General features: G+C 41.6%; 8 protein-coding genes and 2 pseudogenes across 19 annotated transcripts; 8 read left to right on the top strand and 2 right to left on the bottom strand.

Moving 5' to 3' along the window:
- Window positions 1–3,473: 3,473 nt before the first annotated feature.
- On the top strand, window positions 3,474–40,549 carry CLTRN (collectrin, amino acid transport regulator). The gene is made up of 6 exons (XM_055565207.1): window positions 3,474–3,531; window positions 4,137–4,195; window positions 7,741–7,826; window positions 23,278–23,391; window positions 28,432–28,626; window positions 40,053–40,549. Exons 1-6 carry the CDS (start codon window positions 3,474–3,476, stop codon window positions 40,207–40,209), a joined length of 669 nt encoding a protein of 222 aa, XP_055421182.1. The 3' UTR covers window positions 40,210–40,549.
- Window positions 40,550–63,436: 22,887 nt separating this feature from the next.
- ACE2 (angiotensin converting enzyme 2) lies at window positions 63,437–112,264 on the top strand. Its single transcript, XM_055563590.1, has 18 exons — window positions 63,437–63,619; window positions 77,001–77,159; window positions 78,672–78,762; window positions 80,483–80,626; window positions 81,979–82,091; window positions 82,883–82,988; window positions 85,860–85,957; window positions 88,438–88,607; window positions 90,329–90,555; window positions 94,879–95,023; window positions 96,977–97,075; window positions 97,756–97,878; window positions 98,288–98,460; window positions 99,661–99,719; window positions 104,066–104,166; window positions 107,683–107,799; window positions 109,884–110,078; window positions 112,156–112,264. Exons 1-18 carry the CDS (start codon window positions 63,437–63,439, stop codon window positions 112,262–112,264), a joined length of 2,412 nt encoding a protein of 803 aa, XP_055419565.1.
- LOC129638872 (iron-sulfur cluster assembly 1 homolog, mitochondrial-like) lies at window positions 70,491–70,966 on the top strand (annotated as a pseudogene).
- Window positions 112,265–115,545: 3,281 nt separating the features above from the next.
- Window positions 115,546–160,358, bottom strand: BMX (BMX non-receptor tyrosine kinase). Of its 3 annotated transcripts, none has more exons than XM_055564666.1 (19): window positions 160,217–160,358; window positions 152,211–152,357; window positions 150,828–150,932; window positions 148,880–148,961; window positions 146,046–146,165; window positions 143,784–143,848; window positions 139,180–139,355; window positions 137,618–137,689; window positions 136,910–136,963; window positions 134,507–134,561; window positions 132,802–132,881; window positions 129,940–130,067; window positions 127,191–127,265; window positions 126,187–126,358; window positions 124,616–124,832; window positions 123,598–123,662; window positions 121,811–121,929; window positions 118,356–118,513; window positions 115,546–116,810 (listed from the first exon to the last, which is right to left on the bottom strand). In XM_055564666.1, exons 1-19 carry the CDS (start codon window positions 160,217–160,219, stop codon window positions 116,736–116,738), a joined length of 1,968 nt encoding a protein of 655 aa, XP_055420641.1. In that variant the 5' UTR covers window positions 160,220–160,358; the 3' UTR covers window positions 115,546–116,735. The 3 variants fall into 3 exon arrangements, with proteins under 3 accessions (XP_055420641.1, XP_055420642.1, XP_055420643.1); XM_055564667.1 differs by having other exon boundaries at window positions 137,618–137,686; XM_055564668.1 differs by lacking the exon at window positions 127,191–127,265.
- A 10,409-nt stretch (window positions 160,359–170,767) lies between these two features.
- PIR (pirin) lies at window positions 170,768–268,530 on the top strand. Of its 3 annotated transcripts, none has more exons than XM_055563174.1 (10): window positions 170,768–171,045; window positions 172,573–172,703; window positions 182,421–182,513; window positions 207,921–208,004; window positions 210,489–210,695; window positions 232,682–232,766; window positions 242,913–242,957; window positions 251,687–251,769; window positions 262,247–262,313; window positions 268,200–268,530. In XM_055563174.1, exons 2-10 carry the CDS (start codon window positions 172,611–172,613, stop codon window positions 268,310–268,312), a joined length of 870 nt encoding a protein of 289 aa, XP_055419149.1. In that variant the 5' UTR covers window positions 170,768–171,045; window positions 172,573–172,610; the 3' UTR covers window positions 268,313–268,530. The 3 variants fall into 3 exon arrangements, with proteins under 3 accessions (XP_055419149.1, XP_055419148.1, XP_055419150.1); XM_055563173.1 differs by lacking the exon at window positions 170,768–171,045 and adding an exon at window positions 171,267–171,928; XM_055563175.1 differs by lacking the exon at window positions 170,768–171,045 and adding an exon at window positions 172,196–172,332.
- LOC129638610 (transcription factor E2F6-like) lies at window positions 187,324–188,702 on the bottom strand (annotated as a pseudogene).
- A 387-nt stretch (window positions 268,531–268,917) lies between the features above and the next one.
- On the top strand, window positions 268,918–317,613 carry VEGFD (vascular endothelial growth factor D). 2 transcript variants are annotated; one of them, XM_055565472.1, is made up of 7 exons: window positions 268,918–269,449; window positions 295,528–295,738; window positions 299,679–299,869; window positions 303,141–303,289; window positions 304,509–304,609; window positions 314,922–315,117; window positions 317,487–317,613. In XM_055565472.1, the coding sequence occupies exons 1-7, from the start codon at window positions 269,360–269,362 to the stop codon at window positions 317,560–317,562; spliced, it is 1,014 nt and encodes a 337-aa protein (XP_055421447.1). In that variant the 5' UTR covers window positions 268,918–269,359; the 3' UTR covers window positions 317,563–317,613. The 2 variants fall into 2 exon arrangements, with proteins under 2 accessions (XP_055421447.1, XP_055421446.1); XM_055565471.1 differs by lacking the exon at window positions 317,487–317,613 and adding an exon at window positions 315,682–316,395.
- A 7,376-nt stretch (window positions 317,614–324,989) lies between these two features.
- PIGA (phosphatidylinositol glycan anchor biosynthesis class A) lies at window positions 324,990–337,242 on the top strand. Its single transcript, XM_055565479.1, has 6 exons — window positions 324,990–325,125; window positions 327,036–327,815; window positions 331,778–331,910; window positions 332,622–332,754; window positions 332,923–333,129; window positions 336,313–337,242. Exons 2-6 carry the CDS (start codon window positions 327,098–327,100, stop codon window positions 336,577–336,579), a joined length of 1,458 nt encoding a protein of 485 aa, XP_055421454.1. The 5' UTR covers window positions 324,990–325,125; window positions 327,036–327,097; the 3' UTR covers window positions 336,580–337,242.
- ASB11 (ankyrin repeat and SOCS box containing 11) lies at window positions 325,009–373,459 on the top strand. 6 transcript variants are annotated; one of them, XM_055565474.1, is made up of 9 exons: window positions 339,211–339,364; window positions 340,785–340,861; window positions 342,100–342,205; window positions 350,832–350,911; window positions 355,749–355,856; window positions 358,547–358,697; window positions 362,113–362,247; window positions 369,566–369,757; window positions 372,878–373,459. In XM_055565474.1, exons 2-9 carry the CDS (start codon window positions 340,820–340,822, stop codon window positions 373,000–373,002), a joined length of 939 nt encoding a protein of 312 aa, XP_055421449.1. In that variant the 5' UTR covers window positions 339,211–339,364; window positions 340,785–340,819; the 3' UTR covers window positions 373,003–373,459. The 6 variants fall into 6 exon arrangements, with proteins under 6 accessions (XP_055421453.1, XP_055421449.1, XP_055421451.1 ...); XM_055565478.1 differs by lacking the exons at window positions 339,211–339,364; window positions 340,785–340,861; window positions 342,100–342,205 and adding an exon at window positions 325,009–325,125; XM_055565476.1 differs by lacking the exons at window positions 340,785–340,861; window positions 342,100–342,205 and having other exon boundaries at window positions 339,216–339,364.
- Window positions 373,460–383,682: 10,223 nt separating this feature from the next.
- ASB9 (ankyrin repeat and SOCS box containing 9) lies at window positions 383,683–410,825 on the top strand. Of its 2 annotated transcripts, XM_055564569.1 has the most exons (7): window positions 383,683–383,758; window positions 391,637–391,716; window positions 400,310–400,417; window positions 403,060–403,210; window positions 403,938–404,072; window positions 405,486–405,674; window positions 410,236–410,825. In XM_055564569.1, the coding sequence occupies exons 1-7, from the start codon at window positions 383,683–383,685 to the stop codon at window positions 410,358–410,360; spliced, it is 864 nt and encodes a 287-aa protein (XP_055420544.1). In that variant the 3' UTR covers window positions 410,361–410,825. The 2 variants fall into 2 exon arrangements, with proteins under 2 accessions (XP_055420544.1, XP_055420545.1); XM_055564570.1 differs by lacking the exon at window positions 410,236–410,825 and having other exon boundaries at window positions 403,060–403,218; window positions 403,958–404,072; window positions 405,486–405,706.
- Window positions 410,826–413,163: the final 2,338 nt, after the last annotated feature.

The raw sequence follows: 413,163 nt of genomic DNA, 5'->3' as shown, positions 1-413,163 counted from the left end.
CAAGAAAACCAGTATGATGGTGAGATTAAAGAATAACTGTAAAGCTGGATGAATCAGGAAGCAGAGGAATTAAAAATTAAATGCAAGATCTTCTTTGATTAACCAATAAAAAGAGTAGGTAAATCTCTGGAAAGAACAGTGGAAAAATGAGGAAAAAATTAATATATAACTGGGAAATATAAAGGGACTATAACAATGAATGGAGTATTTTATGAGATATATATTGTATGCAGTCTATGAGAAGACTGGAAAATCTTAATGAAATGAATGCTTCTCTTGGATACCGTAAACAATGAAAAGGGAAAGAAATAAGAAACCTGCAATTAATGACATTATAAGAAAGTTTTAAAATTAAGAACTCTTCCTCCAAAATATATATAGTCCAGATTCTTCAACTCTGAATATTTAATTTCTTCTACATTTTCAAGTGTTTGTAAATGTAGATAATGTTACAAATCGTTCTATACCATTTTTCAAGGTGGTACTGTAAGGACTGGAAAAAGGAATCAGCACTTGAATAGGAACCTAAATGGTATTCTTCTATGAAAATGGATTTAAAAAGCTAAAGAAAACAAACACAGCAAGTAAGTCCAGAAGCAACTTAGAAGTAATCAAACTAAGCTTATCTAAGGATTGGATCAACCTAAAGAAATTTTTTAATATAACATGCCAAGTGGTAAAAATTCTAGGGTCATATTAATAGATATTGAAAAGGCAGGTGATAAAATTCAATGTCACTTGACAAAAGGAAGTTTTCAGTAAGTTAGGAATAAAAGGTGCTTTTATCTTACAATATATCAAATTTAAAGTGATGCACTGGGGGATTCCCTGGCTGTCCAGTGGTTAAGACTCTGTACTTTCATTGTCGAGGGCATGGGTTCAATCCCTGGTCAGGGAACTAAGATCCCACAAGTCACACTGCACAGTCAAAATAAATAAATAATTATATTTAAAAAAGTAAAATGACTCAACCAGATCCCATGGGGAGCAGCATTCCCATTAGGGTGAGGAAGAAGACAAGGGCCCATGTGATTCCCACTGTGATGCTGCCCTGTTCTCACACTACAATGAGACCAAACGACAGTAACGTCACAAGGGAACACACAAGAAGATCCAAGGCTAAGGAACATGTGTTTCAACTATTAAAATATATTCACACTGGTCATCCGTATGGGTGGTATTATAGGTATTTTGTACTTTTCGCTTTTTGGTTCTCTGTATTTTCTGTACAGAACTTCTGTTGCCCTTTTCTCTTGATTTTTAAAATGAGGCAACAAACATTGAGAAATCGTAATTCAAAAGAGAAGAGAGTTTCTTCTCTTTTCAAATGAATGGCTTAAATACAGTTCACTGTTTTACTGTCTGCAGTCCTCCTAAGTAAAAGCAAAAGAGATACTTGATATTTTTATGAAGTCTTAAGGCTAAAGCAAGTCTGAATCAGATTCCTATCTCTCCAGGGGTTTACTATATGCAAATAATCAGTTTTGTTACAATCTCTATCTATTCCCTGCCACCCTCCTCCCCGCAGGATGCCAATATCTGGTCTAACATTTCCTAAGATAAGTTCATCTAGTCTGACTTTATTTTCAGGGGTTAGTTATGTAGGCCCTTCCTTCTAGGAAATTTCCATTTCCCCTAATAGTGAAATTTCTGGAATGACTGGGTTCATTCCAGAACCCAGAGAAACTGGGCCACGTCTCTCTAGAACAACTTTTCCTGACTCTGTATCCTGGCAACCAAGGTGAAGGAGATGAAGAAAAGCTCCTGAAGTGGAGTTAGCTAACAGCAATGGGTCATCTACAATGAACTATCACCCTAACCAGGAAGGGGAAATGAGAATATTTTTCTTGTTGTTTCTTTAAAAATCCAAATTTTCTATTTAACAGTGGGGTCATCCAACCTGATTTTTCCATTCATGGTTTTTAAGCAACAGGTAGAATTTGGGGACTGAACTCACGCAGAGAGGAAGGCCCCGACACTGGCCTGGTGGGGGCTTGATTGGCATCTGTAGAATGCCCATGAGGGGACGGTTCTTCTCTACTCACTGCCATAGTCCTTAGAGCATCTCTGAGGTTTTGTTACAATGTCCCTTTTGACCAGTGATGACCCAAAACACAGTCCTGTTCAGCATGGTGGAGATAGGGTTCAGGTGTAAGTCATCCAGGCTGGTAAAGCGACACCCATTCCACTCCTCCTGTTGCCACCAATGCCTTAAACACTGAATCCTCAGTTTTCTCATATGTAAGTTGATTATAACACAGCAATGTGGGGTGCTGTTTTGAGGATTAGAGGAATAGTCCAGTGAAGCTAGTTCATGGTGAAAGTGGAAGTTGCTCAGTTGTGTCCGACTCTTTGTGACCCCATGGACTATATAGTCCATGGAATTCTCCAGGCCAGAATACTGAAGTGGGTAGCCTTTCCCTTCTCCAGGGGGTCTTCCCAACCCAGGGATTGAACCCAGGTCTCCCACATTGCAGGCGGATTCTTTATCAGCTGAGCCACCAGGGGAGCCCAAGAATACTGGAGTGGGTAGCCTATCCCTTCTCCAGGGGATCTTCCTGACCCAGGAATTGAACCAGGGTCTCCTGCATTGCAGGTGGATTCTTTAGCAACTGAGCTATCAGGGAAGCCCCAGTTCATGGTAGGTAGTTCCTAATTACTGTTGTATAACCGCACTGACCATTGTAATCACTAGCCACATATTTTTACTTTAAATTAATACAAATTCAGTTTCTCAGCAGCAGTAGCCCCATTTTGGGTGCTCAACAGCCACCTATGCCTAGTGGCTAGTACATTGTATGTGCTGTATACATACTATATATTGCAGATATAGAACATTTCCATCATCACAGAATGTTCCATTGGATAGCACTGCTCTATGTCATTAACTTTAATTTTACACAACTACCAGGCCTTAGGGCTGACCAAAAGCATTCTCTTTGATTTGGAAGCGCTCCTGAATGTTTACCTGTGGAGGTGAGAGTCAGATAAAGCCAGTCTTAGAAGGGTGTCCTTTGTTCACCAGAGATAGAAAGGAGTGATATTTGTTTCCTAAATTAAGATAGTCTATCTATAAGCCAGATACTTCAGTCCTGAAAAGGCAGAGAGTTCACATATTGTAAACCTCCAGAAAGGACTTTCTTTCCACTGTGCATTTAACCAGACAACAGAAGAAAGGGCCGGGGAGGATTCCAGCTTCTGAATCAGCAGAGAAAACATTCTTTGGAGGTAGAGTTTGGGAAGGACAGCTAATCTGTTTTCCAAACAGATTTTCATAAATAACTGACAGGAGATGGGTTCTTCTATCAAAGCATTAACCCAAATGATGGGGGTTAATCATTAAACCTTTTAGGTGGTGGCTTGCTTCTTTGTCTCATATTCTAATCCGGGTCACAGAATGGCTAAGGCAGCTTTAAGTGAAGGGTGAATTTTTTTTTTTCCTCCGTTTGCCTTGTGTTTTCCACTCTGAAAGAATGTTGTGGCTGTTCTTTTTTCTAGTAACTGCTGTTCGTGCCGATCTCTGTCGACCAGGTACGTAAGCCTTGAAACTTCAAAATAGATTAACAGTTTTCTGAATGATTGACAAGTCTCTGACTGAAAGACTTCTTTATTTTTCTAAATCTGCCGATGTGTTATGGCTTGAAACTTGAGCCTGTGAATGTTTTATGAGTTTGAAAGAAAATTTTCAACCATCTAAGATGATTGCAGTTAAACTTTCAGAAGTTTTAGGGACAGTTTAATCGCAATCTGTGTTCTGTTGATTTTTAAAAAAAAAAGTGAAAGTGAAAGTCGTTCAATCATGTCCGACTCTTTGCGACCCCATAGCCTGCACAGTCTGTGGAATTTTCCAGGCCAAAATACTGGAGTGGGTAGCCTTTCTCTTCTCCAGGGGATCTTCCCAACCCAGGGATCAAACCCAGGTCTCCCACGTTGCAGGTGGATTGTTTATCAGCTGAGCCACCAGTGAAGCCCAAGAATACTGGAGTGGGTAGCCTATCCCTTTTCCAGAGGATCTTCTTAACCCAGGAATTGAACCAGGGTCTATTGATTTGAGTTACATTAAATATTAGGATTTATCAGGCTCCATTTTGACGGATTTTATCATCATGTACTGCTCTCTTTTTTCTCTCTGGCAGATGCAGAAAATGCTTTTAAAGTGAGACTTAGTATCAGAACAGCCCTGGGAGATAAAGCAGTAAGTGCAGATCCTGCATGTTCCTTTAAAATTTTGTTTGCTAATAACACTGCTTTCTCTGATAATGAGCCTCTGTGCATAGTTATCTTAAACTTGCACAAACTACTTCTAAAGGTGTCAAATCTGATATTTTCTTAAAGCAAAATGATTTGTAGTAAAATAGAAATTGTTAATAAAGTGATTTTGCCTGAAGTATTTAATCTGTGTGTATGCTGGAAAATATGCAAAGTTCTGTACTACCCCAAACAGGCCTGGTTTGGGCTCTGCTCCTCACCGTAGTGGTCATTTGAATTTTGTCAGTCACTTTTCTCATCATTGAAAAGAGGGCATGTTTGACCCATGTAAGATCTTTCGTGGCACAAAACGTTCCACTTCTCTCGTTCCTTGTCTTCAATTCTCAAATATCAAGATAACAGCATGAAATATATGTTTATGAAATTAAAGTTAAAAAACACTCATGGGGCTACAGTAGCTATAGGAACAGTAAAGCTGCTGCTGCTAAGTCGCTTCAGTCGTGTCTGACTCTGTGACCCCATAGACGGCAGCCCACCAGGCTCCCCCATCCCTGGGATTCTCCAGGCAAGAACACTGGAGTGGGGTGCCATTGCCTTCTCTGATAGGAACAGTAAAGACTCTCAAATTAATGAAATGGAGTTGTGTCATTCTAGTTTCAGTTTGCCAGTGTGGTCTGTGAAAATTTTCCCCAATAGAAGGTGAGAGTAAGATGCCTCAGGCTAGAGATGATAAAAAGAAATGCTGAAGAAACTTGGACGTATTTGGTTTGCAAGGCAATCCACTATTTTGTTCACTCAATGAGTAATAATCATTCTAACACCAGCATTCCTTGAGAACTTAGCTTACTTTCTACCTGGGATCCTTCTAATCACTTTGCCCACATTAGCTCATTTAGCTCTCACAACAGCCTTTTGAGGAAGATGACATGGGTATTCCCATTCTCATTAGGTGGATGAGAAAACAGAGGTGCAAAGACATTAAGTGACCTACTCATGATCTCAAGTCAGCAGGGGGCAGGGGGCAGGTTTGAGGGCAGAATCCACCATCTCTGCCAGTGCGTAGGGTTGCTTTTCCCAGAATCCTCTGAGGGCAGGCACCACACTGGGTGCTCAGGACGTGGTACAACTAAAACCAGACTTATCCTTGGCCTTGGGGAGCTTATAGTCGTCGGATTGGTTGCATATCCAGTGAACCAAATGCAAGTGTGTGATCTTGACAAGCATTTCAGGAAAGAGAAGTCCACAGGGACTTTGGTCTCATTAGAGGCCACAGGACCTGGCATTTACTGTGAGGTCTAAAACACTAGTAGAAGTGAACCTGGGGAATACAAGGAAAGAGTGTGAAGGGACTAGCACATGCAAAGGCTTATTACAAGGGAAGAATGTGGGAAGAGTGACGGGTGGAAGGATGGCCAAGGTGTTTGGAACTGGAGCAGTGAAGAGGAGCATCGCATGTAATAAGTTTCGAGAGGAAGGAGGGGTCAGGCCCAAGAATGTATGGATTGTATTGAGGAGTTTTGGTATTATTTCTAAAGCAAGTGGGGGTTTCGTGGAAGGGGTGTCATGACAGAATGTGTGTTTGCAAGATACTTTGGCCACAGAGTAGAGGACAGACTCAAAGAGACTAGAGTAGACAGAAGGAACCAGTTGGGAGGCGATTGGAGCAGTACGGGTGAGAGATGATGGCCATTTGGAGTCCGGTGTGTTGATGGAGAGAGGGGCAGTGAAAGGATTTGAGAGCCATGGGATGGGATGACAAGGGAGGGAAGAGGATAGGTCAAGGATAAGCAACTAGATGGATGGTGGCCCCTTTATGACTCAGGGAACTGAGAATGGCTAAGAAAACCATGGCTTTTGGACTCACTGAGTTTGAGACATTATTGAACTGGCTTGAGATATCCATTCCCGTGTCTCTTGCACTGAAGTGATGATGACAGTGCTGATGAGAAAGGTGGAGGATGGCCAGAGGACAGGGGCTGGCCTTGAGCTTTGTGATTCTTAAAGCCCTTGCAGAGGAGGGGGAACTTGCAAAGGAGGCAGAGGGACAGCAGGAAGACCAGGAGGATGCTGTGTCAGGAAAGGAAAGAGAGTGCTTTCAGATGAAGGGAGTGTTTAAGAGTGTTGAATGCTGTTGAGGGGCCAGGCGAGGGGAGACTGAAAACTGCTCATTGTGTTGAGCAACGTGAAGATCATTGGTAACATGAGAGAGCTGCTTTGTGGAGTGCAGGGACTGGAAGGCACGTGGAGGAGGTTCAGAATACGTGGTCAGTGACCGGCTGCAGACAGGAGGATGGACAACTCCTTCAAGAATTTTGGTTGTGAAGGGCAGGAGAGAAACGACAGTTGGTAGAAGAAGGAGGACTGAATAAAGTGATTTGGTTTTGTTATTTTAATGGGAAAGACTTAAGCATAGTTCAAAGTCAATGAACAGCTTCCAGTCAGCATTGAATGCACAGAGGAAACTGATATAGTTTAGATCCAGAGAAGGGCCAAATGGAATAAGAGGATGCCAGGCAGTTTGAGAGTAGGTCACCATGAATTGAGTTAAGCCACACTATTTTGTGATTTTCTCCAGTTATGCTAGATTACATACCTAAAATGTGGAGTCAGCCATCTTAGTTTGCTGCTGCTGCTGCTAAGTCGCTTCAGTCGTGTCCAACTCCGTGCGACCCCGTAGACGGCAGCCCACCAGGCTACCCCGTCCCTGGGATTAGGGCTGCTGTAATAGTACCGCAGACTCGGTGGCTTAAACGATGGAAATTTGTTCCCTCTCATTTTGGAGGCTGGAAGTCCAAGATCAAGGTGTCAGCAGGGTTGATTTCCTTTTGAGTTCTGTGAGAGAGGGATGTGTTCCAGACCATCTCCTTGGCTTTTGGGTGGCTGTGTTCACGTGTTTTCCCTCTGTGTCTGTGTCCAAATTTCCTGTTCTTACAATGACACCCATCATATTGGGTTAGGACCCACCCTAATGATCTGATTTTAACCTAATCACCTGGATAAAGACACTGTCTTCCATATATGGTTACATTTTGAGGTACTGGGGGTTAGGATTTTAACATACAACTTTCTTTGTGGGAAATACAATTCAGCCCATCACATGCACATCCACTCAAGTTTTCAGCTAGGAAAATGAAAACTTGTACTGGTATGAATACAGGAAAGGAAGCTGAGATGGGGAGTCAGTTTATGAGGGGAGAGAGAAAGGATGAAAAGGAATGAACTGTTTACATACAGGATGAGATGTCCAAATGCCCTGTTTGTTGACTGGTTACTAATACTGCAGATTTTGAAGAAGAGTGTGCAGTGGGAAACACACCACACTTGCAGTGATAGAATAACCAGGAGATTCTATCCTAAACATTATGGTGACATGATTTATCATGGTCCCCAGTCTTTTTTTGTGTAAGATGAAAGAGAGAGACACAGACAGACACACACACACCAACACCACTGTGGCCGCAATTACAACCCAGTGGACCAGTTTGTATTCCATGCCTCTCTACTTTTCATTCTGTGTTACTTCTCTTTCAGTATGCTTGGGATACAAATGAAGAGTATCTCTTCAAAGCAATGGTGGCTTTCTCCATGAGAAAAGTTCCCAACAGAGAAAAAACTGAGTAAGTAAACAGTGAAAAGTCTTAATTGATTGATTGCAATATTATTTGAGATAGAATTAATACAAAACTCAATCTTGAAAATAATTTAAATATAATTTTTAAGGGACCCACATTTTAATTTAACATTTAAAAAACCTTTATAATCTAGGTCAGCTTATAGTTTATATCATGTTCAAATAATGGTCTTCATTCAATAGGCACTATGGAGATAAATATAAAAATTTGTAGTTATATGTCATAAGCTTTCTAGATTTCTATTTTATGTATATTTCTCTTGTTGATACGATAGATAGATGGAAAGAGAAGAGTTCTATTCTCATTGTATTGGTCTGCTCTGGCTGCCATAACAAAATACCATAGACTGGGTGACTTAAAAAACAGAAATTTATTTCTCACTGTTCTGGCGGCTGAGAGAGTTGAAGAATAAGATGCTGACAAGGTAGGTTTCGATCTGAGGCCTCTCCTTTCAGCTTGCAGGTGCCACCAAATCTTTGTATGCTCACATGATCTCTTTTTGGTTGAAGGAGAACTGGCAGGGGAGAGAATGAGCATTCTGGAGTCTTTTTGGACGAGGGTGCTAATCCTTTCTATCAGTTAAATGACATCTCATTTAACTCTAATTATCTCCTTATAGGCCCTGTCTCCAAATGCATTCACATTTAGGGTTAGAGCTTCAACATATGAATTTGGGGAGGAGGATAAATCCATAGCACTCACTTTGAAAATAATTTACATATGTATAGGTTCATCGTACTGTTGGTATCTGTCATAGCACCTTGTTTATTTTCTTAAAAGTTTCAGTATAGTTTTGATAGTTTTACATTTTTGTCTATTCTTCTGGAGGAATCTTCCCTATTTGTAATGTTTTTTTCCATCTCTATTTGTGATTAGGGTAACACTCCTGGTTTCTCTCTACCCTCTTCCTTCACTATTCGCCTTGAGAGGTGAAATGACTGGACTGATCTGATTGATGGGCTGGAAGGGGAAGCGGCGTACTCTCAGCACACATTTTTCTGTGCTGCTCCTCACACTAAATACAGAATCAGGCCCTGCCTGGGCAGGCTCACACACCCTCATGGCTGTTTGTGCTGTCTACAGCTATGGACTGTTTAGATTGGTAGGTACCAGATCCTAAGGTGTTAAATATCTTGCCTCTTACTCCAGTATGTGGTGATAGCTGCTTCAGTTCAGCTCTACCTGGGTCATTAGAGATGAATTTATCTCATTTCAGAGTTTTTTTTACAATTCGGAAGGAAATTTACCTGCTGATGAAAGTTATATCCTCCAATGAAGTCTTTTATTTTGGTCTCCTGTTTGCTTCATTATTTTGTCTTCTGTTAAAAACCTAGCAAAGAGGGTTTCTATTTATTGGTCCTACTCAAAGCCACAATGTATTATGCATAAGCTGTGAATATAAGGAATAAACAGAAGAGTAACATTTGGAGGAACTAAATAAACATACAATATGTGGATTTGTGTGTTCACACACACACACACGTATTTTAAAATATGTAACCTATTCACATGATTCAAAAAATTAAAAGAAGGGGGTGTAAGGTAAAAAAAAAAATGCCCTAAGTGAACTCTACTCTTATTTTATAGATTTTTAGAAAAGATATATTTGCTTTTATATTATGCCTTTAAACTGAAGCATTCTTTCTGAAATGATATTAATATCCTTTTTAAAATAAAAAAAAAGTAGAAGATTGCCTTCTAAAAAATCAAAAAGGAAAAATATAAGGAGAAAAGGGAACCCTAGTACTCTTCTGGTGGGGATGTAAATTGGAGCAGCTACTATGGAAAACAGTATGGAGTTTCCTCAAAAAACTAAAAATATGTGTAAGGCGTAAATATATTTATTATGTTTGTAAAAATTCATTCTGTACGATTGCAGACCAAGGTTGCTCTTCTGTAATTTATGGGATATTATGTTTTAAAGACCATCTTGGAATACAATTAGAGAACTTAGTATTTTGATGTACTAAGACCTACTTTAAGCTTAATATTTTACCTCTGCAAAAACGTTAAAGATGTTATTTTCAAAAAGTTAAAAAAAAACACCCTAAAAATAGAATTAACATATGACCCAGCAGACCATTCCTGGTTATTTATCAGAAAAAAGAAACATACTAATTCAAAAAGATACACACATCCCGATGTTCATAGAAATGTTATTTACATTACCTAAGCTACAGAAGCAACCTAAGTGCCCATCAACAGATGAACAGATATAGAAGATGGTGTACACACACACAAACACACACACACACACAAATGGAATACTACTCCGCCAGAAGAAAGAGTGAAATTTTACCATTTGCAACAATGTGGATGTACTTGGGAGGGTATTATGTTTAGTGAAATTATGTCAGACACATACTGTGTGTTATCACTTCTATGTGGAATCCAGAAAATAAAGCAGACTTGTGAATGTGAGTATAACAAAAAGAAACAGACTCAGATATGGAGAACAACCTAGTGACTACCAAAGGGGAGAGGGAAGCGGGAAGGACAAGACAGGGGCATGGAATTCAGAGGTAGAGTTTGCTGTATGTAAAATAAATAAACTACAAGGATATATTGTATAGCACAGAAAATATAGCCAATATTTTATAACTGTAAATGGAGTATAGCCTTTGAAATTGCAAATCAATATGTTGTACCCCTGAAATTTATATAATATTGTACATAAACTATACCTCAATTAAAAAAAAAGAAAAACATAAGGAAAAAAGCCATTGGCCATCTCACAATGCTAAAACCCCTCAACTAGTCTCTTTTAATCTTACTGTGATTCTTGATCAGCAGAATTTATATATACTGTTTTTTATTATACTTTTACTTCCTCTGAGTGCAAAATTTCATCTTGTGACTATGTTAAATCATGCTTCTATTCTTAGGAAAAGTTAATTTAAATTCATAATATTTTAGATTAATTTTGAGAAGTTCACTTTTGAAATTTTTTATTTTCCCAAGCCTGTGCCTTATAGGAGTCTGTGAATATATGATCTTGTTTATTTGCTGAGATGTTTTAACTGGGTGCATAGGCTATATATAGTACCTTTTGTTGCCAGTGTCAGTTGAAAAAATTGAAAAGTACAAAACTAGATTGGGGTTCTACAAATTTTTCCCGGTAAATTCTCAGCTTGAGTCTCAGCAGTACTGCTGTCAGCAGGCTGAGTGATGAGGGCTGCCTAATGAATCAGGATGTGTTTAAGATGCAGTACAGGTGCGGGCCCGATTCTACATGCGCTGCCCTAAAGGTGGCTGCATCTTTACATGATCATGTGGCCCTCTAGGAAAGGGGACCACACGACACAAGATGGATTGAAAACAACTTCCCAGGCAGACTGCCTCTCCCAAGTGTGACAGGTAACAGAAAAACACCAGTAGCTTGGCAAACGGATCAGATATTAAATCTGCCTTTCAGAGGTCTTTTTGTGCCAGTGTCAGGCAGATTGAATTCTAGAGGGGTGGCATGTATCCCTTTGAGGATGGCTTCAGGGATTCAAATCGTGATCATTTGCCAGTTTAAAAAAACTTTTTTCCTGTTTATTGCTTATTCTATGGATATTGCAGAAAACTTACAGATATTGAGGTGTACTGGATGGAAAATGTAAAGAACAACTCACTAATGAGGGCTTCCCTGGTGGCTCAGTGGTAAAGAAACTGCATGCCCATGCCAGAGACTCTGGAAACACAGGTTTGATACCTGGGTCAGGAAGATCCGCTGGAGGAGAGCATGGCAACACACTCCAGTATTCTTGCCTGTAGAATCCCATGAACAGAGGAGCCTGGAGGACTATAGTCCATGGGGTCACAAAGAGTCAGACATGACTTAGCAACTCAACAACAACTCACTAAAGATAGCAATGAACAGAGTAATGAAGACTCTCAATTTAATCCCAGCTTTTACCCAGTCCTAACTACAGTATCTCTTCTATGAAGCATGATCACCTCCATGACACAGGGTTAGTGTCTCCTCTGCATATTTGGGAACCTACGAGCGGCCTACCCTTGACCCATAGAACCTGGCTGGACTCTGCAGGAGGTTGTTCCTTCTAGAGTGAGGTCCTGGCTGCCTCCATGTAGGACTACGTCCAGTCACCATGACCCCACGCAGGCAGTGGAAGAGAAGGTCAGGGGTCCCAAAGGCAGAGGTGTGGACCTGCAGAGAGGGGGCGGGGCGCCTCCACCGCCCTCCCCGGAGCACGGGTGGGATGGGTGGAGCAGTCTGCACTTGTAGCTCACAAGGAGCTGACAGCTGGGTCCATGTGAGGAGCTGGTGCCCAGGCCACACTGGTGCCAAACTTGCCTGCTCCCCTGCCCACCTCAGGTCACACAGAGCCGCCAGTAGAGAGAGGAGTCGTCTGTGAGAGGAGAGACGGGCATGTCGTTCCCCAGCTTGCTCACGTGCCGAGGCGTAGCACCAGAGTAGCAGCGCCTAGAGCTCTGGACACCATGAGAGTGTGTCCAGGCACTGAGACCATCCTGTGGGTGGAATAGAGACTGGCACCTGCCTCTCAGCTGGAGAAAGCTGAAGGCAAAGGCAGCTCGAGCCTGCATGAGCGAGAGAGAGCGGCTTTGCCAGCAGTCTGCCCTCGGATGGCAGCTGGGGCCAAGTGGAGGCCACTGAAGGGAGCTGGACGGGCCTGTGGGGCCCAAGATCCAAGTGCAGGGCCCAGGGAAGGCGGAGAGTGGGCAGGCAGGGCGAGGTGGAAGCCATCGTCTGTGCCAGGGGAAGGGCCAGTGCAGAGATCGCCACGCCTTCTCCAAAGGCCGCAAGTGCACTCTGGAGGGACAGGAGGGCCCGCCATGATGAGGCCACCAGCAGGCAGGGGCGCACGGGGAGCCCACCTGGGGAACCGAAGCTGGCCTCGTCCTGCAGATCCCCGCCCCCTCCCCTGTCCCTTTTCCATCCCTCGGTGAGCAGGAGTGGGGGAGGTCAGGGACTATGGGCAGGAGGAGTGGAGCCTGGAGGGCAGAATGCATGCTGCACAGGCCAGCCCAGTGGGGAGGGAAGCTGGGTGTTAGGGGCGGGAAGACAGTTGGTCTAGGTTTTGATCAGACTGGCCTGAGCTCTTAAACACCCAGAAATGACCCACCAGCTCTATCAGTCCCTCCAGATGCTGCAGGGAGTGAAGGAGAGAAAGAGCTGACAGAGCACCCAAGGCAATGGTGTGAGAAGCAGAAGACTTCTTCACTGGGCTCTCCTGAGGCTGCATGTGCTGCACTGCTGGGTGGGAGCCAGAGAAATTGGTAGCTGCTATCGGAAGCCTGCTGTGTAGGCTGCTGTATAGGCCCTGAGACTTCAGTGGTGGATAAATCCAGGTCCCACAAAGGACATTCGCAAGGAGCTGGCCCAGGCAGACATGGAAGATGAAAGAAATGGGACAGAACCAATTCTTTTGAAATCATTGCTGACAGATCTTGATATCAGGTGGTTTTCTTGCTCTTCCATGAGTTTTCTTAAAAGTAGGACAGATGATGCAAGTAAAAGACTGCTAAGTGGTAGAAGGTTCTGCTTTTATTAGATCAGGTTACATTAAGTTTTCTTGGGACTTTGAAGATAGTAAACAGGTGTTTTCAAGGTTTTGTTGTAAAGTTTAGTCCAGATTTTTGAAAAGATTTTCACAGGAAGTTTTAAATGTTGAAAGTATTATCTCAGGAAATTATGATGAAATTTTAGTCCATTTTCCAGGTCAACTGAGAAATTTATCTGCCTCCTTTACTCAAATAATGTTTTTATTGGATAATTGATCATTTTTAGCAGAGAAGTAGAAGTGTAACTCAAGCACAGTGTTCTCTTTCTGAGTAAAATGATGTAGGGCCCAGAATGAATTTCTTCCTCTGTCTAATTATTCAGGGATAAGCCTTGTGATCTGAGAAGGAACAACATGCTCTTGTATCCATGGTAAGGGGATTAATGGTCTTGTGCTTGTAAAATAGCAGCCCAGCTCCTATTTAGTCCTTTGATTTCAAGAAACAAGAGCCTGATTCTTCTCAGCCCAGTTGGCCCTGTCTGGTGCCATTGACGAGAAGTGGCAGCGGAGCCACTTCTTAGACAGTTACCTTCAGTCCAGGGCTCCCCACACTTGAGGAAAGGGAGTGGACATTTCTATCTTAGTGGTTTGCTGACAGAAGCAATTGTTTATGTCTAAGTATTACTGTTTCTGACACAGTTTGACAAAATTATTATTCAAGTGAACGCAAAGAATTCCATCAGACCCATGTATGTTTACAAATCTTGAAAATGTATGTTTTCCATTTAGCTGTGCTAGTGCAATTTCACTCATTATTTATTTTTATTGAAGTGTGATGGATCCCAGTATGTGAGCTGCAAGTGTAAAACATAATGACTTGATATTTGTGTGTATTGTGAAATGATCACCACAATAAGTATGATTAACATCTGTCACCATGCATTATAATAAGATTTTATTTGTCATGATGAGAACTTTTAAAGATTTAGGTATTTCAGTTTATTTATTACATCAAAACATGCTTTGAAAGACAAGTTTAGTTCAGTAAGTGCTGTTGCCTGATTTTTCATTTCATGCAAACCCTAGAGGACATTCACTGTGGTCACTTTGGGAAGAAAGGCTGTGGAAGAAGTCATGCGGGTTGGACTTGATGTATAAGTGGAAGGAATTTGCATCTTTTTGTTGCTAAGTATATTATCTATTGAAATCTGTAAATCAGTCTTCATGTTACTTACTTTAGCACCAACTTTCTTTACATGTACACTTCCTCTTGGCTATTTCTGTCTGCATCAGATTCAGGAGTCTTCGTATACTAGAGAGTCCTCTGTGTTGCATTGTCTGAATATTTGTGACTGGGGAACAAAGGTTTGGGAAAGAAATCTCCCTCCTTTCCTTTATTCCTTTTCTGTTATTGCTATGCTACCCCCAACTTAGTTTCTCTGTTACTCTCTTTCTGGGATATTGTAGAGACAGTGAATAAAAACAATGGAGCTCATTTCTCCATTCTGTTAGTTCATCCATCCATCCATTCATTTCACAGTCCCTGAGTGTCCACATGGACGGCTCTTTGGGAATTCAGCCTTGGCCTCAGGCCCCAGGCCCGGAGAAGTCTTGTGTTGCTGATGGACAGGGTGCTTGATAGGCTCCCAGGGGATGTCAGCTGATAAATTTGAAAATGGTGTTCAAAGCTTAGTCTATGAAGTTCTCCTGTGGGTAAAAATTAGAACCCCTCCTGACAAAGACTATGGACAAACCACATGGAATTCAGAAGTCCTTGCTCACCCCACAATCCTCAGTCAGTTCTCAGATGGAGCATGGAGATTGTGGGCAGATTCTGGCAACTTGGGAGTTTTGGCTTCCATGTTGGATTTAATCTTTTGTTAGGCTCACACTGTGAACTTGAACTTCAAGTGTCTTTTTAAAAAAAATTTATTTTTTTAATTGAAGTATAATCGCATTACAGAATTTAGTCATTTTCTGTCAAACCTCAACATGAATCAGGCATAAATATACACATGCCACCTCCCACTGGAACCTCCCTCCATCTTCCTCCCCATCCCAACCCTCTAGGTTGATACTGAGCTCCTGTCTGAGTTCATAATTACCCCAAGTCATACAGCAAATTCCCATTGGCTACCTATTTTACTGGCTTAAAGCTGGCTTAAAATTGAACATTCAAAAAACTAAGATCATGGCATCCAGTCCCATCCCTCCATGGCAGATAGATGGAGAAACAACGGAAATAGTCACAGACTTTATTTTCTTGGGCTCCAGAGTCACTGGAGATGGTGACTGCAGCCATGAAATTAAAAGACACTTGCTCCTTGGAAGGAAAGCTATGACCAACCTAGACAGCATATTGAAAAGCAGAGAAATTACTTTTCTGACAAAGGTCTGTTTAATCAAAGGTACAGTTTTTCCAGTAGTCATTTATGAATGTGAGAGTTGGACTATAAAGAAAGCTGAGCGCTGAAGAATTGATGATTCTGAACTGTGGAGAAGACTCTTGAGAGTCCCCTGGACTGCAAGGAGATCAAGCTAGTCAGTCCTAAAGGAAATCAGTCCTTCCAATGGACTGATGTTGAAGCTGAAGCTCCAATATTTTGGCCACCTGATGCGAAGAGCTGACTCATTGGAAAAGACCCTGATGCTGGGAATGATTGAAGGCAGGAGGAGAAGGGGACAACAGAGGATGAGATAGTTGGATGGCATCACTGACTCAATGGACTGAGTTTGAGGAAGCTCCAGGAGTTGGTGATGGACAGGGAAGCCTGACAGGCAGCAGCCCGTGGGGTGTCATAGAGTCAGACAGGACTGAGCGACTGAAGTGAACTGCATTGACCTATTTTACATATGGTAATGTAAGTTTCCATGTTATTCTCTGCATATATCTCACCCTCTCCAAGAGTCTTAATAGCACTAAATGCCCTTGCAGTTGAAGTCTTCTCCCAACCCCCGCTAACCATAGTGGCCAATCATTGTTAGCTCTTAGTGAGCATCTGTGAGTGAATGAAGCGTGCTTAACATCCTGGCTCTTAACCCAGGGGCCCATCTCCTGGGCTATGGTGGACATAAGAAGATGGTGTCCGACCCCCCGTTTCTCCCTCTTGTTGCACCCGACTGCCCTGGGCGGATACTACCCCAGGGAACGTAGTGGGGATGGTCACAGTAGAAGGAGCTCTCCCTGCCTGTGGTTCAGCTCGTGTTGGACTTCAGTGTCTTACTCCTGTGGGAACCAAGACAGTGGTTAATTTCTCAAAGGATCTTCCAAACCAGGAGGCAACCCCAGCCCACTGGGGCATCTCCATCTTCACATGCAGCCTCTGCTTTGCAGCTGCCTCCAGAAGCAGGGGTGTGCTTTCCCCTGGCCCTTTCTCCACAACCTGCTACTCTAGCAAGTAGGCTTACTCTATCCTAGGTCAACTGCTTCAATCAGAAGGAAATGGAAACACATCTCTGTAATTCTGTTTCTATAGTTGTTATTTGTAGAGCACAAGCTTACTGGTGTGTTTGCTTAAAACCTTAGGCTTACTTTTTTTGGCCAAACCATCATGTGGGAGGCATTCTTACATGTTCTATTGAGGAAGACCCAAGCAGCTAAAACTAATCACATTTTTGCTCATATCAATTTTGGAGAAGTGATGCTTCTTAAGACATAGTAGAATGGGAGATACCCTAATAAATACGTGGTTCATTTGAGTATATCAAGTCTAGCAAAGGGCAGGTAGTAGACCTCAGAATAAAAGCTTGACTTATTGAATTGCAGCCCAGGACATTTGCTGCGTAACAGTAACGGTCACCATTGAAAATGTTGGCTGTAACAAGTGTAGGAACAATTTTAATGATTCAGAAATCTTTATTTCTAAGTAGATAACAGCTTTTCCTTTTGTTTGCTGAGGTGCTGTGTAACAGCCTGAGTTGCGTCTGGTGAAAACTCTGAATGAAGAACTGGAATTCATGGGAAGGGACAGTGGAGTTTCCTGGTGACGGGGACAGAGGAAGCGTTTGTGGCCCCAGTGTGTGGATGGAGTTGTGTGCATCCCTTCTCCTGCCTTGTTTCTCTTCATAGCATGCCTCCCCACCTGCCAGTGTGCACATTTATTTATGTGTTTACCTTCTGTCTCTGCCCTCTTAGAAAACGCACTCCATGGGAGGGAGAAGGGACTTTGCTCTTTAGAGCTTATCTTCCAACTCTCTGAAGGGGAGTATTTTGAAATTCATGTTTGCACAGATTTAAAGATGCTTCAGATGGAACAATCTAGGCAAAGTGTCCAAATGACCCCTTACTTAGTTCTGGCCTCCTCTATTATGCCAGCTTGTTACTTTGTATTTACTTAATTGATACGAATGGCTGTGCCTAATGTGCCACTCCCATCTTTTTCACTGGACAGGATATTTTTGAGTTTTTTGGTTTAAAAAAAATGTAACTCTAGCTCAGTAGTTTTCAACTAGGGGTCATTTCTGTCCTTCAGGGAATGTTTGGCAATGTCTGGAGACATATTTGATTGTTATTACTGGAGGATGTCCTGCTGATACCTAGGCCATAGAGGCCTGGTTTGCTGCTAAACGTCCTGCAACCCACAGGGCGTGCACAGCACAAAATTATCTGGCCCAAATCCAGCCGCGGAGGAAACCCTGGGCTCTTTCCTTCCTTAAATCTGTGGGCTAGTCGTCCCTTGGTAGCAATACCATATTGACTTTATCCCTTCCTCTTTTAGTGGACATATAGGTTCTTCCATTTCTCTCAGCTGAGTAAGGGGGCTGGCAAGAACCGCCTCACCATCTGTGTGTGTCCGTGGGGGGGATGTGAGTGGGTGGAAGGGTATTTCGGGTGGCCCCACTACGTTCAAGGAAAAACTTCCAAATGCTGCTTCAGAAGGGCTGGACCCATTGATGCCCACAGCACTGCCTGAGATTCCAATTCTGTGTATCCTTCCCAGCATTTGATATTAGTCACCTTTTTGAGTTTGCCAACCTGAAGATGTTAAATGAAGAGCTCGTTTTTAAAAATTACATTGTCTGATTGTTATGTGCTGTGTGCTTAGTCGTGTCCGACTCTTTGCCACTGCATGGACTGTCACCCGCCAGGCTCCTCTGTCCATGGGTATTCTCCAGGCAAGAAATCTAGATTGGGTTGCTATGCCTTCTCCTGGGGATCTTCCCGACCCAGGAATCGAACCAGGGTCTCCTGTTAATAAGGCCCCAAACATGAGTCATTTGCATCCCAAGCATTCTACAAATTGGGGATTATGTTATTGGCCAGCACACACCATTTCATTTTCTTCATCTCTGTGTCTTTGAAAATGGCATGTGTTGGGAGACCAGGCTTGACTCTTTCTGCCAGCAGAGGTCACTGTCCCTCAGTGATTCTCCACCAGTGTCATTCTGCCCCATCCCCCCACCCCACCGGCAATATCTGGCAGTGACTGGAGACAGGTTTGATTTTCAAAGTAGGTTATGTGCTGTCACCTAGAGGAGAGGTACCAGAGAGTGAGTGAAAGTCGCTCAGTCATGTCCAATTCTCTGGGACCCCGTGGATTGTAGCCTGCCAGCCTCCTCTGTCCATGGGATTCTCCAGGCAAGAAATCTGGAATGGGTTGCCATGCCTTCCTCCAGGGGATCTTGCCAATTCAGGGATTGAACCCAGGTCCCCTGCATTGCAGGCGGATTCTTTACCATCTAAGCAACCAGAGAAGCCCAGGAATACTGGAGTGGGTAGCCCATCCATTCTCCTAGGGATCTTCCGAACCCAGGAATCGAACCAGGGTCTCCTGTTAATAAGGCCCAGTACATGAGTCATTCGCACCCCAAGAATTTACAAGTTGGGGGATATGTTATTGTCCAGCACACACCATTTCATTTTTTCTTTTTTCTTTTTTTTTTTAAATTTTATTTAACTTTACAATATTGTATTGGTTTTGCCATGTATCAAAATGATTCTGCCACAGGTATACATGTGTTCCCCATCCTGACCCCTCCTCCCTCCTCCCTCCCCATACCATCCCTCTGGGTCGTCCCAGTGCACCAGCCCCAAGCATCCAGTATCGTGCATCGAACCTGGACTGGCTGGCAGCTCTGTTTTTAAAAATGGCATGTGTTGGGAGACCAGGCTTGACAGTTCCTGCCAGCAGAGGTCACTGTCCCTCAGTGATTCTCCACCAGTGTCATTCTGCACCATCCGCCACCCCACCGGCAATATCTGGCAGTGACTGGAGACAGGTTTGATTTTCAAAGTAGGTTATGTGCTGTCACCTAGAGGAGAGGTACCAGAGAGTGAGTGAAGGTCACTCAGTCGTGTCCGCCTCCTTGTGACCGCATGGACTGTAGCCTGCCAGGCTCCTCTGTCCATGAAATTCTCCAGGCAGAATACTGGAGTGGGTAGCTGTTCCTTTCTCCAGCGGATCTTTCGAACCCAAGAATCGAACCCAGGTCTCCCGCATTGCAGGCAGATTCTTTACCAACTGAGCCACCAGGAATACCCAGAGGGGAGATACCAGGGTTTCTGTTAAAACCCTATGCTGCCGAAGTCTGCACCCCACAGAGAATTGTCTGGCCCAACAGAGCCAAGGTGGAGAAAACATACTGTGGATAAAATCCTAATATTTGAATCTTTGAAAGGAAGACAATGACAATCCTCATAGTAATAATGAAACTATTTTTATTATTATGTAAAAGAACAACCTTTAACCTCTATAAAGGCGATAGAGGGGAAAGCTCACCTTCCTGAGAAGGGTCTTCTTGGGGGAAAAGGCAGCAAGGAGTGAAGGCTTGGGAATTAGCGGTGCCCCCTCAGTGTGGGCTCTGCAGGGTGGAGGGGTGGCTTGGGGGCTGGGCTGATGCGCTGGCTGGGGTGGAGGGAGGTGGCTTGGCTGTATATGTGACTCAGGCAGGGGTAGGGCAGGGCTCAGCTGGGTAAAACAACTGTGGGTGGGAGTTTCATGGGGATGTGGTGTCCAGGCCCTGGCTCTCTGGACACGAGGGGGGACATCAGGCGGCAGGAGGCCCAGGACAGAGTGCTGGTCTGCTCCCATCTCTGCAGGGAGGCTCTGTGACTCTGCCCTGGGGGTTGGGGGTGGCAGATGGGGGGGAGTAGGGGCATGGGGGGTGCTGGGCTTGGAGCAAGGTAGGCTGCAGACAGGGAAGGCTCAGGCAGGGCCAGCAGTCTGGTTCTCAGCCGCTGTTGCACCCGTAGCCGAAGCTGGTTCTCAGAGGCCCCGGCTTGGGCACAAAGGCAGGGACCACTCCGTTCCTACACACGGGCTGGAAGGCCGACAGCCTGGGCTCAGGGCTCTGCCTCCTCCTCTTGGTCTCAGAACAGTCAAGCAAGTGAGGCTCATCTAAGCTCCTTTCTCCGTTCTGGCATTGAGTAAGGGGCCTCAGTCCGGTCTCATTGGCACAGACGTCTGGTTGCTCCGGGCTGGGCTGACACGTGTAGACGCTGCCATTGCGCTCAGGGAGGGTGATCTGGATGGTCACTAGGCTCCGTCTGCTGCGGGGGTGGCGGCGTTTCCGCGGGCGAGCCTTCCTGGAAGTCTTGCGACAGCGGGAAAAGCGCAGCCCCATGAAGTGGTGGAGGAGCAGCCAGCTGGGAAAGCTCCTCCACGCCTGGGACACCAAGGCCCTGCGGGTTGGGCTACGGTACAAGGTGGGTGAGTCGCCCTGGATCCGCCTGCCGCGGCCCCGGAGCGCGTGGCGGACCAACAGGACTTGGCCTGGGCCCCGGCCCAGCGGGACGCGGGCAGCCCAGGGCCGTGGGAACGCGGGCTGCGCGTCCTTCTCTGTGCCCAGCCACCAGCCCAGGTACCTGCTCAGGAAGCTGCCCATGCTGGCCGGGCGGTGGGGTCGGATCTTCGAGCTGCTTTGGCTTCTAGGAGTCTGAGGTCAGCAGACGTGAAGCACAAGAGACTCAGGCAACTGTTGGCGTCAGGCTACAGGCTGGCGTGTGTGGCGTTGGCACCTCGGGGTCCTCAGGGCTCGGGGTCCTGCGCACACTAGGACTGTGCCCCCGGACGCAGGACCTCAGTGGCTGCCCCTGCCCTCTGAGCAGAGTGGTTCCTCCAAGCTTCCGCTGCAGGCTCTGGATCTTGGCTCTGGGCAGATCAGCCTAGGAGTGCCTGAAATCCTTGTGCTTTATATTTGAAGGGACAAAAATGAAACAGTGTACAAGTTTTTGTATTCTTGTCTTTTGAAGTAAAACAGTGACTGAAAAGATGATGACTGGGCAATGTGAAGATATAGAAACAAAGAATAGCTTTTGGGCTAGGGAACTGGTAACAGTTTAGACTGTAATTCGGCTACGTAGCAGAATCACTTGACTCCCAGTTCCTGAAAGATACAGATAAAGGCCTGAAACACATTCGTAAGTTGTGTTTATAGGAGGGTGACCCCCCACCCCTCAAGGCTTCTAGGTCTCTCAGTGGTTAAAAAAAAAAAAAACAAAACCAAAAAAAAAAAAACCTCTGCCTGCCAGTGTAGGAGATGCAGGAAATTCAGGTTCGATCCCTGCATTGGGAAGGTCCCCTGTAGAAGGGAATGGCAAACCACTCCAGTATTCCCTGCCTGGGAAATCCCATGGACAGAGGAGCCTGGTGGGGTGCATTCCATGGGATCCCAGAATCAGACATGACTGAATGACTGAGTTGGCAAGAGCACAACTCCCTCCATTTGAAGAAAACTGCTGACTACAAGGATGTAGATCCTAGACAGGTTGAAATTGAAAACTAATGATGCTTGAAACTTCACCTTGATGCCACCAATTCAAGAATTGTTCACAAGGTCATCATGCCCTGTTCCTTGAACACTATAAAACTCTTCACTACCCCCTCCAGAGTGGGTCACACAATCTTAAGGGCATTAGCCCTCTGTGGCCACCTCTGCCTGGCAAAGCAGTAAAAGCTACTCTTCTATACTTCACCCAAAACTCTCTCTTGTTTCTGTTCGGCACTGTTGAACAGAGACCAAGTTGAGCAACAAACACATAATCTGTACCAGGTCTTGAAAACTACAGAAAATTGACAGAAGGGCATTCTCTTTCAGTATGTACAAAAGAACACAATGCACTTGAATGCTCCTTTAAGGGAAAAGAGTGAATTTCCTTGTATCCATAGAGGCTGTGTGTTTCTTCTAGAATGGTTGCTAATGTCACTTTGGGAAATTTTATTCTTAAGAACTGGAGAAAGTTCTTAAGAACTTGGTTGGTTTAGTGTGGACTCTCCTGTAATTTTCTGACAATGTTGGTTTAGTGTGGACTCCTGTAATTTTCTACCTTCATGGATTTCATGCATTCATATATTGTCTCCAAACACTAATGCCATTTCTTTCTTGTGAAAGAAGAAATGATCCAGGTATACAGGGTAGAGTGAGGCACATTTCCAGTTTACACTTGGAAGCTGATACCTACAAAAACAGTGTTCAAAGCCTCTTGCAAACATTAGAGCCCCTCTGTCCAAAAATCTGTTATTTGGCCGACCTCAGTACTGGGGTAAGAGATGGGCAGAGACAGTGGCCAACAGAGGCAGCAAGTAGTGGATCAACAGATTTGTCTGGTTCTGAGAGGTGGAAGGCTGAATGAGGAGGACACTAGAAAGATCTTGATGAGGAAACAGAAAAGACTTCAGTATTAGGGAGGCCAGGCCAAGTGTCGAGGAAACGGATGCTGTCAGCTAACAGGTGATGGAGGTTGCAGTTCCTGCCGCCTTCCACTGAGTCATTCCTTTTGATTTTGGGGTTTGTTTTACTCTTGGTAATTTCCTATTTAAGAATGATCCCCAAGCCTATGATTTTGAAATAAAGGAAATTTCCTATATTATTTTATTGTTAATTGAGACATGTCTTCATAATAGTAGAAATGAGTTAGTGAATTCATAGCTAAGATACCTCTTAAGATGGTCATAACGCCGAAGTGGAATTACAATACAATTTGGTATTTTTTGCTTATAATGTATATTTTTTCTTCTCATCATCTGCAGAATCTCCCATGTCCTGCTTTGCAATGTAACCCAGCGGGTGTCGTTCTGGTTTGTAGTTACCGATCCTTCAAGAAATCACACCCTTCCTGCTGTTGAGGTACAGTCAGCCATCAGGTAATCACTGCTAAGTATGCCTTCTCCTGGTAAATCAACTTGTTGATTAATTCAGCTGTTTTCATAGATTTTGTAGACTTCTCTCCGCTTCACAATGATTTGTTTATTAAGGTGTCAGTGATTTTGCTGTGGTGGGCCAGAGGCCACCAGCATGGAGTGGGCAGAGGTTCGGGATGCCAGTTAACATCTTCCAGTGCCCAGGACAGCACTTGCCAGCAAAGAACTGTTCAACCCCAAGTGTCGGCCGTGCTGAGGTTGAGAAGCTCTGCTTTAAACATTAGCTAAGAAGGTTTCATTCTGTCTTCTTTTGGCAAAAACACCCTATAAGGCACTATTGAGTGACGGTTCATCACATGCATTCTTGAGCCTGAATGCTCGGGTTTTGAATAGTCGTTTTGCCTCTTGATAGCTATTAGAATACAGACAAGTTACTTCCCCTCTTTTTGCTTTCCTCTTATCATCTATAAAACAGAAATAATTATGGTACTCTCCTCTGGGAGTTGCTGAGTAGATTAAATGCAAAACGTCTTGAGGGGCAAGTCATACCTTTGACTTTTATTTAGAAGTCAAGAAAAATATTCACATTTCTTGGGTTTCTAAGGACTTACCTTCTTGAGTTAATGTACAGTCCTTACCTTAAAGCATACTTTTTGGGGTAAAAAAAGGTAAAATCTGGAGTCTTATATAAATGAAAACTGAATGCTATCAAAGAATTTGGGCTTTCCTGGTGGCTCAGGTGGTAAAGAATCCACCTACAATGTGGGAGACCTGGTTTGATCCCTGGGTTGGGAAGATCCCTTGAAGAAGGCAACGGCTACCCATTCCAGTACTCTGGCCTGGAGAATTCCATGGACTATATACTCATGGGGTCGGAAAGAGTCAGACACTACTGAGCGACTTTCACTTTCACTTTCTTCAAAGATTTTCTCTTATAAGTTAATGAGGGAACTAGTAAGATGTTAAACCATTTTAATGGAGACTTCAAGGCAGCATGCAAATATAGGAATTGAAGATTTGTGGTGTTTATTTATTAAAAGATACGCCAGTCTATCCGTTGGCAGTGCTCCACCAGACACAATTCACCTGATTTTCTGTGGACAAGAATCATTTACATTATATTAGTTTTCTCAAACTTACAAATCTGAAAAATAATTCAAAGACAGTAAAAGGTGGAAAGTGTTCAGAAGGGTAGACTGGCCAGACACTCAGTCATATTTTTCACCCATTTGAATTTTTACCCATTTTTTTCTGACAGTTCCCCTCCTCCTCTCCTTGGGATTAGAATAAACTTTCAAAAGTGAAATATATTTCTTTCTGCACAGAAGCAGAGGATACAGTTTTTATTTCAATTAGTGTGCAATTTGTGTGTGTCAAAACTTCAGATCCCACACATGATTGGTGTTGGGCAAATTGATTTAGAAATCAAGAAAGATGTACACATTTCTTGGGTTTCTAAGGATTTACCTTCTTGAGTTAATGTACAGTCCTTAGCTTTAAAAAGTACTTTTTAGGGAAAGAAGGGTAAAATCTTGACTCTCATATAAATGAAAAATAAATACTATCAAAGACTTTGGGCTTCCCTTGTGGCTCAGCTAGAGAATGAGTTCCCAATATAATCTTGATCCTGAGAAAGAAAGACTGAAACAAAGTTCACTCTCCTTACAAAGGGATTTACAGGTTATTGAAATGCACATTTTTCTCATTATATCTAGTGAAAGAACTCATTTGCTCTTTGTAAAACGTTAGCATTTAGGGTAGTCAGTGTGTATTCCAATGCCAAATGTTTTTGTATGAACAACCATCTGTTTCCCTTGCTGAAGTGAAGGCATTGCGGCTCTGTACCAGTGGAAAATGGTTTAAGAAGAAGTTTGAATTAAATTATTTCTGCACTTTTGCCACTAAGACTACTGCTGAGAGCAACTACTTAGGGAGTAAAAATTAGGAATACTGTGTTTTGTGAGAAAAGGGATTTTATTCAAGCCCTGTGATCAGGGAGAACTCCAAGGAAAATGAGGGCACTGTGGTTAAACCAAGGCAATGGCACCCCACTCCAGTACTCTTGCCTGGAAGATCCCATGGACGGAGGAGCCTGGTAGGCTGCAATCCATGGGGTCGCTAAGAGTCGGGCACGACTGAGCGACTTCACTTTGACTTTTCACTTTCATGCATTGGAGAAGGCAATGGCAACCCACTCCAGTGTTCTTGCCTGGAGAATCCCAGGGACAGGGGAGCCTGGTGGGCTGCCGTCTATGGGGTCGCACAGAGTCGGACACGACTGAAGCGACTTAGCAGTGGTTAAACCAGGCTTCAGTTATTGTGAGGAGAAGGAGTGCTTAGGCTGAAGGTGGAGGATGGAGATGAATATGTTCACAACAAAATGTCTGTTTCAAAGGCCCCAGGAGGAAGGACTGTTTAGTGGATGATGGCCAGTAGAGTGGGAATTGATGTCAGGGTATGGATAGGGCTCATGGGGAGTGTATGAAATTAAAGGAAACAATACCAGGAAGGCAGGACAGAGTGAAAAGAAAGGAGATGGTACCTAGAAGGCGGCTAATAGGAATTTCAAGGCTGAAGAATCTATGTCATCGGGCAAAATGATACTAGTTCCACCTAGTGCTTGCTTAATATTTTCAGGTTCACGAGGCATATTCTGATGCATCTTTGGCTTTTAGTATCAACACCAGTCATTTCTGAATAATTATTACTATCCCTGCTTTATAAATGAGAAAATTGAGGCTCAGGGAGATTAATTGATTTTCCCAGGTCACCATGTGAGAAAAATAGAGTGACGACTTGAGCACAGGCACAATGCCTTCGCAACCAGTGATCCGCTCCACCGCCCCCCCCATAGAGTATCCACACCTCTCGAATTAGGTGAGGGGATGAAAGATCAGTTCTAAGATGCCTGTTTTTTATCTGTTTTGAGGACCTGGCTTTATTCAAAGCCAATTTTGTCTAGAAAGTATCCATGTTGATTGACGCCTATTGGAGATTTCAGTGGTAGATGGAGATATAGTTTGTATTGAACTAGAACTTCTGACCAGCCTGACTGCTAAGCAAGAAAGTAGACAGAATGAGAACACAGAGCAGCTTTTCATTTTACCATTATCTGTTGGTAGGGGGGCTCGTCATTTTGTGGAAAGTTTTGTGTTATCAAAATTAGGTTACAAAAAAGAAATCGTTCCATCGTTTGATAAAAATTGCATTGAAATTGTCCTGTGCTGCAGATCACCTGGCTAGGATTCTCCTTCACATGAGTAATCATGCCACCCTGTAGATTTTCATTTGCTGAGGGTGGTCTTTCCTGACACCCTGGTACTGGTCTGCAGAGATTCTGAAGCTATTACTCTCGGGTTCAAGATGTGCACTCTCTAGTACAGAACTCAGCAGCCACACGTGGCTCTCAAGACCTCGAAATGTATCTAATCCAAGACTAGATATGCTCTGTCAAGTACACACCGAGTTTCAAGGACTGTGCCCAGAATAAAATGTGAACCAACTTACTATTGATTACATGTTGAAATGATATTTTCTTGGATATATTGGGCAAATATATATTATATTAAAGTCAGTTTTGCCTATTACTATTTTTTTAATGCAGCTCCTAGAAAATTTGACATCACCTAAGGTTCACATATTCTGGTTTTCAGTTCTGCTCTAGAGATTGTTGAAATCAGCTCGTCTAGTGTAAATTCAGAAAAGACCATACAGTATCTCCAAGAAATCGACCTAATTTGCAAATTCCAGCTAGAAATTTAGTTTGGGTCAAATAAGTTTTTGCTACCAATCCCTCCCTGACTGCTACCACCACCCAAAATGCAGATTTTCCCCAGGGAGCATAACACATTTACCTTCGTGTTTTTCTAAACTTTTGCTCCTAAAGCACCATTTACTTTAGTCATATGGAACTACTTGCAGTTGACGAAACAAATCATACTGTATACCGGGTCTCCAGTTCCTGTGCGGACTACAGGTCTGAAGTGAGTACTTTGGGTCCGCAGTATTCCCACTTGTCCCTCAAAGCACAGCTCAAAACTTGTCTTCCTAGGAAACCAGCTCTGACTTTTTACTATGCTGACACCTCTGCTGTATTCCCACTGTGCCCATTTTTACCTCTTTCATAGAACTTTTTGTACGCACTGTGATTGTGGAGGGACTGGTGGGCTGTTGTTCTAGACTGTAAGCTACTGGGGTATTTTTTTATTTTTTTTAACCATTTGTATCTCTAGCACCTAGCAGAGGATTTGGTACTTAGCAAGTTTTCAGCAATTGTTTGTTGAATTGAATGGAAAAAAAGAGAAAAGATCAAACGGATGGATTCGCAGCTCCTCCTGGCTTCATGTTTTCTTTGTGCTCCTGATTTCCTTTTATTCTTATGTTTATCACCCACTTTTTACATATTAGTTTGGGTTTTCAGGCTGTTGGTGTTCATGTAAGCCACCTAAAGAGAGGGGAGAAGAGGGTCAGATGTATGAAAAGAATAACATGGAAATTTACATTACTATGTATAAAATAGATAGCCAATGGGAGTTTGCTGTATGGCTCAGGAAACTCAAATAGGGGCTCTGTATCAACCTAGAAGGGTGGGATGGGGTGGGAGATGGGAGGGAGGTTCAAAAGGGAAGAGATATATGTATACCTATGGCTGATTCATGTTGAGGTTTGACAGAAAACAACAAAATTCTGCAAAGCAATTATCCTTCAATAAAAAATAAAAAAAAAAAAGAGAGAGTTCCCTCATTTTAATCTAGATGCTACCTCTCAGGAAATAAAATGTGGTGGGCAGAGCTCAAAACTCAGGACTTCATGTGATTTCTAGAACATTCGTGACAATGGAGGGCAGTAGTGCATATCAGGCACCTCTGTAGCAGAAAACCACAGCATGATTGCCCTCATCAGACTGTCTGTTCGACCTGGAATCTTCTGCTGGGGAGATGCTCTGTTTACAGAGAGGGTGGTAATCCCGGGGACACAGGGCTCTACCTTTGGTTTCTAATGTTTCTTCTCTCTTGTTTGTTTTTAATCATCCTTGTATTTTAGAATGAATAGAAACCGGATCAACAATGCCTTCTTTTTGAATGACCAGACTCTGGAATTTTTAAGAATTCCTTCCACTCTTGCACCACCTACTGACCCATCTGTGCCCATCTGGATTATTATATTTGGTGTGATATTCTGCATCGTCCTTGTGGCAACCATGCTATTGATTTTTTCAGGAATCCGGCAACATAGAAGGTAAGATATTTATAAAGGGAGACATTGAAAGAGCATTTTCCTGTTTCCTCATGACTTGGAAAAATAAGGAGATGATTTTCCCCTACCTGAAGTGAATCCCTTATATTGTAAACTGAAAAAGTGGACAATTTTCAAAATATCACTTATGCTTTTGTTTTTGGACACTTTTTGGAGTCCAGAGTCCCTTACTTAACTCAGACTACTTCTATTGTCATCTTTCTTTTCTACACCATGTGAATGTTTCATATCTGCTGCTGCTAAATCGCTTCAGTCGTGTCCGACTCTGTGTGACCCCATAGAGGGCAGCCCACCAGGCTCCCCCGTCCCTGGGATTCTCCAGGCAAGAGTACTGGAGTGGGTTGCCATTTCCTTCTCCGATGCATGAAAGTGAAAGGTGAAAGGGAAGTCGCTCAGTCATGTCCGAATCTTCGCAACCCCATGGACTGCAGCCCACCAGGCTCCCCCGTCCCTGGGATCCTCCAGGCAAGAGCACTGGAGTGGGATGCCATTGCCTTCTCCATTCCATATCTAGAGTTGTTTTTAACATGTGGGTAATGGTTTTTTACACTGGATATACAGAGCTTAGCAGGCTTCTCCGATAGGCAGAGTTAAACTTTGATTTTCACCCACCTCCAAATCCTGGTTCTTCCACCATTGTTCTCCTACCCTCTCTGGCCTGCCTCTTCCAGTACCTATAGCCACCATCTTGTACCAGATACTTTGTGATGTCTTTACATTCCCTCCCTTCGGACGCTTTTCCCTCGAGCCGTGTGATTTTATATAGACCCATCTTCTTCACAGTGGCCTTTGAATCATCTCCCTGTATCAGGATCACCTGGAACACTTGTTGAACATGTAGGCTCCTTTGCTCTACACAGAGCCACTCAAGTTCATTCTCTGAAGGAGATGCATTGTTTTAATTAAAACTTAGTTGATGTACAATTGAAAGAGGTATGTTTTAATGAATATCCAGCTAGTTCACTTTTTTGAGGGCTTCCGATTTAACTACTTACATTTCAATTACCACTCATGGAGTTCATTTAGCTGAATTCTGGGGCACATGCAAGCTTTGCTCACTAATTTATTGATATTACTTCCAGAGAGAATTTCAGAGTGGTGAAAGAGTTACTGAGGTAGGGAGGAAACAAAGCTTTCACAATGGAAGGAGAAAATACTCTTGTTTACAAGCACCTCTGATTCAGAGGGCAAGTGGAGAGAGTCCTCAGCTCTACTTTGATGCTTCTAAACCTTCCCTTCTGACACCAAGGAAGAGGAATTCTGTGAAGTGGGCATCACAGGGATACACATTGGTTTTCAAAAGTGTTGGTGCCCACACGGGACATGCAGGTTGTGTTTGGCCAAGTTTGTGTTCGAGTAAATGTTTCTGCTGAGATTTTCCACTTTCCATATGGTTCACGCTGGTTATTAGCAGAAGGTAATCATTTTAAATTTGCAGCTTTGCAATTGTTTTTCACAAATGGTCAGTGAAATGCTATGGAATGAATGTGATCTATGTCTAGTCCCTGAATTAAACTTAGGATTAAGATCAAGTTGTAATTGCTTGATTTTCTTGCTCTTGGCATGACATGTAATGCTGAGAGACTTGATCCAAATTATTAATTTGTTTTCTTTTGCTTTCTAGAATATTGGAAAAATTTTGTTGCGATATTTGCATGCCTGTGTTTAATAGCTTTAAGTTTTATATTAATCTGGAAATGCTAGGATTCCATGCTTTCTAGCAGTTGTAACCTTCATGAATTCACTTCATCCTCTTGTTTCCCAATTTCCTCACTCGTATGCTATGATGTAGCTGGTGGAAGAATGGGCTTTGGAGATGGACTACTTGGATTCAAAGTATTTATTGGCTAGACTCTGCTCTTGGATGTAATGCATTAACTGTATGGCTATCAAGAAGCACAGGCAGTGAGTCAGGGAAGCCAAGCTGAAGAGAACATGGTTTGTGGTGCTGGAGTCAAGTTGGTTAAATGTTTCTTTACTATCTGTGCATAGATAACTTTCCTCGAGGGACAGTGAGGTGTGTTAGAAAGAATTAATTTGTTGGAATCAAAAGTTAATAGAGTATCATTCTTGAAGGAGTGCCTGGCACACAGCAAGTGCTGAGTAAGTGTTAGCTCTTAGTGTTATTTTATTATCCTGCTATTGCTGGTCTTTCAGTTCATTTGTACTGGGATCAGCTATCTTCCTTCTGAGCAAACTCTCCAGTAATATAATAATTGGGCGTGTAGCATCATAATCTGTTGCTTGGGAGAAGTGACCCAGTTGCTACAAGCTTGCCTTCACAAATTTAGTTCATGTTCAAACCAGGAAAACAGATGGAGAAATCTCCTGTGTCAACCTGGAGAGCATCAATAATTAGCAAATAGAGACGGGACAGTCATGATAACCTTCTGAAGAAAAATTGATTTGTTAGGTTTTCCACTTGATATGGAAGAATTTTGCTGGGTTTCTCTTGGGACAAGTATTGCTTCAAAAGTGGGGAGAGGGTGCAGTTTGAAGTGGGAGGAGCTCTGATCTTTGTGATGAAACTTTTGTCTGTTTGTCAAAAAGATAGAAGTTGCCCTCAAAAGCCTTTAGTGTTGAGGAAGACACAGATTTGTTCAAGAATGCAATCGACAGGTTAGATAGTAATGAACATAGTTTGTGTGATAGAACACCTTAAACCTAGAGGCTCAGGAGGGGCCACAGGGTCATCTGAATCACCTTTCTACTTCTACAGAGAAGAGTGCCAGTGTCATCGAAGACATGTGCACCTTTTAAGTTACCTTTGGGAAAATTCTCAGGTGAAGCTTTAACTCTTCTGTTGGCCGTGTCAATAACAGCATTCCACTGATTGTTCAGAACCTCTGGGTGGAAAGTGTGCAGTCACTGTGGCCCAAACTGGGTGAACTCAAATACTAGCTATACCTGTTAGCTGAGCGAGGTTTGTTGCATCATCAAATTTCTCCATCTGTACGAGGGAGGTAATGTCTCACAGGGCTTCCGTGAAGACTGGGTGAGAGAAATGTGTATCAAGTATAATATGTACTAAATAAATAGTAATTATGATCCAAGATGAGCTTAACCCATTTCTGTGGTTAAAGAATGCTGGAAAAGATCACTTTTCCATCCAGATATTGCCACAGTAGTGCAGAAGAAGCTTCTCCAATTCATTGGCCTATTGCCTGAGATTTTATTAGTTAACAAACACCTATTTTAAAAAGCCAGAGGCCTTGTTAGGTCAGCTGTTTACTGTAATAGTGGTGAACTGGCTAATCAGCCTTCTCTCTAAAAAACCAATACCCTGATTCGTAGCATTTGCTGATTTCCTATCCACTCTGAAATTTCTGAATATTTAACAGTCTCCTCTTGCAAGCCTGAACCAGCAGGTTTCAGCATGTCATCACAACTGCTGCCTCTTCGGGAAGTAAATTTGAGGAGATTGCTTCCTTTCTCTATTACCATCTAGTTGAGAACAGCAGTTTGTGAGATAAGAGGTTTGTGGAAGGCAAAGAGTTAGAAAAGTGATTTTTTTCTTTTAGAGAACGATTAGGAAGTTGGGCAGGTGGAAAGGCAACTAAGACAAACTGCATATACTTGGCAATGACATCTGTACTAGATCTGTGTCTAGCCCCAGGCTGGAAGTGGGTATTTTAGCTCTTTGGTCAGCTTTATGATAATGGCGATGATGAGGGTGGTGACAGTGATGGGGGATGATGGCGATGGCTTTAATGGTGGGAATGATGTGATAATGGGAATGATGATGAAGTTGATGAGGTGATGTGTGTTTTAGTTGAAAAAACACTGGATCGATACTCTTGGTTTTGGGTCCCAGTCTTAGGCCCTAGCATTTATTGGCTGAGTGCCTTGATGCAGTCACATACAGAAAATGAGGATAGTATTTTCTTAAATAGTGATGCTGATGGGAAGACAAAATTAGAGAATACACACAAGTGCTTTAGACACTGGGGAATGCTGTATCAGTGTAAAGAAGCATCACCATCAAAAAGGAGTTACAAAGTGCTAATTCTATGCAACCTGGCATTTGGGGCTATAAAAGGAAAGTCACAGACACAGCGCAATTTCAGACTTGTATGTATGTATTAGAATTGATTCATGAATCTTTTACATAAATGGACTGTTGTAACGTTGTTATCTTAGGAAGGGACCTTAAACAATGATCTGTATCCATTTCTCCAGATGCCAAGGCCCAGAGAGGTAAAAATATCTTATTCCATTCCTTTATTGACCATGCGTTCTGTGATAGGAACTCTAGAATGTATTGTGGAAGAGATGTACAGAGATAACATGGGTGGCCCTTGCCTATAAGGAGATGATAATCTTGTAGTTGTAACAAAGCCAGGTCAAGGACTCAGGACATTGAACACTGGCTAATGGTCACAGTTGACCAGAGTCAGTAGTAAATTCACTTGATTTCCTTCTGGTTTTATTTCTCTTCCCATAATTCAATAGTAAAGAAAAGTGCATTTGGCTTTGTATGAATTTTTTCATGCAAGAGACTGGGGCTCAGCCAACGTTTTCACATACTGAAACTTCATGTTCTTATAAAGTCTCAGTCAAATGAGTGAACTGTCTTGAAAATAGAAATGTAAATGAACTGAGAAATGTTAGAGCTGATAATTGTTTTACTTTGCTAATCTTAAATGTACACAGTCAATAGGAATCAAATATGTGTGTTGAGCGAAGTGTGGGAAGATGAAGTAAGTTCCAGGTCCATTCCTTTCACCAGTCAGTTCTGAAAGACAAGTTGCTCTCCATGTTTGAGTCTCAGTTCTTTCTTTCAAAAACAGATGATAGTAAAATCCACATAGTATTACAGTAGGCATTAGATAAGATGATGTATACAAAGCAGTCGTCTTTGTAATAGACACTAATTTGCATTGTTTTTGCTATCACATGGCAGATAAAAAGAGACCTGCCTACACACATATTGTTAGACCGTAATGGTTCTAGTATTTAAACCAGATGTCCTTGGTGCCAAAGCCCACCAGTCTCACTATGCTGCAACGCCCACTAAAATTGTTCTAGCAACACTGCAGTTTCCCAGGGCTCTTCTACGCTGATTAGATGACAGTTGCAATTCCCCAATCATTAACTCTGGCCCGTTTTGAAATCATATTTGTGTGTCCTTTGTTGTTTTTCTGGCTGTTCTTGAGCCTTGGCTTTTCAACCTTATCTTGTTTGAAGGGAGACAGAAATACTCTTTCTGGTTTTAGCTGCCACTAGTTTATCTTGAGCAAACTTAACACCGCTTTGCCACGTGGGCCACCCAATACAAGCAGACCGACCTCCTTTTCTTGTGCTTCACTTTATTGCGTGTTTTTTACAAATTGAGGTTTTATGGGAGTTTTTTACAGATTGAAGTTTTATGGCAGCCCGCATCAAGCAAGTCTATCAGCACCATTTTTCCAACAGCATTTGTTCACTTTGTGTCTCTGTGTCACATTTGGTAATTCTTGCAATGTGTCAGTCATTTTCATTATTTTTTTATTTGTTATGGTGATCTGTGATCAGTGATCTTTGATGTTACTGTTGGAATTTGGGGTGTGAGCTCCATAGACCATGCCCATATAAGATGACAAACTTAATGGTGAATATTGTGTGTTCTGACTGCTCCACCAACCAGCTTTTACCCATCTCTCTCCCTCTCCTCGGGCCTTTCTATTTCCTGAGACAAGACTATTGACATCAGGCTAATTAATAACCCTACAGTGGCTTCTAAGTGTTCAAGTGAAAGAAAGAGTCACGTATCTCACTTTAAATCAAAAGCTAGAAATGATTGAGCTTAGTGGGGAAAGCATGTTGAAAGCTGAGACAGGCTGAAAGCTAGACCTCTTACACCAATCAGTTAGGCAAGTTGTGAATGTGAGGGAAAAGTTCTTGAAGGAAATAAAAGTGCTAATTCAGTGAATACACAAGTGATAAGAAAGTAAAACAGCTTTATTGCTGATGTGGAGAAAGTTTCAGTGGTCTGGATAGGTATAACAGAAACAGAAAATCACCATATAGTAATTGATTCTGCGGAGGCTTCTCAATGGGTACTATCACTGAGTAGAAGTTGATTAGAGAATAGGATACTCACAGGGTCTCAATGCAACACTCCTATGAGCAATGTACTGATTATACAGAGATATTTGTATTTTGTAAAGGGAGAAATTTGGTGAATATCACCACCAATGACACAAAATGACAAGTGCCTCCAGATGTGATGCACTGAGAAGATACATTTTTTAAAAACAAAATTCTGTGTTCCTGCCCAGCTCCATCACCATTTTTTTTTAACCTGAGTCTCTCAGGAGGAACTGCTGCTGCTAAGTCACTTCAGTCGTGTCTGACTCTGTGTGACCCCATAGATGGCAGCCCACCAGGCTCCCCGGTCCCTGGGATTCTCCAGGCAAGAACACTGGAGTGGGTTGCCATTTCCTTCTCCAATGCATGAAAGTGAAAAGTGCTAGTGAAGTTGCTCAGTCACGTCTGACCCTCAGCGACCCCATGGACTGCGTCAAACACAAATTAAAAGATATTTTGTAAAAACAGTTGAACTGAATTCAGCATAGAATAGACACTCCACCAGTGTGCTTAAAGCTGGATGGACAGACATGAGTGTCTGGCTAGCGAGAAAGACAGATAAATGGATATATCAATGAATGCAGATCAATGACTGGCTGGCTGGATAATAAACTAATAGATGGATGGATGTGTGGGTGGATGGATAGATGATTAGAGAGTAACTGGGTGATGAAACAAACAATTGGATAAATGGATGGATGGATGCTCTACACAAAGTTACTCAGACAATAACCCAAGGCAGATTTTGAATAGGATCTACCAGAAGAAAGAGAAAAAAGAGAGAAAGAAGGAAAAGAGGAAGGGAGGAGGGAAATACACACATGTGATATTTCTTGTATTTCTTGAAGAGTTATTTTTTTAAATGGATGGAGGAAAATACTCATTTTCATACCTTAGAAACTAGAAGTGGTATAGATTTTTGCCAGGCTTCACTGATGGTTTATTAATTTCAAATAGGTGGAGTTGATAACATTCAAGTAGCATTCCAACACCATAGATCTCACTGTAATCACTTGAAACTATTTTGCCATTGTACATGCTACTGTCAAAGGTCCAAATGTGCCATTACAGCCCCAATGCTGGGAATGGAAGTTGGCGGGTTGTAGTCCCAGAGACCTAGGTAAGGACAGGCTGCTGTGTTTTTACTTCCTCAGGGTTAAGATACTCCACTGTCCATCCTAAGCATCAGCAGTCAATAATCAGTTCCACTTTGGGTGGACATACGATTTCCTGTGATGATAAGGTCCTCCAGCCAGGTGAAATCACCCACCAGAGGACTAGAATTCTTTGGCCCCTCCTCCTGTAGACATGGGTATCCTATCACTCTCCACGTTGTCCAAAAAGCAAAGGCAACTGACATTCTATAACCATCGAACACATCATGTCCATTCATATTACCCAACACTCATTCAATACCTATGTTTTGAGTGCCTATTATGCATTGGAAGAGACACAGTTCTTGTCCTAAAGTGAACAGAAAGGGCTCAATAAAAAAGAAAAACTCCAAAGTTCACTTATCCTTCGCTCCCTTTTTACGGATTTTAAAAAGCAAAAGTGATGGTTCAGTAGGAATGATACTCTAGTGACAAATTTATATTTATAAATTATCATAAAAAATGCCTATGCTGTGCTGTGCTTAGTCAGTCATGTCGAGTTCTTTGCCCATAGACTGTAGCCTGCCAGGCTCCACTGTCCATGGGGATTCTCCAGGCAAGAATACTGGAGGGGATTGCCATGCCCTCCTGCAGGAGATCTTCCCCAACCAGGGATTGAACCCAGGTCTCCTGCATTGCAGGTGAATTCTTTACCATCTGAGCCACCAGGAAAGCCCTAGGTCATGCAATTTCTCCCTAAATCACTCTTCATCAGGCTTGGAGTGAGTAATACTTATTCACAACAATAAATAGGTTTTTAACATTCAAGTTTTACCCTGAAATTTGTGTATGTAAGTATGAAACCCATATTACAAAAATCTTAATGGATGGAGCATTCCGAAATAAGTGACAATGCAATCAATGGTAGTCTTAGAAGTAATGACTGCTAGTGTTCATTTGCCAGTTTCTTCAATTAAAAAATGTTTTTTATGGAATTAGAAGAAAAATTGCAGAGGGCAGGACACTTGTAGATCATGGCAAGAAACTTGCCCTCTCTCAGTCACGAAGGGAAAATGATCCACCAGGCATCAAAAGGAATGGGAAAGAATGAAAAAGGAAGAAGTAGATGAATGAGAACAAGTTTCTCTTCTTTAGAAGAAGGATTTCTTCATCAAAAAGATTCTGAGCAAAATAGCTATGGAAATGTATCAAAATGAGAACTGTGTTCATGGAAAATTATGCACATATTATTCTTTTGTGACTTTAGATCCAGTTGTTCAGAGTCTCGACATTGTGGCCTTCACAAACTGCAGACTCAGTAACTTGCTGGCTGAGGGACATGATAAGAAGCTCAAAGGTTATCTAACAGTAATACAGCCCTTTGTCACATTTCGCAGTATGTCCTGTAATAAACTGATTCACTGCCTGTGCATTGCTCTAAGTATAATAAAACTTATCTTTCTGGATCATTCCTATTTGATGTTCTGCTAAAAACATGAATTCTTTTTCCTGAAAAATAAAATTGAGTGTTAGTGACTTCCGTTCTTCCTGCATCGTTCAGGAAGAGGATTTAAAAATAAAAGAAAGCAACCTGTGAGTAAAACACCTGAAAGTACGTCTTAGGAGTCTTCCAGGGGCTATTTGTCATAAATCCAGACAGAAAATGGGCAAAAGAGGTAACGAGAAAAGTACAGGCATACCTCAGAGATGTAGCAGGCTTCAGTAGACTGCAATAAAGTGATCCACATGTTTTTGGTTTCCCAGGGCATTTAAAAGCTATGTTTACATTCTACTGTAGACTATGAACTGTGCAATAGCAGTATGTCTTAAAAAATCACTGTACATACCTTAATTTAAAAATATTTTGGAGATAAAAAATGCTAACCATCATCTGAGCCTTCAGCAAATTATAACCTTTCTATTAGAGAAGGGTCTTGCCTTAATGTCGATGGCTGCTGACTGAACAGGGTGGTAGTTGCTGAAGGCTGGGTGGCTGTGGCAATTTCTGAAAATAAGACAGCAAAGTTTTCCACATTGATTGACTCTTCCTTTCATGAAGCATTTGTCTGTAACATGCAATGCTGTTTGGTACAATTTTACCCACAATAGAACTGCTTTCAAAATTGGAGTTAATCCTTTCAAACCCTGTCGCTGTATTATCAAAGTTTATGCAATATTTTAAATCCCTGGTTGACGTTTCATCATCTTCACAGCAATTTTACTGAGTAGATTCCATCTCAAGAAACCACTTTTTTGGCTCATCCATAAAAAGCAAGTTCTTATTCTGTTAAAGTTTTCTCACAGGATTGCAACAATTCAGTCACATTCTCAGGCTCCACTTTTAATTCTAGTTCTCTTGCTTTTTCTACCACATCTGCAGCTGCTTCCTCCACTTAAGCCTTGAACCCCTCCAAGTTATCCCTGATGATTGGAATCATCTTCTTCCAAACTCCTGTGAATGTTGATATTTGGACTTCTTCCCATGAATCATGAATGTTCTAAATGGAATCTAGAATGGTGACTCCTTCACAGAATGTTTTGACTGACTATGCCCAGATCTACCAGAGCAATCACTACGGCAGCTCTAGCCTGATGAAGTGTATTTCTTAAATAATATGACTTGAAAGTCGAAAGTACTCCTTGATCCATGGACTGCAGAATGGGTGCTGTGTTAACAGCCATAAGAACAACATTAATCTTCTTATATATCTCCATCAGAGCTCTTGGGTGACCAGGTGCATTGTCAATGGGCAGTAATACTTTGAAAGGAATCTTTTCCTGAGCAGTAGGCCTCAAGAGTGGGCTTAAAAATATCCAGTGAACCATGTTGTAAAAAGATGTGCTGTTATCCAGGCTTTGTTCTAAGGGCCTTGGAATTTTCAGAATGATAAATGAGCATTGGCTTCAACTTTGAGTCACCAGCTAATTAGCCACTAACAAGAAAGTCAGTCTGTGCTCTGAAACTCTGAAGGCAGGGACTGACTTCTCCTCTCTAGCTATGGAAGTCCTGGGTGGCATGTTCTTCCAATAAAAGGCTGTTGGATCTACACTGAAAATCTGTTGTTTAGCATAGCCAGCCTCATTAATTATAGTTGTCATTATTTTGTAAACAAGAGCTCTCTCGTTCTCTCTTTTCTCTGCCTTCCTCCACCATGTTCTTTAAAGCACTTTGAAAATGAACTCTCATGTAGGACCCATAGACCTTGGTCATCACTGGGGCATCTTCATCACTTCCTCACCCACTGGAGACTCACTAAGGTTCTAAGGGACTTTCATAGTGGTGGGAGTCCATTCTGGTCACCTCGGCAATGTCCACCATCCCAGCCATGTGATCCACTCAGGTCTGCCTCTTTGGAGTTTCCACAAATTTCTGGGACAAGAGAATCTCTGACAGGTCTGGAAGCCTCATGCCTAACATCGTGCCTCCATGGTGCCCCAACAACCTATGATAATCCTCAGAGAAACTCTTCTGCCCTCTGGTTGCCTAGAGGTACTCACTCACGTTTCTCTTCTCCACCTTCCTTTGTGATAGTTGAGCACAGTTGGCTCAGTGTCTTGGCCTTTCACAAAAGACAGGAAGAATCTTTGAATTCAAGGCTATATTTTTCCACACCCCAGGGAAATATTAAGGGACTGGTTACCACTTAGGTTGAGATATCAGGGTTTTCAAAGGGTCTGAGAATGAGTAACTTAAAAATTTATCCTGTTAAATTGAATTTTTTGAAATAACCTGGGATTATAGCTATGAATTGTAATGTAATTAGTAAAATGTGTTCTGAGTTCCAAAAACCTGACTTACAAATGAATACAACTATTTTGTAATGAGTAGAGGCAAGGATTGATACCTGCAGTTTATAATGATTACATCCTTCTACAAAGTAATATGAGTTTGCTTCTTGATATTTCATTTCAATCTGATTATACATTTCCCTCACATTCCTTCATGCAGTTTGTGTGTATGAATGTACATATGAATATATGTGTATATAAAAGCATACTCATTTATATAAATATATATATTCTTTCATATATATATAATCCATGCAGATTTCTGATCTTGATACCATCTTTTCACCTCATCAACTTTTTATGATCCTTGAAATTTATTTGAAAATACACAATGTCACCCATTTTTCCAATCATCCTAAGGTTTCTCTTCCCTTTCCTGATCTCCATCTTGGAACAGAAGACCATGCTTTCTCTTCCTAGATCTAGATCCCAATCATTCTTTTTATGTGCATTTAGGAAGAACAAAGGACCATCTGAAATGGAAGACAGTGAAGATAAGTGTGAAAATGTGATCACGATTGAAAATGGCATCCCCTGTGATCCCCTGGACATGAAAGGAGGGCACATTAACGATGCTTTTGTGACAGAAGATGAGCGGCTCACCCCTCTCTGAAGGGCTACTGTTTTGCTCCCCCCCTGAAACTCAACACTTGTGTCTGTGCAACTGCTGAGCATCACAGTTTATCGAGGCAAGACTATATATTTTGTTTTCATCATTCTTCTTTTGTAAGAATTTTGAATGTGCATGAAATGAAAAGGCAATGAATTATACCCATGAAGACTATTGGAATCATAAGCTGCTGACTATTCAAAATATTCTAAAATAATTCCCTGACAACACAGTGTATGAGTGTAGTCATGTGGCATTTGCAGTTATTGATTTTAAAAATATATTAGTATTTAAGCATTTCTAGTCATAAGGTCAGGCCAGCATATATATATATATATATATATATATATATATACACACATATATATACATATATATGTGTGTGTGTATATATATATATATATATATATATATATCACACTTTTGAAGATCTAAGAAAAAAATATTTTTCCAGTGGAGAATGCCTGTAATATGGTGTCTAAATCATTGAAAATGGATCCTTTTAAATATCATATTCTGTATATGATTAGATAAGGAAGAATAACAAATAATTACTGTAAATTGGATGGATAAAAATGGGAGTGTTGAAATACAAGGTGGAACTTGATCCTGTTATCATACCAACAGTTGCTTATATATTTTTTCTACAAGTCTCTGATAGGGCAGCTCTGCAGTTTGTAAAAGTACAGTCTATGCTAACTTAATAAAGTACTTATCATCTTTTTTTGATTAACTGACTGACTGTGGTCTGCAATTTGTTTTCACACTGTGGAACATAGTAAGTTTAATTTTTATGTTGTTTAATCTGCTTTCCAGTCCTAGAAATAAATTGCTTTTGTTGTGTGTATCCCTGCTTGAAGATTGTAGTTTTTAGACTTGATTTTACCCTCAGAATGAGAGAAAATAATAGCAAATGAAACAACTGACAAAGGATTAATCTCTAAAATATACAAGCAGCTCATACAACTCAATACCAGAAAAACAAACAACCCAATCAAAAAGTAGGCAGAAGACCTAAACAAACAGTTCTCCATAGAAGACATACAGATGGCTAATAAACACATGAAAAGATGCTCAACATCACTCATTATCAGAGAAATGCAAATCAAAACTACAATAAGGTATCACCTCACACTGGTCAGAATGGCCATCATCAAAAAGTCTACAAACAATAAATGCTGGAAAGGGTGTGGAGAAAGGGGAACACTCTTGCAATGTTGATGGGAATGTAAATTGATACAGCCACTATGGAGAACAGTGTGGAGAGTCCTTAAAAAACTAGGAATAAAACTACCATATGACCCAGGAATCCCACCACTGGGCATATACCCTGAGAAAACCAGAATTGAAAAAGACACATGTAACCCAATGTTCATTACAGCTCTATTTACAATACCTAGGACATGGAAGCAGCCTAGATGTCCATCGACAGATGAGTGGATAAAAATGTTGTGGTACATATATACAATGGAATATTACTCAGCCATCAAAAGGAACACATTTGAGTCAGTTCTAATGAGGTAGATGAACCTAGAGCCTATTATACAGAGTGAAGTAACTCAGAAAGAAAAAAACAAGTATCATATATTAATGCATATATATGTAATCTAGAAAGATGGTACTGATGAACCTATTTGCAGGCAGCAATGAGGATGCAGACGTAGAAAACAGACTTGTGGACACAGTAGAGGGGAAGGAGAGTTTGGGACCAATCGAAAGACGAACATTGAAACATTTATATTACCATATGTAAAATAGATAGCCAGTGAGAATGTGCTGTATGATGCAGGGAGCTCAAACCTGGTGCTCTGTGGCAGCCTAGAGGGTGGGATGGGGTGGGAGGTGGGGAGCAGGTTCTACAGGGTGGGGACATATGTATAGCTGTGGCTGATTTATGTTGATGTATGACAGAAACTAACACAATATTGTAAAGCAATTATCCTCCAATTAAAAGAATCATACTAATAGACTTGATTTTACTTCCAGATAGGTATCGTTCTAAATTCTAATAATAATTATTATGCATGTACTGGGAAAGATTGAGGGCGGGAGGAGAAGGGGACGACAGAGGATGCGATGGTTGGATGGCATCACCGACTCTATGGACATGGGTTTGGGTGGACTCCAGGAGTTGGTAATGGACAGGGAGGCCTGGCATGCTGCAGTTCATGGGGTCACAAAGAGTCAGACAGGACTGAGCAACTGAACTGAACTGAATTGATAGAAAATTTGCAGCTCAGTCTCCACCCACTGCCATCACCAACAGTTGGTGTTATAGCAGTAGTCTCTAACTCACTTCCCATATCCCTTTTTATTTTGAAGGCATGAGATGGACCAATTTGATCACTAGATCATTTTCTTCACTGTTTATCATGAAGCTGAGGGGATTTGTTCCACTTGCAAAGGTCTGTTCCACTAAATATCCTTGCTGAGGAAGTTTTCTTTGCTAGCAGAAATGCGCTGTAAAGTTGACCATCAATATAACAGCAAAATAGAGCTTATGTCTCCTGCACTGGCTTTGACAAACATTGAGGGTAATTAGACAGCAGTCAGTCATAAACCATACCTTTCATTTTAAAAATAATGATCCTGTAATGTCCCACAAAGGAACACATTGTGAGGTGATATGTAGTGGAAATAAAATGTTGTAAATTGAGTGGAAATATGGCTGTCACTCTTGTCTCCCAGTCCTTAGCAAAAACTATAATGAAACTGGAAAGACAGAAGCATGTGAAAACCAAGTCACTGCAGAAAAAATGAGCTGAGATGATGATATTTTGATTTGTTTCACAGAAGAAATGTAAATGCAGGTAGATTTTGGTTTTTGGGGTGTAGTTTCATCTACCATATTTTCCATAAGGACCAGCCAATACAAAACATCACTATATAAAAGAATGCAGTGGACTCTTGCATCTAGAATGATACATGATCAGATATTAATATAATCAAGTGAAGTATACACATTTTTCATCCCTGGATAAGGAACAAGGAATAGGAGAGAACACAGGTGAAGAACCAAAAAGAGTATAAAATCCCTCAAACTCCAGATTCCCAGTCCTTATTGCAAAAGTCAGTGGGCCCCTTAACTTAGTATTTTATTTCCCATCTTACACCTTGTTTTTTATTTATTTTTAATTTTTGAATTTTGCATCTTGTTTTCTTTCAATTACATAAGCAGATGCATGGAAGTTTTGTTTCCTACTAACCTTCCTTTGACCCTTCCTCCATTCATTCCTCCATCCCTCTCTCCCTGCCTGAGGAATTTATTGAATGGAGACACTCTGTGTAAGATAAGATGCTAGGTTCAGGAAATATAAACAGAGAGAGAATTTCCTAGAAGGGATTTGTTCATTATTTATGACAAGATTCAGTTTATTGCTGAGAATACCATTCTTTTTAAGGAAATTTTAGTTTGAATGAATATGGGCATGGGAGTATGGGGTGTAGGATGGAGACATTTAATCAGATGCAGAGAAAGAGATCCCAGGGTTTGTTTGTTTGTTTTTTTTTTTCCCCAAGTGTCTGATGTCTTTTGGCCCAATCTGAAAATAGATTCCCAGAACAGCATGGGTAGGTCATATCCAAGACCATGGGAAAGAGTGGCACAAGAGCTCCTGGGCATGGTGTAGAACCAAGGTGAGCGCTAGCCACCATGGGCAGGCAAGCCTAGAAGGTGCCATGGTCAAGTGTCTTGCTGCACTGAACAAGTGGCCCCTTTTGCAAAACTTAGCAAAAGTTCAGTTAATACTCATGTGTTCATCACTCCTGGATTCCATCTGTCCTCCACTATTAGTTCACAGTCCACCATAATTAGTGAACTAATAAGACAATATTGTTTATATCAAGGTTGCATTTGTAAACTTAGGAGGTTGAACCAGATCAAATTGCTGCTATGCAGTCATTTTTGCCCTACAAAAATGACAGTTAACCTATGTTTCAAGCTGTTAGTTCTCTAGTCAGTTCTTTGAAATTTAGGAATGATGTTCCCCATGTAAATATGTCATACCTAGTAAGGCAGGCTTCAGGCCAGTTCACAGGAGCATATTAACCCATGGTGTAGCAGAAATATTGTATATTTATGTTGTAAAATATTAGAAGACAAACTGTTGTAATGCCAGCAGTTTAATGAAAACAAACAAAAAGAAGACAATGTAATACAAACCAGCTTTGGTTGTGTTTTATTGTCAGTGCTTGAGGAAAAGCAGATTTTAATGGAAAAGTGAGGAAGTGCATGGAACTGGTAAAAGGAACTTAATTCTGAAGACCTTCAAAAGTTGTTAATCCTGGCTCATTAAAAATTAGGTCTATATTTATTGTCTTGGCTTCACCAACATCCACATGCTCTCCAACTGTGCCTTCTGGGGTCCATTCCCATGCATGTGTGCTAAGTTGCTTCAGTCGTGTCTGACTCTGTGAGACCCCATGGACTGTAGCCTGCCAGGCTCCTCTGTCCATGGGATTCTCCAAGCAAGAATACTGGAGTGGGTTGCCATGCCCTCCTCCAGGGGATCTTCCCAACCCAGGGATCAAACCTGTGTCCCTTATATTACATGTGCCTCCTGCATTGGCAGGCAGGTTCTTTACCACTAGCGCCACCTGGGAAGCCCTCCATTCCCATAACCCTGAAGAAACTGTTCCCTCAAAGGTCACTAGTGAATTGCTGGTTGTCAACGTCACAGCGTCTTGGTCCTCAACTTCCTGAATCTTTTTGACCCTTCAGCAGTGTAGGGCGCTCTGCTCCCCACCTTTTGACACTCTCCCTTCTTGACTTTTCTGTGATATGACCCTATCATTTTTCTCATCCCCTCTCTCTAACCTTTTTTTTTTTTTTTGGCCACCCTATGCAGCATACAGAATCTTACTTCCCAGCAACCAGGGATTGAATTTGTGTCCCCCACATTGGAAACATGGAGTCTTAACCACTGGACCACCAGGGAAGTCCCTCTAACTGTTCTTAAAGAATCCAGAGAAGAAATTGAAAGGGAAATAAAGATACCAGTGATGAAAAATTAAGAGATGTTGTGTAAAGCATGGTTGAGTTCTCAGTAGTGAAAGAAAAGAGTTGCCTCTTGTGCATAATGAAGGTGGTGGAGAAAATGCTTAGGCTTAATGGTTCTCTCTGCTGACCACCAACAGGTTGCTTCCTATTCAGAGAAGGCTTGGAATAAGAGATAAAACGTGCATTAAGTAGTCATTGTATCTCAAATGATGAGTGCTTCACGCAGTGGTGGAGAGAGAGCACCAAGGCTAAGAGAACACACTTTCACAATCCTGCAACTCCAAAATCCAAAACCCTCTAAAAACCGTTTGACAGCAACCCCTGACCCAAACAGATATAGTACTCTTTATGATCTATATTTATTGTACTCAGTGGTCTTTATTTTTTGTACTTAATATTATTGAATGCAGAAATAGTCAAGTGTTTACTGATAGGACGCTGCCCCAGATCTCAGAGTGTAGATTAATACATGGTATATTTATTACCTCTATTCCTGAGTCATTTTTAAAATATTTATATATTTGGCTGCATTGTCTTAGTTGCAGCATGTGGGATCTTCCTTGCAGCATACAGGATCTTTTTAGTTGCAGCATGCGAACTCTTAGTTACAGAATGTGGGATCTAGTTCCCTGATCAGGGATTGAACCTGGACTCCCTGCCTTGGGATCGCAGAGTCTTAGCCACTGGACCACCAGGGAAGTCCCTATATTGCCTAAGTTCTAATCCTTACACCACCATTTACTAAGTGGGTGGCCCCAGGTGAGTAGGGGTTCATAAAAGTGGAGAGGAAGCAACAACTTATTTCCATTTGATGTAAATAGACTAGCTTTAAAAAGGAACTAATACTTGCCCTATCTGCCCAAAGAGCTATTGCGAGAACAGAATGAAATGAATAAAACCAGCAGGATTAATAAAGAAAATGTGCACTGTCAATGCAATTTTTATTTATTAAAATTCATAGTGAAACTTCTCAACTTGATGCCATAAAAAGTAATAAAGATTTATTTAAGGAAAATATTTTGCTGTATGAATAATTCATAACTATACTGGCTTAATCTCAGAAGTAGATAGCCTGCCCGCCTAGAAAGACACAACTACACATAAATGAAGTATTTATTTGAATTTTCAGCCCAGAGGTATTAAAACCTACAAAACTCCACTAGTGTAATTGCAAAGAAAAAAACATCCGTCCGTACACATTCATTCTAACCACCATGATCCCTCATTTCCCCCCCATTGGCTATAATCCTATATAACCCCTGAAGAGACAGACAGAGCAGCTTGTGGCGACTCAGCTAATTATTCCAGTAATAACTTTAATTCAATTAGGTAATGACTGTTTTTAAATGATTTTTTTTTATTCTCTGACTTATCATTGAACCAGTTGATATTTGTTGAATCAACTGGCCTACCTATCAATTCAGTTAAAAAATTTTATCTGACTGGATGGATAAGCTGTTCTGTTGGATTGACAAGTTAATTCACAGTAGAACTTTGTGCATCTGGTCAAATTCTGATGATACTCAGATTCTCCTATATCGAGGATTGGTACCTGTGACTTGTCTGCCAGGTATGTGGGAGTGAGTCAGCCATCCCTGTTTCTTCATTACTTGGGGCTGTTACTAGTGAAGACTCAAAGGTCCCGGGAAGACGGGGCCGCAAGGCAGCAGAACAATTAATTCATGTGATAAGCCTTTTTGGTTTTTATTTAGGAGAATTCCAGGTAATCTAACATGCTTTCTGAAGAACTAAAGTGAGTGAACTGAAGTCACTCAGTCGTGTCCGACTCTTTGTGACCCCATGGACTGTAGCCTACCAGGCTTCTCCGTCCATCGGATTTTCCAGGCAAGGGTACTGGAGTGGGTTGCCATTTCCTTCTGCAGGAGATCTTCCCGACCCAGGGATTGAACCCAGGTCTCCCACATTGTAGGCAGATGCTTTACTGTCTGAGCCACCAGGGAAGTCTCTGAAGAACTAAAGAAAATTTAAATCTATAAATGCAAGAACTAAAATCTGCTTGCTCAAAAGTGACAGAGGCTTGCCAATGTTAATATCTTTGCCATCATTCCAAGGGTGACTGAGCCTCATATTAAATTCTCATCACATATTATAGTATTACCTGCTGGATTATCATCTGCTTAGCTATAAAGGGTAAGAAAGCAGAGACATTACTTTGCCAACAAAGGTCCGTCTAGTCAAGGCTATGGTTTTTCCAGTGGTCATGTATGGATGTGAGAGTTGGACTGTGAAGAAGGCTGAGCACCAAAGAATTGATGCTTTTGAACTGTGGTGTTGGAGAAGACTCTTGAGAGTCCCTTGGACTGCAAGGAGATCCAACCAGTCCATTCTAAAGGAGATCAGCCCTGGGATTTCTTTGGAAGGAATGATGCTAAAGCTGAAACTCCAGTACTTTGGCCACCTCATGCGAAGAGTTGACTCATTGGAAAAGACTCTGATGCTGGGAGGGACTGGGGGCAGGAGGAGAAGGGGACGACAGAGAATGAGATGGATGGATGGCATCACCGACTCGATGGAGGTGAGTCTGAGTGAACTCCAGGAGTTGGTGATGGACAGGGAGGCCTGGCGTGCTACGATTCATGGGGTCGCAAAGAGTCGGACACGACTGAGCAACTGAACTGAACTGAATAATAGTCTAATATGAATATGATATATATATAACACATATATAGCTATTTTATATATGTACATATATATTGCATCTCTTTTCCAGCTTCATTGAGATATAATTGACATATAGCATTGTGTGAGTTTAAGGTATGCAACATAATGATTTTTTATATGTATATACTGCAAAATAATTACCACAATAAAGTTGGTTAACACACCTATACCTCATATAGTTACAATTTTTCTTTTTGTGATGAGAACTTATAAAATCTACTCTCTTACCAACTTTCAAATATACAATACAGTATTGTTAACAATAGTCACCATACTGTACACTACATTTCCAGAACTTCTTTATCCATTCGTACACTGACAGACACTTCAGAGGTTTCCATATCCTGCCTATTGTGACTAATGCCGCAATAGACACAGGAGTGCTGATATCTCTGAGAACCTGTTTTCATTTTCTTTGGATATATACCCAGAAGTGTGGTTGCTGGACCATATGGTAGTTGTGTTTTTTAATTTTTTGAGGAACCTCCATATTGATTTCCATAGTGGTTGTACCAATTTACATTCCCAGCAACAGTAGGCAAGGGTTCCCTTTTCTTCATCCTCATCAGTACCACCTTTTGCCTTTTGATGATACCCATTTAAAAAGGTGTGAGGTGATATCTCATAGTGGTTGTGATTTGCATTTTCCTGATGGTTAGTGATGTTGAGAACCTTTTCATGTACCTGTTGGCCATTTGTATGTTTTTTTTTGGTGGGGTGGGGAATGTCTTTTAGAAGAGAATGATGTGTTGTGTTTCCATTGTCATTTGTTTCAAGATTTTTTTTTCTATTTTTATTTATTTGACTTATTGGTTGTTCAGGAGTGTGTTGTTTAGTTCCCACATATTTATGACTTTTCCATAAATTGAATTTATTTATGGAATAATAAATTCTGTAAACTGTTATTGAATTCTAGTTTAATACCACTGTTGTTGGAAAAGGTATGTTGGTATGATTTCCATCTTCTAAAGCTTGCCAAGACTTGTTATATGACCTATCATATGATATATCCTAGAGAGTGATCCACGTGTGCTTGAGAAGAATGTGTATTCTGCTTCTGCTGGATGGAATTTTTTATATGTCTATTAGATTCACTTGATCTAAAGTATGGTTCAAGTCTAAAGTTTCTGTATTGATTTTCTGCCTGGATGATCTATCATTGCTGCAAGTGGGGTATTGAAGTCCCTACTATAATCACATTGTTGTCTTTTTTCAGATCTGTATTTGCTTAATATATTTAGATACTCCAATGTTGTGTGCACTTATATTTACAATCATCATATCTTCTTGATTAATTGACTCTTATTATTATATAATGACTTTCTTTGTCTGTTGTTACCATTTTTTACTTAAAGTCAATTTTTTTCTAATATAAGTATAGCCACCCTTACTCTCTTTTGGCTTCCACTTGAGTGAATTATCTCTTTTCATCCCTTTGTTTTGTGTGCCCTTGAAGCTGAAGTGCATCTCTTGTAGGCAGCATATAGTTGGGCCTTGTTTTTAGCTGTTCTGTGTCTTTTGATTGGAGCGTTCAATTTATTTACATTTAAAGTAATTATTGATAGGTAAGACTTACTAATGCCATCTTTTTAGTGGCATCTTATTCATTGTTTTCTACCTGTTTTGTGGTTCTCTTGTTCCTTTCTTCCACTCTTGCTGTGTTCCATTATGAACTGATATGCTTTGACTCCCTTCACTTTATCTTCTGTGGATCTACTGTAGGTTTTTGTTTTATGGTTACCACGAGGCTCACATAAAACATGATATGGCTATAACAGAATATTTTACACTGATAGCAATTTAACTTTGATCACATGTAAAAACTCTCCCCTTTTATGGTTTTGATGTCAGAATTTGCATCTTTTTATATTGTGTATGCATAACCAAATTATTATAGTTATAGCTATTTTAACTAATTTTGTCCTTTAAACTTTATGCTAGAGTTAAGTGTTAACACACCACTGTATTACAGTATTAGAGCATTCTAAATTCTTTACCACTGTGTTATATATTATGCTACTAATTAGCACTCATACCTTTCAGCTTGAGGAGTTCCTTTCAGCATTTCCTGTAAGACAGGTCTAGTGGTAATGAACTGCTTCAACTTTTGTTTGTTAGAGAATATGTATCTCAACTTCATTTTTTGCTCTACTTTTTTCACCTCCATTTTTGAAGGACAGCTTTGCTAGTTATGGTATTCTTGGCTAATAGTTTTTTTTTAATTTTTTTTTCTTTTAGCCCTTTGAATACATCATCCCATTTTCTCTCCAAGCTTACAAGGTTTTTGCTGAAAAATATGGTTATACCCTTATGGGGGGAGTTCCCTTGTATAAGAGAAAATTTTTCTCCTTGCTGTTTAAAAAATTCTCTCTTTGGCTTTGATTTAGTTTTATTATAATGTGTCTTGGAAAAGACTGTTTTGGATTGAAATTTTGGGGGTAACCTATTAGCTTTGAGAACTTGGATGTCCAAATCTTTCCCCAGTTTTGGGAAGTTCTCAGCCATTATTTCTTTAAAAAGTCTTTCTACCATTTTGCCCCTCTCTTCTCCTTCTGGAATTTCAATGATATAGACGTTATTTCTCTTAATGGTGTCCCATTAGTCCCATAGGCATTCTTCATTCCCTTTCTTTCTTTTTTGTTTTTCCCAGAGCAGCATTTGACTGGAGCTCTGACCATCCAGCTTTGACCTCTGTCAAGGTCAAATTCAAACCCTCTTAAACCTTCCTTAGCCTATGAAACCTTCCAGAGACAAAGATTCAATAGTCTATGTCAGTGTTGACAACTGTCAAGTGATTCTCCCTTAGGACTAAACTTGAACTCTTGCCATCATGTCCTCTCAACCCATTTCCTCCTATCCTTTTCTTGGGAGTAACAGAACTGTCTGGATTATATCTCCTACACATTGACGTCAACAAATTTCAAGGCAGAAGTACAGCATCATTTTCATCTATTTTTAAAAATTGTAATTATCTTCTTCTTCAATAATCTTACTGGCACTTTTGAACTGAACATCCCATGGAAAGAAACAGGAATTGAAATGGAAAACACACTGGCAGATTTACCCTGGTTCTCTTACTGGGTCGTATAGAGCTAGTTACTGATCATGCTGAGTGTTTAGAAGTAACAGTTTCCACAAACGTAGATTGTGAACACTCCGCAAGGTAATCTATAGTAAATGCTTTAAGTGTTAGTTTCTCCCCTGTCGTTTTAAACTCAGGGCTAATTATTTGTACTGATATTTTATTTTATTTTTTCCTGCTTTCTCCTATTTGTTATTGCTGCTGCTAAGTTGCTGCTAAGTCGCTTCAGTCATGTCCGACTCTGTGCGACCCCATAGACGGCAGCTCACCAGGCTCCCCCGTCCCTGGGATTCTCCAGGCAAGAACACTGGAGTGGGTTGCCATTTCCTTCTCCAGCACGTGAAAGTGAAAAGTGAAAGTGAAGTTGCTCAGTCGTGTCCGACTCTTAGCGACCCCATGGACTGCAGCCTACCAGGCTCCTCTGTCCATGGGATTTTCCAGGCAAGAGTACTGAAGTGGGGTGCTCAATTTGTTATTGAGACTAGTGCAAATGCAGACATATAAATGTCTAACAGGGTTAGTTATTGCTCAAATGTCTTAGCAGCTTTGCTATTGGGATTAGGTAATTTACTATTCTGCTTGGCCCTGATTGAGATGTAGGGAGGTGGAATCATGCATGCATGATTCTTGAGAGTACTGTGTTCATAGCATTTTAATAGGTCAGGGTCCCTTAACCTCAGCACTTGACACTGGGGCCAAATAATTCTTGTTTGTAGGGGAGCTGTCCTAGGCGTTGTACAATGTTTAGCCGCATCCCTGAGCTCTACCCACTAGATGCAGTAGCACCCTCTCCCAAGTGGTGACAACGCCAAATGTCTCTAGGCATTGTCATCCGTCCCCTGGGAGACAAAATCATCCTGGTTGAGAACCACTGTTCTCTATTACAGACATAGATTTGCTTTTAGGAGAACAAAATGACTGCCGTGCCATCTGAGGTTGTTGTCTGTGAATCTATGATCTCTAATTACTCTCCATTCCTGAACATTCTCACTGTACTGAGAAAAACATAGCTTTTCACCAAAAGAGGTAGAGCACCAATGGTCTCCCTTCAGTGAAAATTGTGAAGATGAATGCAGTGAAAGGAGTGTAAGGAAGGAACTGTGTTTGTGACTTGTGCAAATTGTCTGTTATCCTGGGACCATTTTTCCAGCTGTCCAGCTATACATGTTATGCTTCTTTATGCCTTGACTGTCCTTCTCGTCCATGCTTGCAACAGGAATTCTTTCAAAAAGCCCTTTCTAACCACAGTCTGGGCATGCGTTTGAACTGCTGAGGTTCCAAGCCCAGTTCCATTGCTTCCCAGCTTTGTGATCTGGATGGCATGCCTTCGGTTTCCTCATCTAGAAAATATGGATGGTGCTCTCACTTACCTCATGGGGCCATTGTGAGGATTAAATGCAGGGGCACATGCAAAGTAGCCACATTCTGCCTGGCACATAATAAGCACGCATCAGAATTTGCATATTATTGTTTTTATTGTTAGCATTATTGTAGTATTAGTTTCTAAGATTTAGAGTCTCAACTGCTTTTTCAAGCCTTTCTGGCTGACTTCTTGGGTTCATTCTGACCTCATATTTCTCTGAAATCATGAAAAGTTTTATATTCTTACAAATCAGAGTTTGTTCCATCACCTTTTATCTATGTCTTCTGAGTAAAATTTCCCAACAACACAGGATGTAATGAGCCAGAGTTTATGTGTTCTACATGATTTGCATTCTCTCACCCATCTCGTTTATTGGATTAGTAGTTAACACTGTTGTTAACGCTGTTGTGGGGATCTATATCCCTGGAAAAAATTAGGTAATCATTTGGGAAAATACCTTTTATTTCCTATTAGGACTTTCTCCTCCTCTTGCCCACTCTTATCGGTTATATCATATATAGTCACTGGGTAGAGACATCAGGATGATATTGATACTAAGATGGAAACTCCCTCCAGACCAAAGCACAATTCAGGAAGATCTCACAAGCTCTGTCTTCTGTCCTGATATTCATAAGAACCCACACTCATGGTTGGAATGAAATCTCTACAGAAAATGTCCCAGAAATAGCATGACCTAGATTAAGTATGTGAAAGGCATGCCCTCCTACTCTCTTAAGACGTAGCTGTGTTGAGCTGGAGGTCTACCATTTTCCAGCATGAATCAGATGTAAACCTTGATTAGTCTAAGCCAGTTATGCTAGTCCTCTGAGAAAGCTTTCCTTAGTCTTAAAGAAAGTCATTAAAAAGAGAGATTCATAAGAAGAAACTGTTGTTCTTTTTCCATATTGTCATTTCTGGATGTGACACTTGAAATGAGTGTAGCCATCTTGTGACCCCAAGGGGAGCTTTAATTGGAACAGAGGCCAACATGCCGAGGGTGCACAGTGGAAAGATGGAAGAAACCTGGGTCTTTGATGATATCAATAAGGCACTAAATTAATTAACTCTGGATTTAACACATCATAGTCTTTCATTAGAAGAAGGCGATGGCACCCCACTCCAGTACTCTTGCCTGGAAAACCCCATGGACGGAGGAGCCTGGTGGGCTGCAGTCCATGGGGCCACTGAGGGTCAGACACGACTGAGCGACTTCACTTTCACTTTTCATTTTCATGCATTGGAGAAGGAAATGGCAACCCACTCCAGTGATCTTGCCTAGAGAATCCCAGGGACAGGGGAGCCTGGTGGGCTGCCGTCTATGGGGTCGCACAGAGTCGGACACGACTGAAGCAACTTAGCAGCAGCAGCAGTCTTTCATTTGCATGAAAGTTAATATGTTTTCCTTGTTGTTTAAAGCCAGTTGAGTAAGAGTGTCTTCTTACTTGCAATCCAAGAGCATCATAACTGAATAGATACTTTGGAAAGACCTTTGTGAAGTTATTGAGAGGTTGTGTGGGTTAGCTTTTGCTACACAAAAAGCCACCCTAAAACTCCATGGCTTGAAACTGTAACCATTTGTTTAGTTCACGATTCTATGGGCTGATAGTTTTTTCTGGGCTCACCTGAGAAGTTCTTCTGGTTTCAGGTGCTCTCATTCATTCATGCATCTGCAGTCAGTTGCCAGGGAGGCTGGGGGCTGGCTGGTCTAGGATGGTGTCAGCTTGGTTGTCTTATCTGCTCCATTGGTCCCTCGCTCTGCAGGACTTTCGGTCAGGCTGTTCACTTGGTAAGCTACTCAGCCTTTAGAAAAAGAGAAAGAGAGAGAGAAAGAATGGAGTGGCCCACTTGCACTTCTACCACATTCTATTGGCCAAAGCAGGGAAGAAGAAGAAGGGAAGAAGGGAAATAGAGTATATATCTTGTTGGGAGAAACTGCACAGCCACATTATAAAGGGTGTTGAAGAAGTAGTTTTGCAGTCCACTGCAAATATCTTCTAGTGAATATTTACAAAGCCCTCTCCCTGATTAGTTGAGCATCATGGTAAATAAATGGGTTAAAATGTGGGCACCTCTACTTGTTAAACAGACTTGGGCTCTTTAGTTAACCTCTTTAAATCTTCATTCACGATCCTATTAGGTGGAAATCATCATGATTCCTTACCCATAGGGTAACAGTGAGGATTCAAGAAGATACTTCTTCTAAAGTGCTTAACACAGTTCCTGGCTTATAAATATTAATCATGATTTGTAATCTGTAGAGACAGGCCTGTGTGCTACCTAGTTAATGCCCTAGCATTCTCTCTCCCTCTCGCTCATTTTCCTCACTCTCTTCTCTTCTCTTAGTTAAACAAAACTCTGAGTAATTTCTTATCTGTTCTGCCACTACCTTTGCCCTATGGCTGTTCTAGTCAGCAGCTGGATCACAGCATCTCCATATCTGTCAGAGGCTTGTGACCCCAGTGAAGCTCTTTAGGACACTGGCTTGCCAATGCCTAATGCTCACTGATGGGTGCACTGGGGCCTGGCCTAAGGCCTTACCTTGTCTTGGGCCTTGTTACTTCTGGGTTTTGATTACCAGCAGCTTCCTCTTTAGGAGAGTGCCAGGTTGAAATCCCAGTTGAGTAATACATGGAGATTTTGGCCATCCCCTACCACTTTTCCAAGTTTTCCAAGGAGTGTGTTACTTGTAGGCGTAGATCTAGACTACGAAAAATGTCTCTCAAGTGCCCCATGCTCCCGGGCACCCTGGATCATCCAGAAACATTGTATGGAAGAGTTGGAGCTGTCCCCAGATTTCAGGTTCATGTTGAATTTGTATGGAACTTGGGCATAAAGACTTCTTGACCAAATAAATTCAAAGAGGATTCTGAATCAGCTTTGAAAGAAGATCAAGCAGCCCAGCAAGATATAACTGACTCCTGCTCCCCAGCTAATTTTAGGGAAATTCCAGTTTTACAATGCTGCTGCTGCTGCTGCTGCTGCTGCTAAGTTGCAGCAGTCATGTCCGACTCTGCGACCCCATAGACGTCAGCCCACCATGCTCCCGCGTCCCTGGGATTCTCCAGGCAAGAACACTGGAGGGGGTTGCCATTTCCTTCTCCAATAGTTTTACAATAGGAGGGGCAAAAAAGCTTGTGACAATACCAATCAGAAAATCCAGGGGAAAGACTGAACAGAGAAAGATACTCTACTAGAGTTCCTCCAAGTGTATTCTCAAATTTTCAATATTCACAATTGCTTGGTGATTTTATCCTTGCACAGATCACTGAGGCTTTGCCTAACCTCATATAAAGCAATGTCAAAATATCAGAAATATCTGAGATCCAAAATTAACATCTTATAACATAATGGCATGATCCAAGTTCCAAGGTCCTAAGGCCTTGATTCTTTTCTGGGTGGAATCCAAATGAATATTATTAATATCTACCACATTCTGACTGTCCTAGAAAAAATGCAAGGCTGTCCTGGGATTTATGTTATATAGTTTCTGGTTTCTAGGCATATTTCATCTGACATATTTCTCCAGCCAAAGAAGATTCCTAATGAAACTGATAACAGGCCGGCAAACCTTGGGAGGGTCTTTAATGACAAAGAATGAGATAGCTGTCTCTTATCCAGCTGAGCTTCCAGGCTTTATGTATTTGTGGTGACATTTCATCAAAAGCCAAGATATTTTTATTTAAAAAATGGTAGATTCTGAAGTCTCAGAAAAGTTCTTATAATTTCAAGTGCTTGTATCCATGTGGGCAAGAGATTGAAGCTTTTACCATTCAACTTTTGACTTCCAGACTGATCCTCCTTGAACCTCAGATATTAGGCCCTTGAGGATTTATAATGTGATTTATCTACTCCACATCTCTCTGATCTGGCCAAGGTAACTAGCCCTGGCCAAGCCACACTGATGACCCAGACCAGATACATCCCTTAGAAGAGGAGGTAGGAAGGGTACAATGTGTCTCCAAGATAAACCTACTAGACTTCAAAAACACGACTACTGTTGGACATTTCTAGCTGGATCAGAAAATATGGCTCTTATACTCAATCGACAGACTACAGTAGAGGTCAGTAGGGATGAAGGCTTATCCTAAGATATTCAGTTGGTGATGGACAGGGAAGCCTGGCATGCTGGAGTCCATGGGGCTGCAAAGAGTCAGACACGACCAAGCGACTGAACTGAACTGAAGAAATATTAACCAAAGTGTATTATTATTTTTTTTTTACTTTACAATATTGTATTGGTTTTGCCATACATCAACATGCATCCGCCATGGGTGTACACGTGTTCCCCATCCTGAACCCCCCTCCCACCTCCCTCCCCATACCATCCCTCTTGATCATCCCAGTGCACTAGCCCCAAGCTTCCTTATCCTGCATCAAAAGGTCTTCAGTCACCCTCAGATTCCAGCTGACAGGTAGGAGCTAGCTGCAAATGGAGTCTTCTATGCTTTGAACGCCCATCAGTGTTTCAGCGTTGACCTGGGCTGGGTTTAAGCTACTTGGCTTCGACTATGTATCGTGTCAGCTGCCTTCTCTGCACCTGCACCTTGCTTCAGCTCAACCATCCTGTGCTCCTGAGATGAGTCTACTCGTCTACAAACCAGCTGAGAAATGTGATGCTCTGGTCAAGTTCCTAAAACTCCCTTTTATCACTGCCCTGTACAGTCCACAGATGGCTCCCCTAGGGAGGGTTATGTGAAGTAATTTTTTCCCTTCTTATTCCATCCCATTTTCCTCCTGAGGTCTGGACTAAGTCATACTTGCCAGCACACCGGAATCCTGAATAAGTAAGACCCTTTCCTCTTTGTCTTAACTGAAAAGACCTATTTGACTAACCATCTCTAGATAACAACTCTCAAATTTTATATCTTCATCCCTGACTTCACTGCCAAATTGCAGGTTTGCATATCTAGTTGCCTCTTCAGCACCCTCACTTGGATTTCTCATGACCTCAACTAAACTCCTAGTCTTCCCTCCAAACCATTTTACCTGCAACCATCCCATTTAAATTGATGTCAGTCTCATCCTTCTAGTTGTTTGGTCCAAAAACCCTGGGATAATCTTTGACTCTCTTGATCTTTCACAGCCTACAGCGAATTCCCCAGAGAATCCTGCTGGTTTTGCTTTCAAATTGTATTCAAAATCTAGCCACCTGTTCTCCATAAAGCAGCCAGAGTGATTCTTTCATATATAAATGACATGGTGTCACTCCTCTGTTCAAACTCTACCATAGATTCCCATTTTACTTAGGATAAAGGTTCAAGTTTTGCTTCTAAGGCCCTAGATATAAATTTATACTAGTGGCTTTAGTGTTACCTGCTATTTTGTACAGTTTGGGTGTGGGAATAAATTTGGGTTACATGACAAGCACTGTACTATCATAAATTCAGACAAATAATCAGTATAACCTTCCTGGAATCCACAGTTTGACTTTTACAACTTGAACTCTGTCTGTTGAAAACATTTGTCAATTGGTTAATGAAGATTATCTTTGCTCTATCTGTAAGAAAAAGGGACAGCTATGCAACTAGAAATGTAAACAGGAAAGAGCTTTAGCTTTTCCTTTGGGTTAAAGAGTCAACTTATTGTTTATTTTAAGTTAAGTACTTATAAATTCACTTTGTGTGATAAATATGTGGTTGAAACCAATTGGACTAAAGGCAAATCATTCTTGATCATGTACAGTTTTAAATTCCCTCTGTTTTATATTCCTGATATCCTTTCTTATTTCTTAGAAGCATTACTCTATCAATTTTAAGATAAGAAATTATGCAAAACATCCTTTTTTCTCTGACCAAAGTTATCCTCTCAACTTGGAGAACTAGAGGAAGTTTATGCTATAGCTATTTAGAGACCTCACCGTTTATTACTCAGTTGAAAGTGGATAGAAAGCTGAGCAGTAAGGGAAATATGGATCTCAAAGTCTATGCACTTTGCTCGAGCAGGATGAAGACCCACCCTCAGGTCCAAGCCTATGAAGAGGGAGCGTTGTAATTGAACTCCATGGTTGTCTGGTTCTTGCTTAGTTCTCAGCATACAGCACATCAAACACAGGGAGGGAATTTGCAATGGGCAGGGCCACTCAAAGTGCAATCTTCAAGAAGTGGCACCGAATTCAGAGCCTGCAGAGACAGCAAAGTTAATAGCAATAAAGCTGTTTGGAGCCATTTAATGTGCAGCCCCAAAGATGTCATGTTGTAGCCTAGTCAGTGAATGCTGTCCAAGATGATGACACTGAGTCACCTGGAAAGAAAGAAAGGGCACATAAAATAACGTTCAGGCAACATTCTGATTGGGATGGGATATATTGTAGGAAAATACCTCCTTTAAATGGTTAAAAATGCAAAACTAGTAAGAATCAGAGCAGTACCTTTTCATTTTGCCCACATGTGCACACTTATTCTCAGAATATGACAGTTTTCCTTCAGAACTCTTATGGTTGAATCTCCCATCTCCCTCACTTCTCAGTGTCCCCTAATTATTACATAGCTTTGCACACTTCGAGTGACTTTTATTCCTAGGCATTTTTCTCTGTGTTCTCATGTATTCATTCATAGAACACATACAATGTCCCTGTGAGATGGCTACACTATTATTATCAGCCTTTAAATAAGGAAATTAAGTATGAGGGAAATATTAAGTATTATCTGCCCAAAGTCATGGAGAAGGCAATGGCACCCCACTCCAGTACTCTTGCCTGGAAAATCCCATGGACAGAGGAGCCTGGTGGGCTGCAGCCCATGGGGTCGCTAAGAGTCGGGCACGACTGAGCAACTTTACTATCACTTTTCACTTTCATGCATTGGAGAAGGAACTGGCAACCCACTCCAGTATTCTTGCCTGGAGAATCCCAGGGACAGAGGAGCCTAGTGGGCTGCCGTCTGTGGGGTCACACAGAGTTGGACACGACTGAAGTCACTTAGCAGCAGCAGCCCAAAGTCATACAGCTAATTAGTGGCAGAGTCAATCTGTTAAGCTACCCAAGTCTTCTTCTAAATGACAGTCCTGTGACATAGGAGAGCAGTCTTTGCTGGGTCTCCTTTCTCATGTATGCACCGTGCTTCAGATGACTTTATTTTAGTCCTACTTATTGCAGAATATCATGGACAGAGGAGTCTGGGGGGTTACCCTTCCCATAGGGTCACAAAAAATCAGGCCCAACTGAGCAGCTAACAGGTTTCTTGCTTTCACTTTCTTCTTTATTTTCCTCTGGATGCTCTCCTCTCTCTCTCTAAAATTGTGGGCCTCAGAAATTAGCACAATGCTCTGAATTGTTTTGTATCGAATACTTCTAGTAACAAAGACTAAGTCCAAGATGGGTTTACCTTCTGGTGGCAGCCATGTTGGATTGATAGCTCATGTTAAGCTTTTATTCAGCCTAGCTTGGCAAGGCATCTATAGTAGCTCCCTGCCTGACCTCCTTGCTTCTGCCGTACTCCCTCAGTGTCTGTTCTCTAACCAGCAGTGAGAGTGATCCTGTTTAAACAGCTGCCGGATCACTTCTCTGCTGGAGGCCCTCCAATGTCTACCCACGTTTCTCAAGAGTAGAAGCCAAAGTCCTACAATTGTCTTTAAGGCCCTCCTTACAGCTTCCTATCCATCTTCACCTCCTGCCACATTGCCCGTGCACTTTGGGCGCCAGCCACAAAGGCCTCTGATTCTTGAGACCTTTGCACTCGCAGTTCCCTCTGTCTACAACAGATTCCCCTCAGATATCCACGTGGCTTTCATCTCTTCCTTCAGGTCTTTGCTCAGATGCCATCCTCTCATCCCCACCCCATCATTTACCACCCTCCTTTCCTGCTTATTATATAGCCATGGCATTTACCACCAGCTATTTGTTTCTTCCTGCTACCTCGCCTCATATATTATCCACAGAACTTTTCTTGTCTTATTCATTAGTGTGTATCCAGTATTTAGAATAGTGCCTTGCATATAGCACGTAGCCAATAAATAATTGTTAAATCAAGATTCTTTTTTAAAAATTGAAGTGTAGTTAATTTACAATGTTGTGTTAGTTTCTAGTGTACAGCACAGTGATTCAGTTTTATACACACACACACACACACACACACATCTGGGCTTCCCTGGTGGCTCAGATGGTAAAGAATCCACCAGCAATGTGGGAGACCTGGGCTCAATCCCTGAATCGGGAAGATCCCCTGGAGGAGGGCATGGCTACCCATTCCAGTATTCTTTCCTGGAGAATCCCCGTGGACAGAGCAGCCTAGTGGGCTGCAGTCCATGGGGTAGAAAAGAGTCAGACACAAGTGAGCAACTAAGCACAGTGTGTGCACACATGCGTGCGCACACACACACACACACACATATTCTTCTTCAGATTCTTTTCCATTATAGATTATTTTAAGATATCGAATATACATCCCTATACTATACAATACATCCTTGTTGCTTATCCATTTTATATATGTGACTCAAGACTTTTGTTGTCTTCAACATGAACTGTTGTTGATCAGAGGACTGCTTAATTCTGTGCTATGTGGTTCTTTTGGGGACATTTAGATCTAGTTGTAGAACTTCACATTTTGTTAAATCTCTTATTGAAATGGAAGATACAAAGGTAATAAGTCATGCAGTGTCTGATTTGTTCCTAGTGAATCCCTAGATATATATTTGAGATTAAAGATATATATTTTCCAAGTACAAACCACAGTCTAAAAAATGATATTTTATAGTTTTGTCAGGTGTCACAACCAAACTCTCCCTCTATCCTTTTGAAGAGTAAGTTTCCTCAATCTCCATTCTACTTTTTTTCTAGTGCTTCATTCTTTAACAAAGAATCTGTTTGTCTGGCAAGTTGTTTTTCTGGGTCCCATCCTCTGGGTCTTCAGTGGATTCTTTCCATTTTCAGAATGGGCTGAGAGAACACTTCTGCAGAGCTAGCAGAACATGAGTATCTTCTCAGTAGGGAGTCAACAAAAATTTCAATAATTAGTCACTGCTTATAGCTGGCCATTGTGAGCTAGTTTTCCTACAGAATTATTGTGACAAAATTCTCCCATCTCCCTCACTCCTCAAAATTTCTTGGCTGCCAGAATTTTCCTGCCTCAGTGTCATCTTAGGCTCCTTGTTCATCTATTTTTAGCTTTCTGATTTCATATCCTGCTTTCTCTATTTCAACTCGATTGCATTCACCTGACTTTCTGCCTCAATGTGTTGAAGTTGGACTACTCCCATTTTTTTTTTTCCTGAATCTAAGAGCTTCATTCAGGAAACAACCTGAGTAGACTTGTATTTCAGCTTTTATTAAAGTGACATCCCGCCTCTTTGTTCAGAGCCTCACACACTGCCCCCTTTTCTCTTGACCGGTTTTTCTCTTAATGCTGTGAGAAGCGAGTGGATCTCAGCTTCCTTGAATGTGAGAGGAGTTTGACTGAAACTGCACTGATCCCTGCCAGCTCACTTTGCTTTAACCTTCTTGATCATAAGTGCTTAAATGTGTCAATTACTTTATGTCTTAGAAAGATGATGTCTTTTGATTCATATCAAGGGTAGTAAGAATCCACCTCTTGGGACTTGCCTGGTGGTCCAGTGGCTAAGAGTCTGGGCTTCCAATGCATAGGGCGCAGGTTTGATCCCAGGTCGGGGAACTAAGATCCCACATGTCGTGCGGTGCGGCCAATAAATAAATAAAAAGAAAAAAAGAATCCACCTCTTTTTGATGTGGCCGAACGAGATCCATCATCATCCTCGAAGGCCCACGTCCCTGTGCTGCTCCCAATCCGTCCCGACATCATTGCTCTTGGACCACTGACAGCACTAAAGGCCTATACCATACACTCAGGCGGCATGCTTTCATTTCCTGGCTCTGCCACTTCCTGTGTGAGTGAGGTTTGGACATTTATTTAAGTTCTCTGAGCCTCAATTTCATAATCTGTATAATGGCAATAAAAATGTTTGCCTCTAGGTTTGCTTCAACGAGATATTATAATGCAAAGCACTTTAACAATTATTATTTTTTGCTCTTCAACAATAATATGTACAATGTTAGAATAAGGGGAAGTAGTGGAAAGTTTGTTTTAAAGGCCTAGTTACTGCCATTTCACCTGGACCTGGAAGACTTGTTTTTCTGGGTGAAGAAATGTTTTCCCTGTGTGAAAGTTTCATAATCACAGCCAAGCAGGCCCACGAGCCCTGCCACTTAAAGCGGCTCGTCTCTTTTATCTGTAACACTTATATCTATAGCCTGGGAATGAGGATACTGGTCCAACTCCTGATATTCTACAGGATAACCACTGAAATCTCTCTGGATTCGATGCCATGATCCATGGCTATGGATGACCAGGACTGACATGGACACTCTGAATTTCATACCATGTGGTGGCATTCTGATTTCCCTGTGAGCCTGACCGAGTTTTGAACAGGTAAGTGAAAGGGATGGAGGCATAGTGAGCATCTGGGAGAGAAAAGAGGACCCTTTTTTAAGTTTTTCCAAGTTAAATCAGGAGAGTCAACTTGTGGAGTGAAGGGTAGTTTTATAATTCAAAAAAATGGCCCTGGAAATGAAAATTTACCAGAAAAAAATGAATTCTATAAAGACAAGGGCAAAGTTGTTTACTTGGGAAAGTATTATCCAAGTGGAGAGTTTTTGTGAATATGAGTTTAACATAAAAAGGAAGGAAAGATAAGTGATTATTAATGGACTTGTCTATAAAACATCTAAGTCCCCAAACATTAGCCCCAAGATTCCTAATACCAGAGTTCATTGGTCACTGTAAAATCCTAATATCTTCAGTGTATCTTTAACAGATTTTAAGGAACATATTAACCAAATGTACAAGTTTTGATTTGGCCATAAAAATGCAAGAAGAGCTGTGATTCTCTAGGATTAATGAATAACATTTGTTTATTTGATTTGCTCTAAGAAATCATTCTAAAATCTGTTTACATATCTGGCCTCTCCAGGATGAATTTTATGTTGGTTCAGCAGATTGTTTACAGTTTTTTCTTCTTCTGCCTTTTTTTTTTTCATCTTCCCTGCTCAGTGCCCAACCCAAGGTCAAAGGCTGATAGAGAGTAAATCTCATGAGGAGGTTTTACTCTAGGGAAGTTGTTCAGTGGATGGGATCTTGGCGTACAGAGAAAGATGACAGGCTCTTTCTGGCTCCTCAGCCTTGTTGCTGTAACTGCTGCTCAATCCACCACTGAAGAACAGGCCAAGACATTTTTGGAGAAGTTTAACCATGAAGCCGAAGACCTGTCTTATCAAAGTTCACTTGCTTCTTGGAATTATAACACCAATATTACCGATGAGAATGTCCAAAAGATGGTGAGTCCTCATGGCTACAGAGGGGTATTGGTTGCTTCTTAAAAATCAGCTTACTGCCCAGGAAACTGAAAAGGGAAATCAAACAAATGCTCTGAGCTGTGAGATTGGATGTTTGCCTCAGTATTTCTGATTCTGGAGTCCCAGATGACTGAAAAATTGACCTTTGAGTTTACTTGAAAAAATGTTACAAAATAATTCACTGGTCTCAGTCCAGATTCTTGGTGAATATGCTTTAGAAATTTGCCACCATAATTCTTATCATAGTCAGGCTTTCAAAGCATGTCACAGAAATGCCATAAGTTATTCAGTTAATAATTTCCTCAAGCCTACAATGTCAACAGGAATATCTAAAGACTCTCTACAAATCATCTATTAACTGAAAAAATATGCAGCTGGAGGCTTAGTGAAAGAGCTCGCTAGTAATTAAGATTACCAGGGGTCGGGTGAGGCTGGACTTGGGAATTCCTTCCTTAATTGTCACGGAGTTCTGAGGGACTTCCAGAGTATACAGGATCCACAGAGCCCTCCAAGAAAACCCGTAATCAAACCAGTTCTGACAAATCTCAGAATGCTCTGGGAAAGCAAGATGTACTCTTTGACAAGTGCAAGGATTTAGGAAGTTTCTTCCCTCACGTATCTCAAAGCAGTGCTGGAAATGGAGTGACATTATTTAAGCAAAGTTTTTGTGACACTTGTCCAGCAACGCATTCTTTCAAAAATGTAGTTCAAATCTTATTTTTTCAAATAGTGGGTTACAGGTTTAAGTTAAATCACTGCCACTCACTGGACAGATTCTATATTCTGGACAGATTCAGTCTGAGATCTGCTGCTTCATGTGAATTCCCCAGGAGATTCCCCCTCACCTCCACTTTTTCTAAAGCTTTAAGAAATCCAGGAGATTTTGACAGCCCAGCATTGTCATAGGAGACCATTTTTTTTTCTTGTCTCATATTTTGGTCTTACCTTTCTTCATGGTTGCTTTTTTCTCACGTTTTATTTGATCTTGACCACTGTGCATTTGTTTTCATTCTCAAATAGTCCATAGGTGGTGGTGAAGGTAGACCAGCATTGTGCCTAAGAGCTCTGGAGTCAAACTGCTGAGGTCCAAATCCTGGCTCCACCGCTTTCTACCTGGGTGAACTTGAGCTACTTAATGAACCTTTCTGCGCCTTAGTTTTTCTGCCCGTGAAAAGCCATGTAATACCATATTTGCTTCATAGGGTTGCTGTGACAACAGCTAATACACAAAACCACCAGAATTGTGCTCAATGCTTGTGAGCCTAGGAGAACAATACAGCACCATTGGTGTGAAGGTGAGAGGGTATTCTAATTGCTGAAAAAATGTGTAACAGTTCTGTTCAGTGTCCAGATACTGAGAGGGCATTTTACAGAAGGAGATGCAGTGACGTTTGTTGAAATCATCTCTGGATCATTAAGTGCTATCACTTTTGAATTGCACTGGTTGATTAGAGGAAAGGCAGAAATGAAAGGGCCTAAGTCCACGAAGGGTAGTCCAAGTGCAGACAGTATGGGCCCTTTAAAGAAAAGTGAAAATATGCAAATACAAGAAGCAAGCAGGGGGCCCAGTATCCCCTTTCTCCAGCAGTGGTGAAGGGCGAGTTAGCGCATTAGTGCATCTGTGTGGATTTACCTGGGGAGGAGGCAATAAACAGGGAGGACAGTGGCTCCTCTGTTCTCTTATCACATTTATTGAGATCCCCTAATGAAATGGGAACTGCAGCTGGTGCTACACGAGGTACCAAGATGAATAGGAAGCTGAGATAATGGTCCACTGCCGATGGCCATGCTTATAGAAAGACTTGGAGAAATGGAGAATGTTTTCCAAGGAAAGAGCCACTGGAGTGATTTACAGGGATGAGAGGGACTTAGAAGGGAAAACAGAATTAGCTCTACAAAGCCTAACTCAAAAAGACAAAAAAAAACATGAGTCTGAGATGGAAGAAGAAAGACTAGAATGTTCCCAGTTGTATTGGCCAACTCTCTTCAGATTAGAAAGGTGGTGCCTTTGAAAGCTCAAAAGAGATAAATTTACAATAAATAGGAGGAGGTGCTGTTTCTATTACAGGTAGTGAAACTGGTAAGACTTGTAAATCTAGACCATTCTTTAATCTGAAAAAGTGAGACATTGAAAACTATAAATAGGTTTTGGAAATATTTAAGCGAATGTAAGGATTGTAGATCCACTGTGGGTGAGACATGCATTTATGAAGCCAGTTCTTTACCTTCCTCAGTATCAATGCCTAGGGCTATGTCACTTTACAGTGCCATCTCACTGAAGGTGACGTGACTGTGTCCTTTGCCATGTGACTCACATCTGCTGTTAGCAGATGTCTTACAAGTAGAGGCGTGAAAGGACTTGAACGATGGGACTTTTCCTTTGCACCTTTGCTTTTACCATGAGGACATGCCTGGATTGATCAGGTAAAGAGTGAGAGATGTGTGGAATAGTTGTCCTGGCAGAAACTAATCCCCCAGGGTTTTAAGAAGATCCAGCCAAGATTAGCAGAGTTGCCTGGCAACACTCAGTGATTCTAGGCACACAAACAATGAACACTTACGCCGTTGAGATTTTGGGTTGTCTGTTATGTAGTACTATTATAGCGATCTTCTTCCCTTCGCTCAGTCATGTCTGACTCTTTGTGACCCCATGGACAGTAGCCTACCAGGCTCTGCCGTCCATGGGATTTTCCAGGCAAGAATACTGGAGTGGGCTGCCATTTCCTTCTCCAGGGGATCTTCCCAACCCAGGGATCGAACCCAGGTCTCCTGCATTGCAGACAGACGCTTTACCATCTGAGCCACCAGGGAAGCCCCATTGTAGCAATAGATAACTAATATAAGAAGAGAAATTTGGGCTGTATGACATGTGTATGTTCATATCCTATCATGATTGAGGGCAATCTGTCATTTCATAATTATCCCTTGGTATAACGTTCAGAGTCAGAATATTGGGCTTATCAGCCAATCGACCTAGTGTGGCAATTCTTAGATCAAGTCATGAGAATAGTTTAAAATAATAGAGGGCACTAGAATTTGATCAGTATAGTGTCCCCAAAGCTCGCTGTTTAGGAGAGGTCCATCGGATAGATCTAAGGAAAAATACTTTGTTCAAAACAGATTTCCACATAGTTCAGAAATTCAATGAAAATTACCAGACACTTGCTTTAGAGCAAATACAATTCTCATGTTTGAGATCAAACATTCACCAATTAAACTGTAATTCTCTTCTCAGTAAAATGACATTACTTTTTTGCATTTATTGTTGGTTTGATTTTTGAAAGAGTCCTTTGTAAGTCAAAGGATTTTTGTTTCTTTTTTTGCAAAGTCAGAAGCTCTTTGGCAACATGGGAGGTCCCTGGACAATTTTTTTCCCCTGGAAGAGAGTGAAAGGATCCTGCCACTGGCAGGGGCATCCTGGTTCTCTGTTCCAGTATTTGGCAGTAGCTACTACTGCTGCTGCTGCTGCTGCTAAGTCGCCTCAGTCGTGTCCGACTCTGTGCGACCCCATAGACAGCAGCCCACTAGACTCCTCTGTCCCTGGGATTCTCCAGGCAAGAACACTGGAGTGGGTTGCCATTTCCTCCTCCAATGCATGAAAGTGAAAAGTGAAAGGGAAGTCACCCAGTCATGCCCGACTCTTAGCGACCCCATGGACTCCAGCCCACCAGGCTCCTCCGTCCATGGGACTTTCCAGGCAAGAGTACTGGAGTGGGATGCCATTGCCTTCTCCGTAGCTACTACAGCTGCCCCCAATTCCTGTGGGCACAACTGTGAAGGGAGCATTGAAGACTGCCCTGTTGGAGCCCGAGGTCTCAGAACACTTCATAAATATTTCTTGTTGAGTTATCAGAAGCTGTGAAGAGACAGCAGAAGGCCCACACTTACCCTTTGGGTGGGCAGGGCCCCTAGAGCCCTTGGGCACACCTGCTTCCTGGACCTTTTCCTCTGTCTTTAGGGCGGGGACACAGTGAACCCAGAGCAGGGTCATTTTAAACTGCTATTCTGTACCCAAGGAGAGAACGCACACTTCAACCCTGTCTGCAATGAGTCTGTCCCACACTCCCCAAGATATGTAAGCACCTACGCATAGGTACAGGGGTGGGGAAAGGTCAGTGTGATGCAGATATGATGGAATTCAGGAAATCTGATGCTATCCTGATTCTGCTAAGCTGGCTGTGATGCCTTGGGCAAGTCACTTACTTTTTATCTCATAAATGTAAGATAGTAGATGGGCCCAGTCAAGATTTTTCAGTGGATAACAGTGGTGAGTGGACAAGTTCCATCTGTGGAGGATTAGTAGGAGTCAAGTGCACTGGAGGTGTTGTTCATACTAGTTTTCCTTTGTCATGAAAACTTGATAATGTCCCAGTTGAGTGATGTAATTTGGTAAAATTAAACTTGAGCAATTCAAAATGACATGTTTCATGCCATCCAGATTTGACACACTCACTGATCTGAGCACTCTGACAGGACACCAGGCGGCCACCAGCTACACCCAGGGAGGGCAGCCTAGTGGTCAGGAACTACTGCTGCTTCTCAGTGTGTGCCAGGTAACTGGGCAAAAGACAAAACATTTAATTTTGGCTAAATCCTTTGGTTTGGAGCAGTTCCATGGGGGTTTAAGATCTAGTTATAGGACCTAGGGAATAAAGTGGGTTTTCTTTTTCTTTACTTTTACTATTGAGGGCTTTTATAACAACAGCTTTATTGAGATATAGTTGCATGCTAAGTCGCTTCAGTCATGTCCAACTCTTTGTGACTCCATGGACTGTAGCCTGCCAGGCTCCTCTGTCCGTAGGATTTCCCAGGCAAGAATACTGGAATGGGTTGCCATTCCCTTCTCCAGGGGATCTTCCTGACCCAGGGATTGAACCTGTGTCTCTTACATCTCCTGCATGGGCATTGGTAGGCAGATTCTTTACCACTATCACCACCTGGGTTATGTACCATAAAATTCACCAATTTAAAGTATACAATTCAATGTTTTTTAGTATATTTACAGAATTATGCAAATATCATCACTATCTCATCTTAGAACATTTTCATCACTCCAAAAAGAAAGCACATGCTTATTAGCAATCTCTTCTTCCCCTAACCCCCCAGCTCTCAGCAACCACTAATCTACTTTCTGTCTATAGATTTGCCCATTCTGGACATTTCATATAAATGGAATTATACACTAGGTGGTCTTTTGTGATTGGCTTCTTTCACTTTGCATGCCGTAGCATGTATCATTATTTTGTCCCATTTTACCACCAAATAGTATTCCATTTGGAGAAGGCAATGGCACCCCACTCCAGTACTCTTGCCTGGAGAATCCCATGGACGGAGGAGCCTGGTAGGCTGCAGTCCATGGGGTCGCTAGAGTCGGACACAACTGAGCAACTTCACTTTCACTTTTCACTTACATGCATTGGAGAAGGAAATGGCAACCCACTCCAGTGTTCTTGCCTGGAGAATCCCAGGGCCGGGGGAGCCTGGTGGGCTGCCATCTATGGGGTCGCACAGAGTCGGACACGACTAAAGCGACTTAGCAGCAGCAGCAGCAGTATTCCATTATATGGATTTTACTTTACTTGTTATTGTAAAAATTTTCAAGCACATATACAAGAAGAAAGACTAATATGTTGAATCTCCTTATACTCATCACCCAGCTTCAGCAATTATCAACACTTCGGCCAGTCTTGTTTTATTTTTCTACCCAACGCCATGTTTATTGGATTATTTTGAAGGAATAACTATATGTTTTATGTAATAAATGTTTCACCTTGTAGCTCTCAATGTAAGAATTTTTAAATAACCTTAATAGCAGTTTCATGTCAAAGACTTAACAATAATTCCTCAGTGTAATCAACCCTCTAGGCAATATACAAATGTACCCTAATATCTCATTTTAAAAATTCAGCTGGTTTGTTTTAATCAGGATCTAGCAAAGTCCTCTCTTGATCATTTTGGCAGAGGTACTTTAAGTCTCTTTCAGTCTATAGAGCCCTTCCTCATTTTTTTTTTTTTGTCATTTATTTGCAGAAAAATTGAGTTGTTGCTCCTAGAGAAACTCCCACATTCTGGATTGGCTGACTGTGTTCCCATAATGTTGCTTAACATGCTCTTTTGACCCTCGTATTTGCTACAAATGTATAGATCTGGTACAGAGGTCAGCACACTTTTTTCTGTAAAAGGCCAAGTAGTAAATATTTCAGGCTTTTTGAGCCCTACAGTTCCTATTCAACCCTGCCATTGTAGACCAGTCAACTCTGCCATTGTAACACAAAAGCAGGTATAGACAATACATAAATAGGTGTGAATATGCAAACTTTATTTATAAAAACAGATGGTAGGCAGAGTCCTGCTCTAGAGATTTGATCAAAATCAGGTTTCCCCTGTGAGGTTTTTTAATAGGTGTGGAAATTGAATCTATACTACTAGCAGGGTGCAGGAATATTGAGCCAAAAAATTAGCCCAAAATTAATTCAGGTTCCTAGAGCTCTGGAAAAAATAAGCAAATTAAAAAATCTGTAGGGACCCTTTTTAGATCCAAAGCTCAAGGCATTTCTACTTTATGCAATAGATACAAATAAATTTAAGATAGACCAAAAATTAAATAGGAAAAGCAAGTCAAGCTTTTATAAGAAAATATAGGTGACTTTTGGTTAGGAATGGTTTATTAAGTGAGTCTTGGTTGGGAATGGTTTATTAAATGAGTTTTACTTGAGAATGGTTTATTAAATAAAAGACATCATAACTGCACACACACACAAGACAAGAAGCAGAGAGCGCCCGCGGTGTCCATGGAGAGAGGTTGAGATGGCCGCCCTCTAGCCCTAGACACTGGGGCGGCAGGACGGCGAGGATGTCGGCTTAGTTAGTCCCGACCACTGTCCGGGCTGTGAGCAAGAGGAAGCTGCAGCCCACCGGGACCGCCCTCACCCTGACACTTTTAGCAGTAAACAAGATAAAACAATTTCTTAAAGATAAGCCTGAACATGTTGGTGTGAAAGTTGGTGTCCGAACTAGGGGTTGTAATGGCCTTTCCTACACTTTAGAATTTACAAAGACAAAAGGAGACTCTGATGAAGAAGTTATTCAAGATGGAGTCAGAGTGTTCATCGAGAAGAAAGCACAGCTAACACTGTTAGGAACAGAAATGGACTATGTTGAAGACAAATTATCCAGTGAGTTTGTGTTCAATAACCCAAACATCAAAGGAACATGTGGCTGTGGAGAAAGCTTTAACATTTGACTCCTCAGGACTGCTCGGGCTGTAGGCCACCGGAGACCTGTGGAAGCTCTGGGGCTTATTGACAAAACCATGTGACTGTCACATGCTTAAGGTGTGTAATGTATGGCTGCCTTCCAAGGAAAATAAAGTGATGCATTTGAAAATGAAAAAAAAAAACACCAAGAAGCAGAGCTTGAGAAAACATTTTGATACATATAATTAACAAAAGATTGACAGCCAAGATATATAAAGAAATTTTACTAAATGATAAAGACAAAAATTCACTAGAAAAATCGGGGAAAGATATGAGCAACAAATGCATAGAAGAAGAAATTCAAATAAATATATATATATATATATATATATATATACACCTCATATATATGTTTAACCTGACTAATAATCAGGATAACATTATTTTAATAATGAAATACCAAATTGACATAAAGTCATATTTGCCAAAATATGATATCTGTAGAAGTTGAAACTTGCTTTTTAACCCATCAGTTCCACTTCCAAAAATTCCACCTGGAGAGCCTCACCTGTGTACTCAAGAAACTTTATATATTTGCAGATTTAAATTAAATATTAGCAATTTTATATGATTTAACCTAATACAAGGATGTATATGGTAAAAAAAAAAGTATTACTTAAAGACAGGAAACATTCATAGATGAGAAATTATTAAATAAATTTGAATTTGGTCATATACTTAAATAGTATACAGCAGTTAAGATCAATAAGGAATATATACTTGAAAAACTAAGTAATGCTAAGTGAAAAAAGCAGAGAGATTTTCTTTTTTTCTCAACTTTATTGAGATATAATTGACATATAACATTGTGTAAGTTTAAGGTGTACAAACTGTTGATTTGATACACTGATATATTGCAAAATATATGGTAGCAGCAGTAGCAGTCTTAACTAACACCTGCATTACATCACATGATTACCATTCGAGAACATTTAAGATGTATTCTCTTGGCAACTTTTGAGTATATAATATGATATTATTGACTAACCACTAAATAAGTATGCCTGAAGCAATTATTATAAAGTGTTAACATTTTAAAAACCTGAGTACAGGTTTTTGTGACATTTGCTATGTTATTTATACTATATTATATTTTTTTATGAAATATATCAAATATATATCTGGTGGGCCACTTTCTGGTAGGACCCAATTTCAGGAGTGAGTTTTTTTTCCCCTATAAATTGAAAAAAAATTGAAATGTTTGAAAGCCACATTGCTTCCTCCCATCTGGAAAAAGAAAAAATAAAATTTTGATTCTCAAGACAAAGCAATAGAATTCATATTCTTATAATTTAGATTCCTTACTTTGTTGAATAGAATAAGTGTTTTTAAAAAATATGCACATATCTGGGCCTATTTGACAGAGAAGGCAATGGCACCACACTCCAGTACTCTTGCCTGGAAAATCCCATGGACAGAGGAGCTGGTAGGCTCCAGTCCATGGGGTCGCTAAGAGTCGGGCACGACTGAATGACTTTACTTTTGCTTTTTACTTTCATGCGTTGGAGAAGGAAATGGCAACCCACTCCAGTGTTCTTGCCTGGAGAATCTCAGGGACGGGAGAGCCTGGTGGGCTGCCGTCTATGGGGTCACACAGAGTCGGACATGACTGAAGCGACTTAGCAGCAGCAGCAAGGCCTATTTGAAAAGTAATCAAGGCAGTTTTCATCTTTAAATCTGATGTGGTTTGGAGAGCTATGTCTGGATACTGGGTCAACACATGGGGCCTGAGGGTGGAGGGTTCCCTGGGAACTTGTCGGGCGCCAAGTCACTGCCTAGATGTTAAGATTCCTTTCAGTTTTTCATCTTCTGTCTTCAGGAGACTCTCATACCTACAGGGAAAGAAGTGGTTTAGAGACTGCTGAAAGAATAGCCTAGGAGTTGATAGTGAGGCATAGAAAAAAAGATGAAATTTTAATTTTTTGCATTTCAAATAACTTATCACAAAAGCATTTTAATTGTTTAAATAAAACTATCATAATTTGGAAAGAGACCACAAGACCTATGACTTAAAACGAAGCTCATATGAAAACATCTAAAAGCATAATGAGATCATATTTAACTTGCATATCATTAGGGCCAAAAAGAACAGGATATCTTATGGAATGGAAGGAAATGGCAACGTGCTTCAGTATTCTTGCCTGGAGAATCCCACGGACAGAGTAGCCTAGTGGGCTACAGTCCATGTGGTCGCAAAGAGTTGAACACAACTAAGCAGCTAACAGACACACAAAGTGTAATTTAGGATTTTATATTTTCAGTCCTTGAAATGACAAAGGATCTCTCAATAGGATGAGAATATGGTATCCACTACAGCTATACATAGCGGGTCAGAGAGGGTTTTAACTTCCTGTGATTGTACTGAGTTATGTGTGTCTTGACCCCAAGCCCCCATCAATGGCTGCAGAAACGTTTGCTGTGTTAATTGCTTCTCTTCTGCCTTTGCACAGAGGCAGTATGGGATGCTGTTTATTTGACCTGTAATAGTTCTTTTTGAGGAGAAGGCAATGGTACCCCACTCCAGTACTCTTGCCTGGAAAATCCCATGGATAGAGAAGCCTGGTAGGCTGCAGTCCATGGGGTCGCTAAGAGTCAGGCATGACTGAGCGACTTCACTTTCACTTTTCATTTTCATGCATTGGAGAAGGAAATGGCAACCCACTCCAGTGTTCTTGCCTGGAGAATCCCAGGGACAGAGGAGCCTGGTGGGCTGCCGTCTATGGGGTCGCACAGAGTTGGACACGACTGAAGCGACTTAGCAGCAGCAGCAGCAGTTCTTTTTGAACCCTGTAGCTATGTAAGTAACTGTATATGCTTCAATTCATTCATCATTCAAGTGCAAACATTACATATAGCTGTCAAGCAGTATGTAAGTGACTTGGTTGGTATGTATGAACTGATTTTGATTCTCTGTGTAACTGCTTAGCTGTCAGTTTTATTTAGGCATGGGAACCTTATAGTATGAATATGGAATAAATTGTAAATAAGATTAAAAAGAACAGCTTGAGATGGAACAGTGTATCCTCAGGGGCCAAAATTCAAGACAGCATAATGTTTTTGTGATACAAAGTATAACACTTCTAGTGTGATAATGATAAATAAAACAGATATCTTCAAAGTTCCCACATACATTATAATTTTAAAAAATATTTTAAGACTGAGGCTTTTTGGGGATTCTGGGTTGTCTCCAAGGGAGATTGAAAATAAAAGAATGCTCTTAATTTGGGATCAAATTTTACCAGAAATTTTGCTGTAAATCATCCTAGATTGGATGAAAAAGGGTAGGGGCTGAGAGGTGGGTGGTGGGTTACATAAATGAATCTGTGCTGTAGACCAAACTCCTTTTTCCATAGCTCATTCCTTCTCATTCAGACATGGTACAAAGAAGACCAGAATATGTTGAATCCAATCTACAGCCAGTGGTTGAGAGCATTTAGCTTTAGAGGCAAACATATCTGTGTTGATTCCCTGATTCTTCCAGTTAATAGCTGTGTGACCTAGTCAAAGTTACTTACCTGCTCTGTGCTTCATTTGCCTCATTTGTGAATTGGAGACAGTCACAACCACCTCACAAGATTGTGCAGACTCATTGAACAGTAGTTCGTAAGGGGTTGTGTGTGCTCAATAAAGAGAAATCATTTTCCATTTCACTGTGACTGTTCTACTCATCTCTTGTATGATCCATTGCTGCACCTTTCATGAACCACTTTCATCATGTCACACACCTGCTTGAAACCCCTAAGTGACTCCCTAGTATTCACAGGATAAAAGTAAAATTTCTTAATCTAGAAAATGCAGTCATGCCTGGAGTCCTGCTTTGGAATCTCTACTATTTATCTATTGTGTAAAAGATTACCACAAAAGATTATCTATTGAGTAAAAGATTACCAGATCAAAACAACACACATTTATTATCTCCTGGCATAGTTTAGCTGGATCTGCTTCTGAGTCTTGCAAGATTACAATCAAGGTCCTGGCTAGAGCTGTGGTCTCATCTGCGACTTGACTGGAGATGAATCCACTTCCAAGCTAATGTGGTTAGTGGTAGCATTGAGCTCCTCGTATGCTCCTTAGGATGTCAGTCAGAGGCCATCTTGAACTCCTCACCATGTGGCCCTAGCCATGGGACAGCTCACAACATAGCATCTTGCTGCATCAGTATTAGCAAGGGAGATTCTTCTAACAGGATAAAAATGATAGCCTTGGAAATTCCCTGGCTGTCCAGTGGTTAGGGCTCTGTGCTTCCCTGCAGGAGGGAATGAGTTTGATCTCTGGTTAGGGAACTAAGATCCCACAAGCTGTGTGGCTAAAAACAAACAAACAAAACAATCTTATCTAACATAAACATGTATATCCTTCACTTCTGCTGTATTCTCCTTTTGGAAGTGAGTCATAGGTCCTGCTCACACTCAAGGGAAGGGAGACACAGGAGGGTGTGCCACCAGGAAGTAGGGGTCCTGGGAACCATCTTAGAGTCTGCCCGCCTCAGGATCCAGGATTCAGACGCTGGCAATTAGTTGCCAGCTCTACCGTTTATTTTTCTTAGCCCCTTTCTTCACGTACAAAAAATGGAAATAGAGTAATTTTCTATCTCTTGGGATTGTTAAGAAAATCAAATGAGGTAAATTATTTTGCAAAATACTCTACAGCGATCTATTTTCTGCCTACTTTAAGATCTGTCTTAAGTTCCGCCTCCTCCAGGAGTCCTTGCCAAATCTGGTCCCTATAACAGGAACTGCTTGGCCCCACTCGTAGTTTATATGGAATCATAGGCTTTTATGTTTCAGTAATGAAACATTCATGATGTGTATCTTATCTCCTTGATAAAACAACAAGCAGCTTAAGGACAAGGACTTTTTTTCTATAAGTGATAAAGTAGCTACCATTTTTTAGTGCTTAGAATGTATCAGGGACTCTGAGAGGCATTTTATTATTTGTTAAATTTTCTTGTCCTTTCAACAACCCTTTGAGGTAAGTTCTGCTATTACTCTCATTTTATGGATAAGGTAACATGACTCAGGCTAAGTAATTTGCTCAAGGTCACACAGCTAGTTAGAGGTGTCTGACTCGAGGAATGGAGTTCTTACGTGCGTCATATGCTACCTATTTTTTATAGTCTAGAAAAGTACAGTGTAGAAAGTGGTTGCTCGTTTTAGCCTTTGATAAATGGAAGTGAGCTTGTACACTGAGAGAAGACTGCTGCTGCTGCTTCTGCTGCTGCTGCTAAGTCGCGTCAGTCGTGTCTGACTCTGTGCAACCCCATAGACGGCAGCCCGCCAGGCTTCCCCGTCCCTGGGATTCTCCAGGCGAGAACACTGGAGTGGGTTGCCATTTCCTTCTCCAATGCATAAAAGTGAAGAGTGAAAGTAAAGTCGCTCAGTCATGTCCGACTCTTAGCGACCCCATGGACTGCAGCCTACCAGGCTCCTTCGTCCATGGGATTTTCTAGGCAAGAGTACTGGAGTGGGGTGCTGTTGCCTTCTCCGAGAGAAGACTGCATTGGATACATATGGAGAAGTCAAGATGGGGGGCAAGTGAACCCTGGTATCACTACCTGCTTCTTGGTTTCTCTGGTGAGTGGGTAATCACATTGGCTACCAAATGGTCATGTTCAGGGCAGTCTTGAACTGGGGATCAAAATTCAAGATCAGAATCTCTGGTAAATCACAGTACTATGAAGCTTCCTGCAAACTGGTTCTTTCTCATGGTTCTCATCACCATGAGAAGCTGTATTCTCAGGAAGTCCGCTCTGAGCTCTGCTGGGCTTTCCCTTTAGAGTGTTTATCATTGAATCCTTGAGTGACTCACCCACGTCACAGTGCTAAGGCCGTACATCCCAGGACCCCACAACATAAATCATCTGTGAGAATTCACTTCCAGTTCTGTGGACAGGACCCTTGGGAAAACGAAGCAAAAGGCCAGGAAGAGAGAGTGACCAAGAGTGGCTTGATCACGCTTAACCTAAACCTTGACCTTCAGCAAAGTAGAGAATTAAATAACTCGGGAAATATTAGATGTTCCACCAGATGTTCTTTGGCCTGTATCTTCTGTCTATTTGAATAGTCCCATTCTAACTTCAACTTCATTTTTTGTTGTTGTCATTTCAGAATGAAGCCAGGGCCAAATGGTCTGCCTTTTACGAAGAACAGTCCCGGATGGCCAAAACTTACTCACTCGAAGAAATTCAGAATCTCACACTCAAGCGTCAATTGAAGGCCCTTCAGCACAGCGGGACCTCAGCGCTCTCGGCAGAGAAGAGCAAACAAGTATGTGACGTGCTAGCACTGATCCCAAGAATGGAAATACTGGGGAAATCTTAAACATTAGTATCACTCAGGGCTGCTTACTTTATCTGCAAACCTAGCAATGCTCACAAGAGAAAGAGCGCTGTGCCTCGGTGGGGTGGTCATGTAATTTATCCTCCAAATTGGGATCCTTTGAGAGTGAAGGGGGACGCTGGTATGTTAGGACACATTGTTAAACTAGGATTGTCAGGGCGCTGCGGTCCATAGATACAGTGACAGAGGTCGCCTTCCTGAGGACCAGGCACTTAGCCCATGTCCGTGCTTCTCAACTGCAAGTGATTTTGCCCACCAGGGCCATTTGACAATGTCTGGAGTTAGTTTTGGTTGTCGCAACAGTTGAAGGGTGTTATTGGCCTCTAGTGAGGAGGGATGTTGCTAAACACTCTGCAAAGTGCTAGGAAGTCCCCAGTGACAGTTGCCTGGTCTAAAACATCAGCAGTTCTAAGCTCGGGAAGCCCGATATGTCATCTCATCCTCCCCCACCCCTTTCATTCTTGACTGTCTTCTGCAACTTCTTTAAAATGTTGCTAAACCAACGCAGCTCAGACCACTTTAGGGATAGGCGAGTCACTTCTTTCTAAAACATCATTTCCATATGTGGGTCCCTCTAAGTAATGGCAAGATTCTTCCTCCATTAAGCATAAAGTGATTTACCTCCACTTTCTACCGCCTTCTGGAGCCAGATGCCTGTCTCCTATAATAGTCTTCAAATAAAGGAAGGCAGATTTTTTTTTTTAACTATTTAAGGCTTTTTTCTCTAGCCTAAAACATCCTTCCATCTGTTGATTTTTTTCTTATACGATGGTTTCAAGTTCCCTAACCAGTCCTGGTTGCTGGCTTCATTTTGTCAGTATCCTTGGACTGAATGCAGCCCTCCAAGTGGGTTCATCTCTGCGTGAAAGTGAGCAGGGGTATGACATCCTGCTCTTCCAAGACATAGCTCTAAGGTGCCCCCTCTTTGAAGCCATTCTTGAATTTCCAAGTTACTAATTCAACCATCCCCCCATACTGCCACATCACTTTTTGGTGACAGTTGATTTCATGACTCGCTGTGGCATGTTTGTGGGGCTCTTAAAGACCAGTGACTTGTTCATGTCATAATTATCAGAGTGTAGGACGTAGTAGATGTTCAGTAACCGTGCAGTCAGTGAAGCCTGAAAGGAACAAGAAACACACTACAGTATGCATGTGTAGGTGAGAAACATTCTTGGCATTTGGGCAGATCTGTTTTTTTTCCCGGTCACTCCACATGTATTTATCATATGCTTATAAAGGAAGTCTGTGCTAGTTGATGATGGGAAAATTTAGCTGAGATATTCCAACCCTACATAAAAGAAGATACTTGGCCAAGAAGATGTGAACTTCTGTATTTTGAGGCATAAAAAATTGCATGATTGAAAAGACATCTCTACATTAGCATTCTCGTTTGTATATCTTCCATTTTTAACATTGTTTATTATCTTTAATTTGTAGTTGAACACGATTCTAAATAAAATGAGCACCATCTACAGTACTGGGAAAGTTTTGGACCCAAATACACAGGAGTGCTTAGCACTTGAACCAGGTGGGCTATTCATTTTGAGCAGTGATTATAAAATTTACTTTTTTTTATCCCAAGCTTTAAAAATGAGATTAACATCAGATGATGATGTTGTGCCTTTCAGATGGACAATCCAAAGAGGGAAAAATTCCAAATGTGTGTGTTTTAGCACACGGATGCTCTTTTAAGTTTTAACAAAACTTCACTATAAATCCTGTCACACTCAAGTAGTTTAATTAAGTTAGTAGTTCAATGATCTCAGTGGTTTATTTTCTCTGCAGAATTATTTTGAAGCTCAGATAAGGGTGAGGACACAAAATGGATTAAAGATCTAAACGTAAGACCAGAAACTATAAAACTCCTAGAGGAAAACATAGGCAAAACACTCTCCAACATAAATCACAGCAGGATCCTCTATGACCCATCTCCCAGAATAATGGAAATAAAAGCAAAAATAAACAAATGGGACCTCATTAAACTTAAAAGCTTTTGCACAACGAAGGAAACTATAAGCAAGGTGAAAAGACAGCCTTCAGAATGGGAGAAGATAATAGTAAACGAAGCAACTGACAAAGGATTAATCTCAAAAATATACAAGCAACTCCTGCAGCTGAATTCCAGAAAAATAAATGACCCAATCAAAAAATGGGCCAGAGAACTAAGCAGACATTTCTCCAAAGACATACAGATAGCTAACAAATACATGAAAAGATGTTCAACATCACTCATTATCAGAGAAATGCAAATCAAAACCACAGTGAGATACCATTTCACGCCAGTCAGAATGGCTGCTATCCAAAAGTCTACAAGCAATAAATGCTGGAGAGGGTGTGGAGAAAAGGGAACCCTCTTACACTGTTGGTGGGAATGCAGATTAGTACAGCCACTATGGAGAACAGTGTGGAGATTCCTTAAAAAACTGGAAATAGAACTGCCATATGACCCAGCAATCCCACTGCTGGGCATACACACTGAGGAAACCAGAAGGGAAAGAGACACGTGTACCCCAATGTTCATTGCAGCACTGTTTACAATAGCCAGGACATGGACGCAACCTAGATGTCCATCGGCAGATGAATGGATAAGAAAGCTGTGGTACATATACACAATGGAGTGTTACTCAGCCATTAAAAAGAATACATTTGATCAGTTCTAATGAGGTGGATGAAACTGGAGCCTATTATACAGAGTGAAGTAAGCCAAAAAGGAAAACACCAATACAGTATACTAACACATATATATGGAATTTAGAAAGATGGTAATGATTAACTCTGTATGCGAGACAGCAAAAGAGACACAGATGTATAGAACAGTCTTTTGGACTCTGTGGGAGAGGGCAAGGGTGGGATGATTTGGGAGAATGGCATTGAAACATGTATATTATCACATGTGAAACGAATCACCAGTCCAGGTTTGATGCATGATACAGGATGCTCGGGGCTGGTGCACTGGGATGACCCAGAGGGATGGTATGGGGAGGGAGATGGGAGGGGAGTTCAGGATGGGGAACACGTGTACACCCGTGGTGGATTCATGTCAATGTATGGCAAAACCACTACAATATTGTAGTTAGCCTCCAATTAAAATAAATAAATTAAAAAAAATAAGGGTGCGGACATGAATGAATCATGAGATTTCATTGAACAACTTTATGACCTTGATATTTGCCAGCCTTTCAATTCTTTACAAATGAAAATTTCTAAAAATGCATGTTTTTTTCCTTTTGGGTGCTTTGTTATAATAGGTTTGGATGACATAATGGAAAACAGCAGAGACTACAATCGGAGGCTCTGGGCTTGGGAAGGCTGGAGGGCTGAGGTTGGCAAGCAACTAAGGCCATTGTATGAAGAGTATGTGGTCCTAGAAAATGAGATGGCGAGAGCCAACAGTAAGTTTGCTGGGCTGTGGCGCTTCTGAAGCTCCCTATAGGGCTGTGGGGCTATTTCTCATGAATTACCAAGCCTGCCCTTTGATATAAGGGGTATCCCTAAATTAATCACCTGCTGAACAATTCAGGTTACATGTCTCCAAGAGGAGACCACTAGGGAATAAGGAAAGGTGAATTGACATTCTACAGTTTAAAAGGCTTGAGAGCGAGACTAAGGTACCAGGCCTCAAACAAATCAGTAGTCTGGGAAGGGCTCAGGCTCCTGAGAGTTCCTAAGGTAGTCTGTGGATGGACAGAGTCTATTTACCAGAAAGGATGAGAGACAGAGATACCGTCTCTCCTTTAAACTCCCATGTGGCCACAGTTCATTCTCGAAGGTCATTTGTGTGATTATCTCAGAGTGGTGTCCCAGAAAGAAACAAATCAGAGTACTTTAGGCTGGGAACTGTGGTCATCAAAATCTTAACATGGGGAGGAATTTCCATATCTCTCAAGTTATCCTCCTGACTGAATGATGAGCTCAAGCGTGGCGTTGTGAGGAAATTTCTGTTTTGGTCGTTTACTGCCTCCTGGGGTTGAGGAAGGGAAAGCAGTTTTCATCTGTCTTTCTGTGTTCCACTGCCGCTTAAACTCATATTCTCAGGCCAGAGGCACACTAGAGACTGGAACCCATCATCACATCCTTCCATCCAAATATTTACTTCTCTCCTCATCTTCCTGATCATTCATCGCCAATGAGCATGTAAACATTAAAACGACTAAAATACATTTACAAAAATTTATTAGCTGTTATCCTGACCCAAGCTCGTGTTTCTTGGCAACGAGACACTGCATGAAGCACAGAGATGGGCTGTGTATATTAGAATTTGCCAACAATCACAGGCCCACTGTAGCCGTGTCCAAGATGGATTGGGTTACAGTTGAAAATATAAGGCCCTAAACAAAATGAGAATTTAAAGACCCAATCACATGTTTTAAAGCTAAAGATGCTAACTGACCTAGGGAGAGAGTAGAGACCTGGGGTTAGGAGACTAGGAGTCCACCTCTCACCCTCACCAGTTGTGTGACCTTGGATGAATCCTTTGATCAGCCAAGAGCCAGCTGTTACCCAGCACCACGGGGACTGTAATACTGACCATCTTGTAGAGTTTTTGTGCTCATTAGATGAGATAATGAATTAAATTTCAGACACATTAGCTAGTGTTATTCATTTGTATCCCTTTGAGTTGAAGGCCAATAAAAATGTGACAGGTCTTTGGATTTTTTTTAACCTCCCAGGAAGGCTAGTCTATGTATACTGTGCTTTTATCTCTTTCTTTCCAGATGTTCTCATTTTCTTCTTTTTAAAACAGATTATGAGGACTACGGGGACTATTGGAGAGGGGATTATGAGGTGACTGGGGCAGGGGACTATGACTACAGCCGTGACCAGTTGATGAAAGATGTGGAACACACCTTTGCAGAGGTAACAGAGACACAGAAGTTCACATATTGTATGATTTCATTTATATTAAATGTGCATAATTGGCCAAACTATAGAGAAAGAAATCAGTGATCACCTGGGGCTGGAGGTGGGAATGGAGTTGACTGCAGAAGGGTACAAGAAAACTTTGGGGAGTATTGGAAACGTTCTAAAACTGGGCAGTAGTAATGGTTGTCCAATAGTATACTTTTATTAAAACTCACAAAACTGTATACTTTAAAATGGGTAAATTTTATGATATATAAATGATACTTCAATTTAAAAATGAAGGAAGTAGGTAGCATCTTAAAATGAATATATATATTTTTTGCATTTGCCTTCCAACTGGGGCTTCCAAAGTGGTGCTAATGGTAAAGAACCCGCCTGCCAATGCAGGAGACATATGAGATACGGGTTTGGTCTCTGAGTCGGGAAGATACCCCAGAGGAGGGCATGGCAACCCACTCCAGTATTCTTGCCTAGAGAATCCCATGGACAGAGGAGCCTGGTGGGCTACAGTCCATGGGGTCGCAGAGTCAGACACAATTGAAGGAACTTAGCACGCACACCTTCCATGTGGTATTTGTATCCCTCCAGATGTGTTCACCGCTTTATGCAGTGGAACTAGTCAGCATCTATATCGGGTAAGAAGGAGTGCTTTCAAACTTTCAGAGGAGAAGAAATTAGAATTTAGGGTAATTCTGCTGTCTAAAGAAGCCTCTATTTTTAGTGTTGGGGATTGGAATTTGGAATAGGCTATTCTTGGTCTTAAACTGTCTTCCTGGGCTTTTCAGATTAAACCATTATATGAACAACTTCACGCTTATGTGAGGGCAAAGTTGATGCATACCTACCCTTCCTATATCAGCCCTACTGGATGCCTCCCTGCACATTTGCTTGGTAAGAAACTCAGGGAATTCTTTGTCTACTTTGCTCTTTCCACCAATAAGTTTGTTATTTTGGTGTGAGGCCCAACTTTTGAAAAATTCTGTGAATGAAGTTAGTAACATGATAGAAATCATATTTTGAAAGCACTGTCTTCACCAGAAAAGTCATTTTAAATTGTCCTCTATTGCATTACTTTATGCACAGAGAGTTGTTTTGTTTGGCCTCAATCCATAGATAAAGGGGTTATTTAAGATCACCAGAGAATGAGAGTGAAAATGGGGAAAATAAGTTTTGTTTTGTTTTTTAAGATCCTCAGGTTTATTTTTATTTTTTCATTTTTTGGGCTGTTCTGGGTATTCCTTGCTGTGTACGGGCTTTCTCTAGTTGCTGCATGCAGGCTTTCTCTAGTTGTGCTGCGCGGGCTTCTCTTGTTACACAGCGTGGGCTCTAGGCACATGGTCTTTGGTAACTAACGCTCATGAGCTCTAGAGCATGGGCTCAGTAGTCGGGGCACACAGGCTTGCTTGCCCTATGGCATGTGGAATCTTCCTGGACCAGGCATCAAATCTGTGTCCCCTCCATTGGAAGGTGGATTTTTAACCACTGGACCACCAGGGAGGTCTGAAACTAAATTGTATGATTCAACTTGATTGGCTGACCCTTGGAGGTGAGATTTTAGCATCATGTTGTCCGAGGAAAGAAGCTTAGTTGGTTGGGAGTGGTCAGGGGTGAGAGAAAAGCTATCTAGAATTAGAGTATAGCCTGAGTGAAAGCTCTGTAAGTTGATTGTTCAAGTGCAACAATATCTTTTGCTGCAAAGTACTTGGTTTGGAATCATATGGGTAATCAATGAGATCCTCCTCATGAAGAAAGCTGCCTAGCTTAAGAGGAGAAACAGTCTTCAGAGAACTCCGGATCCTGCTGTAGAGCTTTAGTAGACCAAGCAAGACCTGGAGCCCTTTACTGAACTCCCTTATTCCTCGCCAGAGAGTGATCACCCTCCCTCCCATGTCCCTCACCCTCAAAGCCTTGGCCAAAGAAATATCTGTGTTGGGAAAGTTTATGTCCTGCATACACAGCAAGCCTACTACAGCAAGCTAAGTTGCTAGCAGCTGATTCTCTACAGGCAAGCCTCTTTCTTAGCAGGAGGGAATCTGGACAAAGGAGCAGTGGAGACTTTTTCCTCTAAAGCAATATATAAATACTCTCTACAGTGTCTTTGGCAGGCATTCTTTGGTAATTCATTTTCTGCTTAAACCTGTCAGTGTGAGGTGGCTTTTGCTTCCTTCCGAAATAGACTCATCTATCACTACACTGTACCAGTTATAAGAAAGTCCTACGTTATGTGAAGGTGAACCAACACCCTTCTCATGCCTTCCATTCATTCTGCCTAATTCTGTGCTCTGAGGTTACCCAGAGTATGTCCACTCTTCTTCCACAAGATGGCCTTCTAGAAAGTTGTAAACAACCATTGTCAAGGTACAGCACAGTTCCTGACACAAGAGTATGTACTCAGTATATTTTACTATTATTCTTGTCATCATGTATACACTATTTTCTTCTCGTATGTTAAATATCCTACATAGACTTTCAGCCATTCTTTAAAAATCTCACTTTTCTACTTGTTCTCATTTGGACAAGCAAATAAAATCAAACTTTATTGATGTCCTTCTTCAAATATCATGCTTAGAACTGAGCAGTTACTCCAGCTGAGGTTTGCCTGGCATAGAATAAAGACGGTGCTGTGACTTCCTTTGTTCTAGACACTGTAATTCTATTCATTTACCTTAAGGTGATATTCACATTTTGGAAGCCACATCATACTGTTTGTTGGGTCCCTTTTGGTCTTTTACATGTGTGCTGTGTTTCAACCCGATGTCATATATCACATATTTCCATAATAGCTATTTCTTTACAGTTGAAGCATAGGACTTTGCATCTATCTCTTTTGAATTTTATCTTTTAAAACATGAATTTGTTGCCATATTCTTCAGGTAGTTATTTTGCTCCATTCCTTTGGTGCCAGAATTCTGGTCCTGCTGTTACATTGATCTTTTTTTTTTCCAGATCCATTTTCTCTTTTAGGGTTTCTGGCCTTGGAATCCAGTTTAACATTTGTTTGAGATCTTTGAAAAGTCACCCAGTTAAGTAGATTACTATAGTATAGTAATAAAAGTGGAACTTAGTTACTAGTTATTAGCAGAGTTTCCTGAATGATCATCCTATATGCGCTCAGTTTTCTTTTCCATTATAGTTTATTACAGGATCTTGAATATAATTTCCCATGCTATACAGTAGGACCTTGTTGTTTATTCATTCTATATATAAAAGCTTGCATCTGTTAACCCCAAACTCCTAATCCATCCTTCCCCCACTCCCTCTTCCCCTTAGCAACAGCAAATCTGTCTATATACTCTCTGTTAAATTCAATATCATAGATTACTAACAGTTTAATTTGTAGTATTTGTCCCATGGATGAGGGACTATTTCTAATCTATAGTAGCTATGATGTCCTATATATCTAATACATTGTGCCTTTGAATTGTGATTTGAAATGAAAGAAACAGGGATGATTCCCTAACAAGCTTTGCCTCACCACATCACCTCTTGCCATTTTAACCTTTTAGAGGAGACAGTAAAAGAAGGGAATGTTGAAAATATAAAATAAGAGGAAAAGAGGTAGTGAAAGGAAGCGCAGAAACTATTGAGTTGGCAAAAAAGTTCATTCATGTTTTTCTGTAACATCACTTTTTGGCCAACCCAATAAATTAAATCTAGACTACCCTATGGCCTGTTTACCAGTCCCACCTCATGTGCTATGTAAAATCATGTCTATACTTCTACTATCTTTATCACATATTAACAAATCTTTTTTTTTAATAGGTGATATGTGGGGGAGATTTTGGACAAATCTGTACTCTTTGACAGTCCCCTTTGAACACAAACCAAGCATAGATGTTACTGAAAAAATGGAGAACCAGGTAAGAAGAAGACACCTTGAAAACTAAATCCTCAACCTCATTCCTTTTTATGCTACCCTTCTCTTCTTATGTTATAAAGTCATGTAAAAGAAAATTTTCAAGCTATTTTAAATTTATTTCTTATGTAGGTGTCCTTTCATAGAAAAGGGGTTTACAATGACAGTGACATCTAGTACCTAGAATAAGAACGGCATTGATCTTGCTGAGAGTAACTAAAAGTGGAGATGACCTGGTTTTCCATTAAGCAACAAGATGTGGAACTGTGAACTTATAATTCGTTCTAAAGTTAGTCATTGCTATGCTAACCTCTATGAATAGGGGAAAAAAAGGATATCTTTAGATTTTTGCATATTAAAAATCATTATTGTTAAAGATAGCGTAAGAGTCTGCAATGGTTTGCAAATAAACTTTTTGTTACCATCTTGGAATAATTGTTTTAATTCTCTGTGTTCCCTTCTATTGATGAAAGCATATTATAGTTGTAATTGTGTGTTTTTCTTTATTGAGCTAATACTCTACAATTCTGGGTAGAATCTATAATCATACATCTCTTAGCTGTGTAAAATTTTTCCAAATCATTGCACTGTGATTTACGTTAGTATTTATGCGTTGCTTGTGAACAGTTTTAAATCTGTAAGCAACTACGCAATGAACACCTTCACTTGCATAACATATTCCTGAGATAAGTCCACAGCAGAATGAAAACATGAAGCTTCAAGAGCCCCCAAACTCCTGCAGCTGTTCTAGCCACATTTTGCAATTGAGTAGCAGCAGGGGCTCATTTTTATGTACCTCCATAGCCTGTTTACGGTGTTTTCACACCCACCATCTCTCCTAATGTTATGTTTACAACAAATCTATGGGACTATCAGGGCAGGCCGGAGAAGGCAATGGCAAGCCACTCCAGTACTCTTGCCTAGAAAATCCCATGGATGGAGGAGCCTGGTGGGCTGCAGTCCATGGGGTCGCTACGAGTCGGTGGCGACTGAGCAACTTCACTTTCACTTTTCACTTTCACACAATGGAGAAGGAAATGGCAGCCCACTCCAGTGTTCTTGCCTGGAGAGTCCCAGGGACAGCAGAACCTGGTGGGCTGCCGTCTATGGGGTCGCATAGAGTCGGACACGACTGAAACGCCTTAACAGCAGCAGCAGCATCAGGGCAGGTATTGTGATAGTTCCATGTCATAGGTGAGGTAACTGAGGCTTGGGTAAATGATTCACCCAGTCACAAAGACAGTCAGTCAGTGGCAATTAAGGTTGGAACACAGAATTTGCAGTCTGGTTTTCTACCCATTCATTCTTCATTCAACAGATATTAACTGTGCTTGCCAGTCTGCACTCTTGATATACATTCATTTTCCTTAAGAACACCATAGTCACCAATAGCAATATTGTCTGACGTTAAGCCTTTAAAGGTAAAAAAACAATTCGTCGTGTCTCTTATACCCAGTTTCATATTTTCAAGGCAGACGTGGGAGAAGAAATTAACTTGACTGGTTTTTAAGATCAGAGAAGTTTTCTGTGTCACTAAAAAGTGATTCGTTAACTATCTACCAATTATACAAATTTAGTTTGACTGATGTATGGGCCTTATCTCCAAAGAAGTCTTGGTCAGCTCCAGGGACACTGGTTCCCAGAAAGATTTGCTGAATGGCAGACACCTTCTGCTGCCCTTCTGCAGTTCCAGAATATTCTGAAAGTTTAGGTTCCTATACAGACTATGAAGCCAAGGCCCAGCTACCCATTGGCTGCCGGGTCTCTTGTGGGCCTTTTTGACTTTGAAAGCATGTGACTTTGTGTTTGCTTTATTGTTTGTGTCTTCCTCTGACACAGACACTAATAATCCCCAGCCTAATACTGGGGCCTAGTTCACTGAACGAACTCAATCAAGGGTTGTTGTCTTGAGTTGAACAGTTTTTAGCAAAGAGAAGGTCATTACTACTTGTCTTTATACCTGGAGCATAAAGAATAAAGGCAAAAAAATGCATACATAATCGCAGTCTACTCCTGACATTTTAATGCACTTCTTCATTAAAATTATACTATATACGTGTTTTACATATTTTATCTTCTCACTATTATTTTAAAAAAATCAATAAAAATTCTTTATAAATTCAATTTATTTAGGTTTTCTATTCCACAAAGGCATCATTATTTATTTAGCCATTCTGGAGGCTGTTTCCACTTTTCCCTCTATTAAAAATCATTTTGTAACACTTACATAATTTGTCAAATATATTTTAATTAAAAAATAGTAATAAAAATCATTTAAAATGTAATTCTTTGACCTAATTTCTGAAAATTTCCTAGGTTAGTTCCCTAGAGACTGGATTACTGAGACAGAGTATAAACACTGTGAAAGCTGTTGTACATGTTGCCAAATTGCCTTTCAGAAAGGCTATGCCTTTATACATACCCAACAAAAGGAATGCTGTGATTTTAATGCTACAATTAAATGCTGTTCTTTTTTTTCCCCAGTCCTGGGATGCAGAAAGGATATTCAAGGAGGCTGAGAAGTTCTTTGTGTCTATCAGCCTTCCTTACATGACTCAAGGATTCTGGGACAACTCCATGCTGACTGAGCCAGGCGATGGCCGGAAGGTGGTCTGCCACCCCACAGCGTGGGACTTGGGGAAGGGTGACTTCAGGTAGTAAGACTGACATTCACATTGCCAGTACTCGAACAGGAGACAATGGAGGGATGAGGATGAATTTGGATTCCTTGTCTGTTTCTCTGAGCACTGAAGAGAGGAGTGAATTTTCCTTGAATAGAGGCTGGGAGTGAATGAGACCATATCTGGGTTTCTGAGGAAAAGGGGATTGTCATCAGGCCCTCAACTGCACCTTTAGACAGTTTACCTCGTCTGAAATAATATGCATTCATTAGAGTTTCATGGTCACAAGTATGGTGGTGCCCCCATTAGGAAAGGCTTGGTGCAAAGATGTATGGAAGATGAAATATATGAATCAGACATTAATCCCCCCTCCCCGTTTCTTTCTTCTGAGTGAACTAGGAGAGGTGGGTAGAAAATCTGGTATGTATCACAGGAGAAACACAGAGAGTACTTAAATCGTTTCTTTAGGCTTTGCAGGTCTCTGTTGCAGCTACTCGTCTCTGCCCTTGTGGCATGAAAGCAGCCAGAGACAATACAGAAACAAGTGGTTGGGGCTGTGTCACAGTAAAGTCTAATTTATCACAACAAGTGGCCAGCTGCAGGCCAGAGCTTACTGACTCCAGTACTAGAGTAAGGCTGAAACGTGAGGAAGTGTGTATAAGCTTCCAGCACAGGATCTTACACACAGTAGACATTAAGTAAGTACCTATTCTTATAATTGTGTCAAAGAGAATAGAGGAAAACCAAAATTAGAAAAAGAGGTCATATTGGGTGTATAGAGGAGATTGAGTTTGTTCCTGAGCAGTGGGAGTCCTTAAAGGGTATTTATTGGGGGATGGTGTGCTCAGAGTGGTGGGAAAATGACAACACCTACTGAAATACGACCCCTCCACTCACCTACCTGAAACTACTCTTGCCAAGTTGAAAAGGACTGGTATCTAATCGCCAAATGCAGTCTTTGGGCCACAGCAGCATGAGACAGTGTTGGTTGGTTGTCTTTGACGTGTTTTTTTCACTAGTGTCTGCATTGTCCTCCCTTCCAGACTTCTTTGACTTCTCTCTCTGTCCCCTTTTCCTCTCTCCACCCTGTACACCCTGGGACCTCCTGGGGCTTTGTCCTTGGCCCTCTTTCCTTGCCATCCTACACTAGCTTCATGGGCCATCACATCCACTCCTCTACTTACATGCTAATGATTCCCAAATGTCAATTTCTAGTTCCCACCCCCCCCCTTTTTTTTTTAACTGCTTCTCTGTCCTAGCTGTCCCAAACTGCTGGCTATGTTCCCATTCTTTTCTCAAGCCATCCTCATTGAGCACTTCTAGGAAGGTCAGTCTCTTGACCCTTCCTGCCATCTACCTGGCAAACTGCTGTGCTTTAATCAAAGTCCAGATTGCTCATTGCATCTTGAGTCATGCCATTCCTGGTGCATCTAGGAGACTAGGCCTGCATTTACTCATCATTATGGCCAAGGCCGTGTCTGCTGATCACTTGTAGAGCACTTGCCTCAGAGTTTTTGTAGTAGAAGACTCTGTCTTCCTATTAGTCTGTGAGTAGGAGGACAGGATTCAGCCCTGCCCATCACTTTATATTGAGCACCTAGAACAGTTTCTAGAACATATAAGGTAGGTCCTCAAGATTCATTGGTCAATAAATCTTGGAAATGTGATGCATGCTATAGAAATCCCATATAACTATTATGATGAATAAATGAAATTCAGTGAGGTTCACGTTACTCTTGCCCATTTTTGTTCAGGATCAAGATGTGCACGAAGGTCACAATGGATGATTTCCTGACAGCCCATCATGAGATGGGCCACATCCAGTATGACATGGCATATGCCGCACAACCCTACCTGCTCAGGAATGGAGCTAATGAAGGTTTCCATGAGGCTGTCGGGGAAATCATGTCACTGTCCGCAGCCACACCTCACTATTTGAAAGCGCTTGGTCTTCTGGCACCTGATTTCCATGAAGACAACGGTATGAACATTTTTCTCATGGCTTCTTTTGGGTATTCTTTATTCTGATATGGGCAAAGGTATTTATTGTCATGCATAGGATATATTTAATTTTTGCCATATGAAATATAATGTATTTATGGGTAACTGGGAATTGCTTCTGGTTAAAAAAAAAGCAATATATAACATAACATGCCAACTTTTGTTTTTGTGTCTCTGAGAAGAGGTAACTAAGTGAATGATCTTGGGACTCTAAGAATCATCTAGCAGAAAACTTTTATTTTATTTTACTTGTTGTTTAGTCGCTCAGTCATATCTGACTCTTTGCAACACCATGGACTGTAGCCCACCAGGGTCCTCTGTCCATGGAATTTTCTAGACAAGAATACTGGAGTGGGTTGCTGTTTTCTTCTCCAGAGGATCTTCCCCACCCAGGGACTGAACCTGTGTCTTCTGCATCGGCAGGGGGATTTTTTATCACTCAGCCACCAGGGAAATCCAGAAGATTTTTAAAAAGACGTTAAAACAGACCCACAGAACTGAAATGGCTTATCCAAGGTCACCTAGCTAATTAGTGTCAGAGTTCAGATTGAATTCCCCCAGTTCTAGGTAAAAACCTCAATGATGGAGCTGGAAAAGATTCTAAAAATCACTTTGCAGAGGAAGCAAGCTGAAGGCATGAGAGGGAAAATAACTAGCCCAAGGTCAAAAAGCAGCATGACAAACCAGAACCAAAGACCTAATCTACAACTTTCCCCATAATATTATGGGAATATTATGGGAGTTCTTAAGGGGCAAGTTGTAGAATATGAAGATTGGAATAGACTGAAACATTTTTTTTCATCTAGCTGAAACATGAATTTGCTCCATAACATGCCCTCAGATCCAGGGCATCCTTCAGCACCTTTGTTTGAGGCAGCCTTTTTGTCTTTGGATGGCCTGGACTTGATAGAACCCAACAAATATTCACAAGATCCAGATTTTTTTTCTGTGAGGATTCTTTCTTGTAAAAGGACACTTAGAACCAGATATGTTCTTCTTTCCCATGTTTTTCTCTCCCCTCATTTTAGCCATCTGGGACATAAACATCAGCTCTGCTGACTGGTACATTTAGTCAATGAGGTCAAGGTCATAAGCTCCATCTTTGTATGGACAGTTCACTTTGCCTTGACTCCAGACCTTGATGATCTCACAAGTACCTGGGAGTAGATCACTGTAAAGCCATCATCATGTCTGAGAAAGTGTAAGCACAGACCCAGTGGGTAATAAACAAGTAGTGGTATCCTCCCAGAAGTGAGCAACAAAGGAAAGGGGTTTCACAGTAACCACACCTGTTGCCTAATTTTAAACTATCATTCTCAAGTCAATTCACAGAAAAGTGTTTTATCATTGTTTAATATTCCTTGACAGCAGGCAAAGATGATTGAATCACTGGTTTGAAAAACTCCTGCTTCTGTCCTTGGCTCTGCTCCTGATCTGTTAATTATATTTGACAAAATAAAGTCCTTCATTCCTTCTTTTCCTCTTTCTTTCTCCCTCTCTTCCTTTCTTCTTCCAAAAGTGTTTACTGAGCACTTACTACATGTAAATCATTTTTAAAGATACTAGAGACATACAGTGATAATAGCCCCCTGGTTACATTCCAGTAAGCTGCATTTATACAACAGATATGAGCTCCACTGCCCTTTTACAACACTGCTGCTGCTGCTGCTGCTAAGTCACTTCAGTTGTGTCCTACTCTGTGCGACCCCATGGACAGCAGCCCACCAGGCTCTTCTGTCCACGGGATCCTCTAGGCAAGAATACCGGAGTGGGTTGCCATTTCCTTCTCCATTTACACCACTAATAAGGGATAAATGAAATAATATAATTTGTTAAAGCATTTTAAACTCTGGTAAGGAAGATAAAGCCTTACAAATAGCTGTGAAAAGAAGAGAAGAGAAAGGAGAAAAGGAAGGATATAAGCATCTGAATACAGAGTTCCAAAGAATAGCAAGGAGAGATAAGAAAGCCTTCCTCAGCGATCAATGCAAAGAAATAGAGGAAAACAACAGAACAGGAAAGACTAGAGATCTCTTCAAGAAAATTAGAGATAACAAGGGAACATTTCATGCAAAGATGGTCTTGATAAAGGACAGAAATGGTATGAACCTAACAGAAGCAGAAGATATTAAGAAGAGGTGGCAAGAATACACAGAAGAACTGTACAAAAAAGATCTTCACGACCAAGATAATCATGATGGTGTGATCACTCACCTAGAGCCAGACATCCTGGAATGTGAAGTCAAGTGGGCCTTATGAAGCATCACTATGAACAAAGCTAGTGGAGGTGATGGAATTCCAGTTGAGCTATTTCAAATCCTGAAAGATGATGCTGTGAAAGTGCTGCACTCAATATGCCAGCAAATTTGGAAAACTCAGCAGTGGCCACAGGACTGGAAAAGGTCAGTTTTCATTCCAATCCCAAAGAAAGGCAATGCCAAAGAATGCTCAAACTACTGCACAATCGCACTCATCTCACACGTTAGTAAAGTACTGCTCAAAATTCTGCAAGCCAGGCTTCAGCAATATGTGAACTGTGCACTTCCAGATGTTCAAGCTGGTTTTAGAAAAGGCAGAGGAACCAGAGATCAAATTGCCAACATTTGCTGGAAAAAGCAAGAGAATTCCAGAAAAAACATCTATTTCTGCTTTATTGACTATGCCAAAGCCTTTGACTGTGTGGATCACAATAAACTGTGGAAAATTCTGAAAGAGATGGGAATACCAGACCACCTGACCTGCCTCTTGAGAAACCTATATGCTGGTCAGGAAGCAACAGTTAGAACTGGACATGGAACAACAGCCTGGTTCCAAATAGGAAAAGGAGTACGTCAAGGCTGTATATTGTCACCCTGCTTATTTAACTTCTATGCAGAGTACATCATGAGAAACGCTGGGCTGGAGGAAGCACAAGCTGGAATCAAGATTGCTGGGAGAAGTATCAATAACCTCAGATATGCAGATGACACCACCCTTATGGCAGAAAGTGAAGACGAACTAAAGACCCTCTTGATGAAAGTGAAAGAGGAGAGTGAAAAAGTTGGCTTAAAGCTCAACATTCAGAAAACAAAGATCATGGCATCTGGTCCCATCACTTCATGGGAAATAGATGGGGAAACAGTGGAAACAGTGACTGACTTTATTTTTTGGGCTCAAAAATCACTGCAGATGGTGACTGCAGCCATGAAATTAAAAGATACTTGCTCCTTGGAAGGAAATTTATGACCAACCTAGACAGCATATTAAAAAACAGAGACATTACTTTGCCAACAAAGGTCTATCTAGTCAAGGCTATGATTTTTCCAGTAGTCATGTATGGATGTGAGAATTGGACTGTAAAGAAATTGAGCGTCGAACAATTGATGCTTTTGAACTGTGGTGTTGGAGAAGACTCTTGAGAGTCCCTTGGACTGCAAGGAGATCCAACCAGTCCATCCTAAAGGAGATCAGTCCTGAGTGTTCATTGGAAGGACTGATGTTGAAGCTGAAACTCCAATACTTTGGCCACCTGATGCGAAGAGTTGACTCATTTGAAAAGACCCTGATTCTGGGAAAGATTGAAGGTGGGAAGAGAAGGGGACGACAGAGGATGAGATGGTTGGATGGCATCACTGACTCAATGGACATGGGTTTGGGTGAACTCTGGAAATTGGTAATGGATAGGGAGGCCTGGCGTGCTGTGGTCCATGGTGTCGCAGAGTTGGACACAACTGAGCGACTCAACTGAACTGAACTGAAGATATCAGTAAATTTAAAGTTCATGGTACTTCTGATTATCTACTGGATAATTAGAGGAGGGAGGCTGTTTTTTCTTTGTTTTTTGTTTTTTTTTTTCCTCCCTGGTTTACTGGCTTTTGGCCACATCTGTTTAATATCCATTTATTTAGCAAAGACTCACACAGGGCCTCATGTAGCAGACAGCAGTTTAGGTATACAGTCTTGAATGAGACATTTACAGTCACTGCCTTCATGGAGCTTACAGGAATAAATAGTATGACTAGGAAAGCAGGTGAAATAGCCCTACTTAGCTCTGACAAAAAGGCAACGAAACTAATGCAAAAAAGAGGGTTACTTGTGGATTTATTTAATCTATTCTATCCAAGGCTTCACCCTACTTCAAATCCTTCAGCTGAGAAAATGAATAAATACATATTATTATGTCCACTGTCAATATTTCTCATGTGATCATGCTTATAGTAAGTATATCTTGAGGAATAATATCTTGAGATTAGGAAATTATTGAACACAAAATGTCTACTGTCATCCTCATCTTAATATTTATCCTTTCCCATTTTCCTTTCAGAAACAGAAATAAACTTCCTGCTCAAACAAGCACTTACAATTGTTGGAACTCTACCATTTACTTACATGTTAGAAAAGTGGAGGTGGATGGTCTTTAAGGGTGAAATTCCCAAACAGCAGTGGATGGAAAAGTGGTGGGAGATGAAGTAAGTCAGTGAATATGCACGCAATCAGTAAAATGTTTTCTCATGAATTTGCTGTTTATTTAAAAGCATCTAATTGGCCTATATAGACACACACACTCACATAACTACTTGCTTTTTATTAAGTCTCCATTTGGGTGCCTTCTTCTCAGATAACATTTCCTTGGCTTTGCCCACCCCTTCAAAAGCAGGGTCAAGTGATGAAATTTCTCATGCTCTATCTTCTTGCATGTTGAGGCACCCGTTAAACTCTGATATTATTTAGGAAGTAATCAATGTGTTCATTTCCATTTTTTATTTTGTCCATTCTTTGAAACAAAAATTAATAACCCCATATTTTAGGTAAAGCACCAGGGATCCAAGACTGATCGTTTGCACCAGGGATCTGAGGCTGATCTTTTTTGATGTTCTCTTTGATTTCCAAGAGCTTTTAGTTTACGGAGGAATGTGGAAAATGAAACCACTGCAGTGTGTTGAATTGTGATGGAGGGTGTGAGGATCCATGAGCATCCAAGGGGGTCCAAAGCCCTGGCCAGTGAGTCAGATGAGGAGAGGCATCCAAGCTAAGGTTTGAGAACAGTGTGGGAGTTAACCAGGTGTACGTAGAAGGGAAGGGAGAGAATTCCAAGCAAGTGAAAGCCTGCCACATTTGGGCCACAGATGGTGATGCCGTTCAATAGTTTCAGTGCTGCGTCATTCATCACTATATCCCAAGTGCTTTGCACAGGGCCTGGATCAGACATGGATGAAATAATGATGAAAGTACTACTGAGGAAGATGGAAGGAAGAAAAGAGATCTCCCCACCATGTTAGTCAGACTCCTGTTAATGATTTTTCTTTATTTTTCCTTTTTGGAGTGAAGATCTACAATTATAACATTTAGCCCCATGTCCATAAGTTGAAGTCAGTGCCACTGTTCTGCTAAGATTCTTTCTGTTGACATAAATCCTCCTTGGGAGGAAGGAGACAGCATCTCTAATAACTGTCTCTAGCATTTAAGTATTACCAAAATTATGTCTATCATGATCTCACGATCAGAAAGGACAAATGTATTCAAACAATGCCAAATACATGGTTTCTGTACCTTTTTATCCTGATTAAATTTTTGACCCCTTTTAGTTTATTTCCAAAGGTACATGGAATCAGGCCATTAAAATGGTTCATTGTACTCTATTCATGTAATAAGTCCACATGAAGTCTTTTCTTAGTGTTGGGCATTGTGGCTGGCCCTGGAACTATAAAGATGACCAGAACACAGCCCTGCCCGCTAGGTGCTCAAGTCTCCAGGGCAAGAAGGAGCTGTATGTGAATAATTATAAAACAGAGAGAGAAATGGCAAAGCCTTTGGGCATTATGGCTGGCCCTGGAACTATAAAGATGACCAGAACACAGCCCTGCCCACTAGGTGCTCAAGTCTCCAGGGCAAGAAGGAGCTATATGTGAATAATTATAAAACAGAGAGAGAAATGGCAAAGGAGGCAGAGCTAGAGAAGGCCTAGGGAGCTGGAGGGCTTGCTGTGGTAGCAGGTGCTTGGGGTCAGGGGCAGGACTCACAGATGAGGGGGCATTTGAGCTGGCCTTGAAGAATCAGATCAATCAGAAGAATCAGTGATGTTTCAATTTTAGAAAATTCTGCCTACCAGGAGCCCATAAAATATGGTGCAGGAGAGGAATTTTTAGGACTTTCACTGTATGGTTTTGGTCACATAATACACTTTATGAATTGGTGTTTTGATGATACAGCTATTTTTCAATGGTATATACTGGCTGAAGTAACAAAAAACAGAGATGATTACATGATGGGCTTTATTCTGTAATTCTTTACACTGTTTCAATTTCACCTGACCACAGATTCCAATAGAAATGCCATTGACTGATGGCACTGCACAATGGCACCATCTATACCTTCTCTCAATGAGTGACCCACAGCTAATAAACCTTCTTTTTCCTCCAAAGGCGAGAGATAGTCGGAGTGGTGGAGCCTCTGCCCCATGATGAGACATACTGTGATCCCGCGTGTCTGTTCCATGTGGCTGAAGATTACTCATTCATCCGGCAAGTGACAGTTTTCTTCTGTTTCACTTCTAGAATTTGTAGACAGAGTGACAACTTTAATTTCTCTATCTCCATTCACCTCCCCCTTAGAACCTCAAAATAGATGATCAGTTTCAATTCTATGTAACTGAACATGATGTATTGAGTTCAACAGAAGTTATATGAGATCCTTTTCTCCACCAACAGGGAATTTATAGTCTCCTTGGGAGCCATAGAAATGTTTTTGTTTGTCTCCATGTTACTGGCAGAGTTCAGGGTGATTATAATAGAGCATGTTTAACTTGAAGTCCCCAAATCTATGTTCTTTACCTATTAGCTCCAGATCTTGAATTTGTTGAGTCTCAAAGTTTCTTTATTTGTAAAGTAGAAATAATATTGATGATTTGCCAGAAGGATTGATGGGCATTAGTTATGTGAAAAGGCTATAAATCAGTAAAACACAATACAAATGTGAGCTCACATTTAACAAGATAATGCTGCCTTTTTATCAGCTGATACATAAATGCAAGTATAATGAGTCTATAGGGTTTGTGTTTGGGTCTTTCTTGAGTGAAAAGAGGTTTAACTGACATTTCTTTGCTTGCTGGGGCCTCAAAATTTAAATATATGTCCCAATCTATGACTTTACCACAGAAACTACACACGGGACAACTCTTTTTTTTTCTTTGTCTCTTTTACAGGTATTACACAAGGACCATTTATCAATTCCAGTTTCATGAAGCCCTTTGTAAAACAGCTAAACATGAAGGTGCCCTGTTCAAATGTGATATCTCAAATTCCACAGAAGCTGGGCAGAGGCTGCTGTAAGAGATGCTTCAAAAATACTGAACCTCTCATCCTATTTAATGTTACTCATTTCCATGCCTAGGTTTGAATTTGATTTCTTTGTTCCAAAAAAAGAAAATTTGGGGACTTAAAATGTCTTCATCCATGAATTCAATGTTTGTTTTGTGATCACACAGGAACCTGGATCCTGTGATGGCTAGACAGGCCACCTCCTCTCCCCATGTCGTAACTAGAGAGCTCTCTGGGGAAGAGAGATTAAAAGATGAATACATCTTTTACCATGCCTTCTTGTCTTATTTGCCAGGAGCAAACTTAGTCAAACCAAAGAGGAGTAACCATAGATTGAACATGTAAACAGATGTACATCTGGAATCCTTCCAAAGGCCCTGAACCCACCTCCCCCCGCTTTTTTTTTTTTTTATGTAGCCAAATGCTACGCCTTGGAAAATCAGAACCCTGGACCTTAGCATTGGAAAATATTGTGGGCATAAAGACTATGGATGTAAAACCCCTGCTCAACTACTTTGAGCCCTTGTTTACCTGGCTGAAAGAGCAGAACAGGAATTCATTCGTGGGATGGAGCACGGAATGGACTCCATGTGAGTAGATGGCGTTGACACATTTCGAATGGCCCTTTTTCTGCTTCCCTAGTCCTCTCTGGCCCTAGTCTCATGGGACTTGCACAGTTGAGTGTGTTCTCCCTCTACCTACCCCCTGTACTGTGGTGGCAGATGCCATTTTCTCTGGGAGGAAACACATTTGTTGAGCACCTACTGTGTACCCAACACAGTGAAAACTACCCCTCTCTTGTTTTCAATCTGCTTTACTAGCCCCATATTTAAAATAAGAGTCTAACAGTTTCCAACACACTGTATGTGAACCCTGCTCTTCAAAGGCAAATACGTTTAACAATTTTAGTGCAATCCCCTCTTCTTTCTGGCAGCTACATTCATATTTCTAAACAGTTTGTTTATATTGTCATTTCCCCATTGCTCAGTTTTAGACATGCACTTCTGCCTACGCTTCTGCCTCCATTTCCCATTCTCCCAATGAAATTTAACATAATTTTTAGTAAAGAGATTACCAATATTTGCATCATTATACCTGCAGAACCGAGTAATATACTATTTTATATCTTTTTTAATGTAGCTTTTTGTTTGTCCTGAAGTTTCTATTGCCTCACTTTTTTGCATGTCTAATTTGCTGTCTATGCTGTATTCTTCTCCAACTATTCCAACGTATCTATTCTTTTCAGTCTCATTTTTTCCTAAAGAACTCCCTCTCAGAGTCCTCCGGTCTCAATCTGGACCGCAGTTTTCATCCTGAGTCATGCCTTTGCTGCTGTCCTGGGTTGAATCCACCCCTTCCTGACGCCATGTCTTCTTTCATGAATTACCTCCCGTTTTGCTGCAGCACAGCCTCCAAGTGACTTTCTAAGCAAGAGCTCATGGGGTAGGAGCATCAACTGTTCCCCTAAGTGGCTATAACCAGACCTAGACTTTCATTTTCCCTGTTTTCAGTCCAGTATCTTCTTCCTACCCCTTGCTGTACCTGAATCCCAGGCCTCTCCTGGATTCTCTGGGGGGTCTCTACTGCTCGTGTGTACACATTACACCATGACTTTCTGACCCTTGAGAAAGCATTTACCACTCCTCCATACCTTCTCATTTTCCAAAGGGTGTTTATACCTTTAAAAAATTCCTTTACTATCACTTTAGTGGGATCTTGGGAAAGGAAGGAAATAAACACATGGTTAATCTGCTGTCTGTAACAACAGTCTGTTATTTCTCTTTAATCAGATTCTGACCAAAGCATCAAAGTGAGGATAAGCCTAAAAGCAGCTCTTGGAGAAAATGCTGTGAGTATTCTAGATAGCGCATCTATGACTTTTCAATGCATTCCCTTATTTAGGGCGCAACAAGCCCATTTCAGTGCAGTTGAAAAGATGAAAGGGCACGTGGTTCTCTTAAAAAGCCCTAGATTCTGGCCTCTGGCATTTGAGTTGGTTTTTTCAGTAATACATTTCTTGTTGAATTAGCTATGCCTCTGTTTTCCTTGTGACTCTGAAGGTATTATGAAGATCAGTGAGAAAACATCTAAAGTATCAAATACCTACCCTCCCAATTCACTCTAATCACAATTACTTGTATTTTTTAAAAATATATTTATTTGGCTGTGCCGGGTCTTAGTTGTGGCACGTGGGATCCAGTTCCAAGACCAGAAATTGAACCCAGGCCCTCTGCTTTGGGAGCCTGGAGTCTTAGCCACTAGATCACCAGGGAAGTCCCCATTACTTGTATTTGAGGAAGAGAAGTCCCCATTACTTGTATTTGAGGAAGAGGACATGTTTATATTTTTAGAGACTGCTTTTAGAAGTGTTGTAAGCAGTTTGGCTTTGTTTTGTCTTAGTCAATCATCTAGGTACTAGAAGCTTGTTTTAATCTTAGACCCCAGCCTTGGACCTGCTTTATCAGAATCTGTGCTTTAACAACCCCCCAGGTGGTTTGTAGACACAATAAAGACTGCTGCTGCTGCTGCTGCTAAGTCGCTTCGGTCGTGTCCGACTCTGTGCGACCCCCTAGACGGCAGCCCACCAGGCTCCGCCGTCCCTGGGATTCTCCAGGCAAGAACACTGGAGTGGGTTGCTATTTCCTTCTCCAATGCATGAAAGTGAAAAGTGAAAATGAAGTTGCTCAGTCGTGTCCAATTCTTAGCGACCCCATGGACTGCAGCCTACCAGGCTCCTCCATCCATGGGATTTTCCAGGCAAGAGTTCTGGAGTGGGTTGCCATTGCCTTCTCTGAACAATAAAGACTGGGAAGCAACAATTCAGACCATTGTTTCTCAAGCTTGGCTGCACACTGGAGTCATTCAAGATGTTTTTAAAAGTATTAATGCTTCAGCCCCATTCCCAGAGATTCTGACTTACTGCTCTGAGGTGTGGCATCAAAACCCACTCCAGTATTCTTCCCTGGAGAATTCCATGGACAGAGGAGCCTGGCGGGCTACAATCCATAGGGTCACAAAGAGTTGGACATCACTGAAGCGACTTAGCACGCATGCATCTGGCATCAAGTCATCAAAGTTCCCCAGGTGATTTTGATTACAGCACAGCTTGAGAACCGCTGAGGCAGAGATGCATTTCTGGACAACAAAAAGTTTTACAGAAAATCAGATTACTTACACCTTCATGTGAATTACTTTAATCAGCTATTGCTTTCTCCTAAACACCTGTCTCAGGTTATCCAGTTTGAAGCAATTTATTTCAGGGAAAAAAGAGAGGAGAGGGTTGCCTCAGGCAGATGGAAATCAAAGGCATGCATGGAAGTGTGGCACCCAGGAGGCTTTGCAGGATTAGAGAGCAACCTGGCATTATTGGATAAAACAGTCCAAGGTGCTACAGAAAATTGTTCTTTTCACTGGATAGAGTCAAAGATGGCATTTCTACCCCCATACTTTTCTTGGGAAGTTAACTATTGTCCAAGGCTCTACAGTAGTTGTAGTGTAATTTTCATATATAAGCAAAACATCTAAATATAAATAACATGTCGTTGTTGTTGTTTAGTCACTAAGTGATGTCCAACTATTACCACCCCATGGACTGTAGCCTCCAGGCTCCTGTGTCCATGGATTCTCCAGGCAAGAATACTGGGGTGGGTTGCCATTCTGTTCTCCAGGGGATCTTCCCAACCCAGGAATCACACCTGGTCTCCTGCATTGGCAGGCAGATTTATTACCACTAAGCACCCAAGGAAGCCCATAGTAGGAGTAAAAAATGAAGATTTCAGAAACAAGTATAAAATGGAGGTGTATCACTTCTCAAACTCTGAAAGTTCAAGTTCCTGTTTCTTAGCAATCATTGTCTCTGGGGTTATTTCTCCTTCTGTCCTATTTTTATTAACTCTTCCTTGGACTGATAAAATTTAATTTTAATTTAAAGTATCCAGTAGATCAGGATTCTTTTCAATTATCTTCTTTTTTCTTGACATGTTTTTTTCCCATGTTCTCTTTCCATGCAGTGAGGGATTAGTAAATAGTTTTCAGAGGGTTAGATGGTGTAATATTCTGAGGCCCATTCACAGAGCAACAGGCTGCTTTGATGACAGTGGAGTTATACTTTTAGCCAGAATAACTGTCCAGTTCAAGCTACTTCATAGCAAAGTCCACCTGGATTTTTGATACTATATTGAGAACTTAGCCTTTACTTTTTTAATATAGAAATAATAACCAGAATATTAGTGGCCATGTTCAGTTCAGTCGCTCAGTCGTGTCCGACTCTTTGTGACCCCATGGACTGCAGCATGCCAGGCTTCCCTGTGCATCACCAATGCCTGGAGCTTGCTCAAACTCATGTCCATTGAGTTGGTGATGCCATCCAACCATCTGTTGTCCCCTTCTCCTCCTGCCCTCAATCTTTCCCAGCATCAGGGGTCTTTTCCAATGAGTCAGTTCTTCGCATCAGGTGGCCAAAGTATTGGAGTTTCTGCATCAGTCCTTCCAATGAATATTCAGGGCTGATTTCCTTTAGGATGGACTGGTTGGATCTCCTTGCAGTCCAAGGGACTCTCAAGAGTCTTCTCCAACACCACAGCCATATTAATAATATTGTTACTATTAAAGCAACTTTCCCAATAAATGAGTGGTATCAAGCTGGATTCAATGTAGCAATCCTTTGAAATTTTTTTTTTATATACAGCTAAAATTTTATTTTGAAAATGTAACATTTTCAAATTGAAGTATAGTTGATTTAAAATGTGTTTGTTTCAGAGGCCCAGAATCCGTTCAGTTATACACATACATATATATATTTTTTTTTCAGATTATTTTCCTTTATAGGTTATTACAAAATATTAAGTATAGTTCTCTGTGCTATACAGTATGTCCTTGTTGATTATTTTATATATGGTAGCGTCTGTCTGTTAATCCTAAATTCCTAATGTTTTCCTCCCCCCTTTCCCATTTGGTAATCTTAATTAGGTTTGTTTTCTATGTCTGTGGGTCTATTTGTTTTATAAATAAGTTTCTTTGTATCGTTTTTATAGATTCCACATATAAGCAATATCTTAACGATATTTGTCTTTGTCTGGCTTGCTTCATTTAGTACGATAATCTCCTGTAATTGTTTTTCCTAAAAGAGGGAAGAGAGGCAAGCTTTGTGCTATTCATGATCTCTACTGCCATCTACTGGAGGAAAGGGTGAAATTTTTTTTCCTCTTTGAACAGGTTTTTCCTGGACTACACAAATTTTACACAAGCCATTGGTTTAGCACTGGAAAACAAGAATTACCTTGTCTACAAAAAGCTATTTTTTCCTTTGAACTTGAAGTTTATTTTTCTTTTACACTTACACATGTCTGAGAACTTGCTATAAAAATAGTAAAAGGTCAGCATACTTGTCTACAGTATATGGATGTTTTAACCAAAACCAATGGCACACATAACTCCCATCTATAAACCTGCCCTAGAGTGCTTATTTCAGCTTACTTTAAATTCAAAGGACCAGTGAGCCCTGTGGTTCTTAAAGCGTTGGTGCTGGACCAGCAGCATTGCCACCATGTGGGAGCTTGTTGCTGTTGCTGCTAAGTCGCTTCAGTCGTGTCCGACTCTGTGCGACCCCATAGACGGCAGCCCACCAGGCTCCACAGTCCCTCGGATTCCCCAGGCAAGAACACTGGAGTGCGTTGCCATTTCCTTCTCCAATGCATTAAAGTGAAAAGGGAAAGGGAAGTCGCTCAGTCGTGCCGGACTCTTAGCGACCCCATGGACTGCAGCCCACCAGGCCCCTCTGTCCATGGGATTTTCTAGGCAAGAGTACTGGAGTGGGGTGCCATTGCCTTCTCCGTGGGAGCTTGTTAGAGATGCAGAATTCTAGGTCTTCTCTGAGGCTTGGGCCCAGAATTCAGTGATTTGACAAGCCCTCCAGGTGATGCCAGTGCACACTCAAGTTGGGGGTCACTGACCTTATGCAGAGCTAGAATCTTTGACATATTAGACAATTTAAAATTAACACGTCGGGAAGTCCCTGGTGGTCCAGTGGTTAGAACTCTGAGCTCTCTCTGCTGAGGGTGTGTATTCAATCCCTGGACTGGGAACTAAGATCTCACAAGATGCGTGGCATGGCCAAAAAAAAAAAAGCTTGTGGCATATCAGGTTTTAATGACCCCATGATCTCTACTGAGCAGTGTTTTTGTCATGAATTTTCAGTATGAATGGAATGACAACGAAATGTACTTGTTCCGGTCGTCTGTGGCATATGCCATGAGAAAGTATTTTTCAGAAGCCAGAAATGAGACCGTTCTTTTTGGGTGAGTTGATGTGCTGTGCTCTCAATCAGTACTTCCCTTACTCTTGGATCAGAAAGTTTTATGCTTCAACTTTTATTCACGTGAAATTGAGAAAAACCTCCTAACAACTATTAAACCTCATTGCTCTCCTGGAATTAGGGCCACCTTTTTTTAGGGATGCTTGTGACTTATTTGACTTGTAGATGGAAGAGCTTTGTTATTATTAAATGGCCCTCTCCTCACCTCTTCCTCCCACCTTCTCTCCTCTCCCTTTCTTTTCCCCAAATGCTCTCATGCACCCTCAACACTGAAAACAAAAGGCAGAAATCTCTGCTTTCATTGAGCTTGTATTCTAATGTATCTATTTTGTGTGTGTGTGTGTGTGTGTGTGTGTTATAGACAGCCAACAAAATATATAAATGAAATATAGTAGAATTTGATGGTGATAAGTCCTAAGGAGAACAGTGCAACAGGAAATGGGCAAGGGAGTGCTTGCTGGTTGTGTGTGTGTGGGGGGGGGTTCCATTTTAACTAAAATGGTCAGGGAAGACCTTGTTAGTATTTGAACAAATAGCTGAAACAGGAGAGAGTCAGAGGTGCAGACCATGGGGAAAAATGTTGCAGCTTAAAAAATAGCAAGTAGAAAGATCCCGAGGAACAAGCATCCTTCACCTATTGAAGGAACAGCAAAGAGGCCACTGTGGCTGGAGCTGAGTGAGCTAATAGAAGACAAATAGGAGATGCGGTCAGGGGCAGACTGGGACATGGGGGTGGAAAGGTGAGAAGAAAGTTTGTGTGCACCTCCAAAGCCATTCTAAGGCCATTGGCTTTCCTTCTGCATGAGAAACGCTCTGAACCACATGATCTGCCTTGGGTTTTTTTGTTTTGGTTTGGTTTTTAGTAAATATTCGTTGTTTTATTTTTGGCTGTGCTGGGTCTTCATTGCTGCACGTGGGCTTTCTCTAGTCGTGGCAGGTAGGGGGCTATCCTTCGTTGTTGTGCACAGGCTTCTTATTGTGGAGGCTTCTTCTTGCAGAGCACAGTCTCTAGGCACGAGGCATGTGGGCTTAGTAGTAGGGGCTGGCTGGCTCTAGGGCACAGGCTCAATGGTTGTGGGTCACAGGCTTAGTTGCTCTGTGGCATGTGGAATCTTCCTGCACCAGGGATTGAACCCCTGTCCCCTGCATTGCCAGACAGATTCTTTTTTTTTTTTTTTTTTTTAAATTTTACATAATTGTATTAGTTTTGCCAAATATCAAAATGAATCCGCCACAGGTATACATGTGTTCCCCATCCTGAACCCTCCTCCCTCCTCCCTCCCCATACCATCCCTCTGGGTCGTCCCAGTGCACCAGCCCCAAGCATCCAGTATCGTGCATCGAACCTAGACTGGCAACTCGTTTCATACATGATATTACACATGTTTCAATGCCATTCTCCCAAATCTTCCCACCCTCTCCCTCTCCCACAGAGTCCATAAGACTGTTCTATACATCAGTGTCTCTTTTGCTGTCTCGTACACAGGGTTATTGTTACCCTCTTTCTAAATTCCATATATATGCATTAGTATACTGTATTGGTGTTTTTCTTTCTGGCTTACTTCACTCTGTATAATAGGCTCCAGTTTTATCCACCTCATTAGAACTGATTCAAATGTATTCTTTTTAATGGCTGAGTAATACTCCATTGTGTATATGTACCACTGCTTTCTTATCCATTCATCTGCTGATGGACATCTAGGTTGCTTCCATGTCCTGGCTATTATAAACAGTGCTGCGATGGACATTGGGGTACACGTGTCTCTTTCCCTTCTGGTTTCCTCAGTGTGTATGCCCAGCAGTGGGATTGCTGGATCATAAGGCAGTTCTATTTCCAGTTTTTTAAGGAATCTCCACACTGTTCTCCATAGTGGCTGAACTAGTTTGCATTCCCACCAACAGTGGAAGAGGGTTCCCTTTTCTCCACACCCTCTCCAGCATTTATTACTTGTAGACTTTTGGATCGCAGCCATTCTGACTGGTGTGAAATGGTACCTCATAGTGGTTTTGATTTGCATTTCTCTGATAATGAGTGATGTTGAGCATCTTTTCATGTGTTTGTTAGCCATCTGTATGTCTTCTTTGGAGAAATGTCTATTTAGTTCTTTGGCCCATTTTTTGATTGGGTCATTTATTTTTCTGAAGTTGAGCTGTAGGAGTTGCTTGTATATTCTCGAGATTAGTTGTTTGTCAGTTGCTTCATTTGCTATTATCTTCTCCCATTCTGAAGGCTGTCTTTTCACCTTGCTAATAGTTTCCTTTGATGTGCAGAAGCTTTTAGGGTTAATTAGGTCCCATTTGTTTATTTTTGCTTTTATTTCCAATATTCTGGGAGGTGGGTCATAGAGGATCCTGCTGTGATGTATGTCAGAGAGTGTTTTGCCTATGTTCTCCTCTAGGAGTTTTATAGTTTCTGGTCTTACATTTAGATCTTTAATCCATTTTGAGTTTATTTTTGTGTATGGTGTTAGAAAGTGTTCTAGTTTCATTTTTTACATGTGGTTGACCAGAATTCCCAGCACCACTTGTTAAAGAGATTGTCTTTAATCCATTGTATATTCTTGCCTCCTTTGTCAAAGATAAGGTGTCCATATGTGCATGGATTTATCTCTGGGCTTTTTATTTTATTCCATTGATCTATATTTCTGTCTTTGTGCCAGTACCATACTGTCTTGATAGCTGTGGCTTTGTAGTAGAGCCTGACGTCAGGTAGGTTGATTCCTCCAGTTCTATTCTTCTTTCTCAAGATCGCTTTGGCTATTCGAGGTTTTTTGTATTTCCATACAAATTGTGAAATTATTTGTTCTATCTCTGTGAAGAATACTGTTGGTAGCTTGATAGGGATTGCATTGAATCTATAAATTGCTTTGGGTAGTATACTCATTTTCACTATATTGATTCTTCCAATCCATGAACATGGTATATTTCTCCATCTGTTAGGCCAGACAGATTCTTATCCACTGTACCACCAGGGAAGTCCCTGCCTTGCATTTTATTAGGATCAGTCTCATCAGCTGTGAGAGCATAGTCTTGTCACATCCTACTATAAACCCCACTCCTCACCCTCACCTGTGGGGGCAACATGACAAGTTTTGCCAGGAGGGGCCCAGTTGGAAGATATCAGGGCACCGCCTCTGTCCATGGAAGGGAGCCATCGCTGCCCACCATGTTATCACAATCCTGGGTCACCAGTGATTCCTTGCTGATTCTTCTGCTGCTTTGTTTGAAATATTTCTATCACTAAGAAAACCTGTGGTTCTTATATGGTAGCAGAACCAATCATGCCAAGACTTGCTCTCACACCTTAGGGAATTGAGTTCACATGCTTTGGGCAGTGTTAAGGTTATTGGAACAGTGACATCCTTCCATGATGGGCCCTGCTCCAGGGCTCTCCACTCTACCCTGTGATTGTTCCCCCACCTCCAGCAGCAGAAGTCTTCATTCTCTTCACAGTGTCCTCTATGCCACCAGGGAAAATGTTTCTTTTGTTTCTCCACAGGGAAGACAATGTGTGGGTGAGTGACAAGAAACCAAGGATCTCCTTCAAGTTCTTTGTCACGTCACCTAACAACGTGTCTGACATCATTCCGAGAACTGAAGTTGAAAACGCCATCAGGTGATACTTTACTTTCAAATGCAGGATAGAAGGGTGAGGGGCCCCAGCGCAACAACAACAGTAACGAAATGATTTGTGTGTTCCTAAAGGTGCCAGGCACTGTTCTGAGTCATTTGCATGTTTTTCCTCATCTGAAAAACTTGGGTTTTAATTCCAAAAGGATCGCATAGCAAGGGGATTGCCTTCATTGGGTTTCTCCAGATGCAGGTCCTTAGACAAGGATTTGAAAGTAAGTAGTTTATTTGGGAGGTCACCTCAGGAAGAATGGATTGAGGAGTGTGGACAGGAGACAGAATGGAAGGAAGGTAACCTGACATGTTATGAGCAAGTTACCACCGTGGGCAGCTAGAACTCCATTCTGTTGGGAATTCTGGGAGATGGTGTGGAATATGCACCTGAATTGTCCCATCACAGCTGGGGTATTTATTCACCACTTCCCATCAGTCACTGGTTGAGAACTGCGTACTGCTGCTGCTGCTAAGTCGCTTCAGTCGTGTCCGACTCTGTGTGACCCCATAGATGGCAGCCCACCAGGCTCCCCCGTCCCTGGGATTCTTCAGGCAAGAACACTGGAGTGGGTTGCCATTTCCTTCTCCAGTGCGTGAAAGTGAAAAGTGAAAGGGAAGTCGCTCAGTTGTGTCCGACTCTTAGCGACCCCATGGACTGCAGCCTACCAGGCTCCTCCGTCCATGGGATTTTCCAGGCAAGAGTACCGGAGTGGGGTGCCATTACGACAGGGGACAGTAATTCCCCAGCCTTACTGGCCTGCGGATAGGGCTGAATCTTGCAGCCTGAGAATGCTCTCAGGCAAAGGCAGCAGGTCCCGGCTGAAGGAAGTCTAACCAGCACGCCCAGAAAATGGTAAATGCAGAGGGTACATGGGCAGGTGTTGCCATCATTGCTGTAGGGACTTAGATGCAGAATTCATTTAACCAAAGTCTGAAACAAGGCAGGCAGGGACAGGATTCCTTAGATACTAAATAAGTAAGTGTTAGTCGCTCGGTTGTGTCCGACTCTTTGCGACCCCGTGGCTTGTAGCCCACCAGGCTGGATAGATGTTGATGTTTCCCCTTGTCATTAAAAAAAGAAGAGAAGAAAAAAGGCTTAATATACCATTGCAATGGGAAATGCTACTAGGTGGCGCTCTTGAGCTGCTTGTCGTCTTGAGAAGCAGAACCAAGACTTGCTGGGCAGAGTTGGCCTAGAAAATCGGGCTTAGTGGGGTTTACAACCCAAGCACACCCAGACTCACTGGCTGCCTCCACAAGACTTGTCTTGAGGGAAGGTGCTAGCTGAGATCATCACGAAGGAGCCCAGCACTCCTGCAAGCTCCGGGGAGCCCTCAAACTTCGTTTTTCCAGAGTGACGAGACTCTTTCAGATGGAGGTTGCTGCTTGGATCTCTCTCTCTGGCTGGACTCTGACTTTCTGACCTGCACTGTATTCAATGGCAGGAGAATGGGATGCCAGACACTTTGGTTTTCAATCTGGAACACTGAACATTTCACTGTTTTTTGTTTTAAAAGTAACCTTCATCCTTTTTCCCTCTATGAAATTCGGCCATATCCCAACACAGTGCTGGAGAATTTGGCAAAGGCTCCTCCCCTGTGTTCCTCCCCAGAGCTGCCATTTATTAGGATGTCAACACCTTTTATTTGGAAAATGCAGCTGTTGAGACTTGTATATAGGGCCTGATTCATCTGTAGAAGAGGTGGATCTGATTGTCCTTTTCCATTATTTGATATAAAGTCATTGTAGACATACCTCAACAGAAGGGAAATTCTTACCAAATATGCAACTTTGCCTTTACAACACAGTAGTCACAAATGAACAAATGCCAGCCATCTGCACATTTCCACACTTGCAACCTCATTTTCCAGTGAAGCTGTTTCCAAACCTAATCTAGATCACACGGTATGAAAGAGGTATGATTGTTAAAACTCAAATCTGTCAGTGAACCTGGTTATTGACTTTGATTTCATTCTTCTTTGGGTAAGCCTTATCAAATCTTTTTGGAGACAGTGATATAGGCAGTAAATAACTGCACTGTTTTCTTTTGCCTCAGTATTTTGCTTTTGGGAATAGGTTGTTCCGGGGCCGTATCAATGATGTCTTCCAGCTGGATGACAACAGCCTGGAGTTTCTGGGGATTCAGCCGACGCTGAGACCCCCTTACGAGCCACCTGTCACCATATGGCTGATTATCTTTGGGGTCGTGATGGGAGTGGTAGTGATTGGTATTATTGTGCTCATCTTCACTGGGATCAGAGATCGAAGGAAGTAAGTGACCTTTCTTGGACTTATTTATCCTAAAACAGAACAGTTTCAGGAAAACTAACTGGAAAATTTGCAGTAAGTGGTAGGTTGTACAAGCCAATTATATATGTGGACAGTTCCACAGCTAAATATTCTTGTGCACCCCCTAGAAGTTTACCAGATTTCATCAGCACTTCGCCACCCTAGCAGGCCCCACCATACAGATCTCCAGCCTGGAGTTTACTACCGGTGTGCCCCAGTAAACTCCATCCTGGCCACAGCATCATTTCCCTACTGCTAAAAGGCACTCCAAGCTCTGCAGTGGTGAGTGGGCTCAGGGGGGATTATCCTTACTGAGGAGTCCTCCTTGGTCTAGAAGTGATCCTAGAGAATGCATTAGTGATGGATTTGAACTGTGAAATGGTTCAAGAATGAGCTCTGAGATTTGCTCCAAACTGCTACGCTTGAATCCTCTTCATCCCTCCTCCCATGACCCGGATGCCTTACTATACCCTCAGTTCATGGGTCAGGCACCCTCTAAATTGTTCTCGAGTTGAAGATCCAAGTTCACTGTGGATTTAAATCACAGAGGCCTGATGTATAGTTGTGCCCTGCCACTAGATTTGTTTTCTGATCTTGAGACAGCGTTTACTTTTGTTGGGCTTGTGTAATTGAGGTTAATCATATTTTATAACACCTAACAAAACTCTTTGCACACATTAGGTTGTTTAAATGTGTTCTTTAATTTTGATATGCACTAGTCTGTTTTGCTTAATTTTCTTCACTATATTATTTGTTTCCACAAATAAATTCATTTTTAAAATTAGGCATTGACAAAAATATATTCATATAGTAAAAATGTTTTAAATACAAAAGGATACATAGAGTTTCCCTGTCACTTGTTTTGCTTCCAAGTTCCCTTCCTAAAGTTGACAAAAATGGTCAGTTTAAAAAAAATTTTTTTTAATTGTATAGTTGATGGACAATGTTGTGTTAGTTTCAGGTATACAGCAAAGTCATTCAGTTATACACACATCTATTCTTTTTCAGACTCTTTTCCCGTGGAGATTATTAGAGAGTACAGAGTTCCCTGTGCTATACAGTGGGCCCTTATTGGTTATCTATTTTATATATAGTAGTGTGTATCTGTTAATCCCCAAGTCCTTATTTATCCCTCCCCTCCCTTTCCCCTTTGGTAACCATAAGTCTGTTTCTGAAAAATGATCAGTTTTTTGGAGACCCAGTGTATCAGAATCTGCATTTTAGTAAGGCCCTCAGGTGACTCATACGCACATTACAGTTTGAGAAGTGCTCTTCTACATAGTACAGGTTTGCATGTAGACGCTATTCCAAAGTTCATTCATCAGAGAAATTCTTTTGGGGCTCCTCCTTCATGCTATACACTGCATTAATAGAAGCTACACAGAAAAATAAGACTGCTTATGTATTTCTTACATTAATGTATTCAGCAGCTGTATAATATATAACTATGTAATTATGTTCATGTATATATAAGACAGAGATTCAGAGAGGCCAAGAAACCTTTTCAAGTTTGCACAGCTAGTCAGTGACACATGAAGATATGCACTTGGTTTCTAAAGCTGGTGTCATAGTACAAAGCGGGCCCATCCTGACCTTCATACTTTGGAAATCGGTAATTTAGTAGGGAAGTTTTTTATAATGAAGTGATTGGCTAAATGACCACCAAGTTCCTAAAAATAATAATAATGGTTAATATTTATTGGGGATTATATGCCGGATACTGTGAGTACTCTGCCAGCATTATTTCACTGAGTTTACATATTTGCCATCATTTTCTGAATAGTTAGACTGAGGCACAGAGGCCCCCACTCTCAGACTTCAGAGCTTATACCCTAACCAGTCTCCTACTCTGCCAACCATCGTGCCAACTGATCATCGAGCTAAAGAAGTGAATTCAATGCACTCTGGGTGCCCACAGTCCATTAAAAGGGGACTGGTATGCAAATGAGTACAGGTGGTAAGATGCTGAGATGGAAAAGATACCTGGGCCATTGGAGTCCAAGGGAGGCCGTGTCACTCTAAGATCATGATATTAAGGTGAGTTCACTTTATTTAACAGGAAAAATCAAGCAAGCAGTGAAGAAAATCCTTATGGCTCTGTGGACTTGAATAAAGGAGAAAATAATTCAGGATTCCAAAATACTGATGATGTTCAGACTTCGCTTTAGAAAAATCTTTTTTATTTCCTCTTGAGATGATTTTATTGTATGTAAATATTAATTTCACAGTACAGAACATAGGCAATTATAAGAATGTCATTAAATGTCAAAGCTCTGGCTCTGTTCAGGAAAAGCTGTCCAAAGAATGCATGCCTGAGAAGAGGGCATCTTCCCTTGCATCACCTTTAGTACTTGTTTCTGCCTTAGGACTTGACTTCTGTTTCCTTAAAGAGATATTTCTGTTTGAGAATAGAGACAGTATGTCTTTGGCCTCACAGGCTGTTCAGGGGTAATGGAAATGGAAATTTCCATTGTGTTGCTAGAGATGGATAAAAAGGATACATGGCAGGAGCAAGCGTGTGGAATCTGGACTGATGGCTCTTAAGGACGTGCCTGTGAATGGATGGAGCTGCGAGGTGGAGCCCGGCTTGCACTGTTCACTTGGGTTTACTTCAAGTGTAAAGGAGGACATGCTCTCTTCACGTTAACTTAATCTAGGTACTCTAGTGATTCTCCCCAGTAATGATTGGACCAGAACATGCCTTCTTCAGAGTGACAGGGCTACAGAAGAGAGAAGAATCCAGACAGCCATTGGAGGACGTTGCCTTTTTACTTTCAAGCTGCTTGGCCACCGTCTTTCTGACAACATCACACTAGCCCCAGGGGCCTCCATGAACCCCCTCCCGAGCTGCCATGATAGGAACTTGCTCCCGTTGCTCTCTAACTATGAAGTGCACGGGGACCCCAACTGAATGTTACTTCTGAAGTGGGCTCCCAGTTTCTTGACTCTTCTGTATTTGCCCATAATGTTTGAGTAGTGCTGAGCACAAAGCTCACAAAGACAATAAATACTTTAAGATTTACACACTCCTGTGGTCTCGTGTGTACGTCTGTGCTCGGCCTTCCGTGGATTCTCTCTGCTTTTCACTTCCAGGGACAAAGCTGCCTGGGTCTCCCAACTTCCCACATGTCTTGAAGTGCATCCCAATATGTTCAGTTACTTTATTGTATAAAGTGATTATGTCAATAAAATCAGTTGAAAAGAGTTGTGTTAAGAGCATCTACACTCTTAGGTTAGGAGCCAAACCTGGTAATGCTTTTACAAATCTCAGAGCCCCTAGTCCAGTTCTGAGCACAAAATCCAATACAGACCTGAAAACGTATAAAATGGATTATGTAGATTAAAATATCCAAACTCTACCTATCGGTTCACTTTATGTGGCGACCAGCATACTGTAGAGTAACTTAGTCAAGTAAGAAGAACTAGCAGCTTGTGCTCAAAAGACTGGAACTTCATGCTCGCTTTTAGGAAAGGGCTTTTAAAGGCAGCATTAGAGCTGAGGGTTGTAGGGTGCCTGATCAGCTTGAGGACATTCTTCTGATCAGCTGATGGTGAGGTAGCTTAGGTGGTATTTCAAGAGTCAGCATCATCAACCTTCTGGTTGTAACCGGTTTGGGGTCCATGTGCTGGTGGTCAGGATGCAGTTAAGTTCTTCCACCTGGTAGGGATTTTGCTGCTGCTGCTAAGTCACTTCAGTCGTGTCTGACTCTGTGCAACCCCATAGACAGCAGCCCACCAGGCTCCCCCGTCCCTGGGATTCTCCAGGCAAGAACACTGGAGTGGGTTGCCATTTCCTTCTCCAATGCATGAAAGTGAAAAGTGAAAGTGAAGTCGCTCAGTCGTGTCCAACTCCTAGCGACCCCATGGACTGCAGCCTACCAGGCTCCTCCGTCCATGGGGTTTTCCAGGCAAGAGTACTGGAGTGGGGTGCCATTGCCTTCTCCGGTAGGGATTTTAGTATCTGCCAAACAGCTCAAGCACATGGCTCAGGATATTATCTTGAGGAGGAACTAAAGTTCCTTTACTTTGCTTTATGGCTAAACTATGATCATTTTGTCTTGATTGACTGTTTTTCTTTGTTTCTGCATTTTCTCTTTTCTCTTATGAAATTTGCTCTATAGAATGCAGGGAAGGTCTAGGAAGCTAAAGATTTTCTACAAACAAGAGGCAGAGTGATGGGAAAAGAGGGGTCATCCCCAGGAAGGTCCCATAGAGTCCTGCTCAGTTTCATCTTTAGATCAAGTATATAAAAATAAGGAGAAGAAAGAAAAACACCCTTTGGCGGGGGGGACCAGGAAGACCTAGTTTGGGCATGAGAGATCTTTCTCATGGGAGCATTAAGTCTGTGGTGCAAGTCTCTGGTGGATGGAATCAGAGCCGCAAAGACTGGCACCCACTCCTGACAATGGGCCTGTTGAGAGGGAGGGGCTATGTTATTTGTTCCTTTTCTCTTGGGGAGAAAGGAACCTGGCACACAGTACCTGCTAAATAAATGTTCACTGAACATATAAATGCCCTAGTGGCTGTTTCAAAAGTTCCATGAGATTTGTGTGCTTCTGTTAAAAAAAAAAAAAAGGAACAAATAACCAAGAACAATCATTCACAATAGCTTAGGGGGAGTGAGATGAGTGTGAACGTCTCTTAAGGGAGATTGTTCTATCTAGAGAACAGTAGCGCCTTTTCACTGTAATAGAGCCCTTCACATAACCTTTCTCTCTCCCTTCTTGACATTACAGACATGACAATGACGGACTCCAAAATGATGAAAACCTAAGGGTTCAGCAGCAGGCCGTGAAGGTGGACATTCCCAGGAACAGTCTGAAAGCTACAGTACCTTTTAGTAATAGTCATGAGAAGCTAAAATAAGACTCGTGTACTTCTGTGTCAAGATAGAAGACGGAAAGAGAAAGTTCAGTTATCAAACTAGCCAGAAGTCCCCGGGCTCCAGACGCGAGGATTTTAAATGGTTACAGTAGGCCTCTCTTATCCCCAGTTTCACTTTTGGTGGTTTCAGTTACCCGCGGTCAACCACTATATGAAAATAGTAGAAAATTTCAGAAATAAACAATTCATGAGTTTTAAAGTGATGAAATCTCGTGACGTCAGCTCTGCTCCCCCAGGACGCGAACTGCCCCTTTGTCTGGCGTGTAATCCTGACTATGGTCACTTAGCGGCCATAGTTATCAGGTCTGCCGTCACAGTCTCAGTGCTGTGTTCAAGCGACACTTGTTTTACTTACTCCTGGCCCCAAAGTGCCAGAGGAGTGATGCTGGTGATTCGGAAATGCCAGAGAGAAGCCCTAAAGTTTTAGTTTCCTTTACGCGAAAGGGTGAAAGTTCTCAATATGGAAAGAAAAAAATGAATGCTGAGGTGGCTGAGATCTACAGTAACAATGAATCTTTTATCGGTGAAATTGTGAAGAAAGAAGAAATTCATACTAGTTTCGCTGTCTCACATCAAACTGCAAAAGTTCCAGCCGCGGTGCATTAAGTGCTTAGTTAAGATGGAGAAGGCATTACATTTGTACAGTTAGATGTTTTGACAGAGACCACATTCACATAACTTTTATTACAATATAATTGTTCACTTTTATTATTAGTTATTGCTTTTAACCTCTTACTGTGCCTAACTTATAAATTAAACTTGATCATAGGTATGTATGTATAGGAAAAACATATTATATATGGGGTTTGGTACTATCCTTGGTTTCAGGTATCCACTGGGGGTCTTGGAATGTATCCCCTGCAAGTAAGGGCAGAGTACTATAGAAAGCAACAATCTGATACAAGACCATGGTTATAATTGAATTGAAATTGATAATAGTTTGAGCAAAAGGAAAAAGGCATCCAGTTTTACCTTAGCATCTTTAAAAGTTGTCTCTGTGACACATAGTTAACATATTATTGAATAATGTTGTTTAACTTCAGTTGTATATTTGTGTACATGAGGACATAAATCCATTGTTCTGATTTAGATATCAGATGAGAACTGTATCATTTGAATTGAATTATGGAACACCTAATGGTGCCCACCACATAATGAGGTCCTCTAGGGCAGTTCGGAATGACTGCACAGAAATATCTGGGAGGTTATTAAAAGTACAAATTCTCAGGTTGCATTCAGACCTGCTGTACCAGAATCTCTGGGGTAGTTCCTAATGAACCTGTGTTTTCATAAACTCTCCATTTGATTCTCATGCATGCTAAAGACTGAAACCATTGAGACATGAAGGCAGGTGTCACCATTTCTATACTTGTTAATAGCATATTTAATTATCATGATAGTGGTGATATTAAGAAAAACAACAAGTATCCAAAAAGTAATTTTTCATTTCTGCTCAATCTTTACACATAATATACATCCTCTCTATTTTGCAATCAGAAAATGTGCTTCTGCTATAGGCTTGGAGGTGTAATACTAAGAGAAGCATAAACAAAATTACTAACTTGACCTAAATATCAAGGAAATCTTTTGTTTCCTACCTTGTTTTTTTCTAGATAATAGACAAAACAGCACACAGAATACCATTAAGAAAAACTAGCTAAATTACAACATCTGTGCTATGCTACTTTCCTTAAAAAGAATGAAAATGTTGGTCAACATTTATACTCATTCTCATCAGATCTTCTCAGTTCTTCTTCAAGGCTTGTCTTTTTCCCGAAGTGGTTCAATGGATGATAGGAGCTGCTGAAATGTGGGACGCTTTTCTGGAAGCTAGATAAAAGAAAAACCCAATGGTTTAGTTTATGAGGGTTCCGATTTAAAATAAACTATGTAAAATATTTATACCTCAGTCCTAAAACTAGCAATTCTTAAAATGTGGAAATGCTATAGACATTTCTTCTAAAGAGAAAACAAATAGAGACCTAAGAATTGAGAAAGAAAATTAAGAGTATTTTTATTTATGTAAGATACGACTGCATACCTTGAAAACCCAAGAGAATTAATGATAGAACAAACCCAAATAACAAAGGAATTCATCAGGAGAGCAGTACATAAAATTAACTGACAAAATCAATAGTCTTCCTATATATATACAATAACCAATTAGAAGATATACTGGAAGAGAAAACTCCATTTACAATAGCAACAAACCCCAATAAAATACTAAAAAAAAAGTACCCCCCAAATGAGGAAAACTTTAAAACGCTGCTAAAAAAACACAAATGTAGAATTGAGCACGTAGAAAATAACATTGGTTGTCTTTGAATAGGACACATTAATAACATAGAGATGATGAATCTCCCAAGTTAGAATACAAACTCCTCCAAATATGAACAAGCTTGTTTTAAGCTGAACAAATTGATTATCTAGTTTGTGGATTTTAAATATGCAAAATAGCTAAGAAAACTATTCAGAAAGAGTCAGACACAACTTAGCCACCAAAGAGAAAACCGCCACCAAGAGAAAAGGAAGTAGGTCTGACTTACAGGTGTCTGTTTCTGAGTGGGAAAATAAAATTATGACTACAAAAAGTGATAAAGAGTTTTGTGGAAAGTGGACACTGGGAAAAGAGTTTTGTGCATGGTCAAGATTGACTAAGTTTAAAATAAAATTTAACCAAATGAATTTAAAAGTAAGCTGGGCTTCTCAGGTGGTGCAGTGGTAAAGAATCCTCCTGCCAATATAGGAGACGCAGAAGACACGGTTCGATCCCTGAGTGGGGAGGATTCCCTGGAGAAGGAAGTGGTCACCCACTCCGGTATTCTTGCCTGGAAAATTTCATGGACAGAAAGGAACCTGGCGGGCTACAGTCCATGGGTTCACAAAGAGTCAGACATGACGGAGCAACTAAAAGAGCATAGCCACAACTAAGACTCGACACAGCCATAAAGAAATATGAACAAAATTGTTGGCACCTACAGTGCTGGTTTCAGATCACAAACACCTGAGAGCAGGGGCCCAGGGCCATCGTCACCTGCTCTGTAGCAAGTGTGCGCGTGCTCAGTCGCTTCAGTCCTGTCCGACTCTTTTGTAACTCCACGGACTGTAGCCCGCCAGGCTCCTCTGTCCATAGGATTCTCCAGGCAAGAATACTGGAGTGGGTTGCCATTTCCTTCTCCAGGGGATCTTCCAAATTCAAGGACTGAACCACATCTCCTGTGTCTCCTGTATTGTGGCCAACTCTTCACCACTGAGCCACTTGGAAAGCCCCTGGAGCAAGTGCCTCCGCCCAGAAGCGCTCCTTCGGTGGTGCCGCAACAACCAGCAGATGCGCCTGCGCCACTGCCCGCTGCCCTCCCCTCGTGGGGCACTCGCCTCGTGCCAGCAGCTGTACATGATGTGGTAGACGGTGTCCGACGCCAGCTGGGGCCGGTAGAGCCGGTGGCCCTGGGAGACCTTCACGACCACCTGCGAGTTGTCGTACAAGTCGTAGGGCTGCTTCCCCAGGCTGAACACTTCCCACATCAGGATCCCTGCCCCGCGACGAGGGCGGCCAGCCGACAGAGGAAAGAGAGCCCACGTCAGAATGTACAGTTTGTTACGTGAGCTTCACGCGCCGCGTCAGGAAGGCTCTGGGTCAGAGCCTGGGTCCCTGGGGGATGAGTCCCAGCAAGAAGGGCAGGTTAGGGAGGACAGACTGGGCTAGCCCTTCTGGAGCCCCAGCTCTCTTATTCCTGCTCCCTGAGACCCCGACGCCCATTCTTGCTGGGAAACGGGGAGGCGGCCTGGGTTGCTGCAGGGGGAGGTCCCTGGGGCCAGGGCCCCTGGGCTGCTTCAGAGAGGCGGCGGCCCCGTCGAAGCCACAGTGACAGCCCCAGCTTCAAGCCTTAGAGCGAGGCGTGGAAGTCCCCGCCCTTTCTCTCTGCCTTGGCAATAATTTCCTGGCACTCACACATTACCTTTGGGTGGAAATTTAAGATAAAGTCGTGGACAACTTTCCGGCTTTTCTATTGCCTCAGTCCTCTGGAACAAAAAGAAGGTGGTTCTCCACCTTCTTGGCACCAGGGACCCATTTCGTGGAAGATAATTTTTCCCCGAGACCAGAGAGGGGGCAGGATGGTTTGGGGATGTTTCAAACGCATTACATTTATCATGCACTTTATTTCTAAGCTAATGCTGCCACTGATCTGACAGGAGGCACCGGGTCTCTGCCCTAGAGGTTGGGGACCTTTGTTCTAGAATACTTTGTGGGTCAGGTGTCCTTTTCAGAATCTGCTTAAAACCATTGGCTTCCCCTCAAAACAGTGAATGCACAGAATTTTCTGACTCATTTTCTGGAAGTTCACAGAGTGTTTTCTGGAAGTATCCAGAGTATGGCAGACTCCAGATTAAGGAACCGAGCTCTACAAGGTGGGCAGGCTTCTTAGCCTTTCTCAGTTCTGCTTCCCCGTCTGTAATATGTGGATATTTGCATGCCGCAAAGTTGTCATGAGGATTGAATAGGATGAAACACTCGGAGCATTTAAAGGACACTGGGGACATGTTAAGTTCTCTAAATGGTGGCCATTGTGCTGCCATACTAGCCCCGCAAGAGAATTCCAGCAGGGAACCAACCTCAAAACCATGGAAAACCAGACATATGTAAGAAGGGAGAAAATTGTTCTAGAACCATAACTGAAGTACTAACTTCAAAACTTTGACTTTTAGGGCCACAGATTTTATGAAAAATATTTATAGTCAGGCATTATTACAATTTGTGGGGACTGTGTGTGTGTGTGTGTGTGTGTTTTAAACGTTCTAAAAGAACCATCCAAAAATTTGTTGACTCCTTCACAACTCCTTGGAAGCGGGTCCACTTATCTCATGAATAATATCGTTGCTTAAAATGTCTGTGGGGCTCCTCTTTGAGAATTGCTTTCAGAGGTTCTGGTTTATTTTGAGTATCCTTACTAGGATCAGATTATTTAAGAATGAATTTAGTTTTTGGAAACAGCCAGAAAATATTTGCAGCCAAATTCTGGCACATAAAAGATAAGCAATTGACCTGGGTAATACAATTTTTGGTCAAAAAGCAGTTGTTACTATTACAAACTTTGATTTTTTTTTCTAAGAAATTTTTGTTAACTTGAAAACAAAGTATTTTCAGAGTGTTATGGGTATGCAAATTAACCTGATTAATTGCCCTTTACACTCCGGAAATATCTTTGTACTGTATTCAGTCAGGGCTCTGGGGCCACCTTTAAGGGGCAGAGTAGTGGCTTGGCTGCCTGGGGTCTAAACTCCTTCTTGGTCTACTGGAGACATTCTGATTTCATCTATTTGTACACTGGGACTTTGACTAAGATATATTTTAAATAAAACAATTTTCTGATAGTTAGAGTGGGGCGGGCCTAGAGTCTTATTTTTTTTAAATATCTTTTATAAGGCATATGAAATTGATACAAAGAGATTGAAAGTAATTTTGACAAGTTCATCAGCACAAAATGACATCAAGTATTCACTAAAATGCTCTTCGTAGTTTTTCCTTTTTCTGTATATTTCTTGGAAGTTTTTTTACAGTGAACAATACCAGTTTTATAAAAGGAAGAATTATCTTAAAAAATTATCACATAGAAAAATAAATGGCTGACTAAATTTTCCTTTGTTCAGACAGTCTCAGTTGTCATGTAGAAAGTCAAATTATACTTATGGACTAAGACAGGCATGAAATAGTTCTCAGTTGTATTTAATATATTCCATAACCTTCTGATAATTTGTAATACTTATCCTGGGCCCATCTGACAGTGATTTTAAACAAGCCTGACATTCCTACTGAGGTGGAAAAATACCAGAATATCTACAGAAGCACAATTTAAGAATTATCTCTGTTTTCTAATTGCTGCTGCTGTTTATTCGCTAAGTTGTGTCCAACTCTGCGACCCCATGGACCGTAGCCCGCTAGGCTCCTCTGTCCAAGGGATTTCCCAGGAAAGAATATTGGATTGGATTGCCATTTCCTCCTCCAGGGGCTCTTCCTGACCCAGGGATCAAACCTGGGTCTCCTGTTTGGCAGGCAGATTTTTTACCACCGAGCCACCAGGGAAGCAATTTTGTAATTATGTTTACTTAATTTCAATGCAGATCTTTTAATAAAATAGGGAAGGCCACACAGTAAGTTTGCTAGGTTTGAAGGTCATGCAGTCTCTTTGGCAGTTACTGCTGCAAGCACAAAATCAATCACAGACAATACATAAACCATATGTGCAAGGACACGGCAGCACTCCAGTAAAACTTCCCTTATAGAAACAGGCCACTGGAATTGGTTCTGTGTCATGGTTTGCTGACCCCTGATCTAAATGATGAATTTTAACAAAGACACTAGCTGAAATTGGGATGGGCCAAAGAAAGTGCTAACTCATGTTTGGTGTTTACACCAGGCATGCCCCCTGAAATTGGTGAACTCAGAATAATGGTTATCATGCCACTTTCATGCAGAAAGTTGATGACTTCATTTTAAGCCCTTCGACGTTTTATACCTCATGCAAACTGGGTTTTAGTTTTCAGTGACTCCTTTTTGAAAACGTAAAATCTTTAATGCAAAAAGCTTTTAGCCCTTTTGATTTTTATGAGGAGGTGTTAGCAACACGCCAATTATACAGTAAGTGGCAGACATCCTAACACCGACCCAAGAAAGGGTCACCATCATCGTCTTCAATCCCTTGCTTATCTCTGGGTATACAGGTCATTTTGTAAGTGCTCAGAGGGTTTGCTGAAAATGGATGTTGCTGCTATGTGGTTTCCTGTTGTGGAAGCCAGCTTGTGAAATGGGTCTCATGTGGCCATATTCTTACCGAACGCCCATACGTCTGACTTGCTGCTGTATTTGAAGTAGTGAAACACCTCTGGGGCTGACCACTTGACTGGAAACTTTGTTCCTACGGAACTGACATACTGGTCATCAAGAACATACCTGCAGGGAAAAACATCAACACAGCCCTTACACCGCTTGGCTGTATCAAGTGGGAAGCCCTCTGCTGGCCGACGCAGGGCTTGCAGCCATCCAGTCTCAGCCAAGGGCCTCGATTTTCTGGACCTTTCACATTTTGAGCTTAGCTAGAGGCTGCTTATGACTTGTAAGCATTTTTTAAAAATGATATCTAGTTTTGAAAATACCAAAATATGAATGCAACGTATTTGGTAAATATAAAATATTAAAAAAACACATAAAAGTGAAATCACTCTGAATCCCACCCCAAGGATAGTCATTCTACCACTTAAGATACATTTTTGCTTATACTTTCCAATCTTTTTTCTACATATAATTTGAACAAAATTGGGTTTCTGTTGTACTGAGGTTTGCTTTCATTTTTCCTTTAACAACATATCAAGAACATTTCCCCCATGGTTATGTTTTCTTCTGCAGCATCATGTTTAATGGCTGAATAGTCTTCCCTCTTATGGGTTAATGTAATTTGTTTAACTGTGTAAGTTGCTTCTAACCTGCTGTTGTAAGCAATGATGGACAACAATATCTTATGAATATATCAAGATGATAAAAATATATGTTCAAGGATATGCAGTACACTTTTGTTTATAATATTTAGGGGCTCCAGAAGAGGAGCAGCTTTTCATAATGAATTTTGAAGAAAACTTAAAAAAAAAAAAACCCACAGGTCTCCCTATGGTGTTTTTAGGGACATGTTTGCTAAATATAGGGCTGGATTTGGTCAACTCTTCAGATCTCTTTGAAACTATATTATCCCTCCTCAGAATTACATGTGGTTATGTTGAATTGGCACAACTTTATAGCTGTATTTTGTCTCAATGGCAGGGACATCTGCTTGCCCTCTGGACTCAACTGTGGGCATTTTGAGGGCAGGGATTAACCCATTTATATCAGTATCTCCCACAGGGCCTAGGCATTAGGCACTCAATAAATGTTTGTTGAATGGAAAGGCTACCAGATATGTCTTCATTTCCTGTATAAAACCATGAAAATTGGCTCTAAGGCTTAAATAGTAAGAGGATTCAGAATTCAGGAAATGGAAGATTCTTCTTAAACTGCTCTCACAATCAAACTAATTTTTCAAATCCTAAAGTATTGCTAGAATGCCAAGAGAATCTGAGTCTACTGCCTTACCTGATGCTACAGAAAATTTAATAAATGACAAGAAAATTTTTCCTAGTGTTAATGCTGTGCCCATTTGAGCATATAGTATTAAGAAAAAACCAGAACGGGCTAAAGGAGCCATCATATACACACACAGAAACACACACACACGCACACATTCTCTCTCTCTCCCCACCCCCCCACCCCCCGCCCCAATCAAGGCTTTTAAAACTTTTCTTGTTTTTTTTTTTCCTGGCTGTAACAGGTTATATACGAATATTTAGGATCTTTTGTGGATTTATTTGCATTTAGAAAATATTTATCAAAGTTTTGAAAGAATTAAGAGAGCCTTGGGATAATTTCTGAAGAACAATCCTATTTTTATCAGTGAAGAAATGAGTGTTCAGAGGTAGTGTGAGTGAGGAGATCCAGGTTTCTAAGCCCCCAATTCAGAGCATGTTTTGTATCCCTGTTTAGATGTGAATGGAAATCCCTCTTTCATTGGTTGCCCTTTTGGAACCGGCTTACCTCGTCATCCCAAAGTCAGAAACCTTCACAGAGAGATCACTGTCTACCAAGCAGTTCCGAGCAGCCTTTAGAGGGAAAACAAAATTACCAATAGTGAAAATGACCAAGGATCCCCTGACATCAAAATCACACATTTTCCTTCTCTTTGGGACATCTGTCAGCAAAATCTAAGATATCACAACCCCAAATGCTGTATTTAAAAGGAAATATCTAGAGTATAGATGTTGTCTTTTTTCCTTTGCAATTTTCAATCTCTCAGAATGAAAATGTGCTCACAGAAGTATCTTCCCTCAAGCATTCATCCTTGTCAAACAGTATGAGAGGTATTAGACATGAAACACAGAACCTGAGCTCATCAACGAGAAGGGAAAAATCATATCTAAGGGTTCCCTCTCCATTGCTAGGACCCTGTGTGTTAACAGGCGCTTTGAAGGCATAAATGCAGCACTGAGAATCCGGAATGCACTGGCCTAGCATGCATGGCACGTTTGCTGTTTAGCACCAGAAAATCTCTAAAGATCAATCAATACCAGTGCAAATCAAGCAGAATACTCTCCACATCCACCCTGACTCAAAGATGCATGCATTTCATTTCTTGTGTTTTCAGTTATCATATTAAATGATTGCTTTAGCACTAAATCCTTCCTGGAGTAAAGGTTAGCTTGGGTTAAAGGATTCTGGGAAACACTAAATTGACCAAAGTCTTTACTTTACATCTGTTTTCCATTATACCACGACCTAACTACATAGACCTTGATGGCTTCTTTAGAAATTCCTTCTATACTTGAAGTGTTTTATTTTGAGTTGTGATTTTTATTACAAAAGTGTCATGTGCTTAAGCAAATGAGCAAAATATTGGTTGGTCAAAAAGTTCATTTGGGGTTTTTTGTAACATCTTATGGGAAAACCCAAATGAACTTTTTGGCCAATGCAATGTAAGTGAAGATGCTCTCTTTGCCATCCCTCCCAATGGCCCCATTGCTGGAGATGGGAGCTGGAGATGGCTTTCTTTCCTTACCAAGTCCCGATGTATGAATTGGTGGCTCTCCAAGAAGGCCATGCCTTCACAAACATCATAGCACATTTCTAAGAGCTGGGAGGGTTCAAGTCTTTTTCCATGACTCTTCAGGTAACTCAGTAAGCAGCCATTGGTTATATATTCAGTCACTATGTATATAGGGTATCTCTTTGAACACACTCCGTAGAATTTCACCAGCTTGGGATGGTTGAGTTTCCTGGAAACAACAGATATTCAAAGTTCAATACTGAATTTCCATACTCCATTTTCCAGATGTCCTGAAAAAGAATCACTGTCAGATTTTTGTTTGTTTTAATTTCTGCCCTTATACTGGAACAGAAGAGAGGGGAAAGTTTAGGATCTGATTCTGGGAGCATTAGCCTTTGGAGGCAGAAAAAAGCTGCCTCCTATTGGACACTGACAACCTCAGCATCCATTAAGCTGCTTTGGGTGCTTATTCAACTTTCCTGCAGAGAATCAGGGAAGCAGTGGTCTGTCTAATACCTCAGAAATCCTGCTTAGTCTTGTAGCATCTTGAGAACTTCTATGACTGATTTGGAGGAAGCTATATCCTAAGAGCAGTCACTTCTATTTTAAAGCATCTAACTGATGTCTAAACATTTCATTAAAAAAAATAGAATATGAAGGTAAAATGAAAACAGTTGTCATATTAGAGAAGTGAGATTGGTTGTGATTTTCCTTTCTTTTAAAAAAGCTTCATTTTGAGTTAGGATGTCATTTTTTGTTAATAGATTAGAAAATAGTAACTACATGACATGGGCTTCCCAGGTGACTCAGTGGTAAAGAGATCCGCCTGCCAAGCAGGAAACATGGGCTCCATCCCTGGGTCAGGAAGATCCCCTGGAGGAGGGCATGGCAACCCACTCCAGTTTTCTTGCCTGGAGAAGTCCATGGACAGAGGAGCCTGGCGGGCTATAGTCCATGGGGCCACAAAAGAGTCGGACATGACTTAGCAACCAAACGACAACCACAACCACGTGACATGGCACTTCTAGTAGGTCCCCACAGCTATTATGATGTTCATCAATTACTCCTTATGTAATTGACCTACTTTTATCAATTAACAGGATGATTCTTTTCTTTTCCATTATGGTTTATTACAGGATATAAAATATAGTTCCCTGTGCTATACAGTAGGACCTTGTTGTTTATCCATTCTGTATATAATAATTTGCATTTGCATTTTGCACCCCAAACTCCCACTCCATCCCTCCTACTTCCCCTCCCCCCTGGCAGCCACAAGTCTGTTCTGTATGTCTGTGAGTCTGTTTCTTTTTCACAGATAAGTTCATTTGAGTCACATTAGATTCCGCATATAAGTGTTATCATATGATATTAGTCTTTTTGTGTCTTCACTTAATATGCTAATATCTAGGTCTATCCATATTGCTGCAAATGACATTTTTCATTTTTTATGGCTAATATTCCATTATATATTCTATGATATGTGGACTCTTGATTCAGGCCTTACAGATGTTAGGGACAGTCCTGTTAGCATGAATGTCCTCTCATGATGAGGGCTAAACAACAATTCATCAGAAGAAACTTACGTCATGGTCTGGGCCTCCTGGAAGAATTCATCTTCTGACATGGAGCCCTCCTTGATCATCTTAACAGCAACATCATACTGCCCCTTCCACTTGCCCAGATGGACCACTCCAAACTGGCCACTTCCCAGCTCCTTCAACAGGGTAATCTCTTCACGTTTCAGTTCCCAGATTCCTAATAAAGCAAGACAGGCACTCTTTAGGATAAGAATAGAAGAGTTTGAGGCTAACAGTTTCTCAAGTGACTTCCTCTCCAGTGAGACTTTAATATTGACAACATGAAGAACAGCAAGACTTTTTTAAAAAGTTGCTCACTTAAAAAGAAAACTGTTAGTTACGTGATCTTATGACCTGTTAAACCACATGACAATACCACCAGAACAATATTGTTCCTGAAGTTGCTTCAATTAGTGACAAGAAAGATTAGAGCAACCAGAGGTATGTTGGAAAGACTTGATGTGTTTAGTGCTCTTAGCTTGGTGAAATAACATTACATATTCTTATAAAACAAATTAAACTCTGATCCGGGAGGGTGTCATTATTGTAAATTTACTGGGGAAAAAAAAGGAAGACAGGAAGCAGATCCCTGTTCAGATAGTGCCAGGGAGGGCCTCAGCTCTAATATATTCATTAATTTTCTTGAACAAACTAAAATCTTTTCTATCCTCCCAACCTAATTTTGTAATCTCCCTAGCGTACCAAAAAGATGGATCCACTGCCTGTCCTTTCTTATTCTGGGAGTCTGTGCCTGATCATGGGGCTAGTTTGCAACCTTGTGTACTTATGATAATGACACTCTCCCAGATCAGAGTTTAATTTGCTTTATAAGAAAATGTAATGTTATTTTACCAAGCTAAGGGTACTAAGCACACTAAGGATTCTTTACTGCTGAGCCACCAGATATATAATATATAAAAATGTATGTATATATACATATAAATATATATATTTTTTTAAACCAAAAAAGATAGGAGTTTAGGAGCACAAGGGCAAGGGCATGTCCATACCGCTTCCCAAGGACACAGAGATGGGAACCTTATTGGCCTTGGTCGACACAGGGTGGCGGAGTCGTGTGATCATGCCTGCAATGAAACCAGCAACATTATCATCACATGATCACATTGAATCACATCACATTACATAACATTGGTTCACATCTCTGCTTCTGCTGTCTCTAGAGGAGCTGAAAAAGCACAGAGTTCAGGATGTTCTCATGCAGAAAGACAATCTATTCTGACCATATTCGTCCTGTAAAATTAATTTGCTTGACTTGATTAATTAGTTCTATTAAAGCAAAAATTAAAAGTGTAAAACTACTTTATGTGATTTTTAAAAATCTCATCAAAATTAGTTTCTTGATGGAATCTATTTAAAAATTTTCCCCATTCTTGCTAACTTTTCTCCTTTTTGATTATTGTGTTATTAGCTAGCCATCTGGAGAAGGCAATGGCACCCCACTCCAGTACTCTTGCCTGGAAAATCCCATGGATGGAGGAGCCTGTTAGGCTGCAGTCCATGGGGTCGCTAAGAGTTGGACACGACTGAGCGACTTCACTTTCACTTTTCACTTTCATGCATTGGAGAAGGAAATGGCAACCCACTCCATAATTCTTGCCTGGAGAATCCCAGGGATGAGGGAGCCTGGTGGGCTGCCGTCTATGGGGTCGCACAGAGTCAGACACGACTGAAGCGACTTAGCAGCAGCAGCAGCAGCACAGTGGATTTACAATACTATATTAGTTTTGGGTGTACAACCTAGTGATTCAATATTTTTATAGATTATACTCCATTTAAAGGTATTAGAAAATAATGGCTATATTTCCCTGTGCTGTATAATATATCCTTATAACTTGTTAATTTTATACATAGTAGTTTGTATTGCTTAATCCCCTACCCCTGTCTTGCCCCTTCCCTGTCTCTCCCCTAGTAACCACTAGTTTGTTCTCTGTATCTGTGAGTATGGTTAGTTATATTCTTACATTTATTTTTTAGATTCCACATATGTGATAACAAAGTATTTGTCTTTGTATGACATTTCACTGAACATAAACCTTCTAGTCCACTGACTTGTTGCAAATGATAGAATTTCATTCTCTTTTATGACTGAGTAATATTCCTTTGTATATATGTACCACATCTTCTTTATCTGTTCATCTGTTGATGGATACTTAAGTTGCTTCCATATCTCGGCTATTGTAAATAATGTGTCTATGAACATGGGGTTCATATGTCTTTTCAAGTGAATGTTTTTATTTTATTTGGATATATACCCAGGAATGGAATTCCTGGATCATATGGCAATTTCTGTATATATATTTCAGCAGTCAATCAGGCAAAATTAAAAAGAGTGATAGTACTCAGAGTCAGTGAGAATGAAGTGTTGCTCTTGGTGGGAGTGTACATTTCTGAAAAGCATTTGACAGTGCCTCAATTTTAAATGTTCTTAACCATTATCTCAAATTCTTTTAGGGAGTTTGGCTACAGAAACACCCATACAGGTGCACAAAGCTATATTTACTGAAACAGCCAGTATTATGGGAAAATATTGTATATACTCCAACTGCTTATCAGTGTAGGATTAGGTGAAAAATGATGGAGTAATTCTACACTAGAATTCTCTTTTAACAGAACAGACTCAACTGTATGCATGTGCATGGAAAGACCTCTAAGATGCTGAGTAAAGAAAGTAAGCTGAAAAGTAGTATGTGTAGAATGATCTCATCTCTGTAAATATATAATGTGTATACATACACACATATATAATATATATACATAGATAATGAGTGTTAGTATCAGCGTAGAAAAAAATTTCAGAATAGACACTGACTTGTTCATGGAGGTTATGTCTCCAATGATGCACATTTCTATCTTATTTGAATTTTGCAATCATCTTCTATAGGCAGAAAAAAAACCCTGCAAATATTTTAAAAGGGAATCTCTACTTCTAAGTCACTGAACTCCCTCAGCTTCGTTTTTTTTCTGGCATTGTAGAGTGTATAATGTTATATTCCAGGAAATGTAGGGTAAAAACCACACAGCAGGGCTTCCCTGGTGGCTCAGTGGTAAAGAATCTGCCTGTCAATGCTGGAGACACGAGTTCGATTCCTGATCCAGGAGGATCCCACATGTCTCAGAGCAACTAAGCCTGTGCCCCACAATTACTGAGCCTGTGCTCTAGAGCCCAGCAGCCACAACTGCTGAAGCCCGCACACCCTAGAGCCCATGCTCCACAACAAGAGAAGCCACTGCAGTGACTGCCTATGCACTGCAACCAGAGAAAGCCAGTGCAGCAACAAAGGCCCAGCACAGCCCAAAATAAACGAATAAATACAATTGTGTGTGTATATATACATACACATACACACAAAACCCTGCACAGCAGGCAGAGGGCTTGTGAGCATTTTCCCCCTACTTTCATGGTTGCTTATATAATTGAGAGTATTGAGGGAGGGGGAGGGATAAATTAGGAGTTTGAGTTTAGCAGCTACACACTACTACATGTAAAACAAACAAGGTCCTACTGTAATGCACAGAGAACTATATTCAGTATCTTATAATAACCTAAAATGGGAAGAATCTGAAAAAGAATATATATATATATATATATATATATATATATAACTGAATCACTTTGCTGTACACCTGAAACACTGTAAATCAGCTATTCTTCAATTTTAAAAAAGAGAATTTGGAGGGTCAGTAATGTCCAAGAAAATGTATATTTATCAACATAAGAGAAAAACTGAACCAAGTTACCTGCTGAATTGTGTTGATGATAGTGAATAAGCTTTGGAATGGAATCAAAACAGTAGTTTTCTGCCAGGTACAATTTGTTCTCAGCATTTGTATGCACATGGTAATGTTTGACAGTTCCTTTTTTATCACTAGTAAGGAAGAAAGAATGTTAGAATGTTTTAAATCAACAACTGAAGCTTGATTAAAGAATGATTAAATCATTGTCATAGGTATATTTTCAAATTTTGGAGAGGAAAGTCAGAGACGGTTTCTCAGTCTCGACATCCCATGTTTTTTCTGGAGGTATACATGACAAGCCATAATTATGTAAGAGAGCGCCTCTCTGAACTCAGCGGATCCTTTGTGCTCATACAGAATTCACCTATCATAAAATTCCCCCTTTCTGTACGGTTCTTCCCTTAGTAAGTGTAAAGCAGCTATCTTCCTTTGATGATTGAAAGCCCTGCAGTTTTTAGGATCATTATTCTGAAATATCAATTCTCTTTTAGGATAATAATGGAGATTAAAATGTGGGAAGAAATGGTCACTAGGCTGTGGGTGGAGGCTCTTTTGGGAGTGGAGTGTACAGGATGGACTGGGTGGGAACAGCCTTTAATTCCTCTTGTGAACTTGTACCTTTTCCACATAAAACATTCTTTTTCTATTGCTCTACTTGTAGAAAATAGTGGTGAATTGATGCATGTTGATTTAGGCTAACCAGCAATGATGTGCCTGTCTTAGATTTTAGAGTATGGTGTGGCAGTCCAGGCTTCCCTGGTGGCTCAGACAGTAAAGAATCCACCTGCAATGCAGGAGATGCAGGAGAAAAGGGTTCAATCCCTGGGTTGGGAACATCCCCTGGAGAAAGGAATGGCTACCACTCCAGTATTCTGGAGAATCCCATGAACAAAGGAGTCTGGCAGGCTACAGTCCATGGAGTTGCAAACATGACATGACATGACTGAGTGACTAAGTGCGTGCACGCACACACACACACACACACACACACACACACACCAGTCTAGAACTGGGTTTTGAGTAGAGTTCTGTTGCTGGCTAGTTACCTCATCCAGTTATTACAAAGTTCAGTTGAGATTATGACCATATCAGTTTGCACTATACTTGGCACATAAAAAACTATTAATATATTCTTATTGCTATAATACCACCCTTACTAGAACTGTAATTATAAAAAGAGAAAGGATGCTTTCTTGTTGCAAATGGCTCATCAGCTCTTGGTCTTAGAATCAAATTCAGCCCACTGATGGTGTTTCATAAAAGAAGCCTTCTGTAGTCATTCACTGGGATTCTTTTCATTTGATTCCTCATCCGTTTGCTGATTTTTTTCTCCCTAGCCACCTTCAAAAATGAATCTGGTGTCAAGAAGCTTAACTAAGAGGACTTTTGACATCAGATTTGGCTGAAACTGGAGGGCCTGAGGGCCACAGGGATTTTGATATTCAGTGATCCAAGCCTTCTCTGCCTTCTTACTGGGTTGGCTTTAGTCACCACCCACATTTGCAACCTTGTGCATGAGGTGCACTGGGAATGTGGCTTCTAGCAGTGAAAGATGCCATGCGGATGTTTATGGTACATGCTGTTATCTCAAATTGGAAGTAGGCACTCTGTGAAAACATTCTTGAAATAAAATAACTTTTACATTAATTATTTTAAAAATACATATATGCAACACAAGATAGGGCATATTGAGAAGCCACCAAGGCCCTTCAGTCATTCAAGGTCATTCAATCCAACTGTTAAGAAAGGGTCGCAAACGTAGACTTTTTTTTTCAAATGGTCCTAATCAAGATCTGACCAGATTTCAGCGAAGACACAGGGATATGGTTGAGAGAACATGAACATGAATTCAGCTGTTGAAGGTCTGGCTTCAAGTGGGTCATTTATTAGTTTTGAGGGTGGGTCTTTGTAAGCTCTGTTTGAACCACAATCCTCTCATGTAAATTGGTGCAAGTAAAAACAGCTTTCCTGTTTGCTTCACAGGATGTTTAGAAGAAACAAAAAGGCTAACAACCAATGGGAAAGTGGCTTATAAAACTCTGGAGGGGAATCCTGATGTTGTTGATGACAGCTTGCTTGAGATGACTGTGGGGGCCTTATATACACCTAAGTGTTGGGATGGAAGTAGTGAGGCGGCTCATATTACTTTTTCCAAACAACAACAATAATAGTAAACACTTATTACTATGTGCCAGGCACTGTTCTGCTCCAATATGTGAATTAATCCATTTCATCCATAGAACATAATAATTGTTATTATGTCCACTTTTCAAACGAGGAAGTTGAGGCACAGAAATTAAGTAACTTGCTTAATGTCCTAATGTTTTGGAATGGCAGAGTCAGGATTTGGACTCAGAGGTGCAGCTTCACGCCGGAACTCTTAACCCCACCAATAGGACAGCATCCTAGAAAGAAGCCATCGGCGAAAACACTGCTACACTGAATCAACCTCCTGCTCCCACTGGAAAGACTTACTAAAAACCAGACGTTGGGGTAGGTTTCTCAGTTCGGCTGGTGGCTAGAACCAAGAGTGGAGAGGTGCCATTGCTATTTTTCTCTCTTTCTAGGCTCAGGATGAATCAAGGGGGAATAATGCAGGATTCCTTTAACAAGCGTTTCCTGAGGCAGTCCGTATACTGGGCAATACTCTGCTGCCTGCAATGGGTAGGAGTGAATCACCTAGAAAACAGCCTCTTGAAAGTAGTGGGGTTGGGGAAGGCAACTACAAATAGTCACATTCAACAGAAATACTTTGATTCCAAATTCCAGAGTTGAAAGATGGGGTCTTATCGCAAAATGTGACCGAATGACCAGGATATTCAAAGAACATACACAAGAAGATAAAGAAATCCACATCGTACTTACTTCATAGCCTTACTAAACAAGGACACTGTGTACATTCCCGCCTGGCTGGAGTTTCTAACCATAAATGCTCCTTCTTTCCCCTAAAGAGAAAGGCGAATATGGAAGGGACAGAAAACATTTTCATTATTCTTGAAAATGACTTGTGCTGGTAGGTGGTAGGAAAATAGATCTTTTAGATCCACTTTAAATGTCATTGACAGCACAGATTGCCCACTAGTTGGCACAGAAGGAACTCCCAGTTTAGCTTCCCTCTTTCTCTCATCCATTGTCTTTATAGGTTTACCCTATGAAGGGGACGACAGAGGATGAGATGGCTGGATGGCATCACTGAGTCGATGGATGTGAGTCTGAGTGGACTCCGGGAGATGGTGATGGACAGGGAGGCCTGGCGTGCTGCGATTCATGGGGTCGCAAAGAGTCAGACACGACTGAGCGACTGAAGTGAACTGAACTATGTGCCTCAACTCTTCCTCTCCAGTTAATTTTTAACCTGTGATAGTTTTCCCTGTTTGGTGTTTGTGCAAGCCTAACATTTTAATCTTTCAGAAATAAAATTTAAAGCCAGCTATTCAGATGGTAAAGAATCTGCTTGCAATGCAGGAGACCTGAGTTTGATCCCTGGGTCGGAAAGATCCCCTGGAGAAGGAAATGGCAACCCACTCCAGTATTCTTGTCTGGAGAATTCCATGGATAGACCATGGGGTCGCAAAGAGTCAGACATGACTGAGTGACTAACACTTCTATCACCATATCATGCCCCTGGAACGTTTTAGAAAACCAAAGATGCAGACCAAATCATGTGTTAAATTTATGCTCAACTTTCCTTGCTTAATGTGCTGATTCTAAGCAAGTTTAGATTGAGACAAAGTGAATTTTAAAACTGTGAATGTGAAAAAATACTGAGTTAGACAGTGGTCACCACCGTCTCGTTATTACCCCTCTAAGATATAATTGGCGTGCTGTATTAGGTTGAACTATAGCAAAGTATTATTTTTATAGGTCAAAAGAGTTTGCCATTGGTAAGTCCATTACCAACTAGTAACAAAATCCGATAGATTTACTCCCCATTGCATCTGCTGTACTCTGGTTTAGGTGCTAATGGTTTTTGTGACAGAATTGAAGTATGAGGTACAGATGGCCGCCAGTAAGTCTTCTCTTTGTATATTTCTGCTCTGGGCAGTCCCCTCCCACATTGACTCTGGGCTGGGCCATGTGATTTGCTTTGGCCAGTGGGACATTAGCAAACATGACAAAAGCTGAGACAGGCTTGGCCTCTTCAACCACTGCCTTGAGATCACCATGCTGTGAGGAAGCCCAAGTTAGCCACATGGAGATGGAACATGGCACCCACCCTGGTTGACTACCCCAGCTAACCCCACTGTTAGTCAGTCCACCAGCTAAAGGCAGCCACATGAGTGAACCTAAGCAAAACCTGCAGAAAAACTGCTGGCCCAGCTGCCTCACAGAATGGTGAGGAATCATACATCTTATTTCCAGCCACTAAATTTTTGAATGGTTTATTATAGAGCAAAGGGAATAGAGGAAGGCTAGATGTGAAGGGCCTGGTAACCCATAAGCTGAACAATTAGCACTATGATGTCTTGACTGTATAATTAATGATAGGGTTTCTGCGAGCAGTGCGGTACCCTCAGCCCAACAACAGAAAGACATTCTTAGAGGCTATTTTAAAGATGAAACTACTTACCTTTTGTCTCAGTAACTGCTCAGATTGTGACCTGGAGATGTTACCTGCAAACCAGCTGCAATAGAAAAGAATTCCATTTTGAGAATGAATAGTTTTTAATTGCATAACTTGTCATTTAACTTTCTCATCTGTAAAATGATGCATTGGCTTAGATCAGCGGTTTCCAAACTTGGCTGCTGAAGAGAATCACTTGAAGAGCTATTTAAAAACCTCAGATTCCTGAGTCTCCACCAGCCAGTTGTGATTCTGGGGGTGGGGCCTACGTATCTTTCCTGATTGTTTCCCCAAGGCACACCTCTCACCCCACTTTGGAATCTAGAAATGATGGAGACAGAGACTGTCTGTATGGTCACAGCTGGGCTTTCTGAATCAAAGGAAGCCTTCCAATTCATCTAAATACTAAAGACTAAAATCCATGATGAGAGGTTCACTCCCATTGGTTTAAATCTTTGTCAATTGTTAAAGTGCAATTATCTTTGGATAATTTTTGTGCTGGTCTTTCTCAGTTATTTTTATCTTAGTTTGAATGATTCCAGCAGGTGCCTTCTGGAGGGTAAAAGTAGGGGAAGTGGAGGCAGTGACATGTACTTTGAAAAAGCTCTCACTACACTTGTAGCCAATGAAGGAATAACAGGACTCATACAAAAACAAAGCTAGTAATATGTGTTCTCCTAGTGTCCAGCTGACTTAGTCACTGTCAGGTAGCAGGTGTCTGAGAGATGCAGTGTGCCTTGTTATTCCCACTTTTTCTTAATGCCAGCCTCTAAGTCCCTGGTGGCTCAGATGCTAAAGAATCTGCCTGAAATGCGGGAGACCTGGGTTCGGTCCCCAGGTCAAGACGATCCCCTGGAGAAGGGAATGGCAACCCACTCCAGTATTCTTGCCTGGGAAATTCCATGGACAGAGGAGCCTGGCGGGCTACAGTCCATGGGCTCACAAAGAGTCGGACAGGACTGAGCAACTACACTACAACTAAGTCCAGGAGATGATTATTTGTGCCTAATTGTTGTCCAATGATAGAATCTTAGATTTTGGAAAGGACCTTAACAGCCACTTAAGACCACTCTGTTTCTGTGTAATTGAGGTGAGCACACATTCTTACTTGCCCAGAGGGGTCCACTTTATGTCTGTATGGTCCTGTGTCTTTGTCCTATGTCCAGGTGTAACACTGAACAGTACATTCTTCCTCTTCTTAAAGCATCCTAGTTTGGACGTTCAATGATAAGGTCACCCTTGAAATAGGAATCTCCCAACATAAAAATGCTCTGATATTCAAGGCTCAGTTGTGCTACTATGTGAAATTACTGCATCATAACTAACTTCAAAATTGGACTTAAAGCTAATAAGAGCCTTCAAAAATCATCCTGATGAGGGCCTCCAGGAAAGAAATAATCAGCAGAAATGTCATAGGCTGTATCTATGAAGACAAAGCAAAATGAAGGGATGGGGGTCAGCTATGTAATAAATCCCAAGAATTTGTGCAGCCAGTTTAGATCATTTAGATTGGGGTGAAGTATATTGATGAGGATGAAAGAGGAGAGTGAAAAAGCTGGCTTAAAACTCATCATTCAAAACACTAAGATCATGGCATCTGGTTCCATCACTTTATGACAAATAGAAGGGGAAAAAGTGGAAGCAGTGACCGATTTTATTTTCTTGGGCTCCAAAATCACTGCTGACAGTAAATGCAACCATTAAATTAAAAGATGCTTACTCCTTGGAAGAAAAGCTATGACAAACCTAGACAGTGTATTAAAAGGCAGAGGTATCACTTTTCCTACAAAGGTCTGTCTAGTCAAAGCTGTGGTTTTTCCAGTAGTCATGTACAGATGTGAGAATAGGACCCTAAAGAAGGCTAAGGGTCAAAGAATTGATGCTTTCGAATTGTGGTGCTGGAGAAGACTCTTGAGAGTCCCTTGGACGGCAGGGAGATCAAAACCAGTCGATCCTAAAGGAAATTAACCCTGAATATTCATTGGAAGGACTGATGCTGAAGCTGAAGCTCCAGTACTTTGGCCACCTGATGTGAAGAGCCAACTCACTGGAAAAGACCCTGATGCTGGGAAAAATTTGAAGGCAAAAGCAAAAGGGGATGGCAGAGGATAAGGTGGTTGGAAGGCATCACTGACTCAATGGAGATGAGTTTGAGCAAACTCCAGGAGATAGTGAAGTACAGGGGAGCCTGGCATGCTGCAGTCCATGGGGTCGCAAAGAATAGGACACGACTTAGCAACTGAACAACATTTTCATTAGTAACAGCCCAGTTTATTGTCACCCATCCTCCAGTTTCATGGCCCAGAACCTCACAGGAGTTTCTCCATGTAAATACAGCCTTTTCAGAAGAATAGAATAGAAATATCTATGTCTAGTTTTAGAGGAACACAGAGGACTTTCAAAACTCACTCATAATCATCAAAGTTTTCCTCTTCTTCAGATGAACTTGACTCAGGGGAGCCCCTTAAGAAGAGAGGAAACGTGGTTAATACACACACACACACACAATACCAAGAAATAATCCAAGTGCCTCACAGTGCCATGTCAAATCCCACCCTGCTTTTATCCACATAAATAAAATCTGCACTGTTAGATTTCCCTTTTTTGCACTTGGGAAGGGGTCAGCAAAGTGAAGAGAAGGTTGCTCACAAGCTGAGCTCATGCCCAGTCTCATGAGACATTGGCTCCTTGATACAGGAGGATCCCAGGAATGTAGATTTCTTTGACTCTGTCAGAAGAGCAGACTCATGAAATACATGAAGTGCTTCAGGGGCAGCTGTGATATGAAGTTAGAGAAAGTCTTGGGTAGTGTATAGAGGTATTCTCAAAGAAGAGTTCCTCAACACCACGTTGTTTTCCTTCTGGCTCACATAGGTAGGTTCGTGTTCATGCTGACACCTGTGTATATCATGTATGATGGGTAGGAAATATCAGTGTAACCTCGGAAGTTATCCATTCAGACCACTGTCAGGATTCAAAGAGGCAAACTCCATGCATTTGTTTGTTTTATAGTCACCTTAAAATTAAAGGCTAGTTGCAAAATTTTTACACCTGTGGTTAGTTTTCCTGCAAATGAAAGAAATCCTGGCTGCAACAGAATATCTGAAGTTGATTTACCATGACATCTTTGAGGTGTTCTGATTTACAACATTTGTTTCCCTTTGATTACTGCATGCCAAATCTTCACTGCTACAAAAAAGAGAGATACAGTTCATAAATTTATATTTATTTATAAATGTTAAATGACAAAAGTAGTTGTATGGATATGTTTTAGCTTTATTTAATATTGTGACCCATATATGTCACTTGGTGTGGAAATTGAAGCTAATGAGTCATTTTCACATTTTCATCCTTGCAGTGACCCCACTAAAAAGCAGTCATTTGATAGGATGCCTAAACAAAAGAGAGTTTTTAATAATGGATCATAATAACCCCAAACAATAGAAAACTTGGGTTAATAAATCATCCTGACTGGGTTTGTTCTGATTTTCTTGTATGTGTGCAAGCATTCTGTCATTAATATATTTTAATATAAGTCATTTTCCTCTTTGCTGTTATGCTTGCAAAGGAAAGTCCTGAAAATACTGAACCTTTTAACTCCATGTGTACACACAGATCTGCAGGGTTCTCTTCACCCTCTCCACCCATCATTTTATCTTTTACTTGGTGTGTGAAGCAGCCCATGAGGCAGTGCTGACTTCTCCAAGTCCAAAGGCTGTTTTAGTTGGAAGGTAGGACCTATTTCCTGTTTGCCTTCACAACCCAGGCTCTTTTTCAAAATCACACTTCCGAGTGACAAGCTTCCTTAACAAGGAAGTGTTCCTCTGGCTGCAGTTCAAGGAAAGCCTGGAAAGCCCCAGCTTCCCAAAGAGCCTTGCTCACTAGCAAAGCTTTTTCCCTTCAGCTCTTTGTAAGAAAGCTCTTATTTAAAAATACCAAGCAATTCATTTAGCCTTTTTGTGTTTTTTAAGAACATGTGGAGAGTGTCCATCAGTTGTGCATCACTTAGGTTTATCCACATGATGGAATACAATACAGGCATTCACAATAATCAGGTCGTTTACACAACAGTGGGAATGTAATGAACACTACTGAACTCTACACTGCAAAATGACAAAGGTGGTAAATTTTGTGCTGTTTTACCACAGCTAAAACATTAAAAAATTAAAAATGTAGTATATCCTCATGTCTTCAAATAGGAAAAATGTCCCAGATGTGAAGTGAAAAGTGCAAGTGGCAAAGAAGACTATAGGTGAAGGTGTACATCCTGAGAAGGCAGCCACAGCCTCGTTTGAATACTTGTCATTGGCCAGTGATGCCAAAGCACGTTGCAAAAACCTACCCACTCTAAGCTCTCTCAGATAAAGGATATATTTTAAAGATTTGGTGTTCTGGAATGTGGGGTTATTTGGAGGAAGAAGGAAAGAAAAGAAAGGGAATAAAGTGCTCAAGTATTGTACACATCATTAGATTCAATCATCTAAATGGCAAGTCTGTGGTGCTGAGTCCCAGTGGGGCCACCACTACTCTGGGCTTCTGGCTCAGGCACTGAGGATTTTCTGAGAGGGCGGCCCTGTCTCAGCCATGGCCTGTGCAGGCTGTGCTGAGGCTCAGCTCCGAGGCAGTGCGGTAATACCTACTTGACGCGCTGTGCAGCTGGACTGAAAGCTGGGACTTACCTTCTCAGTTTTCTTAATTGCCACCAGTCAGGGAAGTCTTCTTTTGGAATATACTTCATGTTGATGTTTGACTGGGAGCCATAGTTTTTCTTGGAATCACTGTCATACTGGGCTAGAGTGGTACTTGAAGATGGTTCATCTACTTTGAGAATAGGAACTGCTCTAGGAATCTTCAGCTTTGGAGGACAAGAGATTCAAGTACATCACAGTGAGGCACAGATTCATGAGCTGGGAACTGACAATCAAAGTATATCAGCTCTTAAATTTAAAAAAAAAATAGGAAAGAAAGGGGCAGTAACTAGTAGTCACAAGACATGGAGCAGCTGGAACTCTCATACTTTGTTGGTTGGAGTATGAAGTGCATGACCACTCTGGAAAGTTGTTTCATATATCCTAAGACCCATATATGCCCAATAATGAAACCAAAAGACATATAAAAGAATGTTCCATAGCAGAATTATTTCAATTAGGTAAAAACTGGAAATGACCTCAATGCCCAATAATAACCTTATTGTGGCTGTAGTCAGTTAAATCATGCCCTTTCCCCAAAGATGTTTATGTCCCAGTCCCTGCAACCTGTGAGTATGTCACCTTGCATAGTAAAGCATACTTTGCAGATATGACTTAAGTTAAGGATCTTGAACGGAGAAGGCAATGGCACCCCACTCCAGTACTCTTGCCTGGAAAATCCCATGGACGGAGGAGCCCGTTAGGCTGAAATCCATGGGGTCACTAAGAGTCGGACACGACTGAGCAACTTCACTTTCACTTTTCACTTTCATGCATTGGAGAAGGAAATGGCAACCCACTCCAGTGTTCTTGCCTGGAGAATCCCAGGGATGGGGGAGCCTGGTGGGCTGCCGTCTATGGGGTCGCAGAGTCGGACACGACTGAAGTGACTTAGCAGCAGCATAGCATAAGGATCTTGAAATGGGGTGATTATCCTGTATTACTGGGATGAGCCAGATATAATCACAAGGGCACAAGGGCACAAGTGAGATGCAAGAAGGTCAGAGATTAGGGAGCAGGTATAAAGTTGGAAACAAAGATCAGAGAGGAAAGCAGATGCTACCAATCTGGCCCTAAAGATGGAAAAAGGGGCCAGGAGCCAGGGAATGTAGGCAGCCCCCATAAACTAGAAAAAGTAAGTAAATAGATTTTCTTAAAGCCTCCTAAAGGAATACAGCTTTGTAGACCCGATTCTAGACTTCTGACTTTAGAATTATGAGAAGAACTTTGTGTTGCTTTAAGCCACTAAATTTGTGGTAATTTGTTACAGCAGCAATAAGAAACTCATACAGCATTATATTCACACAATGGAATTCTGTACAGCAATTGAGGATAAACTGCAACCACATACTAAACTATGAGTGAATCTCATGAGAAAATAAGCAATAAACAACTATATACTTTATAATTCCATCTGTGTAAAGATCAAAACTAGGCAAATAATCTATGATATTATATGTCAGCCTAGTGATTACTTTTGGTGGAATGTAGTGACCCAAAGGGAAGATAAGGGTGGTCCTGGGGTTCTGAGATGTTCTTAACCCATCTGAGTGTGGGTTGTTACAGATATGTTTGGTTTGTGACAATTCATGAAGTTATAGAATGGTCTTTTGGACTCTGTGGGACAGGGAGAGAGTGGGATGATTTGGGAGAATGGCATTGAAACGTATAATATCATATATGAAACAAGTCGCCAGTCCAGCTTTGATGCATGATACTGGATGCTTGGGGCTGGTGCACTGGGACGACCCAGAGGGATGGTATGGGGAGGGAGGAGGGAGGAGGGGTCAGGATGGGGAACACATGTATACCTGTGGTGGATTCATTTCAATATTTGGCAAAACCAATACAATATTGTAAAGTTTAAAGATAAAATTAAAAAAAATTTTTTTTAATAAATAAATTTTAAAATAAAAAAAAAGAAAATTCATGAAGTTGTCCACTTAGGACTTGTATACTTGTCTAAGTGCATGTTATACTTCATTAAAAATTCATATAGATATATAATCTGAATTTAATTTTTTCACATATTTTACTTTTTTCCAGGGATTGACATCCTAGACATTTAAGCTATGATATTTATGAGCTGTGAGGTGCTTCTTTCCAAAGATAAATGCAGTAGAAATTTCCCTAAACAGAAATCTAAACAGAATGACTAGAGAACAGATTTTAATTTTCCTCATCTCAGTAAAACAAGTCCTTTACTGAATGATCTGGTGAAAACAAGCAGAGGAAAACAGGCTTTTCACAGTATCTTCTATGATCCCTGATCACTTAGGGCAGCTTATAATCAAAACAGACTTGGGAACCCTTGGCCACTGATTTGCCCAACTGATAATTTTCAACACATTTCACAAAGAATTCCTCACCAGAGACTAGATGCCTCGTTTGGGCTCCTAAATTTTTCTCTGCTCTTAGATTTGTTTAAAATAAACTTTACTGGAGCACAATTTATATACCACATGCCACCCTTTGTGGTATTCACCCTTTGTAAGTATAGGATTCAGTGACTTTTAATAAATTTATCAAGTTGAGCAATCATCACCACCATCCAGTTTTACCATTTTCCATTACTTCTATAAGATCTCTTGGGCCAATTTCTAGTCAATCCCCATTCCCATACTGACCCTAGGTAAACACCAGTTGACCTTTGTTTGTTTGGGACATTGCTTTTAGGTGTTTTACAGAGCCATAATTTTCAAGCTTCAGAACTGAAGCATATATCCAAACCAAAAAACAATGTCACTGATAACAACATAAAATCCCCAAACCTTAATAATTCTATCAGTTTCCTAGGACTGCCATAACAAATTTCTACACATTTAGTGGTTTAAAACAACAGAAATTTATCCTCTTACAGTTCTGGAGACCAAAAGTCCAAAAGCAAGTTTTCATGAAAGGCTGAGGGGGAGGATCTTTGCTTGCCTCTTCCAGCTTCTGTTGGGTCTAAGCATTCTTGGCTTCTGGCATCATAAGTCCAATCTCTGCTTAGGTCTTTAAGTGGCTACCTTCTCTGTGTATCTCTCTGTGTTCCCTCCTCTTATAAGGACATCAATAATTGAATTTATGATCTATCCTAATCCAGGATCTCATCTTGGTCCTTAACTAATTATATCTCAAAGACCCTCTTTCCAAATAAGGTCACATTCTGAGGTTTTGGGTGGACATGAATTTAGGGAGACAAAACTCAACCTGTGACAATAATGGATTTAGTCTTGTCTTTCATGTTGGTTTACAAAAATTATATGTTGTTTTGTTTTGGCTGTGCTCCACAGTATGTAGTTCCCTGACCAGGGATGTAACCCATTCCCCCTGGAATAGAAATGTAGAGTTTTAACCACTGGACCACTAGGGATGTCTCTAAAAATTATATGGTTTTTACTTTAGATAGAAGGAGAGAAGTAAGTATGCATGAATGTGTGTGAAAATAAGTACCCAAGCCACCACAGAGCTGATGGGTGGATGGAGATGCTCTCTTCATTTCAGGTGAGCTTCCAGAAAACTACTGGGAGCCCATGTTATATGTCTCATGGCATTTGAGGAGGCTGACACCTACCTGGGAAGCCTAAAAGCAGGAAGTTATGGCTTTGAACCCAAGAAAGCAGAGCAGAAGGATAGCCTGTACTGTGAACTTGAACCACATACAATTTTACTAAGCAGAGAGATCAAGGCTCTGTTTTCTTGTAGGCCAACTCCACCCTTGAGAGAGGGTTAGCTGGAAGCCATCTTGAAAGGAACTCTGCTCAAAATGAGTGAACGGACCCAGTAAAAAGTTGGAGGGGTAGAAACCAAAGAGCTAAGGTCAAGACATTTGCTCTGTCATAAAACTACACCCCAGGGGGAGATCCGTGAAAGTCTGATAAAGAGTCAGTGTTAGAAAACTGTCTCACCCAGAAGCCACCACTACCAAATCATGATGGGGCCAGCCACATATGACTCTCTTTTTCATCAGACCTTCTCTTCCTGAGCCTCGATCCTGAAAGGGTCAGAAAGCTTAGCTTCTCCATGACCTCTTCCCCAAAGCAGGCTGCCCTCTGATGCAGACTTGAGCTAAGGGAAGGGGGTAAGTTTTAACTTGAAATGGTGTTTGGAGTCATATGATTATAATATTGGCTGGATCACTTTAGAGGCTATTCTCATGACTACTAGTAATTGGGAAAATTTATTTCATCTGAGGTGACTGGAAAATTATGAAATCTACTGGATTTCATAGCCACACTAAGTGGCTTTGAAAAGATAATGGAGGGAAAGAATTATATTCTGCTTGTGTCCTGTGGTGTCCCATTCCTTTCCCAGGGCACTTACATGAGGCAGACTTAGCCACGCCAGTGGTAAAAGAAGAATGCCAGCCAATAATAGCTGCGTTTACAGGTTAGAAATAGGCTTGGTTATCAAATGAAAAAATATAACATGATAAAATGGTTCTATGTTTGAATTTATTATTTGCTACTGCCATAGCTATTGGCGATAGCACACGTCTTCTCTCTCTTGCTGGGCATTCTGAATGAAGCCCATGTATTCTAGTCTTGAATTTGGCAACTCTTGGTTTATTTAATATATCCTGACTGTGAAAAAAAATTGAAATGTTGACTTACCACTCTGTCTGGGAAGATGGGAACCCCGTGTTTTTCTTCTTTGGGTGCAGTGTGCAGATCAGCATCTGAAGAGTAAAACCAAGTAATATCAGAAGAAAATTTAAATAAAACAAAATAAAACACCCAATGTTATGAATCAAAAGAGTGAACTAGTTAGTGTGAGCAATATTCCAGATTACGTGGACTTAGACACAACATCTGGAGTGATTATGTTGCTCTCCTGTATGATATCCAACTCAAATACCACTTCACCATTGATTATCAGTATCTTTCCGAGCAGATAAGAAATTCAAGTTGCTCTAAATTCTATAAGCTGTTAATTTATACCACATTGCCACCTTGTATTTGAATAATAGATATCTAATCTCATTGGGTAGTGTCAGTGACCCTAGGATTCAGAATCCGTGTCGGATTCTTCTTTGATTGGCTCATACACAATGCATATAAATAGCTGATTTACAAGTGAACAAATCTATCCTAAACTTTTTCCTCTCCCTGTTCTTAGTATAATTGTTGGTTTTTCTTTTTACTCACACATGTAGATAGATATCCAGGCTGTGAGTGTGAAACCAGTATATGCCTTTTAAGTGGGGTTGCCATATGGTTTATTGACCCAGCTGGGACATTTCTGACGGTGATAGGTAGGCTTTTAATAATTATGCCAGGTCCCCAGCTGAAGAATGAGACTGTCTCAAACAAACTGGGGTGTATGGTCAACTGACTTTAGGCCATGTACTTTGGGAAGATGCCCAACTGTTTCCTTCCTCGTAGATGTGCCTGTGGGCTGCCCTGTAGCTCACAGAGGAGGAGGTTGAGGGAGTAAATTACACTTAGGCAGATAGACAATATCACAACTGCCTGTGAGCCCAACACCTCTACTAAATTCTGTAGTTTTCTTCAGAAGCTGGCAGAGAGCCTGTGGCACCCAGGACACATGGCAGGTGCCATGCAGACAGAGGCCAGGAAGATGATCCCAGGGCAGTGCTCTCTCTGGCCTGTTTTCTTGCTCTTTCTCAGGAAGTTAGGGTGAGGTCAGAGCTGGAATCTGGCCTGCTGAGTAATAATGCTGACCACAGACAGAAACACTGGGGTTAATGATTAATGTTACAAGGAAACATTACTCTCTGGCCTTCACACTGGAGGGAAGATCCATGCACAGTACATTTTGTAAAGTTCATTGAATCATTATCATTCATGAGTATAAAGGGCAATATGATCTAATTAAGATCAGTAAATATTCATTGTGTAGTTTCATTGAGATGGGAAACACAATGAATATTTAGTCACTGATTTTGCTCTAAAATTACAAGTAGTAACATTAACATGATTCTCAGTGAATTTGAATAATATTTCATGTCCCTGTTTGTTCTACAGTTCTTGAAGTTGTTATCATGCAGCTGATCTCATGTAATTCTTTAGTTATAATCCAAGCATATTTTGTCCAGGCTGGTAATACTGTTACCAAAACAAGTTCTCCTTTTTATTTATCAACAACTTAATGTTGTTAAACAATGATAAACTTCTAAAATATATGATTGTTTCATGTAAGTATCCTGGTGATAGAATGGGACTCCACAGGGCACGAGCAGAAAACAGTATAATTCTTTCCCTCCATTAGGCCTTCAAAATCACTCAGTGGGCTTCCTTTCCCTGAATAAAGTCTCAGATAGATTTCCCTAGAAATATAACTCTGGATAGAATCTGCACATAAAGCAAACCCTACACTACCTTCTTTGTTGTTATGAGGAAATCAATAAACATATACAGAATGGCAAGTCATTTTAAATTTATCTTTGAAAACTTGGCCATCCATCATTTTGGTATCTATGGCAATACTTATATTTTATCCTTTGACATATTTTTTAAAAGAATGTTGGTGTTTTTAGTTTATGATGTTAGTTTATGAACCATGGTGATGTATGTTCACCACATTCTCCTCTTTTGGAGTTTATCTTAAACCAGGAAGAATTTTGGAAGGAAATAAACAGCTCCTTTCTTGATTTATGATTTCCCTTTAAAAACATTTCTCATGACATGAATGAATGGCAGATGTTTGTGTTGTTATTATTTTATGGAACATGACTCAGTTGACTCTGGAATCATGTTTCATTTGTCAGATAGCATGTTCAAGGCTGGGTATGCACAATGCCAACCAATCTGGCACATTTTGTTTTCCCGAACTGGCGAGCTGTTCTGGCATTTGCCAGTTTTGCCTAAAGGGCATTGTACCCAGGGTCCAGCCCAACAGAGGAGTCACATTACATGCTTCCCAGAGAGTACATCCTGGGGCCGCTTTGCAACTCTGCTGGCAGCACAGGAACTTCCCGTCCACGAAGAACCCACTGTGGTACTTGATCAGCAGGTGGGGGTTGCCCCTTATCTCTGGGGAGCAGGCAGGAAGAAAACACAGCATGAGCAAATGTTGACCCAAGAGAAGAAGCACATTCAGCAAGTGCTGTCATCGTAAAACAACGAAAACCTCATTTTGCCTGTAACCAGCCTAAGAGCAAATGGTTCCTAAAGGATGTAAGTCTTTCACTCAGAAGTTGAAAAGCCAAAGAGAAAAGTCTAACCATGTTTATAGAGAACACACAATAACTTAAATCAGTCTTAAAAAAATACCTACTAGAAAATACATATACACATCAGCTTGGTGTTAGGATTTTAGAGTAGGACTAGATCTTAACAAGAAGAAAAGAAATTTCCAATAAACATATACTCCCCCTTCTACTTTTTATTTTGAAACATTTCAAGTGTACAGAAAAGTTGCTAGCATAGTGAAGGCAATGTCTATATACACTTCATACAGATTCACCTATTTTTAACTGTTTGTCACATTTGTTTCTTCTTAGTCTCTTTTTTTACATACATATTATTAAAATTTTATCATTATTTTGCTTAACCATTTGAGAGTAAGTTGCAGATATCATGACCTAAATAATGTCACCCATTAATACTTTAGCATGTAACTTCTGTTAACAAGTACATTCCCTTATATAACCATAATACAATGACCGATTCAAGAAATTTAACATTGATACCATACTAGTACTTAATATACATTTTGTATTTAAAAATTTTCCAGTTTTTCCAATAATACCCTTTGTAATCATTCATTTTTTTCTGATCAAGGATCCAATCTAGAATCGTACATGGCATTTAGTTATCTAGTTTTTCTTGATCTAGAACAGTTCCTTGTCCCTTCTTTGTCTTTTGTGACTTTTGACCTGTTTCCACAAAGGATTAGATGGAAATATAATACTAAGGAATATGGAATTACTTTTCTAGGAGTATGTGTGTATTTTAAAAAAATGTGGGAATAGGGCAATGTTGAATGCAAAGAAATGAAGTTCCAATATTTGAGTATAATACTGTGTCTGCAACAAATTCACCTCTCTCAAAATGCAGCAGAGAAACCTACAAGGTCTTAGTAGAGAACAGTTCAAGAAGAGTCTCCAGGTAGGGAGGGCTGGTCTAGGTGTGACTTAAACTCCTTCCTTCTTGATTTTATATTCATCTTGAGGATTCCGTATTTGGATACCAGGAGAACAACATTCCTTCTTTACAACCCTGACTCCAGGAAGTGTCTGGGAATAATAGTATCTACTTTGCTGGGTCATTGGGAGGAGATGAGCCAATGTATGTAAAGCATCCAGCATAATGTGTGGCTCAGAGGAGGTGCTCGGTGAACAGTGGGCTTTAATATCATTTCTTTAGTTTAATTCAACTCAACTTAGCTAAAAAATTTGGCATTAAAAGCTTTTCCAAATATTAATGGGAATTAAAGGGAAATTATTACAGAAGTCACAAAAAGCAAAAGAAGTTGGTATTACAAACCACTAGTTCTTGACCTTAGTCCCTAATGGTCATTGCAGTTCTTTGGGTACATTACATGCCTTTCTGCTCTGTAAGGTACTGGTCTCTGTGTACCAGGGTTGCTATTACTTCCTATTACATGAATTTAGCTTTGGGGGTAACTAATTGTTTTCCAGTCAAGTCCAGAAGTCCACACTGCAATACTCCTACCATCTAATAATGACTCTAAGAGAAACTCATATATTAATATGTGTATAGGACTTCACATTTACATATTTTCCCTTACTTGCACCATTTCGTTTAACCTACTCAGCAAACTTGAGGGGAGCTGCTGTTGCTACCATGGCTCTTACAGAGTCAGGTAAGCTGAGGCACAGAGAGGTGGTGTCGCCTGATCGAGTTCACTATCTAGCACATTTGAGACTCAGACCTAAGCTCACTCTACTATATTCCAATGCTCACATCCCCATCTGGGAGCTTAAATTCTACCAGTAGAGCCATTCGTTTGAGTTAAGTATTGTCCTTACACCTTTACCCCCCTTTAAAATAAAAATATCGTAGGGAGAAACATCATAGTGACAAGTTACTATTAATTTTCTCTCTTCTGCCAAAGGATGTTACCGGGGCAGCCTAAGAATCACTAAATAAATGTTTCATCAAATTCCCAGTTTTGCCTGGCATTTATACTGTACTCTTAAAAAGTTGGATTTGGGTAATTGAGTTATATGTTCTTTGTAATTAGGTATTTGATGTCGGCCATGTCTGTTTAACTTCACTTATCTAGAAAACAGAGAATAATATTACTCCTTGCCATAGAGTTGTCAAGAGGATTACCTAAGAGAGTGTTTTACAGCTATTCGACCTAGTAGCTGGCAAACGATAAATACTTTGTAAGTGTTAAGACATAAATTTCTAAAAAACATCGAAAGTACAGTAGCTACAGGAGCTGCCAGAGCCCCATGAGGACCTAGACTTTGCTCTGATAAAGGCAAGCACAGTGGGTGGAGAGCAGGTGGCCTGACTTCCTCCCAGCTGCTGGATAGCACTACGCACAACGCCAGCTCTGTGCTACCAGGCAGGAAAGAGAATCAGATCCCCAGGCTTCCTCTAGGTAACAAAGAGAATGCAAAATGAGGGTGAGTGCAGCACGGTTCTCTGAGGCTGGTAGGAAAATCAACAGATTCTGTCTTGGTGGTAGGCCCTTTTATTGCCACATCTTTCTCCACCAAGTCTCAAAGAACTCAGTCAGCAACTCCCTTTAATGACTTTTTAAAAAGTACCTTTTTGTAATGCTTTCAGCCACTGACTTCGGCTCTCTTCATTTGATGCATACACATAGAGAAGCCCATCTTTATAGACAATCTGGAAAGGAAAATATTTGGTGTGTTTCGATGTAACTGTGTTATAGTTCACTCTGGTGCAACTACAAAATTTTTGTTATTCAAAAAAAACATTGAGTTTTATTACATGATATACATTAGCTCTGAATTAGATTTTTAAATTTTAGTTATTTTTATCCTCTACCCTTCAATATATTTTATCCCAGATATGTTTACACTTCAGAAAACCACAGCAATGATGCATCTAGCAGCAAATATGGAGGTCTCAGCAGGAATCCCCGAGCCATGGAGAATTATAAAAGTATAAGACCTTAGACATTACAGATGTCTTAGGAGTGTTCTGGTCCATCCACCAACCCAGTGCATGACTCTCTTTGTAGCCTACTGCAAAGTGTTTATCTGCTCTATTCTGGAAAATATCTTCAGGGATGGGATGTCCTTTCCTTTTATTATGCCATCCTGGTCAATTTCCTTTCATTCTGATCATTATATAGCTCATGCTTATGCTGGGTTAAAATGTGACTCCCTACGGTCATGTCCCACGTTGGGAGTCCCTAGGATAAACAGTTTTCTATTTTTTAAGACATTTGGTGAGATGTGTGAACATTCTAATGTCTTCCCCAGATCCTTCTCTAGTTTATTCAGCTTTTGTGGGTAAACAATGCATTGCATTTATGCTCTTTTCTAGACAGTTTAACATTTTTATTCCCTTTCAACTCTACAAAAATATGAGATTATGCCCACTGTAAATGAGGAAACAAACTCAGAGGTTGAGAATATTTGTGGGGCATCAAAGCCAGTGTACTTTTGAGCATTCCATGCCATGCTGATATTCATTTCGAAGCTTCTGCCATGAGCACATACTCCCTTGGTTTCTCCCAACTGAGTAATGTTCTTTTTTTTTTTTTTTTTAAAGTTGGAAGTATGGGTTGTTCACCAACTGGATTATTTTATTTTATTTCATTTTTGGCCACTGTTCCCTCATACTAGCACAGGGTAATCTGACCATTGGAAGGATAGTCCGTCTGTCTTTAGAGCAGACAGATAAATATTCCTAATATAATAAAAGCGGGAAGCTGTTAGATCAGGCCATTCCCATCTGTACTGTAGGCACAGTCTTTACAGCAGGCCAGTGTTTGAAATACTTGAGGGTAAAATTCTAACTCCTTAGCATGCCATGCAATGCCATTCATGATATGGCCCGGCCCACCTTTCCAGACTCTTCTGTCACTCTTTCACTGGGCTGCTTAATTCTAAGCACCATCTGGGTCTCTCTAAATATGCCATACTGTTCCACCTACCAGTGCCTTGACATCTGCTATTTCTTTGGCTTTGCTGCCCTCCTGTTTTTGCTGAGCTAAACCCCATTGTTTTTCCCAACCCAAGTGTCACCTCCAACAGGAAGTCTCCCTGACCTCTTAGAGTGAGGAGTGCAGCTTCTGCTTTCTGGGACACCATGGGTACGCTGATGTTTTCATCTTAACGCTCTGTAAATGCCTTGGGGACAGGGATGGCATTTTATTCCTGAAAGTGTGCCTAGTACCTTGCAGTGTAATGGAAATGCTCTGCAATTTTGGATAAAAGAGATCATCAGACCCCAAGGCAAGTCAGACCACTGAGGCTTACACACTTATCTATCTTTCTCTTCCTCTAGGGAAGGGAGCTTGGTGGATCGAATTTTAGTAAACTGCCCAACTCCCATCTGGGGATGTTACAAATTCAGAGAGAGAGGTTGAGAATGCTGTCTATGGTTACATAAATATAAGCACATGCCATCATCTTAATGAACCATTTTGCAATGTCTTTATTTATCCCCCAATACTGAGTTCGTAGTAGAAAATACTAAAAGAACAGCCATCCATCCAATGGATGTTACCTTTCCCCTTACCTGAAATGGGTACTGTCTCTCCACAGGGGTCTGCTCCTCAAGATTAACTTTCTCCACACATCTGATTTTCTTAATCTCAATCGATCCTTTTCTGCTGCCTCTTTTCTGAATTAAAAGGAAAATATAAGATGCCTCATGCGATATACAGTGGTGCACAAAGAAATGCATAAAGTTAAGGTTATGCTTAGGAGGGAGAGATTGTGAGATGACATGAGCATGTGAAAATCATTCCAATTATTCCATAATAGTAAAAATTCAATGACAACATAATATATTTTTCGAGTGTGGACATAAACTTAATTAAATTCCCCCAAAGCAAGTCTTCAAGCAGCACTTAATTATTTGATAATCTTGAAACACATTTCAAATCTCCTACCATATGGTTAATCTACTCAGTAACATCAAGGTTTAACTCCACAACGCATTTTCATTTTTCAATTTTATGACAGTATTTCAGTATTTCTACCATGATAGATTTCTCGGCTGCATATAAATACTCTTATTTCCACCCAGGAGACGCCAATAGCAAACTGTCTTCCACCTTCAGTGATGACAACCAACCAAAAATGGTCCCAGCCATTGCTGAGTGTCCTTTAGGGGCAAAATCACCCTCAGTTGAGAATCAGTCTTCTAAATTTACACTTTTCCTTAGTAAAGTTAACCAATGTTTGAAAAATCCTTTATCTTGAATTATGGGCTTCACTGGTGGCTCAGATGGTAAAGAATCTGCCTGCAATGCAGGAGACCTGGGTTCGATCCCTGGGTGGGAAAGATTCCCTGGTTGTTCAGTCACTAAGTCATGTCCAACTCTTTGCGACCCCATGGACTCCAGCACAGCAGTCTACACACTCCAGTACTCTTGACTGGAAAATTCCATGGACGGAGGAGCCTGACGGGCTACAGTCCATGGGGTCACAAAGAGTCAGACACTGAGTGACTAACACTGGCATCTTGAATTAATTATAACCTGGTTAAGAAAAGACAATGGGATAAGAGAGTACAAGTTGATTTTTACTGTGTAAGCTGAGAATTCTGTTTCCTTATATTAAGCACTAAGGCAATGGCACCCCACTCCAGTACTCTTGCCTGGAAAATCCCATGGACGGAGGAGCCTGGTGGGCTGCAGTCCATGGGGTCGCTAAGAGTCAGACACGACTGAGCGACTTCACTTTCACTTTTCACTTTCCTGCATTGGAGAAGGAAATGGCAACCCACTCCACTATTCTTGCCTGGAGAATCCCAGGGACAGTGGAGCCTGGTGGGCTGCCGTCTATGGGGTCGCACAGAGTCAGACACGACTGAAGTGACTTAGCAGTAGCAGTAGCAGTAGTGGAGACTTAAAAATAAGTAGTATAAAAACAATGGAATAAATAAGAGGCTTACCATTTTGTCATATTCATAGTAGGAGAGGTTTGTTTTGGTTAAAACAAAAAGCCGCTCCTTGTAATTATTGGGTGACATTTTCTTCTTTTGCTGTGACCTTTTGAGAAGAAGTTCTTCTAGAATGGATTTTGTGTCCATATCGTCGTCCTAAATAAAAGAAAGTGATTAAAATGAGTGTTAGCAGCATATGGCTAGGTTCTCTTTTAGCTTTCATAATTTTTATCCAACTATTTCTCGTTAAGGGATAGTATTGTTGTTCAGTCGCTAAGTCATGTCCGACTCTTTGCGACCCCATGGACTCCAGCACACCAGGCTTCCCTGTCCTTTCATTATCTTCCAGAGTTTGCTCAGATTCGTGTCCTCTGAGTTGGTGATGCTATCTAACTGTCTCAACCTCTGCTGCCCTCTTAATTTAAAAAAATTAGATTTAGAACTACAGAGGAAAATGGAACAAAGCACGCTCTTAAATGCATACATACCTGCACTTTTTCCCTACTGCCTTGGCTATGACTTATATAAATATGTTGATTTTTTAATATCATTTTTATGTGTGCTCATCCCCCACTTTGGATCATACATTCACCATCTTCACACTACCCTCCAGACCACCACATCAAAATTCTCCTTTTTCCTTAAGTATTCTACAGACATTTGTTGAATTGAATTGAGTATCATCCAACTTTTAAAAATTTCAACTCCTGACAGTTCACCACGTTTGAGGTAACTGATCAACTGAAATTTCCCTCCACTAATGGGGTCAATTGTTGGACCAAATTATCCAAACTACTGTGAGACTCTGATATTGTTGCTAAATGACACCACAACCCCTGAACATGATCAATCTTTAGCATAAAGGACATGGGTATAATTTTCACTATTTCTGAGCGTTAAACTTTTTCAAAAGTTCATCAAGAGAGATGTAAAAGAACTGAAAGAATCGGTGCTTCATAAACTAAAATACTCTCGCTTTTTCTTCCAGAACTGCATAAAACATTAAAAGTTAAGCTATTTCTGGAAAATGAATGCATTTTCTGATTTCTTCTGTTGCTTCAACCCTCTGTCTGATACCAGGTCTGGTAATGAAAAGGAATGCTAAGTAGTCAGTCACAAGAGAACAACTTCCTTATGTTCTTCTTTGCTTTGTGAAATCACATGGTTCTTAGCAGTCAGACGCCCAATCATTACTATCTTTTTTGTTTACTGATAATCTGAAGGTAATTCACTTTACTCACCTTAATTTCGATAGAGCCGAAGAAGTGTGCTTCTATGTCTTTAACTCTCAAGCTCTAGGCAAAAAGTCACTGCTCTGAGGCACCCCACTCATATTCCTTCTGGCTATGCCAGGGTCATGCATTAAAAAGAAGGTATTTGCATCCAATTCATCACTTGATCAGGAAGCAGCCACACAGACATTGCTCTGTCTGGATGGAGGCAGATGCCAAGTGAACCCATCCAATCACTAATGGGCATGGCCCTGGAGTATGATGGGCCCGCTGGGGTAGGGGAGTGGAAGAAAGGGAGACTGAGAAACTCAGCTTGACATAGAATAAACTATCTCAGGCCTAGACAACTTCCCTCCTGACATAGGCCACGCCACTCTAAAAATGGGAATCAAGCAACTCAGCTTTTATCGTTTATCATACATGGATCAGGCGATTATTTATGAATCCCTCTAACGTTCTCCAAGGGTATTGCTTTTCTCTTAGGCAGAAGTAGTAATCTTATCCATTAAATATAGTAAAGTCTTTGTAACTCTTTACTTTGAATATTGTTTTATCTGGAAGAAAAGTATAATTCCTTTGAGTGCTATTCTCTATGGTCACTGGTTTGTTTGCCTTGGACTCAAAAATGAGGCAGAGATTGGGGTGCAGTAAACCCAGCCAGATCTGGGAAGGCAGGGATCACATCTTTTTTCACCTTTGCCTCCATGATAAAGTCTACACACACGCCTGTTCAGATAAGATTATTTTCTACACCTATAGCCTATGGCTGGAAGAGAATTCACTTGAAGACTTACTGAAACTATGAAGGGTCTACTTTTTGTTAAAGTCTGCTTTGGAGGAGCCATATCATACTGGTCAGAGGTGTAGGGAACTTTTGCCTTTTAAATTTCTCCATGAAAAAAATTAACAAAGCTGAAAGAGAACACTGTGAAAACTCCTGTCAAAGATCTTTTATATCCACACCTGAAACATTCTTCCTCAAAGCAGAGTGGTAGTTAAATAGATGTGGTGGTTACTTGAATATAAAGTTAATGTTGCAACATTTATTTCAGATGCTGAATCAAGGTGTAAAATTTAGAGCACTGTTTTAGGGAATTCCCTGGTTGTGTAGTATTTAAGATTCCATGTTCTCACTGCTGGGGACCAGAGTTCGATTCCTGATCAGTGAAATAACATCCCACAAACTCAAAAAAAAAAAAAAAAAAGCACTGTTTTAAAAATGCAAATTCCAATGTCCAAGGTAGTGCACAGTCCTTCCTGGTACTACGTGTGATACACATGCTTTTCTGTTTATAGAATTTGCACATTCATCACATGAAAGATTCTTTCTTGGGGAATTTTATCTAAAGAATTAGTATGATGAACCGCAGAAACCACTGACAAATGAAATTCACAAAGTCTCTTCCGTATATTGAAGGGAAGAAGGACATTGACTAGAAAGGAAGGTACCAAGTCCTCCAGAACATTTTCTAATACAACTCCAAGAATTTATACACATTGTTGCATCTGATGGAATATAATTTGTCAAATTTTAACAAAAATGTTTATTCCAAATCCTAACCTTTGTGAATTTTTTGGCTTTCATTTTTAAAATCATATGGATATGCATTTATTCAGCAAAACCAAGAAGCACAGACAAGCAAAAGGAAACTTAACATTTTGGTGAATATACCTCTAGATTTTTTTTCAAATTACATAGGCAGTTGTTTCTTTTCACAAAAATGAGTTCACATGCTGTACATACGTGTCTGTAATCCATGGTTCTCATGTCGTAAACACCCGGAGCCACCTGCTTTTGATGTCCTTCAAAGTTCCACTCCCTAAGCTGGACTCCGAGCATCTTAACAAACTTAAAGAACCCTGTTTGGATGACTCACACTTTTTTTTACCTCCTGATCACTTTCTTCTGAGACAAAACCTGATTCCTGATCAAGTTTGAACAAGCCTTTCTCCTGCTGTTTTCTTCTGTCCCTTCCTTGTACTTGACTCTTTTCTGAGATTAGCCTAGATTCTAAATTGGAGGCATTTCTATGGTGAAGACTAATTTTTAGAAATAGAACATCTCCCATCTTGTATTAGCACAATAAGTCAACAGGGCTCTGGAACCACTGTTGACTCAGCTACATCTCCAGCGACTAGCTAACTCAGGTCTGCCTACCCACATTTAAGGAAAATTCATTTGAGAAGGTTTAAAAAGAAACTAAAATTCTGAAAGAGATGGGAATACCAGACCACCTGACCTGCCTCTTGAGAAATTTGTATGCAGGTCAGGAAGCAACAGTTAGAACTGGACATGGAACAATAGACTGGTTCCAAATAGGAAAAGGAGTACGTCAAGGCTGTATATTGTCACCCTGCTTATTTAACTTATATGCAGAGTACATCATGAGAAACGCTGGACTGGAAGAAGCACAAGCTGGAATCAAGATTGCCAGGAGAAATATCAATAACCTCAGATATACAGATGACACCACCCTTATGGCAGAAAGTGAAGATGAACTAAAAAGCCTCTTGATGAAAGTGAAAGTGGAGAGTGAAAAAGTTGGCTTAAAACTCAACATTCAGAAAACTGAGATCATGGCATCTGGTCCCATCATTTCATGGGAAATAGATGGGGAAACAGTGGAAACAGTGTCAGACTTTATTTTTTTGGGCTCCAAAATCACTGCAGATGGTGACTGCAACCATGAAATTAAAAGACGCTTACTCCTTGGAAGGAAAGTTATGACCAATCTAGACAGCATATTGAAAAGCAGAGACATTACTTTGCCAACAAAGGTCCGTCTAGTCAAGGCTATGGTTTTTCCAGTGGTCATGTATGGATGTGAGAGTTGGACTGTGAAGAAAGCTGAGCACCGAAGAATTGATGCTTTTGAACTGTGGTGTTGGAGAAGACTCTTGAGAGTCCCTTGGACTGCAAGGAGATCCAACCAGTCCATTCTGAAGGAGATCAGCCCTGGCATTTCTTTGGAAGGAATGATGCTAAAGCTGAAACTCCAGTACTTTGGCCACCTCATGCGAAGAGTTGACTCATTGGAAAAGACTCCGATGCTGGGAGGGATTGTGGGCAGGAGGAGAAGGGGACGACAGAGGATGAGATGGCTGCATGGCATCACTGACTCGATGGACGTGAGTCTGGGTGAATTCCAGGAGTTGGTGATGGACAGGGAGGCCTGGTGGGCTGCGATTCATGGGGTCGCAAAGAGTCAGACACGACTGAGCGACTGAACTGAACTAAAAAAGAAACTAAACAGAATAAAATTCAATCCTAAAGCTAGAAACCAGAGATCTATTTCCATAGAGAAGCTGATGGGATTTGGCTGGATACTCGTATATCAGTACCTACATAGAATAGATGCATCAATTTGCTTACCAAATACTTCAGGCTGCCTATTTCCATAAACACATGAAACTAGGAAGATTAAAGTGCAGGGGAGGCAGAAAAGAAAAGCTGGAAGAATTCAGTATTTTCTGTAAGGAAGTCAGCAACCATGTGTAACCTTTAATGCATAAAAGGTGCGTGCTGAATTAACCAGATATATATATATATATATAAAATACACACTTGCATATTGTTTTCAGATTCTTTTCCCTTAGAGGTTATTACACAGTATTGAGTACAGTTCCCTGTGCTATACAGTAGGTCCTTGTTGGTTCTCTATTTCATATATATTAGTGTGATCTGTTAAACCCAAACCCCTAATGTATCCCTCCCCTCCCCTTTCTCCCTTTGGTAGTCAGAAGTTTGTTTTCTGTGTATATGCACAGCCCATATTCTTGACCATAACACTGATGGTAGAGAAGAACATGCCAGCTGTGTAATCATCCTAATCAGAGAACGCTCCAACCTAAATGTAGGGAGGTAGCTACAGGGTATCAAACGTGGTAGAAACCCTGAAAGTCATTTTTCAGAAGCAACACTGAGCCCCAACAGCTTAGGTGACTTAGCCAGAATTGCAGCAGTGTGACCTGAGAGACACAGCCCAGGGAGCCAGATCACTGGTGTCATGTCTGTGACACTGCCCACCCCTTCATGGCAATAAATACAGTAAAACATCTATGTGTTCAGCTAAACATATGATAGCCTTGCTTAAGCTTCAATATGGTAGGACTCAGCATCATTTTCAGTCTTGCCAGACCCACACAAGGGACCTTTTATTGGAAATAGAAAGATGTGACCCGTTAAGTAATCTTTCAGCAGGAACCTCCAAAGCACTGTTAAACAGCAAAACTCTAGCCCACGTTTTGAAAATAGGTAAGAACATACAACCACAGAAGTTGGAATAAATTCTAAGTGGTGCAGAAGCGGAGCAGGAAGCAGGAAAGGAAGGGAGAAAGGTATGTCCAGTTAAAAGGGGCTGTCGGATAGTTCCTGAAACCAATGTGTATATTTCCTGACTGGCTCAGGATAGAGCCTTTAAAGCTTTAGTTTTTAGAATTGAGAGGTGAGGGTAGCAGTTCCTTACCCCTTTATTTGATTTAGTTATCCTCTTTTACTTTGCATGTCATTTACCTAAAGATTTTGATAGGTGTCAGGATATTAAAATAATACCTAGCATGGGAAAGCAGTGGAGGAGGGAGGGCGGGAAGGAAAGGGAAGACGCTCCAAGTGCAGACTGGGACCCAAAATGGCTAGACCTGTGACAAACTTGATCTTCCACTATTTGCCCAAGGCCAGGCCTGCTTATCTTCCTGCTAAATAACTGAAAAAAAATATGATGGTAAGTTAAACGGGAACAGAAAGCTTAACTCAGAATCATGTAAAGTGATTGAAAAATATAACTCTTAAGACCCTGGCCTGAGACGAATACTGGCTCCACAGAAACTACGTATCTTAACCACTGTGCCACCTGGGAAACACCCCACAGAAGCTGCCAGGTCCCCATTTACGTGACATTTTGCAGGCAAGAGAAAGTTACAACTGATCTTGGCATGACGTGAACAGAAATCCTTTAATAGTGACACTTGAATCCAGCATTTTGAAACACCATACTTTGGTTGCTCCAAAACGAGTTTTTGAAAACTACACAGTTTGTGAAGCCATTTTTAGACAAAGAAGATGAGAATGCCAGTGTCTTTCCTGTTGGAGCTAATATTTGCTTTAGGTGTGAAATTTGTCTTCAGTGCCTCATAGAGCTTTGCTAAACCCTTCCTTCTTCTCAGCAACCTCTTTCCTTCTGCTCCCTCCCCTCTGCCCAGGACACCTTTCTGGGCAGCTTCCTTAGGAAAAAAGCAAAAAGTGCTAAATCCACATCCTAATACCTCATGCTGAATTTGTTTAACACGTTACACTGCTAAGGATACAGGTTGATGTGGACAAAAGCACCAGGCTTTGGTGGGTTCAAATCCTTGCCCTCTCTCTATGCAATGTGGCACATTACTTAACCCTGCTAAACCTCAGCTTCCCTATCTGTAAAGGGAGTAAAACAATAACCACCTCAAAGGATTGTGAGGAGTCGAGAGAAAATGGCAGTATGATGCCTAGCACCCTAGTAGGTATTCCAGAAACCTGTACCCCTTCCTCTCATCACTCCGTAGGTGAAGTTTTTCAAAAGATCATAGTGAAGTTTAAAAACTGGAGACAGTGAGATGACCTTCAACATACGTTTCAAGCCTCACCCCTCTTCCCCCAGGGCCCCTGCCCCTGCCCTCCCGGGGATAAGAGGTATTGGGAAGAAGATTCCCCATGCCTTCTCTAGTCAACAAGCACCTGCTCTGTGGGTCTGTTACAAGCTTTCAGTCCTGGGACTGGTTACCTTAAAATCAGATTGACTGTGTATTTGTGCCACCAGATTTCTAACAAATCAATATTTGGATGTTAATTCAAAGTGTGGTCCATGGACAGGTAGCATCAACATACTCTGGGAGCTTGTTTTAAATTCACACTCTTAGATCTCACCCCAGCCCCAGTACATCAGAATCTGCATTTTAGCAAGATCCCCAGAGGACTTATGTGCACAAGAGAGTTTGAAAAACACTGACCTAGACTACATTATAGTTGTACAACCTCTTCAATCCAATGAAACCATCATGGTCCATGAGAATTTTCAAAATTCTATGAATTTGGCTGCAACTCTGTGGTTCACCTCCCTCCCATCTTCTACCTCCATCTAAAATACCCCAGACGCCTGACTTAGGGAGACTTCAGGAAGCTAAGACCAAATATTCTTAGCTAAAATAACATCAAAAAACCCAGATAAATAAAAGAAGGCTTGACTAACATTTCTTTATCTTTTCAGGAGTAGTTATGAAGCCAGTATGAAAAGTCATGGAAGGACCTATAAAGGAAAAGAATCTGAAAAACTACATATATGTGTGTGTGTGTGTGTGTATATATATATATATATATATATATATATATATATATCTGAATCATTTTACTGTACACCTGAAACTAATACAACATTGTAAATTAACTATAGTTCAATTAAAAAAATAAATAACTAAAGGAAGAAACAAAGTCCTGGAAAGGCAAAGGCTAAAGAATAGTATGGAGAAAATCAGCAGAGGAAACGACACAAAGCCAGATCAAGCCAATGGTGATGTGCACACAACCTGACTGTTTCCATGAACCAGATGTTGAGCTAGGAGGGAATTTCCAGTGAATTTCCTATAGCAGGCCCCTGAACGACATGGTCCCACCAAAGAGCCCCATCAACATCACATTCATAATTTTGCAGTACTTTTCTTAAAGCGCTCCCCCCGCTACCCCATCTGTGAACTTCAGGGTCTACAACACCCAGATGCAAACCTATTTTGTAGCCTCTTGCCGCTTACACGCACCATTTTGGCTGGTCCTGCTGCCCAAGGCCACGGCTGTGAGGTAGCTCTGCTCTTGCAGGAACACAGCCCCAGCTGTCCTCCTTCCAGCAGCAGCAAATTGTCTCACATTTTCCCGGCTGCCAAGTCAGAAATGGCCACATTACTCAGTGCCCCCCAAACGTTTATTGTCCTGCAAGGCCTTACACAATCCCACAGGAAACCACGCTCAACGCTTGGCCAACACTTGTTGACCTGATTGAGTGCAACAAAAACGGAGACAAAAGCATATTTCATACAGGTTCCAACTTTGATAACTACAGCTCCTGCTTTTCCCAGGCAGCTTTCGGGTACATGTGATAACCTGTCTTTGTTTGGAGAGCTCTGTGCTGGAAAGGAGGAGAAAATATCTCGGCCAAAGCCTGCTTGTGACGCTGACTCCTCTCACACGAGTCAGGAAACCATGAGGTAACGCAAAAGTGTGCAGAGAATAAGAAATGAAAACTAAGCTCAAGAATGCACCCAGGGAGGCTAGAGAGGGTATGAGAAAGTCAGATGGTCAAATGACCAAAAAGAAGCCCATTTCCACAGCTTAAGAAATCCAGAAATGGAATAGAGATGGGTTTGGCTAATGTACCATGCACCAAGAGTGCAATGAAAGAATGTGATTATCATTTGACTGATTTATGATTATCACTCTAATGATTTACGACATTGCAACATTTAAACTTTATTTTTTATTAAAAATTTTTATTGCAGTATTATTGATTTACAATGTTGTGTTAGTTTTAGGTGTACAGGAGAGAGGAAGGAGGAGACAGGAGACAAGAGAGGAGACAGCAGTCAGGAGACAGGAGAATATTGCCTGAATATGGCAATAAAGAGAATTTAAAAGAAAAATGGCTTATAATAATAATATTTGCAGTGTGCAAATGCCTAGGCATGGCAGCACTAGAAGACATAATGAAGTCAGATGTTTTCACCTATCCAAAGTAGGTTGTCTCCTCTCCTCAGTTATACATACATAAATATATTCTTTCTCCAATTATTTTCTATTATGGTTTATTACAGGATATTGAGTAGAGTTCTCTGTGCTATTCAGTGGGTCCTTGTTGTTTATCTATTTTATATATAGCAGTGTGTATCTGTTAATCGCAAACTCCTAATTTCTCCCTCCCCTGCCTCCCTTTTGGGAACCATAAGATTGTTTTTTACGTTTGTGAGTTAAAACATCATGGCTTTACTCATCTTACTATCTTCTCCTGTGTACACTGACTGTATGTAATCAGTAATCAGATCAGATCAGATCAGTCACTCAGTCGTGTCCGACTCTTTGCGACCCCATGAATCGCAGCACGCCAGGCCTCCCTGTCCATCACCAACTCCTGGACTTCACTCAGACTCACGTCCATCGAGTCAGTGATGCTATCCAGCCATCTCATCCTCTGGCGTCCCCTTCTCCTCTTGCCCCCAATCCCTCCCAGCATCAGAGTCTTTTCCAATGAGTCAACTCTTCGCATGAGGTGGCCAAAGTACTGGAGTTTCAGCTTTAGCATCATTCCTTCCAAAGAAATGCCAGGGCTGATCTCCTTCAGAATGGACTGGTTGGATCTCCTTGCAGTCCAAGGGACTCTCAAGAGTCTTCTCCAACACCACAGTTCAAAAGCATCAATTCTTCGGTGTTCAGCCTTCTTCACAGTCCGGCTCTCACATCCATACATGACCACAGGAAAAACCATAGCCTTGACTAGATGAACATTTGTTGGCAAAGTAATGTCTCTGCTTGTGAATATGCTGTCTAGATTGGTCATAACTTTCCTTCCAAGGAGTAAGCGTCTTTTAATTTCATGGCTGCAGTCACCATCTGCAGTGATTTTGGAGCCCAAAAAAATAAAGTCTGACACTGTTTCCACTGTTTCCCCATCTATTTGTCATGAAGTGGTGGGACCGGATGCCATGATCTCAGTTTTCTGAATGTTGAGCTTTAAGCCAACTTTTTCACTCTCCACTTTCACTTTCATCAAGAGGCTTTTTAGTTCCTCTTCACTTTCTGCCATAAGGGTGGTGTCATCTGCATATCTGAGGTTATTGATATTTCTCCCGGCAATCTTGATTCCAGCTTGTGTTTCTTCCAGTCCAGCGTTTCTCATGATGTATTCTGCATATAAGTTAAATAAACAGGGTGACCTAATGATTTATTTTAGGCTTAGCTATGGACAGCTGGTTCCAAATTCGGAAAGGACTATGTCAAGGCTGTATATTGTCACCATGCTTATTTAACTTATATGCAGAGTACATCATGAGAAATGCCAGGCTGGATGAAGCACAAGCTGGAATCAAGATTGCTGGGAGAAATATCAACAACCTCAGATATGCAGATGACACCACCCTTATGGCAGAAAGCAAAGAAGAACTAAAGAGCCTCTTGATAAAAGTGAAAGAGGAGAGTGAAAAAGCTGGCTTAAAACTCAACATTCAAAACATGAAAATCATGGTATCCGGTCCCATCACTTCATGGCAAATAGACGGGGAAACAATGGAAACAGTGACAGATTTTATTTTCTTGGGCTCCAAATCACTGTAGATGGTGACTTCAGCCATGAAATTAAAAGATGCTTGCTCCTTGGAAGAAAAGGTATGACCAACCTAGAGAGCATATTAAAAAGCAGAGACATTACTTTGCCAACAAAGGTCCGTCTAGGCAAAGCTATGGTTTTTCCAGTAGTCATGTATGGATGTGAGAGTTGGATTATAAAAGAAAGCTGAGCACCGAAGAATTGATGCTTTTGAACTGTGCTGTTGGAGAAGACTCTTGAGAGTCCCTTGGACTGCAAGGAGATTCAACCAGTCAATCCTAATGGAAATCAGTCCTTAATATTCACTAGAAGGACTGATGCTGAAGCTCCAATACTTTGGCCACCTGATGCGAAGAGCTGACTCATTGGAAAAAACCCTGATGCTGGGAAAGACTGAAGGCAGGAGAATAAGGGGACGACAGAGGATGAGATGGTTGGATGGCATCACCAACTGGATGGACATGAGTTTGAGCAAGCTCGGGGAGTTCATGATGGACAGGGAAGCCTGGCGTGCTGCAGTCTTTTGAGAACCTGTCTACTAAGCATTCTGTTAGGAGCTAGAGATGCAGCAGCAAACAGAACAGAGGCAGCCCAAACCTTCAGGGGACTTATGTCCCGTGGAGTAAGGACCACAGTAAAGTTTTAATTACTGTAGAATATCTGAAAAATACTTCTGTTTGAAACTGGAATTTAGGGAATGACAAAGAGTCCTTTAGAACAATTTAAAACAAGAGAACTTAACACCCTGACATCAGCAAAGAAGTCACTGATGGACTCCACACAGTTCTCCATCCTCTAGCAATCAAGTAGGCAGTCATTTGAGAAACCGAGGGTGAAGCAGGGTGACCGTGGCAAAGCAACTTAGCCAAATAAATTAATTCTACCCTCTGCTAATTCACTTCCATTCCCATATGGTAATTTGTACTTACTCTGCTGTTTAAACATGGTAGCATGGCTGAAGATCAATTCTAGAATAAAAAGTCAATTTAGGAGAGGGAAGGAGGAAGTGGCAGAACTCTCGAAATACCTAGGCACAATCTCTTGGGATTCTCATCCCTTTTTGAGGGCTTGGAACATTCGAGGGCAGCTGGGAGGAGTGTTTTCCTATGAGTCAAAATGTCCCAGATTTATTTCTTTATTCTATTCATTCACTTCCTCTGCCACTTTTCCTGAACCTTTCTTGGGCTCTGTATTTTCCATGTCTTTAGTCCAATTCTAACTTGTTGTGGCAACCTGCTATTTCCATTACATGATTTGATTTGCTTAAATTATGGTCTGTGTTGTCACCTCTAGCCAGGGAGACCCATAGGAATTTCATCTTAGCTTCTCTTCCTGAGCTTTTAGCAGGCAACAAGCTTGTGGGGTGATTTGACTTCACGATGTAAACACGCTTGTTCAGTTGGGAACAGTAGTGCTCACATTTTTTACAAGAAAGAACCATTATCTGTGTTTGTGTGTGTGTATGTGTGTGTGAGAGAGAGACAGAGAGAGAGGGAGGGAGGGAGGGAGGAAGGGGAGAGAGGGAGACAGTCTGTCTTTCTTCTGGCTTCTGACTGACCTCTAGTTTTCTCTTTAAAAAATTCCTTTGACTCGTGGCTTTAAACACCATCTATATGTTTAGGGTTCCAAATTTCAGCCAGGCCCTCTCCCCTGAATTCCAGACTTGTATTCGACTGTTAGCTTGCCCATCTATACTTGGAATAACTAATAACTGTTTCAAGCTTAACGTGTCCAAAGCTGACCTCCCGACTAACCCCTCAAACCAGCTCCTCCTACAAGGCTTGCCTTCTCAGCTAATAGCAACTTTAACCTTCCAGTTGCTCAAGCCAAAGAATGTGGGATCACCCTTGACTTTTACCCTTCCTTCACAGCCAGCATCTGATCCATCATGAAATATGGTTAGCCATATTTTCAAAATATATCCCAAATTTGGCCACTTTTCACCAGCTCTACTGCTACCTACTGGTCTAAGTTGCCACGTATCTGTCACCTGGAGTATTGCGCTTGCCTCCTGGCTGCTCTCCCTGCTTCTGCACTTGTTTCCTGCTATCCTCCACTGTCTAGCCAAAATAATGCTTTCACATGTACGTCAAAGCCCACCACTCCTCCTGTCTGAACGTTTCAATGGTCCCCCATCTTCTGGTCCCCTAATGCCATCTCTAACATCATCTTATGATTTTTCTACCTTACATTGCCACTCCTACAATATTCTGAGCACTACCCACCCCAGGGTCTTTGCACAGGCTGTTTCTTTTGCTTGCCAAACCATCACAGACATCTGCGTGGTTCATTTCCTCATCTCCAGGTTCTGTGTCAAAAGGCATCTTGCTAATGAGCCTTACTTAGACCATCTTGTTAATACTACACCTCGCTCCACCCAGCACTCCCAGACTCCCTTAGTCTGCTCACTTTATCTTTGTTTCATAGCACCTAACATGTTAAAACCAACTACACAATTTACTTATCTGTCTCTCTTCCCTGAAGAGTAAGCCCACAAGAGCTCTGATAGCTTCTCTCTGTAGCCTGAGCTTTTTCCACAAGAATCTCTTTATGGGGGCCATTACTCTGTCACCTCTGGCTCTTATGCCTCCTGGTGTTAAGAGGCTGGAGGCTGGGTTCTGATGTGAATAGGTTACACTTACTGGAACCAAAGATGAATGTGTTATCTCTTCTAAGAATGTTTGCATATTAAACCTCAGGTTCAGTGGTGGAACAAATAACCTTTTTTTCCTCATGAAAGGAGATGGTGAGTGGAGGGGGAGGGTTAGGGTGGACATAGAAAAGTTGGTTCTGTGGGGATTTTTTTTTGCAGGATCTTAGTTCCCCAACCAGGGATCGAATCTGAGCCCTCAGCAGTGATAGCACTGAGTCCAAACCACTGGACCACCAGGGAATTCCTTGTTGTGTGGTTTTGTTGTGCCCTTTCCTGCTATCTGTGAAATATTTACATAGACTGTTGGCATTTTATCAATTTCACTCCCCATTTTTTAGTGGAAGGTAAGGACTTGGGGTCTGGATGGAGCTGGCAAGCTGTGACTATCACCTGTGTTTGGAAGCAAGATTTATTGGAGCACAGCCACAGTCATTTGTTCACGTATTGGGTGAGGCTGCTCTCCTCCAATGGCAGAGTTGAGTTGTGACAGAGGCCATGTGCCTGCAGAGTCTCTAATATTTACTATCTGGCCTACATAGAAAAAATTTGCCAACTCATGCCCTAGAAAAATCCTGCCAGCTGTGGAAGTGACCTAGAAGCTTGGAATTTAGCTCAACAGCTCAATTCAATACATCTTCACTAAATTGTATAGTGTACGAGCTACCAGAGTTGAAAGCAAAAGAAGTAGGCAAAGGGGAGATCTTTATGGAACTTCCAGCTACGATTCCCACTTTGATTCAAATTATTTTTTCCCAAAATTTTATCATGAATATTCAAAATACAAAAAAGTTTAAAAAAAAACAATACACCGCTAGATTCTATATTTACATTTTACTGCATTTGTTTTGGCATCTATTTATCAACCCTCTATCCATCTGTCAATCCACCTTATTGGTATTACTACTACTATTACCTGGGTTCAATCCCTGGGTTGGGAAGATCCCCTAAAGAAGGGAACAGCTACCCACTCCAGTATTCTGGCCTGGAGAATTCCATGGACTGTATAGCCCATGGGGTTGCAAAGAGTCAGACACGACTGAGCAACTTTCATTTTCACTTTTTCCCCACCACTACTGTTACTGTTATTTTTTGCTGCATTTAAAGTAAGTTGCAAACTTAGCAAACTTTATCTGTAGACACTTCAGAGTATGTAACTGAATATTAATTCAAATTAGCCTTTTATTTTAACTCCAACACTGTAATCTTGAAAGTAGCCTTCATTGGGCCAGAAGACATGGCATTATACGAGCTGAAAACTGAGAAAGGTTTTCAGGATAACTGGGTAAAGTATCAGGGAATCATTCACCTAAATTTGTCCATTTTCTTCATTCAGAGATGAATCAGCCTTTCAGGGCTAAGAATGTTTTGCCTGTGGTGAATTCTAGGAAAGTTCGGTGGCTGAAAAGAGAGGGTCATAAGCTGTTCCTTTCAGGCACACTGCCAGAAACCCATGGGAAAGGCAGTTATGAGTTTCAGTGGTTGATCACATGTAGCGTCTAGGTCAGAACCCTGGCTAATGGACCAGACTGTGTCCATGCAGATTGCTCTCACGAGGGTGGAAATGGGAGTCAAGTGTACACATCGTTCCTGGATATTTTTAATGTCCTCGACCATGAGCATATCTATATCCTTCATAAACAAATGCTTATAAAATAATCAGTCGCTGACTTGGAGCCATTTCCTGGAGTCAGAGAGTCTGAATCCCTAATACGGAGTATTCCAGACATATTTGTCATTTAATGAACAGCAGTGACTGTGCTTTAAGGCAAATTACCAAAACCTGACCAATGTTGAAAAAAAGATTTTTTTAAGAAAGATTTTTTGAGTTGACTGCTTGGAGAAGAAAAAATGGCAAATGATGAAATGTCTAAGATGTCCATGTATTTCTATAAGGTATATTCTCGAGAAGCGTTTTGAATGAAAAAGGAAAAATGATCTCATAAAATACGTTGATAATGTGGGTGTCCTCAAAGATAGATAATGGTGCTACCTGGAATCATTTAGCAGCTGATGGCATATCTACACACTCATATATCCAGCTGCCTGCTCAGCATCGCTGACTGGATGGCAAGTGACAGTGTGAAAAGTGCTCATAGCTCCATGTACGAAGTCACATTTCTCATTTCAAAAGCCCGCCCTGTTACAGTGAAATGTTACGTGCTGCATATTCCATTTGTAAAAATTTGTGCTCCCCCCCACTGCCGCCACGCTTGTTTTTCCTCATTTTAAGTCTTCTAGCTTTTAAGGTCTACTCTTTTTTTTCTGTGCAACAGCCTACAAGTAGACTTCTCTGCCTTGCCCTGACAATGCACGCCTTTGAATTAGCTTCTCCCTGCGACTGCCTTCTCAAAGTTAAGAAAGAAAGGGAGCTCTTCTGCCTGTTTCAGAGGTGGAGGGGATTCTGAGTCCCAGGGGAAGCTTGGAACATGTGGTAAACTGAAAGCATCCTCAGGAGTATGGGAAGTCCAATATGGAAGCATGTAAAAATGTAGAGTGCATCCATCTTCTCCTGTTTTCTTGTATCAGGAAGCCATCCTTCTCAACGTCACGTGCAACTGAAGAAACTTTAAGGACCCCTGCGCTTCAGAGGTTACTGCTCTGCCCAGTGGGACACAACATTTCATCTCTCAAGTCTAGTTTAATACATTTTTATCTTACTGGATGGCTGCTTGCCTTGGTAGTAACATTTAGATGAACAGATTTGCTTTCTGAAAGGGTAAATATTTGTAGAAATCTTTTTTTACTCCAGAGAGCTTTGAAAATCCACCACATCTCTTTTCTTGCATCAAAGCATATTTTCAAGTTATCTATCATCACTAAACAAATAATCTGGAAACTGAGTGGCTTGAAACAACCATGTTTATCTGCTCACAAGTCTATGGGTCTGGAAGTTGGGAAGAATGCAGTTAAGTGTTCATGTCTTAGACATACGGAGTCAGCGATGGCAGCTGGGCCTGGAAGAGCCACTTCCCAGATGGCTTGTATATATATCTGGCGCCACAGTGTCCTTGGCCTCTGTCTCCTTCCTCACATGGTGTTTCTTCTTCCAAGACTACTCCTCCATGTGGTGTGGGCTTCTTCCAGAATGCTGGTCTCAGAGTCATCACTCCTTTTACAAGGCAACTGACTTCCAGAAGGCAGGAAGCAGAAGCTGCCAGGCTACTTCAGAGCCACACCTAGAACTGGCACTACCCCTTCCATTGTATTCCATCGGTCAAAGCAGCCACAGGCCCTGCCTAGACTTAGGAGGAACAGAAGTAAACTCCACTTGTGATGGTGGGGTGTGTCAAGGTCACACTGAAGAAGAAGATGTGCATGTGGGAGACACTGTTGGAACCATCTTAGGAAAATAGACTCTTCCAAAGGAGGAGAACCAATGACTGATCAACAATGTGTAATCGTGGTAACAATGTGTAGTCGGCATGCTTACCAGGTCAAACATCTCACCCGGATTTGAGAGGACAGACAGGCAAGTTTTCCTAGAGGGGGTGATGTGGAAACTGAGAGCTGAAAGATGAATGGCAATGAGCCAGATCAAGGAGAAAGAAAGTTCCAGGCAGAGGCATAGCAAGTCGACAAAAGAGTGAATGCACATTCGAGAGCCTTAAAAAGTTCAGCATAAAAAGGAAAGAGGGGCCACCTCTGTGTGTGTATGTTTATCCTTGAGTAAGTATCAGCATGCTGAGGCTGAGGCTGGGTTAAAGACATCACAGGATTTTCTCTTGAGGGCAAGGAAGGTTTTAGGCGGTTGGTTCATTTCCCTGCGACTTGGAGAATGGTTTGACTACCAGAGCAGATGGATGGTGGGAAGCACTGGACATATTTAAGAGATAATAGGAGCAGAATCCACAGGATTTCAAGGTGGACAAATGATGGCTTGGGTTTCAGGCTCAGGCAATTGGCTATGCGTTGAACTATTTGGTAGGGAGTGCAGAAGTATTTACCAAGGACTGCCAAGTGCCCAACAGAGAGTCCCTACTTCTGTTTTCTTTGGAGACAGTTGCAAAGGTTAAGTATAATGAAGATAAGCAGCAAGATTATTTCATGGCACTTTTAATGTTCTTGTATATTATCTCATTTAGCTTTGACTCATTGAAGTAAGGCGGCGATTTGAGCCGCGCTGACGCTGACATATAAGTAATCTGGGGAAAAGCCCTTCCTCTACATGCCCGTTAGAGCAGGTCCCTAAACTAGGCCTGCAGCCAAGTGTAGCCCACTACCTTGTTTTTAGAGCTTGTGAGCTTAACAATGGTTTTTACACTTTTAAGTGCTTGAAATAAAAAATCAAGAGAGGAGTAACACTTCATGATAAGTGAAAATTCCATGAAATTCAAATGTCAGCAGCCATAATTAAAGTCTTATTGAAACGCAGCCGCACCCACTTATTTTACGTGCTGTCTCTGGCTGGCTTGTTGCTACAACGGCCAACTGCCTCAGCCGTCTCAGAGAACACGTGCAAAGTTGAAAATATTTACTATCCAGCACCTTTATTCTTCAAAAGCAGGCAATGAGCTTTCTGCTGTTTACAGAATAGAAATCCTTAGAGGCTTCTGCACCTACGCATAGCCCTGTAAAAGCGGCAACTTCATGATGTAAGCAATAATTGAGCAGTGCTTAGGGCCTGCCCCGGAGAAGGCAATGGCACCCCACTCCAGTACTCTTGCCTGGAAAATCCCATGGACGGAGGAGCCTGGTGGGCTGCAGTCCGTGGGGTCGCTAAGAGTCGGACACGACTGAGAGACTTCACTTTCATGCATTGGAGAAGGAAATGGCAATCCACTCCAGTGTTCTTGCCTGGAGAATCCCAGGGACGGCGGAGCCTGGTGGGCTGCCTGCCGTCTATGGGGTCACACAGAGTCGGACATGACTGAAGCGACTTAGCAGCAGCAGCAGCAGTAGGGCCTGCCCAGCTCCTTTAATTCTCATCACAACCCCATCAGCTTGTACTGTATTATCGTCGCCACGCCCGTTTTACAAGGGAGGCACTCGAGGCACAGAGAGGCTGAGCTACCTGCCCAAGGTCACACAAGGCCCAAGAAGTGATGGAGGTAGCCGACTCCAGGCAAAGACAAGTTTTCCGAGGAGGTCCAGTTGGGACCTTTGGCCTGAACACAGCACCTGCTAGGCCCATCCATGCCTCCTAGGGCCCAGAGCGCCTCTCTCCAGTGACATTTCCCCGCCCGCCCATCACAAGGGCAGCCGAACAGGCTGGGGCGGAGCTGTGGCGAGGGGCGGGGTGAAGGGATCCGCGCGGCGGCGGACTGTCAATCAAGGAGTATCGCCCTTGCCCAGGGCCTCCGAGACCCGTGGACTCCCGCCTCCAGCCTCCCTGCGGCCACTGGCAGCGAAGCGCTGAGTCACGGTGAGGCAGCCGCGGGGCGCCCTCCGAGCCCGCCCTCTCCACGCCCCTCGCTGCAGCCTCCAAACGGGCTGCTGTAGCCGCCCTTCACCGGGCTCGAGTACCTGGCGCCCGCGGGGCTGGCGGGGCAGACCCCGCCCTCTCTGGCCCGCTTTAGACTCCCAGGGGAGTCTCCTAAGAGAAATGGCCAGAGATGCTTAAGTAGTCCCCTGCAGTTTGGTGCAAGTCGCAGACGACTTTTCTTTCTGCAGAGCACTAAGATCTGGTAAGTACCTCGTCAGTGGTGCACGTGCATAGATCTTAATTGGAGGAGTCTGGAAAGATCCAGAAATAGTTCAAATTGGGGGCGGGGGCTGGACGTAAAATACTTTCTAGATGCTCATAGGTGGAGAATTGAGTTCACTAAAGGTGGCAGCCCAGGGGAGAGCACACTTAGAGTGAGCCTTGATTGGCCGGGCTTCCCTGGTGGCTCAGAGGGTAAAGCGTCTGCCTGAAATGCAGGAGACCTGGGTTCGATCCCTGGGTCAGGAAGATCCCCTGGAGAAGGAAATGGCAACCCACTCCAGTACTGTACTCTTGCCTGAAAAACCCCATGGACGGAGGAGCCTGGTAGATTACAGTCCATGGGATCGCAAAGAGTCGGACTTCACTTTCACTTGACTGGCTGGAGGGTTTAGCCGCGCAGAGTGCTCTGAGTAGCAGCAGCTCACATTCTTAGAACACTGACTACACTCCTTTGCAGAATCTACACTGTTTTATGACTCCTATTCACAGGTGGAAAGCCTGAGGAACAGGGAGGTTTAACAGTTGGCCTCAGATCACACAGCCGATACGTGGTGAACCTGGGATGCAGACTCAGACTGTGTGGCTCCAGAGTCTGTGCTTCTTGCTAAAATATCTATCTTGGTTTGAGTGGGAAACTTTGAAGGAATGGATTATATGTCATTTGCAGAAGAGCTTTAGGGATTGCGTGTATTGTCTGCAAGCATTTGAAGTGGAAAATGGATTAATTATACTTGGTGTGAGACTCACAAAGAGGAAGCACTTTTGAATTGGGGGTCCTGAGTAGAATACAGATTGCATGGTCAAGGGCACCTCCTCCGTGAGTTTCCTGTGCTTTTCTGTGCTCTGGAAGACTTCAGAGAAAGGTTCAAGTATTTCTTGCCACTTAAGTTGACCCTGAACTTCAGGGATAGACGAGTCTTTGAATTTGATGACCCTCAAAGATCCCTTTCAGTGCCAAGATCCTTGCACATTCAGATAAGAGATACCCAGATCTCTCTTAGCTCATGGTAACAGCTCCCTTCTGGGGCAACGTGGGGTAGAGGAAGGGGCAGAGATTTCAATCAGATGAAGCAGGTAAAGTGCTCATTAGAGGTTCTAAGTAAATGCCCAGCAGCTGTTATTACTAACTGTGGTCAACGGTGGTCCTGGGACTACACCAGATAACCATTGTAAATCGTTAGTAGGGTGCTGGGAACCTCCTGAGCACTCACAGGCGTCCACCATCATTAGTGGTGTTTGAAAGCATCTAGCCCAGGTCTTGTGCAGAGTAAGCAATTAAAAAATTATAGCTGTTAATATTGGGCTGGCCAAAAAGCCCAAAAAGTTCATTTGGGTTTTTCTGTAACATCTTGCAGAAAACCCCAAATGAACTTTTTGGCCATACAATATTTGGGGCGTGGTGGGGGGTGAATTTCCTATCCTGTTTTTTATAGACCGTGGGTGGTCGGTCCCTCCTTGATGACGTCTCTGTTTTGTTGTCCCTTCTCTTACCCTGCATCCTCTACAGCTCAGCCTCAGAACACTTGCTTTTTAACCTTGGATACGATGTCGTCCAAGAAGGTTACCCTCTCAGTGCTCAGCCGGGAGCAGTCGGAAGGAGTTGGAGCGCGAGTCCGCAGAAGCATCGGAAGACCGGAGGTATGCTGGTTGGGTGGCTGTTTCATGCCTTTTTTTTTTTTTTTTTTTTTTAGCAGAAGGGACGGGTGGGACCCTGAGGGTAAGCTTGAGAAGATAGGGCATGAGACAATCATGAGCTGCCCCATGGGGTACCTTAGGAACCAACTCGAAACTTAGCAATTGGGGTCTCCTCGAGACTAGCCCCACCTCAAGGGGATTTCTGTACTGTGGATCCAGTGATCCTGACTGAAACGTCTGTGCTGCTCTCCGAACACCCACATCCTATCCTGAGTTGATCTGTCAGCCTCCAGGTGCACGTGCCCAGGCATACCTGCTAGATCCCCTAGGTTTACATGCCCACCAGTCAAAGCACCAGGGACAGATGCTGGGGCCCAATCCCAAATTCCTAGGAGAGAGAATCCCATTGCCTCCTCTTGGGTCAGGTCTCTACCCTGAGGCAGTCAGCCATTTGCCAGGCATTTTGAGTTCTTAGAGAGATGGCTGAGACTGGACTCTTTGGACCTCTTGATGGGGGGCTAAGTGGGGGCTTCCCTCAGAGAAGGTGATTGTAGGTCAGGCAGACATCTTTCAACATCAGAGAGCAGTTTTTGAAAATTTTGGGAGACATGGGACTTGGAGAAAAGAAAATCTTATGTGCAAAAAAAGGAAATGATGATTCTAATCCATGGAATACAGTGCCCAGCTCCAGATTCCAAAAGCAGAAATTGAGGTATAATTGACATATAATAGTAGTTTCAGGTGAACAACACAATGCTTCAGTATTTGTATATATTGCAAAATGATCACAAGTCTAGTTAACATCTGTCACCGTAATATTTTTCTTGTCATGAGAACTTTTAAGATCTACTCTCAGCAACTTTCAAACATGTAATGCAGTATTAACCACAGTCACTGTGCTGTACATTACCTCCCCATGACTCATTTATTTTATAACTGAAAGTTTGTACCTTTTGGCCCCCTTTATCCATTTGTCACCCCCCCCCCCACACACACACATACACACACATCTGGCGATCTCCAATCTGTTCTCTGCGTCCATGAGCTTTTTTTTGTTTGATTTTGAATTGCACATATAAATGAGATCATACAGTGTCTTTGTCTAACTTATTTCACTCAGCATAATGACCTCAAGGTCCACCCATGTTGTTGCACACAGCAAGATTTCATTCTTTTTTTATAGTAGAATAATATCCCATTGTATCCCATACACACCACATTTTCTTTATCCATTTATCTGTCATTGAACACTTAGGTTCTTTCCATGATTATTGTAAATGATGCAGCAATGAACGTGGGGATGCATACAGCTTTTCAAGTTAGCATTTTCATGTTCTTTGGATAAATACCCAGAAGTAGAATTGCTGGATGACATGGTAGTTATACTTTTAATTTTTTGTGGAACTGGCATACTGTTCTCCACAGTGGCTGCACCAATTTGCATTCTAACCAGTAGTGTAGTAGGGTTTCCCTTTCTCCACATCCTCACCAACACTTGTCATTTCTTGTTCTTGTTGGTTTTTTTTTAATAATAGCCATCCTGATAGGTGTGAGGTGATATCTCCGTGTGGTTTTGATTTGCATTTTACTACTTAGTGATGTTGAGCATCTCCCCAAAATATTTTTTGAATAAAGGAGAAGTATATTAGGGAAATGGATTATTTTTGAAAAGTGAGGCTGGTTTGTTCCTCTTCTTAAATTCTGCTCTAATATTCTCATACTCTTCCCACCATTAGCTTCCTGTTCATCTGAGAATGTCTTTTGAGGTCAGTCAGATTTTGGTTTTCAAAGGGATACAGGCAAACAAGATTATTCTAAGGACTAAATGCACAGTGGATGTTGGGAAGATGCAGATGGATGTGGTGTCATATTCTTCTAGGCCACATTGCCAGCAGAAGAATTCAAACACCTGTCAGTAAACCCAGTATTGTATGTTCAGGGTAGCTAATACTTTAATTACTCCATCAGAAACACATCTACTGAGGGGTTCTTAATTTTTCTGGTCTTATGAACCCCTTTGGGAGTCTGCTGAAATCCATCAGTTCAGTCTCAGAATGTTGTTTTATAAATTCCTTCTCAGAATAATGTTTTTAAAATGTATAAAATACATGGGATTACACACAAAGGAAAATCTTTGTATTGAAATATAGTTAGTAAAATATTGCAAAAACAAATTTGTAATTAGTAACTTAAATAACTCTAGTAACATTCAGTAAGAAGATGTAGTGGTACTTCTCATAACTACTTAATTTCAAAGCTTTGAGGAGCATGAACATGGTTCAGTACCTGCAGCAACTGTGATGTGATATGAAAAGAGCTTTGATTTCTATTGGTGACAAAGTCACAGGTCCTGGTAATTTACTGTGATTCTTTGACTGCATTCATAATTAAAGGAAATGTTACATTTCAGTCTGGAGATGGATGGTGGTGACTTGTTGCACAGCAGTGTGAGCGTACTTAATGCCACTGAACTGTATGCTTTAAAATGGTTAAAATGGTAAATTTCATGTTATGTTTGTTTTACTACAAAAAAAAATTCAGAAGAAGAAAAAATTTAGTTGGAAGTTAGTAAAAATAATGATGTGTTTTTTGTTCCCAGCCAAGTTTACAGTCACCCTGAATTCTATCTATAGATAGAGATATATAAAATATAGAATTTACCCAGTTAAAAGTCCCTGGCTGAAAAACCTGTGCTATAGAGACCCCCACATTCTACTAATTCAAAGGGTCTACCATGCCCCAGGTGTGTCTCCACTCTAAGGAAAAACGTGAATAGGAATCATTCCTAGTGCCACATGGCATCCGGTCCCATCACTTCATGGGCAATAGATGGGGAAACAATGGAAACAGTGTTGGACTTAATATTTTGGGGCTCCAAAATCGCTGCAGATGGTGACTGCAGCCATGAAATTAAAAGACACTTACTCCTTGGAAGGAAAGTTATGACCAACCTAGATAGCATATTGAAAAGCAGAGACATTACTTTGCCAACAAAGGTCCTTCTAGTCAAGGCTATGGTTTTTCCAGTGGTCATGTATGGATGTGAGAGTTGGACTGTGAAGAAGGCTGAGCGCCGAAGAATTGATGCTTTTGAACTGTGGTGTTGGAGAAGACTCTTGAGAGTCCCTTGGACTGCAAGGAGATCCAACCAGTCCATTCTGAAGGAGATCAGCCCTGGCATTTCTTTGGAAGGAATGATGCTAAAGCTGCAATTCCAGTACTTTGGCCACCTCATTTGAAGAGTTGACTCATTGGAAAAGACTCTGATGCTGGGAGGGATTGGGGGCAGGAGGAGAAGGGGACAACAGGGTATGAGATGGCTGGATGGCATCACTGACTCGATGGACGTGAGCCTGGGTGAACTCCGGGAGTTGGTGATGGACAGGGAGGCCTGGCGTGCTGTGATTCATGGGGTCGCAAAGAGTCGGACATGACTGAGCGACTGAACTGAACTGAACTGAACTGAAGACAGAGAATGTTTTCTTTTACCTCTGTTTAGTTATATGTTTTAGTTGTACAGTATAAACAATTTCGTGTCCTTAGTTTTTCATTTAACAGGGTAGCCAAGCACCTCCCACATTCTTATAAATTCTTCATAAATACCATTTAAGTAGTTATGACATACTCCAGTGAAAGAGCATACCATTATTCCCATTATTCTCTTATTCTTAGCCCAACTTTTTTACTTTTTGTTTAAATATTTGAAAAATTTTTATTGACATATAGTTGATTTACAATGTTGTGTTAATTACTCTTATACAGCAAAGTGATTCAGTTATAATATATATACATACATATATATACATTTCTTTTTTAAATATTCTTTTCCATTATGGTTTATCATAGGGTATTGAATATAGTTCCCTGTGCTCTGCAGGATGACCTTGTTGTTTATCCATCCTATATATAGAAGCTTATATCTGCTAACCCCAACCTTCTCCTCCATTTCTCCCCCAACCCCTTCTCTGTCAGCAGCCACCAGTTTGTTCTCAATGTACATGATTCTGTTTTTGTTTTGTAGATAAGTTCATTTGTGTCATATTTTAGATTCCACATTTAAGTGATATCATACAATGTTTTTCTTTCTGACTTATTTCACTTAGTATAATTATCTCTAGGTCCATCCATGTTGTTGCAAATGGCATTATTTCATTCTTTTTTTTAATGGCTGAGTAATACTCCATTGTGTGTGTGTGTGTGTGTGTGTGTGTGTGTGTGTGTGTGTGTGTGTCTGTACCACATCTTCTTTATCCATTTCTCTGTTGATGGACATTTAGGTTGTTTCCATGTCTTGGCTATTGTGAATAGTGCTACAATGAACATAGGGATGCATGTATCTTTTTGGACTGTAGTTTTGTCCAGATATATTCCTAGGAGATTGCTGGATCGTATGTTAGCTCTATCTTTAGTTTTCTAAGGAACCTCCACACTGTTCTCCATAGTGACTGTATCAATTTACATTCCCTCAAACAGTGTAGGAGGGTTCCCTTTTCTCTACACCCTCTCCAGTATTTATTATTTTGTAGACGTTTTGCTGATGCTGGCCCTACTTCTAAACATTTAGATTGTTACCATACTTGTTAGCACTCCACACACTGCCAACTTGCCAAAAGATGGACCCCAGCCCTCCCATCAGCAGAGAGGAAAACATCACTCTCACTTCAAGGTGGTTACTTTTCAAACTTTTTGCACCAAGACTGTATCAGTGGAAAATAAAATCTCATAAAAAAAACTAGAGCACAGAGCTATTGTAGGGTAGAATTTACAACAGTGTTTAACATTAGTGGCTCTAGGTGACACGTTCCTTGTTGCTGTAAATATGGAGGTAGAGGAATTTATAATGTTGTTTTGGTGATGAATGGTGAACAAGAGATGGAGCTGGGCCAACTGGTACCATCCATTATACTGTATATGGACAGGGTAGCCAGGCTATAATTGGAATGATTGCATATCATGATGTTGGCGGGTGTGCTCCCAACAGGAAGGAAACCCATCATTCATCTGCATTTGCTTCTATGCCCCACTCCTCTTTTGGCCAGGCAGTCCTTTCTGCTGTGATTTTCCTTGGGCCACTCTCATGCAGGCATACCTCAGGGATGTTGGGGGTTCAGTTCCACACCATTGCAATAAAGCAAATATTGCAATAAAGTAGTTCACACAATTATCTTGGTTTCTCAGTGCCTATAGAAATTACTTATGTTTATACACACTTAGTCTACAAGTGTGCAGTAGTATTGTGTCTTAAAAAATGTACATACTTCTTTGGACTGCAAGGAGATCCAACCAGTCAATCCTAAAGGAAATCAGTCCTGAATATTCATTGGAGGGACTGATACTGGAGCTACAATATTTTGGCCACCTGATGCGAAGAACTGACTCATTGGAAAAGACCCTGATGCTGGGAAAGATTGAAGGCAGAAGGAGAAGGGGACAACAGAGGATGAGGTGGTTGGATGGCATCACCAACTCTATAGACATGAGTCTGAGCAAGTTCTGGGAGTTGATGACGGGCAGGGAAGCCTGGTGGGCTGCCATCTATGGGGCCACACAGAGTTGGACATGACTGAACCGACTTAGCAGCAGCAGCAGCAAGTGACTTAGCAGCAGCAGCTAGCGACTGAACTGAACTGAAAAAAATGCTAATGGTCACCTGAGCCTTCAGTGAGTTGTAGTGGTAAGATCTTCTGAGAACTTCCAGATGTTCAAGCTGATTTAGAAAAGGCAGAGGAACCAGAGATCAAATTGCCAACATCCGTTGGATCATCGAAAAAGCAAGAGAGTTCCAGAAAAATATCTACTTCTGCTTTATTGACTATGTCAAAGCTTTTGACTGTGTGGATCACCATAAATTCTGGAAAATTCTTAAAAAGATGGGAATGCCAGACCACCTTACCTGCCTCTTGAGAAATCTGTATTCAGATCAAGAAGCAACAGTTAGAACCAGACATTGAACAACAGACTGGTTTCAGATTGGGAAAGGAGCACGTCAAGGCTGTATATTGTCACCTTGCTTATTTACCTTATATGCAGAGTATATCATGCAAAATGCCAGGCTGGATGAAGCACAAGCTGGAATCAAGATTGCCAGGAGAAATATCAACAACCTCATGTATGCAGATGACACCACCCTTATGGCAGAAAGCAAAGAAGAACTGAAGAGGCCCTTGATGAAAGTGAAAGAGGAGAGTGAAAAAGTTGGCTTAAAACTCAACATTCAGAAAACTAAGATCATGGCATCTGGTCCCATCACTTCATGGGAAATAGATGGGGAAACAGTAGAAACAGTGAGAGACTTGTATTTTCTTGGGCTCCAAAATCACTGCAGATGGTGACTGCAGCCGTGAAATTAAAAGATGCTTGGTCCCTGGAAGAAAAGCTATGACCAACCTAGACAGCATTATTAAAAAGCAGAGACATTACTTTGCCAACAAAGGTCCATCTAGTCAAAGCTATGGTTTTTCCCATGGTCATTTATGGATGTGAGAGTTGGACTGTAAAGAAAGCTGAGTGCTGAAGAATCAATGCTTTTGAACTGTGGTGTTGAAGAATCTTGAGAGTCCTTTGGACTACAGGGAGATCAAACCAGTCAATCCTGAAGGAAATCAGTACTGAATACTCATTGGAAGGACTGATGCTGAGACTGCAATATTTTGGCCACCTGATGGGAAGAACTGACTCATTGGAAAAGACCCTGATGCTGAGAAAGATTTGAAGTCAGGAGGAGAATGGGACAACAGAGGATGAGATGGTTGGATGGATCACCAACTGGATGGACATGAGTTTGAGCCAGCTCTGGGAGTTGGTGATAGGGAAGCCTGGTGTGTTACAGTCCAAGGGGTTGCAAAGAGTCGGACACGACCAAGCCACTGAACTGAGTGGTAAGATGGTGTGGTGTGGATGTTTTCCAAAAGAACTTCCGAAAGAACTTTTTGGCCAACCCAATACTTTGTCAACTGTTGGCCAAAAGCTTATTGATAAAAATATACTGGTGAAATGTTCATCACAGCACTGTTTACAATAGCCAGGACATGAAAGCAACCTAGATGTCCATCGACAGACGAATGGATAAGAAAGCTGTGGTACATACACATGATGGAATATTACTCAGCCATTAAGAAGAATGTATTTGAATCAGTTCTAATGAGGTGGATGAAACTGGAGCCTATTATAGAGTGAAGTAAGTCAGAAAGAAAAACACCAATACAGTATATTAACACATATATATGGAATTTGGAAAGACGGTAACAATGACCCTATATGCAAGACAGCAAAAGAGACACAGATGTAAAGAAGACTTTTGGACTCTGTGGGAGAAGGCAAGGGTGGGATGATTCGAGAGAATAGCATTGAAACATGTATATTATCATATGTGAAATAGATTGCCAGTCCAGGTTCAATGCATGAGACCAGGCGCTCAGGGCTGGTGCACTCGGATGACCCTGAGGGATGGGATAGGGAGGGAGGTGGGGGGGACGGTTCAGGATGGGGAACACATGTACACCCATGGCTGATTCATGTGAATGTATGGCAAAAACCACCACAATACTGTAAAGTAATTAGCCTCCAATTAAAATAAATAAAAATAAGTAAATAAAACCAAAAAAATATACTGGTGATATGAATGTCTGCAAAGAAAATCCAACAGAAGCTACAAATGAATTATTAAAATCAATAAGAGCTTAGCAGTGTTCAAAATCACCTTTCTAGTCACACTTCTTTTTAAAATTTTTTTATTTTTTGCCATGCCATATGGCATGTAGGATCTTAGTTTATGACAAGGAATTAAACCTGTGTCTCCTGTGGTAGAAGCATGAACTCTTAAACACTAGACCACCAGGGAAGTCCTTCCATTCACATTTTTGATCCCTAGCAGCAGACTGTTAAAAAATATTCATTTTTTCGTACTTTTTTATAGGGACAGATGGTAGTGTGTGATCATTTCACAGTATTTAAAAATATCAAATCATTACCTTGTACATCTAAAACTAATATAATATGTCAGTTATATCTCAAATATATTATTTATAATACCATAAAATGCATGTTAGTCGAAAAAAGTTTCATATATGCAAAATCTGTATGGAGAAAATTTTAAATCCTATTGAAAGACATTTCCAAAACCTAAATAAATAGAAGTAACCATGTTTATGAATAGGAAAACTCAATACTACATAAATATCATTTCTCCCCAAATTGATCCATACATTCAAAGCAGTTCCAACCAAAAGTCCAACATTTTTGTTTGTAGATATTTTCTAAAATTTGTGTAGAATAGCAAATGGCCAAGGATAACCAAGGTGACCATAAGGATATGCTGATGAAGCCAGCTCTGCTTTTGCCTCTCACTTGGGCTCAAGATTTATCTTCATTTGCTGTCTAGTTTTTACACAGTATACTAGACACTGAATATTCATAGTACTGTTTATATATATATATATATCATTTATATACATATCTCAAACTCAGCGTGACCTAGAATGAAGTCACCATGCCTACTTCAAGGCTCCTTCTGTTATGTTTCTTGTATTTCTGGATGGCCTTACCACCCTCCCAGGCCCCAAAGCTAGAAAGTTGGAAGTGATCTAATGCTCTTCCTTTTTCCCATTCTCCATCACTACTGCCATTGCCTTAGACCTGGCCTTCGTTGTTGCCCAGACTGTTGAAAACTGAAAGTGAATGTCGCTCAGTCATGTCCGACTCTTTGAGACCCCATGGACTATATGGCCCATGGAATTCTCCAGGGCAGAATACTGGAGTGGGTAGCCTTTCCTTTCTCCAGGGGATCTTCCCAACCCAGGGATCAAACCCAGGTCTCCTGCATTGCGGGCATATTCTTTACCAACTGAGCCACAAGGGAAGCCCAAGAATACTGGAGTGGGTAGCCTATCCCTTCTCTAGCGGATCTTCCTGACCCAGGAATTGAACTGGGGGTCTTCTGCATTGCAGGTGAATTCTTAACCAACTGAGCTAGATTGTTGAAAGCACCTTCTAAATACTCTTTGCCTCCCATCTCTTTCTTTTCCAGACCATCTTCCACATATATGCTAGAATGCTCTTTCTAGATCTTATCATCTCAGCCTGATTAAACCCATCACCTTCAGGATAAAACCCAAACTCCTTTATGATTTGACCTCTGTCCTCAGCCCATCTCTCATCATAGTTCCATGTGCATTTTTTTGCTTCACAAGAGTAGTTTCCTCACAGGTTTTCAATCTTACCAAGCTGCTTCTCTGCTCTTTTATTTAGAATATTACTCTTTCTCCTGCTTCTTCTTGATTAACTTCTACATATATATACTTTAAGACTCAGCTCAAGTGACACCTCCCTGGTTGAACCAGCCCTAATGTCTCCCCATTCTCCTATATGCTAACTTCGTCCAGAGCATTTATCATCATAGCACAGTAATTGATGTTCTAGTGTGTTCCCCCATGAGATTATGAATCTTTTTGGACTTTATCTTGTTTGTGCTTGACTACTTAGATCTTAGATGATCATGAATCATTTGTCCACTTCTCATAAAATGTCAACTGATTAACTTAGTGACTGTGTGTGTGTGTGTGTGTATAAGGAATTCTTTCCTGAAAGCATTTTGTATTGCAAAAAATTGCTTATTAGCCAAGTCGTTTTTAATGAGATTCATTAGATCTGTTTATGAATATAGCCCCAAGTAGTGTGACTTAAAAGGCACATCTAATCTGCTGGGTTTTATTTTTATTTCAGTTAAAAAATCTGGATCCATTTTTACTGTTTGATGAATTTAAAGGCGGTAGACCAGGTGGATTTCCTGATCACCCACACCGAGGTTTTGAAACAGTAAGTAAAACAATTTGACTGCAAAAGTGTGTATTTTAAAATTTACCTCTGTTCTATAATACTCTCTTTTAATAGAAAATTAAAATTTAGAAGCAATAAATAATAGGCCATAGTTAATTTATAAGTTCCTGGCTATAGACTGGCTGTTAGTAGAATTTTATTAATAATATCTGTTTTATATTGTCCATGCAATTCTCCAGGCAAGAATACTGGAGTGAGTTGCCATTCCCTTCTCCAGGGAATCTTCCTGACACATGTATTGCAGGGAAATGTAGGGACAGTTCCTAACAAAGTTTAGTCACATCCTCCCTGAGGAAAACAGACCAGGGCTTAGTGTGTTTATCAAATCCATTACTGAATGAATAAATATTTATTGATGTGTGGTGACATGAAGCCATGGTTCAGGTCATCTTTTGTATGTTAGGGTGTGTGTGTGTGTATGTATTAGGGAGAGAGGACAGAGGCAGAGGGAGGGAAGCTAAGGAAGAATGAGGCGTGACCGCTGCTTGAAAGTGAAAGTCACTCAGTTATGTCCGACTCTTTGCGACCCCATGGACTATACAGTCCATGGAATTCTTCAGGCCAGAATACTGGAGTGGGTAGCCATTCCCTTCTTCAAGGAATCTTCCCAACCCAGGGATTGAACCAGGTCTCCCACATTGCAGGCAGAATGTTTACCAGCTGAGCCACCAGGGAAGCTTACATGTAGGATGTTGTCTAGTTAAGGAGGTAAAAGATGAACAGGTAAAGAGTTAACCACTGCAGTGTGAAAATAGAATAAACCTAGAAGCTTCTGAAAACAGTATGAAGGATTAAGATCATTGGATGGATTTCCCTTCCTCACTGCCATTTGCCTTCCACTTCTCTTCTCTGTGATCACTTCAGGGCCACTGTGCCTTGCTTTACAGCAAAAATGGAAACCATGCCTTCCTCCTCCCCTACATGCATGCTGAGTTCTGACCCAGATCCCAGAGCAGGTCTCCCTGCTGTGCTCTTCTGCTTCTGGTATTAAGACATTCTCAACACCCCATCCCACAGCTCCAGCTGCCATTTTACTAATCCTTCAAGATCGTTTCAGATCTTACCATCTCCTTCATATCTTCCAGACAGTCCCAAGAGGATACCCTTTCTCCTTCATTTGGCCTCCATAGCATTAGATTTTTTCCAGTCTCATACATGTTAGATATTTATGGTGGCCTTGATCATATTCCACTTGTATTAAAATGAATTTTCTGAACCTCCCTCCCACACCCAAGAGGACTGTAAGTTTCTTTATCTCATATCATCCCGCCCATCTCCATGTTCTCCTGGTGGAGATTCTGTCTTGCTTGGCTGAATGTAATTGAATAATAAAAAGAGATGGATTTTGCTAAAGATGATAAATACATTAAATAAAATGAATGATGAAACCCATCACTTTCTTATCCATTATGGAAAGGAGATTTAATTTCCTTTCTAAATGACAGTTTATAAGTTGTAAGGCGCTCAATGTTAAACTACTCTGGGAAAGGGTTCAGTGGTAGAATATTGGTATTTGACTCTTCTGAGTAAGAATTTTCCATAAAAGTGTATCTGTTATTACAGGCAGTCCTCATCATCTGTGGATTCTGGATCAGCGAATTCACCTACTCCTAAATTTATTTATAACTGTGGTGCTCGCACCATCATTTGTGGGTATGCACGTGCTCCCAGCTGAGGGTGAACAAGACAACGCTCTGCCTTCTTGCTTCAGCTCTCCTACTGCAAACAAGTGTCCTTCCTGAGGCCAATTTAGTGCCACATTTTGTGCTTTTTGTTGGTGACCTTGCTGTTTTAAATGCCCCCAGGCATAGTGAAGTGCTGTTCAGTGTTCCTAAGCGCAAGATGGCTGTAAAGTGCCTTTTGGAGAAAGTATGTGTTGGAGAAGCTTCTTCAGGCCTGAGATGTAGTGCTGTTGGCCCTGAGTTCAGTGTTAATCAGTCAACAATGTATAGTCAATATGGTGTCTTTAAACAGAAGCACACATAACAGAAGGTTACGTATTGATTCTTGGTTGTGACTGGAGGCTTGCGGGAACCTAACCTTGTATTTCCCCTGGAGCAATGGTTCAGTGTAGGCTCACTCTGTGATCATGGCAACTTAATAGAACATCAGTTCAGTTCAGTTCAGTTGCTCAGTCATGTCTGACTCTGCGACCCCATGGGCTGCAGCATTCCAGGCCTCCCTGTCCATCACCAACTCCCGGAGTTTACTCAAACTCATGTCCATAGAGTCAGTGATGCCATCCAACCATCTCATGCTCTGTTGTCCCCTTATCCTCCTGCCCTCAATCTTTCCCAGCATCAGGGTCTTTTCCAATGAGTCAGTTCTTCACATCAGGTGGCCAAAGTATTGGAGTTTCAGCTTCAGCATCTGTCCTTCCAGTGAATATTCAGGACTGATTTCCTTTAGGATTGACTGGTTGGATCTCCTTACAGTCCAAGGGACTCTCAAGAGTCTTCTCCAACACCACAGTTCAAAAGCATCAATTCTTTGGCGCTTAGCTTTCTTTATAGTCCAACTCTCACATCCATACATGACTACTGTAAAAACCATAGCTTTGACTAGACAGACCTTTGTTGGCAAGTAATATCTCTGCTTTTTAATATGCTGTCTAGGTTGGTCATACCTTTTCTTCCAAGGAGCAAGCATCTTTTAATTTCATGGCTGCAGTCACCATCTGCAGTGATTTTGGAGCCCAAGAAAACAAAGTCTGTCACTGGTTCCCACTGTTTCCCCATCTATTTGCCCTGAAGTGATGGGACCAGATGCCATGATCTTAGTTTTCTGAATGTTGAGTTTTAAGCCAACTTTTTCACTGTCTTCTTTCATCAAGAGGCTCTTTAGTTCTTCTTTACTTCCTGGTGTCATCTGCATATCTGAGGTTATTGATATTTCTCCTGGCAATCTTGATTCCAGCTTGTGCTTCATCCAGCCCAGTGTTTCTCACGATGTACTCTGCATGTATTTTTTTTTTTGATGAAAAAGATTCATTTATGTAACCTATCTACAGTTTACAGAGGGCTTTCGTTTACACGATCGTCTTTTACTCAGAATGATTTGCAAAGTAGAACACTTGTCACATTTCACAAGTAAGGAACTGCTGCCTAGAAACAATGCTATCACCTGTGGCCATACTTCATTTCTGGGTTTTGGGAACACCACCTTCTTCAGCCGATTTTTCCCTCCTCCTCTCTTTTTTCTCTCTTGGGAAAGGCTTTTTCTTTGGTGAAAGTGAAAATGTTCAGTTGCCCAGTCGCATCCGACTCAGTGACCCCCATGGAAATCTCCAGGCAAGAAAGTGGAGTGGGTACCTCCCCTTAAAATAAATGCTAATGGGCCTTTCCTCTTCTCCTGCTGGTACCCTCTCATTAGGTGGCCTCATCCACTCTCATGTTTAGCCATCACATGTAACTGACAGCTGCCAAATCTACAATGCAGAGTCGGGAATCCTCCATGGAGCACTTGGCCTATACACACAACTTCTGCCTCATGGCCAAGGCCTGCAGAGGCAGCCAGTAGGGACTGTGAGGAGGGAGGAGGCTGGTGTTCAGCTGAGGGACAGGACTGCAAAAGCGACTGGAGCTCGGAGGTGTGCAAATCCTAAATACTCGGCATGATTTTATAGCATGTTGATTTTTGATTCCTAAGCTAACGCTTTTCTACATGGTCCTAATCTCACATTGCCTCAATCCTTTCTTTGAAAGTGAGAGAAGTTTAAAATATGAATCTGAATGATATAAGAATCTTGTATGGTATGAGCCAAGTATTATTAGTCTAATTCTACCATTCACTCACTCACTCACCTGATTTGTTCAAACATTTATCAAGCGCTTTTCAATTACCAGGAGTGGTGCAAGGTGCTGGGCTTAACAATGATTAAGATAAAGTCCCTCAAGGAGCTCACAGTCTAATGGTAAACTACTGAGTAAACCGAGGCACAGAGTGGTAATGACTTACCCGATGAGGTAGAAGAGCCAGGTGCTCAGGAACGTGGGACTAGAGCTGGAGAGAGGGCAGGGGACCACTGACTCATCGTAAATAAACCCCTCTGGTTGAAGAGCAAGGCTGCATACAGAAACATATTACAAAATCTTGCAAAAAAGGTTAATAGTTTCAACTGTCACCATGACTGCATTCATGTCTTGCAAGGAATTCAGTCATGAGCTGATGGCATTTCTACACTTGTCCCCAAAGCTTGGGGCATGTCACCAGGCTGCTTGGACACAATGAGTCTATAGGGAGCCTAAAGTCCAATTTTAGCAGGGGGAAACCATACTGAAATACTTACATTAAATCCACAAACTTTAACTGCACACACTTTTATGATACTTCTACATGTAGAAGTTAGGGAAAAAACTCTCCTCAGAGTTGGACTGTGAAGAAAGCTGAGCACCGAAGAACTGATGCTTTTGAACTGTGGTGTTGGAGAAGACTCTTGAGAGTCCCTTGGACTGCAAGGCGATCCAACCAGTCCATCCTAAAGGAGATCAGTCCTGGGTGTTCTTTGGAAGGACTGATGCTGAAGCTGAAACTCCAGTGCTTTGGCCACCTGATGCGAAGAGTTGACTCATTGGAAAAGACTCTGATGCTGGGAGGGATTGGGGGCAGGAGGAGAAGGGGACGACAGAGGATGAGATGGCTGGATGGCATCACTGACTTGATGGACGTGGGTTTGGGTGAACTCTGGGAGTTGGTGATGGACAGGGAGGCCTGGTGTGCTGCAATTCATGGGGTTGCAAAGAGTCGGACACGACTGAGCGATTGAACTGAACTGACTGACTGAACCCTCATTCAGAGGATTCTAATAAGTCATAGATACCATGGAAATTAGAGAATATGTTTACATTATTTTGGCTGTACAGGGTGAACAGTCTCAGACATATTTCACAAGTGATATAGACATTATACAAATATGTACAAAGATGTCAGGTTCGTGTGCACACCCATCCATGCAGACATGAAACCGTGTAAAGCAACTTCTTTTGTGACGACATGTGTTACATATGGCAAAGGGCAGAGTCCACGAGGAGCTGTCCACCCAGCCTGCCCGTCTGTTTCAGTTATATTCATGTGATTCAGTAATTTCTGTAGGCAAGACGACTGCTTCACTGGCAAAAAAGCAGTGAATAATTATAAAAAGAGATGTTTTCAAATGCAGAAACCGTCATTATCCAGGAATCTAAGGAGCGAAGTGCTTGGATGCACTCCTGGCCTTGCGGCTACCAAGAATGAGAAAATGGCAGGGACAATTTATTGCTCTGAGGATCTTCGTCCACACAGGAGTCCGAGAGACTCAATGCCCGGTACCTCAAACACCATCAGTTGGCCACTTGAAGCACTTCTTGATTTTGCTGGGGAGGATTTTTTTCTTTATCAGGTTGAGGGTGCTCCGGAGGCTTGCTTTTGGATGAAGAGGTCCCTGTGCTGTCTGACGTTTTATCACTTGAGTGGGAACCCTGCTCCACTTCACATAAATAAACGTCAATGAGTCCTTTGGTGCTCCTGATATGTACTGTGATCAAATCCTATCTAGGAGCTGGACCATCCAGTCTGATTTCTGCGGGCGCTTTAACTGCAATTACAATCTATTCATGGAAGGCTTGGATGCTGTGAATGTCTTGATACGTCACATATGCTAGTCTTTCATTTTCTTTGTCATCTGTTAAACAGTTGCTGAGCACAGTCCTTAATTAACTAATCTAGGGCATCTTCCATTACTGATAAGTCAGACAGCTTCTCCTGCAGCTTCTTCTGTTGGGGCACTGCTCCAAAATTGCTAAGATCAGATCCGATCCTATCCATTGAACATGCTTCTTAGACTTCTTTTCAACCAGGTCAATTCCATCTAAGACGTTGGTGATGTCATACACTGTTTGTTTTTGTACTCCCAGTTTTGTTGCAAACTTGTTTAAGAATGCTCCCAGGAGCAGATCTGACAAGATCCATAAATTTTCGAGTTAAATAAACCAGTGATACATCAAAACGAGGTCTATTCACTTTCAGTGCTTTTCTCATGGACGCATATTGTACATTACCTTATAAATTAATCCTTATTTTTGATGGCAGCAGGCCCTCCACGTTGATGGGGTTGCGGTAGCGGCAGCACACTGCCTCCGCCAGGTCCACAAGCAGGCTCAGTGGCTTCCACGCTGGCCGCTGCTGACTCATGCTGCCCAGCCGGTCGCTCCTCGCCTCGCACCCCCAAGAGCTCTCCCGTGTTCTCCCGCCCTGCTTGGGCGCTGCTCCCCGCAACACAACACGTGGGGCCCTGGGGGATAAGGGAGCGGTGGGGGGATGAACCGGGCGCAACCCCGGGAGGTGGGACACAGGTGGGCTAAAGAGCGCCGTGACCCGTGCACCTCAGGATGCCAGGCCCGCCATCTTCCCACATCTGTACTCTGCATATAAGTTAAATAAGCAGAAATAGAATATCACTACTGTGAATAACTAGAATCAACTGTTTCCCTCAAGGGTTTCCCCCAAGAGTGTAGGTAACCCAAGTTTCAGCTGTCTTTTAATATGAACTTCAAAAATATACAGGGAATTCCATGGCAGTCTGGTGGTTAGGACTCCATGGTTCCACTGCAGGAGTAGATAAGTTCATTTGTGTCATATTTTAGATTCCACTTAAAAGTGATATCATATGGTATTTGTCTTTCTCTTCTTGACTTAGTATGATAATCTCTAATTGCATCTGTGTTGCTGCAAAAATGGCATTTTTATTCCTTTTTTATTACTGAGTAGTATTCCATTGTGTATTTTTATATATGTGTGTGTGTATACCACATCTTCTTTATTTAAGGAATATAATTGTGAGCCAAGAGCAAGAACCTGATTTTATTGAGTTAAGGGCTAATTATTTTCTAAAATTTAACTCTTCACTTTGGATAGTGAGGTATTTTCTGTTAAAAACTTGCAGAAAACTTTAGGAAGAAGGAAGACCCTGGAGGAGAAGGCACAGCTGGTGGTCCCAAGACAAAGGGGAAAACATATGCAGTATTTCCTGCCTGGAGTTTGTACTCCGGGAAGCATTGTTGTGAAAAGGCTTGTGGTAAAGGGCGGAATGATTTTCCAGTTACCTACTTCTGGTCTGGCCTGATATCTTGATTTGTTTAGGGCAGCTCTAAATGGTCAGAAACAAAGAACCATCTGACAAAATGCACAGCACTCTTCCTTTTGAATCCACACCCTGCCCAAGTTTAGTTTTGCCTGAAAGAGAAGTACTTCAAGTTCACGCACCGTTGATGAACCCTTCACCTGCCCTGAGAAGAAACACATTTTGAGCCTTTTAAATTCATCCTTTAAATTATAGCCTTGGGACTTTTCCAGGTTTTAGCACTGACAGACCTGTGTTCCTGGGAACCCCTTGGTCCTGGAGAAACCAATGCTGTTGGTCACTCCTGCTTCAGTTGAAGGATGGTTAGGAGTAATTGTCCTGCCTGCTTCGCAGGGCTGTTTTAGGATGGTCTGGTCCATTTTTTCCTTAGCTGGGTTTAGAAATGTTTTATCACATTTTTTACTACAAGCCTCAGCAGGTTCTTTAATCTTGTTCAGGAGAACAGACCTGCTGTATTTCCAGGGGTGTGCCCATCAGAAAAACCACACTTAACGTTTACTGGTTGGCAGCCAGTGGCGTTTGCATGCAACCCCTGAACAATATCCCAAGAGGAAGGGTAGGGTTCTGGTGATTCATACCTAAAACTTACAGCTGGATCCAAACCTCCTGTCTCCCACGCAACCTGTTTTTACTAACTCATTGTACTTTCAAACCCAAAGCGTACCATTGTTGAATCAAAGCTGGAAAAAAAAAAAAAAGAGTTGAATTCAAAATCTATTCTGGAAAGAAAAAAATGGAAAACTAGGAAAGAAGGATATTTTCTGAACATCAGAAAGACTCTATTGTTCAAGGAACATCCTCTGTCATGTCTTAACATGGAGGTATTGACAAGTTCTGACACTGTGAGGAAAAAGATGAGAATGTCTACCAGCATTGTAATGATTGAATATGGTTCTGGAAGCTTTGAGGCCATTAATAAGAGTTATACCTCTTGGAAAGGAGGAGGAAACAAATTCTTGTGGGAACCCTAACCCTAACCCATGGTGGCTGCATCCAGCTTTGGGTGGTGATGTGATTGGAGGAGGAAATTATGGTCACAGCTGAGCGCATGGATGGATGTTAGTGCATATGTTTACTTGGCATGAATTGAGGGTGGCACTAGTAGATTATAGAAAGGATACTAAAGTCTCCCTCATTCCAAGGATACCCCTTGGCACTGCCATGCTAAGAACATCAACCAAAAGTGTCTTACTTAAATGGCCAGATAGGTACTTCCCTGGCGGTCCAGTGGTTAAGACTCTGCCTTCCAATGCAGGGTGCACAGGTTCAAACCCTGTTTGGGAAACTGAGGTCCCACATGCCACATGGTACAGACAAAGAGAAAAAAAAAAGTAAATGGCTGGATAGAAAATAACTGTGAAAGTCACCTACTTTCCTGCACAAAGGCAATAACCAGATGTAATGTGGGGGAATCCCATTCATAATAACAATAAGAGCCCCATACAATTCCAGGGCAAAAACATTCTCCTTTAACCCAGTTACCTTACTTATAGCAATCTAATAATTTCCTGAAAAAAAAAAAGCCCAATATGAGAACAGTGGCTTGTTATACAAGTGTTTCTTCCAGTGCAATATTAAAAAGTTAAAAAAAGGAACGAAGTATCTAAAATAAAGGGGAGTGATTAAATATGTGGAGATTATATATCAGGAAATTATTATATACCTGAAAGTTGGAGTATTATGCAACATTGTAAAGGCAGATGTTATAAATAATTTACATTTTCATGAATCATGGTCTGTTTAAATGGAGGTTCATCATCCTTGGTACTACTGATAGTTTGGGTGGATCATTCTTTGTTGTGGGAGGGAGGGGGAGCTGTGCATTTTTGGATGTTTAGCAGCATCCCCATCCTCTTCTTACCAGATACTAATAGTACCTGTTTACCTCCAGTGGTGATAACAAAACATGTTTCTAGATACTGCCAACTGTCTGCTTTGGGCAGGGGGCCGCCACATTGTCCCCAGTTGAGAACTAGTGGTCTACTCGGATGTGTCCATACAGTGACATACAACCCAGCTGTTAGAAGAATGCCACAGCTTGATAGGTCCTGATAAAGAACAATCTCTGTGATAGTTGGAAAGCGGCAGAGGCAAAGTACAAAATTGTTATGGGATGATGTAGGACTTGTATAAAGAGCAAAGACTATACCTTTATTCTTTTTTACAAAATGGTTTATTATTTATTGTGTGGAAGATGGATTATTTGAATGGATGGTGACTTCCACAGATTACACTGATGCAAAGAAAATAAAGTCACAAAATTCACATAGCAATAATAGAAGATGGTTGTTAGAAAATGAACATACAATGACAGATACAAATACACATTCACAAAGCTTTTTTGAAAATTTAGTGACTTTTATATATTCCTAAGCTTCCCAGGTGGTTCAGAAGTAAAGAATCCTGCCAATGCAAGAGACCCAGTTTTGATCCTTGGGTCAGGAAGATCTCCTGGAGAAGGAAATGGCAACCCACTCCAGTATTCTTGCCTGGGAAATCCCATGGACAGAGGCGCCTGGTGGGCTATAGTCCATGGGGTCGCAAAGAATTGGACATGACTGAGTGACGCAGCAGCAGCAGCATATTCCTAAGATTGTACAGGTGTCGCCACTGACTCCAGCTGTTTCCATCACCCCCAGAAGACAGCCCTTACCCATTTGCAGTCACTCCGCATTACCACTTCCCCAAACCTCGGGCAACCACACTGTGTTTCTATGAATTTGCCTATTCTAGACACTTCATATAAAAGGAATTATACAGTCCGTGGTCTTTTGTGACTGGCTTCTTTCACTCAGCATAACGTTTTCAAAGCTCATCTATTGTAGTCCATATCAGAACCTTATTCTTTTTAATGGCTGACTAATAGTCCATTATATGGCTATGTCACGTTTTGTTTATCCACTCATCTCTTGATGACAACATATAAGTGGTTTCTACTTATACTTTGATTCTTGGGTATGCCTAGATTATCTCTGAAAGAATAACCAATAAGCTGGTAATGTACCTTCTGGAGAAGGTTACTGGTGGTGAGGGAGAGTGGGAAAGAATTAATTTTCATTCTAACCCTCTTTTTCTCTTTGTGCCATTAGAATTTTGAACCATGTGTATTGGTTATTTCAAATATTGATAATTTTGAAATTCCCTGTCCACTTGCTATATTTGAAGATTAAACAGTGCTCTTGTGGTTAGTGAAGGACCTGATGCTCACTTGCTCTCCGGGAACTCTTGTGGGTCTGCCCCTGCCACATAAGATCAACCTGGTTTGTGTTCTATTCTGGTCAATCAGATAAGCTAATAATATATGCCAGAGTGGAAGGGAGGGTATGATCTTAGGGCAGCTTTTTCTAGGAAATATTTGTGTACCATTAGAGGTGCCCATGAAATTTAAAATAGGGGTTTAAATTAAAAAACATAACTTTCTCCTCTACAGTATGTTCCCTGTCCAAAAGGAAATTACAATTGTGTTTATGTGTACATGGAAGCACACAAATGAGTTTAGAAGTGGGGGCAGAAGACTTCCAGTTTGCAAGAAAGTGAGAAAATAATTAAGGAGGAACAAGAGTGGTCCAGTGCCTGAAGTTTCATGTTCGGGGGTAGAACCTAGCATTTCTAACAGGTCTGGGAGGGCTTCAGGAAAAGTTTGGCCATTTAGTAAAACTGTAAGGGATAAGTTAGATGACTGCCTGGACAGCAGAGGAAAAAGTACAGGGCGTAGTATGGGGATAAACTAAAACCAGGGATTAGTTTAGGTAGAATTAAAAATTGGATGTGTAGGGCAGGGCACAATCTAAAGCTGTAGGTTGGTCCATCATTGGAGAAGGTCTTCAAAGGCAAACTGGATCTCTAGTTATGAATGAAAGGCCAATATTTATATCCTGAAGCTCCAGGGTTAATGCAGTCATTTTGAAATTGGAACTATCTTTAGTTTAAGAGTCTGGTTTTTAGACTGTGCCAGTGGTTCTCAAACTAGGGGTGATTTTGCGTACCCAGAGTCTTGTGGCAATTTCTGGAGACCATGCTGGTCATTCCAACTGGATGGTGCTACTGCCATCTAGTGGTAGAAGCTGGGAATGCCTCTGAATATTCTGCAGCGCCCAGTTTCCCAGCATAGGTCATATGAGGGAAAGTGGCAGTTTAATGGAAATGTTCTTCGAAAGTAGTCCAAATAAATTCCCAACAAATTTCCCCATCTGCCCCACTCGTACCCAATTACAGTTATAGACAGAAACCATTCATGTCTGAAAGACTACATTCCTAGAGTTCGTAAGTAGACAAATTCAAAATAATAAAGACGATAAACTAGTCTTTAAACATTCTTTTATGTTACCAAATATAAAATAATGCTTATTCATTGAGACTAAAAATAAGTCTAGAGTAAATTAGCATAGACCATTATAGGACAAAAAGCTTTTTCCAAATGTTCAACACTAGAGCAAAGAAAGATTCTTTGAAGTTATCCATCAGTAGACTCCAAATGAAATGCCTGACCACACAAGATTAAATGCATAGGAAATTTGTCATGCAGTAATATTAGCTACATGTTTTATGAGAAGCTTCACGTGCTTTCTCTACATTACCTCTAAACCTCCCAGCAACCCTGAAAGCAGGAATTGTTAGCTCCCCATTTTACAGATGAGAAAACAGAGGCCAAAGAAATGGTGACTTGTCAAACACACACACAGTCCATACAAGGCAGGCGGGCTCATCTAATCCAGGCCCACACCTGTCCCCTCTTCCATGCTGCTACTTCTGGAACAAAGTTTCCATTCTGTACCTCTGATAGTGTTTCTGTACAGTGACACATTAATACCATTAGAAGTAAGACTGCACGGGTGACGCAGATCCTCAGACTGCGACTACCTCATACTACCTGTTACTTAGTGTGGGACCCAGTGCTCTCATGGTTCAGGGACCTGATTTTCCTGCCTGTAAGTGCAAAGTAATACTCTCACTTCTCTGAACTTTGGGTATAATGAGGAAGTAGATTGGGTTAGTTGACTGTCTGAATACTTGGCCAGTCATTTAACTTCTTGTAGCAACAAGGAGCAGAGAAGGCCATGGCACCCCATTCCAGTACTCTTGCCTGGAAAATTCCATGGATGGAGGAGCCTGGTAGGCTGCAGTCCATGGGGTCGCGAAGAGTCGGACACAACTGAGCGACCTCACTTTCACTTTTCATTTTCATGCATTGGAGAAGGAAATGGCAACTCACTCCAGTGTTCTTGCCTGGAGGATCCCAGGGACGGGGAGCCTGGTGGGCTGCCATCTATGAGGTCGCACGGAGTCGGACATGACTGAAGTGACTTAGCAGCAGCAGCAGCAGCAGCAGCAAGGAGGTGTTCATGATCTAGGAATAATGTGATAGTTAACAAAATGGTGCTTTATTTGTTTGTGACCTTTTACTACAACCTAAAGATTCTTTTCCTCATCCTGTACACTGTTTTGTCCCAGCCACACCAGCTTTTTACCAATATTTCAGACTTTTAAAAATATTTATTTATTTTTAATTGAAGGATAATTGCTTTACAGTATTGTGTTGGTTTGTACCAAACATCAACATGAGCGATATTCCAGTCTTTTAAGGACTAGCTGGGGAGGGGGGCTGCCTCCTCCATAAATTACTCCCCTGTTCCTCTAGATTCTTCATCATCAAAATTGATCTTTATTCTCTCTTTCCAGTGGGGCTAATCGTACTTCTGTTTAGCATTTGTTCCTCTAAGCTGCCTGTTTTGGTAGTGTTTCCCGTGCTGGAACTGCCAGTTGTTCCCTGAAAGTAGGGAAGGGATAATCATTGCGTTCCTTCTGGGTGCTTTCTGCTGCTGCTGCTGCTAAGTCGCTTCAGTCATGTTCGACTCTGTGCAACCCCATAGACGGCAGCCCACCAGGCTCCCCCGTCCCTGGGATTCTCCAGGCAAGAACACTGGAGTGGGTTGCCATCTAACTTCCCATTAATGAGTTTGTGATGACATTGTCTCTTCTGCAGGCTGCAATGAAATAAAAAGAGAAAGAGATTTTAAGAAATTTAAAAATTTTAAAGACAAAAGAAAGACAAAATCCCTCTATCAGACCCCCTTATTATAAAGTGTTTTATTGCTTCTTGAAGGCCAGAATAATGAGAACTGTGTCCCAGTAGCATCAAGTGCAATGAACACATTCACAGGGAGTTTCAGAAATTAAATCCTTACAATGAATTGAATCTGGAATAATAAGAAATCACCCATCAAAAAGTGTCAGCTGCTTAATTAAATATTATAATGAAATTTTAACAAAATATTAAAACAAGAGGGAAATTGACAGGATTCCCTTAAATCTGTCTCTGTAAGAGCCTTGTGCACCCAGGCCTGCTTAGGACCATGTGTGTGGAGGAGTGTTTTCAGGCTCTTCTTTGTTTGGTGTTGGCCTTAACAATTTTTAACTAGAGGCTGCTGGGCAGAAAAACTCCCTTCTACCCCACAACACAGCCCCTCACTTAATGACTAGAGGGAAGCCTGCTATGTGGACATGTAATCTTTGAGCAGAGACAATGTGCTCAGGCTAGAAGACAGTCTTAGTTAGCAGTTGATCTTTTCACAACACATCTCTGGTTTGGTGAGAACTGATTTTAGAAAAACAGCACAAGTCACAACGACCAGCAGAGGGCACTGTTGAGCAACAATGCTTTGAACGACCCACTTTACGGGCTGGGTGCAGGCACCAAGCTTTTATATGTGGGAAACGGGTCATCCTAGAAGCTGGCACACCGTTCCCGTGAGCCCCTTTCAGTATAACATGGGAGATGACACAGTGGATGTGAATGCCTTGACTACAGTTTTACAGAATGGAGGTGACATCAATTAAGAAGTTGGCAAGACAATGGCATGGGGAGCCTAGGGTACTTTGTCTGAAGGGATTCCCCCAGATGGTTGAGTGGGGTTTGAAGAGGAAAGGTGTTTCTGAATCTGGGCTCCTCGAAGCACCTGGAAGATTCTCAGAGAGTTTGCAGTTCAACCTGAGTAGAGTTGGGAATGTGATCATCATAGAACCTCGACGTGCATGTCTGAAATTTTAGTCAGAGTGAAAGGAAAATTAGTGGATTTGGGAGACTTACAAATGAGAGCAACAGAAAAATAGAAAAGGTAGATTGCTCTCAAGTCAGTTGTGGGAGCGCTGGCTACCCTGGCAGCTCCTGTCAGCTCGCCTCCAAGGCAGGCACGATGCTTTCAACACCTCAGAGACAGAAAATGTTAAATCCTTGTTCTGCTACTATTAATTGTGTAACCTTAATCACATTAAGACACCGTTTTTTCATCAGTAACATGTAGGTAATATATTCTCAGGACCATATGCTTTGTGAATGCCAAAATACAAATTCAAGAGGCTGCCCCTCCTTCCTTCCACAAATCTTCAGTGTCAGCTATATGTTCTAACCTTCAGGAAGTGTCATTTTCTTAGGGAAGACAGACAATAAATGAATAACCAAATTATTATATATAATTATTATATGTTAATTATAGAGTGCCCTTCATGGAAAAGCTAGGAAGAAGAAATGATCGGAATAGAAGGATTGAGACTAGATTGACCAATTAGATTGGCTGGTTGTGGGGTGGCCTCTCTTAGGGAGTGACATTTAAATGGAGGCCTGAACGAAGTGAGGACACAAACCATGAGAATATTGAGGGAAATACATTCCTGAGGTCAAGAGAGGACTCAACGAACGGGATCTTGGCTCAAGGAAATGTGGCAAACATGTTGATTCTAGAACTTACTGAACACTTGTGTGTTTTGCACACATCACCTGGGTTAGTCCTCACCACACTTGGTGAGCTCATGGCCTAGGTCTCTGTTTTAAACGAAGAAACCGAGCCTCGGAGAAGTTAAGGATTTCACCCCACATCTCACACCTAGTGAATAACTAACAAAGCCCAGACTCCACCCAGGGTCTCAGTACCTGAGCGGTACTTGAGGCAGGGCCGTGCCAGCAGGGGGCAGTGTTGGCAGGATCCCAGAAGCACTGGCGCCTCCGGGGTTGTAACAGGGAATTTCAAGGCAGGACCCAGCAGAGCTTTTAAAGGTTTGGGTTTGCCCCTTGGCTGAATACCTAAAGAGTGTTGCTCATCTGTTCCTCTTTTGTGCAACGACCTTTTGGCACTTGTGAAGGTATTTTTGTGAGGTTGGGACTGGATGAGCCAGCTAAGGGGTGGTGTGCAATTTTCAGGTTTCTCAGTGATTGCTCAAGAAATTAAAACATTTTTGTAAAATAACTAAGGTCCTGAATTGTATGGATTCAAACATTCTGTTTCTGTCCTTGAAAATCAGTTAGCCGCCTCAGTTACGCAAGATGTTCCTTGCTGGCCTCTCTCATCAGCCATGACCTTAACCCATGTTTTTGTTTTGTTTTTCTCTTTTTCCTACTCAGCTACCAGTAGAGAATATAAAAGCACCATTTTAGGGCAAATGGAAATTAAAACAGAGTTTAATCTAGAATATAAACTTTTTCTTTTAAAGAATACATTTTGCATCTGTAGCAGTGAATGAAGTCATGATACTCTCCTTCCTAAGTACCATCCACAAAGAAACAGCAAACTATTTGGTGCTGTAATTCTTCAGAATTAATTTATAACTCCTTGAGGAACACCTTCTCTAAGCTTCATACTGCAGGTGACACTTTTCTTTCATTACTGTTGTGGGTTTTTTGTCTTTCCCTTTGCAAATACAAACACAAACAAGTAAGAACTGACAAGGAAGCATAAATATTTAGTAAAAACCCATAGAAAGTTTAGGATCAGGAGGAGGAAAGGACGCAGCAGGACCAGGACGCACCTCAAGTCCTTTAAGAAAACACCTGTTTCAAATTACAGATTTCTGTCTTAATTAGACATTCACAATTCTTGAGTTTAAACATAACACTCCCAATTCCATCAACCACCCACGGCAATTCTCCAGGTGTTCACGATTATGTAATGTCCTAAAAAATCTGGATTGTGTCAATTCTCAAAGTACTGCCTGAGCTTTTTTTTTTTAAATCCGCCACAGACGTTATTTTATCATCTAGTGTAGCAATTACAGCACTTAGCAAAAGTAAATAAATAAAAAATAGTAAAGTTTCCTCGGTTTCTGATTTTTCTTCCCCCAAAGGCTAAAAGTGTGTTTTTTCCTTTAAGTAGTAAAAGGTAGGCATTATGGACTCAGTAAAGTGTCATTGCCTAGACTTCTCTAATTTTATGGTATTTAGGATAGGTGAAATGCTGTTTACTTTGGTATTACCGGAGAAAAGAAGACACATTTCCCTAGTGGCTCAACTGGTAAAGAATCCGCCTGCAATGCAGGAGACCTCAGTTTGATCCCTGGGTTGGGAAGATCCCCTGGAGAAGGGAAAGGCTACCCACTCCAGTATTTTGACCTGGAGAATTCCATGGACTGTATAATCTATGGGGTCACAAAGAGTCAGACATGACTGACTTTCACACTCACACCACAAAAGTAAAGAAAATGGGGAGATAATGATTTTTTCATTGTTTTAGAAACAGTGTTGGAATTGCTCTCTAAAATTTGGAAAACAAACAAACAAAAAAAACTCTTTAGATATCCATGTAAATTTTCATCTTTAAATGAGTCATGCTTCCCACAATTTACTTTTGAAAGTTGCCTGACATATTTTTAGATGCTTAACAACTTCAAAGCCCCTAGATTTGGATAATTAAAAAATCTTGCAGGACGGAAAGAACATGATTTGAAAGAGACTCCTTTGAGAATCCAAAGGGGAGCTTCAGTGCAAGCAGAATGAAAATTGCCTTTATTATGCAGTTATTTTAATTAAAAATGCATGCATATCAGGAAAAGGAAAGCAATTCTAAACACCACACCATGTAGTTGGGCTGGTTGTTTGAAATTTGGAAGCTATTTATTTGTCCTCTGAAATTTTTAAGCGTGTATGGAGTCCTAAGTGTCTAAGTCTTATTTTGATATGAGTACCCTCTATGATAATTCCACATCTTTTCCACCTAGTAACATATTAAAGTCAGAGCTACCTGTGTTGTCCTCACAGCTAATAGCGAGTTATTCTTCTGATTCTTAGTGTTCTGCTTTGTGTCTCATGCCTTCCTGTCCAGCCCCAGGTCATCTACACAGGGAACCAGTATTCAACAGCATCTGTGTAGAATAAAGCATATCATTACTTCCATTCACTGATTAGTGGCAGCACCTTTTATTTCCTCCAAATAAAAATAGTTTCCATTGTAAAAAAAGTACTCATTGCAGAAAACTCAGACTATCAGAAAAGAAAGTAGATAATAAAATATACCTGCAATTCCACCCTTTGGAGATGCCCTTTAATCGCATTTTGGTGCATGTACATCTGGGCACTTACAGGAATACACAACATGACTGGGTATAGTTTTATTTAAATAAACCCATTTCAGTGCATCTTTGCATTTGATCCCTTTAACTATAATTGCTGTTCTGTAGCCTGCTTTTCTGATTAAATAATATTTCATTTGTCTGTGATGGTGAATAAAGATCTGTATTACTTTTTAACAGTTGCATAATAATATTCTCTTGTATGGCTGTACCATCATTTATCCGAGAGGAATATTAACCACCTCAGATATGCCAATGATACCACTCAAATGACAGAAAGCGAAGCCTCTTGATGAGAGTGAAAGAGGAGAGTGAAAAGGCTGGCTTAAAACTCAACATTAAAAAAACTAAGATCACGGTATCTGGTCCTATCACTTCATGACAAATAGATGGGGAAAAAGTGGAAACAGTGACAGATTTTCTTTTCTTGGGCTCCAAAATCACTGCTGACAGTGACTGCAGCCATGGAATTAAAAGACGCTTGCTTCTTAGAAGAAAAACTGACAAACCTAGACAGCATATTAAAAAGCAGAGACATTACTTTGCCGACAAAGGTTCATAAAGTCAAAGCTGTGGTTTTTCCAATAGTCATGTATGTATGTGAGAGTTGCCCATAAAGAAGGCTGAGCACCAAAGAATTGATACTTTCAAGTTGTGGTGCTGGAGAAGACTCTTGAGAGTCCCTTGGACAACAGAGAGATCAAACCAGTCAATCCTAAAGGAAACCAACCCTGAATATTCATTGGAAGGACTGATGCTGAAGCTGAAGCTTCAACGTTTTGGCCTCCTTATGCAAAGAGCCAACTCATTGGAAAAGACCCTGATGCTGGGAAAGATTGAAGGCAGGAGGAGAAGGGGGTGACAGAGGATGAGATGGTTGGATGGCATCACGGACTCAATTGGACATGAGTTTGAGCAAACTCTGGGAGATGGTGGACAGGGAAGTCTGGCATGCTGCAGTCTATGGGGTGGCGAAGAATCAGACATGACTTAGTGACTGAACAACAACAAGAGCCCTGTTAACATCCAGATTGTTGCTGTCTTTTTGCTACCATAATAAACATTTCAAGATAGATACGTGCAGACATTTTGTATTCTTGTTGTCTCCTTAGATTAAAATCTTTGAAGTATAGTTTTTAAATTCTTAATCCATTTGGAACACGTTTCTGTACAGGAGTGGGTAGCCATTCCCTTCTCCAAGGGATCTTCCCAACCCAGGGATCAAACCCAGGTCTCCCACATTGCAGGTGGATTCTTTACCAGCTGAGCCACAAGGGAAGCCCAAGAATATTGGAGTGGGTAGCCTATCCCTTCTCCAGTAGATCTTCCCAACCCAGGAATTGAACTGGGGTCTCCTGCATTGCAGGTGGATTCTTTACCAACTAAGCTATCAGGGAATCCCTTTCTGTATATAGTGGGGGCTTACTCTCTTTTTGCTGAGAAATAAAATACTGCCTACCGTATCCATAAACGAAGGATGTCACAGTCATCAGGATTGTGGCTATCTCTCCTGGTGAGCTGGTGAACCCTGAGGAAACTCAAGAAGTAAAGAATATATGCCATCTAGCAGTCATCAGGGGGCTTCCCATGTGGCTCAGTGGTAAAGAACCCACCTGCCAATGCAGGAGATGCATGTTGGATCCCTGGATCAGGAAGATCACCTGGAGAAGGAAATGACATCCCACTCCAGTATTCTTGCTTGGGAAATCCCATGGACAGAGGAGTCTGATGGGCTACAGTCCATGCAATCGCAAGAGTCAGACACGACTTAGTGACTAAACCACTACCACCACCAGCAGCCATCAGACTGCAGCCACTCCCTATGGTGAGCCCTGAGGAAACTCAGGATACGAAAACATAGGATACTGGCCCCAAATAGCTGAGGTGCATATCAAAGGAATGATTTCAGTGAAGTTAGACTCTTGCATCTTCCCACACACAGAAAAGCACTAAATTCCTTAACTTGAGATATCTAGTTTTCTTTGATTGACGGTTATCTTTTGTTCCTACTACCTGCCCTTCGTTGCACAGCTCCTATAACTAGCTCCCCCTTTGCTGCCTCAAAGCAGTTCTCTTAGGGTTCCTTGAGATACTGCTTCCCAGGCTGGAAGTCCTAAAAATGTCTGCCAAATAAAACATAACTCTCAACTTCTAGCTTGTGAATATTTTTTTAGTTGACATTTCATATAGTCAGTCTCTTGTTGCAACAATACGATTTATTGGAAAATGCATCCCTTGGCCCCCTGATTTGAAATTTCTGTGATTATATGTTAGTTTCTCCTACAGATGAGTCTCCTTTATTCCTGTGTCAGTGTTGCATTGTTGCCATTATGATCGCAAGTTCCCAAGCAGGGGTTTTAGACTTAAAATCTAATCAGAGTTCTCCCGAGAAATAGAACCAATTGGATACCCAAAGACCATGTAAGAGCAGATTTATTATAGGAATTGGCTCACATGATTAAGGAAGGTGGGCAAATCTCACAGTCTGCCATCTACAAGCTGGCCCTGGTCCAAGGGACTGACTGCTGATGTAAGTCCCAGAATTTGAAGACTGAGAACCTGGAGTTTTGATGTCTGAGAGCAGGAGAAGATAGGCGTCTCAGCTGAATAAGAGAGAGCATGAACTCACCCTCCCTCTACCTTTTGTTCTGTTCGAGCCCTCAAAGCATTGGATGTACCCACCCACATTGGTGATGGTGGAACATGTATCTTCAGTCTGCTGAGTCAAATGCTAATCTCATCCAGAAGCACCTTCACAGACGCTCCCGGACATAATGTTTTACCTACTGTCTGAGCATCCCTTAGCCCAGTCAAGTTGACAACATAAAATTAACCACCACAGTCTAGATCCTCTAGTTTCTGTAGCCATTTGCCTGTCACCTGCTGAGATAAAGGTCACTGCCAAGGCAGTCCTGTACACAGTATATACCCAAATGACATTGTTCTGCAAGACGACACATGAAGAGTCCTCATGTCACCCAGCTTGATTTTCACTGTAGTAAGTGCTCTACAAATACTTGTTTTCAAGATCCAGCACTCAATAAATTTACTCCAGAAGAGCTGGGTTTATTATAAGGCTGCAGTGTAAGATTTCAGCAGCATGACAGTAGCAGGTCTTAAATTGCCCTTAATTGGGAGTATGAAGAGACAGCATAAATAATGGCCTGTTTTCCCAGCCTGGATTCTGAATGATTTCAGATGAAAGAGTAAGAAAGATAGATAGCAGACAAAAATAGACCTTAATTTCCAATAAAGATGATCCTGTCAAATAAGGCTTATGCCTGCAGGCAGCTTGGCTTCTGAGTGAGGTGAAGTGAAGTTGCTCAGTTGTGTCCGACTCTTTTCGACCCCATGGCCTGTACCAGGCTCCTCTGTCCATGGGATTTTCCAGGCAATAGTCCTGGAGTGGACTGCCATTTCCTTCTCCAGGGGATCTTCCCAACCCAGGGATCAAACCCGGGTCTCCTGCATTGTAGACAGATGCTTTACTGTTTGAGCCACCAGGGAAGCTTCCAAATACCACACCTGAAACTGAGGCAAACTGTTCCGATCTCACTGGATGTGCTGGAGCTGGTCCTTCTCATACAGGCGAAGAGCGAAAGAGGACCCTGGCCTTCTGTGGGCAGGCTGATTCCCAAAGAGGAAGGGGAGAGGCAGGGTTCAGTATAGAAGAACAGTTTCTTTTAAGTCGACCAATCAGATCAAGCTGTTCCCTTCCAACCTTGGAGGGGTGGGCGAGCTGCAGCAAGAATTGAGGAGTGTTAAGTCCATGGGCGGAGAAGGCAATGGCACCCCACTCCAGTACTCTTGCCTGGAAAATCCCATGGACGGAGGAGCCTGGAAGGCTGCAGTCCATGGGGTAGCTAGGAGTCGGACACGACTGAGTGACTTCACTATTACTTTTCTCTTTCATGCATTGGAGAAGGAAATGGCAACCCACTCCAGTGTTCTTGCCTGGAGAATCCCAGGGACAGGGGAGCCTGGTGGGCTACTGTCCATGGGGTCGCACAGAGTCGGACACGACTGAAGCGACTTAGCAGCAGCAGCAGCAGCAAGTCCATGGGATCACAAAGAGTCGGACACCATTGAGCGACTGAGTAACTGAACTGAATTGAATATTAATGGAGTACCCTCCGTGGGGAGGGAGATACATCACAAAGGGCAGTGGAGGTTTTCCCTAACACTTTGTGGAAGGCCCTGCCCTGCTTATGGAGCAGGGATTGCATGATAAAGGAGGCCAAGATCGTGGCTGAACTAAACATGCGTTAAGTGCTGTACTTGGTTTTATTTTGTGGCCCCCTTCTTGTCTCTCTAGGCTTATCTCTTGCCATTCCTGTTCCTTGAACGAGAGATGATCTTCCTTACTTCTTGATCTTCATGTATGCTGGAACACACTCCTGGCCCACCTTCACTGTCATCTTTTTTGTCTGGCTTACTCCCATCCCTCCTTAGGCTTCACTTCCTCTGAGAAGCTTTATCTGGCACCCAAATGTGAGCTAAATCCTTCCTGTGCTCCTCACAGTAAATCCTTCCAATGATTATTCAGGACTGATTTCCTTTAGGATTGACTGGTTGAATCTCCTTGCAGTCCAAGGGACTCTCAAGAGTCTTCTCCAACATCACAGTTCAAAAGCATCAATTCTTCAGCACTCAGCCTTCTTTATGGCCCAACTCTCACATCCATACATGACTACTGGGAAAACCACAGCTTTGACTCTACGGATCTTTGTTGGTAAAGTAATATCTCTGCTTTTTAATACACCCTCTAAGTTTGTCATAGCTCTTCTTTCAAGGAAGTGTCTTTTAATTTCATGGCTGCAGTCACCATCTGCAGTAATTTTGGAGCCCAAGAAAATAAAGTCTCTCACTGTTTCCATTGTTTCCCCATCTATTTGCCATAAAGTGATGGGACCAGATGCCACGATCTTTGTTTTTTTGAATGTTGAGTTTTAAGCCAACTTTTTCACTCTCCTCTTTCACTTTCATCATGAGGCTCTTTAGTTCCTCTTTACTTTCTGCCATAAGGGTGGTATCATCTGCATATCTGAGGTTATTGATATTTCTCCTGTCAATCTTAATTCCAGCTTGTGCTTCATCTAGCCCAACATTTCACATGATGTACTCTGTGTATAAGTTAAATAGCAGGGTGACAATATACAGCCTTGACATACTCCTTTCCCAATTTGAAACCAGTCTGTTGTTCCATGTCTGGTTCTGACTGTTGCTTCTTGATGTGCATACAGATTTCTCAGGAGGCAGGTCAGGTGGTCTGGTATTCCTATCTCTTGAAGAATTTCCCACAGTTTGTTGTGATCCACACAGTCAAAAATTTTAGCCTAGTCAATGAAGAAGAAACAAAAAGAATTCTCTTGTTTTTTTTTTTTTTGTGATCCAGTGGATGTTGGCTATTTGATCTCTTGATTCCTCTGCCTTTTCTAAATCCAGCTTGAACATCTGGAAGTTCTTGGTTTATGTACTGTTGAAGATTAGGTCTATTTTTTATGCCTTAGGATAAAGCAAAAACAGACTACAAAAAAAAACCTGGCCTAGATATGTATAATGGGTTCTTGTATGGAGGAGGAAATAATTTTTGTGTAAAATAGTGGTGTCTGATGTATATGCTGAGACCTTTATAAATATTTTTCTTCTCTTACCTCTTGGGTATATTTTTTTGTTTTTCTTCTTAAAATGTAGTATTTTTACTCTGTTTCTTTTTGTAGTTTTAGAGAGTTGTGATTTGTTGGTAAAAAGTATTATCTGTTTTTAAGTACTGGTTCAAATTGCTGTATTTTGTGGACTGGGTCTTTGAGCCAAAATTAGATCTGGGTTACATAATTACAAGAGATGTTGGGATTTTAATTGCAGACGACATTTTTGGTTTCGTTTGTTTAAATAATGGTTAAAGAGAATTTTGAAATAAAATTTCCAACATTAAAAGGATAAACACATTAAACTTTAAAAGAAGCACTCAGTTCAGTTCAGTTCAGTCGCTCAGTCATGTCCAACTCTTTGTGACCCCATGAATCGCAGCACGCCAGGCCTCCCTGTCCATCACCATCTCCCGGAGTTCACTCAAACTCACGTCCATCCAGTCGATGATGCCATCCAGCCATCTCATCCTCTGTCGTCTCCTTTTCCTCCTGCCCCCAATCCCTCCCAGCATCAGAGTCTTTTCCAATGAGTCAACTCTTCACATGAGGTGGCCAAAGTACTGGAGTTTCAGCTTTAGCATCATTCCTTCCAAAGAACACCCAGGGCTGATCTCCTTTAGAATGGACTGGTTGGTTCTCCTTGCAGTCCAAGGGACTCTCAAGAGTCTTCTCCAACACCACAGTTCAAAAGCATCAATTCTTCGGTGCTCAGCTTTCTTCACAGTCCAACTTTCACATCCATACATGACCACTGGAAAAACCATAGCCTTGACTAGAAGGACCTTTGTTGGCAAAGTAATGTTTCTGCTTTTCAATATGCTATCTAGGTTGGTCATAACTTTTCTTCCAAGGAGTAAGCGTCTTTTAATTTCATGGCTGCAGTCACCATCTGCAGTGATTTTGGAGCCCAAAAAAATAAAGTCTGACACTGTTTCCCCATCTATTTCCCATGAAGTGATGGGACCAGATGCCATGCATAGCTATAATATGAAAACTTTGTCCAATAATGCAAATGATCAGAGTTGTCATCCATAAGCCAGAAGCAGGGAGCCACACGTGGTTTGTAGCTAAACATGGTTTGGCAGATACCTTTCAGAACTGTTGAGGCTCATTGGTATTTCTTGTTGGCATTACAGGTGAATTTCATAAGTGTGTACAAAATAAGCAAAATGGAAAGTTGAATCTAAATAGAGTTGTACAGAGAGGGCCCCAACCTCAACATACACATGATGTTTTAAGCTTTTAGTATTAAGTTGTGTATTTCAAATGTTACCATGTCCTTGGGGTAGTGTAAAATCCTTTCTAAGTATTTGGTGCCTTTTTCATCTTTGTTAGTTAGGATAATCACAGTAGTTTTTTAAATACGAATTTTAGAGATGCTTGATTTTTTCCTTTTAGTGAAATCATGAATTAAGAAGGGCTTGATTTTCTTGTGCAGTTTAAAATTGATGTCATCTCATTTTGCCCAGAGATACCATGATTGCAGAGGCTCCCAGGAAGGTTTTGCTCTCCACACAAAATGCCTACCATAGATGGATGCCGATATCCAGGTTTATTTATCAAGATCAGTGTTATCAAGTGAAACTTTCTATAAAGATGGAAATGCCTTATCATCTGCACTGTCCTACTATGGTGGCCACTAGTAGGGCTGTTGTACAACTCGAATTGTGACTAGAGTACAGTTGAGGACCTGAATCTTACATGTTGTTTAATTTTAATTACTTTAAACTTAGCCACTTGTGGCTAGTGGCTCCCCTGACGGACAATTCAGAATTTCAGCATGGACAGTGCTTTTAGATTTAATACAGACACGCCTCTGGAAAAGTCAACTTGAATTTCTGTGAAATCATTTGACATATCTTGCCAGCATTTATTGAACAATTTTGTGGGTGTGCGTGCCTGGTCCTCTGGATTTCTCCAGTCAGCTTGTAGAGGAAGGTGTGGAGGTCTGATCTCTCTCCTCCCACACACCTCTGTCAGCATGGTCTCGGTAACAGGGTTCCTGCTGTCTCAATGGGAGCTTTCTCTCTTCACCCTGAGCTCTGGAGCCCCTCTCACCCAGCCAGGGGCTCTGCTTGCTCAGGGCTGCTTCTGCCTGGAGGAAGGGGCTCCCATTTGAAATTCTCTCAAAGATGTTGCCTGGCCTAGCAGGGCCCTGTCAACTGAGGTCCATCCCCTCAGCTCACCTGGCAAGTTTTCCTAAACACATTTTTAATGGAAAAAGTGAACAACTCTTCACAGCTCTCCAACACCTACTTTTTCTTCTGTTCCACCCCCCCAAAGGTATCTTACCTCCTGGAAGGGGGCAGCATGGCCCATGAAGACTTCTGCGGACACGCTGGTCAGTTGAACCCGGGAGACCTGCAGGTATGGCCAAGAAGAGGAATGGCTGATGGTTCATAGTCGTTGGCTGTTGCTGATGACCCCACCCACGTCTGGTACCTTCTCGCGTCCCTGCTCTGTCTGTTGCGTCCTGGACTTCTCCCTTCCTATGGCTCCTTGCACTCCACCTGGAAACTTGTGCAGGGCTCTTGTGTTCTTCTCTCATGCTTCCCTAAACCCCCCACAGTCATTTTTTAGCTCTTACCTAAGTCTTTTTCTTATGTTTCTCAAAAGAGTAATCACGAGTCACTGTCTCAGCTGCCTTCTCTTCCACCCTATCCTCCACTCATTGAAGTCAGGGTTGGCCTCTCAGAACTGCCCCCAAACCTTTCCTGAAGCTGTCCAGGTCCTGGTCACTCACAATGTCCCAGTTGCCACATTCACTGCTCCAGTTTCTGTCCTCATCTTTCTAGACCTCTCTGCTGTCTTTGAGAAGGTTTTATATCTTCCAGTTCATTTTCAGGGTAGGTATTGTCACTTAAGAATATGACCCAAGCCCTGCCACCATACTAGTCCTGTCAGAAACGTGTTACAGTTAAAATTCCCAGGGAGTGCTTAGGTCATTTTTGCCAGTTTTTATAAGCCTGGACTCTATATCAGGTACTTTCTGGGATTATTTACATATTTTGTGGGATGACAGCTGCAGATATTTGAATTGTGGCATTTCAGTGAACACGAGATTGAAAATGAAAGTCATTCTGTCCTGTCCGACTCTTTGTGACCCCATTGACTATACAGTCCTTGGAGTTCTCTGGGCCAGAATACTGGAGTGGATAGCTCTTTCCCTTCTCCAGCAGATCTTTCCAACCCAGGAATCGAACCAGGGTTTCCTGCATTGCAGGAGGATTCTTTACCAACTGAGCTATCAGGGAATGAGATGTGAGAGTTGGAGTATAAAGAAAGCTGAGCACCAAAGAATTGAGGCTTTTGAACTATGGTGTTAGAGAAGACTCTTTGACAGTCCCTTGGACTGCAAGGAGATCCAACCAGTCCATCCTAAAGGAAATCAGTCCTGAATATTCACTGGAAGGACTGATGCTGAAGCTGAAACTCCAATACTTTGGCCACCTGATGCAAAGAACTGACTCATTGGAAAAGACCCTGATGCTGGGAAAGATTGAGGGCAGGAGGAGAAGGGGACGACAGAGGATGAGATGGTTGGATGTCATCAATGATGCGATGGACATGAGTTTGAGTAGGCTCCGGGACTTGGTGATGGACGGGGAGCCTGGCATGCTGCAGTCCATGGGGTCACAACGAGTCGGACATGACTGAGTGACTGAACTGAACTGAACTGAGATTGAAAGGCAGAAAAGCAAAAGGGCAAAGAGTCATGGCCCAAAGGTCAACAGTAACATCTCACCAGAGCAGAACGTAAAGTGTAGCTCTGACTGGTTGTGACCCTAGAAGTGGGTTCTTCCACCCTCCATGCAGGAGTTCTAATGTGCCTTGGCATGGATCCCAGCAGGATTGAGCCTCAGGTGCCCACAGATGCAACCTGCTCATTAACCCCCATTTTGGCTTTCTCCCTTGTCTGGCTTGCTCTTCCTTTCTTTCTGCAGCACTTTCTAGATGAACTCCTTGCACTGGAGACCTGTCTCAGGATCATCTGTGGGAGAAGCCAAGCTGAGACAGACAGGAGACCTACCTGTTGTTTTCTAGCTCTTCATCTCCAGATCCTAAGCTTGGCATCTGGGGCTGGCCCCTCATATGCTCCTTCTAACTAAGAAGGAAATGAATGCATGCAAGATCTGCACAGTAGTGGAGGCAGTAACTTTCTCCAGGTAGTGAGGACTCCATTACAGAGTCGAGCCAACTGACTCAAGTCAGCTGTCTGGGGTGTGGTGGAGTTTGTGGGCCTCCACATGTACCATGCGCCCGTCCTCCATCCTGCCATGGGCACGGCCCTCTGCCCATGGAAGGGCCTCTCCCAAGGTGGTGCTCCCTCCTGCTGCGTGGCCCACACTTGAGGGTTTGTTGATGTGAGGATAGAAGAGCCTCCATCTGGGACAATTCTAAAGTTTCATCCAATTCCAGAGCTCCCTGCTGGATCAGCCGAGGCCTCCACTGTAGCTGCACTGGTGATTGGCTTCTCTTCGTGCCCCTTCCTGCTTTTCTCACTGATTAAGATGCATCTCCTGAGAGCCCTCCCCAGTTTACCCTCTGCCTGCAACTTCCCATCTCAGAGGGCAACCTGAGACTCAGAGATGCCAAAGAGGGGGTTCTTCCACCTCTGTGAATGCCCGAGCTGATGCTTTGATTTCACACTCGGAGGCACGGGATGCATTTGGAAAACCAGAAAGGGCCCCAGCAGTTGCCACTGTCATTTTGTTATCCCTCATGGTGCCTGGGGACTTGGAAAGCAGCACTTGTAAGGTGCCTGGCTTAGTTACTGGGGTGTAATCGTCCCACCTCCCGGCTCATTACAGGCCAGGTCACACTTCCTTCTTGTCGCTCTGGTATTTGCAGTGGATGACCGCGGGCCAGGGCATCGTGCACGCTGAGATGCCTTGCTCAGAGGAGCCAGTCCACGGCCTACAACTGTGGGTTAATTTGAGGAGCTCACAGAAGATGGTGAAGCCTCGGTACCAGGAACTGAAAAGTGACGAAATCCCTAAACCCAGTCAAGATGGCGTGACCGTTGCTGTTATTTCTGGAGAAGCCCTGGGAATCAAGGTAAGCCACGCCATGGGGTGTTTGTGAAAGCTGAGGTGCGTGGCGACACGACACTGGACCACTCTGGGTCTGCAACTCTCACCGAGTTTTTCACAGTTCCCATCTCGTGGGGTGGACTTGCTTCGGAGGTGTCAGAGTAAGTGCACTCTAAGGGAACCTGGAAGTTTTTTGCCATGTGCTAACCCTTAGAGTTAGGAAAATTATAGGAAAGCAAGCTCGTGTAAAAAATTCAGTAAAAAAGCAGTTTTCAAGATTCATCTTAACATGTGTGCAGATTGGGTCTGTTTCCTTTCATTTATAGTATAGTCTTAGATTAGAACAGTGCGTTTCAGAAACAAGATCCAAAACTGACTCTACTCCCTGAAGATACATTTAAATTATTTGTGCTCAACTTAGGAAGGACCATATATTGCTACATCATAGAAAGGGTTTGTTTAAATTGACTTGAACATTTATTTAATCCATTTATGTCTTATTGTTGTTGTTCAGTCCCTCAGTTGTGTCCGGCTCTTTGTGACCCCACGGACTGCAGCACACCAGGCTTCCCTGTCCCTCACCGTCTCCCAGAGTTTGCTCAAACTCATGTCCATTGAGTTGGTGATGCCATCCAACTCATCTCATTCTCTGTCATCCCCTTCTCCTCCTGCAAAGCCCTTTATGTCTTATACATTCTTCTTAACTGAGACTTTATATTTCGCTTCTGGGTCCCACCTTTTAATCGAATGAGATCAATTTCAGCTAAATTTCATGGACAGATGTTGGTACGGAAAGGGTATGGTCAGGACTGCGTTAGTCACATACCTGCTTCCCGGGAGCTCTGGGTTCCTAGCTAGGTCGTGTGGTCTCTTAGGTGAGGTTCCACAGAGACAGACCCAGAGGTGAGCACTCCTCTGGCAGTGGTTTTAAAGGGAGTGTCCCTTGGGGAACAGAAACAGGAACCCGGACAGTAAAGGGAAGGTAGCTGAGCAAGGGTGTCATCTCAGGCAGAGTCCCAAAGAGGACTCGGACTCGAGAGGATCAGTCTGCCCCACCCCGGGCAAGGGAGCCGGGCTTTCGTGCTCCCTTTCCCCAAGTTATTACTTACGGCCATTGGTTTGGGGTGCGTGGCACAGAAATGGTTAAAAAGGATGGACAGGGAGATCCGGGAGAGGCTGAGACCTCCAGTTCCCCGCTTGCTACCTGTTGTCTATTTTCGGTTGTCTGTTAACCCCTTCAGTGGCATCAACATATGGGGACCCACTTTGCAATTCTTTGTGCAACCAGCCCTTAAAGCTATTTTAAATGCTAATTTAAATAAATTTAAATTTTGTTTATATGCACCCACAGGGATGGCGGCTGGGCAGTGGGATGCACCTCGTGGTTAGCAAGTTGGTCGTGATTATTGGTGAGGACTTCCTGGTTTTTATATTTCCTGTGCTGCAACCGCAGTTCTTTCCTGTCCTGCGTCCTTGCCTTGTTTCCAGTGCAAATAGAAGTGATTGAGGAAAAGCATATCAAACTTCACTCCCTATGAAGCATTCATAACTGACTGCTGCCTGTGCCCTGGCAGGCCTCTGGCTTCACTTTGCAGTTGAAAAAGTTGCCCTTCATTGTGTTTCTGTGACCCATTAGTACGTTGCCAAGCATTTGGGCAGCACCCTTCTCAGCTGTGCATCCAGGGTTTCCTTCTCTTCAGCTCTATAGAGAGATCTTTACAGGTACACGGCAGAGCACATGGAGGGTCTAAGAGAGCTGAATTGGTGCAGAGGAGAGGCCCTTCACTCCATTTCCCAAACAGTTTTCATTCTGTGTTTTCAGGACTCCAGGGATGGGCCTTCTGGGGATCCTGAGGCCAATGGTAAATTTCCCTCTCTCTGTTTCAAGCAAAGCACAAGGCTTTGCCCAGTCACGTGTATTGGAATTGTCTTTAAGGTTTCTCCTACCAAAAAAGTGGAGCTATCTGAAGCTGAAAAGAGAAGTTAGACAACTGATTTAATAGATAATCAAAGCTAGCAACATCATGAATCCTTAGTGTTTACAACTGCTTCTCATTTACAGAAAATATAATGCAGTTTTAATGTCAGAGCTGGTTCCATTTACAGGCAGAAGGACATTTTAAAGCACTTCCAAGCAGCAGACCGCCTGGTCTTGCAATCCCAACCAAGAATTAGAGACCAGAAGTAATGTTTTAACTTAGTGAAATAATATCTTGGTAGCTGCTGGCCTCTTTTTCCCTTTGTCAAGTAAAATCTCTGAAGTGAATTACATTCTCCTAAATAAGTGATCAATCTTTATTATGAGAACATTTGAATAAAGGAGTCTTGAAAGCCTGGGCAGCATTCGTTTGGACTCTGAGAGGCAGTGTGGTGCGATGGTTAGTGGCATGGACTCTGGAGACATAGACGACCTGGATTAGAATCCCCACCATGAACCAGCTGTGTGGTTTATGGCAAACTGCTGAACTTCTCTGTGCTCCATTGTTCTCATCTGTAACACATGGTTGCTGTGAGGATTAAGTGATTTTTTAATACTCAAAAATTTAATACTGAAAAGTTTAAAAGTGAGTTTTAATACTCAAAGTGTCAAAATGGCATCAGACGTGTTGTAAGCACCACGTAAAAGGTAGCTGTTTTATTATTAGTTTGATTACTTTGTGTTAACTTGGGCAGAAGCTTGGCTGAGGTTTCTGTGTGTGGTCTATGCTAAAAGGACTTGCTGGGATTTGGGAAAAGTCTTTAACCTGCTCTGAGGAAAAGACACTAGCATGAATCCTTGTACACACGGAAGGCTCTTGACCATTTCATTCTGGGTCTCATAAGAAATGTCGTTTTGCACACTTGAAGCCTTAGTATCTGCTTACAAAGGAATGATTGGATCTTTAAAAGCCTAGATCTACCATAAAAACAAACTGAAGGTTGTTTTGCATCAGGAAGATAATTTTAAGTTAAATCATGAGATGAGGCTGAGAACATACCTTTCAAGAGACTGATATGCTTATAACCAACCAAGAGTCACCAACAGTTCCCTTCCCAACAACTTAAATATCTAGAAAATGGAATTAGTGACCATTTCAGTGCTTCTCCAGTTTTAATATTCACCTGGGTTTCTCAGGGCTCTTGTTAAAATGCAGATTCTGATTCAGCAGAGCTGGGTGATGCCTGAGAATCTCCATTTCTAACTGGCTCCCAGGTGATGCTGATGCTGTGATCTGGGGACCATGGTTTGTAACATGTGTGACACCCCCTGAGATCCAAGACACAGGAGTTTACTTATCAAAAGGGACAGTTTGGTTAGGTGCCTATAGAAGATATTATGGTCCAGCTCTGTGGCTTTTGGCAAATCTTTTAACCTTTCTGGACTTCAGTTCCCACAGCCACAGAAGCCATGAGGGAGTCTGTTGCAGAATGCTGGAAGCTTTTGCAAGCAGTACGACTGACCTTGTCATAATCCCAAAGGTGGATGTGTCCCTGTTCTCCCAGTTATATGTGTCTGAGCATTTCCTCAGCTCTTGAGAAGCCATGGCCAATTTTGAGGAAGATTCTGCCAGGAGAGCATCATCTAAAGTGAAGGCTGAAAGGGGGAAAAGATAAAAATGGGATACTTTGAATAGTTTCTGTCGCTTCTGGAAGGTCAAAAATCACATGTTCATTTCATGAGAGTATGAAATTCTCCAAACTCCATTCCATCTGTATCAGGCAGCCAATCAGGAATATTTATTGCCAGTTCTCTCTGGAACGTGATTCTTTCCCCAACAAATGCCTCTTCTTGCCTCCTGCTGTTTAAAATTCTGTTGTGTCAGAAGCAAATGTTAAGGAGGCCTCAGCCCCACCAGGGTCAGAAAAAGGCGATCTGGAGCCAGGCTACTGAGTTCAAGGCCAGTTCCACCACTGACTGCCTTTAGTGAAGTCATGTAAGCTTGCTGGGTCTCCGTTTTCTCATCTGTAAAATGGAGATCGTTATAATGACTCAGAGGGTCCTTGGGAGGATTAACTTGGTTAATACGGGTAAAAAACTTAAACCAATCCCTGGTGTAGAGTAAGGCCTCTAGAAGTGGTTGCTGCTTTTACTTCTTTGCAGAAGTTTTGTGTAGCATTCACGTGGCCTACAGACATAACAAGAAGAAGCTTCCTTCTGATGAGCAGACTGTATATTCATGTATTGGATAACCAGACCTTTTAAAAATTCACTTTCCAAAAGAATTTGCCAAACATCTCATGTAATTTGCTCAAATCTTATTTACCACTGTGCCCCCAGCACCTGAAACAGGGCCTGATACATACAAGGCAATCAGTAAATATTTGCCGGGTGCAGAAGTGAAATTAAAATGTAAATGAACACTGGATTGCGAGAAACAAGGGTAAAGTAGTAAGATCGACAATGTAGGGATTAAGAATGACTGCAGTAAGCTTAATTCAAGCTAACTAAAAAAGTTGAGAGAACAATACAATTAGCTAAATTCTAGTTTCCAATGAAATAAACTATTTAAGGAGTTCGGAAGCAGGGAAGTAAAAACCAGATTGATTTTTTTCCCTTTAAATATGAATTTTGGGCTGTTCTGCAAGACAAAGATTGTTTCCTGCAGGTTTCTTAAATTCAAGCAGTGATAATGATCAATGAGCAGAGGTTTGGAGGTTCATGGTTCCCTTTGGGGGTCCACAGACAGGTGTTTCATTGCCTGCAGTAACATCTCTCCTGTGTGTTTCAGGGCATGGCTTGACATGGAGTTGTGATGTACTTACTGGCTTTCAGTGCGTCCCTGTGGGCTCTCTGCCTTCTGGGCCCCAGTTTAGCCCTGGCTGGCACGGGGAGACCCCATGTCCCTTGGGCCAAAAAACAGCCTGCTCACTAATTAGCCCATGTTATGGGCTGGCACGTGATCTGTAACCAAGCCTGTGATTGTCACCTCTGATTCGAAGAGCTGAGGGTGTCCCCAGGCTGTGGCAGTCCGCTGGTGACCACACATGCCTTTTCCTAGACCAGAACTAGAGAGAAACCGTTGCCCACCATACTACTTGCCAGCTTTTGTTTTCATCTGGGAAACTCCAAGGGCACGAAGTTATTTGCAACACTTTATCATCAATCTAGAATTTCACCAGTCTCCCCTTTACCTTAATTTGATTAAAAAATATGTAGTTTATGTAGCTTTCGAGGAAATAACTTTATAGCTTGTCCAAATGTCAGTGGGTTTTGGGCAATAACACTGGGCAGTAGACTTAGAACATTTTTACATTGTTTCCATTTAGCTCTTTCAGGGGAAATGTGAATTTTTAAAAACTGGATTGGCAGTGTGAAATAGATCTTGCCAACTTCAGAGTTGGCACCAGATTCTCGGCTCGCCTCCCCCCTAGCCTTTGTGAGCTACCTTCTGTTCCCTTGGTGATGAGGGGAAAGCTGACCCCCTCCCACGGGAGGCCTCTCTTTCCCAAGCCCAGAACAACTTCTCAAGGCAGCATTTAAAAATCAATAAATCTTGTAAGCAGGTAGCACAGGAATTCTTCTTTTTTTCTTTGAAGTATTCCAGCAAGTTCATGACAAAGAAGACTGGCTAATCTCCCAGTAGGGGAGGTTGCAAGTGGGGCGGTGGGTTTTTGACAAAGGGATCTGGGTAACAGGGTCCAGCTGGCTCGAGAGCAAACAGGGAAAACAACACTTGCTCAGAAAGGACTCCTCTCTTCCAAAGGCCTCTCTGTTAATTGCTTTTATTTCTAAATAAGCAGAGCACTCTGTGATAGACTTAAAAACTGGACATTAAAAAAAAATTCCCTTTGGGTTGGAGGGAGATTAAGGATGAATCTGAGACTTTTCTCAGTATGTCTTTTTATTTTTAATTTTGAAAGATGTAAATATTTACATATGTAAAACAAGTTAAACCAGAAGGAAAAAAAACCCCAAACCTTAAAACCAAGCAGAAACAAATGAAGAACCTAAAAATTTGTGTAAAGATCTCAGACCACACAGAGAAAATACTTATTTTAAGGGCTTTTAAACACAGTTTTCTGGGTGTACAGTTTGAGTGGGGTATACTCTAAAGGCAAAAACATAAAAAGTTTTAAGCTTCATTTTGTATTTGTATTGTTAATGTTGGCATTACAATTTTAAAATGGTCCTGTACATATTAAGAAATAAAACAAATGAGTAAGTTTGTTAACATTTTTAGGAATTAGGATTTTTCAGTATAAGAAAAATAGGTACAAATATAAAAGAGCTTATAAAAAAACTGTGTTATTCAATGTTATATTAAATACTAAATATTTTTTAATGGATGGCCATTATCTCTAAGAGGCAATTTATGGAAACCTAATATAATTTGATCATTGTAGGCGTTTAAGATTTTTAATGATGCGGTTTTGTCTTACTTTCTGACAACAGTTTCCTTTTCCTCTGGGTTTTATTTCCATTGCTTTTTCTTTTATGGTCCATGTTTAATTAGACGCTATGAGGAATGGTTTTTTAAAAAGTTCTTCCTAACAAATTCACAAGCACCTAAATAAATTCAGGCTGAATTTTCATTTTCAGATTTTAAATAAATATTTTAATGAGTGAGTGTGGGGAGAGTAATGAGTGAGTGTGGGGGGAGAGGAAAGGAAATACCACACCAGGCAGAGAGCCTCCTGGTCTCCCTTTGACACAGGACGAGGGGGAAACAGCAGTTCAGGGAAAAGTTTCTGTCAAGTGTGAAGCCCCATAGAAATGTGGAGAGAAGTTTACCATTTCCATCTGCTCACTAGTCATCATCGAGGTCCAACCCAGGTCCTCTCTACTTTAGTGAAGCCTTCTTAGCTGCCATAGGTCTATGCAGCCATCGTGTCTTCATCATTCAGGGGATTTGGGGACTGACTGTTATCATTTAATTCCCAGGCCCCATTTCTTTATGAGTTCTGTTCATTCAGTCATCAGACGCCTGCTGTTTGTACAGTACACAGTGCCCTGGAGCTACGATGTGAATAAGATACAGCGGGTCCTCAAATAAGGTCACTGTCTAGCTGGGGGGAGAAACGGGCCAGCATCAGAAGTCGCATGTGGTACAAGAAATGCTAAAACAGCAATGTGTACAACTTCCATGGTAGTCTGGAGGACAGATAAGTAATTTTGCTTGTGTGGATGGAGAGAGAAAAGGAAAGAAAGAAAAGCGAGAGGGCAGGGGTCCTGTCTTGTAATGGCTTATAGAAAAGACTTGGATGCTAGGGGTGCGCTGGTTTTGGGGGGAATCTTGATGGGAGGCTGGATAGGCAACCAGAAGCAGCCAGATCCTGGTGGAGTTGCAACAGGGCAAGAGGAGACTATGTGAGACATTGGAAGAAAGGAAACGCAAACCCAAGACCCGGATTTTACCTTAGGTTGACCTCGGTTGTATATATATTCCTGCATCCCTCTCTCCCAGGGCTTTTCAGTAGCGTAGTTTGAGGGTAAGGTCGGGTGGGGCGCTGTGTGCAGCCCTGTCTCATCTCACATTTCACAAAGCCCTTCATTCTGTAGGACCCGCCCCATCACTGGCTCAGTAGCCCAAGCAGATGACCAGCCTTGTTGCACAGACAGGTGCCAGTCTTGGTTCTGATTGAGTGTTGAAACCAGGCTCGGTCAGGTCTGTTATTCTTGTTAAGTAAATAGGAAGACACCAGAGAACTTGTCCTGAGTTGGCAGCCGTAGTTGGCATTTCACTTGCAGTTAGGAATGTTCAAATAAACAGTGGTCAGGATCTGTTCACATCAGCTCTACAGAAGGCTGCTCTTGCCTAGGGCAGCCCATTCACCCCAGAAATACCATTCTTGGTGCACACGAAGGGTGCCAGATGTTCTTATGCCTTTAAGATGTCCCTGCCAACCTAGTCACTTAGCGAGAACATTCCAGTGGTGTCAACAAGCTCTCTTCTGCCAATAAATGAATTATGAATAAGTGTACTTTTAAGCCAAAAGTTATTTCTTGAACCATCCATACATTGTTGGCCATTACTAATGAGGGTTACAAATTAGTAAGGGTTTTAGACTAAGGGTATAATGGAAGCTCTAAAAAGCAAGGTATCACCTTCAGTAAAGGTGAGCAGACACTTTCCCTGTCATTAGAATAATTTCTCTGGCAGTCAAGGCTTGTCCTTTTGGGATATAAGAAGTCTTTTCCCAGAACACAGTACAGAGTTTTTCTAACCACAGTGAAGGAAAACAGGACAGCTTCAGAGGTTCTTGCCTATTGCATTAAAAACTGAGTTCTTGTGGATCTAAATGAAGTGGATATTGGTATTTTAAAAACTGGTACTGGCATATATAAAGCTACACCATTGAGAGCTACAAACACCATACTTTATTTTGACCAAAGCACAAATCCTTGGGACCATGTGGCTTTTGAACAGTTTGAGCAAAGTCACACTAAAATGTGATGAGTAAATTTAGTGTCAGGTAGAATTATGATTACTTGAAGCTTCATTAAGAATTCTCCTGTGGTCAGATATAGGTACTCCCTGAGAAATAAGAATTAAAAGTGTTCAGCTTTAATGGGCTCTAAATCATGGATGGGGATGACTCTGTAAAAGAGGAGCATGTGTGGTCTTCAAGCCAGAGGGAATCCTCTCCATCATTCATTGCAGACCATGGGCTATTGCACATACTCTTAATAAAACAAGATAAGGAAACGGTCAGATCCCACCATTCCTGGAAGGACTCCTGTTGGTCATTGGGAGATTAGGAGCATTTTTCAGGAAGGTATTTATGCCACCATAGTTCAGTGTGGTACTGAGGGCCATCTTTGTGTAAGACCCTGTGAAGATGTAAGGGAAAAGAGGAAAAATATCAGGGAGCTGGAAGGGCACGGGGGAAGGACAGACATATTCACTGCTAACATGAGTATACTGTGCTGGGTCACCAGGCTAGTACACATGGCGGGTTTAGGGGAAGGCAGAACAGATGGGAGACTCGGCCCAGTCTGGAAGGGACAGAAACAGCAGGCCTGAATCTTGGAGCCAACTGGCCTGGCAAAGAAGGATGGAAAGAATCTAGACAGTACGAAGGAGATAGCGGGAGTGAAAGTAATGCTGTTCACACGTGTCAGTGGCCAGTGGAATAACAATGCTTTGAGGAGGCCTTCAAAACTTATGCCCATTGTTTTATGCATGAAAATGGTTAATCATTTTTATCATGTGAAGCTTTTCTTGTAACATGGTAATTTCTCTCTCTCTTTTTAACTTGTCTTTAACTATGAATGTATCAAAGATGTTTCACCGGGCATAATTGCTCTTCTGCCCGCTCTGCCTTTTCTCTCCCTCTCTGCATGATCAAAACCAAAACAGTGCAAAATTTCAAAGATACAGTACATTCACATCACTGTCTGTAGGAGCCATCCACGTGGAGACTGGAGGGGTTCCATTTGGAACACAGCATGGATTGAGTAAGCTCCAGGTTCAATAAAGAATAAAATAATGTTAATTTCCTTCTTTTTCATAAAACTGTAAGCCGCTCATGAAGCCCCCTTGCTCTCTTTGCTTCCATGTAGATGATTATTTTTTAACAAGGAAGGAAACCATGATGGCCCCAAATTTTCTTTCCTGGTCCAACTATGAATAGCAATTGGAAAAATTTAAATGCTTCATTTGGAAGGAAACCATTTTGAAACCCAGAACAAGGCCCTTCTTTCCCACCACCTTCAGACCCCTGCCTCTGGCCAGTTTTCCTCACATGCCTGGCTGTGGCTGCCCAGCTTATCAGGAGTCAGTACCCATCTACATCTTTGTCTTGGAGACTTTGAGTGTCTCTGAGTAACTGTGGACACTTGGCTTGTGGATTTTCCCAGCATCAGGTACTGATTTAAGGCCATCTGTTACTGATTAGTCCAAAAGAAGTTTTGAGTGAGAGTTCCTGGTGACTGTGATTAAATGTTTTCATAGGTTTTAACTGACAAGAGTCCATCAACCAGACAAAAGCAGCAGAGAGGACTTAGAATTGGGCAGAAGTCAGATGTAGGGAGTTGAGGTGCAGGAGAAGACCAGAAGATCAACCTCCTTCCCATCCCAACTCGGAATGAATTGCAAGGTAGACTCGGAGAAGTCAGCTGGGTGGAGGTCCAAATAGCATCTTTGTGCATGTGTGTGTGCTCAGTCGCTTCAGTCGTGTCCAACTTTTTGCGACCCCATGGACTGTAGCCTGCCAGGCTCCACTGTCCATGGGATTATCCAGGCAAGAATACTGAAGTGGGTTGCCATGCCCTCCTCCACGGAATCTTTCTGACCCAGAGATTGAACCTGGATCTCCTGCATTGCAGGCGGATTCTTTACCACTGAGCCACCAGGGAAACCCAATACCATCTTTATTACTGGAGAAGAGCAAGTGACCTGTGTCTGAGACCTTGGGGACTTCCTACTACTTCCCTACTTTGTTATATGTGTCTAGGCAGAGCTGGACAGTCATAGACATCCTTTTCAGAGGCAGACTTATTATCTCATGGCAGAAGGAGAGATAGAGGAAAGAAAAAAGGAAAAGCCCAGAAGGGTGTGAGCTGAGCATGTGTACTTCCTCAAGTTACCCTCATCAAGAGGGTACCATTCTTCCCCCTCCCCTCCACCCCCAAGGATGAGTAAGGAGGGCAAAGAGCAGCTGGCAGTTGCCTCCTGGGGACATCAGGGAAGGGTCTGGAGGCTCCCACCAAATTCCCCAGTGTTTCATTCTGTTAGCCTATTGGATTTGACACTTAGCAATGAGTGCCCCCCTCAGGGAAGGAGAGGAGAAATTTATCAGCCTGGACCTCCTCCCACCAAAACGAACTTCTGCGTCTGGGATAAGCTGGGCTAACCAGAAAATTTTGAAATGGGCACAGAGAGCCTTTCTTAACATCAAGGTATATCACATATTCTAGGCTGCACCTTGACTCCCTATCTTATTTCCCTGTCAAAAATATATGCAGCCAGGTTGAGTGGTGTATAAGAAGCCCGAGTGGTAGCATAAGAAATATCTAGATGTTAAAATATCCCAAATTTGAACAGATCCCATCATCAAATCTCTAAGAAGAAAGTCAGATTCTGATCTAAAACTCCTTGCCTTTATAAACCAAATCAAAAGAAATTATAATTAAAAATTCCATTCTAAATAAAATCCCAAAGGCGTTTCACCCAATTTAAATTCTGCTCTGCTTTGGTAGAACATGGATTTTCTTTTTCTTTATAAGCACAGTAGCCCAGGTTGCCCTCCTGGACTTGATGTGGCTCCATCAGGACTGCTAAACTTAAATTCATTCTATCCAGTTCTCATTTTGTCTTAAAAAATATCCCTAAAACAATAGGACACACATTTACTGTAATACCAGGCCTGGTTCCATGAGACCTTGTTGCACAAGCAAATCTCCAAGCTCTAGAGCAGTTACATCTGCAGAAAACTGATGTGTGTGATCAGGCCAGAGCATCAACATAGTTGGGAGAATGAAGCCATGTATCCATAGTCTTCCATTTGAGGTTGGTGGCAACTCTGGACAGCAGCTCTTAAGAACATCCTCCAGCCAACTGTTGAAGTCAGAGAAGAATATGAAAAGGTAATCCTCTAACCAATGCATAGAAAAATGTCTTTCCTAATAATCTACCACTTTACACTCTATAAGTTGACAAAAATCAGGAAGTTGGGTATTATCAAGTGCTGGCAAGGATAGGAAGAAACAGAAACTCATGTATGGTAGGTGAGTGTAACTATTCCTTGTGGAAGAATGTTAATTATTTGACTGAGAGCCACTGGGGTGATGGGGTTGGACCAGGGAATGATGGAGCAAAAATACAAAATAAGAGGGGTTTTCATGGCTTTGTGTGATCATGTGCCATGACCACTTGCGTTACATGTGCCCACAGTGTGGGTGTGGGGGTGTGTGTGATGGGGAGAGAGAGAAGGAGAGATGGATTGATTTGTGTCCAGCAACAGCTTTCAACTTGTTTAGTGTAGGTGATCTCCTGTGCGGGTGATTTAGGGATTCTAGGATGTCCTCACTCATGCCAAAACGTCTCGGCTACATTATCTGGACTGTACCATTAGAGAGTCAATCCTTTGACAGTATGATAGGCTGAAAAGAGCATGGACTATGGGGTCAAGCAAACTTGGGTCTGCCTTTCAGTTCCACTGTTTGATACCCCTGTGATCTTAGGAAAATTTGCTTTTGCACCTTCATTTCCTCATCTGCCAAATAGGGACATTAAGATGTAGTCGTTGGATTATCTGCATGGTATATAATGTGCCTAACCACAGAAAGAGTAATTCATAAATATTTGTTCCCCTTTCCCTTATCTGTCTCAATTTCTGTTCTCACATTCCCTTTTTATCATTAGGCTTTATGGACAGCAAATCTCTAGACCTTCTTGGGATGAGAAATGAAAATGGCTGACATCTTTTTCAGGCTTAAAGGGCACTATATTCAAAGTCAGAGCTGTCCAATAAAAATATAATGGAAGGCACATGTCATGTAAAATTTTCAGTAGACGCACTCAAAAAGGAAAAATAAGCAGCTGAAGTTAATTTTGGCAATATACTTTAGTCCATTACCTAAAATATTGTCCTTTCAATATACTGCTGAGTCACTTCAGTCGTGTCCGACTCTGTGCGACCCCATAGACTCCACAATCCCTGAGATTCTCCAGGCAAGAACACTGGACTGGGTTGCCATTTCCTTCTCTAATGCATGAAAATGAAAAGTGAAAGTGAAGTCGCTCAGTCGTGTCTGACTCTTAGCGACCCCATGGACTGCAGCCTACCAGGCTCCTCCATCCATGGGATTTTCCAGGCAAGAGTACTGGAGTGGGGTGCCATTGCCTTCTCCGTGTCCTTTCAATATATAACTAATATAAAATTATAATGAGATTTTTGTTGTGCTAAGTCTTTGAAATCCCAGTTTGTCTTTTTTTTTTTAACACAGCACACCTTGATTCATGATCACCACATTTCCTGTGCTCAGTAGCCACATGTGGGTGGTGGCAGCGTTGCTCAGTGAGGCTCTGAGTATTTTATATGTATTAGTTATTTTTCCTCCTAATTTTACCTGGGTTCTCTGGAAAACAGAGCCTAAGGCAGGTCTCATGTGCAGACCCAGGGCGGTGGGAGTGAGGGAGACAGGAAGCAAAACAGATGCTTGGTGACACAGGAGGCCTGTTCAGAAAACTGTAGCTCAGAACTTTCTAATGAAGGAAGAAAGAGGAAGCATTGTTCCGTCATCTTACATCTTTCATCCCTCTTTGGCCAAAGTCTGCCCCAGGGATGCTAATTCCCTGCCCTTCCAGACTGTCCCCAGGCCCTTCCACGCACCCCATCCAGCAGCTTGGATCCTCATTCCAGTCTAGGTGTGGAGGTCTGTCAGGCCAGACTCTGTAGCTACTGTATTCCCCACCCCGTGGGGGCGATGGAAGCCATTCAGAACTTGACAGTCAACCAGGAGGGGCTGAGGTAGCTGGAGGTGTCAACACTGGCAGCAGCCATGGCACCCAGGGCCATCTCCGTAAGTGGCCAAGGCCTCAGAAGCCAGTGAAGCTGAGGGCCTCTGAGGAGAGACATAAAATGTGTCCAGTCAAATTCTCCTAACAGGCTGATGAGAGAAGGACCCAGGGCATCATGAGATGGTCAACTTGCCCAGGGTTACGCATCTAGGGAGTGACAGAACTGGCCTTCTAACTGGATGTCTGGCTCCCAACCTTGTGCTCTTAACCACAGACTTACATAGATCCTTAGCAATTCAGCACAACCCAACAGAAATCAGATTTTCTCCTGAGAGTGGGTTTCTTTTCCATGGGAACTTTAAAGATAGAGAGTGCGTAAGAGGAGAGATAGATGTTAAAGAGGGAATTCTTGACCCATCCCTCATCTTGCTAAGGAGCTAACCACCTCCTCCTCACCCAGGAATTATGAACAGTCCCCTGCCCTGGATGGGGGATAAGTACTGACCCCTTCCCTAGGTCTCTGGCCCTTCAGCAGCCTTGTCAACTCTTCAGGTTTTCAGAACTATTGCTGAATAGTAGGGAACTTCCTCTCTCCTTGTTTCTGGGTAGACGGGAGGCCCTATTTGATCCTTTGGAGCCTTTGAAGACTTTCTTCATTCAGATGGGTTGGTGTAGTAAGTTTGGGAGTTGATCAAGGAAGAGACAGGTTCCTGAAAGGTTATTGTGAGGTATTAAGATGTGAATGAAGTTCTTAGGGCAGCATGAGTCTAGAATTCCTGACAATATGAAATGCTTTTCAGAACCAGGCAAGACCTACTCTTCCTGGGGTTTCTGGCTCTTGGGTTTGAGTCATAATGTCTGGCAGCAATAGATACGATACAGCAGCTGTCCACCCCTGTCATGTTGTAGATGAGGATGCAGTAACTCAACTGGGCAAAAGTCATACGGCTCGAGGTGGAAGGAAACTAGACCCAAACTCAGGTCTGCCCCATTTTATTTGCACAGTAGGTCTGCCTTTATCACACCCTTCAGCCCTTGTACATAAACTTGCTGAGTGTGTCTCTCTCCACTTTGGGAATGTCTTAGCTCATTTTCATGGAGGAAAGCTTCAGAATGAGCCTCCGTCTTCCATCTCCACCAGAAGGGTATCTTCAGGCACTTGCCTTCAGATACTGCTATTATGTCAGAACATCTTGCAAGCGATTATGTGGGAGAAGCCCTGTGCCATAATTAATTCCCCCCTAGACCTACAATCAAAGCTTCATGTCCACACTGTGGTCTGTCTGCAGAGCTCTATGAGATCGTATGTTTGCCAGATAGTTTCCCATGTCGATGTACTTTCTCAGAAGAACTCTTAAAGCCTCTTAGTAAATACAAAGTGTAACTAATAGAGACTAAAAGCTTTATAAAGCTCTGTCAGGGATATTCTAGCATCAATTAATAGATTTGCTGACTTAGCCTTGAAAAACATTACCCATGGATGGGAGATAAGCAATAGGAAGTTTCCCTGTTGGCATATTTAGGGGCCATTTGTGATTTTATTGTTCTGTAGCCTTTGTAGGATTATGGATGGATTATTCATCTAAGAGATGGGCATTTGTTCTTTCTCTGTTTTTTATTTTCCAAAAAATTTTAGAATGTCTGTAACCCAATTTTGTGCAAAGATGCTGACTCAAAGAGTGAAGAAATCAAAGACTGCTTTCACAATGAACACGTCTCTGATTAAATTTTGGGACCTTGAGTCCTGTCAGTATCTTTATTCCCTTCCTCTTTAGCTCTTCTCTCCTCATGACCCCTCCCCCAAACACAAGGTAAGAAGGGGAGGGACTCTACTGTTCCTACTGATGAAAATGCTTCTTGAAAAAGGATGCTCTTGAGACTAGACTGTAGAATAACTTGGCTATATCCACAAAGGCTGCTCAGCTGGACAGCTTGATGGTCGAGATTTTCTGTAATCCTGTATTATTGATAAAAGTTAAAAATGTGGTTTGACCCTCTCTAACTATCACCCTATACAGAGTCATTGGCATTTTGCCCACGAGTTCCTTGTCTTCTCTTTGGGTAACACTTCATGTATATGTCAAAATGTAATTAAGGGTTTTAATGCTCCCCACAATACCTTTGGCACTAAGGATAGGAACTAATCTCTCCCACTCCTTATCAGAATTCTTTAAAATAATGAAGAATTCTGAAATCAGAGTGCTTTGGATTGGAGACAGAAGACTTACCCTTTGGTTGAAGAGCATCAGCCAGTTCTCAACAACAAGAGTTGGAATTTGGCTTTAAAGAATGGGTGAATCTACTTTTCATTTCCTCAAAGCATGCTATCTCCTGATGAAAGAGGAAGGCATGGTTCTCCCACAGGGGCCGTGGATCTGTCAGTGAGTTTCTTGAGTTGTACGGAGGTGTAAGTGGTGGAGAGAACAGATCTGTGCTGGTGGGTTCTCTCCCTAGTGCAAAGCCCTGTGAGAGCAGGAGTGTCGTGGCAGGAAGATGAGATGGGGAAGCCTGATGGGGGATGGGCTAGATGATGCCCAGAACTCCTGTGGAGTAGACCATCCTCTCTTAGTTGAAGTCTCTGAGCTAGTCCACCAATAAAGTTTTTTCCACTGAGGCTCTTTTTTTTGGTGACTGGCAGGAAGAGAACCTGCCTGAAATAGACCAAGTGTATGTGCAAACTTGGTGATAAAGAAGATGGTCATCTGTTGGGGAAAAGAGAAGAATAAGTCAACAGGGACAACTGATTAAGCATTCATAGAAAGAAACCAGTTTGGCTTCTGATCTCACACCTCACAGGAAAATAAATGTGACATAGATCAAAGAATTAAATATTTAAAAAATTTTGAACTGGAAAGATACAGGCAAACATTTCATGTGACCTTTGCATGGGGAAGACTTTCTGAGTTTAAAAGCATTGCAAGGAAAAGATTGGTAGAGCCGACCCATGTCAGAAATGCCATAAAAAAGCCAAAAACAAACTGGGTGACTTTTACAACTAACAGTCTTAAGGGTAAATAGCCTTCATTTATTTTTTAAAAAACTCTCAGATAAATTGATAAGAGAAGCAACAAACTTCCTTGACCCCATACCCTGCAACTCTCTTTTTTCAGAGATTTCCAGGTTTTTTTCCCTTTTCTTTTTATTTTCCAGCAATTAATCCTTCCCTTCTATTTTTGAAGAAGAATGTATTGGGGAAAAAATTTAAATGTGCAACAATAGGGAATTTGTTGGAATGAGTTAACTTTCTAACAATAGGAGATTAGATGAATGGGGGGGAAAGCCAATATTTAGAGCACATAATGAGTTAGAAAATTGCCCTGTGGTATAGTGTAATTACAGAGACCAGAAAAACCAACAACTAGCAGTAGACAAGGGTGAAGTTGCTCAGTCATGGCCGACTCTGCAATCCCATGGACCGTCGCCTACAATGGACATAGGCTCCTCCGTCCATGGAATTTTCTAGACGAGTACTGGAGTGGGTTGCCATTTCCTTCTCCAGAGGATCTTCCCAACCCAGGGATCGAACCCAGTTCTCCCACATTGCAGGCAGACACTTTATCGTCTGAGCCACCAGGGAAGCAGTAGACAAGTTTGGGGAAATTGCTATTCAGTCACATTACCGTGGTGACCACCTCCCTTTTGGCCACATTGCATTTGGCCATAAACTTGTAGATATAGCAAGAGCCGTATTGAAATGTCTAGACCTTTAGACCCACAATTTCACTGAGAAAGGACAAAAATAGAAATGTGGTCAAAAATTTACGTGCAAAGGTATCCATCAAAAGTTAGCCATGATGCCAAAAAAACAAATGCTGAACATTAGGGTGATGATCCAACATGAGAGTGAGGGTCCAGGAATAGGTATATATACACTGCTTCTTTCTTTTATAAAATACTGAAAATTTGCACGTGTTACCCTAGAGTAATTTGCATAAGCAGCATCTAGTAAGATTGAGAATTCAAGTGCTTTTCCTAAAAAAAAAAAATCACTCCATCATCAAAGGTTTGAAAATAGTTCTCAAAAAGATGTGAAAACACTTATTGCAGCTCTGACATGTGACAAACTGCTGCCCCTTGGCTTTAGGGAAGGCCAGCATGGCAGTAGAATGAGTAGCATGCAGGGATAGATGGGAGGTAGTTATTTGTGGAAGGAGCAGCGGCAACATGAATGATATTTCATCTTCTTTTCATCTTATCTTCATTTCATTTCATCTCACTTATACATAGCAAGCAACATAGCAGGCACCTTTCTTTTCCTTGGGAAGACATACTAAGCCACATGGCTTCCATGTGGAAGTAATTTCATCTCCTAATTAAGATCACATTTATGAATAAAAGCAGAGGAAGGAAACCAGCTTAACACGGGTATCATACCGAAAGCCAGGGGAAGCGGGAGGTCTTTGAAGGCTGGAAAATGAAGGTGGTTGAGTTTCTGAAGGAAGTGGTTTTGTAGAGCGTGCTTTGTCTTGGTTGTTTTGTGGTCATTATTGGAGTGGTGTCTTAGGCTCGTTTAGGGTTTAATTCCGACGTATTTATAGAGAAAGAGAGACAAGGCTTGTCTGGATTTGGTAGCACCCCTGTTGTTAGTGGTTAGCCAGAATTTACCCTTAACATCTCATAAAGAGTTCTGTTACTTCACTTCTAGAAGCTTTGCCTTCATGATATTTGAACTGTAAGATTTTAAGCTATTGGGCTTTTAAAATACAGACGGAAACCTTTAAAGATAAGTTTCCCAAATGCTTTAAAGACAATTAAATAATGAAAAGAAAGGCGAAAGAGGAACCATGTGGAATTTTAGTACCTGTGCAGGCAGTGTTAATCAGGACCAAAAGAGAGCAAAAGGACGACGACAATAATTCTCTGATGGAATTTAGGTGCGTTAGTTTGGTTCATGCTGAAACAGATTTATGGAGAAATGTTTTATTTTAGGTTGCCTTGAACCAGTTTATTTTAATCCTATGGAAATAGATAGATTGAGGGCAAAAAAAAAAAAAGAATGATTTGTGTAAATAAATTTTCATTCGATTTTGAGGATCTATTAATAGTTTAATACTGCATTTGAAAATAAACAAAACAGAACACAAGAGTATGCTGAATGGCAATATTTCTGTGTGGTTGCAAATCAGCAGTGTGTGTGATGGAAAAATTAAGTCCAGATGTGCTCAAAGTGTATTGGAGGCTGGTGTTACCATCCTTGAGTTAAATGAAGAGAAATTATATTTGGTATTTCAACAGAGCTACCATAGAAGATCAAAATTTTAAAAAGCAAAACCTACCTGCTTTTCAAAAACTCTGTGCGTGTGTGTATATATATTCATCCATATATATATATGCATACACAGATTCATAGGAACAGCTTTCAAATTGAGTTTTATCTCAGTATGGATTAATTTAAATAGAATAGGGTACATACAGGTTTTGGGTAGTTGATTATTCAAGATGTGTTATGTTGAAACTGTCAATGATCTGATTTTCAGTACAAAGAGACTAGAATCAGAATCCTGTTTTAAGCTATAGATGTTGTTAAAAAAAAAAAAAAACCTTCAAAATGAATTTAAAACTTCCCTGTAGCCCTTTTCATACTGTGAGGTTGTAGGATATATTTGTGGCTTTTTTAATGGCTCTCATTGGTTGTTTTTTGTAAGTTTGTAAATTAATACATAAGTACAGAATTCTGTGTCTATGTGTGCATACGCATATCTGTGTCCTTGCAGTATTAGGGGGAGAGGGGCTGCTATTTGGAGAGGCAGTATGGATTAGGTTGAGAAGCTAGAGGCAGGAAGAAGAGAAGAGCTAACCAGGAGGGCAAAGTTGATGGCTGGGGTTTGGGGCAAGAACAGCACGAGTTAACCAGTGGCATCCACACAGTCCCCACAGCCCGAGTGGCTCTCCCTCGCCCCAGCCACCTTCTCACTTCTCTACAGCTCTAGTCTGAGAAATCAGAACAGAATTAAAAAAAATTAAAAAGTGGGGGAAAAAACATTAACTTTCTGATTCAGAATTTCAGAACCAGAAATACATTTCAACATCAGTGAAGTCTCATCAGATTTTCGGATGGAGTGAACTAAGCCCAGAAGAAGATAAAGGCCTTGCTAGTCACCAGGAAAAGCAATACCAGCATCAAAGCCTCCTGGATGACTTCTATGCATACATTTTGGGAGACTTCTAGTAAAAGTTAAACCAAGAGCCTCTTTGTGATTCGCATCTTTGCTGTTGCCAGGGATACTGCCTTGGCCAGAAGGCAGAGATCAGAAAAGATGTTTGAACCAAACAGAGATTCTTTTTTCTGAAAGAGAGTAAAATATTGCCTTGGAAGAGGAGTCATCTGATACTAAGTGAAGTTTTCCCTTGATCTTTTTAGGAGTAATTTTAGAAGTTTTCATTAGGCAAAACCAGATCCTTTCCAGATGGTGCCTTACACACCTCATGATGCTAGAGGATCAGATCTGTGTCCCGTGGGTGCTGCCCTTGTTTCATGTGTATTCCAAGCTCCTCAGATTGATTGGGAATCTTTGGCCTCAGGTCACCCTTGATGTCACAGGTCTTTCTTCTTTCATTTATGTTCCCACAGGGGAATTCGCCTTTCCAGTCTTTGAAGCTGTATGGATGCAGCTTGACCTCCTAAGCCACGTAAAAGCACCTACCAGACCACTTGAAGCCCAAAGCTTCAATTCATGGGACTTTTCAGGGAATAATCTTCTGATAGCATTATTTACAATTCTCTATTCCAAAACTTAATGACCAGACATATACTTGGGCCATACCTGTCTTGAATCACCTGTCTTGAAGAGAGGCATTTTGCTACATGTTGGTAAAGATATTGATGAATATACTATGTATACTATAAATAAATTTATTATTATACATGAGATTTTTCATAATGAAACATCATTTGGTGAATGTTATTGAACACCTACTATGTGACAGGCCCTGTGCATTGGCTCCAGGTGAAAAGGGCAGATATATGGCCATGTCCTCGTGCAGTTGACATAGTGCAAAATGATGCCCTTATTAAGGATGGTAAAGGGCTCTGGATTCTATCTTGTGGTCTATTTACACATCTGTGTTTCTATTGAGTGTAAGTATTTGTTAAAAAATACAACACATACACAGAAAAGTACACAAATCATGTGTACGACTCAGACGATTTTCACCGAGTGAACTCATCCATGAAACCAAGAGACCAAATACTGCCAGGCTCCAGAAGCCCCCTTTTAAACCTCATTCAGTTACTAACCATCCCAGGGTAACCACTTCTCTGATTTCTGATACCATAGACTAGTTTTCCCTTGTTTTGAACTTTATAGAAAAGGAAGCATATGTTTTATATATTTATTTATTTGGCTGTGCCAAGTCTTAGTTGCTACATGTGGGATCTTTAGTTGCAGGATGTGGGCTCTTGTTCCCCGACCTGGGACCGAACCCGGGCTCCCTGCATGGGGAGCTGGAGTCTTAGCCACTGGACTGCAAGGGAAGTCCCCAGAAGCATATTTTATATGATCTGTATCTGTTTTGTTTGTTCAGTACTATGTTTGCAAGATTCATCTGAGTTGTTGCATATAGTTGGGTTCATTCATTCTCCTTGCTGTGTCATAGTCTCTTGTATATTGCAATTTACGTATCTTTTCTCTCATTAAAGACATTGGGAATATTTCCAGCTTGGGCTATCACCGACATTGTCAGTGTCAAGATTTGAGTACCTGTCTTTCAGTGAACATTTCTGTTGGGGATACACCTGTTGAGTTGGAATGCTGCGATTATTTATACATCCATCTGTAGTACATACTGCCAAGCAGTTTTCTCAAGTGTTTATATCAAGTAATAGTCCTACCAGCAATGTATAAAAGTTCCAATTACTCCACATCCTTGCCAAATTTGGCATTATGTACTTTTTCATCTTTGTGTGTTTTTTAACTTAAAAAAATGAGAACAGAACCACTGGGACTTTGTGACAAACAATGAAACATCATAAAGTTTATGGCAACAGTGATAATCCCTTGGATTTGGGGCTGTGTCAGTGATTCAGAATGGCAGTATATTGAATTACAAACTGCTGAACTGTTGATGGAATCAAAGCCACTGTTTATAATGAGAAATCCTGCAAAGGTTGGCCTTTCTTACATTTTGAGTTGTGGCTTTTTTAGACCAGCAATGTTGGACTACCTTTTAATGCAAGAGAGCCAAATTAGAATAAATATTTACAGGCTGTGCTCTTTGAATTTCAAAATGGACATAGCTTTACTGAGACCTGGAAAAGAAACATACATTTGATATGCGTTAGCCTACCTATATTCAGGAGAAGACAAGAAGTGAGAAGGTTGGAGAAGCTGTCGGCCATTGAACTATTGACATCAGATCATATTTGAGAAATGGCTGTAGGGAGACAGGTGTCATGCTAGAATAGCTTGTCAACAATATTGTCAAGCTAGGAGGGTGAACTTTTAGACTGAGACCCTCAGGAGGTGGGTATACTGGTAGCCCATCATACCCACTTTAATAGCATCTCCCAAGAAGGAGTTGTAAATATAATGGATCCAGGCCCTAGGCCCATGACAGTAGGGACCAGCTCAGGTAAAGATGAACCTTATTCTTGGAAAGATGCTGATGATTTCCTTTTTCTTTTCAGTCAAAGATTTACACTTACACACCAACCTTATATTTGGACTTTAAATTGGACCAAGGAGCGAAGCATGTGCAATCTCTTCCTAAAGGTATGATGGATTCTGGGGTTTAGTTATCATTTCAGGGTGAAAAAACCATAAGGGCCGCTTTCTCTGGAATGGGTTTGTTTCTGAACCTCAACACAAAGTTCTATGAACCTGTGTATGTTTAATTATGTTTAAATGAGTGAAGAGTGCTTGAGCTTTTCAAGTTAAGAAAATCAGGAGGAATTCATAGAATGTTAGGGCCAATCCACTGGGGCCACCCCTCATTTCGCTGGTGTGAACACTGAGGCCCAACAGATTCATTACTTGCTCAAGGCCATGTAAGGACTTGCTGGACACGGCAGGACGTTTACCCAGGTCTCCTGACTTCCCAGCCACTTTTGACTCACAATTCCTGGAGGCAATCCAACCTGTGTTACTTATGAACAAGTGCATTCTTGATTGAGATACAGCTTCTGTTATGGAGGATTTACTTATAAGTCACCATTTAAATCCAAAGAGCAATTAGAAAACTCCCAAGTATTTAAAGCCAGTTTTATTTTTTAAAGGGGCCATCCCTGAAGTCATTAGTACAGTATTAACCTTGGACCCATTGTTCTCTTTTTTGGTTTTTTCCATTCTGGCTACTTTTAAGTTCAGAAAGGTTTTTTACATGAATGCAATTAAACATGTGCCTACCTTCATACTTACTTTTTATATCAGTAAGTGTGACAGCACATGTGCTTTAAGTTTTAATGCTGTGGGTTTCTTCTTTTATTTTTTGAGTTTGCTTCCCTCACAACCCTTTCCCCCTCCTCTCATCTACCCATAGCAGTATCATCTCTGTATCCTAGATTGGGAGTAGTTCAGAGATAATCCTTGAATAAGATCGTGCAGTATTTTTCTCAACACTTACTTCTGTACACATGTATGTACATGTATGTGTATACAATGGAGAAGGCAATGGCACCCCACTCCAGTACTCTTGCCTGGAAAATCCCATGGATGGAGGAGCCTGGAAGGCTGCAGTCCATGATGTCGCTGAGGGTCGGACATGACTGAGCGACTTCACTTTCACTTTTCACTTTCCTGCATTGGAGAAGGAAATGGCAACCCACTCCAGTGTTCTTGCCTGGAGAATCCCAGGGACCGGGGAGCCTGGTAGGCTTCCGTCTATGGGGTCGCACAGAGTCGGACATGACTGAAGCGACTTAGCAGCAGCAGCAGCAGCAAATGTATACAAATATAGGGTTTTGTCCTTGTTTCACTAAAATGAAATCATAAATAAATTTTTGCATCTTGCTTTTGTGACCGAACCTCATGGAAATTCCTCAGGATCTGTTCCTTTGGCTTTGAACCCATTCTATGCCATGGGTTGACTACAATGCATTTAGCTCTTCCCTCTCAGCAGGTGCTCCCCTTGTTTCTAGCACTTGGCTACTGCACACTGGTCTGCAGTGAACATCCTTGTACACATGTACTTCCTTAGGGGGGTTGTTTTGTTACAGTAGGTTTCCAGGGATGATCACAAGGCCTATGCATGTTTAATTTTAAAAGTCTGGCAGATTGCAACCCAGAAAGGCAGTCCTGTGTTCCAACAGCAGTATATGAGACAGCCGTTTCTCCATGACCCTACCAATACTTAATGTGTGTGAAAGTGTTAGTCGCTCAGTCATGTCCAACTCTTTGCGACCCCATAGACTGTAGCCCACCAGGCTCCTCTGTCCAGGGTTGTCCAGGTAAGAATACTAGAGTGGGTTGCCATTTCCTCCTCCAGGGGATCTTCCTGACTCAGAAATCGAACCTGGGTCTTCTGCATTGCAAGTGTATTGTTTATCATTTGAGCCATCAAGGAAGCCCCCGTGGTTCATGTTAATTTTGACTCTGTACTTCACCACTACTCTATATATTGCCTCATAAGAGAATATGTATCTGTCCGTTTACAAAGCCATACCTCTAGATTATTTTGTCATTATGGATTTTAAACAGAGTTGTTTCAAAGACGTTTTGTGACTCATACAAGAACAAGTAGCTTAGAAATGCATGTTTATCATTGGGTCACTGTAAACTCACTTTAAACGAGTCTGTTACAAACCTAGTTAGGACGCAGACAAACGTGTCTTTTGCAGTATGTCACTTTCAGTTACAGTGTGTTCTCCACTTGCCCCCCATATACACTCATCCATGCTTTCATTGTGTTAGCTGACAAATCTAAAGTTTGAGGCTTCCCTGTCCAACTCCAGGCAAACAATTTAGGTATTATAAAGCAGCACTTCTTATTTAATAGTTCTGGCTGCCTGTAACCCAACATAAAAGTGAAAGTGAAAGTCATTCATTTGTGTCTGACTCTTTGCGACCCCATGGACTATACAGTCCATGGAATTCTCCAGGCCAGAATGCTGGAGTGGGTAGCCTTTCCCTTCTCTAGGGGATCTTCCCAACCTAGAGATTGAACCCAGATCTCCTGCATTGCAGGCAAACTCTTTAATCCAACATATTGGTTAGTAAAATTATACTGTATAAATTTTAATATCAAATCATTCAACTCAGGGTCACCTTCTGTCTTTTTAAACCACCTTCCTGGATCAAATTCCATTATAAAATCCAAGGACTGTCTAAATTTATTTGAGAGCTGTGTTTCATCAAATATTCCTTGAAATTGTAGCCCATTGGCTACAATGGGTCTCATCATGTTTTGGGTCCTCATCATGTTTTGTTTATAATATTTTGATTGTTTTGTTGCTGCTGCTGCTAAGTCACTTCAGTCATGTCCGACTCTGTGCAACCCCACAGACGGCAGCCCACCAGGCTCCCTCATCCCTGGGATTTTCCAGGCAAGAGTACTGGAGTGGGTTGCCATTTCCTTCTCCAATGCATGAAAGTGAAAAGTGAAAGTGAAGTCGCTCAGTCGTGTCCGACTCTTAGCGACCCCATGGACTGCAGCCTACCAGGCTCCTCCATCCATGGGATTTGCCAGGCAAGAGTACTGGAGTGGGGTGCCATTGCCTTCTCTGGATTGTTTTGTTACTCATGCTAAAGGGATTTGACGTGGATGTCTGGGTTATGTTTGGCTTTTGTCATAAGCTTTGCACTCTCACTAATTTAACGTTGATTTTGTTGTTCCGTTACCAAACTAAAGGCTAGAAATAGGGCATGCACTGCTGCCATCCCGTTTCCGACACCAGGAAAATGCTTATGTCCTGAGGGACATCCAGTTAAGGGAGACTGGTAACATTTTGCATGAGTCAGATGAGGTTTTATCTGAATTCCTTCCCACAAATAGTATTGGAATCAATTTTTACCATCTCTTTACTTCCTTTGGGCAAGGCACGTTTCTGTAGAGTTGTGCTAATCTTGCAGAAAACAGATGTTTCATGCAGTGATGATTTGGAAGGCAGTTGATATCAGGAATTGAGCTAGATGGTGCATCTCTTACAAAGAATCCAATTTGTCGAATCTCTGACAGTACCAGATTCTTCTCACATTAGCCACACATTTTTCATGTTAGTTCTTGGCTAAAATAATAATAAGTAGTTATCTTTTTTGTTTTGGTTTTTTTTTTTTTTGCAGTGACTTTTACCATCTCTTGCAAAGCAGTGTGATTTCCCTTGCTATAAACTGATGTCCAGATAACACTGTTTGTTATCATTCATTGAGAAGGTCATAAGTCTATATTTCTGGAAAAATATCAGTCTTTTCCAAGAATCTTGTGCCTTCTGATCCTCCTGTCCCCTTTGTCTTCTCACTGACTGTATCACAGTTGGGCCCTCAGTACCCACTCTGTTTATTTTTTCCATCTTCCTTCACAGTATCCCTGCTACTAGATGTTTAAAAGCATGATCTGCAATGTTAAAACTGGAGGATTGTTATGTTACAGAAAAACTTCATTTCGTAAGCTCTCTTTGCTTCCCTCAACTTTTAGCTTTTCTTTAGAGTATATGTGATTCTTCAGATTGGAAATGCAATGGGCTTCTTCCTTTGGTAGTGCTAGCTCTTAGTGGACCCGAGGGGGCTCTCTGATGGCTTTTGTCTCAAACCCTTAGATATTCTTTTGTGGAATCTTTGGAAATGAATTGGAAGGATTGGTCCTAATAGCTTAAGGACAAAAATCACTTTTTCTTCGCTGGCCAACCCTCCACCACCTCTTTTGCTCTACTGGCGTGGTGACACTCAGAAGGGACATCTTGGTTGTTGTTCATCTCTTTATGAGTCACCATTTCTACTGCAGTCAGGACTATACGCAGGAATGTGCACAAGCACAGGTACGATAGATGCTTCCCCTAGTAGTCCTAGCTTCGGAAGCATCCTGGGAAACTGCTCTGGCAAATCAAACAAAGGTCTTGGCGGTAAGGAACGAGAAATCAATCTGGGGTGCCATCAGGTCTATCCTTGGTGCATCTCCACCCCGCCTCAGTGGTAGAACCGGGAGGGATGAATAAGGCACCTATGTTGGTAAGGGACAGACTAAATCTGACCAAGGAAGGAAAGCTTCGGTGGAGAGTCTGTCTACACCCCCATCTAGAGCAGGGAAGGACACTTCTGGTGGAAAAAAGCCACAGCTGTGAATGCTGCTTTTTTCTCTTTTACAGATTGGAGCTAGCAGTTCCAGAACCACTTCTTTAAAATGTATTTAAAAAACTGGAACAAGTTTGATTCCCAGAATTTAAAAAGACACTCCAGATCTTCTTCTGTGATACTGAATGGCCACAGTATCCTTTGGAAGATGGAGAATGCTGACCTGTTGAAGGATCTCAATTATTACTGTTTTACAACTAGACCAGGCTTCCCTCATAGCTCAGCTGGTGGAGAGTCTGCCTGCAATGCAGGAGACCCGGGTTCAATCCCTGGGTTGGGAAGATCCCCTGGAGAAGGAAATGGCAGCCCACTCCAGTATTCTTGCCTGGAGAATCCCATAGACAGAGGAACCTGTCAGGCTACAGTCTATGGAGTCACAAAGAATCGGACACAACTGAGCAACTAAACACATATATACATAAGTCAACAAAATTTCTTAAGAGAACATACAGCTTATCCTATTATTCTGTAATAGCAGAATAATGGCTGCACAAAGATGTCCACATCCTAGTCTTGGAACCTTTGACTGTGTTACCTTACATGATACAGGGGGTTACAGCTCTGGTTAAATTAAGGATCTTGAGATGGGAGATTAGCCTAGGTAATCCAGGTGGGCTGATGGAATCATAAGGGTCTGTATAAATAAAAGAGGAAGATGGGAGTCAGAGTGAGAGAAAGATGTGACTATCGAAGCAGAAACAACAAAAACTGGTTAGAACCTACTAGGCCTAAGATGGTGGAAGACTTGACTTCCACTAGACCTTGAGCTTCATTACACGCTCATTATAATACATCAGCATATGCTAACTGACACACCCACAGGTGCCATGACAGTTCAGAGGCTAACCATAAAAGGCCAAAAAGTGGGTGGTGGCCCAATCCTGGAAATCCCTACCCTTTCCCCAAAATAGCTTGAATCATCCTCCCACTCATTAGTGTATGAAGTTACCCAGCCCATAAAAACTAACCACGCCTTACCCCAGGGCCTCTCTCACCTTCTGGAAGGACCCACAGTCTGTCAAGGAGTGTGTATCTCCCTGAATAAATCTGCTTTCACTCTGCTTCAGCTCCCCCTTGAATTCCTTCTTGCTGGAAGATCTGGGATGTGACCATTCTCTCACACCCTCTTCTCCTGCAAGAAAATCATATTCTCTGGGTATAGAAAATTGACTGGAAGCAACTAGTTAGGGGCTGTTTCTCTCACCTATATGATTTTATCTGCAAAAGAGAAGAAAGAAACGAAATAAATATGTCAATGTATACGTTCCTTGTTTCATCCTTCGTGCTCTTCTGAACTAAAAAAATTAAAGCATTGAAAATAAAAATGCATCTCTAAAGTTGAGAGGGAAAGGGATTAACAAACAATGCTGTCATGACGAGGACCCATCAAAGAAATCCAAACTGAGGGGCATTCTACAAAATAACAAGTCTGAGAGTAGCATTGAAACATACATTACCATATGTAAAACAGATAGCCAGTGGGAATTTGCTGTATGACACAAGGAGCTCAAATCCAGTGCTTTGTGACAACCTAGAGGGGTGGGATGGGGTGGGAGGTGGGAGGGAGGTTCAAGAGGGAGGGGACATATGTATACCTATGGCTGGTTCATGGTGATGTTTGGCAGAAACCATCGCAATATTGTAAAGCAATTATCCTCCAATTAAAAATAAATAAAAAAATTAAAAAACAAAATAATAAGTCTGTACTTTTAATGAAGAAAAAGGCTGAAGAACCATTTCAGATGAAAGGAGATTATAAGTGACAACTAAATGCCACACGTGAACCTGAATTCCATCCTGGTCTAAACATGTATTTTTCTTTTTGCCCTAAAGCGCATTACTGACACAACTGGCTCAATTTAAATGTCTGCACATAGCTTATAGTATTACATTAATGGTCATAATTTTTTCATTTATATTGTATCAATGTCATCATTTTTATAAGTGCACTCAGGTTATATTGGAAAATACTCTTGTTTTTAGGAAATACTTGCTGAAAATTCCTTCAAAGTAAAAGGGTATCATGTCTCCAAGTTTACTCTCAAGTACTTCAGAAAAAAAAAAAAAGAATGATGTGTATTTCTAGAGAGATTGATAAAGCATATGTGATACCAGGTTAGCTTTTAGAGAATCTGGGTGAGTGGTGTATGGTAAATCTCTACTATTTTGGTAGCTTTTCTGTGTCTGAAATTATTTCAAAGTAATAGTGAAGTGAAAGTCACTCAGTCGTGTCCAACTCTGCGATCCCATGGACTGTACAGTCCATGGAATTCTCCAGGCCAGAATACTGGAGTGGGTAACTGTTTCCTTCTCCAGGGGACCTCCCCAATCCAGGGATCGAACCCCAGTCTCTCACACTGCAGGCGGATTCTTTATCAATTGAGCCATCAGGGAAGCCCTCAAAGTAATAATTAGCAAATAGTGTGGTGGAATGAGGAGGGAGAGAGAGATATCCAGTGGGTCTGCCTGCTGTCCAGGAGGCCAGACATGGGGTCCATGGTGAATGAGCTGCCTACCCAAGCTGAGTTTCACAGTATCTAGGGGGAGGCTCTTAGGAACCAACACTGCTTCAGGGTGTGGCATCCGATGTGACCCACAGTTTGGGGAGAGGTTCCTTCTCTGCTTAGCCCGGTTGCCTTCTCCCCTTCCCAACCCAGAGCTAACCTTTGTCATGGATTTTGCGTGTCACCAGGCCATATTTTTCTACTTTCTCTACATGTACATGTATAAGCAGCTGTTGGAAAGCTCATGAAAATGAACTTAAGACTGAGGAGGAGGAAAATGAGCTGGGTTAAGGCAAGGAACATAGGCCAAGAAAAGTTCTCACTAGGGATGTTTGCAGGAATTCGGAACCTCCCTGGAAATGAGAGCAAATGCCACAGAGCATGATTTACGTGTTTAAAAGAAAAGTTCTACACGTCATCTGTTGGGCTGTATGTAGGAGGTCTGTCTTAAATGTGTTTCCAATTAAACCAAGCAACGGGTCCAGGGATAAAATGTGACCTTCCTCCCAACTCCTGTTCTGTGTCATAGCCTCAGGGTGGGAGGGAGAGCCCTTCCCAGCTGTGAAGAGCCAGTGGCTTGGAGACAATGTTTTCAAGGCCTGTGACCTCCCACAGCAAAATGTCAGGATGTATCCATTTCTGGTGCAGTACAGAAAAGTGAGAGGAGAGACAGAGGAAGAAAGAGCGTTGGGAAGGACCTGGAAATCTCACAAGAGAATTCTTTGCTGATATAATCCTGCTCTTAGCAGAGAAGGAATTCCAAGAAAATGTGGTAGTTTGTAAACATATATAAGCATTCACATAGTTTGACTGTTGTTTTGTTATAGCTTTAAGAAACAAATGCTTAGTGGATCTTAAACAAGGTTTAATAGAAGTGCAGGTAAACAACATGTTAAAAACAAGGAAATTACCCTCTGTTTCTATTTTATTCCCTCTGTACCTTCTAACCAGTAACATGAATTGTGTTAGTAGTGGTGAAGGTGAACTCTCTATCATAATAGAAGACTTGTGCAAGGAACAAAAATAGGTGAATGCATATAGTAATAAAAGATTTAAAAAGATAAAAAGGGGAAGAAAACAGACCAAGGTACTTATGTGTGGACTAATTTTCTGCTTGGAGGATGAGGAGGAATGAAGCAAAGGAGGTGGAGGAAAAATGATATTGGAACAATCACAATGATTCCAAATAAAAACCCACTTGGGCAATTGAGACCTTTGAGGTTCTGTGAAACTCAGAAACCATTAATTTTTTTATACCTTTCAACCATGAGCAGAGGATCTATTATGTCAGTCACAACACGTTCTTGCAATGGAATGCTTTGTAGGCTTTCCCCAAAATGGGTTATTTCTCTATGTTTTGACATGGAAAGGTATCCAAAATAGAATGCTGAGTTCTAGTTTTTAAGCAAATAATATATAGTGCATAAAAGAAAAAAAGGAACTTTCCTGGTGGTCCAGTGGTCAAGACTCCTGGCTTCCAGTGCAGGCGGCATAGGTTCAATCCCTGGTCAGAGAAGATCCCACATGCTGCATGGTGCATCCCCGCACCGCCTCCCCCAAAAAAGGAGAAAAAAAGAAACTGAAAGCATAAATATAAAATTGTTAATGATATTTATGGGCTGGGAGTGGCTAGCATGTGTTTTCAGCATCTAGCATGAACCTCCCTCTTCCGTATTGCACACAGCATGAAGATCCATGGCCTTGTCTTTCTCTTCTGTCTCCACTCACAACCACTTCATGTGAGTGGTAGCTGGTCTCTAGATGATGGGAGGTCAAGTTCAGAAGACTGAGCCGGTGGTTCAGTAAGGAAGCAAAAGTGCGAGTGTGCTCTGAGCAGACAGATTTACTTCCAGAGCCCTTAAACACATTCTAGTCAAATCTTGGGGAGGAAAAACTGTGAAAGAGGAGGATGAAAAAATACCATCCAGCATCCACCTGAGTGTCTGTCTTTGTTTTGCCATTCTTTAGGTTTTCTGAACCAGACTCAGTTTATGTTAAGTTTGACCAGTCATGCCTTATTGTGTGGGCCCCTCTTGCACATTTTAACCCACCTGGCAGCACAACCACATCCCTAGTGTCTACTTTGTCCTCTATAATTCTTCCACGCCTGCCTTGGTTTTATTTACTGTATCAGCACGTTGACTCTCCCACAGACCTCAGTCTGGATCCTGCCCTTGTACCTTGGACACAACCCTGCATTCCCTGCATGAATCTTCTTTTTCACCAAAGACACACGGAGTGACGTCCTGATTCTGTTTTGACCTGGCCCCTCCTACGTTCATGTCCCTCAGTGGCACTGAAGGATCTCCTCTGGGCCACAGGGACAGTACATAAATATCTGTGGAAATCCAATGCCAGTGCCAAGAGGGCAGATAGTGGTCATCTGTATTTCTGAGTTCTTGGCCCATGGGTCACAGTGGGAATCTGGCCAATGCTATGTACCATCTTCACAGAAAAGCTTATCTGCTTGAAAAATTCTGTGAACAATTCCAAGGAGGGCACAAGCCATCTGAAGCCCATTCATACCCCAAAGATTATGCCTCTCCACATCCCTGGAACTGACGCTCTGTTTTAGGACAGAAAAGAGAGTGTTGACTGGAAACTAAAATGCAACTAAGTAAAGAGAAGCCCATTTCTAGCGTTCTTTTTACACTTAAAACTGCTTGAGGTCCAGGGAACTGAAGATAAGCCAAACGGGTGAGTTGTAGTTATTAGCATGATGTTCTGCCTGGGAGGGACAGCTGCTTTATTAGTACAGTTGTTGGCATATAGATATACAGTCAGCAACTAGCATACTGTCTGCTTGGGCGGTTCTTAAACATTTGGTATCAGGTCATTTAGGTTTAGCTCTGTGTGGTATGTGTATTTGCACGTGTGTGCACATGTGCATGAATTTGCATGTGCAAGCATGCATGTGGGAGTGTGTGTGTTCTAAGCTGTTTATAGAACTTAAATGTAAGAAAGTATATGTATCTAAAAGATTTGATCTCCAAACTTATCATTTATATCTGTTATATAAGCTTTTATATTTATATTTCATATAGAGATATTGTTAAATATTTGATACTGTTATCCCTTTGTTCCTTTTGGCATTATGGACACTAACCTTTTAATGTCGCTGGTCCCTTTTCAGGGTGGACAAGCTTCATTTATACCATATCTGGAAATGTGTATATTGGTAAGTGACGAGTCTGCTGCTTTGGGTTCAGTTGCAATATAATTTAAACTACTGCCAGGAAGGAAGGATAAGATGAAACCTTTCGTGTAATTGAATCCTTTGCCTCCTCCTGTCCCGCATTAGCCCTCTCTACACTGTAGTACATACTGGTATCCCCAGGGCAGGGCACCTCTCAGCTTCTGGCATGTTCAGTGAGGGAGAAGAAGAACAGCACCAGTCATGACAGGAGCCATTTTGCTGTAGCCTGTGTGCAAATGTCAGGTCCAGCCATGATTATGTGGGCTGACACCTTGCTAAGTTGTTGGCAACCCCCATACTGATAAAGGGGCTTCCCGGGTGGCACTAGTGGTAAGGAACCCACCTGCCGATGCCGGAAATATGAGAGATGTGGGTTCAATCCCTGGGTCGGGAAGATCCTGGGAGGTAGAAGAAGGTGAATTTGCTGTTCCAGGTGTTCCTGAGAAGTCTCAAAGTGAGGCCTTTTCCTTGAACTTCCTGGAGGGATTATATTCAAGCTATTCATCTGAATGTGCCCTTGGTAAACACATCCTTCCTCGTCTGCCTTCCCTTTCCTGTCTAACTTTCCCACTGCCTAGACTGATGTTTCCTGGGACTGCCTCCCAGATAAACTCCTTGGACTCAAATATGCACCTCAGGCTGCGATTCTGGGAAAAGCTACAGAAAGAGAACTAGCCTCCTTTCTCCCACTCTGTGTGTGGATGGGGGTTGTGGGAATAGAGCAGACCATTTGACCACTCCAAGATGCAAGCCAGGAATCCCATTTCTGAGACCCTCTTTGGTTGCGGGCTTTCCACCCCAACCTGCAGTGCAGCCTCCTTGACAATGAACTTGCTGTCCTGACATGACTACCTCCTTGGACAACATACTGTCAGCCCCAGACAGCTGACTTCCTGGTACACTCTGCTCAGGGCTTGAAGGCCACACCCAGAGCCATTTAAACTATTCTTTATATTCTCCAAAATGGGAGTTATCATTGCCTGAATTTAATCTTCTGAAAAATAATGGTAACCCAGAGTTTGTGTGTTTTGATTTTATACCATAGAAATGGGCTTAGTTCCTCTATTACCAATTAGCATTTCAATTATGGTTCAGAAGCAAAATTCATTTCTTTTGGCATTTGAGAAAGTGTGAAAATGATTTAGTAGTAGTATCACAAGTCCATTGGCATACACATTAAACTGTATTAATCATCTGGAAGGGATGAAGCATCATTTGTTTTTTATGATCTTTCAAAAATCTTGGTTTTCACATAGTATATACTTTCTACAAATGGAGAGTAATAGCCATTTTTTTAATGGAGGTAGCACCCCTGACTTAGCATTTCAAGAGAAATAAAAGAATATGCACAAATGGAAAGTAATAAAGAAAACACATGGATTCAGAGCTGGTTTGGATACCAGAAATGTGTACACTGTGAAAGGACAGGGGCAGCAGATTTTCTCCAAAGGACCAGGTAGCAAGTATTTTCATCATTGCAGGCCGGACAGTTTCTGTTGCGGTGACTCATTCCTGCCTTTGTAGCACAGAAGTAGTCACAGGTGGTACATAAACGATTGGGGTGGTGGTTCCAATGAAACTTGATCCATGGCCAGTGAAATCAGAATTTTATCCATTTTTCATGTGTCATGAACTACTCCTCTTGGGATTTTTCCCAACCATTAAAAAATGTAAAAACCTTTCTTAGCTTGTGGGCTCTACAAAAGCTCACATTTGGTTCTGGTTTTACGGGCAAGGAAAAGTTTTTCCTCTACCATTCTAGGTTCTCTTTTTGGCTGGGCTATGAGTCAAATCTACATAAGACAGATTAACAGTAGAAAAACAAGCTTAATTACATACATACAGGAGTCCCGTAAGATAAGTTGGGCAGATGCCATCCTGAGCTAAAGAATGAAACAGGGACCTGGGGCTTCAAAGGTGAAGAGGGTGATTCACAGGATGATAAGAAGAGCAGATGTGGGGTCATGAGATGTTTGCCATGCCATGCGCATAGGTCATTCAGATAAAAAGTTATCTCTGGTGATAGTTCTTTGTCCCAGGCTCCTTATGTGAATTCCTTTAGGTAGGAAACGTTTGGGCCTTGATTGTCTTCAGCTGAAAACAATCCGCATACCAAAGTGACACATCTTGGAGAGGCTCTGAATCCACTCAGTTTAAATGGCACTGTAGAGGTTGAAGGGGAGAAAGATGAACAGATAATCTTCAAAACCTGTTTCAGCCAGTAGGTACAACGTTGTTTCCTGACCGACCTTTAAGCCAAGAGTTTAACAAGTGACAAGAGTTCAGTGGTTTGAGGGATAAGAAAGACTTACACACCCACTTGTTTTTCCCAACGTGAGGCAGGATTTTCCTGAGTCATCGCTACCCGTTGGCCCTGTCACCTCTCATGACCATGAGACACAAGTGTAAAGCATCTGGCAGGAAATGGGTCACAGTCTGTAGCGCTGGAGCAAACTTGCATCTATCCAGGGTAATGGGGGCCATGGAGAGAATGTAGCTCGTGAAACTGCCCTCCTGGGAATCTGCTTCAGCCAATGAGGAACTGGCCAGATGACCTCATTTAAATTTTATCTCCTTCCCTTCATCCTCTCCTCCCCCGAATGGAGATGGTAATGAGAAAAACAAAAGGGCAAGAACAAACCACTAGAGAAAAAGAAACAACAAAGCAGAAATAATGTGTACTGACTTATAAAATCTAGAGAGAATCCGGAAACTGCTGACTTTATTGCCTCAATTTTATCTTGATCATAAAACCAGGATGGCACCAGCCAACCACAGATGGCAGGAACTGATAAGTAAGTGTCTTTTTCAAGATGTCAGGTACCTCCATTCTATTGAAGTAGATGTTATAAATATGTACTTAACGTATGGGGCTGGAATATATAGACTGCAGTTTGGCTGGAGAAAGTAGTCTGGGGAATTCCATAGATGGAGATTTAAGAGGACTATTAAAAGTATTAATTGATGATACAGGAAGTACTTAAAAGATGGACATCAGTAGATTTAGTTTGAGTAAGAACAGATGGAGTTTGAAGATTAGAAAATGCTGGACATTAACTAGTTGTCTAAGTTAGATTCTGGTTCTATCCCTGATCTGGGAAGATTCCACATGCCGTGGGGCAACTAAGCCCACCTGCCACAACTACTGAGGTGATACTCTAGAGCCCAAGAGCCACAGCCACTGAGCCTATGTGCTGCAATACTGGAGCCCTTGAGCCTAGAGCCTGTGCTCTGCAGCAAGAAGCCACCACAGGGAGAAGCCCACATACCGCAACTACAGAGTAGCCCCTGCCGGCTGCCACTAAAGAAAGCCCGTGTGCAGCAACAAAGATTCAGAGCGGCCAAAAATAAATCAATAATTTTTCAAACAAGTTTAAAAAGTGAAGTTCATGGTGAGTATGGTGAAGCCATATGCTGCTGCTGCTGCTAAGTCACTTCAGTCGTGTCCGACTCTCTGTGACCCCATAGACGGCAGCCCACCAGGCTCCCCTGTCTCTGGGATTCTCCAGGCAAGAACACTGGAGTGGGTTGCCATTTCCTTCTCCAATGCATGGATGCATGCTAAGTTGCTTCAGTCATGTCTGACTCTGTGCGACCCCATCGACGGCAGCCCACCAGGCTCTTCTGTCCACAGGATTCTCTAGGGAAGAACACTGGAGTGGGTTGCCATTTCCTCCTCTGGGTGAAGCCATATAATTGCCCGCTAATAACACCCTGAGGCTTCCCTGATAGGTCAGTTGGTAAAGAATCTGCCTGCAATGCAGGAGACCCCAGTTCCATTCCTTGGTCAGGAAGATCCACTGGAGAAGGGATAGTCTACCCACTCCAGCATTCTTAGGCTTCCCTTGTGGCTTAGCTGGTAAAGAATCCGCCTGCAATGCCGGAGACCTGGGTTCGATCTCTGGGTTGGGAAGATCCCCTGGAGAAGGGAAAGGCTACCCACTCCAGTATTCTGGCCTGGAGAATTCCATGGACTGTATAGTCCATGGGGTCACAAAGAGTCAGATATGACTGAGCGACTTTCACACAACACCCTGAAGAAGTGATGGAATTAGCAGACCTAAAATAAGACAAATAGAATTAGCGCTTCCTTATTTAAGAGTATATTTGAAATGTTTTATGATTTTCCAGGATCTTATTTTTTGATACATTGTGTTTTTTTCAAGCCTTCCAGGCTGACTGTGGAATAGTAGCTTTAAAAATGGTGCAGGAGAGAGACCTTTGATAGCAGTCTGTTATTGAGGCAACAAGTATTTTGATCAGCCCTCAGCTGAAATCTTCTGTGGTATATGATTAAAAAAAATTAAAACAACATGATCAGAAAACCAGCAGATCCCTAGGATACCAGTACTGAACCTCTTCCCTGCAGCTGAAGTGAAAATGACATTACACATTAACGCAGAGATCAACACGGTAGAGGAGTTTATATCCTGTATGCCTGAAGCTTGGGACAGTTCGTCAGCTTGGATGCCAGTCCTCTAGAAGGAGGAGTATCAGGTATACTGTTGAGGCTTAGAAAATATATTTAGAAATCTAAAAATATTTGTTTGTGGTTATTGAGATGACAACTAACTGGTTTACGTGGGTAGTAAAATGTTTCACAGTTATTTAAATAAGCAGTAATTCATGCTCACTCTGTGCTCTGCCCTTTACTTTTGGTTCTGGGGGTATGAGAAAGTTTGACACAGCCTGTGAATCTCAATAAAGGTGGGGAAAACACACTAGAAGGCAGGTGTGATTCTGAGACACCTGAAGGCAGTGTTTTCAAATCGTTTTATGCCAGTTGCACCAGTGAGTGCAGTTATGTGATTTAATTGAATAATATTTAAATTAACAAAATAAGTGTGAAAAAGAGTTCATATTTCTAGAGCAACTAAAGTCAAATGCTTTGTAAAAGTGAATTGTTAAAGAAAACCCCTTGAGTTAGTATGGCAGAGATGACAGTAAAAGATTGGGGGAAGCTGATAATCTAGCAGGATTTCAGTGGTGCATTATGGGTATGCTTCAATCCAACCCGGTTTCTAAAAATTGGCAGATGGATTCACATTTACAGTTTGAAGTATTGGCATATAAAATTGATGATACCAAAATCTGTGATAGAAGTACCAGAATATATGGATCAGAGAGTAAATGGGATAGCAGTTTTTGTAAAGAGAAGAAGAAAAAGGAAATCTGGTGTATGGGGAGAAGTTTCACAGCAGTTAACCACACACTGACTTTAAAGTATGTTTGAAAGTATTTTGCCCTTTCATGACTGTTTAGGCAAACAAAAATATTTGCAATTCAATTGTTTTCCGTTAAATTTTCCTTAACTGCACTATTAGATTTAACATTCTTGGCGAAGCTTCGCAATGGAAACTATTTATTATCTGATTTGGCCTGATTTATAATTGAAAGTAGTCAGAACCAATAGAATGTATTTTCTTTGAGACTTATTTTAGGTTCAGGAGATAACCAGGTGGATAAAACAGCATAGAAATGACGTGAAGATACAATCAGTCTTTGCTTTCTGTGATCCTGTTTTAAACATTTCATAAAATAATACAGAAGCTAAGGTACATTTAGAATGATTAATCTGAAAAACCCAACCTTCTAGTGTCTATAAAAAAGGTCTGCCTTACGGTGGAGCATTTCAAATAACCTCTTCAAAATCAACACTGTGATTCCTCTCCTAGATCATCAAGTAGAATGGCAGAATTGCATTTGGTATAAAATTAGAATGAACGCTCTTAGGGAAATATGAACTCTCTGTTTCTAAATTAAGATTTTGTTACAGACCAATGAACTGCAGTCAAGCAAGCTACCCTGATAGGAGGTGCAGAGAAATCCCAGTTCAGCACTTTTTGGAAAGCTGTCTCTTGCCAGCTCATTCCATCAAAACATAGCGAAAGGGGCTTTATAAACTGTTTTGGTCTCTTTATCATAAAACATCCTACATGATAAAATTAGGGGCTAGGGGTAGACCATATGGGTAATGGGTGTTACATATGAATTTGTTGAAGATAACAACATGGTTCATTGCTCACAGAGAATCTCAGTATAGCACACTTAATCAAATGCTGCTCCATTATCAGAGTGAAAAATATTACCCCACTCTAAATGAGATTATTTTTAGACTCTGAGATGTCTCTTTTATTGCCACATCCTTGCATGAGTGGAAAATGAATTGAGTTTATTATTCACTGCTATGACAACTGTTAACCTAAATCTTTGGTGGAGAAGAACCCTTTAGTGATGCGCTGGGGCTGGCTCTTGGCAGCTCACAGGATTTGGTTGTGTACATCTTATGACCTCAGATTGGTAGCTTGAAACTGGTCAGAGTAGGAGCATTTACACCATGGAAATTGGCACACACTACACATCAGGTTGGTTCTTCCCTTTGTCCTTGAAAGCCAGTTGGTAAACATTAACTAGCATACCACTGTCTCTGAGACAGAAGTTCTTTTCTTTTCAGTTTTTGGCTGCACTGGGTCTTCATTGCTGCGAGTTGGCCTTCTCCAGTTGCGGCGAGCTGGAGCTATTCTTCAGTGAGATGCTCAGGCCTCTCATTGCAGTGACTTCGCCTGTTGTGGAGCATGGGCTCTAGGTGCAGGGGCTTCAGCAGTGGCAACTCAGGGACTCTAGAGTGTGGGCTTCAGCGGTTGTGGTGCTTGGAGTTAGTTGCCTCACAACATGTGGGACCTTCCTGGACCAGGGATCGAACCTGTGTCCCCTGCATTGGCAGGTGGATTGAGACAGAGATTCTTAAACTTTTTTGTTCCATGAATCCTTTTGAAATTTGCCAAAGCCCCACCCCTGAACAATGTTTTTTTTTTTTTTTTTAATTCAATGAAGTCATTAAATGGTTCAAAGAACAAGTCTATGATATAGTTCCATGTATGCTTCTCTGATGACATTTGTAATAACATCCAGAAGCAGATTTAAATTAGGTTAAGTAGTGATTAACATAAATTGATTTTGAGATCTCTGCAATGCTAGTGAGGTAAGAAAATATAATTTCTACTGGAGACAAAGTCATTGGTTCAGCTAATACGGCTATGATTTTTTTTTTGGGGGGGGGGCTACATTTATGACAGAAAGAAAGGCCACGTTTCAGGTAGGTGTTTGTGAAAGTAAAGATGTCATTTGTTTCCATGCAAGCCCGTGACTGCTTTGAAGTCTATCCAGGGACCCCTTGGGAATACATTGACTCTGGGTTAAGAAGGCCTCTCTTAGAATCCTCTTTCACATTTGCAAGCATCACAATGAACCTTTCTGCTTCATATAGGTTATCTCCAAAGTGGAGGTAAAAGGGAGGCCTTCTCTAGAAAATATGGCTATCATTGAACTCCAGCCAGTATTCACAAAATTCACAAATAATGTTTCTGTTTATATGGTAATTCTTCAAGCTCTTGTTTTCACTTAAATAAGCACTCCCACCTTGATTATTCAGCTATAGCTCTACCATGTCAGGTGAATGCTTTATTTCTAGCCCAGAATGTCAGGTAGGTGGGTCCCCCAGGTGTCATGCTTGAAATCTTCGCTCTGTTGTCCATGCATATGTCTTTCTCAACCCTGCTTCTCAAGCCCACCCATCTTTCTCTGTTCACTCTCCAAGCTCAGACTGGAATTCATTTCCAGTTAGACTGTTAGAATAAACTCCTAACAGCTCATTCTGACTTCAGTCTTGCCTCCTCCGATTTATTCTGTGCTCTGCTTTCAATTATTTCTCCAAAACACAGACCTAACCATTTCACACACACATCCTTTCCTCAGAGTGTATTTCCTTGAGCTGAAGCCAGTCTTCATTGCCATCATTCCTCCCAAAAGAATGTTCCAGAAATGATAGAAGCTTCCCCATTCCCCCAGGCATGCCCTGCATATTCCCAGCCCCTCACAGTCTATCCTCTTCTCTAGAAGGCCCTTCATCCTTGTTTTGCCTTCTGTTGGTCTGTTTGATCCTGCAGAATTCTACAGTCCCTGTTCTCTCATTGAACACTGTTTTTTCCTTTCTTGTTGCCTTTAACACACAATTGCATTTTGTATTATTTCATCTGTGAGCCTCAATATAGAAGGGATGGAAATATACCCAACCTGAACTTGCTGGGCTTCCCAGGTGCCTCAGTGGTAAAGAATCCACCTGCCAGTGAGGGAGACCCAGAAGATGCAGGTTCAATCCCTGGGTTGGGAAGATCCCCTGGAGGAGGAAATGGTAACCTACTCCAGCATTCTTGCCTGGAAAATTCCATGGACAGAGAAGCCTGGTAGACTACAGTTTATGGGATTGGATTGCAAAGAGTCAGACATGACTAAGCAACTAACACACACACACACGTAACTTTGTTCTGTATTTGTAAATGTGTTATTATATTTTCATAATTTAAAAAAGAAAAAAGAAAAAAATCTTAGGTTTATAATTGACCCAAGGAAACACTCTCATTAGCATATGATGCCAAGGACTTTGCTCATTAATTAAGCTATTAGGTGTGACATTAAAAGTGTAAGTAGAGACACAATATAGGATTCATCTCCTTTTCTGCACTGGGAAACAAGCCAGTTTGGGACTTTAATAATTGCAAATACCATCAACCAAGAGATCTAAGGAGATTCCTAAGTCTGTTATTTCTGAACTTGAAATTAATATTGTGATGCCGTGTAGTTAACCAAATTTGTATTCATATGAGAAATGTACCATCGTGAGGACTAAATTAAGTGGGTCGTCTTTTTTGTAGGACCTGATGATGCACAGCAAAAAATAGAACCTCATCACACAGCCGTGCTGGGAGAAGGTGACAGTGTCCACGTGGAGAACAAGGTAAAAGTAAAAATATTTCTTTTTTCAAAAGAGTTTTTTGTTTTAAAAATTTTAGTATAATTTTAAAGGTTACTTTCCATTAACAGTTATTACAAAATTTTGGCTATATTCCCCATGTTGTACAATACATTCTTGAGCCTATCTCAAGAATACACCCAATGGTTTGTATTTCCTAATCCCTCATCCCTATATTACCCCTCCCCTATCTCTGGTGACCACTAGTCGTTTTCTGTATCTGTGAGTCTGCTTTTTTTGTTATATTCACTAGTTTATTGTATTTCTTAGATTCTACGTTAAGTATTATCATATAGCATCTCTCTTTCTCTGACTTACTTCAATTAACATAATGCTATCTAAGTCCATCCATGTTGATACAAATAGCAAACTTCCATTTTTTTATGGCTGAGTAATATTACATTGTATATATGTACCACATTGTCTTTATCCATTACTCTGTTGATGGACACTTAAATTGCTTTAATCTTTTTTAACTTGTACTTTCTACTAGTTTCCAGTTTCCAAAAAAATGCCCAAATCTCCTGTGTACCTGAATAATTTTTTCTCTTCCTCAGGGAAAGAAACTGTGCCACAAGTTTATCAACCAGTTTCATTAACTTCAGTTATTTCTAGTGGTTTATTTTAAGGTATTATCTATACCGATTCCTCATCTTTAGGAATCATCAAAAGTCCGAATTGTTTACCCCTAGAAATTTAAATCTGAGGCAACAGGTCTCCTTGTCTCTTACTTTTTCTTTCTTTATACACTTGATTGATTTTATCTTTAGCATAAGTGAAAATGGATCAGCACTCTAGGGGTATAAATGTACATCTCCATACATAGTCCCATGGAACCCTTTGAAATTCGGCCCCATGTCGAACTGAGAAGAATATATGCTCTGTCTCGTAGTCCTTTTGTGTTGAATCCTTGCTTTGTAAGTAAAGTTTCTGATATTTTCAAGGAGCTTTTTAATCTTCATTGATAGATTTCTTCATGTTCCTTCTTTTATTCCTTTGGACAAGTCACTCACAAGTCATCTTGTGAGCCTATGAGGCCCAGATGGCTGCTTTGTGCCATTCTAATAAGGAAAATTGAGGAGACAGTTGTGCCAAAGCTCCTGCAAAGTTGAATTTTGAAAAGTAGGGATTAAAACTGTGTCAGTATGCAGGTGACTGGTAGAGAGGCCATCTGACTGACTGCCAGCCCTCTGACCCTGGCATGGTAGAATTCAGTGGGTGTGGGGAAGGCTGCCTTTGCTGACTGCTCCCCTATTGCTCTTTTAATTCTCTGTGGCACTTCCAGGAGCAGTGAAGTAAAGGAAGCAGAGGCACAGGAGCTCTAGAGGAAATGCGTATCTTGGGGTCTGTGCTCACTGTTATTAGGTTAAACTGTATGAAACTGCCAGATCTGACCTACAAAAATGGCGATTTCGTCTGTTTCCACCCAATGCACGAAAGAGGCATGGAAGCTATATATAAGCCAGAGACCCTCCTGACACCAGGTTAGTCAGTAACATTACCTGGTTTAACTTGACAACCGCAGGCCTCCCTGTGATGTAGCACAGGGCACACTGCAGGTGATCAGGATTTGGAAGCTGAAGCAGAACACCAGAATGAAGGTGTGAGGGGAGCCAGAAATAGGGAGGCAGTGGGATGGAAAAGAGTCGGCTGAAGCCATCAGTTCCGTGACCCAGGGGCATGGTTCTGTTACATGCCCTTCTGTGATTTTGACTGTATGTAAGTGAATTCCAGTTGAGCTATTCCAAATCCTGAAAGATGATGCTGTGTAAGTGCTGCACTCTATATGCCAGCAAATTTGGAAAACTCAGCAGTGGCCACAGGACTGGAAAAGGTCAGTTTTCATTCCAGTCCCAAAGAGTGCTCAAACTACCGCACAATTGTACCCATCTCACATGCTAGTAAAGTAATGCTCAAAATTCTCCAAGCCAGGCTTCAGCAATATGTGAACCGTGAACTTCCTGATGTTCACGCTGGTTTTAGAAAAGGCAGAGGAACCAGAGATCAAATTGCCAACATCCGCTGGATCATAGAAAAAGCAAGAGAGTTCCAGAAAAACATCTATTTCTGCTTTATTGACTATGCCAAAGCCTTTGACTGTGTGGATCACAATAAACTGTGGAAAATTCTGAAAGAGATGGGAATACCAGACCACCTGATCTGCCTCTTGAGAAATTTGTATGCAGGTCAGGAAGCAACAGTTAGAACTGGCCATGGAACAACAGACTGGTTCCAAATAGGAAAAGGAGTTTGTCAAGGCTGTATATTGTCACCCTGTTTATTTAACTTATATGCAGAGTACATCATGAGAAACGCTGGGCTGGAAGAAGCACAAGCTGGAATCAAGATTGCCGGGAGAAATATCAATAACCTCAGATATGCAGATGACACCACCCTTATGGCAGAAAGTGAAGAGAAACTCAAAAGCCTCTTGATGAAAGTGAAAGTGGAGAGTGAAAAAGTTGGCTTAAAGCTCAACATTCAGAAAATGAAGATCATGGCATCTGGTCCCACCACTTCATGGGAAATAGATGGGGAAACAGTGGAAACAGTGTCAGAGTTTATTTTTCTGGGCTCCAAAATCACTACAGATGGTGACTGCAGCCATGAACTTAAAAGACGCTTACTCCTTGGAAGGAAAGTTATGACCAACCTAGATAGCATATTCAAAAGCAGAGACCTTACTTTGCCAACAAAGGTTCGTCTAGTCAAGGCTATGGTTTTTCCTGTGGTCATGTATGGATGTGAGAGTTGGACTGTGAAGAAGGCCGAGCACCGAAGAGTTGATGCTTTTGAACTGTGGTGTTGGAGAAGGCTCTTGAGAGTCCCTTGGACTGCAAGGAGATCCAACCAGTCCATTCTGAAGGAGATCAGCCCTGGGATTTCTTTGAAAGGAATGATGTTGAAGCTGAAACTCCGGTACTTTGGCCACCTCATGCGAAGAGTTGACTCATTGGAAAAGACCCTGATGCTGGGAGGGATTGGGGGCAGGAGGAGAAGGGGACGACAGAGGATGAGATGGCTGGATGGCATCACTGACTCGATGGATGTGAGTTTGAGTGAACTCCGGGAGTTGGTGGTGGACAGGGAGGCCTGGCGTTCTGCAGTTCATGGAGTCGCAAAGAGTCGGACATGACTGAGCGACTGATCTGATCTGATCTAAAGTGTAGCTTGAGCCATCAGGACATTAGGAAGAGCTCTTAGTTCCAAAAATTAGCCTTTACATGAGTGTGTATCACTTATATCCAGGAAGAGTAGACAGTCCCCCTTAGACACCACAGGAAGAGCCTATGACGGTGTGAATCTTGGCTTTGCCACTCGTTAGCCATGTGACTATGGACACAGTTCTCAAACCCCCTGGGCTTTGTTCAGTTTTTTTGTCTGCAGTTTTGAAATAATGATGCCAGCCGCATGGGGCTGTCAGACTATGTGTGATTATGCAGGTCGAGAGTCTAGGCCACATACAGCATGGGGATCAGTAATTTATTCCCAGTAGACCAGATGTAAACTTTTCCTAAAGTTTCATTGAATCCCAGTCACACCCATTCATTTCCATTTGTCTGTGGTTGTTGTCAAACCACAGGTAAATGGTTGTGACAGAGACTGGGTGGCCCACAAAGCCTAAAATCTTTACTCTCTGGCTCTTTACAAGGACAGCTTTGCTTATCCCTAATCTAGTACACAGTGGGTGTCCAGTGATGATAGCTGGAAAGTTCACTGATCTAAACACTTGGTGTGACAGGTGGTCATGCCACATACATGTTACTTAATGAGGATTCATACCTTAGGCCCTCAGGTTTAGGACACGTAGTTTTCTGCAGCTAGAAAACGGCCTCAAAGGACTCATTCAATTGGGCTCCAGGCCAGAGGTGTCTTCACTCAGGACTAGGCGTAGCCTGAGGATGAAAGAATGACCTGTGCCTTCACGGTTCTCCCCTGTTCCCCCGGGCACGGAGTTGTGGGCAGGAATGAGGAGCCGATAGGTGGTCCCTGGATTTCCTCTGTTTTGCTCTTCCTGCTCTTCCTCTGCCTCTCAATCTGTGTCTTCGCCCTCATGCCCATCTCCCTGGTGGCCCAGGAGTCTGGGTGGGTTTCTCTGGAATGGCCAGTCCTTAGGTGAGGAGGGCAGGGAAGGGTTGATGTAGACCACATCTTGGACCAGCACATTTTAGGCCACAGGGAGCTCTGTCTTTTTCACTCAGTGTGGATTATCTTTTGTGACTGTACTCTGAAGTCTTCCAGGAGGGGAAGCAACTGCAGGGGGCTTGGTGTATACTGAGGAGTTGTTAAGCCAGACTCTTTGACTTCTGAGAAGAAGCCCAAACCCCAGCACTGACTTCAAAATGGCCTTATCTTTTATGTTGTTCTTAGAGATGGAGCTCAATCCCGGGCTACTCTGGACATTTAAGCCTGGACTGGAATGGGCAGCCTGGAACAGCCTATGTTCTGAGCATTCAGGCTCCTTGTGCTGATTTGGCAGCAAGGTACCACAGTTAGTATCCTGGTTGCCAAGATGGCTCCCTGATCAGGAGCACATGGATTTGATGTGAAGGCTTGGCCTCACCTTTAAACCCGTGTTTGTACTAGTGTCCTATTGAGAAAGTCTTAAGCCTCATGGGTTAACAGACTTACTTGTAGTCTGTCAAGGTAGACAATCAATTCCTCTTTGACTACCACTAAAACCATACTTGAGAGTAATGGTACTCTTTAACAAATTTGTCTTTCAATTTTTATTTTAATTAAATGTTAGTCTGTATTAATTTAATGTATTCCCTGTGAATGGTGCCAGTTAAAGAGTACCATTTAAAGTTAGAGACAACTTTTTGCTGATGTATAAAAATTCATAGTAAAATAAACCATTAATCTTCAAAAACTGGTAACAGTTCATTGTTTTCACTTTCACTTGACCTAAGAAGTATAAACAATGAAATCGAGTAAGAATAATTGCATGTGATTAAGTCCTGTTAAATCTCACTTTCTGGTAATGTTTTTCAGGTAATATTTCACTATAATAAATGTTTCTGAAGCAAAAGCATGCCTTTAGATTCATTCTCAGAGTCCAAGAGCCATCTCAAGCTTTGTATTGAATATTTCTAATCAAGCAAACAAACTCTGAATGCATATTCACAGTGTAGAAGTTATCACCATCTTAGATGAATCTTAGGGCTTCGTCTGGGCTTCGATCATTCTTGTCGGTATCAGTGGGACTCAAGACATATCTTGGCAATTTTTATGGAATAACAGAGCATTTTGTAAAAGTAAATTGTTACATAAACCCAGAAGGTCCTGACTCAAAACTAAACTCTGAGAAGGTGTGCCAAAGTGAAAGACCTATTCTGGACCCCCAGAAATCATGAGTGTAGGTTGGGGCAGCTATCCAGTAGGTAGGTGGACTTCTGTTACCTTTGTATGAGAGTCTTTTCATCAGACCCCAATAGGGCACTGACTTAGATCCACACAGGGACTCATGACCTTCAATAGGTCTTTCCTTGTCCTTGCTTTGACCAGTCTTCTCATTGGATATTGTACCCAAGGTCACCTTGCCATAGACGAGAACTTTTCAAGATAGCGGCAATTGGGACTTGCAGCCACAAGAGCACTCTAGTGAAAATTCAGAAAGATCATCAGCTTTCACCAAAGAAGGTTAGGTAAGGGAAGAAAAAGGATGCACGTAAGGAAAAAGAAAAAGACCCAAAACATCTGGCTTAGGTTAGAGGACAAGGGTCCATGCATAGGTTAATTCTGTGAAAAAGTCATTCAGAGGAGCTTGGACCAGCCTGCCGCTTTCTGAAATGGAAAGCCCAATACCCAAACAACTCAACACCCAGCAGTTGGATCATTTTTCATTTCAGGCCAAACACTAGTGTCCTTTTATCCTACTGTCTGACTTATAAATGAAAGTCATCATTTGATTTGAGTAATGTCAAAAGGGACAAAACTTGAATTTTGAGCACTTTATTATTATTCCAAACTGTGTAAACTGTAGGACACATTTGTCACTCACAAAAGACATATCTTCTGAATTAAGAAACTTACATTCTGAGGAGCCATAAACCCGTGACACAAGGAGGTTGGCCTTTTCTTCCCTTTTCTCTTATGACCCCTGATCCTTTTCCCCCCGTTTCCTGAACCAGAAGTCAAATGCTTAGCTCCTCTAAAAACAAACACCTCAAAACAGTTTTTAGTGATATCCTTCTTCAGATTAAAGTATAAATGATGTAATACCAGTGATCAGAACTATTTATAAGATACTTTTCTTAAATGTGTCATTTGATTGACACTGAAATTTCACCCCTCCAAAGCCCTTAGTAAATAAATCTTTTTGGATAACTGCATGCTTTTTTTAAGTTGAATTTTTTAGTCACTTAAACATGACATTGAATAAGAAAACATTTAAGTTGAATAAGAAACCTTCCCCTTTCTTGTGGACTCCTGGGCTACTGCATAATACTATGCACAGTTTAACTGATTCATAACCTTGGGTCATCAGCATGTAAAAATATTGATTACTATCCTGAGCTATAAAGTATGATGATGTCTTTAGGGCCTGCTGGCTCCTACAGTAAGTGGTCCTAGACTAGTTTTTAAGCTTCTACATCTGTTTTTCATAGTCTTTTTTTTTTTTTTTTGGTTTGTTTTTAATTTCCAGGGTCTCCCGCATTGTAGACAGAGGCTTAGCCATCTGAGCCACCAGGGAAGTCCACAATTGATGTTAAGCTATCCATTTCCTTGTATTGCTGTAGAGTGGTGCTTTCCTGTCTTCTAGCTTTGCATCTCATGGATCTGATGACCACAAAGCCTAACCATTAACATTGTATACAATGTCAGAGTAAGTGGGAATTGAATGAGGGTCTATGCTGAGGTTAAAACACTAATCTCTAGAAGATGAGGTTTATGACATCTATTTTTGAAATTTGAATTAGCAAAAGCCTTTTTAGTTTACTCTTTTGTTTTTAAACTCTTGACTCAGGACTTCTTTATTGCATGCTTGAAATATGCCCCAGTATGCAGTGGTTTTTTTTTTTTTTTAACCTCCCAAAATATAACAGTTTCAATTACTTGCCACATATCTGTTTTTAAAAGGCAAAGGACATTTACTTCACTCCGCAAAATGTCATTTACTTTTCTGTCAAATGTCATTGAATTTTCAATTTTGTTTAGAGGATATTGCTTTACAATGTTACAGTGGTCTCTGCCTTACACCATCGCAAATCAGTCATCAGTTCAGTTCAGTTGCGTCTGACTCTTTGCAACCACATGGACTGCAACACACCAGGCTTCCCTGTCCATCACCAATTCCTGGAACTTACTCAAACTCATGTCCATCGAGTCGGTGATGCCATCCAACCATCTCATCCTCTGTCGTCCCCTTCTCCTGCCTTCAATCTTTCCCAGTGTCAGGGTCTTTTTCAGTTCTTCACATCAGGTGGCCAGAGTATTGGAGCTTCAGCTTCAGCATCAATCCTTCCAATGAATATTCAGGTCTGATCTCTTTTAGGCTTGACTGCTTTGATCTCCTTGCTGTCCAAGGGACTCTCAAGAGTCTTCTCCAACACCACAGTTCAAAAGCATCAATTCTTTGGCACTCAGCTTTCTTTATGGTCCAATTCTCACATCCATACATGACTACTAGAAAAACCATAGCTTTAAGAATATTGGAGTGGGTTGCCATTTCCTTCTCCAGAGGATCTTCCCCACCCAAGGGATCAAACCTAGGTCTCCTGTGTTGCAGGCAGATTCTTTACCAACTGAGCCACCAGGGAAGCCTGACTAACACTTGACTAGTCAGACCTTTGTCGGTGAAGTAATGTCTCTACTTTTTAATATGCTGTCTAGGTTGGTCATAGCTTTTCTTCGAGGGAGCAAGCATCTTTTAATTTCATGGCTGCAGTCACCATCTGCAGTGATTTTGGAGCCCCCAAAAATAAAGTCTGACAGTGTTTCCACTGTTTCCCTATCTATTTCCCATGAAGTGATGGGAACAGATGCCATGATCTTAGTTTTCTGAATGTTGAGCTTTAAGCCAGCTTTTTCACTCTCCTCTTTCACTTTCATCTAGAGGCTCTTTAGTTCCTTTTTGCTTTCTGCCATAAGGGTGTTGTCATCTGCATATCTGAGATTATTGATATTTCTCCCTGCGATCTTGATTCCAGCTTGTGTTTCATCCAGCCTGGCATTTCTCATGATGTACTCTGCATATAAGTTAAATAAGCAGGGTGACAATATACAGCCTTGACATACTCCTTTCCAAATTTTGACCCAGTCTGTTGTTCCATGTCCAGTTCTAACTGTTGCTTCTTGACCTGCATACAGGTTTCTCAGGAGGCAGATAAGGTGGTCTGATATTCCCATCTCTTTCAGAATTTTCCAGTTTATCGTGATCCACACAAAGGCTTTAGCATAGTCAATAAAGCAGAAGTAGATGTTTTTCTGGAATTCTCTTGCTTTTTCTATGATCCAACGGATGTTGGCAATTTGAATTCTGGTTCCTTTGCCTTTTCTAAATCCAAAGAAAATCCAATCCAAAGGTTGAACATCTGGAAATTCTCGGTTCATGTAATGTTGAAGCCTAGCTTGGAGAATTTTCAGCATTTCTTTGCTATCGTGTGAGATGAGTAATTATGCAGTAGTTTGAGAATTCTTTGGCATTGCCTTTCTCTGGGATTGGAATGAAAACTGACCTTTTCCAGTCCTGTGGCCACTGCTGAGTTTTCCAAATTTGTTGGCATACTGAGTGCAGCACTTTAACAGCATCATCTTTTAGGATTTCAAATAGCTCAGCTGGAATTCCATCACCTCCACTAGCTTTGTTTGTAGTTATTTTTCCTAAGGCGCATTTGACTTCACACTCCAGAATGTCTGACTCTAGGTGAGTGATCACGGCATCGTGGTTATCTAGGTCATAAGATCATTTTTGTACAGTTCTTCTGTGTATTCTTGCCACCTCTTCTTAATATCTTCTGCTTCTGTTAGGTCCATACCATTTCTGTCCTTTATTCAGCCCATCTTTGCATGAAATGTTCCCTTAGTATCTCTAATTTTCTTGAAGAGATCTCTAGTCTTTCCCCTTCTATTGTGTTCCTCCATTTCTTTGCATTGATCACTTAAGAAAGCTTTTTTATTGCTCTTTGCTATTCTTTGGAACTCTGCATTCAGATGGATATATCTTTCCTTTTCTCCTTTGCCTTTCACTTCTCTTCTTTTCTCAGCTATTTGTAAGGCCTCCTCAGACAACCATTTTGCATTTTTGCATTTCTTCTTCTTGGTCTCTACCTTACATCATGGCAAATCAGTCATAATTATGTATATATATATTCGCACCCTCTTGAACCTTCCCCCCACCCCCATCCCACTCCTCCAGGTTGTCACAGAGCACCAGGCGGGGCTCCCTGAGTTATGTAGCGGCTTCCCACTAGTTATCTGTTATACATACTATAGTGTATATATGTTGATGCTATTTTCTAAATTTATCCTAGCCTCTCCTTCCCCTGCTTTGTCCACAAGTCTGTTCTCTACATCTGAGTCTCTAATTCTTCTCTCTAAAGAGCTTACTCTGTTGATTTTTAGCTGAGTTCACATTAGTACATTTTGACAGCAAATAGGGAGTAATTAAGACTTTTATAGAAATCATTTGGCCATATTTATCTTATCACAAGTGTGGTGGGAGGTTCTTCTGCTGGTTTCTCTGGCATGATTGTGTCAGAAGACATGAGCAATAGGAGGGCTCTCTGGAAGTATTACAGCACGCTAATGATGTATGGGGTCGCAAAGAGTCAGACACTACTGAGCAACTAAATTGAACCGAACTGAACTGAATGATGTATAGAAGATCTCCCTAATGATGTATAGAAAAGTGTTTCTTTCCCTGCATCCACACTAATATTGGATTTAATAATTAATATTTTTTCCAGTTTCAGGGATAAAAAACCTCATCTTAATTCTAAACAAAAACAGTAGGATCCTTTTGGAAAGAAATTTGCCTGAGCAGATGTCCCTGGGATGTTTTTATAAGGTTCCATTTAGTGCAGCATTTCTTGGGCATATTTTATACTAATAGTAATAAATGTTGAAAGTAATAAAATGTTCCTTTTGGATTTGCATGAATAATTTTCCATTCTCAAAATTAAAATTTTAGTAGGAAGTTATAAGCCCTATACTAAGCCAAGTTATTTATATAGTTTGTCATAAAGATGTTTCTAATTAAAGAAAAATCTTAATTTAAATTCTCCTTTATTTGAGTAGGTTATCATTTTAGTGGTTGGGACGTATTTTTGAGTTTTGATTGCCACCAAGCATCTTAAAGAATGAGCATTTCCCTATTGCACATTGCACAGAAAATATTTCTGGAATTTAGAATTAAGGACATTATCCATTTGGCCAGAATGTCAGCTCCAAACCATTCCTAATCAGATAGTCAAAAATAAATCTATTTATTGTTTGTTGCTTTCTTTCTTGCCTTTAGGATCCTGAGAGAAGCCACTTTGTCCTAATTGCTGGGGAGCCATTAAAAGAACCAGTTGTCCAGCATGGTAAGCCACAAATGATGGCGATTTTCTTGGTTGGTTTTCATTTCTTTGAAAGCAGAGTACATCTATAGTAATGCTGGGAAGAACAGCTTGATTTTTGTCCTCTCTCTATCTACAAAGTTGAGGATTTTGTTTCATTTCTCTATTGTCAAAGGAAAACATACACGTGGTATTTATTTCTATATTCATGCTCTCTTTCAAGAAACATTTCTTGAGTATCCATCATGTGTAGGACATGGAGGTTTGAACCTTGGGGGGACCAAAAACAGTATTTTTTTTATGTTGTGTCAAGAGAGTTTCAACTTAAAAGATTTTATGGTCTACTGGGGAGTTGAATACCATTTTTATCTTTACCAAAAATAGATTTCTTTGTTTTTCTTTTTGGCTATACCACACAGCTTGTGGGATCTTCGTTCCCAGTGACTGAACCTGGGTCCATGCAGTGAACGTGCTGAGAGTCCTAACCACTGGGCCACCAGGGAATTCCCATAACAGTGATTTCAATATTGTCCTTATACTTTATTGTCTTATTAGTGAAAAATAGGAATGTCTTAGGAATATTTCTTTGGAAGTTTCTAAAATATTTGAATCAATCTTAGTTAATTGGGGGAAAAAAACAAATATAGGGAATTCCCTGGTGCCAGTGGTTAGGACTCTGCACTTTCACTGCTGAGGACCTGCGTTCAACCCCTGATCGGGGAACTAAAATATCACCATGGCCAAGCCATGCAGCGTGGCAAATAAATAAATAAAAACCAACCAAACCAAATAAATAAATAAAGACATAAGAAGATAAACAACAAGGGCTTACTGTATAGCACAGGAAACTATAGTCAATATTCTATAATAGACCATGATGGAAAGAATGTAAAAAAGAATATATGTGTGTATATGTATATGTATCACTGAATCACTTTGTTATACAGGAGAAATTAACACAAAATTGTAAATAAACTATAATACAACAAAACAAATAGAGATAACTGTGGTATAGTAGAAATAGGACTGTACTTGGAGGCAGAAAATCCTGAAATAGGTACTCATAATAGTCACTTCAGTTCTTTGTCTTGACTTCTTCAAAATGTTGTTGTTTGATTAAATGAGGAACATCTAAAAGTACCTAGAACTCAATCTATTATTTAGATAAATGCCACAAAGCATAGTGTACATCCACTTACCTAATTATTAAATTTAACATGCATTAAAATCCCATTACATTACCTTGCCTTGGCTAATGATACGCACAGTGATTTCAGAAAAAAAAAAACGACCCAACTGGTCATAAATTTAAAGAAAACTGATTATTTTTAAAATATTCATTTTTGTTCTATTAGTAATTTAAGAGCCAAGCATTTAATTTTACCCCACTTAGACCATAGCATTTGACCTGGATTTTGCAGGCTTCTGATTTCCACTCCAAAAGTTCATGGTTCTCATTTTCTTTTATCTTGATTGAACAGCCCTGAAATAGTTTGTTTTTCTGGAAGAAGCCTGCAGACAAATTGAGTAGGATCACCATCTTTATTAATAGCAGCTAGAATTTAGGTGGGAAAAGAATGTGTGGGATGGAAAGCTTCTAAGTTAAGCAAGGTCCTGCATCAGTGATGAAAACCAAGAATCCAGCTACAATAGGGGACGGGCCAGAGGAGTGGGACCGCCTGTAGCCACCCTCCATTCAGCTCCCATGAGTCCTCTCCGAGGCTTGGGACTGGGGGATACTGGGCGTGCTGGCACGCACAAACTTAGATTAACCAACAACATAGAGATGGCCCCCGAAATCTCAGTTAGTGAGAGGCAAAGCATTCTCCTGGTTTATTTTCTGTTACCTTTTTCAAACCCAGAATATTTCCTTTTACCTGGGCATGTTTGAAGACCACCACAACCATCTCTTGACTATTTGGGAAGCAGTACTAGTTGATGAGGAAAACAGAACCCAGATGTTCCACTTCTTTACATAACAAGTACTTGGGTAGCACTGTCTGCTAAGAGGTGTGTTGGCCACATAGCTGGATTCACACTCAAGCTGTTCAATTCCAGCCCCCCAGCCTTCTGCCTCTCCCTGTGCCTGGTTGCCCCTTCTCTGTCCTGTGGCTTCTGTGACAGAAAGTAATTGTTAGTGGTGGAGCTGGGATTTGAACCCTAGTCTCCTAAACCCTTGTCTTGTGCATCTTGTGCATCTCCACTATAGGAAGTTTCTCCATAATGAGAAATTAAACTCACCATTTTTATTACAGTAGAGGGAGGGAGTTCAAAGACTTAATTAGAGGAGAGATGAAATGTGTAGGTTAAAAGAGGTTTGATAGGATTATACATAACTAGCAAATAATTTTCTTGTTCATAACCCTTACATGTATTAAAAAACATGCTTTCTGGGGGATATAGTGTACAACATGGTGACTATAGTCAATAACACTGTACTGCATATTTGGAAGTTGCTAAGAGAATAGATCTTAAAAGTTCTCATCACAAGAAAAAAATTCTGTTATTATGTGTGCTAATAGATAATAACTAGACTTATTGTGATCATTTCCCAATGTATGCAAATACCAAATAATTATGTTGTACTGGAAACTTATATAATGCTGTATGTGAGTTATACCTGAATTTCAGAAAAATAAATTAATGTAGTTATATACTATTCCCGCCCCACCAAAAGGGCTTCCCAATTGGCACTAGTGATAAAGAACTCGCCTGGTAATGCAGGAGATGTAAGAGATGCGGATTTGATCCCTGAGTTGGGAAGATCCCCTGGAGGAGGGCATGGCAACCCACGCCAGTATCCTTGCCTGGAGAATTCCATGCAGAGGAGCTTGGTGGGCTACAGTCCATAGGGTTGTAAGGAGTCGGATACGATTGAGGGACTTAGCGTGCACACATTCCCCGCCACCAGACCCCCCCCAAAAAAAGAAAAACAAAAACATGCACCTTCTGGTTTCAGTTTTCTTCTTAAGGATTTGAGATGAGCTTCCTTACCTTGGCTTTGGAGGGCTCACGCTTCCAGTGATTACCTTGTTTCTCAAAGTGTGGCCCTTGAACCAGCAGCATCAGCATCCCTGGAGAGAGAGAAATGCAGAGTCTCAGACCTCACTCCAGACCTTCTGGTTCAGAATCTGCATTTTAATAAGATTCCCAGGTGATTCACATGCACATTATGATTTGAGAAGCACAGCAGAATACCCCAGAGAAATGTCAAAATGGAAGCCCAGAAGTATACTGTTTGTACAGAAAAGGAATTGGGGGAGGAGAGAGGCGCTTCACAAGTCCCATCTCTAGCAAAACTGTGATGTGCAGAAAGTCACTCCTTGGCCCAGTACCTGCTCTCATTTTCTGAGTTCCATTTCCCTTTCTTTTCTGTATCCTTTAAAAGTTGATTTTTCCAGGATGCCCTCTAGAATTTATTATTTATTTTGCATATGTGGGCTCTCTCATTTTTCCTACCTGGTATAGTCCACATCTCCAGATGAACTTTCTCTTGTGAGCCCCAGAACCCTGTTTCCAACAATGTACTGAGCACCTCTGCCAGGAAGCTATCTGACTGTCTCCAGTGCCTTCATGCCAGAATATCCAGAACTGAGCTCCTTGCCCTACCCACAGCTTCCTGTGTCTCGTGTCTCAGATATCCTTAAACAATTCCACCATCAACTCAGCCTCCCAAGCCAGACATCTTCTCTACCCTGATGCCAAAGGTGTCTTCTCCGAACTGCACATCAGATCACAGTGCTGTCTACTTAACTCTTCGATGATTCCCGATCACCTGTGGAATTATGTCCAAACGTCTTCCGAGAGATCGAGTTCAAAACCCAGAGTGGTCTGGCCTCTTCCTCCTTATCAGATGCTGACCCCTTTGTTTCCCTCTTCGAGCCTTCCTTCCAGCACTGTGCTCCATTGTCACTGCCTCCCGCATGCTAGTCCTGAAAATGCCTCTGCCCCATGTCTGCCTGTTTGGACATCACCGTGTTTATCAATTCTGTCCTGGGCTCCTCCTCCTCCCCTTTCTGTGTTAATTCTTTGAATTTTCCATACTTTTGTCATTCTGTTTGTCACATTGTTTTGTAATAATTTGTTTTCATATCTGTCTGTGTGATAGATTTGAGGTCCTTGAGGGGAGAGCGTCTGTCATTCAGCTTTATGTCTCTAGCTCCCAGCACCATGTTCATTATTCAATAAGTGAAAGTGAAAGTGAAGTCACTCAGTCGTGTCCGACTCTTTGCGATCCCGTGGACTATAGCCCACCAGGCTCCTCTGTCCATGGGATTCTCCAGGCAAGAATACTGGAGTGGGTTGCCATTTCCTTCTCCAGGGGATCTTCCCGACCCAGGGATCGAACCCAGGTCTCCCGCATTGCAGGCAGACGCTTTAACCTCTGAGCCACCAGGGAAGCCCTATATATAAGTGCACAATAAATGCTAGATGGATAAGTCATTAAATGAATGAATTTAGATGCCTGCTACCTGTTTTCCCTTTCTCTTGCCATCCTGTACCTTGCAGTCTTTCAAAAGGCCTCAATATCATCAAGGCATGTGATATTGAATCTTCCTTCTCAAGTGCTAAACCAAAGTGAATCCAAAATCTGTGCTGATATGCTAACAGTAATTAAGAAGTTTGACTGTGTTATTCATTCTAAGTACTAAGTTATGTTTTAATCTGGGTCTCTCAGAGAAAAGCCTCTTAGACGAAGCACTTTGTAAAAGGCTCCTGATGAAACGTCTGCATGCTAGGGCAAGAGATATACTGAATGGACAAATCTGTCAACTGCTTTCAAGACACTGCCAATGCCATATAAGAGCTGGCCCTGTTTATCCAACAGATGTTGGAGGTGACACAGTCTAAGACAATACCCTTTTGCTCCTACAGTATGTGAAGAGAGGGAAAGAGACAGACATTTTGCCTCTTGGTTGATGAGAAGAGGACTTCTACACCTTTAACAAAAGCCAAGTTCAAACCTAGGAATTAGACAAATTGTGACCCATGGGCCAAATCTGTCCACTACATGTTTTTGTAGATAAAGTTTTATTGGAACACGCCATCCCTAGTCACTTGTATATTGTCTATGACTGCTTTTGTGCTTCAACAGAAGAGTTGAGTGGTTGAAACAGACATGGTTTGACCCACAAAATCTAAAATATATACTATCTGGCCTAAGTGTACTGACCCCTGGAGAATCCAAAATGTGATGTCTTCTTGACTTGAAAATTTTGTAATTTAGTGTCTGTCAGGTGCTACTAATTTTAAGAAACGACTTGGACCCCTCACATAAGGACACGGCCTCATATACTGTGCAGATACCAACACTGTGACGAGATTTGCCAATTTTTAAAAATCAGTTCAGTTCTTGTTATCAGTCAATTCAATTCTATACAACTGACAACAATAAATCTTAAAAGTTCTCTTCACAAGAAAAAAAAATTCTGTAACTATGGATGGTGACAGATGTTAAGTAACCTAACATAGCAATCATTTCCCAATATATACAAATATCAAATCATTATGCTGTATGCCTGAAACTAATATAATGTTGTGTGTCCAGTATACTTCCATAAAAAAGATAAAGAGGATAAAGAGAAGTAACAACTACAAAAATAGTTACAATAGAACCAAACCTGAGAATGTTGCAAATAAAAACATTGTCATTGCTGATGACAGCCTGGAGTGGATGAGTGAGCTATAATTGCATTTGTTTATCTGAAGTTTGTTCATTATAATCATAAACAATCCTAGTCAAGAAACTTGTCCTACAGTCCTCAGGGATCGGGTGCTGTGAAAATAACCTTGTTCAGATATGCCTGAGTTTGTTTCAAATTAAGAAGTACAGAAGCACGTACCATTTTCACAGTAGAAAAAAATGTTCTCATCCCCTGGAACTTTCTGAACGTCTCTTTTCTGCTCTAGGTCCGTTTGTGATGAACACAGATGAAGAGATTTCTCAGGCCATTCTTGATTTCAGAAATGCGAAAAATGGCTTTGAAAGAGCCAAAACCTGGAAATCAAAGATCGGAAACTAGTGACAAGCGTAAGGGCAGCTCTGACTGCCTTCTAGAATGTTGCCCTTTGTGACATCCACCCATTTAGTGTATGCAGTTTCCAAGGCTGACTTCGCCAGTGTTTGTAAAGAATTCCACACTCAAGTGATAACATGTTTTTTTTTTTTAAATATAGCACTGTGTGTAAGATATTTCCTGGCCCAAGCAAATAAACCTAATTGTTGCTTGTCTAAAAATCAGTGGTGTTCATTTCAACCTAAATTACTAAGCTTCTGTTAAAAAATTTTTGTATATGTTTACCTTTCCACAGATGTGTGCCTATTTTGTCATCTTTGTGCCTGTGTGTTTTTTAAAGCATATTTGATTACTTTCTGTGTGTCTCACTGATATAGGTGTGTGCGCATCTGAGGTCTCTTTCTGAGCAATGCAGTTTGCATGCCTATGTGCTGGGGTTGGTTTCATGTTACAGGTTATCTGCATTAAAGTAACAGCAGTTCTGAGCGCTTCAGTCAGTTTTCAAAACTGCCCCGCTATTGGTAGGGACACGACAGGATTACGGCCAAGACTTCCCTGCTTTTTCTGCCAAAATCTGTGTCAGATTTAAGACACATGCTCCTGCACGCTTCCATGAGGGTTGTGAAAAAAGTTTGAATCCACAATTGGGTCCCAGCCTTCTGTAGCTGCAACCATAGGTGGCCGCACCACCTCCTTATAAAACAACTTGAACCTGGGCATAGGGTGGAAAGCTTTTTGATTTTTTTAATTTGCTGGACATGAAATGGATTTAGAGTGCTTTCTCACTTCAAGTAGAAGACATGTCCACTTCCTGATTATTTTTGGAGCATGAGAACATTTACAATTTTTTTCATCTCTCTCCCCCTTCCATAAGATTGCACAGAAACGCACCTTGACTAATTGATTTTGATCACAACTGATTACTTGTTTTTCCCTGTGAACTCTTGGGGTTTCGAACTTTCCTTCTGGAGAATGCCTTTTGAACCAGTTTGCTCTAGCTGCCTGATGTCAACTGCTTGGTGATCAGTGGATACTGAATACAGAATATTCAGAATGTACAGACAGTGGGCAGTGGTGAATATTTTCATGATGTCTTCTCTGCAGTTGGTGCAGGGCTCCAGTTATGAACGTGGACCAGTGAAGGTAGGTGAGCTCAATTTCTCATGCGATGCAGATGTCTAAGTTGGCTTATGCAGAGGATGCTTTCTTTGCCCCCACTATTTCTGAGATAATAGAAAAATGCAGAACACTGCTAATAGTGGGTAGGATATGTCCTGTACTTGTTAATGAGTATTCTGTTTCTTAAGCTTATTCAGATTCTTGCCATGAGTTTTTAAAAATGCTTAGGGTAGGAGGCTTTTGGAGATATAATAGGACATGAATGGACATTCTGGAATCTTTTCAGATAGGAAAGTTTCCCCTTAACTGTATATGCAGATGGCACAGTAATTTTTTTTATTGGAGTATAGTTATTTACAATGTTGCATTAATTTCTACTGTACCACAGTGATTTTTCTAAGAAAGCATTGATTTGTTTTTATGACACAGAAAACTTTGTGGGCTGTTTATTTTCAGGTCATCTGTGAACAGCAAACATTCCTTTTTTTAGTTAGTTTAGTTAGTTAACTTCTTCTGTAAATCAAAAACTGCTGTGCTTTCTGCAGACATTTTCTCTCTGGTTTTCCAAATTACCCTTTCTACCGTGTAGAAAAATCTTTTTGTGGACGTCGTTTTAGTCCTTTGCTTTTTGAAATGTGTGTAAAACTCAGCCATAATCGAATATTGGATTCTATCAGCAAGCATCAAATAGCACCCAATGAATTGAGAGTAATACAAAAAAATTAACTGGGATGTGACTGACTGAGCATGAGTTCACCCAGTTTTATGCATTTCACAGTTTATATTGTTGTTCTCAGCTTTTGATTTTGAAAATGGCTAAGATATAATTGCTTTGACCAAAGTGGTGCTAAATCATTATTGATTTAAGAATCTCTGGCCATGAACAATCAACGTGGACTTGAGTTTTTGTAGCTGTTAGGACATGCATTTTCAGGGTGATATCGCCCCCAACAGGGGAAAATTGTCCTTGGGGACAAAAACGTCTTACTTTTATGTATAAAGCACAGATGTACATACAGTAGAGAAAGAGATACACTGTATTTCTGGGAAGATTGACCTCTGTGTTAGAGGTAGAGAGCCACCTTGCCAGCAAGCAACACCTTTCCAACTTTCCAAATTCCAAACGGACACAAGAGGGATCACAGTCGTTCAGCTCCACTTCAGCGCCACCAGCCTGGAGTTGGGATCTCAGTGGCAGATTGCAGGTAAACTGGAATCCCATTTTGAGCCTCAGGGACAGGAGGTAAAATGAGACTTGTTTGAAGCAAGTAAGGCTTTTCAGGCTGTTCAGCTGTTTTTAAGTCCACAAAACTCAGGAATCCTTTAGGTGTGTTTGGTTTATGGAGGTTCCTAACCACCTCCAGGCCCCACATGGGGTTTTAAAATATTTTCTTTTTACTTTGAAACTTCAGTTGCCTCGGTATAAGAGGAGACTGAATAGTTGGAAAGAAGTCACATCCTTTAGGTTGTTCAGCTCTTTTAAACAGCAAAGACACAATTCTTCAGTTGTCCTGGGCACAGTGAGGTTTTAAATGTATCAGGGACTTTCCTGGTGGCCCAGTGGTTAGGACTCAGTGCTGTCACCGCCAAGGGCCCAAGTTCAATTCCTGGTCAGGGAACTAAGATCCCACAAGCCATGTGACATGGCCAAAAAAAGTTTCAGATTTACTGCCAGAAGTTTTATTAATTGTATTAAACAGTTTATTTAATAGGGCACTGGAAGAAAGCAGTTGAATTTGAATGTGATAGAAAATACGTCTTTACACAGGGAACATGCAGTGTTATATGCTTAGTGATACCATTAGCAATTTTTTTTCATATATATCCAGATTGCCTTCAAAAAGGGAAGCTCTGTATAGTGAGCTTTGATCCACCCAACACCTAGCTCAATTAAATCTTTCTGATGTGAAGAAAAGACGTGCATACAGTTACACAGAAGTCTGGGCACAGATGTGAGTGGGTGGTGAAGGCTCAGGAGGTACATTGTACTGGTTGTTATACTTTTTCTTTCCCCCCATAATTTTCTCTTAAGAGAAAAATCCAAGAAGAAATATGTTTCTTAATGTTCTTGTTTAAATCAAAATTTACCACAAAAGCATATTCAGGGTAGTAATGGTTTGGACACTGGAATATGAATGTATTTTGTGCTTGTTGAGATAAAACTATTTCATTTATTATAAGATGTGTCCAGGGTCCTCCTTGGTGGCCAGTCCCTGAGTGTGATCTCTAACCTTCCTCTCTTCCGACTACCTCTTTTTCTGAAAGGTTGCCCTTCACCCAGTCTTCACTTTCTAGCCTTGAACATTCTGCTGTTTTTTCAGCTTAGACCAGCAGTGCCTGTAGTACAGTTATACGAGTCTGTGAATATTCTTTTTCCTGCAGTAACTGTGCAAACGGCTGCCAGTATCCCCGACAGTTATGCTCACTGCCATTTGAGTGTAAGGCCTCCTGATTTCATGAGTCTTGCCACTTGTACTTAGCTGCTTGGGGTCAGCACTGCCTGGAATTTGTGAACTGAGAAAAATCTGCTGCAAAGTCTCAACTCAAATCTACTGTTCAGCTGATAAGTTTTTCAATCTGAGCAGAATATGTTTTCTTCTAGAAATAAGGTTAACCCAATCCTTCTTTCTGACTAACCAGTATAATCAGAGTAACCATCTAGATATGGGATTTATTTCTGTCTGTTGTCTCCAGCTTTTATATATGTTGGGGTAGTCATGTACAGTTGCATAGGGCGTGCAGTGAACAGCTCTAGGACCCTCCATCCACCTGGTCTCATATCTGTATATGATAACTTTGGGTACAGTATTGTATACTCTGGGCTTTTGATTAATAAATATCTGTAACCTCACTGTCCTGTCATTTGCATCCATCTTCTGGCCAGTACTATTTCTAGTATATTTGATAAGCATTTCTTGTCACCAGGAGTCTTGGCACCCCCTTAAGTCACTAAGGGAAGCCATCTGCCATAAATCTTTTCAAGTCACTGAGGCAGACATTCCAATAGAAGTGACAAAGGGTTCATTCCGGGTCCTGGTAGGTTTGGCTAACTCTTTTCTGATAAAATTGGTTTCCTTCTCCCCTGTGCTACCTTCCAGCCCCCTCTTTCATAACCTCACTGGCAGGAGAATATTGTTGAGTGGTAGAGTCATTCAGACTCTGCCTAAGACGGGAACAAGTCCAAGACCCACAGGAATGTAGGGCACCTCTAACTTCCATGAGAAGCCACATGGCTTGCAAATTTATAACCTTGTGTCACTTGTCTTCCCCTGAAATCATCTCTAGAGGTAACTGAATAACAAAGACTGAGGTGCACCTTCCATATTTAACTCCAGGAAGCAGACTGGCCCTCACTGGCCTCCGTAGGTCATGCGCAAGGAAGTTCCTTGACTTTGCTGCTAGTCAGGTGGCCTGGTGAGCTCATGTCCGGTTTCCTCTCAGGCATAGTCCTTGGCACAAAGGACATTTGAAATATTTTCCATTAATTTCTTCTTCATTTATGACCATATAGGTAAATGTATTGAATTACATGCTTCTGTACACAGAGGTCTTCTCTCCTAGTCAGTCACTTTTAACTGGTGGGGAAAACTTTATAGCACTTGAGCCTGTTATTGCTATTCAGGATATAGTAGAACCCCCTGTATCCTGCAGCGTGAATATAGTACTTCCATGTATGACTTAGGTTTTTATTTTAAAAAATCTGATTGGACTCTGTGGGAGAGGGAGAGGGTGGGATGATTTGGGAGAATGGCATTGAAACATGTATAATATCATATATGAAACGAGTCCCCAGTCCAGGTTTGATGCACGATACTGGATGCTTGGGGCTGGTGCACTGGCATGACCAGAGGGATGGTATGGGGAGGGAGGAGGGTTCAGGATGGGGAACAAGTGTATACCTGTGGCAGATTCATGTTGATATATGGCAAAACCAATACAATATTGTAAAGTTAAAAAATAAAAATAATAAAAAATAAAAAAAATAAAAAATCTGATTTGGACTTGTGGATTAACGTTTAGTATAGACCCTTAAAAACTCTAGAAAAAAAATCACATGAAAGCTGCGTGTTGAGCGAATTTGATTAAGGAACCGCTCTTGGGACAAGCTTATAAAGACAGTTTGTAGAATGAAAATGTAGTATTTGGACACGTGCGTGCTTCCTTGTAGAGTGTAATGTAGGGTGCTCTGGAACTCCCAGGCACATTTATGTAACCACAGTGGCCCAGAGGCACTCGAGAAAGAGGGACACAGGTGACAGTAACATTGCTTCCGGGCACATTTCTAAGCTCAGCTCTTTCCTACCACTTGAGATTAGTAGACATGGTGGGAAACTATCCACAGTTGGGAATATGATTGAGATGAGGTGAGATGAGACATTTGTTCTTTGGTTGCTTTTATGATGAGAAGTCCTTTTTTCCTCCCTCTCTTACCACTAGTTCTGGTACTAATTAGTTTCTGGTAGAAACTAATAGTTTCTACCAAGATACTAAGATGTTATAAAGCAAAGATACTCTGAGGGCCCCCTGCATCCTAAACGTCTTGACAGGTGGTGATGTTCTATTCCCAAAGGCTCTCCTTGCGTCTCCTTAGAACTTTCCAATATTTGACAGTTCATTTGTTTATTTATTGAGCATCTACTATGTCGAATGCAGCAGGAAATAAGGCAGTGTTTCAGCTCTCATGGAACTTATATTCCAAGTGTGGCAGGTGGAGGCAGGCAACATGCAAACCTGGAACATGTCAGGGGTGAAGAGTGCCATGAAGAAAATCAAGAAGGGGACAGACACAGAGGGATGGGTCGCGGGAGACTTCTCTGATTTCTTTTCAATTGTGTAGACCTCTGGAGGAAGTGGGGGGGCAGTGGTTGTGATGAGGGAAGAGCGTGGTCTTGTGTGTTTAGGTATCAGCCAGGGGCCAGTGTGGCTGGAGTAGAGAGAGTGGAGGCCAGAACCGCAGCTTCTGAGGTTGGAGAAATAGCCTGGGCATATCACATAGAAAGGATGAGATGGTTGGATGGCCTCACCAACTCAAATGGACATGAGTTTGAACAAGCTCCAGGAGATGGGAAGGGAAGCCTGGTGTGCTGCATCCGTGGGGTCGCAAAGAGTCAGACGTGACTTAGTGACTGGACAACAACAATCACCTAGAGTGTGGCTGTGTTCCAGTAAAACTCCACAGACACTGAAATTTGAATTGTGTATCATTTCCATGCATCACGAAATAGTCTTCTCATTTGTTGCAATCATTTAAAATTACAGGAAGGAATTCTTAGCTCACAGACCATACAAAAAGAGACTGCAGGCTGGATTTGGCCCACAGGTCATAGTTGGCAAAACCTGATCTGTGTCTATTTTATCTTCTTCATAGACTGTATCAGGACCTGACATTTTTTATTTGCTTGTGTATATGGTAGGACACATCACTTCTGGTCACAACCTCTTTGACCCCCTGCCCCATCCAACCACCAGGGGCCAGAAAGTGCAAGCCTTCCCTGTGCTCAGAAGGTAGAAAGCTGGAACTCTTTAGTGATTAGTATTCATGACTAATCCACACAACTCTGGTCGGTTGTAAGTGTTTCTGAACATACCACTGAGATGGGAGGTGACTGTGGTTGGACACTGGGGTAGAATCATGGAAGGAAGGAAGACACTTGGGTTTCTTTATGCTGCTCAGGAGGCTCCTTTTTCCTGGAAAAGGCAAGCTGTACATTCAGTTCAGTGAACATTTGTGGAATGTCCACCGTGTGCCAGGCACATGACTGGAAATGACATTTTTATAGAATAAAGATGTCTCAGTTATTTGCATGTCTTACCAGCAGCCAAGGAGCTCAACTTGGCCTGTGAGAAGGATAATTTTAGTGCCTGAAACCTTAGGTAATAATGAAAGTTTTAATGAGTCTCTTTCTGTCATTCATTGTCATCTAAATAATTATACCACTCCTATCTTTGAGAAAAGTATTGCTTTCCTAAAATCTAGGTTTGCCTGAAATTATTTCTGGAGAAATAAAATGACATGTTGAATATTGTGATGGCAGAGATTTTGTTACTTATGGTTCCATTCTGGAGGGAGTTGGCAAGAGTGTGATTTTGATTGAAGGAATTCCCTGAGTTCATCTGTATAAGAGACCCTCTGAAAAGAACTGTTCATAACTTGCATCATAACTATCCTGTCACAGCAAGACTGGAGATCACTGGGCATCTCAGACAATGCAGAGGTTGTAGGTGAGGAAGAGGAAAGCTGTGGATGCTGACATGGGACCACAGCATCTTTAGGAGAAAGATGAAAATTAAGCATCCTGGGCTGACTGCCAGTTGCATGGCAAAGGGCTGCCTAATAAAAAGGAGGATGAGGTTTGGCATAAAGATCCTCTGTCCACCCAGCGGATTATGTTTTACTTAGGCTGACATACGGCTGTAGGAGTCACAATAATGCGATGTGACAATCCAGTCCAAATTTCAATGGTTTAAAACATTGATAACCCGCATTACTGTGGCTGAGCTGGTAGTCAGGATCAAGGCAGAAACCACAGGTCGAGTATGGGTCTGTGCCACGTAACTCTCATCTGCCTGGATAAGTGGGCCAGAAGGGACACAGACTTGCTGTGATGGCAGAAGTGTAGGAGAGCTGTGTAGTCACAAATGCATTTCAACACTCTGCCTGCATCATGTCTTATAACATCCCATTGGTCGAAGCAGGTCATGTGGCCCAACGTCAGTGGGGCTGAGAAACATACTCTTCTCTTGGAGGAGACAGGTGGAGGCAGTGAAATTGTTTTAACAATAACCTAATTACCATAAAGGCTTCGCATTGTTTCCTTAGATGTTGGGCCCTTCATCTTTGAGATCAGTGATAAAGAGACTGTAACAGATCTCCCCAGGGATATATTCTCCTGGGCTTATTCGAGTTTTGCCACTCAAGCCCATCCCACACTAATTTCCCCCCACATGTCCTAAGCATAGATGCATCCAGTCGGAGCAGAGATATTAGCATGGAGCATGAATTTAAAACATGTAAAGGGAAGCATACGCCCTTCCCTGCATGCTAGACAGTTTGGCTGGGGAGAAACCGTCCTGCAGTACTCATCAAATTGGAGGATGTAGAGGTCCCAGACACCTTAGCCATCTAGTATCCCCTTAAAATACCCAGACAGCTATGCACACACACTCGCACAAATGTACACTTACACACATTTATACTTTCTGTGAGTCTGTAGTTCTTTCCTTAGTCTAAGTTTAATTAAATACCCTGGTTTCTCACATTTATACATTTAAATATAGAACTGCATGAGTCAAAGAACCACCAGTAGCGTGAGGCCCCACCAAAGGGCCATGTTTCTAGATTTCAGAGCAGCAGGACCAGGCCTTCAGCTGGCTCCGTCTACGTCATTATGAGCAAACGTGCATTCTCCTCCCTGCCCTCAGTTGGCATGGCCCACACTATTAGGTGTCATCTGTAATGAGGAAGGCTGGACTCTAATGACAAAGCACAAAGGTTTAAGAAGTGGGTGGTTTTTCCTTCACTCATCTGTAAAGACCTATGTAAGCCTGGGTAGATACTTGAAAATTGGCATTTCATCTGAAAATACATCCCAGAAATAACAGATATTTACCCTGCAAAAGCTTTTCTCTTTTAAATTTTTATTTACTATGGTTGGAATGGCCCTATCTTGCTCTTTTCAAACTCAACTCGAGTTGCTCAGGGAAATCAAGGCCCATGAAACACCTCTGAACCCCAACACAGGACCAGATGCCCCACCCCTGAGAAAGGAAGGAAAGGCAGTGAATGTTAGCACGTGCCTCCTCTGCATCTGACCCTTTCCTACTTATGGCCCTCGGTAATCTCCACATCAGCGATATGAGGAGCTTTGCATTCTGAAATGAGGAAACCATGACTTAAGGAAATTCAATAATTCACCCTCAGTCAAATAGCTAAAAAGGAGCAGTGCCTGGATTCAAACCCAGCTTACTTTATGTTTTTAAAGTTATTCTATGGCAAAGATTATCGTTTTTCCCATTTGATGTGCTGTTCTGTGAATTTTAACACAGAGATTTCTGTGACCACCACCATAATCAAGATACAGAAAAAATTCCTTTATGCTACTCTTCAATCTATGCCCCAATCAGCAATGCTGCAGAAGCTGAATTCAAATGGTTCTGTGAAGACCCACAAGACCTTCTAGAACCAACACCAAAAAAGATGACCTTTTCATCATAGGGGACTGGAATGCAAAAGTAGGGAGTCAAGAGATACCTGGAGTAAAGGCAAGTTTGGCCTTGGAGTATAAAATCAAGCAGGGCAAAGGCTAATCGAGTTTTGCCAAGAGAACACACTGGTCATAGCAAACACCCTCTTCCAACAACACAGGAGATGACTCTACACACAGACATCACCAGGTGATCAACACTGAAATGAGACTGATTATATTCTTTGCAGCCAAAGATGGAGAAGCTCTACACAGTCAGCAAAAACAAGACTGGGAGCTGACTGTGGCTCAGATCATCAGCTCCTTATTGCAAAATTCAGGCTTAAACTGAAGAAAGTATGGAAAACCACTGGCCATTCAGGTATGACCTAAATCAAATCCCTTATGATTATACAGTGGGGGTGATGAATAGATTCAAGGGATTAGATCTGATAGACAGAATGCCTGAAGAACTATGAATGGAAGTTCATAACATTGTACAGGAGGCAAGTGACCAAAACCATCCCAAAGAAAAAGAAATGCAAGGCGGCAAAGTGGTTGTCTGAGGAGACTTTACACATAGCTGAGAAAAGAACAGAAACAAAAGGCAAAGGAGAAAGGGAAATATATACCCAACTGAATGCAGAGTTCCAGAGAATAGCAAGGAAAGATAAGAAAGCCTTCTTAAGTGAACAATGCAAAGAAATAGAGGAAGACAATATAATGGGGAAGACTAGAGATCTCTTCAAGAAAATTGGAGATACCAAGGGAACATTTCATGCAAAGATGAGCACAATAAAGGACAGAAATGGCAAGGATCTAACAGAAGCAGAGGAGATTAAGAAGAGGTGGCAAGAATACACAGCAGAACTATACCAAAAAGATCTTATGACCTGGATAACCAAGATGGTGTGGTCACTCACCTAGAGGCAGACATCCTGGAGTGTGAAATCAAGTGGGTCATAGGAAGCATAACTACAAACAAAGCTAGTGGAGGTGATGGAATTCCAGCTAAGCTATTTGAAATCCTATGATCAGATCAGATCAGATCAGTCGCTCAGTCATGTCCGACTCTTTGCGACCCCATGAATCGCAGCACGCCAGGCCTCCCTGTCCATCACAAACTCCCGGAGTTCACTGAGACTCACGTCCATCGAGTCAGTGATGCCATCCAGCCATCTCATCCTCTGTCGTCCCCTTCTCCTCCTGTGTCCAATCCCTCCCAGCATCAGAGTCTTTTCCAATGAGTCAACTCTTCACATGAGGTGGCCAAAGTACTGGAGTTTCAACTTTAGCATCATTCCGTCCAAAGAAATCCCAGGGCTGATCTCCTTCAGAATGGACTGGTTGGATCTCCTTGCAGTCCAAGGGACTCTCAAGCGTCTTCTCCAACACCAGAGTTCAAAAGCATCAACTTTTTGGCGCTCAGCCTTCTTCACAGTCCAACTCTCACATCCATACATGACCACAGGAAAAACCACAGCCTTGACTAGACGAACCTTTGTTGGCAAAGTAAGGTCTCTGCTTTTGAATATGCTATCTAGGTTGGTCATAACTTTCCTTCCAAGGAGTAAGCATCTTTTAAGTTCATGGCTGCAGTCACCATCTGTAGTGATTTTGGAGCCCAGAAAAATAAACTTTGACACTGTTTCCACTGTTTCCCCATCTATTTGCCATGAAGTGGTGGGACCGGATGCCATGATCTTCGTTTTCTGGATGTTGAGCTTTAAGCCAACTTCTTCACTCTCCACTTTCACTTTCATCAAGAGGCTTTGAGTTTCTCTTCACTTTCTGCCATAAGGGTGGTGTCATCTGCATATCTGAGGTTATTGATATTTCTCCCGGCAATCTTGATTCCAGCTTGTGCTTCTTCCAGTCCAGTGTTTCTCATGATGTACTCTGCATGTAAGTTAAATAAACAGGGTGACAATATACAGGCTTGATGAACTCCTTTTCCTATTTGGAACCAGTCTGTTGTTCCATGGCCAGTTCTAACTGTTGCTTCCTGACCTGCATACAAATTTCTCAAGAGGCAGATCAGGTGGTCTGGTATTCCCATCTCTTTCAGAATTTTCCACAGTTTATTGTGATCCACACAGTCAAAGGCTTTGGCATAGTCAATAAAGCAGAAATAGATGTTTTTCTGGAACTCTCTTGCTTTTTCCATGATCCAGCGGATGTTGGCAATTTGATCTCTGGTTCTTCTGCCTTTTCTAAAACCAGCTTGAACATCAGGAAGTTCACGGTTCACATATTGCTGAAGCCTGGCTTGGAGAATTTTGAGCATATTGCTGAAGCCTGGCTTGGAGGATTTTGAGCATTACTTTACTAGCAGGTGAGATGAGTGCAATTGTGTGGTAGTTTGAGCATTCTTTGGCATTGCCTTTCTTTGGGATTGGAATGAAAACTGACCTTTTCCAGTCCTGTGGCCACTGCTGAGTTTTCCAAATTTGCTGGCATATTGAGTACAGCACTTTCACAGCATCATCTTTCAGGATTTGGAATAGCTCCACTGGAATTCCATCACCTCCACTAGCTTTGTTCGTAGTGATGCTTTCTAAGGCCCACTTGACTTCACATTCCAGGATGTCTGGCTCTAGGTCAGTGATCACACCATCGTGATTATCTGGGTCGTAAAGATCTTTTTTGTACAGTTCTTCTGTGTATTCTTGCCATCTCTTCTTAATATCTTCTGCTTCTGTTAGGTCCATACCATTTCTGTCCTTTATCGAGCCCATCTTTGCATGAAATTTGGTATCTCTGATTTTCTTGAAGAGATCTCTAGTCTTTCCCATTCTGTTGTTTTCCTCTATTTCTTTGCATTGATCCCTGAAGAAGGCTTTCTTATCTCTTCTTGCTATTCTTTGGAACTGTGCATTCAGATGCTTATATCTTTCCTTTTCTCCTTTGCTTTTCGCTTCTCTTTTCACAGCTATTTGTAAGGCCTCCCCAGACAGCCATTTTGCTTTTTTGCATTTCTTTTCTATGGGGATGATCTTGATCCCTGTCTCCTATACAATGTCACGAACCTCATTCCATAGTTCATCAGGCAGTCTATCTATCAGATCTAGGCCCTTAAATCTATTTCTCACTTCCACTGTATAATCATAAGGGATTTGATTTAGTCATACCTGAATGGTCTAGCGGTTTTCCCTACTTTCTTCAATTTAAGTCTGAATTTGGCAATAAGGAGTTCATGGTCTGAGCCACAGTCAGCTCCTGGTCTTGTTTTTGTTGACTGTATAGAGCTTCTCCATCTTTGGCTGCAAAGAATATAATCAATCTGATTTCAGTGTTGACCATCTGGTGATGTCCATGTGTAGAGTCTTCTCTTGTGTTGTTGGAAGAGGGTGTTCGTTATGACCAGTGCATTTTCTTGGCAAAACTCTATTAGTCTTTTCCCTGCTTCATTCTGTATTCCAAGGCCAAATTTGCCTGTTACTCCAGGTGTTTCTTGACTTCCTACTTTTGCATTCCAATCCCCTATAATGAAAAGGACATCTTTTTTGGGTGTCAGTTCTAAAAGGTCTTGTAGGTCTTCATAGAACCGTTCAACTTCAGCTTCTTCAGCGTTACTGGTTGGGGCATAGCCTTGGATTACTGTGATATTGAATGGTTTGCCTTGGAAACGAACAGAGATCATTGTGTCGTTATTGAGATTGCATCCAAGTACTGCATTTCGGATTCTTTTGTTGACCATGATGGCCACTCCATTTCTTCTGAGGGATTCCTGCCCGCAGTAGTAGATATAATGGTCATCTGAGTTAAATTCACCCATTCCAGTCCAAGGATGATGCTATTAAAGTGCTGCACTCAATATGCCAGCAAATTTGGAAAAGTCAGCAGTGGCCACAGGACTGGAAAAGGTCACGTTTCATTCCAATCCCAGAGAAAGGCAATAACAAATAATGTTCAGTTCAGTTAGTCGCTCAGTTGTGTCCAACTCTTTGTGACCACATGAATCACAGCATGCCAGGCCTCCCTGTCCATCACCAACTCCCAGAGTCTACCCAAACCCATGTCCATCGAGTCGGTGATGCCATACAACCATCTCATCCTCTGTTTTCCCCTTCTCCTCTTGCCCTCAATCTTTCCCAGCATCAGGGTCTTTTCCAATGAGTCAGCTCTTTGCATCAGGTAGCCAAAGTATTGGAGTTTCAGCTTCAACATCAGTCCTTCCAATGAACACCCAGGACTGATCTCCTTTAGGGTGGACTGGTTGGATCTCCTTGCAGTCCAAGGGACTCTCAAAAGTCTTCTCCAACACCACAGTTCAAAAGCATCAATTCTTCGGTGCTCAGCTTTCTTTATAGTCCAACTCTCACATCCATACGTGACCACTGGTAAAACCATAGTCTTGACTAGACGGACCTTTGTTGGCAAAGTAATGTCTCTGCTTTTGAATATGCTATCTAGGTTGGTCATAACTTTCCTTCCAAGGAGTAAGCATCTTTTAATTTCATGGCTGCAGTCACCATCTGCAGTGATTTTGGAACCCAGAAAAATAAAGTCAGCCACTGTTTCCCCATCTATTTGCCATGAAGTGATGGGACCGGATGCCATGATCTTTGTTTTCTGAGTGTTGAGCTTTAAGACAACTTTTTCACTCTTCTCTTTCACTTTCATCAAGAGGCTCTTTAGTTCTTCTTCACTTTCTGCCATAAGGGTGGTGTCATCTGCCTATTTGAGGTTATTGATATTTCTCCCGGTAATCTTGATTCTAGCTTGTGCTTCCTCCAGCCCAGCCTTTCTCATGATGTACTCTGCATATAAGTTAAATAAGCAGGGTGACAATATACAGCCTCGACATACTCCTTTTCCTATTTGGAACCAGTCTGTTGTTCCATGTCCAGTTCTAATTGTTACTTCCTGACCTGCATACAGGTTTCTCAAGAGGCAGATCAGGTGGTCTGGTATTCCCATCTCTTTCAGAATTTTCCACAGTTTATTGTGATCCACATAGTCAAAGGCTTTGGCATAGTCAATAAAGCAGAAATAGATGTTTTTCTGGAACTCTCTTGCTTTTTCTATGATCCAGCGGATGTTGGCAATTTGATCTCTGGTTCCTCTGCCTTTTCTAACACCAGCTTGAACATCTGGAAGTTCACGGTTCACATATTGCTGAAGCCTGGCTTGGAGAATTTTAAGTATTATTTTACTAGCGTGTGAGATGAGTGCAATTGTGCGGTAGTTTGAGCATTCTTTGGCATTGCCTTTCTTTGGGATTGGAATGAAAACTGACCTTTTCCAGTCCTGTGGCCACTGCTGAGTTTTCCAAATTTGCTGGCATGTTGAGTGCAGCACTTTCACAGCATCGTCTTTCAGGATTTGAAATAACTCCACTGGAATTCCATCACCTCCACTAGCTTTGTTCGTAGTGATGCTTCCTAAGGCCCACCTGACTTCACATTCCAGGATGTCTGGCTCTAGGTGAGTGATCACACCATCATGATTATCGGGGTCATGAAGATCTTTTTTGTACAGTTCTGTGTTCTTGCCACCTCTTCTTAATATCTTCTGCTTCTGTAATGTTCAAACTACCACATAATTGCAGTCATGTCACATGCTAGCAAAGTAATACTCAAAATTCCCCAAGCTAGGCTTCACCATTATGTGAAATGAAGACTTCCAGATGTCAAGCTAGATCTAGAAAAGGCAGAAGAACCAGAGATCAAATTGCCAACATCCGTTGGATCATAGAAAAAGCAAAGGAATTCCAGAAAACCATCTACTTCTGCTTTATTGACTGCATTAAAGCCTTTGACTATGTGTATCACACAAACTGTGGAAAATTGGTAAAGAGATGGGAATACCAGACCACCTTACCTGCCTCCTGAGAAACCTGTATGCAGGTCAAGACACAACAGTTAGAACTGAACTGGACATGGAACAATGGAGTGGTTCAAAATTTGGAAAGGAGTATGTCAAGGCTATATATTGTCACCCTGCTTATTTAACTTTTATGCAGAGTATATCATGTTAAATTCCAGGCTGAGTGAATCACAAGGTGGATCAAGATTGCTGGGAGAAATATCAACAACTTCAGATGTTCAGATGATACCACTCAAATGGCAGAAAGAGAAGAGGAACTAAAGAGCCTCTTGATGATGGTGAAAGAGGAGAGTGAAAAAGCTAGCTTAGAACTCAACATTCCAAAAACTAACATCATGGCATGCAGTCCCATCACTTCATGTCAAATAGATGGGGAAAAGTGGAAACAGTGACAGATTTTATTTTCTTGGGCTCCAAAATCACTCTGGATGGTGACTGAAGCCACAAAATTAAAAGATGCTTGCTCCTTGGAAGGAAAGCTATGATGAACCTAGACAGCATATTAAATAGCAGAAACATCGCTTTGCCTACAGATGTCTGTATAGTCAAAGTTATTGGTTTTTCCAGTAGTCATGTATGGATGTGAGAGTTGGATCATAAAGAAGGCTAAGCACCAAAGAACTGATGTTTTTGAACTGTGGTGTTGGAGAAGACTCTTGAGAGTCTGTTGGACTACAAGGAGATCAAACCAGTCAATCCTAAAGGAAATCAACCCTGAATATTCATTGGAGGGACTGATGCTAAAGTTGAAGCTCCAGTACTTTGGCTATCTGATGCAAAGAGCCAACTCATTATGAAAAGACCCTGATGCTGGGAAAGATTGAAGGCAGGAGAAGAAGTGGACAACAGAGGATGAGATGGTTGGATGGCATCACTGACTTGATGGACGAGAGTTTGAGCAAATTCTGGGAGATTGTGAAGGACAGGGAATCCTGGCGTGTTGCAGTCCACGGGGTCACAAAGAGTCGGACATAAGTTAGGGACTAAACAACAACAGCCCTTTCATAATCATACCCTCCTCCCAGTCTCTGGCAACCTCTGCTCTGTTCTCCATCACTATCATCCTGGATTTTTGAGAATGTTATTAATGGAATCATACCGTCAGTAACCTTTTGAGACTTGGTTCTTTCACCCCTAATGCCTTTGAGATCCATCCAAGTTGCTGTACATACCAGCTATTCGTTCCTTTTTACAGCTAAGTCATATTCCGTGGGATGGGTGTAGCACAGTTTGCCTAAGCAACTGTTCACATACTGAATGACATCCTGGTTGTTTCCAAGTTTTTTAGCTCTTTCAAAGAAAGCTAGTATAAACATTCATGTCAAGGTTTTTGGGTGAATCTACATTCTTGCTTCTCAAGGGTAAATTCCCAGGAGTGAGACTGCTGGGTCATATGGCAAGTGTCTGTTGAACTTTGTAAGAAACTGCCAGCATGTTTTGCAGACTGCTCTACCACTCAAAGCCAATTTTAAGCCGTTCTCATCCATTGCCCTCCCCTCTCCAGTCAGCCATCTGTCCAGACCACAGAGTGGTTTCCAGTATCAGGCAAAGCTTCCTTTTAGGAGATGCAATGTCCACTTGAGAGCTACAGGAGGCAAAGGCACACAACTTCAGTTTGGCCTCTGAGTCTAACATGGCCTGGGTGGGTTCCTTGACAGGCTGGGGGAGTGAGAAAAGGGAAGAGGTGTTGTGGAACAGTATCTGTGAACAGCTGGGAACATGATGGTGCAACTTGGACCCCAAACCAGAGAAAAGTTGGTGGTTTGGGCTAAGCCTTAAACATCAAGCTAAAGATGAAATGCTTTTCCAGTCAAACAGAAGTTTACTGAGAGGTGAAAGGAGCATGGAATTATTTGTCTTACAACCGGATCCACCTCCCTAAACCCACTGCAAAGGGAAATAAATAGCTGACGGTGGTTCCCTGAACTCCAGAGACCGATAGGCAGAGGACTGGTTCCCCAGGCAACACTTGTAAATCCCAAAGCAAATCCAGGGAAAGTCACGTGAAATGTGTTCCCTCCACAGTGTACTCTGAAGCTTGTGGATCTTGTGGATCTTCCAAATATACAAATTCTCTCTACCTCACCCCCGTATCACTAAACTTCCTGAAGACAAACTGCCAATACATTTTGACAAAATAGCATCATCAGTTTTGAAAAGGCTTAGAAACACAGACCCACAGTTCCTGAGAGATCTAGTGGGGAATATTGCAAAGCTGGTCTCCTTTCTCGTACCTATAACAGGAGGATTCTTAAGAGCATGGGACCCAAGAACAACTTTTGGCAACAGTTGGGCTCTGACAGCTCAGAGCCAGGAATGGAACTCAGCTGTGTACTCCCAAGCCATGCCCCTTCCTTTTGGCAACGTATTTATATTCTAATTTTTATTTTCCTTCAAATAGTTTCTAGACTGCCATGTGGAAGGATTAGAATTTACTATTCCCTGGTAAATTCCAGTAAGTTAAAGCAATGCTGTGTCGTGCTAAGTCGTTTCAGTCATGTCTGACTCTGCAAACCTATTGACTGTAGCCCACCAGGCTCCTCTGTTCATGGGATTCTCCAGGCCAGAATACTGGAGTGGGTAGCCATTCCATTGTCCAGAGGATCTTTCTGACCCAGGGATCCAACCTGTGTCTCTTAGGTCTCCTGGATTGGCAGGCAAGTTCTTTAAAACTAATGCCACCTGAGAATCCCTAAAGCAGTACCTGTTACTTTTAATTCTGTTCTAAAGATAGGTTGTTTTGGCTCCTTGGGAACTGTAGCAATTTTTTCCCCCTGTCATCTAGAATGGTCTCATACAAGACAGCTGATACCCTTGTTTTAGCCTGGAAAACAGTTTTGTTGGTCTTCCATCTTGAAAAATCATTCAGATTGGGAAGTGGGCCACAAACAATTCAGTGACTTGAGTTTAAAAAAAAAAAAGGCTTAGAAAATCCAGTTCATCAAGATATTCAAACCAATGTTTGGAAGCCAAGGTATAACTCAAAGGAGTTTAAAGAATAAGACTATTTCTCAGCATACATCTACCATTTATCCCCTACTTAGTGAACTTGTACAGAGCTCAGGCACTCATGCAGGCCTTTAAACCAGCATGCACCATCCCCAAAATGAGTATTTCTCCTACAAATCGCTTGGGAAGATTTCTTAAAGAAACTTTATTTTGAAATAATTATAGAAAAGTTGCAAAGGTAACCTGGAGGATAGCCTGTGTATCTTTCACCCAGCTTCCTGTAAGACTAGCAACTGGTAGGGAAGTTTTTAAAAAATCCTCATGGCAAAGAGCTAACACCTATCCTACTCAAACTCTTCCAGAAAATTTCAGAGGAAGGTAAACTTCCAAATTCATTCTATGAGGCCACCATCACCCTAATACCAAAACCATACAAAGATGCCACAAAAAAAGAAAAATACAGGCCAATATCACTGATAAACATAGATGCAAAAATCCTTAACAAAATTCTAGCAAATGGAATCCAACAACATATTAAAAAGATCATACATTATGACCAAGTGGGCTTTATCCCAGGGATGCAAGGATTCTTCAATATTCACAAATCAATCAATGTGATACACCACACTAACAAATTGAAAGATAAAAACCATATGATTATCTCAATAGATGCAGAGAAAGCCTTTGACAAAATTCAACATCCACTTATGATAAAAACCCTCCAGAAACCAGGAATAGAAGGAACATACCTCAACATAATAAAAGCTATATATGACAAACCCACAGCAAACATTATCCTCAATGGTGAAAAACTGAAAGCATTTCCCCTAAAATCAGGAACAAAACAAGGGTGCCCACTCTCACCACTACTATTCAAAATAGTTTTGGAAGTTTTAGCCACATCAATCAGAGAAGAAAAAAAAAAAAAAAGGAATCCAGATTGGAAAAGAAGAAGTAAAGCTCTCACTGTTTGCAGATGACATGATCCTCTACATAGAAAACCCTAAAGACTCCACCAGAAAATTACTAGAGCTGATCAATGAATATAGTAAATTTTCAGGATATAAAATTAACATACAGAAATCCCTTGCATTCCTATACACTAACAATAAGAAAACAGAAAGAGAAATTAAGGAAACAATTCCATTCACCATTTCAATGAAAAGAATAAAATACTTAGGAATAAATCTACCTAAAGAAACAAAAGACCTATATATAGAAAACTATAAGACACTGATGAAAGAAATCAAAGATGACACAAATAGTTGGAGAAATAGACCATGTTCATGGATAAGAAGAATTAATATAGTGAAAATGAGTATACTACCCAAAGCAATCTATAGATTCAATGAAATCCCTATCAAGCTACCAACAGTATTTTTCAGAGAACTAGAACAAATAATTTCACAATCTGTATGGACATACAAAAAAACCTCGAATAGCCAAAGCAATCTTGAGAAAGAAGAATGGAACTGGAGGAATCAACCTGCCTGACTTCAGACTATACTACAAAGCTACAGTCATCAAGACAGTGTGGTACTGGCACAAAGACAGAAATATAGATCAATGGAATAAAATAGAAAGCCCAGAGATAAACCCACGCACCTATGGACACCTTATCTTTGACAAAGGAGGCAAGAATATACAATGGAGAAAAGGCAATCTCTTTAATAAGTGGTTCTGGAAAAACTGGTCAAGAATGAAAGAATGAGAAATGAATGAAACTAGAGCACTTTCTAATACCATACACAAAAATAAACTCAAAATGGACTAAAGATCTAAACGTAAGACCAGAAACTATAAAACTCCTAGAGGAAAACATAGGCAAAACACTCTGACATAAATCACAGCAGGATCCTCTATGATCCACCTCCCGGAGTAATGGAAACAAAAGCAAAAATAAACGAATGGGACCTAATTAAACTTAAAAGCTTTTGCACAACGAAGGAAACTATAAGCAAGATGAAAAGACAGCCTTCAGAATGGGAGAAAATAATAGAAAACGAAGCAACTGACAAAGAATTAATCTCAAAAATATACAAGCAGCTCCTGCAGCTCAATTCCAGAAAAACAAACGACCCTATCAAAAAATAGGCCAAAGAACTAAACAGACACTTCTCCAAAGAAGACATACAGATGGCTAACAAACACATGAAAAGATGCTCAATATCACTCATTATCAGAGAAATGCAAATCAAAACCACAATGAGGTACCATCTCACGTCAGTCAGAATGGCTGCTATCAAAAAGTCTACAAACAATAAATGCTGGAGAGGGTGTGGAGAAAAGGGAACCCTCTTACACTGTTGATGGGAATGCAAAGAAGTACAGCCACTATGGAGAACAGTGTGGAGGTTCCTTAAAAAAACTGGAAATAGAACTGCCATATGACCCAGCAATCCCACTGCTGGGCATACACACCGAGGAAACCAGAATTGAAAGAGACGTGTGTACCTCAATGTTCATTGCAGCACTGTTTATAATAGCCAGGACATGGAAGCAACCTAGATGTCCATCGGCAGATGAATGGATAAGAAAGCTGTGGTACATATACACAATGGAATATTACTTAGCCATTAAAAAGAGTGCATTTGAATCAGTTCTAATGAGGTGGATGAAACTGGAGCCTATTATACAGAGTGAAGTAAGTCAGAAAGAAAAACACCAATACAGTATACTAACATATATATATATATGGAATTTAGAAAGATGGTAATGATGACCCTATATGCGAGACAGCAAAAAAGAGATACAGATGTAAAGAACAGTCTTTTGGACTCTGTGGTAGAAGGCAAGGGTGGGATGATTGAGAGAATAGCAATGAAACATGTATATTATCAAATGTGAAACAGATTGCCAGCCCAGGTTTGATGCATGAGACATGGTGTCAGGGCTGGTGCACTGGGATGACCCTGAGGGATGGGATGGGGAGGTAGATGGGAGGGGGGTTCAGGATGGGGAACACATGTACATCCATAGCTGATTCATGTCAATGTATGGCAAAACCACTACAATATTGTAAAGTAATTAGCCTCCAATTAAAATAAATAAATTAATTAAAAAAAAAAGTAATCCAAGGAGGGAGATGAATCCACACTCTACAAATATACTGGAATGTATGGCAAGTCAATAAAGCCTAGGCTGGACCAAAAAAATAAAAATAAAAAATCCTTATGGCAAAGCTTAACCCAGACCCATAAAATAAGAATTTCTGAGGATGGGATCCAAGCATCAGTGTTTTTCTGTGAGGTTTCTTCCCAGGCAGGTTCAAGGTGAAGCCAAGATTGGGCACCTGTGCTACAAACACTTCTCAAAGTGTGGCCAACCAACCAACCACAGGCACCTGGGCACTTGTTAGAAATGCACCATTCTAAGTCTGCCTCCAAACCTACTGCCTCAGAATCTGCATTCTGACAAGACTGCTGGTGACTGGTATGCACAGGAAGTTTTGAGAAGCATTGCTCTATACAAAAGATGAAACAGACCACACAAACATGGGCCTGATCACAATATTTGTCCAGTGTGTGTGTATTTATTACTCATAAATTTCTTCATCAGCTGTGCATTAAGTACTTACATAAAAAGATGAACCTGACCACATATTCTGAATTCATGAGTATGCTATATTTATTTTTCTCTTTCTGTCTTATTTCACTCTGTATAACAGGCCCTATGTTCATGAACCTCACTAGAACTGACTCAAATTCATTCTTTTTTATGGCTGAGTAATATTCCACTGTATATATCTACCACATCTTCTTTATCCATTCACCTATCAATGGGTATCTAGGTTGCTTCCATGTCCTGGCTATAGTAAACAGTGCTTCAGTGAATACTGAGGTACACATGTCTTTTTCAATTATGGTTTTCTCAGAGTGTGTGCCCAGTAGTGGGGTTGCTGGGTCATATGGTAGATTTATTTCTAGTTTTTTAAGGAATCTCCATACTGTTTTCCATAATGGCTGTATCAGTTTACACTTCCACTGACAGTGTAGGAGAGTTCCTTTTTCTCCACACCCTCTCCAGCATTTATTATTTGTAGATTTTTTTATGATGGCCATTCTGACTGGTGTGAGGTGATACCTCACTGTAGTTTATATTTGCATTTTTCTAACGATTAGTGATGTTGGGCATATTTTCATGTGTTTATTGGTCATTTGTATGTCTTCTTTGGAGAAATGTCTGTTTAGGTCTTCTGCCTATTTTTTGATTGGGCTGTGTATTTTGCTAATATTGAGCTGTATGAGCTGCTTATATATTCTGGAGATTAATCCTTTGTCAGTTTCATTTGCAATTATTTTCTCCCATTCTGAGGGTTGTCTTTTAATCTTGTTTATTGTTTCCTTTGCTTTGCAAAAGCTTTTAAGTTTAATTAGGTCCCATTTGTTTATTTTTGTTTTTATTTCCATTACTCTAGGAGGTGGGTCAAAGAGGATCTTGCTGTGATGTATATCAAAAAGTGTACTGCCTATGTCTTCCTCTTTATTATTTTTAATTGAACTATAGTTGATTTATAATGTTGTGTTAGTTTGAAGTGTACAGAAAAATGATTCAGTTATACATATACCTTTCTATTCATTTTCAGATTCTTTTCCCTAATAGGAAAAGAAAATATTGAGTAAAGTTCCCTGTGCTATACCCTAGGTCCTTGTTGGTGTACGTGTATGTTAATCTCAACCTCCTAATTCATAGCTCTACCTATTGCTATGTGAATAAACATATCATTACTCCTCCAGTGGTTCTTAAGACACAGTGGGGAAGAGAAGCATTAAGTAAGTAATGGCAAATAATTCTTTAGTGTCAGTGGTGGTAAGTGCTGAGGAAAAGGATGGGGAGCTAGAAATCCATGTGATTGAAGGACCAGACCCAGGCAGGGGTGGGAGTTGTGGGGGAGGTTTCCATATGGAGGTAACACCTGGTTGAGAAAGGTTTAGCTAGACAGAGTGGAGGGCATTCCCAGCAGAGGGAACAGTGGGGACTGAGGCCAAAGCAAGAAGAAATGAACAAAAGAGCAAACCAATGAAATGGGTGTCCAGTGATATCCCATTGTTCAAGTCTCCGATATTTTACATTGCCTCCCAAGCTGGATACAACTAGCCTGGCCTTTAAGCTTCCAATTCTTCCTCTTTTTTGTTTTAAATCACTATATTGTTATACAAGTTACATACTATAAAATTTAACCATTCACCTGTTTGAAGTAATTCAGTGGTGTTTAGTAAACTTACTGAATGGTGCAGCCATCTCCATATAAGATCCCGTGTGTGTGTGTGTGTGTGTGTGTGTGTTCTCACTCAATTTTATCTGACTCTTTGCAACCCTGTGGACTACAGCCCACCAGCCTCCTCTGTCCACGGGACTTGCCAGGCAAGAATACTAGTGTGTGTTGCCATGCCCTCCTCCAGGGGATCTTCCTGACTCAGGGATCCAACCTGAATTCTTGCATCTCTGGCACTGGCAGGCAGGTTCTTTACCACTGCACCACCTGAGAAGCCCAAGATCCCTTGTGCCCCTTTACAATTAACCTGAATTCCCACTCCCAGCCCTAGGAAGCCAATAATCGATTTTCTGTCTCTTGAGTAACCCTTAGGAGTGGAATTAGTTGATCATACCATGAGTTTAACTTTTTAAAGAATTGGTGAACTCTTTTCTAAAGTGACAGCACCATTTTACAATCCCATCAGCAATGGATGAGGGTCCCCATTGCTGGGCACCCCCACCAACCTTTGGTGTTGTCTTCTTGACTGTGACCATCCTCAGTTCAGTTCAGTTCAGTTGCTCAGTTGTGTCCCACTCTTTGCAACCCCATGAACTATAGCACGCCAGGCTTCCTTGTCCATCACCAACTCCCAGAGTTTACTCAAACTCATGTCCATTGAGTTGGTGATGCCATCCAACCATCTCATCCTCTGTCGTCCCCTTCTCCTCCCACTTCAATCATTCCCTGCATCAGGGTCTTTTTCAATGAGTCAGTTCTTTACATCAGGTGGCCAAAGTATTGGAGTTTCAGCTTCAGCATCAGCCTTTCCAATGAATATTCAGGACTGATTTCCTTTAGGATGGACTGGTTGGATCTCCTTGCAGTCCAAGGGACTCTCAAGAGTCTTCTCCAACACCACAGTTCAAAAGCATCAATTCTTCGGCACTCAGTGGCTGTTAAGTAGTATCTCACCCCACCAACCTCTCTTCCCAATCTTACTTTCCAGCCCTCTCACTCTCAAGCCCACTCTTTACCCAACAAAAATGAACCTCCTGCTGTTTTTTTTCAGTGGGGCTCCTTGATGTCCCCAAATTATGCCTTCGGTCACTCTTTGAATGTGTTCTTTGACTTGATATTTTTTTGGAGGGAGAGGCATGGAAATTGAGAGCCCAAATTATTAGGAGTACAGAATGCTTTTGATTTCCCCACAACATGGACACTTGCAAATTCCTCCTCCAAACCCGGCCACCATACCTTTGCAAATATCTTGGCTGCTGTCTTAGTTACACTCGGCCTAGATGACTGCCTGGGCCCGAGCTGTGCAGATGCTCATGCTTCCTTGGAGAGAGTGCCAGGTGAAGTCAGAAATTAAGGAGAACTGACTACCCTTCCTATTGTCTGCAGGAAGAAGTATGCATTGAAATAACAGTACATCTTGTTACAAAGACCTAAGTCTCAACTTAGAAACTGTCTTGTGGTAGCCAAGACATCAGAGAATGATTTTTTATTTAGGAGGGAAATTGCTAACAGTCTTGGATTAATGACCACAGACGCATAAAAAGATGCTGTTGTGACAAAAAGCAGCGATCTGGTAACACTTCCTCACTTCCTTTTGCTGAGTGCTTTCTGATTATTTTAGCTTTGATTAGCACTTCCATTAGAAAATAGGAAGTAATTATAAGCAACTTGGCAAATGTTTGGTAGTGAAAACCATTGGAATCCATAGTTTTAATATGTACTGGGGGCTATATTTACACTTTTTAATTTTAATGTTTGTCTTGTTCAAGCAGATAAAGTGAACTATACAAAAATCCACCAATGCAGAAAACCTCTTGGAGTTAGTAGGCATTCTTGACCCTTTGTAAATATATGCCCACCTCCTACCCCCCCAAAGAATTAGTTGTCAGCTTTCTGCTTATTCTGAATTTTTAGTACCTCCACTTGTAAGGGCAAAATAACTGTCTGCAATTTCTGAATTATTTAAAACTAGGTTTTAAATTATAAGGCTTAAAGTTTGCTTAAATAACTTATACTTGAGTGAACACTTCATTTCTTATGATGAGGTAAATTGTATGAGCCCTTCAGTGGCCTTAATTCAATCCAGAGATTTGATTATTTCCTCCTGAGCTCTCATGGTTGGATAATTTGAAGATATTTCTCAGATTGAATTGAAACTTGTAAGAGCTATGAAGCCTTATCATTTTGAAATTGAAATTTGCCTCAATAAATAAAAATCCTCTCAGAGTACAATTTTTAAAGCATTTAAACAGCTATTTGATTGTTTTCATTATTTTCATGGGGAAGCAGTCTTGTAACAAAATTTTATTCCACAGAGTGGATTGAATATGAAGTAGTTACAGTGTCCAAGTAGAAGAGGGAATGAATAATCATGAAATAAGAAACTATTGAAAAATGAGCCTTAATAGCACATCACTGAATTTCAGAGTTGCTGGAGAGATTGGCAGTTATTCAATTTCATCCCCAGATTTCTTAGATGAAGCAGTTGTAGAATGCTCCTGAAATTCAATGTCTATTCCCCAAACCCTATCTGTGTCTTCAAGCTTCCTCCACCCCTTGCTCCCAGAAAACTGCCTTGAGACAAATTTCCCAAAGAAGTGAGAAACCATAGGTCTCAATGAGTCCTGTGATCTTCAGACCTGGATCATCTCTATGAGCCTCCTCTTTCAGACCCTCTCATTCATTCATCCTCTGTCTGCTTATCTCTGGAACTTACATCACACCAACCCCTCTAGGTCCCTGCTTTCCCTCCTGCATATGTTCTTCTGCTCTGTTGGCTCTTTCCCTCAGTTCATAAACATGTTCAAGATTCTCGCAATTTTGTTAAAACATGCACACATACACACATTCATATTCATATCTGGACTTACAAGTAAAATGACCTTCTGCATTCATGTTTTCTGATAGTTTACAGTCTATAGCCATGATTGATAAAATAAAAAGTTGATCACAGGATGGTAAACATCTGCAGATGGCAAACATTTGCAGAAATGGCACCAAAAACATGACGTTGAAGAGCTCAATATGTTATATACCTTAAACCTATACTACCTTATCTGTAAATTGTATCTCAAGAAAAACAATTTAAAAAACCCCCACGAAACTGAAGCTGCAGAACTGATGGACTCCTCTGGAAGGTGGAGGCCATCAAGAGTTCAGCTCCAGTGGGTAATGGGCTTCTGGTGGCTTTAGGCAACCCTTGGCTTATGACTGTACTACTTTAACCTCTCCCTCCATCTTCACAAATCCTCCTCTTCTGTGTCCATGTCTTCCCTCTTCTGACTTTTATAAGGATGTTTATATTTGTATTTAAGGTTTGCTCAAATAATCTACGGTGACCTCATCTCAAGATCCTTAACTTTATTACATCTACAAAGATCCTTTCCCCCCCCAAAAGTCTTATTTGCAGGTTCTGGGGTTTAGGATGTGGACATGTCATTTAAATGTCTGCCATTCAACCCACTACGATGTTGTCTTTAAATTATTATTTATTTCCAGGGGAAATAAGTCATTCCATTGATTGTAAATGAACAGAATGTGGATCAAAATTACTACTTGTCATTTTTCCTAGGTACTAGTGTCCCTTTGGATATCTAATTTTTAGCTCTATTTACATTTGTGAAAGTGAGAGTTGCTCAGTCGTGTCTGACTCTTTGAGACCCCATGGACTGTACAGTCCATGGAATTCTCCAGGCCAGAATACTGGAGTGGGTAGCTGTTCCCTTTCCCAGGGAATCTTCCCAACCCAGGGATCGAACCCAGGTCTTCAGCATTACAGGCAAATTCTTTACCAGCTGAGCCACCAGGGAAGCCCAATTACATTTGTAAGTGTTAGCAAAAAAAAAAAATGCTTGTTATTAAGACAAAGTAGAAATTGAGTAACTTGCTTGTAAATCAGATTTTTTGGTTTGTTTCACTTTAAGCGGGCATCTCGGTCAATGTTAGAACGATCTGAGCAGCAGATCAGGGCGGCTTCGGGTTTGGAGGAACTACTGCAGATCACACACTTCGAGGACTGGAAGCTATGGAGATGCCGACTGAAACTCAAAAGTCTCACCAGCACAGACTCTCGCTCAGCATCCCATCGGTCTACCAGGTTTGCGGCCACTTTCTATGACATGGAGACACTCAAAGGTAGGTGTATGCATGCAGAGGCCAAGTCTTACTCTTTATCAGATAGTAACAAATGTGCCAACTTCCACCAAAAGTTTGAGCAGGGTAGGCATGTGGCAATGAGAAGAAAAGGAGGTCTTTGATTTCATAGCTTTGATTTAGTGGAGAATCCTCATTTCCTGTGTTTACTCAGCAGAGAAACAGACTCAATATGATTTTGAGATCAAAATTCAATACCAAATAACACTTCACAATATAGAAATATATTAAACTCAGAGTTATGAGGGCAAAACAAACCCAGAAAGACTGTTCTTAATAGAAAAAATAATTGAATTTACTTAAAAAATAAAACAACTTGGGCATTCATTAAATAAGGAGCATTCTATGGCCAGACATACATGGATGAAAACCAATAGATTAGCTATAGCTTTTTATGTCTTCAAAATTCTGTGATTTTTTTTTAAGTAAGAATGAAAAGCAGAATTTAGAAGCTGAGTTGGAATAATGCCTACTGGTATTACTAGGAGAATAATGGAGGGGAAAATTCTCTAGACAAAAGAATCCAGATTCTGGACTAGAAAATAACATGATTTGAAATAAAGGGAATGACTCTTCCCTAGTAAGCTTTGCAGGTTCTTTATAAGAAAACCATTGTCTTGATGTACTGTCCTGCAATGAAAGAATCACTCGCCAAATAGAGTTGTGTGGCCTCCGATTAGAAGTTTAGCTTTTTTCTTTTCTTTAAAAAAATTTTTTTTTGGCCATGACACACAGCATGTGGCACCTTACTTCCCCAAGCAGGGATGGAACCCATGTCCCCTGCAGTGGAAGTGCAGAGTCCTAACCACTGGACCAACAGGAAAGTCTAGCATCTCACTTTTTAATGACATGTCACAACAACACAAGAAGCCACCGTAGCACTGATGAGCTAACATTGTAGATTTGATTAACATATGATTCCCTAGTATTGGATTGTAGCTATTGCATACTAATTCAAATTGATTGCTCAGCCAAAATTATTCTTGTCTTCCTCTATAGAGTTGTCTTTATTTTCTTCCATTTGTAGAAGGACAATGTTGAATGGGCCGCTGTTGTTGGCTGTGGGGAAAGCTGTGCATAGGCAGGATAAATCCCTTGGCAGCATGGAGGCCTGGGTGTCAAGAGGATGCTTGATGGCGCATATGTATGACTATGTCTGAAAGAGTTGAGATGGTTGGAACCATAGCCTAGAACCCAAGTTAGCCAGAGGTCTGCAACTCTAGTTGTTTCTATGTGGTGAACTAGCATGGACTTTGTGAAAGTAAAGGGATGAGACCTCATCTGAAGATTCAGGGCTTTAACCAGATTACCTGCCTGAAGGCCTTAGGCAAGCCTGAAGCCACTCTGTGAAGACGGAGATAGAGAAGCAATTACCATAAAACTAAGACAAGCTAATTTTAAAAAGTTGTTGATGTTGAAATGAACATTTTCTAAGGAGGAAACATTAAATATTAAACAAAATATTTTTAAAATCATATATAATACAGAATTTGCTAACTCTAAAATGTCTCTTATTACATGGCAGAGGGGGATCATCTAAAGTTAATTACTAAGAAGTAGCGGGTGGCGCTAGTGGTAAAGAGCCTGCCTGCCAATGCAGGAAACATAAGAGACGCAGGTTCGATCCCTGGGTCGAGACAATCCCCTGGAGGAGGGCATGGCAACCCACTCCAGTATTCTTGCCCGGAGAATCCCATGGACAGAGGAGCCTGGCAGGCTACAATCCATAGGGTTGCACAGAGTTAGACATGACTGAAGTGACTTAGCACACACAGAAGTAGCAAATAATGAAACCCATGTGGTATCCCAATGACAATTTCTTATAACTCTTCCTCGCATACTTGAGGGTAATTCCCCAAGGAAGAGCAGTCCTGTTGGGCAGTAGTCAAGGAAGTAGAGATAGGAAGCCTTTACTCAGCGACAGTGGTCAGAGTTCCACACAGTGTTCTGACCTTCAAAACTTAAGTTTTATAAAAAAGCAAATGGAAAGCAACATTTAAGTGGAATTTTAAACAAGAAAGAGTTTTTTAAAGTTGATTACTTGTTTTTTCAGCAATTTATGATTAATAATAGTGATTTAAACAGTACCTAGTTGGATTCATAATCAAAAATTTTAAACAGTTTGTTGGGCTAAAAGATTTTATTATGAAAAAGAAAGTTTAGGTAAACTGTGTAGCATAGGCAGTGCTTTTCAGCCAGCCAAACATACTTTGTGTTTTCAATGATCGAAGAAGCAACATAGGAGGAAATTTGAGATTAAGGGGGGGGTGTGGAAAGGAGAAAAGCTGTGGGAAAGATGTCTTAAGGGAATAATTTAGAGACTAGCATCAGATCTGCAACAATGATATTTTATGTGTATCCTTCAGGTAGGAGTTTTCTCTATCCCTTCTAGTGGAAACACATTCACATATACAGGAATTCAGAATGTGGGCAGAGACCAACTAGATTTTTGAACATAAGATAAAAACAGAGAAGAGTTTATCTATTGCTGTGTAACACATTACCCCAAAACTTAGGTGCTTCAGACAGCGTGTCTTGATCTCCCAGTTTCTGTGGGCCAGCAGTGCAGACATGGGCTCGATCGGTGTCTCTCCTTCAGGGTCACTCTAGAGGCTTCAGTCAAGGCGTCAGCTTGGGCTATAGGTACCATCTCACGGTTCAGTTAGGGCCGGATGTGCTTCCAAGTTTACTGAGAGGTTGTTGGCAGGATTCAGTTCCAGACAAGCTGTTGGGCCGAGCATCCCACCTCCATTATCACCTGTTGGATAGAGGCCACCCTCACTTGCCTGCTACATGGGCCTTTCAGCATGGTGACTCACTTCCTCTAAGGCAGCAGTTGAGAAGGCAAGAGAGGGTGCCAGCAAGAGAGGGTGACTACTAGCGAGATGGAGAGCAGTCTTTGTTAACTTCACCATGGATGTGCCATCCCGCCGCTCTTGCTGTCTTTTCTTCATAAGAATTGGGGTACTAGGTCCAGCACACACGCAGAGGAGGGGAAGACAGAAGGGTGTGAATGCCAGGAGGTGGGCATGATTGTAGCTCAGATTAGAAGCTCCCAACCACAGAGGGTTTTAACCATCCCCCAGTCTGTAATTGACTCGAAAATTCCATGTCAAACTAAAAGAAAGTCTTTAAATGTTGCCAGTATCACAAATTTGAATCATTTCCCAGAAACAGCCACAGAAAGGCTATACAACATTATCAAAATCTAATTTTAAAAAATGAACTTTGAGAGAAAGGCAAGTGTATTTTACAGGAATGTATGTAATCCTTTTTTTTTTTTTTTTAATTCCCTGAGGCTTGTTTCTTGTTTCCCACAAATTCGTTAGGATGGCCAGAAAATTGCTCCTTTCATCAAAATGAATCAGCTTATTTCATCATTTGATAGAAATGTCAGTATTAGACGTTTGCAAATGAGAACACTCTGACTTGAGGAACACTTAAATTTTCATTCATATGTTTGCCATATATAGTTACTTAAGCAACCAACAGAAATGTATTTCCTAATGGTGCTAAAACCTACCCACACCTGACTTAAAGGAGAAGAAATGCTCTCCAGCTATGTCCTGTAAATTGCTTAATAAATACTGCTTACATGTTATTGCTTTACATGCATCCATTTACTTCCTTATTAGCCAGCCTCTCCAGATGCACCCAATGTAGTTATATCCAGGACATGGTGTTTATTACTAGTGGAAAGTAGAATTAGCGGCTATGAAGGGATCATAAACACGGAAAGGAACACAGATTTGGGTTGTAATTTTTCTGCCAACAATTCTTGCTTAAAGCCAACCCCAGATACCCATCTTGTGAAATCAACAAGTTTGATACATACAAGAATGATGGTGTTGAGCAAACCCCGGTACATGTAGGCATGTCAGGGCCATTTGTTCTGCTGACCCAATGGTCTGCCTCTCTGCAGTTATAGACGAGGAATGGCAAAGGACACAGTGCAGCCCTCGAGAGACCTGCGTGGAGGTGGCCAGTGAGCTGGGGAGCAGCACGGACACATTTTTCAAGCCTCCCTGTGTGAACGTGTTCCGGTGTGGTGGCTGCTGCAATGAAGAGAGCCTCGTCTGTGTCAATACCAGCACGTCGTACGTTTCCAAACAGGTAGGAGGACATGAGCCCTCTGTGGCCCTGATGCTGGTGGCGTTGATAGCTACAGCTCAGCTGGTTGCCAAGCGCTGTCTCAGTGCTTTAGGTGCATCATCTTATTTAACCCTGAAACAAGCTCAAAGGGTAGCTTATCATCTTATAGATGAGGACACGGAGAGTTAGAGAGGCGCTCCAGATGTACCCGAGGTAGTTATATCTAGGACTGTCTCTCTGATGCTATGATGTCAAGGATCAGAAAATCATATGGAAGCCACTAGGGCAGACATTTCAAGGAACAAAGATAGCCACGCTGACTTGTGTTATTAATTAGGTACCACATTGTTCAAATGGAGTGATTGAGAAGAGTTTGATGAAGGGAATGGGCAGGGTAGGGGAAGGAAGAAGGGCTGGTGAAGTACCCAGAGCTGCTAGAAAGGGGGCGCTGTTCCCACCCTTAGACTGAAGAGGCCAGAGGGTGCAGTGGTTATGGGAACCCAGAGAGGAAGTGGGGAAGAGCGCTGCAGGACTGGTTGGGCGAGGGGCAGCCACTGTGCACCCTTATCCTGGCAGGGAGAGGGGGCAGGGTGGGGGAGGTAAGGAGGCTTATAGATGTAGACATGGAGGTCAGCATCCTTGAACACTGCCCAATGGGGAAGGAGGAAAAGAGGATGGCATCTCCAGAGGGGCAGATGGAGAATATCTAGCACAGAAGACCTTTGGAAAGAATCCTCCAGTTCCCATGAAAGAAATAATTCTTCCCTCTTCATCTTATGAAACCTCTTTTGCTCAGTAGATAGGTTTTTCTTGTATTGCTATCATATTGTTGTAAACTGTATATGGCATGCATGCGTGCTTAGTCACTCAGTCGTGTCCGACTCTTTGCAACTCTATGGACTGTAGCCCACCAGGCTCCTCTGTCCATGGGATTCTCCAGGCAAGAATACTGAAGTGGGTTGCCATACCCTCCTCCAGGGGATCTTCCCAACCCAGGGATCAAACCCACCTCTCTTACATCTCCTGCATTGGCTGGTGGGTTCCTTACCACCAGCGCCACCTGGGAAACCCATACATGGCATTGCTAAGTCGCTTCAGTCGTGTCCGACTCTGTGTGACCCCGTAGATGGCAACCCACCAGGCTCCCCTGTCCCTGGGATTCTGCAGGCAAGAACAGTGGAGTGGGTTGCCATGTCCTTCTCCATATACATGGCATAGTGGAGCAGTAATAACAAACTTAAGAAAGAAAACATACTAAAAAGCTGTAAGTCAAACTACATTCCTTTTGGTTCGATGTTGCAAATCCCTCACACATATTGATATATTTATTTAATTGTCACATTTGCCTCTACAGTCTAGTCTCATGATTGGGAAAAGAGGTACTGCAATAAAAATTATTATTATTCTGTAAGATATTATGAAAAAACTTGAACAAACTTTTTGGCCAACCTAATACATAACTTTTCTTATTCAGAAGGAAAGAATGGAATGCTGATTTGTTTTGGTACTAGGTTAACGTACCCTTAATTTTCCCCCCCATACCTCTTAAAATAGCCCTTAAAGTTTAGAGTTTCTTTTTCTAAATTATTTTAGAGAATCTTGAAATTGTAAAAATTCTGACCTCTACTGTTTGACAATCAGAGGGGAAAAAATGACATGACTATGGCTAAGCATCAACTGTCAGCAGAAACAAAGATTGCGTAATGTAAGAGGCTTTAGCTCGTGACTGTGTTATACCCTAGAGTATACTAAAAAATTTCGCAAGATGAAGTTCATGCAAAATAAACACTGTTAAAAACACTCTTACTTAAACTTATGGTAGTACCATTACATATTGAAAGGTCAGGACAAACATAACTTTAATGGATTGTTTCCACTTAATAGATAATTGAATATTTTGACTGTTGTCCACAACAAATGAGTTTCCAAGAATATGCTTAAGTGTAAGTGTTCAGCAGTTTTTCTTTCCAAATATGCATATTTGAACATCGTAATAGTGTTTTCCAAAAAACTTCTCATCCCAAAGTTATGGGCTGTTCAGTGAAATACCTCTTAGAAGCTAAGTGAATAAATGAAGACTCTACGTAGCAAGGACTATGTGGAATGGAAGTTCAAATTCACCTGTACATCAGAGAACCACTCAAGAATTAAAGTAATTGATACTCTTGGCAAGTAAATTTTACCTGCTGAGATTCCATCTTGCAGCTCCTGATCACAGCAGTTTCATTCCAAAAAGTAATAAGGCATGTTCTTGAGAGTGTGCCCTCTGGCTGTAGAGTAGAGTGTGTGGGTTCAGATCCCCACCCTCCCAATCAATAGTTATATGGTCTTAGGCCAGTTATATAACCTCTCTTTCCATCTGTTTCTTCACCTGTAGAGTTGGGGGTAATAAAACCAACCTATAATGTTGTTATAAGGGGTAAATGAATTAATATAAAGGTACTTACAACAGGGGCTGGCCTATGGAAACAGAGAAAAAAAATGATAGTCATGTTACCTATAATTGTTTGGGCATGATGGTCTTGTATCAGTCAGTTTTTACTCTGTAATGCTGAATAAACACCACCCTAAAACTTAGTGGCTTCAAACAATAATGACATTCTCATTCCTATATCTGAGATTCAGTTAGTTTAGACTTTGGGCTCAGTTGGGCTTGACGCCAAGCTGCAGGCTGAGTCCAGGTCTGGTCCCTGTGTCTTTCATCCCTTAGACCAGCAAGACTGCCAGATTGTGCTCTTCTCATGGCTAGAGCAAACGCATGAGACAGTGAGCCCTGGAAAGTACACACAGTTCAAGTCTATGCTTGTGCCAAAGCAAGTCACGTGGCTAAGTTCAAAGTCAAGGAATAGGAAACTGTATTCCTTCAGTGGAGATGGCGTGGGGAGGGATAAGTAAATCGTTTTGAAGTTATCTCTTCACCATGGTTGCAAAGAAACTTCATAGCTGTAATTTCATTTAATCCTTACAATTTATACTCAGACTTAAAGCAGGAGCAGGGAACATTTTACAAGCTAACTATTTTACAAGGGTACTAGGGACACCAAGAAGTTAAGAGATTTGACCAAACTTAAATACTTGATAAAGTGATGTAAGGCCCTGGTCTTCTGATTTGCAGCCCAGCATTCTTTCTATTACACCAGCCCTCATCCTTATTAGTTTTATCTTAATGGACAACCTTGCTGAAGTCACAACCGTAAGGGACAAAGGCAAAAATGCAGACTGTAGACATGATTATTTTTTTGTAAAACAAACAAACAAATATATGTATTATAGTTCTCTTTCTCTACTCTAGCTCTTTGAGATATCAGTGCCTTTGACATCAGTACCTGAATTAGTGCCTGTTAAAGTTGCCAACCATACAGGTTGTAAGTGCTTCCCAACGGCTCCTCGTCATCCATTCTCAATTATTAGAAGATCTATCCAGATCCCAGAAGAAGATCGGTAAGCCTTAGACTTGATACACTTGTTAAGCCTTTCTTACTTATGCTTGCTCTTGCCTTGCTGAAGCTGTGTGTGGAGAATCCGTCATTAATTACAGAGTCGTCTCTCTTGCTTCAAGCTCTTTCTCTTTTAGGTTCCAACACATATCTGTGGGTAATAAGTGTTTGGCAAGTATATTTTTTACTAGGTGTTACTTGTATATTGCAGGATGTCAAAAAGCTCAGTGGCTGTGAACTCAGCATGCCAACTTGTGGGCACCTTTGTTCTCAATACGCATAGTTTGATGCAGTTGTAAAACTCAACTCCAGCCTCAAATTTGGCATCTGTCCCCTCATTCCAGAACAAGCATTAGATAAAACTCATTTCAGGCTGTTTATATATTTAAGTCCCAAAGTTAGGAGGGAAAAACGGCTCCTGGCATCATCGGAGAGTGGCAAAGCTATCTGCTTCTGATTTGGGCATTTTTTTAAAGCCCTCCTCTTAAGTTTACAAAATGGGAAATTGTATTTTAAATGAAAATGACTTAAACTTAATTTGATTAGACATTTTCTTGTGAGGATTTTGTGATTCTTTCTGAGACAGATTATGACACCCTAAAGTGTTCTGAAATCAAAGGTCAGAATCATTGATTTGGGAAAAAAGAATTTAATACAGAGAATCAAAGGGCAAATTACAACCATTGAATAAAAATATGAAGTAATTAAGTTGGAGACTTTGATCTTGCCGAAGTAAAGGAGGAAACGCACTGTGTGAGTGGCTAGTGAAGGAGTCAGCCTTAAGCCAAGCAGACCCCTCTAACCTTTCTCAAGTAGAAGAGAAAGCTCATGGAAAAGGAACATTTACAAAATTTTCCTGCTGTCCTGGCCAGCGTTCTTATCTCCATTTTACAGACAATAATGCTTAGGAGCGGTGTTAGAACACTGTTTACTTTTGGTAAATAAGCTTTGTTGACAGCTAATTTGCATCGATTTTAACACCAATCCTCTTAAAAAGATTATAACTTTCCAAAATTACAGTTTCATTTCCAAAGGTTTCCACAGAGAATATTTGTAATTACAGAATTACTATCTAATAACATCGTCTTCATAAATATGAATTAAGCTCCTGAAAATCTTCACTGTTCTCTACTCAGAAATGTATGCAACATTAAAAAAAATGTTCCAAAGGTATGATTACCTTTGAAAGCTTTAAAATATGATTTATTGTCTTCTTTTCCTAGCTGCTCCCATTCCAAGAAGCTCTGTCCTGTTGACATGCTCTGGGACAGCAACAAATGTAAATGTGTTTTACAGGAGGAGAATCCACTGGCAGGAATGGAAGGTAATGATTGCAGTGGTGAAACAATAACAATAGCAACTAGTATTTATTGACACAATTTAAAGCAATTGTGTAAGCTTTTTATATATATCAACTAATTTACTCCTCCCAACAATCCTATAATGTATACCTCTTTTCCTATAACGTATACCTCCTTTCCTTTACAATACTACAACAGAACACCTCTTTTCCTCTTTTCTTTTTACAATTACAAAATGGACACAACCAGGATGTCTAGTAATTTTTCTCAAGGTCACACAGCTAAGAGTGATAGAAGCAGTGAGATTCCAGGGCCTTTTGGTATAATTATATAGTAAGTCCACCAGTGCATCTTCAGCTCTTTAATCTTAAAGCCCCAAATGATTAGAGCATCTCAAAGCAATGGATTTCAAAAAAAGAGTCCGAAATGCAGTACTTGGATGCAATCTCAAAAACGACACAATGATCTCTGTTCGTTTCCAAGGCAAACCATTCAATATCACAGTAATCCAAGGCTATGCCCCAACCGGTAACGCTGAAGAAGCTGAAGTTGAACGGTTCTATGAAGACCTACAAGACCTTTTAGAACTAACACCCAAAAAAGATGTCCTTTTCATTATAGGGGACTGGAATGCAAAAGTAGGAAGTCAAGAAACACCTGGAGTAACAGGCAAATTTGGCCTTGGGATACAGAATGAAGCAGGGCAAAGACTAATAGAGTTGTGCCAAGAAAACGCACTGGTCATAACAAACACACTCTTCCAACAACACGAGAGAAGACTATACATGGACATCACCAGATGGTCAACACCGAAATCAGATTGATTATATTCTTTGCAGCCAAAGATGGAGAAGCTCTATACAGTCAGCAAAAACAAGACCAGGAGCTGACTGTGGCTCAGATAATGAGCTCCTTATTGCCAAATTCAGACTTAAATTGAAGAAAGTAGGGAAAACCACTAGACCATTCAGGTATGACCTAAATCAAATCCCTTATGATTATACAGTGGAAGTGAGAAATAGATTTAAGGGCCTAGATCTGATAGAGTGCCTGATGAACTATGGAATGAGGTTCATGACATTGTATAGGAGGCAGAGATCAAGACCATCCCCATGGAAAAGAAATGCAAAAAAGCAAAATGGCTGTCTGGGGAGGCCTTACAAATAGCTGTGAAGAGAAGCGAAAAGCAAAGGAGAAAAGGAAAGATATAAGCATCTGAATGCAGAGTTCCAAAGAATAGCAAGAAGAGATAAGAAAGCCTTCTTCAGCGATCAATGCAAAGAAATAGAGGAAAACAACAGAATGGGAAAGACTAGAGATCTCTTCAAGGAAATCAGAGATACCAAATGAACATTTCATGCAAAGATGGGCTCGATAAAGGACAGAAATGGTATGGACCTAACAGAAGCAGAAGATATTAAGAAGAGATGGCAAGAATACACAGAAGAACTGTACAAAAAAGATCTTCACGACCCAGATAATCACGATGGTGTGATCACTGACCTAGAGCCAGACATCCTGGAATGTGAGGTCAAGTGGGCCTTAGAAAGCATCACTACGAACAAAGCTAGTGGAGGTGATGGAATTCCAGTGGAGCTATTCCAAATCCTGAAAGATGATGCTGTGAAAGTGCTGCACTCAATATGCCAGCAAATTTGGAAAACTCAGCAGTGGCCACAGGACTGGAAAAGGTCAGTTTTCATTCCAATCCCAAAGAAAGGCAATGCCAAAGAATGCTCAAACTACTGCACAATTGCACTCATCTCACACGCTAGTAAAGTAATGTTCAAAATTCTCCAAGCCAGGCTTCAGCAATATGTGAACCGTGAACTTCCTGATGTTCAAGCTGCTTTTAGAAAAGGCAGAGGAACCAGAGATCAAACTGCCAACATCCGCTGGATCATGGAAAAAGCAAGAGAGTTCCAGAAAAGCATCTATTTCTGCTTTATTGACTATGCCAAAGCCTTTGACTGTGTGGATCACAATAAACGGTGGAAAATTCTGAAAGAGATGGGAATACCAGACCACCTGATCTGCCTCTTGAGAAATTTGTATGCAGGTCAGGAAGCAACAGTTAGAACTGGCCATGGAACAACAGACTGGTTCCAAAGAGGAAAAAGAGTTCGTCAAGGCTGTATATTGTCACCCTGCTTATTTAGCTTACATGCAGAGTACATCATGAGAAACACTGGACTGGAAGAAACACAAGCTGGAATCAAGATTGCCAGGAGAAATATCAATAACCTCAGATATGCAGATGACACCACCCTTATGGCAGAAAGTGAAGAGGAACTCAAAAGCCTCTTGATGAAAGTGAAAGAGGAGAGTGAAAAAGTTGGCTTAAAGCTCAACATTCAGAAAACGAAGATCATGGCATCCGGTCCCATCACTTCATGGCAAATAGATGGGGAAACAGTGGAAACAGTGTCAGAGTTTATTTTTCTGGGCTCCAAAATCACTACAGATGGTGACTGCAGCCATGAAATTAAAAGACGCTTACTCCTTGGAAGGAAAGTTGTGACCAACCTAGATAGCATATTCAAAAGCAGAGACCTTACTTTGCCAACAAAGGTTCGTCTAGTCAAGGCTATGGTTTTTCCTGTGGTCACGTATGGATGTGAGAGTTGGACTGTGAAGAAGGCTGAGCGCCGAAGAATTGATGCTTTTGAACTGTGGTGTTGGAGAAGACTCTTGAGAGTCCCTTGGACTGCAAGGAGATCCAACCAGTCCATTCTGAAGGAGATCAGCCCTGGGATTTCTTTGGAAGGAATGATGCTAAAGCTGAAACTCCAGTCCTTTGGCCACCTCATGTAAAGAGTTGACTCATTTGGAAAAGACTGATGCTGGGAGGGATTGGGGGCAAGAGGAGAAGGGGACGACAGAGGATGAGATGGTTGGATGGCATCACTGACTCGTTGGACGTGAGTCTCAGTGAACTCCGGGAGTTGGTGATGGACAGGGAGGCCTGGCGTGCTGCAATTCATGGGGTCGCAAAGAGTCAGACACGACTGAACAACTGATCTGATCTGATCTGATAACCTTTAATGAAAGCCGCTTCAGAACTAAACACGAGTCAACCACATTTTACTAAGCTTTTTGTATAAAAACCTCACAGGAACCTAAGGTAATTTTGGACTTGGTTTCTTTCAACTGTGTCTTGTGAAAACATGCCAGTAGTTTGATAAAATGGTGAATAAGAGAAGACTTCTTCTGACACAAGGGTAAAGTAAAAGCAAAACACAGCTCTTGGACTCAGGGGAGTTGGGAAGCAGATGAGCTAGGCTCTCATCATTCCACATAACTCTTAACACTCTGATTTGATCATAAACATCTGCCTGAAAACAAATGCACTTTTTATTGATTTCCAAGGTAACTTGACATGATTCCACTGTAAAGATCACAAGGACTCATATGTTTTGAACCTTGCTTGTTTTTCCAACTGTGATCTACAAGCAAGATTAATAAAGAGTAAACTGTAACGAAATCTGTCCCAGAAACTGTAAACAACAAGCTCACCTTATGCTTCTGTCTCTCAGTTTCCAAATGTTTTCATGAAAGCTCAGCCCAGGGTTTGATGGAACCTTAAAGTTCATGTAGTTTAAATGACCATGCATATCTTTTTGAAAATTGAAGTATAGTTGATTTACAATGCTTCAGGTATACAGCAAAGTGCTTCAGTATATACACATATACATTCTCACACATCCATATATATTCTTTTTCAAATTCTTTTCTGTTGTTACAAGATATTGTATATACTTCCCTGTGTTATACAGTAAGTCCTAGTGTTTTATGTGTTTTATGTATAGTAGTGTGTAAATGTTAATCCCAAAGAAGATGAACGTGAAAGTGAATTTGCTCGGTTGTGTCCGACTCTTTGAGTCTACAGGGACTGTAGCCTACCAGGCTCCTCCATCCATGGAATTTTCCAAGCAAGAGTACTGGAGTGGGTTGCCATTTCCTTCCCCAGGGGATCTTTCCAATCCAGCAATCGAACCTGAGTCTCCCACATTGCAGACAGACGTTTTACCATCTGAGCCACCAGGGAAGCCCTTGTTAATCCCAAACTCCTAATTTATCCTCTCCTCCCTTTCCCTTTGGTAACTGTCTTCTGTATCTGTGAGTCTATTTCTGTTTTGTAAATGAGTTCATTTGTATCATTTTTTTAAGATTCCACATATAAGTGATATCATATATTTGTCTTTGTCCCACTTACTTCACTGAGTATGATAATCTCTAGGTCTATCCATGTTGCTGCAAATGGTATTATTTCATTCCTTTTTATGGCTGAGTAGTATTCCTTTGGAAGGAATGATGCTAAAGCTGAAACTCCAGTACTTTGGCCACCTCATGTGAAGAGGTGACTCATTGGAAAAGACTCTGATGCTGGGAGGGATTGGACACAGGAGGAGAAGGGGATGACAGAGGATGAGATGGCTGGATGGCATCACTGACTTGATGGACGTGAGTCTGGGTGAACTCCGGGAGTTGGTGATGGACAGGGAGGCCTGGCGTGCTGCGATTCATGGGGTCGCAAAGAGTCGGACATGACTGAGCGACTGAACTGAACTGAACTGATTCTGTTTAAAACACTTCTATTAGCTTTCCATAGCCAGAAAAATTCCAGATTCCTTAGAACTGCATTTAAAGTCCTTCAAGCCTCTGAATATAATCAACATTTTTAGTTTCATATGTCCTCATACACAGTCTTAAGTTCAGTGAGACTAGAGCATTCATCATTGCTGAAACATGCCATTTATTTTCATGCCTAACCTGTACCATTGATTCTCATACTTTGGTGAGCATAAGTAGGGTATGGGAAAGAGCTTATGAAAAATGAACATTTCAAAGGAAAAAAGTTAAAGTGCACATTTCAACAAAGCAGAAACAGTCTCATAGATAGAAATAATTGGTGGTTGCCAGAGAGGAGGGGGAGCCTGGTGGGCTGCCGTCTATGGGGTCGCGCAGAGTCGGACACGACTGAAGCGACTTAGCAGCAGCAGTAGCTGTATTCCATTATGCATATGTACACCATCTTTTATCCATTCACCTATTGGTGGACATTTAGACTGCTTCCATTTCTTGGCTATTGTAAACAGTGCTAACACTGGGGTGCATGTATCTTTTCAAATTATAGTTTTCACCATTTCCAGATGTGTGTCCAGGAGTGGAATAGCTGGGTTATCGGGTAACTCCATAAATGCCCATGTTGATTTAGAATGTCATGTACATCCTTCCCACCAAGTCTTCATCTGTCCTCTGCTAGAATATACATCAGTCATGAGGAAACTTGCCAAGCTCACTGAGGCATTCCAGTTACACTGTGCACACTCTTGTTGCTAGTAAACTATATGGAACCTGAATATCTCTCTCTCTTTCTCTCTAGGACAGTGCTGTCCAATGGAGTTACAGTGAGAGTTATATATATATAACTTATACTTTATAGTACTCTCACTAAAAAGGTCAAAATAAGCAGATTAAAGTTATTTCTAATGTGTTTTACTTAATCTAAAATATTTTTTTAAAACACTCATTTCAGTGTGTAAGCAATATAAAATCCATCAATGATATATATCTTCATTTTTGTGCCAAGTCCTTGAAATCGGGTGTGTATTTTACACTTACAGAACATCTCAATTCAAACTTGCCGTTGCTCTGTCTGGCCTGGACCTGTCATATTGGACATCCCAGCTCTAGAGCATCAACTCGTTAGTTTAGGTTTACCCTCTAGAACCATGTCATACCGACTAGTTCTTTCTCCATGTGACCCATTTTTAAAGTTAGAAAGTTATTGTTTGGAATCTAAAAAGTGGTACCAATGAATTTATTTACAAAACAGAAATAGAGTCACAGGTATAGAAGACAAACTTATGGCTACCAAGGGGGAAAGGTTCAGTTCAGTTCAGTTCAGTCGCTCAGTCGTGTCCAACTCTTTGCGATCCCATGGACTGCAGTACGCCAGGCTTCAGATTGGGTTTAACAGATACTCACTGAAAGTGAAAAGTGAATGTTAGTTGCTCAGTTGTGTCCAACTCTTCGCGACCCAATGGACTGTAGCCCACCAGGCTCCTCCATCCATGAGATTTTCCAGGCAAGAATACTGAAGTGGGTTGCCATTCCCTTCTCCAGGGGATCTTCCCGATGCAGGGATCGAACCTAGGTTTCCTGCATTGCAGGCAGATTCTTTACCATCTGAGCCACCAAGGAAGTCCCAGATAAACACTGCGGCTGCTGCTGCTGCTAAGTCGCTTCAGTCATGTCCAACTCTGTGCGACCCCAGAGACGGCAGCCCACCAGGCTCCCCCGTCCCTGGGATTCTCCAGGCAAGAACACTGGAGTGGGTTGCCATTTCCTTCTCCAATGCAGGAAAGTAAAAAGTGAAAGTGAAGTCACTCAGTCGTGCCCGACTCTTAGTGACCCCATGGACTGTAGCCTACCAGGCTCCTCCGTCTGTGGGATTTTCCAGGCAAGAGTACTGGAGTGGGGTGCCATTGCCTTCTCCGCCAGATAAACACTACTATATATAAAAGAGACACACAACAAGGACCTACCGTATAGCACAGGGAACTCTATGCAATACTCTGGAATGACTTATAGTGGAAAAGAATCTAAAAAAGAGTGGATATATGTGTAACCAATTCACTTTGCTGTACTTCTAAAACTAACACAATATTGTAGATCATCTACATTCCAATAAAAATAGGTCTCCAAAAGAAAGCTATTGTGGAAAACTGTATACATAGCACTTAAGGTGGTTCTAGTTAAGGTTTCCCTGGAACACAGCTCCTGGGAGAGAGATTGGCATTCAGGAGTTTACTTGCAGGAATGCATTCAAAGGTGAAGGGGCAGGGGCAGGACTTGGCAGGGGGAGAAGTTGAACTGTGTGGCAGTTGCTGAGAGGTGTTAGTCAAGCCTGTTGAGGGATGTCTCAAATTGAGACAGAGGGGCTGGGTCCTATGGACTGGTCACTGGATATGGGCTTCCTCTAGAGGGGATATAACCTTGGGGGAGCCAGCTTCTTTCTGCTGAAGGTAATTCCTGCAGAGGGACCTAGCTGGTATACATGTATTTTGAGAGTAGGGAAAATAATGAAGAAAGAGAGGCATGCTCTGAGCGGGGGAAAAATGAGTGCTCAGAGCTGGAAGGGAGAGAACCCAGCACATCAGGGTGCTGGAAGACGTTCAGCATGGTGAGGACATAGAGACAGGGGGCTGGGTAGATATGAGAGAGGAAGCCAGGGAGCTTCATGGGAGACCTTGTGAATCGTGTCCCAGAGCTTGGATGTGGTATTAAACACAAAACAAAACCACTCAACTAGTTCAAGTGGACAGTGACAGCACCAGTTAGGAGTTCAACAAAATCAACTCAGTGACAGTGTACAAGAGAAGAGATTGGCTTGGGGCAAGCAAGGATGAAGGGAACCTTTTGGGAAGTTGTGGCAATGATGGAAGTGAGAGGCAGGAGATAGCCTAGATCACAATCATTTCTAATTTTCATCTTCCACAATGCAGTTGACATGGGCCAAGTTCACAGTCACTTCTCAAGTGGCCTCATCAAACTCATGACGTGTACTGAGCTTACTGTTCACTAAATACTTTTCCCCCCCATACATGTGGCTATTAAGCCAACTGCCTTTCTCCAATGACTTCTCTTCCCTGAATGAGGACATGTGAGTTAGTGAACTGAAGTCCAATTTCATCTTGTTAGATTTAGGCCATTGCACTAAACTGTTTTCAAAAACAGAAAACTAACAGTACCAAAAAAAGAAAAAAAAAAGGCGGGGGGGTGGCGGGGGAGTCCTGATTCTGGATTTTAACTCCTCCTGCTGCTGCTGCTAAGTCGCTTCAGGCGTGTCCAACTCTGTGCGACCCCATAGACGGCAGCCCACCAGGCTCCGCTGTCCCTGGGATTCTCCAGGCAAGAACACTGGAGTGGGTTGCCATCTCCTTCTCCAATGCATGAGAGTGAAAAGTGAAAGTGAAGTTGCTCAGTCGCTTCCGACTCTTCGCGATCCCATGGACTGCAGCCCACCAGGCTTCTCCGTCCATGGGATTTTCCAAGCAAGAGTACTGGAGTAGGGTGCCATTGCCTTCTCCGCCAGACACCCACAAATTCAAGAATTTACTTGGAAAAATTCTATCAGTTTATTGATCAAAATGATAAATGGAACAAGGCTGAGGACCTAACACATTGGTATCCCATCATCAACTTACCTAAGATTGAAATTGAAAGCCAGTACTTCTGGGTATCGCCCTTAGCTAGTTACTGCTTCACTCAGTTCTCCTATATCGTTTCTCTTAGTTTTAACTTGTCTGTAAGGATTGAGGTCGGCCATGGCCAACTACATTGCTGAAGTTCAGCAAATACCTGGTAGACTGTTTCCCTAAATCACCTATCCAGGAACGGAGTTGGGCTGGCCTGAAGTGCTCTAAGAGTATCTCTACCGCCACCTAGTGATCCATGCAAATCTTTTCAGAGCTTCTATCTAGTCTTATCTTGTTCCAAAGTGACACATGCTTCACTGGGATATGCTTTACAAAGCTTACCTTTTTCCTCTTCATACAATTCAGAATGGCGTATCCCCAGATCTGGCCTTTCAACACCCATTCCACATGAGCCCTCAAAGATCATCAACCACAGCGCAGTTAAGCCTATGAGGTTGGACGACACAATATTTTGAAATATCATTAATGGCCAGATGAAAATAAATGATGCTTGCTCCTTGAAAGGAAAGCTATGAAAAACCTAGACAGCCTATTAAAAAGCAAAAGCAAAGACATCACTTTGCTGACAAACGTCCATACAGTCAAAGCTATGGTTTTTCCAAGAGTCATGTACAAATGTAAGGGTTGGACCATAAAGAAGGCTGAGTGCCAAAGAATTGATGCCTTCGAATTGTGGTGCTAGAAAAGACTCTTGAGAGTCCCTTGGACTGCCAAGATCAAATTAGTCAATCCAGAAGGAAATCAACCCTGAATATTCACTGAAAGGACTGTGCTGAAGCTCCAATCCTATGGCCACCTGATGCGAAGAGCCAACTCACTGGAAAAGAGCCAGATGCTGGGAAAGACTGAGGGAAGGATGAGAAGGGGGTGACAGAGGACGAGGTGGTTGGATGGCATCACTGACTCAATGGACATGAGTATGAACGAACTCTGGGAGATAGTAAAGGACACAACAGCCTGGCATGCCGAAGTTCATGGAGTTGCAAAGAGTCAGACGACTTAGCAACTGAATAACAATGGCAAAGTGGGAGAGAAGCATGTTTGGGGAAGAAACTAAACAACTTTCCTCCAAGCCTTTTAAGAATACTAATGTGACATTTTCAGATTCTTCTAAAGGTTCTGTCTCTTCCAATGAATTTCAACTTGATCAGAATTGGAGGTGGAATACTAATTATCCAACTGTTTTGTACATTTTCTAGAAATATCTGTTAGCTAAGTGTGTCAAAAACTTCTCAGCACCTCCTCTCTGAGCCAACTGTATCTTCCAACAGATGTCTGTGGAATCAAAGTACATTGACATGTTATATTTTTTTATACTAGAGTTATGACCTGCAGTGAGGAAATACACCTACCCATAGCCTGGAAGGTCTGTGTATTTCTACAATGTCCTAGTATTTCTGTTCTCTCCTTTTATTCTTCACCTAAAACTGGGAAGGGGTAGACTCACAGTCCTTAGACATCCTGTATTTTATGACTAATACTTGGTTTTGCAAAGTTGCTTTTTTCAACTAGTCACAACCTAGTTGTGACATCTTGCTGCTGCTGCTGCTGCTAAGTCGCTTCAGTCGTGTCCGACTCTGTGTGACCCCATAGATGACAGCCCACCAGGCTCCCCCGTCCCTGGGATTCTCCGGGCAAGAACACTGGAGTGGGTTGCCATTTCCTTCTCCAATGCATGAAAGTGAAAAGTGAAAGTGAAGTCGCTCAGTCGTGTCCGACCCTCAGCGACCCCATGGATTGCAGCCTACCACGTTCCTCCATCCATGGGATTTTCCAGGCAGGAGTACTGGAGTGGGGTGCCATTGCCTTCTCTGAGTTGTGACATCTTAAAAAATCTTAATCTTAAAACATCTTAAAAAAAAATCTTACCAAAATATTCAGCTTACAACATTTTTATAAAAAACTAAAGAGAACATGTGAATTCTGTGTTAGTATTGTGAAATCAGAGATCAATCTCCTTCATTCTGTGAAAATATTAAGGACAAAAATCTACAAAAACGGAGATTGGGTGAATCTAAGATACTTTACAATGATGTAATGAATACAACCAACTTTGGGGATCCCATTCTCCATGCTACAGCTATTTGACCACTTTTCTGTTTTGGTTTAGATCACACTCACCTCCAGGAACTGGCTCTCTGTGGTCAGCACATGAAGTTTGATGAAGATCGTTGTGAGTGTGTCTGTAAAACGCCATGTCCCAGAGACCTCATCCAGCACCCAGAAAACTGCAGCTGCATTGAGTGCAGAGAGAGTCTGGAGAGCTGCTGCCAGAAGCACAAGATATTTCACCCAGACACCTGCAGGTGAGTGGCTTTTCACTTTTGCCTATATTTGACCCATTGACATTTAAAGTAAATACTAGTTAGATTTGGTGCGATTCCTTATTAAGCCAGTTTTATTCTTCATTGCCAAGCCCCCTTTTTGATAATGAAACAGAGATTTGGCAACTGAGTAAGTATATAGAGTGATGATTAATTGTGAAATCAAGAAAATTCTGTCTGCTGTAGCTGGCTTATGGATCTTCAGCAAAAACTAAAGTTGAAGATATATACACAATTATTTCAGATCAGCTGACTCTTTAGCTCAGTCTCTCTCTTAATATAGATCGACATATGTTTATTTTTTCCTTTGAGGAAGGGGATGCCATTGGATTTATATAACAAGAAATTTACTGATGAATAGAATGCTTAGAAGTTAGCAGTTGTGCTTTAATAACCATGGGGGATAACCAGCCAGGATTTTATATTGACATCCTAAATATGAATCTGGAAAATTTACTCTGAAAATGTAATCAAAGCAGAACAGAGTTTTTCCTTAGAATTTAGTCCTTGATTCTGAATTCTCATGTTTATCTTCTTTTGTAACAGCTGTGAGGACAGATGCCCCTTTCACCCCAGAACCTGTGCAAATGGAAAACCGGCATGTCCAAAGCATTGCCGCTTTCCAAAGGAGAAAAGGGCCACCCATGGGCTCCAGGATCGAGAAAATCCTTGAGTTAGCCTTGATCCCCAGTTCCCCATCCATGTCATTTAAACAGCATGCTGCTTTGCGAAGTTGCTGTCACTATTCCAGGTGTTAGGGGAAAAAAATCCGTTTTACATAGTACCATGGTGAATCCCGACTGACCTTCCATTAAACAACAGCTGAGGATTCCCTGGCTCACTGCCAAATGTCTTCTAACAGAAGATGCTCTGCACACCAGGGAATGGAGAGGAAGAAATCTCCCTTACCCTCCCCCCTTTTTTTCGTGAGTGAAAAAGGTTTGATCATCATGGAGTGACAGGTACCATGTGATTAATTACTCAGAGCAGATGAGGCAATTTGCATAGTCTTTGAGTCCTTTGCTAATTGCAACTCTCTTGTGAACTGTTTTGATTCTTTCTTATGCAGATCTTGATGTATATGATCAGCACTGATTATCTGATTACTGTCCAGCTTGTAGTTTTGAGTTCACCAAACTACTGTCTGTTGTTTTATATTTAAGTGTATTTAAAGAAAATAAACACATTTATTCAAGCCAGAGAATTTTGTGTGTTAATTAATATGCTGTAAATTTACTGCTGTAAATTTTTATGCTAAAGAAAAAATATTTTAAAGAGAGAAAGGAATTCAGAAGTGGGAGATGTGGGAGAGACATGAACACACTAAAACTAGATTCCAGTTTTGGGAAACCAAAGGACTAGCTTTCAGAAGGTTTAAGATTTTAAACGAGGTTGAATAAATGTGACTCAAAAATCAGCTGAACTTCAGCCTTTCCTTTGAGATTCAGATTACCTTGACTTGACCTCCAGTTGAACTTGACTTGAAGGAGGAGAGCCCACTGATGTCCCTGACATCTCTGGGGGTGTATGTTTCTTCCAGCCACCTCCAGCTCCACGCTTCCGCATTTACTCAACTCTCGGTCTTATTCATATTTCAATTCTCATAGCCATATGATTCTTCTCTTTGTCCCACAGCTACCCAGGAAGGAAGCACAAATCTTTTTCCTTTGCTTTTTTTTGCCCAAATACTCCCACAAATAACTTGTTGACAGCACAGACTTTACTGAAAAATTTGGTATAACAGAGGGAATTTAGCAGCTTTAGCAGAACTAAGCTTTTTGGCCAAAAAACTTAAAAACTGAGGTTCTCCCAAGCTTCTTGCATAGGTAGGTAGATAGATGCGCGTGCACACACACACACACACACACACAATTACAACATTTATTACACACTTTGATAAATAGTTGTGTTCATGTTATCTCCCCACTACCCTGTGACCTCCTTACAATTGGAAATTGTGTCCTGATCAAACTTGTGTAAGCCAAGTTTCTCAGGGTGGAGCAGTACAATAAATAGAGAACAATAAACAAGTATAGCAAAAAATCCTTTTGTTTCTCCTGGAGCCAAATGATAGAATTGTTGGATCCTGGTTCAAATGCCTGCCCTTCCTCTCTCAGGGTTCTAAGCAGTTCCCGAATTCTCCCAGCCATGGCCTCATCATTTACTGGTCTTGGTCCAATCACTCCTCTCCTGTCACTGCTCCCCTTGTCCACATTTTATGACCTTTATGTCAATGGGCCTTCTTTCTTCTAGGTGTACCATTTGATTCTCAGGCTTCTGACAGGATTCACAGGTAACGTGGCTGCTTAACTATATTAGGATTCAATTTCTTGCTTTGTCCCTTCATCCAGGTTCTACAACTCTCTCCGCAGTAGTATTCCCTTGAGAGCTGGGGCAGCAGATGGTCCAGGGACACTGAACAATTAAAGGAGTCACTTTGCTCATCTTCACTGGAGAAAAAGAGAGGTAGAAGCTCAGAGAAGAAAAGATATGAACTGAAGGATAGGCTCTGCCAATTAATGGCATTATGAGGCCAAGCAACCTCATGGCACCTCAGTTTCCTCTCGGGCTAAACAGGTAGATAATCTCATCCACCTGTATCTGAGAGTTGTTAATTCACTCCATAAATGAAAACAATTTGAAAAATACAATGACCTTGACCCATTAAAGGGATTATTTCCCCAAAGAGAAACATGACTGTAAGCAAAATTCTTGGCTTATACTGGATTCCTGGATCTGCCCCAAATCAACTCAAACCACATTTTGGTTACTGGCTCTGGCTTCCTAATTGCCATTTAGATGGAATATTATAGGGAATTCTGGACAAAACTATGGGAGATCTGGCTTTCTACTTCCAAAACCCATCCCCCCTGCTTTCTCCCCAACTCTCCACAATAACCACCGAGAGACTTGCACTTGGATCTCTGAGACTGGGTCTGGGCTGGGGTGGAGCTGGTTCTTAGGGTGGAGGTGGGGGAACTGGCCTTTTGCCTTATTAGAGTGCACTGGTCATTGTACAGGAATATTTGTCATACTAATAGCTTTGGAATGTGAGCTGCAATTTTTCAACTTGTAAAATTGTGTTGCAAAATAAAAATATGTGAGAAAGCCCAGAGAGCTTAAAGCAAACATAGTAAATGCCAGCGATGCACGATGCCCCTGATCGTCTGAGCCACAGGGCCAGAAAATGCATTAATAGGACAGCACAGATCATAAATCTGTGACTACAGCAGTGTGGTGGGAGGCCCTTTGGAGATGGAAACAGATTAGACAGCATAATGTTCAGAGCTGGATGAGACTAAAATACTGCCTGAGATACCTGATAAAGGAGATGACACAAATAATCCATTTTAAAGGCATTTAAAGAAAGGGTTGGATGAAAATTGTGAGCTTAATGGATTTGGTCATTTGCTCAACAAGAGGTGGACTTTGTTTAATTTACTCCTAATGTTTCGTGTTTTTTTTTTCATACTGTTCATGGGGTTCTCAAGGCAAGAATACTGAAGTGGTTTGCCATTCCCTTCTCCAGTGGACCACATTCTGTCAAATCTCTCCACCATGACCCGCCCGTCTTGGGTTGCCCCACGGGCATGGCTTAGTTTCATTGAGTTAGACAAGGCTGTGGTCTTAGTGTGATTAGATTGACTAGTTTTCTGTGAGTATGGTTTCAGTGTGTTTGCCCTCTGATGCCCTCTTGCAACACCTACCGTCTTACTTGGGTTTCTCTTACCTTGGACGTGGGGTATCTCTTCACGGCTGCTCCAGCAAAGCGCAGCCATTGCTCCTTACCTTGGACGAGGGGTATCTCCTCACCGCCGCCCTTCCTGACCTTCAATGTGGGATAGCTCCTCTAGGCCCTCCTGCACCCGCGCAGCCACGGCTCCTTGGACATGGGGTTGGTCCTCCTAGCCTCTTTGGAAGGAAAGTTATGACCAACCTAGATAGCATATTCAAAAGCAGAGACATTACTTTGCCAACAAAGGTTCGTCTAGTAAAGGCTATGGTTTTTCCTGTGGTCATGTATGGATGTGAGAGTTGGACTGTGAAGAAGGCTGAGCGCCGAAGAGTTGATGCTTTTGAACTCTGGTGTTGGAGAAGACGCTTGAGAGTCCCTTGGACTGCAAGGAGATCCAACCAGTCCATTCTGAAGGAGATCAGCCCTGGGATTTCTTTGGAGGGAATGATGTTAAAGCTGAAACTCCAGTACTTTGGCCACCTCATGCAAAGAGTTGACTCATTGGAAAATACTCTGATGCTGGGAGGGATTGGGGGCAGGAGGAGAAGGGGACGACAGAGGATGAGATGGCTGGATGGCATCGCTGACTCTATGGACGTGAGTCTCAGTGAACTCCGGGAGTTGGTGATGGACAGGGAGGCCTGGTGTGCTACGATTCATGGGGTCGCAAAGAGTCGGACATGACTGAGCGACTGATCTGATCTGAATGTTTCGTGTTACTTTACATTACTTTACCAACAAAGACATCTAGTCAAGGCTATGGTTTTTCCAGTAGTCATGCATGGACATGAGAGTTGGACTATAAAGAAAGCCGAGCGCTGAAGAAGCACTCCAACTGTGGTGTTGGAGAAGACTCTTGAGAGTCCCTTGGACAGCAAGGAGATCTAACCAGTCCATCACAAAGGAAATCAACCCTGAATATTCACTGGAAGGACTGATGCTAAAGCTGAAACTCCAATACTTTGGCCACCTGATGCAAAGAACCAACTCATTGGAAAAGTCCTCGATGCTGGGAAAGATTGAAGGCAGGAGGAAAATGGGATGACAGAGGATGAGATGGTTGGGTGGCTTCACCAATGCAATGGACAGGAGTTTGAGTAGGCTCCGGGAGTTGGTGATGGACAGGGAAGCCTGGCGTGTTGCAGTCCATGGGGTCGCAAAGAGTTGAACACGACTGGGTGACTGAACTGAACTGAATGTTTTGTGTGGGAACAATGTCTTGCATATAGTAGGTCCCTAATAATTATTTAGTGGATAGTGAAGTATTGTATGGATTCTGTGACCAGTGAATGGAAACTCATCTACCACTGAAATGGCCAATATGAACTCTCATTCTCCAGGGCTCTTTCCAGGGGGTTTTCATGATTCAGTATCTTACCTGAGCTTCTTCATAGCATAGCCGTCAACTTTCAAGAGAGGTTCCAACAGGACATGCCCCAGTGTATACACACTCATTGAGCTTCTGCTATATCTCATTTACTGATGTCCCACTGGCCAAGCGAGTCACATGGCCAAGCATAGAGTTGATGTGGGAGGAGATTAGACAAGGGTGTAAATATAGGAAAATGGTTCACTGAAGGCTACCATGTAACAGTCTCCCACAGGGTTGGTTCCTGTCTTTAGCCACACATAGAGACCTGTTAGTCTCCATTGTTCTACAAGAGCTGAACTCTGGTCAGTGTCTTCGGGTTTCCACATACAGAGCCCAGGACCTGTGTTGTCTTTGTTCTGATCACTGTTCTGCATTTTGATTCTGTTTCTGATACATGGAAATCTTGAGGGTCTTCTTTTGCCCACAGCTATAATGTGAACTCTCTCGTTTATGTCTCATTTTTCTTTCTGAAGCACAGTGAGAAGAGAGGAGTCTCAAAATATTAATTGAAAATGTCATCTTGGCTGTAAATCTGGCTCAACATCAAGTCCTTTTCCCTTAGTAAGATCCTCTATCAGTCTGTTCCAGCCTTCCCTGGAGATACCTTTCTCCCATATGAACCCCTCCCCTTCTCTTCCCCTGTGGAGTTATACAACAGCATTCACTGGCCAGTCAGCGCCTGTCTCTGTACCTTGGTCACGTTCTACTTGGAATAATCTTGCTCCCAGCAGTTGCATGAGCACTTTTTACTTCCATTGGCAGCCAGAAATATTCTGAACTCCCAGTATTTTTCTTGTATTTCTTTTGCAGTATTTATCACCTCCCACCTTTTATCATAGATATTTACATATTCCTTAACTGTTTTGGTTTCTTGGGGATAAAGCACATGCCAATTTTTCCTTGCCTTGTGCCTTGTACATAGATAGCGGGTTCTCAATACAAATGTGGTGCCTTCCCACTCCAAAATTGTCCAAGAGCTCATTTACATATAAATTTGCAAAGGGTTGAATTTCAAGGGAAGATGATATCTACTTTTATTTTATACCTTCTACACCTACAGGTCATTTTACACACCAGTGGTACTGATTGCTCTCACTTTCTATTATGTGCAGTCAGAAGCCACTGCATGAAAGTATTTTAGTCTAATTTATTGGTTTACATGAAAATTCTCTAAAGGCATACCCTGATGCCATACATTTAGGCAGAACACTATAATTAGAATTATTCCCAGATTTACAGCTTCTTCATCCTGCTGCTACAACTTTCTTGACTTTTAGAAAATAGCCTTTAATGGTGACCTTTGCTTAAGGTTTAACTGACTAAAAATGGAGTCTCAACCCATGTGAGATGGTGAAGTGTGTACAGAATCATGATTTATTTGCCTTTTAATGTTAAGTGCCTAGATCAGAGATGAACATGATGTTCAATGTTTTCAGACTTTGTTGGAACTGTAAACTTTACTGGCACAGCCTGCAGCTTTCTCAACCCCCTCCTCCACAGAGACTTGGCAACAGCATGCCTTTATTAATATCTATTTATAAAGGTCAGCCTATCCTACAGTATTTAAAATACAAAGAACTTTTCAAGAAAAGTGGATTGCTTTTTACCATTGATGAAAAATATATAAAAGCTGAAAAAGATGAAAAGTTTTAAAAACACACTATGTTTAATATTCCTTGTATTCCCCACAAAACCTTTTACAGAGTAGGCACTCGGTAAATTGTTTGATGATAAAAATAGAAAATATTTATTCTTCTTTGAAAATAACTCAAGTTTTTTGAAGGAGTATTGATTGGCATCAAGATCTTAGAAGATTCACAGTAGAATTGCCATCACTTTGCCAACAAAGGTCCGTATAGTCAAAGCTATGGTTTTTCCAGCAGTCATGTATGGATATAAGAGTTGGACCATAAAGAAGGCTGAGTGCTTAAGAATTGATGCTTTTGAATTGTGGTGCTGGAGAAGACTCTTGAGAGTCCCTTGAACTGCAAGGAGATCAAACTAGTCAATCCTAAAGGAAATCAACCCTGAATATTCATTGGAAGGACTGATGCTGAAGCTCCAATCCTTTGACCACCTGATGCGAAGAGCCGACTCATTGGAAAAGATCCTGATGCTGGGAAAGACTGAAGGCAAAAGGAGAAGAGGGAGGCAGAGGATGAGATGGTTAGATAGCATTACCGACTCAATGGGCATGAATTTGAGCAAACTCCAGGAGATAGAGGACAGGGAAGCCTAGTGTGCTTCAGTCCATGGGGTTGCAAAGAGTCAGACACAACTTAGCGACTGAACAACAAACACTGTAATAAGAACTATGGCAGTGGCAAGCCGGGAGATCAACAAATGAGGATTAACCTTCACTTATACTTTCCATGATTTCTACCCAATAGTTATTGTCTTGATTGTTGTTGCTTAGGGGCTAAGTCATGTCTGACTCTTTTGCGACCCCATAGACTGTAGCCCACCAGGCTCCTGTGTTCATGGGATTTCCCAGGCAAGAATCCTGGAGTGGGTTGCCATTTCCTTCTCCAGGGGATCTTCCCAACCCAGGGATAGAACCCACGTCTCCTGCAGTGGCAGACCGAGTCTTTACCACTGAGCCACCAGGGAAGCCTATTGTCTCACTGCTGCTGCTGCTGCTAAGTCGCTTCAGTTGTGTCTGACTCTGTGCGACCCCACAGATGGCAGCCCACCAGGCTCCCCCATCCCTGGGATTCTCCAGGCAAGAACACTGGAGTGGGTTGCCATTTCCTTCTCCAATGCATGAAAGTGAAAAGTGAAAGTGAAGTTGCTCAGTCATGTCCGACTCTTAGTGACCCCATGGACTGCAGCCCACCAGGCTCCTCCGCCCATAGGATGTTCCAGGCAAGAGTACTGGAATGGGGTGCCATTGCCTTCTATTGCAAACATGAAAAAGAAGACCAAAACAGTGCTGTACCACCTGGTTCTGTTGGTCTTATCTGGGAAACCAACTGCAAATTATTAAGCTTGTGTAAGTATCCTTGAGTCTTCCATAACTTTTATTCTCTGATGCTTCAATATAAACACAGAGCAGAATATCTATTCCCACTTGAGCCTTATTCATTAAAGTTAAATCATTAATACATTTCAAAGTCTACAGCCAAAGTGCTCTATAAATTATATCAGTTCCCTGTACTTTTTTAAGGTACACCCCTTGGAATTTTTTCAGTACATTCAGTCAGTTCAGTCGCTCAGTAGTGTCTGACTCTTTACAACCCCATGGACTGCAGCATGCCAGGCCTCCCTGTCCATTACCAAGTTTGAGTAAACTCAAACTCATGTCCATCTAGTCGGTGATGCCATCCAACCATCTCATCCTCTGTCTTCCCCTTCTCCCCTATGCCTTCAATCTTTCCCAGCATCAGGGTCTTTTCAAATCAGTCAGTTCTTCAATACATTCAATCGGGTATATATATGTGTCAGAAATTGTGCAGGCATTGAATAAATAAATTCATTAATACAACTAAAACTTACTTGATTTCTAGTACCAGGAGCAGACCTTGCCTCTGCTTACTAACAAGCAAATATAAATGCCAATTTTCAGAAAGAAATCCATGAGAGATCCCAAGAAGACACAAGTCTCCAAGGATCAGGCTGAGGAAGAAGGCCAGGTGGAGGGGTGGGGCAGGAGGACAGGCAAACAATTTGAATATCACCTGATAAATGCTATACCAGCATATAGCCAAAGTACTGTCAAAATACAAGAGGGAGGATTTAATTCCCTCTAGAGATTTGGGAAAGGAGGTGCAATCTTCAGGGATGAATAGCCTTTCTACAGGCTTAAAATGAGTGCTGGTAAAGACGGTGGTGATGGTGCTCAGGAAAGCATTTCCTCGGCTGGGAACTCCATGTACCAATGGTGAGGAGTGGATGGATGATCATCAGACTACTCCCAGTGATTCATTAGCTTCTTGGCCAAGTACCACCATGGCCTGCTGAACCAGTCCGAGTGGGAGTTGCTATTTCAGGTCTCAATTTTTTTTTCTCCAGAGTGGAGGGTTGCCACATAAAATACAAGATGCCCAGTTAACTTTTGAATTTCAGATAAACGATGAGTAACTTTTTAGTAAAGTCCCCTATATTTAGGACATACTTACATAAACATTATTTATCTGAAATTCAAATTATTAAAAACTTTGACTTTTTGTGTATTTTACTCACTACATCAGGCAATCCTACCAGAATGGTAAAAACCAGGCGGAGCTTCTGTAGCAGAGATGATAAACAATAAACAAAACGCAACCATGACCCCAGCTTTCTGTAGCCATCCCAGCCCAAAGTCTCCCCAACTGGAAGCCAGAGAGAACAGGCGTCCAAAGAGACACTGTATCTAGGCAACCACGGCGCGAACTCAGCTGACCATTCGCAAGATTCGGGTTAGGCGTGCGGTGCATCCTGGGAGTGAGTTTTCTAAGTTCGGATTCGCCTCCAAAGGCCATGGGACTACAACTCCCAGGAGCGCCAATGGGTCGCTGCGAGGCACGCTGGGGAGTGCTGGTTTTACCCGGTTGAAGAGTCCTGGTGGGTTGCTTGTGTAGCAAGAGATCAAGGCCGATTTTTAGAGAATCGCAACATTAAGAGTTCACATAAAAGGTTAAACCGAGCATTACTGCTTTCAGTACAGAGAAAACAAGTCTTCCGGAACATCGTGGTGACACGTGTAGGCGCGAGCTGACGTTACATCGCACGCTGATGGTGGGGAGTCGCTCCTGCGCGTGACTCCACTTTCTCTTTTTGATTGGCTGTCCTGTAGGTGCGGTGCTCGCTCGCGGACGCCCTTGATTGGTGCCTCGGAGCTGCTGGGTAGGACTCCGGCTGCAGCCGCGGGAGGTCCGGACACTGGCGGCCATGGGACTTGCTGGTAAGTACGCGTTTGAGTTCCCGTCGCCGGTTCTCTCTCCATCTTCCAATTGGGACTGGGCTGTCCTCAGGGGAGCATAGCCGGTGATGGAGGGGGCGAAGCCGACCTAGCTTGAGGCTCAGAACTCGGGGTCGAGGGGCTCGGGAGTCGAGTGGGGCTGAGGGTGCGCTGAGGCGGCCGCACTGTAGCCGGTTCCCTGTCGGCTGAGGCGGGCGGGAAGAACGACCCCGAGACCCTCGGCCTCGGTTTCCTGCTCACTTTCTGGCGTCTCAGGCGAGACCGCCCCTGATCGCGCGGGGTCGCTGACTGAGGCGGAGTCATCTCTTCCTTGGCCCTGGCGCTCCCCAGCGACCTCAGAAAGTGAAGCCGGGACAGCGCCCAGGGGTGGGTTGGAAACACCGTCCTCTTGACCCCAATCCGCCCCGCCCCCCGGGTTACTCTAAGGCTTCTCAGAAGTCTGCTGATAATGACTGTCCAGGGACTCCTTGACTGTGGCTGTGGATTTTACGGCCATCTCGCATTTGCCACTTAAGTGGCTGAGTGGGGACCTTGGACAGATCGCTCAACTTGTCATTTGGAAAATAAAAGAGTTGTTTCACTAGATCTCCAAGCTTCTCTTCAGGTTTAAAATCTTAAGATTTTGTGCTTGTACCGTTTGTTGCGCTTTTATGCCGTGAAGGTGTTAGGCTTGATACCCTGATAGGCAGATTGCTCACAGAACATTGCAGATTAGTGACAGAACTTTAAATGATTTCATTTGGTGCTTTACTCACTGTTTGCGTTATCACTCATCTTTTAAAATTGAATGGAACTGGAAATTCAGGTTTAAGTGAGAAACCACAGTAAGAAAACCTTACTGAAGTTACTTAACAGTACAAACTTATCTCTTGATTTGGTAATATTGAATCTTAATTAGTAAATTCAGCTCAACAAACACTTATTATTTCTGAGACTGTGTTTAAAATAAAGATGACCTTGTTGGAGAGAATAGACTTTGCACAAGCTGTTGCTTTGCATTTTCTGAGTTTGTGGTGAATCAGAAACTCAGACCTTTAGAATGGCTTCCCATTGTATAGTTGAGTTTCTTGAGGCATGGAAATCTCATTTGTAAAAGCTGAGAATGAGTTTCACTTGCTTTCTCTTTTGCGTTAACAATCTAAGACTCTGTGGTCATATTGAATATTTAGTGCGCATTTTGCACTGATGTTTTCGGGGACCCCTTAGCTGAACATTTCCTGCTTCAGATGTAGAAAATGGCCCCAGATCCAGCCCATCTCTAGTTTTTATCTTTAGATTCCGAACTGAAGAAATGGTCATTCGTGGAGGGAAGATGTACATAACTGAAAGTTTTAAGAAATGAAAGGAATGGTTTGATTATCACCATTTTTGAATAAGGAAGGGGAAAGTGAGGTCTGGCATGTGCTACAAGTGATACTTTAGAAAGTTGCTCTCAAAAGACAGTTCTTACTCCGGATATATTTCTAATGTAAACCACAGAGTTAATACTAGAGAACTTGATGGGATTCTTTGAGTCAATGGCTTAAACTCTGAAGTGAGGTTAGCAAGCCTTTTCTGTAAAGAGTTGCATGTCTAATTGTCTGGATAAACTGCTTGGTTAGTATGGCAAAGTATTATTATACTTTGGTAACAAAAATTATTTAAAATTATGTGTAGTGGTATTCTTAGATCAAAATTAAGGTATGAGGACCATTGCAGAGTCTAGTTTTGTTCTATGGCCCACAGTAAATGGTAAGCAAGTAAATGCTGTCAAATGCATGACTACATTGTATGTTTTATTTCTAGGGAGAGAGCTAACAGATGTACATTAACATTAAAACATGTATGTCCGGATTTGGAGTGCGGAATGCATTTTGTCTCTGAGCTGAGATCCTGTCTACTCTCTCTTTCAGGTACTAGAGGACACCTATCTTAACTGGGTTGCTCTAAGGACTAATGCCTAAACCGTCTCAGCATGGCCTATAGAGGAAGAGGTGGGCGTGGCCAGCCTTCCTCAGCATCACTCTCCCGTGTCATCCCTGGAAGTCTTCACAGATTTAGGACCTGTGCCCATAATATATGCATGGTGTCGGACTTTTTCTACCCAAACATGGGAGGCGTAGAAAGTCACATTTACCAGCTCTCTCAGTGCCTGATTGAAAGAGGGCACAAGGTCATAATTGTCACCCACGCTTACGGAAATCGCAAAGGCATCCGTTACCTCACTAATGGCCTCAAAGTCTATTACTTGCCTCTGAAAGTCATGTACAACCAATCTACAGCCACGACCCTCTTTCACAGTCTGCCATTGCTCAGGTACATATTTGTTCGGGAGAGAGTCACGATAATCCATTCACATAGTTCCTTTTCTGCCATGGCCCATGATGCCCTCTTCCACGCCAAGACAATGGGCCTCCAGACAGTCTTCACGGACCATTCCCTTTTCGGATTTGCTGATGTCAGCTCGGTGCTTACAAACAAGCTTCTAACTGTGTCTCTTTGTGACACAAACCACATAATTTGTGTCTCTTACACTAGTAAGGAAAACACTGTGCTAAGAGCAGCACTGAATCCTGAAATAGTGTCCGTCATTCCTAATGCTGTAGATCCTACTGACTTCACTCCAGACCCATTTAGAAGGCATGATAGTATAATAACTATTGTTGTTGTCAGCAGACTTGTTTACAGAAAAGGTAATGAAATGATAGCTACGATTGTACCGCGCAGCCTTTTTTTCCTTGTAGAAAGCTGTTGAATATCTGTGTTATAATGATTGTTGGGCTTCTCATTTTGTTTTACGGTTTTATAACTACTTCTGTGTTAAATATAGTAAACAAGGGTCCAATATGTTTTATACATCCTAAAGGAGAAATTTCTGCAACAGTGGTAAATACTTTTCCTACCCTTACCCCCCACCTTTGATGTTTTAATAGTTGATTAAAGGAATAACAATAACCTGATGCTGTTTAATAGTTCAGGTCTTTTGAAAATTTCCCTACATATACAGTGAGAAGTACAGGGCCCAGCCTACCACATAACCCTTTTTTTTTCATTGCAGATATTTTGAAAGCTAAGAAAATCCCAAGGGTGAAAACTAACATCAGCTGTAACCGTGTGATTCAGGGATGACCCTAATGAATGTTTTGATTTATAGCTTTCCTGTCGTTTTTAATTCATTTACTCAGAGTCAGTGAGCTTGTTCTGCACATTGCTGTTCTGTAGCTTGCTTATTTCCTTTCAGTGTAGATAAGACAATAATGTATTGGCAGGTAAGTGATGAAGAAAGTGGGGTTAGATGGCCCAAAATCCTATCCTGGTTCCGTCCTGCTGTGTCATCGATGACAAGCTACTTAACATCTCCGAGTCTCACTTTTTTCGTTTTGTGTGGTTCGAGCAACAGTGGTGATCTTGTGAGGTTCAGTGATGGTTCCTATAAAGTACTCGGGAAGGGTCTGCTGTGGCCAGAGAGGATGGTTTCAGTGCCTCTGCAGCATTTCACGGATACCGCAGCCTCGCTGACTCCAAGTCCGAAGCAGTCCGGTTATTCAAAACATAAATGGTCTTCTGGATGGTATCGGAAAACCAATTGTCAGCAATCAAAATTGTCACTAAAAGTAGGGAATTGTTAAAAAGATAATATGTAACCACCCTTTTAAATATTTGAATTTACTCAAAATACTGTTACCATGCACTGAATTGCCAATAAGATGTAGGCCTGTAGGCTTAAGAGTACTGGTCCATTGGTTTGAGCTGAATCATCTTTCTTGCACAGTTACCTTCAAGAAGCATAATTTAACAGTTGCCAATTTGGGTCTCTCATGTGTGATGAGAACCTAAAGGCATGTGAAGTGATGTACCTCTGGATTTTCCATTTGTTTTTGATCTTACACAGTGGTTCAGGATACCCCCTGATCTGACAAGGACTTTTTCTATGTCTTGACTGAACGTTTCAGACTGTTCAGCTTAGCTTCACAGAAACTCATTTTGTCCGTTTATGTGCTATTAGGTAAGCCAAATACAGTAACAAGTGCAGTTGGTATCGAACAGATTTGTGGAGAAATGCAGCTGATTCCTGGTACGCATGCAGCTCAGCAGTGGGATCCGAAGTGCCCCAGTGCACTGGGGAGTGCAGATGTGGGCCCTGGTCAGAATGGTTTAGGAATGGACAGTCTTAGTCTGCTGTGATCCGATAAACCGAGGTTGGTGAGAAAACCACTGAACTGCGTTTTGAGGGGTGAAAGCAGTGACATGCTTTCATTCTTGAAGAAGATGTGAATGGAGCAGCATTCTGTGTTCTGAATCCCTCTTGGGATATTGGTGATGTGTTTATGCCTGTTTTTTTTTTTTTTTTTTTTTTTTTTGCTTTTTAGCAAATAATATACCCTGGTGACATAGCCAGCTAAGAAAGAATATGATGCATACATGGTCAAGGATCATAGCAGAATTAACTTATCTGTTCAAAGATTGAACCTGGTACCTTTACCTCACTAATCATGGTATTTTAACCAGCTGAGCTAACCAACAGCAGCTATAGCCTTTCCTGTTCTCAGTTCAATAATTTAAAAAAAAATTTATCAAACCCTCTCCATTTGCCAGTAACATTCTAAGACAGAACAGCCATATCTGTAGCCCCAAAGAGATTAGTTATATTAATGGCCTGTTAATTATTAATAAATTAATTTCTTTAGGAGGTGTTCATTTGGACCAGATATCAAAGGCCACTGAAACGTATTAAGTAAGAGGATAAATCAAAGTCCCTACCCCCCAGGATTCCTGGCCGGCCTCTTTCCTTTTCTGTTGAGCCTGTTTTGCCCTTAGGCAGGGTTTCACAGTGCTCCTGTGCATGTGCAGGCATGCCCCACTTCTTGCTCTAGTGGTAATGACGACTTACATTTATATTCTGCAGTTGATAAAGCCTGTGCATGGTATAGTACCTCATTTGACCCTCCCAACTGGAGTGTAGATGTTATCTGCATGTAACAAAGAAACTGAATCTCAGAGAGGGTAAGTAACTCACCCAGGTTACACAGTAAGTAATAGAGGTAACCAGCCTGAGTTGAGCCCTTCTCAAGTTAAGGTCTCCTGTTCCCTCCATCCTCAGCCCAGCCATTATCCTAGGTATAGATTCAGGAAGTTCTTTCAAATACTGTTAGACTATGCTTTAAAAGAACTTTGAATCAAGTTTTCTTGCCCATTTTGTGTGAATATGGCAATTGACAGTCCTGTGTGTTTCGTTGCGTTAGGCTCTTGGTAGAGGTACCAGAGCATTTTTTATTTGTGGGGAGTACTCAGTGTTAGCTGTTGGTAGAAATTCCGATTATTACTCTATATGTTGTGTTTTTTTTTTTTTTCATTTAAAGAATGGATTCTTAACCTTTGTATTAGAAGAAAGAGGGGAAGGAATTATAGGAGGCTGATTGTTAGAAGTCAGTAAAACGTCTGGTTTATCTAGAAATCTAGTTGATGGGCTTGATGATACACTTGAAACAGCTAAGATTTTAATGAGAAGGTTTCATAATTCATAAATGCCACATGTGAGTTTGCTAATGCAGTCATATTTTGAAAATACTAGCAGTTTATTTAATCCTACTTTGAATTATTTAATTAAAATGAACCTTTAGTATTTCTTGTACCATCTTTTTAATAATTAATCTGCCTATATTTGGGAAGATTGATTGAAGTGCAGTTCTTGTGTATGTGTCTGTGTGCATTTTTTTAAGCTTTAATTGGCTTATTTTACATTTACTTTTGAATGTGTGTGGTTTGCCATTGTTAATGAACTAAATTCTGAAACATCACTACTGCTGTCTCTTTGTATAGCTACTTTTCAGACTAGTAGAGCATAATTTACTTTGCTGCTTTTTATTACCTGAGGTTGTATTTACATATTATGAGAAAGTATTTCATTAAAAGGAAAGAAAGGACCAAGATACACCCTTTTGTTCTATAGACTATAATGATCTGGCACATGAGGTCCTTCCACCTTCATCCACTGTCATTTGGGGCAAGTGGTCTATCACAGGTTTAGATGGACTATTCTTATAAATTTTGCTAATACCATAGTGTTCGCTGCAAAATCCTGTGTACAAACTGCATTCTTAACAAAATGGAGGCAGCAGTTATGTTTTGCTGCTTAGCCCTTTCCTATAGTAGGAGGTAGAATCACAGTTCAGTAGAATTTTATGGTTGAAAGAGACCTTGGACTTTAGGTACAGTGGTCTCTTCGTCTTCTATATCAGGAAACTTTCCCATTGTCAAAGGCCTTGCTCGTACAAAGGCTGGAACAAGACCCAGATCTCCAGTCAGCTCTCCAGTTCTGTAGAAAAATTTAACTGAAATGTTAGCTACCTCTAATGCCTTTTTTAGTCACAGGCGTTGTGTAGTCACAGGTGAATAACTTGAATACTTTCGAAACAGAATAGTCTACAAACTGAGTGGGTAGAAGGTAACAATGGTGTCAGTGTATATATCTTTCAGAATTCTTGGGGGACCCCTGATAGTTTGTGAGTGATTCCACCATTCTAGGAAAGGGTTAAGGGAATTTGTTTCCCTGCTTATGTAAGCTAATACTTTTCAAAGTGAGTGGATTCTCAGTTCTGATAAAAACTTTAAATTTAATTATTAACATCTCCAACATTCAACTTTACGTTTTCAGGGACCGATTTACTTAGTGGTATAATACCTGAACTCTGTCAGAAATATCCTGATTTAAAATTCATAATTGGAGGAGAGGGACCAAAGAGAATCATTTTGGAAGAAGTACGGGAAAGATACCAGCTCCATGACAGGTATTGATGGATTCCATATTGTCTTGGGTGAGAAAATAATCTTTTACCTAAATTTGGTTTTGGTTTCGTGCCTGCATTAAGTGGGCTGCTTCTGCTACATGTACTTGATAAAACAAAGTAATGCAAAGCCTATTTTAAAAAAATGATATAAATGGGAAACCCTAGATAGGGTATTCATAATTTTTTTTTTTTAGCCCAGTATTATTTGACTTTAGGAGAAACTGGTTGGGGCACCCAAGAATGCACAAAAAAACAACTACTTTGATTGGAAGTGTTTGCAGATTCTCAAGCCACACTGAGTTGTGATTTAAATAGCACGGCCCAAATCATGTAAATTGCTCTGCATATACAGATTCAAACATTTCTCTTCCTTGTTAACTTAGATAACAGGTGAGCTGTGTGCATGTGAAGCCTCAATTTAAAAGAGACATTTTCCTATTTAGAAATGATACTTTAACATTTACTCATCAAAGTGTATTAATATTTTCATGGAAGGCAAACTAATTTTGGAGAGGATGAAATTTGATCTGTGACAAAAGTTAGAAATATGTATAGCTCTATGAGTTTTAACCAAACAGTTTTATATGACTTTTAGATCAGAGTTGGGTGATACCAGTCTTTTGAGATGGAAAAGGTTAGAAGCTTATGAATGGTATTTCTTTTATACCATGATTGTTACTCCCCCCTTTCTTCTCTTGTTTCAAACATCAGAGTGCGTCTCTTGGGAGCCTTAGAGCACAAGGATGTTAGAAATGTCTTAGTTCAAGGACATATTTTTCTTAATACTTCTCTTACGGAAGCATTCTGCATGGCGATTGTGGAAGCAGCCAGTTGTGGTTTACAGGTAAAAAGCTTGGAGGGCTTATTACATTGCTGGGGTTTCTGCATGTGTCTTTTGAAAAATAATCAGATGCAGTCTGTTATATTTTTTTAAGTTGGTTTTGCTTGTTTACCTGAGAGATGAATTCTGGTGGATCACATTTTTTTGTTTTGTTTTGTTTTTCTTTTTAAGGTTGTAAGTACCAGGGTTGGTGGAATTCCTGAAGTACTTCCAGAAAATCTTATCATTTTATGTGAGCCTTCTGTAAAATCTTTGTGTGAGGGATTGGAAAAAGCTATTTTCCAACTGAAGTCAGGAGCATTGCCACCTCCAGAAAATATCCATAACATTGTAAAGACTTTCTACACCTGGAGGAACGTTGCAGAGAGAACTGAAAAAGTACGTCACGTGCTAGAGAAGGGTATTTGAAGATTGTGTCTGGAATTCTTACCTGATGCTTCACATACACATTTACTTCTTTTATATAGGTTTACCATTTCTGCTCTATTGCTTAAATTTATGAAGTCTCTTTCCAAATGAGACTTCTTTTTGTATATATTAGGCTAAGTTTCTAGTCAGATCATTGCCTTTGACATCTGAAAAATAGTAATGCAGTATCTAGACCTTTCATTAAACTGGCCATATAAGAGTTACAGACTTTTCTAGAAGTTACAACAATTAGAGGCAAAACTAGTATTAAAATCTACTTTTAGACATTTTCTTGAGGCTGTTTATAATTCTAAAGCATATAGGTCTATTGGAAAATACCTGGTTTTGCTTAGGCCAGTTGTGGCAACTTTGTAACTTACAAATATTTAATTCAGGCTACTTCCAAAACTTGTGTGGCTCTTGCTAGCTGCTGTGATTTTTTTTTTTCTTTAATTGAAAGGAGATTTTTGCATCTTTGGGCTGATGGGGAACATAGTAAGTTAGAATTCCAAATACACATGACAAATGTAAGTAGGATCACAAATAGAAAGCAGCAGTAGAGAATTTCCAAAAGGACAGGTGCAGGAAATAGGTTAATGTCCTTAGGCAGGAGAGTACAGTTGTGGGAAATGCCTCCTTATTTTGAGGTCAGTACTTCAGTTATTCTACTCAATTTCGTCCTTGTTTAACTGCCTCTCATTACTTCGTCTGCCTCCTGCCTCTTATTACAACATAACAAGCTGAATGGAAATGCTGTGCTTCTTAGTATTTGGAAACTGTGCAGAAAGACGGTTGGTTGGGAGCCTGGAGAAGATAGTGCTGGGTACTCTTACCTGTATTCAGTGGAGCTGCTAGTTTCTAGCCCAAAGTTGGGAGCTAGATAGAGCTGAGCAAGCAGAAAGGCTTTCTTGTGGTGGTTTTTTTTTTTTTTAAATATAATTGCTTTACAATGTTGTGTTAGTTTCTGCTATACAATAAAGTGATTCAGCTATACGCATACATATATCCGCTCCCTCCCACCCAGCCCCTCTAGGTCATTACAGAGTCTTAACTGGCTTAAATTGTAAATTCCCATACATAAGGTGAGCCCGTATTTGAATGGAAGTGCAAAAGAACTCTCCAAAAATTGTCATACACATTTTCTATTGAAACATGAGATATTTGCATTAACAAACAGTTTTGACTGAAATAACCCTGAGATATTTTCTAGAAGTTAACTCCACCAGTGACTCCACCTGTTTGAAATAACTACATTGCCTTGTTTTCCTGTGGCAGTTGGGGCACAGCACTGAGTGCTTTCTGGGAGTGCATGGCAGAATTGTCTCAGGAGCCTTTCAGGCTCTGTTGATTCTATTTTCCTGCGCCCCTGCCACTGCTGGATTCTCACAAGACCCTTTGCGAGGGGGTAGGGGTGGAATTCGGGGGTGGTGGGCAGGGATATTTGGTTAGGCAGATTTTCTTAGTGAGGCCCACCCTGACTGAAAACCATAGCTCTAATTGTGCCTTACCTTTTTGATCAACATGTAAACCTCGGAAGTTTGCCCTGTTATACATAACAAGTTCAGGGGCAAAGAATTATGGTGATAGTTTTTCAGTCTATGTTAAAGGAGCGAATTAGGCTTTTATTTAAACCACAAATTTTCCTTCAGTTACGCTTAAAGTAATAGTAGAACATCTGTATTGTTTTCAGTTTTACACTCTATGACGGTTTATAGTATACATGCAAAGAAGAAAGTGAATCCTTATCGCTAATGGATTGTCAAGCCTGTCATTCTCTCCATAGTAGCAAAGTATTATTTTGTCACTTGAGATCGTAAGTTAACTGACCTAGAAATAAAGGTGGACGTACGGGTGAGTTTCTAGTTGCTCTTTTAATTCTACCTGTTTGACACAGGATGTTTGATCCCTTTCAACTCCTTAGTTTAACTGCTATTTAGAAAAATTAATCAAATTAAATCAGCGTTTGTGCTGAAAAGATACTTTTTCAGTTATAATTCACCACTCAGTGTAATGCTTGACATTTGTTGTTCAGTCGCTAAGTTGTGTCTGCCACTTTGTGACCCTGTGGATTGCAGCATGCCAGGCTTCCCTGTCCTTCACTGTCTCCTGAAGTTGGCTTAAGTTCCTGTCCATTGAGTCAGTGATGCTATCTAACCATCTCCATTTCCTGGAGGAGGAAATGGCAAACCACTCCAGTGTTCTTGCCCCGAGAACCCTGTGGACAGTATGAAAATGCTCGACATAACTCTTAACTAAAATGTATTCCAAATGTCCTCAGGGTAGAGGAGCTAGACAAAAACAGCCTGTACCTTTCAGAGACCATTGATCTTTAGAACTTGCTCTGCACATCAGAACTTTGCTGAGGTCAAAACGAGATAGTTTACAGATTTGATAACGTGAGAATGAGCACGGGTAATGCCCAAGTGCACTTAAAAAAACACGAAGGCCGGCCCATTTTATGTGTTTGAAGTAACTTCAGAGAGCTTTTTTTTGAATATTTCAGAGTTTAGTGCTTAGCAGTTCTTTAAAAAAGCAAGCCGTCTATTACCAGTTCTCAGCAGTGAACTTTATTTGCCAGTGTTTGGCCTGTCCCATCTACCCAAATTTCCCCCATCCCTTTCCCCTCCTTTTATTTGGCATCCATGAAATGTCTCGATTTTCTCCATGCCTGTGCACAGCAACTCAGCCTCTCATGGCTGTGGAGAGAAGAGCCTCTCTGAACCCATAGATTGTAACTTTCTGGTAGTAGTTGAATCAAGGAGTCCTAAAGGGCCAGTCCTGCTTTTGGAAGTCACTGCTGAATTAAACACAGCCTCAACAGAGGCAGCCCTCAAAGCCATTCCAGCTTCTCAGGACTTTGGAATTCTCCTAGTTGGTTAAATATTGCTGGGGATCCCCTAGGGCACAGGGGCCGAGGTAGATTCATCTGGGTGTCCCAGGGTAAAAACACCCCAGTGATTTGTCCAGAGGAGGCATCCATAAGTGAATCAAATGGCAGTACTTAGTGTACGCAGCTTCATTTATCACATCATCACTGTAACAGCAGTGAAATGTAAAAGCTTCCTGTTTACATCTCTAAAGCACTCCTGACCTGTGCAGGTCGTCGTTTTGTTGCAGCCTGCGATGTGCTCATTTTTGGTTCTCTCCCGCCAGGTGTATGACCGAGTGGCAGGAGAAGCTGTGTTACCCATGGACAAACGGCTGGACAGACTCATCTCTCACTGTGGCCCCGTGACAGGCTACATTTTTGCTCTGTTGGCTGTATTCAACTTTCTCTTCCTCATCTTCCTGAGATGGGTGACTCCAGATTCTTTAATTGATGTTGCAATAGATGCTACAGGGCCAAAGGGTGCCTGGACTCATCGATATCCTTATAGTAAAAGGGGGGCTGAGCATATTGTGCTGTCTAAAACAAGGTAGAAGAAAGCCTGAATTGTGAGATTTTCAATACTTGTAATAATTCTATTAAGACTATTGAAAATAACCTTGCTTTTTTTCTTTTTCATTTTAAACTTAATTTAGTAAGTTATGCTACCTCTATATCATTCAATGTTTTATTTTGAGGAAAGATAAACACTTATGCAATTCCTGAGTGTTGAAACTCCTTGCACTTACTTAAAATTTAGGAGAGAGCATTGAAGCCACTCAGGTATGCAATTTTTCAGACTACTGAAATCCCTCTAGCAGAGATGTTTAACGTTATATTTTGGGAGCTTTGGGTGCCGAAGGGCCAAACGTTTCCTGGGCATTTTTTGGCCAGTTTTAAATGTTCTACCATTAGACATTCACCAGATGTTTACAGGTTTTCTTTAGGGAAGTATAACAACTCTATGAACTATTTTTTAAGTCATGTTCATACTGTGTTTATTAGACATTGAAGTCATGTTCGTAACTTATTGGGTACACTCAGTAAGTGTTTCATATAATCATGTTTCTTGAGTAAAATGGGCTGTCAGCAGCCAGCCTGTGTGAAGCACCTGTCACGTGTTGAACTAGATGCTTCCTGCGTTAGGAACCAGGGGATGCATTCATTCCTTGTTGATCACTCAAATAAATGGCTCACTTCGTCATAGTCATATTTGACATGAAGTGGTAAGATAGCCACCACGCCAAAAATGCTGATGGTTTTTAATGCCAGGAAAAACTTGCCTGCATACTCCGAGTTCTTCTGTGATCCTGTTGGATGCATTCTCCTAGGTTAAGCCTTCATCTTCAGTTGTATGTATGAAAATGCTTCTTGCTTTTTAAATACTAGGGACCGATCCCACTGTTGCTGATAGCGCAAAGAAACCCTCCACGTCTCTCAGTGCATAATTTAGTCCTCTGTCAATGCCTTCGTGTTTTCCGAGCAGAATGTACGAGGTGTGCCATCTCAAAATCAGCTGCTACCCCGGATCTTTGATAGAAGTCACCTCCCTTCACTTGTGGCCTAGCTGATGCCTGAGAAGTATTGTCAGTGTGCAGAAGTCTTGCCCCCAGAATGTTTTGTTTATAGCCAGTTGAGTCTGAAAATTTTAGGAACACAGTCTCTTTGTGGATGGATGTTTTTAACTGTAATCATTGTTGCCCAGAGCCATGGGTTTTTAAACCCCAAATTATCCACATGGTGTGTCTTATTAATTCTTTGAACTCCTTATTAGAATAAATTTTTGTGATAAAGGACTGTGAAGTCACAAGAGTGAGGCACTGTGGACGCGCTAGTTAGACGCTGGCAGTATTGTGATTCTTTACAAGATTTTTTTTAATGACACCATTCACAGAACTTTAAAAAAGTATCTTAACGTGTCTGTTAATTGGTTGCCACTGATACATAAGAAATATATTTGTGCTTTTAAAACACAAATGCAAGAGTACAGTTTTTAATATCTAGAAGTTAGGGGTTCTTTCGTTAAAGAAAAACAGACTGACCCAAACCATTGAATCTCACTGGGATTTTTAGGCATAGAAACTGAATTATATAAATAATGAAATACAGTGCCAGTATTCATGATAAAGCGGGGAACTATATAACATTTGGTTTTATTCTGTTCATTAATTTTTAAAGGCATACTCCTGTTTTATCTTGTTTGATTTTTTTCTTAGCTTTTTTTCCTTCAAAATTATCATTTAACTATTAAACTGCCATTTATTTCACATGGAAATAGGGTTTAACGTTCTTGCATGAAAAATATGTAAGCTGCATATTTTCCTTATTCTTTTCTTTAATAAGTGGAAGTAAATTTGCTTGTTGTAGTACATCTAAATTTTCAGGCTTCCTGAATACCTTAATTGTAACTGTCAGTGTTGCACTGGTCAATATGTGGAAACATATTGTTCTACCCTGCTACTTACATTTATTTGAAAGTGAACTTGCAGTGATAAGGAATATATGAAAAATATATTGTGTTTCTTTTGATGTTGCAGAAAGTAGCACATGTCAAACTGATTTATAAAAACATGCTACCTGTCCAAAAATAAAGACCAAAATGACATTTTGACATTTTTCTGAATTTGCCTTGTTTGAGAAACAGAATATTATTAACTAGTTGAGCAATACTCCCCCCACCTACCTACCTCGCATGCTTTTTTTTTTTTTAAGAGCAATCTGATGTTTTGCTTAGTCTGTTAGTGAAACAGGAAATATGGAAATATTTTTCAGTTGATTAATTACTCTGTCATCTTTTCTTTCTAGAATATTCTTTGTTTTAATCATGGAATAGCAAGTTGAATTGTGCCTTTGTTTCCTGATCCAAACAAGCCTGTATTTTTCACTTCACTAGAATTACTGTGTAAGACAAATGAATACTTCTGTAAACTATTGTGTATGTGAATTACATAATTATACTCTATATCTTGTAAGCTATTTTAAGAAAAATTGGAATTTTGACTTCATTTATTGAAACCCAGTGTACCATCAGTCCCTGCTTCACTTGCACCCTACTCACAGGACTGTCCTTCCTACATACTTGCCCTGGCACCAGCTAGTGCTTATTCTAATCTTTCCATCAAACATCTCCACCTGATAGCTTCTCAAAGGAGCTGTGAGGGGTGTGTCCCTGTGCTATTTCCCTGGTAACTGATGAGCCACCTGACTTCAGTTCCCCTGGAGCTGCTAATCCGCCCCTTCCCTTAGTAGTGAAACCTCCTATCTCCATGTCCTGCCATCCTGCTTCCTGTTATCTACAGCACGAATTGGGGTGTCACTCCAGGACCTTGCTTCAGATGTGTAAGATCCCCAATCTATTAAACCACTGATGTCTCTATCACTGACTCTGCTGGGCTTTTCGATCTTGAGGCTGGGCAAGTACAAGGCTTGGCAGGCCTATGGCGTATAGCCCAATGCCCAGCTTCTCCCACCTTCTTTGTTGGAAGCAGTTCCCTACATTGATAAGTTCTTTTAAAAAAATATATATTTGTTTATATAGTTATTTGACTGCTCCAGGTCTTAGTTGTGGCATGTGGGATCTAGTTTGCTGACCAGGGGTCAGACCCGGGCCCCTTGCACTGGGAACTCGGAATCTTAGCCACTGGACCAGCAAGAAAGTCTCCAGTGATATGTTCTGATTTATATTACACCAAAACTTACTTTTAGCTCAGTCATGGTATAATAGGTCTGTGTTTAGTTTCGCAAAGGTTTTTTACAGGCCTTTTTGTCCTTCTCTGCATTCTCCAAAGATGTTAAATTGTATTATCCTGTTCTATATTTTTAAAATATGAAATTCTGAAAATCAAAGCTCTCTACAGTAGATTTTGATTTGTATTCAACAATCCTTTGGGGAGTTGATTTTCCGTTATCCTTTACACTTGGCTGTGGCTCAGTTATTCTCAGCGGGATGTGGCGGTGGTGATTTTGCCCCCTGGGGGACATCCGGCAATACCTGGAGACATTTCTGGTTGTTCCAACTGGATAAGAGTGGGGCATTGGCATCGCACACCAAAGAATTATCTGGTCCAAAATGTCAGTAGTGCTGAGGCTGGGAAACCCTGATGCTCTAGATGGTTTTGCCTTCTTTACAAGATACTCTGAGTTAACTCGTCATTTCAGTAGCATTTTACACCCATCTCAAACGTAGTGCTCAAATATAATAAACATAATCTCTTAAATAGTACAAAAGTCGAGCTTCTCACAGCCAGCTTTTCTGGTATGTAAAATGAAAAGTACAGTCATGTTTTAGGTGAAAAAATTAAGTTCAAAACAAGATCGAATAATGTTATGTATTACTAGATACATCATTGGGCCAACATGGGTAAATGATCGCCTTCTTCCAGAACAGTTGGAGAAAGAAACATGAACTAAAATGCTTGTGTTTATGTATTTTAATAGCTTGGCCAGGTAATCTAAGCTTGGTAAAGAAAACCTTGTATGTTAGTATCTGTCCTTGCAAATGGAAACCACACAAGTTCACACAAGTTTGTGATGGCGTGGAGATACTACACTGAAATGGATACATTATATATTGTGCCTTGGGGTTGATTCTCATGTCTTACTCTTTTACAGAGTATAGGGAGATAGTTCTTACATAGGGAGTCATTCTAATTTGTCTGAGTGCTAGGAGAAACTCCCATAGTTTTGCATCAAGCATTTATTAAATAAGGTTGATTTAGTTGTCTCCTATAATTTTATTTGGGTTTGTCTTTTCCAATAGGTTGTAGAAATTTAGAAAATCTAATATAGCCAAGAATGAAAGAGGAGACTTCGAGTTTCTGCATCTGTTTTTCCCAGGTGAGGTATATTAAACAAATCAGCTTTACTTGTTATTGGCCAGCTGTTGCATGTTGAAGAGTTAGGGTTACAGGAGAATATTGTCCAGCGAGGGAAGATGCTGACTGATAGAATCTTTGGATACCTCACCCGGAGTATAGGGTATCTTCATCCTTTTCATTGTAAGTCCTCCATGATTGACTATGGAGAAGGCAATTGCACCGTACTCCAGTACTCTTGCCTGGAAAATCCCATAAACAGGAGCCTGGAAGGCTGCAGTCCATGGGGTTGCTGAGGGTCAGACACGACTGAGCGACTTCACTTTCACTTTTCACTTTAATGCATTGGAGAAGGAAATGGCAGCCCACTCCAGTGTTCTTGCCTGGAGAATCCCAGGGACGGGGGAGCCTGGTGGGCTGCCGTCTATGGGGTCACACAGAGTCAGACACGATGGAAGTGACTTAGCAGCAGCAGCAGCATGATTGACTATAGCCCACATTTTTGAGAAAGAGGCACCATCTTTCCTGACAATAGGAAGTAAAGATCAGAAATGTTACTAGGGGACTTTGTCATGGATGAAGCTATTACAGCAAGTGGTCTAATGCTTCCAGTCTGGAGAGGCATCCAAGCTGGGCCTTTTATTAAATACTGCTTTAGAGTAAATAGCCTTTCATAACTGGTCATATTTTAGATTTGGGCTTTATAGCCTCAGAATGAAGAGAATATTGAAGTGTTCCAGGGGCTGGTACTTCCCACCAGAAGCACAGAATATAATATTAGTACTTCTTTTTTATGAAGTTCAAATAACTTGCTTCATCCCCATGGGATCTGAGAGGCTTGTTCTATCTTTCCAATCCTGCCTTTCAATAGAACATAGTAAAAACTGGAATTGAGGGGTAAAAACATTTTGGACTTGAATCCTGTTTGTTAAACAACACTGAGGAATGTAGGTCTAGAACTATTGGGTGTTTCTGGTTTGAAGGAAATTTCTTTCATTCATTTAACATTACCGTGAATGTCAGTGTATGCAGTCGCCAAATCACAGTTAGCTGAGAATCTACAAACTCAGTTCTCCGTAACAGGAGCACAGAGAGCTAGAAGGTTTAAAATAGATGTCATATGATACCAATTATAACTCGGTGAAATTTTGCAGTCCCAAGAACCTATACAGAGTGTAAGCCAAAATGGAGGACGGTTCTGTTTCCTATGGCTTTAAAAACATTTTTATTACAATGTTTGCTACTTTTTTTTTCTTCAAGCTTTTAATTAAAGTGTTCTTGGCGCTCCTAACCCACTTCTATATCGTCAAAGGAAATAGAAAAGAAGCGGCTAGGATAGCAGAAGAGATCTTTGGTGAAATTTCAGGTAAAAATACATGAATTTGTTCCCAATACTTTAAAAGAAACCTAGATAATTCATATGAATAGTATTTCTAGAAGACAAATTTTATTTATACTTTGGCTTTGAGTATTTTATTTCTACTTTGGGTTATTTTAAAAAATTATTTAAAGTAGCAAAGGGTGTTGACAGCACCAATTTGTGAAAGATTTTCAGCTTTTCTGCAAGTTAGTTTCATTAGCAGTTACTATTTAAGAAGTAAATAGAACAGTGGCTTTCTAACAGTATTTTGAGAAACCTTTCTACTAACAGCAAAATTACTTTATAGGATTATTTTCTTAAATACTTTAATCAAATGTTAACAATACATTCTGACAAAACTTTCCCCAGGAAATGGACTGACCAGTAATGATTTAAAGCAGCCATAGGTATGCTGTCATATATATCTATATGTGCTGTCATTTGCAGTTTGAATTGCTTAGCCACTTGTCACTGTCAGGGGAAACCCCTTCACTGAATCCATTTATACCCAACACGGTGCAAAGCTCAGCAAACATTACAATATGAAATGCCAACCTTTGGGCAAAACATTTTAAAGTCTCATGCTTTGCAGAATTTAGTCTCTATTTCTTTCAAGAAACGATGCACCTTAATTGTAGGGAGATGCTGCAAAAGTAAATGAATCATATTGTTACTGCTGGAACTGCCACTTGATAAGAGGAGGATTTATTCATAAACAGAGTTCCTTATTTCCCTATGTATTTTTAGTGTTTGTAGGGGTTCCAGGGTTACCTCATTCTTTATCTAGTATCCATTTCATCTTGCATCCTGGATTCTCTTTTTCAAAATAGACTTAGGTTGTGTGATTCCAATACACTAGACAACTTTAAGGACTCTAGGGAACAGCAGCCTTATCCAAAGAGATAAGACCTCCAAAAACAAAGCCTCAGAATGCTTCAATTAACGGGGGGGAATGAGAAGAATCTCGAAGTTTCGGAAAGTGGCAGAAGCCTTGGAGTGTGGAAAGAGATTTCTTTTGGGGATTATATTTGTCATACATTTCAGGGAGGTATGTTGCTTTGACTTGGTTTAAAACAAAAAAACCTAAAAGTAACTTTAATTTCAAGTTAAGCATAATCTGAAAAGCTATTTTCTAATTTAATTTGTAAATCGAGTCAGGGGCTGTCTAAAAGTTTCTATCACATAGTTTTGATGTTCTCATAGATACATCATCCTCACAGTTTAAATTAGGTAAAGTCGGACAGTCAGTATCAGCAAGAGCATGTTGAAAACATTTTTTCTTGGCGCTTGTGTGCATTATTTCTGCCTTTGTGGTCCTCAGTGAAGTACTCTCTTAAGAAAGGTTTATAATAATCAAAACCTGGAGCCGTAACACAATTTTCATAAATAGAGCTCACTTATTCATTAGCTCAAATATCTTGTTGAAGCTCCTAGGATGATATTCACTTAATTTGCAAATGGCATGGTGTTACAAAAGTCGGAAACATGTTTCTCGATGATCACTAACAAGAAGCACTGGATTGAATAGTGCCTGTTAATTTTGCAGTTTAATTTCCTTCCTTTATACATACATATATATGTGTGTGAGGATGGTGCGTTTACTTCTACACATTGCACACATATATAATAGAGAGTATATCCAGATTTGGTAAAGCCTTTTATAATGATGTAGGTGGTAATATGCGAGAAACAGTGGTTTTTACATGATTCCAACAGTTTTTTTTTTCTTTTGACACTGTTAATAGTCAGATACTATATATATTTAAAACTAGACATTTTAAAAACCAAGAACAAAATTTGTCTGAGTGTTCAACTCACACCAGAAATTGACTTTGCTGCTCGTTGGTCAGACAAATGTTTGTTGGGAAAATATGTGACATTTAATCAGTAAGTGAGCTAATTGACTTACTAAAATCTCAGCCCAAGGTTACCTTTCTTGACTTCAATAGCGTATTCTGTTTCTGTAAATTATCGTCAGGGCTGTCAAAAACAAGGAGAGGCAGTAAAAACATCAGCCAGGACAGAGTTGAGCCTGCCATAGATCCTAGCACTTTCAGATGCTGTACCTAGCATCACATCCCTCATTTAGTATCCTTTTTTGGCTGTAAAATTTTTTGTAGAGTTTTTTTTTTTAATATTCTGGAGTACATCATTTGATATTTCTTTGTGGTTTAAACTATTCCCTTTGTAAATAAGTCATCAGAATTGAGTTCAGCTATGGGGTTGGGTGGCGGTTTTTAGTTTTTTCAGGCTTCTTTGTGTAATTTGTCAGTAATAGATACATATTTTGGAGTTCGAAACATTGTTATTGACCCTTGATATTCTCATATCTCCAGCACCTGATGCCTCACCAGCCCCACGTTCAGCCCACAGATGTTTCTCTAGACACATTCTCTCTCCTGAGGGACGTGTATGATTTTTCAACCTTTGCTAATTTGGCCAGAACTGAAGCTCTATATTTAGTACAGTAACTTGGTCATCAAACTTGATAAAAAATAAAGTGTAGATTCAGGTTGATAATTTGTTATTCACAACCCTTGGGCCAGACACGTTTCAGGATTCAGGCATGCAGGGGATACTGAAAAGGATTACGCAGTGTGTATACTGGATATTACCACAGCATTCCCAGCAGAGCCTGGAGCTGCCTCCTGCAGTCAAAGGTTTCAATATTTCTATAGTGAAAGTATCAATATTCACACTAAGTGAAAATACAAATTAAAAATAATAGGTTGTTAAACCTGAGTCATGACCATGTTTTACTGCCAAAGGATCTTGGATACAACTGGGGAAAGACTTGGTTTTCAGAATTTGGGGAATTTTACAGTTGCAGATAAGAGATAGTGGAATTACACCCTTGGAAAAAAGAATGAATTCTCTTCTAAGTGTTTTGCCTAAAATCAGTTGTCCTTCTTGTTTTTCTAAATTCAAAGGACTAACTGACCTTGATTTGATGGCCACGCCTCTGCCTGACTCATCACCTTGACTCCTTTTTCCTGTCCTTCCCACATCACCGGTTTTTTTCCTGCCTTCAGTCCATTCTTGCCCGGCCCTCCACCTCATCTTGTTCAGTGTCAGTGCTTGTCTCTGCAGGCCTCAGCCCACCCATCCTCTGAGTGGTTATGGATCACAGTGCCTGCTGGCTGTCCCATGTTGGGACTGACAGTCCTCAGCAGGGCTCTGCCACCCAACCTGTCATCTGCTCAACTCTCTTGACTCCTAATGGGTGTGAAGGAAGCTTCTTTCTGACTCACTACAGAACGATGTTCATTGACAGTAGTTCATCTCTTGACCAGAACTGAGTGTTCAAGAGAGTGTGCATTTTAACTGGGGGCATTTCTTATGTCTTTTCCAGTTACCTTTGTTTTCCTTAAAATATTATTTAACTCTATTAGGTTCTTACCTGTATTTTGATTCACACCCAAAATTCTTTTGAAATTTTCTTTTTTCGGTAAATGCTGTTGGAGAAGATTTTCCTTCATATGATTTTGGAACTTGAATAGAAAGAATAAATATTGCTCCATGGGCACTAGAGATGATAACCAGTCAGGCAATTTTTTTTTTAATAAATAAACCAGTCGTCTCAAATACTTGTTGAAATTAGGAAGGGTAAAATTGCAAAAAATTAATAATTGATTTTTATCTTGAATACCTGGAACTTGGACAACCATATTCCATCTGAACCCATTTTGTTCTTGAAATCTATGGTTTTGGATGTTGTCATGAAATTGTTATTACAAGAGCCTGAGAACCAGAGATATAAATCACATTCTGAGAAAAAGTCAAAGGGGGAAATGAAAAAGTACTTGAACATTTTCCATACACCTCATCAGGAACAAGTAAACATATTGGTAAAGTAAACTTATCTTCAAAATGTGCCCGCGGCCCTGTGACACAGGAAGCCTGCCAAATAACTAAAAATAGACTGCCTCAGAAGCAAAGGGCTGATTCCTACTTCAGCATTCATTTATTTGGAGAGCTTAGATGCATATTTCCTGAAAGGAATGGAAAAACTCTCTAGCTGCCAAATAACTTCTATCGTCAATTTCTCACAATTAGCTCCAATTTGCAAAACAAGAATGATAAGAGCAAGAGACTGTGTGTTGGGAATTAGAAAAACAGAAGAGCCCACCATAGCAGAGTTTCTGAAAAAGGGTTTTTTGTGAATACTCTTCAAGGTCCTTTGAAGCAAGTGATGGGAAACAGAGTGACTGGGAAGGTGACTTCCCTGAGAGTGGCTTTATTTCCAGTTGGGAAACCGAAATGACTTCCACACCGAAGGCAATCCACTTGATTTATTTCATGTGATTTACAGAGAGAAGAGGCATACAGCAAAGGATTCCCCACGAGTCCGTCTACCAGAAGGATGAACAGGGTGGAAAAAGCACTAGCTCTTAAAACCAAAAGAGGGTGTGTTCTCAATTCTCAAAACCTTGCATTTCAGTCCTGTTCCTGCCACTTAACCAGAAATAAGATCTGAGGTGGGGCAAAGGGTTTGTTGTACATTTGGACTGTTCCCTTCTGTCTTGAGAGCCTAGGGATGGAGTGTCCAGAAGGAAGCAAGTTTAGATCAGTTGGAGCCAGGAAGGAGGGGAGCCTGGCATTTCACTGTAAAGCCGGAAGTCTGTTTAGGCAGGTGACTCACCGAAGTGCCCTTGTGCTCCTCAGCTGGGAGTAAGAACTGGAGAGTGGTGAGCAGACAAACCCAGGATCACTGTTCTCTTTTCCTCCGAGGATCGTAAGGTGGCCTGCAGGCTTGCCTCAGCCTCGCCAGCCTGGTGAGAGGGGAGTTGTGGGCATCAGAGGATGCAGCACAGACGGGGGACAGGAGGAGAGGTGGTCAAGGCCAGTATGTAGGGCAGTGGCCCAGGAGGGAGCCCCAGTGCGGAGAGCTAGCATGGGAACCAGGAGCGAGACCTGTCATTGAGGCCCAATGGGCAAGACTGGCCTCCTTCCAGGCCCCTGGGAAGGTGGGTCCCCATCCCCCTCACCTCTCCCCACCCCCATGGTACCAGAGGAGCTGGCATGTCAAGAAGGAAGTGGGGACCTGTGTGAGAACGTGTTGCCCTTCTTGGGCGGAGAGACGGCCACCTCTTGCCGAGTGTGGGCAGAGTGGAGATGACAGTTAAATCGGATGGAGCAGTAGACGGGTGGTTTTGAATCGCTTTCTGGCAGTAGGATATAAATACAGATAAGTGCACAAACTATGGTGCTTTTGACTCCAAACACCCCAGGTGAGTCTGGCCCCTTTTGTACTTTGTGGAGATGGAATCATGCGGCATATCCTTTTCTGTGTCTGGCTACTTCATCGGTGTGACATTTTGAGAGATTGGTCCAGGCTGTGTGTGTGGTGTGGGTCTTAGGGGCCTGATGAGTAAGAGAAAGTTACTAGAAATAGGGTGAAGTCATGGTTACAGTGCCTGCTTCCTAGCAGGAAGTGAAGTGAAGTTGCTCAGTGGTGTCTGACTCTTAGCGACCCCATGGACTGTAGCCTACCAGGCTCCTCCCTCCATGGGATTCTCCAGGCAAGAGTACTGGAGTGGGTTGCCATTTCCTTCTCCAGGGGATCTTCCCGACCCAGGGATCGAACCCGGGTCTCCCACATTCCAGGCAGACACTTTAACCTCTGAGCTACCAGGGAATGGTCTTTGCTAGCAGGAAAGGAGACATCAAAGTCTGCTTGGAGGCAGGTTTTAGATAAGGCCATTTCATGTTGCTATTCTAAGTTAATATTGCTAGAATTATTCTCATAATAGCAAGTTGCCATTTAAATCTTGGTTTTAAGCAAATACTTAAGAGTGCCTTCAGGTGACTCGGGTTGACTGGTTATTATTAGGACACAAGAATAACCAAGCCACGACTGTGGGTTTGCTTTTTACATTGGCCAGGGCACTGAATTGCCATCCATAGAGGACGACCACCCTGCCAACCCCAGTGGTTGTCCATCTCCGAGTGCAATGAGGTGAGGGCGATACATCTTATATTGAATGAGATGGAGATGTAGTCAAAGAAAACCAAGGCTGACTATTGAGGATTCTTTGCATACATTATCTCATTATTCCCAGCTTATGCAAATGATCAGTGTCCAAAGAGATTTAAAAATCCACTCATCAGCTTAACTGACTCAAGAACAAGCGAGATAAAAACATATTTTCAGGTTAAATTTTCAGTCTGTTTTTCTTATTAGAAAAAGCATTCTACATATCAGGAGTATGCAATTCACCAGTGATTAGATAGATGAGATAGATATAAATAGATACACTTTTTATTTTGGAACTAAAGTGGTACAAAGAATTCCCACTTCTCTTTGCCCAGTCTACATTCACATTTACCCAACTGTCCTGTTAATAATCCTTGATATAGATACATATCTGTAGAGAAATAGAAAACCAGATGGGTCACCAAATCCCACATTCAGCCCATAGATATTTCTGTAAGCACTATCTTTTCATATATTGAAAATCACATTTTCATACCAGTTGCTCTAATTGCTCCAATTTCAATACTACCCTGTAGAGCCCATTCTAGTGCATCCAATCCAGGCAGCCATATTGTCTTTAGATGTCATGTCCCATCAGCCTCCTTCAGTCTGGTTACAGGCCAGTTATTTTTGAGAATGTCCCTCAGTTTGAGTTGGTTCTCGGTGTCCTCATAATTAGACACAGGCTATGCGTTTTGCGTAGGAATGTTCCAAGCGGCGCTGTGTTCTTATCACCGTGTTCCCTCCTGTAGTGTGTGATGTGGCTTATCGCATTGCCTCAGACAGCACACTGTGCCAGTTGGTTCCATCATGATCCCCCCAGGCAAAGGTTTGTTCAGCGGTACACCTACCCCTGTTCCCTTGATAACTGTATAATTATTCTGTGGGAAGAACATTTGAGGCCGATTTTATGATTTCTCCTACGTGTCTCAAGTTGGTGTTCTACTATGAGGAAGAGCTTCCTCTTCTCCCTATTAATATATTTGTATCAGTGAGGCCTTAGAGATTCCCATTTTTGCTTGGGTATAATCATGATTTATTTTCATGCTTAAATCATCTTGTATTTGGCCAGTGGAATCCTCTTCAAGGCACCTTCTGTACTTTTTGACATTCCCAATCATTCATTGAGCACTTACTTTCTGACAAGATATTTGTAGCCCATCTTATATCTTTCCTGGCTTAGCCTTGGAATCAGCCATTTCTCCAAGGAGTCCTGGTTGGTTTTCCTCACAACACAGACAGTGCTAATCTGTCTGTCGAGATGCATCTGTATATCTAACTATAGGCATAGATATATTGATATATCTGTAGAGAAATAGAGAACCAGATGGGTCACCAGATCCCACATTCAGCCCATAGATAGTTCTGTAAGCACTATCTTTTCATATATTGAAAATATTCATATATTGAAAATATTTTCATATTCATATATTTTCATATTCATACATTTTCATACCAGTTGCTCTAATTGCTCCAATTTCAATACAACCCTGTAGAACCCATTCTAGCTTTTTCCCTTTTTATAACCCAAAGGGTTAAAGAAAATAAAAATCTGGTGGGATTTTTTTTTTGGTCAAGGTTGCAGATATGGGAAGGTCTGAGTTCTTAGCACCATCAGGATCATCTGGAAAAGGGTGATAAGATAGACCCTTTGTGTTAAATGCAAACTGTATGACGTGCTCGACAGTGTACCAAGAACACAGTAATTTGAAGAAAGGCCAAATTTTGCAAACTGGTATAGGTTTTCTTCCAAAACAAATGATTGCCTTTGGCGTGTTTCACAGAAGGTTGCTTCTCAAATGCACATCTAAGTAGGTTAGTCTTGTTTCTTGACAAGCAATTACAAGAAAAATATATTTGTAAGGCAGTTCTGAGGTTGTTTCTTAGAGCCTTACCCTACTATGTGTGCTTATTAATCATACATTTTCTTGAGCACCTAACATTGTGGATATACTTTATCAGCCTACTTAGAGACCAAAAAAACCTGCTAAATACTAGATTACTGTTCCCCCACTTTACAGATCAGGAAATTGAGGTTCAAATGATTTTTGTACCATTTTGCCAGAGATAGTGGTTGAGGCAGGACTTGAACCTAGGCAGTGGCTCCACTGGCCCCATGCTTATCCATCACATTCAAACTGCCCACCATAAACTTTGGAGAATTATGTCATCTGAACAACAACATTCTGCATAATGATAACAGATTGGCTTCATTACCAAAAGGAAAGAATTATCTAGAGGATTTCAAACAAAACCGTTTTCCCTGATCCCTTAAGATTATCCTTTCTGGCATACAGGGTATTGAGTCTTAGGGTAGAGGTGAAGGCAGGGTGGGAGGTGGGGGCAGAAGGAAAGTGGGAAAGTTCATGAACCAGCTCTGCCCTTCATTTTGCCTATTTGGAGTTACTGGATTCAATCACTGGGCAGTATTTATTTGAATGAAATGTATTCCTTATGAAAACTGCCTCCAAATCCGGAGAGATGGTCTGTGCTCCCTGTCCACGCACAGCACCACACCCCTGTGTCACCTGAGAGCAGCTGACTGGAACACCTGATGCAGCTGCCACCTCCCCACCTCTTCCCTCAGACCTCCTCTCCTCACAGTAGGAGGAAGAGTACTCCTGATCTTGACTCTCAGCTTGATGTGTATTTCAGATTGCTGGGCTGATCGGTCTCCACTTCATGAAGCGGCAGCTCAGGGGCGCCTACTGGCCCTGAAAACTTTAATTGCACAAGTAAGTAAATGAAATACTTGATCCTTTGTGCTTGTGCTATAATCAGGCTTTATTCTTAATCGGCTTTAAAGGTAGCAGGGAGCTTGCTGGCTCCATCTGGGTCCCAGCACAACTGTTTGAGATGGATGTATCCTCTCCCAACTCACTGTTTGTTTCTCCTGCCCCTCCTTTCTTGGGGAACTGGTTGATTTTCTGCCCATTTCCATCCTTCCCCTTCTGGGTCTTTTTTTGCATCACAGAACGTTTCCCCATGAGGCTCATGGAGGATGCTCTCAAACTTACGTTGCACTGACTCACCTTATTCTGTCCATTGTGCCTTAATAATAGTAGCCTTGAAGTTGCATTTATCAGCTATTGCTCTGCAACAAAGTATCTTGAAACATAGTGGCTGAAAAGGACAAACACTTAGATTCTCATGGTGTCTATAGACCAAGGAGCAGCTTACCTGGGTGGTTCTGGCTCCATGTCTCTTGGCTCCAAATCTCTTAGAGCCAGAACCAAGGTGGTTCAGGCTGCAGAGTGTCAGCCAGGGCTACAGTCATCTCAGAGCTTGACCAAGGGAAGGATCTGGTTCTAACCTCACTTATGAAGTTGTTGGCCATTTTCAATGCCTTGACGCATGGGGCTCACCTTGGGACTGTGTCACGAGATGGTAGCTGGCTTCTTCCATAGACATCATGAGAGACAGCCTAAGAAGGAAGTCTCAGTACATAGCCTGTAGCCTATCTCCAAAGTGACATCTGATTGCTTCTGCCATATTCTCTTCATTAGCTGGGAGTCAGTAAATCCTGCCCACACCCAAGGGGAGTAGAGTATACAAGTGAGCCAATACCAAGGGGCAGGAGCCATCCTGATCACTGGGAGCCATCTTAGAGGTTCACTACCTGATGATCCACTATTTCAAGAGCAAACATGAAATAGGTCAACAAGTGGGTAGATCTTACTCCTTAGGAAAGATTTATTCAAATCAGAGTTACTAAGGCTATTTTATTTATGACTATCCATAGCACCGTGAATAGTAAGTATCTGTGAGGTGAATGAAAGCATCCACAGTCCATTACTTTGTTTTAGAGTCTGTGTTTGTACAGAGGAAGTAAGTCATTAGAGCTTTTTTCCCACATCCTAGGTACCACCAAAGCTGGCTTTCTTATTTTGAATTGAAACAGCTGAACACACTGCTCTTTTTCTCTCTCTGTGTGTGCCTTTTTTTCCTTTCTCCCTTGAGTTGTGTTACTTCTTAAGAAAGTAGAAGCAAAAGGAAAACAGTACTGCCAGTTGGATGGACTTTGCACTTGATTTTATCACTTGCTCATTTATTTTTAAGTACTTACAATTTGGTTCAATTTTTTCCTTCCAGTTTTATTGATACAATTGGCCAAGAGCACTGTATAAGTTTAAGGTGTACAGCATAATGATTTGACTTACACACATCATGGAATGATTACCACAGTAAGTTTAGTGAGCATCTGTTGTCTCACATAGATCCCACACTGAAAAACTTCTTTCCCTTGTGATGAGAACTTTCAGTATTTACTCTCTTAACTTTCATATATGACACACAGCAGTGTTCATTCTATTCATCATGTTGTACATTACATCCCTAGTACTTATCCTTGGAAGTTTGTACCTTTTGACTCCCTCCATCCAGATCTCACCCCCACCCTCTGCTCTGGTAACCACAAATCTGATCTCTTTTTCTGTAAGTTCATTTGCTTTTGAAGTATAATTGACCTACAACACTTTGTTAGTTCCTATTACACCACATAGTCACTTGGTCTTTCTATACATTTCAAAATAATTACCATGAGAGGTCTAGTTATCCTCTGTCACTAAAGATATTACAGAATTATTGACTATATTTCCCATACTGTACATTTCATCCCCATGACTCATTTGTAACCGAAGGTTGGTACTTCTTAATCTATGTCATCTATTTCTCTCCTCCTCCTCAGTCATTAAGCACTTAAAATGTTGCTTGGTTGGAGTATTTTTAATATGTGACATATTTACATAGCTTAAAAATTAAAATGATAGGAACCTCCCTGGTGGTCCGGTGGTTGAGACTCTGCGCTGCCAGTGCATGGGGCGTGGGTTTGATCCATGGTCAGGGGCTGGAGTCGCGCGTGCCGCACAGACAAAAAAAGAAAAGGAAAATTTAAATGACAGAAAAACATACACAGTGAAAAGTGATTTCCTCACCTCAATATTTTTATTAGTTTTTGGACTGTAACCATCCTCTGTCCATGGAATTCTCCAGGCAAAAATACTATTGGAGTGGGTTGCCATTTCCTACTCCAATTAGTAAATACACTTTTTCTTTTAGAACACTTTTAAAGAAGAGTTGCAAAGATAGTACACAGAGTTCCAGCATACCCTTCACCCAACTGTACATAACCCTGGTAACTAGTCAAAAATAAGAAATGAATGTTAGTAGAACACCACTAACTAAACTGCAGACTACTGGGATGACACCAGTCTTCCCACTAAGCTCCTTTTTCTTTTCCAGGATCCAGTCCAGGCTATCACATTGCTTTTAGCACTTTATTTTTAACTGTACTTCAAAAGCATGTTGGTTTCTATAATGTCCTTCAAAATGTAAAGAGCATTCTTCATGGAGAATTTTTCAGCTTTTTCATAGCACATCCCCACTTATTTACCCTTACACACTGGTAAACATTGGATTATTCTGTTTTCTACTCTGTTTTACATACAGATAGTTTGATGTGCTCTGAGCAAAACATTAAACCAAGGATCGGGAGCTTATGATGATCACACTGGCTGTCACCGACAGCTTGGGAACCTCAAATCTTTATCAGTCATTTGAACTCTGCTCCTCCATTTTCTCATGTGATTCTCTGTAGCTCATCTTTCAGGCCCGTCCACTGTTTCTTGTTGTTGTTCAATTGCTCAGTCATGTCTGACTCTCTGCGACCGCATGGACCACAGCACACCAGGCTTCCCTGTCCATCACCAACTCACGGAACTTGCTCAAACCTATGTCCATCGAGTCGATGCCATCCAACCACCTCATCCTCTGTCGTCCCCTTCTTCCCCTGCCCTCAGTCTCTCTCAGCATCAGGGTCTTTTCTGAGGAGTCAGCTCTTCGCATCAGGTGGCCAAAGTATTGGAGCTTCAGCATCAGTCCTTCCAATAAATATTCAGGACTGATTTCCTTTAGGATGGACTGGTTGGATCTCCTTGCAGTCCAAGGGACTCTCAAGAGTTCCAGCATTGTACAAGTCCAGGGATTCTGAGAGTTTGCACAGGACCAGTGTTTTTTTCCTAGCACACTGCTGCCACCTTGTGGACTATTTTGGGCCAAGCTCCAGGGCTTGCGGGATTCTGGTTGCCCGACCAGGGATTGAACTGGGAGCGAGGTTGGAGGGGGCACTCAGCAGTGAAAGCACGGAGTCTTAACCACTGGTCTGCCAGGAAATTTCTTGTGGACTACTTTTTAACATGCTGTAATTTTTATTTTCTTAAAATTAAAATATATATGGGAAAAGGAAAAGAAACCTTGTATTAGATATCCAATTGTAAATACATAGCACATCTCGGGTAATGACGTCACATTCAGGACATAAACATAGACAGACCAGGGAGGTACAGTGGGCAGTCCCAGCTGCTGGCCACTGGAGGGATGCAGCCAGCACCATGGAGGTCTGATAAGAGGGGTGGGAAAAGATTGGGCTTTGGGGTTCAGGATCATGCACTGGGTTTTGGAGGGTTTCAGTAGGTCAGTTATGAGGCAGGAAATCAAAAGCACAACTTGACTGGGTCCTGGCAGAACCTAAATGCTTTTACAGACTAAAGACTTCTCCCCATGGTGATCATGGGAAAGCGGTAAGGACTAAGTTGTTAGAATCAAGACATGGGGATTTCCCTGGCAGTCCAGTGGCTGACTCCGTACTTCCAATACAGGGAGCATGGGGCGCAGGTTCAGCCCCTGGTTGGGGAACTAAGTTCCCATATGCCACAGTGCAGCCCCCTCCCCCCCAAAAAAATAGAATCAGGGCATGAAGTCAGCACTGGCTGGCAGCTAGGTTGAGCCTAGCATCTCTCACGTGGACTCCAAGGGGAGGAAAGTGGAGCACAGCAGGATGGGAGGGCAGACGTGCTAGGGCTGGGCGTAGATGTTGGGATCTGAGGAAGGAGATGAGTGTCAGTGGAGGTGTGACGATCAGCATCACTGCTACTACAGCACCGGAATCCCGGGAGCACTGTCTGCTGTACTGACTACTCTTGAGCCTGAGCGGCATCCTTCTGTGCCAAATCCAGTTGTACGCACCTCCCCCCCTCCCGGGACTCTGCCACCTGGATCAGAAAGAGTCTACACGTGACAGAGGCGGAGGAAGAAAGGGGAAGTGGGTAGATGAGGAAGATGAAGGAAGAAGTACGAGATGAAGAAGGGAGCCAGAAAGTCCTTGATTACCAAACAGGGTGCATGTCTTACAGGGAACAAGGTGCCTGTCAAGTCTGTTTAGCTGTGGAAGGTCTGCAGCCAATATATGAATAGCAGTGTTCTGGCTGGGTTTCCCCACCCCACCCTACCCCACCACGATTTCTGTCTCCCCACTAAGCTCTTAGAGGAGAGAGATCCGTGTTATAAGCTTTGAAGCCCCAAATGCTGGCACATCGCCCGGTCCAGAGTACTGAATGAACTTTTGCTGAATCAGTGAATCAGAGGCTCCTAGCCATGTTTCGATTTCCCTGGTCATGGCCTCTACTCCTCTCTAGATGGTATCTGCAGTCTGAACACTTGACCAACAAGACCCGCAACCTTGTTTCCATTCTTACTGCTGACACAGCCTTTAACCCACTTCTCTCCTAATTGTAGGGCGTCAATGTGAACCTGGTAACAATTAACCGGGTCTCTTCTCTCCATGAGGCGTGCCTTGGTGGACATGTGGCCTGCGCTAAGGCCTTACTGGAGAACGGTGCCCACGTGAGTAGCAGCCCTGCCTGTGGGTTCGGTGCCCTGGGACAGCTTCTAATCCCTAAAGACCCATCACCTTCCAGAATGCGCTTATCTGCAGTGGGGTGTGCAGGCCTGGCCCATCTGGGCACATGTTCTTGGATGGTCAGGAAAATACTGCTGGTATATTCCTTTCTTCAGCCTCTTTAGTAGTAGTAGTTTAGTTGCTAAGTTGTGTCCAACTCTTGCAACCCCACAGACTGTAGCCCGTCAGGCTCATCTGTCCATGGGATTCTCCAGGCAAGAATACTGGAGTGGGTTGCCATTTCCTTCTCCAGGGGATCTTCCCAACCCAGGAATCGACACTGGGTCTCTTGCATTGCAGGCAGATTCCTTACCAACTGAGCTATGGCCTCGATGTCCCTGTGCAAATGTTCAGATGAGGTAATTCACAGAACTCATTCAAAACTGATATTAACTTGGGGGTAAAAAAAACAGCCCGAGTGAAAGTCATTTGAAAACTGATCTTGGAAAATTTATTTTAAAAACCTTTAAAAGAAGAAAAACCACTTTTAATTCAGCATTGTACACCCACAACGATTTTTATTGAGCAAAATTAGCAGACTAAATGAGCTTGTAATAAAATAGTACCATGGAAAAGCAGTACAAAGTGAACTTTAAAATTCTCTCCTTTTCAAGGAGTGACTGAGGGGGGCTGTATGTAGTACAGATATCAGAATAGATTTATGAATTTAATACTTGTTAAAATCTCAGTGACCTTTAGTTACCAGATACTGATTTTTAAAAATTTTGATTGGAGGATATGATTTACAGTGTTGCATTAGCACCAGATATTGTTTTGATGTTAATTTCATTTTTAAACTCAGCCCTTATATTCTTTTCTTTGTGAACTGTAACGTTTTTAAGTGCTTAATGAAGATAAGTCTTTGCATTTTATATGGAAGTTGGGTTTCAACTCGTAGAACTGAATGTAACAATCGTCCTTAGGCAGTGATTTTCCTGATGCCACAGTGGTTGTGTATGTTCCTTAGGTTCTCTGGGGGCAAGGTTGGGTGGGGGCCATTTCCTGTCAAGCTAGGTGACTGGAGTCACAGGTGAGAAATTGAGGAGCCTCTTGGAGGTTCTGTGGGGGACAAAGAAAAGAGAACAACATAGTCTCTTGTCTTTGGCAGTCTCATAAGGGAACAGTCAGTAAATATTATCTTGTTTAACATACAGATCAGAATAAGAGAGGAATAAGAGAAATTTGATTTATTAATAGAAAATTCCTCAAAATTGGCAGTTCCACGGGTACCTTGAGCTTGGTGCATCTGAAACTGTGCTTATCATGATCTTCCCTCTAGGACCAGCTCCTTCTCTTGGATTTGCAGCCCCAAACATGAAGTCATCTTCATTCTTCCATCTCCCCATCTGATTAATCACAACATCCCAGGAATCCCTAGAGTGTATGAATTTACCTACACTTGTCCCTGTCCTTGTTTGTCTCTGCCATCTTAGTATCTTATTTAACTTTCCAATTCAATGGGGGCTATCCTGGCATTGTGGGGAAATAATCTTGTTTCTGAAACAAGACAGTTTGATCTCTGGAAGGCACTGAGGTTGGTTAAAGACACCATGGGTTGTTTTTTTTACTTAATTTATTTATTTTAATTGCAGGCTAATTACTTTACAGTATGTAGTGGTTTTTGCCATACATTGACATGAATCAGCCATAGGTGTCCTCAGGGGTCATCCCAGTGCACCGGCCCTGAGCACCCTGTCTCATGCATCAAACCTGGACTGGCGATCTGTTTCACATATGATAATATACATGTTTCATTGCTATTCTCACGTATCATCCCACCCTCACTTTCTCCCACGGAGTCCAAAAGACTGTTCTCTACATCTGTGTAAAGACACCATGTTGGTGGCTATTTTCTTTGTGTATTTTGCCTGGTCACAATCTCTTCAGGAGTCATTTTGGCATATGCAATTTGTGTGGATTATAATAGACCAGAAAGGAAATCTGTGGCAAGAAAGAACTATGGGGGAATCACTGAGGAGATTTTTTTGTAAGCACAGATTCTGGGACCGTACACTGGATGATTGCTATAGTACTTTCCATTCCTGATGTGTTTGTTCATGACTGGGAGGGGGAGTCAGCTCCATATGAATGGAAAGTGGAGATAATTGTTGTTGCAGATGTTTATTGAATGCTTACTGGGCACCAGGCAATGTTCTAGGTGTTTCACATATAGGAACTCAGCTGATCCACCCAGTAACCTCATGAGGTCATTTCTTTTATGGTCCTCATTTTACAGATAAGGAAACCCAGGCACTGGAGGCTACTATCCCAAGCAAGATCTCTGAGCACATAAAAGAGACCTGGGATCTGAACACCAGCGATAGTTGTTCCAGAGACCATGTTCTACACCCCAATATAGGACCACTCCTCAATAGCCAGGAGGCTCCTAAGAAGCTCTAGAGTACCTCTGAATACATTTAAAAAACTGACCCCTTTTGCCCCACTTGTGATGCTATTTATAGGTGACAGTTGATAGACTGCTGGTACCTAAAAAACACAATACTGTAAGGACATCGAGTTGTCGCACTCATTGGCCAGCATGGCACGTTTCCCCACGCAGTTACATAGGAATGCACACTGGGAGACGGTGAGAAAGAAAGTGCAAACTGTCTGGTTCTCTCTTTGCCATCGTTAGGTCAATGGGGTGACAGTTCACGGAGCCACGCCCCTCTTTAACGCTTGCTGCAGTGGCAGTGCTGCGTGTGTCAACGTGCTGCTGGAGTTTGGCGCCAAGGCCCAGCTCGAGGTGCACCTGGCCTCACCCATCCACGAGGCAGTAAAGAGAGGTAAATGAGGCATCGCATCACACTCACAACATCGAGGGGCTCCCTTCAGTCTGCATGAATCAAGGGTAGAGTGTTCACCTTGCAAGGATCTCCCAGACCTTCTTCACCAGGAGACTAGGTGTGGCTTACTGAATCCTACAGCAGTAACTTCAATAGGAAATAACACCGGGGAATGACATAGCCTTTCTTAGAACTGGCAATGGCTGTCTGCCTCAGATGTCCTGTTTCCTGGGCTCAGTCTCTCAGTCGGCCTTACTTGAGGCTCTTTGCTGGTGTTTGGGTGGGAGCTGGTGGAGTTACGCGTACAGGGGTAACTTCCATGAATTGTGCTGTATTTCTGTCTCTGTCCTCACTAGAAAAGAACAGCTCATGCCCCAAAGCCCGTAAAACATCAACCACGAGTATAAAATTAATTATAAAAGTGTCTGAAAGCCCAGGCTAATTGTTTCTCTAATGGAAGATTAAAGGTGACCGTCCACAACAAGCAATATATTCTAGATGAGCTGATGACTCTCGAGGTCATTAGTTCTTGAAAAAAAAGTTCCAGCTTTAAAAAACATGCCATTGGAAACCTTGAATGGACTCTAGATTTCTATATTCTCATAGAAATGATGGAAAGAGTGAAATTAAGGAATTAGAAAACGATGTGCAGAGACTTCCCTGGTGGTTTAGTGACTGAGATTCTGGGCTCCTGGTTCTGATGGCCTGAGTTCAATCCCTGGTCAGGGAGCTACATCCATGTGCCGCAACTAAAGATTCTGCATGCCACAACTAAGACCTGACTTAGCCAAATAGATACCTATGTGCATAGACTAGACGTGAACAAGAAGAGCCATCGAAAGGCCGACACCATTTGTCAGAGCTAACACCCAAAGAACACCATTTCTGTTAACCAGCAGTGGAGATGTTCTCTTATATTGAGATCAGAAGTACAGTGGAGGGAGTTGACTGGTGGCATAGTGCTTAGGTGGCATCGGCTCTTTCACTGCTGGGGCCCAGGTTCAGTCCCTGGTTGGGAACTGAGATCCTGCAAGCTGTGTAGTACAATCAAAGTTTTTTAAAAATTTTAATTAAAAAAGAGAAATACAATGGAGAAGTTAGAACACTGTAGAACAGTGATTTGTGCTGGTATAATGAGGATTAAAGTATTTCAAAAGGCAGTAATGAAAGATTTGTCCTAGGTTGTTAAACCTGTCACTTGGTAAAATTATTATTATTATTATTTTTTTGCAGAGGATTACTATCAATGATAGGGCTTCCCAGGTGGCACAGTGGTAAAGAATCCTCTTGCAATGACAAAGACTTGGTTTGTTCCCTGGGTTGGGAAGAACTCCTGGAGAAGGAAGTGGCAACCCACTCCAGTATTCTTGCCTGGAAAATCCCATGGACAGAGGAGCCTGGTGGGCTATAGTTTATGGGATTGCAAAGAATCAGACATGACTGAGTATGCACGCACACACAACACACACACACAAACACACACTATAAATGATACAAAATCCCCAAATCTCAATGTAAAATCTCTATGGTTTTGATGTCCTATACATATTTGATAAACATTTCTTAATAATTGATGCTGATTATTTCCCAAACTTAAAGTAAGTCCTTTAAGTTGTAGGGAAATAGTCTATTCTGGAAATGAAATGAAAGTGTTTAAAATGTTTTAAATTTTGATTTGAAGTAAAGTTTAATCTGTTATTTGCATTTCCATCCACAAGTTTTAAAATGGATAAATATTGGGAATGGTTTGAATTAAGTAGTTCTGCAGTGTTTAGATGGTTATATATGGAGTGCTTGGTATCTATGTGTGTGACATATATATATACACATACATATATATATACTTATCGTAAACAATGAGTTCATGTGTCTCCTCACATTTTTTTCTGTGTCATAACAACATGTTAGGGCCCAATGTCCACAGAACAGAAGAAAAAATAGCAAATTTATTATTCTAGATACTATATTAGTGCCAGTCATTTGACTAAAAATCTTCCTGAGAATACTTAAATTTAACTCAAGCTAGATTCAATTTCTTCTGTAAAAAAGGGACAGGAATTATTTTAAAATGTTTATTAGATGCACTGTATTTACCAGGCAGTTTTAGGTCCTGAGTAGATATTATTTCTGAATTCTTATAGCTTTAAACCTCTATGAACAAGTGGAGGGGGGCGGTCAGTCTGAGTTACTACTTTGACAGAGTAATGCTATAATCCAGGTATAAAATTACTTAGTTGAACAAATAGTTTTGAATTTGCAGAATCTTTATTTATAGGTTTAATGCATAATTATGCTTAATTCAGAATTTGTGATAAATCAAGCAGGCTTGATGAAGCTTACTTTTATGTCATCTATAAAGAAAAGGTTGGTTAAGCTAATCAACAATAAGATTTTTTTTTAAGGAAACATTTAAATCTTCAAAAAAGAACAAACTCTTTGTAAAACTCCCGTCAATACCTCAGAAGCAATTGCTCCCAAACAAATCGTTCATATGCTTCAAATTAATCATGTCTGTCTATTAATGGGGCCAACTCTCGAAGGATATTTCTTGCTTATATAGTTCTTGTTAGCTGCTAAACTTAGCCACTAAAGTGCATTTGAATAGATTTTATACTTTAAGCTTTTTATTAATTCTCACAGGAGTCTTCCAGGTTAACCAAAATAAGGAGGTGCATGGCATGGCCATCCACCCAATCTTACATGCATGGGCAAAGAAGAGGAGAGATTTGTAATGGAGAGGGATGGGTCAGGGTTGGGCCTTGGATCTGCTGCTGCTGCTGCTAAGTCGCTTCAGTCGTGTCCGACCCTGTGCGACCCCAGAGACGGCAGCCCACCAGGCTCCCCCGTCCCTGGAATTCTCCAGGCAAGAAACTGGAGTGGGTTGCCATTTCCTTCTCCAATGCATGACAATGAAAAGTGAAAGTGAAGTTGCTCAGTCGTGTCCGACTCTTAGCGACACCATGGACTGCAGCCCACCAGCTTCCTGTGTCCATGGGATTTTCCAGGCAAGAGTACTGGAGTGGGGTGCCATTGCCTTCTCTACCTTGGATCTGAGCACTGGCTTTTCAGAGTAATAATAGCATGAGTCATTTGTCCCCCAGGGTCTTGTAGCCTCTGCCTGTAAACCAGGGACTTATTATAGAGAGTGATTTCATCTGTATTCCTTGGAACCCTTGGTTTGGTTGGAGGTACCTCAAAGGCTGTGAGGAAGAATTTCAGTGGGGGATGCATGGGCATGCTCTTTTTTTTATTGGTTTTATTTTGGAAATTTCTAAGATTTCCCCCACTCCCAAATTTTTTTCTGCTACCAAAAAAAAAATCTAGGTTGTTTCTAAAGCCCATTCCAGATAACCAATGATTCTGTGAATAGTTAATATTTTCCTTCCTTGAGTGAAGTTTTCTTGTGTTCTACCAGGTAATAGAGAGTGCATGGAGATTCTACTGGCAAATAATGTTAACATTGACCAAGAAGTGCCTCACCTCGGAACTCCCTTGTATGTGGCTTGCACCTACCAGAGGCTTGACTGTGTGAAGAAGCTTCTAGAATTAGGTAACTTCCAGTAGTCTTTTCATGAGAAGAACTGAATAATCTTGCTTTTCCATGGCTTCACAGCCTAAGTTCTTGTCAGGCTGGACAAAATTCTGACAGCATTTGATGTTTCAGTGCTTAAAATGGAACTTCAGAGATGAGTGTCTGTAGTTCTCAGTTGTGCTTCCATTTACCTGGTGTGGTTCTCCTTGGGGGCCTCAAGGGAGAGCAAGAGTTTCTTTCCCATAAATCCAAGGGGAAAACAACCAGTTGTATTTAACTGGCTCTTTTTGAGTCACATGCCCATCTCTGAACCAATCATGGTGGCCAAGGGAATACCCTGACCAGATTGGCTTAGGCCTAGATTTCAGTCTGCACAGCAGCGGTTGAGCTTCGCTGGAAACAGAGGAGCTGGGAATCACAGAAGATGGTTCCTCAGAGGGCAGTCTAGGTGTGGTTACCAGGAGGATCAGTTCAGTTCAGTTCAATCGCTCAGTTGTGTCCGACTTTGCAACCCCATGGACTGCAGCATGCCAGGCTTCCCTGTCCATCACCAACTCTCGGAGCTTGCTCAAACTCATGTCCATCGAGTTGCTGGTGCCATCCAACCATCTCATCCTCTGTTGTCCCCTTCTCTCTCTGTTGTCCCCTTCCATCTTTCCCAGCATCAGGGTCTTTTCCAATGAGTCAGTTCTTCGCATTGGGTGGCCAAAATATTGGAGCTTCAGCTTCAGCTTCAGCATTAGTCCTTCCAATGAGTATTCAGGACTGATTTCCTTTAGGATGGACTGGTTGGATCTCCTTGCAGTCCAAGGGACTCTCAAGAGTCTTCTCCAACATCACAGTTCAAAAGCGTCAATTCTTTAGCACTCAGCGTTCTTTATGGTCCATCTCTCATATCTGTACATGACTACTGGAGAAACCATAGCTTTGACTAGACAGACCTTTGTCGGCAAAGTAATGTTTCTGCTTTTTAATACACTGTCTAGTTTTGTCATAGCTTTTCTCCCAAGGAGCAAGCGTCTTTTAATTTAGCAGACACTTCCCATAGAATACTTTAGATTAATCCTGCTAAATTATTTAGTCATTTTTAAATTCTCAAAGACATATACAGAAACTGAGAGTCCAAGGAAAAGTAAAAGGTCTTGAAACTATTATTTGGTTAAAGATTCCCTAAACTTAGCCACTGCCATAAAGGTACAGATTATAGTAAGAACCTTTAAATAGGGATTTTTTTTCTCCGAGATTTTTGTCTTTTTTTTTTAATCCCCTATGGTTTTTCCTGTGGTCATGTATGGATGTGAGAGTTGGACCGTGAAGAAGGCTGAGCGCCGAAGAATTGATGCTTTTGAACTGTGGTGTTGGAGAAGACTCTTGAGAGTCCCTTGGACTGCAAGGAGATCCAACCAGTCCATTCTGAAGGAGATCAGCCCTGGGATTTCTTTGGAAGTAATGATGCTAAAGCTGAAACTCCAGTACTTTGGCCACCTCATGCGAAGAGTTGACTCATTGGAAAAGACTCTGACGCTGGGAGGGATTGGGGGCAGGAGGAGAAGGGGATGACAGAGGATGAGATGGCTGGATGGCATCACTGACTTGATGGACATGAGTCTGAGTGAACTCTGGGAGTTGGTGATGGACAGGGAGGCCTGGCGTGCTGCGATTCATGGGGTCGCAAAGAGTCGGACTCGACTCAGCAACTGATCTGATCTGATCTGATCATTTGTCACTCCCTATATTAATTCATTAAACTTTTTTTTGATTCCAGTTTCAATACTAATACGAAATAAACTTAGCTTTGTCCTTTGCCAAAAAAAAAAAAAAAAGCTACTAAAGTGAGCTGCAAATATTTAATTTTGAATGTCACACAGTTCTTATGGGAAAGCAAGTAAAGCATTTAAAATGACTAAAAATATCTTTTGTAAATTTTATTTATTTTTTTCTTTTAATTTTTTTAAAAAATTTTATTTTTTAACTTTACAATATTGTATTGGTTTTGCCATATATCAAAATGAATCCGCCACAGGTATACATGTGTTCCCCATCTGAACCCTCCTCCCTCCTCCCTCCCCATACCATCCCTCTGGGTCGATAAATTTATTTTAATTAGAGGCTAATTACTTTACAATATTGTATTGGTTTTGCCATACATCAACATGAATCCACCACGGGTGTACACGTGTTCCCCATCCTGAACCCCCTCCCACCTCCCTCCCCGTACCATCCCTCTGGGTCATCCCAGTGCACCAGCCCCGAGCATCCTGTATCATGCATCAAACCTGGACTGGTGATTAATTTCATATATGATATTATACATGTTTCAATGCCATTCTCCCAAATCATCCCACCCTCTCCCTCTCCCACAGAGTCCAAAAGACTGTTCTATACATCAGTGTCTCTTTTGCTGTCTCTCATACAGGGTTATCGTTACCATCTTTCTAAATTCCATATATTTAGTTAGTATACTGTATATATATGTATATATGTATATGTGTATATATATATATAGCGTTAGTATACTGTATTGGTGTTTTTCTTTCTGGCTTACTTCACTCTGTATAATAGGCTCCAGTTTCATCCACCTTATTAGAAGTGATTGAAATGTATTCTTTTTAATGGCTGAGTAATACTCCATTGTGTATATGTACAACAGCTTTCTTATCCATTCATCTGCTGATGGACATCTAGCTTACTTCCATGTCCTGGCTATTATAAACAGTGCTGCGATGAACATTGGGGTACACATGTCTCTTTCAGTTCTGGTATCCTCGGTGTGTATGCCCAGTAGTGAGATTGCTGGGTCATAAGGCAGTTCTATTTCCAGTTTTAAAATGACTAAAAATATCTTTTTTTTAGATTGACATCTTCATCTTTATTAGTTAATGACAAATGGTTTTTCACATAGTTGTGCCAACCTGATATGTAAAGTTTTGCCAATAGTTTACTACTAAAAATACATCTTTTATTTTTCAGCTTCTCAAACTATAACACACAGCAAGGTGTGCATATATGAAAATATGTAACTTAAAGTAATAAACAACTGCCATTGCAACCCAACCCATGAAAACATATAAAACATTGCAAAGACAAGTCCCCCCTTGTGACATCTCCCCAAAACTATACTTACCCTACCTCCTTCGAAACAGTTATTAACATCTTGGCCTTTATGGTAATGATTTATTTCCTTTTCCCTTTAATTTTACCACCTAAGTTCTCATTAATAATCAGAATTTTGTTTAGTTAGATTACATATTTTAAATTTTGTATAACAGGCATCATATGTTTAATATTGCACCTGCCTTCTCTTGCTCAACTATATTTGTAAGATATGTTTATGTTATTACAAGTAGCTGTAGTTGTTCAGTTTCATTGCTGAGTAATACATAATGTGTATCTATATAGTGCAGTGTCTTTATCCATTCTACTATTGAGGCTTCCCAGGTGGCGCTAGTGGTAAAGAACCCCTCTGCCAATGCAGGAGACATAAGAGATGCAGGTTCAATCCCTGGGTCAGGGAGGTCCCCTGGAGAAGGACACAACTGAGCGACCAATAATCACACACAATATCTGATATGAAGTGCTGGTCATAGGGTATGCAAATGTCTGTTCATTATGAGATATTGTGTGTGTGTGCCAGTTGCTCAGTTGTGTCCAACTCTGCGACCCCAGGGACTGTCGCCCTCCAGGCTCCTCTGTCCATGGGATTCTCCAGGCAAGAATACTGGAGTGGCATTATCAGAGAAACGCAAATCAAAACCACACTGAGGTACCATTTCACGCCAGTCAGAATGGCTGCTATCCAAAAGTCTACAAGCAATAAATGCTGGAGAGGGTGTGGAGAAAAGGGAACCCTCTTACACTGTTGGTGGGAATGCAAACTAGTACAGCCACTATGGAGAACAGTGTGGAGATTCCTTAAAAAACTGGAAATAGAACTGCCTTATGACCCAGCAATCCCACCGCTGGGCATACACACTGAGGAAACCAGAAGGGAAAGAGACACGTGTACCCCAGTGTTCATCGCAGCACTGTTTGTAATAGCCAGGACATGGAAGCAACCTAGATGTCCATCAGCAGATGAATGGATAAGAAAGCAGTGGTACATATACACAATGGAGTATTACTCAGCCATTAAAAAGAATACATTTGAATCCGTTCTAATGAGGTGAATGAAACTGGAGCCTATTATACAGAGTGAAGTAAGCCAGAAAGAAAAACACCAATACATGGAGAAGGAAATGGCCACCCACTCCAGTGTTCTAGGCTGGAGAATCCCAGGGACGGGGGAGCCTGGTGGGCTGCCGTCTATGGGGTCGCACAGAGTCGGACACGACTGAAGCGACTTAGCAATAGCAGCTCTTTGGAGACCCTGAAATGCCACCTAGTGGTTTCACTTAGAAAATATTCCAGAAAACTGGGGGAAAAAAAAAAAAAAAATAAGGCAAATATCTACAAGAGTCAGGGTATGTATTTTTATGTGCTAACTAACAGAATCTGTGTGCAGTTATCAGTTTGGAATTCACATCTATTCAATACTTTATTTATATGATTAAAATAAATTCACTTAAATGTGAAAAACTGTGAAACTGACTGGCAGATAGATGAAAAATGATGAATAATCCAACCATTTATAGACAAAATATTTTCTCTTAGATAGCAATATACTCATTAGTAAAACTTTGGACATTACTATTAAATATTTCTCAAGAACTGTGTGTTCTCCCACCAACGCCCAAAAATCCTACGCTAGTCAACACATATGTTTGCTTCCTATATTGACATTTCTACATATTGATTTATTTTCTTAGTTTTCCTAACAATGAGGTAGACAAAATATTAGCAAATATATCAAATATTCACTGAACTCCTGTATCATGCCCAATGTTGTGAACTGTTTGAATATAGAAATATAAGACACAATTATTAACCTTGAATCACTTCCAATCTACTTGCAATGATAAAATGATAAATCTAAGTAGATTAAAGATGTTAAAAAAAATGGGAAGGGACTTAGAAATTATTTTCTATTTCAACAATTGCCAAAGTTAGGCCTGAAAATTTATATGGAATTTAGACTATTTCTACCAGATCACCTTGGAATCTAAGTATAAATATCGATTACTAAACTTACTATGAAGTTCCTGATGTTATCATGCAAGACACTAGAAAGATCCTTAGAACTTTTAATTTAGTAATTTATTAATTCCCATTTTTTATCCAGTTTTAGGCACATTTCTTGTAACCAGAAGAGTCCATGATAATTCAAAGTAGCTGTTTCCACCCCAAAAATGGGAATTCTTGCACGAAGTTACTTCCCTGGTGGCTCAGACGGTAAAGCGTCTGTCTACAATGCGGTAGACGCGGGTTCGATCCCTGGGTTGGGAAGATCCCCTGGTGAAGGAAACGGCAATCCGCTCCAGGACTATTGCCTGGAAAATCCCATGGACAGAGGAGCCTGGTAGGCTACAGTCCATGGGGTCGCAAAGAGTCGGAGATGACTGAGTGATTTCACTTTCGCTTTTCATGCGTTGGTCACTCTTGTGTCTTAATTCAGTGGTCAACATTTATGGAGCACCAAAAGGAAAAAAAAAAAAAATCCTGAACTGAACTGACAATACAAGTAAGCATTGACAGCTTGGCTCAGAATATAGGTGTTAGATGTTCCCACTAGAGAACAATCATGCAGGGCTGCATTGTTTACAAAGAGGGAGGTAAAAAGTATTAAATGAAGTATTAAATAGATGGAAATTTAAAGCTAATAATGTTTCTATGATTGTGCAACTTGATACACAGGCAAAAAATGATGAACAGAAATTGCAATATATTAAAGAAAGAAAGGGGTATTCCATTCCCTTGCAGACTTATGGGAGTTAACACAGAGAGGCACATGAGGGGCCACTGGAGAAAAAGGTGGGACATGTGAGGATGGAGCAAAATATTAAGGGTTTGAAAAGCTATAGATGAAAACAGAGAGTGTGAAGGAACCCAGAGATTGCAAAGATACAGATGATGTCTTTGAAGGACTGAGTTAAAAAGACTGAGAGGAAAAAAAAACCAGCCTAGGATTTCTTAGAACTTTGGATTTGTGATTAAATTATTGTTAGTAAATGTTGATTTTCTGTGTCTTTTAAAAGAAAGTATGTACATCAAGGTTGCAGATGTTCTCTTCTAAGAATATTGGATATGCCAACATCTCTTCTGAATACTGTCAGTAATTGAATAAACAAGACCAGAATGACCAAGTAACTGCACATGAATATGCTCCTTAATCAGCATTGCTTATTCAAAAAGTACCAACTACCAAAGAAGAATGAATTGACAAATATAAACATTTTAATATATTTATTGCAGTGACTCAGGTTTCCTCTCACCCATTCATCCTCCACTAAAATATATTGAATTTTCAGGAAAGGAGTAATAAGAAACAAATCATGGGCATCATGAAGAAATAAATATGAGTAGAATCTTGTCAATAAAAGTAAAAAAGAATAGGAGAAAAAGCAGAAGATGAGGTGGTAGCTTGAAAAAATGCAGAATTACTTTGAATACTGCTAATAGTGAAAAAATTTGGTGAAACACAATAAAGTCATTAGTGACAAACTACAATGTAATTTTGCAAATTATTTGAAGAACATTGTGTTACAAAAATGACTTATAAGAATAAAAAAAAAAAAAAACAAAAAAAAAACACCAATACAGTATACTAATGCATTTATATGGAATTTAGGAAGATGGTAATGATAACCCTGTATGCGAGACAGCAAAAGAGACACAGATGTATAGAACAGTCTTTTGGACTCTACGTGAGGGAGATGGTGGGATGATTGGGAGAATGGCATTGAAACATGTATAATATCATATGTGAAATGAATCGCCAGTCCAGGTTCGATGCATGATACAGGATGCTCGGGACTGGTACACTGGGATGACCCAGAGGGATGGTACGGGGAGGAAGGTGGGAGGAGGGTTCAGGATGGGGAACACGTGTACACCCGTGGTGGATTCATGTTGATGTATGGCAAAACCAATACAATATTGTAAAGTAATTAGCCTCCAATTAAAATAAATAAATTTATATTTTAAAAAAAAATATTGGAGTGGGTTGCCATTTCTTTCTCCAGGATAAAAATACCATTATTCAATACTTTTCTTGTCAAAATATTTCGAAACAGTCTTAGTAGGCATTGCTGAGGGTTTAGGCTTCAGTCATATATTTTCAAAGATTTGTCAAATATGTCGTGGCGTTTAAGATGTCTTTATGGACAGCAAGCATACTTCAGGCTTGTCGTGTTTCTTCACTAACGTGTAGTGTTAAATTGTGGTCACATGCTTTCTTAAGGAGCCAATGTTAACCATGGTCAGTGGCTGGACACCCCTCTCCATGCTGCCGCCAAGCAGAACAGTGTGGAAATCATCCACCTGCTGATAGACTACGGGGCTAACCTCAAATGCAAAAATGCCCAGGGCCAAAGCGCACTTGATCTGGCAGCTCCAAAGAGCAGCGTGGAGCAGGCACTCCTGCTCCGGGAAGGTAAGGAAGGGCTGGGCATCCACTTCTCCTCCACAAGCACATGTACTCTCTCTCCTTCCTGCCTCCCTGTAGACTCTTTTACCTATTTCCTTTTCCTCTTTTTAATTGGGAGTGGCACGTGGGAGGGGGCAAGTTCTAGCACTGCCGGACGGAATTTTGTCACTTATAACAAAGGGACATTTTCATACACCTGGTATGTGGCTTTGTTTGTGCATTAACAAGAAAAGAGAGAAATTTGTTTTCACCTTAAAAAGGTGGAACTGCCCCGTGTATCCTGGCATAAGCACATGATTGAGCAGATTGCTTTGTAATACTTGAAGGTAATTTAGGGGAAATGAGAAAAATTTGAGTTAGATATGGTTAAGTGGACACAGAGTGTGTCTTACAGAAACTGGACTAAATGGTGAAGTTGTTTGCCTGTTCTCCAGCTCAGGGAGTCAGTGAATCTGTGCTCCCCATTGCCCCACGCCCATATCCACTGTGGGCTAATGAATCTCTAGATGCTGGAGGAGGGAAGGCAGGCCTCTACAAGGCTTGATATCCCAGATTGTACGGAGAACCACGCTGGGTCGCCATAAAAAGAGAACACTATCTGAGCCTCTCCCGAGCATTTGTATGCTCAGGAGACCATTAAAGTAATAGTAGTTATTCAGATTTCCATATGTCAGACAAAGAAACATTGATGCATCTCACTGAATTCTCAAGACCTTAAAGCTATGAGAACTTTATGGTAACTTGTACTTTAACCCAGCTTCAAATAGAAAAAAGAGGAGCACAAAGAGATGGGCTTTCAGAAGGTCACACAGCTACTAAAATGTAGGACTAGGATGCTAACTAAAAACTAAGATTCTAACTTGCACTCTTATTATTACTATTATTGGAGTATTATAGATTTTTGGCTTCCTTGGCGAGTCAGGTGGTAAAGAACCCACTTGCCAATGCAAGAGACGCAGGAGGCTCGGGTTTGATCCCTGAGTCAGGAAGATTCCCTGGAGAAGGAAATAGCAACCTGCTCCAGCATGCTTGCCTGGAAAATTCCATGGACAGAGGAGCCTGGTGGGCTATAGTCCATGGGGTCACAAAGAGTCAGACATGACTGAGCGCATACACATATTGTTAATTTACAATGCCATGTTAGTTTCAGGTATATAGCAAAATGATTCTATATATATATATATATAAATGATTTATATATGTATAAATATAGATTCAGTTCAGTTGCTCAGTCGTGTCCGACTCTTTGCGACCCCATGAACTGCAGCACGCCAGGCCTCCCTGTCCATCACCAACTCCCGGAGTTCACCCAAACCCATGTCCATCGAGTCGGTGATGCCATCCAGCCATCTCATCCTCTGTCGTCCCCTTCTCCTCCTGCCCCCAATCCCTCCCAGCATCAGAGTCTTTTCCAATGAGGCAACTCTTCGCATGAGGTGGCCAAAGTACTGATAGATATAGATATATATGGGCTTCCCAGGTGGTACTAGTGGTAAAGGACCCACCAGCCAGTGCAGGAGATGTAAGAGACGTGGGTTTGATCCCTGGGTCGGGAAGATCCCCTGGAGGAGGGCTTGGCAGCCCACTCCAGTATTCTTGCCTGGAGAATCTCATGGACAGAGGAGCATGGCGGGCTACCATGCAAAGGGTTGCAAAGAGTCATATGTAACTGAAGTGACTTAGCATGCATGTATATGTATATTCTTTTTCAGATTCTTTTCCCTTATTGGTTATTGTAAAATATTGAGTGTAGGTCCCTGTGCTATACAGGACGTCCTTATTGTTTCTCTTGTTTTATATATACTAGTGTGTATGTATTAACCCCACAGTCCTAATTTATCCCTCCCTTCCTTCCTCTTTGGTAACCATATTTCCAGTGTGCACTCTTAATGTTTTGATGCCACAATCCTGAATCTTCTGAAACAGTTTCTAATGGGGAAGAGTTTAATTTCACTCACCAGATCCGTTTTGTGAAACCACCCCCACGTCTTGTATACCTTATACCTTCCGAGTGGGAGGCTTGCGTCTATAGTTTTAGTGCTTCTTAAGCTTCATGGTGCTTACAGATCACCTGGAAATCTCCTTAAAATGCAGATTCTGATTTGGGAACTCTGGGCTGGGGCCCCAAACTCTGTGTGGCCACCAGCTCCCAGGTGATGCTGATGCTGCCAGTCTGAGGCCACACTTTGAGTAAGACGGGTCTACATTATTTCCAGTAGTCCGTGTCCTTAATGGTTGTTCTTTGATTTGAATCTCTACTAACAGCTCCCAGTTTGGAAATACCGGGGACTTAACAAGTATTAGCTAAGAATATGGTTTATAGCCACTGTCACATTTCCTGTTTCCTTCCATCAAAGATGTTTCCAGGTCCAAGATCTGTATTTCTTCTAAACAAGTTCCTCTGCCTTCCATCTTCATAAATACAGCTGCTCACTCTAGAAGACTGAATACCAGCTATGTCAGAGGTCACTCTGAGGAGCTTTAGTTGTGTGACAGGAGAGACACTTTGCATTCTAGCTTCCTAAGGTCTTGACTAAGGGTGATGGTCTGCTCCTCCAGGTATCTTTCAGGCACATGGGTGCTCCTTGGCATTATCAATCCAAGTGTTATCTGGCTCTCAGCCCATGTAGTCACCATTTCTCATGGGGTGCAAGACGCTGTGACAATAGGATTTTCTTGAAAAGGAAAGCTTCGTATAGTCCAGTAATTACTTGCAGCAGTCTTTGTTGATACAGTAAGGAAAGGAAATAACAGGGCATTACAAATGCCCCTGCATGCCGAGGATCCCAGCCAAATGCTCATTCAGCCTGTTCGACCATGTTTTCGACCCTGGTTAAATTGCTTTCCTTTGGGACTCAAAGCCACAGGCACGACAGCTCTTTGAGACCTCCCAAGACTGAGGTGCAGGCTATAACTGGGTCTAAGTGGGTTGTATCCTTTCTCCAGATCCTCTGTTGAGCTGGGATCCTTGTCAGAATGAAGGTCCCCCCTCTGAGTGTGAGTGGGGACCCAGCCAGCACCACCTCAGGGTCAGCTCAAGTCAGGAGGTCCCCGAGGCCTGACTGGCAGGCCCTGCACGTCTCCTACCACCTCCTCTGTGACCGTGTGTTTTGATTCCTCCCGCAGGCCCACCTGCTCTTTCCCAGCTGTGCCGCCTGTGTGTCCGGAAGTGCTTGGGTCGCAACTGTCACAAGATCATCCACAAACTGTACCTGCCGGACCCACTGGAAAAATTCCTCCTATACCAGTAGTCCCAACTGTCTATAGGAAGATACTTGGAAAGAAATAGGTTGTTGTCTGCTGTACCCAGGGTGCCTAGTGTAGATGCGCAACAGCTAGACTCCTGGTACCTTCACATGAGCTAAGCTAGTTAGAGCATAACACTGATGAACTGCAGTACGTGGGGAATGGAGACACCTGATTAATTTAGCATTCTTTTTAACCAAGGCGCAATCAGAAACCTTTTCATTTTTATTTCTCACTAAGAAATTTAAAAAAATTGTGAAGTAGAGTGAAACTAGTAGGCAGTTTTTCAAGATTCATGATTCTCGATTATCTAATGGTTACCATTCTGCATAGCATGTAGACACGTAAATCTGGGTGGATAAGGTTATGATGAATATAAGTCTTCCAAGATAGATTCTTGATTCAGTTATTCCCTTCTTCCCCTTTGTTTCCTTTCATGAATAAATCTCTGCTAAAATTTTATTTCCTTGTGTTTTATTTTATATATAAAAAAGCCAAATACTTTAAAACATCACAGTTAATTGAAACTTGCAGTTATCGAAGTCCTGGTTGATGTTGATTACACATGGGAATGATAATATTTTGAATGTATTGGGCTGGCCAAAAAGTTCATTTGGGTTTTCCCAGACAACGTTACAAAAACTCAAACAAACTTTTTGACCAATTCACTATTAGGTTAAATACAGTTCATTATTAAAATTAATTTCACTTCTTTTTAAATGTGACTACAATTTTAAATTATACATGTGGCTAACATACATTTCTGTTGATATTGTTCTAGACTTTTTCTGATTTTCATGACTCATGTCAAATAAGTACTCGTAGTTAACTATATGGGGGATAAAGATTAAATTCTTATTTCATATCAATTTAAAAACAAATACTGGTTTTTAGAAAATGTTAAAACATTTCAAATGATGGTATAAAATACTGGAATAAAATGTTCATGAATATACATGAAAGGGGAGCTCTTTTGTAAGGATACTATCAAAGAAACTTTAAAGAAAAATACTGATAAAATAGATACCATAGAATATGCAGGAATTGGAGGCTTTCTGTCTTCAGAGTGTTTGCCAGAGTGCCTTTTTTGGTGTACTTGCATCTTGCTGAATGTCTAAAGTTTGTGTTAAGCCTCAGGATGTCCTAGGATGTCCAGTCTGTCTGTGGCCACAAGGAACTTGACAATCCTGTTGTTGCGTCCACTTTCGGAAATTTTGGACCATGAATTTCATGAATCGTTTGTATGAACCTCCCAAATCTGGTAAGTGTGTGTGTGTGTGTGTGTGTGTGTGTGTGTGTGTGTGTAGGGGGCGCTCTGCTCCTGTGTGTGTGTGTGTGTGTGTCTGTGTAGGGGGCGCTGTGTGTGTGTGTGTGTGTGTGTGTGTGTGTGTGTGTAGGGGGCGCTGTGTGTGTGTGTGTGTGTGTGTGTGTGTGTGTGTGTGTGTGTAGGGGGCGCTCTGCTCCTAAACTGAATCCCATTGATCCTTCTGCATCCAGAATGGGTATGGAACAAGTCCAGATCCCTGCATCTTGGTGGTATTGTGATGTTAAGATGGTTTACGATTGGGCACAAGATAGTCTTTATTCTTTTTTTTTTTCCCCCCACGAAATAGTCTTTGTATTCCCTTTGAGCCCTGCATTCTATCAAGCTAGAATTAGGCCCTGAGATGAATCATCTAGTTTATATGAGATTATATGGCTTGCTTTGGGGGGTTCTGACCACTAATATAGATTATTTCATTTTTTTCAGAGGATGTGGAATGTTTTATTCCCAAAGTGGTGTGATTTCTTGCCATTTCAATCATATTTGAAGTACTCTGCAGTAACTTCTCCATTCATTCATGCATTTCTTACTCAGCATCTATTATGTGCCAGACACAGTTTGAGGCTATGAGAAAGAAAGATGGATGAGGTCCTTGCCCTTGAGAAACTTATGTGTCAGTGGAAGCAACAGGGAATAAGCATAGACATGTCATCACGACAGGAAATGATAAAAATGAAATTGTGGTAAAGAGCAGTGATGAAAGCCACTGTTTTAAGTAAGTTGATTAGGCAAGGTCCCTGGCTGGGTGACTGAATTTTGAAAGTATTCATGTGTGTATCTAATATTTATTTAATTTTTGCTATTAAGGTTTTAGTGACTGTTTTCAGTGTACTTTTAGTACATCTTGACAGGGTTTTATGTTTGTGTTTTTTCTTGATTTAATGTAGCAATCCTATTACAAAAGTATTTTTAAAATTGAAGTATAGTTGATTTACAGTGTCGTGTTTGTTTCTGATGAACAGCAGAGTGACCCAGTTATACATATATATATACCCATTGTTTTCTACTTTCTTTTCCATTATGGTTTACTGCAGGATGTTGAATATAGTTCCCTGTGCTATACAGTGGGTCCTTGTTCATCTATTTTATATATAGTAGTTTGTATCTGCTAATCCCCAACTCCTACTTTATCTGTGCCCCTCTTTGCTAAACCATAAGTTTGTTCTCTATGCCTATGAGTCTGTTTCTGTTTTGTAAGTAAGTTCATTTGTCACATTTTAGATTCCACATTTAAGTAATATCATATGGTATTTGTCTTTCTCTGCTTGGTATGATAATCTGTAGGCCCATTGATGTGGCTGCAAATGGCATTATTTCATTCTTTTTTGTGACTGAGTAATATTCTATTATGGATGTATACCACATCTTTGTTAAACGTTTATCTGTTGGATATTTGGGTTGCTTCCATGTCTTGGCTATTGTGAATACTATTGCTGTGAACATGGGGGTGCATGTGTATTTTCAGATTAGAGTTTGCTTCAGATATGTGCCCAGGAGCAGCATTTCTGGATCATATGGCAACTTTAGTTTTAGTTTTTAAGGAACCTACACACTGTTCTCCATGGTGGTGGCACTAACGTACATTCCCACCAACAGTGTAGTGGGGGTTACCTTTTCTCCACGCCCTCTCCAGCATTTGTTTTTTGTAGATTTTTTGATGATGGCCATTCTGACTTGTGTGAGGTGGTACCTATTGTAGTTCTGATTTGCATTTCTCTAACAATTAGTGATGTTGAGCATCTTTTCATGTGCCTGTTGACCATCTGTGTATGTATTCTTTGGAGAAATGTCTATTTAGGATTTAGGTGTTCTGCTTATTTTTTGATTGGGTTGTTTGTATTTTTTGGTATTGAGCTGCATGAGCTGTTTGTATATTTTGGAAATGAAGCCCTTGTCAGTTGCATCATTTGTGATTATTTTTTCCCAGTCCATAGGTTGTTTTTTCATTTTGTTTATGGTTTCCTTTGCTATGCAAAAGCTTATAAGTTTGACTAGGTCTCATTTGTTTATTTTTGTTACAAATGTATTTTTTGATTCCTGTTCTCCCCACAAACTATTTTTGTAATGATTTTCTAAGTTTCAAACTGTTTGAAACTATCCTTTAAAATGGTGGTTTCATATTTCTTAGCTATTTCCATATTGTTGGATATTTAATTATTTCTAATGTCTTGCTATTATAAATAATACGAGTGTGAACTTCATTTTGATAAAGCTTAAAACAGTTGAAATATTTCTTAGATTTTCAGAAGTGGTATTTCCTAAGAAAACTATTTAATAATATAAAATACTTTAAAATATCTACATAATGAATCATTTTAAGGGAAACTTATTTTCGTAACCAAACAAGTACCACCTATTATCTGTTCAAATGCCATCTGTCTCCCTACAGAGATATCTAATATATTCATCTGTATACCATGTGCCTATCATCTGTCTATCCATCCATCATTTATCTCACTGTATCCATCATCTGCTGTGACCCATTATTTTAAAAACTAAGCTTGCATGTGTCACTTGAAGACGCAAACCTCAACTCTCTGAAAAAGCCCATAAATTATTTAAAATGTTGGGTACATCATGCAACATCTCTAAGTTTTTGTTCATATTTTATTAAGGACCCGTTTCTCCCAAAGTAATTCTCCTCCCTGATATTTCTAATATTGCCATGTCAAACAAACCTGAAGTTTAGATATTTCTTTTTTCAATAATGGTGCTCGTTGCTGAGATGATTTTATGCACTTCCCATATAGAGAACAGCTGACCCTTCAGAGACAGTGCCTGAAGTTGTCATGGTGAGGGCTGAATCATTGTCAAGGAAGGATACTCTGTGCACTGGAGGACCTCTCGTTTACTCCCATTCCAAATCCTTGCCAGGGGCTACTCCTGCATGGACATTTGCATGTGAAATACCAGCATCATCTCCTTTCTTTAGCAGAGTCTGTACCAGAACAAAGGCAGGGGTCAGACAGGGTCACAGTCACAATAGCAGCTTCATCTTTTAACATGAGTGTAACCTGTAGAAAAGTATATACTACGTTTTAGTTTTCATTAATTTCCTCTCCTGCCATCATTATGTCTTGAAAATCTTTTAACTTGCAAAAAACTTGCAAGAATAATACAGTGAATATTTGTCTATCTATCACTTCAGTTTGTCAGTTGATAAGATTTGCCACATTTGCTTCTGCCTTTTTGTATGTATATATGAACATATGTATGTATATGTATATATACATATTTGTATGAATGTGTGTATACACACTTACATATATAAGTAGTTCCATGAATAATTAATACCTATACACATATTTTTTAAAATGAGCCCTTTGTAAGTAAACTCGGAGTTTTATGATTCTTCACCAGGGCTAGGATTAGGAGGAGGTGAGTGAGGCAAAAAATTTAAGGGGGCACCGAAAAACGTCATCAGGAGAAAAATTGTAGTGCAGTATTAAGAAAATTCAAATGTTAAGGGAAAAAGGTCCCCAGTGACCAAAATATCAAACATTTTAATAAAGACAGGCTGTGGTTTGTTTTACAAACCTGCATAACAATGTAATGAAAACAGTGTTCCCAATCAGCCCAAGGCCCTGGGACCTGGGGCTGCTGGGTTATGAGGAATGACAGTGGCTTGTGAACAGAATGGGCAGTGCTGACTGCATATACTCAAGCAGTTTGACTATAGAGCTTATGTTAACTTTTTCTTTAAAAAAAAAAAAAATTATTAGGCTGCCCCAGGCTTTAGTTGTGGCATGTGGGATCTTAGTTCCCTGACCAGAGATTAAACTTGGGCTCCCTGCATTGGGAGGACTGAGTCTTAACTACTGGACCACCAAGGAAGTCCCAGGTTTTTCTATTTGGTGCAAAATATGTACATAGGGACACACGTTTCTCCCCTTGGATCACGCTTCCACAAGACTCTGCATTGAGTACTTCAAGTAAGCATGTCCTAAGAACACAGCTTCTTTGACTTAAGCGTGGGCGATGCAGTGATCACACGCAGGAAGTTTGACATTGATGCACTTGGAGTATCTGATATACATCTATATTTAAATTTCTGTCGTGGCATTGATGTCTTTTATGCCTTATCTTCCCTAATCAGGATCCAGTCAAGGATCATCACATTTACTGATCAAGTCTCTTTATTCTCCTGTCATTTAGAAAGCCTCCCCCACCACTTCTGTGTTTTATGCCACCTCACTGGCATTTTTGAAGAGTTCAGCCTCATTGTTATGAAGACCCTCTCTCAGTTTTGATTTGCCCGATTGCTCAAGAATACTGCATTATGCCAGATTTTCAAAAAAACACATCCTTGTTTGAATCTTACCGCACTGATCTATGGAGTAAGAATGAGTGACAGCTTTCTAAAGTAACAACAGCAGCCAGCTCAGTGTGCAGAGCCAATTAGACGGGCACAACTAAGACAGGACTTTTTTCAGGAAAAGCGGATCACTCTCAATGACCAGAGGAGAGATGCACCTTTTGGGTTTTAAAGGTTTTGTACTTGAAAACTTGCCAGCTGGAATGACATGAGGTTTCAGCTCTGGGGCCGACTTTGACTGGTTGAAGGTGACTTCCAAGTCTGCCTAAGGTGTCAGGAGGAAAGTCTTGGAATTCCATGAGTGATGTCAGCCACAGATCTATAGGTGAGGGGTGGGGCAGAGTCAGTGGCCAGTGTTAAGTCTGCGTTTGATAGAGAATGATTATGGCCTTACTGCTGATACAGGCCATAATTCTTTTTTCCTACCTAACCTGGGCTGAGTTTTCTGAACATGCAGCCAGACACAGAGACCGACTTAAAGCTGGCAGATTGTTTTGCTCTTGTGGCTTCTTGTAAGCCAAGCTGTTTCTCTTTAATGAAAGCTCATATACATGTAGTTCAACTTTATCCACATGTGGATCCTTAAAAATGCATCAACTTCCCTAGTAATATTTTTCTAATTCCTGACTGGAACTGTTGTTAAATAGTTTAAAAACAAAGCAGCAAACAGTCCCCATCTTCCAGCATCCACAGGTGTTGATCAGCATTATGAGAAGATAAAATGGTGATTAATTTCTTCCCAGATGCTAAGGCAACAACCTTCAAATCTTCTTTATTGTCGTTTTGGACAATCAAGTTAACTTTGAACATAGAGAAACCTTATCTTCTTGGTATTTAATGAAAAGTAAATAAAGAAGCTTTACTATGAAGATTTTGCTCAGAGAATGGGATGCTTTCCAGCTCTCCTGCTGCACTGTTTAACTCCTTGACGGCCAGTCTCCATTGGGAGTAAATTTCTCCTTCTGCCAAATGCAAGGTTCATTTTTCTTCAGATCTTTCCTGATACAGTAGTGAACAATGTATATATGCTTATGGCATTCTCAGTTAATTCTGCAAATAGAGCTGGAGGGCAATTTCAGTTCAGTTCAGTAGCTCAGTTGTGTCCAACTCTTTGTGACCCCATGAACAGCACTCTCTGTCCATCACCAACTCCTGGAGTTCACCCAAACTCATGTCCATTGAGTCAGTGATGCCATCCAACCATCTCATCCTCTATCATCCCCTTCTCCTACCCTCAAATCTTTCCCAGCATCAGGGTCTTTTCCAGTGAGTCAGCTCTTCGCATCAGGTGTGAAGGCCTAAGTATTGGAGTTTCAGCTTCAACATCAGTCTTTCCAATGAACACCCAGGACTATCTCCTTTAGGATGGACTGATTGGATCTCCTTGCAGTCCAAGGGACTCTCAAGAGTCTTCTCCAACACCACAGTTCAAAAGTACCAATTCTTCGGTGCTCAGCTTTCTTTATAGTCCAACTCTCACATCCATACATGACTACTGGAAAAACCATAGCCTTGACTAGACTTACCTTTGTTGACAAAGTAATGTCTCTGCTTTTTAATACACTTTCTAGGTTGGTCATAACTTTCCTTCTAAGGAGTAAGTGTCTTTTAATTTCATGGCTGCAATCACCATCTGCAGTGATTTTGGAGCCCCCCAAAATAAAGTCAGCCACTGTTTCCCCATCTACTTGCCCATGAAGTGATGGGACCGGATGACATGATCTTAGTTTTGTGAATGTTGAGCTTTAAGCCAACTTTTTCCACTTTCCTCTTTGACTTTTATCAAGAGGCTCTTTAGTTCTTCACTTTCTGCCATAAGGGTGGTGTCATCCACATATCTGAGGTTATTGATATTTTTCCCGGCAATCTTGATTCCAGCTTGTGCTTCATCCAGCCCAGCATTTTGCATGATGTACTCTGCGTATAAGTTAAATAAGCAGGGTGACAATATACAGCCTTGACGTACTCCTTTTCCTATTTGGAACTAGTCTGTTGTTCCATGTCCAGTTCTAACTGTTGCTTCCTGACCTGCATACAGGTTTCTCAAGAGGCAGGTCAGGTGGTCTGGTATTCCCATCTCTTTCAGAATTGTCCACAGTTTGTTATGATCCACACAGTCAAAGGCTTTGGCATAGTCAATAAAGCAGAAATAGATGTTTTTCTGGAATTCTCTTGCTTTTTCCATGATCCAGCGGATGTTGGCAATTTGATCTCTGGTTCCTCTGCCTTTTCTAAAAGCAGCTTGAACATTTGGAAGTTCACGGTTCACATATTGCTGAAGCCTGGCTTGGAGAATTTTGAGCATTACTTTACTAGTGTGTGAGATGAGTGCAATTGTGCGGTAGTTTGAACATTCTTTGGCATTGCCTTTCTTAGGGATTGAAATGAAAACTGACCTTTTCCAGTCCTGTGGCCACTGCTGAGTTTTGCAAATTTGCTGACATATTGAGTCACTTTCTCAGCATCATCTTTTAGGATTTGAAATAGCTCAACTGGAATTCCATCACCTCCACTAGGTTTGTTTGTAGTGATGCTTTCTAAGGCCCACTTGACTTCATATTCCAGGATGTCTGGCTCTAGGTGAGTGGCAATTTGGCAGTATTTAAATTTTAAGTGAACTGATTAATAATTGTAGATTATTAATTGGCCCAGTTTCCCCCAATGATAACTTTGTGCAAAACTGTAGTAAAATATCACAACCAGGAAATCAACATCGAGACCATCCATTGATCTCATTCGGGATTCTCATTTGACTTGTACCCACTCCTGTGTGTCTCACATGTGTATGAGCACAACTTGGACCCCGTGTTTCCACTCTTAGGAATCTCGCCTCTGGAAATAATTGCATATTGTCACTGAGTCAAATTTGGGTCCACTAAGTGTGGTATTGACACTCATTGTGTCTATTGACACTGCATTGTGATGAAGGAATGTATAGTGTTTATTACAGAATACCAAGCAAGGAGAATGGGCAGCTCATGCTCAAATGACCCAAACTCTCCAATGGCCTTTAGGGAAGGGGTTTTAAAGGCAGTGTGAGTGAGGGAGCTGCAGGTTGTGTGGTGAGCTTGTGTTCTTGGATTGGTTGGCATCATGATGACATTTCAAGGATCACCAACCTTTGGGTTTTGACCAGTCTGAGGTCTACATGCTTGTGGTTATCAGTTTTCATCTGGTGGGGGTCTGCTTCCTCTAAAAATAACTTATGCATGTGTGTCAGAACTTTGTATCTTTTAGGGAACTGAGAGTTCAGTTAGTGTGCCATGTGGCAGATTTATAGTCTAAATTGTTACCATTTCCCAGCCTAACAGCTATTCTTTGTTTCTAGTCTTCACTTTTCCTACTTACTAATGCACACTGGGGAGGCCTGAGAGAGTAAAGCAAAAAGCCTTTTACTTAAAACAACAGGGACAGAGAGGCTTGTGTTGGGCTCCAATTTCCCCTTTTTCTTTAATAGTCCTCTGTCTTGAGGGGCACAGGTTCAGGACAAGAAAGGGAATATACTTTCGAATAGAGAGGTTAACCATAAACTTGGGGAACAGAGTTTAAGGGGGACTCAGTTTCAATACGTGCATGAAGCCATATGTAGAAATATATGAAGTGCAGTATTTTTGCAGTAGTAAAAGAAAATGGTAACACCCTGCCTCCATCATTAGGGGAATAATGAAATGTTTTTGGTGTGAAATACTTAAGGAATGCTCTGCTGTAGTGAATAAAGAAAAGGACAGAGCCATTGAGTTATTCTGCTGAAATGAAAAGATCCCCAAGACAAAATAAGTGTAAAAAGTGTTTGTGTTAATTACAATCATGTGGAAAAGGTACAGCAATAAATGTGTATCCCCATGTATGCAGGAAAATGCATTTTAAAATATGCAGGACATTCCTCAGACTGTAAACAGTGGCTCCCACATGGGTCAACTGAGGCTTGGTGAATCTGAAACAGTAAGGCTGTATCTTTGACATTAAAAATAATCAGTGATCACTGCACAAGCAGACTATGCTTGAGACTAACTCAGAGCCTTCCCCAATGGGGAAGGAAAGTCCCTTTATACTTGGAGAGGGAGTGGGAATCCAGGGGTGGCCATCAGCCTGAGCCAGCAGCACCTAAGGGTATGGGGAAGCTTGGGTGTATTTGAAAAGACACGGACAAAACCCCAGATATTTTGTAAAGGCAAACGGGGAAAACTTCACACAGTAAAACGTTTTATAACTAATCATTGAAAGATAGCAGCTCACCTCCAGGCCCCCTTGCTGCCTAGCAATCCATTTTTTTCCCCAATAGCAACCCTGAATTATTTATTTAGAAGTGAAAATATAATGTGTGGATGAGGGTGAGCAGGACATTTAGTGCAACCCGTGCAGTCAGAAGGTAGAAAGTAGAAGTTCTTTCCAAACGTGCATTTTTGTAACATATAGACACATTTTCCCATAAGAAACTCCCAGAAAAATTGAAACCACATGTGCAGATGGTCAGGGCGTGCTGTGTAAGTTGCTGTGCAAGCAATTCAGCAGGGCTGCAGCAAAACCAGCTTTCTCAGCTCCTGGGTTCTGGGGCTTGTCTCAACAGCAAGAAACCCCCAAACAACAAGTGGATCCAGCAGGCAAACAATGTTGCAGAAGGCCAACGGTCTCCACCCCCCACCCTGTTCCCTGGGCTCTCCCAAAGTTACAGACTGTGAGTTTCCTTCCTGATAAACCTCAAGGCTTCCTCACTGATTGGTCTCAGTTTTGGAAAGGACGTGACATCAGCAACTTTGCAGACTTTAGGCTGGGGGGCTGCTGTGGGCTTTGGGCAGCCTCCAGCCTGTGAGGTAGATCGTGCGTGCGTGTGTGTGTGTGTGTGTGTGTCCCCGTGTGCGCGTGTCTGTTTGACCACAGGTAGTACTCAGATTACCCTGCCTGTCCTGTTCTCTGCCATCTGACCAGGAGGGTGCCGCTCAGCCACTCACAGCCCTGGAATTTCCCAGGACCCGGGGGAGCATGGAATTTGGACTTTCCTGAACAGCTGAAGTGGAGTGTGGAGCTTGCCCAGCCCAGGAGAGCACCATGGATGGTGAACGACCAGGCAGAAACGGCAGCAAGCCCCCGGACATGAGGCTCTTTTCCAACCCATTGATGGGGGGTGAGTTTAGGGGCTGTGTTGTCAGCCTGCTGGGGAGGTCTGTTAACATGCTTAGGAGAGAAGAGAGATGAGGGTGGGGTGATTTCAGTGGCTTCATCTGAAATGTGGCCACAGGGTAGTTACTGGACAGATGTCCATGACTTACTGGTATCTGCCCTTCACATGGTTGTTCCAGAATGTGTACACCTCTTTCTGCAGGGTCCTGTGGACCATGCCAAGCCACTTATCACAGTTTATTCCCCAGGAGAAATGTCAGCTGCAGAGAATTATTTTTTGTGGGCCAAATATATCATTGATATTCCACTGGAGGTTTGAAAGTCACTTGAAAATAGGAAGGAACATCTTCACTGCTAAAACATTTATTAAAAGGTCTTAGGTATGTGGCATTTGGGTGGGGCTGGGTTTATAAATGATGTTCAGAAATTGAGCCCTGATTGATTCACTTTAAAAGGAGCCTTTTTTTTTTTTTTTAAACCTTTGGAGCAGTGTCTTAGAGGTATGATTCTCCTCTGTCTCGTGGCATCTTTGTTAATGCATAGAGTCCTATACCTATGGGAAACTCATTTCCTGTGAGCACTCAGCAGGTACCTGCTAACTGAAAGGATTCTGAAAAATGGGTTTAGACATTAGAGGAGGCTGATTATATGATTATATTCAGCACCCTGGGAGGCTGCCCACAACACTTGCCATTCAAAGGGACAAAAAGCAGGGACCCTAACATCAGCTAGGACTTGCTACTCTCCTACTGTTTAGGTGCTGAAGGGGGAAAACACACACACACACACAAAGAAATACGAAATGTCTTCCCTCTGGCTCATGGAGCAGACAGGACTGCTCAGGTTAGTCGTTCGTGTATCCACTTTGGCTCATAAAAGGAGCAGAGTCCTCAACAGCAAGTAGGATTTGAATCCGCCAAGGCAGACATGGATTAATCAGAGATACTGAGCGTGAACTTGGAGCCGTAGAAAGCAGAGTAGCACCATAAATAACTTAAAAAAATGGATTTGATAAATATATTTTTAAAGCAGCAAACCAATCAATATGGGGAAGAATCAGTAATGTGGTTGACTTCTGCATGATGATTTTACAGCTGAGTTTATTTTCATTTCTACCTGAGAGAGGGGCACCAGCCACTTTTCACTGTTCAGGGTTTCTAAAGGTCCTAATCCAGGAATTCCCTGGCAGTTCAGTGGTTGGGACTCCATGCTTCCACTGCAGGGGGCATAGGTTTGATCCCTGGTCGGGGAACTAAGATCCTGCATGCTGTGCCGCTGTGGCCAAAAATATAAATAAATGTCCTAATCCAACCCTGGTTGGGGCTGGCTGGGTGGGTGTGGGTGGGCAGGCACTGTCACAGCTGGACTGCAGTGTCTTAAGGAGTCTAATGAGAACACTGGAGAGACGAAATCTGAAAATGAAGCTTCAGAAGCTAGGTGGAGGAGTTTAGCCTTCATGAAGCAGGGAACTGGGAGCCATTGATGGTTCTGGAGTGGAAGCTTGGCCATGATAAAGACTGTAAGTAAATGAATGTGGTAGCCATAGTCAGGATAGATTGTGGAGGATTTACGAGAAATTACTGTACTAATCCACTGCTTCTCAAACTCGTATACATCAGTTATCACCTGGATGGATTGTTAAAATGCTGAAGGCTGGGCTCTACCACCTCAGATACTAGGTCTGGGGTGGGGCCTGGAAATCTGCATTTATAACAAGCTCCCGGGTAATGCTGATGGTGCTGTTTAGGGACAATACCTTGAGAACCACTGCATGAAGATGGTATCTGGATCAAGCTTCAGAAATGACAGAGAAAGGGAAAATATGGCTTGTATTTTCAGAGGAAAGAGAAATCAAGCTCTGTTGCTTGATTAGCTCAGCTGGTAAAGAATCCACCTGCCATGCAGGAGACCCCAGTTCAATTCCTGGGAAGAATCCCCTGGAGAAGGGATAGGCTACCCACTGTAATATTTTTGGGCTTTCCTAGTGGCTCACATGGTAAAGAATCCGCCTGCAATGCGGGAGACCTGGGTTCGATTCCCAGATTGGGAAGATCCCGTGGAGGAGGGCATGGCAACCAGTTCCAGTATTCTGGCCTAGAGAATCCCATGGACAGAGGAGCCTGGAGGGCTACAGTCCATGAGCTTGCAAAGGGTAGGACATGAGGGAGCGACTAAGCACAGCACAAAGGAGAGAAGGCGGCCAGAACGGCAGCGTTTTCAAAGCCTAGGTTAATGTCAGCTCAGAGGGCTTAGCTGAGAAGTCGCGAAGGGGAGCCGGCTTGGGGATCAGAGTGAGATAGGGAGGAGAAGGACTTGTGTTTGAACGTGAATGTGCCAATGGTTGTGCCCAGGGCTCAGCATGAAGGTGCGGGACAGAGGCTGGGCAATGAATTCAGGCTGGGAATCAGGCCTCAGGCTGTTCTGCAGAGGGGCTGGGCTGAAATCCTGGAGAAGGATACATTGTCTGATGGCTGAGAGCCAAGGATGGAGCCCTGGGACAGACTTACATTTGAGGATGGAGAACCAGTAAATTGGATAGATAGGCAGGAAGAGACTCAGATGCTGTCATTTCACAGGGACTAAAGGAAGAGAAGTTTTCCAAGAAGGGGAAGTCACAAGGGTGGGTGCCAGGACCCCTCCGCTTGCCCAACTCCTCCTTCTCTATATCTGACCCACAGACTACTGCACCTTTGAAGCCTCTGCCCTCACAAAGCCCTCCCAGACTTTCTCCCAGCCCTTACCCAAGTGGAGGCTTTCTCTCCCTACTGTGCATCAGCCCTGCCCCTTGGGCAGAATTTCACTGATAGCTGGATTGCATTTATTTATGCTTCAGAAGACTTGACCTTGGTGAAGTGTGGAATGTGAAACACTCAGAATGTTGTTTCCAGGCCTTGATGAGAAACTCAACTCAGGTGAAGCGAATCCCCTGGCACTGGACCAGGGCAGAGGTCAGTGAGGTGTGGTTGGCCTTGGGGAGCTTTGCTGCTCCCACCTGCACTGGCAGGCTTTTCTTGGCAGCTGCCTCTGGAGGAAGGGAGGAAAGAACATGCAGATGGCAACAAAGTATTTACAGAGATGGGGTTCTTGACCCTTCTGCCCTAGAAGTGGGAGTAGAATGTCTTTCTTTTCTCCTGAAATACCTTGTTATTGATCACATTGTGTCCATCCCCAGAACATAAAGTCCTAACCCCCTGAACCTCAGCATGTGACCTGATTAGAAACATAGTCATCGCAGGTGTAATCAGTTAAGGCCGGGTCACAGTGGAGGAGGAGGGCCCCGCACCCCATGACTGGTCCATGGGAGAAGAGCAGAGGAGGCAGAAAGGGATGAAGCCTTGTGACGGCAGAGGCGGAGGTTCTAAAGATACATGTGATGAGCCAAGAAACAGCAAAGACGGACACCCAACACCAGAGGCTAGAAGAGGCAAGGAAGGACTCATTCTCTTAGGGTGGATTTTTAGCTGTTGGGCCACCTCAACAGGGGCAGTTTTTTGAAACCTGCCTGATCAGACAGGATGGGTTGAGGGGGTGAGGTCTCTATGGAGGAGGCCACCGGAGAGAGAGACAAAGACAGGAGAGGCAGGGTGATGGAACTGGGAGAAAGAATTGCAGTAGACAGGACTGATGTGCCCAAGAGTTGCCTTGTTGGGCCTTTGTATTTGTCTCTTTGTGACTGTGAGCCTCTGTTTCTTTGTCCTGTTTTGATTTGTCCTGCCATCTAACCAAGGTCCATAGTCACTGTAAACCCAACACCCAGATCCTCCCCAGTGTACTCACCACTGAACCTACCCCATCACCACCTGAAGACTGAAGGCGTGTGCTCCCACTGTCTCCGAGCAACGCAGCCTTTCTTCCCCGCCTTGCCCTTGCAAAATGTTTCCCAGGAGGAACAGTGATACTACCCCCAGCATTCACTGTAGGCTTTCAGAGCTTCATGAATAATAGCTCTTTTCAGAATGTACTAATTAGTACATTTTCAATCTCTTCTGAATAATGGAAATTTTAAAAATCATTCTAGAAATGGCAATAAAGATGAAATGGCAGTTTTCCTAATGTGCTGCAGGGTTTGATGGAGACTCAATTTCAAAGAAAGGTAAGTTGAACAGCACTAATTGGAGGACTTGTGGCATTGTTTCATGAGGAGAGCTCCTTGCCTCATGTCAACCACGAGCTACACTAGTGAATCTGCCGCATTGCCATCGACCCCCATTTGGCATCTATTTCTTGGCAGTAAAACCAACAGTTCTTAGCTGATAAAGTACTGGGGAAAAATTCTTAATATATACCGAGCACTTGAATGATGTGTTGTATATATATAACAGCCCTTGAGTTTCCAGGGATCAGTGGAAAAGGGAATGTGACTTTGAGCTTTCCCTCTATCCATAGCCACCTCCCGTGAGCAGCATCCACGTTCTGGCAGGAATAGTCCCCTTTCCTGCTTATTGTACTCTTTTCCAGTTGTCAGCAGGAAGGTGGGCAAAGCTGCTTTGGGGTTTAATTGCTCATGTGTTGAGCTTGTAGCTCATTGCCTGCTTGTGATGTGGGCTCTGGAAACATCTCCTGGATATCTCATCAGTGTTTTCAAGAGCTAAAGAGAGTGTTAGACCAATCCGTGTTTCAAAGTATGGCATTTGCTAAATGAACTATGCATAAAGTCCATGCTCTCAATGCTAGAAAAATGTCAACCTTTGACAATTTTAACTCTGTAGATAATCAAGTGTTGAGAGACCAGCTGAGGCTCAAGTCTTTGTATATGTTTGAGATGCCCTTTGGCTATACAAGAACCTAAGGTTTTCTTCCGGCCTGGAGTACTGGCATGCTCTGGTAGATTCACCTGATCCTAGTCTGAAAGGGCTTTACCTTAGGAAGGGAACCTCATGCACTGCTGCTGGTAGTATAGCGTGGTGCAGCTGCTTTGGAGAGTAGTCTGCCAGTTTCTCTAAACACTGGGTTACCGCATCATACAGCAATTCCATTCCTGGGTGTCTACCCAAGAGAATTGAAAACATATATCCACTCAAAAATTGGTACATGCATGTTTAGAGCAGAATTATTAATAACAACCAAGAAGTGGAAACAACACAAATGTCTATGAGCTTTTTGGCCTATCTATCTATACAAACGTTATTTGGCCATAAAAAAGGATAAAGTGCTGATACATACTCCAGTGCCAGAAAGTTTGTTTGTTTGTTTTTGTGATGTATGGAAAAACCAGAACAAATTTTATGGCCAACCCAATAATACTATGTCCTAATGCATGGGTACAAAACCTCAGGTAGTCTTTTTTTTATGTACTTTTTTCTTTTTCTTTTTTTGTGTACTTCTTCAAGTACATAATTCTTTATTTACCCTAAGTAAAAGGAGTCATGCTTCCGTGATGAATGCAAACAAGTAAAGCCCATTTTGGTCTACTCCTGATAAGATAATTGCATCACTTTTATGAAATCTAAACAGAGTTACAGTTTAGGACCCAACCTGTCTGGCTGTCAACTCTGATTATCTGAGGTGATTTTAAGAAAGGTTGATTAGGTCCCATTTGTTTATTTTTGCTTTTATTTCCAATATTCTGGGAGGTGGGTCATAGAGGATCCTGCTGTGATTGAGACAGCAAAAGAGACACAGATGTATAGAACAGTCTTTTGGACTCTGTGGGAGAGGGAGAGGGTGGGATGATTTGGGAGAATGGCATTGAAACATGTATAATATCATATAAGAAATGAATCGCCAGTCCAGGTTCGATGCAGGATACAGGATGCTTGGGGCTGGTGCACTGGGATGACCCAGAGGGGTGGTATGGGGAGGGAGGTGGGAGGGGGGGTTCAGGATGGGGAACACGTGTATACCCGTGGCGGATTCATGTTGATGTATGGCAAAACCAATACTGTAATTAACCTCCAATTAAATAAATTTAAATTAAAAAATTAAGAAAGGTTGAAGAGTGTGGCAGTGATATTTCTTAGCAGCTGAGAACTTGGGAGGAAAAAAATGGCTTAATCCTCACAAACATGGTGATCCAACTGATTTTTGAGATCATTCTCAGCTTGTGGCTCTTCTCACTCAGCAGTTTGTATGGATGGTATTTTGCCTTTGAACCAACAGGGTAGAATGAGTTATCCTTTTAATTCTAATTTGGGGATCAGTGTTTCCATATCTGCTGTTTGTGCTGTAGATGCCAAGCTCTGGAAGCAGTAGTGTTTCTCCTGAGAGCGTTAGGACCCTCAGAGAATGGTGGTTTTCGGAAGTTAGGAAAAGTCAGTTCCCTGAAAGTACCTTGGGCATGATGATGAGCCCAGAAGGGAAGCTTTGGATGGACGGTGTGGAGGCAGGTTCATTCAGCTTGCTCTTCTTTATTAAGAGCCTCGTCAATCCATCTGGAAGAATGGTAATGTGCTCACTGGGACAGATTTTCCGGGACACTGATAGCTCCAGGTGGCAGGCCCATATCAGCCAACACATGTTAAGTCCAAAGTGTTCTAGCCTCCTCCTTGATGGGCTGGCGTCGGCCAGGCTTTGGTAACTGCCTTGCTTCTCCAGGTCTTCGGACTTTTAGGAGATACCAGTTCATTCATAAAGTGTGACTGGTATCAGAGCATCCTGCCTCGTTGGTGTGTAGTGTGTTTGCTCAATCAGGCAGAGCCTGAGCTGCGGCAAGCGCAGACTAGCCGCCTCATGTTCTGACTTCCTGCCTTTGTTCTAGAAACTAGATGCAGCTGGAGATGAGAAAAATTCAGGTCTATGCCAAATTCAGGGCACATCCAGTCAACGAGAAAGAGGGGGAAACATTTAATGTGTTGAGGTGCATTTTACAGACTTCTTTCCTAAGAAAGTGTATTCTTTGCATATGGTTAGAGAATACATTTGCTAATTTTTTAAAAGATTTTTTTTTCTGACGTGGACCATTTTTAAAACCTTTATTGAATTTGTTTACAATATTGCTTCTGTTTTTCATGTTTTGGTTTTTTGGCCACGAGGCATGTGGGATGTTAGCTCCTCAACCAGGGACCGAACCTGTACCCCATGCATGGGAAAGCGAAGTCATAACCACTGGACCACCAGGGAGGTCCCTGCTATTTTAAATAGCAGTGACTGGGGGGTATAATCAATACCCTCTAATTAGTGTTAGGGCGGGGTAATAATAGTAGCTAGTAGAAGTTGAGCCATAGGTTAAGTATATCGCTGTCCTGACTTTAAAGAGAAGGGAACTGAAGCTAGGTTCTGTTCCAGGGACCTCGGTTCAGCTCAGAAGAAGTCAAGTGGGTCTGAATTCACAGATTTCTCTTAAGCACACTGGCACACTGCCTTTGTGGGGAAATCACATCCCTCTTGCAAGGTCAGACTGAAGTCTGATTTGTGCTTGATATTGGGACAGGAGGGAATCTACAAATAGATAGGGTTTTGTTTAGATTTGATTCCAAGCCTAATGGCGTATGTAATGACATGATTACTACTATTAGTATATGGCACTGTTTGCTGAGGTGCCAGAGTTTGTATTTCATGCAGGAAACTAGGCTGGCAAACAGTTTAATGCACTAATACTGCTAATTAGTGAAGCTCTCATTTAACTAAATGGATCATTTGCCTTTGAAACCAGTGTGTAAATCGAAGTACAGTAATCTGTCATCCCAGTCCACCTCTTTGTCTTTAGTTTGAAAGCAGAGTATAGTTATTTCTTTAGCTAGCTAGACATTTCAAATAAGCTGTGTTCAAGAAACATCCATAGAGGGGAGAAATGCTTAAGTCCTGATGAAAGGGGTTGGTTGCTTGACTCCAATGTTTCCCTCCAGTAAGACCAGTTAGGCTCTTATTGATGGGCAAGGATGAGCCTCTGGGTCTAAAGTGCAATAGCAGGGTGTAACTAACCTCTTCCTTCCTTTCCATACAGATTTTGTATCTGATTGGTCTCCTGTGCATGAAGCAGCCATTCATGGACGTCTGCTGTCTTTGAGGAGCCTCATCAACCAGGTAGGTAATTTTTGGGGAAAAAATGATGAATATTAGGCAAGTTTTACTGCTCACCACACTGAGGAAAAGAAGTCATAGTCTGATCTTAGGATGTAAATTTCCTGTTTAGCAGAATGAGATGAATGCTGTCCTCCCTTTATTTGGAGGCTGGCATAATCCTAGAGTTTAGTACAATTTTATGCACAAAGTAGATTCTGTAGTATCTATTGAATGAATAGTGGGCAAATTAGTGCATTCAAGTTGCTATCACTTTATTCCATAGAATGTATCCTGGAAAATTATCACGTAAAGCAGTGGTTTTCAATTGGGGCAGTTTTGCCCCAAATGGAGACATTTGACTTTGGCTGGAGACATTTTTGGTTGTCATAGCTGGGAGCAGGAGTGGGAATGGGGTTGGGGTAGTGGTGATGTTGGCATCTAGTAGCTGGAGACCAAGGAAGTAATTAAACATCTGACACTGCACAGGCTGACTCTCCACATTAAACAGTTATCCAGCCCCCAGTATCAGTAGTGCTGAGGCTGAAGACCCTTCACATAAAATAAATGCTTGAAAATGTCTTTTAAAATATGTCATCTTAAAATATCAAAGAAATGTTCAGTTCTATTGAATCTCCAGTGGAAATGGCTCTGCCAGTTTGATATTAGTTTCTCTGCTCCTTCGATGGGATACTTTAAAGTACACATTAATTGGAATTTTGGTGGTTTGAAATTATTGGGAACTTAAGCAAAGGTGCTTTTAAGAAAGTAGTTTCAATCACCATTCAAAATTCCAATAAAATTTTTGTTCATAATGTTTGTCCTCTGAAGAGACAATGTAGACCCTTTAAGTTAGGAGCTCTTGGCCCTTTCATGGACCCCTTTGATAGTCTGGCAAAATCTAAGGACCCCTCCTCAGACTAATGTCTTAAATGCATAAAACACAATATAGGGGAACCCTATTAAACAAACGTGTAACGTGGTACTATATGAACTTCTTTATTAACACATTCAGTAAGAAGATTTAGTGGCGATTCTAATTATTACCATACTTTCAAAGTAGGATGAATGTATTTTGAGCTACTTTAGATATCTGCAATAATCAATGCAATTAAAAATATCTGTGATTCCTCTCAGTGATGTCCTATTACTACTGTGGTTTGTGGTCTAGATTCACAATTGAAGGACATGATAAATTTCAGGTGTTAATTCTGGAAATATTAATAAATGTGCTTTGAAAAATTCCAATTTCACAGACCTATCTAGACTAAGAAATCCTCCTATAAGAAGACAATTTGTAAAGATAAATTTCAGACTATTCTTAAGTCACTATCTTAAGCTGTTTTTGGTAGCAGCAGCCTCTTAGAAATATAGATAGTAGCACATAACTCTAGCTAAATAAAGTGAAGCTACTTCTCAGATAAACTGAAACATTTGCCTTAATTTGATAGGGTAAAAAATGATCATTGCAGCTTTTATATATAACTTACTAAATTGGACTGATATTCATTTATATTCAGTATTTATATGTTTACTGAACATCTGCTGGAATCATGTCTTTATCTAAGCACTTTTGCATTATTTAAGCAAGTTATTTTCTTGGAACCCCAGTTTCAACCTTCAAAAAATAAGTTCCAGAGTGTGTGTGTGTGTGTGTGTGTGTGTGCTGAGTCTCTCAGTTGTGTCCAACTCATGACCCCATAGACTGTAACCTGCCAGGCTCCCCTGTCCATGGAAGTTTCCAGGCAAGAATACTGGAGTGCATTGCTATTTCCTTCTCCAGGGGATCTTCCTGACCCAGGGATCAAAGCCATGTCTCTTGCATCTCCTGCATTGGCATGTGGATTCTTTACCACTACGCCACCTGAGAAGCTCCTGAGCGTTCCAATACCTTCCTCCAGACTAATACCTCCAGTATTAGTCAGGTCTTGCTGTGTAAGAAAAAAGCCCAAACTCAGTAGCAAAATACTGTAAACATTTTTTGCCAATAACATTTTGGATCAGCTGATCTGCACTGTTCTTGGCTTCAAGCTGTGGGTTGGGTACAGCTCTCCTGTACTCATCTCCCATCCTTGTTTAACCAGTGGCTACCTGAGGAATTTTCTCCCTGTGGCAGAAGGCTGTAGCATAGCAGGGCAAGCCCAATCATGAGAGAAAACTTCGAATCTGCTTATGTTACATCTGCTAACATCCCATTGGTCAGAGCAAGTCAGATGGCCAAGTCCAAAGTCAAGGATCAAGGAAGTACATTTTGTCAACTATGAGGTCATGACAAGGGTGCGACTATATTACACTGTTACAGGAGGGTGAAGAATTGAGACCCAAAATTCAGTCTTTTATGTTACCTTATATATGAGTTTGAGAGAATTAACTGAGGTGACATTATGTACCTGCTCTAGTTACTCTTCACAAATTGAAGAGTACCTATTTTCTTATTACAATCTACATAGCGCTTCAGATAATCAAAGACTACTGAAAAAAACTGCTGCTAAACTAAACAAACATACTTTAGTAAGGGATGTAAGACCAAACGTGCAAATGTCTATAACAAAGAGAGAAGAAAATTATAAAAAGTAATTCTCACTTGGTCCAAAAAGGGAGAAACTGAATCTGTAACTAATTATTCTTTACTATGACTTCACATTAAAATAATGTGAGATTTAAAAGGAAAACAGCAACTGGGCTTCACTCTAGATATTCTGATTTAGCCTAGGCCAGGCTTCATGCATTGGTATTTTTTAAGCTCCTGTAGAATCACTATGTTCAGGAATTTTTTTTAAAAGGCCATTTTGCCAGTGGAGAAAGAGGGAGGAAGGCATTTGACATGAAAGAGAAATAGTATGTGGAAAGGAACAAAAACATTGATAGGTTGGATTTCATTAAAGTTAAGGACTTGTTCATCAAAGGCAGCATTTTAAAAGCAATAAGGCAAGCCATACATGAGAAAATATTTGAGATATCTATCTATTTATGACTAAGAACTCTTATTCCTAGCCTAAAATCAATACACAAAAGACTGACACAGAAAAATGAGCAAGAAACTTGGACTGGCAATTTTTTAAAAGATATCCAAGTATTCAATAAATATATCAAATTGTGCTTATTAGTAAAATTAGTAAATGTGTAATTCAAATTACAAATTATGTTACTCACTCCTTCCACTAGAAGGGTTAAATTTAGAAAGACAGATAATACAAAGTGTTGGCAAGAATGTGGAGCAACTGAAACTCTCATACATTGCTGGTGAGAGTGTAAATTTGTGCAAACCAATTTGGGAAATATTAAGGAATATCTACTAAAGCTACAAATATCTATACCCTACAACCAAACACTTTCATTTCTAGGTTTATATGCAACAGATAATGTATACATGAGTTCATCAAAAAACATGTATGGGTATATTCATAGAAGCCTTATTCTTGACAGCAAAAAAAAAAAACAACCCTTGAAAACAACCTAAGTGAAAATGAAAGTGTTAGTTGCTCAGTTGTGACTGACTCTTTGCGACACCATGGTCTGTAGCCTGCCAGGCTCCTCTGTGCATGGGTTCTCCAGACAAGAATGCTGGACTGGGTTGCCATTCCCTTCTCCAGGGTATCTTCCTGACCCAGAGATTGAATCCAGGTCTCCTGCATTGCAGGTAAATTCTTTACTGTCTGAGCCACTAAAGAAGCAGCCTTATTCATAACAGAAAAAAAAAAAGCCCTTGAAAACAACCTAAGTGTCCATCAAAAGTAAGTGGATAAATATATTTTGGTATATTACTCAGTGAAACTCTATGCACCAATGAAAATATATGAATGAATGAGTTTGAAAACCAGATGTTAAGTCAGAGTAGCTGAGCACACATACAAAAATACATACTTCATGGTTCAATTAATAAAACATTCAAAATCAAGGAAAACTATCATGCTAGAAGCCATGCATTTGTGAATGTATTCTGAATGCATTTGTGGATGTAATTTGGGTAGGATGTATGTGGGTTTCTGGTAATGTTTTTTTTTCTTTACCTGTATAGTGGTTATATAGTTAGATTGTCTTTGTGATAATTCACTGAGGTTTACACTAAGGATTTATGAACCTTTCTATCTGTTGCACTTCAATAGTAATTTATTTTTTAAAAAGCAAAGCAATTTGTTAGGCCAGCATAAAGCAATTAAGGCAACCTTGGACACTCTGTGACCTTAATTTAATGGTTCATATTAGCATCCCTTTGGGCTGGGGTTGCATGGGAAATCTTAAAAATACCAGTGCCTGAATTCAGCTACCTTTGGTTGTATTGCAGTTGCTCTGGGATGCAGCTTGGGTATCAGGACTTTTTATTTTATAAAGTTCCCCTGAAGATTGAATGCACAGCCCTATAAACCTTCCCAATAAAGTTCCACTGCATGCACAGGATGAGGACTGACTTTTTTGTTTCTTGAATAAAAACTCTATGCTGCTCCATGCAGTCTTTAAAGGGTTAAGTCAGGGTGGATTCTAGGAAAGATCCTGGGCATTCTGAAATATCAGACCTTTAGGATGTAGCAGGCTTCCTTGATAGCTCATTTGGTAAAGAATCCACCTGCAATGCAGGAGACCCTTTCCTGGGTCGGGAAGGTCTGGTGAAGAAGGGATAGGCTACCCACTCCAGTATTCTTGAGCTTCCCTTGTGGCTCAGCTGGTAAAGAATCCGTCTGCAGTGTGGGAGACCTGGGTTTGATCCCTGGGTTGGGATGATCCCCTGGAGAAGAGAGAGGCTACCCACTCCAGTATTTTGGCCTGGAGAATTCCATGGACTGTTTAGTCCATGGGGTCACAAACAGTCGGACATGACTGAATGACTTTGGGCTTCCCTGATAGCTCAGTTGGTAAAAAATCCACTTGCAATGCAGGAGACCCCAGTTTGATTCCTGGGTCAGGAAGATCTGCTGGAGAAGGGATATACTACCCACTCCAGTATTCTTGGGCTTCCCTTGTGGCTCAGCTGGTAAAGATGTAGCAGCTGATTCAAGGCTCAGTGATAAAGAATAAAAAGAAATCTAAAATATTAACTGCCTAGAAATTACTAAGTACTAAACAAGGCAATGGCACCTCACTCCAGTACTCTTGCCTTAGCAAGACTTTGCAGCAAAGACTTTGCATACGTCATTTTTAAAGTATCCATAACCAACCTGGTAGAGTAGGTGAAATTGTCCCCATTTTACAGATGGAAATTGAGACTTTGAGAGAAAAGTAGCTGGCCCAAGGTCACACTGCTAATTAGGTGATGATGCCAGCATTTGAACTCGGTAATCATTCTGCTGTCCTCTCTCTGAGATTTCAGTCCTAGGTTTAAAATGAAGATAGTGGTACCATTCAGAGAATCAGGTCTGGCAGAAAAGGAGCGCTTTTCAGGAGAGTTTGGTTGGCAAAGGCTAAATTTATGTCATGAACTGGGTCTCTGGGTGATTATGTCTTAGCAGGGAATTAGGAACATGTACTGGGGCTGGAGATTTAGATTTGAAAGCAATATGTAATATATAGAAGGTATTGAGAGAAAAGAAAAGGATTTGGGGGCAAATCCTTGAGGAAATGCCTGCATTAGGAGATGTAAGGAGGAGAAGAACAGAGTTAGTGAAAGAGGAAAAAAAGGCAGTCAGAGACGGGAGATAATTTCAGGTAGAAGTCTGTTTTAGAAGCTAGGGCACAAGTTCCACGGGGTCAGGATGAATATGTTGCAAATTCAGAGGTGGAAGGAGGTGGGGAACAGAGCAAGGCATACTGGATTCTGAAAGTCACTGGTGGGCTTTAAAAGCAGTGTGTCAGCAGGATTCTGTTGGTAGAAAATGAGAGAAGGTATAGAGATAATGGGGATAGACTATTTTTGGAAAAAAAGGGGGGGCCAGTGAAGGGATGAAGAGCGTTGAATGGATGCTCTCAGAGGGTCAGGACTGAGGGCTGGGAGGACTTTGACAGCAAAAAGAAAGTGTACCTGAAGAGGAGAGAGCAGGAGAACGCATGTGAGAAGGTAGATGAAAGAAAGTCATGGGGCTGGTGGGAGGACCAGGTGAGGTCATGGGCTGTTGGACTGAGCTCATATATTTCTCCCTCAGAGAAAGGAGCAATGGGAGAAAAGAAGACTGGAGAAATATAAAGAGATGTTAGGGGTGGAGAGGAGGGTAATGTAGAAAGCTCTCACATCAGATGGCTTTGAACTCCTTGGTAAAGTAGGGAGGAAGTGATGTGTTTGGATGAATGTGAGTGAGATGGAGGTTTGTGATCTTCCTTTCTGCTGTGTAGAGAAGGAAGTGGTAACTGTGGACAGGATAAACGATAAAGCCTAACCCTCTTGTGGTCGGTTGGTTGTCTGAGTAGGCATATGATTTGGAGCTGGGACAGAAGGTTGCCAGGTACTAAGCACTATGTCACCCATGGGTGCCCTGATATTGCACAGCCCCATGGAATCATCAGAACTTCTGACTGTACGCTGAGATTAGGGGACAGACAATTGATGATAGAAAAATTAAAGGTCAGCTATTCGATCCATTTTTTTCTAACTGAGAACCCACTGTAGACTGGACCCTCTCTGAAGTAATGGGGTAAAAATTACCTTAAATGGTATGTGATTCAGACTTGATAATATTTCAGACAAACTGCCACAGTTCATTTAAAGGCAAAATTGCATATCTGTGATGAACTCTAAGTACAGTCCTCAGTTTGCACAGGGAAGCTTAATTTAAAGGAACTTCTTTGTAATGTGAATATGTAATGGGTGGTGAACATTTTTGGAATGTAAATAATTTCTTTTTTGCTTTTTCATTTACCTGGATTTATGTATCGGCACCTAAATGATTTTGAAATGGCAGTAGTGGCTATGGGAGTATATTTGTAATAGAGGAACTCTTAATAAAGAATTCCTTTAAAGAATAGTCTTCTTTCATCTCATGATCTGTAGCACAGAGAAAAATGCAATGAACATTTTGCTGTGAATTTCCGGTGTATTCCACCAGTGTGTGGGGAGGAGACTGGACAGAGAACACTGAGAGTGGGGAAAGAAGGGATTTGAGAACAGATCTTTGAGAGGAATGCCTCGAATAAAATAATAATAAACAGAAGATGCTACACCGTGAAGTCCATGGGCAGTGCTTGTGAAGGGAATAAATGCTACAATTCAGATTTTTCTCGAGTCAAGGGGTCAGTGAGCATTTGTTTAATACAGATGGGATTTGAGGTTGTGAAGGAAGGGAAGATACAGCCCTGTCCCTCCCTGCAAACAGCAGAGCTGGTATGGCAAAGTGGATTTTCAAGTTTCTCATTTACAAGCAGATTATTTTGAGTCTCTCAGAACCCATTCCTAGACCCACCTTAAAAAAAAAATCTCTGGGTTTGAGATCCTGTGAACTCAAGTGTATGTCCAGAATGATGGGATATATCAAAATGCATGAGCTTGCCAGTCAGAGGGTAACAGCCCAAAGGACAGCATGACTAGGGGGCTGAAAAAAATGCCCACAAAAGTAGAAGAATGTGTGTTAGGGATGATGGTGAGTGAGATAAGTTAATGGAATGATTTTAGGCAAATTTATTCCAGAAAAATTTATTTATTCTGGGCTTCCCTAGCGGCTCAGGTGGTAAAGAATCTGCCTGTAATGCAGGGGACCTGGCTTCGATCTCTGGGTTGGGAAGATCCCCTTGGAGAAGAGCATGGAAATTGACTCCAGTATTCTTGCCCAGAGAATCTCTTGGACAGAGGAGCCTGTTGGATTATAGTCCACAGGGTCACACAGAGTCAGACTTGACTGCAACGACTTAGCCTGCATGCATTCTGGGAAGAAAAGAAAAACCCAAATGAACTTTTTAACTAACCCAGTATCACCAAGATGTTGATTAAACTATCCATGCTCTTAATTGACATATGCTAAGGAAAAGAACTTTATTGTACCTGGTTTCTTCCTGTTAGGAATAGATTATATATTCCAAGATCAGGGGGTCTGTGGAGCCTCTCCTTGAGTTCTTTTGATGTTCTGCTTGGATTAGGTTCAGGATCCATCTCCTGGAGAGCACACTTTCCAAGAGGTTGAAGAACCCCACGACCTTTCAGACACTTTCTTGCTTCTTTAGCTCTAAACTACTAGAGTGAGACTGTAATTGTCCCTTTGGCTCTCTGTCGATGGAGCTTCACCTAATGCTTTGGACTGTCTTAGTCACCTTTTGCTGTGTAACAAAATATCCTCCACATTAGTGGCTTAATGTAACAGGCATGTATTCACGTGTCTATGGGGCAGGAATCTAGAGACAATTTACCTGGGTCAGGGACTCTTCTATGAATCTGCAGTCATAAGAATATATATTGGCTTCCCTGGTGGCTCAGTGTAAAGAACTCTCCTGTCAATGCAGGAGATGCAGGTTTGATCCCTGGGTCAGGAAGATCCTCTGGAGAAGGAAATGGCAACCCACTCCAGTATTCTTGCCTGGAGAATTCCGTGGACAGAGAAGCCTGTTGGGCCACAGTCCACAGGGTCACGAAGAGTCAGACACAACTGAGTGACTGAGCACATAGGTGAGCCAGGTTAACTTTTAAAAGAATTGTGGACTCAAGGCTGAGCCCTACAGAACTGTTCCATTGCACTCCTTACTCTGCCCGTTTCCCTTCCTCCAGGGGTGGCCGGTGAACCTCATCACTGCAGATCGTGTGTCTCCACTCCACGAAGCCTGTCTTGGAGGTCATCCCTCCTGTGCAAAAATATTACTGAGACATGGAGCTAATGTAAGTACAACTCAAACCACATCTTAGACGCCACTACTGAAAAATGGCTATTTCTATCCCTTCTAAATACTTTCCAGCATTTTGTATTAGCCTGATTTGAAATATGAAGAGGGTTTTTTTTCCCCCAAAGTATTATGTCCATCAAGCTTATTTACTTTAGCAGTAGATGAAATACTGCATTTTTAGCTAGAAAGTCATAGTCTGAGCCTATATCATTTTCTTTAGCTGTCACTACTAATAAATAGCTGTTACATTTCTGCCTTCATTCCTATGGCTGGAAGGTAGTGACATAGTGTAGAAAACATACAACATTTGGCTCCATAAGACCTGAATAATGGTCCTAGACCATCTCTACCATTTACTAACATTGGAAATTTGGACAAGCTACTTAGCCTGTGAGCTTTAGAGTATATGTATGAAAAATAATGGGGGAAATAGCAAAAAAGTTCTGTAGCATATTTTGTGGAATTGGGAGGATTGAGAGGGGTAAGGCATGTGGTTATTTGGAGAATGGGAATCAGGGTGACATAATGAGATTACAGAGAAGGAAGTTACACAGTCATTGAATTTGAAAGTAGGGACCAGTACTTCTTCCATTAACTAAGTCCCCTCTTGCTCAAAAGTGATGGGAAAAGCTGATCAGAAGATTCTATATAGATTGCTCATCTTTTCTCAACCAGTCTGTTCTGAGCATTTATTATGTGTCTAACTCTAAATAAAGATTTTCAGGAACTTCTAAACTAAATGAGGAGACAACCAGATAAACAGGTAAATGGCTGAATGTGACACTAAATGTTTCAACAGGTAAACCCTGAACTCTCAGTAGCCCTCATAGAATGAAAGTTTATTTCTTGTTCAGCTCAGAGGCCTATGTGGGTGTTGCCGGTTGGGTGGCTGTGTTCCCAGGGCGAGTCAAGGACACAGGCCCCTTCCATCCTGTTGCTCCTCTGCCTTCAGCAAGTGGCTCCCACATGTGCTCTATTCCAGATGGCTGGAAGAGGAAAAGACATGGAGGACTGTGAATGGAGACTTGTAAAAGGCCAGTCTTGGCAGTGGCATGTGTCACTTTTGCTCACATCCCATTGGCCAGAGTTCAGGCCATGTCTAACTGCCAGAAAGGTGGGAAAGTATATGGCTGTGTGCCCAGGAGAGAGGGAATGAGTTTGGTGAATGTGTAATATCTCAGCCACAGCAGGCAATTAGAATACACTGTTTTTATCCATCAGTTTCTGCTGTGTAACAAACCACCTGACTTAATGACTTCAGACAGTAGCCATTTCTTTATCTCACAGTTCCTTGTGTAGTCCGGACAGCTTTTCTGGTCTGGCCTGCTTTGGCTAGCCTCAGCTGGGCTCACGGAGGCATTTGGGGTTAGCCAATAGGGGGGCTGCAGCAGACTGCTTCATGGTGACCGTGGCTGCGGCCGCTGGGAGGTCTGGGGAGAAATAAAATCTCCCTGTGGTCTCTCAGCCTTTAGCAGGCGGCCTGGGCCTGTTCACATGGTCGCAGGGATTCCGAGAGCAATGAAAAGGGTGAGCTCTCTGCTTGCATCACCCTTGTTAACTGTCCCATTGACCAAAAAGTGATTCATGTGGGCAAGCCCAGATTCCAGGATTGGAAAAATAGTCTCTGTCTTGTGATGGGAGGAGTCGCAGAGCCACATTACAAAGGAATGTGCATCCTGGGCACAGAGTCTGTGGCCATTTTTTGCTACCACATGCTACAGAATATAATAAGTATTAATAGTAAGGGCATTGTTGGGAACACGTACAAATGTTCCTAACCTGTTTATTTCTGATGGAGAGAGGGAGTGAAAAGATGCTTCCTGCAGGAAGTGACATCACAGTTGAAATCTATAGGACCTGTTGGAGTCACTCAGCTCATTGGCGGGTTGGGGAACATGTGTGGGTTGGGCATTTTGTGTGATTTCAAATCATTCCTTATAGCAGCAGGGTAGAGTAGGGGACAGGTGTCAGAACAAAACAAGCTTGCTGTCTATGCCAGGAAAATGGACTTTGTCCTGAGGGCAGCCGAGAGCCATGATAAGTATATCCTCAGGTTTATATTTTGGTTAAGAAAACTTACCCCGAACTTGGAAACAGAGCCAGGACTAAGCAGAGGCAAAAGAGGAGCCTGAGGGTGCAAATGTGAGAAGGCTGCTCCCTCTCAGGGTTGTGCTGCACTTCTGTGATCCTGGAAGTGAGTGTCTCCTTCAGGTTTGCACCTGGGGCATCTGAAATTATGACAAAATAATATATTCACAATTTTAAGAGCTTACTCTAACTGCTGTGTGGAAATTGGATTGGTGTGGGATGGGTCTAGGATAGAGTATTTAAAATAAGGTGATTAGTTTGTGACCTGTTCAACTTATCCTAACTAGTGTCCAAGTTCACGTTCCTGGGGGAGGGCATAGAGGAGACAAAATATTCAGAAACATTCTTGGGGCCTGACATCCCATACTTCATTCGGTTTTTCATAACAGCTTTGTGGCATTTGTTCTTTTTTGTCTCCATCTTGTAGCTGTGGAATTTAAGGCTCTGATAAATGAAAACAAAAACAAAAACAGCTTGAAAATGGTGGAGCTTATGTTAGAATCCAGGGTACTTCATTGCCTGCCTTCATCCTGGAGTTTTTCCTTACAGGTGAACAGCGTCACTGTAGACTGGCACACTCCGTTGTTTAATGCTTGTGTCAGCGGCAGCCACGAGTGTGTGAATTTGCTTCTGCAATATGGAGCCAGTCCCCACCCGGAGAATGACCTGGCATCCCCCATCCACGAAGCTGCTAAGAGAGGTAAATCTGTTGAGAATTGAAGTTTTCCACCCACTCCTTCAAGGGACATCTTGCGATTGAAGAGGGAAAAGGAGGTATACAGAGAACTTGTTCTCCATGTGGGCTCCTGGGCTCCACACAGAACTACAATGGCATAACAAGATAAATGCAAAGGGGCAGTGTTTCAGTATGACACTAGACCAAGGAAGAATGATTCTGCTTTCGCCCAACCTAGTTGGCCACACAGGGCCCCACTCATGTTGGGTTTGGCACCATCTCCTAAGCCTCTCCAGTGCCCACCACTCTTATGGGATGGTGGGCAGTTTCCCCCAGGGCCTGCTTTTGATGAGGTTGTAAGTTTCCTTCCCTGTTCCATGGCCCACTCTCTGTGCTGTCTTCTTCAGGTCCACCTTGTCCCTCTTCCATACCTCTTCCCAACTCTCACTTCGATTTCTGAACTCAGATTACAAAGCCACAAACAATTAAAGAAGGTGGATGGTTGCTGGTTGCCTACCGTGGCTAATAAACTCACGTGGAGTTCCACCCAGAGCTCCAGATGGCATCTTATGGAACACCCTGTTAACTAGTGACGGTGTTGAAGATCATTTGCTATTCTAAGTAAAGAACATAGCTTTTGGTCCCTAGTTAAGTCATTGGAAATTTTCAACACACAGAATATGGGCAAGGTGGTGTTTCCCTAGCTGTGAGAATTAGTGCTGTAACTGTTCTCTCCCACTTTGGGCTGCAGGACACATGCAGTGCATCGAGTCTCTTGTGGCTCATGGGGGCGACATTGACCAAAACATCCACCACCTGGGAACACCGCTATATATGGCTTGTGAAAACCTGCAGGTGGCCTGTGCCAAGAAACTTCTGGAGTCAGGTAAAACCAAAAGCACAACACAACAAGGAGAGTAAATGAAAAGTACATTCAAGGTATTGGAAAGCTCTTTCTGTTGTAGCAGAGGAAAAAGTGTGGGCAGTGGAGTTGGACAAGATCAGAGTTCATCTTGACTGTGTTCCCCTGGGAAAGTATTTGAAACTGTTTCAACTTGAGTTCTCTTACTTGTAATAAGAATCATGCTGACGATGATGTCCTTCCTCGCAGGAAGGTCCTCAGTGATTATTAGTTTCTCCTCCCTTTCCCCTGCCTCCCTCCCTCTAGCCATTGATATCACTAGTCCCAGCATAACTCCCACAGATGCTGGGTTAGGGCTGGCCTTTGAATTTTAGGCCACCTTCAGCAGTTCTCTTTGAATTGGAAATAAACTTGCCTCAGTTTTAGTCCATTGTAGATGTATTTTTGAAAAGGCCCAAGTCCCACCATTCTTTTTCACCTTCCTGCTGTTGTCCAACCCCTTCAACACTTGGAATACCCCTTTTTCACATTTTAAGTTATTTGAGTCTTGGTTATCTTTAAAAATCAGGTAATCTTTCCCTCTGCTGAAGGCTTATTGTTCTCATTGCCTTCTACTCAATTGGCAGCCATTACCATGAAGGAGGTTGGTTTTCTCTCTCTCCTCTCATCTTAGATGGACTTTAAGCTCCTAGTCAGGAAAGGGTCAGTTTGGCATCCCTCCAAAAGCTAAGAACAATACAAGAACAATTTAGTTAACATTTGTTGACTGGACGTAGATTCCCATTTTTCTAGAGAGACAGCAGCTCAGGCAAAGCTGTATGTCCCCACACGTCCCAGTGGGAGCCAGTGTCTAGGCTGGGCTAAGGCTCTGTGGAGAGTGTAGGGATAGAGTTGGGTGGGGATGGTCCTAGGAATCCACTTGACCCCCGAAGAGGATGACTTTGCCACCTGCCCTGTGATCTTAGGATTGGCCACCCTAGTCTAGGCAATGCCATCATAATTGGTTGCTCTTCACAGACCAGTTCACATGGTCTCAAGTCTCCAGTTTAAACTTCATCGCAGTTTCTGGGCGTGTGAGTATGGCAAATTGCCATAGATGAGATTTTGCCATCTAGTGTCACTTCCGGTCTGTGCCGGCTAATGTTTGGGCTCTAGTAATAATGAATGTGCAGCTTTCACACTGCCAGTGTTTTTCCTAAATCTGTCACAGCTATGTATGATGCTCAAAGGTGAGGTTTTTCAACCTCATCTGCCATATGGCTCATGTCATACCTTTAGTCATATTGTCAAGTGGCCTTTTCCCCGTATTATTAAATGGAATCAAGTCATCTGATGACTTGGAGAACTCCCGTGCCCACTGTGGAGGCACAGCGCTTTTAGAAGAGGGTGCTTGCACTTTGCTCCTTGACTGACTCTCTTGTTCTCCTCACTGTTTAGGAGTGAATGTGAACCAGGGCCGGGGGCTGGACTCCCCTCTTCATGCAGTGGCCAGGGCATCCAGCGGGGAGCTGGTCAGCCTGCTCCTGGACTTTGGAGCAGACACCGAGGCCAGGGATGCTGAAGGCAAACGACCCTTGGAACTGGTGCCTCCAGAGAGCCCCCTGAGCCAGCTCTTGAAGAGAGAAGGTGCTTCTCCTTTGCCTGAATCTAAGCCTTAATTTGTAGAGACTCCCATGGGCTCTAGCAGGAGCCAGGTACTTAACCAAGTTCTGACTTTGCATCCTATTAAACAGATCACGCCCTCTGTTCCCCAAACGTGGGGAGCTGAGATAATTTAGCATGCAAGGTACAGTACTGGCTGCATAATAAACAACCATCCTGCTGTTTGGCATGGAGACAGGCTGGTTTGGATGATCTAATATTCGGGGGTATTCCAGCTCGCAAAGACTTAAGATATTGTTTTTAAATGTTAAAAATTAAGACATGCTTAATTTTTTAAAATTTATTTTATTGGAATATGTTTGGTTTACAGGGTTGTTTATTTCTGCTGTACAGCAAAGTGACTCAGTTATACATACATATATATATATATATATATATATATATATATATATATTTGTTCCTTTTCATATTCTTTTCCCTGATGATTTATCACAGGATACTGAATGTAGTTCCCTGTGCTGTAGGACCTTGTTGTTTATCCATCCTATATATAAGTTAGCATCTGCTAACCCTAAACTCCCAATCCAACCCTCTCCCAACCTCCTTCCCCTTGACAAACACAAGTCTGTCCTCTATGTCTGTGAGTCTGTTTCTCTTTTGTAGTTGAGTTCATTTGTGTCTTATTTTAGATTCCACGTATAAGTGATGTCATATGGTATTTGTAAGCCATGCTTTAGAGTGATGGGGCAGAAGCCTCTTTGAGGTTGTACAAGCCCCAGTATGTCCTAATGTGAATTACTGGGCATTAGGTTCCTGGGATAGTGGGTAGGAACACAACTCATTGAGCATTACACAGTATCGCTTTCATGATCCATGGCAATCTGAAGATATTTACTGTTATAACTAAATCAACACTAAGCCCATATACCTTCATAAATAAAAACTGACACTTCTGACCCAAACAACTAAACACTGGGGTTGAGCAGTGTGCAAGGAGGTAGAGGCACTTCCCTGGGTTGTGGGTAGGCTGGGAGTGAGGAGCAGAGACCCTTCAGATTGCATTCTTTTTTGTGTGTATGGATACAAATTTTATTATTTAGTTTTTACTTTATTTTTAAAATTAATTTTTATTGGGGTATAGTTGCTAAAAATGTTGTGTTAGAGTCTTAATTGTCCCGGGACGTGGAGAGCAGCCAGCTGAGGACCTATTTATCTGACTAGAGTATAGACTTCATTGAGTCTTAGAGGTTGTGGAAGTTTGAAGCAGGCTTCCCAACCAGGAGGATTCTGATGTCATGTCATCTGGTTATTTTCTCCCCACATGCTCAGAATTAGGGTTCTGGGCAGAATTGTAAAGTGGCCCCTGAATCCTTCTTCCTCCTACACCCATCACCCCAGGGTACTTGGGGGTCATAGCCTGCCTTGCCCGCCCCCCCCCACCCCCCACAAACAAGGAACAAACCAGTAGAAAACCCTTTATATGAAGCAGTGGGGTAACCCCTGGGCAGTTGTGCCCACGTTTTAACGATTTCTTGGTTTTAAAAAATTATATCTAGACAGGGCAGATTTCTACAGCAGGCACAGATGGCACAATGCGTGGGGCCCACTGTTTTTTTAGGGGTCCACAGAAGTGTTTTAATTTCTTTTAAAATCAGAAGGGAAAAAATGACTAGAACTCAACCTGGATTATATTCATCTTTATATGGACACAGTTGTAAAATTACCAGCTGTAAAATATCTGTTTTTTCAATTGAGAAAGAGATCCACAAAGGCATAAGTGCCTCAGGCCCCCCTAAAGTCATTAAATTGTATATGTAGACACACACACATTTGAAAGAAGTTCAAGCATATGACCACCCCCTCCCTCGCCAGGGCAGCTGAAGCAGTGTTTATTCCCGACACACAACGACAACTAATAGAGACTTGCTCATCCCAGCACCACAGTAGGCACTTTGAATGCACTTTGGTCTTAAAGCATCATGAGTGTTGATGCAGGAAAAAAAAGAACTGGAGCCTTAAAGTAATATGCCCATCAGTAAATATAGAATTAGCTGATTCCATTATGGAGTAAAGCAACGCCCCCTGAATCTTTGCAGGTGCCAAGAAGTGGCTGCAAAGCACTAGTGAGCTTTCAGCTCTATTTATATGGAATGAAGGCTCTAGTTATACAGTATCCCACTTGTAAATAGCAGATATTCAATTTCCATCAGTAGTTACACTGAGTTTCCTCCAATGGCCTGCTTTGCCTAAGTCTCTATCAGGCTTACTCTGATGTCTTGTTCTCTGTACTCGTTTATCAATACCTCCTGCACTTGTCCCTGACATTGTATCTAGCACATGTGATTAGTCACGTCCTTCAACGTACTTTAGTGAGATGAGGTTAAGTTCAGTTTCCCCACACTATGCTTTTTGCAGTTTGTTAATAAGTGCTTTGAGTACACCAGGAAATCCTTCCTTAATATATGCCTTGAGTACACTGAACATAATTTGGAAGGTGCCCTAAATTCCAACAGGGACCTTCTGAATGTGTGATGAGGGCCTCATTGAAAATATTTCCTTTCTTTCTTTCCTTGTATATGTGTCTAGTTCCACCTCTCCCTGTTTTCCATCACCTGAGAAGTATGCAACCCACTTTATCCTGTAGCTTGCAGTGATGCTCTAGGAAATTGAAGTCTAATCCAGCCTTTGTACCCTGCCCGACACACTGAATTGAATTGTGGAAACAGAGTTTTGGCTCAAGTAGGCAAGAATAGTTTTATTGCTTTGCCAGGCAAAGGGGGCCACAGTTGGCTACTGCCCTCAAAACTGTGTTCCCACCTAGAGGGAGTAGTGAGGAGTTTTACAGGAATGGTTCAAAGAGGGCGTGGTCAGCTTGTGGACATTCTTCTGATTGGTTGGTGGTGAGGTAAGTGGAAGTCAGCATCATCAGCCTTCTGGTTCCAACAGGTCTGGGGTCTAGTGCTTGTGGGCAGCACTCACTTAACTTCTCCCACCTGGTGGGGGTTCCTGTATCTGTAAAACAGCTCAAATGTATGTTCTGTGTATCCCTGGAGGGGGGACCAGGACCCTGCCCAAGGCTGCACAGTTGTTCCTCCCTTGTCTCAGGATCCCCTCCTTCCCTAACTAGCATCTGTTTGAACATGCTCCTTGGAACTCAGGGAGGGTCTTAGAAGCCTAATGAAGCCTATTTCCTGTAATCAAGAAATGGGGACACAGAAAGACTTTTGTAAAAGCCCAGGAGCCCCACAGGGTCCTGCTTGGTATCAAATTCACAGGCCACTGTACCCTTTGAATTAAATTCTCAGTCCTGGCCACACAATACAATGACCTGGGATGCATGCCTGTACAAAACCCAGATGCTCAGCCCACCTGATGATGGTCGTTTAAGCAACATCTCGGGGGTGGGGCCCAACATCCCCCAGCTCCACAAAGTCTGGCGTGAGGGCTACTGCTTTATGGGATTCTTGAGGGTATGCATACATGCTTAGTGGCGAAGTCGTGTCCCACTCTGTGCGACCCCATGGACTGTAGCCAGTCAGGCTCCTCTGTCCATGGGATTCTCCAGGCAAGAATACTGGAGTGGGTTGCCATGTCCTCCTCCAGGGGATCTTCCCAACCCAGGGATCAAACCCAGGTCTCCTGCAATGCAGGTGGATTCTTTACCATCTGAGCCACCAGGGAAGCCGCTCTTTAGGGTATACAGCTTTGCTTTTAAAAATGTTTTTAATACTCAAAAGAGAACTTCTGTTACAATTTAGTGCAGGAGTCGGGGCTGGGAAACAATTTCCCACCCTTTTACCCTATGATGGGGTTTCTCAAGTTCAGCACTATTTACATTTTGGGCCAGTTTGGGGCAGTCCTGTCCTGCACAGTGGACATGTTTAGCAGCATCCCTGTCGTCCACCCTCTAGATGCTAATAGCCCACCCCCCAAGTTGTGACAAGCAAAAGTGTCTCCAGACAGTACCAAGGGTCCCTAGGGAGCAAAATACAGCCCTCCCACCCCCTTCCCTGTTGAGAATTGCTGTCTTAAGATGTAAACTCTTGGCTGGGTCTGTGCAAAGTTTGTACTAGTTCATTTTCCACTATGAGCTGAAGCACTGGGATGGCTCTAAATGCAGAATATAAAAACAAACGAGTTCAGATCACACTTAGATTTCACAGATAGCTCCTTATATTTGAATATCTTAAAATTGCTAAGTTATAAAATTAGAGTATTTGCATTCAGAAATATGGACTTATTTTTTTTAAGGTAAAGACAAGAAAACCATTAAACATGGGTTTTCTTGTCATTGTTGGGGATTTCATAGCTTTGTAATTCCAAAATTAGCTTCCATAAGCCTCCATTGGTGAGACTGAGCTTTAAATTTCTTTTTTAAATCAAAACCTAACAGCCTGATTTCAGTTAGATAGCAGAAAAGAGAGACCATGGCCTTAAAATACCTCTTATTAAACCCAGAACATGATCTTAAGCAGTACCATATTACTTCTTGATAATAGTGTTAAATCTTTTATGCTTTCAGTGAAGGAAAGGAAAAGTCTTGGATCAATGAAACCCATGTGTGACTTGTCTTATCTTTCTCCAGGGCCCTCTACTTTGATGCAGTTATGCCGCCTTAGAATTCGGAAGTGCTTTGGGATCAGGCAGCATCATAAGATCACTGAGCTCAACCTCCCTGAGGAGCTGAAACGGTTTCTCCTCCACAATTAAATGTGTCAAGCGAATGGCGACACAGACAACAGACAAATGTTATTGAGTGTTGAGACCACTGGGATTTTCAAGTTAAGTCAGGTTTATAGAGTTCAGCTAAGTTTTTGTTGTTTGCAGTGAGATGTTTATTGTAGCTTCGTACTAGGTTCTTTTGTGCTGTTGGTTGGAGGGTATGAAACATTTTGTCCCCTGCCTAGAAGAGGGTGGCTAAGATATCCACGGTATAGAATATCTTACCCAGCACTGAGCTGGGATCCCTTTATGCTTTGTCTAATTTAGTCCCCAGAGCAACCCCCCAGGTAGGCACTGTTCCTCCCCTCTAACCTAGGCGATACCCTAAGACTCGGGGAGGTCAGTTTGTTTAGTTACCCGCAGTGCAGCTAGGCAGCCAGATTCAAGTGTAGGTTTTCTGATGCTAACCTGGGGACTTGGGAGGGAGCAGAATTTTCCAATATTGCTATCCTGGCTCTGTCTCCACTTCGTGGGGAAAAAAGATTAAAGAAGTGTGACATTTCTGTGACTACGTCTGACTTTATTTACTTTTTTTGTTTTTTAAACCTTCCTTGTTCTTATTACAAGACCACTACTGCCTTAGTACAGGATAGTGGGCAGTTCTTTTTCTCAACCAAAATGTTCTATACGTATCAGGCATATTCTAACTCTGCTGTTCAGTGTGGTGGCTACCAGCCCACTGGTTCTCAACCAGGGGTGATTTTGCCCCTTAGAGAGGGTATTTGGCAACATCCAGGGGGTGGGTACTCCTGGCCAGTGGCTAGAGGCTAGGACTGTTGCTAAACATCGTACAGTGTACAACACGGTCACCACAGCAAAGAATGATCAAACCCCAAATGTCAATAGTGCCAAGGTTGACTCGCCATATGTGGCTTTTGAAAAATGTAAATTAGTTAAAATTAGATACAGTTAAAAATCCAGTTCTTCAGCATCATTAGCCTCATTTTAGATGTTTAATAACCTCAAGTGGCTAGTGACTACTGTATTGGACAGCACAGACATGTATGCTGCTGCTGCTGCTAAGTTGCTTCAGTCGTGTCCGACTCTGTGCGACCCCAGAGACAGCAGCCCACAAGGCTCCCCCGTCCCTGGGATTCTCCAGGCAAGAACACTGGAGTGGGTTGCCATTTCCTTCTCCAATGCATGAAAGTGAAAAGTGAAAGTGAAGTCGCTCAGTCGTGTCCGACTCTAGCGACCCCATGGACTGCAGCCCACCAGGCTCCTCTGTCCATGGGATTTTCCAGGCAAGAGTACTGGAGTGGGGTGCCATTGCCTTCTCCACAGACATGTGTAGATCATCACAGAAAGTTCTATTGTTCCGTTGTTGCAGAAATTCCTATTGGACAGCACTCTTCAGATGCTCGACAAATGGATTTTAACTGCCTCTCTCAGTTTCTGATTTATATGAGACCTGTGATACAATTTAGCAATGATGGCTGTAGTTTGTCTTCTCTCCGAGACATGAATTTGGGGCTCCATTGGATCAAGAGAAAATATGAAAATATTGTACCCACTTAAGGCAAATCCTTACCTGTAAGATGACATACGGCCTAGATGATCTCTAAAGATATTTCCTAAGTAATCTTCTGTGATTCTAAACTCAATTTGGTATATGAAAAAACAAAACGACTCTAGACTATTCTAAAATGCCCAACTAGTTACCCAGAAGATGGCGCTGCTGCCACATGATCATTTAAGCAAAAAGGTTACTGGTCATAAACTACCCATTGTAAGATGGTTTACAACATAGGCTCTGGAAATTTCCATGCAGGAGTGAAAACTTCACCATTGACACTGCGTTTTCTTCTCTTCCAATATGCTCACAAATTCAAATTATGACTTTACATCTCCTCCCTGCTCCCTTTCCTTTTTTCCCCCTTTTTGGTCTGATCGTGTTCACATTTTTAATTGCTCAGGATTTAGACAGAAAATGAGCACCAACACCGTATCACTTGCTAATTCATTTAATTGCATTAATTAATTTATTCAGGCCATATTTAGTCAGTGCCAGGTGCCATTCTTGGCACCAGGGTAGCAACAGTGAAGGAAACGGGCAAAGATACAGACTTTCCAGATCTTGCACTCTAGTCAGGGGAATCATTTGCTAAGAAGTCAAGAGCTGTAGGCATTGGGCAATAGTTTTCTTTTTGAAAACACTAGTTTTTAAAAATATAGCCTGGTTTATCATATAAAATGTATTGGACAGGCTCTCGCTTATGTTAATCTTCCCTCAGTCAAATCTTCTGAGCTTAACCCAGGACTGTACAGAATTATTGGAACAGCGTTTTTCTTCTCAGATCTTCCAGCCAGTTAACCAATCTGCAAATCCATATAGTAGATGGTCATCTCCAGAAAGGGGGAAAATACCACTGCCACCTCCCTCATTGCAATTTGGGAAAATTACAAATTACTTCACTTAGCAATGTTCAGAAAGAAGCTTCTATTTAAACAGGCAGTCTATTTTTATGAGTGTAGATGTGGTTATATTTATAAGTGACATATACCTTTGAACACTGTATCATCACGATCTGGCTGGCACAGCCTCATAAATTCCATCATCAAAGCTGGTTTGGTGACATTTACTAGAACCCCACCTTCCTGAATGAGGGATGTAAATTTTTAGCATTGTGATGCCATCTTTTAAAAATGTTACTTTGTTTTTAGAGTTCAGACTTCCCAATATTTCATGTAGCCCACTCTCATATTGTTGCTTTACTACATTCCCTTACTTTTATCCAGTAGTAACACTGACCAGTTGGTACAGCACAGGTTATAATGAAAGAAGAAAGCA

The sequence above is a fragment of the Bubalus kerabau genome, chromosome X (genome assembly GCF_029407905.1).
Source record: "Bubalus kerabau isolate K-KA32 ecotype Philippines breed swamp buffalo chromosome X, PCC_UOA_SB_1v2, whole genome shotgun sequence".
In the NCBI taxonomy this organism is placed as follows: Eukaryota; Metazoa; Chordata; class Mammalia; order Artiodactyla; family Bovidae; genus Bubalus; species Bubalus kerabau.
This window is presented reverse-complemented; position numbering and strand designations above follow the sequence as displayed.

What these genes read in the sequence shown, in the direction of transcription:
- ASB11 (XM_055565473.1), top strand. Translation starts at nt 342,025, where the DNA reads ATGGAGGACGGTTCTGTTTCCTATGGCTTTAAAAACATTTTTATTACA. An exon ending in TACTGGAGAACGGTGCCCAC is followed by an intron (nt 355,857 to 358,546) that starts GTGAGTAGCAGC and finishes TGCCATCGTTAG; the next exon opens with GTCAATGGGGTGACAGTTCA. An exon ending in CCACGAGGCAGTAAAGAGAG is followed by an intron (nt 358,698 to 362,112) that starts GTAAATGAGGCA and finishes GTGTTCTACCAG; the next exon opens with GTAATAGAGAGTGCATGGAG.
- PIGA (XM_055565479.1), top strand. Translation starts at nt 327,098, where the DNA reads ATGGCCTATAGAGGAAGAGGTGGGCGTGGCCAGCCTTCCTCAGCATCA. An exon ending in AGATACCAGCTCCATGACAG is followed by an intron (nt 331,911 to 332,621) that starts GTATTGATGGAT and finishes TTCAAACATCAG; the next exon opens with AGTGCGTCTCTTGGGAGCCT. An exon ending in TTGCAGAGAGAACTGAAAAA is followed by an intron (nt 333,130 to 336,312) that starts GTACGTCACGTG and finishes CTCTCCCGCCAG; the next exon opens with GTGTATGACCGAGTGGCAGG.
- BMX (XM_055564666.1), bottom strand. An exon ending in AACACCTCAAAGATGTCATG is followed by an intron (nt 136,964 to 137,617) that starts GTAAATCAACTT and finishes TCTCTTCTTAAG; the next exon opens with GGGCTCCCCTGAGTCAAGTT. An exon ending in AATTCATACATCGGGACTTG is followed by an intron (nt 123,663 to 124,615) that starts GTAAGGAAAGAA and finishes TTCCCTCTAAAG; the next exon opens with GCTGCTCGGAACTGCTTGGT.
- VEGFD (XM_055565471.1), top strand. Translation starts at nt 269,360, where the DNA reads ATGTACAGACAGTGGGCAGTGGTGAATATTTTCATGATGTCTTCTCTG. An exon ending in ATGAACGTGGACCAGTGAAG is followed by an intron (nt 269,450 to 295,527) that starts GTAGGTGAGCTC and finishes TTTCACTTTAAG; the next exon opens with CGGGCATCTCGGTCAATGTT. An exon ending in CGTCGTACGTTTCCAAACAG is followed by an intron (nt 299,870 to 303,140) that starts GTAGGAGGACAT and finishes TCTCTACTCTAG; the next exon opens with CTCTTTGAGATATCAGTGCC.
- ASB9 (XM_055564569.1), top strand. Translation starts at nt 383,683, where the DNA reads ATGGATGGTGAACGACCAGGCAGAAACGGCAGCAAGCCCCCGGACATG. An exon ending in TACTGAGACATGGAGCTAAT is followed by an intron (nt 400,418 to 403,059) that starts GTAAGTACAACT and finishes TTTTCCTTACAG; the next exon opens with GTGAACAGCGTCACTGTAGA. An exon ending in CCAGCTCTTGAAGAGAGAAG is followed by an intron (nt 405,675 to 410,235) that starts GTGCTTCTCCTT and finishes ATCTTTCTCCAG; the next exon opens with GGCCCTCTACTTTGATGCAG.
- PIR (XM_055563173.1), top strand. Translation starts at nt 171,862, where the DNA reads ATGGTCAAGGGCACCTCCTCCGTGAGTTTCCTGTGCTTTTCTGTGCTC. An exon ending in GAAGCATCGGAAGACCGGAG is followed by an intron (nt 172,704 to 182,420) that starts GTATGCTGGTTG and finishes TTTTTATTTCAG; the next exon opens with TTAAAAAATCTGGATCCATT. An exon ending in AGAACCAGTTGTCCAGCATG is followed by an intron (nt 262,314 to 268,199) that starts GTAAGCCACAAA and finishes TTTCTGCTCTAG; the next exon opens with GTCCGTTTGTGATGAACACA.
- CLTRN (XM_055565207.1), top strand. Translation starts at nt 3,474, where the DNA reads ATGTTGTGGCTGTTCTTTTTTCTAGTAACTGCTGTTCGTGCCGATCTC. An exon ending in CCCAACAGAGAAAAAACTGA is followed by an intron (nt 7,827 to 23,277) that starts GTAAGTAAACAG and finishes CATCATCTGCAG; the next exon opens with AATCTCCCATGTCCTGCTTT. An exon ending in GAGGTACAGTCAGCCATCAG is followed by an intron (nt 23,392 to 28,431) that starts GTAATCACTGCT and finishes CTTGTATTTTAG; the next exon opens with AATGAATAGAAACCGGATCA.
- ACE2 (XM_055563590.1), top strand. Translation starts at nt 63,437, where the DNA reads ATGACAGGCTCTTTCTGGCTCCTCAGCCTTGTTGCTGTAACTGCTGCT. An exon ending in TGATTTCCATGAAGACAACG is followed by an intron (nt 90,556 to 94,878) that starts GTATGAACATTT and finishes TTTTCCTTTCAG; the next exon opens with AAACAGAAATAAACTTCCTG. An exon ending in GAAGCTGGGCAGAGGCTGCT is followed by an intron (nt 97,879 to 98,287) that starts GTAAGAGATGCT and finishes TTTTTTATGTAG; the next exon opens with CCAAATGCTACGCCTTGGAA.